Source organism: Paroedura picta, chromosome 18, assembly GCF_049243985.1.
Source record: "Paroedura picta isolate Pp20150507F chromosome 18, Ppicta_v3.0, whole genome shotgun sequence".
NCBI classification, from domain to species: domain Eukaryota; kingdom Metazoa; phylum Chordata; class Lepidosauria; order Squamata; family Gekkonidae; genus Paroedura; species Paroedura picta.
In genome coordinates this window covers 12,249,020-12,825,735 of record NC_135386.1, presented here as the reverse complement: position 1 = coordinate 12,825,735, position 576,716 = coordinate 12,249,020, and the positions used below count along the sequence as shown (strand labels likewise).

Below are 576,716 nucleotides of genomic sequence, written 5' to 3'. Positions count from 1 at the left end.
ACAGCGCATGTCGCCACCTCCTGCGCTCAACAATCGTAGACCAAAATATTTTCGTTTTGGGCAAACGTTGCCTCAACACCATTAAATCAGCTGTCATAACGTTGATCAGCTGCAACCCTTTCAACTTAGGGATATCATTCCCTCCTAGGTGGATCACCAGTGCTGCAGGAGCCCCAGCCTGGTACACCTGCGCAGCCACGATTTCCAAGAGGGCTCTCCATTTCATCCCCCGGCAGCCGGACCAGCGAAGACGGATGCGGTTGTCAAGTCCCAGATGAGTCCCCCAGCCAGAACACGCAGCATACAGCCCAGCCCGGTACACGTAACTGTGGCCCACGAAGAGTACTTCCACAGATGCCGCTGGGTACCCTGGAACAATGGACAGGTCAATCGCAATTCACAGAACGTATATACAACCTATATGCCTTGGATTTCCATCGCCCGAGGCCCATTATGTCCTCCGGGGATGCCCCATCCTGATGGGCCTGAGTCGCTGCCCCAATGCAGAAGGAGTGTGTCCCGTAGTGACCGGGATCCAAGCCAAGCCGCCGAATGCAAATCCTTAGAATTGCTGCAAACTGGTACCTGGACAGGCAGGTGCCATCCTGGTGGATAAAAAGCGCTCCCTGCCTTTTGGGCCTTGCTCCTAGGTATGCTGCCATGCTCTGCACAGGGCATGGATAGCCAGGGGCCGCCCTGTTGAGGGTCACCCAAACCCCCTTTCCCCTCTGATCGGTCTTGGACCGCCTAAGAAGGACCCGGACGGAGTCCCCTACGATGGTCACATCTGAGCGGGCCAGCATCCTGTCCCCAGGAGCAGCTCGAGATGGAGCCAGAAACTCTCCACCTCTAAAGGCCCCATAAAAGGCCAAAGTAAAAGCTGCCCTGGACAATAGGATTTCGAACGGTGAATGGCAAACTACACCCAATTCCTCCAGCAACCTCTGTAACAGGAGCCTCGAGATGGGTCGCCGTGAATCCCCTTGTGCCGGTTCCGCCCGCCGCCACCCTTGGATGAGCCTGGCCAAGAATGAGGATCCTGGGTCCCAACCCCCGAGGACCTTACTAAAAAATGAAAGTCCGGCTAAGTGCACTCTCAACGTCCCGGGGGAGGTGCCCTTTCCCCGCAGCCAGGCAAGATACTGCAGGACCGTCGCCTCCTCCATCGGCCATGGAGGCCTGTATCCCTCCTGCCCGGAGAACCTTGAAAAGGCTTCAACCGCCCCTTTGTACGCTCGCTGAGTAGACGGGGCGAGGGAGTTGAAAACCCCTTGGACTATCGCTCGATACCAAGGTCCCATAGCCCAGGTGGTAACACCTCCGGTTCTGGACGTGCCCTTGGATGGAGCTGCCGGAATCGGGTGATCTGCGAATGAGATAAAGCGTCCGCTGCTTCATTGTGGATTCCTGCCACATGCCTGGCTGAAAACCTTATATTTGCTTCAAGACAGGTGAGTACCAGCTTGCGTACCAGCCCCATGACACGCTCTGACCTAGATGACTGCCTGTTAACTATGTGCACAACCACCTGGTTATCGCACCAAAACGTGACCTTGCGGTTTGCGAAGCTGTCCTGCCACAGGACAGCCGCAACCAGGATGGGGAAGAGCTCCAGGAACGTCAGGTCCCTGCGCACCTCCGCTCCCCAGTTGTCTGGCCACTTACCTGCGCACCATCTGGCCCCATACGTGATGCCAAAACCCATGCTGCCTGCGGCATCGGAATGCACCTGCAGGGTGTCATGTAAGTCCAGAGAGGACTGCCAAATCACCACCCCATTGAAATTTTTTAGGAAATCCTGCCAGATTGCCATGTCAGCCTTCATGGCAGCTGTGACCCTGATGTGGTGATGCCGAGCCTGCACTCCTGCCATAGCCCTGGCCATCCGTGCGCAGAAGGCCCTGCCTGGGGTGACCACCTTGCAGGCGAAGTTCAGGTGCCCTAACAGCACCTGCATTTCCCTCAGCTGGCACTTTCTGCGCTGAACCATGTCCCCCAGTAGTCGGGACAGGGTGGCCAGCTTCTCTGGGGGAAGCTGGGAAGTTCCCTGCTCCGAATCCAGCAATATGCCCAGATAGGTCAGTCGCGTAGCTGGGCCCTCCGTCTTGTCAGCCGCCAGCGGAACGCCCAGTTCCCTGGCCAGTTCCTGAAAGGTCTGGAGCCGGAGCAGGCAATCCCCAGTGTCCCGTGGCCCTGCAAACAAAAAATCATCGAGATAGTGGGTCCCCTCGACAAATTTTCCCTGGACCTTGACCGCCCACTCCAGGAATGTGCTGAATGTCTCAAAGGCCGCGCATGCTATAGCGCAGCCCATGGGCATCGCCTTGTCCACATACCATGCTCCCCGGAACGTCATGCCCAGCAGGCAGAAATCGCTGGGGTATACCGGGAGGAGGCGAAATGCGGATTGCACATCGCATTTTGCCATCAGGGCCCCTTTGCCGCAGGCCCTGACTATTGCTACTGCATGGTCGAAAGAAGAATACTTCACTGCACACAGGGCTGGATCAATGTGGTCGTTGACCGACGCCCCCCTGGGATAAGACAGGTGGTGGATCAGGCGATACTGGCCCTCCACCTTTTTGGGTACCACCCCAATGGGAGAAACCCTGAGGTTGTGCAGAGGAGGCCTGGGGAACGGACCCACTATCCTTCCCGGCCAACACTCCTTGTCCAACTTCTCCTGGACGATATTCGGCAGTTGACCGGCCGACTTGAGGTTCCTGCTGACCGTAGCCACCCGTGGCCCTGTGAACGGGATGCGGAAACCTACCTCAAAGCCAGCCAGCAAGTAGGCGGCTGCCTCCTTATCCGGGTACCTCCGTAACCAGGGCCGTAGTGCCTCCAGCCGCACTGGCGTAGGCGCGATAACGAAATCGCCTTCCCCACCGGGCTCATGCTGTCTTAGTGGCTGTGGAAGTTCCCGGGGCTCCCGACCCTCCCTCCTTCCTTGGGAAGGATCGGGCCCCTCGAAAGGGCTGCTGACCACCCTCCTTAGTACAACCCAAAGCCGTGTGACCACCACCGCACCATTCACAGACGTGGGAGTAACGGCAGGGCTTCCGGCTGCAGACAGCGCGATTATAGTCCCAGCAGACCATTCCCCCATCTCATCTGGCTGGGACTTGCCTCCTATCCCTCTCCCTTTGAGGGCGCATGTGCGGGCCCACCCATACCAACCAGGTGTCCTGGTGTTTTAGATCCCACTGCGCCCTGGGGTTGTGAGAAGCCATTTCCCGGAAGCACCGGTCATATTCCATGGCCGCCTCATTCCCCCGAGCTCTCGGGCCTCCAGGACGTGTGCCAGGTACCTATCCAGATGCCAGCCCCGTTCAGGATAGGCTGCACTGATGAGGGCTGAATACTCAGCGAAACCCCTGAGCCAGTTGGAGAAGGTACGCTCCACTCAAGGGGCTTCCCTTCTCTTAGAGTCTCGGCGCTTGCCAGTGTCCCCTTTTTTTGCAGTCTGCCTGATGAAAGCAAAGATGTCTACAAAATACCCCTCCAGGGCCCGCCTCCAAAGCTTACTCGGGAGGTGAGTGCCCGGGGGGGCTTCTGCATCCGTGTATAGCCTAGGGGGTTCTGTTGCCATGCCCTCCGCCCCCCTGGCTTCCAGCAGCCTCCTGGTAGTGGCCCGCCTTTTATGCAGCCAAGAAGGGAGGCCTGGCATGAAGGCACCTTCTAGCCAGTACCGCCCTTCTCTACGTGCTGCTTGAACTTCTCCTTCGGTCGAAGACTCACTCAAGTATGTAGAGCTGTGCCTGGAACACTCACACCTGTGGCAGCACTTGGCTCGCTTCCTCCGACGCCGTGATCTGGCTCGCGAGGCCGAGGAGCGTGGGCTGTGTCCCGAGCCAGCCCCACCACTGTGCCCCCTGGAGGAGTTGCTGCCAGGCCGTGTCATGCCACCCCGGGTACTGGAGGCCTGCTGGGACATGGCCTGTGCATAACCCTGCCAATAAGCCTCTGGGTTCCTCCTCGGGGAGGCCGCACGCCTGCTGCTTGTGCCGGAGCTGGAAGCCAGGCTGCTAGAACTAACCTGCTCCAACCTACTGGGTCAGCCCCGCCCAGACCGGCCACCCTCACTGGGCTCTCCCCTCCCACGGGATCGTCCTCTGTGCCTTCGGCCTACACCAGAGGGCCCTGCCTCCCCTTGGGGCAGTGGGGTAGTGTGACTGGTATCAGCCACCCCTTCCCCGGCCCTCCGTGCCTCCCTCGCCGTGGTGCTGGAGGCCCTCACCCCCCGGCCCCTCCCTCGTCCCGGAGAAGGGGAACCGCCTCCTCCCCGGCTCGAAGCCCCCTCCCCCATGTCCCTGGGGCACCGGGGGGTCCTCCGTGATGTGCGGCCTCTCCCTGACGATGGGCTACGGCCCAGATCGCCTCCCTTCCGCCCACCTGGGAGGTACCGCCGATGCCCATGCCGCACGGGCCCGAAGGGCGCTCGCCCGAGGTGCGGGCCTGCCCCTCCCTTCCTCAGGGCTTGGCCGCCACCCGCACCCGGCCTCCCCGTCCTTGGCCTTCTCGCCAGGAGCCCCCGCCCTACTTCTTTTCTTCGGCGCCATGGCGCCACCGGGAATCCCTACTCCTTCGTCAGCCGCCACCCGTCCGCCTAGCAATCCCCCCCACCTGCCGCGGGTCGCCGCGGCAACCAACACGCGAGCTTCCCTTCCAGCATTCTTGTCCATGGTATGACACTCATCATGTCTCTGAGTTTATTAAAGTTTGCCCTATGAAAATCCAACATCCGCGTCTGGCTACAAGCTTCCTTGGCTCCCCATCTCAAAAGGAATTCTATGAGGACATGGTCACTTCCCCCTAGGGTCCCCACCTCCTTCACCTCATCCACCAACTCTTGCCTGTTGGTCAGTATTAAGTCCAGTATGGCTGAACCTCTTGTGGGTTCATCTACCATTTGATAAATGAAATTGTCAGCCAGGCAGGTCAGAAAGTTGCATGACTGAGGACGCTTCGCAGAGTTTGATTCCCAGCACACATCTGGGAAATTGAAGTCACCCATGATGACAAGGTCCTGCCGTTTGGATATTTTCTCAAGCTGCTCACAAAGTACAGCATCCACATCCTCTCGTTGGTCAGGCGGTCGGTAGCAAACACCAACCACCACACTGTTTGTTTTCCCCTCGCTTATTTTCACCCAGATGCTTTCCACTGTAGATATGCTCTCCTCCACTAGAATTTCCTGACAGGTAAGCCCTTTCCTCACATACAGTGCCACTCCTCCACCTCTTCGATCTATTCTGTTTTTTCTGAACAGTTCATATCCATCCACCATTACATTCCAGTCATGAGAATCATTCCACCAAGTTTCTGTGATGCCTACTAGATCATACCTTTCCATCAGCATGAGAAGTTCCAGCTCTTCCTTTTTATTGCCCATGCTTCGGGCATTAGTATAAAGACATCTGAATCCTTTTACTTTTGGTTCCCTATGAGCTGGCCTTGCCGGTTGGGCTGCCTCCGATCGTTTTCCTTCCATACACTCCCTATGTTGATCGTCTCCTTCCCCTAGTGGCTTTAGTTTAAAGCTCTCCTGATGAATCTCCCCAGGTTCCTGCCAAACACATTCTTCCCCAGTTTCGATAAGTGCAGTCCATCAGGTGCTAGTAGGCCTTCCTCAAGAAAGCCTATCCCATGGTCCCAGAAACCAAATCTCTCCTGCCGGCACCAACTACGCAGCCAGTGATTCACCTCCATTATCTTCCTCCCCCGATGCATTCCTCTTCACTTGACATGCAAGATTGAAGAGAATACCGCTTGTGCCCCATTTGCTTTAGCTTCCTCCCCAGCTCTTGATAGTCTTTTTAAATAGGAGCGATGGTATTCAGGGACACGTCATTCGTTCCCACATGGACCATCATACTGACCAACAGGCAAGAGTTGGTGGATGAGGTGAAGGAGGTGGGGACCCTAGGGGGAAGTGACCATGTCCTCATAGAATTCCTTTTGAGATGGGGAGCCAAGGAAGCTTGTAGCCAGACGCGGATGTTGGATTTTCGTAGGGCAAACTTTAATAAACTCAGAGACATGATGAGTGTCATACGGACGAGAATGCTGGAAGGGAAGGGAGCATGTGAAGGGTGGGCGCTACTCAAACAAGAGCTATTGCATGCTCAATCAATGACTATTCCAGAAATACGAAAACACTGCAGGAGCTCTAAGAAGCCTATTTGGATGAACAGAGAACTTCAAGAGGAACTAAGAAAGAAAAGGAAAATGTTCAGGAAATGGAGGGAAGGACAGAGCTCTAAAGAAGAGTACCTACAGGTTACTAGGCACTGTAGATCAATCATCAGAAAGGCCAAAGCTGAGAGTGAGCTAAGATTGGCCAGGGAAGCCCATTGTAACAAGAAAAGATTTTTCAGTTACGTGAGGAGCAAATGTAAAGTAAAGGAGGCAATAGGCCCACTGTTGGGTGCGGATGGACAAACTCTAACGAAAGATGCAGAGAAAGCAGAAAGGCTTAGTGCCTATTTTACATCTGTTTTTTCTCACAGGTCAAAGTGTTTAGGCACATCTAGAGATGGCTGTAGCCAAAGGATAGTGTCTGGGTGGCAGGTTAACATGGATAGAGAGGTTGTCGAGAGGCATTTAGCTGCACTGGATGAGTTCAAATCCCCTGGTCCAGATGAAATGCACCCAAGAGTACTCAAAGAACTTTCCAGAGAACTTGCACAGCCCTTGTCCATCATCTTCGGAACCTCTTTAAGGACTGGAGATGTCCCGGAGGACTGGAAAAGAGCAAACGTTATTCCGATCTTCAAAAAAGGGAGGAAGGATGACCCGGGAAACTACAGACCAGTGAGTCTGACCTCTGTTGTGGGGAAGATAATGGAGCAGATATTAAAGGGAGCGATCTGCAAACATCTGGAGGACAATTTGGTGATCCAAGGAAGTCAGCATGGATTTGTCTCCAACAGGTCCTGCCAGACCAACCTGGTTTCCTTTTTTGACCAAGTAGCAGGTTTGCTGGATCGGGGAAATTTGGTTGATGTCATTTACTTGGATTTTAGTAAAGCTTTTGACAAGGTTCCCCATGATGTTCTGATGGATAAGTTGAAGGACTGCAATCTGGATTTTCAGATCGTTAGGTGGATAGGGAATTGGTTAGAGAACCGCACTCAAAGAGTTGTTGTCAATGGTGTTTCATCAGACTGGAGAGAGGTGAGTAGTGGGGTAACTCAGGGTTCGGTGCTCGGCCCGGTACTTTTTAACATAGTTATTAATGATCTAGATGAGGGGGTGGAGGGACTACTCATCAAGTTTGCAGATGACACCAAATTGGGAGGACTGGCAAATACTCCGGAAGATAGAGACAGAGTTCAACGAGATCTGAACACAATGGAAAAATGGGCAAATGAGAACAAGATGCAATTTAATAAAGATAAGTGTAAAGTTCTCCATCTGGGTCAGAAAAATGAAAAGCATGCCTACTGGATGGGGGATACGCTTCTAGGTAGCACTGTGTGTGAACGAGACCTTGGGGTACTTGTGGATTGTAAACTAAACATGAGCAGGCAGTGTGATGCAGCGGTAAAAAAGGCAAATGCCATTTTGGGCTGTATCAACAGAGGCATCACATCAAAATCACAAGATGTCATAGTCCCACTGTATACGGCACTGGTCAGACCACACCTGGAGTACTGTGTGCAGTTCTGGAGGCCTCACTTCAAGAAGGACGTCGATAAAATTGAAAGGGTACAGAGGAGAGCAACGAAGATGATCTGGTGCCAAGGGACCAAGCCCTATGAAGATAGGTTGAGGGACTTGGGAATGTTCAACTTGGAGAAAAGGAGGTTGAGAGGGGACATGATAGCCCTCTTTAAGTATTTGAAAGGTTGTCACTTGGAGGAGGGCAGGATGCTGTTTCTGCTGGCTGCAGAGGAGAGGACACGCAGTAATGGGTTTAAACTTCAAGTACAACGATATAGGCTAGATATCAGGAAAAAGTTTTTCACAGTCAGAGTAGTTCAGCAGTGGAATAGGCTGCCTAAGGAGGTGGTGAGCTCCCCCTCACTGGAAGTCTTCAAGCAAAGGTTGGATACACACTTTTCTTGGATGCTTTAAGGATGCTTAGGGCTAATCCTGCGTTGAGCAGGGGGTTGGACTAGATGGCCTGTATGGCCCCTTCCAACTCTATGATTCTATGATTCTATGATTCTATGATTCTATGAATGGCTCAATTCCTACTTCTCAGTCTTCTCTTGGGAGGGAAATCATGTAGCAAAATCATTTCACACAATGAATGATGGGAGTTGCAACCTAGGATCACCCTAGGGGTAGTCCATAAATACCTTTAAATGAAGGGCTAATCCTGCGTTGAGCAGGGGGTTGGACTAGATGGCCTGTATGGCCCCTTCCAACTCTATGATTCTATGATTCTATGATCATAAATGGGTAGCGATCCGTAGATTTGAGGAGTTTGGGCAGCCGTTCTGAAACATCTTTAATTTTCGCCCCTGGCAAGCAACACACCTCTCGGGTTAGGGGGTCGGGCCCAGCCACATGGCGATCCATTCCTCTTAGCAGGGAGTCTCCAATTATCAGTACTCTCCTTTTTTTTTTTTTCTTCTCAACTCCATTTCCTTCTGTCCCCGTGGCCTCTTCCCTTTGTCTTGGACTTTGTTTTGGGACGTCTTCCCTCGTTGACCCTTGTACCTCCTCTGCAAGGGCCTGAAATCTATTCTGGAGCTCCAAAGGCCCTGAGAACTGTCTCGCTCTTCGCCGTTGAGTCTTTTTCCGAACTGTCTGCTGAGGCTCCCTATTGTGCTCAATCTCCTTATCCTCTTCAGGACTAGTTGTATTGTCTTTATTCCGAGTTGCAGGGCTCTGGTCTATGAACTCCTCCCCTTCCTTACCTTGGGTCAGAGTAATAATTCTGTTTTTTAATCCCCTAATCTTTTCCTCCAAAAGTCTTACCAGTTTACACTTGGGGCAGCTGTAGTCCATCTTGTCTTCTGGGAGGAAGGCAATCATGTCACACTCATTGCAGATGATGGGATGAGTGTCCTGGAGTTCCATTGTAATGTCTAGGCAGTGCAAGTACTAGGGAAATATAATCTACTGATTCTAATTGCTCAGCCAAGAACCCCAGGCTAAGAGCCACAGGCCAAGAGCCCTTTGTCTCTCGCCCTTCGGCTCGCGCCTCTGGCGAGGAGCAGCCCTTTTTAAGCCTCCCAACAATTACCCAGCAATCACCTCACCCAGGCAGCACAATAGCCTCACTTGGTCAGCAGCAACTCTCCCCAGTAGCTCTCTCCACGTGTTCTCAGTTGTCTGAGCCATGTGCTCTCTCCACGTGCTCTCAGTTATCTAGTCTAACCCTCTGCTCAATGTGGAATCAGCCTCAAGCATCCAGTTGGGGTCCGTTTCATACATTCTAAACCTCCTGAACCTGTGCCTGTCCAAGCATCAGCTGCGTTTTATGCACATCTGCTACAAATATTACTGTGCTGTATTTTATACAAATATTCCAGTGTTTTATTTTGCCCAGGAAAGTGGTTATTTTTTCCAGGAACCACTTTACTGGGAGCACCTACTGGGAGAAGGGGGTGGCAAACTGTATTTTTCTTGTTTGTGCCCACCCCCAAATGGGAGGCAACAGCAGTTTTGTCTCTTGCCTTAAAACCCCTACAGGACCATGATAAGTTGGCTGTGACTTGGTGGCACCTTCCTCCAGCACCTCAGGCAGATGTCTTCCACATCATCCCCCAACTGATTCCTTTAGCTGGAGATGCCGGGGCTTGAATCAGGGAACTTCTACTTGAAAAACTGCTGTTAGTTCAATCTCCAGGCCCTTACTAAACGTAGCCACCTTCTACTTAGTCAGGTCCTTGGTCCATCAAGGTGAGTTTTGTCTAATCTGACAAGCAGGAGTTTTTCAGTGCCTCAGGTGGAGGTCACCTGCTACTTGATCGCATTAACTAGAGGATTGAGTGGTTGGTGCATCTTTCCCGTGAAATAAAGTTCAGAAGAGGCAGACCTCAATACCAGGGGAAGTCTTGGCTTTTATGCTTTGCTTGTTTGCAGTTAGTTAGCGGCAAGACACTGGACTAGATAGATGTGATCCAGGAAACATCTCTCTCTCTCTCTCTCTCTCTCTCTCTCTCTCTCTCCTTTGAGGTAAGAGGACCAGAACTGTACATGGTTTTCCAAATGGTTATAACAAGAAAGCAGAAATTAAGGCATTTACATTATAAATCAATTAGTTCTTAGCTGGTACTTGAATACATTCTGCATTGAAACACTAAAAGGGCAGGATATACATTTTTTTAAACCAATCAATCTACCCATCCATACAAGCAGCCAAGGGTCTTCATCCTCAGCTCCATCTTCAGACAACAATCCCTTTCAGAATTATGTAGGCCCAGATGACTGTGGCTTCCTTCCTCGTTTTTTCTCCCTGCTGAATTCAAATGTTATGAGAGCACATACTTTGAAAATAATAATAATAAAAACCAAAGTTATTTCCCTCTTTTCTCTTGACTCTTCTTTACTGAAATAATTTCAAGCAAAACTGTTTCATATTTCTGAAGTGCTGTTGAAGAATAGAGGGCAAGAGGAGGGGGGGGAATCCACTAACAGTAATGCCTGCAATTCACACACATACAAAAAAACCTCTTATGGCAGTTTTGGAACCGAAAGACAGAAAAAGAGAGACTGTGGAATATTTGTGCAAATAACAATTTGAAAGGCAAATCTACTGGCTGTATACAGAGTCCATTTTTTTCTCTTGTTCCAAAATCAGTGGCCAGTGTTCAGAATTCAGTTATCTCAACATTTATAAGTAGCATTTGGGGGACCAGCTTCGACAATCATGAGAGCAAGCTTCCATTCAGAATTAGGCTGGTGTAGTGGTCAGGAGTGCAGACTTCTGGTGAGCCGGGTTTGATTCTCCACTCCTCCACATGCAGCCAGCTGGGTGACCTTGGGTTTGTCACAGCACTGATGAAGCTGTTCTGACTGAGCAGGAATATCAGGGCTCTCTTAGCCTCACCCCCCTCACAGGGTGTCTGTTGTGGGGAGAGAAAAGGGAAGGTGAATGTAAGCTGCTTTGACTCCTTCAGGTAGAGAAAAGTGGCAAATAAGAACCAACTCTTCTTCTTATATGTGAATGCCCACTGTGCTAAAGAAGCTTTTGAAGCCAAGAAATTTTGGCCTTAATTTCTAATTTCTATTTAATGAGGAAATGTTTGAATAACGTGACACATATGAAGAGACTGCCATGTGTTGTACAACTTGTAAATTGATAGATACTCCCAAATACGTGCACAGGTGGTTTGCCATTGATAGATCTACCACTGATACCTTTGAAAACCCTGCAACTTGATGGTGCTTTCCACCAGCAAGCTAAGATGGATATGGATGTATGAAACATGCTTCTGGCCAGGATCGCTGATGATCCTTGTGGATAAATGCATGTATCTTGTAATTTGAAATAAGCATTTTAACACCCCCCCCCCGTCTGGAAGTGGGGGGAGTCAGTAGAATTGCTCTCCAGATGTACCTGCATACAAATGCTAATAGGTCTGGCCTGAGGCAATGGGTGACTCTCCTTGTCCCCCAAGCTCTCCTTGTCCCCCAAGCAAGAAAGGAATTCCTGGAGAATCCCAGGAATTGGCTCTTTGACCCAGCTTGACCTGGGTGGTGGGTAGAAAAACTGAAATGATTTAAAAAAGCTTCTCCCAGATAAAAGCCCCTGGCAATTAGGGAGAGGTCTGTTTGGTGTGGAATCCAGCAGGGGGACAGAGTTCTCACCTGAGGTCTGCGGTAGGCAGCCATTGGCCGTGTGGGCACCTGGAGAGCTGGAAAATCATTGAGGTAATGAAACCTTGGTAGAGATCTGTAACTTTTGAAGCTGTGGGAGCCTGTCCAAAGCAGTTCTTTTCTGCCACAGTCCTCATCCACCATTATGCTTTTTAGTCTGTCTGAAAGTTGTGGTCACCACTGTTGAATATTCAATAAACTGTTAACTTCTGTTCATCATCCACTAATATTCAACCACATGGAAGGAAGAAGCAAATTTGTGAATGCTCACTCATACTTCTTTCCCAATCAGACTTCTTCCCATGTGGTCTTTTCCATTTGCTAGTAGTGTAAGTACATAAAAATTACATTAAAATGAACAGATGAGGTGTTTTCCTCTGTCCCTTGCAGTGGCCTAACTTGATGTTTGCTAATGGCAAACACAAGTAGAGAGTGCGGACCAGGAGCAATTCCTACATGCATTTTCTTGCATTGATGCATGGAAAGTGTAGTTATTTAAGAAAGAAGACCTATGGTTCCCTAGATCAGGGGAAGTCAACCTGTGGTCCTCCAGATGTTCATGGACTACAATTCCCATGAACCCTTGCTAGCGTTTGTTGGCAGGGGCTCATGGGAATTGTAGTCCATGAACATCTGGAGGACCACCGGTTGACTTCCCCTGCCCTAGATAACCACACAATTCTCTGCTTGTGTTATGACCAAGAGCTTCTCTGACTGACTATTACTGCCATGCTAAACAGAGTTACTCATTGACTTCAGTGGATTTAGAATGGTTTAATTCTATTTGGGATTGTACTTATGGCACTGAAGTTACAAATCTAGCTTATTTATCATGACCTATAGCATAGGGAGCATTTTAGGCAGGATAGCCTGGAGAACAGCTGTCAGGTTGAATGACACAAACTGTGCTTCTGACTACATGCATTTTCTTGCATTCTTGCAAAGCCAAATCCATATTGGCTTTTTGTGCTATAGAGACATCAGGATGTTCTGTGCTTTGCCCATTTATCAGTGAAGGAGGAGGTGGTGGTGGTTATATCTTATCACTACCTGAAGGACTTCCAAAGCACTTTACATTAAAGGGGTAACCTGTGGTCCTCCAGATGTCCATGGACTACAATTCCCATGAGCCCCTGCCAGAATTGTAGTCCATGAGCATCTGGAGGACCACAGGTTGACTACCCCTGCCTTACAAAACACCTTTCAGTGTTTCAACACCACAACAGATATCCTGTGAGGTAGGTGGAGCTGAGAAACTATTAGAGGACTGTGACCCAGCTGGCTGCATGTGGAGGAGTGCAGAATCAAACCTAATTTCCAGATTAGAGTAGAGTCTGTCTCTCTTACTCACTACACCATGTTGGGTCTCCATAAGAGACAAATATAAATTGGCTCTCTCTATAAGACAGATGCCAGCATGTCGGTTTATAATTTAGGAGACCCAGCTTCAAACCTACAGTCTGCCATGAAGCTCACTGGTGAGACATTTTGTCTCAAGTGTTCGAGGCATTAAAAATACAATAGTGCAATAATTTGTATAACGGCCTTGTGTTATTGTCAACCTATTACGTTCTCCGATATTATTAACAACCCCATCGATTATTCAGAATGATTTAATTTCCCATGTCAGACCTTTGTGTACTGGAGCATATGTCTGCAGGCATCAAATGTTGAAGACAGTAATCTGAAAACCTATTCAAGAATAGGTCAAACATCCCATGTCCTTGGCCAAAGGAGATATCGTTGGCACTCATGGTGATTTAGCTCTTGACAGACTGGTATCTCGAAGATTCATTGAGCTAATCAATTAGGTGATAGTTTCGTCCCTTCTCGCCCTTCACCCTGTCCTATTCTTTGCAGAGTTTTCTTTCAAGAATGGAAGCCTTGCTGAGCTGTGTAAGCTAAGCTATAAAGTGTGACATATTAATGGCTGGTAGTCAATGGGAGGGAAAACACACCCTGTCCTCCAACCATGTTTAATGTGCAAATCTGCCATGCAGGACTCCTTTACATTACATAAACATATCAAGCATCCTTCTACCAAGTCAGATCATCATTCCACCAAGGTCAGGAACTTCTCTGCAGGAAGGTCTTTGTCAGTATCTGCTACCCAAGATGCTTTAAGTGGAGATACATTGGACCTAGGACCTTTTCCATGCAAAGCATGGAGCATGGGATTTTTCATGCACCCATGGCTTCTTGAAGCGCTCTACTGGAAGTCACCTCAACCTGCTATCTACAAAAAAAATTAGCAACATGCTGTCTAGTTCTGTATGGTTCAAATGCTTTTAGGAAGTGTCCAAATTTTGAATTCACTTCATCATTTAGATTTTGTTATTGAACAAACAAATGCTTCCAAACATCTGTCAAATGTTTCTGGGGTAGAGTCCATTAGGAGATAGAGCTGGGTGTCATTCATGTATTGGTGACAACCCAGCCTATAGCTCCGCACCACCTGGGCCAGAGGGTGCAATAAGATGTTTAAAAGTGTGGGGGAAAGGACCACCCCCTGCAGAACCACAAGGGAGACAGAAGGAGCTAGATCAGGAGTGGTCAAACTGTGGCCCTCCAGATGTCCATGGACTACAATTCCCATGAGCCCCTGCCAGCAAATTGTAGTCCATAGACATCTGGAGGACCGCAGTTTGACTACCCCTGAGCTAGATGTTTCCTTCCCCTCTGTGCACGGTTCTGGAGAAAGGAGAGCAGCCACTGAAGGGCTGTCCCACATATCCCAACTCTAATGAGGTGGCAATCCAACAGCTCATCGTCAACCACATCATGAGGATGGCCAAGCTGCCCTGATCCAGATGGCACCAGAGATCATCTGTCAAGGTGACCAGCAATATCTCTACCCCATGGGCAGGATAGAATCAGACTAGCATGGGTCAAGTGCCAAAGTTTCCTCCAAGAATGCTAGGAGCTGATCCGCAGCAGGTGGGCATGTCCACAGCTCTGCTTCCCAACCATATTCTGCCCTATTGTGCCGCTTCTGTTTCAGGGGTTTCTCAATGGTAAAAAGGTTGAGAAAGGCTGATTTAGGGAAATAGTCCATGGGTTCTTCACATTTTTATTTTGCATATAACAAAACTATGTTTACAATCACTCTCTCACACTCTGTTGCTAATTTTATGTTGGGAGATCATCCACCGTGGTATACACTGACTTACTAGGCCCCACATGATTCCTTCATAGAACCCCTTTAAAGCTACTTTCCCACTCCCTAGACCAGTTTGGGTAACAGTTTAATTGTTTCACAAAGATGGAGGTGCAAAAAAAACCTCCAGAAACATCTTTCTCCATATATAGGCTACTTTTCCTAAATATGAAAGCTCTTCCTCAGCAAAAGTTATGATGACATACATATCTGAACCCTCATGAGGGAAATCCACATTTCAGTCCAGAAGGAACAAAGGCTAATGGGATAAAAGCTTTAGAGAGTCAAAGACCTAATGAAGGGAGATGTAACTCTCAAATCTTGTTCGCCTCTAAGGTGCGGCAGAACTTGAATCCAGCTCTTCTGAAAAGCTCTGCATTCAGAATTGCCCTTGTGTGAAAATGGTCCCAATGCAAACAGGTTGTTTAAATGGACATCCAATGACAGGATTTGGTTTATTACTGATCTACATGGTTTCCAACCATGTAACAGTCTCAAATACTGGTCAGTTGAAGTCAAAGAACAGCCACAAACACTGCTTAGGGCTGTTTGAGAACACACCAATGAGAAACCCAACTGCATTTTTCTGTACCGTTAAGAAGGAACATCCTTTGAGAAGCGGTGGTGAAGGAGAATTTTATAGATGCCATCAACCGCCCAAACAAAACAACCCAAAGAAGTGGGTTCTAGAGCAAATTAAGCCTGAATTTTCCAAAGAGTCTACCGGGCTAAAATGGAGACTATCACATTTTGCTCACATCATGAGGAAACAAGGCTCACCAGAAAATATGATGAAGTTGAAAGCAGAAGGGGAAATGGAAGACCCAGCTTGAGAAGAATTAACCCAATAAAGGAAGTACAACAAAAGACACAAGGGAGGGGAACTGAACCCCAAAAAGGATTGAATTAAGAAAGAACCCAATGGTTAAATAAGCCAGGAAGGGACACAACTGAATTATCGCTCAAGACGTGTACCTGACCAGGGCGGAAGGTTATTTAAATTGTGGCTTCTGAATTGTATCTCTGCCTTAGGTCACATATATTGATTATAAAACCATTTCAACTTGGTCTGAGTTTAAAAAATAACTACATTATTATTGTAATGTCTGGAGCCAGTGGGTAACAATATTGAAGGCCTTGGCCAACATGCATTTGGTTGGGGCAAAAATAGTCTGTGTTTGAAATAACTCCAATTTTATCCTGCTTTGAGGCTACTATTTGGCCCAACATTCATTTTATCAAATTTGTAATAACTACATTTTTGGTATATTTGGTCATATTGACGTTTGAAGTTTAGATATTGAATCATAAGAGTCAGAAGGGGCCAGACAGGCCATCTAGTCGAACCCCCTGCTCAATGCAGAATCATCCTATTGGGCCCTCACATTCTGACTTCTTCAACCTTTTGATTCTTAATTCAACAAAGGAAGCCGCAGCCTTCAGTCTGCAAGAGCTGACTGAGGTTGTTAATGATAGGAGTTTTTTTTTGGGAGGGAGGGTCTTTCATAGGAATGGGCATAAGCTGGCTCACAAACTGAAGCTCATTGTGAATTTTGGGTGGTTCGTGGTTGTGAGGTTTCTGCAGATTGCCCAAATGGACAATCCTTGGCTTGGTGCAAAAGATCGATTTATTGAAGCCCAAGCAAGTAAACCAAATCAATATCAGGCAAGAACTGACCCGGAACAATGAAACCGCAGTTTTTATCCCTGCACTGCACACCCCTTTCCGTTGGCATCCAGGATTCAGCAGGAGAACATCAAATCCAAAACAAATTAAGCAGTATGAAATCAACAGGTTTTAAGGACACTAGCCTGTCCTCCCCAAAAGAGAGAAAAGACAAGGGGGGGGGTTGATTTGAAAGCAGAGGGAAAACAGAACAGGCAATAAAAGCAAAATACATTGACATGAATTCCTACATCTTTGTTCCTCACTAACTATATATATGGCAGGAATAAAGCACTTCTGACGGTGGTTTGTGAAAAGATGTTTGCGAACTGAAGAGCCACCACGAACTTCCATGAAGCTTAAAGCAGTCCATGACGGCTCATGGAGCAAAAAAAAAAAGAGAGCAAAAAGCAGGGGTTTAAATGGCTCGTGGTTCTTCCTGTCTCCATTTTATTCTGACAGCAACCCACTCAGATGGCCCATAGTCAAATGGCTCAGGGCCATTTAAACCCCTACTCCCTGCTTTTCTCAAAATCTAAGGCTTAGAGGTGTTTCACGCAGTTAAATGGCTCCCCTGCTTTCTGCTCACTACAAAAAGCAGTGGGGAGCAGAAAGGGGGGCATGAACCAATCCAAACTGGTTTGGTTTGTGAACCAAAGTATTTGGTATGTTCATGGTTAAGAGAACTGCAAAAATGTGGTGCCCAGTCATTCATTCACAGGGTTACAATAAGTATTGTGATGACACAAAATGCATGGGAAGGAACATGAGGAAGCAATACGCCAGGCACAAACTAGTTTACAAATGTGATGAACTGTCCATCAAAGCAACTGCTCCTTGTTTGCAGCTGGTGAGCAGGATGAGAGCCAAACCAACATTGTTTGAACAGGAGTTAGATGTGATCTATTCTACGCCCACAATACAAGAACCAAGCTTTGCACCATCTTTCTTTATTAGAGAAGGTAGAAAAACGTAGCTGCTGTGAAGAGACCGATAATGAGGGCAAAGTGTACGGCTGGGGAAAAAAAACATCTTTTAATACCTCATTAGGAAAATTGACTAGTCATATCCCTCTCTTGTTCCTTCTGTTTGAATAACAATTTAAGTACTGGCTTTTTCCAGCAGTGTTGAATTGTCAGAATGAGGATGAAACTGCTTCTTTCCCCAAAGGATATATTTTTTTAGATCAGTAGAAGTGTAGCTTTTTGCTAAAATGTCACGGTGACAATCAAAGTCATAGGAAGCTCAGCAATGAACTTGCCAATCAGGAGAGCTTGGGGAGAATGGATGGTGGGAGCAGCCAAGTTAAATTGTAGATTCATAGAATTATGGAAGAAGAGTTGGTTCTTATATGCCGCTTTTCTCTACCCGAAGAAGGCTCAAAGTGGCTTACAGTCGCTTTCCCTTTCCTCTCCCCACAACAGGCACCCTGTGAGGTGGGTGAGGCTGAGAGAGCCCTGATATCACTGTTCGGTCAGAACAGTTTTTACCAGCGTCGTGGCAAGCCCAAGGTCAACCAAGTGGCTGCATGTGGGAGTGGGGAATCGAACCCAGCATGCCAGATTAGAAGTCTGCACTTCTAACCACTACACCAAACTGGAGTTGGAGGGGCCATACAGGCCATCTAGTCCAATTCCCTGCTCAATGCAGGAGCAGCCTAAAGCATCCAGGAGAAGTATCTGTGCTTAAAGATGGACAGAAAGGGGGAGCTCCCCACAATCTTAGGCAGTTGATTCTACGGCAGAACTACTCTGGCTGTGAATTTTTTTCCTGGTATCTTGCTGGTATATTTCTACATGTAGTTTAAAGCCATTACTCCTACGTTCTGCTGCCAACAGGAACCACTTCTTGCCCTCTAAAGCAGGGTGGTCGGACTGTGGCTCTCCAGATGTCCATGGACTACAATTCACATGAGACTCTGCCAGTTGGGGCTTATGGGAATTGTAGTCCATGGACATCTGGAGAGCCACAGTCTGGCCACCCCTGGCCTAAAGCATCGAGGATAAATATCTGTCCAGCTGCTGCTTGAAGACTGTCACTGAGGAGCTTACCACCTCCGTAGGCTGTCAACTCTATTGCTGAACTACTCTGTGAAAAATTTTCTCCTGATATCTAGCCGATATCATTCTCCATGTAGTTTAAAACAATTACTGCAGGTCCTCTGCTGCCAACAGGAACCTTTCCCTGCCCTCCTCCAAATGACAACCTTTCAAATAAAGACAACAATCATGTCCCCTCTCAACTTCCTCTTCTCCAGGCTGAATATTACCAAGTCCCAGATAGGGCTGGGTAAAAAGGTGAAGCAAGACAGGGCTGGGAATCAGGGCCTAATCTCAAAAGGAGGGAGGGAATTAGAAGAGTTTTTTTCTTTGGAGAAGGGGAAATCATAGCCCATGCTAATAAAGGTCAAGCCTTTAGGGAGGTGCTTTGCCCGAAAGCCAGATCTGAAGGCAATGGTTACTGATTTGTTATACGAAACATCTTGCCTTGCCTTATACACGTCTGAGCCCAGTACTGGTGAACGACTAAGCTTTTTAGCCTCTCAGATCGAAATAAAACTTCTTCAGGGCTAAGTCATGTCTCAACCTGTGTTTAACCCACTAAGCACCACGTTCAAGGGCCTCTCAGACATGCTGACTGTTGAAAAACTAAAGCAATCTGCCTCTTCTTTTATCACACCAGGCTTTCTATAGGCATAGCACTAATAAAATATCAGGGATCCTTGCATTTTGACCTTACTCAACTCCTATCCTCAGAGATGGGAGATGGAAACTTACTGGGGGTGGTATAGAAGCTTACGAAAAGTATGTGTTTATTGATTTCTACATTTTTACCCTGCCATTCTCCCCCTGAGTCAGGAGAACATCTCAGTGGGTGTTTACCACCTCTCTCTGAGGGTGGTAGGACAAATCAAACCTCCTGTCTCTTGGTGGAGAACAACCTCTTCATTTAGTCTTCTTCCTGCCTCAAGAGGGACAGCAGTCAGACTAGGCATCTCCCTTCTCATTTTCTTCTCATTTCTTCCAAATCTAAAATCTCACCTTTCTTCCTAAATTATTCCTTGCCCTCTGCATTTAGACTTCCTTTTCTTGTCTGCCCCCCAATGCTCTCAGTGATGTGGTTTGGAGCACAAGCACAAACTTCTAATCTGGCAAGCCAGGTTTGATTCCCTGCTCCTCCTCCACATGCAGCCAGCAGGGTGACCTTGGGCTCGCCATGGCACTGATAAAGCTGTTCTGACTGAGCAGGAATATCAGGGCTCTCTCTGGAATTGGTGATCCTCCTTTTTCTCCAACCTGTGAATTAATTATGTAGGCGATTATACAACCAGCTTTGTTTGCAGAGGTAACTCCCAGTGAGCTTATTCCAGTAAGTTTAGCTTGGGCACCAGTTTTTCATAGAATCATATAGTTGGAAGGGGCCATCCAGGCCATCTACAACCTTCTGCAGCCCATTCCACGTCTTAGCTAATTTACTATCAAAATGCCCATAATTTAAAACCATTATTGTGAGTCTTCTCCCTTGCTGCCAACACCATCCTGCCCTCCTCTGGCAGCCTTTCAGATACTTTCAGAGTACAATCATTCCTCCTCTCAGCCTCCTCTTCTCTAGACTGAACATTCCCAAATCCCTCAGCCTCTCTTGTAGGGCTCGGTCTCCAAGCCCCTGGTCAACTCTTCACTTTCTTCTGCAACCAATCCATTCGGTCCACGACATTTTTGAAATGAGGCCTCCAGAACTCCAGGTACGACCTGCCCAATGCAATACACAGCAGGTCTATGACATCTCATGATTTGGATGTGATGCCTCTGTGGATACACCCCAAGACCTCATTAGCCTTTTTTTTTTGCTGCTCCACCATCACACTGACTGCTCACATTTGCTTACAGTCTACCTGTCCCCTAGGAAGAAGAAGAAGAAGAAGAAGAAGAGTTGGTTCTTATATGCCACTTTTCCCTACCCGAAGGAGGCTCAAAGCGGCTTACAGTCGCCTTCACATTCCTCTCCCCACAACAGACACCCTGTGGGGTAGGTGAGGCTGAGAGAGCCCTGATATCACTGCTTGGTCAGAACAATTTTATCAGTGCCGTGGCGAGCCCAAGGTCACCCAGCTGGATGCACGTGGGGGAGCGCAGAATCGAACCCGGCTCGCCAGATTAGAAGTCCGCACTCCTAACCACTACACCAAACTGGCTCTCCAGAAGGGCAGGGGTAGTCAACCTCTGCTCTTCCAGATGTTCGTGAACTACAATTCCCATGAGCCCCTGCCAGTGTTTGCTGGTTGACTATCCCTGCCCTATCTGGTGACTATCTGGTTGACTACCCCTGCCCTAGGATCTTCTTCATACCCATAAGTTTTCCCCCCCATTGTAGTATGAGTGCTTCCCATTGGTGTTACCCAGATGTAGAACTCTGCACTTATCCATGTTGAACTGCATTTTGCTCACATCTCCCACTTTTCCAGGGGCTCATATCTAGGAAATTCATCAGTTTCTTGGCCTTAGCATGGAAGAATTAACGTTCTGCAAATTCACTGTCTGATAATTCATGAGCGTGACACCTTGAGGAGGGAAAGAATAGGAGAACTATTTGGGGCTGGAACATGAAGAAGGCCCCAAAACTAGATGCTCGGCAAAATCACTTTCTAAAATATTAGTCTGCTGAAATTGTAGTCTGTTGTAGCACTCCCTTCGTGTGGATTAGGCACATTTGAGGCCACTGGTATAATGGAGGTGCTAAGAAGAAAAGAACAACTACGGACCAGGATGTTTCCCTAGTTTGAATCTCACTTTTGACGTGAATTCAACAAGAATCAAGTAACTTTCTTTTGCAGCCTTGAATTCCATCTGAAGCATGGGAAGAATCACACATCTATCCTGCTTGCTTTGATGATAAAAAAAGATGACACGTGCGAAATGCTTAAAAATACCTTCAAAAGTGCTACAGCAGTGACCCTTCTGGTTCCAAAAGAGTGAGAAGAAAGCCATTAGAGGCACGTACAGCATAAAACAGGGCACTAGCTCTGAAATTCTGAATTCAGGATCAGAATTCTCCTAATGGTGTTTGCAACATGATTGAAAGCCCGTTCCCGAAAAGCTGAGAACTATTGAACAAAGATAATGGCTGCATTTAAGCGAGCTCTGGAGAGGCCTCAGTCTCGGAATACACGAAGCATTATAATGTAATCAAAAAAGTATTGAACTGCGGGTACCACAGAAGGATAATTTAGTCAATCCCCTACAATATCCACTAGATCCAGCACCGTCCAAGGTGATCAGGGTTAACAAGTCTCAGGGTTTGGTTGCAAATAAGGAGGGTTGCCAAGTTCTAATCCTACAGCACAATCACAGCATTCATCAGTTGCCTGCAGTTGGTAGCAAGATGGATCCATTTCATGGTTAAACTATTTTTTTTCCTTGCACAACAACTTTCTTCCAGATTGGTGTAGGGGGTGGGAGTACAGACTTCTAATCTGGCAAGCGGGTTTGATTTCCCACTCTCCCACAGGCAGGCAGCTAGCATGACATTGGGCTCACCACAGCACTGATCAAGCTATTCTGATCGAGCAGGAATCTCAGGGCTCTCTCAGCCTCACCCACCTCACAGGGTGTCTGTTATGGGGAGAGGAAGGGAAGGCGATTGGAAGCTGCTTTGAGACTCCTTCTGGTAGAGAGGAGCGGCATATAAGAACCAGCTCTTCTTCTTCAGTAATCTCAGGACTCTCAGCCTCACCTCCCTCACAGGGTGTCTGTTGTGGGAAGAGGAAAGGGGAAGGTGAATGTAAGCCACTTCGAGAATCTTTCAGGTTGAAACAAGTGGTATATATAAGAACCAACTCTTCTTCTTCTTCTTCTTCTTCTTCTTCTTCTTCTTCTTCTTCTTCTTCTTCTTCTTCTTCTTCTTCTTCTTCTTCTTCTTCTTCTTCTTCTTCTTCTTCTTCAGGCCACCTTTCTCAAGCTCATGGCCATTTCCTTGCTACCTCTGAGACATTCTCTAGGCCTATCCGGGCCTCTCTATGGTCAAGCATACCTGTGATAAGAAGCATACAGGCATTTCTGGGTTTCCGAAAGTACCAAGTCAGCACACAAGGTCAAGCTGACCCTGGGGAAAGAAGAATGCCTTATTGTACTGAATCCTTTATGAGATATCTACAAGACTGACAATGGCCTGAAGTTTATCCATTCCTTACAATAGCTGGGGCCATATGGAAACTGTCCAGTGGGGGTACAAGCTGTACTAAAAGAAATAAGATCCCAGAAGGGTCTGATCTGTTCTTTTCATCCTTCCAAAATACCAGCAATACATAGTGAACATACAAAGAGTATGGCAGAGTATGCTCATGATGTGATGTAGGCATGGGCTGGTTGGTTTGGATGCCTCATAAAAAACAGAGCTTCATAGCAGCACAACATTATAATCCTTTCATTGAACTCCTCACTGATGTGTGGGGCAGCTATTTCCAACATCTGGGAAACCTAGGCACCAAGGAGCACTCAGTAAAAACAGGTATAGTCCAAAGGTCGTGGTTGTGGTGGCTTGGCGATTTGTATTGACTTGCAAATCAATATCCAAGTTTTAGACACTAAATCCTCTCATTATTTCCAGGCCTTACTTTTGCAGGGGAGGAAAATAAGACCCATCCTACTTTTTAACATCTATATTCCACCTAAATTACCAGCTTCCCTAAATGGTGAAAACGGTTGGAATTTATTAATAGACACCTTGGAACGTTTAACTTCTCAGTTTTCCAATGCCAATTTAGTACTTTGTGGAGATTTTAATGCCAGAATTGGCCCTGGCCTATCCTTGTTAAAGCATAAAAACCAGATTGCAACTGCTGCTTGTATCTTAGACCGAGCTTCAAAGGACTTAGTTATTAATAGACCAGGGTTAAAACTGCTTGAATTGACTTCTGATTTTAACATGTATTCTACATGGAACTAAATATGATGGTTCTTTTACGTTTTTATTTTCTCGTGGCGCTAGTACTATAGACTATTGTACTATACTAATAGTACTATAGACTATTGTACTATAGTACTAGTACTATAGACTATAGACTCACTCGAGTCATGTTGGGTTATTTGATATTATCAATAGAGTTGAAAGTGACTACTGCCCATTGAGACTTCCAGCCCGGCATTTATTTGAATTCTACCTCTAATATAGCAGAAGGCTGTTTCCCTGGACCTAGAAGAATCAAGTGGTCAGAACAGCTTCATGCAACATTATCTCATGCTCTGATTGAGGGGGATATATAGGCGAGGCGTTGTGCTTTTTCAATCGGAAGCGACTCTTCTAAGTACTTCATGGACATAGTTTATTTTCTTAAGCCTTTTTTCCCCAATGACAAACCTTTAAATAATTTATCATATCTTAATAAAGGTTGGTTTGATGCTGAATGTAAGATGGCCAGGAAGGAACGTATCCTACACCAGAAAGTTTCACCACTCAAATACTAATATCTCAGTTTCTGCTCAATTCACTCAGATGTAAATACAAAAATCTTCTTAAGCAAAAGAAACTGGATTATTCAAAACAATTATGGCAAGAATTAAGACTGAGACACACTTTTGGCAACTCATTTCTTCTGTTTTTGGCAGGCCTCATTTACAATTAGATGCCCAAATTTCTGGTAAGGATTGGTATGTATATTTTAGAAACATCTTTAGTAGTTCTCATTCCAGTTCCTTGAATGATGGCCCTCAAGCACAAATCCCCCAAATTTTACCAGCTTGGCCCCAAGTAACTGAATCGTAAATAAAAAAAACTTATTCTATCATTAAGAGGAGGAAAATCTCCAGGGGAGGACATGATTCCCCCAGACTTGTATAAATCCTTTCCAGACTGGTGGGCTCCAGTATTAGCCAAGATATTTACTCAAATAAAGACGGGGGACAAAACAGACCCAAAGAACTATCGTCCTATAAGCTTGCTGAATATAACTGCTAAACTCTATAGTAAACATCTGTTGCATAAATTAGAGGATTGGGAATCATCTAACTGTGTTATTCACCCCAATCAGGCAGGGTTTAGAAAAGGACAAAGCACTATTGAACACTGTCAGAGTCTTTTTCAACTTGCCACTTTAAGCATTAATGGCCCCACCAAAGCCCTTTTTGTAGCTTTTGTGGACTTGGCCACAGCATTTGATACAATCAATAGAGCCCGCTTTTGGAAAAGCTAGCCAAAACAAATATTGATAAACGCCTGTTATTCCTCCTACAAGCACTACACACGGTCATACATGCAAAAGTCAGAGTTGGTATTTCTGGCTCAGTGACTGACCCAGTTCCAACTTAGAGGGGAGTTAAACGGGGTTGTGTCCTGGCCCCCATGCTGTTTAATCTTTATTTGAATGACATTGTTTTGAGGTTAACTGGACCAGAGTTTACTCCTCCCTGCTTTGGGCAGCAAAAAGTATCAATATTATTATATGCGGATGATATGGTTTAAATTTCACGCACCTCCATTGGATTAAAGAGGTTGTTTGTCAAACTAGGAGATTATTGTAATGAGGAGGCTCTTAATATAAATTACAACAAGACCAAAGTCATGGTCTTTAGGAGAAGGCCAAAGAGATTTAAATGGAACATCCATAATATTCCCATTGAACAAAGGAGCTCATTCAAATACCTGGGAGTGACCTTCACTGAGACACTGAGTTGGAACAACCATTTAGCCTTGATTAAGGCCTCCACTCTTAAAATAATTGGGGCCATACTAAGATTCTATGCATCTAAGGGAGGATTTCTTATTGATCCAGCAATAAAACTATTTGTAGCCAAGGCCTTACCCCATCTCCTTTATGGTATCGAAGTCTGGGGATGGAGGGATCATCTGATTTCTAGTTTGGAAGTGATCCAGAATCACTTCCTTTTGGCCTTACCTAAAGGAACTCCTGCCGCACATATGCATGCAGCTTTAGGGCTTCCATCGATCAGGGCTCGAGTCCACTTAGCTTTGTTAAAATTTTGGGCAAATAGCGGCCGTGATTAAGCGCGGCCGCCGTTGACGCGGCAGTGGCGCCCAGGAGCGGCGCGGGCCCTGGCCGCGTCAGCAGGGCGCGCCATGGCGCGCCTGGGGAGAAGGGCGGGGCCACCGGCCTTTTAAGGCCGTGCTCACATGGCTCGCCCTCTTTCCCCGCTCGCCACGCACCCGGACGGTTCTCCGTGTGGGTGCTCAGGGTGCAGAAGGCCGGGCGGCTCACGGCGCGTGGGCGCTTGCCTGCCGGCCTTCGAGGAGGAAGCCGCTCGGATTCCCCCCCCCCGCGCCGCAGCCGGGGATCCGCGGCGGAGAGGGCCGCCGGTGGACGTCGGGCCGTGGTTGGGGCTCCAGCCGGCAGGCCGCAGTTCGCGGCGGCGGAATGCCCCATCGACAGAAGTCGGCCGCGGCGGGCCGCGGGGAGGCGGCGGTGTCCGGCGGCACCGGGGGAGGGGGAGGCGTCGGCGAAGGTCCCCCCACCTCCGTCCCGGCGAGCGGCAGCGGGCCCGGCCCTTCGGCTCCGGAGGCCCGTGGGTCGGGGGGCGGGGCCCCCGTGTCTTCGGCGGCGGTGCGGCCGCGCAGGAGCTGCCGCAGCCCGGCGCGGCCCCCTCTTTCACCCCGGGGGGGCTCGGAGAAGGGCGGTGGCTCGGCCCGCGCGGCTCCGGCCTCGCCCGGCGCTGGGGGCTCCGGGGCTTCGGGGTCCGGGTCCGGCGGGCGCCGCGACCGCGAGGCCCGTGGGGGCGGGCGGCCCGGGGGGCGGCGCGGATCGCCCGCTCGGGCCCCCCGCGCCTCGCGGCGTGCCTCCTCCCCGTTGCCCGAGGCCTCTGGGGGCGGGGCTCGCAAGCGGGCCTGCGCCCTGCGGGCCAGCCGGGCCTGGGCGTCGGCCATTCCGACGGCTCGGGCCCGGGGGGAGGGGGCGGCCTCGAGAAAAAGGGCGTCCCCGCGGAGGGGCGGCTCCCCCGGGCGGTCCGTCCGGCGCGAGAGGCGCGGGTCGGGGCGTGCCCCCTCGGGGGGCGACCGACCCTGGACCAGCAGTTCCCCCTCTTCGTGGGGCAGGGATGCCAGGGGGGGCGGGGCTCCGGTTCGTCGGAGTCCGCATCCAGCGGCGCGGGCCGCCATCAGCTGGGGGGGCCCAGGGACCGGGCCAGGGACACTTACAGGTCCCCATCCCCACTGCGCCGTCCCGACCGCTCCCGGCGGCGGACGGCGGATGGTTCCAGTGGGTCCTCCCCACGCCATTATCGGCGATATTCCGGGGGGCGCGAAGGGGGTCGGGGGTGCCGGCGGCGTGAAACAAGCCGCCGTGGAGGGCAGCGCCGCCGGTCACCCCGCTCCAGCTCGTCTGCCCCTTCCCGCCCGGGTCGTTCTGCAGAGCATCGCTCGTCTGAATACCGGGCCGGGTTCGCCGAGGCCAAGGCGCTGTACGGTTCCAGCGGCACCCGTCGGCGCAGCTCGGGCCCGGCTGAGTCTTCAGTTTCGGGCAGCACGCCGGGTGGCACCGACTCTCGGACGCCGTCGCCGTGAGCCGGGGCAAGTGGGAAGCGGAAGCGCACGACGCTACGGAAGGCCCACAAGCGTAGGCGTGCATCACGACGGAGCTCGCCCACAGGTGAGTCATCGTCGTGGGAGGAAGGCGACGATACCATCCATGACGGGTGGTATTGGATAGAGGGGGCCTACGTCCCCGGGATGCCGCTCTGGTTGAAGAACAGGCGGCGTGACATGGTTCGGATGCTCGACGAGGCGGGCATCAGCCGGCGTAGGCGCGAACCGCCTGGCCGATTCAGGGATGGTGAGGCCCCTCCGGTGGTGCACCTTCCCGTGAAATTGCGGGAGCGGGCCCTCGATGGGTACTTCGTTGATTTTTTCGAGTTGGCCAAGTGGCGCCGAAAGTGGGCCGACACGGGAAAAAAGGGCGACAAGGACAAGGCGCAGTCCCAGCCGGTTGAGCGCTCTATGCTCAATTGGCTCAAGGGTTTCGCTGAATTTCAGGCCTTGATTTGCGGGGGGTACCCGGAGAGGGGTTGGCACCTCGCCCGTTACCTTTACACCGTGTTGGAGGCCTGGGAGGTGGGTGGCGAGGAGGCCGCCATGGATTACGACCGGGAGTTCCGGGAACTGGCCTCCCACAACGCTTCCACGCGTTGGGATCTTCGGCTGCATGATGCGTGGTTCATGCAGGTGGGTCCCAGCGCCCGCCAGAAGCGGGAACGTGGCAAGGGTGGATCCTCCGGTCCCGTCCGCAAGTTGTCTGGGCTGGTTTGCTGGGACTACAACAGGGGCGGCTGCAAGCGGCGCAGGTGCCGGTTCGAACACCGCTGCGAGACCTGCGGGGGCGGGCATGCCATGTCGGCATGTGCGCAGCCTTCCTCTTCTCAGCCCTTTCGAGGGACCCGATCCTCCGGTAAGAAGGACGGGGGATCGTGTCCCGCAGCTCCTTCCGCCGCCCCAAAATCCGGCTGAAGCCGCGGGGCAGCTCTTCGGCCTGGCTCCCACGCCGGTCCAGCTGCCCGTGCTGCTGTCCTGGCTGGGTAGCTACCCGGAAAGGCCTGCAGCGGCTTATTTGGCGGCTGGATTTTCGGAGGGGTTCCGAATCCCGTTCACCGGTGAGCGGGCGGCTTTTACGAGCGGCAACCTGCGATCTGCCCGCGATCTGCCGGACGTGGTGGCGGCTAAATTGGCCAAAGAACGGGCTGCTGGACGCATTGCTGGACCATTCAGCGGTCCGCCGCTGCCCAACCTGCGGGTCTCCCCGCTCGGAGTCGTGCCCAAGAAGGCGCCCGGGGAATTCCGGCTTATCCAGCACCTGTCGTACCCGAGGGGCGGGTCGGTCAATGATTTCATCCCGCAGGAGCTGTGTGCCATGAGGTACACCCCATTCGACGAGGCGGTGGCTATGGTTCGCCGCTGCGGCCAGGGGGCACTGCTCGCTAAGTGCGACGTGCAGTCGGCCTTCCGGCTCCTGCCCGTCCATCCGGAGGATTTCTGCCTTCTAGGTTTCCGGTTCCTCGACGGATGGTACGTAGACAAGGCCATGCCAATGGGTTGCTCCATTGCATGCGCAGCCTTCGAAGCGTTTAGCTCCTTCCTCGAGTGGGCCGCCAGGGTCCGGGGGGGGGGTCCCGGAGCTGGCCCACTACTTAGACGACTTCTTGATGGCGGGCCCGGCGGGCACTGATGCCTGTTCGGCCAGTTTGAGGTCGTTTCAACGGGTGATGTCCGAACTGGGGGTGCCATTGGCGGCTTATAAGAATGAGGGTCCTGCCACCAGGCTCACGTTCCTGGGGGTTGAGCTTGACACCGTGGCGGGCACGTCTCGGTTGCCGGCGGACAAGGTGGCCTCCCTCAGGGAACTCATCCGGGAGCTGTTGAAAAAGCGGAAGTGCGCACTCCGCGATGTCCAGGTGCTGCTCGGGCACCTGAACTTTGCTTGCAGGGTGGTCGCGCCGGGCAGGCCTTTCTGTTTTCGCTTGTCATTTGCCTGTCTCGTCCTTTTCACCATCTTCGGGTCTCCACGGAGATGAAGGCAGACCTACGGGTGTGGGAGCGGTTCCTGGGAGGTTTTAACGGCGTGGCCATCTGGCAGACGCCTTACGCTCCCAGGGATCGGCTTCAGGTTCACTCGGACGCCGCTGGGGGATGCGGGTTCGGGGTTTACTTTGAAGGGGAGTGGTGCGCCGCGCAGTGGCCAGACGCCTGGGCGGCGGAGGTTCACCGCGACCTGACCTTTCTGGAGTTTTTCCCCATAGTGGTGGCGGTCCGGATCTGGGGCCCGCGTTTTGCTGATCGCCGCGTGGAATTCATGTGCGACAATCAGGCTGTGGTGCAGATCGTGAACAGGCAGTCGTCCAGATCCGCCCGGGTTATGCGCCTGGTCCGGGTTTTTGTCTTGGACTGTTTGTCGTACAACGTCTCTTTTCGCGCCAGACATGTCCCGGGGGTAACCAACGAGTTGGCCGACGCTCTCTCTCGGTTTCAGGTCGAGAGGTTCCGGCGTCTCGCTCCCGGAGCGGCAAGGGAATCGGTCGGTTGTCCGGAGGACCTGTGGCAGCTTGGCGTCGGCTGATCATGGAGGGGGTCCTGTCGTCACTGGCCGACTCCACTCGGAGGGCATATCGGCGTGCAGCCTGTCAGTTTGTGGACTTCTCTCGTTCGGCTGGGCATTCTTCCCCTTGGCCGATGAAGGAGGGCCTGCTGCTCCGGTTCCTGGCATGTCTCCGGGAGCAGGGACTCTCTTGCAGGACGCTGCGTGTCACTCTGGCCGGACTTTCCTTCTGCTCTAAGGCCCTCAGCGCTTGGGACCCGGGGCGGTCGTTTCTGGCCAGGCAGGCTGTGAAGGGCTGGGGGCGGCAGTCCGTGCCTCGGCCTGATCCTCGGCGCCCTATCACCAGAGCTATCCTGCGACAGCTGCTGGGGCACTTGCCTGCCGTGGCTCGCTCGGACTTTGAGCTGGTTTTGTTCCGGGCGGCGTTCACTGCGGCTTTCCACGGAGCCTTGAGGGGAGGGGAGTTGGTGGCACGGTCCCGCTCAGCCCGTTTCTCAGCCGGTCTGATGTTTTCGGACGTGGAGTTGGTGGACTCGGGGGTCCAGTGCCTCATTCGTCGGTCCAAGTGTGACCAAGGGGGCAAAGGGACTCATGGGTACCTCCCGGCCTTACGTGGGGAGGCCGATTGCCCACGACGGGCTATGGCCGCGTACATGGAGATACGGCCCGCCCTTGCGGGACCCCTGTTCGTCCATCAGAACGGGAGCTGTCTGTCCCGGTACCAGTTCGTGGCAGTTCTCCGGGCCTGTTTGCAGGGAGCCGGCCTTCAACCTTCCTTGTATGGGTCGCATTCTTTCCGCATTGGCGCCACCACGGAGGCGTACCTGGCTGGCGAGCCGGCCAGGGCCATCCAGCAGAGCGGGCGGTGGCGTTCCCAGGCATATCAGCTGTATATTCGCCCTCAACATGCTGTTTGATTTGGTTTTTTCCCAGGTGTTCCATCAGGAGCGGCAGCGGTCACGGTGGTGGGGCACAGTATTCCATACTGGGCCGGCAGGCACGCAGTCACGACAGGATGGGGGGAGCATCTCGGCCTGGAGGACGTGTGCAAGATTACCTGGTCCGGACGGAGGGGATTGCGGTGGTCGTCCCTGCTGCGGGTCGTGGCTGACGAAGTTCATCGCTGGGGCGTTCCTGATGTGTTGGTGATGCATCTAGGAGAAAATGATCTGCCCTCCATGACCGGTCGTCAGCTGAGTGCGGCCATAACAGAGGACTTGGTAATCTTACGACAGCGGATGCCACATACCACGTTGGTATGGTCCGAGATACTCGATCGTTTGGTTTGGCGGTCCGCTCGGCGGTCTGACCGCGTGAACTTGGCCAAGCAGAAGGCTAATAAGGCTGCGTGCAAGACCGTGCGTTCGTTGGGGGGTGTGACTGTTCCTCACCCCAAGTTAACTTTTCGTTCCCCACTTTTGTTTCGGTCGGATGGGGTTCACCTCGCAGACCGCGGGTGTGACCTCTGGCTGGCCGACGTACGGGACGTTTTGAAGACAATCTTTTCTGAGGGTTGGCGGGAACAGGGACCGTTGGTTCCTGTCCAGTGGCGGGACATGCAAGGTAGGGAGCCCGTTGGCAGGGAGCCCGTCTGCGTACGGGACTCCCTGGAGTAGGGGGTCTCATTAAGGAGACCGGCCACAACCGGGCGCGGCCTACCCGGCTGGGAGGCCAGGGGCCCGGGGCCAAGTGAGAGGGGGGATCCCATGGAGGCGGACGCCCGTGGGGTCCTCGATGGTCGCTTCCCAGGGATCCCGCGGCGGAAGGCATCCCATCCTCCCGGCTGGGAGTGAGGTGAGGAGCCGGAACGCCGTGGGTAGGGGTGGTCAGCCGGCCGGCTGACAAGGTTGGGGCTCCACTACCATGCATGCGGGCCAACCCTCCGGTGGGAGGGCATTGGTTAATAAACGGCTGCGGCCAATTTGTTGCCAAGTTTGGGTCCGCGTCGTTACTGGGATAGTCGCCACCTGCTAGTCAAAACATAGGAAAAACACTACCAATTCAATATTCCAGCAATGTTTGAATACTGAACCTTTCCGACTTGCCAGTTATGATAAAATCCAATCACGGTAATCCATCCCAGATGATTTATTAAGAGCACAAGTTGATGGGTCTAATCTGAGAGACTGGATCTTTAATACTGATGCCATACTGGATAGACAAACAATAATAAAATCTAACTTTTCTCCTTTGTTTAAACTATTCAAAACAGTCCATCTCAGATCAGACTATTTAGTAACCATCTCTGTACAGAAACTTCGAATGGCGTTTGCTCATTTACGCTTTCATGCTGATGAGCCCTACTCTCAGGCCGTTTTTCTGGTACACCTTTTGCCCTTCGCCTATGTATTTGTGGAGAACCTGCTGTTGAAGACCTTTATCATTATGTTTTGGATTGCCCACTATACTTGGAGCCAAGAACCAAATATATTGAGAAATGTTTGAGTGGCCAGAACTTCCCTATGAATTTGGACAAAATAGCCTTTTTATTATCAGATACCAACCCCCTAATTAGTTATAATGTTTCCCTATTTGCATTAGCCGCAAGGAAAATTCGAGCCAAACTTATTCCACCAGAGAGCTAGAAACCTGAATTCTTATTGTCTTTTATTATCTATGGACTACTGCATGTATTGTTCTAATTCTTTTACTGTTTTTATATCAACTATGATATTGATTGCATTGCATTGTAATGGCCTATGGCTGGAAACAATAAAGTCTTATGTATGTAAAAAACAGGTATAATTTTATAATCCAATGCAGGGGGTTGGACTAGATGACCCAGGAGGTCCCAACTCTATGATGTGGGGTTGGGTGGGAGAAGGGAGGAAGACAGTTTCTCCTCTAGTGATCATTTTTAGTCTGAGCAAAAGCAGCTGCAAGCTACGGTGTCCCATTAGGTATTGTGCAGGTGCTTTGATTACATGTCCCGTGTAGAATCGAGGAACATTGAAACATATATGCCGGCTGGGTGAAGACATTCACCATAAAGATGCCAGCATGCCTATCCAGAAGTGCAGATTTCTGGGCTTACAGAATCATCAGACTCTTTCTTGATGCCGGAGTCACTTCTCCAAACAACAAAGTGTCCTTTTCTTGGCTCAGAGACTTGGCTCAGGGACCTTTGCCTCAATGACACTACCCATCCCTAACCCCCACTCCCTGCATTGGGTAGAGGTGGTAAAAAGGCAGAGGTGAGGAGAATGGGGTGGACTGTTGTGTCACTGTTGTTGAAATGCTGCAAGTGTTGATGGAAGATCTTTGGACTGGATCTCCAGGAGTACCTTGGGATCTAACCGTAAGAGGATGGAACTGCAGGAACCCACTAATCCCTGGCTGGAACATTCGTGATACGGCAACATTACACAGATCTCAGTGCAATTAATGTCTTTGGGGGAATGTGATCTAAACGGCCCTTGATTCCGATGGCAGAAACAAGGTGGGATGTAAATGTGAGAAAATGAAGTCGCTGTCATCATGCATATTACATGGCATCAAAATGACTTGTGCTGAGTAGAATGTTTATATTCACTTTGAAAGTGATGCATTAAAAACAAAACAAAAACTAACAAAAACACCCTCACCCACTTTGCCAAACATATGCGGTATTTTGCTGCTATTTGCTGTTCTTTCATTCCCTGGCTGGGTTTACAAGAGTTCCTAAACACAGGTGCCATCGCGGACAAAACAAGGGAAAACAAGAGTTGGAAGGGATCTCCTGGGTCATCTAGTCCTGTACTGTTCAGGACACTCACAACCCTATCACTCATCCACTGTAACCTGCCACTTCCTTGAACCTTCACAGAATCAGCTTCTGTCTCTGTTTAAACATTTCCCAAGATGGAGAAGCCACCCCCTCCCGAGGAAGTCTGTTCCACTGAGAAACCGCTCTAACTGTCAGGAACTTCTTCTGGAGGTTTAGACGGAATTTCTTTTGCATTAATTTCATCCCATTGGATCAGATGCTCAGAAGTGGTTTGCCATTGGCTGCGTCTCAACCCAGGAATTACGTGGTGGTCTCCCATCCAGGGACCACCCAGGGCTGATCCTGCTTAGTTATCAAGATCTAAAGAAATCCCACTACCATTGGCCATTCCTGTCAGGGCTCCTGCACATTTCAATTATACTTCCAATTACATAGCTACTGAATGGAAGCATTTTTATGCGCTCCTATAAGGCATCACCGTTCCTTTAAATTCTAGTAAGCAAATATACCAGGGATAACAGGGATCGATCATGTATGCCACCAGACTGTATTTCATGATACAAATACCGTTTTTAAAGACTGAAAGCCGTATATAAATTTAGTTATAAAAGAAGGAAAGAAAGAAATGGAAGGGAATGCAAAAGCTGCTCTTTACCTGGGGTAGCCCCTGATGTTGTACCACTTGAGATGGTCAAAAAGAGATGCTAGGGAAAGAACCAAGGACCTTTGGCCTTGATCCAAGTCCGTGACCTACTAATGAGCAGCTATTGCAGCTCATACATTTAAAGTGAACCATTTGTTTTTGCCTGTCACTGGATATACTACAATTTCTTTATTTCATTAAGGTTTTTTTCCCCCCTGGACCTGTAAAAGTAATCTGGTGATTAGGTTTGAATTGGAGATAATGTACTGACATGCATTAACATAATGTCAAAACAATTTATTTCAATAATTATTTAACCTCGGTCAAATCATTTCAAATTCTGCCTCCCCCCCCCCCACAACTCTGATCCCCTTTATATTCAAATATGCTCAAAGTCTTGGCACCAAACTGGAAAACAATTATAAATAAGACTTGCTTGGTGTTCCCACCCAGGGATGAAAATTAGCAGATTGAAAAGTCATTGGATTCTCTCATTGTGGTTGATTCCTGCCCGTAGGAAAGTAATAATGTGGATCCTTTGCAGTAATTAATTTCTCAAAGTAGAGAGATTGGTCTTTACCTAGAAGGTGCACCTTATAAGAACCCACCCCAAGCTAAAAATTGATATCCAGAACCAACGCTGAGTCCGCAGGGAATTGCAGGTTAAAAATCTAAATGCAGCTGTTTTTCAGACTTCTTCTTAGTGGGGGAGTGTGCCAATTGCTGGGGCTCCTTCTGCTTCTCGTATCGCACCCCATCCAATCTGCCCTGGGCATGGCCCTGAGCTCTACCGGCCCTTTGGGGACAATTGACATAGACTGTTCCTCATCTGGGGAAAAACTGTCTCCTAGAACTGTCTCCGCCATTAGAAAACTTGAGTGGGTGTTAAAAAATGGCTGCCAGGTCATAAAAGAATTCGCAAGAACACTCGTTTCCTTCCTGCCCTCAATCTGAGGTAGTAGACAAAGAAGAGTTGGTTCTTATATGCCTCTTTTCTCTACTGGAAGGAGTCTCAGAACAGTTTACATTGACCTTCCCTTTCCTCTCCCCACAGCAGACACCCTGTGAGGTAGGTTTGGCTGAGAGAGCCCTGAGATTACTGAAGAAGAAGAAGAAGAAGAGTTGGTTCTTATATGCTTGGTCAGAAGAGCTTTATCAGTCCTGTGGCCAGCCCAAGGTCACCCAGCTGACTGCATGTGGGGAGGAGTGGGGAATCCAACCCAGTTTGCCAGATTAGAAGTCTATACTACTAATAACTACATCAAGCTGGCGGGGACTCTGTTCAGACTATTTTAGATTGTTAGATGTGATTGTGTGCTGAGCTCTCAGTTTAGACAATTAGGTAAATTGAGTATATGGTTATGTGCTCAGTTATTTTTTGTTTACCTCCCGTTGAGATTGATGAAAATTGCGTTAGGCATAAGCAGACATAAATGAATAAGATCAGCAGAAAATCCCATCCATCAGTAAACAAAGAAGGAATCAAACATGTGAATAATTACGTACTCTAGGTTGGGAGTTCGGCAGAATCAGTCCCATTGTCGAGCATGGCCTCCCCTGTGCCAAAATTCACTGCATTTCAGGTGGTGTCAATCCATGGAGGAATCCTTCCTGTGTAAAATCCCTTCAATTTTATGGGTCTGTTAGAGATAACTAGGACTTCAAAGGTTAATGTAAGAACGTTAAGGTGAAACCTGTAGAGCTGCAAAATTCAAGCTGGACGGGCATGTTGAGGTAGACCTGAGCAAGACTGTTTGTTTTGGTTTTTTCTTTGTTGTTATTCATTCCAAAAGGGACTTTTTCTTTATTTTGTAAGGTTTGTAAGGTTTTAGAAATGCCAGCTTCCAGGAGGGACCTGGGGATTGCCCTGGAACTGTAGCTTATCTCCAGACAACAGAGATCAGCCCCCCTGGAGAAAAATGGCTGCTATGGAAGGTGGATGCTGATATCACATCCTCATTGTGGTCCGTCCCCTACCCAAATTCCATCCATCTCAAACTCCACCCCCAAAACCTGCAAGAATTTCTCAAAGTGGAGCTGGCAACCCTACCCTCCACTCAATCTACCACTGGTGGCCAGATGGGACCTGTCAAGCCTATATAGTTTTGTTATGGTTCCTACCATTATTATTATTTTGTTTTATTATTTATTTCATTATTATTTCCCACTTATTTCAGTGGAAATTCACCCCCTTTATTGTTTTACCATCCAATATTACCAAATTTCAGATAGAGAGAAAAAAAGGTGACCCCCATTTTTTTTCAAGTTAATGAGAAGGACCGATATTTAGGGCCATTCCGCACGAGTTTAATGTAGCAGGAGTGTGGCAAATTGTAAACGCTACTAATTTGCAGTTATGCACGACATCGCACACAATCTGCCACACTCCTGAAACAGACCCGCGAAAAGCGCTTTGTTGTAGCGCTTCCAGGGAAATCCCCAAAAGTGGATTCACCCTCAGGAAAGCGCTACACTCTTGCAAACAATATTGCAACACTAGCGAAAAAGTTCTGTGTGTTACCATTGTTGCGGTTTCAGCAAAGTCCCTCCCCCTGGCTCTCTCCTCTGAACTTCCAGTGAAGCAATCGCCATTTTTTTTCTCGGAGCAAGTGGAGAGCAACGAGGCTTCTCTGGCTGCAGTCCACAGAGCTGCTTTAAAGCTCCCCTCAAGTCACCAAGCACAACACAGCCCCGTTTGCAAGTTCCCTTTATTTTCGGCCAAAAATCGTGCCCGTGCATGGGGGGGGGTTCACTCGGGGGAGCGTGGCAACGATGAACCGGCAGCTCACATGCCAGCTGCCAGCTAGATGGGTCTCTACGTTAGGAGGAAGCAAGGAATCAAGGAATCAAGGCATATTCGTTGCAACGTGTGTTTTTCTTTTTTTTTTTTAACTGTTCTTAAAGGGAAAGGGGTTTTCCCGGAGCATGGTAACAACCGCCCATTGGCTGCTCGTTTGATTGATGGCCAGGGGCGGGACAAAGCACGGAAAAATCACTTCCTTTCTAGCAATTTTTGGCGAGACCGGAAACCTGTGGGAAACGATTGAAACGCAACTGGATTCCACTACAAAGGCAGGTATGCATTACGTCGAATTCCACTATTTAAAATTCCGTTTTTTCTTTCTGTAAGCAATCTGCCACATTGATCCTTGTGCGGAATGGGCCTTAATGTTAACATCTATAGAAGAATAGGAAATATTCCAAACACAGGCAACACAGCAGCTATTTAACTTGAAGAGGAGTAGCAGGAGGAAGAGGAAGGGCTTTTGGTGGTACAAGGTGGGGAATGCACTTGGGTGGATGGGCTGGCAGGCAGGAAGGAGAGGCACAAGAATGTAATCCTAAAGACTACAAATTGATGTCAATCAAGAAAATCCAGAACCTTCCCTTAAGAAACAATGTTGATTAGGGATAGGCATAAATCACAAAAATGTGGTTGGTTTGTGGGTCCAGCAACCCTTGTTTAAAGGGACTTTAAACTAGCCTTTCAGAAATCAGCAAAAACAGCTGAATGGCCTGTGTAGGATTTGGTAATAATTCAACAGGGAAATCTCCATCCTTCACCCATCTGACCATGGGCAGGCTGCTTCCTGGTTCCCAGCTTTTTTGTTCAGTCCCTTTAAACTTAAACTGTCCATGAAAATCTGAAACAGCCCAGTGGTGAGGAGAGCTCCCAGCCACTCAGCTATTTTTTCAGCTTTCTGTTGGAGCAGAAAGCAGGACTTTAAAGGGATTCAAAGTCTCTTTAAATCCCTGCTTTCTGCTCTGGTCAGGCACCAGGTATCCCACAAACTGCCTTAAATGTTACTGGAAGTTTGTGACTATGGATCCGTCCTGGGCTTTGGTTCCCAAATCATACACATGGAAAAATGCCTCATGTATTTTGATTTGTGGTTGAATTCATGCCCATCCCTAAAATGGACACCCTTATTAGGGAAATGCTGGCTGCCTTGTAAAAGTGAAACCAGTGAAGACAAAAGACTGCAACAATGAGAGAAATCAGAACAAAACAAAACCAGAGAATTTAGATTTACTTATAGGGTTGCCAGCCTCCAGTTAGAGCCTGGAGATCTCCCGCTATTAGAATGGATCTTCAGGCTACCAAATGTCTCCTGGAACCTGGAGAAAATGGCTGCTTCAGAGGTCAGACACTTTGGCACTCCTGTTTTTGTCACGGTTTGGAGAAGGGCCTTGGAAATGAGATAGTTGCTATCAAGCTGCCTTGAGGCATCTTTGCTGCATTGAATGGTGATCCATGTGCTTCCTTCGGATGAAGGTCATTAGAACAACAGCTTGGCCTTGCCGAAGTTATCCATTGGACCTGATAACATGCTCTTTGGGGCATCTGAAATCACAGCTGTGGATAAATTTCAGTGCCTCCCACCCTTCCTTTTCAAAATGATTTTTCATTATAAACTCAAGCTATACAGGCAGCAAGGGAAATCAGCTATAGCAGTCTGCAGACTTAAGACGAATTCTTCCAGATTCAATATATATCATGCATGGTAATAACAACAGCTGTGCACTAAAAGCAACAGAGTGATTATTTTCTCCACTGGAATCTCTCCTCCAGTTATACGATATTACCATTGTTTAAAATTTGCCTCTTGCTACTGAAGGAGCAGAAGGCAAGTTTTTGGCCAATCCAGAAAAAGACGGTGTTTGCTTGATACGGCTTTTCAAGCCTCAACACCAGAAGACATTGAACCACATGCTGGGCCTAAATTTATTGGTGGATCTCATTACCGAAAAGTGTCAACTGAGTTACTACATCATTTCATTTAATATGGGCAAGTGCCCTCTTGTGGTGAGACAAGGAGAACTTGCAGCTTAATTTTCTAAGGCTATGTCACCCTCTAGTGTGCAGGAGGTCCAGGCGTCCATCAGATCAGAAATTCAATCTGCATTAAGATTGTGATGTTTAGCTGATCATGTCTGCTAGTGCTTCATGCCAGATGGACCTATTTTGAGAACGGGCTTAGCTGTGAAGTGAGGTTCCCTCCCCCTCTTCCTTGGACTATTTTTGGCTTCGTTTTTGTTAGGGAAGCACATTTGCGCCTGACCGTATTGCTTTTATCTATTTGCTCGATTGCACGTGGTGAGCCGCAGTTTTTATCTGTGCTTTCTTTCAACGTGTTTGAGTTGGAGGTCTTGCGGCCTCAGCACTGGAATTGTTGCCAGCCAAGAACTGATCCTGCTCCAGCGACAACCAACTTCTGGTTATTGCTTTGAGGCACTGAGCAGGCAAGACGGCAAAGTGTGTCCCCAGGATGGTTGCCAGATATTTCGTTTAAAATTTAGAACTTGTAAAGTTGGGGGAGGGGGGCTGGGTTCCTGCTGCTGGTTTCAACTCATTGAGCTGGCAATGGCTCTCTCTTAATCCTGATCATTAATATTTCTATTTTTATGGCGGCGTTTTATGGTATTGTTTTGAAGAGAGTAAAAAAAACAGTGAACCATTTAAGTCCAGTGGTAATAACAATAGTATTAATAAACGTGATTCAGAATAAAATGGGTTTTATACCCTGTTTTTCTCTACCCGAAGGAGTCTCAAAGCAGCTTACAATCGCCTTCCCTTCCTCTCCCCACAACAAACACCCTGCGAGGGAGGTGGTGCTGAGAGAGCTCTGAGAGAACTGTGACTGGCCCAAGGTCACTCTGCAGGCTGCATGTGGAGGACTGAGAAAATTAAACCGAGTTCTCTGCCACACTTAACCATGACACCACACTGGCTCTAAGTGAATATAGTAACTGAATATGAAGAAGAAGAAGAAGAAGAGTGGGCTCTTATATGCTCTTGTCTCTACCAGAAGAAGTCTCAAAGCAGCTTACAATTTCCTTCCCTTCCTACCCCCACCCTGTGAGGGAGGTGTGGCTGAGAGAGCCCTGATATTCCTGCTCGGTCAGAACAGTTTTATCAGGGCTGTGGCAAGCCCAAGGTCACCCAGCTGGCTGCATATGGAGGAGGAGTAATGATTCAAACCCAGCTCACCGGATTAAAAGTCTGCCCTCCTAACCACTACACGAAGCTGGCTCGCTAAACCAGATGCCAAAAATTAGTTGCCTGAACTACGTTTCTCTTCCCTCCCACAACTTTTGATCCCTTACCAGGGAGCCCTCCGGGTCTCCACAGGCTGGCATTCTCTGCTCCTAGGCAACTCACAGGTGGCATCGCAATTAAAGAGTTTATTTGTGGCATGATGAGCTCGCAGGCCATTTTGCTGCTGTGAGAATACATTGGACCTATTTCTCAGCAGCTGTGGAGGAGGTTTGCGGGATTTTTAATGGACCTTTTCTAAATCACCTGGGCATCAAAGACTCTTCCCATCTCAGGTGCACAAACAAACGTTTGTTTCAACCTGCTTCCAAGGGTCACTTAGGAAGGAAGCTGCAGAAGCCGGAGAGGACAGCCAGATGGGGGTCAATAGCTGTCAGATGTTCCTGTTTAGCGGAGATGCATTTCCATATTTCTTAATTTCGTCTTTGCTCTGTGTGCCCCTCCCTTCAGGGAAACCCATTTTAACCAGACTGCTGCTGGAACTACAGGGGTGGTGCCAGCCCTTCTCATCCAATTTTACCCAATTAGCCTCCTCACTACAGCTCTGTTGCATCGGCTCCTGCAGGTCCCCTGATTCCTAGGAGAACAATTCAGAGCAGGGGTAGTCAACCTGTGGTGACCCCAATTCCATGCCCAGATGATGCCCCCCCCCAAAAGCCCAGAATTTGCCTCCCAGTCCGAAAGTAGCAACCATAATTTCCCTGGACTTCCTCCTCTTTCTGCTGCCTTCAACATTTCCTAACATGATTGTCTTCTTGCTGTGACCAGGAGATGATTGCCTCAGTTTAGCTTCTAGGCTTGATTTGATTTAGAACCCATTGATCTGTCTTTTGGGCAATCCACAGTGGCCATAAAAGTCTCCTCCAACACCATGTTTCAAATGCATCAATTTTCTTCCTGTCAGCTTTCTTTGTTGCCCAACCTTCACACCCATCCATAGTAATGGGGGATACTATGGCAGGTTCTTGGTTGTGAGTCCCACCTTCTTACGCCTACGGATCTTTTCTGGCTCCTTCATGGATGCCCTTCCAAGTCTCAATCTGCTTCTTATTTCTTGGTTGCAGTCTCTGGTTTGGTGGAGGACAGAGCCTTCTCAATTAAAAGTCTCTAAATTTTAATTTCTACATGATTAACTTTAAAGTTGTGTCATTTCCCAGGAGCCAACAACCACAATATCATTAAAACAACCCCTGAGTGAGAGTCCGATGCAAACCCTTTTGCTTATCACATCATAGGTAAGGGTGCACATTTATTTTCCTAGAAATTTTGTCTTAATGCCAGGGCCTTTACGCACGGGGATCTTTGTTGCAAATTGTTTGCGGAATGAAAAATCGCCATTTAAAATAGTGGAATTCGTCGTTATGCATACCTGCCTTTGTAGTGGAATCAGTTGCGTTTTTTAGCGTTTCCCACGGGCTTCCGGTCTCGGCAGAAATCGCTAGAAAGGAAGCGCTATTGCCAAGCTCGTCCCGCCCCTGGCCGTCAAGCAGCCAATGGGCAGCCGTTAGCATGCTCCCAAACAGCCCCTTTCCCTTTAAGAAAGGTTTTTTTTTAAAAAAAAAACAGACCCATAGCAACGAATCTAGGTAGATTCGTTGCAACGGAGAGACCCATCCAGCTGCCTAATGTGAGCTGTCGTTTGATCGTATGATCGTTGCTACGCTGCCTCGAGTGATTAAAAAAAAATCCCCCCCCTCTCACGGGCCCGATTTTCGGCTGAATTAATGTATAAAAAATAAAGGGACTTTATTTCAGCAAACGGGCTTTTATGTGGTTTGTGCTTAGTGACTAAAGGTAAAGGACTGAAGCCAGGGAAGCCTCTAAACAGAAAGAAGCTCGCTGGTGCGTTTATCCCCGCTCGCTCAGAGAAAAAAAAATGGCGATCGCTTCGCCGGAAGTTTGGAGGACAGGCTCAGGAGGAGGGACTTTGAAGAAACCGCAACAATGGTAACGCACAGGTCTTTATCGCTAGTGTTACAGATTGTTTGCAAGAGTGTAGCGCTTTCCGGAGGGTGAATCCACTTTTCTGGATTCCCCTGAAAGCGCTACAACGAAGCGCTTTTTGCTGATCGGTTTCAGGAGTGTTGCAGATTGTCTACGACGTCGTGCGTTAAGGCAAATCAATAGCGTTTCCAATTAGCAACCATTGTGCGATTTTGAAGCCGTGCAAAAAGCCCCCCAGTCTACTACAGGCATGAAGCTAATTACTGTTCCAAGGTATATACTAAGTATACAATAACGGTGAAAATTTCCTCCCACTAGATGCTTTAAAGCAAGGAAGGGCAGAGCATTATGGGGGTTGTAGTCTGTGATCACCTGGATGCCTCAACGTGTCCCAATTTCATCAGATCTAATGAAATAAGCAGAGTTAGCCCTGGTTACTACTTGGGTGCAAGACCTTCAAAGAAGCTCATGCTGCAGCAAGCAACGGCAAGGCACTTCTGAATGCCTCGTATTGGAATCACAACAGGATTTCCATAAAATGTCTGTGACTTGATGGGATTTTATAGATTTGCTTTTTGTACCCTGTTTTCCACTACCTGAAGGAGTCTCAGATTGGCTTACAAACACCTTTCCCTTCCTCTCCCCACAATAGACACCCTGTGAAGTAGGTGGCAGTGAGAGAGCTCTAGAAGAACTGAGATGAGCCGAGATGGATGCATGCGGAGGAACGGGGAATCAAACCAGTTCTCCAGATTAGAGGCCGCCACCCTTAACCACTACACTAAGCTGCCTCTCCACAATACAGCCTGTGATCAGGGGAGCAAACCCAGAAATATTTAACAGAACCGAAGCTTTCATGCTCACCTGAGGTATTTATCTGTGGCTGAGTTAGTTTAACAATCTATACGCTGCCATTTTGTGTTAAAAATGCCTAACAATAAGCCCGATACACTGAAGTCACGTCAGGCTTGTCAAGAGCACTATTTCATCAAAAAGAAGGCAGAAACAGTCAAATTAAGGGGGGGGGATCTTTCCAGTCCCATAGCATATTACAAAATTTGAAATAGGTGAAAAATGTAATGCCTCCCTGATTGATACAAGAAAGCAAACAGTTATAAGCAGTATCTGTCTGGTGATTTGGACCCATCAGATCACGGCAGTGAATAACCGTGTTCCCTTCGTAGTGTTAGTTCATTTCAAAGCATGATAATGATTACAAACGACACCCGGGACATATCTGCTGGAGGCTGCCATGATGAACAATGTGTCAGACAAAGAGGCTCGCCCCATCTCGAGTGCTGGTGGATTTATAAAATTATGAATGGTACAAAGTAAGTAGGGAGATGCCCATTCCAATAAAGATAAATTTAGGCAGTGAACTCCAATAAAAGTGAACTTATAAACTTAGGCTGATGGGGAATGGGTGGGCAGGAAGAGATGTCCCAGTGTTTATATCTTGTGGCCCTTCCTTGCATATCCAGGGAATTGCTGGTTGCCACTGTGGGATGGTAGGTGGATTTCCTCCAGGCCAGGCTGGATTCTGGAGATTTTGGGTGGGAGGATCACTTGGGCATGAAATTGGAGTCACCATGGGTGGGCAGGTAGTTGTGAGTTTCTGCATTCTGCAGGGGGTTGGACTAGATAACCCTGAAGGTCCCAACTAGATGATTCTACAAGTGGCAGTGAGTTCAAGACAGGATGCGAGTAGGGAAAAACTGAGGCCATTCATTGCCACAAGATAAATGAGAGGCATGACTGGGCTGCACGATCTGCAATGCCTGTGAAGCATGAAGCTAGATGTTCAGATGCAGTGTAGCCTCCATGTTCAGGGGCAGTGTAGCCTGTAACAAGGGGGGAGGGGGCCTTCCCAGTGGCAGTGTGGCTAAACTTCCCTCACTTTGTTCTCAAGGCCACTGCACTTCCTGGCTTAGCCTCTTGCTGCTTTCCAGATGGGACTCTGTGGATCATACATACCCCTGAGCCACGGAGAGAGCAGATTAATCAGAAGGGTAATGAAGAAAACCAAACCTGAAGGGGAGGCCTCATCTGGCCCAGTCCGGGAACTGAGGGGGCCATCAGTTCTGTAGCTAATTTCCATCTTCAATTTGGAAACGGCCCAGCTGGGAGGACAAGGGAGGGGTGGTGTTGAGAAGGAAGAGGGGGATCACAGGAAAAGTTGAAACAGCCATTTCCTCCTACTCAAGGCATTTGAGTCCTCCCTCCCACACACACCTCAGCCTCATAAAGACGTCATTTTTCATGCTACAAATTCTTTGTTGAGGACGGCATGTGTGGTGGATTAGCTTTGGCGAGTCAAGACAATATTGAGCACTTACACGTTTTTTTTTGCAGAAAATTTTAGACACGAAAATGAGGAGGGGAAGCATCTGCCTTGGGTATGCCTGAGCGAGCCCAGATTTGGGGGTCTGATCGATCCCATGTAAAAACACTTTGAAAAATGACTTGGGGTGTTTGTAGTTACAGCTGTTTGCAGGGTCCTAATGGTGGCCAACCTTTTTAGATGGGCAGCATTTTCCCTCCAAATCCAAATTAAAATATGGTTAAGGAATCATCTGAGTCATTTGGAGCCAGATCTGTGATCTGCTAACCTCATGAAAGGAAGGGGAGAAATTAGTCATGGGCTTGGTTGGAGAAGGAAGAGGGTGTGGGAAATCTGGCATAGAGGAGGAGGAGAGCTGTTTTTTGCGCTCCGCATTTTACTACCCAAAGTAATCTCAAAGTGGCTTACAATCACCTACCCTTCCTTTCTTCACAACAGACACTCTGTGATGTTAGAAAAGCTAAAGCTCAGTATGAAAATTCCAAACTAACTAACTAAAAAGGTTTCTTTAGTTATGTTCAAAATAAGAAAAAGAGTAAGGATGTGTTAGGACCGTTGTGGGGACAAGAAAGTGATGAAGAGAGGGCTGAATGGACTACAGCTGCCCCAAGTGTAAGCTGGTAAGACTTTTGGAGGAAAAGATTAGGGGACTAGAAAACAGAATTATTACTCTGACCCAAAGTAAGAAAGGGGAGGAGTTCATAGTCCAGAGCTCTGCAACATGGAATAAAGAGAATACAACCAGTCCTGGAGAGGACAAGGAGATTGACCACAATAGGGAGCCTCTGCAGGCCCTTGCAGAGGAGGTGCAAGGGTCAACAAGGGAAGAGGTCCCAAAACAAACTCTAAGACAAAGGGAAGAGGCCACGGGGACAGAAGGAAATGGAGTTGAGAAGGAAAAAAAAAGGAGAGTACTGGTAATTGGAGACTCCCTGCTAAGAGGAATGGATCGCCATGTGGCTGGGCCCGACCCCCTAACCCGAGAGGTGTGTTGCTTGCCAGGGGCGAAAATTAAAGATGTTTCAGAAAGGCTGCCCAAACTCCTCAAATCTACGGATCGCTACCCATTTGTGATTGTCCATGTGGGAACGAATGACATGTCCCTGAATGCCATCGCTCCTATTAAAAAAGACTATCAAGATCTGGGGAGGAAGCTCAAGCAAATGGGAGCACAAGTGGTATTCTCTTCAATCTTGCCTGTCAAGGGAAGAGGAATGCATCGGGAGAGGAAGATAATGGAGGTGAATCACTGGCTGCGTAGTTGGTGCCGGCAGGAGAGATTTGGTTTCTGGGACCATGGGATAGGCTTTCTTGAGGAAGGCCTACTAGCACCTGATGGACTGCACTTATCGAAACTGGGGAAGAATGTGTTTGGCAGGAACCTGGGGAGATTCATCAGGAGAGCTTTAAACTAAAGCCACTAGGGGAAGGAGACGATCAACATAGGGAGTGTATGGAAGGAAAACGATCGGAGGCAGCCCAACCGGCAAGGCCAGCTCATAGGGAACCAAAAGTAAAAGGATTCAGATGTCTTTATACTAACGCCCGAAGCATGGGCAATAAAAAGGAAGAGCTGGAACTTCTCATGCTGACGGAAAGGTATGATCTAGTGGGCATCACAGAAACTTGGTGGAATGATTCTCATGACTGGAATGTAATGGTGGATGGATATGAACTGTTCAGAAAAAACAGAATAGATCAAAGAGGTGGAGGAGTGTCACTGTATGTGAGGAAAGGGCTTACCTGTCAGGAAATTCTAATGAAGGAGAGCATATCTACAGTGGAAAGCATCTGGGTGAAAATAAGCAAGGGGAAAACAAACAGTGTGGTGGTTGGTGTCTGCTACCGACCGCCTGACCAACGAGAGGATGTGGATGCTGCACTTTGTGAGCAGCTTGAGAAAATATCCAAACGGCAGGACCTTGTCATCATGGGTGACTTCAATTTCCCCGATATGTGCTGGGAAACTAACTCTGCGAAGCGTCCTCAGTCATGCAAGTTTCTGATCTGCCTGGCTGACAATTTCATTTATCAAATGGTAGATGAACCCACAAGAGGTTCAGCCATACTGGACTTAATACTGACCAACAGGCAAGAGTTGGTGGATGAGGTGAAGGAGGTGGGGACCCTAGGGAGAAGTGACCATGTCCTCATAGAATTCCTTTTGAGATGGGGAGCCAAGGAAGCTTGTAGCCAGACGCGGATGTTGGATTTTCGTAGGGCAAACTTTAATAAACTCAGAGACATGATGAGTGTCATACCATGGACGAGAATGCTGGAAGGGAAGGGAGCATGTGAACGGTTGGCGCTACTCAAACAAGAGCTATTGCATGCTCAATCAATGACTATTCCAAAAATATGAAAACACTGCAGGAGCTCTAAGAAGCCTATTTGGATGAACAGAGAACTTCAAGAGGAACTAAGAAAGAAAAGGAAAATGTTCAGGAAATGGAGGGAAGGACAGAGCTCTAAAGAAGAGTACCTACAGGTTACTAGGCACTGTAGATCAATCATCAGAAAGGCCAAAACTGAGAGTGAGCTAAGATTGGCCAGGGAAGCCAATTGTAACAAGAAAAGATTTTTCAGTTATGTGAGGAGCAAACGTAAAGTCAAGGAGGCAATAGGCCCACTGTTGGGTGCAGATGGACAAACTCTAACGAAAGATGCAGAGAAAGCAGAAAGGCTTAGTGCCTATTTTATATCAGTTTTTTCCCACAGGTCAAAGTGTTTAGGCACATCTAGAGATGGCTGTAGCCAAAGGATAGTGTCTGGGTGGCAGGTTAACATGGATAGAGAGGCATTTAGCTGCACTGGATGAGTTCAAATCCCCTGGTCCAGATGAAATGCACCCGAGAGTACTCAAAGAACTTTCCAGAGAACTTGCACAGCCCTTGTCCATCATCTTCGGAACCTCTTAAAGGACTGGAGATGTCCCGGAGGACTGGAAAAGAGCAAACGTTATTCCGATCTTCAAAAAAGGGAGGAAGGATGACCCAGGAAACTACAGACCAGGGAGTCTGACCTCTGTTGTGGGGAAGATAATGGAGCAGATATTAAAGGGAGCGATCTGCAAACATCTGGAGGACAATTTGGTGATCCAAGGAAGTCAGCATGGATTTGTCTCCAACAGGTCCTGCCAGACCAACCTGGTTTCCTTTTTTGACCAAGTAACAGGTTTGCTGGATCGGGGAAATTCGGTTGATGTCATTTACTTGGATTTTAGTAAAGCTTTTGACAAGGTTCCCCATGATGTTCTGATGGATAAGTTGAAGGACTGCAATCTGGATTTTCAGATAGTTAGGTGGATAGGGAATTGGTTAGAGAACCGCACTCAAAGAGTTGTTGTCAATGGTGTTTCATCAGACTGGAGAGAGGTGAGTAGCGGGGTACCTCAGGGCTCAGTGCTCGGCCCGGTACTTTTTAACATATTTATTAATGATCTAGATGAGGGGGTGGAGGGACTACTCATCAAGTTTGCAGATGACACCAAATTGGGAGGACTGGCAAATACTCCGGAAGATAGAGACAGAGTTCAACGAGATCTGAACACAATGGAAAAATGGGCAAATGAGAACAAGATGCAATTTAATAAAGATAAGTGTAAAGTTCTGCATCTGGGTCAGAAAAATGAAAAGCATGCCTACTGGATGGGGGATACACTTCTAGGTAGCACTGTGTGTGAACGAGACCTTGGGGTACTTGTGGATTGTAAACTAAACATGAGCAGGCAGTGTGATGCAGCGGTAAAAAAGGCAAATGCCATTTTGGGCTGTATCAACAGAGGCATCACATCAAAATCACAAGATGTCATAGTCCCATTGTATACGGCACTGGTCAGACCACACCTGGAGTACTGTGTGCAGTTCTGGAGGCCTCACTTCAAGAAGGACGTCGATAAAATTGAAAGGGTACAGAGGAGAGCAACGAAGATGATCTGGGGCCAAGGGACCAAGCCCTATGAAGATAGGTTGAGGGACTTGGGAATGTTCAACTTGGAGAAAAGGAGGTTGAGAGGGGACATGATAGCCCTCTTTAAGTATTTGAAAGGTTGTCACTTGGAGGAGGGCAGGATGCTGTTTCTGCTGGCTGCAGAGGAGAGGACACGCAGTAATGGGTTTAAACTTCAAGTACAACGATATAGGCTAGATATCAGGAAAAAGTTTTTCACAGTCAGAGTAGTTCAGCAGTGGAATAGGCTGCCTAAGGAGGTGGTGAGCTCCCCCTCACTGGAAGTCTTCAAGCAAAGGTTGGATACACACTTTTCTTGGATGCTTTAAGGATGCTTAGGGCTAATCCTGCGTTGAGCAGGGGGTTGGACTAGATGGCCTGTATGGCCCCTTCCAACTCTATGATTCTATGATTCTATGATTCTATGAATGGCTCAATTCCTACTTCTCAGTCTTCTCTTGGGAGGGAAATCATGTAGCAAAATCATTTCACACAATGAATGATGGGAGTTGCAACCTAGGATCACCCTAGGGGTAGTCCATAAATACCTTTAAATGAAACTAAGTCCTCTAGGTCAGATTAATTGCATCCAAAACAACTTGCAGATATAATTTGTGAGCCTTTGTCCATTATGTTTGACAATTCTTGGAGAACAGGTGAAGTGCCAGAAGACTGGAAGTGGACAAATGTTGTCCCCAGCTTCAAGAAGGGGCTGCATGTGGAGAAGGATTGGGGATTAGAGTCCACTCCAACACCAAGAACCCTTCCTCTTATATAATGTCAACATACAGACAGTCACCTATTGGGTATTGATGCCTTCTATAGGGGAATATTTCGTGCAAAATACAACACAAAAATGGGGAATCACAGGTTCCGTTTGCCCAAAGAAGGAGCAAAAGTGAAATAAAGTTTTTTTTTTTCAAACTAGTGTTTTCTTTTAGGGCTCTCAGGTCACAGCCAGCTTATGGAAACCCCTTAGGATTTTTGAGGAAAGAGAGGAACAGTTGTGGTTTGCCATTGTGTCCCTCCACACCAAACCTGGACTCTCAGCTAACTGCTAACTGTGGCTGACCCAGTTGACCTTCCAAACTCTACTGGGCAATAGAGATGAGGATTCCAACATAGCCTCTACCAACCAGATTTGTCAAGCCAATAAGCAGACCCTGAAGGAAAGAGACCAGTTTTGCTCTCCCTCCCACCCCAGTTGATACGTAGAGGTAGAGTGGACCCGGACATCCAGGGACCTATCTCCAGACCTGTGGGAAAGCCACTGAAACCAGCAGCCGTCCTTCCAAAACGTATCCTAGAGAGGACGAGAAGAATCTGCCAGTCCCCTTCCAGCCTAAACTTTTGCAGGCTCCAGCCCCGCTGCTCAAGGCCTCCCCTTATCTCCGGTATTCCGTTATCTAATTATACTGAAATGCAGACAGCCAAGCTGGAGAGAGGTGCGCCATTTGGCCATAGAGTAATAATCCTAATAAATGCCGCACAAGAGTCTTCTCTTCCTCGGAGACTATCTCCCCCCACCCCTTTTCCAGATATTATTTCATCCTTACAATCCCCCAGCCCCTTCATTATCCCTGTCACTTTTCAGAGGGCAAACTACCCACTGAGGACCCCGTGCGCCTGGCTTGTCATTGAAGCAAAGAGAATTGTCTGTAGTGAAGCCCCTGCTGGGCTTGTAAAAGGGACGAGGAAAAGCAGAATGTGTGGATCTGATTTACGGGGCCTGTTTCCCTTTAAGCACATTCCCTGTGTCTTCTCAGCCTAGGCCAGGGGTAGTCAAACTGCGGCCCTCCAGATGTCCATGGACTACAATTAGCTGGCAGGGGCTCCTGGGAATTGTAGTCCATGGACATCTGGAGGGCCGCAGTTTGACTACCCCTGGCCTAGGCCCTAGCCGGTGCATTGGCAAGTGGCTGAGGGTCAGCGGTAGACATTCTGGAAGGTCCCCAGTTCAGTCCCAGCTGCTGCTTTTAGCAGACTGTCCAACCTGGGTTTTGTCAAATTCATGGGGTTGAGGAAACGAAAATGGAGAGTGTGACTTCTTTCCTCTTTCTTCCTCATGTGTCTCCCTTGTTTCCTGCTGCTCTCCTTCCAACAGCCAGGCCTTTCAGTCTTTGCCTCGAGGTCGACTCCCCATGCCGCAGAAACCCTAATGAAAAACCACACAACCAGAAAAGATTTAGCAAGCAGCCACAGCTGAGCGCACAGGCTCGCTGGGTGGCAAAGAAATTTTTTAAAAATGGGCTTGCTGGAAATCCTAAATGTTTGGATAGTTTTGTAGAACGGAAGTGTAATGCTCAGTGGTATTCCATCCCATGCTCCAAGGGTCACAGTTACCCACACGGCTCCTTTTCCATCCATGAGACTGAAATGCAGTGATGAGTCCGCTGAATTTTGTGCCAGAGAGCTAGTTTGGTGAAGTGGTTAGGAGTGAGGACTTCTAATCTGGCGAGCTGGGTTCGATTCTGCACTCCTCCCCCACATGCAGCCAGCTGGGTGACCTTGGCCTAGCCACAGCCCTAATCAAGCTGTTCTGACCGAGCAGGAATATCAGGGCTCTCTCAGCCTCACCCATCCCACAGGGTGTCTGTTGTGGGGAGAAGAAAGGGAAGGTGATTGGAAGCCACCTTGAGACTTTTTCAGGTATAGAAAAGTGGCATATAAGAACCAACTCTTCTTCTTCTTCTTCTTCTTCTTCTTCTTCTTCTTCTTCTTCTTCTTCTTCTTCTTCTTCTTCTTCTTCTTCTTCAGTAATCTCAGGGCTTTCTCAGCCTCACCTGCCTCACAGGGTGTCTGTTGTGGGGAGAGGAAAAGGAAGGTGAATATAAGCCGCTATAAGCCTCCTTTGGGGAGAGAAAAGCAGCATATAAGAACCAACTCTTCTTCTTCCTCTTCTTTTTCTTCTGCCTTTCTGAGCCCTCATCAAAATCAATAGCCGTCACCCACACAGACACTGTGGTAGTTCTGGCTGATGATGACATTAGAAATGGGTCATTCTCCCATCCTTGCCCTGTGATTGGCTCGATTATCCCAGAGACCAACTGGATTTCTTTTCATAGAACAGTTAACTTTAAACCTAGTCAGTGCCTGTTACGGCTTCAGATGTGATGTAAAAATATTAAAACACCACAAGAAGACAACGTTCTTAAGGAGTAGGGTTAAGTCATACCCCGGTTAAATCACAGGTGAATCTTGTCGGGTTTTTCAGACAAGAAACCAACAGAACTGATTTGCCAAATCCTGCCTCGGCAGAGCAGCCCACACAAGTACCGAGCAGGACCGACCTTGCTTCTGAGACCTGATCAGATCCGGCTACCTTGGGCGAAAATGCCAAGCCACATATGCAAACATATGAATCTAGAATACTTTATTCTCCCTAAAACCATAACTGCTTTTCACCATGTTGTGGCAAATGGGTTCTCTCATTGGAGAGGCTGACATTGCTCCACCCCCTTGTCATATTAACTGGGGCTGATTTCACACATTTGGATAATGCGCTAGGTTTTTCGTTTGTTTGTTTCATGCAGAAAAATCCTTCTGTGAAGGATTTGCAGACAGCACACTGAGACCAATTATGCATGGGGCGGAAAGTCTGGGCTGGTGGTGGCAGGGCAGCGGGACAAATACCTGATTGTGCATGAGGCTGACACCATCCCAACCCTGGCCTGACTCAGGTCCTCGGATGTCCTGTGGTAAGAGAACTCAGATTCTTCCACATTCCTTGTAGTTCCACAGTCGCCATCAGAGGCTAGGCCGGGTCAGCCCCATCCACACAGTGCTCCCCCAACCTACGGTGTCCCTGCAGGGACACCAAATACCCCAGTCAGTTCTGTGGAGGCATGGGACTGAACGGAGCATTTCCCCATGCCCCTGATGGTGGATTAGTGGCATGCCGCTCTCCTGCCATTGTGCGGTGGTGCCCTGTGCCCCCCTCCTCCCCTCTTGCTGCCACCACCGCACGGAGCATAGTACCCCGCTGCTAGAAACCAGGAGTGGCTCAGTACAGTCGCTGCCATGCATAATCTAGTACATTTTCTAACACATGTGAAATTAGCCTGGATTTGCAAACCTTTGTTTGCTGTGGCAGAATGAGTGAGAGCTTGAGCAAAAGCAAGTTCACTTTAAGCTCTGCTGGCATACATTGGCAAGGACACACAAGATGTGAAATCCCAGTATGAGATTTAAGCAGCAGCAATTTCCCCAGACTTATTTGGGGCCAGACTAGCAGCTGCAGGGCAAGGAATCAACCAAGGGTGACAGTTAGCTCCATTCTCCCCCCCCCCACCCTTCCAGTTTTTGCCCATCCTGGCACAGTGTTCACCCTTGGTCTTCATGCATGCAGGCTTTTGTCACAGCTTAAGGTAAAGTGGTTTTGGCCCTGAGTCAGATCCACAAGGGGGGTGGGCTGAGACTACATGCCCACCTCCCCTATTCTGAAGGAGGTCTTGGGGCGGGGGTCATTTGGTGATGTGCCCAACTTGAGGACTGATGGCTGGCTCTCACCCCCAAGTGGAAAAGGAACCCTACAGTGGCTTTGACCCATGTGCCCCTCCACATTGTTCCCTCTGTAGGTGAGCAGGGCAAGAGGGTGCCACTGGGGGACAGGAAGGTCGTCTAGGCTGGATCGTGTGCCATCCTGTGCCTGAGTGTTTGCAGATGGGCTCCATTTCTACTCCATTCTCCCCTCCGACTGCACCCTCTCCCTTGTTGCGGAGATGGCAATTACATATTGATATGTCCATTGGCTGCTTGGGATTTCACTGCTAGTGCTGGCCAGATCGCATCTGATCTTGGAAGCGAAACAGGGCCGGACCTATTAGTACTTGGACAGGAGACCAGCAAGGAGGTCCAGGTCTGGATGCTCCACAGAGGCAGGCAGTGGCCGTTTATGCACTGGGAACTTCACTGCCCCAGCTCCCATGAAGAAGCACAATTCAGGGCCTGATGAGGCACATCAGGCCAAATGCTCCCCAGTGTGGGTGCAGAAAGAGGTGGGGCAACCTGCCATGACTAAAACTCCAGCCTGCAGCCTGCCATGAAACCTCCAGTGCATAAACGGTCAATGGCAAACCACCTCAGATTGTCTCGGGCCTTGAAGACTCTACAGGGTGAGCGTAAGCTGGCTGCAACATGACGGCTCTTTGCCCCACGGAAAACATGGATCGTCCTCCTCTCGTCATTCAAGAGAGGGAGGGGCACCTTTGCAGAGTCGCCGTTTGAAGTTAATATTCATTATCAGAGCCACTAGTTCTGGGCAATTGATTCTCAGCTCCAGATGTTCCCATTTTCACAAAATGCTTTTGTGAAATGTTCCAAGTCTTGAGAACCTTTTAAAAATTTTTTGTTTTGGACAGGGCAGCAGACCGGAAGGTTATTTCACCTCATTTCCAGGATAACTTGATTTCCTGCGCTTATAAATTTGTCTTATAACTCCATTAGTTTTTGTTAGGGCTTTAATCCTCCATATAGAAAGCTTTAAAAACCCAATCCAAGAGTACAGGTGCACCGGGAAGATGGATGGGGAAGGGCAGAGCCCCTGTTTTGCACGCAGAAGGTCCTGGGTTCAACCTCAGCATCTCCAGTTTAAAAAGGACCAAGCAGTGGTAACGGAAAAGACCTATCAGAGTTCATAATATGGACCCTAAGGCTGATTCAGCATAACACAGCTTCATGTATAATATTTTTGGCACTGGTAGACATGATAGGAATCACTCTTCTTTTGGTTTACACATGAGGAGGCATACTCAGGATTGAACCTTGGCCTTGGACAATGTGGTGGTTCTTGACAATTTGGATTTTTTATCGTGAGCTCTGCATTTGGAATTATCAGTAAACTATATATTTTTGGAAATGACGGGCCACTCGCTACCTGATTGGTCCTTGGTCAGGAATGGCCCTCCCCTGTAGCTGCGCCTCTATTGGGAGGGAGTCCTCAGACAGGAGCCCCATTTGGCCACATTCTCTTTCACAAAACTCTTGATGGGCACCAAGAATGGTGTTGGGGTGTGTGTGCCCTGATGCCATAAGGACCATGCCGGGAACTCCTGAGGTAGACAGTGGTGCCAAAACCAGGAACTCTGGAGACTAGTTTGCCTGTCGGAGTAGATGACACTAGTCTTGATAAACAAAGGGAGTCATCATAGAATCATAGAGTTGGAAGGGACCTCCAAGGTCATCAACCCTCTGCAGAATGCAGAAAATTCCCAGCTACCTGCCTACCCACAGTGACCCCAAGTCCATGACCAGATGATGCCCCCCCACCCCCCAAAAAAAACAGAATTCCTAGCCAATCTGACCTGGAGGAAATTTGCCTCCTGACCTCAGCAGGTCTACTTCAGCCACTGTATCCCAGCCTCCTGGACAAGTGCTCAAGAATGCATGATGATGGACTGACTCGGCATTCAAGTGTTTCTTTCTTACTCAAAGCAAAGAATAAACCTGGGCTAGGTAAGGTATTTCTGAAGATCCCAGAAGACATCACATTTCAGTAGTTCAGCAGTGGAATAGGCTGCCTAAGAAGTGGTGAGCTCACCCTCACTGGCAGTCTTCAAGCAAAGGTTGGATACACACTTTTCTTGGATGCTTTAGGATGCTTAGGGCTGATCCTGCGTTGAGCAGGGGATTGGACTAGATGGCCTGTATGGACCCTTCCAACTCTATGATTCTATGATTCTAGTCTATGACCCTGTAGGAGCAGCCTTCCTTGATGCTTGGCATCAAAGGACGTGTTGCCTATCTCATAGCCCATTGGGGATTCCCTCAAAATCCCTAAAGAAGACCCAATTGTGCAAAGAGCCAGAAGAACCCCCATTTCCTCCTGAGAAGCTCTTATTCCGTGGGTAGATAAAGCTGGCACATTGTCTGGCATTGCCATGATTCCACAGCAGGTTCCAGATTGTAAAAATTGTTCTGCCAACATATGTTCCTTTGTAACAGCAGGTTCTTTGTTATAACAACAGATTTCACAGTTGGGCTGCAGTGCTGGGAGTGTGTGTGCCTGCTTCCACGGGGAAAGATGTTCCCAGTTTTGTTTAACCTAACAAAAGCTTATTTAATTTCTCATGTCAAACGCGGAAACATACACTTGATGTCTTCTTGTCTGCAGTGGGAATTTTGCCTGGAGCAAAAGATGGAGATGTCTATCCATTTTTCCTGCAATATGGCGAAGGAGAATCTTAAAATTGCACCTGAGATTCGGCAGCTGGCAGCTTGGGACAGAACCTGCTCAGTTGTGGCACCAAAACTCTTGCCAGGAAGATTTTGCTGTCCCTTTCTGTTGCCATCTTCTGCCAGTGGGTGAAGCCTTTTTAAAATTTAATCTGGCATTTCCTCAAGGATCCTAGAATCATAGAATCATAGAATAACAGAGTTGGAAGGGACCTCATGGGTCATCTAGCCTGACTCCCTGCACTATGCAGGACACTCACATCCCAGTCGCTCATCTACTGTCACCTGCCACCCCCTTGAGCCTTCACAGAATCCTCTATCCTCTATCCTACCCAACAGCTTAACTCTTGTTTTTATCTTCTTCACTTATTTTAAGCTATGGATTCAAACAGTTTTGAAGCATTTGTCCAAGGAAGGCAATGGCAGACTACACCTGTTCCTCTCCTGCCTGGAAAACTCAGTGGAGGTGGTTGAAAGATGTTTTTAATTACATGTTCTAGAGCAGAGCTCCAAACTTTCGCCTGTAAAAAGCTGTACAAAGGCAGAGTGAGCTCTGCCGTTATCAACCAAGGGTTTTGCCAAGTCTTTTTTATTTTTTTCAGTCGCGGTATTGAAAAGCACTTGCTAGGCCAGTTGGTGGAAAGGGGAGATAAGGTGCCGTACATGTGACAACTCACTTTGAAGGAAACTGAAGTTTTCCTTAGTGAAATGCTTGGTTGGCGAAATCCATGGTAGATTCCTTCCTGCCTCACAAAGGGGAAGTAAAAAAATGTTCTCCTGATACTGATCTTTCCGAAGGCCAGCTTCATTCTTTTCTTGGTAATGAGCTTGAAGATCAAAGCTAGACTGGAAGACCCAGCGTAATCTGTAATGCTGTTCCAGGTTTATTATATGGTCTCCTCACTCCACAATGAGTTTGGCTGTTACTTATGTTAAAGTATCCCAGACCAAGAAATGCTTCTTTGAATCAGAACACACAGAGAGGAAACTTTCCTTCCCACCTGTGGTGGCAGCCCTGTGTGCAGTCCAAGGCTGATTCTGCACTTACTTTGTTTATTCCATTGTGGATCCTGTTGATCGATTTGAACTTTACCCCCCCCCCCCAATTGAAACAGAAACGTGTTCTGCACTTGATTGAGGAAGCTCAAAATGGGGGGCAGCCAAGTGCAGAGAGAGGCTCTTTCTTTCTTTTCTTGAACGGGGGGGGGGAGTATTGGAGAGCAGAGGAGGGAAAATAATTCCAAGAGGCAAATCTCTGCCTAGAGAAGTTAGGGCTTCTGGAGCTTCTGCTGAGAGAAGTTAGGGCTTCCCCTTTAAGGGAATCCTTGCAACCTGGGATCAAGGAAGCCTTTGAATTGATGCCCTGGCCAATCAGGGCTTTTTTTTACAAACATTGGAGGCTAGTAGCAAGTTATTTCAGGGAAAGCAGAGAGCTGCACCTTTATTCGTGCCACTTTTTCAAATATTAAGGGTTATATCCATTCCAGGATATCACGGGGGAAAGGTAGGGTCACTCTGGATCAACCATGCTTGCTGCAGAGGGAAAAATTAAATCGGCCAAAATCAAAATGGAAATCAGATTCAGTGTAGAAGGCAGGGACTGAATCGACCTGGGATTGGAATAAAAGCTCCATGGAGATTCAGCCCAGGATTGACCAGGGGAGGAGTGTGGGCTTGGAAAGCAGAAGGTCAGGTTCAGTAAAGTATCAGGTAATTGCTGATGGGAAAGACCTCTGCCTGAGACTGCAGAGAGCTGCTGCCAGTCTGAGTAGACAATACTGAGACTGTGATGGTCAGATTACACGGCAGCTTCATGTGTTGGTGATTTAATTGAGGAGTGATACTCGGTTGCAGCCTAAGTCAGAAGAGAATATGAAGGCCACAGCAAGAGAGCCGATGAGATCAAGCTAGCCTTGTCCACCCAGCTCAGGATTTCAAGACCTTCTTCAGCAGCATTAGCCAAATATCGGGACATAAGCCCTCAATGGCACTGGCTCACTGTGCCTTCTGTCTCGCCTTTTAACTAAGGGACTGCAGGAGGTATTTTTCTGGTATCTACTGATGCTCCATGCCGTCCCACTGAGAGCCTATGTCCTGATATTCTGTTAATGCGGTTGAAGAAGGTCATGAAACATGCTTTGTGCTACCAGAATCCTGTTCAGCATGCGTGATCGAGAATTTCTCCTTTGGCTTCCAAGGATTGGACACTAAACAGAATTTTTTTTAATTTACATATTATTGCGTACATCTATGAACACACAAGAGCCTCTTGTGGCGCAGGGTGGTAAGGCATCCAACATGCTGTCTGAAGCTCTGCCCATGAGGCTGGGAGTTCAATCCCAGCAGCCGGTTCAAGGCTGACTCAGCCTTCCATCCTTCCAAGGTCGGTAAAATGAGTACCCAGCTTGCTGGGGGGTAAACGGTAATGACTGGGGAAGGCACTGGCAAACCACCCCGTATTGAGTCTGCCATGAAAACGCTAGAGGGCGTCACCCCAAGGTTCAGACATGACTCGGTGGTACTTTACCTTTTATGAGCACACAAACTATTTTTTTTACTGTTTTCTTTTTTGTGTGCTCCTGTTGCTGGAGGCTTTTCCATTCTGCCGTCATTACTGATAGACAGCCACCTTCCTCTATGAACCTGTGTAATTCCTTTCAAACCCAGTTTAAACACACCGCAAGCCAAGGAAGTGTCAATTTCATAAAGAACTCTGCCTGCTTAGAAGACACCTACCCCAGCTTCCGGAAGGAAGTTATTGGAAAAGACCGGGCTGTTGAACTGGGATGATTTAGCTGTTATATATTCGTGTTTCATCAACATACTTGATTGGTCCTCCGTTCCCCTTCCCTTTTCTTCACACAACATCCCCATGAGGTAGACTGGAGTGGCTGGCTCAAGTTGACCCAGCAAGTGTCCATGGCAGGAATTCGCCATGGGGCCTACAATCTGTGGTGCTGCAGGAGTCAGATTTTAAAACTATTGACAGGGCAGGGCAGCCATTTTGCCAAGGGCGCTAGTCTCACGGTTCAAGTCTTCCCGGGCCTTGCTCCTCCGCCAGGGCCTGGTGGCCTGCAAGATACTGTCCCCACATCTTTGAAGCCTTTCCACAATCATGTGTCCGAAGCCACTGAAGAACTACCCTTCCCAAAGTGCTTCCCTGGTACAGAACACAACGGGGACATTCCGTTGCCTGGTCTGGTAACATATTCCTCTCCTCAGTGGCATATCTCTTGGCTCTGTCACTCCCGCCAGTTTGTTGGATTGCTTCGTGTAATCTGGCTTCTTTTTCAAACAGTAACTTGTTCCTGATGTAATTACCATGATAAAGCTCTGTGGCATGACGGATGATCCTTAACTGTGCTGTTGCTGCTCGCTTCAGACAAGGGGATATTTCACGGGCTGCCTGCGCCGCAGCCCACAGTAAACAACGCCAGAGGAAGCAAGACGGCGCTGTCTCCTGGTGCACGTGTGTGCCCCCCATAGTGGGCCTGGCCTGTTTGGCACAAGGGGGCAGTGTAGCCACCTGCCCACCATTAGGAAGAGCTCACCTTTGCTTTTCAGGACTGCTGGGCATATGGCCGATGTGCTGAGCAGCTACGCGCTGTGCAAAGAAAACCACAAGTTCAAAACGGAGCTCTTCCACCAGGTCTACGGTTGAGGCCGGGGCAGTGGGGAAGATCGATGGGGCCCCCCTTGTGTCAAGCTGCAACTCGGGTTATCTCGTCTCTCCTTCCTCTTCCCTCTAGAAGTAGGGGCGGAGTGGGGACGGGAGGGTGTTTCTGCCATGTTGTTTGGTTTGTTTGGTTTATTGTATCTTATAATTCTGTTTAATGGGGGTTTAATGGGGCTTTTAACTGGACATCTGTAACCTGCCACGAGCCGGTTCAGGAGTGGCGGGTAACACATATAATAATAATAATAATAATAATAATAATAATAATAATAATAATAATAATAATAATAATAATAATAGAAGAAGAAGAAGAAGAAGAAGAAGAAGAAGAAGAGTTGTAACATTGATATTTGGATTTCTCTGCTCTGCTCTATTGCTGTGTTTTGAAAAATGAAAAATGAAGGCCCATGAAGCTGCCTAATATGGAATGAGGCCCTTGGTCCATCCAAGTTGTTGTTGCCTACTCAGGGCAGTGTCTCACCAGGGCCTCAGTCTTTTGCATCACTGTCTCCCTGGGCTTTTTAGGTGGAGAGCTCAGGGATTGAATTTGGGACCCTCTGCATGCCAAGTAGATGTTCTACCACTAAGCCACACAATCCCCTCAGTCACTTTGCAGAGGGTCACTTAACATTTACAACCATGTTATCCACAGCTTTCATTTAAGAATCAGGTGCCACGAATATGGCGGCAGAATGTGCCCTCCAGTGGTAACCAATTTATGGCAACCCCATAGAGTTTTTGAGGAAAGAGGCAGTGGTGGTTGGCCATTTGTTTGGCTCTGTGTAGCAATACTGACCATCCTTGGTGGTCTCCAACCAAGTATTATTAGTACGGAACATACGTATATGCTGCCGCTCCCAGGCCTGCAGTTGCATGGCGGTGAGATTAACCACTTACCACTTAACCATGCTTAGCTTCCAAGATCCAATGAAATCAGGCTATCCAGGCCATACAAAGAGTACAGCTGAAACATTTCAGACCCTTGTTGGCTGGTGCCTGAGAAAACCCAAGAACATGGAATGGGTTCTGCAGTCTAGAAGGACATTAAACAAAGTAGGAAGCTGGTCTATCTCATGGGCAGCCTCTTCCCAAAGTTCCTGTTGTTTCCCAACATGTGTGTGCTAAGATCGGTTAAATGCAGATTGAACCTAGAACTTTCAGCAGGCCGATTATGCGGGTGCGCCACAGCCCCTTCCCTCCCTGAGTCAAACAGGGCAGGGAGGTCAGCGAAAAGACGGTACAAAGAAAAGCCAGAAGAGAAAGGCATGCAGAGAAGCAACAGGAGAGTCATTGGAGGGTGTGTCATGTAAAGAAAGGTCTTGCTGGACTTGAGTGACCACTAGCATCAGACCCTGAAGATAATATGTGGGGTTGGCCCTGGTGAGGACTTCGATGGTAGACCATGAAGGAAATCCAGGGTTGCTCCACAGAGACATAGAAGTCTCTGTGGGGGTTCCCACAAGGCAGCTGTGACTGGCCAGCACTTTTCACCACCACCTGCTGTAAAAGATGGGAGATGATAAGAGAATGGAAGCCAGAGCCATGGCTTTTACAGAGACACAACAGGCAGCCTCCTCTGGACATGACATAGCACAGTTCTCTATTGAACCAATCCTATCAAGTATTGTCTACACCAGAATTTCTCAACCAGGGTTTCTTGACAGCCCTGGATAGGTTTCTCAAGTTAATTCTTTATTTTTTTTTAGTTGAAACATTTATTGGGTAATATGTTCATGTTGACCCACCCACCCCCTCCCAAAATGGCCAATGATGGGCCTGGAAGGGTGGGAAGGGGAGGGGCCCTGGGTGGGCGTGCCCACAGCTTCCCAAGCATATTTTGCACAATCATGCCACTTCTTGGAAGTTCTCGAAGCCTGAAGAACATTTCAGGGCTTTATCAATGGTGAAAAAGTTGAGAAAGGCTGGTCTATGCTGACAGATGCTGATATTACCTGCTTGCTGAGGCAGGTAGCAAGAGGCTATGACTAGGGCCTTCTGCTTGCAAAGCCAATGTGGTTTTCCTTTTCAGATACGAATGCTTTCTTCAGGGTGACATTATTTAATTAGCACTCCAGGGATGGAGCTGAGGAGGAGGGGAGATGAGTAATGGAAATGGGCAGAACAGCCTTGGGCCAATCACAGGGCTGTTGCAAGGAAAAACCAGAAGAAAGGAGAACCATGTAAACCACTTTGGGTAGGTTACAAATGAAGGCACAAGATGTCACAAGATGTCATAGTTCCCATTGTATACGGCACTGGTCAGACCACACTTGGAGTACTGTGTGCAGTTCTGGAAGCCTCACTTCAAAAAGGACGTAGATAAAAGGGTACAGAGGAGAGCGACGAAGATGATCTGGGGCCAAGGGACCAAGCCCTATGAAGATAGGTTGAGGGACTTGGGAATGGTCAGCCTGGAGAAAAGGAGGGGACATGATAGCCCTCTTTAAGTATTTGAAAGGTTGTCACTTGGAGGAGGGCAGGATGCTGTTTCTGTTGGCTGCAGAGGCTGCAAACCCACACAGTAATGGGTTTAAATTACAAGTACAACAATATAGGCTAGATATCAGGAAAAAATTTTTCACAGTCAGAGTAGTTCAGCAGTGGAATAGGCTGCCTAAGGAGGTGGGGAGCTCCCCCTCACTGGCAGTCTTCAAGCAAAGGTTGGATACACACTTTTCTTGGATGCTTTAGGATGCTTTGGGCTGATCCTGTGTTGAGCAGGAGGTTGAACTAGATGGCCTGTATGGCCCTTCCAACTCTATGATTCTATGATTCTATGATTCTATGAAGGCCATAAGGGTATGAATGGTATCCTCACACTGTACATGAAACCTGCTCCCACACTGAAACAACCCCAGAACAAATCACCCCACATTTGATGTCATGTGAGAAACAAAACTGACAGGCATTTCCAGGCCCAAAAGGCCTTGATGAGAAACCCAGAATCGAGTGCTAAATGCTGCTTGGAAGGACAGTACAAGCTGCCTCTGTCGCTAAAGGCGTGTTTACTTGGGCACGGCATCCAAAGAAATTCTATAAATCCCAAAGCCATGAATAGGAAATTTAAAAGAGCAGCTACACTTCATCGTATCTTTCCTGGGCAGTTCCTGCGTTCCTGATGTAATTACAGTGATAAAACAATGTGACAAAACCACTGGCTTCTATCACAGAATCTCTGTTGTTGACTTGGATGGCAGGGTAATCATTTTCCGAGAGACCTTTTACTTTTCTTTCCTCCTCCGAGCTAGCGTATATGTTTAAATGCTGGGGCAAATCGCCCTGATAAATTGCATTATCCACATTCTCAGAGTTCTTAAATTGTATCTCTTTTATGCATGAGTTGCTCTTTGGGTAGGAATTTACATTTTTGGCCCTGCAGGTGGCTTGTGGATGTGCTGGGGGAGCAGATTTCTCTCTAGCCCGTGTGGAAGAATTTGATCTTCTGTTTTCCAGATTTGATCAATACACATGGGTAGATGCAGCAGCCACCCCTAATGGACTCTTATGCGAGCTACTGAGCGATGGGGAGTTTACCGCCTGCTTCTACTTCACTGAATGAGTGAAGTGTAGAAAGTACAAATCTACTCCTGAAACCTGAGCTGCCATCAGTTGGTCCACATGGCAACTGCAAGATCAGCAACCTTAGAATCATAGAATAATAGAGTCTATTATTCTATTGTACCTCCTGGGTCATCTAGTCCAACCCCTGCACTATGCAGGACGCTCATCCACTGTAACCTGCCACCCCCTTGAGCCTTCACAGAATCAGCCTCTCCATCAGATGGCTATCCAGCCTCTGTTTAAAAATTTCCAAAGATGGAGAACCCACCACCTCCCGAGGAAGCCTGTTGCACAGAGAAACTGCTCTAAATGTCAGGAACTTCTTCCGGATGTTTAGACAGAATTTCTTTTGCATTAATTTCACCCAATTGGTTCTGGTCTGACCCTCTGGGGTAAGAGAGAACAACTCTGCTCCATCCTCTACATGTCAGCCTTTTAAATACTTTAAGATGATTATCAGATCCCCTCTCAGTCACCTCCTCTCCAGGCTACACAGACCAAGCTCCCCCAACCTTTCTTCATATCTTGGTCTCCAAACCCCTCACCATCTTTGTTGCCCTCCTCTGGACACGCTCCAGTTTGTCAACATCCCTCTTCAACTGGGGTGCCCAAAACTGAACACAATACTCCAAGTGAGGTCGCACCAGAGCAGAGTAAAGCGGTACCATCACCTCCCGTGATCTGGACGCGATACTCTGTTTGATACAGCCCAAAATCCCATTTGCCTTTTTAGCCACTGAGCCACACTGCTGAATCATGTTCAATGTATGGTCTTCTAAGACTCCTAGATCCTGTTTGCACATGCTACTGCCAAGACAAGCCTCCCCCATCCTATATTGGTGTAAATGGTTTTTCCTATCTAAATGTAGAATTTACATTTGCCCCTATTGAATTTCATTTTACCCAGTTTAGCCCACTTCTTGAGCCTATCAAGATCATCCTGTATTCTGATTCTGTTTTCTGTTGTGTTTGCTACCCCTCCCAGTTTGATATCATCTTCAAATTTACCCCCTCTAATCCCTCATCAAAATCATTTATAAAGATGTTGAACAAGTGAGGCAGTGAGCACCTTTGGCATTATGAAGCAGTTTGGAGGGTGCAGCCCCAAAAATAGCTGCAGCAGGAATTGGAGCCACATAAACAGAGGAAGCCCCAGTTCAAGGGAGAATGTAAAAATATGTTGGGTAAGGGGGATGATAGAGAATAAAAAGCACATTCTGTTGGCAGCTGTCACTGAAGCAATGTTAATTTGACCTGCATAGATGATGAAGAATCACATTCCTTTTGTGTTCCTTCCTTTCCTGCAACTCTACCTTACTTGGGTTCCACTCCCAAATCGACACGACTTTCTTGCCCTGCAGCTGGCAACCCTATTTTTTGCAGCGTGCCCCATAACTGATGTTTAAACTCCGCAGTAGATGCTGAAAAAAGCCAGTTATTTGTTGCCTTCCTGGACTGCAACCAGCTTTTGAACAGAGAAGGAAGTTGATTTGCAAGCCAACCTTTTATCGAAATGCATCTCCCTCTCTCCCTCCTCCTTTGATCCACCTCTCTTTTGAGAACTGCTTGAAACAGGGCAGATAACTGGAGTTCCAGGAGGTTGGCGGGGGGAGAAAAATCCTATTTGTCTGCTCAAACAACAGATTTCACCTCCGCCTCCGGTGAGCAGGTTGCTGCAAATTCAAAAAGATCTTTGTGTTTGTCAAGGCCAGAGTGTGGCGGTAAAGGAAGAACTAAGAGACAGGAAGGACACAAAGGCAGCACCAGCCGTCCAATTGTCAGGCTGATGGGAAACCCCCATGTTCACCATTTAGGTGGGGTGGGAGCGGCTGGGGCTCAAGGACAGATCCATGCTGAGTACATCCCTCAAGGACTACTAACCATGGTGACTGAGGGGAGCCTCCAAATTCGGAGGCAGTAAACCTCTAAATCCCAGAGTAAACTTCTAAATCCCAGAAGGCCTCCATGCCCTCTTGTTGGCTGTCTAGGCCACGGGTAGTCAACCTATGGTCCTCCAGATGTCCATGGACTACAATTCCCAGGAGCCCCGCTGGCAGGGGCTCCTGGGAATTGTAGTCCATGGACATCTGGAGGACCATAGGTTGACTACCCCTGGACTCTAGATGACAGGATGCTGGACTGGATGGACCACTAGTCTGACCCAGTGAGCTCTTCTTAGGTTCTTATCATAGAGCAATCTCAGATGCGTCCTGCCACCGATCCGGGCAGCTGTAGCCATTGGCCATGCGTGCAGGGGGAGTGTGGGGGGTGGGGTACAGCTAGATGATGGCTCAGTATTGCAATGCAGAGGATGAAAGCCTGGTTTCTCCTTTAGCTCGGGCTGTAATCCTATTAGAGGGATTAGTCTGTTGTCCTAGGGTATCTGATTGTGGTTAGAGCTCATTTAGGTCAACAGTGAGGAAATTTACACAGGGGGTGGGTCAGGTGCTGGAAACCATGCAAAAGTGTAATTTATTTGCATGTGCTTGCCAGGGGAGAGTGAGGGAGAGAATGTCTCCATTCAGACTGCCATTGAGTACATCCTTGCTCTTTAATGCTCTTCTTGTATTCATTGAAACGGTCATGCAAACGGTCTCCTTCCCCCTTGCCACCTTAGGGGAGTGCAAAAATATAAAAAACAGAAAGCAGAGAGAAAGAACGAACGAAAGAGTAAGAGAGAGGAAGGAGAGGTTCTTCGGGAGTGTATTGAACCCCCCAAAACATTGGTATTCCCAAATATGTCATAAGAATTTGGTAAAAATTTGGGAATACCAGTTTTTTTTTTGCTCCATTATAGTCAATGTTCTCTGTAGGATATAATAGAGAATTGATCCAGGATATCTGGGGTTCTGGGGGGGGGCTGTTTTTGAGGTAGAGGCACCAAATCTCAACCCCTCCCTCATATTTAAAAAAGATTGACTCAGAGGGAGCCAGTTCTTCTATGACCCCCCCCCCACACACAAAGATGCCCCCATCCTCCATGGTTTCCTACAGAGAGACAAAAGGCATTTAAACTTTAAAGGGAACATAGGCACTTTAAAAATTAGGTGCTTCTTGCTAGGTGCAGAAGTAGTGGGAGTTAAGCCCGAAGTCATTTAAAGAGCTTCCAGTCCCTTTAAAAGTCTTCTCTATCATGACATTTCACTCCAAAGGCATTTTGGAAAGCCAGAAAACAGCAAAAAGAAAATTTTCAGCTGAATTGATCCCCCCCCCCCAAAAAAACAACATGGTATTTTCCCAGGGTTTTTTTTTTGTTTGTTTATTTCTTGGCATGGGTTAACTGAGTTTAAGTTCCTAGTCCTTAGTCCAGCACAAGTTGCGCAACATGCTGGAGCTCAATCGATGCAGCCTGTCGAGATGCTGTGAAGATGCAGGACTTTTATAGCAGCCCCCAATCAGCTTAATCCCTCCGCTTGTTGAATATCAGCCGTGTTATAATTTAATTTGAGCTCTTTCTAGTTAGGAGAACTTTGCAAAGGAGAGGCGGCACAGAGAGCTGGCCATTAGCAGACTGCTGGTTCAAGGGCTCTTTGGTCAGGCCTTGTAGCAAGGAAGTTGATTAAACACAAGAGGGTTTTATTGTCTTCCCTTTCACATGGAAAGCACTTCCATGCTTAGGGGGCTGGAGAGCTACAGAGCTGCACAGCTAGTTCCACGAGTCCAAGGGACAGTCTTGGTGATGATTTTGTCCATAAAATTCAAAATTGTTCAGCCTCAGGGGTTTTGTTGCTGTTGTTTTGAAGGAAGGGAACATGTAGCTAGGAACTGACCCACAGCAAAGGTTTTAAACTAAATGCAGAACGGTACCATCTAGAAGAAGAGTTGGTTCTTCTATGATGCTTTTCTCTACCGGAAGGAGTCTCAAAGCGGCTTACAATCGCTTTCCCTTTCCTCTCCCCACAACAGACACCCTGTGGGGTGGGTGAGGCTGAGAGAGCCCTGAGATTACTGAAGAAGAAGAGTTGGTTCTTATATGCTGCTTTTCTCTACACGAAGGAGTCTCAAAGTGGCTTACATTCGTCTTCCCTTCCCTCTCCCCACAACAGACATAGTGTGAGGGATGAGGCTGAGAAAGCCCTGGTATTACTGCTCGGTCAGAACACATTTATCAGTGCTGTGGTGAGCTCAAAGTCACCCAGCTGGCTGCATGTGGGGGAGCGTGGAATCAAACCCAGTTTGTCAAATTAGAAGTCCACACTCCCAACCACCACACCAAGCTGGCTCCTTGAAAGGGGTCTTTTTAACATCTGCTCCCTCTTGTTGTTCAAACCTGGGCTTTCAGTATCTGAACACATTTTAAAGCTCCCCTTTTCTCCTTGTTTTTGGTGAGGAGAGAGGAGGGACCCTCCCTCACAAAGTTTCAAGTAGTCAAATGGAGCGGTTTGAAAGGCTGATTTCCCCACTTCATCCCAAAGTCGTTATGCGATTATTTGGAGAGCGTATCGGTGTGGGTCTTCATGGAGACCATGGAAGAGCCTTTCTGGAAAATGGCATGTGCATCACAGGTCATCGACTTTGCTGAGTGTTGGAAGTACTAACTACTCTTAGCAAAGCTGTTTCGTGTTTACAGTAAGATGGAAGAGGAGGGGGATCCTGTATGCTGCTCTGGGCACCTTGTAGGAAATGTAGGATTAAAACAGCTTGCAGGATCAGACCGAGGGTCAGCCAACCCACTATCCTGTTTTGTACACTGGCTAAACAGATACCTCAAAGGAGCCCTCAGACACAGGGCTGTCCCAACAAGGGACATTTAAGATACATTGCTTCTGGCCATGGAGGTTCTGTGGATTCAGGGACAGATCTGCTCATGAATTTGTTTAGGTGCATCTTCCAGAAGAAACTGAGAAGGTTCTTCCGAGGAATGGTGGATGCATGGCCAGATGTTGATGAGAAAGGGTGGGAATGGTTTTTGGAAACAGAACTGCTTGCTGCAACAGCCACCTGGAAGCCTCTTCTCATGCGAAGCCCCCACTGGAGTCCATGTCCTTCCTCTTTTGAGATCCCTTCATGATGGTAGACATCAGTTCTGGTGGGAGTGGTTATTGTCGGACTATGCAAGGTTTGCAGTGTGCATGATTGAACAGAACATGAAGAATATCCTGCATGGGACATTGGAGGAGATGTGTCTTCAGCAGAGAGTGCTACTTTGAGCACACTTCCTCCCTGCTTGCCTCCAGCACAAACAGACTGAATGAAGACAACAGAACAGTTAGGCAGTTAAGACTCTTATTTTCTCCCCTCTCTTCCTATAAAATGTTGTTTCCCCTCTAGTGCCATACACCTCCTTGCATATTTATACTCTGACAATAGTTATATATTTTTGGTAATTATTGTGCTGCAGTCTATTGGTTAAAGAGGCTTTTTTTGCTGCCACATATCAGCTCCTTCTATTATACCTTGTAGAGCTTTGGTGACCCCCAGTGACTAGTTTTGAGTGTGTGCATGTGCGTGCAGAGACGTGCTTTGCAGAGAATCTGGTCGATCGGGTGTTATCCCCACTGTTATCTCTTAACTCTCTGAACAAGATCCTGGACACGGACATGACATCAGTGAGGTTTGGGCAATTCACACACAAAAGAAAACCTTTGAGGTCAAGACTTTTGGGGAAGTGACTTTAAAAGGAGAAGAGAGACTTACAGGAGCCGTAACAATAGCTCCTTCCATCTCAGGTAATAAGGGGGACCTTCTGAAGGTGTTCCCAGCTCCCTTTTGATTGTCCATCAAATTGTCCTCAGGGAGAGAAAAGCGCTGCGTTTGAAATGCACTCAAGGGTCACAAAGCCAGGCAGGCTGGGAAATGTGTCTTATAGATCACTCTGGACGTAAGGTGATGAATTAGCAGCTGAATGGGCTGTTTTTCGTAAGAACCAAGGGAGACAGGTGCTGAAATGGGATGTTTGCAGGGTGTTTTCAAAATTTAAAATAAATGCAGTTTACAAAGTATGCACCCTAACTTGGAGGGGAAAAAATGCCAAGATTATGCAAGATCATTGCATTGGATTATGGGGTGGTCTATGTATCTCGTGAAGTAATGGTGGGGGAGAGAAAAAGAAGAGGAGACAATAGCAGGAGAGAGGAGGGAGAAAGAAAGAAGTGGGGATGGGATGGGTGGTGGGGAGAGGAAAGCAGTGGCAGGAGAAATGGGGCATGAGATCATATAATCATAGAGCCATAGAACCACAGAGAAGGAATGGGTCTCCAGGGTGATCTAGTCCAACCCCCTTCACAATGCACAATCTCCCCTCCCCTGTGGGTTTTCAAAGGTCCCACTTTCATGTGCATAAAATAGTAATTTTTTGATGCACAAATAAAAACTGCCTCGGTTTTATGGGGAAATCTCCAAGGAACCAGAAAGTGGCCAAGAAGCAAAGAGTTCTGAATCTGTTTGGCATGAGGGAGACACAAGAGTTCTTTTTTCAGACGAGAACACAAATTTAGAAGTTATCCCTGATCTGTGCAGGGTTCTTGTTGTCTGTTTCCGGAATGAAAAGCCCTCCGTGGTTCTGCCTTCTTTCACTATCCGTTGGCCTGCCTTTTCCAACTCAATGACATCCTTTCTGAGACAGGGTTCCAAGAACAGGCAGGGTTTAAATGGCTTTCTCCCCTCTACTTATTTTATTTCTTCTTCCGAACCCTGAGAACTCTAGCTCCCTTTTTTCTGCATCTACAGATTTCTATAAAGGCAGCTGCTGACAGAGGGGAAAAAAACATGTTGACTTTCTCAATGGTTCCCCCAGCTTACTCACTCCCTTCTCATGCATAATATTTATATTTCCAGTGTATTTTCTCCGTTTGCCGGAAATGTAAACCTCTGCATTTTATGTCAGTGAAATACTATCTTTGCCTCTGCAAAGCAGAGCAAGCAGAATCAAAGCCACCAAGATATAGCTGCTTTGCTTAGCAAAGACTTTAGAAGGAAGGCCCTTGATGGGTTTTAAAAACTCACGAAGAGAAAGAGGAGGGGGGGGGGGAATCCAGGGGCAGGGAAAAACCCTGAATGTTCTGTTACATAAGGTTTGCACTACAAATCTTGGCAGATCTAACTGTATCCCAGAAATACTGGTTATTTTGGAGCCTCAAGGCGACAATTTGAAAGAGAGTCCAATGGCCTTATTTATTTATTAATTATACTTATATACCGCCCTCCCCCCCCCTTCAAGGATCGCTGCCTTGTTGTGGCAAGGGGGCTTGCGTAGTTCAGTGAAGCTATGAGCTATACCGTGCAGGGCCACCCAAGACGGACAGGTCATAGCTGAGAGCTCTGACAAAAGGTGATCCACTGGAGAAGGAAATGGCAAACCACTCCAGTATCTTTGCCATGAAAACTCTATGGACAGTTCCAATAGGCATAACGATATGACGCTGGAAGATGAGCCCCTCAGGTCGGAAGGTGTCCAATATGCTACTGGGGATGAGCAGACGGCTAGTACGAGTAGCGCCAGAATGAATGAAGCGGCTGGGCCAAAGCCGAAAGGACGCTCAGTTGTGGAAGTAACTGGTGGCGAAAAGACAGTCCGATGCTGTAAAGATTTTTATTCCATAGGAACCTGGAACGTCAGATCCATGAATCAAGGCAAGCTGGACGTGGTTAAACAAGAAATGAGAAGACTGAACATCGACATTTTAGGAATCAGTGAACTAAAATGGACAGGAATGGGTGAATTTAATTCAGATGACCATCAGGTATACTACTGTGGACAAGAATCTCGCAGAAGAAATGGAGTAGCCTTCATAATCAATAAGAGAGTAGGAAAAGCAGTCTTGGGATACAATCCCCAAAATGACAGAATGATCTCAGTTCGAATCCAAGGCAAACCATTCAACATCACAGTGATCCAGGTCTACGCCCCAACCACTGCTGCTGAAGAGGATGAAGTTGATCAGTTCTATGAAGCCCTACAACACCTTCTAGAAGCAACGCCCAAAAATGATGTGCTTATCATCATGGGGGATTGGAATGCTAAAGTAGGAAGCCAAAAGATAACCGGGATAACAGGCAAGTTTGGCCTTGGAGTACAAAATGAAGCAGGGCACAGGCTGGTAGAATTTTGTCAAGAGAATACAATGGTCATAGCAAACACTCTTTTCCAGCAACCCAAGAGACGACTCTACACATGGACATCACCAGACGGTCAACACAGAAATCAGATTGACTATGTGCTCTGCAGCCAAAGATGGAAAAGTTCTATCCAGTCAATAAAAACAAGACCAGGAGCTGATTGTGGTTCAGATCATGAGCTTCTTGTTGCAAAATTTAGGCTTAAATTGAAGAAAGTAGGGAAAAGCACTAGGCCACTCAGGTATGAACTAAATCATATCCCCGACGAATACACAGTGGAGGTGACAAATAGATTTAAGGAATTAGATCTGATAGACAGAGTGCCTGAAGAACTATGGACGGAGGTTCGCAACATTGTACAAGAGGTAGCAACTAAAACCATCCCAAAGAAAAAGAAATGCAAGAAATCAAAATGGCTGTCTGAGGAAGCTTTACAAATAGCTAAGGAGAGAAGGGAAGTGAAAGGCAAGGGAGAAAGAGAAAGATACACCCAATTGAATGCAGAATTCCAGAGAAAAGCTAGAAGAGATAAGAATGCCTTCTTAAATGAACAGTGCAAACAAATAGAAGAAAACAATAGAATCGGGAGGACCAGAGATCTTTTCAAGAAAATTGGAGATATGAAGAGAACGTTTCATGCAAAGGTGGGTATGATAAGGGACCAAAATGGTAGGGACCTCACAGAAGCAGAAGAGATTAAACAAAGGTGGCAAAATTATACAGAAGAACTATACAAGAGCGAGCTTAACATCCCTGATGACCACAATGAGGTAGTTACTGACCTGGAGCCAGACATCCTGGAATGTGAAGTCAAATGGGCCTTAGGAAGTCTGAGCAACAATAAAGCTAGTGGTAGTGACAGCATTCCAGTTGAACTATTCAAAATCTTAAAGGACGATGCAGTAAAAGTGCTACACTCAATATGCCAGCAAATTTGGAAAACTCAACAATGGCCACAGGATTGGAAAAGGTCAGTTTACATTCCAATCCCAAAGAAGGGCAATGCCAAAGAATGTTCAAACTACCGCACCATTGCACTAATTTCTCATGCTAGCAAAGTTATGCTCAAAATCCTACAAGCTAGGCTCCAGCAATATGTGGACCGAGAACTTCCAGAAGTACAGGCAGGATTTCGAAGAGGCAGAGGAACTAGAGATCAAATTGCCAACATACGCTGGATCATGGAGAAAGCTAGGGAGTACCAGAAGAACGTCTACTTCTGCTTCATTGACTATGCTAAAGCCTTTGATTGTGTGGAGCACAACAAATTGTGGCAAGTTCTTAAAGAGATGGGAATACCAGAGCATCTTATTTGTCTCTTGAGAAATTTATATGCAGGTCAAGAAGCAACAGTGAGAACTGAACATGGAATCACTGACTGGTTCAAAATTGAGAAAGGAGTTCGGCAAGGCTGTATACTGTCGCCTTGCCTATTTAACTTGTATGCAGAGCACATCATGAGAAATGCGGGATTAGAGGAGTCACAAATTGGGATCAAGATTGCAGGGAGAAATATCAACAACCTCAGATATGCAGATGATACCACTCTAATGGCAGAAAGTGAAGAGGAACTAAAGAGCCTGTTGATGCGGGTGAAGGAGGAGAGTGCAAAAGTTGGCTTGAAACTCAATATCAAGAAAACAAAGATCATGGCATCCGGCCCTCTCAATTCCTGGCAAATAGAAGGGGAAGAAATGGAGATAGTGACAGATTTTATTTTCCTGGGCTCCAAGATCACTGCAGATGGGGACTGCAGCAAAGAAATTAAAAGACGCTTGCTCCTGGGGAGGAAAGCTATGGCAAATCTAGAGAGCATCCTAAAAAGCAGAGACATCACCCTGCCAACAAAAGTGCGTTTAGTCAAGGCTATGGTCTTCCCAGTTGCAATGCATGGCTGCGAAAGTTGGACCATAAGGAAGGCCGAGCGTCAAAGAATTGAGGCTTTTGAACTCTGGTGCTGGAGAAGACTCTTGCGAGTCCCTTGGACTGCAAGGCAAACAAACCGGTCAGTCCTAGAGGAGATCAGCCCTGACTGCTCTTTAGAAGGCCAGATCCTGAAGATGAAACTCAAATATTTTGGCCACCTCATGAGAAGGAAGGACTCCCTGGAGAAGAGCCTAATGCTGGGAGCGATCGAGGGCAAAAGAAGAAGGGGACGACAGAGAATGAGGTGGCTGGATGGAGTCACTGAAGCAGTAGGTGCAAACTTAAATGGACTCCGGGGAATGGTAGAGGACAGGAAGGCCTGGAGGATCATTGTCCATGGGGTCGCGATGGGTCGGACACGACTTCGCACATAACAACAACAACAACAACAACAACCGCCCTCCCCTGGGGCTCAAGGCAGTTTAGATCCCAGTTGTGGTGCCACCAGGACCACCACTGGACGTGGCAATGGTTGTCATCTATACAGTCATGTCCGACCGCTGTTGCCCCTCAGCCATGCAGTATTCTGGTCCATCTCAATTGTGTCCGACCACCACTCCAGAGCAACTGGTGGGCCACTGTGTGAGAAGGGACCCGGGGCTAGATGGACCACTTCTCTGATCCAGCAGGACTTTTCTTACCAGTGTGAAGTTCTGAATATTATTTCTGTTTAGTGCTAGAAACAATCCCTGCTTTCTCATATGGAACTGTGTATTTAGCTCCTCTGTATATATCGGTTTTCATGCCAGCAGCTTGATACCCCTTGCTTCCCCTTTGCCTTTCATTTCCCCCCTGCTGGCCTTGGCAGCTTGGTGAGCAATAGAGAGGAAGCAAGGAGGTCTCTTGCATATATATCTAGATGCCCGAGGAAGCATTCAGCTTGCTTTGCACCAGTACCAAAGCACATGTTAGGCCTGGGATGTGCCTTTTGGATGTGTATGACACCTAGCCATTTATCATCATCATGTTACAGGAATGTGTGACATCTAACCAAGTTTAGGCTTTACCAGCTTATATGATGATTCTTTGCTAAAAACTCTAAACCCGAAGGACTGATTAGCTTTTTTTGAGCCAAGAATTATCATACTGCATGATTTGGATGATATGACACAGTTTACTAATTTGCTACTAATTTACTTTTTCCTTATATCTGTACTCTTATGATCTGTGTTCCATTGTCTGAGGAAGAGTGCTTGCACTCGAAGGCTCACGCCTTGAATAAATCTTTGTTGGTCTTAAAAGTGCCCCTGGACTCTGGTTTTGTTGTGGTACAAAGGAGTCAGTCCCACCCCAATGATCTTCTGCCTCTGAATCCAGAGTTAGCATGGTCAAACAATTCCCCATAAATCTGTCCCTTCGAAAATCCATCTAAGCTCCTGGGCATCACCACGTCACAAGACCAGTGAGTTCCACAAGGCAAGTGCTGTGTAAAAGAATGTGACATGACTCTTTTTCAAAAGCGGGGAACACCAATGATTGGTTCACTTGTCCAGCGTTGTTCTGGGCTCCCATGGAATTCCAAGGCGAGCCCAGTCCTATGTTGAACTTCCTGACCCACCTTCTGCTTTCGCTGGAAATGGCAGGCACAGGGATGCCGTTGTGCCTTCCTCAGTTACAGCTGTGAACATATGCCATCATTTGCATCTGAGTAGGAAGCTCCACAGCCAACAGCTTTCCTGCCGCCGCAAAGGGCATGTCAAATGGGATGCAAGTTGGGTAGCGAATGCATATCGATAGTGCAGCGGGTGCGCCAGAGATGGTCTGCTCGGAATCTCCCCGTTATTGTGAATTAGCCCATCTGGCGTCTCCTTTTTTCAGATGGACGGGAAATCAGCAACATGGCAGCTCTGCCGAATCCAACCTGCAGTCCCTAATTAAAATAAGGCCAGCCGTTCACTCTTTGTTATCAGCATCTCATTGAGAAGCCGTGGTTGGTAAGCATTGTTTGCTGTAATGCAAATGTGTTTTACTTAAGACAAAACCTCACCGCCAATTCCTTGGCAACATGTCCCTCCTGACTCAGGGCGTTGCTAGGAAGTATCTGTTTTTCTCATTTCACTCTCAGCGATAAATTCGACAATCAGCTGCTCTCAACCACTGTAGGGCAGCCAAGTTATTAATTTATTTGACTTCATTTGTACCCTGCTTTTCCCCACAATTGGGATCCAAAGTGGCTTACATGTTCCTCTTTTCCATGTTATCCTCACAATCATGAGGATTGTGTGCCTGTAACTCTGTGTGCGCAGCTATGGCCCAAGGTCAGCTAGCACAGGGGTAGTCGAACTGTGGCCCTCCAGATGCCCATGGACTACAATTCCCATAGCCCCTGCCAGCATTTGTAGTCCATGAATATCTGGAGGACCACAGGTTGACTACCCCTGACCTAGCAAGCTTCCATGGCAGAGCAGGGTTTCGAATCTGGGTTATCCCTCTAACTACCACATTGGTTGTCAAAGAACAGAGCTGAAGGGTGAGGCCTGGGAGGATTCAGCTGAGAACCTGATGGATCACTGATGGAAATCCTTAGAAGTCAAGATGGCCTGACTGGGGTTGAATGAAGACCCAAACAGGTGACAGGCTTGCTGGGAAGGGAGTGGAAAGATGGGCAAAGGAAGGATAAACTGGTAATTGGAGATGATTTGATAGTTGTACTCTTCAGTCTCTTATGCAGAAGAGGGCAAAGACTTATTCTGGGCTACTCTAGAAAGTGAGACCAGGGGTGAATCTGTACTGGGCTTTTTATCCCCAGTGACCTGAATTTAAAAAAGTCATCTGCACATTATTTGATTTCCATTCTGATATTTAGCACTTTAACTTTTTCCTCTGCAATGTCTATGATTGGCACTACCTTTCCCCATGATATCCAGGAGCAGATATAACTCGTTCCATTTGGAGAAACCACCTCAGTATTAAGTGTAGGTGTTCTGCATTTTGCTGGATTAACATCCTCCCCAGTGTCTCCAACACTGTTGTCTGTTGCCGATTGGTCAGGGCATCAGTTCTGACAACCTGGTTCCCTCTTGCCATTCCCCCATTTTTGCCCTTATTTTGGGATCTGTTTTAAAGTGACTGTGCTCCAAAAGCCCACACTTCTCTGAGCAGAGACTTGCCTCTTGGATTTATTTTCCCCTCCTCATTCTCTATGAAGCTGCTGCCTTCCCTCTCCTCCCCCACCTCCAGCTCCTGCAGGAAAAGAAAGATAATCAAGCATCCTCGTGCTCCACTTGCTCCTCTCCCAGCTTGCTCTGGCTGTAGACTTGGACGTCAAAATGCAGGAAATAAAGCACTCTCCAACCTTGTGCTCCTTCAGTGTTGGCTGGAACTTCACCCACCCCCGCCCCCATCAAACAGGAAGGAGACAAAAAATTGGGACAATGCAAATGCAAAAGGGCGACCTGTTTAAAATCAGGAGAAAAGAAGGCTGTAGATATGGGTTCAAATCAACCAGAATTCAGCAAGATTTACAGTGGGGAAAAAATGTGAGTGCAGATTCTACCCAGATCTAATGGTGAGAATGTAAAAGTAAACAGAATTTGTTTGAATATCAAGAGAGGCTTCCTAATGGAAGTTCAGTCGTGGTCTCTAGTGAGATTGTGAGCTCTCCCTCAGTGGAAAAGGCCTGAGAGCCATCTGCATGGAATGTTCTAGCTGTCGATTTGTTGTATCAAGCAGGAGGCTGGAATGGACAGCCTGTGAAAAGACTCTGGGCTCTATACAGACGACTCTTGGAGCAGAGTCAGTAGCTGCCCAGGAAGCACCAAAACACAGGTAAGAGCAGGAGGGGCTTTTCTTCTGTTCTCTTTCTTGCACCTTAAGAGACACTAAGATGTCTTACAACCTCTTGGAATGCTAGCCTATCTGATCTCCAACTGACTAACCCAAATAAAGAGGCAGCAACCAGGAGAACCAAAGGGAATGAGGCAGTGGTAGAAATGGGGTGGGGTGGGTCCAGCAGGCGCTCCCACTTTATGTGGCCATGTTCTTCCCCTTACCATCACCCCTGTGCCATGTGAATTTTGTTCTTACAGCTCCCATGGTCATTTTGGGTGGTCCAAAGGGATGTCTCCTCCATGTTTTTCTCAACCAGAGCAACTGGTTGGCTCTCACCCAATCACACCAAACAGGACAGAAAAAACAGCAATTCTTCTTTCAGCTTGGTCTACTATTATTTTCAGCCCAAACATTCAAAATGTGAGTCACATACTCAGCTCAGCACAGGAGATAAATAAATAAATCTGCAGGCCAGTCAGGGATACCCAGGCCTGTCTACCCTGCACACGGCAGACAATTGCGTGCCCTGTGAAATAAGGAAGGCGAGAGAAGCATTTCCTGGAAAACGAATGCAGGTACATTCTCGTGGAAATTGCATGCAAATGTGGTGCTCAGCATTTTGCAATCAGGTGTGCTCAAAACGGTTCTTTGCATCCTTGAAGATGCTTTGCACTGCTGCATCCATAGCAGGACCATGTGAAAACTTTCCCCTTTAGGCAACAATAGGCAAAGGGCTGTCCGGCAAGTCCATCCCGAAGTGGACAAGTTGCTGAGCTCATTCAGGGCGACCACTTGCCCCCTTGATCCCTGCCCTTCCTGGCTCCTCAAGGGAGGTGGCCAGGAGATAGGAGGCCAGCTCAGAGACATCATCAACTCCTCCCTAAGTTTGGGGGAGTTTCCTGAGCGGCTAAAGGGGGCAGTGGTTCGCCCTCTCCTTAAAAAATCAATGCTGGACCCGCAGGACCCTGCCAACTACCGCCCAGTATAGCATCTGGCGTTCCTGGGCAAGGTGGTGGAGAGGGCTGAGGCTGACCAGCTCTCAGCATTCTTGGAGGAAACTTCAGCACTCGATCCATATCAGTGTTGGTCGCCCTTTTGGATGATCTCCATCACCAGCTGGACAGAGGTGGGTCGGCCGTGTTGGTCCTTTTGGACCTATCGGCGGCCTTTGACATCGTGGATCACGACCCTCTGATCCATCGCGGAGCACAGCCTTGCGCTGGATACGTTCCTTTCTCCAGAACCGGACCCAGAGGGTTGTGGTGTGGGAAGAGTTCTCAAGTCCCTACAGACTCCCTTGTGGGGTACCGCAGGGCGCAGTCCTCTCCCCCACATTATTCAACATCTTTATGCACCCTCTGGCCCAACTGGCATGGAGTTTTGGGCTGGGTTGCCACCAGTACGCTGATGACACCCAGCTCTATCTCCTCATGGACCCAGCTCTATCTCCTCATGGACGTCCTCTCCCCCACATTGTTCAACATCTTTATGCGCCCTCTGGCCCAACTGGTATGGAGTTTTGGCCCAGTCTCCCCCCCGGAACTATTCACAAGATGTTTGGAAGCAGTGACTGAATGGTTCAAGCAGAGTCGCCTGAAACTCAACCCCTCCAAGATGTGGCTGGGAGGCAGAGGGCAGGACCAGGCAGCGCGCTTACCCACACTGGCAGGAGTGCAACTTACTATCACGTCCCAGGCCAGGAATTTGGGGGTGACCATCGATACCTCCCTAACTATGGAGGCACAGGTCAAGAGAGTAGCGGGTCAGGCATTTTTCTATCTTCGCCAGGCCCGACTACTAACGCCCTACCTGTCCCCTGACCACTTGGCTACAGTGATCCATGCAACAGTCACCTCCGGAATAGATTTCTGTAACTCGCTCTACGCCGGCCTACCCTTGTCTCTGATCCGGAAACTCCTAGTGCAAAACGCAGCTGCTCGGGTCCTCACTGGTACACCTTGGAGGGCCCATATCCAGCCTGTGCTGAGGCAGCTGCATTGGTTGCTAATTGCTGCCCGGATCAGGTTCAAGGTTCTGGTTTTGACCTTTAAGGCTATACGCGGGTTGGGACCCACATACCTGAGGGACTGCCTACCGTCCTATATCCCCCACAGGGCTTTACGCTCAGCGGGGGAGAATCTCCTGATTGTTCCTGGCCCTAGAGAAGCGCGCCTGGCCTCGACCAGGGCCAGGGCCTTTTCAGTCCTGGCCCCTACCTGGTGGAATGAACTCCCGGGTGAGCTACGGGCCCTGCAGGATTTACCAGCTTTCCGCAGGGCCTGCAAGACGGAGCTCTTCTGCCAGGTTTTTGGTTGAGACCGGGGTCAGCGAATGAGTGCCAGCATTCCCTCCCCCCCCCAGACCTAGTAAGTTAGATCTCCTCCCCACCCTCCCTGCCGCTCTGATAGCAGGGGTGGGAATAATGAGAGCTTCCGCCATGTTGGGATTGTTTTTAAAGTCTTTTAATGGGTATTTTAATGGGGATAGGACTGTTGTGACCCGCCACGAGCCTACGGGGAGTGGTGGGAAATAAATCAAATAAATAATAATAATAATAAATTATTAATAATAATAATTATTAATCATCATCATCATCATCACCCTCTTTCCTTTGAAGCAGAATGACTGTGGTGTTCTGCAAAGCATGAGCCATAGAGTTGCCAACTCCAGGTTAAGAAATTCCTGGAGAATTGGAGGTGGACCCTTGGGTATTTACACTTGTCAACTCTAGTGCTCTCTAGGCAATTGGGCTTACTTCCTGCCGACATAAAAATGATTTCATTAGTAGGATCTGTTGTGTTCTCATTGTATATTGCTGACGTACCTCGCTTGATTCACACCACGAAAGGCCTGGGCACTCCTTGAGGCCAGCTAGCAAAAGGCACGCTAAAAGGTCTTGGGACCAGGGGAACATTGCTTTTTCACTTTTAAAAAGTGGTCCACAGAAGTGCAGTCAAAGTCTACCAGTCATGATCCAACCAATTACTCCTTCCCCAAAAACTTGCCTTGTAACAAGGCAGCAGCAATGAAATCCCACTCTCTCCTTTCCAAAATCTCATCAGTTCTCAGCAGCTTAAGCAAGGTTGGCCTTCGTCAGGACTTGAGTGGGATTTCCATTTTCTGTTTCTCTAATAATCATAGTAGCTACTCACTCATGGACACCTGCCATGGGGTTTCCAAGTGGGATACCACCAACAATTATTATTAGAGAGACAGAAAAAAAAAACCTTTGTCCAATTTATCCATGCGAAGAAGAAAAGTTAGCTCTTACATGCTGCTTTTCTCTACCCGAAGGAGGCTCAAAGTGGCTTACAGTCACCTTCCCTTTCATCTCCCACCACAGACACCCTGTGAGGTGGGTGAGGCTGAGAGAGCCCTGAGATTACTGAAGAAGAAGAAGAAGTTGGTTCTTATATGCCATTTTTCTCTACTTGAAGGAGTCTCAAAGTGGCTTCCAATCACCTTCCCTTTCTTCTTCTTCTTCTTCTTCTTCTTCTTCTTCTTCTTCTTCTTCTTCTTCTTCTTCTTCTTCTTCTTCTTCTTCTTCTTCTTCTTCTTCTTCTTCTTCTTCTTCTTTCCTCTCCCCACAACAGACACCCTGTGGGGTGGGTGAGGCTGAGAGAGCCCTGATATTCCTGCTCGGTCAGAACAGCTTTATCAGTTGCCATGGCGAGCCCAAGGTCACCCAGCTGGCTGCATGTGGGAAATCAAACCCGGCACGCCAGATTATAAATCCACCCTCCTAATTACAACACCAAGCTGGCATCATCCACAATTTCAAAAGCCTCTTCCAGGGTTTCCCTATTATTTTCTATGTGAAAAGTACTTGTTTAGAATTCAATGCTTTGCAATACGGATTTGAATTCTCTCGCCTTCATTAATATTTTTGACCACAGGAACGTATTCGAAACTATCCACAGTGCAGTCCTCAGCAAATTTAGAATTGATCCCCCCCCACACTGAAAAGGGGGCAGGTTTGTTTAGGATTGCACTTTTGGAGTCTTAGACAAGCCAATTCAATGGGATTTACTCTGAGCAAAATTTTCCTAGCATTGCTCTATTAGCTATGCATTTCCTAGCATTGCGCTATGCTGTTCTTGGCTGGTTATATAATTTTGTTTCCTTTGGGCACACATGTTGTGGGAATTTGACACATAATTTGTATTGGAAGGCACACAATTTGTATGAATAAAGTATAATGCGGATTAATAAGAAACACATTATGCTGGGAAATGGTTACATATTATGATAAACGTTTGATGATAAAACGGAAAAAGTGTCAGAACTGGTATTTCATTTGTTTGCTCAATTCATTGAGAGGGTTCAGAGGAAAGCGAGGAGAAGGATCCACGGCCTGGGGGCCAAGCCCTCTGAGGAATGGCTGAAAGGTTGGGAGGGACTGTTTAAAGGGATGGGCTGTGGTACAGGCATACGGGCCCCGATCCATTCAAATGGCCCTCTCTGCCTTGCCAGGCTGAGAGGAACTGTTTAGAAGACCCCCCCCAACACATTACAGTTGATTCTCAGAATTGGCTGCAGTGTGTGGGCCCCAGTCTGTTCAAACCATCTCTCCCTGCCTTGCTGAGCTGGGAGGGGAGGGTTTAAAGGGACCCTATGCAGCCCTCTCTCCCTTTCAATACTCTCCCAACTTCCCCCTGGCTGGGGGGAGTAATAAAAGCGAGCCCAGACTTCCTAGATCCTGTAGTATTTCTTTTTTCCCCCAATGGGCTTTCCTGCTCGTCATCTCATAAAATACAGTAAGAAACGTTACTTGATCTGGGGCATAAACAAGTGGCTTAATTTATTCTTAACCACAAGGGATAGCATTTGATAGGATGAATAATGTGCTTCTTAAAAGTTCTCAGCTTTTCTGAATTGGGTGCCCCCCCTTTATCCTTTTATTTTACCCCCCTTTTTTGGTTCATTTTAAGCTGTAATGAAGCAGAGCAAACACAGTTGAACGGAAGCAAATGAAATGAATCAAAAGTAACGCTATGAAAGGGATAATGAAATGAGCTGAGGTGAGTCTGAACAGTGGCAATCGAACGGGAAGTTCTCCAAGGAGCTGAAATGTTTATGAACGCTAGAAAAAGAAATGTTTTCAGCATTGCTAATTTTCTTCTCCAGCTGAAAGGGCCTTGCTTGTTTCAGGCCAAAGCCTCAAAAAAGGTGTTATGCAGAATTCTAGTTTTTCCCCTTTCTTAAAAACCAAAAACAAAATGTGATATCTGTTGAAAGGGGAGGAAAGGCAGGCCCAAGGAATGCCTGTTCTAACTTTTTTTCCTGGGCTTGTTTGGCAGTTAGTTTTTCATCCAAGAAAGCAAGCAGATCTGTTGTCCTTACATGTTCGCCACCTCTTTCCACACGTGAATGGAAAAGCACTGGAGGAGGAGGATCAACGTTGAGCCAAAAACAGCCAAAGAGGAAAAGGTTCAGCACCGACTTCCCGCCTTTGGTTCCAATTTGGAGTCTGTTCAGGATCATCATGATTAAAATAAATGTGCAGAGGAAGAACAGAGCTCTGCATGACATGCAGTCTGAGTCTTTAATAGCAGAGAGGGGAAATTCCAAAACCACTCAGGAAGAAGAAGAAGAAGAAGAAGAAGAAGAAGAAGAAGAAGAAGAAGAAGAAGAAGAAGAGTTGGTTCTTATATGCCGTTTTTCTCTACCCAAAGGAGTCTCAAAGCGCCTTCCTTTTCCTCTCCCCATAGCAGACACCCTGTGAGGTGGGTGAGGCTGAGGGAGCCCTAACTGCTTGGTCAGAACAGCTTGATCAGTGCTCTGGTGAGCCCAAGGCCACCCAGATGGCTGCCTATGGGGGAGCAGGGAATCAAAACTGGCTCACCAAATTAGAAGTCTGCACTCCTAACCACTACACCAAGTCTGGCCTGTCCAAACCCATTCATGTCATAAGCCTCTGAATACCAGCACGACAAGGACTTAAAAATCACACACGCCTGACAGGTGCTCGTCCTCAAAACTTCCAACAAAAGAGAGTCCACCAACTTCCATGGCAGCAGGTTCCATCTACAAGAGCCCTCATCAGCAGAAAATGCTTACTAATATTTGTGGAATCCCCTTGTGCATCATTTGAATCCATTGCTCCTAGTTCTGGACTCCATCAACTACAGTAACATGAGCTGACCCCCTCTCAAATATGCCCACCTTTCAAGTGGTTAAAGACAGCTATTTTCTCTCCCCTTTGCCCTCCTCTTCTCTAAGCAAGACACCCCCAAATTATCAGGTTCTCCTGACTGGGAATAGATGAAGACCCTGAAACAAGGGAAGATGATATTTGTATTCACTAATTTACTGAAACATTTATAGCCTGCCTTTCCTCATGGTTCAAAGTGGCTTTCAATAATTGTTAAAACCATTTGCTATTAAAATCAAACATAGAATAACCAACCCTGCATTTCTGCTCTTTTCCCACCCTTAGGAGATGCCTGTCATCCAGACCTCCTTCAGTGCCTGGCCAACAGGCAGGCCTGGCAGGGTCTCCAGAAGGGTCTCCAAGGAGGAGGTCCCTCCCACCTCCTCGGGGAGCCCAGCCCACAAAGATGAAGCCATGGCAGAAAAGGCCAGGCCAGATGGCAGCTGACCTTAACAGTTAAGGACAGCTGACCTTAACTGGTGCATGGAAGCATAGCCTGGAGCTACCAACCCAAGAGCATCATCTGCAGAATCTCCCAGAGCCCCCTTGGAAATCCCTACCAAGTCTTCAAGAGCCCCTCGCAGTCTTTGCTTCCCAAGGAAGCAGCCTTGTCTATCTCCACCGATTTTTAACAGGCCCACCCCAGAATCAGCTCCAGCCTTGTCCTCAATAGCTTCATCAGGTAAACAAGCAAGGTACCCCCAGTGGACCATTGCCAACCTCCAGGTGGGTCCTGGGGATCACCAGAGATTACAATTGATCTCCAGACAGCAGAAATCAGTCCCCCTGGAGAAAACAGCTGCTTTGGAAGGTGGATTTCTGCTGAGTCCCCACCTTCTTCAAATGCCAGACTCCCCTCCCTAAATCTCCAGAAGTTTCCCAACCTGGAGATGGCGAGACCAGCCTCTAGCCATAATCGGGTGCAATGCCTCCGAACGCAAGCCATCACTTCCAGAGAAGTGAAGCCTGTTGGAATAAAGATCTTCAGCCTTTACGGGAACATCTATACCAGGGGTAGTCAAACTGTGGCCCTCCAGATGTCCATGGACTACAATTCCCATGAGCCCCTGCCAGCGTTTGACTACCCCTGATCTATACTTTGTGCTTTATTGAATCCAGATTCACATTCAATACGACATAAAACAACATTATACTTGAACTCCCCAGGATTCTGTAGAGGTTAGACCTTGCTGACAAAGAATTCTTCCTACTCCCAACCCAACAAGCCTTCCTCCAGGCCAGGCTGGATTCTGGAGATTTTTGGTGTGTGTGTGTGTGTGTGTGTGTGTGTCATTTGGGCATGAAATTGGGGTCACTGTGGGTGGGCAGGTAGTTGTGAGTTCCTGCATTGTTCAGAGCGTTGGACTAGATGACCCTGGAGGACAATTCCAACACCATGATTTTCCTCCAGTGTATTAGCTACCATAATCACCATCAGTGTTCAGGAGGAGGAGTCCTGTGTTCTGTTCCCAACATCATCTCCAGTGTCAAGGTTCATCTCCAGTGTCAAAGTGTGAAAGAACTTGGTGTGCGACCTGGGAGAGCTGCTTCCTGTCAGAGTAGAGAATACTCACTTTGATTGACCAAGAGCACACCTAAGTAGAAAGCAGCTTTATAAAATGATAAATGTTGGAAGGAGTCATAGTCCAACCCACTGGTCAGTGCAGGATAAGCCTACAGCATCCAGGAGAAGGATCTGTCCAGCCACTGCTTGAAGACAGCCAGTGAGGGGGAGCTCCCCACCTCCTTAGGCAGCCCCTTCCATGGCTGAACTGTTCTGACTGTGAAAAACATTCTAATATCCAGTTTGTGTCTCTCAGCCCATAAATTTACACCCATTCTTGAGTTCTATCCTCTGTGGCCAACAAGAATAACTCTCTGCTATGTGATATTTCAAATGCTGCAATCCTGCCCCCCTCTGCCTCCTCTTCCCCAGATGAACAGCCCCAAGTCCCTCAGCCTTTCCTTGCAGAGCTTGGTCCCCCAGGCCCCTGACCATCTTTGTCACTCTCTTCAGCTCCTGCTGCATTCTGTTCACACCTTTTCTGAAGGGAGGCCTCCAGGGCTGCATACAATCCTCCAGGTGCAGCCTGACCAATGCAGTGTACAGCAGGCCTTGTGGTTGGGATATTACGCTGCTGCCGATACGCCTCATGTGCTTATGTGTTGAGTGGTAGGTTAATTGGGCTGGGAGTCTACAGATGGCCTCCTGGAGAACCTCACTGGACACCTGGTTCCACCAGCAGGTGCACAGTAAGCTTTCTAAGCCATGCTGAACTTGGGGCTCCCTCCCTTTCTCTCTCTCTCTCTCTCCCCCCCCCTCCTTTAGTCTTATTCAACAATGAACTCAGGGAAAGGGAAATCCTCTCTGTATCCAGACACATGTTATACCCTGTCCTCTGAGCAAGGTTCTGCTACACAACTGTGCTGCCCACACAGTCCCTTTCTCCATTCATATTGTATTTAAAAACCTTGAGGTCTTTCATTGGGGAGAGAGGATAGGGGGATGGGGGACACAATTCTATTACGGTGCGAACATTTCATTCAGAGCCAGCGTATTACATTTATTCCAATCTGAAGTGGCCGCCGTTGGTGTAAATCGTTTTCAAGTTCACGTTTGGTCTCGTGGTTGCTGTGGCAACGTGTTGGCAAATCGAATTCCTAAAGCGTCTCTCTTGGTTTTAGAGCCACGATAAAGGGCACACGTGTTCGTCAAGGGCAGGAGCCAGGATCGAAAGGGGGCACGTGAAATGCTGAGGAAGGTGGCCCATCCATGGAGGAGCTCCTGTTTGAAGTCCAGAGCTTTCCCCCCCAAATGTCTCCCTCCTCCAGTCCCTTGGATTCATTTTTCCCCGTGTTTACTCTGTTGTGTGTCCCCCCCTCTTCCCCCATCCCCAGTGGCTTCGTTCTTCTCTGTAAAATTAAAAATGCTCCTCCTGTTTTATGCATTGAATCCTACCCGCTTTTTCACTGGTGAAAAACAGAGGTGACAGCCACCAAAAGGGTTGTGCTGGGGATCATGGGAGCTGTGCAGGAATAAACCCGGCAGGATGGGAAATGGACGGATTACAGGAATTTGTTGACGTAGTGTGAAAAAACTAGGCTGGCTCTAATTCCTTGATGGCAGCTTCTCTCTTTTGCGTGACTCCAGTGTCACCTTTAAGGCCAACAATGATTAATTCTGGGGATTGTTACCAAAGGCAAGAGCCTACATCATTGGACTGGCACTAACTGCCCCACACTGGCCCAGGCAAGGGAAGCCACCACCACCACACGGCACTCTGGGAAAGCGAGTAACCATGCTTTGGGGCCCACTGACTCAGCTCCAGAATATGCCTTTAGACATGGAAAACTGGGTGTCATATGCACACATCTTCGTACAGTCAAAAAACATCCACCCTTCCTGACATTCTCCCCCCCACACACACTGGGCCATTGTATTGCTAAATAGTGGCCAGCAGAGTCCTTTCTCAAGCTCATCCTGAAGCTAAAATCCCTTTTTTCCCCCAGCCCCCTTTCCTGTCCCAACATTAAGCCAGACTTAAGCCAGTTTAATCACTCCCATCAGCTAGACATCAGATAGCAGCCTGACTCTTGTTGAACCTTCCTGTTCCCCCCCTCAACGATCCCTTTTTGTTAATCCCATTGTTTTGATCACCACCTCACAGAGTGATCCAACCTTATGTCTACTCCCTGGAAAGCTCATCCAACCAACGTGCTTTCCCACTATGAGTATATGGCTGAAAAAGAGTATAAAGACCCTTCTCACAGGTCCGAAAGCACCTCACTGGTGACCAGCTTTCTTGGTATGGATCCCAACAGGTGCCCAACTTGAGTGGAGGTTCACTTACGTTGATCTGCTTCCTACCCAGCGCACCCCACATCCAGACTGGTAATTATAAATCTTGCTGAACTTCATTTCCCCAAATCTAGTCATTTCTTTCTATTTGTTTTCCCTTGTGTGTGTTAGTGTAATTGCATATTTGTTAGTCCAGTGCATTATTTGTTTTGTGTGTTAGTCCCAATAAAACTGAATTCTTTTATTTTAATACATATATATGTTGCCTGTCTCGGATTCCTAACAGGTACAATTACTTTGTAAACCATTGGCAAAAAAGTCTTGCTAGTTACCCCCCTCTCGCTCAGCTAATTCCCCCAAATCAAGAGCACATTGGGTAACAGGATAAGCTTTTATGTGCATGAAGTGTGCATGTACACAAAAGCTTTTACCCAGAATTAAGCTTTGCTGGGCTTAAAAGTTCCACTGGACTCTAACTTTGTTCTATCACTTCAGACAAGCACAGCTACCCACCTGAATCTTTCTTTTGCTGTTGGATACATTGCTTCTGAAGTCCGATCGGGCTCTGTTTCCTTGTTCAAACACTCATTGGGCTTTCAGTTTCTCATAACTATTTATGCCTACATCTATATCTTCCTTCAACCCCCGATTCAGCAAGGGAATCCTGGGCGCAGAAGAAGTCTTCTGTATGTATTGATGAAATTACGTATTCTGAGCACTCTAGCTGCATGATAATCTAGGGCCAGTTCTAAATATCTAATCTTATCTGCCTGTCTGCTTGTCAATCTACCTGTCTGTCTCATTTATCCATCCAAGGATCTCAGAGCAGAGTACATGATTCTTCCCTCTTCAACGCCAACTTCACAACCACCCGGAGAAGAAGGTCAGGTTGTAAAAGAGTGACCCAAAGGCCCTCTTGAAGAGTTTCACAGCTGAGCAAGAATTTGAGCTACGGTGTCCCATGTGACACTCCCAACTCCTAAACGACAGTGAATGATGAAATTGGTTGGATGTGCCATCGGATGTCCGCAAAGCGAAGGTGAACGAAAAAGGGTGTTTTCATACTTGTTTGGTTTGGTCTGTTCTTTGCTGGTCTTCCTGATCCATTTATTTACCTTATTTAAACACCATGGCTCATTGTTACGGAACAACAACCACACACCCTGGGACATTTTGATCGGACAAGGCCTCAGTTGTGATCTAGAAGAACACCGTAGATTTCTCATGAACAAGAAGTCAACGATCAAAACCAAAATGGCACAAATGTAATAAAGTCTATTTTCTTTTTAAATGAATATATTTCTAATTTTCAACTTATCGATATCCAATAATTTTCAGCAACCATTAAACAGGTTCCAAGTATTCTGAGCCCACTTTCTTTACCTTCTTCAGTGATTGCCAGACATTTGGGCAGAGTCATAATTAGAATCAGAATTACATAATTTATACCAGGGGTAGTCAAACTGCAGCCCTCCAGATGTCCATGGACTACAATTCCCAGGAGCCCCTGCCAGCGAATGCTGGCAGGGGCTCCTGGGAATTGTAGTCCATGGACATCTGGAAGGCCGCAGTTTGACTACCCCTGATTTATACTATAAGCAAGAACAGGCCCATTCCACAACTTACCTGAACAAAATATCATAGTTATTACATTTCACTTAGGAGTATGAGCCAATAACGCATATCACATGTTTGCTGGAAATTACTAGATATTGATAAGTTGAAAATTAGAAATATATTCATTTAAAAAGAAAATAGACTTTATTATATTTGTGCCATTTTGATTCCGATTTTTGACTTCTCAGTTGCCATCTGCCTGTTTACAAATGGACAATAGCATAGAGAATGTTTCAGCTAAGGCCTAAGATGGCATGAATGTAAGAAAATGCTCTATAATATAACATTTCATTGTGTTTGTCAGTTAAGCTAGCTTTTCTGATTTGGTTGACTTTTAGAGAGCTGTGTTGCCTGGCAATAAAATAATATTAACTCATTCTGATAAACTCTGCATATGTTTTTGCAAAAGCCTTTTTCTTGTGGACCCCCTGGGAACCCACCCACAGGATCCAGTTTGGGACTCCTTAACATGGGGGGGGGGAGGGTAAACCAGGAACAGAAATTGCCTTGGCCTTTGAAGATGTAATAATTGGTGGTGGGAAGCATCACTGAGTTGCCACTGAATTGTGGTGATCCAGTAGAGTTTTCAGGGCAAGAGACATTCAGAGGTGGTTTCTGATTGCCTGGACTTCCTTGGGGGTCTCCCAACCAAGTATTCAGCAGTCTGTTTTTCTTCCTGAGACACTGGGAAGGATGGCTAGCAACTCACTCAGACTCCACAGATCCCCAAGAAACAGTCTACAACTTACAGAACTGGAAAATGGTGCAAAGGAATACATGTCCCAGGCAACAAAAATGTCTAACGTTGACATACCATAATGGTGAAAAGGGACTGCAAAAGCAGAGGACACCACGATAAAATGAGACTGGCTTTTGAAGAGACCTGCTCAGGAGTGCTCCCAGCATCTCGGCTACTATCACAACAAACAAACAAATGCTAACACTTCTCCTGTCTGCTCTTTTGACCCTCAGGTCTTCATTTCATTCTCACTTATCTCTTTTGTGAATTGTGTTTGCGATTCTCAGGGAGAGGTCACTGAAGGTTACGATTCAAAGCAAAGAATCTCCCAAAGGGGTGAGCAAAACATTCCCAGGCCATTTAAACTGCTCTTAAGTATTTCATGCCTCTGGCCTTCCCCTTGTCCCTTCAGAATGAGGTTCTTCCTTAGACCTGTGCTTCAAAATAAGTATTTGAATCTGTTTCTGTTGACTCTTCTATATGGCCTTCCATTTTTTTGACTGAGTGAACACGGCAATCTTAATCAGGATCTGTGAGTGTGTTTGTGTATGCGCACAAACATCTTCTTTGAGGTGTGTGAGGGAACCAGAGAAACCCAAAATGGGCCTTTGAGAGCAACCATCATTTCCCCTGCTGTAGGATTCTTCTGTCTTCTGAGCATTCTTGCATTCCATCAGAAGAAAGCTACATGCATAACTAAATACATAACAATGCACACATTAGATAGTGCTTTGGTGGGCTAAATGAGCAGGGGGTGAGGAGGGCATGGCAGTGCATCTCAATGTGCTATCCCATGTAGTCCTAAACAGGGATATGCTCTTGTTGCCATGAACAACATGGCTGATCTGCTTGACCAGAAGAGACTCCCTTGTACAAATCTGCTCCAAACGCATGTGGTGCTGAGAAGCCAGGCTTTATTAAAAGGTTCCATAAGGTTGAAATAGGACAAGTGTGGCAAGTACAGGGTGCATTAACAGAAACAAGGATGGGAAAAGGAAAAGGTTATTGATCTAAAAAGGGCGTAAAGCTGGAGACATCTGCCCTGCCTGTTATTCCCAGCAGTAAATTTCCAGCATCACCCAAACAGACCAAGGACACTGGTAGATCAGAATAAGTTCTCACAGTGGGGGCCTCTCCAGGCTATAAAGCCTGGACATGGAGGTGGGGGGAAGGTTCAGAGCAATGCCAGAAATTCCATCAGGGGAGGGGGGTGGTACTCAATAAACTTCTAGCTCAACTCTCCCCTCCCAAACAGGAGGGCAGATATGACACTTGTAAGCTCAGTAAGGGCATCAGGCTGCTCTGAAAATGGCTTCCCACTTGACAAGTCCTACTCCTAAAATTGACAAGTCCTTACTCCTAAAATGGAGTAAATAAATAAGTGAAGGGGAAGGACTTTTCTCCTGACCAGTTGGCCTCCTTTCATACAGCCTACTAGGATGAAGGCTAAGCTTTAGAAAGACAGACCCTAGAACAGCTGCAGAACTGCACTTGGACATAGTCACAGTGTGCATAAAGACAAGGAAGAGCCATATGAAGAAAGGTAAAAATCCCATCACTTGAATTTGCAAGAGAATTCTTTCCGCAGGGCCTGGCAGAATGCCTTGGCAGCCCAAAGTTTATCACAAAACCAAAGCAGAATATCATTTCTTGACACAGACGGCGCTAAAGGTGTTAGCCAGGGCAGACTGCCATGTTTACGGCCATCTCGTTTACCCCACGGTGGATAACAGTTACGCTTTTGATAAATGGGCTGGATTTTGCAAACAGAAAGCACAGAAAAGGCATCCGTCCTTCCCAGAAGGAGCACGTGGCAGTGATGGGGAGGAGGGGGGATATGAAGCTTTCACAGGGTGATAAGGGTGTGCTGGAACATCCAGCTTTTACATGTTTTATGTGGCACTGAATGTTCTCTTTTGAGACTTATTCAGCACTCCTGGCAACGTTTGCTTATTTGTTTAAATCTTCCTCCGTTGCCCTCCTTCCAAGGTGCCCTAAAGACATGATGTTTTGTGTCATGATTTTATCACGCCCAATTGTCCATAATATAGAATCATAGAATCATAGAGTTGGAAGGGGCCATACAGGCCATCTAGTCCAACCCCCCGCTCAACGCAGGATTAGCCCTAAGCATCCTAAAGCATCCAAGAAAAGTGTGTATCCAACCTTTGCTTGAAGACTGCCAGTGAGGGGGAGCTCACCACCTCCTTAGACAGCCTATTCCACTGCTGAACTACTCTGACTGTGAAAAACTTTTTCCTGATATCTAGCCTCTATCGTTGTACTTGAAGTTTAAACCCATTACTGCGTGTCCTCTCCTCTGCAGCCAGCAGAAACAGCATCCTGCCCTCCTCCAAGTGACAACCTTTCAAATACTTAAAGAGGGCTATCATGTCCCCTCTCAACCTCCTTTTCTCCAAGCTGAACATTCCCAAGTCCCTCAACCTATCTTCATAGGGCTTGGTCCCTTGGCCCCAGATCATCTTCGTAGCTCTCCTCTGTACCCTTTCAATTTTATCGATGTCCTTCTTGAAGTGAGGCCTCCAGAACTGCACACAGTACTCCAAGTGTGGTCTGACCAGTGCCGTATACAATGGGACTATGACATCTTGTGATTTTGATGTGATGCCTCTGTTGATACAGCCCAAAATGGCATTTGCCTTTTTTACCGCTGCATCACACTGCCTGCTCATGTTTAGTTTACAATCCACAAGTACCCCAAGGTCTCGTTCACACACAGTGTTACCTAGAAGTTACCATCCAGTAGGCATGTTTTTCATTTTTCTGACCCAGATGCAGAACTTTACACTTATCTTTATTAAATTGCATCTTGTTCTCATTTGCCCATTTTTCCATTGTGTTCATATCTCGTTGAACTCTGTCTCTATCTTCCGGAGTATTTGCCAGTCCTCCCAATTTGGTGTCATCTGCAAACTTGATGAGTAGTCCCTCCACCCCCTCATCTAGATCATTAATAAATATGTTAAAAAGTACCGGGCCAAGCACCGAGCCCTGAGGTACCCCGCTACTCACCTCTCTCCAGTCTGATGAAACACCATTGACAACAACTCTTTGAGTGTGGTTCTCTAACCAATTCCCTATCCACCTAACTATCTGAAAATCCAGATTGCAGTCCTTCAACTTATCCATCAGAACATCATGGGGAACCTTGTCAAAAGCTTTACTAAAATCCAAGTAAATGACATCAACCGAATTTCCCCGATCCAGCAAACCTGTTACTTGGTCAAAAAAGGAAACCAGGTTGGTCTGGCAGGACCTGTTGGAGACAAATCCATGCTGACTTCCTTGGATCACCAAATTGTCCTCCAGATGTTTGCAGATCGCTCCCTTTAATATCTGCTCCATTATCTTCCCCACAACAGAGGTCAGACTCACTGGTCTGTAGTTTCCCGGGTCATCCTTCCTCCCTTTTTTGAAGATCGGAATAACATTTGCTCTCTTCCAGTCCTCCGGGACATCTCCAGTCCTTAAAGAGGTTCCGAAGATGATGGACAAGGGCTGTGCAAGTTCTCTGGAAAGTTCTTTGAGTACTCTCGGGTGCATTTCATCCGGACCAGGGGATTTGAACTCATCCAGTGCAGCTAAATGCCTCTCGACAACCTCTCTATCCATGTTAACCTGCCACCCAGACACTGTCCTTTGGCTATGGCCATCTCTAGATGTGCCTAAACACTTTGACCTGTGGGAAAAAACAGATGTAAAATAGGCACTAAGCCTTTCTGCTTTCTCTGCATCTTCCGTTAGAGTTTGTCCATCCGCACCCAACAGTGGGCCTATTGCCTCCTTTACTTTACGTTTGCTCCTCACATAACTGAAAAATCTTTTCTTGTTACAATGGGCTTCCCTGGCCAATCTTAGCTCACTCTCAGCTTTGGCCTTTCTGATGATTGATCTACAGTGCCTAGTAACCTGTAGGTACTCTTCTTTAGAGCTCTGTCCTTCCCTCCATTTCCTGAACATTTTCCTTTTCTTTCTTAGTTCCTCTTGAAGTTCTCTGTTCATCCAAATAGGCTTCTTAGAGCTCCTGCAGTGTTTTCGTCTTTCTGGGATAGTCATTGATTGAGCATGCAATAGCTCCTGTTTGAGTAGCGCTCACCCTTCACATGCTCCCTTCCCTTCCAGCATTCTCGTCCATGGTATGACACTCATCATGTCTCTGAGTTTATTAATGTTTGCCCTACGAAAATTCAACATCCGCGTCTGGCTACAAGTTTTCTTGGCTCCCCATCTCAAAAGGAATTCTATGAGGACATGGTCACTTCCCCCTAGGGTCCCCACCTCCTTCACCTCATCCACCAACTCTTGCCTGTTGGTCAGTATTAAGTCCAGTATGGCTGAACCACTTGTGGGTTCATCTACCATTTGATAAATGAAATTGTCAGCCAGGCAGGTCAGAAAGTTGCACGACTGAGGACGCTTCGCAGAGTTTGAAGTCACCCATGATGACAAGGTCCTGCCGCTTGGATATTTTCTCAAGCTGCTCACAAAGTGCAGCATCCACATCCTCTCGTTGGTCAGGCGGTCGGTAGCAGACACCAACCACCACACTGTTTCTTTTCCCCTCGCTTATTTTCACCCAGATGCTTTCCACTGTAGATATGCTCTCCTCCACTAGAATTTCCTGACAGGTAAGCCCTTTCCTCACATACAGTGCCACTCCTCCACCTCTTCGATCTATTTTGTTTTTTCTGAACAGTTCATATCCATCCACCATTACATTCCAGTCATGAGAATCATTCCACCAAGTTTCTGTGATGCCTACTAGATCATACCTTTCCATCAGCATGAGAAGTTCCAGCTCTTCCTTTTTATTGCCCATGCTTCGGGCGTTAGTATAAAGACATCTGAATCCTTTTACTTTTGGTTCCCTATGAGCTGGCCTTGCCGGTTGGGCTGCCTCCGATCGTTTTCCTTCCATACACTCCCTATGTTGATCCTTCCATACACTCCCTTCCCCTAGTGGCTTTAGTTTATATGATGCCACCCTCTTTGCCACGTAATCCCTGGTTGGCGACAGCTACCCGTGTACCTCATTCAGGGAGGAGAAAGGGCCACAGCAGGGAGGGGAGGACCCACAATCAGATCCCTGCTTCACCAAAGTGTACTTTGAGAGCCAGTATAGTTCACGGGTTACAAGTGGTGAACAAGGCTCTAGAAGACCAGCTGTGGAATGTCCAGTCATGCCATGGAAACAGCCAGGTGATCTTTAGCCAATCACATGCTTTCATCTTGACTCACCTTACAAGGTTGTTGTTAGGATAAAAAGGAGAAGAAGAGAACGCTGTAAGCTGTTTTGGATCCCCACAGGCATGAAAGGTGGGTAATAAATAAATAAAATAAATAAATATTTCAGTGGGTATTTCTATTCTCACCAAAATCACAGGTTTTGACCCAAAACTGAATTGAAAAATATTCAAGGCCGACACGGTTCAAAAAACCCACCACCCCGGGTTCTCCCTTGTGCCTCAAAATGGCATTTTCTGAAATCCTAACAGCGTTTTCCTGGGAATAAGCCCTGCTGAATGACCGGGTGGTGGGGAGGGCTACTTGCTCCAGGCTGAAAATCAGCATGTGAATCTCAGGGTTTCCCAGTTTGAGAGACGGAGTCAGGCATTCTGCAAATATTTTCAGTTTATGGCCCGTTGTCGAAATGGTTCTCTAGGTCTCTTCCGGGCCTGCGGGATGCATTCCTTGGTACCTTTCCTTGGCCTTTGGGAGGTTCTGCCAATTATTTTATGATCAATAAATATCCAAGCAGACACTGTGAAATTCTAATCCCAAGAATTTATACCAATAAGTCTGGTAGTATATAGGGAGAGATAAATAACGGGAAATTGTCAGTCAAATTTCTGGCAGTTGGAGGAGGGCATCAGGAGTGATATTTTTAACGTTACTCGACAAATCACTTTTACGGCTTTGCCTAGAAAGCATAATGGATTATGGCCGCTGTAGATTCTAATGGCAAGTAATATGGCAGGGGCCCCGGAGTGTAGATGGCAGCCGTCGGGGGAAGAAATTGCCGATGGAGTTTGATGGGAGACAGCAAGGGGGACAGGAATCGGTCTCCATTACGATCCTGGAGTCTATTCTGCTAAATGGCCTGGGAAACGACAGAGCGAATGGGGCAATCCTAAGCAAGTCGGTGTAGAAAACGAGGGCTTACTCTGAGGAAAAGGCCCTTGGGTTTGCAGCCACTGCTACCCAGTGTATTGAGCTTATAAATGTGGAAGCTACAAGAACTCTCTTCACAACTATTTCCTCTTTGCCTTCCATGAAACCCTCCTGTGTCCTCTCCCGTAGCCTTCCTTCCTCTTCTCCTTCCCATTCACCTGCCAGCTTTCATTTCTCTGCCCCTCCTTTCCGACCCCATCCTGGGAAAAGTCTGGCCAAGTTGTGCAATTCCCCCTGGGATCCTTACACACAGAGAGACACACACAGAGATGCACACACACACCCTCTTCCTCCTCCTGGCAACGTCCATCTCCTCACCTTCCCCTTTGTCCATCTCTCCTCACCACCCACCCAGATCTCAGAGATGTGTCACCTCAGATTCACCCAATTATACTTGAAATTCGGGACTCCCAAAATGATGCAAAGCCCTTGAGGAATTCTGGGGGTGATTTTGGCAGCCTTTCGGAGTTTTGGTGAGGTGAGAGATGCAATGGTCTCCACCCATAACCCTTCCAATTTTCAAAGGCCCTGACTGTGACACCCTCGCGTTGTCTCCGCTTGCGGTTTCTCCCCAACTGTTGGCACCAAAGCCACCCTTCCCAGCTGGACCATGGCAGCTGCAAGGCTCTGTGAGGCATTGGCCATAATCTCCCCCTCCCCAAAACACAAGGGGATTGCTATTTTTAAAACCCTCAGCTGGATAGCCTTATAGTGATATCAACAGTATAGCAAGTTGCATACTGGATCTTCTACATTCCCAGCTTTTTTTTAAAGGTGTTATCTGTTGTACAGATCTTTCTTTCTTTATATAGCCACAATGGAAAGTACTTAAGCAAGCAAGCTGGGTCTTCAGCGGACCTGAAACACCTAGTGCTGGACCATGTTGCCATCAAGGTCAGCCTATGCCATTGCCAGTCACAAGAAGAAGCCCCCGGTGGCCAGGAAGTGGGTGCTGCAACTGCCCAGCCCAGGCAGCAAATACTGGCAGGGGCTCATGGGGATTGTAGTCCATGGACATCTGGAGGGCCGCAGTTTGACTTTCCCCGCTCCATGTCATCTGGCCATGTTGAATATTGTACTGTGTTGTGTGAGAGTTGCTGGAAGCTGCTTTGGGCTGGCCAAGTAGATACGCAGGCCTAATAAATCAATGTGGCGCGGCTGACCTACCATGACTCCTTGTCTCCCCTGCATGGGTCGCTGCAGACTATGAAGCCTTCATAGTTATCATATTCCAGCAGTGCACTATTCAGACAAGCACAGCTTGGAACAGCACAAAGCTGAGCGGCAGCTGCTTTGTCCTTGAGTTGTAGTCCTGGGGATGTTCTGCACCAAGAATGCCTGACCAAACACAGGGGCTTTCCCAGTCCTGAACCCCACAGCCTCCCCACTCCCACGTGAGATTGTTTTTTCATCTTGGTTTTCAGGAGGACTCACTGCCTTTAGCAGCAGTAATTCAGTCTGTGGAAGAACAAGCTTCAGAAGTTGGCTCTGGATGATAGGAAAGCACCATTCAGGGTGCCAAGAAGCCCAAGCTAATTCTTCTCTGAGGGTACCATTCAAGAGTTCCTCAAGTGGCGGAAGAAGGGGCAGCAATTCCACTTTATGCATACAGTGTTAATATGCAATGCAGTGGAGGACTGGGAAAGCCCTTGCTTTCTACGCAGAAGGTTCTAGGTTCAGTCCATGGCATTGGCAGTGGAAAGGATCAGGTAGGAGGTAATGTGGAAGAGCTCTGCTTGAGACCATGGAGAGCTGCTGCCAGTCTGATTAGAGTCAGTTTGGTGTAGAGGTTAGGTGTGCAGACTTCTAATCTGGCGAGCTGGGTTCGATTCTGCACTCCCCCACATGCAGCCAGCTAGGTGACCTTGGGTTCACCACAGCACTGATAAAGCTATTCTGAGCAAGCAGTGATAACAGTGCTCTCTCAGCCTCACCTCCTTCTCAGGGTGTCTGTTGTGGGGAGAGGAGATTGTAAGCCGCTTTGAGACTCATTTGGGAAAAGAAAAGCAGCATCTAAGAACCAACTCTTCTTCTTCTTCAGTAATATCAGGAATGTCTCAGCCTCACCTCCCTCACAGGGTGTCTGTTGTGGGGAGAGGAAAGGGAAGGTGATCGGAAGCCACTTTGAGACTCCTTCGGGTAGAGAAAAGCAGCATATAACCATCTCCTCTTCTTCTTCTACTGACCTTGATGGACCAAGGGTCTTCTGATTCAGTATTGTTGAGTGATCCCCTTATCCACCCTAGAACATATAGGAATGAGACCATTAAGGGCCTTAGTTTAGTAGTTCAGATGCTTCTGAAGGCCCATTTCTGGCAGCCCCATCATAATTTTTTTTTTAAGTGGGGATCGGGAAGACCTTTCCTTTCCTAAGAGGCAACCAGACAGCACCAACAACGCTTGAACCTTCATGCAATCTCAGCTGATGTCCCTGAATCAAGACTGAGGCAGACAAAGATACAGTTCCAAAAGCCAATGGCGGTTTTGTACTTTATTTGAGAAGAGGGGTCTACACAAACTATGTCAGAAGGATACAGAATCTACACACAGGGTTGTTGGGGTTTTTTTAATCAATCAATAAATGGCATTGTTAAACATAACACTGAGGATATGATAGTATGAGAAGACAGAAGACACATGACCAAGAATTATTTACAGCTCTAACATACAATATATTTATACTTGAGAGAGATATATGTGCATCTGTGGACATACATGTAAATGCAAGAGTCTAGTGATGTATTTCTGTTGTTGTTGTTGTTGTTGTTGTTGTTGTTTTGCCCACATACAAAAAACACACATATATATGTAGAAAAGGGCTTCTTTTGAAACAAAAGTCAAGGGAGGAGTTTGCCTTCCAATAGCAACAAGTCTTGTGTTTCATGGAGGCATTATCATTTGGTGGTGGCAGCAATGGCCTGAGATGTTCGTCCTCCAAGAGCAGATCACACGACGGTTGTCTCCTGTGTTCTTTGACCCATCTGCCTTCCACAAACCAGCCAATTCCTAAATTCCATGTCCCCATCTGCATTCTACATCTTGGTTGGCAAACACCCGTTCAGATTCTACATTCTGGTCATCTCCTGCATTCTCTATGGCCTTTCATTCATGGTGGGCTCTATGCACAATGGAGAAAAGAGAGGGAGGGGGACCCAAAGAAGGCAGGAGGAGGGCTGTGGGATGGTGATGAAATGTGACCTTTGGTGACACTGTCCCAAACATAAATGAACTCTGAAGAACCTGTACCAGACATAAATTATCCATACGTTTAAAAAATAATTTTCTTTTGTTCAACAGATTGTAGAATAAGGATAGGGAGGGCCAGAAGAAAGGGCTGTATGTACATGTATAGGAAAACATCAGTTTTGTAAATATATCTTTTAAAGCAACTGGAATATATATATATATATATTTTAACACTTCTGGGTAAGGCTGATCGTATATTTAACTTTCCCCCACGTACATTAGCAAAAGGCCTCAGAGTCAAGGGAGGGAGCCAGCCACCCTCTTGGCTAGAATGAAATCAAGGATTGGGTCCAGACAGAAGACCCTTGGAATACGCATTTTTAAGAACGAAGCAGGGAAGACAACGCTTCAGAACCAAGGTCTGCTGGATTTGATTTGCAATGAGGGCTCTACATAAATCTGGCAGTGCTCTACAATCAATCAATCATGTCCCTAAAGCTACATTCACAAGTGCCCCCAAGTCAAAACTGGCTTATGGTGATCCTAGCAGCAGGCATTGGAGGCATGAAAGAAGCAGAAATCATTTGTCATTGGCTTCCACTGCCGAGTCTTCCTGAGTGATCTCTTTTTCCAAGGACCAATCCTGTGTAGATTCTGAGATCTGAGGACTGTACTAGGCTGCCTTCCCTCCTTCTTTAAAACTTAACAGCTATTATATAGCTTTGATCTACGTATAATCATTGGGAATGTTGGTCAGGTAGGACTGCAACCTAAGTGAAAGTCTAATGGAATAAAATGAGACTTTCTGCTCAGGTTTGTGTCTATGTATTGCCCTGACCAAGAGAAATTCCATGGGAGCAGAGATTCTCCTCAGGTCTTAGCTTACCAAACATTCACCTTCATGCTCATGGTCATTTGGGAAACAGATCTCTGCATTCATCCATCCTCAGTCATGCTTGGGGACATAAAGGGAATGGGAATTAAGCCATGACTTGGTGAGACGGAAGAAAATGTCTTGCGTTCAAGACTGTCATGGAAGAAGGCCGAAAAAAGCTCAATGGCAAAGTCAAAATTGACCACGAAGATGGCTTTTTGACAGCTCAAATGTATGCTTCTCCAGTTCTTCCCAGCTCTGCCATCTCCCTTCCAAAGCAGATTCAGTGGTTGCTCATGGAACAATGCCATGAAATCAGATTAAACAATGTCTGTGCTTTTCAAGTTAAATATACAGGACACAATGTGGCTACAACCGTGTGTGTTACATGCCACCAAGTCGTTTCTGAATTTTGGTGACCCTCTGAACCAGGGGTAGTCAAACTGCGCCCCTCTAGATGTCCATGGACTACAATTCCCATGAGCCTCTGCCAGCATTCACTGGCAGTGGCTCATGGGAATTGTAGTCCATGGACATCTGGAGGGCTGCAGTTTGACTACCCCTGCTCGGGTGAGAAGGAGGCCTGGTGTACCCTGGTCTCATTAGACCTTGGATGCTAAACAGGGTTCGTACCTTGGGTTCGTACTTCGAAGGCCTCCAAGGAAGACTGCAGAGGAAGGCAAGGACTAAGCTCTTCTCCTTCATATTTCCTCTGTAAACCCCTTGCAGGGAAATGGTCAGTCAGTTGTGACTCGGCAGCACTTCACACCCACACATTGAATGAATGACCTCCAAAACGTGCTGCCATGGAAGTCTTGTAAGCTGAAGGCTCTGGCTTCCTTGTCTGAGGCACTCCTGCATCCTGTATACTGGTCTGCACTCTTTTGAAGCCACAATTTAAAAGGCATTGGGATCACACAGAGAGCTGGAAGAGACCAGAGAGAGCCCTCCAGAGCCACACACTCTGGGCAGGTGCCCATCCAATCTCCTCCTCAAAACTTCCAATGAAGGAGATCCCACCACCCTCCAAGACAGCATATTCCATCTACGAATAGCCCTCATCAGCAGAAAAAGCTTTCTAATATTTAAGTAGAACCGCCTTTTCTGTCATTTGAACCCAGAGCTTCTAGTCCTTGTCTCTAAAGTTGCCATAGACTCTTCAAGTGCTTAGGTTCCACTTATTCCCCCTTTCCTTTTTGAAACAAATTTATGCTATTTATTCCCACTTTCCTTTGAATGGATTTTAATAGGTTTACCTGTGGCCAGGCAGCCAAAAGAAAATGTTACTGTGCTTAAGTTCTAATTCATTAGCCCCCTGAGCAGAGTTGCACCCTTCTAAGCCATGGGCTTGGGTGGACCCAGGAGGGTTCATTGCACTGGAAATATGCTAAAGTCATCCTGATTTTACAATAATTAAATCAAGGTAATAGTGCCCATTCACTCCTGCAGGACGCTGGTTCTGAGGTCCCAAGTTACAGGGAGCCCTCCCACCACAACACGGCAGACTCTATCCCTACCATTACAGAACCCACAAAACCATGTGTAACACATGGCCAGAAACAAATTGCATTTCTAGCAGTCACTGAAACCAGTCTGCCTTTTGGATGCATATTCCTTGTCATTCTGATGGACATTTTATTAGTATAGTGGCTAGAATTCTAATCTCCATTTCGTCTGTCTTCCTGACAGAGCTTTTTTGGGGCCAAACTACTGATGTATGCACAGTCTTCCCATTCAACAAAGTGTGGATGTTTTTGTCTCTAGAATTCCCTGGTTGATATATATATATATATTTAATGCTGGGTAAACAGTAAACTGACCCAAAGGGGTGCCATCCAAACTGATCCCATCCGGCAAGTTTGGTTCCCGCTTTCTCCCAGCTTCAACACACCAGGGCCAGGAGAAAGTGGGGGAATTGCCCAGGAAAGCACTTCCTTTCCCCCTTTCCCCTGGCCACACTTCACTGCAGCTGATAGAAAGTGGATGAGGATCACCTAACAGCTGAGCAGTGTACCCGCTCAGCTGTTAGGTTCAAATAGCTGGCCCCAAACAGCTGAACCAAACCAGCCAAAAGTCTGGCAAATGTTCGAGGAAGGTGCCTTCCCTGAACATCAGCTCTCAGGCTCCAAACTGACCCAAATTCAGTCCAATTTTGGCCTCGTGTTCATCCCTAGTGATGCCTACCATTTTGAGGATGTTTCAAGGCGCATACATGTATGCACACCATTGCAATGTGATCATAGCATGTAATTAGTATAGAAATCTGGAATGGAGATGTGGTGTCACATCTTACCCTCAATCCTCCAAGTACCCTGTAATCAACCAAGGAGATTGTTAGTCCTCCAACTGTTACCACCTTCTGAGGATCAGTGCTCAGCAGGAACTAAATCAATGTGCATAATTTACACTGTTCAAAATCCCTCAGAAATAAGATATGTAAAATAGCACTTATACAAGGTCTGCTCATGCAAGAAATTACCTTCACTTTAACAGCAATTTTGAAAGAACGCTTCTCTCAAGGGGGGAAAAAGAGGGGAGGGGGGATCACACTTTCATGATGCTAGGAAATAAAATCACAGAACGAAATTGCTTGTAACTGTCCTGGTGCTGGCCGGATACAGAAAATACAATAAGAGATTGTAGGAACTGCTAAAGAGTCTTGGAGCTCATCTGTGTAGGAAGCTCTTGAGATGTTTCCAGCATAAACCTGTCTGTGGACTCCCTCATCTTTCAAATAACTGCTTCACATATTATATGATAGACACAATAGGTTTCTAGCTAAGTGTATACTTGAGAGATACAGTGAAACCTGGATGTGTGGACAATGTTCTTAAATGAAATGTGTATACCCAAAAATGTGTAGATCCAGTTGTAAAACCAAGGCTTTCATATATTATTACCATTATTTGGATTCATTTGGAACAGGCCCAGGGTGGCTAACAGCAAGAAAAGCATACACAAATAAATCTAAAACAATTTAAGATCAATACATAACAAAATTTAAACTATATAGGGGTCTCGTCCCTCAACTAAGCAATATCTTAATTGTAACCAAACCCTTATTGGTATCAGCCCACTCCAGTTCTCCAACAAACACACCCTCCTACAGTGGAACACATGAAACCTTCTACTGTATCAGACCTTTCATCTATGACTCTGATGTCTACTGTGATTTGCAGTGTGTCTTCAAGGTCACAGTTAGAGATGTTTTGTGTCACCTGATACCCCATTTACTACCCAACAGCCTGGATAGACCAATTTGGCTTGAGCTCATCAAAGCTTAGGAGCTAAACTGGGTCATCCAGGGTCAATACTTGCATAGAAGACCACCCAAGAAGGCTGGGGTTCCTACATGGAGGGAGACAATGGAAAACCACTTCTGCTCACCTTTTGCCTTGAACACCCAGTGGTTAGGGTCACTATGTTCCCACTCAACAGCACATTCTTTACAAGCCAATCTCTTTAACTGGAGATGCCAGAGATTGGACACAGGACCTACTGTATGGACTGAGTCATGACTTCTCCCTAGCAGAAGTAGGAATCTGACTTCTTAATTCTTCACAGATCTATGGGTTTGCTGTCATTTCTCCCAATGATTTTTCTTCTTTGGCCCCCCAGACCATTCCTACCAATAATTTATATACCGTTGGAAGGGCAGTATATAAATTGAATAAATAAAATTAAATATTCCATCCCATCTGAAAAATTTAGACTTCTCCCCAATAAACTGACCTACCTTTAAAAAACAAAACAAAACACATTGTGCTTTCTCAATAGCAGGCATCTCTACATTCAAGAAACAGCATTCTAGAGATCCAAAGGAGAGGATACCGTTGCTGCTCACTTATGAAACCAGTCCAATACATCATCAGTCACTTACATTCTGTCCTAGATAAGGGTATCTTTCTTTCACAAGCCTTGGATGGTAGGTTGGTCCTCCAACCTAAAATACTTTCTACCGACAAGGAACCACCTTTCAAAGACACCACCCCCTGAAACCAACCCTAGTTGCCTTAATGGCAAAAGAATAAATGGGTACTGATCTGACATAAAAAATCTCAATATTCGGAAACCAATGGGGGAAACATTTCAATCTTGTATGGATATTTGATTCAGGTAGGTAGGTATGTTGGTCTGAATCAACAGAACAAAGTTTGACTCCAGTGGTACCTTTAAGATCAACAAAGTTTAATTCTGGGTGTGCACACCAAAGCTCATACCCAGAATTCGACTTTGCCTGGTCTTAAAGGTGCCACAGCTAATCTAAAAGTTCTTCAAAGGGAGAATCAGGTGTGAAAGTGTTGGATTAGGATTAATCAAGAGATTCAACTCTACCCCCTGCATGATTAAACATTAAACCAAGTTTCCTCACTTTCGATGGGTATTAGCAACTCAACGTTAATCTTTTCCATCATGTTTCACGCTACACCTTCCTTGATTTGATTTTATGTTCATCTCACTTTGCCTATCTTCTACTGCTAAGAGTGGTCCTCCCCCCACCTGTATGGATTGTTTCACCCTGGCCTTTCTTTGTAACATCTCCCCACACCTTCCCATCTGTGGCTTGTGACTTTAAGAGTTTTGGGAGGTATCTGCCACATACCTGAAGAAGTGAGCTCTCAATCACAAAAGCTTATGCTGGAACAAATTTTGTCAAAAGCACCATGGGAAGTGCATTTGATTTGGCTGCAATAGAATCGTAGAATCATAGAGTTGGAAGGGTCCATACAGGCCATCTAGTCCAACCCCCTGCTCAACGCAGGATCAGCCCAAAGACTAACATGGCTACCCCTCTGGAATCATTTCCAGGACACTTTGATATTAAATTAAAGGAAGATGAAAGGGCCATGTGACCTGATTTGAATCCCTGGCTTTGCTCTTTCATGAGCATTGTTCAACTGCTGATGTCTTTCGGTCCTTTGATTTTGAACATTTGTTCTGCAGAGTGGATGATGATGTTACTTGTTACAAGTTCACATTTTTAAAACACACACACAACAACACTCTGCCCCATAACAACAGCAAACTTTTAAAAAATGTATTTAGATAGCGAAAGTGCACCTGTATGACTACTCATGGGCAGAGGAGAACCTTAGGCATCACTGCCTCATTAGAATGCAGCTTCTTTGGAATTTCCCTTGAGGATTTCCAAGAACTTCACTCCTCCCAAGAGGGTGACTAAATCCTGCTCCAGGCCATGTTGAAATAATTTAACCATTGAAATAGTCACTTAAAAATGCTACCAAGTTTCATCATTCTAACTAGCCCGCTGTGCTTCATTTAACAGCAAACGTTCTTCCTAAGGATGTGAACACAAGAGAATGTTGAAAGCGGTCAATTTATGAAGTAGGATTATGGAAGTTACAGACCAAAGTTGCATGTTACTATGGAAACTGGCATCTGGCAGAGTGCTTTTGGAGGGGTGCCCATGCTCCAAGGTGGGGTAGTGATGAGCTCTGATCGAGTTAATTCCCCTGCCTGGTTATTATGTAGCCAGGTAGGGAAAGGTGGCCCCAAGTACATAGAAGCCATCCTGGCTCTGCTCCAGATGTTTTCAGTGGGAATCAGGTAGATCCACCTCTTGGGATTATTGTGAGTATTGAAGAAAGAGCTGGTGGGGAAACACTTGGTTCAAATTCCTCCTCCTCTGCCATGAAGTTCATGGCTGGCTCAAGAATCCTATCTCACAAGGTGTTCCTGAGAATAAAGAGAAGGGCATGCTTCTGTGATAAAATAAGCTCATTGATGGAAGGGTAGGATTTTGAAAACTGATGTTGTTATTTAACGTGTCATGTTAGAGCAGCGGTTCTCAACACTCAAAGGCAACAGGAAGTCACAGGATTTGGGGTAGCACCAGATTTTTCTTTAGCACAACCAAAAACTTCATAGTAACTCCAGCTACTGTTTTCAGGTGGACTTGTGGAATCCGGTTTCTCCAAGTCCCTAACCCCCCTCCCAACTCTGCAAACATGCTCCATCCATGCATTTTGCAGCTTGCTTTATACACACCTCCTGGCCATGCAGTCGATAGCTTTTAGTTGTTTGGTCAGGATATCTAATCATACCCATCTACAATGGCAGTGAAAACGACTTTACTGCTTGAAACCTTGCCGTCCAAATTTATCCTATGACATGATAACAATAAATAAATCTCTCCGTCACATACTGAGCATCCCGCTTACTTGGACGGCATGTTATCAAGGTCATCGGGATACTTCCTGCAGAAAAGCTCTAACTTATATGCTAATTTGTCATTTGTTTCCAAGAGCAGAGTCTCTGAACTGCCAGAACTAATTACATATCCCCGGGCAACCCAACACCATCACCAGATCCCCAGCAGGCTATCAGGAACATGGAAATAAATGCTGTCCCTTCTCAAGGTCTAACCAACTAACTAGGGGAACACTGTCCGCGGTGCTGAAAATGCCGATACACTATTGCAGGGGTAGTCAATTTGCGGCCCTCCAGATGTCCATGGGCTACAATCCCCATGAGCCCCTGCCAGCCTTCTCCGGCAGGGGATCATGGGAATTGTAGTCCATGGACATCTGGAGGGCCTCAGTTTGACTACCCCTACACTATTGCATGGTTTCCGGAATAGACCATTTTTGCAATCCCCTACCCAAATAAACTTACCTGACAAAGCAACGGCTCAACCATTAGACACAGATGGTGCCTGAGAATGTTTGCCTCAATGACCTTTTTGTAAAAAATAAAATAAAAAAAAATAAAAATAATAAAAATAAAAATAGAACCATCTGGAATTGATTTTGGCTGAGTTGAAGATTTCCCGGTTCTGAGTAAAAAGAAGAAAATTTCCCCCTACAACTGCAAACAAATAAATAAATAAAAATCTAGGTGCAGATGGGTCATCCAAACAATGTGGTGGCTGGCTTTCCCACAAAGCCTCCGTTCGTCTTAGGCAAGCATTGTTTGATATGTCAGGAAACGACTATACCAAATTTCCTGTAATGACATTCACAGGCAGGGAGTAGCACAATAAAATTAGAGACCAGGAGCACCTTTACGACCAACAAAGATTTATTCAAGGCATGAGTTTTCCAGTGCTGTCTCTCCCCCCCATCTCTACTGTCAAAGACAGAGCTGGCAACTGCATAGTGAGTGCTGATCATAGGACTTTGGAGATCTGACAACAGAGCAATTCTCTGCTTAAAAGTAACCATCTACCATGTCTCCTGCCTCCATCTATCAGAGGAACGTTCACACTCAGTTGTCTCCTACCTGAGTTGCCGTCCTCCAATCAGAAAGCCTTCCTCCACTGGAAGAAGACTCAAAATGGAGAACTTCGCCTAAGGCCTGGGTAAACTTTGCTTACAAGAGAATCCTGGTCACAGTCAATGATGCCCTATTAATATCACTACAATTTGTACCAATCATAATTTAGACACCTAATAAGCAACAATGGGGCTAAAAAGATAACTTCCTTGCCTGTCTTTATTGATACAAAGCTGCTGTCTGTGGGACATGGCAATAATTATTATGCAAAGTACTGTGATGAGACGTCAGCTGATGAAAAATTGCAATTAGACATGATGGGAAAGAGGACTCCATTTGTCTCAATAAGTGCCAGGCAGTTAAAAAAAAGGCAGCCATTTTGAAAGCTTGCTAATCACTAAGGCTTGCGGAGCAAATTTGGACTATTTCAGCAAATTAACTTTTGCTTAGCTCATGATTAACTTCCCGTAGGCTAGTGCAATGGGCTTCATTACAATGGACTGACTCGAGAGAGAAAAGGAGAATATAAGAATCCCACAGGTGACTGCAATTTATTCAGAGCTTGAAATGGCCTTCCAAAAAATATACCCGAGGAAACTGAGCAACCAGGAAGCGAGTGATAAACATGGCAGGGTGGAAGAGAAAAGGACCCATGAGGACAAAAAGGATACGGCCAAAACTGCATGTCTCATCTCAGCAATCAAAGAGGCAAATTGATCCTGTACATAAATACAGCCATATAATTAATAAATTTATTTATTTATTTATATTTATATACCGTCCTCCCCCGAAGGCTCAGGGGATGTCAAGGGAGGAACAGCACTCCTGGAAGTAAATAATTTCTGTTTTTGTGAAAACATGCAGGTGAAAGAAAATCAGTTTATCCTCAACTGGAAAATGGTGGTCGTAACAGCCAAGGAAACTGGAAGGGGAGACCCTGCAAACACAGCTACAGCATAATATAAAGGCATGGAAGAAACAATCCTCTTCAGAGATACTGGAGATTAAGCCCATTGAAATGAATGGATTTAGACTAGAGGAACTTGGAAACGGATTGCTTTAACACTCTCCAGAAACTCACAACACCTGGCTGCTGTTGCCCAAGAAGAGTAGACCGTGGGTGGGATGGGGGATCAAAGAAGGAGTCCTATACAAATATCCATATTGTATCAATAGTCCATTTGACCTGCATCACCTAGAAACAGACTTTCTACAGTGGGAAAGTCCTTCCTAGCTGTGCTGCCAAAGCTCATTTCCTTGATGGTGTCAGAGATTATAACCAAGATAGAATACACAAGATCTTGTTTATCTACCACCAAGGAAGGTAGAATCTTGAGATAGCTGAAGACACTGTGCCACTTCTGTAGGATCACTTTTTCAAAGGCTTGTGTGTGTGTGTGTGTGTGTGTGTGTGTGTGTGAGGGGACTTCCCTGCAAAACAGACAGACACAATCTGAGCACATCATCCACAGAAGACGACCAAAATATCCAGGATACCATTTGTGAAGATCACCGGAAGAATCTCTCTCCCGTGCGTGTTTTGGCCAATGAAGCCCATCTGAAGGCAAATGAAATTCACCTTAGGTACATGCAAAGAGATGCACAATGGCACCAAAACAATCCTAAATTTTAATATATGCCAATAAAGTCTGAAATGGACAAGACTGACAGGGGGGAAGGTCTTGGGTTATAGTATTTGTTGGCCCTTGAGAGCAACTAGTTGGTTTCTATATGAGACAGAATAATGAACTAGATCGAGAACTGGCCTTATCCAGAAAGGCTCTTATTATGTACACTGGGCTAGAATCATTCTCCCTTTACATAAAATGGAAACCTCAGTATATGTATACTTAGGGTATATGAGAACACAAGATCCCCTGTCTACACAATCTTTGCCTGAGGATCTCACCTCTTCACCTCTGCCCATTTTGTAATCCTAGCTATGAACTGCACAGTATTTGTTGATCTTAACAATTCACCCATTTGGGGATCGTTGTGGATAACAAATTCCCTAGAACAGCAGAGCTAAATTGGAGTTAGGGCCTTTCTCCTTCCTGTTGGGAGGTTCTGAGATTTCAGAGAGGTTAAATTCCGTTAAAACCACATGGAGTCCAAATCAGATCAGTAGCCAAGGCATTTGCACAAGGAGCAGACTAAGACGAGCGTGGGCCTAAAACACAAAACAAAGCCTCCTGAAGTGAAATGTCTCTGAAGCCAAAAGGGTGGCTTCTGGGGAGGAAGGGCTGCATGGCATGACATTTTGCAGCATGAATAATTCAAAGAAAGGAGGCAGCAGACTTGCTCAACATTTGTGCACAGATGTTGAAGGGAAATGCAATCCCAATTACCGCATAAATGAGGCGTCTAGCTTGCGATTTTCTTTGGTGGCTGCCAAACCAAGAGCTTTAAGCCTAGCAACTGCCCTTGCTCCCCCTGGAAGCTGCACAGTCTGGGATGCACCTTTACTCCTCTGTGATTTAAAGTGGTAGCCAGATAACGCCAGGTACAAAAGCTTTAGAGGAACTCACACACACACCTTGCTTGAGGGTTTGCTCCAACTGGATCCACTTATTTCTCCCTTTTGCCCTTATTTTGGGGTTATCATTGCGAAAAGGGGGGTATGGATGCTTGCCTGACCATCAAATATGTCCAGAATAAGTTTTCCCATCACATTCTGAATAGCCTAAGGTCACCCATGCGACAAGTCTGGGACACTCTGCCCTCAATCTGAATCGGCCTTCTTTGCCTAAAGTGATGGCAGCATGGAGCTGATGGCATAGAATTGGGGCACTATTTACTGTCATGTGATCCCTGACTGGCTGGGATCATTCAATGAAGGCACAATGGAACAGAAGAAGATGATCAAGGGGGAAAAGGCATCCAACAGATGCGAGAGAGAGAGAGAGAGAGAGAGAGAGAGAGAGAGAGAGAGAGAGAGAGAGAGAGGTGAGAAAGGTCATATAAAAGCATGAATTACCCCCTGAAATAGAAAAATCCTGACTCTTCAATGCAATCATAATAATAATATGCCTCTGTAGTGTGGTGATGATTCAGAGGTCCATTTCTTAAGGAGATTTTTGGTCAAAGCAGAAACATGATGCATAATGATGTCCTAAAGTAGAGAACCACATGGAACCTGGCTCTGCTGCAACAGCACCCCCCCCCCCAGTCCTTTGCATGTACCCCTTATAAAACAAGCAACCCTGGCCACTCAGAAACGTGGAAATAAAGGAACAGGTTTTGTTCCTCTCCGAGTCCAATTCATCATCTCGCCTGTGATGATAAAGCCATTTGCCACTGCTCAGAGAGAGAACAGAATTGCCACTCAGCTAGTTGACACACACCTTTAAACGTCACCCAGCCCAGCTCTCAGTCTAGGTACTGTGAGAACCACTTATTACAAACTCTGAATGTTTGATTGTCTTGGCTTAAACCACCTTTGGGTTTTAAGTCAACAAAGTGGGAGGGAGGGAGGGAGGGGAAAGGAGCAGACCACAGCAGGGCTTGTCAATTTGGCAAGGCAAAAACGACACACAGAAAGATCTCACTTGGGTAGGGTCAGCGTCCCTCACACACAAGTGAAGAAACTTCCGGTGCCCTCTTTTTCCATGAGGGGTGAAGGGATGGACTGCCCGTTGCTTGGTCTGGGATTTGCAAGCGATTGCTCCGCCCCTCCTCCGAGCATCCGAAGGAGCTTTGCTGGAAAATCCATGGCGCCGAGGTTAATCTAGACGTCAACATTGTCTGACAGCAGTGAAATTACTCCAGGGTAGTGCTCCTTCTGAAGCCTTAATATAACAGTCAATTCCATCCCAGCTGCAGGAAATGAATGTTTTCTGTTTTGTGTGTGGATTCATTCGGTACCAATTTTCTCACAGTTTGAAATCCAAACTGTTTGTGGTCTTGGGATTCACCTCCCATTAAGAACTTCAGCTCTGTTTGAAAAGCCAGATTGTCTGACATGAAGACACCCTTGGGAGGAAGGCCAAAGAAAAGAGGAGACCAGGAGGAAGACAGGCACCATGGAGTCCGGACACATCGCCTCCTGGCCTGCCCTCAATCCAACCCTACACATCACGGGGGGTGGGAGGGCACACACACTCACACACACACACATGCATCTTGCTTGGCTCCATTGAGCCTGGGGATTTTGCCTCTTCATAGTTCTCACTATTTTGTGTTTCTGGAAGTCTGTTTCCATGAGGAGGGGAAGGGAGAATGGCTGGGCTCTTTTGTCTCGAATGCTAAACACAAATCCAAGGCAAGTGTTCCCGATGGGTGAGTAAGGAAAGATGCACAGAGAAAAACGCAGTACACTCCAGGGTGGTTTTTCTCTTGGCAATCCATGCCAGTGAGCTCAGACTGCTGTAAAGGGCACAGAAGGTCACTTCAGATGTGTCACTTTAAAATATTACATGGCAGACCCTTATCATCTTGGGATTTCAGGCCAAATATACTCTGAGGCTAAGAAGAAAAATTAAGTTTAAGATTGGTAGCCATGTTGGCTTGCAGGAGAAAAGCAAGATTGAGAGGCAAAGCTGTTGCCTGATAAAATTAAGGGAGAGCCCCATAACCACCTTAAAGAAAGGTGTATTGTTTGTGAGAGTCTTTCCTGGGTTCAAGATATATATTGTTCTTGGCTGGAATAGGCACACGCACACAACCCTACCCCAAGGTAACAAGGAATATGGTAAATCCACTAAAAAGTGTGACTCTCCTTCAAGCCAACTGCCTGGACCCCACCACACGGCCAGAATAAAGTCACACACAGCCTGACCTGGTTCACACAGGCTACTCAGACCTTTGCAGATCATGGTGGATAAGCAAGGTCAGCCCTGGTTAGTACTTGGAAAGGCCATGGAAGTCCAGGGTTGCTGCACAGAGGAAGGCAACCACTGCTGTTCTTCACTTGCCTCGAAAACCCTATGGGGATGCCTGAGGGTCCAGTTTGCACCACCAGTTTCCCACAACCCTTCAGCAGTCCCTCTGGCACTACACTTGCTGGTTGTGTCCTTTCAGACTCCAGTTGGGAGGCATCTGGCTTGAACGCTTTCCAACATAAATAAGAGTCCAAGAGCACTTTGAAGACCAACCAAGATTTATTCAAGGTGTGAGCTTTTGAGTATAAGGCTTGAATACACCTTGAATTAATCTTTGTTGGTCTTAAAGGTGCTCTTGAACTGCATTTTTGTTGTGATACTTCAGACCAACACAGAGACCCACTTGAAGCTTCCCAACATATGACGATGTTATCCGTTCAGTTGTGTCCGACCCTCGGCGATTCTATAGGAAAGTCTTCACCGTGCGTCCCTGTCTCTGACTGCTTCTTTCAGTTGGTTCATGGTCATCCCTGCATTGGCTTTGAGTGTGTCGAGCCAGCGGATCCTTTGGCGACCACCTTTCCTTTTGCTGCTGACTGTGCTGAGCATTAATGATTTTTCTAATGAGTTTGATCGCATGGTGGGCCCAAAGTAAGTGAGTTTTAGCCACAATATCTCCCCTTCTAATGACATAGTTGGTTTGCTCCTCTCTAAAACTATCTTGTTGGTCACATGGGATTCGCAGCATTCGTCTCCAACACCATAATTTGAAAGCATCTATGGGTATGTAAATAGAAGCTCTCTGTGCATATGTGCCAGAAAGAATGCTTGGTCTGCACCTTTCCCAGTGCCCTTGTTCTGTTTGTAAAGGGATTTTTAAACATCAGAAATATTCTAATGTGCTTCTACCTCCTCCAGTCGCCCAAACTAGCAAAAGGCAGACCACGTCCGTATACAGATTGGGGGCTTTAATAATAATTGAGCTCTGTTGAGCTGCAACTAACCACTCTCAAGGTTTTTGAGACAAGAGGTAGAGTGGGGGGGGGGTTCCCATTGCCTCTCTCCATACAGCCACCCTAGTCTTCCGGCATTGACTCCCCTCCAGGACCCAACCCTGCTTGCCTTCCAAGTTCCCATGAACTCAGGCCAGCCTGCCTGCTCCGGTCCCCATCTCAATATTGTGCAGCCACTTCCCACTGAGCCAACCATCAACCACTGATTTCAATCATTTAGACCTACAGATCAGAATTCTCAGTGAAGCTGGAAATTTCAGCTTCGGGGAAGAAATACATTTCAGTGGAGAGTCACTACTGTTCAGGCCACAGGTTCTATTGGCTGTGACAGGCTGGATTCCACAGGAATGTCCTCTGGCTAGGTGTGCAATATTTGGTCAGAGGTAGCCGTTCCTATATTAGTCTGTGTTATCTGAGCAGAATGTTGAAAACAGTTTTTTGAGACGGTGGGGGGAGCAGGCAAAGCGGGTCAAGCAATGATGGCTCTGGAATCGAGGGCCGATGGGGAGTCCGGCTGGCTGAAATGAGAATGACCCATCAGACTGGCTCTTGCTGGGAAAATAAAGTTGTTTTGCACAGGACATTTTACAACACTATGCGGGCTGATAGAAGCCACATGGAATAAGACTTCTGCTGTTTCCATTGGGAAATTGATGCCGAGCTGGAAAACAGGACTAGAAAAAGAAGGGGGGGGGGGAAAGGACTGCTGACTCAAGAATATCTCGAATCACTTTTAAAATCCTGATCGGGACGATACAAACTCCCAATTCCCTTCAATATTGGGAGCGCTGGTTGGAAGGAAGAACAATGGGGTTGGGATGAACAAACCCCTGTCCTTCCGGTCTTAGGCAGCCAGTGAAATACTCATGCCTGCAGTCTAACTGTTTTTTTTTGGGGGGGGGATTAATTGGAGAGGTTTCATTCACAGAACGTAGCCATTATGTGAGGGATTAGCAACATACCTGTGTTTGGCTTGCCAGGTCAGGATGCTCTGGTCAAAAGCGGAAGCCCAGAGGCGTGGCAGCACAGGGCAGGAAGCCAATCCTGTGGACTTCCCCAATGACTAATATTTTGCCAGGGTGGTTCTGAGTATTGTTAGTGGGCATGAACCTTATTCCTCCATTGATCAACGCTGGAAGTCTTCCTCCAACCCACATAGTCCTCCTCCAACTTAAATGGCTCTTCTGCTAGAAGAATGGCCTATATCCCTCCATTCTGCTCAGGAACGTTTCCAGCCATTCTCCCACGTTCCTCCAAAGCAAGAGCAACTGACGTTGGTGGAAATCTCTGACATGCCATTAACTCTCAGACAAGGCCTGGAGCCATCTACACTTGAAAACCAACAGCCGGCACACCTGTTGCTTAAGAAGCATCTTCAACAGAAACCATACGTTGGTGAACAGAAGCCAACGAGAAAGCAGAAAGGACAGTAGAGTCCTCTACAGAGAAACATAGGCACTACCGCCCCAGAAACAACCAGTTACACACAGTCTTATTTTGGAACTCCTCTACTTGCTGTTTGAGGTCTTAGATCCAGGGTGCAAGAGCTAGCAGCTGAAATAGTCTGGACTCCAAGCTCAACACAACTACATTCAAAATGTTTCAAGCAGCCAATACGTCCCATGGATTTACCCCTTGTGTGTTTCGGGACTTGGGAGCTCTGCAATGGTCAGAATAGGACGCTTAACCGAAACAGACCGGAGCGGCGGATCCCTTGGGCACAGGTACAAAGGTTGGCCACCAACTGCAGACAAGTTCCCTCCCCACCGGCTATACGTTAGTGCCCAGACAAATGAGTGAAATGTGTCCTTATAAAAATAATGTAGCCTTCATAAAGCTGCCCCGTAAATCCTTAACAGGCTACACGAAGTATAAAGAAATGACAAGGGCCTCACATTTGATTGACACCAGCTCTTAAAAATTAATACCACTTTCACTTTCCTGTCAAGTTGGGCGTCTAGGGCTGTAAATTTCACCACCAGCATGATCCTGGAGGCCCCAATCCAGGGAGCCTGTGTTTGGTCCACGGTGGGCAAATGAAGTCTTTCTCTACACAGCCAGCCACTTGCACTCATTTTCCCTTTGGCACTTGAACTGTTGGCCTTGCTCCAAGCCTTACTGCTGCAGTTTGTATTTTAGAATCATAGAATCACGGAGTTTAAAGAACCTCCAGGGTCATCTAGTCCCCCCTGCACAGTGCAGGAATTTTGTGCCTTGCCCACCCGTCAGGTAAAATTTCTTCCACTTTGTCTGCTATCTTTTAGTTCCTTGTGTTATGTGGGCTGTCACCCCTCCATCAAAGGCTGGCACACCCGTGTCAACCCTTCCTGATACTCCTGAGCAGACCCTGGCACCAGAGAGAGAAAAGCCAGGTCGAGCCTTGCAAAGCATAATGGGAGAGCAACTAAAACCCACTTCTTGCTCTGAAGCAGGACTTGGAGTTAGGCTTCCCCCAACCTACTTGCTTGCAAACAAAAGAGGAGTTTGTCAGCACACCTGGCAAGTACAGAGAGACAAAGGCACCCCACTCAAGACTCCCCTCCAGCCAGCCAAGCACATTGTCTTGTAAGGGGAACTGGCCACTCTCTTTCAACACCAAATCTAATCCAAGATTTGGTCTTTGTCTTTTCCCTTACCACTATCCCCAGGCACAAGCAATCATCCAGGATTTGCCAGAAATGGGCCATCAGCCCTTCTAGATAGGAAATATTTCTCCATATTCCCAGCAGCTAGTTTCTTTGTCTCAACAACCCATTTCTTTGTTGGGACCTGGCTACAGTCGTCACTGGCCATCAAACTCTTTGTCCAAGCCCTGGAAAAGGTAAGATAACCCCCCTGTAACCTCAGGCCACAAATTTACTTTAAATATTGGGCTCCCACAGCCACAAAGTGCAGTCAGTTTCCAGGCTACAGAAACTCTATCTGACGTTCGTCTTGGTCCCTCGTACGTCGCCCCAAATTGCTTCCCTGGACCTCCGGAACTCTGCTCCACCCAGAAGACAGGTAGATATCACTTCCAATCAACCCTTAGTATAGGTTCCTCCCCTATAAGCCTTTTCCTTGTGTGCTAGTGGCTAGGAATGTACATTTCTTTGCTAGAGTATGCATGTGTTGTCTTTTGTCTAATTAGTGTGTGTTAATAAAGTTCTTCCATGTTTAGATCATTGTCTGCCTTGGTTCTATCTCAGTGACATAATTACCCAGTAAACTGTGCAATACAAGGTCCCACATTACACCACGCTGCCTCTTGCTGTCTCTACTAGCTGATTCCCCACAACTAAATTTAGACACGTGTCCTTATGGACACGCATTTGGCGTAACACTTGTTTCTCTTGTCCTTAGCATTTGCCCAGGAGGGAGAAAAAGGCAGCTTGGAAGGAGACGGTGGGGCATAATCCCTGGATTCCTTTAATGTACTTTCAACCAACAGTGACAGGGAGTCAATTTGGAGCCAACACACTTCTCCAGGTTGAGCACGTAGGAACAGAGCAATGGCCAGAAACCAGGACAGCCTGTTTCAAATCCCAGCCATCTATCATTGGGTGACCCTGAGCTGGTCATTCCATGTTTCATCCTAACCCACCTCACAGGGTGGCTGTACTTCCTTCAGGGATAAAAGGAATGAGGGCAGAACCAGGCACGCTAACCCACATGCTAAGGGACGCTCAAAGTGCCCTCTTCACCCTCCCTTCCAGACAGCGGATCAGCTGTCACGGCATGCTTGAGAGGGGTTTTGACACTTCTTACTCCAGAGTCTGAAAATGACCTTCCCCACTCTGGGTCACCTTGGGTCTATCTCCCACTCCCAGGCTAACTTCCCTTTGGGGAGGACAATAGGAAGGAGCAGAGAGTGATGCAAAACCATTTTGCCACAATAACATTTGGTCTGGATCTCTAACTGATTGGGGGAGCGGACACCATCCCCACTGAGGACTCAGCTATGTGGACAGAAGCCCCCTCTCCACTTGAGCTAGGCAGCTGGGTGGGGAAGTGGAATCCATCTCAGGGTCCCTCTGTATCCCTGCATCAGTAAGGCTTGTGGAGTCAGGGGTGTTGATTCCTTCCTCTCCCATGAAAATTAGCCAACCGTGGAAGTTCCTTTTGAGTCAACTGTAAAGCAATTGCACAGAACATAAAAATGGCAAAGGAAAAAAACAAAACCAAACCACAATAACAATAGGAAGGAGGCCATTCAACAGCGGAGACTAGAATGACACATGACTCAAGCCGGATGAAAAATGGCAACACAGTTGGCTCACCCATGTGGATCAAGTGACAACAGAAGCTGAACTCAGGTTTTTGTCCCCAGGGGATCACAGAAGGCCAGCTAGCCCTTCCACAGACCAGTAACAGACACAACTCGCATTTTGCTACCACCAGAAGGTCTGAAATGCTTACAGTGCTTATAGTTTTCAGTCAAAGCAAAGCCACTCTAGAGGAATACCAATCAAAATCTTGATTGCTTCACAGCCCTCCAAATCACAACATGCTTCTATACTCCGCCATACCAACCTAATACGCCTCAACTTCCTTAACTATGACAAGATCTCAGATTTAGAGGATCTCACTGGGCCTTGTTTGCCACCAAACACATGCCAACAAGTTCCATCAATTCACGGCCTAATTTTGTTTTCGTGCAAATTCTTGAAGGCAGGAACACAGACATACATATATTGTCTTAAACAGAGTCAGCTCCTTGGTCTATTAAGGTCAGTGTGGTCTCCTCTGACTGCTGGTAGCTCTCTGGGTTTCAGGCTTTCTCATGACCTGATAATTTTAGCTGGAGATGCCAGGGCCTTCTGTATAACAAACATATATTCTACCACTGAGCCATGACTCCTTTCCTTAAGAAGTTCCATTACTCCCAGCCTGTTAAGACTGTTTATTTCCAACCATGTTACAATTCAGCTCCCCCCACCCCACTTGGGGCAGTGGCCCTGAGTTTAGTTCTGCACAGATAAGAGGAGGCTTCATATCTCACAATGGACAATTCTTATTTGCAAGAAAGCTGGGGGGGGGGGGATGTAGCAAGGAACAGACAATACGAACAGTGGCATTGGGCTGGAGAAACCAGACTGGGTGAACATGAGTCCTCCTCCACCCCAGTTCATGTTCTCTGTTCCATTGGTGGAAATACTGGATTCCAGGAAATAAGACATTTGTATGCTTCCAACTTTATATAATTATCTGCCTCTACCTTCATCATACTACTCTTGGACTTTATGGGAAAGGTCCAAGTGATTCTTGACCGAAGAGCACCCAGACGGCTTGTGACAAGGATCCCCCAAGTCTGTGCAAATCACACTTGCTTATATCCACGCTTTGCCACCTTCCCATTCTGCTCCTCTTATTTCTGAAAAGTTTCGAAATTTAGATAATAAGGCCCTCAGGACAGGGACCTATTTTCTATTACTCTCTAAAGTGCCCTTTTTATTGGTACTACTGTAAGAAAAAAAGGGGTGATTTTCCCCAAAAAACAATTGACTACCTTAACTCCAGCTGACTCTGGCATCCTTCATATCGCCCAGGCCAACTCACTAGTTCCAGAACCCACTCATGCTTCCTGGCCTGATGGTGCAACCTTGAGCTGAAGCCAATGGACTTAGAAGGGTGGATCGTTGCTTTGAATTGCACATTGAGTATCCAGGCAACACAACCTAAATAAGCCATGCATGAACAAAGGCCACAGTGGTTCTTTTCATTGATCCCCAGGTCTCCAACCACTTTTGTACTGATCTATTGACACTAAAGCCCACTGGTGGCTGGAGAGGGTGCGGGTCATCCAAATCTTCTCTGCTTGATCCAGCAATCAAGGGACAAGGAGGAAAATACATCTGCAAAGGGACTGCAGAATACTGGTGACTTGAGAGAAAGCCAAAGGAGCCATCAGACATATTATTATAAACTGATAATTATTGTTCTATCTTTTTTTTTAAAAAAACACTAATTTTTCTTTCCTCCAAGAACCCTGGGTAACGTAGTCTGGAGTTGGTGGTAGTCTTCTCTGCCAAGAGACCCTCTGGCTCCAGTCTCCAGGGCTCTACAGGGTAAGGGGCTGATTGTTGAGCCACTGGAACCTGTGCTGCAGATGCACGCTCTCCCCCCACCCCAGGTCCTGCCCCTCTTCAGCCAATGCCACCCCCCTCCCTAGCATCCTTCCCTCTGTGCAGACCCATCCCTTCCCATCTCAATGTGGACACAAGCAATAGTATCAGGGCTAAAGGCCATCATGGGCTAATTGGGTGGAAAAAGCAGTCACAGTCTCTGGGACCCGATGTCTGCCTCCACCAGAGCCATAGCATGGGGTGGGGTGGGTGGGTAAGGAGGAAACAGAGATGGCTGATTCCCAGAAGCTGGACCTTGGCCAGAACTCAGCCCTGTTTCCTCAAGATCCTGATCCCCTCCATCAAAGAGCAAAAAAAGCTGGACTCTCTGTCTCCCCGTGAAGGCTCTGATCTCATTGAGATGCAAGGCTTGCCTCGGGAGCCATGTGCACCTTCTTTCCCTCCCTCCTTCCCTCCCTTCCCATGGAGTTTTCTTTCAGAATCCAAACACTCCAAAGCAGATGCATCAGTTCATTCAGGCCCCCTGCTGCCGCCGTGTGAGGAATGGCAACCAGGGAGGAAAGAAGAAAGGGGCAGGTGCTCACATGTTCTGAGATGCCCTCCCTGACCCCATGCCTCTCTGCCAACCCCATTAGGCCCAAATGTATGGCATCATAAATGAAGGCAGGAAGGGGGAGAAAAGCAGGAGAGATGAAGAGACACACTGTAAGGGCCCCACCCTTCAAGCAGGCCAGTTGGTGCATCAGGCAGATCTGCAACTGAAGTGAATGGGAGAGCCTTCTCCTTGCTGGAACAATAGGGGAAGAGAGGCAGAGCGATCCAGGGCACAGCGGATGCAAGACACGGCTCTCGGTCCAACTTTGTGCTTCGGCGTTGACTCATGGTGCATCCCCTGGCCAAGGCAGCCTCACCCTTTCACCCTCTGGCCGCAGGATCTCCAGGGTGTGCAGAACAGGAACAGGTGGCACCCACCACCTGAGGTTGTCAGAAGGTTAGACAAGCTTAGATTTGCAAAGGACTTTTTACATGAAAAAGTGTTGTATAAATTACCAAGGACAGCAATAAGAAAAGGGTTGAATTTGGCCTGTGCATGTGGAGCAAAAGACTGGGGCGCCATTCCCTCTCCCCAGACCGCCTCTATTGAGAACGTGGTCCCAAGCGCCCCTAAGCAAGACAGAGCAGTGAGGTCGCAGTTGTGAATGCTGGATCTTTGCGTATAGGGAGGGTTAACTCCATCCGGGGGTTTCATAGTATCTCCTCTCATGCCTTTTTCCTGTATGGCTCTTGCAGGCAGATGCTCCGATGTTCCGCCATGTTCCCAGGGCTCTGGTTTTGTAAGAAAAACTAACCAAGGTAGGGAGATACAAAAACAAAATACCATAGCACCACTGTGGTTTCTCTTGATATTCTTTTACCCGTAAGTGATGCGATCCTTTTGTATTCCAAAACTGTTTGTAGGTGTTGGCCAACTTGGGGGTGCATGGCAACAATCCCCAAATGCTGAAAACTGGAGGGAAAGAAAGACCAGGAAGCTGGGTGGGAGCAGTCAAAGAACGTTCCACCAGGGGCTTTGTCCTGGATCGGGGCTCAATTTTTATGGTTTCTGCACCGGGTGGTTGGTTCACAAAACACAGCGGTTGATCAGGTACGGTCTGTCCAATGGCTGCTCCTTTGGCGGGATGGTTCCTCCGCATCCCCTCTGACCAACAATCGAGGCCAATGTTGTCTAATCACAATTGACTTATGGTGACCACAGCAATTTTAAAGGCTAATGAAAGGCAGGGGTGGCTGACCACTGCCTTTCTGTGCAGAGCCTTCCTTGGTGGTTTCCTGTCCATGCACCGACCCTGCAGTCTGGTGAGACCGGGCTGTTCCATGCCACTTCCTCTCCCATCTCCAACCAACAGCTGGACCCAAAAGAGCACTATAGGGTTTGAGGTTCCATATCTTGAGCTCAAGACTCATTCCCCATTTGTTTCTGTTTAAATTACCATAAAGGGTTCTCTCTCTTTCACTTGCTTCCAATCTGCTTGGACTATCTTTTCCCCCATAACACCAGCTTCTTCCTGCACTGTATATCTCTTTCTATATATTATCTCTAAATATATATAAGCCAAACCACCTTACAGGTTGATTGTTGGGGGGAACTCTCTAAGTCTTGTCTTTTTTGTGTTTTCCAGTGTTGTATGTGTAGCAGGCACTTGAGTTTGTATGACTATGTTGGCTTGAGGTCAAGGGGAGAGGTAGGGAGGGGAGAAGGACAGAGCAACGGTTTTTGAGAAATGGTCGCTGCTAGCCAAGGATGTCCAGGTAGATTGGTGTGGCTTTGCCCAGTGCATGGAGGATCTTGTAGATCTCCTTGATGTTCAGTCGCTGCTGAGGTTCCCTCTGCCAGCAGCCCAGCATGATTTCATACACTTCCTTGGGGCAGACGCGAGGCCTCTCCAAGACGCGGCCTTGAGTTATGCACTCAATCACCTGAAAGGCACAACGGAAGAAGTAAATCTCGTGTACCGCCCCCAACAGCCTGTGTTATATTTACTCATCAGGATGATTAATCTGCCATGTTAGTTCTGTACTGTCCTTGGCTCTAGTTCAAATGGGAATCACATGCAAATGCCATTGTGCTGGAACCTTCCACTAAAGCTGAAGATCTTCCATTAGAGCAGAGGTAGTCAAACTGCGGCCCTCCAGATGTCCATGGGCTACAATTCCCATGAGCCCCTGCCAGAGTTCACTGGCAGGGGCTCATAGGAATTGTAGTCCATGGACATCTGGAGGGCCGCAGTTTGACTACCCTTGCATTAGAGGTATATGTCTTCCGATGGCACCCAGGGGGAGGAGTCTTCTTCCCAACAGAACCCCCAGATCCAATTCCCCAAAGAATACTCACTCCTTTATCCACATCTAATGGAGGTTTTGGTGAGAGTCAAGGATTCTGTTCCCCGATTCATGTGCTCTAACAACGCTGTTCTCAGCAGAGCTACCCCCTTCTAAGCCCACTGTCTTTAATAGACTTGGAAAGTTGCAAATCTGCTTACTGTTGCACTGTAATTATTTCCCTCTTCCTGCTGTCCTATACGTCTGTGAGTCCATACATCGCTGGGACCAAAGCAACAGGTGGGGACTAGGCTTGCCGTTCCAAGTGTGGCCGTCTGTTCTTATGGAGAAGCTAAAGGCTGCTTCACTGGGAATGGGCCCTCTCACACTGGAGCCTAGATTTTGCCCCCCCCCCAAGTGTTCTGCCTAAGCACAGTCATGGTAACAATAACAACACTTTATTTACAGTCATTTAGTCCAGAACAACAAATACAAAGTAAAATGCTGAATGCATAAAATTATAAACAGTAATTTATATAAAATGTACAAACTTATGACTATGAGTGACAGCTATTTGCGTATCTGCAAAAAGCCGGAGAGGGATGGTGGAAGGAGTTGGGACTCATCACCTACCTGATTGGGCACCTGAGGAGTCATTCACCCTAGAACACCAATCAGGCAGGGGATGGCCCGCTTCTAACTGCCTCCACCTCACTGATTGGCCTTCGGGGAGTGCATATGCCCCCCAAAGGACCAATCAGAAAGGGGACACACCATCCCTGACTGCCTGGAATTTGATGGTACAATCGCTCTTTTTGACCATATCATCATCATCATCATCATCAACAACAACCATATTTCTAAACTGCCCTTCTGAGGCCGGCTGAGGGTGGTGTCCACATATCTCCTCATCTGCTGTCTCGGTTTATCTGGCTGGACTGTTTCCCCTCTAGTTTCAGCACCTAATTCATGGACAGTTCCCAGAAGTCCTGGTGGAGGAGGCATCTGAACTTTACAGCCACAGAACTGCTGGGAATGGGACAGCAGAGGACTAAGCGTCCCCTTCGCCACAAATGCTTCCAGTGACGGTCTTGTCCCCTCTCAATTGTATCCCAGATTGCAATGCTGACTTTGTTCCATAGAATTTAATGGGGACCACTGATCACCAAGCCAGCTTCCATCTTCATAACCATGTCCCAAGTTCTGTTCCTTAGCAGACTGTTTGATGGGGAGCTGGAATTGATTTTTGCTGTCTCCATCGTAGTATATTTTTGACAGCTGCCATCGAGGGCTTTGCTTGGTGTCTAGGACTGAGCAGCACAACATGAGAACAAGTTTCCTTGATGTTTTTTTTTTAAGAGGAGTGAGGGGGGGGTAACCTCATCAGGCAACAGTGATGCCAGGGCATTGGCTTCTCCGTTGCAAGGTTAATTGTCCTCATTTGTGCCAAACGGGAAGGAGCAAAAAGAGCAACACTTTCCCTTGAATCAAACTCAATTTGTGAAGGAAATATTCTCCCCCCCCCCTATTCTATAGCTGTCAACACCTCACTTGATGCCAGACTGTTAAAACTAACAAGAAACACAGAATGGCAAGAAGTTGGGCCAAGCCAGGAGAAAATCACCCTCTTTCTCCCCCCAGGGGTATAATGGTTTGAATGGGTAAGGATGGGAAGGAGGAAGAGTGTGTGTAAGTGTGTGTGTATGTAGGCTGTTTGTCAGATGGTTGCTATTAATGCTCGGTGCCAGCAGTCAGCACTGCAGCAGAGTCCTGATGACCTGACACGAACTGCCTATAAACACAGATCTCAAACAGCCTGCGGAAGGAAGCAACACTCAGCAAGCAGAGTCTATCCCTCTTGAATAGTAATGGATGCTACTGCACAGTCATAGAGATCATTATTACGCTGACATTTGTATGCAGATAGTAGGGGGTGGAAGGCTTAAGAAGGGCTACTGGAGGGGATAAAGTCAGGGCAGGCAAACAGAACACCACAAAGGTTGATGGGAACAGTGTCTGGGACGTGTGATGGTTTGGCCAGTTCTGGGTCTGCCACTGGAAGGTACTTTGTGGGCAGTTCCTTGCGAGGAAGCAGTGTCATCTTCTTGGGTTTGGAGGTCAGTTGACCACTGAAATTTCGTTTGCAGTGATGTTCAACGTGGCTATGGAGAAGCCTCCAAATTTGAAAGGCTGAAGGTTCCCAACTGAAGAATTCTGAGCGATGTCCAAAGAGTTTTCAGAAGAAGTATAGCATTTCTCAGGAGGGCTCTGTAACAATCTCTGCTTATCAAATTGTAGCTGAAACGTCATTTCTGGAGAATATGGAGGTGCCGCACAGGTGATATACCCCAGGCATTTCAAAGCACATGAAAGGAATTTCAGGGAGGCCAGTAAAACTTATTTCTTAAAAATAACTTTTTTGAGCAGGTGGGCAGCCCTATTGGCCTGAGTAGAGCAGCAGGATGCAAGTTTGGAAACCCTCTTTTAATATAGGGGTCAGGAAAATTGATATTAAATGGGTAGGCTGAAATCTTTGCGTTAAAATTCAAAACGATTTGGTTTTCACTCAAAAAATTAGTGGTTACAATGCTGAATAAGGATCTGGGAGACCCAGAATAGTTTTGAGTTACTTTCCAGTCAGAGTAAGTTGTAAAACTCACATAAAATGATTCTCTGGATTACTGAGAGAAAGACGAATAACTGTTTTTTGTACCCTTCATTTTGGTACCCAAAGAAGTCGCAGAGCAGCTTATATTAGCCTCCCCTTCCTCTCCCCGCAACATACCCTGTGAGGTAGGTGAGGCGGAGAGAACTCTTACCCTGTGAGGTAGGTGAGGCGGAGAGAGCTCTTGAGAGAACTGTGACTGGCCCAAAGTCACCCTGCTGGCTTCAGGTGGAAGGAGGAGTGGGGAATCAAACCCAGTTCTCCAGATTAGAGGCCACTGCTCTTAACCAGTACACTAAGCTGACTCCCTGCATGTTCCCAATGACTTACAGTGAAGGCCTTTCATGGGATCTCCTTGGCTTCCCCCCAGCTGTGCGGTTCTGAAGAATTCAGGGCACTTGAGATTTCAAAAGAGGGGATGGCAACTTCTGCCCATCTGCCATTTCTTTGGGTGGGGGGAGTTAGTGGATTCTCATGGACAGAATCAGGGAGAAAGTAACCCGCATAGGGAGGGGAGAAATTGACAAAAATTGCCATCTCCCCCTTAAGAAAATCTTTGAGATGTGTGGTCAGGTGCGTGGAATAGGTGGACAGCTAGGGTTTGGTCCATTTCTATAACAGAATATCCTGAGACCTTTCTTTTAAACATTCAGGCACTGTTGGCCGATTCTGCTCTTTCCTTGTCTTGATGTGGTTCTGACTCCATTTTTTTTAAAATCCCAAATTGCTGTTGAGCAACTTGCTTTCAGAGATGCGCGATGTAAACATTTTACTCCCCAAACAAGATAAGTCTGCTGCATGAAACGGCCTTGCTAAGCACACAGATGGGATATGGAAATTTCTCTCTGCCTGCGAGTCGCTCAATGAAGGGCTCTGTATCTGGAAAGCTGAAAACACACATGTCTCATTAAAAAGAGGCAGGATTCCGAAGTGCTATTAAGCACCCGGGAGGACAAATGCAAGCAGATATCTCCATGCGCAGTCGGATCAATGCATCTCTCTGCAGCCCGGCTGCCTTGCAAGATGCTTAGAGCAGGGGTAGTCAACCTGTGGTCCTCCAGATGTCCATGGACTACAATTCCCATGAGCCCCTGCCAGCATTTGCTGGCATTTGCTGGCAGGGGCTCATGGGAATTGTAGTCCATGGACATCTGGAGGACCACAGGTTGACTACCCCTGGCTTGGAGCACAGCAAGATGCTGCTGGCAGATCGGCCCTGAAGAGCCACACTCACGGCAGCTTCTCTGCCCAGCAGCGTTTCTCCCCCCTCTTTGAAGAGGTCAACCTCCCTCCCTTCCCTCCAGCTCTCAGCCACCGTAATCGGAGCAGATTTAGCTTGGCTCTTCCATTTTTGCTAGCAATTCCAAAAGGGACGGGTTAGTTACTGGGTTGTCTCATATGATTTCACTTTGCCACTGCTTCTCTCGTGATTGTTGCTTGGTTTTCATAATCCCATTAATTTCCCCGCCACTGACTTCCATGGAAGCCTGCCCGGCTGTAAGCCTGGAATGGCTGCAAGCCATTTCAGCAGTACATTTTGCTTGTCCCCTTCCAAACTCCAAGGGAATTGAAATGGACAGGGGACCCAGGACGCAGGGAAGTTTGGAGAAGCCCAGAAGGAAGGGATGGACCTCAGAGGAGCATTGGGAACGACCACAGAGCTGCCAGCCATGGAGGAAGAGAAAAACGGAGGGAAGCACAGCTGAAATGCAGACTGAGAGAGGGATGTGGGATGGGGTGGGGAGTGGCTGGTAGAAGGCACAGCCAGAAGTAGGGAGGGTAGAGGGCATGACAGGGACTGGTGGAGGACTGCCAGAGGTGAAGGAGGGGCCAATGGGGACATGTTATGCGAAAGAGCAGCAGTGCCTACACAGAAGGTGCTGTGAGAAACTGAGGCAATCAAGAAAAAAACAGAGGGGAGGGGAGTATAGGTCTGATAGAGGGCCCTGAGAGAGTCCAGAAACCAGAGAGCAAAGTGGCAGGGAAGGAAAAAGAGGCAATGAAAGGTGGAAAAGGCATGCACGTGAGGGGGCTGGATCAGGCAGGAGGACAGGCAGAAGGCCGTGTCAGGCCAGAATGGCTGCAAATCATTTCAGGGGTTCCTTTCACTTCCCTTTCTTTGAAAGGGGGGAGGGAAGCCAAGAGAAGGGCTGAAATGGCTGCTGACTATTTAAACCTCACAGCAGATGGGCAGGACTGTCCAGCTACTCAATTTCAATGGCCAGCAGCCATTTCAGCAGTCAATTTTCCTTCCCCGATCTTGGAAAGGAAACAGACAGCTGTTCAGTATAGCTGAATAGGCCCAATTAAAAGTCAAGGGGGGGGAGATTTTTATTTGGGTCAAGCTACATCAAAAGGCTAAAGAGGTCAGATAATCAGCTTAGAAAATATGGGAAAATATCAATTTTTTTTTGTTTTTATTTTGTTTTTCTGGTTGGGTGAACCAAATGTGCACACCTAATCTGCCTTTTTCACTGAGACTCAAGGCAGATGACATAATATAAATCAGGTTTCATAATATAAATCAGGTTTCAGATCGGTCGCCGGGTTGGTCTGAAGCAGCAGAGGCGCCGGACTCAAACTTCGTAACAAAATAAATCGGTGCAATCACTAGGATGAGGAGAAGCCGAATATACAATGCAATACGACTCGGATTGCGGAAGCCTCAAGCCAGGCCTAAATATTAAACGTGACATGTTAGACGAGGCAAGAAAGTAGGAATCCAGGACACAGCACGATAAAGCATACTGCAAAAGATAATACATTTTACCAGCAGAGTAGAGACAGTTCTGTCCTCTCTGCTGATACCTTTTGTTGTGTCATCATGTTGTAATGCAGCCCCATTTCTTTTTGAAATCCCCCTCCAGAACAATTCTGTTTTACAGAGCTAGCAAAAAGCAAGAATTGTGGGAGCTTCCCTGGCCCCTTCAGGTGCAGGGATGCACAGGGAATGCACAGGGGTGGGTGATGGTCCTGCCTTTTTGCAGGGTGGTATTAGAACTTGGGACTCTCTGTGTGTAAAGCCTTCCAGATTCTCCCAGCCCCAGTCCCAAACTAATGAGCAGACGGAGCTATGGTCTATCAGGGTCAGTCTTGTCTAGTCTGTTCTTCGGCATCTCTGCAACGTGCATTTGTGCCTGGGTGGGGCAGCCCTCCCTCTTGGCTTCAGTGCCTTCCCTTTCTCCTGCTGGCACATTTCCCCCGCTCCCATAGTTAACCCTGGTGTATCCATTACCTCTGTGTTTGAGAGCTGGAACCAGGGCTGTTTCCCATACGTGAAGATCTCCCAGAGGATCACCCCGAAACTCCAGACATCACTCTCGGTTGTGAATTTCCGGTACATAATGCTCTCAGGAGGCATCCAGCGAATGGGGAGCATGGTGTGTCCTCCGACCTGCAGGAAAAGCAGAAGACACCATTTCAGTTTGGTCTGGAACAAGACTGGTCATGGCTCAAAGGACTAGAAAAGAGACAAGTTGGGTTTAGATCAGTGAGTGCCAAACCGGCGTAGTGGTGAAGGCATTGGACTAGAACTAGGAAATCCCAGGTCCAACTTCCCCGGTGTCACAGACCTCCCTGGGTGGGTGGCCTTGCTGCTCCTTCTCTCTCTCTGTGACCTTGCAGATTTCTTGTAAGGACAAAATGGAGGAAAGGGGAACTTGAGCTCCTTGGAGGCAGATCACGATGAAACAACATACCTGATATCTAATAGTAATATAAGGCCATGCAAACCATGGTCTATCTGAGCAGTAAATCAGGTAAATCCAGCACAGAAGTTCAAGATGAGAAAATGCAAAGAGCCACACAATGAATGCTTTTTCATACAAAACAGCTCTGCAGCTCAACCCACCCTTCTTCCTTATCTGCTAGTTTTCCAGAGACAGTGAGCATTCGAGGAGGTATAGGAATGTTTGGTCAAATGATCTCCCTGCCTCATAACAGCCACCCTGTGGGACTGGTTAAGCAGAGAGAAAATGAACGGTCCATGGTCTGGTCACCGAGTAAGCACTCACGGCAGAGGGGGGAATCTCACCTGAGTCTCCCGGATGCTCCTCTCCTAGTGTGGCTATGCAGGCATCATATATATGTTGATGCAACAGGACTGCATTGAGATTTCATGAGCTAAATGCTACACTTTTAATTAAAAAATCATACACATATTTTGACTTGTTGTTCTGCTTTGTTTTTAAACTATCAGGTGGCTTCCCTCCACTTAAAGCTGGAGCTGACACGGAAGAACAACTCCCAGCTGCAGTCCTTGGAAGAGGAAGCAGAAGCATCACCGGGTAGATTAAAGATGGGTTGTGAGACAGAACATCCGAAGCAACGGCATTTCTGCAGCTCTTGAAGCAGCTGCACGGAGGGTGTATTCCTTGGAGGGATGGCAAGATGGGGAGGACAATTATGCCACCAGTTTTCTCCCGTTTGGAGGTAAGTTCTTCGAGCCAGGTGGGAGCATAAGAACAACAGAGAGACTGGGTATAAGACAGTATGAGCTAGGCAAAGATCTTTTCTGAATTCACGGCAGCAAACTCCAGCCTGAGAAATTTCTGGAGCTTTGAGAATGGTCTATGGGGAAGGTGGAGCATAGAGGGGGAGGCGGTGCTCAGTGGGGACATGAATCTGCCCACCAACACTGCCGCTTCCTCCATGAGAGCAGATCTCTGCAGTCTGGAGAGAAGCTATAATGTTGGGGAAGCTCCCTGCCCCATCTGAAGGCTGGTGATCCTAGCAAAGGCCCACATCACACAAAAGACTCTCCTGGGAGTTATATGCATGATCATCTTGAATTTGCTTTTCTGGAGCGTTTTATGAAGGCACATGTAAATTTGGTCATCTAGTACAGGGGTAGTCAACCTGTGGTCCTCCAGATGTTCATGGACTACAATTCCCATGAGCCCCTGCCAGCGTTTTGGAATGGGAATTGTAGTCCATGAACATCTGGAGGACCACAGGTTGACTACCCCTGAACTAGTATCCCTGAACTAGTATCCCTGAACTAGTACCCCTGAACTGGAGCGCCACGGACTGAATAAAGCAGTAAGGGCACTGTGGGAGGAGTTAGGGCGGGCCCTGTCCGGGATAAAAACTCGGAGGGGCCAATCAGGAGCCGCGAAACGGCTCCTGATTGGCCCCTCTGAGTGTCCATCCCGCCCCAAGCAGCCAATGGGGAGCCGCGCAAAGCGCAGCTCTCCGTTGCCTGCTTCACCTGGACAGACAGCCACGGGTGAGTGGTGGGCCGCGCCGCCTTCTCCCGGTCGGCGGAGTGGCCTCGCTGCATCTCTGCCGGCCGGGAGAAGGCTCGAGAGAGCCTCGAGAGAGCCTCGGGGGGGGGGCGGGCGGGCCTGGCTGCCTTCTCCCGGCCGGCGGAGCGGCCTTGGGCATGTCAGGCCTCCGCCCGAGGGAGCCCCCGGCAGACACTTCTGCCGGGGCTGGCTCAGGTGCTTCTTCGCTGCTGCCCTGGCCCGGCCCTGGCAGAAGCCCCTCCCGCCCACCTCCGACGTTCTCCCGGCTTCTGCCGGGCTGGCCGACTTCAGCGAGGACTGCAGCCGCTTGCCAGCAGCTCGCCGCCGCCGAAAGACCAGGACTCCAGCAAGGACTTCAGGTACTCCCCCCCCCATACCCACTCTCACTCCTGGGGGCTACTAGCACCCATTGCATTTCGGACTGCAATGGGCTATATTTCTCGTACACACATAAACACACAAAAAGATGCAAATGGATGGAAAGTTGAGGCCGACTTCACATAATCTAGTGAGAGGAAGAATTTGAAAAACGTCTCTTCGAACTAGAATGTAAAAAAGAAACATGTTTCCCAAAAAGGGAAAGGAAAGGAAGGAACTAATCTGCCAAAATTACCAAATCCTAATGAATGTAGATAAAGTAAAACAGAGAACGTGTAACTCTTGATAGCTTCTGGCTGCACTTTTCTGCATATTCTTTTAGAAATAGCATAGGCTGAGCTTAATTGCTGATTAATTTATAGCTTCATGGATTGTTTGCTAAACTGCCTTGAATTTCAGAAAGGCAGCATAGCCATATTTAGAAAAATCCGCGAGGTATGCTAACAATACTCTCACTATATTTGTACCAGAAATTGGGATCCCACAAAAAGCTAAGCCAGCAACAAACACATCTCTTTTTGCCACTTCACCTTCGTTATAATCCTCATCAGCCAGAAACATGGACACCATAGTTTATGCAGAATAGTCTATAGGCATGTGGATTTGCTTGCTAAGAACAGTGAAAAGCTATGGGGAAATTATAAGTTGTCACAAGAATTTATCTTCAAAATGTTCAGAAAGGAAAACTATGGATTTCTTTTTGTAAGAAGGTATAATTCATTCAACCACCCTATCAAAGTTGTATTTTTTAAAGAAATGATAAATTGATCAAAGAAAAAGTTTGCAAAATGTTCTAAATCCCCTCTTGGTTTCAGTCCAAGGGAGAATTCCTTTGAAACTGCTATTTAGCTGGAAATATGTGATGGGGGGGGGGGGGGCGTGTCTTTCTCAAGCAATATGAAGGATTTTGTCAACATGTGATAAGCACTTAGTATATGTGGAGCAGAGCCTTTGCATACACGCATAAAGGCTCAAAGATTTGGGCAGAAGATGCCTAAATTAACGCTCAAAATGGGACCAGTGATGACTGCCAAAAATAACTGATATGCTGTACCTTTTGAATTACATGCAACACAAAACATCTGAGGAACAGAATACTAATACTAATAATATCATCTCCTGAAATTACCTTTGGAGACGGTGATAAATTTTAGAATACTCTCTGCAATCCCAGACCTGGCGCCTGCCGACCCATTGCTTTCCTTCCAACTTAGCCCTTCTCAGCCTTTTGCTGCTTCCCTGGACCAAGAGGCAGCTCATTTGTATCTACAAGGGACACCCATGCAGAAGAACTCTCCATCTCCATTGTGGGAACAAGCCTCTTAACCAGTGGTTCTCAATCTTCCTAATGCTGCAACCCTTTAATGCAGTTCCTCATGTTGTGCTGAACCCCAACCATAACATCAGGCAAGTGTTCTTTCACAGAAATTAAACCAAAACTGACCCATAGCATGAGGCTCCATTGTTCATGATTGTATATACTTTTTTTCCCCTTGGGTTTCTCAGTTCAGTTCTGCCTCTTGTCCCACCATGGCCGATCTTGCTCTTTTCTGCTGCTCCAGACAGACGAACGCTCTATCTCGATCTTCCCCACAAGGCTGTTGTATGGATGGTGCTCCCCTGGCAAAGCTGCTTGCCCTGCTGCGAAAGGGTCATTTGACCCCGACGGGGTCCCGACCCCCAGGTTGAAAACCACTGCTCTAAACATTGTTTGAATTGTCCTCAGCACCAAGTGGCAGTCAATTTTTGATTCGCCCTGAGACTCAAACCTTCCAAAGTAGCCACAGCTACTGAATGCTGAAATCTCTGAATGCTGGAATGGACAAGCTTGATCTGAGTACGTTTAATCTACTGCAACTCAGACCAGAGGTTGGATCCAAAGGCCTTTCTAGATGCCTCCAATCTTGGGTCTTATGTTTGGCACAAGGAATGATGGAAATGAGATGTTCTTACATTTGCATGAGACAATCTACAAGCCTAAGATAAGTTCTAGGACAGGTTTCCCCAACACGGTGACCTTGGGAGTCATGGCCCCTGCCAATACATACTTGTCACCTGCTAAGTGCCCTCAGAAGGTGGGCAGCGCCAGGCAGGGCTCAGCTGAGATTCTGACTAGCTGTTTGATTTGTTTGGGCAACACCTACAGCCACAGCATGAAGATCAGCATGATTACTCAGTAGGTAAGATGCCCCTAACTTTGCCTTCTCTCCCTCCCTTTTCCATCAGGGCAGAAGGAAAGCAATCCTCAAAAAGGACTTTTCTTTCCCTTCCCCACAGGACCGTTTCTGCACTGGGAACTTAGCTGCCATGGGATCCCATGTGGGAATACAAATTTGTGGTGGATGAGGTGCACTGGGCCAAATGCTCCCCCATGTGGGAGCAGGAAGAGGCGGGGCAACCTGCCCCAAATTCAAACTCCAGCCTGTATCCCAGCGCAAAGCCTCCAGTGTGGAAATCGTAAGGGGTCTCTTTCTTTTCTTGAATTTTTTTTTGGGGGGAAATAGAGATAGCAGAGGAGGAGAATAAATCCAAGAGGCAAATCTCTGCTGAGAGAAGTTAAGGCTTCTGGAGCGCAGTCACTTTAAGACAAGCCTTGCAACTGGGAACCAGGAAGTCTTTGAACTGATGCCCTAGCCAATCAGGGAAGACTGCTTTGCTACAGCATTGGAGGCACGAGGCAGCAAGTTAACCTGCAAAAAGCAAAGATCTGCACATTTACTCATGGCAGTTTTTGAAATATCGAGGCTTATATCCACTCCAGGATATTGCGGGGGAAAGGTAGGATCACCACGTATCAATCATGCATGTTGCAGAGGGAAAATTTAAAGCGCCCACAATCAAAATGCAAATCGAATTCAGTGTAGATGGCAGGTATTCAGTGTAGACAGCAGGTATTTAGTCAATCTGGGAGTGGGTAAAAAGCCCCATGCAGACTACACTCAGGAGAGGCAAACCTAGGGTGATGTGAGGGTGGTGAGAACGAGAACGGATTTCTTAAGGCGACCTTCATTACAAAGTCAAGATGCAAACAGGGGATGTCCTCCAACTTGTGGCTCTGCTAAACCAGCTTTAGTAGAAATAGGGAAAAGGAAAGGAAAACTAGGCAGGCGAGCAGAGCCAGCCGGGTGGTAAACATGTTGTGGCGAAAGGTCTGAGGAGCATCGGATGCCTCTCGCCTGACTGCAATGCATGTTAAGTGCCAAGGATTCTTTAAAATGAGTACAAATTTCCAATGAGTACAAATTTCCATCCCTGTAGGAGGCACCTGGAGCCACCCAGAGAAGCCCGGGTGGCCCGCAGTGCAGGAAGAAAATAGCAGTGTTGAGCAAGCCGAGATATGGAAACAATCTTTGTTTTCTCTTCTTCCGCGAGGCAATTTACATTCCACGTCCTTAGCTCTGGGGAGCATCGTTATGTGCTTCTGCACATGGAAGCTGAGTGTTTGCGCCAGTCAATCAACCAACCCGGAGTTGGCGGAGGAGCTGAAAGTTCTTTGCGGCAACAGGGGAGCGAAGAAGAAGTTGACAGCAGAGACCAGAATGCACAATGACTTGGAAATTACCATTGCTGTTCAGTGAGTCGGGCAGAACCGGAAAATTCAGCAATGGTGCACAATGATCGGGGCAGGGAAGGGGGGCAAGTGAGTGTGGAAGGGTCATTCCGGCAAAGCTCTGATGGTGCCCGACAAATTGCTCTGACAGAAGAACCAGCAATGTCATGCAAGCTTTTCCCTTGTTCCCTGCTGAATTTCTGCCTATAGTCCTGCCTTCTGCTCTGTGCCACTAGCAGCGGTGATGCTGCAGAGCAATGGCAACAAAATAAGTCCTCTGCTTCCATGGTTGGAACCTCCCCTCCAAGAATCCTGGATGCCAATGCCAGGAGTTAAGACCAGGGGAAGGTCTGGGCCTCTACGTGCTCTCATTGGCCTGCCGGATTTGGCCACGGGGTGAGTCAGGATGCTGGACTAGGTGGGTCACTGCTCGGATCCAGCAGGGTTCTCACAAAGTATTACAAGTAATGAGGAACAGCCTTTGTACAATTTATAATCAGTCTTATTCTGGGCTAACTTCTTAGTATGGGGTCAACTTGCCAATCACGCACCCATGATGGGCCACCTTCCACCCCCTGCCTGTTTCATGGGGGGATGGATGGGGTGAGATCACTTCTTTGCACTGGTCGCTGACTGTAATAAAGGTATCCGTCCGATATCTCTTCCAGGCAAGCACTTGGAAGGGATGTCACGGCATCTGCAGCACTCTAGGGATATTTCCAAATCTCTATGGTTTCCCCCAGTGATGTCATGGCATCCATGCCATGACTCACTCCATAGGCTCTACTCCAAGATGTTCCTGGGGGTTGGTAGTGGAGAGCTGGCGAACCTAGTTCAGTGCCCTGGTTTAAATGATGGCAGGCATGGACTTAATTTCCTGAACAAATTCAGTCGGCGGGGGACTAGGGACTGGCTCAACTGCCCTGAATCCTGGCAAAGGCAGCACCTATTTCTGGAAGGAAGCAAATGAAGGGGAAGGCAAATGTGGTGATGCTAGAAAGATAACCTTTACTTGAGGAAGACAGAAGGAGAGAAAGTAGAAGTCTCCACTGGTCCTCCACACATACACTCTTTTTCTTGGATTTAAAATTAATAACCCCCCCCCCCCACACACACACACACATACACACACACACAAACCTTCTGTCCACAATCTGCTCACACCATCTTGAACTTTACTTCCATTTAAATCAGAGTCCAGGAGCACCTTTAAGACCAACCAAGATTTATTCAGGGCATGAGCTTTCGAGTACAAACACTCTTCCTCAGACTATGAACTTGTGCTTGCACTCGAAAGCTCACTCCCCGAATAAATCTTGGTTGGTCTTAAAGGTGCTCCTGGACTCTGATTCTATTGTGCTACTTCAGACAACACGGCTGGTCTGGCAGAATTAATTTGAAAGAGGGGAACTCCCAACCCCCCCCCTTGCCTCCTCTCCATCTCTGCTCTGCTTGGTCTGCTTTTATCCCAAGGTGTTCAGCATTCCTAATGAGCCATTAAGAAGCTGCCAATTACATATGCAAATGAAGAGCTGCAGACAGGCAGGAGGGCAGGAGGGTTGTCTGTTACCTAGAAAGAGCGTCAGAGAAATCACCTCAGCTTAGCAAGGTGCCTCACAAGACGTCTATAACTGAGAGCTCCCCTTGCCCCCAAACACACTGTTGTGAAATGCCAGGAATAACGCGAAGGCTGATTAATACAGTCTTAATGATATTTACCCAAATGTAGAAATTCCCAGACCACAGATCCAAAGCTTTTCCTACCTTCCCTGGACTCTGGTATCAGAACTGGTGGAGGTAAACAGACAAAAAACTACTTAGTGTCATGTTTGCTTCAGTATCGCGTGGATGTTGGAGCAGCAGCTGCCTCTATAATGTCACCCAGGGTAGTATTTGAAGTAATACTTGGAGGTTAGAATCGTAGAACAATAGAGTTGGAAGGGACCTCCTGGGTCATCTAGACCAACCTCCTGCACTATGCAGGAGACTCACATCCCTATCGCTCATCCACTGGAACCTGTCACCCTCTTGAACCTTCACAGAATCAGCCTTTCTGTCAGATGGCTATCCAACCTCTGCTTCAAAATCTCCAAAGATGGAGAACCCACCACCTCCCGAGGAAGCCTGTTCCACTGAGAAACCGCTCTGACTGTCAGGAACTTCTTCCGGTTGTTTAGACGGAATTTCTTTTGAATTCATTTCATTCCATTGGTTCTAGTCTGTCCCTCCTCAGGAGAAACCCCACCAAACAGCTGCAGCTTGAAAGCCCCCTATTTTAATTCCTCCACACGGCCTCGATTTTTGTGCGCCGGTGCCTGCGCACGTACGCACACCCGTGCGTCCAAGCACATGCATAGGCTGCCGCTGCCAGGGTTGCAGCGGTAAGATGGTTGAGAACCTCCAATCTAGTCCAACCCCCTGCACAATACAAGAGCTCCAACTACCTGCCTGCCCATGGTGATCCCAATTTCATGCCCAAGTTATCCCCCTCCACCAAAAATCTCCAGAATCCAGCCTGGCCTAGAAGAAATTCACCTACCATCCCACAGTGGCGATCAGCAATTCCCTGGGTATAAAAGGAAGGGCCACAAGAGACAAACACCGGCATATCCCTTCCTGCCCACCCACTCACTGATTTTGTCTTGATCCCCCCACCTCCTCCTTGTCAGTGTGAGTTGTTACTGCAATGATGCATCAGGGTTTAGTTTCTTCCCTAAGGTTTTCAGAATGTATATTTTGTATAGTTCAATGCAGCTTGTCTCTGGCCAACGTACACCTTGCGTGATGCATGTGCATGAACAAGAAGGTGCTGTGCAACTCAAGCACAGCCAGCTGCCACACTGACTACAACTGCTGAAATAAATATACTTACTTCACCTTGAAGCTGCTCTAGAATGCCAGACTTTTGGTCTCTTGAGGTCACTGTTTACTTTGACTTGCAGCTCTTCGGAGTTTCAGGTGGAGGCCCTTCACTACCTGATCCTTTAATTGGAGACATGGGGACTGACCTTGCGACCTCTACTGTATTGGCTTCTGAAATCATCAGTGCTGAATAAGTGAGTAGTGCATAACAGCAGGCAGTGTAAAGCCCCTTTGTACTGCTGCTGAGGGTAACCTGGGTGAGGATACTGCACACCGTCAGGTCACAACCAATTTGTGGCAATCCCAGGATCAAGGCACGGGAGGCGCAGAGAGAGGTGCCATGGCCTACCTATGTGTCACAACCCAGGACTTCTGTAGGGCCTCCCATCCCAGAGTCATATTTGCCCTCCTGTTTTGAACAGGAGAGTTGAGCTAAAGGTTTACTGAGAACCATCCCCTTCCCCTGACATTTTTCTGAACCTTCCCTTGCTTCCTTTGCCAGATTTTATGGCCCAGAGAGGCCCTCTGTCCCCCGATGTGAGAACTTGCTCTTATCTACCCGTGTCCTTGGTCTGCCTGGTAGGTGCTGGAAATTTACTGCCGGGAACAAGAGGTAGGGCAGACCAGATTGCTCCAGTTATTTGGGCCTTTTTAGATCAATCGTCTTTCCTATGTGAACCCCCCTTCTCGCCTAAACTGCCACCTATATATACCACTACGGGGGGCTACCTATGCTTGTCTCTGTCAATATCTCCTGTGCTTGCCATGCTCTGTCCTGTTTCACCTCATGGATCTCTTCAATAAAGACTGACCTCTTAGCATCACATGTGTCTGGAGGAGCTGTGTACAAGGGGGTCTTGGCTGGTCAGTCTTTGGCTGGTCAGCCCACGGTTTGTGACACACAGGATTACTCGGGGCCAACCCTGCTCAGCTTCCAGGCTTTGATGAGATTTGGGTAGGCTGGGCTGTTCAGGGCTATTACAGACTTTTCCCTATTGTGAAAAGTTGGTGTCTATTTGCCCTAGCTTCTTCAGGCCTTGCCAGTTCAACCCGAAATACTTCACTGGAGAAACAATGAGGGTGGAGAAGATAAATGCCGACAGATGTCTGAGCCACTGAGACCATTAGTACTAGCAAGAAGCCATCTGGGTTTGCCCTCTTACCTCCTCTTTCCTTCCCCTTCCTGTACACAACCGGCACTACAAACCCCCCCCCCCCAAGGAAGCATTTTGATCAAGCAGCCCACCGGGCAGGGAGCATTTGAAAGCTTTCGCTGTAAGATTTCCTTGGCCTTGGCCAGTTAACTTTCTCCCCGATGTCTTTTGTGGGCACTGTCTCTCCATTAGAGGTTAGCCACAAACGGAGGCTGGAAGGAGACAGGGAGAAAATGGAGACACTAATTTTCCGCTCCACCCAGTGGAATGAAGAGCACCAAGGCAGTTATGAGAAGCCTTTCAAGCTGGACAACATCCTTGTACAGTCTGAGATGGACTCTGGGTCATGACCCCTCCTGGAGCCTCATCAGCTTCCATCTACTGATTGCAGTGAATTGACTTTAGTTTGTAAAAGCCAACCATCATTCCCTCGATTTCCGTGCCCCAGGAACAATTACCTTGAACATTTGAGCAAAGACTTTGGAAGGTTTCATCCTTTTAACCATCATGGTCTTATTTATTTAGCTTCTGCGTTCCAGTGAAATTGGGCTCCTCCATCCCCCTCCCCCCTTCCCTTCTTATTCTATTGCATTTTCATCATTACAACCCAGTCTGACTCCATGTTGCAGACATTACACTTTATTGGATTATTTTCTGCTTTCCTTCTCAGAGAAAGACGGGCTAGAAAGGAGCAAATAAATGATATCTGTTTCTCATCGGCCTCTGAAACTTAAGGCGGATTATTTGGTGTAACACAATGTAATTACTGTAGCCTCTTTTCCCCTTATGTTTGTATGAGATTGAGAGTCTGAGAGAGGCTGTATAGAAATCACTCAACCCACCCACCCACTCACCCACCCACTCAACCCACTCAACCCACTCAACCAACCAACCAACCAACCAACCAACCAACCAACCAACCAACCAACCAACCAACCAACCAACCAAATGATTACCAATTAGCAATGTGATTGCTAACCAACCAACCAACCAAATGATTACCAATTAGCAATGTGATGGAGTATGGTTATAGAAATTGGCAAAAAAACATAATTGATTCAACGTGGCATGTTTAACAATCTCAAAATGGGAGCAGAATCCTGCATGCAGCAGCAACACAATGCACAGAGATCCACAATCTCCTTCTTGTAAAAATCCCCTTGCTGAACAGTTCTCTTATAGCACAGCCCAACTGGTGGGAGGGAGGGGGGGAGTTGAGCTGCCATTCTTGCCATGCCGGCAATATTGGCAATGTTATTATTGTTTTATGGGGTTTTAATGGGGAATTGCGATATTGTTACCCGCCACGAGCCGCAAGGGAGTGGCAGGCTATAAATCTAATAATAATAATAATAATAATAATAATAAAGTGCCATCAAACTGCAGTTGACATGAAGGCATTTTTGTAGGGCTTTCAAGGCAAGGACCTCTCAGTCCATCTATGATCCAAAGATGTGGCCAACCTTCTACTAGCCTGGACCATCCAGGCCAGGGACCTCTTGCCTTTCTAAAAAAACCCTCCAGAGCAATTCTGCTTCACATTGCTTATGTGAAGTCAGAAGAATAGGAGTCTTCACGACCTCCTCACTCAAGGCCACAAGAGATTTGGCATAGGAAGGATCAAAGGGACACTTCCCTCCACGATACCACATTCCTACACACTGGTACAACATAAGGGGTGCACCTATAACTTCCAACTATCACCTCCCTTAGATCGAGACTTTGGCTCTTTAAGGGACCTCTTGCCTTTCTTAGGAGCGTTGCTGTGTTCAAGACCCATAACCGAAAAGGGAGATTCTCATCCAGCCCTGCTTAATTCATGCAAAGGTAACCATCTTGAAAAATACACCAGCAGGAATCTGGAGGGGCAGAGCTGAGTGGGATGATGGGTGACGTCTGGACTGCTGCTGGGGAGCACCCAGCACTGGTTTCATTTCCTAATCAGAAATGTTTTCCCTAAAGTCCTCCTTTAAGAATCTGTTATGCCTTTTCTTCTGCTATCTTCTCCCCAGCCCCAAATACGCAAATGACTTCAGAACTGCTGAAGTCTCAGCATCAGAAATGAATACATTTCTTTTAAAGATTAGCTTTGACCTGTTAAGAATAAATATTTATTTTACTTAAATATGTATACATCCTAGCGTTTCCTTGTGACACCAGGAGGCTTGCAAATCGCCGAAGATCCACAGAAGAAAATAAAACCTCAAATAACTCTTAAAAAATATCTGCAATTTAAGCCACATTAGAAAGCCCCTGCAGAGAGCCCCCTGATGATTTCTGGAGATGGTGGCCCCCCTCAACCTCTTTGCACTGGGTTCTATTCTAGGTCTTCTGGATTGGAGTTTGACACCCTAACCTCTGCACCACACTGGCTTTTGCTAGCAGAGAGAGCAAGCCTGGTATAGTGTTTAGGACATCAGATCAGGACAAACCTTGATGCAATAATTCCATTCCCTCTCACCCCCTTCTCTCCTCTGAGTCACACAGCATAGTAAATACGATTTTTCTCTATTTCATCCCCACAATGATCGTGCAAGGGGTGTTCCACGGCACAGTTAGATTTGAACTTGGATCCCTTCTGTCCCGTGCTCTGTCCAGTACACCACATGGGCCCAGCAATTTCCTCAGCTGTGGGTGAGGTCCCTGCCGTTCCCTCCCATTTAGATGATGACTATATTTTCATGCACATTAAGTTCACTCCTGTCGCTCCCTCCGGAGTACTTATAGCTTATAAAGCAATCGCTGCAATGATTTTCAGATTATAGTCCAATAAAACCCCATAATTTGTTACAAAGCATTCAGGCGGGAATTATACTGCTCTTCTGACATTTCGGAAATAACGGATCAGAGTCCATTTCTCAAGCCAGGAGGCTGTCATAGGACAGCCTCAGTCACTGGTCCAGAATGCAAACTTCTCTGGTCTGCAAGAAGGATGGGAAAGCTAACAGCGAAAATGCCAGGGCACCTCCCACAGGTAACTGAGCTGAGGGTGGCTATTGTTTTCTGTTTCCTCTCTCCAGCTTGGTGTAGTGGTTAGGCATGCCGACTTCTAATCTGGTGAGCTGGGTTTGATTCCCTGCTCCTCCCCCACATGCAGCCAGCTGGGTGACCTTGGGCTCGCCACAGCACTGATAAAGCTGCTCTGACCGAGCAAGAATACGAAGCCTCTCTCAGCTTTACCTCCCTCACAGGGTGCCTGTTGTGGGGAGAGGAAAGGGAAGGCGATTGGAAGCCGCTTTGAGCCTCCTTCGGGTAGGGAAAAGCGGCATATAAGAACCAATTCGTCTTCTTCTTCAGTGATATCAGGGCTCTCTCAGCCTCACCCACCTCACAGGGTGTCTGTTGTGGGGAGAGGAAAGGGGAGGTGATTGGAAACCACTTTGAGACTCCTTCAGTTAGAGAAAAGTAAGAACCAACTCTTCTTCTTCCAAGCTAAACCACGTCCGTGCTTCCTGCTGGTGGTGGCGGCGGAGAGGTCAGCATGAGCACTAACACACTACTGCCCCATTATTTACAGGACAAGAAAGTCAAGGGCACTCTTGAAACAGATTGTTGATGAGGACAGGACACTCAGATGACCTCACAAAGCCTGGCCAAACTCTGGCTTCTACACCCATAAAGTGTCCAATAAGAAGCAGATGCACTGCTGTTTATGCTTCTGTTTATGCTTTTGTCTTTTAAAGGTGTGAACATGCAAAGAATGTATACCGCATGTTCAGATTGCACCTGGAGTCATCATCATCATAGTCTTTATTACGGTGCTAGACCTGGAGTCCTGTGTGCAGTTAGAATCACTGAATCCTAGAGTCGGAAGAGGCCATCCAGGCCATCTAGTCCCACCCCCTGCTCAATGCTCAATGGAGGATCAGCCTCAAGGATCCAGGAGAAGGATCTGTCCAGCTGCTGCTTGAAGACAGCCAGTGAGGGGGAACTCCCCACCTCCTCATGCAGCCGATTCCACTGCTGAACCACTCTGATTGAGAATTTCCCCCCCTGATATCTAGCCTATACCGTTGTAGTTTAAACCCATTACTGTGGTTCCGCTCCTCTGCTGCCAACAGGAATCTTTCCCTGCCCTCCTCTAAGTGACAACCTTTCAGATACTTAAAGGCAGCCCTCCTGTCCCCTCTCAATCTCCCCTTCTCCTGGCTAAATATTCCCATGTCCCTCCGCCTTTCCTCATAGGGCTTGGTCTCCAGGCCCTGGATCATCCAGTTTGGTGCAGTGGTTATGAGTGCGGACTTCTAATCTGGCATGCCAGGTTCGATTCTGCGCTCCCCCATATGCAGCCAGCTGGGTGACCTTCGGCTCGCCACGGCACTGATAAAACTGCTCTGACCAAGCAGTGATATCAGGGCTCTCTCAGCTCCACCCACCTCACAGGGTGTCTGTTGTGGGGAGAGGAATGGGAAGGCGATTGTAAGCCGCTTTGAGCCTCCTTCAGGTGGGGAAAAGCGGCATATAAGAACCAACTCTTCTTCTTCATCATCATCCTCATCTCTCTCCTCTGTACCCTCCCCATTTTTTCCACATCCTTTTTGAAGTGAGGCCTCCAGAACTGCACCCAGGACTCCAGGTGAGGTCTGACCAATGCGGTATACAGCAGGACTATGACATTGTGTGAGTTTGATGTGAGGCATCTGTTGATACAGCCCAAGACTGCATCTGCCTTCTTTACCACTGCACTGGAGGCCTCCCTTCAAAAAGGATGGGGACAAAATGGAGAGGGTTCATTGGAGAGCGATGAGGATGATCCGGGGCCTGGGGACCAAACCCAAGGAGGAAAGGCTGAGGGACTTGGGACTGTTCAGCCTGGAGAAGAGGAGTTTGATAGGGGACAGTATTGCTCTCTATAAGGATTTTAAAAGTTTTCACTTGGAGGACAGGGATCAGTTCCTGTTGCTAGCAGAGGATGGGACCCACAGTAATGGCTTTAAACTACATGCAGAATGGTAATGGCTAGATATCTAGGGGGGGGGGAGATTCACAGTCAAGGCAGTTCAGCTGTGGAATGGGCTGCCTAAGGAGGTGGGAGCTCCCCTTCCTTGGAGGTCTTCAAGCAGCAGCTGGACAGATCCTTCTCCTGAATGCTTGAGGCTGATCCTTCATTGTGCAGGGGGTGGGACTACATGGCCTGGATGGCCCCATACCACTCTAGGATTCTATAATTCTAACTGTTCACTCAGGGAAGGAGCCCTTGGTCTTTGAGTGAACAGATGCAGTACCTAATGGGACTGGTAACTTAAGGGAAGAGCCTTATGCCTGGAGTGAATGGGGAAAGTATTTAAGGGGAGAGCACCTGTTCATTCTGATAAAGAGCTCCTGGCTTTGGAGTGAACATCTATGGAGAAAACAGATGTTTGCAGTGGGAAATAGCCCTTGGCTTTGGAGCAAATAGATGAAGCACCTAAGGGGAGAATGTCTTTCATGTGAACAGACAGGACCTAAGTGAAGAGCATTTGCTCCTTCTGGGGAAAATTCCTTGGCCTGGAGTGAACAAATTGAGTACTAAGGGGAGAACTTCCATTCATAAAATCATAGAGTTGGAAGGGTCCTCCTGGGTCATCTAGCTCAACCCCCTGCACAATGCAGGAACTCACAACTTATCACAGGAACCCCAATTTCATGCCCAGGTGAGTCCTCCAAGGGACCTGGGAATGTTCAGCCTGTAGAAGAGAAGGTTGAGAGGAGAGATGATTGTTCTCTGAAACATTTTCACTTGGAGGAGGGCAGGGAGTGGTTCTTGTTGGCAGCAGAGGACAGGATCTGCAGTAAGGAATTCACACTAAGTGTAGAACAGTATTGGATAGGTATCGTGGAGGGGGAAATTCACAGTCAGAATAATTCAGCAGTGGGATCGACTGCTGAAGGAGGGAGGGTGCTCCCCCTCACTGGTGGTCTTTAAGCAGCAGCTGGATGCTTTAGGGTGATCCTGCACTGAGCAGGGCATCGGACTGGGTGGGCTGGGTGGTCCCTTCCAGCTCTACGATTCTACATCTTCTATATCTATATCCCTATTGGGCCAAGTAGCCTTGGGAAGTCACTACATCAGCCTAACCTGAACTGAAGGGCGGTTGCAAGGATAAAACGTGGGACAGAGATGTAGAGTGCCCTGAATTTCAAGGCCAGATGGGATAAAGATCAAATAGGTCCTCAGCCAAGACCATGTAAGAGAAGAAAGTTAGAAGGTGTCACAAATAGAATTGTGTCCCTGGAGTTGGTAATTGTCGATGAGGGCCAGGTGGGAAGGCCATGGTAGGTTGGGATGGGAAGGCCATGGTAGGTGGGATGGGAAGGCCATGGAAAGTCAGATTACGCTTTTTGGTTGCCAGCTATAAATCCCTACTATATGCTTCAGATAGACATGGAGAACAAATATAAACAAAGAATCCCTTGGTTTCCAGTTTGTGGGATTCAGGCAGGAAATGAAGAAGAAGAAGAGTTGGTTCTTATATGCCGCTTTTCCCTACCCGAAGGAGGCTCAAAGCGGCTTACAGTCGCCTTCCCATTCCTCTCCCCACAACAGACACCCTGTGGGGTGGGTGAGGCTGAGAGAGCCCTGATATCACTGCCCAGTCAGAACAGTTTTATCAGCACCGTGGCGAGCCCAAGGTCACCCAGCTGGTTGCATGTGGGGGAGTGCAGAATCGAACCCGGCATGCCAGATTAGAAGTCCGCACTCCTAACCACTACACCAAACTTGCTCTGAGAGTGTGTGAATCACACCTACATTGTGTAACATGGATCCACCCAGAAGATTAAGCTGCAGCACACTAAATTCTCTTGCTTCTTCCCGCACAGCAACTTCACTTCTTTAATTGCTCTCATCCCTGTATGTTAACATTATTTAATCACTATATTATTAAATGCTACAAGATGTACTAGGGGGATTTTTTTTAATCAGCATATTTTATAGACTGGGGAAAATAAAAACTGTAAAAATAAAGAAAGAAATGAACCTTTGCCGTTTGAAAGGCAGCTATTTGCAAAACAAGACAGCTGAAATACTATAGCAACAACGAAGAGTGGGGAATGTAATTTTTAAAATTAAAAAAACTCCCGAACAAGAAGTCATTAAGGAGCAATGCTGAGGGCCCAACCTGCCAATATACTGAAACGAGTAGCCAAAGGACATGCTGGTGGGAGCTGGTGAAGCCTAAGGCCCTGATTGGCTAGGCTGCTCTGATGTCATAGAGGTCTCCAGGGTGCACAGAAAGCCTGGGTCTGCCATTTGCTAAGCTGGCAAACAATGGGCCCATGGAAGGCAAGGAACTGAGAAGGCAGCAAGGCAGGATTTTAGAAAAGGAGTGAGTAAGAAGTGGTTCAAAGCAGTGGAGATGCAGAAGAGAAACCCTGTGAAAGGGGAAGTAAGAGTGTGCAGACAGGAGAGCTATAATAGTAAGGAAATCTTTGGCTACAAGCCTCTAGTTGAGGGGTCGATGACATTGTCAGGCCCGTGGGCACTTTTAGAATTTTGAGATGGCATGAATTATGTGGCATTGATTCTGTGACTGGTTCCTTCTCCATGTAGCCATTGTTGTTGAGTTGGCTATCACAAAACTTTGGCCATCTCCAAGGAGGCCTCGAGCCAAGAGTTCTCCTTGGAAGGAGGCAGCTGTTCCCACAGAGCTTCAGAGATGATGCCCCTTTAGCTTTCCCGAATCCCCACCTACTCCTGGGAAGTGGAGGAGAGCCAGGATCGGCTCTTTGCTTTGGAAGACAAGGAAATGCATGTCACAAAGCACATGGGAGAGCACCATGCTGCCTGCAGGAATCATGCCAGGCCCCCCTGCTCTAGTCTTAGCAAGAAGGCAACGGGGGGATGCAAGCAGCACAGACAAATCAGAAGAACAGAGTCCCCTTTAGGTTAACTATGGCGCTGGATGAAATCCCGTTTGCCCTGCAGTTGAGTCTTCTTCAGCGTGCTGAGCAGGACTGTCCATCCAGCCCTCTGCACTCCATGCTCTCAGTCATCCAACAACCTCCCCCAGTATTTCCAGCGACCCCCCCCCCCGGAGTCAAAATCCACTCACTGTGGTAGCGGTCATTGCTGCTAGTCTCTGCTGTTGCCACGCCGCGCTGAAATAGCCCTTCGGATGCGGCACTTCCTGACAGTGAATGGGGGTGAAGACAAGGGAGGAAGGAGGAGAGGAAAACAACAGAGAAGGGAAGCGGGGAGGGAGGACCGGGCATATGTGAAGGAATGAAGCAGGGGACAAGAAGGGAAAGGGTGTGTCTTTAACAGCATCATATGGTTTTTTGCAGGCTGCAACACCCTAACAGCTTAACTCAGGGGTAGTCAAACTGCAGCCCTCCAGATGTCCATGGACTACAATTCCCATGAGCCCCTGCCAGCAAATGCTGGCAGGGGCTCATGGGAATTGTAGTCCATGGACATCTGGAGGGCCGCAGTTTGACTACCCATATTTCAGGCTCATAAACTGACCCTGGCCAGCTCACCTATGATGTGATGAAAGCGATTTCAGACGATTTTACAAATTGGAAGACTCATATTCCCCTCCCCTTCTTTTGGTCTTTCTAGGCCACTGGTGTGTCCAGATGACTTAGATTCTCAGGAACAACATCCAAGTGATTCCCCCCAACCCCCAGTCACAATGGGACAGGTGTAAACTGGAACAACTGGAAATTACTTTTATCTTGTGCCTCAAATTTGGCAGGGGAAAAAATGCCTAATGTGCAAAACAATGAAGTTCTCTATTTTGTATGCATGATTTGCAATGGATAAGAGAAGGTTTCCCCGATCCTATATTTACTGAGCCAAAATTTCTTTTGGCATTATACCCAATTCTACCTCAATTCCCAATTTAACAGGGAGATTTTCTAAAATTAATTCCAGAATTGGAATGAAGGAAGCTTGCTGCAGATTTCATTCCTTCAGTTTATCCCCTCCTTTCTGTGACATGCTTGCTGACATTGTTAAAACACCCCAAAGAAGTAGTCTTGCTGTGATCATATGCAAGCTTATCAAGAGTCTTCATGTGTATTTTTAATTGCCATGCACACGTGCTCCTAAGCACTGGAAAATACCACATGAAAGAATCTCGACACAAATTCATGTAATCCCATCGTATTGATTATTCCCTGCCGTGTTTTTATGAACGCTCACATGGGCATCAATATTTCAGAGGGCGGGGCGAAAAGACATAAAGGAACGGAGCACCGTGAATGGTAACAAATTCAAATTAATTAAAAGCAAACAAACCAAAGAATACAGAATTTCCACTACATTCCCTTCCATCCCGAAACAAGAACCACTTATTTGGGAATTCAAAATCCAGAGGGAAATTTGGCCAAGCATTTCAGAAGCACCCCAAGGCAAAATTAACATTTTGGTTGTCACCGTTCAGAGCCAGTCGCTTTGGGAAGGAATATGGGGGCATATTCGCGTGACTGGATGATCAAGTTTAGAAAACGTATCTTATCGCTCTTTTCAAAGCTTCTCCTGTGTTCAAAGTTATTCCGCGTCTGAAAATGAAAATCCCACAACCACTATCTGTGGACGACGCATAAACAAACAATCCCCTAGCAAGAAAAGCAATCAAAAATCAGAATGGGTGGGAGCAAATATAATAAAGAATAATGCTAATCTTATCTAATGTGCGGGGATGAAAGACTCATCTTCTCTCCTGCCCGGCCCCATACAAATAACTTCCAGAGGTGACAATCCAGTGTGGATTCACAACCCACTTTGAATAAATATGAAGATAGTGACTTGACTATCTAAATGCAATAATATAATATATTTTTTTGTACAGACAAGGAAAGAGTGGGGGGGGGGGAAGAGAAATGCATTTTCCCAGCTGCTAGCTTAAGGTATTGCCTGTCCCTGCTAATGACTGCAAAGAATTAAAGAGGGGATTCAAACCAATAGGTTTTCGGTGAATAATTGATGATTCTCAGCATCGCAAATCAGACAAGAGGCTGGCTTTCCTGCAGCCCGGTGTCAGCCCCACCAAGCCTCCAAGGCTGGACTGTCTCCATCACTAACCTATTTTTGCAAATGTTCCCTTCTTGGAATGGCAGGAAATTCTGTCTCAGCACAAAGGGGAAGAGAGAATCCACAGGAGTCTTCCAAGATTTGAGGACTCTTCTGTGAATTTCTAACACCGCATGTTTCAGCCTGCGCTGTGAGGGCATAGGGGCATGCAGAGAGCACAGTGAGTTTGGCAGCCTCAGATCGCATGAAGACGGGGATTCTTTCTCTTTCCTTCCCACATTCACACACACAATTACTGTCCCCTCCCACCAGGAGCTCAGGGTACCCACCATGGTTGGACAAGTGTGGATCAGTGGTAGAACATCTGCTTTGCATGCAGACAGACCCAGGTTCAATCCCCAGCAGCTTCCTTTAAAAAAGGACTAGGCAGCAGATGATGTGAAAGGCCTGAGACCTTGGAAAGCCACTGACAATCTGAGTGGACAACAAACAACCCCATTCAGTACAAGACAGGTTCAGGAGTTCATGTGAGGTCATGGTTCTCCTCGCTCACATTTTGTTTCTTGTGAGGTCTGTCAAGCTGGCACACAATGACTGGTCTGCCTTGAGTTCAAGGAGATCAGGTGGGACAGATATATTGTAAATAAATAAATAAGGTTGCCCCATAAGTTTCTTGATGAGCGGGGTTTGAATTCATCCAAGCCCAGCGATCAGAACTCTATTCCACAGTGTCAGAACCATTTATTTATACACTTTTGCCATGACCATGTTGGTAGTGTTGCTAGTAGTGCTTGCATAGCTGTGTAGGTGTGGAGGTGACTTCCCAGAGGGTTCAGGAAGTGGGCTGTGTGAGGCTAGTATCTTCTACCTCTGGCATTCCACCAGGAGGTCAAGACTGGAAATCTGCCAGGTGTTTGGACACAGGTTATCATGCAGGGGTGGTGTCTGGGGATTAGTTTCATTTTGCTGTGAGAAGAGAAGAGAGGGGTTGTTGTTTGGAGTTTTTGCACCCAAAGCTGGAATCAGGGAGATAAGGGGAATGTGCTGATGAAGGGGGTGCTTGTGTAGAGATGTTTCAGTCTTAGCAAAGGATTGGAGAAGTCCTATTCTGCTTGTTCTTAAACAAAGAGATTGTCTTCACCAAAGTCTTCTTATTGGGAATATCAACTGGAACCTCGCACACAGATTCGGACACATGCTAGCATCAGGGAGGCAGCCAGACATGGTCACCGGTGGTGAAAAGTGCCATCGAGTTGTAGACCAACCAGGATAGTCACCCTCTGTGCAAATTTAGCAACATCAGAGGTGTGTTTAGTATTTTCATCTGACACAATAATTTTAAATATCTCAGAATTGAGCCTAATATGTGGGAAGGATAAGTTCTCTTCTAATTTGATCATACAGTAGGCATTCAAGTAATACATGGTCGGATGTTTCGATACTCACATCCTGACAGATGCATAATCGATTGTAGATAGTTTTTCTTTTTTTAATAAGCCTTCCCTAAAAGCAGATATCACAGTGAAGTAGCATAAATATTCACTTATGTTCCAGAATAAAAGCAGATATTACAGTGAAGTAACATAAATATTCTCCTATGTTCAGGGATGATTAAATTAGATAAATAAGGAAATGGCCTCAAAATATGAGGTGGAGGCATTGGAAAAAGTGGACTGTTTATTTCATGAAGAAGAAGAATAAGGAGAAGGAGGAATTGGTTCTTATATGCCGCCATTCTCTCCCTGAAGGAGTCTCAAAGGGGCTGATATTACTGAAAAAGAAGAGTTGGTTCTTATATGCTGCTTTTCTTTACCAGGATTCTCAAAGTGGCTTACAGTCGCCTTCCCTTTCCTCTCCCCACAACAGACAGCCTGTGAGGGAGGTAAGGCTGAGAGAGCCCTGAGATTACTGAAGAAGAAGAAGAGTTGGTTCTTAGATGCCGCTTTTCTCTCCCTGAAGGAATCTCAAAGTGGCTTACAGTCACCTTCCCTTCCTCTCCCCACAACAGACACCCTGTGAGGGAGGTGAGACTAAGAGATCCCTGATATTACTGCTCGGTACCACTCCTAACCACTATAACAAACTGGCTCTCAAGGTCGTGTTGACGATGAATATCCAAAATTCTTTGTTTTATTATCTCCTTTGCATTTGCATGAATAAAGCCAAGAGACAATATTAGCTGTTTCGATAAGCCATGTGAAAAAAGGGGTGGCTATCCACAGTGCAACCAACAAGTCTGAAATCATTAGATGAGTCAAATCCTTTGAGGGGAAAAGCAGCTTTAACCAGTACACAGACAAACATATCCATATTCTGGTCTGGATTGTATGCAGTTCTGTTTCCACCCAGATTGCAGTGTTGGAAATGTTGGTTGATACCTGGAGTAAGGATCTTAAAAATGTAGACTGGCTTCACACATCCTATAGGATAAATAAATGAATAATTCAATCATGTTGCAGCTGACTTATGGTGACACATAGGGTTTTCAAGGCAAGAGGTGGTTAGCTGTTGTTCACCTCAGCATAGCAGCTCTGGACTTCCTTGGTAGACTCTCATCCAAGGACTAACCAGGACCAACCGCACTTAGTTTCTGAGATCTGAAAAGCTTGGGCTGTTCTGGCCCATCCAGGTCAGGACCACCTGATAATTAGTCCTTACAACCCAGGGGCATTATATTGCCTGTCCATCCCAAGATCCAATGGTGCACAGACCTGTTCCCTTTTGCTCCTCAAGTAACGGGCCCTGAAGATGGTGTCCAGACCCACCATGAAAACTTTCTAGGCTAGTTCCCTCTCTCAGGTCCTGGGGTTAATGGTTCAGTCTCCAATAGACACACAGAAAGAACACTCCAGCACATAAGAATAAGTGGAACCTCATTGATTCCTATTAATCAATATATGTCAGTCAGTTCCACCACTCAGTATGATAACTGCAGCAAGAAATACAGATGGGGCAATACAGATTTAGCTGGCTCTGGTATCATAAATTCCCAGTATGTTTTCTGCCATGAAAACGGGCCCATGCTTTGGGCTGATCCTGCGTTGAGCATGGGGTTTGACTAGATGGCCTGTATGGCCCCTTCCAACTCTATGATTCTGTGATTCTGTGAAGAAGAAGAAGAAGAAGGAGAAGAAGAAGAAGAAGCAGCAGCAGCAGCAGCAGGGAATCAAACCTGACTTGCTATATTAGAAGTCCACACCCCTAACCACTACACCAAGCTGGCTCTTGACCTATCTTGAGATCCTGTTGCTGCCTGTCTGAGTGGCCAACACTGACTTGGATAGATCATTAAAGAGACCATGATCATAGAATCATAGAGTTTGAAGGGGCCATACAGGCCATCTAGTCCAACCCCCTGCTCTATGTAGGATCAGCCCTAAGCATCCTAAAGCATCCAAGAAAAGTGTGTATCCAACCAATGTAATGATACATTAGAGAGGCCCAGGTCTTCTTCTTACCCCAGATACCAAGAGTAGGGAGCTCAATCACAACATACCCAGCATCATGTTTCTAACAATGGATAGTCAAAACTTCCCACCCCCATGCAGCATTGTCCACCTCCCACTGAAAGAGACCTGAGAAGCCCTCATGAAAATACGGATCAAGGACAATTTGTTTTCCAATAAGAGTATTTTCAGAGATCAGTGCAAACATTCTGACCACGTTCTAATCAGGAGAGATGAGAAGGAAAGAGGGGGGAAAAAACCCTCTGCAACCCTTTCAATGCAAATATCTTAATTACAAAAGCTGAGGAGGACATTTGTATGTAAATCTCTATCATTTGGTCTTCTGCCTGTCTTCCAGAATGGCCCTTCACACGAAGGAAAGCTTTCAAGTTTGTCACAATTAAAAAGCTTCCGACGCAATCAATATACAAAAAAGCACTCACACACAAGCACACACACACACACACACCCATCTTTTATGCAAAGCCCATTAAAGCTGTCTATTTCACATACTTTGGGATTTCTCTTCCTGATCCACAAGATGTTTGCAACAAAAATAAGCCAACTTTGCCATAATTGCCACAATGAACTTGGGTGACCCTTTATAAAATTATTTCATTTTGTCACTCCACTTTGTCCCAACCCACTCCCTACACCTTGGGGAGTTATTATAACAACAACAATAACAACAACTCAGGGCACATTGACTAATAAGCAGACTTTCAAACTTTTGACCACAGAAAAACCCCTGAAATATTTCTCAGGCTTCAAGGTTCCCTGGAAGTGGTAAAGTGTCCCTTCAGAGAAGTAGGTGTGGAAGTAAGATGCAGGGGCCAGCCAATCAATCAGTCAATCATTGTCCATTTCCATTGTGGAGTGTAGAGCAGTGGTCCCCAACCTTTTTATCACTGGGGACCGGTCAACACTTGACAATTTTACTGAGGCCCGGGGGGGGTACTTTTGCCGAGGGACGTCACCGCCACTGCCTGAGACCCTGTTCCACTTGCTTTCCTGCGGGCGACCCTGCCAGCAGCAGCTGTGCAGTGCCACGCCGAGGGGGAGCCCCAGCCATGGTGGCCGCTGGAGAGCACCAAAGGTGAGCAGAGTGGCAGGGCAGCCGCTGAGGCAGCAGTTGGAGAGGAGGACAAGGAGGAGCCGTGGCCCGGTACCAACTGATCCACGGACCGGCACTGGTCCCCGGACCGGAGGTTGGGGACCACTGGTGTAGAGCAACAGAGGAAGTAGGCTCCAGTGATGTCTAGTGATGTCAGCAGCTATCAAAACGCCTGGGAAAGGCTGTGGAACCCCTTGGGAGCTCTTGTGTCACCCCAGGGCTCCCCCAAACCCTGGTTGGGGATCCCTGGATTAGATTATCATCTGGGATGGAGATACCAGTGATGAGAGAAGGGCCCTTTCTTAACTCACATTTTTTTTCCATTGTAAATCTTGCCGAATTCTGATCGATTTGAACCCATATCTACAGCCTTCCTTTCCCCCATTTTAAACACTTTGCAGGTGCATTGTCCCAATTTTCGGTCTCCTTCCTGCTTGACTGGGGGGTGGGGTAGGTTGGGTGACACTCCAGCTGGCATTTAAGGAGCACGGCTGGAGAGGGCTTTATTTCCTGCCTTTTGACTCCCAGGTCTACATACAGAGCAAGCCAAGGGAGGGGCAAGTAGAGCAGGAAGCTGCTTGTTTATCTTTCTTTTCCTGCAGAAGTGGGGTGAGGGAGGGGAGACAGCAGCCTTACAGTGAATGGGAAGGGGAAAGTAAATCCAAGAGGCAAGTCTCTACAAGTGTGGGCTTTTGGAGTGCAGTCACATTAAAACAGATCCCAAAATGAGAGCAAAAATATGTCTTATGAGGGAATGGCAACTGGGAACCAAGAAGTCTTTGAACTGACACCCTGACCAATCAGCAACAGACTGCTTTGCTACATCAGCATTGGAGGTGAAACTTTAAAGTGCTAAATATCAGAATGGGAATTGAATATCATGTAGATGACTTCCTTTAATTCAGGGTCACTAGGGATAAAAAGACCAGTGCAGATTTACCCAAGCTGTGCTTGGTATTGCTTACTCTGATTGACAGAGTGTCAGGGGGAAATCTTTCACCTACAACCCAGTCTTTTTGACTGGAAATCCCAGGATTGAGCGAGTTTGGTGTAGTGGTTAGGAGTGAGGACTTCTAATCTGGCGAGCCGGGTTTGATTCCCGGCTCCCCCACATGCAGCCAGCTGGGTGACCTTGGGTTTGGCACAGCACTCATCAAGCTATTCTGACAGAGCAGTAATATCAAGGCTCTCTCACCCTCACCCACCTCACAGCGGCATATAAGAACCAACTCTTCTTCTACATATCACAGCTTGTATTAGCAAATGGGCAAAGAAGGTATTGGTTGGCTTTCTGAATTAACTAGTGAATGTAAGATGATCACTGTGGGATCAGGTCAGAATTCCACCTAAATCCAGACTCCTGCTACCCACAGGGGCCTTCCACCAAGCAAAGCATGGACAAATGGGCTGTTGTGAGAATAAATTAAAGGTAAATGTGCAAGCACTGAGTCATGTCTGACCCATGGGGTGATTCCCTCCAGCGTTTTCTTGGCAGACTCAATATGGGGTGGTTTGCCAGTGCCTTCCCCAGTCATTACCGTTTACCCCCCAGCAAGCTGGGTACTCATTTTACCGACCTCGGAAGGATGGACGGCTGAGTCAACCTTGAGCCGGCTGCTGGGATCGAACTCCCAGCTTCGTGGGCAGAGCTTTCAGACTGCATGTCTGCTGCCTTACCACTCTGCGCCACAAGAGACAAGCAAGAGAATAAATTAGGGAAGAGGAAAACTTCAAAAGTCATTTTGGGTCTCCATTGGCAAGGAAAGTGGAATACAAACCATCTTGGGATAGGGGTTAAGAGTGGTGGCCTCTAATCTGGAGAGCTGGGTTTGATTCCCAAGCCCTCCACATGCACTCAGCCAGGTGACCTTGGGCTAGTTATAGTTCTCTTAGAGCTGTTCTGGAATATCAGTTCTTTTAGAACTCTCTCAGCCCCAACTACTCTGCTGTGGGGAGAGGAAGGGTGTTTGTAAACTGCTTTGGGACTCCTTTGGGTAGTGAAAAGCAGTTCTGCCGATCTCCTAAATCAGGGGTAGTCAAACTGCGGCCCTCCAGATGTCCATGGACTACAATTCCCATAAGCCCCTGCCAGCGTTCGCTAGCAATCAGTATTCCACATTATACTGCTACAGCACATGGAAGTTCTGTTTATTCAAGGAGGCTAAGAGCCCCTTCTCAACGATTCCTCTTTTAAAGCATTCTAAGCTGGAAGTTAATGGTGCATCTTGTGGCAGCAAATTCCACAGCAGTACGTGTGATTTAATAATATGCAAAAGCCATAAAAATTGCCTACGGACTTCCCCACTCCATTTATAATTTTATAAACTTCTATCAGGACTCTCAGTTAATCGGCTTTTCCTTTAAACTAACCTTAAAAAAAAACTTTTTGGAGTAACAGAGGGGCTTAAGCCCTTGGTTATTTTCTTAGCTCCTCTTTTTTTGCTCCGAAAATATCACCCTATATTTATATTTCAGAGAATAAGTAAGATAGCAGAACTAGGAATAAGGAAATTTAACAGTAGCCTAAAGTAAAGGTAAAGGTATCCTCTGTGCAAGCACCAGGTCATGTCTGCCTCTTGGGGTGACGCCCTCTAGCATTTTCATGGCAGACTCAATACGGGGTGGTTTGCCAGTGCCTTCCCCAGTCATGACCGTTTACCCCCCAGCAAACTGGGTACTCATTTTACCGACCTTGGAAGGATGGAAGGCTGAGTCAACCTTGAGCCGGCTTGCTGGGATCGAACTCCCAGCCTCGTGGGCAGAGCTTTCAGACTGCTGCCTTACCACTCTGCGCCACTCTAGTGACGTCTTAAAGACTGACAAAATTTATTCTGGCATCAATATAGATTCAGATGGGTTGCCATGCTGGCCTGAAGAGAAGAACAAAATTTGAGTCCAAAGGCATCTTCCAGACCAACAAAGTTTTATTTGAAGTGTGAGCTTTCGTGTGCCTTTGGACTCAAATTTTATTCTATTCCAACATAAGTTTTCCTGAATCAGAACTTACCTGTCGACTTAGAGGGCATTGTTGGAATTTGGGGGATGGCTAAGAGGCACCACCCCAAAATAGTTTGGGAGAATGATATCATTTGCCAGCATGATGTAGTGGCTAAAGAGTGGCAAACTCTAATTTGTAGAACTGGGTTTGGTTTCCCACTCCTCCACATGCAGGCAGCTGGGTGACCTTGGACAGTCCCAGTTCTCTTAGAGCTGTTCTGGTACAGTGGTTCTCTAAGGGGTCTCTCAACCCCGCCTACCTCACAGGGTGTCTATCATGGGGAGAAGAAGGGAAAGGTGTTTGCGAGCTGCTTTGGGACTCCTTCAGGTACTGAAAAGCAGGGTATAAAAACTGGCTCTCATTTGCCTTCAACTGATGGAGGCAGCAGTTTCTCCCGGGGCATTCTCAGTGATACCCACTGGGGCCTTCTGAAGCACCTGAAGGGAAGCCGGGATTGGCCTTTTGCTTTGGGAAGGACAAAAGGGGACACCTCTGCCCTCCCTGATGCTTTTAGGTCTAGTGCTGGAGTCCACACTGTTAAGAAATCCTGAAAATGGACTTATTCAAATTCAGATTTCTTTAACAAATTCCGGAGAGTCTGCTTTTTAAAAAAGGAGACTCTGCAAAGCTTTTAAATGGGCAAAGAAAGCCCATTCAGATGCTAAGCAGCTCTTTGGATCGCAACTCTTGATTCTCCAATCTGTGCTCTCCTTCCCCACCTCTGCACTCCAATGAAGCCCCCCCCCCCATCAGTCTGATAAGAGCTCTTCTCTTGTCAGCATCAGGCTCATTACCAAACATTAAACGTTAAACATTAAAGGAACAACAAGCACATCAGCATACACCCGTCGAACAGGTGGAGAGCTGGCAGGAAGATACTGTGGTGGGGAAGGGAGTCTGTGGATCAGGTGTTGGGTGAGGAGGAGGCAGAGAAATTAGGATAATTGACTTCCCTGAGATAATACCATGCAATACAACACAGCCTAATTAGCCCGATTAATTCCTCTGCACTCACACAATGCAAGAGCTCTTCACATTTTGAAAGGAGGAGGGTGATAGCTAACAATCTGCTGACCCTGGGATTCAGTGGAGGAGAGGCAGCAAAGGGCAGGAGGGGGGGTGGAATGGGAACTTGAAAAAACAGGGTGAGTGTTGAAGAAGGGAGGAAACACACCTTGTTTTTAGAGCTGTGACCATCACTGGCCCTCAAGATGCATGATGTTTACCCAAACTCATCTCTCACCCTCCAAAAAAGGTCACCTCTTCCAGCAGTGAACCTGCAGCGGCCCATTCAAACACGCCGGCTCTGATCTGTGTTGACTGAGTTTAAATATGCAAAGAGGATCTCAGCACAAGACTGCTTAAAAAGAATAACATAATTGCATTAAGAAGAGAAATAACTGGGTAAAGAAAAAGGAGAGAGTCCAAACTAGCTGTCTAAATGTTAGAATCATAGAGTTGGAAGGGACCTCCAGGGTCATCTAGCCCAACCCCCTGCACAAGGCAGGAACTCACAACTACCTGCCCACCCACAGTGACCCCAATTTCTTGACCAAGTGATCCCCCCCAGGCAAAAAATTCCAGAATCCAGCCTGGCCTGGATGGAATTCACCTACCATCCCACAATGGTGATCCGCAATTCCCTGGGTCTGCAAGGAAGGACCTTAAGAGACAAACACTGGCACATCCCTTCCTGCCCAGCCACTCACCATAAAATTAGCATTTCTGTCAGATGACTATCTAGTGCCTGCTTTAAAACGTCCAGATAAAGAAAACCCACCACCCCCTGAGGAAGCCTGTTCCACTGAGAAACCGCTCTGACTGTCAGGAACTTTTGGATGTTTAGCCAGAATTTCTTTTGAATTCATTTCATCCCATTGGTTCTGGTTCAACACTCTGAGGCAACAAAAACAGCTCTGATCCATCTTCTCTATGACAGCCCTTCAAGTATTTGCAGCAAGCAGATAACATATACTGCTGTAACAGACAGCAGATAGCTTCCTGAGATTTGTGCCCCGGTTTCTGACAGGTGTCCTAGTAATATGGGGTTGGGAACACCGACAAGTCTTCTTCGTCCAGCTCTATTAGCTGGAAATGGCCAGCATTTCACGGACCATTATTGCTTCAGTTTTAATCAAGGGGAAAAGAGCTCGAAGCTCATTTAATTAGCATCAATCAGGTGGGAGGAATGATAGAACTCCTGAAGGGCAGGTGAAGAATCGATTTCTCCAGTAAGTTGCCACTGGGTTTCCAAGATGCGCAGCCAATTCACTGTGCACTCAATATAGTGTGACAGTACATTTCACGGTGCCTTTTGTACACACGGCAGAGCGGCGTGGTCTGCTGGAGCTTGAGTTACAACAGAAGAATTCGTATGGGACAAGGATCGTGACAATAGGGGAAACAGAGGGAAATACTGAGATGTAGGCAATAATGGTTTAACTAACTATAAGGCAGCTTCATATGGTTGTACTTGGAATGTTTTTCTTCTGACGCACAGGAGATACACTCTCAAGACAGAATTATATAATAGCAAAGAGTGGTGACCCTAGGCATATGTCATACGAGGTGGTCTCCAAAAAGTCTAAAATTTACATATACTGGTTGGAGCCATAATTTACAGATCCCATTCAACCACTCAGCTACACTTTTGTTGTTGTTAGGTGCAAAGTCGTGTCCGACCCTTCGCGACCCCATGAACAATGATCCTCCAGGCCTTCCTGTCCTCTGCCATTCCCCAGAGTCCATTTAAGTTTGCACCGACTGCTTCAGTGACTCCATCCAGCCACCTCCTTCTCTGTCGTCCCCTTCTTCTTTTGCCCTCAATCACTTCCAGTATTAGGCTCTTCTCCAGGGAGTCCTTCCTTCTCATGAGGTGGCCAAAGTATTTGAGCTTCATCTTCAGGATCTGGCCTTCTAAGGAGCAGTCCGGGCTGATCTTCTCTAGGTTTGTTCGCCTTGCAGTCCAAGGGACTCGCAAGAGTCTTCTCCAGCACCAGAGTTCAAAAGCCTCAATTCTTTGACGCTCGGCCTTCCTTATGGTCCAACTTTCACAGCGATACATTGCAACTACATAAAGCTACACTTTATAATGAGTTTAATATAAATATTTTATATAGAGTGTATTATCACAGTTCTGACCACTGAGGAACAGCCAGTAGGGTCAAAATGTGCTGTTAATTCTGTAGAGTTTTTATGAAGTTTTTATTCTATTTTTAATTGTGCACCATAATAAATAATTAACATTTTTACATTATTTTATTGTACAGCTCAGCTTCTGAGTTCCTACATGTAAAGGTTGGGTTGTGTTCCTTTTTTGGTTTTGGTTTTGCACCCAGCAATGTGCCACAAAACAAAAAAGAAAAATGCATCGGGACTTCGTAAAATACATCTACTTCTTATCACCTGGCTTCCCCCTCCCTTTTTTGTTTTGTGACACTAAACATCAGCAACATAATAAGAAAACTATCCATAAAACCGAAGCAGAACTATTTAAAAACCTGCAAGATAGCCTCCCTGATTCAAAGTCTTTTAAAAGGTGTGTTTTAACCTGGTGCCTAAAAAAAAAAAGTCAAATAGTGCTGGGGGACCTCAAAAGGGACATCATTCCAGAGACGAGGTGCCACCGCAGAAAAGGCCCTGTCTCTAGTTGATGTTTGATTCAACATCTTATTAATGAGTATTGTATAAATATTATCCTGTATACAGATTTTGGTAGCCTGGGACAGGTTTGCTCTTTTGGAGGTTCAAGCAGTGGTGGGGAGGGGTGGTGGTGGAGCTGAGCATTCGATACAAATTTCACCCCTGGCACAATGTGCTCTCCTCAGGTGCAACAAACTATCACAAGCTGTTCTTTCAGGTTTATGCCATTCAGCCACTGGTTTAAGGTTAATTGCTCCCTTTGAAAGCTCTTCATTGCTCCTCCCCCCTCCCGCCATGTATTCAAGAGGTGCTTATGTGTGTGCCAACTGAGCTGCCATTTCAGTGGGAGGCACAGATGTGCATGTGAAGAAGAATGTTCACCTGGATGTGCTTCAGCCAGCAAAATGAATACGACGCGGGAGACTGTCATGTCTGCACTGGGACACCTGTTTTGTCCTGCCATGGGCTTAGCAGCAGCCGTGTGGTTTTGGGACCCCAAAGTTCACAAGGGATCACACAGGCATCTGTATTCAATGGGCTTCTGGCGCAAATCACCAAAAAGCTTTTCTCTTGCAGAGAAGGATCTTGGAGAGGGAAGAGGCTTGAGGATGAACAAAAGAACAAGGAGCAAGTGGATGAACGGTTAGGTCTACCAAGGTTAACCGTGCACATTGGAGGGCAACACATCAATGCCCTGCAAAACTGGCAGATCAACTTTTGCAGATAAATGTAGAACGTGGAGTGTGAAAATACGTGCAGAAATACAGACCCCAGGAAAGACCCTAAAATATGACCCCAGATGGGTCTGCAGTCCTAGGGCCACTTTCCAGGGAGTGGGATCCTTTGGCTGGCATAGATTTGTTTGTAGGTCATAGAATCATAGAGTTGGAAGGGACCTCCAGGGTCATCTAGTCCAGCCCCCTGCACTATGCAGGACACTCACATCCCAGTTGCTCATCCATTGTCACCTGCCACCCCCTTGTGCCTTCACAGAATCAGCCTCTCCGTCAGATGGCTATCTAGCCTCTGCTTAAAATTCTCCTTTAGAACCCGGAACAGCTTCAGTGATCTGAGTGTCCTTAGAAGAGCACGACTGTTTAGAGCTGGATTGTTGGCAGTTTAAATGGAGCAAGAGAGACGGCTTCCTTTTGACTTCCCCCCATCCCCATCCTGAAAATTTATCTCTGATCTTTTTGCGCTCTTCTTTTCCCCCCAAGTCGTGTAAAACTGTAAAACAAAACTCTCTTGTCTTGTCAAAACAGGATAAGCAGCTGAAGGCGCTCCTCAGTGATGTGCATGGGAAAGGACGCATCTGTCTTCAGGCGGAACACGGAGAGACTTATGGGGAGAAGAAGGCCGGCGCAGACGCTGCTTTTGTTACATAAATGCCTTTTTGTTGTGTGCCAACGTGTAGTGGGAAATTAAGCGGTTCACCTTTGCAGAGCACTTTGCATCCCACTTCTGTGGGAGCCAGATGGTGCATTCTCCCTTTTGTTTTAAAAGATTAGAAAACAGGGAGGGAGAGGAGTTAAATCCGGAGCCCATAATGTATTCATGGCCTCCTGTTGTTTGTGCTTCAGTGAAATTACACAAACACACATACACATGAGCACGCATGCACACACACAGGGGCACACTAAGGAGTCTGGTGGGATTTTAAGCAAATTGACAGGCTGCAAAGAGCTTTAGGCCTGTCAAGTCGAAGTCAGCCATCAGATGGAATCCGCCGCAGCCTTCCTTCCAGAAAATGATAAATTGCTGCATTCCCCCGGGAAAACTCAGCCTGGATGAGCACAACAAGACTTCAGTGAAATCACCCCAACCTCAAGTTTGCTCCGGGTTCTTGCACTCAGAAGAGGAAATCTGAATTCTTTACAGGACAAGACTCTTCTCAGATGACGGGTCACCTGCAGGAGGACCTGGATGGAAATATGGTCTAAGAAGTTAGTCTTTCCTGAAACTTCCATTGGAAAAGAAATGTGTGCGTGTGTTCATCTTCTCTCTCTCTGTCTACATGGCAGATGCGCTTCTTTCTCTCAAAGAACCTGAAGATTTTCAGATGGTTGGGTACCCAAGAGCTCCCCAGGGGCTATATGGCCTATACCAGATGTTTAGACGGATGCCGACATCACTAGACTTCACTGGAGCCCACTTCCCTTGTTGCTCTACAGGCCTAGTTTCTTTCTCCACAATGGAAGCGATCAATGGTCAATGGATTGATTAGGCAGCTCCCACATCTTACTTCTGTGCCCACTTTTCTGAAGGGGCATGACACCAATTCAGGGGTTCCTCAAAGCCTGAAAATTATTTCATGGGTTTCTCCACAGTCAAAAGGTTGAAAAAAAAAAACGACGCCAAAAGATCAAGTGATCTAAAACAGGGGTAGTCAACATGTGGTCATAGAATCATAGAATCCTAGATTTGGAAGGGGCCATACAGGCCATCTAGTCCAACCCCCTGCTCAACGTAGGATTAGCCCTAAGCATCCTAAAGCATCCAAGAAAAGTGTGTATCCAACCTTTGCTTGAAGACTGCCAGTGAGGAGGAGCTCACCACCTCCTTAGGCAGCCTATTCCACTGCTGAACTACTCTGACTGTGAAAATTTTTTTCCTGATATCTAGCCTATATTGTTGTACTTGGAGTTTAAACCCATTACAGCATGTCCTCTCCTCTGCAGCCAACAGAAACAGCATCCTGCCCTCCTCCAAGTGACAACCTTTCAAATACTTAAAGAGGGCTATCATGTCCCCTCTCAACCTCCTTTTCTCCAGGCTGAACATTCCCAAGTCCCTCAACCTATCTTCATAGGGCTTGGCCCCTTGGCCCCAGATCATGTTCGTCGCTCTCCTCTGTACCCTTTCAATTTTATCGACGTCCTTCTTGAAGTGAGGCCTCCAGAACTGCACACAGTACTCCAGGTGTGGTCTGACCAGTACTGTATACAATGGGACTATGACATCTTGTGATTTTGATGTGATGCCTCTGTTGATACAGCCCAAAATGGCATTTGCCTTTTTTACTGCTGCATCACACTGCCTGCTCATGTTTAGTTTACAATCCACAAGTACCCCAAGGTCTCGTTCACACACAGTGTTACCTAGAAGCATATCCTCCATCCAGTAGGCATGCTTTTCATTTTTCTGACCCAGATGCAGAACTTTACACTTATCTTTATTAAATTGCATCTTGTTCTCATTTGCCCATTTTTCCATTGTGTTCAGATCTTGTTTCTATCTTCCGGAGTATTTGCCAGTCCTCCCAATTTGGTGTCATCTGCAAACTTGATGAGTAGTCCCTCCACCCCCTCATCTAGATCATTAATAAATATGTTAAAAAGTACCGGGCCGAGCACCGAGCCCTGAGGTACTCACCTCTCTCCAGTCTGATGAAACACCATTGACAACAACTCTTTGAGTGCGGTTCTCTAACCAATTCCCTATCCACCTAACTATCTGAAAATCCAGATTACAGTCCTTCAACTTATCCATCAGAACATCATGGGGAACCTTGTCAAAAGCTTTACTAAAATCCAAGTAAATGACATCAACTGAATTTCCCCGATCCAGCAAACCTGTTACTTGGTCAAAAAAGGAAACCAGGTTGGTCTGGCAGGACCTGTTGGAGACAAATCCATGCTGACTTCCTTGGATCGCCAAATTGTCCTCCAGATGCTTGCAGATCGATCCCTTTAATATCTGCTCCATTATCTTCCCCACAACAGAGATCCTGTTGGTCCTCTGTTGGTCCTCTGCCAGCAAATGCTGGCAGGGGCTCATGGGAATTGTAGTCTATGAACATCTGGAGGACCACAGGTTGAGGATTCCTGGTCTAAAAGATAGCTGTAGGTGTGTCACAGTATGAATCAAATAGCAGATGATATTATTGACTGATTACTGCACGTCCCTTCTACCATAGAATGCATGGAACCACACATAGGGATCTCAAACACCCAGTTCTGCTGTGCTTCAGGACCCCTTGCCTTGTTGTATGCCTTCAGACTGTACCCCCAGGCCATCTCTCAGCCTTCCTTTCCCAGAGACAACGTTTCGCTGTAGCGGACACTCCCTTTTTGTGGCAATTTGTTCTTCTAATAGGTTCTTTTGCGGTCGGAATCTTTCATTTTAGACATCTGTTCAAATGGAGATCTTATCAAGGGGGGCTCAGAAACTGTAGCATGCGCTCATCAAGTAACACGTTTTCCGCGGCAGACCCACCTCTGCCCCGGTTACCAACCCACACACGCTTATCGAACATGTTCCTGGGGACGGCACCCAACAATCCACCTCTGGCAAATTATCCCCTTGTCTAAACGGAGACGGAACTGGGTGAAGTCTACGGAGGTCAAGCCCAAATTGCCTATTATTTCCTCTCCCATATTTTATGCGCAGTTATCAGTCACTTTCCCAGTTGCCTTTTCCGTAAGCACCGCGTATTAAGTTTCCTTAATCTCTCTCTACAGGTCATGGCCTCCAATCCTTTAATCATCTTTGTTGCCCTCCGTTGGATTCTCTTTAATTTATCAATGTCTTCTCTTTAATGAAAGGAATGGAAGAGCCTTGTGCTGAAGGAAGACCTTCTTCTGTGAGATGGATTAAGGAAAGGGAGGGAGAAAGGGAATCTTGATTGTATAGGGGGGGGGGTGAATAAAAAGTGCAACCAGGAGTGATAGGTGACTGTAAAATGTGGAAATTTAAACTTTATGTATAATGTTTATACATGCAATGTATGCTTTGGATGCAGAGCTTGACTGACTCACAAAGCACATGGAACATGAGAATGTATATGAGGAAACATTTGGTGCCCAGAGGCTGAAGGGCAGTATCAAAAAAAGGGAAGGGGGGTTATGGGTTCAGTTGGCACAAGGGGAGGCACCAACAAAGCAAGCTTTCTCAGTGGCATCCCCTCCCTTTTCAGCATCATCCGGGCCCCAGGCCACATTTCTGCTCACCGAATTTTATCCCATTGTTTGAGTAGACAGTTTTGATTTTATAGGCAGCACAGATGCTCTAGGTTGAGCCATTGTGGTGTAATTTTCAACGTAGGATCTGGGAGATTCCAGGTTCAAATCTCAACTCTGCCCTGGAAGCTCACCTACTGGCCACCTAACTGACCTCTTTGAGTTGTTGTGAAGGAAAAATGGTGGACAGAAGAGGAAGAGAAAGAGGAAGAAGAGGAAGAATAGTTGGTTCTTATATGCCGCTTTTGTCTACCCAAAGGAGTCTCAAAGTGGCTTCCAGTCCCTTCCCTTTCCTCTCCCCACAACAGACACCCTGTGAGGGAGGTGAGGCTGAGCGAGCCCTGAGATTCCTGCTTAGTCAGACCAGCGATCAGTGCTGTAGCGAGCCCAAGGTCACCCAGCTGGTTGCATGTAGAGGAGCGGGGAATCAAACCTGGCTCGCCAGATTAGAAGTCCGCACTCTTAACCACTACACTAAGTTGGTGTAATTCATGTTTCCATATTCAGCTGTCTGGCTGTGTTTAGCATAGGGGTCTCAGTGTGCTATATGTGTTGTGGGAGGACTTCAATACAAAGGTTTGCAGATCTGACCAATTCAGATAGAAACATAGAGTTGGTAGGTACCCCAAGGATCATCTAGTGCAGTCCCTGCACAAAGCAGGACATTCACAGCTCCCCCCTACCTCAGTGATCCCTGATCTAGGCACAGAAAGACAAATAATCTCCAGGATGCCTGGGCCAATCTTTACCTGGCATGCCGCTTTTCTCTACCCAAAGGAGTCTCAAAGACGCTTGCAGTCACCTTCCCTTTCCTCTCCCCAAAACCTGGCATGGACCATTTATGTAGATTTCATGAACGACACAGGAGTTAAGATTTCACGACTTGAAAAAAAGTCCATGAGACATGCTGTGTGGGTGTTTATACAAGTGACTATCAAGAGAGAAGGTGAAAGCAGAACATTATTGCTGCCCTCCCAGCTGAATATTCAACAGTCCACTGGCTGCAACCCTGGAAATTCCAATAGGCAACCTCGCCTGATAATGAGAGACAGACCCATCTCTCCATGCATCCTGGACAAGTATAACCAATCTGGGCTGAGCACTGATAGGAAGGCCTCCCTCCATGCTCACTGGAGCCCCCTTACCCTGTAGTAATCGGTACTGTAGACGTCTCTGGACATCCCAAAGTCTCCGATCTTCACCAGCAGGTTAGCTCCGACCAAGCAGTTCCTCGTGGCCAGGTCTCTGTGTACAAAATGTTGGGAGGCGAGGTACACCATTCCCGAGGCAATCTGACTCGCAATGTGAAGCATTTGGGAAAGGCCCAGCTCTCCTTTGGCCTGCCGGGGCTGCCCGTCCACCAAGATCATCGCATCGGGTCCATGCGCCCTGCGGAAGGAAGACAGCGGGGAGAAATGATGCTGCAAGCAAGGCCTTTGGACTTATGAGGGTGTGGCGGTTGGGCTGCACTTCGAAGTCTGCCTCAACTTATGGTCCCTGCTGGGACAAATCAACACCTCCATTTCCAGAGTCAAATGCAGATGAGCATCTTCAGTAATTCTGATGGCTAGATGCAATCTGAGCAAGTCACCCCTAGCCCCTCTGGAAATAGATAGAAATGAATATTTGATAAGCTTTGATAAAAGGGGAGTTGGTTCCGTTGTTTATCATGAGTCCCTCGGTAAGATGTTCAGAAAGGATGGGCAAGCTTGCTCCCAACCCCAGCCCCTAGTAGTCATTTCCCTCTGTTGCAGATGAGCAGAACAGAAAACTCCTGGGGTTTAGAGCAGGGGTCCTTTCAGAAGAGCCTTTTTCTGCCGTGTTTTATGTACGGTTTCGTCCCTGCTTATTTACATGTCTTGATAGCTACTCATTGTTGCTTACTGTCCTCGCCCCCTTCCTGCCGCCCCTGTTGTAATAATTGTGTTTTTGTATCCTGGCCTTCCCGGCTCAGGATGGCATAACAACAACTTTATTTTTATATAAGTCAAGGTAACTTGTGTGTCTAGAAGAAAACGTTTTAAAACATACAAATGGGGGAATAAATATTTGGGTAGAAATCCATCTGACCTTTCTATTCGATTGCGTAAGGTTTTCAAAGTGACCATAATAATAAAAAATTATTTGGAATTATATACTTGAGAGATCGCTCAATGTCTAGTCTTTTCTTTTCTTTTATGTTCAATTTTGGCTATCTATACAGCACAGCATTTTGGGGGAAATTAGTTAATTTGGATAGTCTTGAGCAGCGGTGCTCCATCTGTGTTCTGCAGAGAGCCACACGTGTACACGTGACGACTGCATGCCCTGTGCAACATCTAGGGATGTCCCCAGGTCCCATGGCCCATTAGCAGTTGGAGGGGTGTTGGTGAAGGTGATACAATTTTAAAAAATGCCACTGGAAGAACTGACTGAAAGTGACAGAGGGTATTTCTAGGAATCACCAAAAACCGGCTTTATCAAATCATTACTGTGATTCCAAGAGCTATCCTTAGTCACTTTGGTTAGCGAATGCTGGCAGGGGCTCATGGGATTTGTAGTCCATGGACATCTGGAGGGCCGCAGTTTGACTACCCCTGCTATAGGATGTCACCACCACATACAGAAAACTGACCACAGCCATGCTGAGTCCTTGTCCGGCTTTCAGCTCAAAAAAACTGCCCTGTTTCTTGGAGGAGCAGAGTTGATGCTTCTTCCTGACAGACTCTTTCAAATGAGAGTTGCCATTCCCATGCTGGCTTTTTATCATCCAGGACACTGCAATTTACGGAGGGCCTTTTTGTATTCCCCGACGGTGCCACCCTCAAGCCTGACACCTCTGCGCCACCAGAGAGATTCACGCCACCCGCATGAGAATGGCTGCGGCTGAACAATGGGATCCTGCGAAGGAAGGTCGACTTCTAGCGCACCGAATGGAGGGGGCAAATCGAAACATCTCCTCTGGCCACACCGGACACTTTTATTATTCAAGTGTTTTCTCTGAGAGGCCTGCAGAAATGCAGTTTGAAAACAACCAATTGGAGAAAAAAATATTTATGTGTGTGTGTTTTTTAATGGTACTTTTCAGAGGAAAGGTAAATCCTTTCAATTTTACTTTTCCCCATAGCAGTAGAAAATCTGCAACAATGCCAATCAAGGCTGTTTGTGCATGTGTGTTGTGACCATGAAGACATTTGGCTATATTCTGGAATTATGCTCTATTCTAAAATATTTCTAAACTGGAAAATATGATGTTTATGATTCCTATCTCAAGCAGAATATGGTAGGCAACAGGCCCCCTTGATTACCAAATGTTCTATGTGTATGTATGTATGTATGTATGTATGTATGTATGTATGTATGTATGTATGTATGTATGTATGTATGTATGTATGTATGTATGTATGTATGTATGTATGTATGTATGGGACAGCCATAATATGTCTCCTAATGAATCCTGTTGCATCTATAGAACCAAAGAAAAGGAAGAAAGAGAAGGAGGAGAAGGAGGAAGAGGAGGAGGAGAAGAAGAAGACGGTTCTTATATGCTGCTTTTCTCTACCCAAAGGAGTCTCAAGGCGGCTTACAATCACCTTCCCTTTCCTCTCCCCACAAGAGACACCCTGAGAGGTGGGTGAGGCTGAGAGAGCCCTGATATTCCTGCTTGGTCAGAACAGCTTTCTCTGTGCTGTGGCAAGCCCAAGGTCACCCAGCTGGCTGCATGTGGGGGATCATAGAGTTGGAAGGGACCTACAGGGTCATCTAGGCAGAGTTTTGATCATCATATAGGTCAACTATTACTACAAAGCAAATGTGTTTAAGGTTCTTAATTACCTGATACAAACATTCCTGGGACACAGACACTGGGCTGTAACTGAGAATGGACAAGTTTGTGGGTGGGTGGGTGGGTGGGAGTCAGGTAGAACTCCCATCCACCCTCTGTGGGATTATCTGTGGGATTCTCATCTTCCACTCTGAGTGAGTGGAAGATGAGAATCCTGCAAAAAGAGTAGGAAAAGATCTGAAAATGGGGCTCCTCAGATGCAGCTGTTGAAACCAATGCCTGCTTCAGGCATACCACCTTTGTCCTGTGGCTTGACTGAATATATCTTAGGCAACTATGATATTCTTCCATCAGGTGACAAAGTTAGCCTTCAGGCAAGCAGCCACCAGTTCCAATACATATTATTTAAGTCTACATAAATAAAATACATCTCCAACAGTTAAGATGCAAGGCAAAAACAAGAGCTCCAAAGAAAAGAGCATCCCTCTTTCTTTCAGTAGAGGCATTCCTAGTTCTCTCCCACTGAAGAAAGAATGCTTCTTCTGAATGGGAATTCACAGTCTTCAATTCTTCTTCTTGCTATTACTTTTTAATACGACTACAGGCTAGTTCATTAAATCCTTCCGAACAAGGGATATTCTCTCTACAGTTTTTTTCTATTTGCTTGCATTTGTGTCTCAATAGACATTATCTTAGAGCAAAGGAACTGCAACTCTTCCACTGAAGAGGAGATTTGCTGTCTACAGTTCTTATAATTAAAGATCTTGTAATGAAATGTATTGAAGCACTTTTTAAAAAAATGACTGCCTAATCAGGGAAGAGGAACCTTGTGAGTTGATCACAAAATCCCTCCACCAAGGAAGCCAATTAATCAGTTGACCAGATGTTCCAGGCCCCTCACAGATCCGTCTAGAACAGTGGTTCTCCACCTGGGGGTCAGGACCCCTTTGGGGGGTCGAACGTTCCTTTCACAAGGGTCACGGCAGGGCAAGCAGCTTGGCCGGAGGGGTGCCATCCACATAACAGCCTTGCGGGGTAGATCGAGATAGAGCATTCGTCTGCCTGGAGCAGTGGAAAAGAGCAAGATTGGCATGGTGGGACAAGAGGCAGAACTGAACCAAGAAATCCCAGGAAAAAAAAAATTATATACAATCATGAACACTGGATCTTCATGCCATTGGTCAGTTTTGGTTTAATTTCTGTGTAAGAACACTTGCATAATTTTAAGGTTTGGAGTCACCACAACATGAGGAACTGTATTAAAGGGTCACGGCATTAGGAGGGTTGAGAACCACTGCTCTAGACAGAAGCTGCTGAGGGACTTTCACCAGTGGCTGAATGTCATCAGCAGGTTGGAGAACAGGGCAGGCTGAACGGGTGGGTGTGTTACTTTCAACAGGTGGAAGAAGCAGCAGGGAGGGAAGGCGAAAAGCCCCAAGCAGCAGAGAAAGGCCACTGCCTCTTTGACCTTGGGTTGAGGGAAGGGGGGTATGCCTTTGTTATTCTATTGTTAAATCTACTGGAACAAAGCTTTTGGCCAGCTTGTCAGAATTACTTCAGAAATGCATTTAATCTCTCAAAGTCGCCCCGACCCAAATCGAGTTTATAGAGTTTGGGAACCGAAACAAAGAAGCAACAAGAAAGGTTTTAACGCTTCACATTGTGCTTAGCCAAAAAGGTAGCAATTGTTTTGATGGGTCCCAAAGAGCCTGTTTTTGCCAATAGGAAGGGAAGTCTTTTGGACCTTGCCCAAATTCCCTGGCCCTCTGGATGCCTGCTAAAGTAAACAAAACCCATGGAAACACTTTTATTTACCCTGGTAGAACTTCAGTTCCTACAGCAGTGGAGGTGGTCACCTTGGAACAGGGGTAGTCAAACTGCGGCCCTCCAGATGTCCATGGACTACAATTTGCTGGCAGGGGCGCATGGGAATTGTAGTCCATGGACATCTGGAGGGCCAGTGTGCCCACCCCTGTTCTAATTTGTAGGCACATTGGATCTCTCTCTCTCTCTCTGTTTGGAATGACATATTCTGATCATACCTTAAAGGTAAAGGTATCCCCTGTGCAAGCACCGAGTCATATATGACCCTTGGGGTGACGCCCTCCAGAATTTTCATGGCAGACTCAATATGGGGTGGTTTGCCAGTCCCTTCCCCAGTCATTACCGTTTACCCCCCAGCAAGCTGGGTACTCATTTTACCAACCTCGGATGGATGGAAGGCTGAGTCAACCTTGAGCCGGCTGCTGGGATCGAACTCCCAGCCTCATGGGCAGACAGCTTCAGACAGCATTTCTTCTGCCTTACCACTCTATGCCACAAGAGGCTCTGATCATACCTTATCAATCCCCATAATGGGCTTCGAGCCTACATTGGTATAGTCTCCAAATATGTAGCTATAGTAGACACATGGAGGAATTGTTGGTCAGGCTCATTTTGCTCCCTCTGATGGTCACTCTTTGGTTCCTGCATTCTAGCTACAGAGTCAGATTTACCTCAAGAACTTGTTTAGGTCCCCATGCTTCATGTATTCAAAGACCATGATGAGGGGGTCTCCATCACCACAGACTCCATAGAACTTGACAATGTGGTCATGCTGCAGGTTGGTGAGAAGTTCAGCCTCTCTTTGGAAATCTTTCCGGGCAGCCAGAGTTGGGTCCTTCAAAGCCTGAAGGGGAGAAAACAAGAAGAACACATTCAAAAATGAGACAGGGTGAGCCATTTCTCCCCCTCCAGATGCATTTCTCCTCTGAGGACCCATTGCCTTCATTTTATCCCCAACCTGTGTCTTCATTACCACCAAGCAGGGGTTGGACTAGATGGCCTGTATAGCCCTTTCCAACTCTATGATTCTGTGAATTGTCCCCGGCCCCTGACCGGCGGACACCCGGTCCACCATTTGAACCTGTAAAAGGCTGTCAAGTTGCACCCAACTTATGACATCCCTTCATGGTGTCTTTTAAGGCAACGATATCTATCCTGGCATGCAGAGGTGGGTTGATGATCTTCAATGCCTTGCCAGGCAGCCAAAATAACATCCCTGTTTTGCTGGGAGAGATGACGGCATGGCCTAGTCTGATCTTATCAGAAGCTAAGAAGAACTGTTTTTTACACACCGCTTTTCTCTTCCAGAATGAGTAACAAAGCGGCTTACAATTGCTCATGGGAATTGTAGTCCATGGACATCTGGAGGGCCGCAGTTTGACTACCCCTGCTCTGGTGAACGGAATCACGGTTCCTTCTCTCAACCGTTGTGCTGTAGCAGCTCCTTAATTCAAGTAGCATGATGATTCCAAGCAGCGGGATCCGAACGTTGAGGCCCGAGTGTTTTGATAAATAAGGAAGGCTAGAGAGAAGTGTGCTCAGTTCCTTTCAGGGTATGAAGACAGATGATGCCAAATGACTGCCAATCATGAAAACGCTTTCGTCGACCTCCTCCTCGTGCCGTATCTCAGGAAGATTTCCCCAAACTCATTTTTGATGGAGCAGCAAACAATCCACAAAGGGTAATAGCTTCCGCTTATTTCTAGCCCAGCCAGGACCCAAACCCCATGAACTCAAGGGCAAAAGTCTCCATTTCTCATTATTATGACTCTCCAGAACCAGCCCGGCCTTCTGTTTGGGAAGAGCTGACTAGGCTGGCTTTATTTAACAGATGTATTTATGGGCTGCTGCTGAAATATTTTCTTGTGGGGGCCGTTGTGGCTCCTTTCACAGTGGGCTCTACAAAAGGGGCGGAGCCAGCGAAGTGCCTGCACCTCATAATTTTTTTTTTAATCCTCTTTTCATTCCCTGTGGTTTGGAACACTTTCCGGAGAAGCTGGGAGTGAAATTGGTACCTTTATTGAAAATGCCTTCTCAGACACTCTGTGGGTTTGCTATGATTGGGTAATTTTCTCAATTGCATGCACAGGATTACTTGATAGGATTTTTAAAAAAATGAAGTGGAAAACATATACCCTGTTTCCTTGCAAAAAGCTGCACATTTTGTGCCTGGATGCCGATGTCAAATATTCAGTCAATAGTCTCTGAGTTTACCAATGAGATTTTCAAGTAGTGCTCATGCAGTTCATGGGGGAACCTTGGGCTTGAACTTAGAGCTCATCATTCCTAGTCTAAGGCAGCATCCACACCCCACTGAATACTGTACCACTGTTTCAGGATAGCAATAATTTGAGACTGGCTAGCAGATTGGGAGGAGGTCTTTATCGAAGGGAGGAAACAGGCCTAGGAGGCAATGGAAGACGTACATTCCTAACCCAGCATGGTTCAGATGCAAGAGCATGGGGCATTGACCCCACCTGTACAAAGGTGATTACAACCCAAGGGGCCTTGTTGCTGATGACTCAAATTCTGTGGAGTTTCCTGCCTATGGGAACTCTTTGAGTGGTTTCCTGTTGGCCCTCAGGCGACTGCTGGAGATGTGTGCAAAGACATTCATAGGGCTGGCTAAGTATGGTGATGGTTAACGATGTTTGTGTCTCTTTGCTTACTGGTCCATTTCTGGTTACTTTAGTTTCAATAGATCCCAGTAGTTCCCGTTGAATTTGGTTCCGCTACGAGAATGCTCTCAAGGATCTCTCGGGACAGAATTGTTGTTGTTTTGGGTTTCTTTTTTTTAAAAGTAAATCCTTGACTGTCCTCCAAAGTGTCACATGTGAATAAAACTGGAATGGAAAGCAGAAAAACCTTTTAGAAAGACCGCCTTCAAATCCAATCCATATTATTTGACGTGCCTTCAGAAGTTTGTTTTGATTGAGTTAGACTTTGGCTTTGAAGGAAAATCAAGTGATTTCAACTGTCAGTTCTTTGCTGTGCGACGAAGTGCAATTTGGGGGAACTACATGTGATGGCAGATATATATATATATATCTTCTTAAATCAGGCAGATTTTATTCTAAAAATATCAGAATATTGGCCTTATCTTGCAATCACACACCCAGGCAAGGCAGTGCATAATTTCCTTTTAATCCCCCCCTCCCCTCGGGGGATTGTCTGACCGGAGCTATTTAGATGGATGGCGGTACACCATGCCAATGGGAAAGCATTCATTCTCATCTTTGGGCACTTAATTACTTTTAGGTATTTAATATCTTCATGATGTTGATGTTATGTCTCACGAGGACTATGGTTCTCCTCCCTCTTCCTTCTGATCTTTCCTACCCTCCACTATTCACTGCTGCGGCAGAACCGGGAAAACTTGCCTTGTTTCATATTTGCAAGCATCGAAGAGCCTGTCCTTGTTGCTGCTGATTCCCACTTGCTGAGGTCCAGGCTGTTCTTTTGAGCACTGAGACCACTTCTGCATGTTATTGAATACCACGGCCAAGAGACAGTGTGGTGTAGTGGTTAAAGTGCTGGACTAGGATTGGTAAAACTAGGGTTCAAATATCCATTTATGGAGTGAGCCTGGACCAGCCGTCCCTGCTAAAACTACCCTATTTTGCAGGGATAATGTGAGGAAAATAATTAAGGGGAATTAGCCTTATATACAATCTCGAGGTTCTTGGAGGAAGGGTGGGATAAAGGAAAAATACCAGCAGATACATTAAAATCCCCATTTTGTTTCTCAAAGCTGTAAAGGAGGTGTGTTTGGTGCCATTTTTATCTCTGGCCTCTTGGCATCCAGTTCTTTCCCCCATTCAGGGTATGCATTTGAACATTAATGGTGCACATAATAAAACATGGAATCGCACAATGGTACTTGCTCCATGGCTCACAGAGAGCCATTTGAAATCAAAAGAGGCCTGGGGCTAAGGTCTGCCCTGCCCTGATCCCACCAAATACCCTCTCCCACAAAATTAAATGCATCCATTCATATTGCATACACATAGTTGGACTAGGTCAGGGGTAGTCAACCTGTGGTCCTCCAGATGTCCATGGACTACAATTCCCATGAGCCCCTGCCATTCTGGCAGGGGCTCATGGGAATTGTAGTCCATGGATATCTGGAGAGCCACCATTTGGCCACCCCTGCAATAGGGCTTCCTCCCAGGTATAAGTGCTCATCCTCGCCTCCTTCCCGGAGGGACCAGCCTCAGCCGCGTGGCCCACGCCCCTGTGGTATTTACCTTGACCGCCACCAGCATCTTGTCCTTGGTGGGCGTGAGGTTGTAGCACTCTGCCAGGAACACCTTTCCAAAGGCGCCTTCGCCCAGCTCCCTCTTCAGAACGATGTCTCTCCTCTTAATGTACTGCACATCTGCAGGCGGCAGGGGGTAGGAGGGGAGGGGAAGCAAGGGTGAGTGCCACGGAGGACACATTATTACATTTTTACCCAGAAGGTCCCTTCCAGCTCTATGATTCTATGATGTGGAGCACAGGAAATCGTTGAGGGGGGGGAATACCAAAATTCTTATGGAGGTCCAGCATAGACTAAACACAGACTCAAGTTCTAAACACAGACTCAATCAAAATCATCTCAGTTTTTGCTCGGGAAAAAAAGAGAGGCCAAAGCACATCTTAGCTGATGAGAATGTCAAAGGACTGGGAACGGAAACCAGCCTAATGGCTCTCAAACAATTACGGCCGCTAATTAGAAGATGGTCGGCTGGCACAAAATCTCGGAAGTCTAGACCTCTTTTGCTTGGGAAGAGAGATGTAACAAGCGGCACTCGGGAGGGATGATGCCTCTCCAGATAATTCTCATCGGCCTTTTCTTTAATTGTTTAATGGACGTGCCTTGCTGATATTGCCACGGCACAAAGGCAGCAGTGAAGCTCCACGGACAGGATGGTATTTCCGTGGGCAGAAGAAGCACCAATCCCCCCCCCCTTTCACCATTTAGGATTTATGGTGTTGCTGACACTCCAGAGCTAAACATGTTTGTGTGCACACTTACTGGGGAGGGGAGGGTCTCTGTGGATTGCAACAGGAGAAGGAAATGGGGCTGTCTCACTCCCCAAAGACCGCAAGAACCTAGACCCCAGCAGCGCCCTGGAACCCATCCGGATCCCCACTGGGAACACAGGCCTCCTTGCTGCTGGGATCCCATCCATGGGAAGCCCACTCAATTCCCCCGCCAGGAACGCAGGTCCCCTTCCCACTGGATTCCCACCATAGGGAAATGTTCTCCTGGGACGGCAAGAGGAAGCGCCCACTTCCCTTGGCACCGCCCCAGACAACCTGGCACTCTAAGCCCCAGGGTGCCAAGGAGAGGCACCCACCTCCTTTTTGGTTCCACCCCAGGCTACCTGGCAACACGAGTCCCAAGCCTCCCCAGCTGGGTCGGCCCTGTTCACAGACCTGCCACCCCGTAGGGAGGTCCCCAACCTGGCAGACTGAACTCCCCCCAAACAGGCTCCATCCCATGCCAAAACCGCCAGCTGTCACAAAATGTAATATAAAGACATCATCCAGTGGCCATACAGACTTAAGCTTAACAGCCAACGATACAGGGTGGGTGAGAGGGAAGCTGCTTGGGCTGTGAGGCTGGTGCAAGAGGCAGGGCTCCTCCACGTAGCACCTTTTAAGCCCAAGCCCACGCCCAGGTGACAACAGGGTGAGCATAACGTTATCATGCAATGCCTGCCCTTTCTGCTGCCATTGAACCTCCCCCCCCATGCGTATCTTCCTGCCGCCTGCTCCTCCACTACATCAAAGGCAGCCCCCTTTGGTCCCAGCAGAGGACTGAACGATTCCTGCTTTTTGGAATCCTCCGGCCAAGTGTGGAATTTGGCCAGGCACCTGCAATAGAATGTCTGAGCCCTTTGACAGATTCCTGATCTGGGAATCCAGAAATCAGGTGCCAAGTATAAAGGGGGGGATCACGCCTACCGAGAGCACCACATCCCCACAGGCCCCTGTTAAACTTCCTCCTTATTCAGAATCGGCTCGATTGGAACAGGCCCACTGCTGTGGACCTCAGTGGCCGCTTCTTTCATTCTCATGATGCCCAGCATGATACGGCCTCCTGGGATTTTGTACTTCCCCTCAACAGACTGGATCATGTCAGCGTTGTGAACATGCTGTCCCCATGTGCATCACAAGCAGGGTTTGTTGTGACACCCAAAGGTGGCCACTAGCACATTTTCCCATTCTGCTTTTGCTTTCTCCATGTGTGCTATTTGTGCAGGAGTGGCCTTATGCTTTCTTGTTTGGGTGACACTTCTGGGGTTGATTTGGAGTGCCGCATTTTAAAATCCTGTTGGTTTGGGCTTTTAAAATTTAGTTCGTTCCCCCCTTCTCATGGGTCCATCTCTGTTTATACTTTTCATTTTTAAACTGAAAGGGTGCTTTTTTTTTTTTTGCTATTATTTTTAAGTAAAAGATTTGCATTTCCCAAATGCTGCGAGCCTTTTTATTTCCACAGCTGCCAATTTGAACTGCAATGCATTCTGGATGATTATCAGTTTGTTCAGTTTCTTCCTTTACCAAAATGAATGGCTTTAAAATTAAATCCATCATTTGCTGTTTCCCATGGCCCCACTTGATATCCTGCTCCTAGTCACACTGCATGATGAGCTCTCCAAGTTAAAATCGCCATGATTAGCCATGACAAGAGCACAAATCATAGAATCATAGAATCATAGAGTTGGAAGGGGCCACACAGGCCATCTAGTCCAACCCCCTGCTCAACACAGGATCAGCCCTAAACATCCTAGAGCATCCAAGAAAAGTGTGTATCCAACCTTTGCTTGAAGACTGCCAGTGAGGGGGAGCTCACCACCTCCTTAGGCAGCCTATTCCACTGCTGAACTACTCTGACTGTGAAATTTTCCCCCCTGATATCTAGCCTATATTGTTGTACTTGAAGTTTAAACCCATTACTGCGTGTCCTCTCCTCTGCAGCCAACGGAAACAGCATCCTGCCCTCCTCCAAGTGACAACCTTTCAAATACTTAAAGAGGGCTATCATGTCCCCTCTCAACCTCCTTTTCTCCAGGCTGAACATTCCCAAGTCCCTCAACCTATCTTCATAGGACTTGGTCCCTTGGCCCCAGATCATCCTCGTCGCTCTCCTCTGTACCCTTTCAATTTTATCTACGTCCTTCTTGAAGTGAAGAATCTGCCTCTCAAAAGGAAGGGGATCGATCCTCTGGTCCTGAAACTGCAGTTGGATCTGCAACTCTCTCTTCTGTGAAATCAAGATGATGGTGGTGGTGATTTTACAGCTTGTGTAAACCAAGAGCAGATTGCATGGTAAGATACTTGCTGGACTCTATCACTTCAGACCACATGCCAGAAATTATATAAGGGAATATTTCCCCAAGCAAAAAGAACAATGTTTCCTGCTCACAGAAGCTGAGATGTCTGCAGAAGAGAAGCCCCATAAGTGTACTTGCAAATATTCAGAACCCTGATATGTCCGAAGCATTAGATTTAGAAGCAAAGCAAAGATGAGTGGAAGATACACAAAGACTCTCTGAGGGAACAAGAATACCGGGGAATTACTGGATTGCATCTTATTGGTTCCTGACTATTCAGGAGCAGTCCCTACCTCCTGAACATTTTCTATGGGGGTGCTGAGGTTTAGCAGATGACAGGTGGGTCACTCCCCCTTGTGGTAGCCTTCAATAAACAGCACAATACATTTTGTTGTTGTTATCTGGGAGGAGAGAAGTTATCTTGCCCGTTGCCACTGGAGCTCCTAGCACAGTGCTTAGAAACTCCAAGAAACACCTGCACATTCCAGTCACTGAGCAAATGACACCAGCTCAGAAATCTGTGAAGATATATCTGCAGTTCCTAAGAACTCAGGTAGATCTTGAACTGCAGAATATCATCGACCAGTCAAACATCTCAGTGTGGAGAATTAACGACAACAATTAAAATGCACCATCAAATCACAACAAGTTCCTGGCAATCCAGGACCAGGGATTTCCTAGCCAGAAATGTGCAAAAGTGGCTTCCCATTGCCTTCCTCTGAACAGCAACCTCCCTCTTGCTGGAAGCCTCATATCCAACTGGGAGCCCTGCTTGGCTTCCAAGCTCTGATCTCACTGGTCTGGCCAGAGCTACTTAGGCGGCTGCACAGCCCCAATAAATAAGGCCCAGTGACCTGCTCACTCTACCATAAATATTAAGCATCACTGGGAATCTGGGTACTCCTTGGCCCAAGCAAAAAGCGGGACACTAAATTCAAATGCTGCTTAGTCTAGAATTCACCAGCATCCAGAGGATGCATGAACTGCCTTGAGAAGACGGCCAAGATTTGAAACTCTCCCCCAACCCAGTTCTACTTAGACTTTTGCGTCAAACAATCGGCATTCACCACCTTTATGCAGATGACCCCATGGCTGCAACAGTCCAAGGACGCTGGGATGAGGATGCATCTGGTTCTACTCACAACAAAAAGTACAAAGAGGGAGGGAGAGAGAAACCTCTCTCCTCTTTGTCGCATATCCATTTTTAACACAGGCTGCTCCCTCCCCAACCCTGGGGTGAGCTCTGTGGCAAGGGCACCTGGGAGGCTGATCTATATACAGCCATGTACAGCCTCCTGGTACAGAGGGAGCTGCCACTTACTCTTCCAAGAAGATGTCTGGTGTTCCTTAGCCAGGTTCAAAAGGATTTTCGGAGAAACATCTGGAAGAAGTTCCTGACAGAGTGTTTCCTCAGTGGAACAGGCTTCCTCGGGACGTGGTGCCTCCTGAGCCTCTCACCCTCCCTGGGTTCCCTGACATCACAAAAATGGCCAAAAATGGTTCAAGGTAATATGGTTCCAGGCAATACACAGCAATAATGAGAGGCACAGAAATACCAGGTTGACTGCAACATTGACTTGTGGCAGCTGTGGAGTGGGAACGAGAATACGGCAGATGTCTGAGGGCATCCGCAAAGGCTCTGAGCAGTGATATCAGGGCTCGCTCAGCCTCAGCCACCTCACAGGGTGTCTGTTGTGGGGAGAGGAAAGGGGAGGTGACTGGAAGCCATTTTGAGCCTCCCTTGAGTAGAGAAAAGCGGTATATAAGAACCAACTCTTCTTCTTCTTCAGTAATATCAGGGCTCTCTCAGCCTCACCTCCCTCACAGGGTGTCTGTTGTGGGGAGAGGAACGGAAGGCGACTGGAAGCTGCTTTGAGATTCCTTCGGGTAGAGAAAAGTGGCATATAAGAACCAACTCTTCTTCTTCTTCAGTAATCTCAGGGCTCTCTCAGCCTCACCCACCTCACAGGGTGTCTGTTGTGGGGAAGGCGACTATAAGCCTCTTTGAGTTTCTCAGGTAGAGAAAAGCGGCATATAAGAATCAACTCTTCTTCTTCTTCTGGGGCAAAGAGTGCAGGAAGGGACAGTGGAGGAGGAATGGCTTAGCGGCTCTTAAACATCTTTGCCTTCCCATTCCTTTATGGGAACCCTATAAAAGCCAGGCATGACCAGGGGCAGGAGCACTGGATGTAAGCCAAGTCGCCACAGCCCAAGAGCTCCTGACCTGTGACTCATAGCCAATGTCTACAAATGTGCCAGCTAATGAATGCACCAGCAACATCTTGGGCAGGTGCCATAGGCTAGCTTGTTTAATTAGACAGTGTTTGTTCTATTGCAAGCTGCTTTGGACCCGTCCAGGGAGAAAAGTGGGGTACAAGTCCTTAAATAACTAAAATGTCCCACCCCAGCAGCACTCTGAGATGGCACGGTCCGTCCACAGGCGCACCAGAAGGGGCTCCGGATCCTCTGGCCAGGCTCTATCATCCGCTCTTCTTTTGTGCCTCTCTTCCAACCATTTTTTGCAGGTTCTTTGAAGGGTTTCCTTTTAGAATCCTCTCAGCGTCTCTCATTCTTCCTCACTTGCTTTAAAGTCACCCTGTTTCATGCGCTTCCCTGTTGCACACTGATCTCCCGAGTCGATCTGAAAGTCATCCTGGCAGGAGTCTCCCCTTTTATGTGCTTCTAAAGCTCGGCTTACACCCACCATGCTCTATGAATAATGACAATGGGTAAGCGCATCATGCAAATCAGAGAATAATTAACGCGCAGTGGTGTTTCTCTCCCCCTCCCTCCATCTTGCCGTTTCTTCTCTCTTCCCCCTTCCCTCTTTCTGTTCACAAGTTGTCCATGGAAAAGATACCGGGCCTCTCTTATTTCTTCATTATTCAAAATTATTCACTAATCTCTCCTTTGAATAATTGTAACAATAAATCACACGCCGACTGAGCAATCCCGCAACTATTAACATCCAATGTAAAATTCACAAATCGGGACGGCAATGGGTGTAATTAAGATACATAACTAACTGGCGCCGAATGAATGAATGTCAAACCTCCGCAGATGGCTGTGAGGCACCGGCCCTTACGACACCCACTGCCTGGACAGTCAAGGCCGATGATGAGTGACGTGAGAACAACCTTGGGTGAGAAAGGCAGGAGGGTCAGAAGGGTCCAAGGAGAGAGCCCCACAGAACGGCCTTCAGTGGGAGGGAGGCTTCCATTCCATGGTGGGGACCCAGAAAGGGTGGAATCCCCAGACCAGTTGCCTCCACACAAGCCCATGGTAGGATCTGGGGGCTGAATTAAGGCCTGATTATTTTAAAAGCACTTGTCACTTTTCAAAAAAGGTTTTGGGTATCTTGGTGGGAGTATATGTTCCACACTCAGAATCACACAGGGAATTCATCACAAGCAGAATAATTTACTATATTCTGTCTGGAATTACAACCCTGACTCAGATTCCCAGCTTGGATCCTTTTGGTTGCTACCATGGGGAAAGAGAAGATTGTTGGCCATATGGATTCTCCGGAATTCTCAGTGATTAGACCAGCCTTTCTCAACTTTTTTGCCACTGAGAAACCCCTGAAACATTCTTCAGGCTTCGAGAAATCCCAGAAGTTATGCGATTGTGCAGAATATGGTTGGAAAGCACAGCTGTGGACACACCTACCTGGGGCCCCTCCCCTTCCCCTCCAGGCCCTTCATTGGCCATTTGGGGAGGGGAGGGCAGGGCAGAATGACCATATATGGTCATATCACCTGAAAAATGTTCAACAATTTTATATATATACATAACAAATCTAAATATCTATATTTAAATTTATCTATCTATATTTAAATTTATTGAAAGTTTATCAGGTGATATAACTACATCTATCATATATATATACTAGTAAAAAAGCCCATTGTATGAAGAAGACAATGGGCGCTAGCAGGTGGGGACCAGAGTGAGCGGCAGGCGAGGGACAGAGCGAGGGACAGGCTACCTGAAAGAGGAGGCAGGCGGCGGCTCCTCGGCGTCTCGTAGTTTTTGCCGGGGAGTCCCAGGTGTGGTGCGCTGGGCTGTGGCGGCTCCTCTGCATTTTTTTGTTCTTCTGCGGCTTTCCCGGCGGCTCCATTGTGTTCTGGGGCCATGAGGGCAGGGAGCACCCAGCAGCTGCGCTGTGGGCGGCTGCCGGGGCTCCCAGGGCACCGGCTTGAAGCGGCGAAAGGCTCCTCCAGGGGTTTTTTTTTTCTGCTGCCTCTCGGCTTGGAGCTGCGAAAGGCTCCTACAGGGTTAATGCTTTTCTGCTGGCTCTCGTGGGCGTGGCGGCTTGGAGCTGCGAAAGGCTCCTACAGGGTTTTTCTTTCTGCTGGCTCTCGGCTTGGAGCTGCGAAAGGCTCCTACAGGGTTTTTTTTTCTGCTGCCTCTCGGCTTGGAGCTGCGAAAGGCTCCTACAGGGTTTTTTTTCTGCTGGCTCTCGGCTTGGAGCAGCGAAAGGCTCCTACAGGGTTTTTTTTTCTGCTGGCTCTCGGCTTGGAGCTGCGAAAGGCTCCTACAGGGTTTTTTTTCTGCTGGCTCTCGGCTTGGAGCTGCGAAAGGCTCCTACAGGGTTTTTTTTCTGCTGGCTCTCGGCTTGGAGCTGGGAAAGGCTCCTACAGGGTTTTTTTTCTGCTGGCTCTCGGCTTGGAGCTGCGAAAGGGTCCTACAGGGTTTTTTTTCTGCTGGCTCTCGGCTTGGAGCTGCGAAAGGCTCCTACAGGGTTTTTTTTCTGCTGGCTCTCGGCTTGGAGCTGGGAAAGGCTCCTACAGGGTTTTTTTTCTGCTGGCTCTCGGCTTGGAGCTGCGAAAGACTCCTACAGGGTTTTTTTTTCTGCTGCCTCTCGGCTTGGAGCAGCGAAAGACTCCTACAGGGTTTTTTTTTCTGCTGGCTCTCGGCTTGGAGCAGCGAAAGACTCCTACAGGGTTTTTTTTTCTGCTGGCTCTCGGCTTGGAGCTGCGAAAGGCTCCTACAGGGTTAATGCTTTTCTGCTGGCTCTCGTGGGCGTGCCGGCTTGGAGCTGCGAAAGGCTCCTACAGGGTTTTTTTTCTGCTGGCTCTCGGCTTGGAGCTGGGAAAGGCTCCTACAGGGTTTTTTTTTCTGCTGGCTCTCGGCTTGGAGCTGGGAAAGGCTCCTACAGGGTTTTTTTCTGCTGGCTCTCGGCTTGGAGCTGGGAAAGGCTCCTACAGGGTTTTTTTTCTGCTGGCTCTCGGCTTGGAGCTGCGAAAGGCTCCTACAGGGTTTTTTTTTCTGCTGGCTCTCGGCTTGGAGCTGCGAAAGGCTCCTACAGGGTTTTTTTTCTGCTGGCTCTCGGCTTGGAGCTGCGAAAGGCTCCTACAGGGGTTTTTTTTCTGCTGGCTCTCGGCTTGGAGCTGGGAAAGGCTCCTACAGGGTTTTTTTTCTGCTGGCTCTCGGCTTGGAGCTGGGAAAGGCTCTTACAGGGTTTTTTTTCTGCTGGCTCTCGGCTTGGAGCTGCGAAAGGCTCCTACAGGGTTTTTTTTCTGCTGGCTCTCGGCTTGGAGCTGCGAAAGGCTCCTACAGGGTTTTTTTTTCTGCTGGCTCTCGGCTTGGAGCTGCGAAAGGCTCCTACAGGGTTTTTTTTTCTGCTGGCTCTCGGCTTGGAGCAGCGAAAGGCTCCTACAGGGTTTTTTTTTCTGCTGGCTCTCGGCTTGGAGCTGCGAAAGGCTCCTACAGGGTTTTTTTTCTGCTGGCTCTCGGCTTGGAGCTGCGAAAGGCTCCTACAGGGTTTTTTTTCTGCTGGCTCTCGGCTTGGAGCTGGGAAAGGCTCCTACAGGGTTTTTTTTCTGCTGGCTCTCGGCTTGGAGCTGCGAAAGGCTCCTACAGGGTTTTTTTTCTGCTGGCTCTCGGCTTGGAGCTGCGAAAGGCTCCTACAGGGTTTTTTTTCTGCTGGCTCTCGGCTTGGAGCTGGGAAAGGCTCCTACAGGGTTTTTTTTCTGCTGGCTCTCGGCTTGGAGCTGCGAAAGACTCCTACAGGGTTTTTTTTTCTGCTGCCTCTCGGCTTGGAGCTGCGAAAGGCTCCTACAGGGTTTTTTTTTCTGCTGGCTCTCGGCTTGGAGCAGCGAAAGACTCCTACAGGGTTTTTTTTTCTGCTGGCTCTCGGCTTGGAGCAGCGAAAGACTCCTACAGGGTTTTTTTTTCTGCTGGCTCTCGGCTTGGAGCTGCGAAAGGCTCCTACAGGGTTAATGCTTTTCTGCTGGCTCTCGTGGGCGTGCCGGCTTGGAGCTGCGAAAGGCTCCTACAGGGTTTTTTTTCTGCTGGCTCTCGGCTTGGAGCTGGGAAAGGCTCCTACAGGGTTTTTCTTTCTGCTGGCTCTCGGCTTGGAGCTGCGAAAGACTCCTACAGGGTTTTTTTTTCTGCTGGCTCTCGGCTTGGAGCTGCGAAAGGCTCCTACAGGGTTTTTTTTCTGCTGGCTCTCGGCTTGGAGCTGCGAAAGGCTCCTACAGGGTTTTTTTTCTGCTGGCTCTCGGCTTGGAGCTGGGAAAGGCTCCTACAGGGTTTTTTTTCTGCTGGCTCTCGGCTTGGAGCTGGGAAAGGCTCCTACAGGGTTTTTCTTTCTGCTGGCTCTCGGCTTGGAGCTGCGAAAGGCTCCTACAGGGTTTTTTTTTCTGCTGGCTCTCGGCTTGGAGCTGCGAAAGGCTCCTACAGGGTTTTTTTTTCTGCTGGCTCTCGGCTTGGAGCTGCGAAAGGCTCCTACAGGGTTTTTTTTCTGCTGGCTCTCGGCTTGGAGCTGGGAAAGGCTCCTACAGGGTTTTTTTTCTGCTGGCTCTCGGCTTGGAGCTGGGAAAGGCTCCTACAGGGTTTTTCTTTCTGCTGGCTCTCGGCTTGGAGCTGGGAAAGGCTCCTACAGGGTTTTTCTTTCTGCTGGCTCTCGGCTTGGAGCTGGGAAAGGCTCCTACAGGGTTTTTCTTTCTGCTGGCTCTCGGCTTGGAGCTGCGAAAGATTCCTACAGGGTTTTTTTTTCTGCTGGCTCTCGGCTTGGAGCTGCGAAAGGCTCCTACAGGGTTTTTTTTTCTGCTGGCTCTCGGCTTGGAGCTGCGAAAGGCTCCTACAGGGTTTTTTTTTCTGCTGGCTCTCGGCTTGGAGCTGCGAAAGACTCCTACAGGGTTTTTTTTTCTGCTGCCTCTCGGCTTGGAGCTGCGAAAGGCTCCTACAGGGTTAATGTTTTTCTGCTGGCTCTCGTGGGCGTGCCGGCTTGGAGCTGCGGCTGCGGCGGCCATTTTTGGGGGCGGCCAGCTGGCGGCGGCGGAGGCGGCTGCTGGCTGTCGGGGGCGGCGGCCATTTTGAGAGGTCCGTCGGAAGAACGGACGGGAGTCCCCGGCAGCCGCGTCAGTCCGCCAGGCAGGGAGCACCCGCCAGCCGCGCTATGCGCGGCTGGCGGGTGCTCCCTTGCCAGTGAAGCAGGGAATGGGGAGCCGCGCTTCGCGTGGCTCCCCATTGCCTGCTTGGGCCGGGATGGACACTTGGAGGGGCCAATCAGGAGCAGCTTCGCGGCTCCTGATTGGACCCCTCCGAGTTTTTATCCCGGACCGGTCCCACCCTAACTCCTCCCCACCACCCCTTACTCCTTTATACAGTCTGTGGCGCCCGTGGCGCCACGGGCTGTGTACAGATGAATTAACCCCCACCCATTTGGGATGACCCTTCATGAAACCCTGGTTGAAAGCCTGGCTTAGACAGATGGGCTAAGATCAGGGAGACCCAAGTTCTAGTCCTCACTCTTGCCATGGAGGCTTGCTAGTGGGTCAGTCACAGACGGTCTACCTAATGGAGGAAGGGGCTACTGGAGAAAAAAAAGCAGAATGTCCTTTTTGAATGTCAGTGGGAAGGGAAGGGAGGGAGGCAGGCAGGCAGGCAGGCAGGCAGGCAGGCAGGAAGGAAGGAAGGAAGGAAGGAAGGAAGGACAAACACAGTAGAACCATCAACCATCTATGGGCCTCCCCCAAAGGAAGAGTACCCCACCACATGTCATATATTAATATATTAATATCTTAATATCAATATCAATATCAATATCAATATCAATATCAATTAATATTATTAACAACCACAACCAGACAACCATAAAGAGGATGCTATAGTAAATATTTTAAAGACTGAAATCCCCATTGAAGCTAGGAATATGTTACTAGGTACACTGCCTAAGTATCTGCCAAAAATGGTAGAAGAAATAATTAGATATATGGTACCAATGACTAGAACTATTTGCACAACAAAATGGAAAGCAAACATTTGCCCACCATTAGAAGAGTGGGTAAAATAAACTTGCAGAGTATGCCGTAATGGCAATGCTGTCAGCTTACTTGTGAAACAGATCAGTTAGGACATTTGAGGAGAGATGGGGGGGGGTGTTATATGTATAAAAGCAGGAGATAAATCTACAATGAGGAACAGTGTAAAATACGATAAAGGAATGGCTTACAATGAAGATGCAGTGCTAAACAATAAATGCTGAATATAAATGCATCTCAACTGATTTTCATTGCACCTTACAGACAATGTTTCACATTTTTAAAAAATGTAATGAAGGGGATGTTCGGGAAAATATTTGAATCTTTGTTTATGACATATAATTATCTTGTTTGTTCCGTATTCTGTTTACTTTCTAAAATACACACATACAGAGAAGATATCATAGCTAAAGTATCTGGGCAATGAACAACTCAAGAGGATTCTTTCAATATTTAAACTTTGCTTCCCCCCTCCCCCTCCCCAGGGACCCACGCCAGCTCCCCCCATGGCCATCCAGTGAGCTTCTGTAGCAAAGTACGGGGTAAGCCTGACGCTCCAGTTCCAAATCCAGCTTCTCACCGCTGGAGGGGGGGCACAATGGAGACCCCCAATCAAAGCAGAACCGACCCCAAATAGGGTTCAAGAAGACCTTGAACATCCAGTTTTTCCTCCTAAATGCTTAACTTTTTAAAATCAGCAAGACGGTCCCATTAATCTTGTTTGCTGGATCCGAGAAACTACCGTCAGAAGCTCTGCTTGATGTAAAGTAGAATCCATTTCTCCGTGTTATTGTCATAAACCAAAACTATTGGGGGTGGGGGAAGACACCGTGGAAAAGAACCAAGTTCTTGGCAAGGAGGGGCCCAAAAGGGCGTAAGAGGAGAAGAGAAGGGAAACTTGCTGGCAAGTAGGTTCTATTTCCCACCAGCCACCTCTTCTCCCGTCTCCCCGCCTTCTGAGGCCCAGACTTGCAAAGCACTTCAGCTGGAACATTAATTCAATACCACACAGTTAATTACACATTATTTGGAAGCAAATTTATTGGAGTGGAGGAAAGGAGTCTTCAGAGAGTGGCTGTCTCGTGTGCCTGGCAGGAACCGAGGTGGTGGTGGTTATATTTGGGGGGGGGGGGATGCAAAGAAGACGGGTTTGTTTTACATCAGCTGCAATTGCCATTCAATTCACTCATTCCAGCAAAGGAGGTATTTTTAAAAAAGAGAGATACAGTTGCATTTCACAGGGAAATGAGCAAGCTGGAGGTTTCCAGCCAGTTTCAATTCCCCCTCCTTCCATTGATTGGAAAGTGCTGTGGCAGACAAATTCCGCTTGTAATCCCCCTCCCCATTTTTTGGATTGAAAAGGGGACTTAAGTGGAAGAGGCTGAGAGTCCCGGGAGTCCTCTGATTTCAGACTTTAGTGCCTTAACAATGTCGTAATAAGAAACTTAATGGCATCCTGGCGCTCAGATGGATAATCCTGATCACGGCAAGAGCTGGGAAAGTTGAGAGCTTTCAGAAAGCAGCCTCCAAGTTATTCGGCCCTTTCTGCTCAAGGAAGGGAATTCCGTGGTGCTCAGAAGCAAGAATCGCAGAATTCAGCTGGGGATGCTGCAGAATTCGGGTTCCTTGGATGGGCTCCAAAAGGGTTTATGGGTTCCATGTGAAAAAAAATCCATGTAGCAGAGGTGTTACAGGGATGGGAGAAGCATACAACTGTGATACTGTGTTCAGTTTTGGGCACCCCAGTTGAAGAGGGATGTAGACAAACTGGAGAGTGTCCAGAGGAGGGCAACAAAGATGGTGAGGGGTTTGGAAACGAAGATGAATGAGGAAAGGTTGGGGGAGCTTGGTCTGTTTAACCTGGAGAGGAGATGACTGAGAGGGGATCTGATGACCATCTTCAAGCCCTGGAGGGATGGACCAGAACCAATGGGATGAAATTAAAGCAAAAGAAATTCCCTTTAAACATCAGGAAGAAGTTCCTGACAGAGTGGTTTCTCAGTGGAACAGGCTTCCTCGGGAGGTCGTGGGTTCTCCATCTTTGGAGATTTTTAAACAGAGGCTGGATAGCCATTTGATGGAGAGGCTGATTCTGTGAAGGTACAAGGGGGTGGCAGGTTACACTGTCAGTGAGAGGGTTGTGGGTGTCCTGCATGGAGCAGGGGGTTGGACTGGATAACCCAGGAAGTCCCATCCAACTCTATTATTCTATGACTAGTGATCAAGCCCGCTATAAAATAAACACAGCGGGTGCTAGGCAAGGGAGCCCCCGGGAGTCGCGCGGAGCACGGCTGGCGGGGGCTCCCTCGTGCGGCGGCCTGACGCGGCGAGAGGCGTGGGCGGCCTGACGCGTTGGAGGCGCGAAGGCCGGCGGCAAAGGAGCAACTGCGAGCCGCGCTGTGCGCGGCTCGCAGTTGCTGGGGCTGGGAATCGGAGGGACCAATCGGCAGGCGCTGCACGGCTGCCGATTGGTCCCTCCGATTGTCTGTCCGGAGGAAGGGTCCGGATTGGACCCCCCTCACTCATCCCGGACACATCCCGCCCCATAACCCCTTACCATTTTATTTATTCCGTGGCACCCGTGGCGCCACGGGCGGTGTTAAGATTCTAACTGTAAGCAGGTGATCAACAGATGGGAGACCCTGAAAACAATCCAGGAAGGGTGTTGAAAATCCAGACTTACTACCATGGATGGTTCTTAAAAAATGGGGAAACAAGCAATATCCAGGGGCTGGATAACATCTTGTAACATTTAGCATTGTTTTGGACAGACTCTGGACACTGGTTTGGATTCAAAGAGTCTAGGAAGACTTTGAGTTGGATCCACTCACCCCATTCCAGGGGGAATCATCCCCCCCTCCCTGCTTGATTGAACAGTGTCCACTAATTCTGCCTATTCAGTGCAGACCTCCCAGGCCATGCTCCTCTGATCTGTAGCCCCCTTCCCTTTCAGGGTGACAAGAAGCGGCATGGTGGAGTGGTTAAAGTGCTGTGGAGATTCAGGTTCTAGTGATTGTAGATGTCAGGGTAAAATGGAGGACAGGAGAAAGATGTCCTAAGCTGCTGGGGATCCCAACTGAGGACAAAAGCAGAGCATAAATGTGTAAATCAATCAAAATATTCTGTGAACAAAACTTGGCTCGTGGCTCTGGAATCCAACCCGCTAAGTATATCCGAACATGATGAATATTCAGGAATTGCGAATCAGCTCACTGCCTATTTCATGCTTCAGTGTTATCTTTTCCTTATATTACTTTGCAAAACCCCTAAAACAGGGAGGAGAGAGAGGAGAAAAAGAAGGGGGAAAAGGAAAGGCATGGGAGATAACACAGTTAAGCCAAATGGCTTGGCAATCAGCGTTATGTACCCAGGGGCCACGTGGCCCATACCAAAGGCCTTGGCCTGGCAAAATCCATAACACCCACGGACCCTCAGCTTGATGGGGGGAAAACTTGGAAGCCATAGAGGAAGCAGAGACCAAGAGAGCCAGGATTACCTGCCTCTCCCCCTGGGGATCGGGTGGTTTCCTTGCCCTTCTGGTGGAACAAAGGAAAAGGGTAAGGAAAAGCATGAAGCTATGCAATGAAGGCAGGAGAGCAAGCAAAGGAGGGATGAAATGGGGGATGTGTGAGCAGGGAGGGGCTGCGATGGGGTCATCACAGACATCTTACACTGGGGGTCTTGCAAATAACTGTGGGAGAATGGTCCCTGGAACTGAAATGAAACTGAAGCCTTCTTGAAAATAAAAATTTATATATATAGGTATGGCTTAATTTTTTTTTTTTAAATGTTTCTTTTATTTTCACTGCTCCCTCCACACATTCTGGTTTCTGTCGCACATAGAAATGCCAAAAATACCCTGAGAAAAAGTTGCTCTCCTGCAGTCTTTGGCCTCTCTTGAGAGCAGGCAGTGGCACGCAGTGGCGCACGGGAGTCTGTTCTGGTCCAAATCTGTCCCTGGGAGGATTGGCAGAAGGCCGAACTATGAGGTCAAACCTCAGAGCCTCTGGTGCTTTTTCCTGCTGCCATTGGAAGCTGGCTCAGCCTGTGTACCCCTCCCCATTCCTGCACCACCCCACCCTGTGTCATTTCCCACCCAGCTGAAAGGCGCAGCATAAACGCTGAAGGCGCTGAAAGATGCTCCCCAGCCGGCATCCCCATTCCTACCTGGCTTTCCACCTAATGCCGATCTTCCGGCTCTCCTGGAAAGCTTACGTTGCTTCCTGGCCTTGCCCAGAGCTAGAGATGACCTCTGTCCCCTGTCTTGAGAAACTGGTCACTTGGGTCTTGGGATGTTTCTCATGTCCCAACCGGTCCTGCCCTCACCTCTAGCTCCCTTTCAGGTTCTCTCCTCACCCACCCTCTGCTTTTTCATCTTCCCAGCATTCAGGGCTCAGAGAAGGCCTCAAAGGCTAAGCAATGTGAGAAAGCTCTTCCAGGAGACATAGCTTGTTTCAGCCTCACTTTGGATTTCTTTTGGGAGCTGCAAGTCGACTCTAGCCTTTCCACATGTGGGCTTTGCTCCCCTTATTTCCCAGGCTGAAATTCACAACATGCTTTCCGCACTGAGTCTGACGGAGGTAGCCTCCCATCATGCATTGCTCCCTTCCCCTTTCCAAAAATATGGTGTTTTTTTCATCGCGCCCCTTAATCCCACTGTTCTGCACCCTTGATCACCTCCCCCTTCCCTGCAAAGTGTCCTGAGTGTAATTTTTTGTTTTAAAAAACTGGGTTACAATGTTGTAACATTATAACGCTGCTATGCAAGACCGCTTTTTTGAAACTTAGAAACAGCATTGTAACGCAATTGCTCCCCTATATTAAAAAAAGGCAATTTTTTTCCAGAACAGTGGGAAGCAGGGGGAGGGAGGATGGCAATGAGGATAGGGGCATGCCCAAATGACTCAAAATGGTGGGCGTAGGGAAAAACATTCAGGAGTAGTTACCCTTGACTTACTTGGTGGTCTCCCATCCAAGTACTAAGCAGGCCCAACCTGTGCTTGCACATCCCTTGTTGGTCTTACAAGTACCACTGAAGAAGAAGAAGAAGAAGAAGAAGAAGAAGAAGAAGAAGAAGAAGAAGAAGAGTTGGTTCTTATATGCTGCTTTTCTCTACCCGAAGGAGTCTCCAAGCAGCTTCCAATCACCATCCTTTTCCTCTCCTCACAACAGACAGCCTGTGAGGAGGGTGAGGCTGATCGAGCCCTGATATTCCTGCTTGGTCAGAACAGCTTTATCAGTGCTGTGGTGAGCCCAAGGTCACCCAGCTGGCTGCATGTGCAGGAATGCAGAATCAAACCTGTCTCGTCAGATTAGACATCCACACTTTTAACCACTATACCAAACTGGACTCAAAACTTCATAGTTTCCAAGATCTGCCACAATTGGGTAGCCTGGGGCCCCTAAGCTCGTGGCATGGGGCCACGATAGAGGGGGAAACATCACATGCCTTTTCAACACAGATGTTTAAAGACTGCCAGGCGCTGAGAACGGTGTCACCTTTTGTCTTCTGAAGTTCCATTCCCGGCCAAATGGGAATCCACTGGAAGACTTCCCTGGCACAGAACGATTCTACAGCATGCCCAAAGAATCCCACAATGCAAAGCTGCCTCATTAAAAGATACAAAAGCCAGCACTACTGCAGCCTGGAGAACCATTGCAGCTCGGCTCCCCATTCACCTACGGCTTCATCTTACACAACAGAGAAAATTACTCCATCACAAGAGGCCTTTTTTGGTCATTTTCATTCCAAAACTCCCCCAAAGGTTGCCAATTACCTTACCTAATCTGTTGCCCGCCCATCCCTTAATCTCAAAGGATTTGTGGGTTTCAGCATCTCAAACTCTTTATAACTACAGTAATATGAGGAGGTTTTTTTCCCTCCCAAAGCTTCCATTTAAGAGAAAAGCTTAAGCCACTTACCCATTCACCAGTGCTTTGAAAAGCACATCCGTTGTAAATGAAACTATGGCTTAGTTTCTCTGCTGCGCAAACTGATGCGCATTGCACAGTCTCACATCTGATGCTTGCTTAAATATTCAACCTCCAGACTATGGCAGAAGTGGCAGCTGCCGAGGGTCGACTTGGTGGCATCACAGCCCTTCCTTCCCCAGCTTCTTCCCCCATCCACAACCCACCAAAAAAAAAAAAAACTCTCAAGGAATTTGCCAGCATGAATTTGGCCGTCCTTCTGCACATGCTCATATGTTGGCCTATTGTAATTCTCTATTGTGTCTCTGGATTATTGAACCTCCTCCTAGGCAAGACAACGGTATTACATATGCAAAAGGATTCTGGGGTGCTTATTCATAACCACAGCTCCTCGAAGCTTTGACAGAAGAGACCACCCCGTCAATAATATTCACAGAATTATAGAGCTGGAAGGGATCCCCAGGGTCATCCAGACCAACCCCCTGGAGAATGCAGGAAATTCACAAGTACCTGCCCACCCACAGTGACCCCAATTCCATGACCAGATGATGCCCCCCCCTAAAAAGAAAAACAGAATCACTAGCCAGTCTGGTCTGGAGGAAATTCGCCTCCTGACCCCAAAGTGGCAATGGGCATTTCCCTGAGCATGAAAAAAGGGCCACAAAAGCCAAATATGGATACCATCCATCCACAATTTACCACTCTAATTAATCCTTTCAGCAACCTTGACGTGTAGGCCACTCCATGGCTAGCTTGTTGAAAATGGTGGGTCATACCAAGCAAATGCATTATACAAAACACCCCAGGGAACTGGGGAGGGCAGCAGGGGGAGAGGTCATTCCCCTAGCCCACACTCTTCTCATCATGTTGCTCATGGGGTCTCCATTCTTGAGATGGGGGGAATTTGGAGAACTTGGTCTGTTCACTCTGTAGTACTCAGTTGCTGCTATGGTGATGCACTGGTTCTCACATGGCATCAAAAGGCCCAAGCACTGCCACATGCTCTATGTGCAGGACCAAAGTTCCCCACCGTTTCCTTGCATTTATCCTGTTCTCACAATGCCATCATGTTGCCGGTGTCAGAAAACTTTTGCAACATGCTATGTATACATATCCCGGAAGCACATGGTTGAGGTGGATACAAAATTCCAGTGGGAGATCATCGAACTCTCACAACGCTTAGCCCATTTTCACCCAAACAATAAAGATTATGGAATCACCTGGGCTTCTTGTGGAATTTAGACAACAAAACGGAAAATGCTGACAGCAAGTGTGCTCTGTGCAAAAAAGGAAGGAAAAGGTAGCCGACTCACAGGCCAAACATCTCCTGTAACAATGGCTATAATTTGGCCATTCCTCAGTGCCCCTCCCCCGGGACGAGGGACTCTCTTTGCCAAAACACAAGCTGAGGGGGACACTTTATGAATACTTGGGGACATTATAGGCCACTTGATGGACACAGTATAACACTTGATGGACACAGTATAACATATTGCTGCTACATGACACTGAGACTATTTTTATGCTTTTTCCAATAATGAGAAATTACAATTCTAGCTGCTGTCAGCATGCTAAACCCAGGACCATCGGCTTCCCCTCAGATTTTATAGCCTTTCCAATTTCCACCGGCTGATTTTTGATTATGTGGATACTTCCCCCGATCATTTAAATTTTGTTACTTGGTCCCCATGTCAATGGACATCCATATTTTTTACCACTCTAATTATCCAGTAACTGCTTATCTATCTCATTTCATCTATGCAAATACAGTCCAGTTGTGGCAGATCTGACGATGATTTGCATTTTGCAAAGAAGCTCCAAAGACCTAAAGCCAGGAGGTTGGTTGTTTAAACCCACAATTCTTTCCTCCTATGACCCCCATTCCCTGCCTCTCTTGGCCTAGTCCCTTCAAGAGGCCGTGATTTCGAAGGAGATCTCTACTCTCAAAACTGCCCTTTCCCCCAAGGAGGTTAAACCTGACCCTTGGTACCCAGGTCTGCTTTTGCTTTCTAGAGGGCAGCCTCTTGGGGAGCTGATCTATAGGCTCTCCTACTGCATACCTCAACCCCAAAAACATGAGGTATGGTGGGGAGAAAGACTGGGTACAAATAAACTGCCTTGTTGTTGTTGTTAGTTGTGAAGTCATGTTCGACCCATCACGACCCCATGGACAATGATCCTCCAGGCCTTCCTGTCCTCTACCATTCCCCGGAGTCCATTTAGTGACTCCATCCAGCTTCAGTGACTCCATCCAGCCACCTCATTCTCTGTCGTCCCCTTCTTCTTTTGTCCTCAATCACTCCCAGCATTAGGCTCTTCTCCAGGGAGTCCTTCCTTCTCATGAGGTGGCCAAAATATTTGAGTTTCATCTTCAGGATCTGGCCTTCTAAAGAGCAGTCAGGGCTGATCTCCTCTAGGACTGACCGGTTTGTTCGCCTTGCAGTCCAAGGGACTCGCAAGAGTCTTCTCCAGCACCAGAGTTCAAAAGCCTCAATTCTTTGACACTCGTCCTTCCTTATGGTCCAACTTTCGCAGCCATATATTGCAACTGGGAAGACTTGACTAAACACACTTTTGTTGGCATAAACTGTCTATGGATAACAAAACTTCAGATTGCAGGAGTGACATACATCCTATGAAAATGAATTTGCTGCATACGGAAAAGTATCAAATCAGGCCAAGAGGGAATCCCCTCTCCCTGATAATCTAGTCAAGGATGTTTATAAATTGGACCTCAGAGCTTTTAGGGCTTGGAAGGTTAGCACCAGGACCTTGAACCTGTTCAGTCTCTGCTCTGGAGCCAGTGCAGCTGTGAAAACATTAGTAGTAATTTGAGAAGACCTCCATTGCTTAGTTGGCGGTTGGCAGCCATAGCCCTGGTGGATTGTGGCCAACTACTGGGGGGCATACCTCAGGGCCAGGGTGGGAGAATACAGGAATAAACCTTGTAGGCCTGAAAATGTCTGGGGTGATTTTGACTGAGTGCCGTGTGCATGGTGGGAAGGGGAACAGGGCTTTTGCTGGGTTTTCAGGGTTCCATCAGGACAATAGTAAGTGAACCTGCATAGTGTGAGTGTCCTGCATAGTGCAGGGGACTAGATGACCCATGAGGTTCCTTCCAATTCTATTATTCTAGGATTCTATGATTCTATGAACTGATTTAGGTACTATTTGACTCAAGGAATGGCCCAGCCCTTGCAGGAACGGCAAGCCTGAAATGCCCCAATCATTCAGACCTCGTGCTGAGAGAGTTGCCAGGTGATTTTATTTATTAGAGTATTATACCACCCTCCCATATGACTCAGTGCGGTCCTCCCCCCTCCTCCCAAGCAAGTGGTGTAGGGCAGTGGTCCCCAAGCTTTTTATCACCGGGGACCGGTCAACACAACAATTTTACTGAGGCCCGGGGGGTAGTCTTTTGCCAAGGGATGTTGTCGCCTGAGCCCCTGCTCCGCTTGCTTTCCTGCTGGCACCCCTGACTTCCCACTGCCCACTGGGGGGCACTGCCAGCAGCAGCTGCGCAGTGTCACTCCAAGGGAGAGCCCAGCCATGGCAGTCGCTGGAGAGCACCAAAGATGAGCTGGTGGCAGAGTGGCAGGGGAGGACGAGGAGGAGCTGTGGCCCGGTACTGACTAATCCACGGACCAGTACCGGACCCCGGACCGGGGGTTGGGGACCACTGGTGTAGGGGGACTTTGCAGAGGAAACCCTTGCTAGCAACATGCTGGCATCCCCAGTAACACAGACATCATTTCCTGTGTGCAACAGAAGTGGTGTCAGCACAGTGGGACACTGCTGACATCCCCCCCGCCATTGCCACCATTTCCCCCTCTGCCAGGCAGTTGAATGGCAGAGTGGAGTGCCTGCTGGGTACAGGGGCCTGGCAAGTCTGCATGGTGAACTATTCCACTGGCGAGCTCCCATCTCTCTACCTGTCCCTTGTCCTTCCTGATGTCAGGATTGTAGAATCTCTGTCATAAATTAGCTTGAGTTCCTCCATGTCAGTTATATTGTTTTATATTGCTTGGCGCCTGCTTGCTCCAGGCCCTGTATCCTTGCTAGCCATAAAAGTGAATAGTTTGTTTTGTTAACCTTATCACATGTTGTGGGCTCTAGCCTGAGCTGGGGATTGTTGTCACCTCCTCAAGGTTATGAGAATGTATTTCTGTTTTTCTTACACATATGTCTTTTCTCTGACTCCCCTCCCTTGGGAACTGTCAAGTTTTGAGCGGGAGAATTGTATTGATAAGCAAAGGCAAATCTGTACTCTAGTCAGATTTGACTTCTCAGTCCCTAGCGTATAGTACTTTCCAATAAAGCTTTCTTCCATTAAGAAGCTTGTTGTGAGTTTTCTGTACGTTTGACATTAAGTCAAATCTCACAACCCCTTTCGCCTGCCAATATGCAGGACGAAGGAAATACCTATACGGAGCAGGGAGAGGGCCTGGATTGGGACCTCTCCCAGAGCGATGGAGCCGGTGTGGGTCCGTACAGTTCGGGCATGATCAGAGCCTTGGAAGGAGCGACTCCTGGTCATGCCGAGTTCTTGGAAAAGCACATCACCGAGCGCAGGCGTTTGTCAAAATATGATCGCCTGACGGGGGATGAGCAGTGGCTGGATCAGCTGGGGATGCCCAGCTATGGATCGGAGCCCGCCGGTGAAACGCGTGATCTGCAGCACAAATTGGACAAGGTGACCAATTGGCTACAGGATCTCTCGGGTCGGCTGGATCCAGAGGAGCAGCGGGAGACGCGACGCCTGCTGCGGGAGGTGCGCGGAGGCTTCCGTGAACCCAGTGGTCGGAGATCGGGAGATCTGCCCACCCTGCGAGAACGCGAGGAGGCGGCAATGCAGGCGGCAGCTGAGGCCGAGGCCGCAGCCTTGGCGAGAACGCGACGAGAGGAAGAAGGCGACCTCGAGGGCACAGGTGGTGCTGGTGCGGCTGAAGGCGCCGGGGTGGCTGAAGGTGCCAGAGCGGCGGCGGGAGCGGCTGCGGTGGGGGCAGCAGCGGACGTGGCCGGAGCAGAGGTGGCGGCGGCGGCGCAAGAGGCGGCGGCGGCGCGAGCCGCGGCGGCGGCGCGAGCAGCGGTAGGAGTCGGTCGAGGCATGGGCCGTGGAGCGAGGGCCCCGGTGGATTGGGGCCAGGGACGACTGCCTCCCCATCTCCGGGGAGTGGAAATGCGGAGCACCTACAAATTCAAAGCTAAATTCTCGGGGGACCCGTCGACCTTCCCTTCGTTCCTGGTGCACCTCCAGGCCTACATGATGGGCATGGGGTTTACCTTCCATGATGATGCCGAGTGCGTGCGTTTTGTAGGAGAATCCCTGGAGGGGAAGGCAGCAAAATGGTTCATGGACTTGTACCGTTACAACCCAAGAGCCATCCGCAATTACAACCACTTCCTGAGAACCATGCGCCAGATGTATGTGGAGCCGTTAGAAAAGGAGACGGCGGAGAAAAAACTCAAGGCTCTGAAGCAAGGGAAACTGACCGTGGCCGAATATGCCAGAGAATTCAAGGAACTGTCCTCAGCGGTGCCGGACTGGACCGAGACCCAACGTGTGCACGCGTTCGTGGGGGGCCTCTCTGGGGACTTGTCCAGCAAGTGCCTCCTCTTGGAAGACCCCCTCACAGTGGCCGGGTGGGTCCAGCTGGCCGGCGAGATGGAGAGTCGTCTGGAACGGGCTGCCGAGTATCAAGGAATTGCAGGGAAGGCAGGGGCAAAAACCTCTACGCCCGTGAAAACCAAGCCAAAGGCGAAACTGGAACCGAACGAGCGCACTCGGCGCATGGAGAAGGGTTTGTGCTTGGGCTGTGGTCAGGCTGGCCACTTCCTCGCGCAATGCCCATCGAAGACGGTGCCTAGCGCCAAATCGACGGGAGGTACCCCCCCCAAAGCTTCTCCTGCCAAGAAATCAGCCCCAAAGAAAAGTGCCAAGTCTCTGCTGGTCCCAGCAGGTGCCGCAGCGATTGTGGAGGAATCGGAGGAGGGCAGTGGCCAGGACGGAGAAGATCAAGCGGAGGAGCAGTCGGGAAACGAAGACGGTCTGCTGTAAAGGCGCCCCGCCAGCAGGCCTCCGGCAGGGGCAAACGAGTGGTGAGTGATTCCCCCCTGATACTCTTGCCCGCAACCCTCACCGAACCCAAGTCCGGGCGGAAAGTGGGGGTTCGCTGCATTGTGGACTCAGGGTGTACCCAGACCTTAGTAAGCCCAGCACTAGCCGAGACTTTGGGGGTGGGCCAGGTGCCATTGGGTGAACCCCTACCTATTACCCAGCTGGATGGAAAATGCGCTCCTGGGGGGCAGGCTACCGTAAAGACGCGCCCGATGGATTTGGACATGGAGAAACATTGGGAGCAGATTCAACCCCTGATAGCACCCCACTCAGCATTCCCGTGTGTCCTGGGGCTGGATTGGTTGAGGGAGCATGATCCCACGGTGAAGTGGAAAAAGGGAACAGTGAAGTTTTCCTCGCCCAATTGTAAGCAGCATGTACGGCTCCAGCTCCCCCAAAACGACCGAGTCGTGGCCGCGGTGGGGTCCGCCGGGGGAACGGCCCTCCCACAGGAGTATCGAGACTTTGCAGATGTGTTCGCTGAACCTGGTGCAATCAGCTTCCCCCCCCACTGTAAAACGGACTGTGCTATTGAGTTAAAGAAAGGGGAGCCCCTTCCCAAAGCCAAACTTTATTCGATGAGCCCAAGGGAAATGAATGAACTCAGGGAGTTCCTGGACAAAAACCTAGCCCGGGGGTTCATCAGACCCGCCACTTCGCCCTTGGCGGCCCCGGTCCTTTTCGTGAAAAAGAAAGACGGGTCTTTGCGCCTCTGCATGGACTACAGAGAGCTGAATGCTGTTTCCACTTGTAATGCCTACCCGTTACCTTTGATTAAGGACTTGCTGGGTCATTTGGGGAAGGCGCGGATTTTTACAAAATTGGACATGAGGGAAGCCTATTACCGGGTCCGAATAAAAAAGGGGCATGAATATTTGACTGCTTTTAACACCCCCCTGGGCCAATTTGAGTACACCGTCATCCGTTCGGCCTCGCCGGCGCTCCGGGTGTGTTCATGAATATGATCAATGAAATTATGCATGATTTATTGTATCAGGGGGTGTTGGTGTACATTGATGATATTTTGGTGTATTCTGAGGATGTGGGCAAGCACGCCAAATTGGTCCGCGAGGTGCTCCGCCGCCTGCAGAAGCATCAGTTGTTTGCTAAACTTTCTAAGTGTGAATTTCACCGGGATGCGGTGAAATTTCTGGGCTTCCGGGTCTCCCAAGCTGGGATTGAAATGGACCCAGGCAAGGTGCGGGATTTGCTGTCTTGGGAACCACCCCGCACGCGGCGGCAGCTGCAAAGTTTCTTAGGATTCGCAAACTTTTACAGAACCTTCATCCCCAGTTTTGCCAAGGTGGCATTGCCTCTCACTGACTTGTTAAAAACAAAAGACGGGGGGAAAGCGGCGAGCCGCCCAGGTGCCCCACTCCAGTGGATTCCCCAGTGTCAGGAAGCTTTTGAGAATCTGAAGCTCCTGTTTACCTCTGAGCCCGTGTTGGCCCATGCCGACCCCGCTAAGCAATTCACCGTACAAGTAGATTCCTCGGATGTAGCAATGGGGGCCATGATCCTACAAGAGGGGGAGGATGGGAAATTACACCCGTTAGCCTATTTGTCAAAGAAATTCTCCGGGGCAGAAAGAAACTGGGCGATTTGGGAAAAAGAGGCGGCCGCAGTAAAACTGGCCTTAGCCACCTGGAGACATTGGTTAGAAGGGTCCGCCGTCCCCTTTGTAGTTTGGACAGACCATAAAAATCTTCAGGCGCTCAAGCAGCCCCGCTCGCTCTCGGCGAAACAAATGCGGTGGGCGGAGTTTTTCTCTCGTTTCAACTTCACTCTCAAGCATTTGCCGGGCAAAATGAACTTTTTGGCGGACGCTCTCTCCCGCTTGCCCCAGTATAATAGCAAGCGCGACCCATTGGTGGACACAGTTTTTACTCCCGCCCAACTGGGAATGGCCGCAGTCAAACCAAAACGGGAAATTCAATCCCAGGAGGGTGGGTTCAGAAGGAGGTGTCACAGGACTCTGAGTTTGGTTCCCTCCGCCCCGACTTAACTGAGAAGGGGGGCCTGTTTTTTAAGGGGGAGCGTCTCTATGTCCCGGCGGTGGCGCGCGGGGACGTTTTGAAACTTTGTCACGATGCAAAAACAGCAGGACATTTTGGTTTTGTGAAAACTCTGCACCTGGTCAGGAGACACTATTGGTGGCCGACTTTACGGTCCGATGTGGAGAAGTACGTGCAGGGTTGCCCCACATGCATCGTCTCCAAACCTGCTGGGGGGAAGAAACGGGGGTTGCTGCAGCCTCTGCCCACTCCCTCCCGCCCGTGGTCCGATGTCACCATGGATTTCATCACGGACTTACCGCCCAGCCAGGGAAAAACAGTTATCTGGGTAGTAGTGGATGCGTTTTCCAAGCAAGCCCACTTTATCCCTTGTGCTGGCCTACCTTCAGCGGCCAAATTGGCCTCGATGTTTGTGACCCACATAATACGACTACATGGGATCCCGAGGCGCCTGCTCACGGATCGGGGTCCCCAGTTCGTTGCCAAGTTCTGGCGGGAGCTCTTGAGACTGTTGGGGGTGGAGCAAGCCTTAACATCTGGCTACCATCCTGAATCTAATGGCCAGACTGAAAGGGTGAACCAAATTCTTGAACAATACTTGCGCTGTTTTATCAACCATCAACAGAATGACTGGGTCACCCTTTTGCCGCTAGCTGAATTTGCCTATAACAATGGGGCGCATGCCTCCACGGGTGTGTCACCTTTCAAGGTGGTATACGGGACAGATTTGGTGGCTGCACCCACATGGGAGCTAAGTTCGACCGAAGCCCCTGAGGTCACCAAATGGGCAGCCACTATTAGTGCTGGTTGGCCTGAAATAGTTTCAAGCCTCAAGGAGGCTAAACAGGCTTATAAAACCCAGGCTGACAAGAAACGGGCACCAGCGCCCGCATGGAAAGTGGGGGACCTTGCTTATTTGTCCACAAAGAATCTACGCTGTCTGCAAAAGTCCAAGAAACTAGGTCCTAAATATGTGGGGCCCTTCCCTATTGTGAAACTTATCAATGCTGTAACTGTAGAACTGTCCTTGCCTAAAACTTATAGGAATGTACATCCGGTTTTTCATTCCAGCCTGCTGCGGAGAGCCCCTGTTCCGGATGTGTGGCACCCCCCGTTATCTACACCTGTGCCGGTCTACATCGATAAAGACACTCACTACGAAGTCAACCAAATCTTAGACTCTCATGTGCACAAGGGTCGCCTCCAATACTTGGTGGATTGGAAGGATTTCCCCTCAGGGGACAAGGAGTGGGTAGAGGCAGAAAACGTGAAAGCGCCTCGCCTCCTCCGAGCTTTCCACCGTGCATTCCCTGATTGCCCCCGCCCTGTAGATGCAGGCTAGGGTGGGGGAGGTCCTTTTAGTGTGGAGGGACTTTCTGCCCCGGAGACTCCTGACACCTGCCTTCCTTTTGCTTCCAAGGCTGGGTTTCCCTTTGCTTGTAGCTAGGAATGCCACTCCCCTTGCCACCATAGCAAGAGGGGCCCCTGACATGTGCGCTTGTTGTCTGCCACTCCTCAGGCACCAGCAGGATGAAATGAGGAGGGAGCAAATGGGCACCTTTGTTGATCCTATGGTAGCTGTCCTCCAGGTGCTATTGCAACCCATCTCCAGGTGACAGAGATCAATTCTGCAAGGGGCTGGACTAGATGACCCAGGAGGTCCCTTCCAACTCTATGATTCTATGATTTTATGGAGAAAGGGTCATGTTGGAAGGTGGGCTCTACTCCCTCCTTAGCCTCTATCCCACAAATCCCCAGACAAACTCAGGCAAACTAGCTGCTTATATCAATTCCAGTAAAAAAAAAAGGGTGGGGGTGGGGGAGTTGCACAGGGGATTACTTACATTTCACAATAACATTATGATTTTAATATGGAATTTGTTGTGAAGTGTTAAGAGTGTGCCTTGTTTTTACTGGAATTTGCATGAGCACATCAGCCCCCCCCATCCCTCCCCCAAGAGTTGGCACTGAGGTCTAGCAACCCGATCTATGTCCCCGCACATACACTCATCTGACTTCCTGCTGCAGCACTACAGGTGTTTGCCTCCTTATCGCTGCTGTGGCACCTGAAACACGCATGGAGGATTGCAGGGGAACAATGACATCTGGGGGGATCACCTTGAAAGCCACCTGAGATCTGCAAACCTCTGCCCTGCAGGAAGGCAGCAGACCGAATCCAGAAGCACTAAAGCGCATGGAGGAGAAAATGATCTATATTTGTTGGAGAGAGATGCCACAGTTCAGGAAGGCTTGTCTCAGGCATGATTTGAGAGTGACATGGCGTCATAGAAGGCACTCGCCTGTGAAGGGAACATGGCCAGGGACAGTGCACTGGAATAACTAGAGTGACCCATTTCTTAGTGAGACCTGGAGTGGCAACTAGGGATAGGCATAAACCAGAAAAATGTGGTTCGTGGCTGGACCATAAACCAAACTAGACTGGGAGGTTTGTTCGTGAACCAAACCAGTTTGTGGTTCCACAAACCCTTTTGAAGGAACCACAGCCCCTTTAAATAGGGTTTGCAGGAGAGCTGAGCGATGGGGAACACCCTACAACAGGGGTAGTCAACCTGTGGTCCTCCAGATGTTCATGGACTGCAATTGCAATAAGCCCCTGTCAGCAAATGCAGACCATTGACCACCAGGGTCAGTACAGTCTTCTCTAGCTGTCAAAGGCTCTTCAGAATCTCCGGGAGGCATTTCATATTGGGAGTAAATGTGGCATGGTCTAACCCCTCCCAAGTTCTGGCCTTGCTTAGCCTTCAAGATCTGGTGTTACTGGGCTGTACTGAGCTGCCTTCCCTCCTTCTCTCATCATGTCTCAGAAACTAAGCAGAATTGACATTTGGATGGGAGAAGACCATAGAAGCATAGAATCCTACAGTTGGAAGGGGCCATCCAGGCCATCTACTCCAGCCTCCTGTTCAATGAAGAATCAGCCTAAAGCAGGGGTCCTCAACCTGTGGTCCTCCAAATGCTGGCAGGGGCTCATGGGAATTGTAGTCCATGGACATCTGGAGGACCACAGGCTGACTACCCCTGGCCTAAAGCATCCAAGATAAGGACCTGTCCAGCCATTGCCAGTGAGGGGGAGCTCCCCACCTCCTGAGGCAGCCCATTCCACTGCTGAACTACACTCATAAAATCCTAGAGTGGTAAGGGGATACACAGGCCATCTAGAAGAAGGAGAAGAAGAGTTGGTTATTCTTCTAGAATCCTAGAGTGGGAAAGGGGCCATCAGGCCATCTAGTCCAGCCCCCTGCTCAATGCAGAATCAACCTAAAGAATCCAGGATAAGTAACTGTCCAGTCATTTCTTGAAGACCGACAGTGAGAGGGAACTCACCACTTCCTTAGGCAACCCACTCCACTGCTGAACTGTGAATTTTTTTCCTGATACCTAGCGAATACTGTTCTCCACAGAGTTTAAACTCATGACTGTGGGTCCTCTATTCTGCTGCCAACAAGAATCAATTCCTGCCCTCCTCTAAGTGACAACTTTGCAGATCCTTAAAGACCATAATTCTGTCCCCTCTCAACCTCCTCTTCTCCAGGCTGAACATTTCCAAGTCCCTCAGCCTTTCCTCATTGGGCTTGGTCCCTAGGCTCTGGATCATCCTCCCTGCTCTCCTCTGTATCCTCTCCATTTTGTCCACATCCTTTTTGAGTCCAAAGAAGATTCTGAAGCGAAAGGCCATGGCAAACCTCCTCTGCTTCTCTCTTGCCTTGAAAGACCCTTGCTGGGGACACCCTAAGTTGGCTGCAGCTTGATAGCAGTGTCCTGTTGGATCTGTTTTAACAGAAGATGCTGGGGACTGAATCTCAGACCTTTTGCATTGAGGGGAGATGCTCTTCTACCCCAGCTTTTGCTCACAACGTCCTGGATTTAACCCCACTTAGGAGAGTTCGTCCAACTCCCCTTTTGGAAGCAACTAGATGCCATTGGAATGCTGCCCATGAAAGAGAACCACCTCTGAGCTATCAGAAATAGCACAAAGACATTGGTGAGAAAACCAGCCTCACCTCTCCCTTCACATTCCTGTCTGTACGGTACGCTGTGAGTGCCCGCGCATATGTGCACATGCTTAATTGGAGTGCTAATATGTTTAAAAGCATTGACACAAACAAACAAGGACAGTCCCCCAAAGCTGGGAGACCCTTGAGCACACTGCAATTAGGCAAGCTTGTTAGGCATCTTAATAAGCAAGAGATGGCACATGATGCTGTTAGTCAAATGCCATCTTGTTCTCAGGGTTTGTTTATTCTCCCCTTTTTAGCACCTGGAAACCTGTGGCTGAAAAACAAGACAAGACTGTAACAACCCACCAATGTTAATGGTCATTATGCTTTCATGCTGCCCTTTAAGATGAAGCACAATTATATTGGTGTGCCCAGTCTAGAGTCTCTGATGTCCAGAAAGGAGCTGGGAGAAAAGGACAGACCTTCCCCTTCTCTCTGCATTCTCTCAGAAATTTCTCTGAGGATGTTTCTGAATTTCTCATCCCTGCTGTTCCAACCTCTGATTTTGATTTCATGTGCAAATCAAGCCCCTGATTATTTGCCTGCTATTTTCCATTTCATCACTTCTTATTTCCGTGGAAAATGTACAATTTTTCAACACGAGTATTTCAATAAATCAGCATGAGAGGCGAGGCGCATGGGGGCAGGGGCTGCCGTGGCAAACTAGGGCATAGGAGACCCAGGTTGGTTTGAATATGCACTCTGCCATGGGAGCTTGCTGGGTGACCCTGGACCAATTGAACATGTGCAGCCTCATCTCTCTCAAGGAGGAAAAACTAGGTAAACTTTGGGTTCCCTCTGGGGAGAAAGGCCGGCCAGCCAGCCAGCCAGCCAGCCAGCCAACCAATCAGCCAGCTAGCCAGCCAGCCAGCCAGCCAGGCTGGCTGGCTGGCTGGCTAGCTGGCTAGATGATGGATGGATGGATGTGTGTGGGCGGGTGGGCGGGCGGGCGGATGATAGGTAGGTAGGTAGATAGAAGAGCCTAGTGCTGGGAGCGATTGGAGAAGAGCCAAATGCTGGAAGCGATCGAGGGCAAAAGAAGAAGGGGACGACAGAGAATGAGGTGGCTGGATGGAGTCACTGAAGCAGTCAGTGCAAACTTAAATGGACTCTGGGGAATGTTAGAGGACAGGAAGGCCTGGAGATCATTGTCCATGGGTCGGACACGCAATGGGTCGGACACGACTTCGCAACTAACAACAGGGTATAGAAATACAGCTCTTTTTCTTCAGTCAGGCTCTCTCTTTCTTTCATTAGTAGAAAAGGATAACAGTTTGTGCAAATGACACAAATGTTGGCTAAAAGCTGTATAATTCATGTCTGCAATCCAAAATAATCCACAGAACCAGGAGCCAAACAATGGAGAACCTATAACATTTATATATAAAAAATATCATTGAGAATTTTTGAAAGAAATGTTATAGCGAACAGTCATTCATCCCTAACTTTTCTTCAAAAGTAAAACCCAAAGTGAGTGTGGAGAAAGGTCCCCTGAAGTACACGTTTAAAGGAATTTGAGAAGCCCCTTTTTCTTAGGATTAGTGAAATTTTACAAGGCGGATCTGTCTGTACCTCAGTTGTCACAGAATTTTGCCTCAAGCAATGATCAAAGTGAATCTAGATGCTCTTCCTTAGGCAAAACCTCTGACGGATTTTGAAAGGACCAAAAGCGTTAGGACGACTTCCAGAATTTCTCACTTCATACATCCCAAGTCAATGGGAAAAGGGTATAGTATTCTTACCGAAGGCCTGAGACAAACTCACCGTTTTCTAGACTGCTGGGGGACTGAGGGATAAGCCCTGGGGTTCCATGCATGTTTCTCCATCCCACCCAATTTCTTCTCTGGAGAACCCTGGACAGGGTCAGAGGCCTGATTTCAGGGTTTCAAGACTGCTGTTCCTCTGCTTCTGAGATATCTTCAGCCATGGTCACTCCTGAGTAGGGATGCCAGTCCCTGGGTTTTACAGTCCATCTCCAAGTGGCAGAGATCAGGGTGGACTCCATAGCATTATCCTCCATTAAGGTCCCTCCCTGCCCCAAGTCCCAGCTCCACCCCCTCCCAAATCTCCAGGTATTTCTGAACCCAGAGTGGACACCCCTCCTCCAGGATGTTTTCTAGGCTCATCATAAGTTTCCCCGGAACTGAACAATCATTGACCATCCAACATGCAGGTTCTACCATGAACTGCTGGACATCCAGCAGAAGGCTAGCAGCCCAAAACATGGAACTCCTACCCCAGTTCTCTTTCAACCTTTTCAAAATTCACCCCAGCCAAGCACAACCTCTCACCAGCTGCCCCCCAAACCTGACTTGCGAAAACCTGGATGCCAGGATGCAGCTTTAAGGGGCAGAGATGAGTGAGGGTGCCAGTGTGTTGACCTCAGCTGTGAAAGCCAGAAGAGACAACACAGAATGCTCTAGGATCTGCAAAACTTTATGGCAAAACTATGGAATGTGTGCAAGTTCTAAAGCATCCACTGATGTCACCTTGGATGTTCATAGAATCATAGAGTTGGAAGGGGCCATACAGGCCATCTAGTCCAACCCCCTGCTCAACGCAGGATCAACCCAAAGCATCCTCAAGCATCCAAGAAAAGTGTGTATCCAACCTTTGCTTGAAGACTGCCAGTGAGGGGGAGCTCACCACCTCCTTAGGGAGCCTATTCCACTGCTGAACTCTGACTGTGAAAATGTTTTTCCTGATATCTAGCCTGTATCGTTGTACTTGTAAGTTTAAACCGATTACTGCGTGTCCTCTCCTCTGCAGCCAACAGAAACATCCTGCCCTCCTCCAAGTGACAACCTTTCAAATACTTAAAGAGGGCTATCATGTTCCCCAGAAGAGGGCTATCATGTTCCCCAGAAACGGCATCAAAATTCATGTGGAATGACGCTGTGAGCTCACATCCCCCCATTTCCTCCCATGGGCACCAGCAGCCAATGGACCAGGCTGTTGAGAGCTCTAGTGGGAGATCTACAAGAGAATCATCCAGTGGCCCATCTCTGACCCACTGCTGGGCCAATGCTCCAGGCAAAGAGACCGATTGGATTAGCACCTGCTTTTCTCTCACTTCTGTCCCCTGAAATACAGTTGCCTGCAGAAAATGGACAGAACCCCTGAAAATGTGGCCATAGAGAAAGTGTGTGTGAGAGACAGAGAGCGAGCTTTCACCAGTAAAAGGTTAAGAGTGAGAGGAGAAAGTTCCTCCAGTCCAAAATCTGGCTCCATCAATAATGGAACGCTCCCTGCCTCAGACCCTCAGCTTTCTCTCAGCTCTGACATCTGGTTTCATCTTTTTACCTATAAATCATTCATGCTCTCCTTTTTGTTTTGTTTTTTTATCTCCCTGCCTCTCTTTTTAAAAATATCACGAGCCCAGTCAGACATTTCTTATTGAGCGGATGTGAGGAGGTCTCCCGCCGAGTGGCTCTCACTGCTTTCCTTCTCCTGCAGCCCCAGCCGGCCTGGCCTTTGGGGGATGACCCCCCCCCCCAGTGCTAACATTTATTTCCTGACATTTCAGGCTATTTGTTAGGCAGAGCAGCCTGCCTGCGATCAGAGCGGGGGACTCTCGCTGCATCGCTCCTTGCTGCCTTCCTCCAGCAGCGCTGCTGGCAATTTGGGGGGGGGGGGAGATGACCTGTCAGGTGGGGGTGGCTGAAAGGCTTGGCCAGCGATGCTCTGACTTCACCTCTAATGAGGAATGAAGTGATGTCATCCCATCCCCATCAGCGTGCTAAGGACAAAACTCTGCGGTCCAACCACAGAGTCTTGCCGGAGTACTCAAGCATCACTTCCAGGTCGTCCTGGAGAGAAGGTTCCAAACGTGGCTGGCCAAGTCTTCAGGTCACCCCCACCTGACAGCGAGTCTCCCACCAATGGTCAAGGCACTGGGCCACTGGCATTCATTAATCCGCCGATTTTTCTCTGGTGGCCCAGCTCTGCACAAGTGGGAATGGCCTTCTGGGGACTGGTGACTCCCTGCTCCCTGCAAGAATTTGGCCATGCCTGCAGCAAAGGAAACCAGATGTCCACTCCGCCTTCCCTTTCTCTCAGGACTCCCAGGAAGGCCTCTGTGGTTAGGGTGGCCAGCTCTGGATTGGGAACTACCTGGAACCATTGGGGGTGGTGCCATGAGGGGAGGGGATTTGGGGCAGGGCAGGACCTCAGCGGAGGGTTATGCTACAGAGTCCATTTTCTCCAGGGGAACTGATCTGTGTCCCCTGGAGACAAGCTGTAAAACCAGGGGATCCCAGGTCCCATTTCAGGCCTGCATCCCTGACTCGGGCCCACCTCAATCTCTGAATGGGTCAGTTGGTTTTCTTCAATGCCAGGATGGGATCAGACGCAACCTTGGAAAACCATCAAGCAATCTGCACAGGTCAACCCATAACAGAGGTTCTGTTTGACACGGGCCATTCACTTTGTATCGGCCTGCTGTGGGGCCCTGAAGACTCACATCTTTTTCCAGCATGAGCTTTGGTGAGGCAGATGTACTGAGATGTACATTCTTACGAGATATACGCACACTGAAAGTTTTAAACAAACGAAAGGCTGGGGTGGGGGAGACGCTGGCAAGAGAGGCAGGTTTGTGACAAGGGGTAGTCAAACTGCGGCCCTCCAAATGTCCATGGACTACAATTCCCGTGAGCCCCTGCCAGCATTCGCTGGCAGGGCTCATGGGAATTGTAGTCCATGGACATCTGGAGGGCCGCAGTTTGATTACGCCATTGTGAGAGTTGTTTGTGGAATGCTTTATTAGTCTGATTCACTGCAGAGTCACGCTTGATATTACCACAGGAGCACCTCTATGCTCCAAACAGATCCCTGGCATTCCCCACACAAGAAAAGGTCCAGAGATATCCAAACCTAACTATGAATAAATACTGACATTCCTATAGAAGTTGCAGTAGATCCGAACCTCTTCAAGCACGGACAAGTTTTGCTTTAGGCAGAATTGCATGGTGGCCACTCTCCCAAGCATTCTTGGGCCGTTGGTCCCATCTCCAACTTTAGAAATAAGGCGAGGCTGAAAAAAGCAGGATGTAGCCATGGGACACATATGAGGCCACACTGAGGGATGGAAAGGAATATTTCATGATCTGATCTGATAGGCAGTTGCTTTTTAAGTAGGGGGGGGTTTCAAATGCACTTATGCCTGGTCTGTAGAAATAAACCGTGTACTCATTTCTGCAGCAACCCCCCTCCCACACCCCAATCTTATTCTTATATGCCACCCCCATTCCTGCAACCCAAGCAATGTGTCCATTTTAATCTCCCAATCCCACACAGCCCTTCTTCAATCTCTAAAAATACCAGTTTGTCAGCAACCAGTAAGGCTTCTTGTGGAACTGCGTGGAGACACTCCCCAAGAGGTGCCCAACTTACCTGCACCACGAAGAACTCATTTCTCATTTGCAGGACCACAGGGGAATTTGGGCTGTGCATATAATAAGGGCTCGAGCATTGGCCACACATGCACGGGCTCATGGATATATCGGTAGAAAAGGGACTTTGTTCTTGAATGTACAAAAGGGCTCCGGAGTTCCATGTTTTGGGGAATATTTTTTGCTCTGCCTCCCTTCTCGGGAGCAATGTGCAATATCTCCCATAGAAAACTGTGCTGGAGACAATTCCAGGAGATGTTTTCAGTCTATGCAACTTGAGAGACTGCACTGTTTCAGCTTCACAATTGTGGCACATCGATGAGCTGCATGTGGGAGGGGAATGCTGTAGCCTAGAGCTTCCTATTGCAAGGGAAATGTTATGGAAGGCACAAGGAAAGAGGGGCAACATGTATTTTAGGGAAGCAACCCTTGTGCTCCCCACGGAGGAATGTGCCGGAGGTTTCCAAGGAAACCCATCCTTCTAGGAACAATATATTCAAATAACTGACAGGAGCAAACACGGGGCTGTTACAAATTCCCGGGCTGCTACTAGAGACCAAAGGATGGGTTGGCAGGCAAGGAAACTGATTTGCTCTTGAGTTTTGAACTTTACGTTCCTTTCCTGCTGATCCACCAACATCTCAAAATGTTACATTGTGACCCAAATTAACTTTGCAGGGAACGGGGATGGGGTGGGGTGTCAAGAAAGAAACCCTGACTTTTTGCCGCGGTCCTTCTTCAAAATGTCTCTCTTGTGAATTAGCACCTCACGTGGTTCCCAGAGAAAAGCATGCATTATTTATCAGCAGCAGCAATAATATAATTGTGACTGGAAGCATTCTGTATAGAACTATCATGGCCACTTTGGGGAACGCATCCTAAAATAATGATATGGTGTGTGTGTGTGTGTGGAGAGGACTTCTGTTGCAACAGGAACTTCTGCTGCACTGGAAGACCATGAGCTTTGTAAACAAAAGGTCACAGGTTCCTCTCCTGACCAAGGGGAAAAAATCCACTCCATCAACTCTGGCTGTGAATTTCCCTGTTGAATCCAACCTTATACATAATTGTGACAATGATACTTCTGAATGCTTCCACTTCACATTATCTTCCTCCTACAAATAATTTCAAAGGGTGTTTGCCTTTCACAGGTAGGTGCCATGAAATGGCAACCAACCTACAGAGACCTGAGCAAGGTTCTTTCAAGGTAAGAGGTGGTTGGCTGTTCCCTTCTATCACAGTCTTCCTTGGTGGCCAAGGATCAACCTTGAATAGCTTCCAAATTCTGTCGTGAGTGGGCTGAACCACGCCAGCCTGCCTCTCATGAACCTTCTGGTTCCTGTAACTTTTCTCCTCCGTGTTGACCAAGGGGAAGGGCTTTTCAATAGGAAAGAGGTCATGAGAAGCTCATTTTCCCAGTCCTTCGCCATACTGGTCCTGCACTTGAACTGGCAGCCTCAGACATAGCACTGTGCAAAAGGTATATTCTGTAACTGACTCTACTGGTCAAATTCCAGAAGCATGGTTAAACTCCATCACTTTGCCGTTTTACAAAAAAGGAGAAGTTACTCGGCCTATGAATTACCGCCCTATAAGCTTACTCTCTTTAATCGGTAAACTCTACAGTAAGCACCTGTCCTTGAAACTATCTAACTGGGTACTCAGCAAGAACATTATAGGGCCCGAGCAAATTGGCTTTAAAAAAGGCTGTTCAACATTAGACCATTGCGCTGTTCTATCCTTCCTATGTGACAAGTATATAAAGCCTCCAAGAGGCAAACTATTTGTAGCATTCATAAATTTGAAGATGGCTTTTGACTCTATCCTTAGATCGTCTCTGTGGAGCAAACTTGCCAGTCTCAATATTGACCTTCGCCTCTTATCCTTGCTAAAAAGTTTGCACTCCAATAATTTTTGTCAAAATTTTTTTCCCAGCAGGGTAATCTAACAAACAAAATACCTGTAAGGATGGGTGTTAAGCAGGGCTGTATTTTGGCACCTCAGTTATTTAACCTATTCCTACATGACCTCCCTGTGTATCTGGAGGAGGTGAATGGTCATCCGCCTATGTTAGGGTCAAGACCTACCCCTCTACTATTGTATGCTGATGACACAGTGTTATTATCCAGAGCAAGAATTGGTCTTAAGCGTTATCTTAATAAATTTACTTACTGTCGGGAAAACAATTTAAAAATTAACTTTGAAAAGACCAAAATAATGTTTTTTTCAAAAAGGCACTATAAATATTCATGGATAATTGGCGGAAATAACATCGAACAGGTTTATCATTTTAAATACCTTGGAATCACTTTAAATTTCAATAACAAATGGCTCATGCACAAGAAGAAAGTTAGGAGTTCCATGAAAGGCCAGTTGGCTTTATTAACAAAATTTTACTCTCAAAAGGGCAATCACGACCTCTATGCAGTGCTGAAAATATATAAGGCGAAAATGGTTCCACAGCTGCTTTATGGGACACCAATCTGGATCGAAGCATTTAATCACGATCTAGAAACACTCCATGCCTCCTTCCTCAGGTCATTATTCCAAGTCCCTAGAAATGTGGCTAATGACATCTTAATTGCTGAACTGGGCCAACAGAGACTTGAAACCAGAGCCTGGTCTCTTACCTTTAGGTACTGGATCAGTCTTCATTTTAGGGCTCATTCAAATAACCTTTTAGATGCCCTGCTAAGCGATCCCCATAACTCCAATTGGTCTCATAGACTCTCTAACAAACTCCTCTCATTGGGCTTAGACATACATTCCTTGATGGATCTCGAGGAGAAAGGTATATATAAGTGTATAGTAAGGAGACTAGAAGACATTGAATATCAATCCTTACTGGCATTTACATCTCCATCTTGCTCTCCCCGTGTATGGAATATTGTCCCGCTATATAAAGTTATCCCCCCCTACCTGACTAGTATTGAAGCTTTCTCTGACAGGAAAGCACTCTTATTTGCTCGGCTGAACTCTTTCCCCTCCAATGTTCTTTTAGGAAGGTTTTAACCGCATTCCTTTAGCGGAGAGACTATGTTTTCACGGCTGTACGGTCCCTGATCTCCTTCCGCATATTATTATGTTCTGCCCTAAGTTTTCCTTATACTGCCAGGGGATATCTGACATTCTATCTTCCCTTCAATTCCATAGTAACGAAACGGCAGCGATCAATAAACTACTTGATAGTAAGGATCTCGAGCGGATCGCCCGCATTGCAAAATTTTTAGCAAAGGTTTTTAGTATTAACTCCTTGTTTTTAACAAAATTGAGTAACTCTGATTCTTATAATTGTACCATTTTGTATCTCCTTACCTGTATTGTTCTTTATGCCAATAAAGGCTTTTGTATCTCTCTCTCTAGCACTGTGCAACAAAAAGGCACATGGAACTACAAACCAGGGCAGATTGAACTTACAGGGAAATTTCCCAGTGGTCCATGGAAAGGAGCAAGCCCAGCCCAGCCTCAGCAGCTCTTGGTCCGGACCCCTCATCAACCATGGATGTTTCCGTCAGATCACTGTCTCCTCCTGCCCGGCTTCCAATCTGCAGGGCATAATGCCTGTTGTTGGCCCTACTTCCCTCAGTGGCCTAGCAGTGTTAGAATCAAAGAATCATGGAGTTGGAAGGGACCTTCAGGGTCATCTAGTCTGATCCTCTGCAGAATGCAGGAACTCACAACTACCTGCCTGCCCATGGTAACCCCAATTCCATGCCCAGATGATGTCCCCCCCAAAAAACAAACAAACAAAAAAACAGAATCCCTGGCTCGTCTGGCCTGGAAGAAATTCATCTTCTGATCACAAAGTGGCGATCGGCATTTCCCTGGACATGCAAGTAATGCCTACAAGAGCCAAGCACCGACGCCATCTCTTCCTGTCCACCCACTCACCATCTGCCTAAGTTCATGGCATCAGCATTTCCATCAGACTATCTAGCATCTGCTTAAAAACTTCCAAAGGAGGAGAACCCACCACCTCCCAAGGAAGTCCATTCCACTGAGGAACCGCTCTGTCAGGAACTTGTTCCAGATGTTTAGCTGAAAGTTCTTTTGAATGAACTTCAACCCATTGGTTCTTGTCCGACCCTCTGGGCTTGTAACACTGCAAGGGCAGCTCCGCTTGACTTTCTCCAGTCTCCTTCCCAGCCTGTCACTGACTCCAGTTCCACCTTTAACCTCTCTTTCTCCTTCTCAGTCCTGATGAGCCATTCCTGTTTTGTGCACTCAATGTTTTCACACAAGCGGCCTTCTCCCCATCACTTCCTGCAGGAAAGCACCTGTCCATGTGGGATTCTAATACACACAAAAAGAGGCTGGCAGGAACACCAGCTGTTGACGTGCTCCCGATGACTTGTGTGGGCTGCAATGCTCTTCCTTTTCTTCCTGTTTCCTCGCCTGAAGAATCAAGAGCAGCCCCAGGAGTCTGATCTGTATTAATTTTTGTCCCCCTGTTAAATGCATTACTCACTTGATTGTAATCCGAAACATGCCCTGGAAGATTGTGGCTTAAGCCTAGTGTCTATATCACATGCCAAATAGTTATAATAACTACAACAATACGGAAAACGACTTATTTCAAAGCTGCCCGGGCGCCCCGTCAACTTCAGGGTTTTGAAATGGAGCTTCACAGCTCTCCTCTGTAGAGTTCATTGTTTGCCAGTCAATTGTGAATTCATAATTTGCTCTGTGCCGTGGATCATTGCAATATTTAAGTCATGTAGAATTGACAGCCATGAGATACTTTCCTAGTCAGTTAAATGATAAGATAAAGCAATGCATTGGGAAGCCATGCATTATTGCAGAGTCACAAAACACAAGGCACGGATCGTGGATTTACATGACTAGGGCTGCTCTGGGGGTCTCTAAGCCAATCGGCAACAGTCCCGTAGTCTTCCAAATTCATTTAGGACAGACTCAGTGTTCTGAAAAATGACCGGATGAAAAATCACCAGTTCTGCTTATCATCACCGCACCAGAGGACCCAACGTACCCAGACACAAACTTACAACAACAGTTTGTTGAATAAGTAGGTGAATCCCAAACTTATAACTTTGAGAGCCACACTTTTCCTGCATGCTAAATAATTCACTCCAGCTCTTTCTCACATGTGATAAAGAGGACAAAGTGTTAGAGACTGTCACTGACTAGGGAAGTGATCTCCAGGACCGTTTATGTACTGGAGGTTTCATGCCGGGCTGCAGGCTGTAGTTTTAGTCGTGGCAGGTTGCCCCACCTCTTCCTACGCCCACATGGGGAAGCATCTGGCCCGGTGCACCTCATCCGCCCCCGATTTGTGTTCCTGCATGGAAGCTGGGGCAGTGAAGTTCCCAGTGCATAAACGGTCCAGGTGACACCCATGGGCACCATAGTGCTCATACTTGTGTTTCCTCTGCCAACTTGCTTCTTCCCTCTGCAACTCTTCCCTACAGGAATGGGCCAACCATAGAATCATAGAATAATGGAAGGTACCTCATGGGTCATCTAGTCCAACCTCCAGCACTGTGCAGGACACTCACATCCCTATCACTCATCCACTGTAACCTGCCACCCCCTTGAATCTTCACAGAATCAGCCTCTCCGTCAGAGGGCTATCCAGCCTCTGCTTAAAAATCTCCAAAGATGGAGAACCCACTACCTCCCGAGGAAGCCTGTTCCACTGAGAAACCACTCTAACTCTAACTGTCAGGAACTTCTTCTGGATGTTTAGATTGAATTTCTTTTGAATTCATTTCATCCCAATTCATTCTGGTCTGTCCCTCTGGGGCAAGAGAGAACAACTCTGCTCCATCCTCTATACGGCAGCCTTTTAAATACTTGAAGATGGTTATCATATCCCCACCCAGGCTTTCCTGTGTCTCACAGCAGTAAGTGGCACCTTCGATGTTCCATTTGCCCCTGGGTAAACTCCCAGCGGTGCCTTCTGTCTCCCACCCCCAGTGTAAAAGGGGCAGGACATTGTTTGTTAAGAATATGGGGAAAAGACTTCACTTAGCATGACAATATCACTTCAGGGACAATATCATTTTGTCAAGCAATGCTCTAAGAACTTCCTCAATCACTATGGTCTTTGTCATAGAGAAATCTCTACGGTCATGCTCGGTGCTGTGATGTCACTTCCGGGTCTCAACATGGAAGAGATGCTGCCACACGGAGCAATGAAGTTTTCTCATGTGCCTGGAAATAAGGCCTCCAGGAGGCATTTCCTTGGGGCTACAAGGAGCACTCATTGTAAATAGCCACCTCTCATCATAAAATGAATCTTTCAGCTGTTTACTCCCTGTAGCAGATGTTTTGTGGCCACTCCCATCTCCCGTGACAGCCATTCTGGGATGGTAGCATGTCCTGCCTTTTTCTCAAAATTCCAAAACTCCTTTCTGACTCAACCAGGCTAGAGACCCTGGGTCTAGGGATCTTCATTCCAAAGCAGGAGAAGAACAGACAACAAGACTCTTGCTAGACCAACTATCTCACGCTCCATCAGCTGCCAAGTACTTTGCAGAGTGGGAAAAAGCAGAGAGAGAACATGACCCCTTCAACTGAACACAGCCAAAACAACATAGTTAGTTTATAACCATGTTACGTCGATCCTCTGCCTATATTCTTCCATCCCGAGGCCTCACCTCCTAATTGCCCAATTTCCAAAGCTGGGATTTCAAAAAATGCATAGTTTCCATCCCTCCTACCCACAAAGAAATCTTCCCCCTGGCAGTGTCCACAGCCCCACAATGTGCGTGTGTGCCATCATGTTGCGCCCAACCAATGGCGAACTCAGAAATGGGCTGTCAAGGCAAGTAGGAAGCAGAGGTGGTTTCCCATTGCCTTTCTCTGTAGAGCCTTCCAGGATGGACTCCCATCCAAGGAATGCATCAGCTTCATTTCCAAGACCTGACCAGATCTGTCTATTCCAAGCCATTCCCCATCCCAGCCCCCCTAAAAGATGGAATTTCCCTTCTTGGGGCTTTTTCATCGAAGAATCAGCACAGGGGCCTGTGTCCCATGGTAAATCTGTTCATGGAAGGTGCTTCCATCCGTGTCACCCCTCTCCCAATGAAGCTTGAAATACTCTCACCAGAATGCTGCTCCTGGGGACAGGGAATCCCTGGGAACTGCAGGATTCAAGCCATGGGATAGTAAATGTCAAGGGGAAGAAGGACTGATAACATAAGCCACAACTGGAAACCTTCAAGACATTAAACAAGAGAAGTAAGCCACCTTTCTTCTACTGATTTCTCTTTCATACTCCCTCTCCAGTTCCTTCAAGCTAGTGCTTAAAGCTTTACTGCTGTATCTAGTACTCTTTAACCCTTCATTTGACCTGGGACATATACTGAAGTGGAAATTGGATACCTTCCAGAAGCTCCAACTGTCCTTGCGAAGCTCCAGGGAGGTGGGGACTCTCTCCTTTCCAGCCTCAGGCTTTCTAACAGGTCAAGATACTGAAGAAAATTGGGGCTAGGGAAAGTGGGGAGGTGTACCTTTGCAGTTACAGCCTCCCAAGCAACAAACAAGGAAGCCATAGCTTGTTTGACTGGCCAAGGAGACATGAGTTAAGGAGAGCAGAAGTAGGAGGAGGGCTGGGTTTATCCTCCATGGTACATCCCCAGCTGATTAGTTAGGTGGCACCAACTGAGCAGTGGGGCATGTTCAATCAATGGAAAGAGTTGCTGAAGGAAATAAGTGATCAAAGATCTCCTATTTCTGAGCCATGGCAGTCTGTCCAAGCAACAAGAACAGGGAATAGTGTTGTGGAAACCCTTGTCCCTCTTGCTCCAGTAAGCCAAACTAGAAACTTTTCTCCAACTTAAGGAGCTCTTCTGTTACAAGAAAGTTGGAGGAAACCTCCTTAGGTTGGAGGAAGGGTCCTTGGAGGATACCTGGATCCACCCCATTAGCAGAAGGACTCCTGTACGTTCACATCCCATTCGTAACCCATCCCGCTGCCAATTTCCTTGGAGGACATAGAATCAAGGGCCTGCCTGATTTGACCAAAAGGACTAGCTACCACTGTCCACCACACCACTGGTCACAGAGGCAAATCTAATTGAGTACAGACAGATGGGTGCAAAAAGAATTCTGTTCCAGGTTTCAGAGGAATGTGTCGCTTTTGAAAGAACATCAAAAGGACATGCTGTTTCCTGAGAGTGCAGCCTTTATTTTTGCTCATTAGGGTTTAGTAGAAGACCCTCAAAGCTTCTTTTTGATCCCCACTCCCCACAAAGCAGGACAGCGGTGCTGAAACCCCATTTAGCGACATCTCTTGCTATCACTTCAAACAATCCTCCATCCCACGTTTTCTCCAAAGTTCTTAAGCAGCCTCACCGGCAGCGGGTGTTTGGCTCATTAACGAGGAGAAGGCGACTGGGTATAAAATGGCTGCAGTTCAGAGCATCAGGTCGCAAACAGACATGGTCCTCCTGAAGTAGGATGCCTGGCAGACCATTGTGAGTGTGCCTGGTAGGGGCAAATGCCATCCGGAAAGAACCTTAAGGCCCTTCTCAACTTCATGGAAACCAAGACTCAAAATCCAGGCAACCTACATTTAAATATAATCTGTCACCTTCTCTTCCTCCACAGCTGGTGAGCTTGAAGGAACTTGGCTTCATTGTGGCATAACCTTCTCAGGAATTGTGTACCTTTCAAATGTCTAACAAGGCCTCAAGGGGAAGAAAAATACCCCATGGGACATTTCCAAGGCCTTTTAAGTTTTTGTTTTAAGACCATGTCTGAAGACAGTTTTCATTGTGGTTATGCTAAAAGGAAAAAAAGGAGGGAGGAGGATCCTCTGAGTCCTGTCACAGCTTATAAAGGTATTCCTAACCAGCATGGTGTTGCAGTTATCAGAGCCAGCTTGGTGTCATGGTTGTGTGGCAGCTTCTAATCTGGAGAGCCCGGTTTAATTCCCCACTCCTCCTCCACATGCAGACAGTGGGATGACCTTGGGCCAGTCACAGGCCTGTTAGAGCTGTTCCTTCAAACAGTTCTGTCAGAGCTCTCAGCCCCATCTGCCTCACAGAGTGCCTGTTGTGGTAAAAGGAAGGGAAGGCGATTGTTGGACACTTTGAGACTCCTTCGGGTAGAGAAAAGCAGGCTATAAAAGCCAACTTTTCTTCTCCCGTACCCTCAAAATTGCTTCTTGATAGCTATCTTAGTTTCCATGGATTGCTCAAACATAACCAAACTTCCATTATCCATTATCCTCCTGAAGTTTCTCAGAGAGTGAGGGTCTACATACGCCAGTGGTGTTCCCTGCTGAATTAGATGAAAGGGATGATGTTGCCCCTGTCCCTATTAAAAGTGAAGCCTGAATCCCCTGTTGAAGGCTATCCTGGTGCTTCCCATGTCACTGCACTTTACCACCTCTGTTCTCCAACTGTTCTCCAAAGTCATAGGAATTTTGCTTTTGGATAGGCAGCTTATGTAGAAAATGGGGGTATGAGAAACATGGGGCTCCAGGGAATAGTATATTAAGGAAATGTGATCTCGACTTTTTGCCTCAAAACAGTACATTTCGGTACTGGAGTGCAGATATATGATTTGTGATCTAAACACATTATTAAAAAGCAGATACATTTGCAAATGCTGTTTTTAATAACATAGCCTATGCATAGAAGAGAACTTGGCATGGTTGGGTGGAGAGAGGTAGCTGGTACTACATGTGGATATATAAAGATTTGAAATTTTAGACATGAAAAGAAAGAAAAATATAGTTTGACTCAGCTAAATCAAGAGATTGTATATTGAAAACTTGCCCTTTGTCCTTGAGGGCGTCTATCTCTGAACTTTTGGCAAAACTATCAATATATTAAAGACACTTTATTGACATCCACGAGAACTAAAAAATATGGCCATTATTTGTTTTTCTTCCAAGTGAGAGCTGGAACTTCCAGTAATAAATGTGCCAGTAATGCATGTGTCAGCTAACTTAACACAAACGATACACAATCCTAAGGGAAGCTAATCCCATCCAAGCCCGTTTATTTCAGTGGTTTTAGATTGGAGTAACCCTCTTTAGGACTGGACTGTAAGGCGCCTGTAGTTCATATACAATAAGTCAACATAACCACAGATTACAAACCTCGGTCTCTATGCCTCTAAATATTTAATTCCCCCTCAAAAGGATAACTGGCTTTCCTAAGCCAATCTGGCAAGCAAAACATAACAATGAATAAAAGTCAGTTCACGTTAGTATGTGCAATACCTGACTGACTTGTACCTAAAGGGAACAAAATCCACCACCGATCAAACCCTACAACCCGATGTGCCATCTCCTTTCATGCAAGGCTGTTCCACGGAATCAGTTTGCACATTCAGCCTAGGGGTCCCGCTCGACACCGAAGAGCAGCAGGCATAAGACACAACCCCAACCTGTTGTGTGCGCTGATATGTCATTTCCAGTAAAAAGAAAGAAAGAAAGAAATGGCAGAGGATAGCTCTAGGAATCACTGGAAGCTCTATGGGCTTAGAGTTTAGGTGATCCCTAGAGCTACCTATGTCACCTAGAATTGACATGGTGCTGTAGTTCGCATTGTACCCCAAATATATCCCAGCCCACAATCCCTCGGAAAGGACCTCATGGGAGTCATCAGATACATCAGTGGCTGTGTGCATAGACAAACACTTGAGGTTTTCCACCCCGTGACACCGAATTCCATCCCTGCCTGCTGAGTTTGGATCGAACGGCCAACGTAAGTAAAGGAGACATCGTGAGAAATTTTATTATTCCTTCCATAAAAAAGAGACCCAGTGCAGAGGTTTAATTAGAAAATAAAGTGTTTATTAAGAAACTAGACACCAAAACACCCCTCGAGTCTCTGTGAAAGGGGATGTTCCTGTTTTCATAGCACAAGATGATAGACATGGCAAGGGGGGGGGGGAAATGGTCAGGGATGGAGGCGTCGCCTTGGTGGAAAATGAGGTAATGATTTACAATAATTAAATCTGGAAAGAAAAAAACTCTTAGATTCACTACTTAAAGCCACCAACTGCAAATGCCCACAGCCTGTCTATCTTCACTTTTGACATTAAGGAACCTCCAGGCACTTTTCAGTGGCTGAAATCAATAATCCCCAAACTGTGTGATGTGTGAGAACTCCAAGTGTGCCCCAAGCCATAAATCCCATAATTCAAGACTTCTGGGCGTCCGGAGAGCTCACCTGCTGTGCCTCTTCATGGTTAATTCCTCTCCTTCCGATCAGCTTCCTCTGGGGATGGATGCAGACCCCAAGCATTGCCACCTGCCCTTAGAGGAGGCTGAATGTTGGGTCTCTGTATGAGTCAATGATCCAGACACCCCTTGAACAATGAGTCACACAGAATCACTGGAGTGGACTCTTCTCTGGGTGGGTAGTTATGGCCACACACTACCAAAACTGCTACCCCTTTGTAAGGTAGAAGATATAGTGGCTTTCAGATTAAACACAGAGAAAAAAATGTGCCAGGTGCTTTGAGAAACACTATCTGAAGTCAATCACAGTGGGAGAACTGCATGGCACCGCTGTGTAGGTTTTAACGGTGCTGATTCTAATAGTGGGCCCTAGATCTCAGTGCCCTAGATCTGCGATGAACAACAAGGAGGACAAAGGACTTGAACATGTAATTCAGACTGGAGATCAGGCCCTGTTATACTCATTTTCCAGCAGTCCTTCGATATTACACTTTGGTTGAGATTCTGGCTCTTGTTTCTTATTCAGATTCCAGTTGAATCAGTCCCTCAGGTCTCGATAATGAGCCAAGTCATGTCATGCATACATTAAGCATTTAATTCAAATTTCTGGTCTTGTTGCATTTATGTTACGGTTCACCTGGTTTCCTGAATGAACTGGCAAATGAGGAAATCAAAGAGAGAAAGTGCTAGGAATCCAGCCACGGAACATTCTGGAAAGTTCCAGAAATATTTTATAAAAGGGACCTTTTTCTATCTCCCCCAAAGTCCAAAAGCCAGTGGGATGTCAGACTCTTAAAATTCTGCTTCTCCCTCTCAAAGACCCAGTTTGGGGCAAGCAACTCTTCCCACAAGGATGTTTCGTTCAGAAACTAAGAGAGTGAGATAAACCCTCACTTCATATTAGTCAGTTGGGCAGCCATGTTGGTCTGAAATAGCACAACAAAAATTGAGTCCAATTTAAGCCCAACAAAGATTTATTTACCCAAATATTTGTTGGGCTTAAAGGTGCTGTTGGACTCAATTTTTGTTGTTCATCTTAGTCATGAAAGACAAAAAGGTTTTCAACAGGAACTTTTTGATTCCAGAGGTTGGTAAGTTTTCAACTCCCAGGCCAGCATCTGGGACAAAGTGAAGCCAAGGGGAAGAAGAATATATATATATATATATCCCCAGCCCAGAATCAATAATTGTATTTATGCCTGAGAATAGTCATCAGATTTCTTATTGAGATTTGCCACTGCTTAGTTTATAAGCCTTTAGCTAACTATTGTGGGTGCAGGAAAATGGGGGGGATGATGGGAAAAGGAGCCAGGGTGGCAAAAGAGACTGAAGCTCTGCAGACCTGATGGAAAAAATATCGGATGCCTTCCACATTTCTCTTTCTGCCCTACACCTGTGGAGGGTCAGACCTATGCTATGAGCCACAATCCATCCAAGGGAGAATTCCAGGAGCGTACTATCTCTTCCCCCCTGACCTCCCCACCTTGTCCCTCCTGTCTTCAGATAAAGCCATTATACAAGCAGCGGAGAAGGGATGGAAAGTACAAAAATGAAACATTGAGATAGCAGAAGAGCGGCTCTAACACGAAACACACGCAACACAAACAGAAGAATCCTTCAAGGACATTTGTAGATATATTTTTTTTAACCCAAAGCCAGTGATAACTTTTCCTCCGAGTAGAGCAGCAGGATTTCCCCACCGTTGCTTTGAAACTTCATGTCTGTGCAAAAGCTTGGGGCATGGGCTTGAGGAAGGGCACCGAAGCGGCAGATGGGGGATGGGGACTGCCTTTATTCTTACCAAGGATCTTCACTCTGTGAAGACATCTTCCATGCTCTCCTCCCTCTTTTGGAGCATCTCCCCCAGCTTGGAGACCGAAGGCAGGAGGCCTTAATGGAATGTTGTGGTGTCACCGGGAGGACTCCAAGCGGAGAGACCCACAGCTTAAAGAGTTGGGCTGGTTGTTCTGGTTCTGTTTTGTTTTTTTTAATGCAAAAGTGCAACTTCGAAGTCCTTTTTATCTTTTTGTTTTCTTTTTAAAAAAATCTGTTGCTCAAGCATTGCTCTGTATGTACTTTTTGCAAGAACACAGTGACCAACAGAGGAAAAGAACAGTGACCCATTAAGAGGGAATCTGGTGACAGGAAAAAAGAAATGAGACACCCATAGTCTTTGCAGCGTGATGCAGACTGCCGTCCAGTCCCACAAGACGGTGGCCTTGATCCGTACATAGGCTGCGTCCCAGAACTCTCAGGGGGCACGGACAACACACTCAAGATCAGAGCGAGGAACCTTTAAAGGAGGTTTTGGAGGTTTTTTTTTGTCTTTTCCCAGGTTGCGGGTGTGTGTTTGTTTTTTGCACTGTTTTTGTTTTTTAAAAGCCATGACGTCCTTTGCTGAAATAAACATTGACATCGTCAAGATAGATGCTATGCTGGTTAAGAGGATTGGAATGTCCAGGAAGGGTTATTGGATTCAACATAATTTCTCTGAAACCTAAAAGGGGGTGGAGGAAAAAAAACAAAACAGAAGAGAGAAAAAAGGTGGGGGGAAAGGGGAAAAAATAAAATAACTCCACCAAAGAGGTCAAAACTAGAAAAGAACAGAGAAGATAGTTGACATACAGATAAATATTGTAAAGAAAAACTGAAGGGATAAACCAGCTGGCCAGCCGTAGCTGCCTGACCCCCAACTAGCACCTTATCCTTCCTTCAAACTAACCCCCTCCCCTTCAAACAAACAAAAAAAAGCTAGGGCCATCACCAATTTGTTTTACAAATCTCCTGTTTTATAATTACGTGGATTTGAATCAGAGCCCCGTAGGAACAAAGCAATAGTTTGAGGGTTAGGAAACCTCATTCTTAGTTATTGTATATGAAACGGTCTCCATTATAGAAGGGGTAGGGAATGCCTCTTTCAAGAGGTATTTGTCCTCCACCATTTGTATAAGCATTAATGTAGTATTTTGCCTGATCAGTTTAATGCAGCTTTTCAGCTGGTGGTTGACCACCAATTGACTGTTGCTGCCCCAAACAAAACTGAATCAAGGAATACACCATGGGCTATTGAAGGCAAAACTGGAATTGTGATTTTCTTCAAGTGGACCTGTTACCCAATTATCATAGTTATCTCAGATGCACATTCAATGCTCCCCAAATTTTGAATGTGCCTAATCTATCGCCTCTTCCTTTTGTCACTGCGATGTTCTACAAGCCCAATCAATAAGAGCATCCATTGGTGCATCATGTTTGGACAGTAGAAGAAGGCTGGATGGTTCTCTTAGGAGGTAGCCTAAGGATGCTTAGGGCTGATCCTTGCTTTAGGATGCTTAGGGCTGATCCTGCGTTGAGCAGGGGGTTGGACTAGATGGCCTGTATGGCCCCTTCCAACTCTATGATTCTATGATTCTAGCCCATGAAGCATGGGGAACTGGGGCAAGCTTATATAATGAAGAGCTGGTTTTTGTACTCTGCTTTTCACTACCTAAAGGAGTCTCAAAGTGGCTTACAATTGCCTGTCCTTCCCATCACAAACACTTTGTGAGGTAGGTGGAGCTGAGAGAGCGCTGACATAACTGACAGGCCCAAGGTCATCCAGCTGACTGAATGTGGAGAAGTGGGGAATCAAATGTGGGCTTCCAGATTAGAGGTCACCTACCGCTCTTAACCACTACATAAGAGGTGGCTAAACTGTAGCTCTCCAGATGACCATCCGGGCAGGAGCTCATGGGAATTGGTCCATGGACATCTGGAGAGTGACATTTTTGCCACCCCTGCACTGTATTATGTTGTTAACTGTCTACTGGAACTTCACTTCTGCTAGAGACAATTCGGCCTACCCTTTGTCTCAGCCACACACCTGTGAGTGGCAGCCAGGGACAGGACTTTCCCAGTGGTGGCCCTCGCACGTTAACTGCATTATAGTCAAACTGAATTCACAATAAATGCAAATTAATTTGACCGCTGCCATGATCTGTGACTCTTAGGAAGACAAACTGGGCTAGAGAGGGAAGGCTACATGATTGTGTTTTGACGGACCTATCTGAAGTTCAATCATTCTCGGCAGGCCAGTACACAATCTATGTTGGCAAACTGTACAACCTTCCTGGCTATATTTAAGGGCATTTTCACACATGAGGCTTCAACTGTGTTCAGATTCCCTCTACTTACTGCATCCACAGTACAAATGCTCAATGAGCCCTGTCAGCAGAGAGTTATCTAACGCAAGAGTTTGGATGTTGATCACTAAATTCCCAACCATTGGTCCATGGACCTCTGGTTGTCCATGGGAGTTCTGAAGGGGGTCTATGGGAGCTCTCGAGTGGCATGGTATGAAAGGCTCTGGGCTGTCTTCTCAGCTCCTATTCTTCTTTCTGTTCTGTAAGAGACATAGTAGTCATTTCTGGCGGTGTGGTAGTGGGTGTGGCCACCTGACATCACTTCCAGGGATCCTCAAAGTGTGAAAAATTATTTCAGAGTCTCCTCCACGGTCAAAAGTTTGAGAATGGCTGGATTAGACTCTTGGAGGCCATGATTGTTACTAATGACAGGTAAATGAATCCATATCCTAAGACATTTAGTAAAAAGCCTCTGGAAACCAAGACCAGGAAAGAACTATTGGCCTGAAGCCTTCCTCGGGGGCTTCACAATGGCAGCTGATTGGCTGCTACTGGATCCACTGTATGGACAGATGTCCCTTTGGTCTAATCCAGCATGGCTTTTATATGTTCAAAGAATGGGCAATCATGTTAAATCAGTCATTCTTTTGCATTCTGCTTTGGATTAATCCCCCTTGCAAAGGCATAAACCAAAGAGCACTGTGAACCTCATGTGTGAAAATGTTATTGCCCCCACCCCCAAATTCCCCATGCATCATGCCCTGTACACGCTTTAACTTCATATGGATCAGAAACCAAGTTTATGTCCTTGTTATCACTGCTGGGGTGGAATGTCATTTTTAACAAGAGTCTGGTGTATGTGAATCTCAAAAGGTCTCCTGGGTGCCTGCAGATCTGACACTTGGGCATTTAAGCTTCAAGGGTCATAATATAAAGGGGTCCAGACAAAACTGGTAATACCCAACAACCTCCCCTTCCCCTTTCTGCCATTCTATAGGGTTCCCTCTATGCCAGGAGCAGCATTTCACAGCAATCAGCAGGCTGCCATGGGAGGAGATTGGACACTTCCATTCTGCTATTGGGAAATGTCATTTGGATCCAGGCCATGATTCAGAACCCCATAGTTCAGAGAGAAAGACCCTTGGAGGAACCTCAAGCTGCCCTCCTGCTGCAAACATCAATCTAATTGTTTCAGGATGGGCAGCAACCAGAGGTTGCCATAACATCCAAACATTTGAGCTAAATATCTACCTGTTCAGGAAACCAGGGATTTGCTGCTGCCAGTCTGAATAGGCATTGGACCAATGGTCTGATTTAGTATAAAGCAGCTACATAAGTGTGACCAAGGATCCCAACATGGAACAAACCAGCATCTGGAATCTTGGTTTGCAGGGCAAGCCCTAACAGTCGTTTGGCAATTGGGACGTGGGAGCAAAAGAAAATCTTCAAGGAACAGTTGATTGGATTGCCGCAGGCAAGAGGAAGAAGCAAATAAATATGGAGCAAGTCCATGTTTGCTTCAAAACTCATCCACACACCACTAAACTGTAGTGGGATGTCCTGTCTGAACCCCGTTAAGGATCTGGCAAGGATTTCTTGAAAGCAAAACTTCCCCCCCCCACGTTTTTAATCTGAGCAGCATTTGTTTCGAAGGGAGGAAGGGAGCCTCTAGACGGCGTCTGAAGGATAAGGCCCAAAGCTATCCAAACCATAATGAAAATTTGACTTCCAAAATGGGCAACTTAAGCAAGGAGAGCATTTTGTGCTTGCCTTTTCTGCCCATCATTGGTGGCAACTTTTTCAAGAATCATGAGAGAGAGAAAGAGAGAGAGAGAAAGAGAGAAGAAACATGAATATGGTTTGATTTGACAGTTGTTGATGGATACGAAGGGCTCTGGTTGGTTCGTATTTCATGGTACAAATCCTGGACAATGGTAATGCGCCAGGGGGGAGAGGCTGCATGGACAGGTGAAATGACGCTGCTTGTCACAGAATGGGATATCGTAATTATTCCTTTCTTCCTCCTTTCCATTTCCCCACCTTTCCCCCTGTCTCCTTTCTTTCTCTAACACATGCTGTCCTCACCTACCAGCTGCCATTTCTCCCCCAACAAAAGGAACACTTCTAAGGGCACCGTGTCCATGGTTTCCATGACTACTACGATGCACTCTAGTTCTTCTATGAGCATCACTTTCGGAGACATGCAAAATGTACCAATGGAAGAACCACATGGTCAAAAGACAGTCAAGTGTTCCTGCATGGGTGGCCGAACTGTGGCTCTCCAGATGTCAGTGGACTACAATTCCCATGAGCCCCTGCCTGCAGGGGCTCATGGGAATTGTAGTCTATGGACATCAGGAGAGCCACAGTTTGGCCACCCCTACGTCATGAGAACAGCCATGCAAGCGGTGACTTATTCTGTGTCCACCCTTTCATGAGACCTAATGTATAATATCAAATACGGGAACGACTAGAAAACAGGACTGAATTAAGACCTCACAACAAGTTACGTGGGGTTAGATACCTGAGCACACCTTGAATGTCTCCTCCTCTTGCATGGAGAGCTACAATGAAATTTTAAAGACATTCCTGGTACGATCAAACTCCGGTTGGCCACAATGCCCAAATGTAGATGACTCCGATGAAATTGAATTTGTTTCCTTTGCACCCGCTGGGATTTTAAACATAGGCTGAACAAATATAAACACGTGAAGTTGCCTTACACTGAATCAGGCCTCCCGTCCTGCTAGCTCATGATATCTCCCCGGACAGAGCAGAGGGGCCCTTGCCAACCATTCCTATTCAATCTTTTGTACAGAGATGCCAGGGATTGAGGGTGGGTCCCCTGCATTCAAACAGGAACGCTGCCCCAGAGCCAAAGATGTAGGAATTAAATTGCATGTATGCTTCTATTGAGTTAACCGCCGCGAGCCAGTTATGGGAGCGGTGGTATTATAATAATAATAATAATAATAATAATAATAATAATAATAATAATAATAATAATAATAATAATAATCCCAGTTTAGAATTCTGATTCATGGGAAGAAAACTGGTTCACACAGTAGCTAACTAGTTGCAATGGGGGGGCCAACAAAGAGGGAATAGACACCAAGGCCCTCCCCTGATGCCCAGCCCTGAGTTTTTGAGGTTGACGGGATCCATAGCCAGTTTGGTGTAGTGGTTAGGAGTGCGGACTTGTAATCTGGCATGCCAGGTTCGATTCTGTGCTCCCCCACATGCAACCAGCTGGATGACCTTGGACTCGCCACAGCACTGATAAAGGTGTTCTGACTGAGCAGTAAAGTCAGAGCTCTCTCAGCCTCACCCACCTCACTGTTGTGGGGAGAGGAAAGGGAAAGCGACTGGAAGTCAATTTGAGACTCATTCGGGTAGAGAAAAGCAGCATATAAGAACCAACTCTTCTATAAGAGAGCTCATTTGACTGCATGCTGAACAGGGGGTGAAAGTTTAGAACTCTGATTGTATCGCCATCATTTAATGTTAATGTTTATATACGAGGGGGTTTAAGGGTTATTTATTTTATTGTTTTATTGTAAACCGCCGCGAGACTCTGATAAGCAGCGGTATATAAATTCAAAAATAAATAAATAAAATAGATCTACCAATGTGTTTATCACAAGAAGGCGAAAAATGCCCTGGCCTGGCTTTCCTTCTGGAGGGAGTGGGTGACAGATGATAGGTATATCGTGTTAGCTACAGGGCAGATACATCATTGCTGAGAGCTTTCCAGGACTTAAAATCTGATCAAGAAAGATGGGGAGTGATAGGACAGCATCAGGCAGGTGGATAAAATGTACAAAACAGGATGTCACTCATGAACACCAAGGGCGTGTCACTCATGAACACCAAGTACAGTGGGAAGTCTCCAAGCCCTTGCTGGGAGGGAAGGCAGCATGGGGCAGCCTAATCCTATCAGATCCTGGAAGTTAAGCAGGGTCAGAACTCTGATGTGAGGCCACCATGGAAGTCTCTGCAGAGGAAGGATGTGCTGAAATGACATTTTGCACACAAAGAAGCCTACGTTAGACTTTATAGGCTGAAGGGATGCTGTCTACGAGTTCAGATCAAGAAATTAGAATGGACAATTAGGAGGAGCTAGGGATCATTCTCATGCAATCCACACAACACCCCTGGGAGGTAGGTCTGATATAGGGAGAATGAGTATCCTCAGTCATCAAGGTCATCATGGCGGTAAGTAGATCTGAACCCAGATCCTAGCCCTGACACACTAACCACGATACCACATTGGCCCCCTTACACTACATTTCTTCTCTTGAACATGCATTGGTTTTTATATTTCACAGATTTCTTATACTTTGTTTATTCATACAGTCAAAAGAATGGAATTATCCCCAGGTGAACCGAGCACCTTCATAGCCTGTTTCCCCCTTTGCTTCCCACTATAACCTCCTATAAAAACGGTATGATAGTTTTACCATGGTTGGTAGCTCTCAAATGACTTATTCACATGTGCAATTTACCCCTGATATGAAGTGATGGAATGCCTATGTGCAAGACGGCTCCGAGAATCTTCTTGGCTAATCCTGATTTATCAGGTCTAAATGCACAGGAAGGGGATAAACTAAAGTGCAGAGAGGGGAGACACACGCGGAGGTCAATGCAATTTCTCTGAGAGCAGCCTTGCCTTCCCCTATTTCCTTCTTCAGGATGTGGGATCTCGGAGACTTCCAAGTCGGAATCATTAAACTTTTGATCCGAGACCTTTCGTCCACCTACTAGAACCCCGCTGCTTCTCTGCTAAACATGAGAAGTTTCACTATGAGCTAGGGTCATAATTTTGTTTTTCCTGGAACACTTCTCGATCGATGGAGCCAGTCCAAAATACTAAACACTGCAGCCTGATAGACCAACAGGGGCACAGATCCAAGAATTTACGAACGGTTCCTCCCCTACTGCCCTATGTGAAGACCCTAAGGAAACCGGAGAAGGAAAGCATTTAGTGGAATGAGGGGGAGACAAATTTCAGAATGAATAAAGACCCACTTGAAGCCGAACAGCACTGGTGGCAAGTTGGTGGCTCCCTGCCCAAGTGTTATGACCCCGACGTGCTCTTCTGAGGGGTTGTGAGAGATTTTCCTTCCCAGAATGCACTGAGGTTTCCCCTCAAGGCTGTCAAATCAGATGGCATCTCCAGCTTCGTTTTTCATTAAACAAAGGAGTACTTGGAAGGAGGAAGGCTCCAATTCCAGAAATTATTTAGTCAACCGCCTATTTGCCTGGCCAGAATACAAGAAGGTCTCTTCGCTAGACAATATGACAAGAAAGCTAGTGAGGGGTTGAATTTAGGAATCCCAGTTTCTAAGTTCCAACAGCTTCTGTTCATGCAGGTTACAGTGGATGAGTGAGAGGGTTGGGAGTGTCCTGCATGGTGTAGGGGGTTGGACTAGATGACCCAGGAGGTCCCTTCCATGATTCTATGCTCTACAACCAGAGATGGACCGTAACAGACTTGCTCTGAAAAGGACTGAGACTGGGAATTATTTTGCCTATCTCCTGACCTAGATGGTCCAGGCTCCCCCAGTCTCATCAGGTCTTGGAAGCTAAGCCAATTGACCTGCTGATTGTATCTGTTATTGTATCTGAGGAAGTGTGCCTGCACATGAAAGCTCATACCTTGAATTTAAAAATGTTGGTCTTAAAGGCGCCACTGGACTCAAAAGTTGTTCTGTCACTTCAGACCAACATGGCAAGCAACTTGCATCAGGTCTACTCTGCTTAATACTTGAATGGGAAACCACCTGCCATGGATCTGCTTGTTTGACAGACTCCTACAATGGTCTTTTAGTATTATTGTTTGCTATTTGTAAGGTGTCATGAATAGCCTGCCAGTGCCAGCTGTCCGTGCATGACTGGTTGTAAAAGGCTAATAGCTAAACTCCTTTCAGGAAACTGGAATTGTAAGAGCTTGGATGTTATTGGTTGAGCCCGGCCTTGGTCAGCTTGGTATGAGTGATGTATTGTGCACCTGGGCACAAGATGGCTTCATGGCTTTTTGGAAAAAGTGGAGGAGCCTGTGTTTTCCTTGGGGAAAAGAAATGCCTTGCCTTCTTCAGTAGGGACATAGCTAGGGCTGTCAGGGATAGTGACGATCAATGTATTGCTTATCAAATCAGTTTCATCAAGGATAATTACGAGCTTCGTTTCGCTACTTCAATAAACTACTTCTGCTAATACACCAAGCATGTTCACTGGAAAGTCGACGGGGGTCTGACACAACAAGCAAATCGGGGGCTGCTACACAGAGGAAGGCAATGAACATCTCTTGCCTTGAAAACCTCATGAGGGGTTGCCATAAGTAAGCTGCGACTTGACGGTGCTTTCCACCACCAGCACTATCCTCAAACCTAACAGCATGTGGCGAGAGAGAAATGGAAAACTCTAATAGGGTATGCAAATGGGTATAAATGGACTGCTTAAACTGGTGGCCTGCCAAAAATTCATTGTGAGTCAAAAAGCGGCGACAACAAAATCAGATGTGTAGTTCCTTACGAGGAGTTCTCACTTGCTAGCTTAGCTGCCACTAGTGGAAGTCATCTTTGGAACATGGGAATGAGTGTGGAGGCAGAGGAATCAGAGTAATGTGTGCCCTTTGGGTCTCTAACTGATACTACCCACTACTCCCAATTTTTAAAAAATACAGTGGTGCAATGTGGTGGGACTACCCACATGATTCAGTGGTACCTGTTCTAAGACAGTGGTTCCCAGCCTTGGGGTCCCGACCCCAAGTGGGGTCACCTGGCCCCTTCCGTGGGGTCACCAGGAGAGGTTGGTGGTGGCAGTGAAGGTGGCAGGCAGTCATGGGTGGTGGCGGGTGGCAGTGGCCGGCATAACCATGGCACTGGCCAGCTCCATGCTGCCTCCAGATCATTGTGCACTTGCGTGCGCACCTGCACACGTGAGCGCGCACCTGCCCAAACTGCCGCTGTTGGGGCTCCAGCATTACGGCAGTTGAGAACCGCTGCTCTAAGATGTGCTACTGATGCCTACACATGGATGCATGTAAACATACAGGTTCTCATGATGGTGGTGTCTCAGTGGTGGAACATCTGTTTGGTATGAAGAAGATCCCAGGTTGAATCTCTGGTGTCTCCAGTTAGAAGGGTCAGGAAGGAGGAAAGGTCAGGGACTTCTGCCTAGGAGCCCAGAGAGTTGATGCTCTGTTAGAACTGACAATACAGACTTAATGAGCCAATAGTCTGATTCACAGCGGGGCAGCTTCACACATTCATGTTCACTCACAGATGCAGGGTCTACATTTGCGCATCTCCCATATCCCTTCACACTGGACAGATCCTTGTTTGCGTCTCCTACTCACACATGCCTGTCATAATGAATGGCTCTCAGAGTGGTATTCAGCACTTATGGCAAAGACTACCTTGCTAAATGCACTTCCCACCAATGATCCACAACTCCATCTGTCCCTTCTCTTTGTGCATGACCAGTCTTTTACATTTCATTTTAAAATCCTTCTTAGCAGTTGGAATGTTCTATATCATTGGGCATTCATAGTATCATAGAATAGAATCCTAGAATCATAGAGTTGGAAGGGACTTCCTAGGTCATCTAGTCCAACCTCCTGCACTATGCAAGACACACAACCCTATCACTCATCCACTGTAACCTGCCACCCCCTTGAGCCTTCACAGAATCAGCCTCTCCGTCAGATGGCTCTCCAGCCTCTGTTTAAAAATCTCCAAAGATGGAGAACCCAGCATCTCCTGAGGAAGCCTGTTCCACTGAGAAACCACTCTAACTGTCAGGAACTTCTTCCGTATGTTTAGGTGGAATTTCTCCTGAATTAATTTCATCCCATTGGCTCTGGTCCGTCCCTCCGGGGCAAGAGAGAACAGGATTCAAGCATGATTTTGATTGACCGAGCTATAGGTTAGGGACTAGAAGAACAGGACGCTTACAACGATGTGAGAGAGTTGTATTGTCGTTGCACTGGTGTGCATTGTGATGCCAGAGTGGGGTGACGCAGCTGCTGCACCATGTGAAGATGGTGGGCCCGGCATCGGGCCGCAGCCCGCGGGTTGGGGACCACTGGTTTATAGTATATGGTTTCTGAACTTTCTGTCTTCAGGATGCCATTCACAGATGACTGGGTCTGGCTGAGGCACTCTCATGTATAGAATGCAGAGCTCCTTCACAGTGCAGAACGTTATTGTCAGGGCTTTATGTGGACTCAGCATGCACTCCTGCAACACACAGTATACTCTGTTGGGGCTGCACATAGAATCTAAAAATCATAGAGTTGGAAGCGACCTCCAGGGTTATCCAGTCCAACCCCCTGTACCATGCAGGAAGTCACAACCACCTGCCCACCCACAATGACTCCAATTTCATGCCCAACTTATCCCCCAAACAAAAATCTCCAGAAACCAACCTGGCCTGGAGGGAATTCACCTACCATCCCACAGTGGCAATCTGCAATTCCCTGGGTATGCAAGGAAGGGCCACAAGAGACAAACATTGGCACATCCCCTTCTGCCCACCCAACTCGCAATCTGACTACGTTAATAAAATCAGCATTTCTGTCAAGTGACTATCTAGCCTCTGCTTAAAAACTTCCAAAGAACCCACCACCTCCCGGGGAAGCCTGGTCCACTGATGAATCACTCTAACTGCCAGGAACTTCTTCCGGATGTTTAGCCAAAAATTCTTTTGAATTAATTTCTGGTCCAAATTGGTTGGTTCTGGTCCAACCCTTTGAGACAACAGAAAACAAGTCTGCTCCATCTTCTCTATGACAGCCCTTCAAGTATTTGAAGATGGTTATCATATCACCTCTTAGCCATCTTCTCTCCAGGCTAAACAGACCAAGCTCCCTCAACCTTTCCTCATACGACTTGGTCTCCAAACCTCTCACCATCTTTGTTGCCCTCCTCTGGATATGTTCTAGTTTCTCTATATCTTTCTTCAGTTGTGGTGCCCAAAACTGAACACAGGACTCCAAGTGAAAGTATCTTTAGAAAGTACCTTGGAATTCAGTTTGTAAAGTATTGTATTTGGTCAAATGAGTTAAAGTTGTTAGTGGCTTGACCTGCTCACTGCCAACCACTGCTGATCCCAGTCTCAATGAAAAACCTCACATCAGAACATGAAGAGTCCTTCAAACTAAACCAGACCATTGGTGTATCTATTCTGACGGGCAGTGATTCTCCGGGGTCTCAGATGACATGATCTGCCACTTTTAACTGGAGATGCCGGAGACTGAACTGCTCCTTTTGTACATGCTACCAATAAGAAAGAAACCAAGTAGGCGGCAGGATGCATTCATGGACCACAGGGTCTCCTTGTCAGGCTCATTTACTTCTTTTTACAAAACCCTCAGCTAACTGAAGTTAATATGTCAATTATCCTGTGATGATTCAGATGGACAAGACACATCTCCCATAAAGATTCCAGGAGGCATCATCTTGGATTTGCAGGGAGTACCTGTTGGGAAGCAGCTGTCCCCATCACAGGCAGATGTATACTTTGGATCCTCCCAACGTTTTGTGTCTGCCCACTCACAGTGGCTGTTTTGTATATGGCCACACTTCTCATTGCAGCCATTTTGCTGTGGGGCCCACCACCATTCCTCAACATTCAAAAAGTCCCCACAGGTTCCTGATTTCTAAGCCATATGAAGACATACATCAGGGGTTCCGGGGCTTGAATCAAGAATGTCATAGACACGTGCTGGAGCTGTGTGCATTCAGACCTTGCAGGGACTAAAAGCACAGCTCCTATGGTTGGCAGGCTGCATTAAGGCTGTGAACTGGTGAGGCCTGGTCTAAATCCTAGGACCTGACCTTCTCCCTTTGCCCTCACAGGACCTTCTGCTCGCTGCACATCCAGCTTCCAGTCTCAGTCACTAACCTGAACAAAAATCCTGGGCATATGCTCTTCTCAAACAGCTAAGAGATGGATGGATGGATGGAGCATGCAGGGCACTCTGTGAGTGATTAATGCAGAAGAGCTAGGGCAGCAGGATGCTAACAAACCAGATGCTAACGCATCACAATTGTCATGGAGGAGCAGCTTTCTGTTAAAGGAAGGCAATAAATAAACACCAAACCCAACAGCGGTGTGTTTGTTAATCAGCTGTTCCATTATCACTGGGCAGACAGCTCTCTGATGGACACCCACTGGGTTGCAGCCTGAGCAACAGGCATGCCACTCCTTTGATTGATTCAGCCTTAAGATCGTCACGCAAATAGGATGCAATTTTTTTCCAAGAAGCCTTTGGCGGTGGCTACATTGATTGTTGCATTTAGCTGGTTGCTATATGAAAAACCTTGTTTAGGAATTAAGTTCATGATGATGGAATCTGCCTTGTTGATTGAGGAGGCATCTCCAGGTGGAGAAGAAAGGAACAGAAATTGAGCTGCTCTAGCACTGCAGGTGTAAAGAGATGCCACTCAGTCAATAGACCATCAAGGTCTATGGTATCATAGCTTGATGGTAGATTGCATGGTCCCAGGTCCAATGTCTGGCATCTCTGGTTAGAAAACTAACTGAAAATGAGAGGTATTATCCAAGCAGCCAGAACAGGAAGCATTTGGGGTTGGGGCCATGGCTCAGTGGTAAAGTATCATCTTGGCATGTAAAAGGTCCTAGGTTTAATCCCCAGCATCTCCAGTCAAAAGGATAAGGCAGTAGGTGATGTGAAAGACCCTGGAGTACCTCTGCCAGTCTAAGTAGACTAGGGTTTCATGAAACCCTGGGGTTTCTTGATGGCCCTGGAAGGGTTTTCTGAATGGGTGGGAACCAATTAATTTGGTGTATATATTTTAAATTTGTTAAACATTTATCAGGTTATATGACCGTATATGGTCATGTTGACCCATCCACCCCTCCTCAAATGGCCAATGATGGGCCTGGAATGGGTGGGAAGGGAAGGGGCCCTGAGCGGCACAGGTATGCTTCCTAATCACATTTTGCACAATCATTTTGCACGATCGAGTTTCTTGAAGCCTGAAGAATGTTTCAGGGGGTTCTCAGTGGTAAAATGGGTGAGAAAAGCTGGAGTAGACAATACTGAACTTCATGGACCAATGGTCTGATGCAGGACAAGGCAGCTTCCAGTGTTCATGTACTTTCCCTTGAAACACTTTATGTGCACAGCACTGAACCAGAGAGATGCAATGCAAACCATGTTCATGAGTTCCAACACTAGCCCTTCTTGTGTAAGTTACATGTTCCATTGCTTGACCTAGCTCCTTCCATCTTGACCTCCAGCTTGTCTATGACTCTGCACCTTCCTCCAATCTTCTTGGGAACTCCAGTTGCTGCTCTGGGATTAATCTCTGCCCTGGCTGTATCTTGGCACCTTTGTCTGGTCCTACTATTTCAGCTTCCTGCCTAGAGAAGCTGGTTTAGTTAGAGTCAATCCTTGGCTGGCCCAAATAGCTTCTGACAATAACTAGAATGCATGTGTTAACATGTGTGCATAATGCTATGGCTGGCATAGAACCAGAGGTCAGGGGTGAAGTATAGACTTTGCCTGTAGGATATCTTCACTTCCTAGCATCACTAGTGAAAAAGGACTCAGTGACTCCCCAGTTTGTTCTTCATTGGTTTATTAGCATGGAAGGAAATCTCTGGCTGAGGCCTTGCCCATTAGAGCAGTCAGCTTTCCACACCATCACCACTGAAATATGCAGACTAGTTAATGACCACCACTTTGGTTAGTTGTTGATGAAGGTATTTGTTTGCTTCATCCATAGGCTACTCTTCCTCGGAGAAGATCAGAGCTCTGTTTGACCCAGGAACAAACCTGCATGTTACAGTAATGGTCAAACTATCTCTGCCCCACCCCCAACCCATATACGTGTCAATAATTCTGAGGCTATCAATGATAATCATTCTCTGCAAGCAACGAAAAACGTCCCTCTCCCTTGAGAATTTGGAATGGGCTCATCGGGGGCCGGCCATGTGCTTTCTTGGATGGCTGCTTGGGTACCGAAATGGAGAGGCAGAAGGGCAGACCATACTGGATTGCCTAGAACAGCCTTTCTCAACTTGTTTAACCATTGAGAAACCCCGGAAACTTCCTTCAGGCTTTGAAAAAGCCCAGATTGTGCATAATTTGGGGCGAAACTGCTATTTTGCCAGTCACAAAAGGTGGTTCTTTTTTTTTTTTTTAATCCTTTTGTGCATGGTCAGAGGAGATGAAAGCAAGGAGCTGGCTGATCCTTGCTGCTTTGCTTTGCTTTGCTGTTTAAGTCTGGTGGGGCGGACATGTGTAGCTGAAGCTTCAGTTTGCTGCTGTTCTTCTGAGACTGCCTGATTCTGCTGCCTGGCTTCAGGGAGATCCTGTGGACCCCCTCTAGATCATCTGGACTACTTCTGATCATCACTGGAGAAGGCTTACCTAGCTTGATTTGAGGAGAGTCTTCTAAGAAGTTCTCCTTCTTTCTTTTACAGTTAGGGCTTTGTGGGTGCTGCTGGGCGCTGGGTAAGTGGTTGGGGAGGGGGCAGTTTTGGCCAAGGGACTCAGGTCTTCTTTGATTTATCCCTTGTTCTGCTTTGTTCCAGTTCTGATTATTTTTATTTTTTGCTACCTGCGCCTGCTGCTTGATTGATTCGGACCAAATTGATTAGGTCTAAATCCAGATCAAGGACACTCCTAGTCTTGGCTTCCAATCTGACTAAAGTTGACCATGCAGACGAGCAAATCTGCTTAAAGGGACATTTATTAATAGAAAACTGAAGAGAGTTTAACAAGAAAATAAATCTCATGAGCCAGAGATTTGGAGATTTCATCTTCCATGAGGAAGAATACATGGTGCTGAGTACTTGATAGTCAAGCAGGGACCCAAGATTCCCTGCACCCAAGATTTCCTACATTCCAGTTCTGCACAGGGGACAGAAATTCCCCTAGAAGCTGTATCTCTGGCAATCCTGTGGTTAATGCTTGCAGGAAAGAGTGTGGCTTGAGAATGGTCTGTAGAACTTGGTCAACATTTAAAAAAGCTAAATCTAGCAGGCCTTCTGTGCTGGGTTTCAACCTGCTTCACTTCCTTTCGTCCCTCTCCCCCCTTTCTTTTGGAAAATTAAGTTTGTATTGATTGACAAGAAAATCAGACAGTAGTACACAAAACGTGACCCCCTATAATTGAATCAGGCCATGACAGCCTCACAGTGGACTCTGAGCAGGAGAACTGTTTAAAAGCAGCAATTACAGAAAGAGGGGAAGAGAGGGAGGGAAATGGAGAGAAAACAGAGCAGGGAATCAAAAAGGAGACATTGCTTCTGACCCAGGACTTAAGCGTAGTTCAGAAGGGAAGGAAGCTATTTGCTAGAATAGCCTTGCCATCCTAAAATGACTCCTTTGCAGATTCTAGAACAAGTAGCAGCCCAAATCCTATCAAAGACAGATGAATTAGAGATTGCCTCTTGTTGAGAGTTGGAACCTCAAAGATCTTGAGGAGGCTGCTGAGTCTTTTTTCAACTTATCAGGTGCCAGCTGGTGTGCTGGCCAGGCCCTGGTGGAGTCCAGGCTTGGGTGATTTCCAGGTACCTGGACCTTGGAGTAGCCGTGACTGCTGGTTGGCAATCAGTTGAGGAACTGCCTGTGGGAGGCAAGTGGCTCCTGACCAAAAATCTGGGGCGGAGACTGCTACTGACTGGGAGAAGCAAAGAGTGACCGCCAGCGACACCTGCTGGCAGCTGGTGGAATTTACCCAGAGGAACATCGCTGCCACCTGAATGTCTTCATCCCTACAACAGATCTAGTGGACTGTGGTTCACTTTTTTAGGATGGTTAGGGAGATTAGTGTGGGGAGGATTAGCCTTAGGTAGGTCTGGGCGGATGTTTCCAGGAGAGCACCTGAGGACAGGCGGGATCCTGGTTCTTAGCCCAGTGATTGTTAGCCCGCTATTAGGTAGAGTTGGGTGGGGGGTGTTTTTTGGGAGGAGGGCATGAGGGGTGGGGTGGGTGGACTTTAGTTAGTACAGTTGAGAAGTTATTGTTGAGGCTAGGATAGGAGGGGAAGACTGACCCCTGATTGTAAAATTTGCCACCTTGCAGACCATATTTAGAACTTGGACCCTATTGGAATGTGGTATTCAATGGGGAAGTCACCAGGAGGAACACAAAGGGAGATTGGGGGAGGAAGCAATCCTGAGAACAGGATACCAGCAATTCTGGGCCAAGGAAGATATTGCGGGGGAAGGAGATTCAATAATAGGGTGGCAGTGAAGTAAGTAAATCCAAAAAGGCAAAAAGAAAATCCTTGTGTCTGCTTTGCTTCCCCTTTGTGCAAACTGAACTGTGACTGTTTGGCTTGGGGTCAGTTTTGTTCCCACATATAACTGGGGTTTTCCTTTGACACGTTTGGTATTCTGTGTGTGTATCCACTGTGACATGCAATGTAGGTAGAGTTGCACAACATGCATACAGGATACAAACAAATCTACAAAACCAAGGGTGAGACAACAAACAAAGAAAAAGATAAAAACGACTGAATGACAGAAAGTTATTCCTCCTTACCCCGCACAAGGCAGAGACTGGCAGACCAGGGAGCAAGGCTACCTATCGAAGCCTGGCCAATGGACAGGGAACGGTTAGCGCTATCCCCGCAACTACGATGCCATTGTAAAACAAGCGAATGCCAGAGAAGCTGCAGTAATTCTGACCCCTGCAGGGTTGTCATTGTTCTAAGAGTCTAAGGAGCCCGGTGAGGTGGCCACAAGGAGCAAAAGAGCACAGAGGTCTTCCCATTCCAGTTCTGGCGTTTCCTGAAACCACCTCCCCCTCCTTACATGGAGATGACTTCTTGGAGACAGAGTGGCACATAAAGTTTCCAGAAACAAGAACAACTCAGTCTGGCTATATCCCCCTGGCCAGCAGCACATAGGATAGCACTTGCATTTTCCTGTACCACCGCCAGTAGCACCGGTGGAGGCCACTGGCATACAGCAGTGGTATATAAATCTAAAATAAATAAAATAAATACTGGGATGCATTGGAAAGGTCTTTGCTGAGCTGCCCCTTCAGCATTAGCTCACAGTACCTTCCGGGGCCACTCAGCGTGGCATGATCTGGGTCCATTATAACTTTGTGGACTACCTGTGTGTTTTCTGCATATGAAGTAACATTGGGACGCGTTTCCAGCTGCAGCTTCTGACCTATGAATGTACTGACTCTAAGCAGCTCTGTAAAGCCCTATTCAGGGCTCTAAGACCATATCTCAAGATTGCCATAATGCGAGGAAAGTGGGGTAATTTTTTAAATACAAACACATAGACCCTCCATGGGCCAAGGCTATCACGATGGCCTCTAAATTAGTCAGGCTCACATCATTTCAGGGCAGACAGAAGGATCCTAATCAGAGCACCTACAGTCCGAAAAGCCCAGGGCGCCCGTGGTAATGAAAATAGCTTAAAGGGCTCTCCAAAACAAGAGAAACATTGTCAGCAACAGAAGGAACACAACTGCATCACCCAGCCAGCTAAAGAAAACATTTGCCATCCATCTTCTGCTTTCCCATCAATACAACCATCTGAAATTCCTGTTGCTTCGATCTGCTCCTCAACCACCCATTCCAGTGCAAGGCCTCCTTTTAACAAATGCATGCCTGTTGTCACTCCCCCCCTTCCCCTTACCCAACTGGGAAGGGCGGGCTATAAAGGTATGAATATTATTTAAGCATTCAGACTGAAGATCAGGGCATTAAAGGTAACGGTAAAGGTATCCCCTGTGCAAGCACCGAGTCATGTCTGACCCTCTAGCGTTTTCATGGCAGACTCAATAAGGGGTGATTTGCCAGTGCCTTCCCCAGTCATTACCGGTTACCCCCCAGCAAGCTGGGTGCTCATTTTACCGACCTCGGAAGGATGGAAGGCTGAGTCAACCTTGAGCCGGCTGCTGGGATTGAACTCCCAGCCTCATGGGCAGAGCTTCAGACTGCATGTCTGCTGCCTTACCACTCTGCGCCACAAGAGGCTCTTATCAGGGCATTACATATAAATAAAAAGGAACAGAGATTTCCAAACACAGAAAAGGAGAGTGCTAGGCTAATGTGCAGGTTATCACTTATTAAGGGTTAGATTTTAAGGTACATGCGGGACTGTGAGTTGAGTGAGTTGACCCAACGTGTCACAGTCATCTAGCATGTGGTCCCTGTGGGATCTACAATCGTCCTACATTTCCACCCTGACGTTTCTGAGGACCTGAGAATAAACCCCGAAATCTCAGGGCCAAGACCACATGCAGGGCCAAGACTGCATCTGAGTCTCAGGGCCAAGTCCCTGGCGCCTCCAGCTCAACTAAGCTAAGTCCGCATAAGACTTCCTACATGAAACCGCAGAGAGCTGTTAAAAGTCCTGGGCTCTGTGTGAGGTATTTCTTCGCCTTTGGAACTGGCCCAAGCAACTGAGTGAGACTGCGTTTCTCCTGGGGGACGTGGAGAAGAACATATGCAACTATCTAAACAGTGGCTTTATCTCCTGAAGAACAGACTCTGAACTCTGGTCCCTCTGAGAAAAGAAGTTCTTTTCCACAGGTGGCTGAGAATAAACTCAGAGACATGAAGAGTGTCATACCATGGACGAGAATGCTGGAAGGGAAGGGAGCATGTGAAGGGTGGGCGCTACTCAAACAGGAGCTATTGCATGCTCAATCAATGACTATCCCAGAAAGACGAAAACATTGCAGGAGCTCTAAAAAGCCCATTTGGATGAACAGAGAACTTCAAGAGGAACTAAGAAAGAAAAGGGAAATGTTCAGGAAATGGAGGGAAGGACAGAGCTCTAAAGAAGAGTACCTACAGGTTACTAGGCACTGTAGATCAATCATCAGAAAGGCCAAAGCTGAGAGTGAGCTAAGATTGGCCAGGGAAGCCCATTGTAACAAGAAAAGATTTTTCAGTTATGTGAGGAGCAAACGTAAAATAAAGGAGGCAATAGGCCCACTGTTGGGTGCGGATGGACAAACTCTAATGGAGGATGCAGAGAAAGCAGAAAGGCTTAGTGCCTATTTTACATCTGTTTTTTCCCACAGGTCAAAGTGTTTAGGCACATCTAGAGATGGTCGTAGCCAAAGGATAGTGTCTGGGTGGCAGCTTAACATGGATAGAGAGGTTGTCGAGAGGCATTTAGCTGCACTGGATGAGTTCAAATCCCCTGGTCCGGATGAAATGCACCCCAGAGTACTCAAAGAACTTTCCAGAGAACTTGCACAGCCCTTGTCCATCATCTTCGGAACCTCTTTAAGGACTGGAGATGTCCCGGAGGACAGGAAGAGAGCAAACGTTATTCCAATCTTTAAAAAAGGGAGGAAGGATGACCCGGGAAACTACAGACCAGTGAGTCTGACCTCTGTTGTGGGGAAGATAATGGAGCAGATATTAAAGGGAGAGATCTGCAAACATCTGGAGGACAATTTGGTGATCCAAGGAAGTCAGCATGGATTTGTCTCCAACCGGTCCTGCCAGACCAACCTGGTTTCCTTTTTTGACCAAGTAACGGGTTTGCTGGACAGGGGGAATTCGGTTGATGTCATTTACTTGGATTTTAGTAAAGCTTTTGACAAGGTTCCCCATGATGTTCTGATGGATAAGTTGAAGGACTGCAATTTGGATTTTCAGATAGTTAGGTGGATAGGGAATTGGTTAGAGAACTGCACTCAAAGAGTTGTTGTCAGTGGTGTTTCATCAGACTGGAGAGAGGTGAGTAGCGGGGTACCTCAGGGCTCGGTGCTTGGCCCGGTACTTTTTAACATATTTATTAACTAGAAATAAAGCCCATTTATAAAAATGGGCAGAGGTCGGGCTTGAGGCGAGGCCCCCATACCTGGGAGGCTGTTGGGCAGCGTGGAGTTCTGGCGGCGGAGACGACGGGGAAGGGAAGGACGGCTCTTGTGTAGTCCGTGCATGCGTGTTGTAGGCGAGGGCGGGAGGCGGGGCATCTAGCAGAGCAACCAGGCATGCGCGTGAGTCCGCGCATGCCTGGTTCATTTGGGTGCGTTGCTGGCCGGCGAGCAGGCCACGCTGGCTGGCAGCGTGGCTGGCAGGCCAAAAGGAAGAGAGGGACATGGATCAGGAGAATCGGCAGAAGGTGAGTGCGGATCGGGGAGCAGGGAGTGGCCGGGGGAAGGGTCAGTTGTTGTGGGGGTTGGAAGCGCGGGGACAGGGGCTGGGGTAGAGGCGGCGGATGGTAGTTGGGGCGTTGGGGCGGGTCCAGAAGGGGTCTGGGGAGGGTGAGTGGGTGAGTGGGTGGCGGAGTGTGTGGCTGGGTGGGTTGCTTGGCGGCGGGAAGCAGCGGGAGTTTGGGAAGGGGTCTGGGGAGGGTTTGGGGGGTTAGCGGACAGCGGGTGGGTGTTGGAGTGTGGCTGGACGGGTTTGTTTGTATGGGGGAGCCGCGGCGGGTCAGGAAGGGGTGTGGGGAGGGTTGGGGGGGTTGGCGGGCGGCGGGTGGGTGGCGGAGTGTGTGTGTGTGTGTGTGTGTGTCGGGAAGCGGCGTTGGGTTGGTAAGGGGTCTGGGGAGGGTTTGGGGGGTTAGCGGGCAGCGGGTGGGTGTTGGAGTGTGGCTGGGCGGGTTTGTTTGTATCGGGGAGCGGCGGCGGGTCAGGAAGGGGTGTGGGGAGGGTTGGGGGGGTTGGCGGGCGGCGTGTGGGTGGTGGAGTGTGTGTGTGTGTGTGTGTCGGGAAGCGGTGTTGTGTTGGTAAGGGGTCTGGGGAGGGTTTGGGGGGTTCGCGGGTGGCGGCTGGGCGTGGGAGTGTGTGCGTGGGGGGGTCTTGTTGTCGTTGGGGCGGGAAGGCAGGTGGGGATGGAGGGGGGGGGTCGTAGGACTCAGCGATTAGCGTGGTGTTGGGGGGGTGGCGGGAAAGGAGCAGGGACTGCTCCTTTCCCAAGGGCATTGGGAAGGAGTCCCTGGCGGGCGAGGTGGTGGCAAGCGGCTGATGGGGAGGCGCGCTTCGTGCGCCTCCCCATCAGCCGCTTGGGCCAAGAGTGGCACTCACAGCGGCAAATCAGGAGCCGCTTCGCGGCTCCTGATTCGCCGCTGCGAGAGTTTTTATCACGGACAGAGCCCGCCCTAACTCCTCCCCAGTAGCCCTTAGGGCTTTATTTTATCCGCTCCGCAGGAGCGGTTAAAGATGATCTAGATGAGGGGGTGGAGGGACTACTCATCAAGTTTGCAGATGACACCAAATTGCGAGTTCAACGAGATCTGAACACAATGGAAAAATGGGCAAATGAGAACAAGATGCAATTTAATAAAGATAAGTGTAAAGTTCTGCATCTGGGTCAGAAAAATGAAAAGCATGCCTACTGGATGGGAGATACGCTTCTAGCTAACACTGTGTGTGAACAAGACCTTGGGGTACTTGTGGATTGTAAACTAAACATGAGCAGGCAGTGTGATGCAGCGGTAAAAAAGGCAAATGCCATTTTGGGCTGTATCAACAGGGGCGTCACATCAAAATCACAAGATGTCATAGTCCCATTGTATATGGCACTGGTCAGACCACACCTGGAGTACTGTGTGCAGTTCTGGAGGCCTCACTTCAAGAAGGACGTAGATAAAATTGAAAGGGTACAGAGGAGAGCGACGAAGATGATCTGGGGCCAAGGGACCAAGTCCTAAGAAGATAGGTTGAGGGACTTGGGAATGTTCAGCCTGGAGAAAAGGAGGTTGAGAGGGGACATGATAGCCCTCTTTAAGTATTTGAAAGGTTGTCACTTGGAGGAGGGCAGGATGCTGTTTCTGTTGTCTGCAGAGAAGAGGACACGCAGTAATGGGTTTAAACTTCAAGTACAATGATATAGGATAGATATCAGGAAAAAAAATTTCACAGTCAGAGTAGTTCAGCAGTGGAATAGGCTGCCTAAGGAGGTGGTGAGCTCCCCCTCACTGGCAGTCTCCAAGCAAAGGTTGGATGCACACTTTTCTTGGATGCTTTAGGATGCTTTGGGCTGATCCTGCATTGAGCAGGGGGTTGGACTAGATGGCCTGTATGGCCCCTTCCAACTCTATGATTCTATGATTCTATGATTCTATGATTCTATGATTCTATGATTCTATGATTCTAAGCCAGTCATTTTGTTTTAATAGTAAACTTGGCTGAACATATTGCTATGTCTAGCAAGATCCATTACCCCCTAACCAATCCGGGGTATATGTGGGAGGTTATGGATTTGGGGGGGGGGGTGAGGACTCCGAATGTCAGAGAATTATCTATATCATGCATTTGTCTCCAAACCATAGTGTTGGGAAGAACATGACCATCAAAGCGACAAGGTAAAAACTGAGAAAAGTATGCTGACACATTCACTGCTGGCGAAACATCAAGTAATGAAAGCAAATAATGAACATTGCCAGAATTCTTAAAGTTTCTACAATGGAATATCCTCAAGGAATTGTGGGAAATGGAGTTCTGTTAACAGGGAAGAAGGACTTCTTCACAGGATTTCTTAGACCCTCACCAAAGTAGAAGTTGCAGGGTTTCCATGGGATGCTAGAAACTCTTTTGGGAGGGGAGGCAGTGTGATACAGCCCAGTCTCATCAGGTCTTGGCAGCTAAACAAAGCCAGAATTTGGAAGGGAAACCACCAAGGAAGTCTCTGAAGAAGAAAGGTTCAGGCAAACCACTTCTGCTTCTTGCCTTGAAAGTGAAAGATCTCTGTTAAGGGATCCCGGAGGGATCTCTGGACAAGGCATTTTTCACATAAACATGTATACCCTGGCCTGGTGGCCCAGGCTAGCTTGATCTGGGCAAATATTGGAAGTTAATTAGCATCAACACAGGTTAGTACTTGGGAAGTCAGGTAACTACATAGCACCTCTAAACGTCTCTGCTTCGAAAACTCTACGGGTTCACAATAAGAAACTTGATGGGATACAAATGGTGACTTTGGGAGACATTTATGGGTTACACCTCATTAAATGTCTCTAAACCTTTGCTCCTCGATGATCTACTCCCCTACCACCATAGTGAGTGTACAGTAGATGTGAATCCACTTGTCAGTTTGCCAAATGGATAGCATTTAATCACATGCAGTATAGATGTGCAAATCTTAACACAGCCTGCAAAGCGCCTGCCAATTGGTCCCTCCAATTCCCTGCTGGAGCAACTCCTTTGCTCCTTTGGTCCCTCCAACTCCCCGCCATAGCAACTCCGTTGCTCCTTTGCCGCCGGCCTGATGCGGTGGGAGGCGCGAAGCAGCCGCATGCAGCACGCCTGGCGGGGGCTCCGCTGGCCTCTGGCGCCGGCGAGAGGCTGGATGCTGGATGCGGCGGCGAGGAAATGGCTGGCCCCACCAGAAGCCCATGTGGCCGCCGCCTCTGCAGGCCGCCCTGGGCTTCTGGCATCCCCAGGGCCATGGCTGCGCCGTTAAGGGACAGGAGCGTCGCGAAGCCGGTGAGTGGGCCTGGTGTTCTGTCTCGGCTTTGCAGGGAGGAGCGCGGGGTCGCATTTGGGGGGGGGCTCTGGGAGAGGGGGTGGGGGGATGGGAGCGTGTCCCTTACCCTTCCCCCTTCTCCCCTTTCAAAGCCCATTTTTATAAATGGGCTTTGAAACTAGTAAGACATAATTTGCAAAGAAAAGCTGGGAGGGACGAGTTTTTGCTGCAGCGGCTTCCCTTGGCATTCCATAGAGAAGTTTGCTCCAAATTCACGTTTTACATTTATAGGGCAACCTGGACTTCCCCCATCCCAATCTGGTCTATAAGAAGATCTGAAAAATACAGACTCAGTCCTGAATCTCTCCTTGACACTCCCAAAGTCCTCTGGGGTGAAAAGATCAGCGACTCCACCTGCTGGGTGTTGGTCTGCATGAGCAACACATCTAAGAAGATTGGCTACCTGTTGAAATTGATCCATGGAGTTTAGTAGCTTTTGCCTACATAATGCCTGTGAGTCAGTGGCCAAGCCCAAAGCTCTGGTTTGCTGGCAGGGGCTCATGGAATTGTAGTCCATGAACATCTGGAGGACCACAGGTTGACTACCCCTGCTCTACAGTGTTCCTCTGAGCATGCATAGTTTGGGGAAAACCCAATGCAAAGCTGAGTTTAGTGCCAACTTGAACATAGCCCAACATATGCAAAGTGAAATCAGCAGGCTACAGTGGATGAGCGATAGGGATGTGAGTGTCCTGCATAGTGAAGGCTGTTGGACTAGATGACCCATGAGGTCCCTTCCAACTCCATGATTCTACCTCCTTCTGCACAGACTTCATGAAAACACAATCTCCACCCCCACCCCCACCCCTGGGCACTCTAGAAAGCTGCTTCCTGCATGCTCAGAAGATGGGGAAAAGCTAACCTCTAACTCAGGGGGAATCAAACTGCGGCCCTCCAGATGTCCATGGACTACAATTTCCATGAGCCCCTGCCAGCGAATGCTGGCAGGGGCTCATGGGAATTGTAGTCATGGACATCTGGAGGGCTGCAGTTTGACTACCCCTGCTCTAACTAGTCTGGAGCCATTTGGGTTCCATTTAATCTTTTGCCCTTCTAATTAAGATGCTGGAGATCAATAATGTGTTAATGAGCATGTTGCAATAATGTACTAAACCCGAAACAGCCTCCTCTGCCTTTTGTGGGGAGACAGGCTTATCAAGCTGCTGCTGCTGCTGCTGCTGCTTAACTGGTTGTTTTCTTGGCACCAGTGACTCCATCAGAATTTAGAGCCTATCGTTTTCTGAGTGGGCGGAAATGCCTGTCTCTCCGGGCGCCTGTCCCAGGGGATGCTGGGGAGGAAGAAATAAAAAGTACACAGGACAGAAAACACTGGGGAGAGCGAGAGTATCTTGGGAGATTTACAAGCTGAGTCCAGGTTTGAGGTGCAACGTCTGGGGGAAAAACTGCAGAAGTTTTATTAAAAACAGCTCACAAAATCGAAGTATCAGCCAAGTTCCGAGACAGCGTCATTAATTAAAGAGGCCTTGCTAAACCAAACGGGAACAGTGGGAAATCTTGGAACTGCCAATTCCGACGCCACCGCCCACAACCCTAGTGGGAACACATTAAACAGAGAAGGGTATTGCAACAGCTGTAACCACTAGGCAAGGAAGCTGTCCAATGAATGGATTCTGGGTTTCTAAGACAAGGTGCCACACTTGCTGCACAGAAACTCCCAAAACCAAGACTGTATTTTGTGCTCCCCAGGGAAATGCAAAAGTGTTTCCCAACACGGTGCGCTACATCTTAATTGGCTCGTGTACATTTCAGTGCCTTGTATTCCAAAGGGGATCCTCGGCACCCAGCTTACAGTCACAAAAGAATTCAAGGAAAGAAACTAGTTGTGAATTTCCTGCATTCTGCAGGGGGGTTGACTAGATGAACCTGGAAGTCCCTTCCAACTCTAAGATTCGACGAGGCCAATGTAGCCTGCCGCAAAACGTGTGCAGCAGAGAACACCCTAAACTGGCTGCCCAGGCTAATTTGACAGATCTCAGAGGTAGATTCAAGTGGGTAGCCATGCTGGTCTGAAGCAGCACAACCAAACAAAATCAGAGTCCAGTGCAAGCACTCGAAAGCTCACACCATGAATAAATCTTTGTTGGTCTTAAAGGTGCCACTGGACTCTGATTTTGTTTTATTGAGATTTCAGAGGATCAGCCCAGGTCAGTACTTGGATGGGAGATGACCAAGGAAGTCCAGGTCTGCCACAAAGAGGCCTGCTCAAGTTTCCCTCGTGCCTTGAAAACCCTCTGGGTATCGCCGCAGGCCGGCTACAAATTAACAGCGTTTTATGCCACTTTCAAGAAAGCGCATCTCTTTTCGTACCTGCTCCCCGCTGCTGTTCCTCTGATCTGTTACTGCTTCATCAATATTTTCCATCAATATTTTCCCCATGCTTAGCATGTCTCTTTCACAGAGCAGTGACAAGCAAACAAGGGCCGTAACATGAATGGGATGATGCTATCTAAGCAATCTCCTGAAATAAGAAAGGCCATTCCAAAAAGGACACAGATCTAACCCCTCCCGCCCCCAAAGCAGCATCTCTAGCCAAGATGCAGTTTGACACTAAAATTTTGGCACTGCACTTTCTCAAGACAAAGAGCAGAAGTTACACGCATCTTCCCCCTCCTTCTGTCTCGGACAAATCTCCTTCCCTGTGCATCATTGTCATTCTTAAACTGCACTCCTAACATAATCCAGCCCTGAAATCCTATACTTAGTTGTCAAAAAACCCAAAAAGGTTAGAGGTACAAAGCAAACACAGGATAAACAATGTGAGCTAAATGACAATCAATTGTGTTGTTTGCTGTTGAAAGATTTTTGACATAGTTTAATAGTAGCCACTGTGAGTGTGCCAACCTTTATTTGGTAGTATCTCTCCCCCCCTCCCCAACCCCACCATCCTGCTGACGAAGGCTGTAAAATCTGTCGAGCATGGAAGAGCCTCATTGGATCAATTGGACCACAGATGTCATTGTTGCAAGCCAAAATGCTTGTAGCCAAAGTGCCCACCGATCAGGGGGGAAGGGGACCTTTTTCTGGTCTTCACCACCAGAACATGGGCAGAGCCAAGGATTGACGCTGCAGAAGGTTCCAACTTGATTCCCTAACACCTCCAGTGAAAGGACATCAGGTAGGCTGGGGGAAATCCTTCCTCAGCCTGAGATTCCTGGGGAGCCTCTACCAGTTACAGTGGACAGAAAGAAGCTAGACAGACTGCCAGTCGGATTCAGGATCAGGCCATTTCATGCATTCATCCTGCAATGGATAGACTTACCCATCTGTTTAACCTCTTCTGAAAGATATCTAAGCCACACCTGTATCTTTTGACCACACCTGTAAGTTGCACAGATCAGAAGCTGGGTCTTGACAAAGATTTGGATAACATCTTAGAAACGACAAACACGAAGGTAATAAGGAATTCTCTTCCCCATAGACTTGACTTGAGACAAACACATTTCCCTTTTTTATCGTTAGTTTTATAGGCACAACCCAAGACGATGGACCCCTTTTGCAACCAGGTGGAACTGCTTGCAAGACCCCTCCTCACAGATTTATTCATCATTCTAATGGATATCATCCCATAATTAAATCTGATTGGTTATACAGCATTGTAGCAGGATCTCTGGTTAGGCTGCCATCATCCATGATTGGCCAGAATGTCAGTTCAAAGACTTCCTGGTTCCCAGTTGCAAGACTTCCCTTAAAGTGACTGCACTCCAGGAGCCCCAACTTATCTCAGCAGAGATCTGCCTCTTGCTATTTCCCTCTCCTCTGCTGTCTTCAATCCTTTGTGCCCCCCCCCCGGTTCAAGAAAAGAAAGAGACCCCTGCTGCACTTGGCACCCCTCCCCATTGGTTCAGAATGATGCTGCGGAAAAGGACGTGGACTATGCACAGTACATATTGTTTGCAGCAGTATGCATGATCCAACAATGTGACTTCTACATTAGTCAATGGGCTGCTTTATTGCATGTCCTTGGTTTCAGCTCCATTTCCACACTTCTGCTATCCTCACCCGGCGACCTTGCCTACTGTACGGCTCGCTCCGCGTACTCCGCCTGGAGTCTCAGTGAGAAGGGAGGCTATAAGCGATGCCGATAAAACAATAGATGCATTTAGAAGGCACGGACTGGGGAGGGGGACATTGAGCAAATACAAACGATACCTCCTTCCACGCAAATTTCCCAGAGCGAACAGAGTGATTGAATAGCGCATTAGTGTTATTTCTCTCTCCCCCCCCCCATGTATCCATAGCCCCAAATGTATCACAGCTTTCCATCCCCGGAGTCTGTAATAGCCCACAGCAGAGGAAGAGCTCGGGAAGATCATTAATAGTCCTTGACACTGAAGATCCAATGTATTGAGAAGGCATTGCATTTATTCAGTCAGTGGCCTCTGTATTATTCATAAAGGCCCATATCTATTAAGAGGATATTATTTATGCTACTACAGGGAAATGTAATAAATAAGGCAATAAAAGCTCTCTTCCCCAAGCAGGCAAGGTGGGGGGGAGTGTCGCTCAAATTTTCTCTTTTGGGCCGGTGAGAAGTCCCACCGATTCGCCACAGTTCCGCCATTCAATGGAAATCCCCAAGGGAAGGAGGGAAACTGCGGAATAGCAGCAGAGATCTTCAGGGTCGTTCTGCTCAATCTATCACTGGTCCCCGTTATCGTGATAGCAATAAAGATCATTCTGTCCCCTAGCCTTTGCACAATAAGGCAGCATTAGCACGTCAAAAGTGCCAGCCACAAACATACACAGCAGCCTTCTACTGAGTCAACCAACTTCCTTAGTCTTCAGTTCGTGGTCTTCAGCATCATCGACTCACTGATCCCTTTAAATGAAGTTTAAAGAGGACTGATCCTCTGATCCTGTTCCCAAGCAAAACAGATGCTTGACCTCTGAGCCTTCCCCTTGCTGCTCCATTTTATGCCCCACAATTTCCCTCCACAATGATGTGATGACAGCTATTCACCAACGGCATTGAAAAAAACTGGACTGAACAAATGTATCAAGGTGGTTTTTGTTCCTTTTCTTAAAGATATTAGCTGTAATCCTTAACTAGATCCTTTATGTACAAAGGCGGCAGACCCCTGAGTGCCGGATGCTGGAGCAGAGGTCAAACAGCCACTGCTTTCGTGTGGCACTAGTGGGCATCAGGTCAGATACTGGTGGGAACAGAATGACAGACGGGAAAGGCAGGTCTTGTGCCTTAATCGGGTGAAACAGCTTAAGTCTGGACCCGAGGCATTTATGCTCTTGGATCTCACTGCTGCCTTGGACACCTTTGCTGACTAGAGAGTTGCAGTACCATCTTTCCCCATTCACAGTAGTGTTGCTGGAGAGCAACAAGTACCACCCTCCCTCCACAAGCTTCCCTCGTGGCACAGTGTTCCATGCTGCTCTCCCCACCCACTTCGGATCTCATGCCTCCTCGTTCTCCAGGCCGCCCTCCCAGGGGGGTGCTAATGTCTGCTCCCTTCCCCTTCGTCCTACTCAGGTGGTGCTTGGTCTGTCCCCAGAGATGCCCCAGTCAGCTGTAGATAGCCCACATAAATTACAGAGCAGTGATGCAAAATGACTGATACTTTTAATACAAGGGGCCTGTCATTTATTTATTAACCGGCAATGGACTCTGGAGGCTGAGGACCGATGCATTATAAATCAAGCCACATTCCTGGCTATTAAAAATTCATCCAATTCATAATGTAGGATGCTAGTAATTTCTTTATTAGTCTTGAGTGTGTGAGCTTCCTCTCCTACCCCCCTGCCCCTTTACATGCTTGGCTGCAAATTACTCTTTCCCTGTATTTACCTGCTAGGCAAAGATCCGCTAAATTCCCCCAGGATATGAAAAAGCAAAAAGACCAACTCCCCAAGAGAGGTGTATATAGAATAGAAACACAGTTCAAAAGAGCACCGACTCTCTTGACCCAACATTGTATCTGATAGTAGTTATAGACTACATCCTACATTGGGAGTCCCCCAGCATGATTCCCCTGGGCCCTGTGGCACCTGCTAATCATTTTTAGAAAGTGGACATCCACATTTCAGAATGGCTATATGAGATCTGATCTGCATAAGATCTCTACTCTGTGATGGAAGGTAAGCTGCAGCAGCCATTTTGTGACTAGCTACGTGTCATGTGGAAGCCATTTTATGCCAGAATTCTACAGATGCCTGCAGGCTGAAAAAGGCTGGGGATCCCTGCCCTACATCTACCCATTCCAGGAGATCAGTAGTGATGGTGAAGAGGTCCTTCAAGGCAGCTTGGTTGTCAATATCTAGTTCTTCACTGAGGGTCTTTCTGTTCTATTTATTATGTGGAGATCCCAAGTTCCTTCCTTGATGGAAGTTAAGATAGCACACATAGCATTCCCAGGAGACTTCCCATCCAGGCGTTGACTAGGCCCAACTCAAACCCATTTGCACAACTTCTGCTTGCATGCCCTTGGGGCTTTCAAGGCAAGAAATGAGCAGATGTGGGTTGTCACTGCTTTCCTCTGCGTAGCAACCAGGTCTTCCTTGGTGGTTTCCCACCCAAATACCAACCATGGCCAGCCCTGCTTAACTTCCAAGCTCTGATGAGTTCACCCTTGTCTAGGCTAACTAGCCTGGTGGCTGTTTACATTATTAGCAAGAATAATGATAAACTTCTAAAGTAGCACCACCCATGTTGAACTAGGAGCTTTGTGGATATTGGCTTCCTGCAAAGTGCCTGATTCATGCAGGAAATCACTTGACTGCTGGTGGAGTATTCTCTTGGATGGGAAGTCAGGTGATACCATGGGGCCAATCAACCAACAATGGGTCAAACAAAGACACATCTGCCTTCTCTTGTCTTGCCACTCAGGAAAGCCATGGGTCCTTCCTCAGCATCACCCAATGAATGGCCTTCAGCATCCATTCTGTTCTTCAATACACATGCCTGTCCTCTTCCAGCTGCACCTTTGTCTCCTCTGGAACCCCTTACAGGGAGCTTGACTCTAGCTCTTAGTGCCAGGTAGGAATTTTGCACCCTGGTCAATGCTGGCACTATAACAAGAAAGGGATGCACTACATGTATAATCTGCTGTTGTATCTTTACCAAGCAAGACGCTGAGGTTTCCTCCCCCTCCCCCATAAAGTCCTTTTTTTTTTTGGTGCGGATTACCACGTATTTACAGTTTTGTGTAATTAAATATAATTACTCGATTAGTGTGAATATGTGTAATTACCAACTTGGAATATGCAATTATGCTGGGGCAGAATGTAATAAATGAGGTCATAAAAAACACTCTTTGGAAGGATGTCTACTTCCCCCTGCAGTGAACTCTGCTCTTTGGCTGAGGCTGAGGCTATGCGGGAGCCAGCAGAAGCCACCAGAGCTAGCCCTAAGGCGTGTCCAGGGAATACTTGACACAGAAACAGATGCAAGCCATTTGCCAAGCAATTCAGCCCTTCTGCTTTGGAAAGGAGAGAGCTGCTGATGCTGAACAGGAAGGCGTTCCTCCTAAAGTCAGGCAGCATCCTACCTCACAGAGATAAATAAGAGAAAGCAGACTGGATGTTTGCTGGTTCCCCCCTCCAGGGAATATTTTCCCCAGTGACTAACTCAGAAAAGAATCATTTCCCACTGGACATTCCAAGATCTCGAAAGTGAAGGGAGCTCCTGCGGGTACCACGACCTGGACGAGGCAACACACCCTAATGTGGGCTCTGGGACACCTGCCAGAAAAGAGCTGGGATCCATGTACACACCCACCCACTGAGCTCACTAAAGAGCTACACTTCCCTGAAACAGCTGCCTCAGTCTTTCGGGTCCACTACTAAGATCTAATGGACGTATGTTACAGGAGATCATAGCTAAACATTAGGAGGGAAAAACAGTGGTCAAACTAATTGGTTCGGGTCCTTGGCAAATTTTTCCTCCTGCACCCAATCTACCTCTTGTCCAAAACTTCTTCCAAAGGAGGATGTTGGTTGTGCCAAGCTTGGTCTCCCTTTCATGGGGGCTCTGGTGGACTTGAGTAAGTTGAGAGGTCTTCCAACCCCTCCGCTCTAAAGGCAATGTTATACATCACTGTAGAGAGATGCTATTTATACTCAATTTTATTGGTGTTATTCTCTATGAACCAGCCCCCTGGGTGATTCTCCAACCACTTCCAATGACTGGATTTTCAACCTTGGTGTTGTGTTTGATGGGTGAATCATAACCAAAATCTCCCAATGGGTTTGTCTGAATAAAAGGGACCACTACAGAGCTTTGCACCTTTCCAACATCAGCTTTCATAAACTTCAAACAGCCAAACATGCTCACAGCCCATGTTATTCTGGCAGCTTAGAATTGGAGGCTCTTCCCCATTCTATTCGATTTCCTAATAGCCGCCTGTGGCCCCTGTCTATGGGAGGAGCTTAAGACCCCAAAAACAATTAGAGGAGTATATGTAACTTAAAAAAAATACCGATTCTCTCAGGAGCTGTTGCTAGGCAATCACTATATTCCAGGTTTCAGTTTCTGTGAATAAATGCAAGGGGAGGAAGCAGGGCCATTTCCAGGCCTTAAAGGGAAGAATTATTGGGACCAGGCCAGCTCCAGATAGGGAAATTCTTAGAGATTTTGTGATGAAATTTGAGGAGTGCAGGGATTTGAGGAAAAGGCCTCAGTTTGGGAATAATGCCACATACTTTTCTGCTGATTTCTCTTCACTTGGACCCCAGATCTAAATCTTCATGGCTACTTTAGTGAGGCTCAATTTGTGTTCAGTGAGGGTGAAAGCCCAAATCCATACATTACTTGCTTTGTATCACTGTATTACTGGGAGAAGTGGTCCCATAAGTACACAGAGCCTAGACTGCATAAGGATGCCTGGATGCCATGATAATCTAGACCAGAATTATGTTCAAGGCCAAACTCATTGTAGAATATATATAATGTGTCTGTGTCTTCAGGTTAGCATTTCTTTAACTGTATTTTAATTCCATTTTAATTGTAACTTCTGTTAAATCTTGTGTTCTATGTTCTGCTGATGATGATGCATATATATAAATGCAATCTCTCTCTCTGAATTCTAGAAGGGAAATGAGATCTAGAGTTCATAAAAAACAAACCAGCCTCAAGATTAAAGCCCAAATCGAATTGGCAAACATCAGCTACATCCAGATCCTAATTTCGCCCCACCTCCTCGCAGAGCTTTCATTACAGAGGAAAACGGTCCTCTCCCTTGGTGACAGAGCTCCCACTTTGTGTGTCGCAGGTCCCATATTCAGTCCTTGGAGCCTCCAGGGAAATGACCTCTGACAAGGATTATTGGGAGATGTGCTTCTCTGTCTGAGTCCTGCTGCTAAATCAAAGCAGACAATGCTGAGCTAGAGAGACCCATAGCAAAAGGCAGATTTATATGTTTATAAGGATACTGGAGAAACAACTACGGGCCTATTGCACACAAGATGCTCTCCTGTTTCGGAAGCAAAAAGCCATTTTCCATATTTCGTCTGCAGTTCCATTATGCTGAACTAAGCAACTTGGAATAAAGATCAGTCATTTCTGCTGTCCCTTTCCCCACAGAGTGAGAAGCAATGTTTGTTGGTATAGAAGGTGGCAGAAATCTATATCACGCTGATCTACTATTAATCGCACATTAAGCATACACAGGCCGCTCTCCTCATTCCAGCTCAGTAGCCTAGATCAGTGTGTCCTCCTGCTTGGAAAAGGAATGGCAACAGAGGCTAACTAACCAGCTGGGAATGCTACAGACAGGGAGGAGTAAGCATGCTTGGCCAGGTTATGCCTCCCCGTGACAGTTGTGCAAAATAGAATTTTGGTCAACTCCCTTTTCTTATTGTTACCAAACTGGACTAAAGAAAAGAAAGTTAGCTTTCTAAAGGGTTCCAGGAAAGGGTTCCAGAAACCCTTGGCCTATGTATACTCAGTAGCGATACCCCAACATAAATGTACAAAGAACACGAGAGAGAGTGATGATAAACACAAACAAATAATTGTATTGTATACACAATACAATAAAACCAATAAAAATGTGCAGAACCTAAACTGGGCCCCTGAGAACAAACTTCCTAAGTAAACGCACAGGCATGCATACTGCCCAACATAAAGACATACTTTTAAAAGGTAGGAGGGAGGAAACTGTGACATTTTAAGAAAGGGATATATGATCTGAAATGCTTAGCTTGAGTCTGGAAAGGTCCAGGAGCAGAAACTGAAATTCAAGAAGCAGAGCAAGGAGCCATCTAAGCAAGGAGAAAAACACCCCTGCAAGGTACGGCAGGAGTTCTCGGAAAGGAGCATTCTAACCACTAGAGAACTAGGAACCAACAAGCAAACAAACAAAAAGGGCACAATACAATCAGAGTCCAGTAGTACCTTTAGGACCAACAAAGCTCATGCCTTGAATAAATCTTTGTTGGTCTTAAAGGTGCTGCTGGACTCTGATTGTATTGTGCTATTTCAGACTAACACAGCTGCTCATCTGAACCAAACAAAAAGGGGCGGGGGAACCCAACCTGGAATAGGGTTGAGAACCTAAAAAGGTTGAGAAAGCGACAACTTTATATGACTGGCACACAGTAACACACAGCAGGCTTTGTTCAAAACCAGGGAAGGTTACTGAAGGCAGCCCTTTGAAAGAGCCAGGATTTGTATAAGAACTTTTAACATCCCGTGGATATGCAAGGAACCTTCCCTTGAATATAGATGTTGGTTTACCTCCCTGGTGATTGAAAGATGATATAAAAACATATTCCATATCATATTTCTGTGAGTTTTAAAGCAATTGTGTGTGCTTCATATTGACCTCTGAAAAAGACCTGCACGAGTCAAAATGCATTAGGTCTTTGGATGTTAAGATATAACTAACTTGTATATGTGTGCCTATAGAAAAAGGGTCACTCTGTGCTGTTTTTATTGTTTGTCAATATTTTTATATATTTGAGCTCCACAAATAAAATTCAAATGAACTATGTTTATATATCCTGTAACGTCGTAGCTTTCTCAACCTTTTTAAGTTCTTAGTAAAGAACTGGGACAGGGATCTGAGGAATGACTTGTTGGTGCCCGGGGTCCTTTTTTTATGGGCAGAAGATTCCCAGGGTAGATGGGATTTGAAGGTTGCCAGATCTTCAAGGAAACAAAAGTTTGGGTGAGTCAGAATAGCTCCTGAAACAGGATGGAGCATGAGTTCATGACTTGATTGAATTTAAAAAGAACAAAGGAGAAATCAGCACTGGTTAATTGTTCATGTAACAGCAACTTCCTTGGCTGGGGTAGGCTGGGATATCCCAGTGTTGAAAAGTCTTATTGAGAGGTGGGGGAGATTGCACTTAATCAGTCTGTAATACCCCTCTTCTCCTGTCCCTGGGAGTTTCCAGTGTGATGGCTTTATGAGACTCCCCAAGTTTCAAATCCCCTTGGCACTGAGGCCATAAAAAGCAACTAAGTCCAAAATAAGAGGGTGTCAGTTGGAGGAGGGGGCGGTGTCCTCACATTATGGTCTTGGTTGAGGGCTAAGAATACGATGGAGAACTTTGAAAAGAGCAATTTAAAAGACAAAAATGACCCCAAATGTAGATCAAACTTCCATGTACATGCCCAACTCAGCTCTCTTTTCCAGGGTAGGCCTTGCAAATATCAGTTCTATATAATACATTTATGAAAGCAATTAATAGTAGCGAAATCACAAATATCAGTAGCCAAGCTGTTTGCCATTCATGGATTTATCACTCCAGAATGATTGTCTAAGACCCAAATTATGAGTGAGAAGAAAAAACCAAAATCTATCCACGGCACAAGCACATATTGTAGATACACCCCTGGACAGCCCATTTGTATAATTGGTATCTGCTGCTCGTTTCCTTAAGACTTGATACAAGCAATATGGAACTGAATGCAGAATTCCCAGCTCCCAGGATCCCATCTTATGTTATTTAAAAACTCTAGTCCTTAAACTTTTCTAGATAAAATGATACCCTGGAATGTATCCTGTTTCCCCTACGATTAGGGGTGTGCAAAACAAAAGTTCTCAAATTAATTTTGGATCTAGATGTGAGCAGGGCATTCCTTTTATTATTCTGAAATGTTGACACTCCCCTTACGTTTCAAGATTCTTTGTTTCAGTTAGATTTTTCAGGTCCTGAAAATTCAGGAACATTTTAGTAACTGCCCCTCCATCTCCCCACTACCCTCAGATGCAGCAGAAGCAGAAAGGCAGAGACAGAAACTTGTTTACAGCCTTTCCCTCCCTTTAAATTTTAAAGGGCCACTATTTTCTAACCCCCCCACAGAAAATAATAGCCCTTTAAAATTTAAAGGCAGTGAAATACTGCCAAATAGCTCTTTGGTGGAGCAACTCCGTCTCTCTACTTCTTCACTCCTGGTGCTGGAAACCCAAACATTCCTGAAATTCCAAGAGATATTTTTTTCCCTTATTCAAGAAACTTCAGGGTGTTTGGGGTCATTTGGAATATCCCAGAGCTGATGTGAAACTGCTACATTCTGATTTATTTTCCACTCAAGTGTACACCCCTATGCACAACAAGCAATTCTGCTCCAAGTTGTCCGTGCTGGCCATTGGGATTGCTTCTTTTTCATTGGTGTGTCTCAGATTACATATATGGTAAACATTGGTTAGGGATTTAGATACAGATTATTGTGCTGAAGTACTATGGAAATACAGGTTGAAATAAGTTTGGGATACATGATTCATGTATGAAAATGTGCATTGTGAGCACATCCACACAAATGGCCATCGCACAAGTTCACAGTGGGCCGTTGGAACCAAACCATGAATGCTGCAAGGCTGCCAGCCGAGTGCAGAACAGAACGAGTGACAACTGGCAACCCAGCCCAGAACTATGCAAACTTCGCCCTGAAAGTTATGATTCCCTCAGCCCTCACTTACACAGTCTTCCCTTCTGAACTGTCCCAACATTCCCCTTGGCTGTATCAGGTCTCTGATAATCCCAAGAGAAGGAAGGACTCCCTGGAGAAGAGCCTAATGCTGGGAGCGATCGAGGGCAAAAGAAGAAGGGGATGACAGAGAATGAGGTGGCTGGATGGAGTCACTGAAGCAGCCGGTGCAAACTTAAATGGACTCCAGGTAGAGGCCAGGAAGGCCTGGAGGATCATTGTCCATGGGGTCGCAATGGATCGGACATGACTTCGCACCTAACAACAACAACAACAACAACAACAGGGCCATTTCCAAGGCAGAAGAAACCATAACCTGCTGCTTAAATTCATGTCTGTCACCTGAGAGTGGTATCTTGGAAGAATGCTCCAGCTGACAGCTAGAACAATTCCAAGGCAGCATGGCTCAGAAAGAACACTAATCTTTGTGCGTTCAAGGAACACAAGAGAGAAATGGGAAAAATCGATGTTTTTTTAAAAAGCTGCGTTTGCCCCTGTTGCTCCTTGGCTTTCTCTGCCTAGTCAGACCAACCTACGGCTTCTGCACAAAACCCAACAACATAAACACGTTGTAATCAACGGCAGAGCCGGGCGCAATTAAGTGGATGCAGCCCATTGCCCCGGTGATTGAAGCGGCATCACCGTTTGATGGGCTCGCTCCAAATTACAAACCTTAAGTCTTCGACTTTGTCTGCTAGCAAGAGTGCCTATTTCAAACAACGGGGTGATCCCGAGGGGAACATTCCATTATGGAAGGAAGGGGGGGGGATGTGCACAGAAAACATTACTCCAGTTTAACAAGCCCTTAATGGAGACGTTAATTCTTGTGCTGTTCACACCAAGAAGAGAGTTCAGCTGCAGAGAATGTGGAGATCTAAGCCCCCCCCCTTTGTGGAAGGGTCTCCTGCCTGCTATGCTCAAGCTTTTTGACACTGTGCTTTTTAAAATGTACACCAGACCTTGCCCACAATGAGGACTCGAAGCTGCTTATTACAACGTTCTCTGATCCTCTATCCTAGCCCCAAAACAACAACCCTGTGGGGTAGGTTAGGGTCAGCGATTGAGATGAGATCATAGTCTCCCAGCAAGATTCAGATCTGCTTCTCTGAGGTCTCAGTTCAAAACTCTACCCCAGCCTTTCTCAACATTTTAACCCTTGAGAAATCCCTGAAACGTTCTTCAGGCTTTGAGGAAGCCCAGAAGTGGGATGATTGTGGAGAATACGGTTGGGAAGCAGAGCTGTGGACATGCCCACCCAAGGCCCCTCCCCCTCCCACCCCCTCCAGGCCCATCATTGGCCATTTTGGGAGGGGGTGTATGGGTTGATAGGACCATATATTGTCATCTCACCCGATAAATATTTTTTTAAAATTAAATATATATTTTAAAATTAATTAGCTCCCACCCATTCAGGAAATCCTTCCAGGGCCATCAAGAAACCCCAGGGTTTCACAAAACTCTGGTTGAGAAAGCCTGTTGTAGCCACAGTGATACATTTTAATCCCTCTCGTCCTCCAAGGAGCCCCGGGTGGTGAACAGAACCCCCTCCCCATCCACTTTGCTCCACCCACAACCTTCTTAGATACGTAAAACTGGCGGACAGTGGCTGGTCTGAGGCTGCCCAGCATACTGCATGTCAGAGCGAGATCTGAACACCTGGATCCCAGCCCAAAATTATGGCACATGGGCTCCCTGGGGCAAATGCCACCAGAATAGGGACCACGTCTTCCGGTCACAGGGTGTCCTTCTTTACTCCAAAGCAGAGAACAATGGCATGTCCTCACTGGGGACCCAGCCAAGGGAATGCCCCGCGTTGCCAGTTTTTGTTACTGCTTTCTGCACTTTTCAGGTGCTGCTTGAGGAAGCGTGTCTCCTTCTGCCGATTCACCTCTCTCCCTCCCCCTCCCTCCACATCACTTAGTATGTGCCTCCTTCCTGGAGAAAAACAAGAAAATGCATTGTTGTGTGTGACATGGGTGTGAGCATCACGGTACAGCCCAGTGGAGCAGAACTGCAATGAAAGCCCCAATTTGGTGCTTTAGTCTCAGCTAAGGAGTGTCCTCCTTTGTAGGAAGCCAGCCCAGCAGGGAGAAGGTTGGGTTTAGCTTTCTGCTCAACTCTCTGTATTCAGGGAGTTTTTGTGGGGAACATTCATATGCAATAATGACGGTCTGGAGGAGGCCAGGAAATCCTTGCCCACTAGGTTCTGCTGGGCCATAAGTATCAGAAAAGGGAAGAGAAGGCAGATGGTTCACACACTGCAGTTACGTGGTAAGCATCACATCGGACAAGCAATGGTACATGAACCAAAGAGGTACGGCTGCTAAAATATTAGTTTTTAGTCGACTACCAATGCAGGTGGTTTAAATAAATGTGCATAGCGCTTGTCAATACAAGGGGTCATTTAATATCTTGAAGAGCATGCAGAGAATTAAGAATTTACCAAATATACACTACCATTCATTCTCAGAAAGGAAGGCCAACAACAGTAATGCCCCCCCCCTTAAATCCACATTACGATAGCAAACCAGAGCCCCAAACACATCCCAACCACCCCCTTTTAAAATGTGTGCTGAACATTCAACTCAACTGAAAATGGGTCCCGAAAAAGTTCAGGGTGGGAAAAGAGCTACCATCTGTGAATTTCAAGAGAAATCATCGCCCTATCGAAAACAAGTCAGAATTTTAATCTGTGAATATTTGGCACAGCCAAATCAACTGAAGTTAGTTGATAGATTGGATTAAATTTCTTGAAGCTTTCAGTGGCACTGAAAGAGTACAGAACCTCTGGCCACATGTAAGTATGGATTTCTTAAAGAATGTTCAACTTAGACTCCTTGATCCATAACGAACCTGCAAACATTCATTGATGGGGGCCTTAGGAAACTAGATATTCCCCAGTGCTAAGAACACAGAAATAATCCCGTTTTATTTCCCCACAGTCCTGAATAGATGGAAGAAACACAGACAATGCCAAGCACATGAATGGAAAGCACATGAGACAGTGTGGGGAAAGGGAGGGGAGAGATGCCATAGCCTTTTATATGGTTTGGTTTGGAGCCATTCTGGACAATCTGGAATGCTGAGGAGATGAAGGGACCAACAGTCCAGGGTGGCTGAGTTTTTTAATTCTTGTAGTCAGTAGGAAATGAATTATTTACCCCTTCAGCAAAGAGGTTTTGATTTCACCGGGCAGAGTTCTGTGTTTAGGTTTAAGGACATGTATCTGCCTTTTGCACCGATGTTAAAAAAAAAGGACAAGAACCAAGAAATAAACCATTCGGGATAAGAATGTAGTGAAAATCTGTCCATATTGGTCCGTTGGTTTCATAGCAGCAGGTTTATTGTTTGCAAACTGGATAATGCAGGTTGGTCCCATGCTAGGCACCAAACACATGCCCCCAAAGCCCCTTACTTTGGGAGAAGAGCAATTGAAGGGTTATTAATGGGGAAAAAACAAATGTGAGCCTTATAGTATAAAAGGCACACAAATCCCTGGCACTTTTGGGTGTTCTTCTACAGTTGTCTCCTTGGATAATCTTCAGAATCTGTGAAATTTAGGGAACGGTTTGGGCTCGCTGCCTTCCAATCAACGTTAACCTCATATGGATTCTCCGGTCTGCATGCATAATGTATTTTTGTTATTCATTATCACGAATGGTGCAGTTTCTTGTTTCTTGTTGTCTCTGTGCACAACCGTTATGGAGGAGATTGACTTGCTACTTTGGTCCTAAGACCTCTAGAGGGTCCTGGCCTGTGGAGCCTATGGGGCGGTTGCTCTTTACGATGGTAGCCCATGTATGTCGCATGAGTGGAATTCCAAGTCAGCAAAGTCAGGGTCCTTTTACTGTACCCTCGATAAAAAGGCCTTTGCGCCCCTTTTATGCTCTCTGTCGCTGGGATCTCCTGTTCAAGATTCCAGAAAGTCAACGCAAAACTAGAGGAAGTGGTTTTGGGCTGACGCTGCTAACAATTGACCTTCTGAAATGCCTAGGTGTATGTTGTGCTTTTTAAATAGGACACGAGATTCACTTCTGGTTTCTGGACCATACAAGACCGACTTTCTTCCCACACAACCCCCATTTCCTTAAACCCCCTCAGTTCATTTCTCTTTCTGACCAATCTCTTTTCCCCTTCTTACCTGTTCTATTCTTATCCTGGGAGAAACAAGGAAGGAAAACATGAAGCACACTTACATGTATCTGGCTTATGACAGTTATGGCCTTGCCGGAAGTACTGCGGGTTCTCAATGACGGGGATGCGGGTCATGCCAATCACGACCGAATCTGGGCCAGCATCCAGAGATGAAGGACCCGTGATGCCATGGTTGATGTGATGGAGAGGGCTGGCAGAATCCTCTTCCCCACTGATCACAGCCACAGGACCTAGAGACAAACATACAACAACCATGAAGAGACTGGAGAGGTTTATTAGGCCATTTGCCCAGAATACTTAATCGTATTGAAGTCAGTAAAGAAATCCACCCTGGCCTGGAGGGTCCAGGCTAACCCATTCTCATCAGATCTCAGAAGCCAAGATGGTCGATTCCGCACAGGTGAAAAAGGCCAGTAGGACCTTTTATATGGAAGCATGGCTAACCCTCTTAAGAGTCTCTTGTGGCGCAGAGTGGTAAGGCAGCCGTCTGAAAGCTTTGCCCATGAGGCTGGGAGTTCAATCCCAGCAGCCGGCTCAAGGTTGACTCAGCCTTCCATCCTTCCGAGGTCGGTAAAATGAGTACCCAACTTGCTGGGGGGTAAACAGTAATGACTAGGGAAGGCACTGGCAAACCACCCCATATTGAGTCTGCCATGAAAACGCTAGAGGGAGTCATCCCAAGAGTCAGACATGACTCGGTGCTTGCACAGAGGATACCTTTACCTTTACTTTTATGGCTAACCCTCACTTCCACATGACATTACCACCGGGGCAGGACTCTCCCGGGCCTGGTGCACTTTAGGCCGCCAAGGAATGCAGATGTCTTCTGTGTCCCCTTAAGTCTCTGAGGGCCAATTTGGCAAAGTTGCCAAATAGTCTTCCATCTACAAAGATCCCGATCTTGGAAAATATGCAAAGCAATGGACATTGTTTTGGAATTATATGAAAAAAAACTATCCAGACTTTGCGAAGATATGTAATAGCAACAGCAGGTTCTAAGCATAGTTATGTCACAGATTTAGGTTTACTATTTCATTTGTTAGGACTAGGAGAGAAGTCTTGAATGTATATTTGTATTTATTTGTGATTGAATGTTAGATTGATGAATTTATGGATTAGTGATAGGTATGAATATTTTGTTTGATATCACAATAAAATATTTCAATTGGAAAAAAAAAAGTATCTGAGGGCCAACAGGACCTAGCCCAGCTCCTCCCCATCCTCCTTCCAGGCCCGGCTCCTTCCTGTCCTACATTGGCCTGGAGGGGTCAAAAATGCCCCATTCAACTCCATGGCATGTTGTGGCACTGAAGGGCTGAATGGGCCATTTTTGTGTGTGCAGGAAAGGGGTTGCATTCTCACACAATCCCACCTTCCTGCAACCCTTCCCCACCCCCCACCCCCTGCTGTCGCCATGCATGGTGGAATCTATCTACTGCGGCTGCATCCCCCGCGGGGACAGAAGTGGCGGACTAGCTCCGTCACCAATATATGTCCCCTGTGGGGACACAAGAAGCAGCAGAGCATGCCCCGGAGTGGCGCCACTGGGGTGGAATTGCTCTGAGAGACCAGCAAGGAAGGCCTGGGTTGCTACTCAGAGGCAAGCAATGGAAAATCCCCTCTGTTCACCTCTTGCCCTGATATCCCTACAGGGTTGAGCAACCCATTGCAAAGATTGGCATGAGCTGGTTTTTGCTTAAAATAGCCCCCTAACAAATCAAGGGCAGGCAGTCAGAGAAAAATTTGTTCTGAATGAAGTCCAAGCTCCAGCCCAAACATGTTATTCTCGGTCTGGGGATCATGACAGCGCCCAATAATTCACAAACCATTGGAAGTCCATCGCAGCGTCAAGGCAGCCTTGACTTTATACTATTACTTTATACTTTATACTATTTACCACTACTGGATGTTCTTGAAGGGACCAAACGACCTCCACAAAGTGGATGCAGAAATGTGCAGGCATGCAGTGCCTATGAAAACTGGTCTCCGTGGGTACACGTTGCAAACAATACCCCCAAACTGACAAGTGAAACATTTGACACAAATATAAATTCACATGGAATGAAAGAGAAGAGAAACTGCCTGAGGAAACAGCAGTGTCACAGGTACGTCAGGTGTCCTTCTGGTTTAAAAAAGAGCACACACACACATGATGAACGTAGCAGGCATGCGAAGAAGACATACGCCTGCCCTATCACATCTCAGCTGGCCCTGAGTCTTCATTCCTGTGGGCAAACCCAGAGCTCTACAGAGTGCCTGGAACAGGGCACCACCCAGGCATGGACTGAAGCCACAGGATCATGCGCACCATCTCCACCCTTGATCGTACAGATGTTCTGAGCCACATCAACAAGCAAGTACACAATTAGGCATAGACCAAGTCAAAGCCAGCTTGATGGAGTGATTGAAAGACAGGACCAGGAAATGGGAGGTTCTGTTCCCCGCACAAACTTTGTTTAGCACACACCACCTTGACAGCACACTTGGAGAGCAAATAGGATGAAAATGCACTAAATCATATTTTGGGTGTGACCTCTACCTTGCATGACCCCTAATGACCTGGGTCTGGGGTTATCAGGTACTGATCCACCCTTTTACAGCTGCTTCTGTCAGCCAGCCAGATTGCATGATGAAGTGGATGGAGTGCTATCCTAGGACCTGCGAGCCCCAGGTTCAAATTCCCACGCTGCCATGAATGCTAGCTGAGTGACCTTGGGAGAAGGAAAGGTCCAATGAAGAAAACAGGAGGGGAAAGAGTTGGTGCTTGCAGGGAAAGAATCTTTTATCTTTGTGAAACCCCAATGACCTTGGCCAAGCCGTCCTCTCTCTGGGAGACCAAATCAACCTCACAGGAGTGCTTTTTGTGACGGTGAAAAGGAGGCACTCATCTTAAAAGCTAAACAGAGGGTTGCTGAGTAGAGGAAGGCAAGAGCCAACCATCTCTAAGCTTCCTTGCCTGGAAAGCCCTGAGGAGTCACTGGGGCTTGTTGGCAAAACGGAAGCAGGGCTGATGATTTGGGAAGCCACTTGAGGTTCCCCTCGGGGAGATAAGTAGGGTAGCATTATCTAAATAAACAAATGCAGTTTGCAGGCATCTGCATCCGGCTTGCATCTGGAAGGAGGGGCAAGTGGCTGGGCCCTGCAGGAAACGCATAATCCGCTGCCAAGTTCGGGGTGGGGGGGAGGGGGGAGACACACTTCTTGGCGCCTTAATCAAGGAGCCGCAATTTATTCATACAACACAGAGAAGAAAAATCTATGCCAGGAGAAGTTTCTCTTCTGTTTTGTCGAAGCTGCCAGGGGCTAACAGAAGGTCAATGCTGGATGAGGAAGAGCGGGCCGCATTCACACTTCAAACACATTCAAAAGGCCTGTCTTTTACCTGCGCCAAGGAGAGAGGGAGGGGGGTGGGTAAGAAAAGGATCTCTCTGCTGTCGCTAATCTATTTCTAATTGCACAATTACTTTATTATGGAACAGGAGTAACAAAGAAGAGAGGCTTCAAGTCATTTGAGTTCTCTCAGCGCTTCCGAGAGCATCCGGAGAATGCTGGCTCCGGCTGCATTAATCTATTGTCAAAAAGGAGAAGAGGAGAGGGGAGAAAAAATACAGGCACTTGCTCATTTTTCAGTGACTTCGAGTATTGTTTGTTCTTCCAAGTGGGGCATAATAAAGTTGCTGCGTAATTAGCAGGACTCCTGGCAGGTGTGACAGGTGTTTTACTCACAGGGAAGGAGCCTCCTTCTCTCCCTTCTCCCCCGTTGCTGTTGCAAATTCACATGCACAGCTTCTCGTCCAGCTGCTTACAGTAGATGGCGGTCGGTGGTGTTAAAGGAGCTGATCCCGGTCACAATATGGTGAGGGGACGTGGCTCAGTGGTGGAGCATCTGCTTGACAGGCAGAAGGTTCCTGGTTCGGTCACAGGCCTCACAGGTTAAAAGGACCAGGCCATGGGTGATGGGAAAGCCCTCCACCTGAGACAATGGAGACCCACCTTCAGTCTGAATAGGCTCCACTGATCTTGATGGAGCATCTGTCATTTGGGAAAATGGCTAGATAGCCATCTGATGGAGAGGCTGATTCTGTGAAGGTTCAAGGGGGTGGCAGGTTACAGTAGATGATTGGGATGTGAGTGTCCTGCATAGTGCAGGGGGTTGGACTAGATGACCCAGGAGGTCCTTTCCAATTCTATGATTCCATGATTCTATGAGAATCAGTGGCAGAACATCTGCTTTGTGCGTAAAGGTCCCAGGTTCAAAAAGCATGAAGTAGTAGGGATACCGTGGAAGAAATCCTACCTGAGACCCCAAAGAGTTGCTGCCTCTCAAAGCTGACGGTACTGACCTTGATAGCTCTGATTTAGTACAGGCAGCTTCACGTGCTCCTATCTGGCAATAATCTCTCTAACGTGCGTTTCTCCACAAGCCAAGGGGAGATGAACGGATGAAACAAGCGTTTGTTTTAGGCTAGCAAAAGGCCCGTTGTACATTCGTACGTCTGTGATCATTCTTTCCCTTTTCTGCTGTGAAGCTCTGTTCATACTCGGTTTAGCTTAACTAGGGTTGGTTGACTGCCTGAACATGGGCCTTCCACTGGGTTACCAATTACAAACAAGGGCAGGAAAGGAAACAGGAAACAGAGGTCTCCTTAGCCAAAGGTCTTCTTAGTGTGTGCCAAAGGCTCTAGGTTCAATTTCTACCTTCTCCAGATGTTTTTTTTTTAAGTCTCGGGCAAAAATACAACACAAGATCTGCCAATAAGGTTAGACTGCAAAGACCCAGTGATCTGGTTGCTCTCGAGGAAGTTGTACATGTTCAAAAAGATGCAGGTACCTTAAGCAAGAGAAGAAAAGGGGACCCACTGGACACCCATCTAATGCCAGGCATTCTGGAGGTTTTGCATATATTTAAATTCATCGCTAAAGAAGCAAAAGCTCTCCTGCCCAATTATAAAGCCAATATCACTGCAGTCCTCCGGCCAGCTCAACCTTGAGACAAGGACACAAGCAATTCTTAATTCTTCATTCATTTTGCTACCTCGGCATATGCAACTAAGTAATGATGTTATTGAGAAGATCAATATGGCATTGATCCTTTAAACCTCAGTTCTAAGGGCAGAGGGAGTGCACAAGGGAAGCCACCAGACAAGCTGTTTCGGGATCCTAACCAGCAAATTCTTTAAAAAAAATCATTAAAAAACCCCCAAAGTTGAAACACCTTTGTTTAGATTTACAATCCTGTGAGGGAAGTGAGGCTGAGAGAGCCCTGCTATTACTGAAGAAGAAGAAGAGTTGGTTCTTATGTGCTGCTTTTATCTACCAGGAGTCTCAAAGTAGCTTACATTCACGTTCCCTCTCCTCTCCACACAACAGATGCCCTCTGAGGTGGGTGAGGCTGAGAGAGCCCTGATATTCCTGCTTGGTCAGAACAGCTCTATCAGTGCTGTGGCGAGCCGAAGGTCACCCAGCTGGCTGCATGTGGAAGAGGAGTGGGGAATCAAACCAGACTTGCCAGATTAGAAGTCCTAATTACTATACTGATATTAGAAAACAGCGCACAGTTCCACCTACATTAGGGATACACAGCAGTCTTTTCTGAGAGTCAGCATGTTACAGTGGTTAGATCAGGGAGACCCAGGTTCAAATGTCCATTCTGTTATGTCTGCTTGTGGTGTCTCTGGGCCTGCCACTCTCTTTTAACCAGGAGTGTTGTTGTCACGAGAAAAAAAATAGAGGGGGAATAACAATGTCATAAACCACTTTGGTATTTCAATAGGGAGAAAGCAGGGGATAAACATCTAATTCTGGTGCCTGGCTATAGTTTTAAGAACCTCCACACCCCACAGCAGAAGCTGCAAGCTTGAAGTCCAGCAAAAACCTCCAACATTAGTTTTCCCTCACTTGTAGATTCTTCACACCCGTATATATGTCAACATAAAGATTAGATAAGATAAGCCGGTACGTTTAGATAAGCAGATGACTGTCGGCAAGCCCAAGCGGAAAGGGCCAGCTTGGTGGGTCTATTTCTCATGGCCAGAGTGTTCCCATTCAGTAGACCTGTCTGTCCAGCATCCTGGCAGGCAGAGTTATGCTCTGCCCCTCTTTTTGACGTCTACCAACTGTGAATATAGGTGATCCGCACAGCAGGACCCCCCCCCCCCCCGGGACAGCCACAATGCAACCAAGTGGTACGTATGCATAACCCTCAAGCTGTCTGTCAGTCTTATTTCCCTTCTCCCTTCCTGCCTGCCATCTCCATGCATTCCCACAGTTTACACACACCTCTCCAGCAGCTACCCAGTCTCCAAAATTTCTTCTTCTTGGAGGGATGCTATTTCAAAAAATAAAACACCACTTTCCCATCCTCTCTTTCCATTTCACTTACAGTGCCATTCATCAAGCCTAGAGCACATCTGACACGGGTATGACAGGCAGGGATAGCTAAGAAGCAAATCATGAATACGATCCAAAGTCATGGAGCGAATGGCGGCCCATTTAGCATTTCTTGAACTGAATGACACGTGATAAGGAACATTCTCTCTCCTGTCTCTGCTTTTGAGATCTGGTTTGTCATACTGAGGACCAGGAATGTGCTGCTGATTTGGCTCTCTGGGGGTAATCAGGAAGCTCTGAATGACGAAGAAGGAGAAGGAGAAGGAGAAGGAAGGAGAAGGAGAAGGAGAAGGAGAAGGAGAAGGAGAAGGAGAAGGAGAAGAAGAGTTGGTTCTTAGATGCCACTTTTCTCTACCCGAAGGAGTCTCAAAGTGGCTTACATTTGCCTTCCTTTTCCTCTCCCCACAACAGACACCCTGTGAGGGAGGTGAGGCTGAGAGAGAACAATGCTGGTCAGAACAGTTTTATCAGGGCTGTTTAATCATGTGTGAGCACACCTTAGTCCTGCAAATGGAGCCAGCCTCATGTGGTTGCTTAGACAGGGTGCTCAGCACACCAGATTGGCTCCTAAAGCTAACCTGCTTGGTTTGTCTTGATCCTGGAAGAACAGTGAAAGAACCCAGGACCAGGTAGGCTGCTCAGGGGAGTGGGGTGCAATGCAACCCAAGTGGCTAGTCAGTTAAGCATTCTGGAACCCCACTGACTGTCCTCCTTCACCCCCCATTTGGGCTCATCTGAGATCTGCTACTTGCGTCTTCCTTGTGGACAGCTCTGAGCCGGAGAGGTCAGAAGCCGCAACTCATAAAACAGAGTCAGTGAAAGCCCCACAAACACAATTAAAAATCTAGCCGCGCTCGCAGATGGATTGCATTTACTATCTCATAAAAAGAGCCTTCATCCTGTCAGGCAAACAAAAGGAAATCAATTTCTTAATTTTTATTGGCAGACGTGGGCTGGGAGCCAACCTTGCACTCACTCCCCATGGCCAGGCTGGAGGTGGAGTGAAGAGGGGCCTTTCTAATTCATGGGACGCTTTCTCTAAGCCCCTTGCTTTGGCCCTAACTTCTTGTTGTGACTTCTTCCCATGGCAGGCCATTTAAAGTCCAGCTGTCGTTGCCATTTTCCAGATCTTTACTTTGCTCCCCCCCCCCACATCATTGTGGGGTCTGTGGCGTGCCCATTTCACAGATGAAAGAAAAAAGACTGAGAAACTGCCTTAGCCCAAGCTGCTCCCACTAAAGAAAAAGAGATTTCCCAGGCCACTTTGTGGAGAAAAACATACCTGATCTCCAGCACAGCCTCCTGATTTCTAGAGGACAAACCTGACCTATGAATTGTCCACTGTTATCTGAAACCTGCTTCTCAGTAGATCTGTTCTTTGCAATAGCAGGAGTGCGTTTGTGTGTAGGGGGGATGGCTCCTGTGTCCAACGGCTGTCTTCAAAGCAGGCTGCAGACCTGAATTTAATGGGGCACCAGCAGCACCAGTAGTGGAGTGCCCCACTCTGCCATTTTGGCCCCCAAGCGGCTGCCTGAGATGGCAAACAGGCCCTGATGGCTAGCCATTGCCACAGGCTGGCACTAACAGCACAGGAAATTGCGGCTTCGTATCTCCCATCCAAGTTTCATCTCAGAGACAAACTGTATGCTTGCCACGCATCCTGCTCTGCCCAGCATCACCTTGCCGGACTCGTTCTTTTGGTCCGAGGCCACAAGCCCCAAATCTTGGGCTTGCTGCCATTTCCTGCTCCCCTCCTGGTTCTGGTTCCAGGCCCAAAAATATTGTCTGGAGGGCACCTTGAACTCAAGAACTGGCACACTATGCAATGCCAGAGATGGGCAGTTGTTGGGCAGGGGCCTATTAATCTCTCTGCTCGCTCATCTTTATCAGAGACATGCCATAAAAATGATATAAACCTTTCATTCAAATGGTGCTGCAGAGGGGGAGGGGGGAGGGCATGGGTGGGTGGGTGATTGATTTCCCGTGTGTCTGATCTTTACCTTCAGGTGTAAATACAATAGCAAAATCAATCGGGATAACATCATATCAGCTTTCTAATCTCTCCTGGTCACAAGGTGTGGTTTATATTCTGCGGCTCTCCCTCCCATTCGGCAGGCCCCTTCAGACTTGTCTATGGACAAGCAGGCGTCTTGGGCCCAAGGGCCGTCACTCTTCCCCTCTCTCTATGGAATTGGATGTTTTCATAGAACCCACCTGTCTCTTCCCTGGCTCAACTCAGGAATGGCTTAACGGATAGAATCATGGAGCTGGAAGGATCTACGGGGTCATCTAGTCCAGCCTCGTGCACTATGCAGGAAATTCACAACTACCTGCCTACCCACAGTGATGCCTGTTCCAGGCCCAGATGATGCCCTCCCCTACCCCCAAGAAAACCAGAATCTCTGCCCAATGTGGCCTGGAGGAAATTTGCCTCCCAACTTCAAAGTGCCAATCGGCATTTCCCTGAGCATGCAAGGCAGGGCCACGAGAACCAACCACCTTAATGGTTGGGAAACAATTGGGAATCAAGGGACAGCTACACTGACCACTGGAATCATATAATAGAATCATAGAATCATAGAGTTGGAAGGGTCCATACAGGCCATCTAGTCCAACCCCCTGCTCAATGCAGGATCAGCCCAAAGCATCCAAGAAAAGTGTGTATCCAACCTTTGCTTGCCAGTGAAATAACTGTGCACGAATAAGAAACGATAAAAGGGCGAACCACAGCTCATTTACCAGGAAGAAGCGAATCCCGTAAACCTGACTGTGAAAAGACAGCCACCTGCTCCCCTGCCCAGATGGAGAACGTGGGGGAGAGCCCTGTTAGTGGTTACTGGCTGCATACAGGAGCAGCAAACCAGCGTAAGAAGGTGGCAGCATCAGGGCAAGTCCTCCGCCTCTGTGCTCTGTTTGTTTGGTCCTTCAGGGCAATTGGTTGGCTGCTGTCTGAGTGTACTAGGTAAGTCAGTGGTCTGATCCAGCAGGATCCACTTGCGCTCTGAAATTAATCTTTTGAAGAAGCAAACATATACACACACAAACATGAAAAATTGTATATTTAGAATTCCCATGGCACTGGGTTTGATTTTGCGCTCCCCCACATGCAGCCAGCTGGGTGACCTTGGGCTAGTCCCAGCACTGATAAAGCTGTTCTGACTAATATCAGGGCTCTCTCAGCCTCACCCACCTCACAGGGTGTCTGTTGTGGGGAGAGGAAAGGGAAGGTATAAGCTGCTTTGAGACTCCTTCAGGTGGAGAAAAGTGGCATATAAAACCAACTCTTCTTCTTCTTCTTCTTCAGTAGTCTCAGGGCTCTCTCAGCCTCACCCACCTCACAGGGTGACTGTTGTGGGGAGAGGAAAGGGAAGGTGAATGTAAGCTGTTTTGAGACTTCTGAGAGCCAGTTTGGTGTAGTGGTTAGGAGTGCGGACTTCTAATCTGGCATGCCGGGTTCGATTCTGCGCTCCCCGACATGCAGCCAGCTGGGTGACCTTGGGCTCGCCACGGCACTGATAAAACTGTTCTGACCGAGCAGTGATATCAGTGCTCTCTCAGCCTCACCCACCCCACAGGGTGTCTATTGTGGGGAGAGGAATGGGAAGGTGACTGTAAGCCGCTTTGAGCCTCCTTCGGGTAGGGAAAAGCGGCATATAAGAACCAACTCTTCTTCTTCTTCTTCTTCTTCTTCTTCTTCTTCTTCTTCTTCTTCTTCTTCGGGTAGAGAAAAGTGGCTTATAAGAACCAACTCAGTAATATCAGGGCTCTCTCAGCCTTACCCACCTCACAGGGTGTCTGTGGTGGGGAGAGGAAAGGTAAGCCGCTTTGAGGCTCCTTCGGGTAGAGAAAAAACGCATATAAGAACCAACTCTTCTTCTTGTCATAAATGGTGATATCTCCGCACCTTGAAGGGGACGTGAAAAAGTGCAAAGTAAAAACAATCAGAAAATGTCAAGGGAAACAAGGTGCAAGCTGGCTGCTGGTGAAGGTCTATGGGATGTCAGATCCCTGCTCACCTCAGGGCAGACAGACAAAAGGCACCATCTCCACCTCCACAGATTCTCTCCTCCAACACAAACACAGGAAGCACTGCCCCAGAAATCCCTGGATGTTTGGAAAAGTGGGGGACATGCAGAAATATATACAGAAAGAACAGTGGTCATGCATTAGAATGTCAGAAGGCTGCGATTATCCCGAAATACTTTGAGAGCAAAGAAAAAAATTTCCGGAACAAAGAAAACAAAACAAGCGTCTTGCTCAAGGCCATTGAGGAAATCTACGGTAAAGCTAACAAGGAAAGTGAAATGCTTTGATTATACTAATCCTGCCATGCTAATCCAGCCTAGGCTGCCCCTTGGCTCAACAGCACTCTTCCCTAATGCCCGTGTCTATCTTTGTTGGCTCGCTCACACTCATGCATATTCCAATGGGTTTCCGTCAAAAGCTGATGGAGGGAACACTTCCCATGACAGTCAGTCGGTGTCTTTCACCCATGGCTCCAGTTTGGAAACCGAAACAGCCATGCCATTTCTCAGCTCTGGTTGGCTCAAGGTGGCTGGTTGTTACACCCAAAGGTTTCTGCCTGCTGGCTTACAGGGCCTGATGCTCTTTTCTGTGCCCTGGTGCTGGAATAAGCAAGCAGGCCTGACTCCCATGATCATTGGCAACTGCCAGAACAATTCAGGGTGCACGTTCTTAAGGAGCACTCCCACGCAGACCTCAAACTGGATTTGGGTGTTTCCTGAATGTACAGAATAAGCCTGCTGTGGGATTTTTTATGGCCAGTCTGTGAATCTAGCTCTCCCCTCCCAATTCTCAAACTGTGTTTTGTGTTTGTATATACATAGAACTGGCAGTCTGACATATCTGCAGGAAGTGTAGTCTAGTGGTTAGAGTGTTTGGCTAAGATCTGGGAGACCCAGGTTCAAATCCCACCTCTGTCATGGATCCTTGCTGGGTGACCATGGACCAATCTCCCGCTCTCAGCCTAATCTTTCTCTCAAGGTTGTTGTGAAGGTGAAATGGAGGGGAGGATAGCCACTTTGGGTCCCTGCTGTGGAGAAAGGTTGGGTATAAAGTAATAAAATGTAAATATCCAAAGCGAAACAAGAATGGACCTTTCTAGCAGAACCTGCAAGATTCCAAGCAAGATTCCAAGACCATGTCCGCGCACACAAGGAGCCCAGTCCTTGAGCATTGGTTTCCAGAAACCAATCAAGAATCAGGAACCCAACCCATGCAGAAGCTTGTAGGGAAAGGGCATCTGAAATGTTCTACAGACTTCCCAGGGATTTCAGAAGGCGCTGAAGGCAACACAGAAAACATCACAGGAACCAAGGCAGATTTTGCAAATCCTTCCCCAGGCGGGGCTGAACTCATAGCTTCCTTTCTTTAAAGTCCTGGGGGCCGAGGATTTATACCCTCCTTCTTCTGGCTCCAAGCCATGCTTGAGCAATGCTATGACAAACTGATAAATGTTTCATGCAACCCCCCCCTCCCCTTCTGATCACACACTGAGCTGAGCTGGAACAGAGGTTACTTTGTGCACACATATTAGCTCCCGAAGTGCTGAGTCAGGAGTTTTGACTAATTCCGGGCACCAAATGTCCTTGCACCCAAGTCAGGAATAACACTCCAACGCAGTTGCAAATTGGATTTGGGAGACAAGTTAAATCCAAACTGGCATGAATCATTATGCAAAATATGCGGCTGAGCAGAGCTCAAAGACAAACTGTTAAGGCCCTGTGGGGGTATCATTGCAACAGTGGTGTAATTCAGCCTGAGAGCCAGCTGTGTGGTGGACTGGGAGTGGGGAGGCCTGGGTGCAAATCCTCGTGTAGTATGAAACTTAACTGGTCACTTGCATCCCTAAATTCCTCACACTGTTGTGAGGATAAATGGGAGGGGGGTGCATGCCAATCTCCGCTCTCAGGAGTGGGTGGAATCAAACGCACTGCTTTGATAACATAAGCAATGTCCTTGCTCTGATTCTGCTGAAAAACAGTGGCAGTTTTGCAGTGCAGCACATTATCCCAGATACTGGTTGCCAACTTCTAGGTGACACCTGGGGATTATAACTGATCTCCAGATGTCAGAGATCAGGGCTGGAGAAAATAGGTACTTTGGAGGGTGGCCAAACTGAGGCTCTCCAAGTATCCATGGACTACAGTTACCATGAGACCCTGCCACCATGTAGCCCCTCCCTGCCCCCCCCCCGAGGGTGCTTTAACTTTTCCTTTCACGGGGGGTACTGTGGCTTCAAAATTGCAAACACATTGATGGACAATAGGGGATTTTAACTTTAAAAAAAAGAAATAAACAGACCACGCTTTCAGACCACCCTGCCTTAAAGAATCAACAGATCAGTTCATGGCTGAAAGACACTATTCGCATTGTGCAAAATGACCAGGAGGTTAAGTTTACACACTGACATTCTGCCAGCAAACTTCTCAAGTCTTCTACATCTCTGTGCTCACACACATATTGACATACTGAGGTGAAGATGATCTCAAAGCTTTGTGGGTGAGCCAAGGAGAGAGGAGGGAGCCGGACACTAGGGCTATAGATTGGCCATTGATTGAACAAGGTCACATGCAGGACAACCAACTGCAGAAAAGCAGGGTAGCAGAAAAGTGTGAAATTCAATTCCACTTTGCACTCCACTTTTATTTCAGGTATTTGTCCCTGACCTAGATAGCCCAGTCTTGTTGGATCTCAGAAGTTAAGCGTGGTTGGCCCTGGCTCATATTTGGATGGAAGACCTCCAAGGAAGTCCGGGGTTGTGATGCAGATGAACGCAATGGAAGTCCACTTCTGAACGTCTCTTGCCTTGAAAACTCAACGGGGCCACCACAAGTCAGCTGTGACTTGACAGCAAGTGGGTATTTATAGATTTTCCTCATTCACTTTCTTTCGTTCCACGTGTGTTAGGAAGCCCTTTTTGGAAACAAAGTCCTCCATTCCCACTTCCAAATCAGGAACGTCAGCACTCAGAGAAACGGGAGCGAGGGTGGGTACGGAAGAGGGAAAGGAACACTAAGCTAGCATTGCCCCAGGTTCAACCCAAAGTTGTGTTGTCACAACAGTACAAGTCTGACACACCAGACCCTACCTTCCAATTGCTCCTGACCATGGATGGTTGCAGCCAGGTTGCCATCACATTATATTAAAAACCAAAAATATTAAAATATATTAAAAACCAGCTTAACTCTCATGGAAGGCCAACTTAGATGCTCTTCTGGCAATAAAAGGTCTTTCAAATGGATCTGTATGCCTTGGAACACAGGTGGGCAAACAGTGGCCCTCCAGATGTCTATGGACTACAATTCCCATGAACCCCTGTCCACCCCTGCCTTGGTATTTGTGCCGGCTTTCGTGAACACATCTATCTTTGTGTAGGTTCGCCACATTGACCTGATTGTCCACATTCTGTTAGACCTCTCAGCCTTCTTGCCCACATACAACACAGCTACTCCTGGCCCCTTTCAAAGGGCTTGGACACGGTAACTGCCACGGAAGTCAATCACTCCTCCTTTGATTCCGACATCTTATAGAAATTAGCGCCAATGGAAGTGTCAGTATCAATTTCATGATGTTATTGGATGAAAGAAAAACCGGGCCTGGTCCCAAGCTCCTGACAGGCCATCAGAGTGACGGGGATTGTGGGTAAGGAGACAGGCCGTCCTGACAGGAACAGCGATGACTCAAGATCAATTACCCTGCCAAGGCTATCTTTAAGCCCTAATGCTGAATGCTGACACTAGCGTTCTCTCCTCCTAAGGAGAGAGGCATGCAGAAGCTCAACCGTTGCACTCCTACCCAATGTAACCAAAACTCTCGGCAGTCCTGGGAGGCCCCCTCCGTCACCCCCAGCAACTTCTGATTCATAAGCCTTTGAAGACAGCTGGGGATTGGGCTGTCATTAGGGGGGCATTCATTTTCAAGCTCCTCCTTCGGTTTAATTTTCCATCAAGATTACAAATGAAAGACTCAATGGGAATATTCCATTATTCCCCTGCCCCCCCCCCGCCTCCATCTTCTTAAAATGCTCAGGACTCACAGGAGGAGATTAATAGGAAAACAAATTTTAAAATCAGGTTTATGTGCCCCAAAACATTTAAAATGCAGCAAATTAAGGTTTAATTTGCTTTTCTGCTTCTACATTCCAAAAGGTCAAATTCCACTACATTTCCAGTTGAATGCTACCTTTTAATATAATTTGTGAGGATTATTTTGCTTTGCCTCCCTAAACCCCATTCACTTCCGTACAAGAGTAACCAGATTCAGATTTGCAGGCTAATGTAATCTTTTGACCAACTCTAGCTTGCCTCCTCTGGTGCACCCTGGATAATGCTAAAGAGTTCGAACTTCAGGCTGCTAGGCCATTGTAGGTAGGACACACATGGAAACAATCCATCATAGAATCATAGATTTGGAAGGGGCTATACAGGCCATCTCAATGAAGAATCAGCCTCAGGCATCCTGGAGCGACTCTGCACTTTGCTTTTTATCCTCTCCCAGTCCAAATAAACCCCTCCCCTCTGCACTGTATTCGATTTCCATTCTGATTTGGGGCCCTTTACATTTTCCCTCGGCAACATCCATGATTGATCCACTGTGGCCCTTCCTTTCCCCCACGATATCCAAGAGCGGATATAAGTTGTTATATTCAAAGAACCAGCCTTTAAAGCTCCCAGAATAAGTGTAGATGTTCAGCATTTTCTGGATTAACTTCCTACCCATGTGTGCAATGCTGGCGTATCAAAGTAGTCTTCCCTGATTGGCCAGGGTGTCAGTTCAAAGGCCTCCTGGTTTCCAGTTGCAAGACTTCCCTCCCAAGACTTATTTTAGCATTTATTTTGGGATCTCCAGAAGCCCACACTTCTTTCAGCAGAGATTTGCCTCTTGGAATTATTTCCCCTCTTCTGCTGTCTCCAATCCACTCCCCTCCCTTGTTCAGGAAAAGGAAGAAAGAGCCTCCTGCTGCATTTGGCTCCCCTCCCCACTCTGACTTCCCCAATCAAGTGCAGAACACTTTCTGTTTCAATTGGGAGGGAGGGGGCAGGAAGGAGGAAAACCCAGGTTCAGATCAATCTGAATTCAGCAGGATCAACAACAGAAAAAAACAAAGTAAGTGCAGAATCAGCCCTGGATAAGTATCTGTCCAGCTGTTGCTTGAAGACTGCCAGTGAGTGGGAGCTCCCCACCTCCCTAGGCAGTCAATTTTACTGTTGAGATACTCTGACTGTGAAATTATTTTTCCTGATAACAAGCTGATATTGGTTCTACATGTAGTTTAAACCCATTACTCTGGGTCCTATCCTGTGCTGCCAACAGGAACCTTTTTCGACCCTGCTCTAATTGACAACCTTTCAAATAGACAGCAATCAGCTTATTAAATCTGCAGATGATACTAAATTGGGGGGGGGGGGATAGCAAGCACACCAGAAGACAGAATCAGGATGCAGGATGATCATGACAGGCTAGAAAACTGGTCTAACATGAATTTCAATAGTGAAAAATGTCAAGTTCTGCATGTAGGTAAGAAAATTCAAATGCATCATTATAGGATGGGGAGACTTGTCTTGTCTTGTGTGAAAGTGATCTGGGGGTCTTAGTAGAGCATACACTGAACATGAGTCAGCAGTGTGACTCTGTGGCTAAAAAGGTTAATGGGATTTTGGGCCGTAGCAAAAGAAGTAGTGTCCAGATTGTGCAAGGTAATGGTACCACTTTACTCCCTGACCAGGAAACAGAGGGTCTGAACTGGCTGGATCAGGGATGTTCCAGCTCCTTTTGGCTCAGCGGACATCCTGAACTCCAGAGCAGAATGAGTACCTTGTGCCCATTCTTATTGGACGAGATCTAAATGCACTATAGCTCCCCTAGAGGTAACACTGACAAAACACACCATTATGTTCCCGAAAGTACTTACATGGTTGATGACCGAGGACTGATCTAAGAGGATTATTTCAGTGTTGAACCTTTGCTCTAAGGCATCTCACTTAGTCTCTATGGTCTTTCCCATAGAGAACAGTGGAATTCTTTAGAACATCATTATGTGGAGCCCTTTTTTCTCCTGCCAAATTTTTCCAGAGTGGAATACTGGGGAGGGCATGGGCGAAATCCCATGCATGCAAGGCAAGGGGAGTCTTAGATAAGCAGCAACTCTTGGCCCAGTTTGCTGTGTAGGCCAGGCGAAGCCAAGATCAGCTGTACTATCACTGTAAGCCCAGAGCCAGCATGAGGCCATTCGAATGCTGGCAAACCCATCTGGTAGCCTCTGAAGGTTCCCACACTAAAGAGGTTCCTATACCTAAGCTCAGCTGTTAAAATGATTAATCCTTCTTTCAATCCAATTTGGGGGCCTTGTCTTCCTTTCAGGGGTGGGGCAAAGAAAAATAAAAAGGTCCTCCCGACTTATATACTCAGCGAATAAATGCTACCGTAGAGCTAATGGTTATCTGCCTACAAACTTGAACCATCTGGCATCTTGAGGGGAATAATTCCCCTCATCTTCCCCCACTCTGCTTTGAGAGAAGAAATAAAATATGCAAAGGAGCAAAGGGGAAGGTTCTTGGAGAGGCAAAGTGGAAATCAGCCGCTTCTCCAAGAATTGGATGCAGTGCTGATACCTTCCGCCTAGATCACCCCTTTAATAAATTAGAGAGCTATTCATTTAAATGGATTCCGCCATGCCACCTCTGCCAGTTAATCTGTAATTCAGATACATCAGTCGGGAGGCAGGAATCCAGAATATAAAATGATTGATTCTCCGAGGAATTTAGGATTTCACATTCTAAAACCATTTGGCGTGTGCTTGCTCCTTGCAGGCACAATGGCAAGCCGCTCCCGGTTGAGGTCAGCAGGGATCGCTGCCGCCAGTGCTTGTGCCAGGTGCCAGAACCAGAGATGGCTCTGTTTGATCCTTTGCTCTGTGCTGCTGGCCAGACTGGGAGTGGAGGTCACAGGGCCATAGCTCCTCTGAACCAATGGTGCCATGGCCTGTAAGGTCCCAGCTAGCACAATTTCATAAGATCTTGGAAGATAAACAGGGCTGGTCCTAGTTAGAATTTGGATGGAAGACCACTAAGGAAGACCAGGGTGGCTACACAAGAGCAGGAAATGGCAAAATCACTCTGTTCATCTATTCTTGCAAACCATATGCAGTTGCCATGAATCAGCTGCAACGACAGGATGTTCTACCACCAAACCAGTGATCTTCGATGTTCCAGAATCTCCACTTGTATGCCTCTAGAGAGCTACCTTTATTTGCTGCTTTTACAGGGACACTCTGCTAGACTGCAGGTGGCCTCTATCACTTTCAGTCTCAAGGACTGCCATCCATGCAACTTCCTTGACTGTTCTAAGGTGGTGTCGAGATCCTGTCCACAAGCTTCCATGTTCGTGCCATGAGCTGCTTTTCTGGTTTGTGCTGCTAAGCTGTTTAAATGACCGTTCATGTTTTAATATTTTTATATTTTGCACCGAACTGTTTTAGGGCCCGTTGTTTTGGTTCTGTCATGTAATGCAGGGGTAGTCAACTTGTGGTCCTCCAGATGTCCATGGACTACAATTACCATGAGCCCCTGCCAGCATTTGCTGGCAAGGGCTCATGGGATTTGTAACCCATGGACATCTGGAGGACCACAGGTTGATTACCCCTGAATTGTAATGTCTTTAAGTTCATTTCTGCTGCCCCCAATTAATAGGGTAGTGATTTTCCACAGAACTGTCTCTCATGTTGTTTTCTGCCCTGGCCTTGGGTAGGTGTGATGAATGTCTTGGAATGCTGGGTACACTAGCATGACCTCTGAAAGCTTTTTGTGTGGGATAGTGTGGGATGTTTTTTTGCACCTGGTCCTTGCAGGCCAAGATTCAAAATGGGGGGAGGGATTGTGGGTGCCTATAGAGGTATACTGACCTAACTGTAATTCAGTTTCAGCAACAAAACTCCTTATGCCAGTTCAAATGTTTCTTCAACAAAGAGATTTCTTTTGCATCAAAGAGTCTGCTTGTGAGAAATTTGACGGGGCATTGACTGGCAGGCCTTATACATTTTTTTCAGCTTAAAGAGACCCCCCCCCCCCAAAAAAAAATCTGGCAATCAGACTTATTTTACAACCTCAGGGGCTTTATATTTTAATTAAAAATAATATATATTTTTAAATTTTAATTTTATTGCTAAGCATTGCCGAAACAAAACCGAATACAGAATGTTTCTCATTTTTAAAAATGCAGCAACAAAAGCTTTGTGGGGTTTAAATAAATATGGGGTAATCGCGGCTGTCATCAGAACAAAAAGCTGCCTAAAGAAGCCTCACACTTCCAGCAAGAATCACCAAGAGAGATTTACAATAAATGAGTGATGACAATGCCAGGTGCCAGAATGCAATCTCTAGGGGGCAAGGCACTCAGGCGCCTGGGATCCGTTGAGTTTGTTTTAAGGGATATTTGCTGTGAACCACATCAGCCATTCTTAATGGTAAGTGTGCAACATAAATATTTCAAATGAACAAAATAAATGTCTAAAGATGGGATTCTCCAGATGCAACTACATCGAAAGCTTCAACGTTCCTAAATGTTTAAAGCACCAATGCACATGGGAATGAGAAGGAAAGGATGAAAGGCTTCTACGGGGAATATTTCTGGATGGGCAGGAAAACAGCCTATCAGAAGAAGGATTTGGTGACATTTGAGGCTATTTCTGATGAGCCTCTTGTGGCGCAGAGTGGTAAGGCAGCCATCTGAAAGCTTTGCCCATGAGGCTGGGAGTTCGATCCCAGCAGCTGGCTCAAGGTTGACTCAGCCTTCCATCCTTCCGAGGTCGGTAAAATGAGTACCCAGCTTGCTGGGGGGTAAGTGGTAATGACTGGGGGAGGCACTGGCAAACCACCCCGTATTGAGTCTGCCATGAAAACGCTGGAGGGCGTCACCCCAAGGGTCAGACATGACTCGGTGCTTGCACAGGGGATACCTTTACCTTTTACAGGCTATTTATGCAGTTCTGATTTGCTGACTCGTTCGCATCGGATTCTAAATGGAGACACCGAATGTGTGCCTTGCATTCCACATCTGTGGTTTTCTCTCATCACTCGTCAGGACTTCAATTGCAGCATGTGTTTTGCTTTTTCTTGGTCTGAGCATGTGCAATAATGTACCATAGCACAATCAAAAGATTTTTTTTAAATGGTCACACACCCCATTCCTTAATTGTCATGACACTCAAACCACCCAAGCATCATCTTTGATGATGTGAACTCAATCTTCATGCATGAAAACAAAACACATCAGTTGCCATTACCCCACTGTTTTTCTATACAAAATTTATGAAATGGCCTGTTGAACCTTATATCATAAAGTGTATTTAGATGCTGGAGAGGAAGGTGGGGGAGGCAGGGGTGTGATGTCGAATCCACGTTTTTTACTTTTAACTTCCTGGAGCATCCCAAGAAAGTGAGCACTATCAATCAATCATTTCTTACTATTGTTACTACAAATTTGCGTTGTAACATGATCATGTTCAAAAAATTTAAAGAAGAGGGAAGATGGGAGGAGAGGCAGATTATTGGTCAAAGTAGACACATTTGTCATTTGAGGGGGGAAAGGTTCTTCACTGGAAAAACACAAATTCCCCCTCACTGGAGAGGAAGAAATCACATTTTCTGAGGATTCATAAACCACGGTAATCAGGGAAAACATTTGGATCTGTTCCTTAAAAGCCCAATTTTCATAGAATCATAGAGTTGGAAGGGGCCATACAGGCCATCTAGTCCAACCCCCTGCTCAACACAGGATCAGCCCAAAGCATCCAAGAAAAGTGTGTATCCAACCTTTGCTTGAAGACTGCCAGTGAGGGGGAGCTCACCACCTCCTTAGGCAGCCTATTCCACTGCTGAACTACTCTGACTGTGACATTTTTTCCCTGATACCTAGCCTATATTTTTGTGTGAAAGGTCTGTTATTCTGCAGAACATGAGGAAGGCCATTGTGGCATTTTTCATAGTTGTGGAACCAGTCGCAATGAATCCAAGTCCCCAGAAGGACTGGCTATATCTGCAGCTCAAAGGAAACACAACAGCCTCAAGTATCTCATTGGCAACACAAACAAGCCCGCCAAGATATTGTTTGCCGTAGGTCTTTGGAGAGTGGACCCATAGTCAGAGAGAAGCTAGAGATGATTCGCGGGTCAGATGGGCAAGCTTAACACAAAGATCAGCTGGCAGTCAGAAAAATGAAATGTAGAAAAGCCACAGCACCAGCTCCTCCAACTGATGCTGCTCAGCAGCTTCTCATAATGGAGGACATCCCACCACTGGCCTTTTTGAGATGTAAAAGGGCTAGCAAGACAGAACCAGGCACAGCTGTGAATTGTCAAGGGAATTTTCAAGGGGAGTTGGGGGGGGGGAGAGAAATGATCTTAACAAGGAGGAACAGTGGTAAGAAACCAAGCTAAGCTGTCCATGGTGTGGAGAGGTCTTGCCATTCACTGATCTCTCCTGTCTGTCTAGAACATTTTAATCTTATATCTTCTCCAAATTCATGTATACTCTTCTCCCCAATTTATCCTCATAACAACCCTCTGGAACAACTTTGGCCAAAAGGGGAGGGGATAACTCTTGAGCTTCACAGCAGGGTAACAGCCCATCATTCTAGCTCTTAAACCACACTGACTCATTCCAAAAGACTCCCCCAAAAAGAATGCCCAAATAAGGACTCCCAGACCCCCGCTTTCACCCTCATTTCCACTGCTACACTCCAAATCCTTTCTGGTAATGTTCTCCATCAGAAAATAGATTTAAGTTCTCTATTAACTCACCAGCTCATTCCTGCCTGGTAGCCAACAGGGAGGTTGTGGGGTGGGAATGTGGGGGTTTGGTTATCAACCTCCAGGTAGTGGCTGGAGATCTCCTAGAATTTCAACTGGTCTCCCAGTGACAGAGATCAGTTCTGCTGGAGGAAATGGCTGCTTTGGCGGGTAGTCTGCTTGACATTATACCCTACTGTTCCAAAACCCCAACTGTGCCTTGCTTTACCTCCACACATTTCCCAACCTAAAGCTGGCAACTTTAGAGGGGAAGCATGTGATGCGCACTACACCACAGATGTCTCTATGCCACTTCTAGGCTGACAGCGGGTATCTCCAGGAATCATTGGTTCCTGACCTGAACCTACTGCCCATCAGTTTCAAGGGATGCTTTTGAATCCTAGTATTTTGTGAGAGGGAGAAACTCTCTTTCTCTTTGTCAACTCTCTCCACCCAATGCATCATTTTATACACCTCTGTAATGCCTCCTTCAGCAGCCTCTTGTGGTGCAGAGTGCTGTCTGAAGCTCTGCCCATGAGGCTGGGAGTTTGATCCCAGCAGCCGGCTCAAGGTTGACTCAGCCTTCCATCCTTCCGAGGTCGGTAAAATGAGTACTCAGCTTGCTTGCTGGGGGGTAAAACGGTAATGACTGGGGAAGGGAATGGCAAACCACCCCGCATTGAGTCTGCCATGAAAACGCTGGAGGGCGTCACCCCAAGGGTCAGACATGACTCGGTGCTTGCACAGGGGATACCTTTACCTTTAATGCCCCCTTCTCTTTTCTAAACTGAAAAGTCTCAGACTCCTCAGCCTTTCATCCTGGGGAAGGTGTTCCAATCCCCTAATCATTTTGGTTGCCCTCCTCTGTATTTATTTCCAGCTCTGAGATATGTTGACCAGAACTGTGCAGAATATCCCAAATGAGGTTGCAGCATAGATCTACGCAAGGACATTACGTTCTTGGCTGTCTTATTTTCAGTGCTTCTCCTAATAATCCCTAACACAGAGCTTGCTTTTTTTCGCTGTGGCAATACGCTGAGAGTGGTGGGGAGAGAATGATTAATGATGTCCAGCACAGAGACTGGGGACAGGTTTTTTGTTTGTTTGTTTGTTTAAATTCTCCCACCATCACTTCCGGTGGAAGCAGGCAAGAGACACAATCAGCAGGTGGGAGGTCCGGTTGGGTGACTCCCCCCCCTGCTTTATCAATGAAAGGAAGAGGCGAGCACATGTCCATCGGGGTAACCCATCAAAAGCAGGGGAAAGCACATGCCTAGACTTCCCGCTGGAAAACGAAAACTCCAAACCAACCAGCCCGCATGACATTGGAAGGAAGCTAGGTGACCCCGTGTCCAGTACAGTTCCTAATTTTGTGCCTTTCAAGACTGCCTTCCAGATTCTGTTCTGAGTCTTTTTTCTGACATGCTCTGCAGCTACAGCATGTGCTCTCAGTAAACAATTAGCGTCTGTGTGAGAGGCAGGAAGTTGAGGAGTGAAGGGAGAAGAGGAAATCACATTCAATTAAGCTTGCTTAGGGGAGGGGGAGTGGAAATCACACAAATGGGTACCCTTACAGATAAGGTCCCCGAAACAGCCAAAGGCCGCATAAAAACCCACAAGGGAGACATTGGCTGGTTCCCCACCTCGAAGGCTCCACCCTGCACTCGTATGTCACCTAGGGAAGCCCATGAAGACCCCCCCCCCCAGGACACTCAGAATCCTCCCTCTGCTGCTTGGCTACATGAGCTGGTAGCAGAGCTCTGAAAAGGGTGAGTGGGCTGTGCATTTTAGCTTGTAGGCGGAGAGATTTGCTGCTGTTGTTTTTTTCAGTGTTCCCCTTGAAAAACTCTTTTTTAAAAATAAATAAATCTATATAAAATCCTTGCAGATGAATTATTACCATATCAGGGAGAGATGAGCCCTTTTCAGATTCCATTTAAGCAAGGATGAGACAAGTCAGGGTAGCAAGAGCATTAAAATGTTGGGGGGGGGGGCAGCCTCCCCTCTGCCACTGTCCCTAAGATGATGGCATAGATTTATTCTGGAATCAATTAATTCTGGACCTCAGCAGGGTCTTAATGAGACATCTCCAGGCCCCAGCTAGCGGACTGAAGTGGGTAAAGACTGTTGATCCAGCAAAGATGCAAGCTGAAAGGAGAATCATAGAGTTGGAAGGCACCTCCAGGGTCATCTAGCCCAACCCCCTGCACAATGCAGGACACTCACAACTCTAAATTTGATTGGGCCCGTTATAGAGAGAGAGGTGGGCCTCTGCACTACTTTGAGAGCCCAGGTGATACTCTAAGGTAGCGATCCCCAACCTGTGGGCCCTTTACTTCATCCCCCCCCCCAGCCCTTCACAACACACTTCATTGTTGTGGCGTGTCTGTATCTTATTTTGAAGGGATGTTTAAACATTACCATAGTGATCAGAGAGTGCTAGGGCAGTGGTTGAGAGTAGAGGAGTAAACTACCCCCCCACCAGGCCTCAGTAAAAGGTGTTGAGTGGTCCCTGGTGAGTGGTCCCCGGCATTGAGTGGTCCCCGGTGATAAAAAGGTTGGGGACCACTGCTCTAAGGAACAAGAATTTTTTTTCTTGCCTATAAAATTGAATACTTTATCAACAAAATGAAAAAGGAGTAGCCATCGAGGAACATTTCCTCTGGAAATGTGGTAGAAGCCTAGGAACCCATTTTGGTGGTCTCCATGATCTAACTTGGAAGGTGTATATTGTACCACAGGGGTAGTCAACCTGTGGTCCTCCAGATGTCCATGGACTACAATTCCCATGAGCCCCTGCCACTGGGTGCCATAGCCAGGACTGCCACTGAACAGGGCAGGCTCCCCACACTGTCCTTGCAGTAGCCCTTGGAAGCCCAGTCAACCTCTGGAAACACTGGCAGGGGCTAATGGGAATTGTAGTCCATGAACATCTGGAGGACCACAGGTTGACTACCCCTGTTGTTCCAGACAAAGAACACTTGAGGGGCTGCATTTATTTTTGAATAAATTCACTTTACCAGGCAGCCTTTGTCGAATCTCCTTTTCGCTTGCACCCGCCTGGAGAATGGCAGCCCTACACACCACACCAAGGACACAAGAACTCTGTATTTGCTGGCCTGCCTGTGCTTTTCACGATTTACAGCCAGCCATTCTTGAATCCAATTGTGCTGGCCTTCTCCCACCCTCCGTGCTCAAATTCCGGGGACAAAGAGAGCTGCAGTCAAACAGATGGCATGACGTCATGTGCTCATGTCTCTCGAAGAAGAAATACGTTGGTTTTACGATTTCTCTGCCTGACCAGCAAGGTACAACATGAGGTTGCCATTCATGGCCTAGCAACAGGTGGGAGTCTGGGGGAGTCTCCCAGGGGCACAGCTGGCCAATGCCATGGCATCCATTCTCAAGAAAACCCAGAAGTGATGTCAGTCCCCCCTAGGAACAGCCAGGGCAGACTGCTGCCATGTCTGGGTTTCCTCTGGAAGTGATGTCATAGCATCAACCAACAGCAATTTTGTATCCCCCTCCCCCCCCCCCCCCCGGTGGCTGCTGGAGAAGCAGCAAAAAACAAGAGCCGGGGCAGGGGATCTCCTGGGGACCCTCGTACAAACAGGGCTGGTAAATATGAAAACAGGAATGAAGTTTGCTCTGTCCATGACAAAGGGCAACACTCCTAAGGTGCATATAGACGAAACCATTAATAGTCACAAATGAGAACCTGGAAAAATACTGTGGTTCATTTGCTTGCATAGAAGCTGTGGGGAGTGCCAGGGATTCAGCCCGAGACCTTCTGCATGTAAAGGGGATGCTCTGTCATTGGGCCCCTGCTCAATTCCAAGAAAGGACATAGAAGAGGAAGAGGAAGAGGAAGAAGAAGAAGACGATGACAACAACAACAACAAAAACAACAACAACAACAGCAACAACAACAACAACAACTTGGCTTTTCACTGCCGAAAGGAGTGTCAAAGCAGCTTAAAATTGCCTTCCCCTCATCTCCCCACAACAGACACCCTGTGAGGTGATTGGGGCTGAGAGAGTTCTGACAGGACTGCTTAGTAAGAACAGTACTATCAGTGCTGTGACTAGCCCAAGGTCACCCAGCTGGCTGCATGTGGAGGAGTGGGGAATCAAATCTGTCTTGCCAGATTAGAAGCTGCCGCTCTTAACTGCGACACTACACTGAGGTGCTCGAGGAGTGTTTGTCAAAAAGACAGGCACGAATACTTCATGATCCATTGATGGGGCAAACCTGGGCGGTGGGGGGGGGGGAGGGTCGCCACAATGTTCCTGCTGATCCGAACTCCTCTTAAGACTCTGAATGCTGTTTTGGGTCCTTTCCTCCTCCCTCCTGAAATCTGTGCGATGGAAAGGCAGATGCCGAACAAACTATTTGCACAGAGCAGTGACTGGGGAAAGCTTCCGAAGGATGCGGAGGAGTCCCACTTCACCATTAACATATTTCGATGGCAACAGGATGACTGCAGCATTTGGAATCTCAAAGGCCATTAGCCAGATGGTGCTGAGGAGCAAGTACCCCATCCTCCCCTTTCAAGGGTCAAGCAGAGGACTGTTTTGCTGAGTGTGTTCTTTGCTGGAGGATGTCCTGCCTGCGTGTGTGAAGTTATCTCCCCCTTATGGGCAGGTGAACAGCTTATTCTCCATGGCTCAGTAAGTTCCTGGGATTAACAAGCAGAGCTTTGAGCCACTCGGCTGGCACAGAGAACCCTCCTGATAGGAAGCCACAACCTCATTCCACACTGAATAGCAAGAAATTCTGCACTGAGAGACACCAATAGATGGCCAAATGAATACGCATCACTCCGAATAAACCTTGTTTTCGTTTGACCAGCTCGTTCCTTAGCCCCTGCTCACACATTAATTCAAAGTTCTGGCCCCCCAAAAAGGGAAGGGGCCACAATTCTGAGCTTGTTTTAGAACCCTTGGGAGGGATAAGGATTCCTTTCCTGAGCATCCTGCCCTGCTGAATCAGAACTGGGCTGAAGCAAATCCATCTCAACTTCTAACAAAGCAGGGCCCCTTAAATGCCTCTGATGGCCAAACAAGGAACCTGTTTTAAGGTTGAAAAAAATGCAAATGTATGATACAATCATAGAATAATAGAGTTAGAAGGGACCTCCTGGGTCATCTAGTCCAACCTCCTGTACTTTGCAGGACACTCACATCACTATGACTCTTCCACTGTAACCTGCTACCTACCTGAACCTTCACAGAATCAGCCTTTCCATCATATGCCTACCCAGCCTCTGCTTAAAAATCTCCAAAGGTGGAGAACCCACCACCTCCCGAGGAAGCCTGTTCCACTGAGAAACAACTACTTCCGGATGTTTAGATGGAATTTCTTTTGCATTGATTTCATCCCAATGGTTCTGGTCCATCCCTCCGGGGCAAGAGAGAACAACTCTGCTCCATCCTACATGGCAGCCTTTTAAATACTTGAGGATGGTGATCAGATCCCCTCTCAGTCATCTCCTCTCCAGGCTAAACAGACTAAGCTCCCCCAACCTTTCCTCATACGTCTTGGTCTCCAAACCTCTCACCATCTTTGCTGTCCTCCTCTGGACACGCTCCAGTTTGTCAACATCCCTCTTCAACTGGGGTGCCCACAACTGAACACAGGACTCCAAGTGAGGCCAAACCATTGATTCAAAACACTGTAGAGTAATCAAACGATAACCTCTTTAATTGATTGATGACACCACTGAACAACCCCTCCCTCCAGAGTGTCTGGGATCCAGCCCATTTGGAGTACCAACCAAATGCTACACGCTCCCGATCTGCTCTCATCTCTGCTGAACAGCGACTCTTCCAGAGAACCCATGTTAATGAAGATGAGCTTTTGCAAGGTAGGTAGCTGAGGCATATCACGAACACTGTTGCTTCCCGGCTACTGCCTGCTGTCATTATCCCCTTCCCATTTACGGGTCTAAGCAGCCATTTATCTACATAATTATCTACAGTATCTGTCTAAGTGTTTATGTGCAGCACCCATTTATCTAAGCGGAGTGACTTTCTGTCTATTTATCTTTCTCTCACCAGAACTAGGAACGTTTGTCTCTATTGTAACACAATGCAGGCTGATTTTGACATTTCTTCTCTTAAAGAAGACATTTTCCAGAGGAGAACACAGAGCCCAAAAGGGAGGCAGTGGATTAGGCAGATTTAGGACATCGGCTTAGTAGGCAGAAGGTCCCGGGTTCAATCCCCCGCATCTCCAGTCAAAAGGTGGTGATGTGGAATCATAGAAGCATCGAGTTGGAAGGGACCTCCAGGGTCATTTAGTCCAACCCCCTGCACAATGCAGGAACTCACAGCTACCTGCCCACCCACAATGACCTCAATTCCATGTCCAAGTGATCTCTCCACCAAGCATCTCCAGAATCCAGCCTGGCCTGGAGGGAATTCACCTACCATCCCACACTGGTGATCAGCAATTCCCTGGCTAGGCAAGGAAGGGCCACAAGAGACAAACACTGGCACATCCCTTGCTGGAAAGCCATGCTGATCTATCCTACAAATGTTGCAGTGAACATGTTTATAGTGGAATTTACCATACTCAACTGTGACAATCAGACATTAGCCAAACAACAGAACTGATTAGTTAGGAAGATTTCAACTTATATCTAGTGGTAGGGTTTTTGTTTCAAGCCAGGAGGCATATGATTTGTCTGTTTCAGGGATCCCCAACTTTTTTGACCCTGCAGGGACCCTTGGAATGTTGAGACAATGTGATGGGCGCAGCCACAAAATGGCTGCCACAGAAGATGGAGGTGGTCACAAAATGGCTGCCACAGTAGATGGAGGTGGTCACAAAATGGCCACCACAGCTTACCTGTACGAACACAAAGAAGATGCTTGTGCTGTGGTGGCACCTGCTGCTGAGGAAACATTTTTAAATATCTCCACAGCCAATCCTGTTGTCTTTGTAGACCTGCCGAGGACCAAGCCTGAGGTCCGAAGCAGGATCGTGAGTCTGCAATGTAACTGGCCAGTGCATAGCAGGATCCCGCCTGCAGGATCGAGTCCGTTTAAAGTGAAACTGGCCAACAGTACACAATGGCAGGAAGCTCTGTCGTGGGGCTTGTGGATATAAGGTGGGCTTGGTTGTGGGTTTCTTTGGTACCATTTTGTGTCTTGGAGCACCATGTTAGAGTCCCATGTTGGAGTCCCAGTAAAGAGCTGACTGACCTCCCAGTGGTTCTGGCTTCCTTTGAACCCACAGACTTAACAAATCCAATCTCCAGTGAATAGTCAGACTCTTGCTGGATAAAACCCCCACCTGGCTCTCCCAGCTTTGTTAAGAACACTTGGCAGGGACCAGGAACGGTGCTGGTGGGAGCCATGGTGCCCACAGGCACCATGTTGGGGACCTCTGCCAACTCTGTAATAAACAGAGCCACAAAGTGGCAGGGATGGAGAGGGAGGAAGCAGAACTCCATTTGCCCGGGTGAGAATATGCATGTGTGAGAGACTGGTTACACTGTAATGTGATGTCAGGAAGAACACGGTGAAGCAATATTCCAAAAACCCACGCAGGGGACAAACAAACAACTCCTGAACAACCGGATCCCTGTCCTGTATGTGTATAATGTCAAGTGGCAACTCTGAAGGTAAGTGAGGAGAGGCAGTTTGCCCTTGACTTCCTCGCAGACCCCCTCTTGGTGAGGTCCCATTCAAGGGTCCACCCTGCTTGGCTCCTGAGATCGGATGAGACTGGGATACACCAGGCAGCCTCCCCTCCCGTTCCTTGTTCGCCACTGGCAAAAAAAGGGGGAGGGAAACTGATGGGTCCTCACATATACCTAGTTACAATACGAGTATCCGAGCAATCGGCAGTTTAATGGACATCCTGTATATCCGATACATGGTACAGAAATCAGCAATTAAGAATCACAAGCTGAGAGCCCAGCAAGTACTGAAAATGACAGAAACCCTTCCAGGGTGTCTGAAGAACTGGGCATACATCAAAAAAGGCTTCCACTTTGTTGCAATGCCTGAAAATGGCTCCCTTTGACTGCCTTCTTGGCACTCAGCAATGAAATCCAGCATTCAAGTGAGTAAGCCCATGGGGATTCATATGGGGGCAGTGGAGAGAAAAGAATAATAGAATCACAGAGTTGGAAGGAACCTCCTGGGTCATCTAGTCCAACCCCTTGCACAATGCAGGACACTCACATCCCTATTGCTCACCCACTGTCACCTGCCACCCCCATGAGCCTTCACAGAATCAGCCTCTCCATCAGATGGCTATCCAGCCTCTGTTTAAAAATTTCCAAAGATGGAGAACCCACCACCTCCCAAGGAAGCCTGTTCCACTGAGAAACTGCTCCAACTATCAGGAACTTCTTCCAGATGTTTAAACGGAATTTCTTTTGCATTAATTTCATCCCAATTGTTCTGGTCCGTCCCTCCGGGGCAAGAGAGAACAATTCTGCTCCATCCCCTACATGGCATACATTGGGTTCCCTCCACACCTTGCTACTCTTCCCAGGTGCATTCTTTGCTGCCCGCCTGTGCACCCTCCCCCTGCCCGATCACTTGAAAACATTGTGTCATGTGTGCTCCCAGCAATGTATGCAGACATGCTACACAGCACCAGTGGGGAAGGGTGTGAGCCTGAGCACAGCAGCAGCGCTCTTAGCTGCACACTGTGCTGGAGCATCACAAAATCATGGTGTGGTTGGTGGAAGGGCTTACGAGCAGATGGGGGGAGGATCTGCAGCAAGTTGGGGCACACAAGATGTGAGAAGAGAAGGGAGCTTGGGGGTGGCCAGAGCCACTGAGAAGAGGGGGCACCTAGGCACTCTTAAGACTTGTGCAATAATTATGAAATGAGTTGCTTTGTAATTAACATGGGGGGGGAATGAATCCCCCATCTGAACAGCCTATAATTTATGCCCCCCCAATAAAAAAAACACTCCCATAGTGGATCCATGGATCCAGCCTGGAAAAGACCTATCGGCAGTGACTAACTTCTGGGTGGAAATGGCAGAAACCAATGCTTCTAATTGATGCTGCTAATTTATTAATAGGTTTAAACTTTAATTAGGTTATTGTTTAATGTAAATGTTTTATTGCTGTGTTAACTGTTTGTGCCTGATAAATTATGTAGGTCCACCACTCTGAGCCAGTCTTGGAAGGGTGGTCTAGAAATATAACAACAACAACAACAACAACAACAACAACAACATGGGGGAGACCCAAAATGAGCTTATTTTGTTCTCTTTCTTTTGTTATTACTTGTATTGCCTCTTTCTGTTTCCACTTTTACAAGGCAGCCAGCCTTTTGCTAAGAGGAGGAGGAGGAGAAGGAGAAGAAGAAGAGTTGGTTCTTATGCCACTTTTCTCTACCGAAAGGTGTCTCAAAGTGGCTTACATTCACCTCCCCTTTCCTCTCCCCACAACAGACACCCTATGAGGGAGGTGAGGCTGAGAGAGCCCTGATATTACTGCTCAGTCAGAACAGCTTTTTCAGTGCTGTGGCAAACCCGAGGTCACTTTGGATTTGTACTTGAGGTCGAGCTGGCTGGTTAAAAGCTAGCTGCCTGTAGGGGCAAACTCAGCTTGCCAGGTTAGAAGCTGCCGCTCTAAACCTTTACACCATGCTGACTCTTGGGACATAAACTGTATTCCTTGGTGGGGATGGGGGGACACAGGGACTCTGGGCTCCTGCAGCCTAGAGGATTACATGCAAGGGTGAGGCATTCTATCCTAAAGAAACCTGACGTTTCTCTCTCCTCCTGATGTTTGTTCGCCGGGCCATATTTTCCTTCCCCTGCTGATCTCCAAAGCACACCCCTTTTGCCAACTGCCTGCCGAGCCACCTTCCCACCTTGTGCCACCAAATACCCTTGCCTTGTCAGTCAGCCCTTTTCTTCTTTTAATACCCTGCAAGTTAAGCGACAGATCTCCTCACTGCTCAGTCCATGTCACTGCATGCTTGGGACCTTTTCCTAGCAATTCTCCCAGAGATTTTCATAGAATCATAGAGTTGGAAGGGGCCATACAGGCCATCTAGTCCAACCCCCTGCTCTACGCAGGATCAGCCCTAAGCATCCTAAAGTATCCAAGAAAAGTGTGCTTCCAACCTTTGCTTGAAGACTGCCAGTGAGGGGGAGCTCACCACCTCCTTAGGCAGCCTATTCCACTGCTGAACTACTCTTGACTGTGAAAATTTTTTTCCTGATATTTAGCCTATATCGTTGTACTTGAAGTTTAAACCCATTACTGCGTGTCCTCTCCTCTGCAGCCAACAGAAACAGCATCCTGCCCTCCTCCAAGTGACAACCTTTCAAATACTTAAAGAGGGCTATCATGTCCCCTCTCAACCTCCTTTTCTCCAGGCTGAACATTCCCAAGTCCCTCAACCTATCTTCATAGGGCTTGGTCCCTTGGCCCCAGATCATCTTCATCGCTCTCCTCTGTACCCTTTCAATTTTATCTACGTCCTTCTTGAAGTGAGGCCTCCAGAACTGCACACAGTACTGCAGGTGTGGTCTTTCCTGTTAAACAGGTGTGCGTTTCATTGCCTCGAATATGGGGACCCCTTTATCTCATCTGTCTGAAATTTGGACCTGTGTACGTCTTCGAGGAGTGCTGCCCCTCTCCTGTAGTTTGCTCAATGTGGATGGACACAAGAAGTTTCTTCCATCAGAATCAACAGGAAATGATAACAAGATAGAATCATGAAATGAAACAACAATAATGAGAGACAGAATAACAAAGCCAGACAAAATAACCCAATAATGAAGCAGCCCCTTGTGTAATAATAACAAACATGGAAGAAGCTAAATAATCTCCCATCGGCAAGTCTACTAACTGTGAGTTATCTGGTTTTGCTATTCTCACAAACAAACCCTCCACTTGACTATTAGTTATAATAAATTATTAGGAATTAACGAAGCGGCAAATAGCATGATACTGTGCTATAAAACTACAGCATGGTCACATTTGGAAAACTGCACATACTCTCAAAAGGGACATTTCTGATTATGTTGGAGCATCTCCCCACAAATGAAGAAGCTAAGGCATGGGGGGGGGGGGAGCTTTCAATCTGAATGAAGGGAGAGCCCAGCTAAAAGCATGATTCCAAAAGGGTAGGTGGTGGACGGGGGGGGGGGGGGGGATTTCTACTTGTATTGCTAGAAGTCAGGGTCATTTCTCAGAATTAACTGAAAGTGGATTCAGGACTGACAAAAGAAAATACAGTGACGTGCTGTGAGAGAGGTGTTGTGCTCAGAGCTATTCAAGGACACCTCTCTGTCTGTGTCTGTCTGTCTGTCTGTCTGTCTGTCTCTTTCCCTCCCCCTTCTCATTATGAAAGAGGTTCATGTTTTCATCTAAATCCCTATGGAAAGAGAAGAATAAGATGGATCTGATGGGTAGTGGCAGAGACTTCATATTTGTACTTGAGGTCAAGCTAATGAAGCTAATGGGCCAGACCAGAAAATGCTTCTTCAAACAAGGCATCATTAGGATTCACTGCCATGCAAGATGGCTCTGAGTGTTCGTCCATGATGTCCTGGAATCAAGGCCCAATCATGGAGTAAAGAACTACCGATTGTGATTAGCCACAAGGCCTACCTGGAACCCCCTTGGGAGGGAGGCAACCTCCAAGCACAACATGCAGAAGGCTACAAAGAGGGAATGATGGTTTTTGGAGATTTTCAGCTCGACATGTAAGCAATTTGACATTCTCTGAATTCCCAGTGGTTGAAACAAACTGATTGTCTCCCCATTTCCCTTTAACTAATACTTAGCCTCTCTCAACGTTCCTTCTCTTCTGGAGTCCATGGGAATCTGACAGGACTAACCTTGTGTGTATGTGTGTGTGTGTGGGGGGAGATTTCTTCCCTTTAAAATTTTAATTTACAAAGCCATTGTCTTCTGTTTACCTGGGGAACTCCATCAATAGGGGAAAAATCTACTTGCCTGGGAGTGGATCTGTTGAGCACCCAGCTGCTCATGTTACTTTTAGGTATGAAGGTGCTATGGGTCTCTGGGTCTAGCACTAGAAGGGACCACAGCTTAAGCCTCTGTTTTACAGGCACAACATAGTCTCGAGCCAGTTCCTGCCACCTTTTGGAGAAGGTGGTGGGAAAGACTGTCCTCTGCCCAAGAAGTAGAGGAACTTCTCCCCGTCAAAATAGAACAAAACTAAGTTAGTTGTATAAGACACAGGAGAGCAGCCTTCTGTACAAAGCAAGGATCCCATGAATTTAGCATCAGATGAATATGTGTCCAGTGCGAGAACATGTCTTGTTTGACTATGATGATCAGATGTGACGTGATTCACTGGATCGGTTGGGTTTAGCACCAAATTAAACAACCCCAAAGGGAAATGTAAACCCAACCTGACAAGTTAGAGACATGAAGGCTGGGCTGAAAATGCTTAACACATGAGAATGCACTTCGAACGAGCATCAGGCAGTACTGGGAGTGGCAGCTTTTGAACAATATTTCACAAGGTGGGCTCTATATTGGATATTCTTATATACAATACATATCAGTTGGAGCTTAGAATTGTCGGATCATAGAGTTGGAAGGGACCTCCAGGGTCATTCATCAATCCCCTGCACAATGCAGGAACTCACAAATACCTGCCCACCCACAGTGATCCCAATTTCATGCCCAAGTGATCCCCCTCCCTCCAAAACTCTCCAGAATCCAGCCTGGCCTGGAGGAAATTCGCCTACCCACAGTGGCAATTAGCAATTCCCTGGGTATGCAAGGAAGGGCCATAAGAGACAAATACTGGCACATCCCTTCCTTCACACCCACTCACAATCTGCCTAAATTCACAGACTCAGCATTTCTGTCAGATGACTATCTAGCTTCTGCTTTAAAAAAAATCCAAATAAGGAGAACCCAACACCTCCCGAGGAAGCCTGTTCCACTGAAGAACTGCTCTAACTTCACTTTCTAGATTTTTTTTACCTCCCAGCAAGCTCTAATATTATATATTTTGTACTGTACCAGTGCATTTAAACTTCTTTGACCTTTGAGGAAGACCCTTTAGGAGTCAAAATGTGTCTGGCCATGGTCTTTATATGTTCCATGTGTTAATGTTGATTGTATACTTGCTGTACTACACAGTATATACAGTGATTTTATCAGTGTGTTTAACTTTTATTTGGTGCACATAATTATAATCAATATTTGGATTTAAAACTTTAAACACTTTTTGCAGCTCAATCTTTAGGTTCCTTACTTAGCACCAAATGACATACTCAAATTCAGCGGAGCAGGTTTGCATTAGGGTTCCCCTCCCCAACCCCCCCCCCCCAAAAAAAAAAACCCTGTAGTACAAACACATGGAGGATCCAAACAGATTTCTTTTTGGGTTTATTTATGCATTTATAAATACAGCATTTATTTATGACTGATTTCTATTGGAGTGAAATAGGAGTGAAAGTACTTAAACAATTACTTTCTAAGCAAACCAGAGGCACAGCAAAGATGTGGGGCAGCATCAGAACCCAGTTTAACTGTCTGGGGGTGTCTGGATGGCACCATTAGGAAGGCAGAGTGTGAAGCGACCCACCAAACAGGTTACAAATGGTTCAATGCACAGAGCAACCATCTCTTGAAGAATCAGCTCCTGCTTCACCACTGGCAAACAGGTGAGGAGCCAAAGCAGCCATTCTTCAAGCATCCCTAATACAAAGCAGAACATGCCATGGGGAGCAATGGAGAACTTCAGTCTGTCCCAAAGCCCCACTCATCTGCTTTTCTCCATCACCACTGGCTCTTCTGTCATTAGGGTGTTTTCCCCCATGTGGGTGTGGACAAACCTGAACCCTTGCTCCTCCACACATGCACCTGTTCTGTGTTCCTCAAAAACCTACATAGCTTCCAAATCCTTATGCTGGATCAGGTTCAAGACTTTGATTTTAACCTTTAAGGCCATCTGTGGCCTGGGCCCCACATATCTAAAGGACCACCTGACTGACTATGCCCCCCTGTAGAGCCCTGTGCTCTGCCAATTCAAACCAGCTGGTGATCCCTGGCCCCCAGGACATACGTTTGGTCTCAACCAGGGCCCTGGCCCCAACCTGGTGGAATGAGCTCCCAAAAGAGCTGCAAGCCCTTCAGGAGCTTCCGCAGTTCTGAAGCACTTGCAAAACGAAGCTCTTCCGCCAGGCATCTGGTTGGGCGCCGTGAATATCAGAATAACAGAGTTGGCTCCCTCCTACAAGAGCCCGTCAGAGCCCTCTCCCTGGAATAGGAGCAGCATCTGCAAGTAAGCCCATTCCAGTGTTTTAACAGAATCAAATGCACTTTATGGTTACATCTGTTTTTACCATTTATTTTTTAGATGTGATGTTTGCAATGTTGTTGTAAACCACCCTGAGCTGACATCTGGGAGGGGTTGTCATAGACAGACAGACAGACGTACATGAAAATGCATGCCTACTTTCAAGCCACAGCCAAATTATACACGTGCAGAGTGGGAAGAAGACATTTCAGTGTTGTTCGCTATCGTCTCTCCCCGACACAGATTCCCTCCCGCTGAGGCAGGGGAAATAAATAAATTAATGCCTGTTGCAGGAGTCATGCATAGAAACCAAAGCTTTCGTTGGGAATTATTCTCCTGGCCTCAGTGCAATAATGATCTGATTTGGGTCCAGTCCTCATGCATCCATCCCATGCTAAGGCATCTTAGAGAGCATGTGCAGGAGCCTGATACTCAACCATATTGAAAGGATATTGGGTTCACCCTCTGGCCACCTGCTAAAATGAGATTTTTTCCCCCCCTTGAGCATTAGAAAGAAACTGTTCCAGAATGATTTCAGTGGTGTCTCCTTGAAAAAAGAAATGCCCTTCCCCCCAAATCCTCTCATTTCAGCTTTCAAAGTTAATGTTGGTGGTATCGAAACACTGATTGGAAGATCGGACACATGTGCAGATGAGTACATGTGGGGGATCCATAGCTTGACAGCAAAGCATAAGTTCTGCAAACAGGATCCTATTGTGAATAACCAGCATCTCTGTTCGGTAGCATCTGGGTGCAAATGCACATGAATAAATCACAGAGAGATTTATGAGACTGGGTGGACACATTGCTTGTCCTTCTTCCTGCATTGTGGTTTAATGAGTGAAATCTGAACATACTGGGAAAGGTAGCAGGAAAGGACCCATTATGCACAGGCCAGAACACCTGTGCTGGTGGCAGCAGGGCAACAGGGAAAATCCCCGATTATACATGCCCCTGCTGCCAGCATGGGCATGGCCCGGCCCAGGGCTACGGAAGGCCTGAGTTAGCGGAACACGGGAACTTCCGCAGTCTATGGGATACTGCAGGCATGGCAGGGGCTGGGGCAGGCCGGTGCTGTGCATAATTGCCAGCACCAGTCCTTTCGGCCCGCCCGGCCCCCGCCCCTGCGAATATTTAAAGCGTATTTAAGTATTTAAAGTGTGCTTTTCTAAATTGGGGTGGAATGTTGTTTTGTGACAATTGCCCTATACCAACTGTGTCCTAGCACAGAGTAAGCGCCTTCCATTTAAATCCTCATGATTTGGATTTTGTGCATGGATTTTAGCATTAGTTGGTTGAATGAAAGGGAACAACAGAAAGCAGACCAAAAAAAAGGGGGGGAAACCAAATGCTGAAATTGACAAGACCTGTTTTGAAAGTGACAAGCAGCTGGGAAGCCCCATGTCCCATGATGCAGAGCTCTCCAGTCTGCCTTAAGAGGCAATGCCAGCAAGAAACTAAACCTTGCGCAGCTCCTTTAAAACTTTCCCCCATAATTTATATGTTTAAAAATGATTGAGCGATTGTCACGAACCCAGGTGTAGGCTGCGCCCGACTCAGCCCCATTGGGCCCAACTGACATTTTCTCAGAGCCAGCTTGGTGTAGTGGTCAGGAGTGCAGACTTCTAATCTGGAGAGCTGGGTTTGATTCCCCGCTCCTCCACATGCAGCCAGCTGGGTGACCTTGGGCTCGCCACAGCACTGATAAAGCTGTTCTGGCCGAGCAGTGATATCAGGTCTCCCTCAGCCTCACCCACCTCACAGGGTGTCTATTGTGGGGAGACAAAAGGGAAGGTGACTGTAAGCCGCTTTGAGACTCCTTTGGGTAGAGAAAAGCAGCATATAAGAACCAACTCTTCTTCTTCTTCAGTAATCTCAGGGCTCCCTCCCAGGGTGTCTATTGTGGGGAGAGGAAAGGGAAGGGAATTGTAAGTCACTTTTAGTCTTCTTTGAGTAGAGAAAAGTGGCAGATAAGAACCAATTATTCCTCTTCTTCTTCCTGCCCAGAACTTCACTCTTGATCTTTAATATGCCTCACAGGACCAATGTATTGTTTATAATGAAATTCGTCATAATTTGCAGAACAATACAATGAAGACGCATTTAAGGTCATCTGAAGTGTAAAACAGCTCATTTCTAAGGTCCTGCAAGCAGACCTTGCCGGGAAACTTAGCATCTCTACAGCTCCTAGGAAAATATTAATTTTCAGCCGTGACCATTTTTATGCCTCTCCCCTTTCTCCCTTGATAATAACTGTGGATTCTGAAACTCAATAAAGTGTCCTGGACTGCAGAGACAGTAAGGGAAGAAAACTGACAAGAGCTGTCTTAAGTCTACCTCAATTTTATTCCGCTGGTGACATCAGATTGACAGCCCTCGGTGACCTTTCTTGACTTCCAAAACAGATATGGCATAAGATATCAGCCAGGCAGACTGCGCCTCTCCACACCAGCCCCTCTCTCTTTTCTTGCAGCAGCCACAACTTAGAACTGGGGGGGGGGGGTCAAATTCCGAGGGATGCTCACCTTCATGTCAATACATGTAAAGTCCATTGTATACGGACAAATCATTGATTAAAACCAGAGCTCAATTTCTTGTTGTCTTCTAAAGACTCAACAATGGAAAACCAGCAATGCCTTTCTGGTAAGGCTACTGACATCCACAGACTTAGAAGGGTGCAACTCTGCTTAGGAAGGCCCTGTTAGCATTCCAGCCCTCCCCCATTTGTTTTATTAATGTCTCAAATGGGGACTCAAAGCGGCTTATGGCCTCCTTCATTTTATTCCTACACCAGAGCTGGGGGGGGGGGGTGTCTGCTAGATTAGGCTGTGAGGCTGACCTCGGGCCATCCAGAGAGCCTCTTTGGCAGAAAGAGTGAGACTTCAAACCCAGGTCTCCCAGATCCTAGACCAGCACTCTCAGCACTGCACCAAGTTGTGGACTGGAACAGAAAAACCCATTGTGCAGCACAGTGTCTCATTCCAACGGAGACAACTTTTATCTAATGATAAGTACCCATGGCTGCCATTACAACCCAAGATCTCATTGTGAACACAGGGGGTTGTACAACAAAATCAGAGTCCAGTAGCACCTTTAAGACCAACAAAGATTTATTCAAGGTGGGAGCTTTCGAGTGCAAGCACTCTGTGAGCACTCTGTGCATGCACTCAAAAGCTCCCACCTTGAATAAATCTTTGTTGGTCTTAAAGGTGCTACTGGACTCTGATTTTGTTGTGCTACTTCAGACCAACATGGCGACCCACTTGAATCTATCCTTATAGAGTGTTGTATTCCATGACAAAGTGCCAGTTGACTGTGGCTTCCCCATACTCCACTCTTGTACAACCCCAAATTCTGTTCCAAGAAGCAGGGGATCCCCCCCCCGCCCGGAACAGCATGGATGGATATGGAATTCTCCCTCAGAAGGGGGAGATACAAAAAATAATTCCCCTTCCATTAATTGGTATTCCCACTGGATCCAAACAATATTCTCCATTATCTGCCTTAGACACTGAGGTCAAACAAACCCCAATCAAAGTAAGATGCATAATATTTACAATTGGCTCTTCCCATGTATTCTTTAATGAGCCTCTTGTAGCACAGAGTGGTAAGGCAGCCAACATGCTGTCTGAAACTCTGACCATGAGGCTGGGAGTTCGATCCCAGCAGCCGGCTCAAGGTTGACTCAGCCTTCCATCCTTCTGAGGTTGGTAAAATGAGTACCCAGCTTGCTGGGGGGGAAAACGGTAACGACTGGGGAAGGCACTGGCAAACCACCCCGTACTGAGTCTGCCATGAAAACGCTAGAGGGCGTCACCCCAAGGGTCAGACATGACTCGGTGCTTGCACAGGGGATAACTTTACCTTTATCTTTATGTATTCTTCAATGTTAAGAAAAAGGGGGACTAGATTGGATCTTGGATAGTTTTGCCATTTCCCCAAGAGTATCTCCCTTCACTGGTGCTATTAGGTCCAATGGGAATCACAAAGTTTTACACACTCCTGCATGGATAAATAAGTGTTAGGAATTTAAATGACCTCACTGTGGAGAAACCTCTCCTTTAGCAAAACCTCCTTCATGCTGATGCAGTGGCTACGAGAAAGGTACATTTACTGGCTGTTTTGTAAATTAGCTTACCTACCTCCGGGAGGTTTTTAAGGTGAAGGGAAAGTGCACAGGTATAAGGTTTTTCTGCAACCGCATTCCAAGAAACATTGCAGACCTGAGATGCCATCTGTGAATTTTGGCACATATCCCCTTTCTCTTAGTGACACCTGAATACACAAGGCAGCGGTCAGGCTGGATAAAACGCTCATATCTACAGTTTGCTGGACTGACGTCAAGCACCTACAACCCAGGGCTATTCCTCAGTAGATAAAATGTATTTGAGAGAGAGAGAGAGAGAGAGAGAGAGAGAGAGAGAGAGAGAGAGAGAGAGAGAGAGAGAGAGAGAGTTGGGTGTGCGAATAAGCCAAGTCTGGCATGCTAGCAACAATATGCCTCTTTTCTTTAGCACAGGTCATAAGCCCCCCCCCCCCCCAGGGTTTAATAACAGCCGCTGTGTCAGCCACCTGCAAAAGTCACAGTGAAACTGTGGGCGTGGGCGTTTGCAACCTTCGGCTTGTTTACTTTTTAGCCAAGCGTCAGCACTGTTTGTAAAAGTGGGCGAGGAAGAACGAACATGACAGGGCTTTATAAAATAATGAGAACGAACTCGGAGAGAGTCCATCAGAGGTGCTATTTTAGCCTTGTCGGATGCTAAGGACATTTGGCATTCGGATGGCGGATTTGGAAAGACAAAAAGGGAAGCATCGCCAAAATCATACTGTGTCTTGTCAGAGCAGGGTTGTTGTCTCCCAAGGCTGCAAGCTTTCCTGGGAGGAAGCCCTTCTGGGGAAAGGGGATTCTCTGGTGTAACCAGGCATGGGGGGGGGGGATAAGTGATCTGCTTCCTGACATCCCTCTACTGCCCCATCAGGAGGTGGTAGGTTTTCCATCTATGGAGATTTTAAAACAGAGGCCAGATAGCCATCTGACGGAGAGGCTGATTCTGTGGAGGTTCAAGGGGGTGGCAGGTTACAGTGGATGAGCGACAGGGATGTGAGTGTCCTGCACAGTGCAGGGGGTTGGATTAGATGACCCAGGAGGTCCCTTCCAACTCTATTATTCCATGATTCTATCAATGACAACTTTGCATGTTTTGTTTTACACCCTGTTAAAACTGTGCATCTTGCTGTGCATCTTGACACAAACCGTGCCGACACAGTGGATGGGGAAACTGCAGCAGAAATAAAATAGTCCTCATGCATTAGTTTGGGGAAATGGCCTCTTCTCCTTCCAGCCCATGGTCTTGTTTCTTGTTGCTCCAGGAGCATGTGGGGACTGTGGTAGACCCACACTTCCCATCTGAGCGAAATCCAGTATGAAAAATAAGAGAGTAAAAAGGGGGAAGAGCAGGAACTGTGGCTGCAGCAGTCTTGTTAAAATGTGGACATTGCGCTTCCAGACCTTCACCAACTCTGAGCATTCTACATTGGCTGCCCCATCCGTTTCTCCACATTTCATTATCTCTTCAACGAGTCCACGCAGGCCCAAATATATGAGTGCATTATTAATCTGCACGCAGGCATCAAGAGCCTAGGTGGGGCGCGATGCAAAGGAAGGGAAGATGCTGACGCACATAGCAAGTGGCACACGACCCACTTCCAGAACTTATTTTAGAAATTTTCTTAGCTAAGCTAGAATGAAGCAGGAACGGAAAACAGCGCAGAGCAAATTTGCAGAACAATGATGGAACAAGGAGGTTTTGCTCATCCCGAGGGCACAGTTAATTCAGAGGAGGGACAGGCCACACTCCCATTGTTTGCGCCAGTGAAGAGAGTCTGCCCTGAGGCCTACTGGGGAAGATCGGCAGTGATGACAAAGCCCTCTTTCTTTATCCTAATAGGAAACATGGATCTCTCTGCTAAATGCTGACAAGACCAGGTCCTGAAATCTTAACCTGAAAAATCTCTGAGTGGGTTTACACCCCCCCCCCATTTCATGGGAGTTGTTGTTGTTGTTGTTATTGTTGTTACAGCCTGATGAAGAGTCCTGGCCAGCTACAAAGTTTGCATGACACGTTGATGTGTTTGGGTTGGCCCTAAAACAATGGCATTATATCAGTGGTTCTCAACCTTCCTAATGCAATGACCCTTTAATACAGTTCCTCATGTTTTGGGGATCCCCAACTATAAAATGATGGAAGTGCTCTTTCACAGAAATTAAACCAAAACTGACCAATGGTGTGGAGATCCTTTGGTCATGATTGTATATAAATTGTTTTTTTCCCCAGGGTTTCTCAGTTCAGTTCTGCCTCTTACCCCACCATGCCCATCTCGCTCTTTTCCGCTGCTCCAGACAGATGAACGCTCTATCTCGATCTACCCCGCAACGCTGTTGTGCGGATGGCACCCCCCCCAGCCAAGCTGCTTGCCCTGCCGCAACCCCTGTGAAAGGGTCATTCAACCCCCCCCCCCAAAGGGATCCCGACCCCCAGGTTGAGAAGATCTGCATTACATGGAAACTGGGGATTCACTGTGGATTTTGAGTGGGCCAACATGTCCGTGTACGGCTTCTTCTCCCTGCGTCAGTCTTTATCTGTGCATGCGGCACCCGGTGTAATCTTTCAGTGCTGCATTCATTACTGTGCCTAGAAGAACACCCTCCCGGCATACGGTTCGGTCTGTTTTATCAGCCGGAGCAATTTGTTCCTGCAGGGACGGAGCGACGCGGCTCATCTAGAGGGCAATTTAAATATCATAATGGGAGTCGCTTCAGGAGTTGCTCCTCAGTCAGTGCAGAAAGCCACCCTTCCCCATCAGGGCCAGTGGCCTCCCAGTGAGGACTCTCAGAGTTTCAAAGATGTGCTTTTGCAGCTTTTTAAAAAGCCATTAATCGACCTTTTGCTTTCCATCTGCACATTTCAACTCTCTTATGGGTTTCCTCTGTTTTGAAGTTCATGACCCAGGATCAATGAATCCAACCCAGGAAGGTGATCAAAATACGCGCAAGTTTCATAAAGGTCCCAAAACAAAAAGTTCTAAAGGGACTTTGCAGATAATCTCATTGAAGTGAGCATTTATCAGCTTGTCGGACAAGAAGGGTCACGTATACCAGAAGGCCATTTCATTCATACAATCAGTCAGTTGCTAACTCTCCCTCCCTCAGCTGGGGGAACAAGAAAACACCCTCTGCCCTGTTTACAAGGTAGAGTGAAAACATGCACAGTTCCTGGACAGCGGGTGATTGATTTATGTGCTTGTGTGTGTTGCATCATTCTCATGTTGTATGCATGGACTGCTGGATGCGAGTACCGGTCCCTGGTTTCATTTGTAAAGTGAAAGTGTGCTGGATCTTGCCAACAGCTGCATGAATGCATAAGCTGGATGGATGTGTGTGGACTGCAACAGGCAGACAGGGCCTTGGTTGCATGGTCAAGGCTGAGCTCAAACAAGGGAGCATTTTGAAAAAGGAACACAGAAGCAGTGGGCTGTAATGATGTTTTGCCCGGGGCAGCCGAGCAGGGCCTGGTGATGTGGGAATGGGGGCCCGAACCCTGTAGCCCCTCCCCCCAAAGATAGGCTTGCCTGTGCCCCAGGCCCACCCCATCTCCCAATGCTTCCCCATGGGTAGCTTTGGAGGGGCCATCCACCTCAGACCACAAGCCACCCAGATAATCTGGAGGGAAGGCTGTAGGGACTCGTGCTGGTCTGGGCAGCTATCGGGTGGTGTACTGCACCATGCCCTGCCTCGAGTCTGCGGCCTTCCCCCATGCCCTGGGCCCATTCCAGCACCCAACATCCTGCTGCCTTCCCCATGGGTGGCATGTTGGGCCGCAAGTCCCCCCATGGAGGTAAGGCTGTTGGGGTTCATTGCAGGGGAGCATTGCACCCCACCTTGGGTCCATGGTATTCGGATAGGCCGCTGCGCTCCGTCATCATCCATCTGCAGAGAAGGACATCAGGGGTTCTGGTGGGCTTCCCACATGCCCAGCAGGCCCCTGGTGGCAGGTAGGGCGTGGGCCACAGCCTCCCTTGCTCCCTCCCATACCCCCAATCAAGTGGCACCAAGGGACATGCCATTGCTGCCCTGGGCATAAAAGTATGCCTCTGGCTAACCTACTGAAAGCATGTGGTCCATAGAAACTCCCATGCAAAAGAATCACAGAAAGAGAAGACTGGGATTTGGGAGAAGAGTAAGTTGCAGAGACTGGGGTGAGCTGCCAGGCCCCATCTGAATTGGTGTCCCACAGGGAAGCATGCTTCTGTCCAGGTGGAATGGTCAACTGGAGGGAGGCAAGGATGCTAAGCAGACCCAGGGCAGAATGGCCATTGTGGCCTATGGACCACTGGCCTGGAAGGCACCTCTCCTGAGCCCCTTCACTACCAGGCCATCCCCCAGCTGCAGTTAAGTATCTGGGCAAGTGTGTTTGCAGCAATGATCCTGGGCACATGAACACAGAAATTAATAATACAGAATCAGGCCCTTGGTCCATCAAGGTCACTCTTGTCTACCAAGATGGCAGTTGCTCTCCAAAATCTCAGGCAGAGATCTTTCACATCACCTACTACCTGATCCATTGCTAACTGCCAGGGATTGAACCTGGGACCTTCCACATGTCAAGCAGATGTTCTACCACTGAGCCAGGGACACCTCCCCACATTGTCTTTAGCCCCTGTAGACCCTGCCACCAGCCAACCTTCCTTGGGTGGGGAGAAAAGCTGTTTTCCCATCCCACTGCTGAGTAGGCCTTGCCCATTGATGGGAACGAAGCTCCCAGTTCCTGGGTAGGACTGTCAACCTTCAGGTGATACTGGAGATCTCATGCTATACATTTGGTCTACAGATGACCAAGATTAGTTCCTGTGGAGAAAAGGGCTGCTTTGGAGGGTGGACTCCCCAAACCCTACCCTTCCCAGACACCACCCTGAAAATGTCCGGGTGTTTCCTAAGATGGGGAAAAAAAGAGAACAAAAACCCAACCTGAGGAAACAAGTCAGAAACCAGAAGGTTGAGCAACAAATGTATATTAAAATTAAAACGCATAGACCAGATGCATTTCAACTCAGAGGTAGTCAAATAAGGTAGATGCTTTTTTTTTTTTTTTTTTGGCTTACACGAGAGGATGCACACTCAGGATCGAACCTTGGCCCTGGACAAAATGGTGGTTCTTGACTACCTTGGTTTTTGATTGTGAACTCCACGTCGGAAATGATTCTTATATATTGTTGGGAGCTTCACGTTTTTATGATTCTTATGCCACAAATAGGTTTTGTTGTAATACTATATATTATTATATGTGTGCATACTATTTTGATTTTTGCTGTTTTTTTCCTCTGCCACACAGACCAAGCACAAGACACTTCCAACTCTGGAAATGTAACAACGCCACGGTTTTGTTCCACCCAAGTATAACTCATGCATAAAATCTAGACACGGAGAGCAGTATTCCTACAATGAAGGAAGCAGCTCTGAAACCACTTCACGTGACTTCAGGGCAGACTCCACTGGTCTCCACAAAGCATTCTTCCGAAGACTGCACACAATCGTTTGGGTTGTTCTCTGCAGTCTACAGGGAGACGGGGAGGTGTTGCGCCTGGCTACGGAGCATTAAGCCTGTGGGCCGATGTTCAGGGCCACGGAGAAGATTTTTGTTCTCTTCTCACTTTGGGACTCATTTAGACACATTTTCTTTCCCCCGGCATTCTGTGAAATCTCCTTTATTTATGTATGCTTCATTAAAACAGGAAAAAATGCACCGGCTTTGGGGAAATGCATGTTCGGGCATTAAAATCACACCCGTTACTGTAAACCTGACAATAGCTGCCTTCGGAAATGATCGCTCACTGATTAGGCAAGAACAATATTTTTAAAGCACCTCCAGTTGGCAAGGATTTGCTCACTGAATACCACCTGCCCTGGGGGTTCAGGGGCTGCTAAGTCTGAACCAGATGGACACCCCAAAGCCCCTGAGCTTCTTCAAATGAACAGGGCAAATGGACAGGCACTTAGACCCTTCAGTCGTATATTTCTGCTCAGGCTGCAAGTTATAATGAGCTTCACTGATTACTGCAGTGGGTCTCAAATGGAGGACTGGGAACCCAAATGTTGGGTTCCAACATTCCCACAGGCAGCAGGGACAAGGTGATCCGGGAGGTGAGGCTCTTGCTTTAGTGAAAGGGGTAAAAAGGTATCCCCTGTGCAAGCACTGAGTCATGTCTGACCCTTGGGGTGACGCCCTCTAGCGTTTTCATGGCAGACTCAATACGGGGTGGTTTGCCAGTGCCTTCCCCAGTCATTACCGTTTACCCCCCAGCAAGCTGGGTACTCATTTTACCGACCTCGGAAGGATGGAAGGCTGAGTCGACCTTGAGCCGGCTGCTGGGATCGAACACCCAGCCTCATGGTCAGAGCTTCAGACAGCATGTCGGCTGCCTTACCACCCTGCGCCACAAGAGGCTCTTATATATGGTCATAAAGGTAAAGGTATCCCCTGTGCAAGCACCAAATCATGTCTGACCCTTGGGGTGATGTCCTCTAGTGTTTTCATGGAAGACTCAATACAGGGTGGTTTTGCCATTCCCTTCCCCACTCATTACCATTTACCCCCCAGCAGCAAGCTGGGTACTCATTTTACCGACCTCGGAAGGATGGAAGGCTGAGCTGACCTTGAGCCGGCTGCTGGGATTGAACTCCCAGCCTCATGGGCAGAGCTTCAGACTGCATGTCTGCTGCCTTACCACCCTGCGCCACAAGAGGGGTAAGGGGGATGTTAACCTCCAAGTAGAGCCTGGAGAGCTTCCAGAATTCCAGCTGAACCCAGGCTACAGAGGTCAGATCCTCTGGAGAAAATGGTTCTTTGGAGCAGTGGTCTACAACCTTTTTATCACCGGGGACCGGTCAGCTCTTGACAATTTTACTGAGGCCGGGGGGGTAGTCTTTTGCTGAGGGACGTCGCCGTCGCCTGAGCCCCTGCTCCGCTTGCTTTCCCACTGGAGCCCCTGACTTCCTACCACCCACTAGGGGGACGCTGCCAGCAGCAGCTGCGCAGTGCCATGCCGAGGGGGAGCCCCAGCCACGGTGGCCGCTGGAGAGCACCAAAGGTGAGCCGATGGCAGAGTGGCAGGGCAGCCCCCGAGGCAGCAGCCAGGGAGGAGGATGAGGAGGAGCCACGGCCCGGTACCAACTGATCTATGGACCAGTACCGGTCCCCGGACCGGGGGTTGGGGACCACTGCTTTGGAGGATGAACTATGTGCCGTTATACCCCAATGAATCATCTCCAAACCCTCCACCCCAAGGCTCTACCCCAGATCTCCAGGAATTTCCCAGCTCGGGGATAGCAACCCTGAAATGACCAGGAATTGGATATTTTAAAAAGCACAAACCTATTAACTGACACGAGACTTTTGCACTTTATGTTGAGGAGCAGGAAAGCAGAGTAGGAATACTTTATCCTTGGGTCCCCCCAAAGTACAGTAAATTTTGAAACGGATCTAAGTAGTCAATGAAATTCTATGATTCTTCTATGATTCTGTTTCTTGGGAGTGGCATTGCACTTAACATGGCTCTGTTATAGCAACACAGAAAAAGATGAAGAAGAAGAAGTGGTTTTTATTCCTTGCCTTTCATTACCTGAAGGAGTCTCAAAGCAGCTTCCTTCTCTTCCTCTCCCTACAACAGACACCCTGAAAGGTAGGTGGGGTTGAGAGAGTTCTAAGGGAACTCCTCTCCAAGAGCAGCCCTAAGAGTATTATGACTAGCCCAAAGTCACTCATCTGGTTACATGTGGAGAAGTGGGGAATCAAACCCACTGGTCCAGATTAGAGTCCGCCTCCCTTAACCACTATACCATGCTGTCTCTCTCATGTGATTTCCCCCATATCTCTCTCTAACAGAAAGTTCTATTTGTTTCCAGCAGCATGAATTTTAAAAACGAAGCCATCTCATGGAGCATTTTGGCTGGGGAGTTTGGGAGAAGAGGACCATGTTGCCAAGGACGGCTGGAGCTTGGTGGCAAAATTGTTCTGGGAAGTCGACCAAACACCTGCACCCAGCAGTGGGGACAACCACCCCTCTTTAAATGGGTTGAAAGCTAACTCGTAAGTTTAGCAAAGCTCACTGAACAGAACAGGATCGGCTTTCCTAATGTTTCCAAACAAAACTCACAACAAAACTCCCCCCTCCCCTCCCCCTGCATCCATATCGTCCCTAATTATCAGGCTCAACAAGTGAAGTGGAGCAATTTGTTACAGACACGCTAGCCAAAAAGGATGCCTGGCACTGGGAAGGGAAGACCTCTCCTGAAAACCCCTCCCAGGAAAACACACCTGCCTGGAGGAAAGAGGCAAAACTCCCAAACTATTGTGTTTTGCTCTCCCAGCAGATTGGCCTTTCTTTCACTTCCGGACCTCTCCCCACCCATCATCAAGCATCCACTTGAAGGAGAGCATTTGGGAGGGTTTACAAAGTGCTTAAGCAGCGAGGCGTTCTTGCCATACTTTGAGGGAATTAATCAAGGAGCAATTGGGAAGGAAATTAATCTGAAGAGTTAATTAATAAGCCACGACCAGGGAGAGAGCAACCAAAGTCCTCCGTATCACAACGGCCAGTTCCACCTTCTTGGACCCTACGGGCCAAGCATGGTGGCAAGTCAGGGGAGGGAGGCAGGAGTTCAGGCAAGAGACAGAAGCCCCGCTGCTTGTTCTTTGCTGTCCTGCTCTTTCAAGATAACCACATTACAGCCAAGCCACGCTAAGTCATGTGTCGGTCGGTTTGTTTCTTCCAATTTTCCACAGTCAGAGGAAGGACTAAATATAGATCATCTTCCTGTCTCTCTGGAATAATGTCCTAGGGAAGAGCCAGCAGAAATCTGAGAGGAAGGGAAAGCTGAACTCAGCGAGGGGTCTATAATCTTTGACCTTGGAGTGAGCCCTCCTGATGACCTATATTATTAAGAACAAAGAGTCTTTCAAGGTGTGCTGTGATATCAGCAGCCAAGAGACATCTCTGCCATTGTTTCCAGCCACAGTGCTGAAAGTACGTTTCTCCCAAGACTGGCCTGCAGAACAATTACATTGACCATTTTTTAAAAATAGGCAATAAAATCCCAGACAATGGGGTGGATCCTCCTCCTCTCACTCCACTGAGAAAAGTTTGAAACCTTCCTGCCACTAAAGGGGTTCTCTGGTTGGAGGAAGACCCACCTTTGTCAGCAGAAGGCTTCTTGGGCTGAAGGAAGATGGCTGGATCTACCCCAATAGCAACAAAAGATCCTGGGGAAAAAACCCTAACAATCACCTAAGTTAAAAGCTATTATCCCTCCACTCCTGTAAATATGCTAAAGGATAGGATGTTTAACAGGCTTCTCTGGGAAACTATGAACACATTCATTCATTCATTCATTCATTCATTCATTCATTCATTCATTCATTCATTCATTCATTCATTCATTCATTCATTCATTCATTCATTCAATGCATTTATTCAATGCATTTATTTATTTATTTTTAATTTAATTTATAGCCGCCACTCCCAGAACTCTGGTGATGAGGAATATCATAAAAAACCCAAAATAAAATCCCATTAAAACACAATCAACAGTTATCCCTATATGGGGGCAAAAGAACTCCATACCCACCCCACTCGATGGACCACCACTAACCAAGATCCATGTGCCTTAGGGGAACAGCTGGGAAAGGGGTGAGTTGTTCTAGCCTCTTTAGGAGAGGCCCCAGATCTCATCTGTCCTGGCCTCAACCAAAGACCTGGCAGAAGAGCTCCGTCTTGTAGGCCCTGTGGAACTCCCACTATGGAGAACGTTGTATTTCATGGCAAGTTGCAATTATCCTCACAGAACAAAGCAGCATGGACCAATACCTCCACAGAGAAAATGGGCAGCCGCAACTTACTGGGCCTGCCCTTTGGCATGGTGGGGGGTGCCTGGAAGATGCAGTGAGAGGCAGCCCGGGAGAGTGTGCACGCTGCGTGGAGCACCGTGCATGTGGTGGCAGGAGGGAGAGGTGGGCTGGCACACCTATAAAGGGCACCACGTGTGCCAAGCCCGCCTCTCTGAGCCACCTGGAGCAGCTTCCCTCCGTCCCACAGTCTGTTATTAGGTTTATGAAGTTCTGTTAAGTTCAGAGTTGGCTTCTTCTATATGCCAGCCCCCCAAACAGGTTTCTCTCCCTGAGGCTCAGTGGTCCCCTGCTTGGCTTTCAACTGCTTGACACTCCTGTGCCCTCCAAGTCATGCCACCTCCTCCTCCTCCTCCTCCTCCTCCTCCTCCTCCTCCTCCTCTTCCCGTTCAAGCAGGTGTTTCAATGAGATGGCATGGGAGAGCATTCCTCGGTTGCCACTCTGTGAAACAGGATGCTGGACTAGATGGACTATTAATCTGATCCAGCAGGGATCATCTGATGTGCTTAGAGAGCCATCATGGTGTGGTGGTTAAGAGCAGCAGCTTCTGGTGAGCTGGGTTTGATTCCCCTCTCTTCCTCCACATGCAGCCAAGCTGGGTGACCTTGGGCTTGGCACAGCCCTGATAGTGCAGTTCTCACAGAGTCATCCTGTCAGAGCCCTCTCAGCCTCACCTCCTTCACAGCGTGCCTGATGTAGAGAAGGTGACTGTAAGCTGCTTTGAGACTCCTTTGGGCAGTGAAAAGCAGGGTATAAAACACAACCCTTCTGCTTATCCCAGCCACACTGAGCATATTCCTGAAATTTTCTCCAGAGACTTAGTCCCAACACACTTTTGTTCATTCTCTTCTTGCTGCGGTTCTGCCCAAAATTCTTCCCCAGAACGGAGGCAGTTAAGTGGCTTGTAATAAAAAATGAATTTTGTCTTGCTGTTCTACATTTTTGACTCCAATCTATTTCCCCTGAGACAAGGCATTCCGCCACCTAAGGTGCTGGCTTCCAACTTCATTAAAATTGTCATACATTTCAGAAATAATAATAATAGTAATAAAAATCTGTGTGACACTAAAAAAAAAACAAAAAAACCCACCACCACCGACTTAATTTAGGCTTTATTGACCTCAAACTCACAAACCCCCAGAATGCGTTTGGAAGACTTTTGGATTCTCATTAACTTCTCTATTACTATTATTGTTGGAATTTTCCCTTCCCATCTCATTCGCTGGGTGCCTTAATTGCGCTGATGCCTAGAGAGCAGCTTCTATTATGCTGCTTTTATAGGCCATGAATTAAGATTGTGTCCTGACAGGCTTCTCCTCTGGTGGGGCTGCCGTTGAGGATAGAACCAAGCAGAAACCCTGAAGGGCAATTCTGCAAAGAACTAAAGAAACATTCTTGAGATCCGTGTGGAGGAAGAATCAGAGGCCCAGCGGGTTAGGGTTTCCGGGCAGCTAGAAGTTACAGAGGACGGATGCCAGAATTGCCTGGGCCTGATGATGCAATTTCCAGTGTGACCCAGAAGTGACGTTATTGCACTTGGGGGGGGGGCACTCTCACACTCACCCCAGACTCCACGGAAGCCACAGAAGTTGAGGGCAAGTGCTACAGCCTCACCCCTGGTGGGGTCCTTCCAAGTCATGCTGTGTGTCCAGGGTTGCTAGCCCCCTGGTGGGGTGGGGGATCACCCACCTTTAGGCCCCATCCCTCTTAGCCATTCAGCTGGCTGGCTGAGGGACTTATCGACAGGGGAGGAGAACCTGGCAATGTAGCCATAGAACTTCTGGCTTGAGAACATCATGTCGCCAGCAACGCTCTGATATTTGGGCAAAAGCTCTCTTGTAGAACTGGTGGTGGTTCTCTTGTCTCTCTCCAGCTTGCCCAGTCTGGATCTGGTTCTCTCTCCAGGTTTCCATCGCTGACACAATGTACCATCACTGGAAGGAGCAGGGGGGCGGGGGCTTCATGTATGCTTTTGACTCTGATGCCCTTCAAGGTGTTGTTTACTAGGAAGAGTCCCCAAGAGAGCCACTTTGGTGTAGTGGTTAGGAGCGCCGACTTCTAATCTGGCACGCCGGGTTTGATTCCACGCTCCCCTACATGCAGCCAGCTGGGTGACCTTGGGCTCACCACAGCTCTGATAAAATCTGTTCTGACCGAGCAGTGATATCAGGGCTCTCTCAGCCTCACCCACCTCACAGGGTGTCTGTTGTGGGGAGAGGAAAGGGAAGGTGACTGTAAGTCGCTTTTAGACTCCTTCGGGTAGAGAAAAGCAGCATATAAGAACCATATTTAAAATTTTGACAAAGTGTACTGGGACCACCACAACAGGCTTGCTATTGGCCTGCCCATGGGAGGTAACTTCCCCCTTTGTCCCCAGTCCCCACCTCTGAGAAACTGAGGCAAAAGAAGAGCTGGCTTTTATCCCCCGCTTTTCACTACTGGAATGTGTCACAAAGCGGCTTCCAATCGCCTTCCCTTTTTCCCCTGACCACAGACACTCTGAGAAAGAACTGTGACTGACCCAACTATGAAAGAACTGTGACTAACCCAAGGTCACCCAGCTGGCTGCATGTGGATGAGTGGGGAATCAAGTTCAGTTCTCCAAATTAGAGTTCACCGCTCTTAATCACTACACCACACTGGCCCTCAGAAAAGAATGGGTGGAAAATGTCCTCCATAGAGATGGTCTAGTACTTTTTCCATGTCTCTATGGCCTGTCTCACAGAGATTAGGGGAAATTCTTGCAGGGTACCCAGCCATGACATCACATCACCCCAGACACCACCTTCAAAATCTCCCAGCATTTGCTGATGCAGGGCTTGCAACCCTAGACCACAAAGTGGTTGTCATGGAGATGGGGCCACTCACAAGATGGCTGCCACAAAGGACAGGGCCAGAAGGCATTGCTCAGCATTAGTTGGTGGTGCTCAGCTTTTGCAGGATCAGGGCTGCTGCATTTGGTTAATTCACAACATTTCGTAGACCGCATTAGCACCCACAGCGGAAAACAGCAATTGCCAGCCCTTTTGTGCTACTTTGTGTTTCCATTTTGTGTCATGTCTGCATAATTTTACCATAAACATATGCAAATATGTTGTCCAGCCAAGGACCTCTCTGCTCAAGCATCAGTAAACATGCTGTTTTAATGCATGCACTCTTTTTGGAAAGGGGGGAGATGCCCTTTTCCCCCCTCAGACATGAAATTCAAATGTCTGTCAGCACGACGGAAGATGCTGCATGTGATTTCTGCGGCGGCACCAACCATATGGGAGCAATAAAAAGATAAGTTTATATTCTTACCCAAGGTAAGATAAATAGACACACCATGCAGTTTAAACAGACTTCGCATTGGGAAGAAAACTCAACACCCCAGCCACAAAAGCTGTGTCTCTCCATTTATGTTAAAGAGCATTAACTGCATCCCAAGACAACCATCTATCTCAGGGGTAGTCAAACTGCGGCCCTCCAGATGTCCATGTACTACAATTCCCATGAGCCCCTGCCAGTGTTTCCAGAGACCCTGGGTTGATTGGGCTTCCAAGGGCTACTGCAAGGATGGTGTGGGGAGCCTGTCCTGTTCAGTGGCAGTCATGGGCTATGGTACCCAGACCCAGGGGGGGCACCTGTTCCATGGCAAGGGCCATCATTGAGTAGGGCAGGCTTCCCATGTTGGCCTGGTAGTAGCCCACAGAGGTCCAGCCAACCAGGGCCTCACCTGACCTTGTATTTTTTGAAAGGAAGCCTTAAATTTCTAGCAGTAATGAAGGTTGGAGAAGCACCGCCTTTTTCTCCCTGGGGAGCTTCATGATTTGCAAGAGCAAATTGGATTTTTAAAAAAGGTGCAGAGAAAACTTGCACAGGATTCAAATTAAAAGAATACCAACTCAGATTCAATAATAATCCAAAGTAAGTTGTGAGTGCAGAACAGACCGTAGTTTAGCCTTGCTGGCAACCAAGAGGCAATCAAGACGGTTGCCAGTTCCAGCTTGGGAAATTTAGGGAGATTTTGATCCAATGCCAAGCAAGAGTGGAGGGTAGTGGGGACATGGTATCAGTCTAGGATTTCCATTTCTCCTAGACTCTATGGTATACCACAGAGTCCTCTCTATGAACAGGAATGCCAGATCCCTGCTGAGGCTGGAGGAACCCGCGCTTTGGCACCACCCTCCCACTTAAGGTGTTTAATAAAACAGGGGAATTGCCCCACCCAAAATATGCAGAGTGGTATTTGTGGCTTTCAGATGTTACCATTGTGCATACCTGCTCCCCTCCCCCCCAAAATCCACCTTGTTTGCAGTTCCATACACCAGGGGTAGTCAACCTGTGGTCCTCCAGATGTTCATGGACTACAATTAGGGGCTCCCCTCCCCAGGCTCCACCCACACATCACCAAGGGTTTCCCTACCTTTATTTGGCACCCCCATCATACCTGCTAACACCCTACCCATGCCATCTTGATATGGACCTAATCAACTTGCTGTGCATGAGAGAAACAAAAGAAAAATATCTTAAAGCAGTGGTGTTGGACTGCAACCACTAGCCCAGCCTCTGAAGATGTATATCAGTACTGGGGGATTTCTTCAGTCCCATTCTTTCCCACTCCTTCCTACCCTATAAGCTTGACTCCAGTCGCTCAGAAAATAAGTCTGACCAGCTAGCTTTCATAAAGGTCACGGAGAATTGCCTGTCCTGTTGCCAGCCTAAAAGAACCAAGGATGCTTTTTCCTTGGCTGTGCCTCCCATTCCTACTTTTAGCCAATTGGCAGCTCTCAAGACTCTGGTTCAAAATCAATGAGGGTTAGTCCTGACGGGAAGTTCAGGCAAGCAAGTGGAAGAGTTCTGAAGGCCAAAAGAATACAGACATTTTAGCAACATTCTCCAGAGCTGTCCTGCATATCCTTTACAATATTCACACCCTGATATCACATTCCTTCCGCCCGCTGGCTCTTGTAGTATAGTCTCCTGTGATACAGGCCACTGTGTTTAAGGGGAAAAGCAAGGAAAACAGGTTTCTGCTGGGAGATTTTATATAGGTCCCTCTGGTGAGATCTTTTTCCTACAGGGCACAACAGAAACGTCGCACAAAAGTTCAGCTCGGCCATTGGTTTTTACAACCCCCAGATTGTACTTTACTTAATGGTTGGCAAGACACTTGCAAACAAGGACAAGACCGGTTTTATGAAATCAAAAAATATATATTTTCTTAATTTGGCAAGAGATAAAGCACTTAAGGCTTGGAATCCCTGCTGAAACCACTCCTCAGGTTCAGATGCAGGTGAAAATAAGCAACCCTGAGCAAATGGAGAGGCTTTTAAAACCCAATAAAGAAATCCAAATGCGGAAAAGGCCACAACCCTGACAAGTTCAAAGTGCCCTGATGCTCTGCTGGGTTTAGAAGACAGATTTCAGCACTCAGCATATTGCAAGGCAGGTTCAGGGAACAAGCCAGCAACAAAAGAGGGTTCTAACTTCACTTTGACAGTAAGGATGTGTACGTGGTGCCAAAGTTCCAAAACACCTTTGAAAACCCATTGAGGGAAGGAGGGGGGCTCGGTGGATATAGAACTACAACATTCAGATATGGAGGGGCTAACTATTTCTCTTTGCACTATTTTTCCAGCTGGAAATCCCTCTGCTGGCTACTTTAAACTCACTGGTGGTCTTTAAGCAGCAGTTGGACAGATACTTCTCAAGGATGCTTGAGGCTGATCCTGCACTGAGCAGGGGGTGGGACTAGATGGCCTGGATGGTTCTACGGTTCTATATTTCTATGGCTGGTATTGTGAATATCCCCCCCAGGTCTCCCATTTACACACGCAGGGCAAGGGATTATTAATCCAAAACCCCAATTTCCAGTCCTCCAGTCTCCACGTAGAGATGCTCAGCACTGCCAAAACCCCGAAGAAGCAGGGGGAGAAAAATTAAAGAACAAAAGCAGCCTCGTGCACTTGCTGGAAGCTCTTCCCAGAAGTGACAAAATCATTTCTGGAAATGTGTGTTCATACATGTTGTTGAATGCTATATTGTAATCCTTCTGTCCATTCATTCTTCAGGGTGTATTCACTGATGAAAGTTAACCTGGGGAAAGACCTTTACAGAAATGGGAAGAAGGGCACAGAAATCTGGCATTTCCAGCTCATGGCTCAGCAGAGGTCAAGAGAAAGCTGCATTTGCGAGCCAGATCATATCGCTCAGAAACACACTTTCTCTTCAGTTTGCACAAGACTATAGAAAGAGACAAGCAAGAAGCCACAAGACAAGCAAGAAGCCAATCCAATACATTTAAGTGAGAGATCATTTGATGTTTGCCTAAGCAGGCATTCGGAGCTCAAAATTATCATGGCAACAAAGGCCATTTCCACACAAAGCCAAGCACTGGATAAAATCACAGTGACAGATCAATTTTTGTTGTTCACAGCATTTCAAGGAGTTTGACCCCTTAAAATAAGGCAACCAACTTACCAGTACAGCCTGGAATTGTTGATGTGGAACACATCTACTAGCATGCCCCCTCAAATGGAAATGATAGCAGTCCATTGTTCCGTCATAGGGAGCACGCCAGTAGATGGCGGCTGCCGCCAGCAGAACTCTGAGGCTCAGGGCTGGGCCTTAGAGTTCTGTTGGCAGCGGCGCTGCACTTCCCAGGCTGGTTCCACCCTCAGCAAAGGCAGGCCTGGGAAGTGGGGAGATGTGTGACCGGCGGTGCTCTAGAGCTCCGAGACCCAGGGCTCCTGCTGTGACAGGTAAGGAGGAGGAAGGGGAAGGAGGAGAGAGAGTGTGTCTGAGAGGGAGGGGGAGGGACCATGAAGGAAAGGTAGGTGGAAGAGGCAAGGGGGGAGGGGGGAGGGCTGTGTGCCTGTTTTAGTGTGTGTTAGAGAGGGTGGGGGCCAAGACCACGGAGTCCCACAGCAGGTATTTATTTATTTATTTGTTTGTTTGTTTGTTTGTTTGTTTGTTTGTTTATTTATCATACTTATATACCGCCCTCCCCGGAGGCTCGGGGTGATTTACATCATAACAAGGATCAATACATAAAACAGTCTATAAAAACATGTAATAACCTTATACTAATAACTAATAATTGTAACCAGATAACAGTACAACAGCACAATATAACAATATGGCAGTACAAACAGGTCCAGGGTTTGTTGATGGAATTCTGAGGGGGGGCGGGGGTGGAGCAGGGGCCCTTTGGTTGCTGTTGATTACGTCTGGTCTCAGCCAAATGCCTGGTGGAAGAGCTCCTTTTTGCAGGCCCTGTGGAACTGTTTAAGCTCCGTCAGGGCCCTGATCTCCTCTGGGAGCTTATTTCACCAGGTAGGGCCCAGAACAGAGAATGCTCTGGCCCTGGTCGAGACCAGACGGACTTCTTTAGGGCCAGGGATCCTTAGCTGGTTGGTGGCGGTAGAGTGCAGAGCTCTTTTGGGGGCATAGGCAGGGAGGCGATCCCTCAGGTACACTGGGCCCTGGTCACATATGACCTTGAAGGTAATTACCAGAACCTTTAGTCTGATCTGGAATTCAACTGTTAACCATTGCAGCTGGTGGAGAATAGGCCGGATATGAGACCTCCATGGTGTTGCTGTGAGGATCCTGGCTGCTGCATTTTGAACCAGCTATAGTTTCCGGAGAAACTATAGAGCCTCTTGTGGCGCAGAGTGGTAAGGCAGCCATCTGAAAGCTTTGCCCATAAGGCTGGGAGTTCAATCCCAGCAGCCGGCTCAAGGTTGACTCAGCCTTCCATCCTTCCGAGGTCGGTAAAATGAGTACCCAGCTTGCCGGGGGGTAAACGGTCATGACTGGGGAAGGCACTGGCAAACCACCCCGTATTGAGTCTGCCAAGAAAACGCTAGAGGGCGTCACCCCAAGGGTCAGACATGACTCGGTGCTTGCACAGGGGATACCTTTACCTTTATAGTTTCTGGGTCAGGGCTAAGGGCAGGGCTGCGTAGAGCAAGTTACAAAAGTCCAGTCTAGAGGTGACCGTCACATGGATCGCTGTGGCTAGGTGTTCCGGGGCCAGGTAGGGTGCTAGTAATTTGGCTTGGCGGAGATGGTAAAATTCCAGCCACGCTACCTTTGTGATCTGGGCTTCCATTGTGAGGGAAGCTTCCAGAATCACGCCTAGGTTCCTGGCGGAGTGAGCCGTAGAGAGCTGCACGCCATCCAGGGTAGGCAGATGCGCTTCCTCGCATGGGCCCTTCCTATCCAGCCACAGGACCTCCGTCTTTGAAGGATTGAGCTTCAGACGACTCTGCTTGAGCCATCTCGTCACTGCTTCCAGGCAGTTAGCTAATGCATCTGGGGGAGAGTCAGGGCGGCCATCCATCAGGAGGAGGAGCTGGGTGTCATCTGCATATTGATGGCAACCCAGCCCAAACTTCCGTACCAGTTGTGCGAGAGGGTGCATGATGATGTTGAATAGGATAGGAGAGAGGACCGCTCCTTGTGGGACTCCACAAGTAAGTTGCCGGCGGTCTGATGTTTTCTCTCCTATTGCAACCCTCTGTCCACGATCCTGGAGGAAGGAGATCAGCCATTGAAGGGCTGTCCCTTGTATTCCAGCATCGATGAGGTGGCGAGCTAGAAGCTCGTGATTGACTGTGTCGAACACAGCTGAGAGGTCTAATAATATCAGCAGTGCCGACCCGCCTCGGTCCAACTGGCGACGGAGGTCGTCCGTCAGGGCGACTAGCGCTGTCTCTACCCCATGGCCAGGCCGGAAACCTGACTGGGATGGGTCTAGGACCGATGCTTCTTCCAGGTATTCCGTCAGTTGGTTTGCAACTGCCCTTTCTATCAACTTCCCCAGAAACGCTAAATGCGAGACGGGTCTGTAGTTGTTAGGCTCTCGCGTATCTAGAGATGTTTTTTTCAGCAGTGGGCGTACCACAGCCTCTTTCAAACCCTCCGGGAATTCTCCTGTTGTGAGATGCATTCTACATACCCCGAGACAGTCAGACTCTCACTAGATTTTACTGTTGTTACCACTGATCTTCAGACTACAGAGAACAGTTCCCTTCTGGAAGAAGTAGAAGCTTTGGAGGGCAGTGTCTATGGCAACACATCTACACTAATCAGGGAGGGGGGGGACATCTATGGCTTTCAGCTCTGGGTTGGGAAATACCTGGTTCTGTGACTCCAGCATCAAACCTCCACGCCACGGTTTTTGCCTGATGAGAAGCAGAGCAGCCGACTAGGGTTGTGCCGCTCCAGGCCGCTGCAGCCAGCACTGCCCCAAGGGGGAGAAGTGTGCGTGGCCACGCCCACTCCCTCCTCCCCCGTGGGGCGGTGCTGGCTGCGGTGGCCTGGAGCAGCCAATTCAGGCACGGCCACACACAACCCTACAGCTGACCCCGGACAGCATAAATCAGTGAGGGCCTAGACTTGTCCTGCTGGTGATTGCAGCCTCCAAGTCCAGATTTGGGCCTGATCATTCATGTCCCTCACCTGGCCCTGCGACACAGCCTCTCCACTGGCACCCAAGATGACTTTGCAAGAGCCCTTGAAATCAAAACATCCGCACTGTTTGGCTATCAGCTCCAAGGACGGTTGCCCGGTGTTTACAAGGAAAATGCGTGAAGGAGCCCCCCCCCCATCAAATAGGCAGTTACTTGGCTTCAAGTGTCTATTAACTGATTTTAAATGACAACGGAGTGCCTCCACAAGTACTTTTGACACACACATTCATATCGCTGCTCTGATCGGGGCTATTAGAAATGAATACTAAATGAGCCAACAATCATGCAATCCCTAAAACATCACCGACTCGGTTGCAAGCAATCAGTGATTTATTCTTCCCCCATCCTTGTGCTGGACTGTTTTTGTCTTCCACTCAGATCAACCGGTGAGATTTTTTTTCCCCAGACCTGTAGTAAGTATATGTCCACGCCAGGTCCGTTCGGTTCGTGAACTTTTGATAGGCTTTTAAAATCAAGCCATAATTAATGTCTGAGATACAGTCCTGATTTTGGAACACCAAAAGATAAGATATAAAATTTAACACGTACCCTCCTGTATCTACACTACAAGCCTAAGTGTATTTACTTAGAAGTAAGTCCCATATCATTATTTCTCAGGACGAGTGTCAAATTCCCGGCTTGGGACATTGAGGATGGCCTGACATGGCATGCTGCTGAACCAGATGCTGCAGAGTCAACATCCATAGGAACGGCTGCTGGGCTGTTGTCTTAATTGTGCATCAGTGGCTTATACGGACATTGACAGTAACTTCACATGTGACACAATGCTTAATGAAATCATTTCTGCAGGCCACAACAATGGGGTAATTTGTGGGCAACGTATTCATCTCAAAACTGGGAGTCTGCTTGTGTGAATTAGTGTCTCAGTCATGGGGTGACAATTTTTGCAAGGGAACACATCCACTCACATAAAGATCAAGGCTTTGACTGCTCCTTATATAGAGCTATTGACTAGATAAATCAGAGATACAGGATGCGGTCATCCTAGGTTGCAGGGCGTTTGTGTACTGCGGAGTCTGCTTAACGGCCCTGCCAATAAAAAACTCTAAAAGAAGAAAAAGAATTAACTCAGCAGGGGGACATTTATGTCTATGATTTATAGGGAAAGTAATGGGAAGCTTCAGTACACTCCGGCACAAGAGCTTATCAAAGGTAGAGCAGGGTTGAGTCTGCATGGGGCTTTTTTATCCTCTCCCACCCCAAATAAATCCCTCCTGTCTGCATTGAATTCAATTTGCATTTTGATTTGGGGTGCTTTAAATTTTCCCTTTGCAATATGCATGATTGATCATGATTGACCCTGAGGTATCCAGGAGTAGATATTTGAAAAACCACCACCAGTATAAGTGTAGATTTCTGCTTTTTGCTAATTAGCTTACTGCTCTATGCCTGCGATGCTGACATAGTAAAACAGTCTTCCCTGATTGGCCAGGGCATCAGTTCAAAGACTTCCTGGTTCCTGGTTGCAAGGCTTCCCTCCCTGTTTTAAAGTGACTGTGCTCCAGAAGCCCACACTTCTCTCAGCAGAGATGTGCCTCGTTCTCTGAGAGGCTGCTGCTGGCTCATTAGTCTAAAGAGAAGGAATAAAGTACTAACGCCAGCTGGACTTCACCTGACCCCACCCCTTGTCAGTTCAGGAAAGTAAGTTCGGCTTCATGACCACTGCTCCCCTCCTGCATTGGGTTGGACTAGATGGCCCCTTCTGACTCTATAATTAATAGTAATCGTTCCATGTGAAGGTGTCTCATGTATGCATAAGAAAGAGAAGCATGTGTGTTGTTCTTTTTATCACACTGGGTGTGGAAATTTTTAAGCAGAGGCTGGATAGCCATCTGATGGAGAGGCTGATTCGGTGAAGATTCAAGGGGGTGGCAGGTAACAGTGGGTGAGCAATTGGAATGTGAGTGTCCTGCATAGTGCAGGGGGTTGGACCAAGAGGTCCCAACTCTAAGGTTTTATCATTCTATGTATTATAATTTTACTAGCATTTCTCTAGTTCAGGAATCCCCAAACGTCTTGAGGTGGCGAATAACTTTTGGAATTTTGAATAAGTGTAAGAGCCACACTGCAAAATGGCTGCCATGCAGCCACACACACACTGACTGAAAATTTTTATGTTTTGCTTTTACAACATCTAAGACCACATGACAAATCACAAGAAAATGTGAGGAAAGTGAGGGAAATAAGGCAGACTCTGGGGATTGTAGTATTTATGACTAAAAAAGCAGTACTGGATGTTACAAAGTTATAAGAATTGCTCATCTAACCTATGATGAATAGAGACTGCCTCCAGGTGACTAAATTAAAAAAAACTATAATAATTAAGTCATAATTATCCCAGTTCAGAATACAGGGGAGACCAACAAGTGTTAATGATCCTGATCACCTTATTCACATATGACACTGGGCATACATATATCCCGCATGTACATGTGTGCACCTGTTTGCAAGTGAAAGCCAACATACATTCATTTTACAAATAAAACCAGAAACCAGTTCCTAGATAAAATGTGGAGTTTAAATCCCAAGCTCTCATTTGCATCCCCTTTTTTGCCCTGGGTGTCAGCAGGGCCAGTGTCAGGCCTGGGCTGTGCTGCTGCGGAAGAGTCAGGCCGTCCAGGCTGAGTACGGCATCCCGGAAGAGACAAAAAAGTGACCCACACAGCTCCTGTGGGGCTTTTTTATTATTATATTTAAGAACGTGATAATGTTTTTAAAGGGCCATGCTCCCCTTCAGCTCAGTGGAACCTTGTAACCCTGGCTGCCATGGTGGGGCACAGATCCAGGATGGAAAAGGTGCAGCAGGCAGGTGCATTACACATGCATTCTCTGTAACCGCTGTACAGGTCTCCTGTCAGCCCACTGGTCTATCTAGATCAGTACTGCCTAATATAACTTGTTAGGGAAGGTCTTTCTTGTCCCCATTACCTAATTCTTTCCACAAGTCAAGCAGATGTCCGGCCACTGAGCCAGAACCGTTTTGCCACCAATGCTCTGCAATGCACTCACAGGACCCCTCACTACTGAACATCCTATCCAGCCACAGTTTTTGCAGAAGTAGGCTACTGAAGCCAAAGAGGTGTGAACATGTTAGAATGGAAAATTTCCACCCAAAGGTCCTGCAGAGTCAATGCCAGGCCCTCGATAATTCTACAGGATGCTGACAACGTATATCAGTTCATGGTGGAGTGGGTGACAACAGCCCACCCACTCCAAGCATCGGTAGAATCCTGTGGTGTGTCTCACGGTCACTAGGATCCCAGTTGATTTCTGTCAGAGTTCTTTGGTTTCTGCCATGACTGATTTTCTTGCGAACTGGCTTTTGACCTATGTGTAACCATTTTGAGGCAGTAACTTTTCGCAGTTATTTTCTTAGTTAGATTACATGCTTGCTCAATGTTATTTAGCACAGCCAGCCTTATCAGTCTGGCATGACTCTTGGCTTTTGCACCTGGGGTCCTTGGTGATATGTCTCTGGTTGAGTCTGTGGGCCTCACAGATTCTGGAGGGTGGGGGCCTGGGGTCTAACTGTGTTTCCTGACCTGGTAACGTCAGAACCATCTTTGCTTTGCTAAGTGAAACAGCTTGAATAAACCTTCATCTTGAAACACAGCAAAGTTGTTATTTACAAGTCTGGGATCTTAACAGTTTCTAGGATTTGGAGAGGAGAGGGCCAGCAAAAAGATCTCAGGTACATCCTGGGGGCGCTTAAGAACTTTAAAAGTTGATTTGTGTGCATGCCTAGCCCTGTTAGAGGAAACAGCAGATCAGAGTTACTGTACATTACATACTGGGTCAGGATCCCAAGGATCATAGCTCCTGTTCCCTTTATACTCCCCTCCCCCACAACGCTCCGTGCCTCCAAGGAGATGATCTCCAGTCACCCGAGCAAACGGAACAGAAGCTGCTAATTTAATTTTCAAAATCAACCCTCATTTTCTTTTCCATGAGAGACGGAAACACAACAAACACCCAACGTCCATCCAGAACCCACCCAGGGTTTCCCAGGAAAAGGCTTGTTTGATGCAGCATAAACCATCAGTCACCCCCCAGCCCACCCTCCCTTTGCCTCCAGTGATGCCTAGGACATAGCCCATTGGGCACCAGCCATGCACAATCCCTGCCAACAGTTGCCAGAAGGTACGCCGAAACCCAAAGATCACACATCCCACAGCAGAATGGCCAAGAGGCGCGGACAGTGGCAGGCTCTGGCAATTATGCCATGCTCCAAAACAACCCAAGGCTATAAACCAACACCAGGAAAGCCAAGATAAAACAGGTGGTGTTTCATGTATCAGTTTCTCTTGGCATCAACCCCCATGATTGTAGTCAGGTGACAGGCAATCCAAAAACTCATTTATGGATACACTTTGCTCCAGAGGACATTCCCCACAACTTTTGCCATCAATCCTTCCAGAAATATAGCATTACATTGAGAGCACAGAGTCACCCACAATTCCATTTACTCAGAGCTAGAAAAGCCATCCATTACTTAGCTGTGGAGCTGAGGAACCTGCCAAACAGCTAGTTACAAATCAACAATTAGCACCACTGAACTGAAGTTACCGCTACACGCAAGCCAGTCCATCTTTTCCACTTGAGATCACAGCCCACGGCTTGAGAAATCCTCACTTCAAAATACATTTCCAGTCATGGGAAGGTCCTTGCCAACCCCGAAGCCATGCCCACTGACGTCCCCACAGAGGGTGAGAAAACAACACCCCTCTCCCTCCCAAGAATCTCCTGGGAGTCAGAGAAAGGTATCGGCACGTACCTTTCATCCCGAACTTTGACCGCCGGCCATACTTGTTGATCATGATGAAAAGGACCACCAGGAGGATGCAAGCAAAGGCCGCGAGTCCAACAGCTATGGACACCTGCAAGGGAGACCTGGGCATTAGAGACTCAGAAGGCATCGCTGTCGTTCGAAAGAGAGTGGCTGCGTTTCTGCCGTCAACATATCAATACAACTGCATGTGACATAACCGACGCTGGCTCAGATCACGAAAGAAGATGCAGCGCGGAGGCCAAGAGGAACAACAAACATTTGGTTTTACTGCTGCTTCTGTTATGACCTCAACTGGATGACTGCAGGCTTCGCGCCTCCCAATTGGCCCCTCCGCATGTCAGTCCGAGGGCAAGGGCCGAATCGGTGAGTTTTGATCACGGACTCAGCCCACCCCAACCGCTCTTACTGCTTTATTAAGAGGGAAAGATGGTCCAAATTAGGCTTGCGCGCTTCGGCTATGTTCGGCCACTTGGTTCAATCGCTGCGTCACAGAGAGGAGGGGCAGTGGCGCTGCACCAGTCAGCCACATAGAGGCGGGGCACATGCATGCTGCTGCTGGCTGGCACACCACCGCCACCACTGCTCCTCGTCTCTGTACCGCAGCGCTGGCCTCCTATGCGCCGCTTCAGGCTTTTTGATTGCCAAGGCGGCTGAACCGACCGAAGTGCACAACCCTAAGGACACTCAAGAGCAGGGATGCAATTTTCGAGATGGCAAGCATGGAGGGAGGGAAGGCAGGAGAAAAGGCGAGGCAGGGAAGAGGGAAGGAGCAGGCAGCTCTGTTTCCAAACAGAAAGCTTTGCTAGAGGCACCAGCGGCTTCTTCTGCACATATTGACAGAATATTTATTCCTGGCTTTTTGGTGTAGAGACAGCTTTCTCTCAGGGGTTTCTTCCTTCTGCATTCGGGGGAATATTCGTTCAACTTCATGCAACTTGCTTAGCTTGTAAAAACTCTCCCCTCGTTTAAAAGTGAAATACATTCCACGTAAAAAAAAAACAAAGGGACATTTTGTTCCTCCCAGACTCCCACCTCATCCCGCCTTGGATTAGCTTCATGTGTTTATTTATACCCTTGTCTTGTTATTGAATATGCCTAGATGGTTTCTGAATTCCTTTTTCCTTCCAGTGAGGGGGGGAGATGCTGAAGGTTGGAAGGCTCCCCTGTGGAAAAGGGACTGTGCAGACAGAAGCAGCGCACGGCAGAGAGATGGTTCCTTCTGGCCATGCTGCCGTTACATCTGCAAGCATTTCTCCCCCGTGGGCCGCATTCAGACACACATCCCCTCTCCCCATTGGCCAGTACAGTCCAGAAAAATAGATTTTGCTGAATGTATACAATGTCCATCAGACTTTATTGTAAGGATGGGACTGAAGACTAGAAGCATCAAGCAGCCGTTTCACAGGGAAAGGTGGCATTTGAGGGAAGTGAATTCAAGAAGAGGCATGCTGGGAGAGAATTCCCGGCACAAGGGGACATTGTTTTATATATTCCTTAATTTCCTATTCTTGTCATGATCCAGCAGGCTTACACTAAACAAAAAAAAATACTGGCCCACTATTAAAATATAATATTGTACTCATTAGGCTAATATTAGGTCAACACCTGCCTCTTTTCTTAGCACCCCCCTGGATAATTTGAGGAGGGAGAGGAAAAAATGGAGATAAAGGAAGTGGTAATAAGGATGACTCTCTAGGAAGTGCCTGCAACTTCTGTGGTAAAGACCACAGAGACTGGGGGAAATCTTGGATCACCACCCAGAAGTGATGAAACACCAGATTCCCCAGACTCCAGACCAAAAATCTCCCAGCATCTGCTAGCATGGGGCTGACAACCCTATTGTATATCCTCCTACTTTCCCCCTTCACCAACTTCCCCCTTTCCCCTTTCCCCTTTCCCCTTCTGCCTTGGAAAAAACCCCTCTCCAACTACCATCTTGTCATGGAGTCTTCTTTTCCTGAAGTCTGAATGCCTGCTTTTCTCGTGACCTCCCTAGGTCTTTGCAATAAGATGTGCATTGTAAGTTCTGAGCTAGAAACTTAATTCTCAAGCCAAGGCATGCTGACGTCGATAGAGTCTGCAGCGTGCAGGGAGAGGACATGGATACCTTCACGCGGATTTCAAATGTCAGCCCTATCATGCCCAAACATGAGGCTTGCAAATTCAAAATTAAGCATGCCATCTCATTTGTCATTTGAAGTCTACAGCAATAGAAAGAGACATGCGATGAAACTTTGTTATTTTGGGCTCCCAGCAACGAACCCCACAATTAACATGCATGCACTTTCCACCACCCAGCCCACAATTCTTACCCCAAAGGTGTCTTCTTCTGGTTTATGCGTCACTGTGATAAGTGGAGTGGGGCTTGGACTATACTCAACTGAAACCAAAAAAGCAAAGGTTTAAGAGAGGTTACAGAGATAACAAATCAAGCAGCCTAAACCAAACAGTTCTTCACAGTGGCTACAGGCTGCTGACTGAATTTGTCTAACCGTTTATTTTTGCATTGTGTTTGTGTGTATGTGTGGTGGGGGGGATTCTTAGGGCTGTTCCGCATTCGTCCAAAATAGCACAATGGTTACTAATTGAAATCGCTACAGTTTTGCCATTATGCACAACGTCGTTGACAATCTGCAACACTCCTGAAACCGATCCGCAAAAAGCGCTTCGTTGTAGCGCTTTCAGGGAAATCCCAAAAAGTGGATTCACCCTCCGGAAAGCGCTACACTCCTGCAACCAATCTGCAACACTAGCGGGAAAGTTCTGTGCATTACCATTGTTGCGGTTTCTGCAAAGTCCCTCCCCCTGGCTCTCCCCTCTGATCTTCCAGCGAAGCGATCGCCATTTTTTTCTCTCCGAGCGAGCGGAGATCAACGCACCGGCAAGCCTTCGTTTACCCAGTGAGGCTTCCCCGGCTGCAGTCCCTCTGTTTAAAGTCACTAAGCACAAGCAACACAGAAGCCCGTTTGCTGGTTTATTTTCCCTTTATTTTTCACACTGTTTTCGGCTGGAAATTGCGCCCGTGAGGGGGGGGGGATTTTTTTTTTCACTCGGGGGGAGCGTGGCAACGATGAAACGGCAGCTCAAACACCACCTGCTAGCTGGATGGGTCTCTCCGTTGCAACTAATCAACGCATATTCGTTGCAATGTGTGTGTGTGTGTGTTTTTAAAAACCTTCCTTAAAGGGAAAGGGGCTGTTTGGGAGCATGATAACGGCCGCCCATTGGTTGCTTGACGGCCAGGGGCGGGACGAGCTCGGCAATAGCGCTTCCTGGCTAGCGATTTTTGCCGAGACCGGAACCCTGTGGGAAACGATAGAAACGCAACTGGATTCCACTACAAAGGCAGGTATGCATAACGACGAATTCCTCTATTTAAAATGGCGATTTTTCATCCTGCAAACAATTTGCAACATGGATCCCGGTGCGGAATTGCCCTTAAACTAGTGACCACATGAGGATGCTATGAGTTTTACAAGCTAAGGTTGTGCTATACAATTTTAAACTATATGTTTATACACACTCATATGTGGTTGTTTTTTTTCAGAGAAAAGTCCTCAGCATGCTTATGCAGAATCCTACTCAGATCTATTTGATATAAAAGGGTTGAGCAGCCCAGATAATCAGGAAAAAAGACAAAGAGGCAAGAAGCTACTTACATGTGATGATGCCTTCGGAAACGCCTACAAGAATTACAAAGAAACAAAATGAATAAGGTTACTAGTGTGATTAAAAGAGAGAAGCATCCACATTCAACCCACCCTGCCAGCCTTTTTCAAGGTTCTTCCTAACCTACAAAGTGATTCTTGAGATGGATGTGGACACAAACAAGCATCAAGCAATGCAATATTGTGAAGTGGGGACAGTGTTGGCTTTTGGAAGCTGGGTGCTCTGGAGTCAGTATATTACAGCAGGGGTAGTCAACCTGTGATCCTCCAGATGTTGGCAGGTGCTCTTGGGAATTGTAGTCCATGAACATCTGGAGGACCACAGGTTGACTACCCCTGTATTACAGCAGTCATTTGCATCTGGACAAGCCAGTTGCACAGCTGGCTGCTATAGTGAAACCACAGTGCACTATCCAAAGGTGCAGTCTTAGTGTGAGCAGTTCCAGATTCATGTATCTACTCAGTCCTGGGATTCACTAGGTGATCTTGTGTAATATATATATTGCACAAGATCACCGCATGCTGCCTGATTTTTGGTCAGGGAATAGTCACCCCGTGTCTTCCCATGACCACACAGGGTAGCACCTGGTCCACTTCTACCTGTCCACTGTGGATTTTCACTACAACACAAGGTAACCGATGGCCAGGAAGTGGAAACTTCCTGCCATTTTTTTAGGTCATCAATCATTGTGACATGACAAGACTCTTCAATCACCTTCCAGCGCCATTTGAGCACCCCACCTCTAAGTCCAAAATATATATTTTAAAAATATTACCAGTATTGCATTGTAACACGAAACAATTGCAACACACAAAAGGGGTTTTTAAAAATGGGCTGTGTTATTGCACCATTCCCCCCCCCACACACACACACATACACACACATGGTGGCGATGGGGTTTTGCTATTTCGTTACTTTAGAATCACATAGTAACATGATCAGAATCTTTTAAACAGTTTGCATGGGTAGATGACAGAAGTAATGTTTGGGTGGGGGAGGGAAGGAGCAATGCCTCAACTGGAAATGGTCAGAAATTCCACAGGCACATAGCCCAGGACTGACCTATGGCCCATTGAAGCCCATGGCAAAAGAAGGAACATGGATTTATTTGCGTTCCCTTGCTGCAGGCCAACTGAGGGCCTGAGTCGTGCCAGGCCTGGGACTGCCGTGGACTGGCCTCAGCATCACCAGGAAGTGAGAATTTGGCCAATGGCCTGACAAGTGCTGAGCCGAGTCGAATTCCTTGTGTGGAAGCAAGCTCAGTGTCTCCTACTAGCTAACCATAATTAGTTAATGGTCTTTGCATTTCTCATAATTAGATCTGAATTCTACTTAATTTCATATCACCCTGTATTTTTTGTATTCCAAGTCCTCTTAAACCTGTCGTGTTCTTAAAAATATTTTCTATATTAAATATCTGCATAGTGAGGACCCACTGCACTGCTTATGAGGAAGTGGATCTTCATCCACACAAATTCATTCTTATCTATGGTTCCTCTATATATTTGTGAAATAGCCTGTGGAGTGAGATGTGTCTGGTTGTCCAAGTTGGAATAGGGCCAATCAGGGTGCAGCCAGCAAAGCAAAGCTGGCTGCACCCTGATTTGCCCTGCCCCTGCAGCTCCCACCCTCCATCCCTGGACTCTAGCCTCTTTGCTCTCAGACGCGCCTCAGTGCCTGGAGCCAGCAGCAGGTAAGGAGAGAGGGATCTGGGCAAAGGGTCGTGGTGGAGGGCCTGTTAACAAGGGCCTCTTGGCCTGCTAGGCTGGGCCTGCTAATGAGGGCCTTCCGGCCTGCTGACTGCCTGCTAATGAGCTGGCCAGTCCCCACCCATCCCACTTGATGCTGCGGATCAAAGCCACCTTAAGCTGCCTGGCTGGGGTCCAAGGCAGGGGACCCATTCAAGGCCCATTCTTAGGAATGGCCTTTGAAGCTAGTTCTAGAATAAAATCCTTCAGGCAACAAGACTCTCATTTGTTTTTGCCATGACAGAGACACATCAACCCATGTGGAACTTCTGCCATAAGAGGACAGGATCAGGATTAAGGGGAAGGAATAAAATATACTAGGTAGATTATAAATACGGCAATAGACAACAGCACACCGTAGACGGTTTCAAATTTCTATATAAGTAGAGATTTCCAATGATCAGATATATGTCATGAGGTCTTTGAGACGTATTTTAAATGTTGAGGCTGGCGCTCTTCTCAACTTGTCCCTCACCAACATGGTGCAGTGGTTGGAATGGCAGAGACCAAATTAAATCCCCATACATTTATCAAGCTCTCTGGGTGAGCTTGGGCAGCTCTGCCTTTCAATCTGAGCTACCTTAACCAGATTGCTGTGAAGATATCAAGGAGGAAGGGAAAACCACACGGCCTACAGGGAGCACCTCAGAGGAAGGGGAAGGTAGAACTAGGCTGGATTCTGGGCAGCAGCGGTAGCAAAAGTACCTCAGCAACTCCTCCCATCCTAAAAGAGATGACCAGGTGAGACCGCAGCAGGTGAGACAGCACAGGGGCACTCACTTAGGCCATTCATTCGCTGGTCTCTCTAGAGATGGTGGGGGTTGTCAAACCTTTTGAAAGAGATCTGCACCTCTTGCTGCTGTTCACCAGTCAGAGGAGAAGATGAGAAGTTGGAGAGGACAGCAGGGGTCCCCAACCCTGAGCCAGCCAAGATTCATTGACAGACATTACAGAGTGGACCTAGAAAACGGATCTGTGCCTATACAACCCAGCTAGACTCATCCATTACCCATAAGCTCCTGCCCTGCGGGCCTGTCAGACAGAGCTCTTCCACCAGGCTGTGCAGAAGGAAGATCTGGTGGCCCCCATGAAGGTATGTCACCTGTCAGAACATCATGGGCGATGATTGGTTGACATAGCTCTCCGCTGCCTTGGTGGCAGGAGTACTGTATGGGTAAGGGTTGGTTTTTCTCCACCACGTTTTTTTGTAATGTTGGTACTGTTTTAATGGGGTTTAAATGGGATTTTATTTTTGTGGGGTTTTTTTTATTGTAATCTGCCACAAGCTGGCTTGCCGGGAGTGGCGGTTAAGAAATTTTATTATTATTATTATTATTATTATTATTATTATTATTATTATTATTATTATTATTATTATTACTACTACTACTACTACTACTACTACTACTACTACTACTACTACTACTGAGCCTCTTGTGGCGCAGAGTGGTAAGGCAGCGACATGCTGTCTGAAGCTGTCTGCCCATGAGGTTGGGAGTTCAATCCCAGCAGCCGGCTCAAGGTTGACTCAGCCTTCCATCCTTCCGAGGTCGGTAAAATGAGGACCCAGCTTGCTGCTGGGGGGTAAACGGTAATGACTGGGGAAGGCACTGGCAACCCACCCCGTATTGAGTCTGCCATGAAAACGCTGGAGGGCGTCACCCCGAGGGTCAGACATGACTCGGTGCTTGCACAGGGGATACCTTTACCTTACTACTGCTACTACTATTACTACTACTATTACTACTACTACTATTATTGATATATAGTTTTGGTGACTTCCAATAAGCATTTGCTGGCCGGAATCCTGGCACCCTACATTTTAATGCCTGGCAGTGACACTTGGCTTTAGGGTTGCCAGTTCTGAGTTGAGAAATACCTGGAGACTTTGGGGGTGGAGTCAGGAGATGGTGGGATTTGGGCAGGAAAGGACCTCAGTAGACTCAAACGCTGTGGAGTCGACCATGGATCTCTGTCACCTGAGGATGAGCTGTAAAACCAGGGCATCCCCAGGTCTCACCTGGGGATTGGCATCCCTACTCAGCTTACAAGAAGCCGAGAAAAGAAAGTCAGCTTTCTGTTTTACCCCTCAGCTTAGCCAGCTGAATCTGAGACGGAGACTTGACGCAGCTTTTGAGGCAGAAAAGGCTGGGATTGATTTAGCAATGTGATTCGTTAAAGGGAAGGGGGTTAAGGATAGTACAGTACAGGCCCCAGGGAGGGCTGCAAGCGGAGCTTGAAAGGCACCGAAGACTCCGTCAACAAAGAAGGATTTGGTTCTGCTTAGCCACCACCTGCTAGATCAGCACTTTCTGACCCCAATTTAGGTCACATCAAAGCTGACCTTGGAGGAACAGATTTTTCCTTTCTTTTTTTTCTTTTTGCAGAAAGTAAGTTTGCCTTACCTCAATCAGCGACTCACTTTGAGAACCAACTGAAGAAGATGGCCCATTTGAAAGTTCTGTCCCCACCGGTGCCACTGTTTGGGGGCGGGGTTTGGAGAACCTTTCTAGGGTTGTGTGCGGCAGCGTCCGAATCGGCCGCCGCGCAAAACCCTATTTGGAACTCTCTCTTGCAAAATTTAGGATCTTTCTCTTGCACGGCATCAGTTGCCTTCATGCTACACTATCGTATTATTTCTCTTTTGTACTCATTCAAGGTTTGAGTTCTGCCAAGAAAGAGGGATCTCTGTCACGCCCCATTAAAACCTGCGTAGTCCTTTTCAGGCAGCAAAGCGGCTTCCAATTTGCAGCACCGCTATTCCTTTTCGGATACCTTTCGATACGCAATTTTCTTCTTGAGTACTGTTCTGCTTAAGACTCAGCATCGGTAATTGCATTGTGGTGCATTTATAAAAGAGGTGCGGGCCAAGTAAACAGAGATGTGCAGCAGCAGGATGCCTCGAATTGTGTCAAATATATATGAATCACCCGCACAGGAGAAGGATTTTCAAGACACCCTCAAGCTTATCCTTATAACACAAAAGGATGACATCTTAAGCTGTGAGCTGCAAAAGGCTTACCTGTGCACTAAATACTACCTAATCCCAGTGAAATGCAGGAGGCCACTCGCTAGCTAACTTAAATGCCTCTTTTCGTCAACAGAGGACCAGGAGGGAAAAGAATTACATGCGTGGCTCCCCAATCCTTGAAACAAGGGAAGGGGAAATGTGCAATCTACTTAGAGGTGGTTTGGAAAAAAAAGAAAAAGTTGTAGCCGTGATCACGACAGAAACACGATTGCTGTACTTTTCCTGGTTTCGGAAGGGCCCTTTTCAGTTGTTCAGTTTAACATCCCAACCATATTTAACAGGAGTATGTGCTACCCATAATCTCTATTCCTATATGTTCTGAAGAACACACATGCCTATTTACCAGATTTGGTACATGCAAAGAGAAGACTGTTTTAGAGGGTACGCAGTCAGATATCCTGAAGCTGTACATGTAAAGAAAAAATATACTTCTGGGACTATTCATACAAAATGGTGGCCACACGTAATGGGAAAATCATGCTGAGTACACCTGCTTCTGTTATGGTGTGCCAAAAATGGAATATTTAAAAGGGCCCAGGACTCATAGAGATAGTGGTGTGGTTAGAGTGCTGGACTAGGATCTGGGGGTGCCAGGATTGAATTCCACTCTGTCATATAAGCTTGCTGGGTGAACTTGGGCAAGACACACACTCTCAGCCTATCCTACCTCCGAGGGTTGTTGTGAGGATAAAATGGAGATGGGAAGAATGTTGTAAGGTACTTTGGGTTTCCATTGGGGAGAGAGTTGGGCATAAATTAAGTAAATAAATAAATTGCACAAAGAAATGAAAGGGTGATAATACATGAAGCAATCTAACTAAAGAGTGCCCAGGTCTGTGACCACAGCCAAGTCACAAAATCTGGTCTAAGAGTTGTGTAGGTGCATGCATGGAGGGAGATACTGTTTGTCATTCAGACAACACGATAAAAGAGGGGTTGCCATGAAGTGGTTTTAATCAGACTGTCACATGCAAGAGGAGGTGGGTAGTGGAGCATGCAAGACCGAGGTCCCACAGGGCCCTTCACAAAACTGAAAGCCATCTGAAAGGGAAGCCGGTTGCCATGTCAGACTAGGATCCAGGAGGACCTCAGCTGAGGTGTTAGTCTGCCGTGGAAGCTGGCTGGGTGCCCCTGAGCCAGTCATGCATCCTCCGCCTAACCTACCTCACAGGGTTGTTGTGAGGACAAAAACTGAGGAGAAAGGAATGACAGAAGCTGCTTTGGGTGCCCACTGGAGATGAAAGGTGGGATATATATGGATTCACAGCAATGAAAGCCATCCTGTATGTTTAGAAATTCTCCTTACACAGTTAAGGCAGCATATTGGGGGAAACAGCTCTAGCACAACTTTTATGCTGATGAGCTATGATGTGAAGGGATCTTCATAGGCCCACTTTCACATCAATGAAAGCCACTCCGTATTTCTCAAAGTTCTCTACAGAGCTAGGAAAAATAATCCTGGTGTCGCTTTTATCCTTTATCAGGAAAAAAATTTTCGAGTAGTTCAGCAGTGGAATAGGCTGCCTAAGGAGGTGGTGAGCTCCCCCTCACTGGCAGTCTTCAAGCAAAGGTTGGATGCACATTTTTCTTGGATGCTTTGGGCTGATCCTGCGTTGAGCAGGGGGTTGGACTAGATGGCCTGTATGGCCCCTTCCAACTCTATGATTCTATGATTCTATCCTAATGAGCTGGTTTTGTTCCTCACAGGCTTCCCAGTGTACCATTTCCCTCCACCAGTTTGAAATGGAATGTTTGTTAGTGGCTTCGATGGACAAAGCCAGACAGATGCAAAGGCCACCCCCCCCCTCATACACATACACACACCCCTTTTTCACCCGTATAGAAGAAGAAGAGTTGGTTCTTCTGTGCTGCTTTTATCTACCCAAAGGAGTCTCAAAGTGGCTTACAATCTCCTTCCCTTCCCTCTCCCCACAACAGACACCCTGTGAGGTGGGTGAGGCTGAGAGAGCCCTGATATCACTGCTTGGTCAGAACAGAAGAAAAAGAGTTGGTTCTTATATGCCACTTTTCTCCACCAGAAAGAGTCAAAGTGGCTTACATTCGCCTTCCCTTTCCTCTCCCCACAACCGACACGCTGTGAGGTGGGTGAGGCTGAGAGAGCCCTGATATTCCTGCTCAGTCAGAACAGATTTATCAGGGCTGTGGCAAGCCTAAGGTTACCCAGCTGGTTGCATGTGGGGGAGTGGGGAATGAAACCTGGCTCCCCAGATTAGAATCCTGTGCTCCTAACCACTACACCAAGCTGGGTATTGGTTCTGCCTGGTCTTGATAGCCCTCTTTCCAAGGGGAGGAATCAGGTTTTTTTATTAGGCAGAATGGGTTGCAGGCTACAGCAAAGGATAAATAAATAATAAGAATGCCATAGTTATCACGTTCGTTATACACAGGAAGGTGACCTGTTTTGCTCAGCTTTCCACAGCTGTGAGAAACAGCACAGGACAAGGCTCTGTCTTCCAAAAGGCAAGAAGCATAGGCCTGGGAAGAAATTAAAATCACAGAGGCCTGCTTCTGCCAAAATGGGAAGGCCCTGTTTGGGTTTAAACTATCAGACTGCAGAAGTGTAGCATGACTTCTCGTGTCCTTTAGAGTGAGACAGACAAGAAAGATATGAGTTACCACTTATGAACGGTCCACGGTCACACAATGATTGGGGGAGTCGTGCTTGGGTCTCTGAGACTCAACCAACTCAGACTGCAACCCAAGCCAACTCAGATCCACGCCAACTCAGACAGCAAAGAAAGCAATTGGCAATGCTTCTCCCATCCCCAGCTTTGGGGCATAAGTTTCAGCTGACTTTTGGCAACCCCATATGTTTTCCATGCTAGAGATGAACAGAGGCGGTTTGCCATCCCCTCCCTCTCTGTCTTAGTCTCTTATCTAGATAAAAGCCAAGGCCAACACTGCTTAACTTCCAAGCTGTGGCAAGATCAGGCTAGCATAGGCCATCCAGGGCAGGGTGGTGCACAAATTATTCTGGGAGATAATGAACGGCCCAAAATGACCCAGGGAGCTTCACGGATGACCAGAGAAAGGGGATTTGAACCTGGGTCTCCCAAGTCCTAGACTGACATTCTAACCACTACACCAGGGGTAGTCAACCTGTGGTCCTCCAGATGTCCATGGACTACTATTCATCTTTGTGGCTTCTGTGCAGTCCCACATGGGGACTGCGATGTCGCAGGCCTACCACAGAGAGGAGCTAGCGACAGCAACTGCAGCAACTACTCCAAGGGTTAGGCAGGGGTAGTCAACCTGTGGTCCTCCAGATGTCCATGGACTACAATTCCCATGAGCCCCTGCCAGCAAATGCTGGCAGGGGCTCATGGGGACTGTAGTCTATGGACATCTGGAGGACCACAGGTTGACTACCCCTGCACTACACCACCTCACAGAAGTTGAGAAAGAAGAGCTATGGCAGCTGTCCAGCTCTCACTTGGAAAAGGTTTCTCCAGGAAATGTCCTTTGATGGTCTGGTTGGCTGTTCCCAAGAAGTTGGTGGCCACGATGGTGTAGTTGCCGTTGTTGTAGTGTGTTGGGTGGTTGAATAGCAGGCAGCCATCCGAGACTTCCCCTTCCTGGTAGAGTTCTGTGCGGATGAATTCCGTCTCCCTGAGAAGCTGACCGTTGAAGAGCCAGTGGACTTGGGGGGGAGGGTTTCCATGCACTAAGAACTCAATGCAGTGCTCCATGTGGCGGATTGGCTCCAGCAAGCTGATGATGCGCGGCGGATCTGAGCAGAGGGTGAGAGACGCAAGAGAAGGTCAAGAACATCCTCCAACAATCAGGAAGGTACAGAGATGGTGCTGTACATTTTTCGGTTATGAGTGATTTCACTGTGCCTGTTTCCTTTACTCGTTTTCTGGTTTTGTCTGTCTCCGTTTAATGGCAATTTTCAGCCACTGTAAGGCTATTCGCAAACAGGCTGTCCATTTCATCACAGAGTTCTATTATTTCGGTTGAGATAAAGTCGAGCGTCGCCGGAATTGTACTGCTTCCGCTCACAGCCTGGTCTGAAAATGGTTTGTCATAGTCAGTATACTGTTGGCCTGTGTGCGAACAACTCAAGCGCACAATGCACAATGCACACAACTGTATATATGCAATCACATATTGCTTCACTGCGGCTACCCCACTATTTCATCACCCCATGCCCATTAACGGTGGTCAGAGCTTTGGTATTATGCTGCTCATGCAATCTATGTGTTTTATTAATATTTTAAGGGGTCCTAAACTCCATATGGAAGGAAAGTGGCTAAAAATATTTTAAATGAATAAAATGTCAAAGGATACCGTCCTCCCTCTACAACAATCAAGATGATTTCATGATACTGACTGCCAAGGCCCACCAGTGACCGATGTCGCCAGCGACCAAGGCCTGGCCTTGTCCCACACGTGGGCCTCTGCAGAGGGCCACAACTGCTCCACATGGCCCTTGAGTCAAATTTTGTGCATAGCATCAAAAACACATGACAAAGAGGCTCAGCTTGCACAATCTGAATGAAGAGCAATTAAAATGTTGGTCTCAAGTAGCACAACAAAAATAGAGTCCAGTAGCACCTTTAAGACCAACAAAGATTTATTCAAGGTGGGAGCTTTCGAGTGCATGCACAGAATGCATGCACTCGAAAGCTTCCGCCTTGAATAAATCTTTGTTGGTCTTAAAAGTGCTATTTGACTCTATTTTTTTAAATGAGGATGTTTGAATGGGGCATGGATGAGCTCAGCATCCCAAGAGATAATTTTGTCCCAAGCGTGAGAATCCACAGCAGAAACAGCAAATGTGGAATCAAGCCAGGCACAAGCTGCTGAGTCCAAGGACCTTTCCATGAACAAAGGAGGGAGCCCCCACTTCTCCGCTTTTGACTTCCAGCGCCCTTGACTGGTGATCAGATAGCCCTCTCATAAAAGCTCATGTCACAATAAATGAAGACAGCAGGACTCCGGTTGTAGAACTCCCTACCTGGATCAATTCACCAGGTGCCAAAGCTATTAAGAGGGAGGCGTCAGTTTAAAACTTGGCTTTTCTCCGAAGCATTTAGAAAGGCTAGATTGATTAATTTGGCTGAATTTTGTTCAGTGGGCACTGTGGATTTGGAATCTGAGAGGAGGTTGCATTAAGAGATATTATACTAAGTTGCAGGGCTATTTTTGGTGTTTTGCTAGGCAACCACCTTGAAGTCCCTATGGTCAAAAGCTGAACAAAAGAAATGTTAGGAATGCATACACATCTTTTAAATGAAGCCCTAACAAGAAGAGATGCAGGGAGATTCACAAGAAACCCTCCCCAGCACATTTAGAAGAGGAATTAAAAATGACTCCTATATGATTTGGATCAAGGCCATTCTTCAGGTTGAGGAGAGAGAGAAATGGCCAGAAAAAGTTATCTATAGGTATTCTGTAGGACAGTGGTCCCCAACCCCCGGTCCAAGGACTGGTACCGGTTCGTGGATCAGTTCGTACCGGGCCGCGGCTCCTCCTCCCTGGCTACTACCTTGGGGGCTGCCCTGCCACTCTGCCGTCGGCTCACCTTTGGTGCTTTCCAGCGGCTTCCATGGCTGGGGCTTCCCCTTGGCCTGGCACTGCGCAGCTGCTGCTGGCAGCACCCCCCAGTGGGCGGCGAGAAGTCAGGGGTGCCAGTGGGAAAGCAAGTGGAGCAGGGGCTCAGGCATCAATGTCCCTCGGCAAAAGACTACCCCTCCCCAGACCTCAGTAAAATTGTCAAGGGTTGACTGATCCCTGGTGATAAGAAGGTTGGGGGCCACTGCTCTAGGAATTCTCCACGTCTCTATGGCCCTCACAACAGACACCAAGGGGAAATTCCTGGAACATCATCCAAAAGTGAAGTCACTTCCTTAACCTCCTACAGGCACTGCACTCAAAATCTCCCAGCATTTGCTAACAACTCTGTTTCATTCCAACATAGTTTCTCTGATTATCTGTACAGAGGCCTTATGCTCCTCAAGCTCTCTACTCCTCTCTTTAGAATTACTTCTCCCTTTTTTTTGACATTGCACCCAGAAATCTATATTTGCATATGTATTTTACTTTGCTATTCAATATCATATTCCATATATGTTTGGGTGAATTAATGCAACAGCCACCTTCTGTTTCCAAAAATACATATTTTATTTCCTCATTCTATAGACGATGAAATTAGAGGTGCGAGAGAAGAATACATTTGGTTCCATTTCAGTAGATTGTGCTGATGAACAGACGGATCACATTTTGCAGAGGAATTGCACGTATACTTGTGCAAATAACAATCAATGACTTACAGCCAAAGTTGACCCAACCACTAGGCAAACCTAGGCAATCACAAAGGGTGCCAGATTTTCAGGAGTGTCAAAAAGGCAAGGGGAGTCTTGTCTAATGGCCTTCTCAAATCCCCTCAAACTGTGATCTTAGCTGCGAACATGGGCGGCTTATCTATTTTTCATTTTTTTACACTGTTCGTTTTAAATATCCAGTAAGTAAAGTGTTCCTTCCGGACATCTCACTTTCCTCTTCATTGATGGGGAAGGGGCAAAGCCAGGGCTCACCTAAGGCATTAAAAAACTGAGCTGGACCTGCTGGAAGAGCAGCCAGGTGTCCCCTCGGAGCCACTCCCCTGTGATCCATCAGGTACAAGAATGTGCATAGATCTCTTAAATTGGTTTAGAGGTACATCAAGGCCCTATGAAGATGCAAGAAGTTTAAGAACGGAAATCTAGGCTAGGAAAGATTCAACAAAGTTCACCCCTTCTCTACAATATTGCTGTGCATGAGTTTGCACAACATCCCCTCACTGAGCCCACCAGAACCCTCACTGATAATATCGTCAAACTGCGACAATATCCAGAATCTTGAGAAAAACAGCCCTGAAATGTTTGCTCTAGAATCCACACATCAGCATCTTTAGGAGTAGCATCTGAGTCAGCCCAAACTCAGAGGCTCTGCTGGAATTTCCCATACATGATCTGCTCTAGTTTCCCAAGGTGAAGCAATGCACTAGGAATCCTGCACAGTTCTGTTTGTTTTCAAATTGGGCCTGCTGCGTGGCTCATGAGCAACTGGCTGCAATGCCAAAATGCAACCTTCATAGGATTGCACAGAGTTGCACTTAGACCTTTGGAATTTTATTTTATTACATTTATATACCATTCTCCCTTGCTACTCAGGGTGGCTTACAGTGAAAATACATGGTGCAATGCAAGGAAACATCACCATGGAGAACATATAATATTTCTAACAGTGGAACTCATAACAATAGAATATTTAACATTTAATATTATAGCATTCTAACTTTACAACTCAGCAATTATATATGGATTCCTGCACTGTGATTTGACACTTTCATCTGCAGGTGGTGACAGGGGCCTTTGGCCTCTGTCTGCCGGAGTTGCTTCATTGGCCTTGACCAAAAGCCTTGAGGACAAGCTCCATTTTGCAGGCCCTGCGGAATTGTTTTACCTCTGGCAGGTCCCTGATCTTTTCTGGGAGCTCATTCCACCAGGTGGGGTCCAGGACAGTGCTTTCTTCATCCCCAGGACAGATGAGCCTCCCTGGGGCCAGACATTTATTTATTTTATTTATTTAGATTTTTATACCGCCCATTTCTTTGCAGCTTATTACTGCCTGAAGAGCGTAGTGCTCTTTGGAGGGCATAGGTGGCGAGGTGGTCCCTCAGGAACCCAAGGCCCAGACCAGAACCATACGCCTGATCCAGTATTCAACTGGTAACCAGTCCAGCTGTTGGAGTACGGGCTGGATATGGGCCCTCCAAAGTGTTCCCGTGAGAACCCTGGCTGCTGCATTCTGGACCAGTTGTAGTTTCTGGATCAGGGTAGGCCCGTGTAGAGCTAGTTGCAGAACTTAAGCCTAGAGGTAACCATCGCCTGGATCAAGCAGATGTTCTACCACTGAGGCACAGGCCACAAGTTGTTCTTCAGCATCAGTCAGCAAACAAATCGTCCCTGTGCCTTGACCCCAGAATGCCCCTCATCCTCATCAACTTACAAAATACCGTGAGAAGCACGCTGGCATTCGACATCCCCACCACATTCTCGGCAATGCACGTCAGCAGAAATCCATTATCCTCACTCGTGACATTCACTAGGGTCAGGTTGATGGAATGGACATTGGTCCAGTTGGCATTTGTCTGGGGGGGAAAACACAGAGAAAAATATTATGGGACAAACAATTAACTGGTGTTTATTTTTCCCCATTAGGGCCAGAAATCATCCATGTTGCTAACCTGACCTATAAGGAAGTCCAGAGGAAGTTCAATACTTGAAAGGAAGCATGCTATTGTATCCTCCTCGTATATGAAGGAGGATCAAGAAAAGGCAGCTGTGCTCAGTGACCTACCTGATGAGTGTTGATTGAACGCAGATTTACCACCATCCAGTCGACATCAGGCAGTGGAGAGCCGGACCCGTTGCAAGTGATTACGGCATTTTCACCCTCACAGACAGTCAGGTTGACATGGCTGACGCTGATCTCTGGCAGATCTAGAGGAATCCAATCCATACCAAAACAGCCATGTCAGGCGAATCAAGAGAATCACTGAGTTCAAACCTCCTAAACTGCTTTAGAGCATCTTTGGGCTTCCTGTTCACTTCCTGCTTCCTGTTTTGCTACAGTGCTGCCACGCAGAAATAAAATATAGCTTTAGAATGTTCTGTCTCGAGCTTATGTAAGTCTCTAAGCTGTCTGGTTACTACAGGATATCACCTAAGTGTTTAGGATCAGCTGGGGAAGCTGTGCAGTCTCTTGCCCTGGAAGAGTCTTACTGGAGCAGACCAATGGCCTCTCCAGTCCATCATCAAGTTTTCCACCATGGTCAACTGGATGTTCCTGGGAAATGGGCAAACAGGCAAAGAATCCAAAGCCTCCCTCTGCAGTTGTCCAACACCAGCAACTACTCCAAGGGTTAGGGCAGGGGTAGTCAAACTGTGGCCCTCCAGATGTCCATGGACTACAATTCCCATGAGCCCTTGCCAGCGTTTGCCTCTGACTTTTCAGGCTCAATTTAGGCATCAGAACTAAGAGCTGCAAATGGGCCTAACTTGAAGGGTTTCTCCCTTTTTGAAGCCACCTAAATTGCTGTTGTTGCTTTATTATACACCCTATCTCATGAGGCTTGGGGTGGTTTACAATTTCTATAAATATATAACTTTAAATACATGCATCAAATTATAGCATTAAAGCAAATATAAACAACTGCTCACTCTCCTACCATGGGAGAGAAAGAGGGGCTTACAAAGGTGGTCTATTGCTGCTTGGCTGTGGGTTCTGATAGGGAGGCCAATAAGTCAGGTGGTTTGAGTCGTCAACCATAGATCTGGCAGAATAGTTCAATCTTACAAGTTCTGCAGAAGCCCAGGGAAGCCTGATCTCATCAGATCTGAGAAGCTAAGCAGGGTTGGCCCTGGTTACTACTGGGATGGGTGACCACCAAGGATCACTCCACAGTGACAGGCAATGGAAAACCATCTCTACTCATAATATACCTTGAAAACCCTAAGGGGTCACCATAAGTCAGCTGCAACTTGATACCACTTTCCATGACAAATTGTTGGCCAGCTGAGAAGGAGCTGAGATTCTGGTAACAGAACATCAGCTGTGCATGAAAATGGTTTCTGCCATTCTGTAGGTGATGTGAAGGACCTGAGAGCCTGGAGAGCTCATGTCAGTCTGTGCCGGCAGTGCTGGCCTTGATGGACCAGTGGCCTGATTCAATGAAACGCAATGCCATGTGTCCATGTGGACAACCTGTGAAGCAAGTTGATGGTGTGCTACATGAGGAAAGTCTCCTCTTTGTCTGCCTTGAACTCCTACTCTTGAGTTTCATTGGATGCCTCTAAGTATTATGGGAGATGGAGAAATAAAATCTCTCAATCAACTTTCTCCACCCTATGCACGCTTTCATAAACTTCTACCTTGATGCCTTCTCCTATAGCATTTTTTTTACAAGTAAGCAGCCCCAAGCACCCTAGCCTATCCTTGGAGAGAAGACCCTCCCCATGTCATTGATCTGGGTCCCCCCTCCCCAGCTCTTCAAACCATGAATACAGGAAGCTGCCTTCTATCAAACTTGGTCCATCAAGTTCACTATTGTCCACTCAGAGGCACAGCATACTTAGGCAGAGGCCTTTCACATCAACTACTGGCCAGTTCTTTTCACTGGAGAGGTAGGGATTGAACCTGGGACCTTCTGCACACAAGGTAGATGCCCTGAGCCATGCATGCCCCTTCCTAACCTCAGATCACAAGGTTCAGTGAGGAAATTCTGAGAATTGCTGTCCCATTTCAGTTTCTAGCCCATAAGCAGCAACAGTTAGTTTGGGGAGGAAAGGCTCTCAGTGGGGAGATTTCCTTCTCATTGTGAAGGGGAGGCTTCTAGAGATGGGGAGGTCAAGGAAGTTGCTCACTCCCTAAGTCCAGGAAATTAATGTCGCTCCCCACCTAATAGCAGGGGAGAAGTTCCCCTGCCCACATCTTCTTACACAAAGGGGTGTTTAAACCTTGAAGATTACTCTTCCAATTTGGCGAGGCATTTCCAACTGCCTTCCAAATCCTTTAGTTCAACTGCACGCAGCTTCCCCGGCCCACTTCCAGCACTTAATAAAAAGCAAAAGTCACCGCTGAATGGTGAAGGGGGAGGAGTTGTTATTAACTCCTATCTTTCCTACAAGTTCATATGAGGGGCAAAGGAGAACCCACTCACGCAAATAAATTCCTTCTTGAAATGATGCAGGCAAGTTCAGGATTTGGGGATTCCCTAGACAAGAGGTCACCAATAAACCCCACAACCTGTTGGATATGGAAGGGTGAGTCCTCCCCTCAGGTGACCCTTGCCATTAAGATCCATGCCAAATGGGTTCCAGAGCTTGATGTTCTAGCTCTGTGACCCACGTCTGGATCAAGGCAAAGGGAAAGCAAAAAGGAAGCAGTGTCTTTGAAGGTTTTATGGAATTGTCTCAGAACTTCTCAGGTGAGGACCTAAAGTCCTTAAGGTCCAGCAGCAGAGATGTGGTGGTGTATACAAACAATTTGGGGAGTTGAATGAAACGGCAATAACTAAACCATGGAAAAGCCACAAATGACCTCTTCAACTCCCAAAAAAACTAGGTCAGAAACTGCAGAAGGAAAAACATGTGTTTCTGTGTGTGTATTATTGACTAATGACAATTTGTAGACCAATCTTTCTCCACAAATAGGGTTCTTTTCCAAAATGACAAATAAGTGGGTTCCAGATTAGATCAAGCTTGAATTCTCCCTAGAAGGTAAAATTACTAAATCATATTGTGAACATTAGAGATAGGCACGAACCGAGGCATGAACCAAATTTTCCTGCAAAAATTCCCCAGTTCATGCCCCTCCCCAGAGGTTCAGCTGACAGGAGATGGTCCCTCCCCACTCTGCTTTCAGGCTAAAATGGCTGCAAACCATTTCAGGGAGCGATTTCACTCCCTCCCGGCTAACGGCAAGGGGGAGTGAAACAGACTACTAAAATAACTACCAGCCATTTTATGCTGATAGAAGATAGGCACAGCCCTTTAAACCCTCCATTTTGTCCCTTCCCCTTCCATCCATTTCACCCATCCCTTTTGTTTCCCCTCCCTTGGGAGGGGGGAGTGAAACAGACTGGCCCGAACTGAACCAGCTTTGGGCTAGGTTTGGTTCAGGGGTTCAGGTCATGAAAACCCCAAATCAAACTGGAATTTCTTAGTTGGTGCCCATCCCTGGTGATCGTGTCAAGAGAAGACTAGACTCCCCGGAAAATACAATAATGCTAGGAAAAACTGAAGGCAGCAAGAAGGGAAGAGGACGAGATGCATGTGTATGGATTTTAAGGGCTACCAAGTCGCTTTGGACTCATGGCGACCCGATAAACGTATGTCTTTTGAAACATCCTGTCTCAGGATGCCAGTTTATTGTCTAGATTGAACCTGGGGAATCCTTGGGATTACAGTTAATCTCCACATTTCAGAGATCAATTCCCCTGGGGAAAACGGATGTTTGGAGTGTGGCATTGAACCCTGCCGAGGTTTGTGTCCTCCCCAAGAGTTTCCCAAACCAGAAGTGGCAACCTTACCCCCCATCCCCCACTGGTGGCCAGGTGGACCCTGGCCACGCTAACCCTGTCATTAACAGCCTTGCCCAGGTCTTGCAAACTGCTCAGCTCTTGCAAAGTTGATGGATTCATGGAATGAAATAGAATATGTCAGGTCAGCAGGTAGTTTTTTGTTCCTACATTGTGCAGGGGGTTGGACTCGATTACCCTGGAGGTCCCTTCCAACTCTATGATTCTGTGATTCTATGAATATGTCAGGTCTTGCTCTTTTCCTGTTCCCTTCAACATTTACTAGCATCGTTGTCTTTTCCAGTGGCTCTGGTCTTCTCTTAATGTGACCAAAGTACAAAAGCCTCAGTCGAGCCACTGTAGCTTCTATGGAGCGTTCAGCCTTGAGATGGAATGAGTCAGTAAAGGAAGGCAGGGCCTTCAGGCTGCAAAACCAGGGCAAGGCTGTTATCATTTTGGAGGTCACTGTAAGTCAGAAGCAACTTGGAGGGACACAGCACACATGCATCATTCTTCCTGCCCATTCTTCCTCTTTAAAAAATGTCTCCCAAATGACCCAGCAAGCTGTATGGGGATTTGAACTTGGGTCTCTGTGGTTCTAGTTAGTACAACCATTCGGCCACACTAGCTATCCAGTGGATGTGAGGGGTGGGGGAGTAGATTTCAGCAACATAAGACAGTGAGAGAACTAAGCATATTACAGAGTCATTGTCGTCCCCATGTCCCCCCCCTACTCCCGCCACTGCCCCTTACCACACTGGCTGATGTTCATCTGCTGTATGGATATTCGGTGGCCTTCCCCATTCATGCACCGCAAATCCTGGCTCTGCAAATTCGCTTCACCTTTCTCCTGCCAAAGCTGGATCCAGCGAATGTCACAGCTGCAGTTAAAGAGGTTCCGTTCTAATCTCCTACACAGGAAGAGAGAAGGAAAAGCCATGAAAAACAGAAAGGTGAATGGCAGGCAGTATGTTGCCGAAATGGAATGACTCCAGCCACGGGGGGGTCTGGAGGAGGGGCTGAGGAGAGACCAAGAACGTGAATGAAGCCAAATCCATGGGAAACAAGAACAACAGGGGATTCCTGAACCATCAGTTGTATTCCAGGTAATCGGGAATTCTAAAATCTCAGGAGAAATTCAGGCATGGATTTTGGAAGTGGGGGGGGGGAGATTTAATGCCAATATTTCAATTGCCCAGGTTGACTTCAATCCAGTAAAGGGCAAATCTGCACACAAGATATTTCACGTCAATTTGACTCTCTAATCTCAAATTCTTCCCCCCCCCAAAAGGAACCCCATTTGAGGAACCTGTTCTAGTGCATCAGCCACTGATTCATTCCATCTCTCGATCAGAAGAAGAAGAAGAGTTGGTTCTTATATGCCGCTTTTCCCTACCCGAAGCAGCTTACAGTCACCTTCCCTTTCCTCTCCCCACAACAGACACCCTGTGAGGTGGGTGAGGCTGAGAGAGCCCTGATATCACTGCTCGATCAGAACAATTTTATCAGTGTCGTGGTGAGCCCAAGGTCACCCAGCTGGTTGCATGTGGGGGAGCGCAGAATCGAACCCGGCATGCCAGATCAGAAGTCTGCATTCCTAACCACTACACCAAACTGGCCCTTGTACAAGCTCGTTTCCACGATTCCTCCAGGCCAAGCCACAAACCATCTCTATAAATCTCTAGAGGGGCAGCATATATGTTTTTGGCATCAATAATCCTTGTACTGCACATTGCAAGGGATTTGAACCGCGAGTCGCTCTGAGAGCATAAAATCATCAATAAATGATTGCAAAAGCAGCACACCAGACCCCGAGCGATTCGTGGAAGCTAAGCAGGCTCCAGGCTGGTTAGTATATGGATGGGAGACCACCAAAGAAGTCCACAATTGCTTCACAGAGGGAGAACATGGCAAACCACCTCTCTCCGACTCTTGCCTAGAAAACCCCATGGGCTCAGCCGTAAGTCAGCGGTGATGACAGCACTTTCCATCACAAGATGAATAGTTAAGATCACAGTCCATTGATTCATCAGCTGAGCAAACCAATTACAACACAAGCTGTGGGACCATAGTAAGGGATCATAGAATCATAGAGTCAGAAGGGAGCTCCAGGGACATCTTGTCCAACCCCCAGCACAAGGCAGGAACCCACGACTACCTGCCCATCCATAATGACCCCATTTTCATGCCTAGGTGACTCCCCTATCAGTGCCAAAAGTCTCTGAATACAGCCTGGCCTGGAGGGGATTCATCTGCCATCCCACAGTGGTGATCCCACAGCAATTCCCTGGTATGCATAGAAGGGCCACAAGAGACAAACATAGCACACCCCTTCCTGCCCACCCACTCACAATCTGCCTAACTTCATACAATCAGCATTTTCATAATTGGAAATGAAAACAGAAGAGGGTTCATGGTTGCCAATTAAATTCAGACAAACACTTTCCTTCAAAATTTCATTCTCTACCTCTTTGATGCTTGTGTGGGCAAGCACGGATACAGAGCATCCCATCTCTCCCTGCCTAGTCCTGCTTGATGCAGTCAGGGCCCCCTTTGTAAGACTTGGGTCTTCACATATCCACTCCCAGCCCCTGCTGTTCAGGGAGAGGAGGCAACCTGTAGCCTCATCCTGCATTTTAATGGAGTAAAAATCGTTCTGGATACATGGGACCCCATTGACCCAGCTGGGCAGGGTCAATGGGGTTTCTGCTTTTTAATGTACTCTGTTTTAAAGACATATGTATTTTATATAGAGTGATAATTTTTATTATTATTGATTTTGCAAAAAAAACGATTAGCTGTGCTGTTTTTCCTCCTTTCAACAAGACTGAAAGTTCCCCGACGAATCATGCGGGCGAGAGGTCCCTCGAGGGAACATTAACCTGAAGCCGACAGCTTGTATGCAGGGAGAGGACAAAGTAAGAAAGAAGGAATTTATAAACCCCATAAACTGGAGAGGGCTTAAAGCAGGAAACCCTGGCACCCCAGCAGAGAGGGGGGGGGGGAGGGAGAGGGAGGGAGGGAGGGAGGGAGGGAGGGAAGGAGACAGAGACAGACAGAGGGAGAGAGAGGCAGAGAAGGAGAGAGTTATATAGATGGGGCAAGGGAATATGCTCATCCAAAAACAGAGGACGGAAATCTGTAGCGCTTGAGTGCTTGAGTGTATATTACATTGAATTCTGAACCTGCCCCCATATGTGGATTAAGGTTCCCCACTCAAGATTGTGAATTTCCTAGTGATTTTGGGGGGTGGAACCCAGGGACAGTGGGGTTTGGTAGGGAGGGACCTAATGCCACAGACTTTCCCCTGCCAAGTAGCCATTTTCTCCAGAGGTGTCTGAAGAACAGTTGTGTTTCCTGGATATCTCCAGGCCCCACCTGGAGGTGGGCAATCCTAATGTGTAAGGTATGAGAAAATGTTTTGGCAAAACTGAGGCGTCACCCATCCTTAACATGCCCGTGGTGCCGCGGACTAAATAAAGCGCTAAGCGCTTTGTGGGACGAGTTAGGGCGGGCTTAGTCCGCCCTAGTCCGACAGACCATCGGCTGGGCCAATCCCCGCCCTTCCGACAAGGAAGCAACTGCGAGCCGCACGGAACTTCAAAATCAAAATTCAATTAATCTTGAAGGTACTATATCTTTCCAGTTTGGAAAGCCAGTTGGGTGTAGTGGTTAGGAGTGCGGACTTCTAATCTGGCATGTCGGGTTCGATTCTACACTCCCCCACATGCAGCCAGCTGGGTGACCTTGGGCTCGCCATGGCACTGATAAAACTGTTCTGACCGAGCAGTGATATCAGGGCTCTCTCAGCCTCACCCACCCCACAGGGTGTCTGTTGTGGGGAGAGGAATGGGAAGGCGACTGTAAACCGCTTTGAGCCTCCTTTGGGTAGAGAAAAGTGGAATATAAGAACCAACTCTTCTTCTTCTTCTTCTTCTTCTTCTTCTTCTTCTTCTTCTTCTTCTTCTTCTTCTTCTTCTTCTTCTTCTTCTTCTTCTTCTTCTTCTTCTTCTTCTTCTTCTTCTTCTTCTTCTTCTTCTTCTTCTTCTTCTTCTTCTTTTTGACAACCCCCCCACCCACCCCCCATACATACACACTGCAATTTCTGTCAAGTGAAATACAGAACTGACCATGTCACGGCTGTGGGTAATAGCTGGAGCCCAGAATGCACCAGATAGAGGGTACTGCTCCCTTGTCTACGAAAAGTTTAATTCCTACTTGCTTCTATTAGGCTTAGTCAACAACATGTTGCAGCTTGGTGTTCCCATCAATATCCAGCACACAGTCTTCAGTAGAGTTCTCACTAGGCTACATCCCTCCTCGAGTGTCTCAGTTCAACACTCCGATTCATTAACCTGGAGGTACCTTGTTTTTGTATTGCATTTGACAAGAAGCCAAACCAGGAGACACCCACGCAAAAGCACTGGCAATGGTTCCTGGGAACTCTTCTTCACTTAACACCCTGACAGGAGTGACGAGAATTGATCGCTTATGCCTGACTGTCAGTCTAAAGGCACACGTACATCACTAATCACAGCGGTAGGAAGGAAAATGAAGAGGGACAGGCAATCTGAAAGTAGCTTGTGCTGACTCTGTGCACCAAATGAGAAACAAAACCTAGAGACAAAAGTTTCCTGAGATGAGAGAGAATGCCTTTGGCCCCTTCGGAAGTTTGCTCAGCTGGTCTATGCAACGCTACCCTCCTAGCCATCAGCACTGGTGGCGCCAGAGAGCATGTGAATGCCACCCCCACCACCCCCAGGGTGAAACAGTGCTTAGAATTGTGTGGGTCCTTTCAAACTCACAGAGCTCAGCCAGAAATACAGCCCTCATGCTTAGATAAGGGAACTCCCTCATTTGCCTCTCTGGAGAGCAGGAGATGAGTCAGGTGCAGGACTCTGGGCCCAGGCGTTTCAGGCGAGGCAGCTGAATCTGTGCTCAAAGATTTCCTTGAAGTCAGGGGGAGGCAATCTGCCATCACAGCACTTCAGGGGTGGGAGTAATAAAGTGCAGCCTCCCCCAGTCATTCCTAATGCATGAACCTCTGCCATGAATAATGCAAGAGCCGCGTGCCTCAGGGTGGACGTTACCAGCGGCCTGCTCCGGCAGCGTCAATGATGTAACGTGTCCTAATTGCAGTTCCCAGAGGGGCTTTTGTGCAAATTAACTCCCAGCATTTACTGGACATGCCATGCGGCACCAGCTTGCTGGCATGGTGCCGCTTTAATGGACTTGGCTAGGGTTGACTTTCTTTTTGGCTCCCTCAGGTTTATGACTGGGTCGGCAGCGTTCCTGGTCTGCCGCAGATTTCTGGGCCTCTCCGCCATGACGACCTTCAGCCTGGAGGAAGATTTCATGGAAACAGACTAGAAACACCAAGGGCAACTCTGCTCTCATCCTCGCCTGGCTTGCCTGAGCTCATCAGATGTTGAAAGTTAAGCAGGGTCAGCCCTGTTCAGTAGGAGACCACCACCAAAGTCCAGGGTCACTGTTCAGAGGAAGGCAATGGCAAAAAACATCCCTGTAGATGCTTCCATGGAAAACCCTATGAGGTCACCATAAATTGGATGCGCCTTGATGGCCCTTTTCATTGGACTGCACATGTGCACGCATACACACACGCACACACACACACACACACACACACCTCTCATCTCACCTCATCTATGATCCTCTCCAGAAGCCTAGAAAAGCATAGGAATCATGAATTATGTGTACACTGGCAAGGGGCCATTGTTTACTGCTTATCTGTTAGTAGGGGGGTACCTCAGGGCTTGGTGCTCGGCCCGGTACTTTTTAACGTATTTATTAATGATCTAGATGAGGGGGAGGAGGGACTACTCATCAAGTTTGCAGATGACACCAAATTGGGAGGACTGGCAAATACTCCGGAAGATAGAGACAGAGTTCAACGAGATCTGAACACAATGGGAAAATGGGCAAATGAGAACAAGATGCAATTTAATAAAGATAAGTGTAAAGTTCTGCATCTGGGTCTGAATAATGAAAAACATGCCTACTGGATGGGGGATACGCTTCTAGGTAACACTGTGTGTGATCTTGGGGTACTTGTGGATTGTAAACTAAACATGAGCAGGCAGTGTGATGCAGTGGTAAAAAAGGCAAATGCCATTTTGGGCTGTATCAACAGGGGCATCACATCAAAATCACAAGATGTCATAGTCCCATTGTATACGGCACTGGTCAGACCACACCTGGAGTACTGTGGGCACTTCAAGAAGGACGTAGATAAAATTGAAAGGGTACAGAGGAGAGCGATGAGGATGATCTGGGGCCAAGGGACCAAGCCCTATGAAGATAGGTTGAGGGACTTGGGAATGTTCAGCCTGGAGAAAAGGAGGTTGAGAGGGGACATGATAGCCGTCTTTAAGTATTTGAAAGGTTGTCACTTGGAGGAGGGCAGGATGCTGTTTCAGTTGGCTGCAGAGGAGAGGACACGCAGTAATGGGTTTAAACTTCAAGTACAACGATATAGGCTAGATATCAGGAAAAAAATTTTCACAGTCAGAGTAGTTCAGCAGTGGAATAGGCTGCCTAAGGAGGTGGTGAACTCCCCCTCACTGGCAGTCTTCAAGCAAAGGCTGGATACACACTTTTCTTGGATGCTTTAGGATGGTTAGGATGATCCTTTAGGATGATCCTGCGTTGAGGAGGGGGTTGGACTAGATGGCCTGTATGGCCCCTTCCAACTCTATGATTCTTCCGGATCAGGTTTAAGGTTTTGGTTCTTGCTTTAAGGCCATCCGGGGCCTGGCCCCAGCATATCTGTGGGCTCTTCACTCTGCAGATTTGTATCTGTTAGTGGTCCCTGGCCCCCGGGAGGTACACCTGGCCTCGACCAAGGCCTGGCCCCAACCTAGTGGAATGAGCTCCCAGAAGAGCTAAGGGCCTTGACGGAACTATCTCAGTTCCACAGGACCTGTAAGAAGGAGCTCTTCTGCCAGTCATTTGGTTGAGGCCATGCTAAGAAGATCGGGTCCCTCCCTATATAGGCCCTATTAACTGGTCAACCAGGGAAGAGTTACCTCTTTAGACAGTGGTTTGGAACTGTGGGTGGCTGTGGTCAGGTATGCAAAGAAGGGAGGAGTGGATTAGATTAGTTCTATCACCAGGGTACAGGATTATATTTTTTCCTTCAATTTTATGTGATTTATATCATTTTATTGTTAAATTCCAATGGCGGGCAACCAATAAATAAATAAAGTCTGTGAATTGGCCAGGCATAAGGATCAGTTGATTTGAAACACCTCTGCTTGTGAGAGCTGCTGGACATCAGAGTACACAAGACAAACTTTGGTAAGCCAAGTAGAAGGTAGTTTGATTTTGACAAAGATCATGGCTCAGTGGTGGAGTATCTGCTTCAGGTGCTGGAAATCAGGTGCTGGAAAGAGGCCAGGTGGCAGGGAAGATCTCAATCTGAGACCCTAGAGTAGGGTAGAGTAGATAGAGTAGGAAATGCTGGCCTTGAGTGATGACTTAGTAGAATTTGTGTATAAATAAGAGCAGCCTTCTTCACCCTTTGCTTGCTCAGATTAGACACCCATCTTCTCCAGCTCTAGCCAGCAAGGTCAAGGGGTCCTGGCATTGGCCCAAGCATGTGATCACCCTGGTCCCATGCATCCAGTCATAAATACTGTGTGGAATACAGGCACTTGCAGGGAATTTTAAGGTACAAAAAAAATGACTGGCCTCCATCAGCATTCCACAGGGAATGCAGAGCACAAAGTTGGCAGGCAAAGAGAGAGAATTACGCTCAGAGTACATACTCTTTCTCTCCGTCATAAAAGGTAAAAGTAAAGGTATCCCCTGTGCAAGCACTGAGTCATGTCTGACCCTTGGGGTGACGCCCTCCAGCGTTTTCTTGGCAGACTCAATACGGGGTGGTTTGCCAATGCCTTCCCCAGTCATTTCCGTTTATCCCCCAGCAAGCTGGGTACTCATTTTACCAACCTCGGAAGGATGGAAGGCTGAGTCAACCTTGAGCCAGCTGCTGGGATCAAACTCCCAGCCTCATGGGCAGAGCTTTCAGACTGCATGTCTGCTGCCTTACTACTCTGTGCCACAAGAGGCTATTTTCTCTCCGTCATAATCATGGGCAATTCTATTGTGTGTCTAAATGCAACTGGGAAATCCTTTACCATGGTTTGTCATAGGATGAAGCAACTTCTTCAGCCTGCCATTTAGTAGCAGAAGCTAGTCTTTCAACACAATTGACCCAACACCCAACAAATAACGTTAAGCATTTGAAATAAATGGCAAGATTGAAATGTTCCATGAAAAATAGAGGAAGATGAAAAAGCTACAGCACAGCCTGCCATGTCAGACTGATCAGAGTGTAGTCTGCACAGGGCTTTTTACTCACTCCCAGCTCAAATAAATCCATCCTATCTACACTGAATTTAATTTCAATTTTGATTTTGGGTTCTCTAAATTTTTTCCTTGGCAACATGCATGATTATTTTGCAGTGATCCTACCTTTCCCCTGCAATATCCAGAAGTGGATATAAGCCTCGACATTTGAAAAACCACCATCAGTAAGTGTGCAGATTTCTCCTTTTTGAGAATTAACTTCCTTCTCTATGCCTTGCAGCAAAGCAGTCTTCCCTGATTGGCCAGGGCATCAGTTCAAAGACATCCTGGTTCCCGGTTACAAGGCTTGTCTTAAAGTGACTGCGCTCCAGAAGCCCTAACTTCTCTCAGCAGAGATTTGCCTCTTGGATTTATTCCTCCCTCCTCTGCTGTCTCCAATCCTCTCAAGAAAAGAAAGAGGCTCCTGCTGCACTTGGGGGGGCCCTCCCCATTCTGAGCTTCCCCAATTGAGTGCAGAACACTTTCTGTTTTGATTGTGGGGAGGGATAGAGGAAGACCCGAGTTCAAATCAATCTGAATTCAGCAGGATCCACAATAGAAAAAAAATAAGTCAGTGCAGAATCAGCCCAGGTCTACGTCAAGATATCTTCAAAAGCAGTGCTAGAAAGAGTCTCCGCGTAGGAGGAGGCAATTCTCTTCTAATCCCAGTACCCTCTGGAAGTTAATTTCTTTCAGATGCTGCCATCTGCTTAAGAGCCGTCGCAGAACCAGAGCCAGAGACTGAGCAGGAAGGTTCCTTCTTGGGAGACTGATTTAGCAGAGCTTATTCCTGGAAAGGGCAAGTACATTCAGATGGCATTTTAATTTGTACATTCAGATTAGAAGCACGGCGAAGCCTACTGTCTTTTCCCTGTAAGATTCCCCAGAGATGGGAGGGAAAACAGAGAATAAAAGCTAGAGAGAGAAGGATGAGGGAGAGGGAAAGAAAGAGACCAACATGGAACTTGTGAGGCTCAAAAGACTCTCATCCGACAAATTTCAGCTGGTAGTTGGAGATTCTGTCTCATTGGAACAAGAGCAGATTCTGCTTTCTTGTGCTTGTAGTCTGAGGCCGCCTCCATCTCATCCTCATCTTTCCAGAAGGCCAAAGGCACAGCTGAGCCAGTGGGGGGGGGGGTGACCAGAGGGTCAGGCTGGGATCTGGGAGATGCAGGGTTGACCCCCCACCCTTACTCATATTCCGCCTAACCCACCAGAATGGAGGGGAGGAGAATTATGGTAGCTCCATTGGGACCCCACAGAAGGAAGGAAGGAAGGAAGGAAGGAAGGAAGGAAGGAAGGAAGGAAGGAAGGAAGGAAGGAAGGAAGGGAGGGAGGGAGGGAGCGAGGGAGCGAGGGAGCGAGGGAGCGAGGGAGGGAGGGAGGGAGGGAGGGACCTGATACTAGTTCCACTCAGAGCCTATAAAGTCAGAAGATACAGAAGAAAAGACTTGAAGACATGGTTGCTAGTTCAACTTCAGGAAATTCCTGGAGATTGAGGGCAGTATTGGGGAGGGGAGACTTCTGTTTCTCTGTAGTATACCAGTGTGTATCATCCCTGGGTATCATCTTAATGATCAGTTATAATTCTAGAACTCCAGGCTCCATCTGGAGGCTGGTAACCATACCTGAATGTAATGGCCAGAAACATATTCTCCCTGCCCTTTAAAAACAAATGCCAGTTTTATGATGAGCTCTTTGTACCCCTTTGGTAGGTCATAATAAGAGGAATTGCACAGCTTCTGAGTTTGGATGTTTCCATTGGAACAATTCAGCTACCTGGAATCAAAATCAAACTGGTAATACGGAATGCCTGCATTCTTCCTGCATTGTAGCTCCAAAACACACACGCACAAAAGTAGACAACTCCACCAGAACACTTGATTTCAATTTTGTGTTTGCTTTTATCTGGCAGGAGGAAACAACGGAACTCTTTCACAACATAAAAATCAAAACAGAGCCCTTTAAAAGAATCCCTCCTGTCTGCCAACATGAGGGCAAGAGTTGCATGCTTTCCTGAAAAATCAAAACAAGACAAACTATTTCAAAATGACCCCTTTATGTACAGGTGTTAAATGTGTGACTGCAGCACACACTCTCTGGACAGGCCAGTGGAATATGCAAACGTAAAAGCAAAGTCGTGAAATGCTTCCATTTTCAGAACAGTAATTATTTAATCATTTATAAATCTCCAAAGAATACTCCCTTTTCCCCCTCTTGCAATACACCCCCAAAGCCTCTTGCCAGAAAGCCAACTGGAGCAGAACAGAACTATAAATGGAACCACAAAGAGAATCTACCCATCCCTAAAAGAAATGCATCTTCTCAACATGGGGATTATTTTGGAAGCTGCTTCAGAAGTTTGAACTGAGCCAATGGTATACCAAGGGCAGGGATGGGAGCATAGTTCACCCCCAGGGGCATGCAAATACTCACAAGCTTGACCTTCATATCAGTTTATCGAGGTGACAATCTGGTTCTAGAACCAGCACAATGAATGGAAGTGATGGCTGCCAACCTGCCACACCCAGCCCAGCAGATAATCTGCAGGGCCCATTGGACCATCCATCAATCCACCTACCTACCTACCTATTTCTATTTATAGCCCACCACTCCCATGAAGTGGCTCATAGCAGGTAGACCCACATAAGATATCCTAAAACAATATAAGAACTCCAGTATAAAACCACTCATGACAGCAGGTTCCCACCCTCCACTCCACAGATCTTGATAAAAACTCAATGCACAAGCAGGGAAGGGGGGGGGAATGGACTGGCTAGCCAGCAGGGGGCCCAGATCTTAATAGCCCTTGCCTCGACTCGAAACCTGGTGGAAGAGCTCCATTATACAGGCCCTGTGAAACTGGAAAAGCTCCTGCAGGACCCTCAGCTCTCCTGGGAGCTTATTCTACCAGGTAGGGGCCAGGACCAAAAAGACCCTGGCCCTGGTCGAGGCCAGGCGAACCTCCCTCAGTCGGGGACCTCCAACAAGTTCATACCCACAAAGTGCAATGCCCTGTGAGGAGCATAAGGAAATAGGTGGTCCTGCAGATATGAGGGGCCCAACCCACAGATGGCCTTAAAGGTTAACACCAAAACCTTAAGCCTGATCCATGCCACAACTGGCAACCAACCATGAAAACTTGCTGGTGGATGGCCAGCTTATCTCTTTCCACTGGTGGCTCAGATTCTTCAAGGGTGTCTGATTCCTGCAGGTTCCCTTCCTTGCAGCCTTGGTGCCCATTCTACACTCACAAATGACCAGGCTAGTTTGATCCCAGACCCCTCTCATCACCTCGCCCTTTCTTGTCATCTGAAAATCTCTGGGTGTTTGCTCCTCCTTTCAATGTGGTGCCATCTACAAATTTAATGAGGAGTCCCTCCACACTCCCTCATCCAGTTCATTAATAATTATGTTGAAAAGTACCGGACCCACTACTGAACCCTGTATCTCCCCATGGCTCACCTCCCTTGACTCCAATGAAACACCATTGACAACCACTCTTTGGGTGTGGCTATCTAGCCAGTTCCCTGTCCACCTAACCATCTGGAAATCCAGCTTGCAGCCCTCCAGGTTAGAAGAAAGAGGAGGAGGAGTTGATTCTTCTATGTCGCTTTTCTCTACCTAAAGGAGTCTCAAAGCGGCTTATAGTCTTCCCTTTCCTCTCCCCACAACAGACACCCTGTGAGGTAGGTGAGGCTGAAAGAGCCCTGATATTCCTGCTCAGTCAGAACAGCTTTATCAGTGTCGTGGCGAGCCCAAGGTCACCCAGCTGGATGCATGTGGGGGAGTGCGGAATCGAACCCGGCATGCCAGATTAGAAGTCCGCACTCCTAATCACTGCACAAAACACCTCTTCAGCTAACAGATCAAGGCAGGACGTGAATAAATTCGGACCTCCATTAGCAGAAACAATCAATTCCAACTCATTTTAGTCCAGCTTCTCCCCTCAAGGATGGGTGTTGCTTTATTTCGCTCATTTTGCTATCAGTATTTTCTTTTTTTCATTTAACGATTCCACCAGGAAAAAAAACAATACAATCTCACAAGTGATAACACATCGACTCCCACTTGAGGGACCGGTCTTTATTCTTCCATAAGTCACTTCTCACTTCCTGCTCTATTGATCACAGGCGAGGATGAATGGGATATGCTCACGATCCTCCGGGATGAATCCTACATAACATATATGCTTTTATTTCCAACACACAACTATTTCTAAAACTCAACAAAACAGGTCACCAGGGCAGCACTCCATTGATTTCATGTCCACTTCTTCTTCTCTTGCAGTGCTGAATGCTTTATCTATAATTCAGGAGGCTGCAGACCTGCTACGCCCCCAAGGGAAACACTAGCCTATCTCACATGCCGTGGAAGGGAAAGTGCTTCAATTGTTCCCGGGAAGCGGGGTCAACAAGTTTGTACTTCTGCAGGCCTGCATAAGTAGCACCATGATGATGTGCAAACACAAGCTACAAGGTCTGAGATTCCAACCATCAACCCCTGACAATAGGACTATGTGTGTAAAGTGCCATTGAGTTCTAGCCATCAGGCGTTCTAGGCAAGAGGCAAACAGAGGTGGCTGTCAGAGAGACTTTGATTATGAATAAGCAAATTCTTAGGAATAAAGTTTCTCTATTCGAAATGCAAGCATCTACGTTGAAGGCATAGTCAAAACTGACTCACAAAGTAGTTCGGCCCTTTTCTTCTTTGTTGCACTTTGTTGGACCATTAGGATTTCACAGAGGACTGAAGTCAGCAGGTCCTCATCGCTGGGCACCTAAGGGTGCATTCCAGTTTTACCCACCAAGAGATATACTAACATGGTGTCCTCATGAAGAATTGTCAGCCCCAATTCCAAGAGCCCCCAAGAAAAACATAAAACTCATGGAATAGCTCAGTCAAGCAAACACAGAGGTGTTCTGCCCTGATCAAGACAATTTAATGAATGGACAATTTTGTTTTAAATCTGATTTTAATTGACTATTGTTATTATTTCTATTTATTTCCCGCCACTCCTGTGTCAGGCTTGTGGTGGGTTATAAAACATCCACTAAAAATCCCAATAAAATCCCAATAAAACCCCATTAAAACCCAACAAGGACGACAAAAACATACAACAGAAAACTGGAACAAACATGGTGGTAATTACTCAATTTCCCACCCCCCAACTAGCCTCTAATAAGGGGGTAGAAAGAGGTGCCATAGATAGCAAATGGCCTAACCACTGCCTAACACCTGGGGGGGGGGACCGATCTTCCTTACTACCCCGGCCTCAACCATAGACCTGGCGGAAGAGCTCCATTTTGCAGGCCCTGTGGATTGCCGGAAGCTCCCGCTGGGCCTGCAGCTCTCCCTGGAGCTCCTTCCACCAGACTAAATCCAGCATTCCAAAAATCTCTAATTTTAAATGCCTTCCTTCTAGCTAATTAAGATAATAGGTTTAAATAGGTTTAAAGTGTATTTCAACATTATTTATTTCATTTGTTTTTATTTATTAATTAGACTTGAATTCCACCACTCTCGGACCAGCTGGCTCGTGGCGGTTTAGAATAAAAACATAAAACAATAAAAAGAAACAGTATCCCCATACGACCAGCAAGACTATACCATCTTGCCGACAAAACTGTACAATTGATGGCGGCAACAGTTTTATCCCCTACTCAACCCCTGAGTAGGTGTCACCAGGTGAGGCTGGCTGGAGGGGGGGGGGATACCTATTACACAAGGGACCCAATCTTATTACTTATTACATATCAGGACCATCCCAATTAACCATCTGATATTAACTGTTTTTAATGATGCCGTTACAAAGAATTATGAATGTGCTAAAAGAAGGAAAGATATTACCTCCTACGTGGCAACAAGCATATATAATATATAACATTAATATATAAGAAGGCAGTGACGCAATGCTACCACAGTCATATAGTCTTATCTCTTTACTGAATGTAGGTTATAAAATCTTTGCTACATTAATGGCAGAAAGATTAAGAAAACGCATGCCAAATTTAATACATGCTGATGAAACTGGCTTTGTGCCAAAGAGGTAAATGAAATATAATATACTAGTAGTAAAACTCATTGCATTCTGCAATACAACTGGTGCTAGCACATGGTTTAATGTGGGTTTAATGCCTCGCTTGGAAGCTGGCAACCCTAAGAGAAGGTCTCTCTGTGCATAGCAATCCTGACCCAAGTCAGGTTTATGCAAACCTAGGAAATGCGGAATTCCAGAACATGAACCTACATCAACCTGGCAACCTTACCTCCTCCCTGAAATGCTTTCTTGACCTGAAATAGAACAGGGGGCGCAATGTGGCTGGTTAGGTGGCTGCATACCCTTTTGGAGCCCTACTTCCAAACCTCAAGGAACATTTCCAGTCCAGGGACAGGCAACATCCAGGTGAAATCTGTAGATCTGGAATTACTGCTTATCTCCAGACTATTAAGATCAGCTCCAGCAAAACTGGTTGCTTTGAAGGGGTGACTCTGTAGCATTGTACCCCGCTAAGGTTTAGGGATGCCAGCCTCCAAGTGAGATCTGAGAATCCCCTGGATCTCCATCTCCAGACAGCTAGGCTGTAGGGAAAGTTCTCCCCCCTCAAATGCATCCCCTCAAAAGGAATGCATGTGGCCACAGACACTTCTTGGCTAGCAGTCTGTTGCTTGGCTGGAGATGTTTGCCCTTCTGAAGCCTGAGGTCTACTGCTGACAACTGCAGTCCCTGTTGTCTGCAAAGCCAAGTCATTGCCTAATAAAATGGATCACCTAGTTCCCACCAAAGTCTCACTATCTACTTTCCTGTAAAGCTAACTACACTTGAAATTCTGGGCCATTTATGCCTTTGAGTTCATAGGACCTTCCTGACAAATACTGATTTTTCTTTACCAGGCCAGGCTTGAGCAAAGTCTGTCATTCCAGCCATTTACTTGTTCACCATTTATAGTTACAGTCTCTAAATATTGCTTATTTAGATCTCTCTGCAGTTTCCTGACTTGCAGGACCCATGCCGGTCTGTCTATCTGCACCCAAAATATAAATAGTTGCTGGTAAGGGCTGGTGAGAGCCCATAGCCTAGATGGGACGCACCAGCAGCACTCCACCCCAATCTCATCCTGCAAAACCCTTCCATCATCAATGCTATTGCTGCTCATCTCTAGAATATAATGATCAGCTCTGCAGTCAAAATGGATACTTTGGAGGGTGAACTCTGGAGCACTCTACTGTTTTAAGGCCCTCCTCAAAACCTCAAGGAATATTTCCCATCCAGGGGTAGCCAACCTCCAGGAAGGGCCTGGAGAGCTCCGGGAATTACAGCTCATCTCCAGAGTTTAAAGATAAGCTCCCGATGGCTGCTTTAGAGAGTGGACAGGGCTGTTGTGCAAAAGAAACATTTGAGGCTTCCCACAGGTTGTTGTGGAGATGAAACACTTGAGACCCACTGCACAGGGTGCTGATGAAACAGGAGGCAAAAGAACCCCCCACAACAGTTTCATCTCCACAGCAACCTTGCGCGGTAGGCCTCAAATGTTCAGAGAGTGGTGGAGAAGAGACATGCATAGCTCGGCCGTGCTTTCTATCCAGCAGTGAGGCTGGCCACAGCAGTATTTTAAGTGGGATGGGGCTTTTCTGTAGCCTCCCTGTCAGCCAAGTTAGGCAGAAGGGATGCTTTCCCCCTCAAAAGGGATGCCTGCCCATGCCCACAGACTCCCCTGTGTTGCTCTTGCCTCAGTCACTGGCTGCCAGAGTGTGTGTATGTGTGTGTGTGTGTGTGGGGGGGTTCCACCAATAGGAGGCTTCAGAACCTTCAGCATGTTGTCAGAAGTACACAATACATTTTATTATATTGGATGATTTATAATAGATATAATTGAATTTGTGAACAAGAAAATAAAGAAAGCTGCATTTTTATTTTTAGATGCAGAGAAAGAATTTGATAATCTAACATGCCTTTTCTACTGAATGCACTTCAGCATATAGACCGTGGCCTGGAATTTTGGATGTGGATGCAAAGGATATACTCAAACCAACAAGCAAAGATTTTAATGAATGGAAAACTAACAGAAGGATCATTTCAGTCAATAAAGGAATATGCCAGGGCTGTCCACTGTCACCTTTATTATTTATCCCCGTGAAAGAGACTTTAGCTTCAAGGATTAGACAAGGCACAAGGATTAAAGGAATAAAAGTGGATGACAGAATTCAAAATGAAAAGTTATGCAGATAACATGGATTTAGCAGTTTCAGATCCACAAAAATCATTACAGTATGTAATGGAACACATTGAAGAATTTGGATCTCTTTCAGGATATAAAAGGAAGAAGAAGAAGACAAAAATGATAATTGAATTCTTAATGCAAAAAGAAGATATTATAAACAGTATGTGTATGAAATGCACATTAGCCACTGATTAAACCAAATATCTGGGGATAAATATGCCTGAATTATATTGCAATCTTTTCAAAAATAATTATAAGAAGAACTGGTGACTTGCACTCCCCTCCCAGTAAGAGTAACAGGGGAAATCCTGATAATGGATTCTTCAGATCACTCTTCTCTCCTTTCAGTTTGTTTGCTGCTTTGTTAAGAAATGTACCTCTCAGCCACAGAATCCCTACACCGATCTCTGCCAGCACATAATGTGTAATCTCTTGCCCCAGAGATTACAAGGCAGGTAATGCCAGAGGTGCGAAAGCCTGAGGAAAAAGCTAGAGAAAAAATTGGGGAGGAGACTCAGCTCTTTTCATTCATTTACCAACTCCCCCTCCCCCCATTTTTGAGGAAGGGAGAATTTTGGAGACAATTTGAGGAATGAGCAGGGCAGAGAAAATTTTGTTCTGTTGTTTTATAGGTCCACACAAACACAATATGTCATATTTGTAGGTAGGGAAATACACAATGCCAGAACTTGGACAATTTTTACTTCCCATCATGGAGGGCAGATCTCAACATAGAACTCTGTGTGTTTATCTTTTAGGGCAGTGGTCTCCAACCCCCGGTCCGAAGACCAGGACTGGTCCATGGATCAGTCAGTACCGGGTCGCAGCTCCTCCTCATCCTCCTCCCTGGCTGCTGCCTTGGGGGCTGCCCTGCCACTCTGCCACCGGCTCACCTTTGGTGCTCTCCGGCGGCCTCCATGGCAGGGGCTCCCCCTTGGCATGGCATTGTGCAGCTGCTGCTGGCAGCGCCCCCAGCGGGCGGCAGGAGGTCAGGGGCACCGGCAGGAAAGCAAGTGGAGCAGGGGCTCAGATGGTGGCGATGTCCCCCGGGCCTCAATAAAATTGTCAAGCATTGACCAATCCCCGGTGATAAAAAGGTTGGGGACCACTGTTTTAGGGAATTGGTTCTCCCCTTCACTGGCTGTTCCTTCGACCATTGCATGCCACCTGCTTCCAGACTCATACTTACAGTTCCACAAGTCTCAAGGTCTTGAAGAGGAGCCACGACAGCGTAGTCAGCCTGTTCCCAGAGAGGTTTCTGGAAATGAAGAACAGAAGGCATTTGCTGTCAATCATTTTGCTAGCATTACAGGTTTCTCATTTTGTTGTTGTTGTTAGGTGCGAAGTCGTGTCCGACCCATCGCGACCCCGTGGACAATGATCCTCCAGGCCAGGACAATGATCCTCATTTTAGCCCAGTCCTTTATTTCCCTCAACCAGACAGTACCGTTCTCTTTGGGTCTAGCTGAACTGGGAACGTTTCTAAAAGTTCAGTAAGAATAGTTTCTTGAAACCCTGTAAATCAAAAGCAGCTTTCCTTCTCATTTCAGCTGTCCATTGATGAAATACAGAAAAGCTGTTGTGCTGATATAATAACATGTAGAACCGTTGCTTTCGTATTTGTGCACAAGATGGTTTGGGTGCAGTGTTCTACAGAGGTGCATATGCACATGGGTAAAACGCTGCACATTTAGAAACCATCTTGATACCATTCTGTATTAAAATTAACTGGGTTTTTCTCATAATTATTACATGATGATTGTTTATTGGCAAGAAAGAAAACTGAAAGAGCAGGCAAACAGTCAATGCCCCATGTAGGCTGGGTACAATTTTGAAGCAAGACTGCAGAATTCCTGCTGCAACATTTATACCCCAAAAAGAAGGCAATTCGGAACTCCAGAAACTCAGACTACGAGAATGTCAAAAGCTTTCTAATTAAGTAGGAAATATCCTATTCACAAGAAAACCATTTATACACCAGTCCTAAGTCACAGCAGACTATGACGAAATAAGAAGGTTTATTGATTTACTTCATTGATACCCTGCCTTCCTCACCCAGCAGGGACCCAAAGGGCCTTCTGGTCCAACTCCCTCAATGCTCACTGCAGGATCACCCAAAAGCATCCACCAGCCTCCAGGTAACAGAATCAGTGAGCAGAAATTGGATGAAAGAAAGGGCAACCACCACAGCATTCACACTTTTGTGAGAGTCATGCCTGGCAGAGACAACAAGGAGGCTGGCGGTCATATGCAGTGCCCACTATTCATCTGCCCAACTCCAGCACAACCCACAAATGAAGGAAACCATATTGGGCCAGCCAGTGGTACTCACTCCCAACTCTCCAATTATCATCCACCAAAACAGCCATGTTGACTTCCATTCCTGCCATGAGACCTACACAGCTTACCTGTATCTCTGGCAGTGGCTGCTTCAAGGTGGAAACCACAAGCCTCACCCGTCAAGGCCATTGCCCACTTTCCTGAAACATGGGGCAAGTTTCATATTGGAGCACAGTGCTCAGAAGAGCCATGGGTACCATGCTGCACAGCCACATACAGCTCGAAGGCCACTGGGAGATTAGAATCATAGAGTTGGAAGGGGCCATACAGGCCATCTAGTCCAACCCCTGCTCAACGCAGGATCAGCCCTAAGCATCCTAAAGCATCCAAGAAAAGTGTGTATCCAATCTTTGCTTGAAGACTGCCAGTGAGGGGGAGCTTCCCACCTCCTTAGGCAGCCTATTCCACTACTGAACTACTCTGACTGTGAATTTTTCCCCCCTGATATCTAGCCTATATCATTGTACTTGTAGTTTAAACCCATTACTGCGTGTCCTCTCCTCTGCAGCCAACGGGAACAGCATCCTGCCCTCCTCCAAGTGACAACCTTTCAAATACTTAAAGAGGGCTATTATGTCCCCTCTCAACCTCCTTTTCTCCAGGCTGAACATTCCCAAGTCCCTCAACCTATCTTCATTATCACTGGTGCAAGCCAGCAGAACTCCAAATTTCACCGTGGCCACCTCTTCCCAGCAACTGGCAAGATACCTTCCTTCAAGGGGGACGGGGGCTCGTGAGTGACATGCTGATGTCCCCAGCAATGCACTGGCATCACTCCCTGTGCACCCACAAGTCATGTAAGAGCAGCACCCTGTTGTTAAACCATAGAGGTTTGCCCAAATGCCAGGGCATCCCAGCATCTCCCCATGATGCGCTGGCATTGCTTCCAGGGGCACAAGGGGTAGGATCCAGAAGTCAGGGGGCCGCTGATGCTCCCCTGGTTGCCTGCCATTTTCCCCCGCTGCCCAGTTGAGCGGCTCAGTAAACCGAATGCCAGTTAACTGGGGATACGACTGTTGAATTGCAATCAGCCATGATGACCCGTTGTAGAAAGCATGGCCAGCAGCTGTATTTTAGCTGCTCTGCCAGATGTTTGATAAATGTCCAGTTTCGTGTACAGAAACAAGCCAGGAGGTTATTCACAAAATTGAATGTTGCATTATTATGATTATCAGCATCAATGGTGAGGAGGAGGAAGCTGGTAATTTTTAAAGAAACAGAACACAGGCCACCATGGGGCCATGGTACCGGAGCTGCAGGTTGCAGACCTATGGGGTCCTGTCCTACAAGAATAAACAAAGGCAGAGAGGAATTCTGATGGGATCTCAATTTGCCCTCTGCATCTATTATGAAACCTCCATGTGCGGAGGCAGCACACCCTTGAACCTCCACGCAAAGAGGCAGCACGCCTAGAAATGAAAACAATGAGCAAAGCATCTCGGCATCCATCGAGAGCCAGCTTGGTGTCGTGGTTAAGAGTGGCGGCTGCTAATCTGGCAAGCTGGGTTTGATTCCCTGCTCCTCCTCCACATGCAGCCAGCTGGGTGACCTTGATCAGGCCACAGCCCTGATAAAGCTGTTCTGACCAAGCAGGAATCTCAGGGCTCTCTCAGCCTCACCCTCCTCACAGGGTGTCTGTTGTGGGGAGAGGAAGGGAAGGTGACTGTAAGCCACTCTGAGACTCCTTCGGGTAGAGAAAAGTGGCATATAAGAACCAACTCTTCTTCTTCTTCTTCACTAATCTCAGGGGTCTCTCGGCCTCACCTACCTCACAGGGTGTCTGTTGTTGAGAGAGGAAAGGGTGAATGTAAGCCGCTCTGAGACTCCTTCGGGTAGAGAAAAGCAGGGGATAAAAAAAACAACAACTCTTCTTCATAGTAAGTCCACTTGACAATGGGAGGAGGGTTAGTGCATGCTAGAGAGGTGAACAAATGGAAAGAAATGTCATGGGGCTGTCCTCTATCTCTTTCTCTCTCACACACACAAGTGCCCCTTCTTGCCCTCATCCAGCATTCATTACTTACTCCCATTTCTCCCACACCCCCTCTGCCACCCACACTGGCCCAGCTCACACAACCACCACTCCCTTCATCTCCAGAGGCAGCAGAGGCAGCCTTTCCTCTCTCTCTGGCCAGGGTTGCCACTCAATCCATCCATAACATACAAACGGCAGCCTTGCCCAGCCTCTTTCCCCTCCTGACACACACATCACTTTTCCTGAGAAAGAGAGACCGGCCCATGGTGACCCAGAAAGATTCCCAAGTCACATGGGGATCTGAAATAGGGTCTCCCGTGGCCTAGTCCACCCTTGCCCTACCCCGGCCCCACTGCGAGGAGTATCAGAGGGCTGCTGGAGACAGAGATAAAGGCTTGGCTCTTGTGACTCTCTGAACCGTGCTTTGGATCCCCCCCCCCCCCGGCACACTGTCAATCGCTCTCCACGCCTTCCTGTAGGTTGCCTCTGCCCTTAAATTGATGGACAATACTTCCGTGGCAATCCCGGGGCAATTCTGGGGCGCACAGCAAGCACCAGCCCACAGAGCCTGTGGCCCAAAATGGAATGGCAAACTGAGAAAAGGCCAACCCTTCCTCTGCAAGGAGCCAGGGCGACACTTTCCCAGCTGACGGCTGAAGCCAACTGGCTGGTTGGGGTCCCCCACCAGGAGATGGAGCAATGGGCAAAGGGGGTCAGACAAAGGCTGGCAAAGAGGGTCAAGACAGTGCCACAGAGGAGAGGTCTTTCAATGGGCTATTAGTCAGAGGCAGCTGGGAGTCCATCACAGGGGAAAGCTTTGGCTTTCTTGCCCTGCTTCTCAGTCTTCCACGGACATCGAGTTGACCGCCTGGAGCAAGCAAAACACACCTCTAGATGAACTATTGATCAATACGGTAGAGACAGTTTTATACTTTTGTTCCTACTTTCATACTGGGCAGCAGAGTAGAGATCTAAGGCCTGTTCTCCCCCAACAGAGTCCAGCATGCCGTGCAAATAGCTTTCAAGTAAAACACAGGCGTCCTCTGAAAACATGGGCTCCATGTAGCTGGGGCAGAAACACCCACGGAAACGCTTTCTGACTTCAGGGAGGAAAAACTCGATGGCAAGTCCTCCTAAGCGGAACAAGAGAAGGGGTCAGAAGGGAGAGAAGCCAGTGAAAGAAAGAAAGATGGAAGGGGCAACTCCGAGTCAGGGTAAAGAGGGGAGGACTCATCTCACTGGAAGTATCCTTCCACAAAGGTCATGTTTTGCTACGTTAAGCAGAAATGTCAAGAGAAAGGAAAAAATTGATTCCAAAAGAGGAAAGGAAAACACACTTGCACGCACACTGAGCTTTCAGAGCAAACACGGAATCCAAAATAGCACATGGACGTCATTACTACTTCAGCCAAAGGAGAATACAAGAAAGGAAATGGAAGAGGAACGGGGAAAGGGTTTTCCGCTGTTGGCCTTCAACTAATGAAGTTGCCTTTTACTCAGTCGGAGCTTTGGTTCATCAAGGTCTCTGATCGCCTCCTGTCCCCGGAAGCGGCTCTCTCCAAGATCTCAGGCAGACTTCTTTGCCATTAGTGCCCTGCAAGTGGACGTGCCAGGAATGGGACCGGGAATATCTGCATGTAAAGCTTTTTTTTCTACTTTCCCCATGTTGTATCCCTTTCCAGGGACTGGACAACAGGGCAGACTAGGAGATTAGGAAAGGGGTCTGCCTATCAGACCCCTGAGATTCCTCCCTCCAATGGAGAAGGGAGAGAAGGAAGAAAAGCCCACCCCTGTCCCTCAACAGAGGGGAGAAGGAAAGGAACAGGCTTACTTCAACTCCGGGGTCTGCTGTCTCCAGGGAGGAGGTGGTTACTTCCAACAGCATAACATGAGTTCTAGCTGGCCTGCTGTGTTGGTGGCTCCTGCCCACCTTGCATTGGACTGCCCTGGGGTCATTGTGGCCCCATTAGTATGCAGCCCCCCAAGCTATTGGCTCACTGGTGGCCTTTCCCTGGTGTCCTTCATGGCCAATCCGCTCCTGCTCGCGAAACTCAACAGACAACCCAGAGCCACATGCTTTTGACTGCAGGCTATCAGACAGCATTTCTTTTTTTATGTATTTTAAAGATTTTTTTGGATTGTCTCCTCACTAAACTCCTTGAGGCAGTCCACAAAAATGAAATAGCATGCAACCAAGGCATTAAAATGATGGATGGCAACATTTATGCATTCCAATGACTATTCTGCAAACAGCGATACTGCAAGAGGAGAAAATCCACCCGCACTGAATGTGGTCTCTGATTCCGGGGGGTCAGAGGGAGAAGCTGCAGTACCTGGCATGGTCTCCCCACAACTCCCCACCCAAAGAAGCAGGGTGAATTCTGCCAAATACTCAACAGGAAGAGCAGATAATGCACTTTCAAGGTGCTTTTGTGGCTGGATTTTCCTGTGTGAAACAGGAAAATCTGCTTCTAAAGTGCATTGAAAGTACATTATCCAAGGCAGGGGTAGTCAAACTGCGGCCCTCCAGATGTCCATGGACTACAATTCCAATGAGCCCCTGCCAGCATTCGCTGGCAGGGGCTCATGGGAATTGTAGTCCATGGACATCTGGAGGGCCGCAGTTTGACTACCCCTAATCCAAGGTGTGCAGGACGAGGCAATCTATGCAGAAAATACTTGCTGGGCCAGTGGTCTGATCCAGTATGAGGCAGCTTCCTCTGTGTTTGCCCACTGTTACAAAATGCTCACCTGACAAGCTAAATGGGCATAGGAATTCTGCAATCTGCATAACTGATCTGGGCTGGGCCATTAATCAAGATTGCTCTTCGTTTTGATAATCTGGATCAGACCATTGGCCCATCAAATACTTTCCATTTAGACTGGCAGATCTTGGCTGGGGATTGAACCACATACCCTTTTCACCATTGCCCTAACAATGTACTGACCCAGAATTGGCTATTGTTCTTGGCCACCGAATTCCCAGCTTCAAGAATCCCTGCAATCTGGTTAAGCAGTTTATTTCTTTGCTTTGTCAAGTAGGTAAATAAATTTGTGTCGGCCAGAACACCTAACAAAATTACCAGCTTTGCTAAAACAGTCACCAGGAAAGGGGGGTGGGGGGAAACCCTGTTTAAATTGCCCATAGTCCGTTACATACTTCTTTCTATTAAGAATATAACACACAAAGTCATAAACATCAGAACAAGATTAAATGCATTATAAGTGTTCACATTCAGATTATACCTTTTGGACATAAAATCAATACAAGGTTTCCAGAATACTAAGAAGCCTGTGTTGATTTTGGTCTACATTGAATAGCCGGATATGGTTTGACCCTTCTGCCGCATTCCAAGATCTTAATCAGCCATTCTTTAAGAGATGGTATCCTTAATTGGAACCATTTAGTGACTAACTATAGGAGTCCAGACTGCAGGAAGCATATTTTATACAAGCTCAATAGTAGTTATCATTAACATTTTCTTCCCAAATAGCCAAGTAACACTACTAGTGAGTCAAAAAGTATTAAATAACAAATTGTCGACTGATATTTCTTTTAAATACAGGCCGGTACTCCAACAACTTGGCTGGCTCCCAGCTGAATTCTGGATCAAGCTTAAGGTAATCACCTTCAAGGCCATACGTGTATTTGAGAGACCGCCTCCCTGCCTATACCCCCCCAAAAGCCTTACGCTCCGCCACTTCCAACTGGCTGCAGATCCCTGGCACCAGAGGAATGTGTAAACCTCAACAAGGGCCAGAGCCTTCTTGGTCCTACACCCACCTGGTGGAACGAGCTCCCTGAAGAGATCAGCGCCCTGCCCTAACTTCTACCATTCTGCAGGGCCTGCAAAAGGGAGCTCCTCCACCAGGCATTTGCTTGAGGCTGACTGACTCAAAATATCTGCTGATGCCCCCCCCAGACGCCCCCCCCCCATGACTGAACAATCAAACCTACCCAGGGATTTGGCAATGTTATTGTGTTAAAATACTGTTCTGGTAGTCATGATATGTTATGATTGTTATCTGTTATATTGTTATAACTAGAAATAAAGCCCATTTTATTATTTAATAAAATGGGCGCTAGGAGATGGTCTTCTCTCGGCTCCGGGAGCAGCCTCACCGCAGCAAGGCAGCTCCCGGGGCCGAGAGAAGGCCGGCTCCTGCCCCCCCACCCTCCCGAAAGACACAAACGGCCTTCTCTCGGCCCTGGGAGCGGCCTCGCCAGGCGAGGCCGCTCCCAGGGCCAAGACAAGGCCGGCTCCCGGGCCCCCCACCCTCCCCGAAGACAGAAGAAGGCAGCGCGGCTCCCTCCCCACCGGCATCTGTCGTGAGCCTTCTCCCGGCCGCTGGAGCAGCCTCGCCACGTCTGCGACGCGGCGAGGCAGCTCCAGCGGCCGGGAGAAGGCGGCACAGCCCCCCGGAGAACTCACCGCCCATTGGCTGCTTAGGCCGGGATGGACACTCAGAGGGGCCAATCAGGAACCGCTTTGCGGTTCCTGATTGGCCCCTCCGAGTTTTTATCCCGGACAGGGCCTGCCCTAACTCCTCCCACACAGCCCTTACTCTTTTATTCAGTCTGTGGCACGCCGCACCGCGGGGCTGTTTAAAGATATTCTGTGTAACTATTCTACTTTTTATGTACACCGCCGAGAGCCGTATGGAAGGGTGGTATAAAAATCTAAATAAATAAATAGGTCCAATTTTGGAAAAATATCGCCACAGGTGTATTTTTAAAAACCAAAAAAAAAAAAAAAAATGTGCTGTCACATAAATACCTGATCCTGTTTTCAGACCCACTCCCTGCCAAATTCTGTGGGGTACAAGGCCAGAGCTGGCATGGCCACTGTTAGGGCTGAGAAATACTTGGAGACATCCGGGGTAGAGCTGGGAGTGGGCAGGATTTGGGGCAGGGAGGGATTTCAGTGGAGTCTAGTGCTATGGAGTCCACCCTCCAAAGCAACCACTTTCTCCAGAACTGATCTTTGTCACCTGGAGATGAGCCATAACTCCAGGGCATCCCCAGGTCCCACCTAGCCACTGTCCTCCAAACTGGTTGTCGGAAGTGGTGGCCAATCTACCCCTTCTTCTCCCATCCAATGTGAACCAATGATTACTTGTCCTTAGTGATGCCATGACAATGCTAAATCTGATTAGCCACATGATCTGACTCAGCATAAGGCAGCTTCATGTGTTGGGGGGTCTCATCTACTCATTGGCAGAGGCTCTTGTAGAGCAGCCTTTCTCAACATTTTGACCTTTGAGAAACCCCTAAAACCTTCTTCAGACTTCAAGAACTCCCAGAAGTGGTTGGGAAGCAGAGGTGTGTACATGCTCAACCAGGGCCCCTCCCCTTCCCACCCCTCCAGGCCCATCATTGGCCGTTTTGAGGGGGGGAGGGGAGTTGACATGGCTCTATATGGTCATATCACCCAGTAAATTTATATAAATCTAAATCTAAATCTAAATCTAAATATAATGTTTAACAAACAAAATATATCTGTTCCACTTAATATTTCTGGTAAGGGCTTGGAGGAGGAGCGTATCTCATGGCTTAAGTGCCACTCAGCGCTTAGTACCCACTCAGGACGGCTGTCCCACCCCTGAGTGCCTCCTCCTCCAACCAGCTTGCCTGTCTGACCAGTGGCCAGCCAATCATCTTCCGTCCCCTCACCACCTCCTCATCCTTCCACTTCCCTCCGAGGCTCGGAAGCTGCAGATCCCTGCTGCATGAGAGCTGCCCCTGCTGGTGAGTTCCATAACAGCTGCCTGCAGCCTTTCCAGGTCCTGGGGGGAGGGGGAGGCTGTCTGCAGAGTTCTTGTACCCCCACCCCACCCCCTAGTCTAGTGCCTGTTGTATTCCTGACTGCAATGGGTTTGACCCCTAGTAGAGCCTCTTGTGGCGCAGAGTGGTAAGCGGCAGAAATGCTGTCTGAAGCCAATGAGGATGGGAATTCGATCCCAGCAGCTGGCTCAAGGTTGACTCAGCCTTCCATCCTTCTGAGGTCGGTAAAATGAGTACCCAGCTTGCTGGGGGGTAAACGGTAATGACTGGGGAAGGCACTGGTAAACCACCCCGTATTGAGTGGTAAAGGTAAAGGTATCCCCTGTGCAAGCACCGAGTCATGTCTGACCCTTGGGGTGATGCCCTCTAGCGTTTTCTTGGCAGACTCAATACGGGGTGGTTTGCCAGTGCCTTCCCCAGTCATTACCGTTTTACCCCCCAGCAAGCTGGGTACTCATTTTACCGACCTCGGAAGGATGGAAGGCTGAGTCGACCTTGAGACGGCTGCTGGGATTGAACTCCCAACCTCGCGGTCAGAGCTTCAGACTGCATGTCTGCTGCCTTATCACTCTGCGCCACAAGAGCAAATCTTTAAAGGTAAATCTTTACCTTTACCTTTATATAAATATTTGTTAACTCCCATCGATTTGGCAAACCCTTCCAGGGCCATCACAAGACCCCGGGTTGAGAAAGCCTGCGCTAGAGTTTCAGGTGGACATCTCCCACATCACCTACTCCTTCATCCTTTTGACTGGACATGTCATAGATTAAGCCTGGGACCTGCAAGCAAAGCGGACATCCCATCACACAGCCATGCTTTCCCCCTTTATGGCTCGGAGAATGCACTGAGATACTACATGAACATTTCCTGTTTACATCACGTATTAATGTTGCAGAACTCACCTTTTCTTTGTGCAGAACCTGGCTTTCTTAACATAGTTTTCTTTTATTCCCCAACCTTTTTATCACCGGGGGCCACTCAACGCCGGGGACCACTCACCGCCTTTTACTGAGGCCTGGTGGGGGGGGGGTAGTTTACTCCTCTCAATCACTGCCCTAATGCTCTCTGATCGCTATGGTAATGTTTAAACATCCCTTCAAAATAAGATACAGACACGCCACAACAATGAACATAAGGAACATTTTATTTTCATGGAAATTTTAACTCATGACAATGACAAATCCATGGGAACCCTGAGCTTATTTCTCTGCAACGAGATAGTCCCATCTGGGAGTGATGGGAGACAATGACACCCGAAGTGTGTTATAAAGGGCCGGGGGGGGGGGGGGAGAAGGCATCCTTCGGGGTCCACCTCCAATAAGTCAAAGGATCACATGTGGTCCATGGCCCACAGGTTGGGGATTGCTATTTTAGAGGAAGGAAACAATGAGCACAGGAGGCACACAGCGCCTCAGATGTGGGATCACCCACCATTTACCCCTGCCTCAAGCCAACAGGCCAAGGTGCCTTGGCCAGAACCATCTCTTGGTGCCAGCGTGCTTGTTTGTTTGTTTGCATTTCATTTCGAGCTGCCGAGGTTTACGGAGGAGTGCTCTCCTTGGTGAGATTCTGAACTGTTGGAATTTAGCGTGAAGGGAAATCACATGTTTGCTTTGCCTTCAATTAAGCGCCAGCAAAAAGGGCTCTACTGTTAGAGGCCCTTTTATCCGGCTAAATTAAGCCAGATGCCTCATTAATGACACTTACAAACAAGAGCCTCTGTAATTAAACCGCAAACTATATTATTGTGATAAGGTCAACAATGTGGCTGCTGCAAAGAGAGCTTTCAGCACTCCTTCCCTCCCACTCAGGTCGCCTGCTTCCATCAGGAGGACACACAAACCCCTCCCCCCCCAACTGTTGCCGTTCCCTTCATAGAATCATAGAATCATAGAGTTGGAAGGGTCCTCCTGGGTCATCTAGTCCAACCCCCTGCACTATGCGGGACACTCACATCCCAATTGCTCATCCACTGTCTCTTGAGCCTTCACAGAATCAGCCTCTCCATCAGATGGCTATGCAGCCTCTGCTTAAAATTTTTCCAAGAGAGACTGCATAGGAAATGTTCTTGACACATTTTAATAACATGTTCCCAGTGACAAAAGCCCTGATCTGAAGGATTCTTCACACACCACCGCCAGGGAAAGGAAGCACCCCTGGTACATGTGAAACACACACCCTCGACTACATTCCCCAGGGGCCGTGGTATGGATGGCACAATTCCAGGGTGGCTTCAGATTCGGCCAGCTCAGTGCTCCTGCTCAGCTTCCAAAATCAGGCACACCCTGAAAGCAATCACACTGCCTTTCCTTTGGGGAAAAAAATATCCCGCACCCCCAGGATTTGCCAAACAATCCCACTTGTGTTCCCTTCCCCCTTTCCTTGGGAGCATTGGCCTTATGGAGGCAAGGGGATCCCTGGGGTAGAATCCTAAGGGTTAACTACAGAGAAGATTCTGCTCCAACCGAAGAAGATTCCAATCCAACCCAAGATAGCCACCTGACAGAGAGGCTGATTCTGTGAAGGTTCAAGGGGGTGGCAGGTTACAGCAGATGAGCAATTGGGATGTGAGTGTCCTGCATAGTGCAGGGGGTTGGACTAGATCAGTGGTGCCCAACCCGCGGGCTGCGGCCCGGTGCCGGGCCGCAAAGGCCATGGCGTCGGGCCGCGGCTCCCTCTCCCCGCCCCCCCGCAGTAAAAAACTTCCCAGGCCGCAAGTGGAAGGGGGGGAGAGGGAATCAGGGCTGCGCCCGCGCACAGCGCATGGCATGCGCTGGCGAGCAGTCGCCCTGCCAGTCCCCAGCCTCAAAAAGGTTGGGGACCACTGGACTAGATGACCCAGGAGGTCCCTTCCAACTCTGTGATTCTATGAAATTCTCTAGGTGATCTTTAGCAAAACGCTGCTTTTGTCACTCCAATTGAAAATCTGTGGATCATAATTCTCGGCTTCCTCACAAATCCTGTCGGGTGTTTCATGTGATGCTCTTTTAGCACCTGGAATGTTCTTGATAAGGGGCTTGCTGTCACTGTTTTGCATCGTTCCACAGGAGCACATCGACAGTCAGACTCCTTGGTCTATCGAGGTCAGTGTCTACTCTGAGAGGAAGCAGTTCTCTGGGATCAAAGGTCTTTCACCAACACCTGCTACCTGAGCCTTTGCACAGAGATGGTGGGGGCTGAACCTGGGACCCTTGGCATGCAAAGCAGATGTTTTCCCTGTGAGTTATTCCCATTTTGGGCTTGCACACATTCTGTCACAAAAGTCCATGGGTTAGATTGCAGTCTACATAGAAAAGGTTATTTTTGCCAGTCTGACCCCTTCCCACAGCAAGTCTCCCTCCATATTCCCTTGCATGTTGTCCCTGAAGATCCCAGGAATGGCATTGGGGGGGGGGGGAGAGGGAGATTTGGGCTACAGCAGCAGAAGGGAAGAGAAGAAGTCCCACTCTGCCGACAGAAGTTGCTTCCATCAGTAGAAATCACCATTAGATCTGAGCCTATTCAAGGACAAATGCTAATGCTCTCCTTCCATCCAATAACAGCATCCGTCTCCATTGAGCTGCACAAAATCGACCTCTAAAGAGATATAAAATACCCCGTTTGGTCCTCCCAATCTCCTTGCTTCACACAAATGCCACCATTTAGTCTACATTTTCCGCCATTAAAACAAAACTGATTGCCCCGTCCTTTAACAAACACGCCAAAACGGTCCCGGGAAACTCCCGCAGCAGCAACCCGGCCTGTGCAGGCTCCCGTCATGGATCAGGCTTGCAAATGCAAGCCTGCATGGAAATCCCAGGCAGCTCAGCCCACCCCGGCCAAGACGAAGCCCGCCGAAGTGCCAGGTGAAGCCAAGACTATTAGGAGCCTCGTGCTCCCCCTGCAACTTCCAGGCAGAAGAAAGTGGATGAGTTAGCAGAATGAGCTTTGCCATTAAATTGATGACATGAGCGGTTCGTAGCCTCTGGCCATTCTCTCTGTGTCTGGCAGAAGCTTTGCCAGAGATCCTTCAGGTGACGGGAGAAACAAAGACAGATTACTATGTTATGTAAACAGGGGAAGAAAAGGAGGCACAGAAATGCTCAGCACCAGTTTTCTGCTTGGGATGGTTCTCCGCAGCCCAGTCACCAAACCCAGGCCTTGTGGGGATATGGAGTGGAAACTTGCTTCCCATTCTCTCATTCTCTCATTTATTTATTTACAGTCATTTAAACCAAAATTTCAGATGCACTAATAAGCAATGGCAGTAAAGAATGAAGGTGGCACATAAGAAACAGGTTCGAAATGCTTCAGCAGTACAACTTTAGAATTTCTAAAACCATAAAGGTCAATATTTAAGAGAAGCATTAAATACCATTGACTATTTTAGAAAAGCAAAATGAGACATAATAGCAATAAAACTATTAAAATATCAAGCTAAAAGCAAGATTAAGGGACGTACCATAAAAACTACTAACCAAAAACATAAGTAATTCTATGGACCAATCAGCCAAATCCTTCCTAGATTCAAATGAGTAGCCCTGTTGGTCTGAAGAAGCACAATAAAATCAGAGTCCAGTGGCACCTTTAAGACCAACAAAGATTGATTCAAGGCGTGAGCTTTTGAGTCCTTGCACTTGAAAGCTCACGCCTTGAATAAATCTTTGTTGGTCTTAAAGGTGCTACTGGACTCTGATTTTATTGTGCCAAATTTTGCTACATTGAACTTGCTTCCCATTTCAGGAGAGACATTTCGGATTTCAAGGGGGGTGGGGGGGCACAACAGACAACCTGTGAGGGAGGTACGGCTGAGGGAGCGCTGATATTCCTGCTTGGTCAAAACAGCTTTCTCAGTGCTGTGGTGAGTCCAAGGTCACCCAGCTGCCTGCATTTGGGAGAGGAGCAGGGAATTAAGCCCAGCTCACCGGATTAGACGTCCGCACTCCTAACCACGACACCAAGCTGACTCTATCAGCGCTCTTCTTGCATTCTTATTCTTTATGTTCTGAGGCTTGACTCATGTGGAAATCACTGTACACGGGGCCGCCTTTGAAGACAGTCCAGAAACTACAAAGGGCGAGAAATGTGGCAACCTGTCAAGGAGAGAGAACACCAGGGTCTAGCCTACTTGGTGATCTCTGCATGGGTTGCTTGTTGTTTTCCAGCCCCAGTCGAAAGTGCCAGCAATGAGCCCTTCACAACCTGGGCCCCACATACTTGGAGGGACCCCCCAATCTCTCTCACTATAACACCATTTGGCTGCTTGGCTCAGCTCAGCTCAGCAGCAACGGGGGATCATCCCAGACCTTGTACATGCACATCGCATGCCTAACTGCGGCTGGACAATGTCCTACCCGAAACCCCCATCTGTCTCCCTATTTTGCAAAGGCTGTCAGGTGAAATTTTTTAAAAGAGATTTCAGAGGCTCGTAATGGCTTCTTTAGTCAGTCAGGGAATGGAACATCTTGTGGATGCTATTTCTCAGTTATTTTACGGCTACTTTAACAGTCTGAAGTAAATTTGCTGTTATTGGTATGGTTTTTAATATCAGCCCGAGTCACAGCTGCCTGGGAGAAGTGCAGGGTACTACAGCTGGGTCACAAAAATGGGATTCACAACCCCCTGCTCAACGCAGGATCAGCCCTAAGCATCCTAAAGCATCCAAGAAAAGTGTGTATCCAACCTTTGCTTGAGGACTGCCAGTGAGGGGGAGCTCACCACCTCCTTAGGCAGCCTATTCCACTGCTGAACTACTCTGACTGTGAAAAATCTTTTCCTGATTCTGGATGGAGGGACACTTCTGGGGAGGAGGGTGTACAGATGAGATCTTGGGGGAACCAGTAGACTGAAAGCAAAATATGAGCAGTCAGTGTGATGCAGCATCAAAAAAGGCTAATGCAGTCTTGGGCTGCATCAATGGAGGCATGACATCCACATAGCAAGTTGTCCTAGTTTCCCGTGTTGCATCTGGAGTCCTGTGTGCCATCCTGGAGGCTTCACTTCAAAAAGGGTGGGGACAGAACAGAGAGAATGACAAAAGAGAGTGACAAAGGTGATCATAGGCCTGTAGACTGATCCCTGCAAGAAGAGGCTGAAGGACTTGGGCATGTTCAGCCTGAGAAGAGGAGGTTGAGGGGGGACAGGATGGCTCTCTTTTGAAGTATGTGAAAGGCTGTCAGAGGACAGCAGGGGAAGCCGGCATGGGCAGAGGCCACATGGTGGCTCAGACAGGGCCTGGCGCAAAGGATGGGACCAGCCTCACGGGAGCTGGCTGTGGTATGAGCAGGGCAGGCTAGGCTGGCTGGGCCAGCTTTAAAAAGCCACTGACTTGTTTGGTCATCCTGCTTTGTCACTCTGCCCCGGCTACGTTAGCTGCTTCCCCACCCTCCCATCCCTGAACTCTGGACTAGCACTACTTCCTTGTGAAGCTGTGTCATTATTTTCATTCTGGTACGTTGATTTGTTCTTGGCATAGCCAGTGGTTATGCTGGGGGGGGGGCAGATCCTTTTCGGCGAGTGTGCTGGCATCCCCCAGGGTCGCATGCCAGGCAGCGGTGTCTCCCCTGTTGGAGGGGCAGGGTGGCCGCCTCGCATGTGGGAGCTCCAAAAGAGGCTTATGCCTGTGAAGCTCTGGCCATGAGCCACCCTCCCAGGGCCCAGCAGGCTGGTGGGTTGGGGGAGGTCGACCTGGCATTGCTTGAATCCTGGGGGGGGGGGGGGGCTGCTGGTTTGGTTGCCTCCCAGCAGTCAGCTGGTCAGAGGAGGTGGGATCTGCCCATGTTTCGCCGACACTCATTTTTTACATAGCAGTAAAACTGTGGCCACATTCAGGCCCAAAATGACTTATTTTGAATCTGTGTCCTCCTGGAAAACTTTTCCCTGCAGTGCTGTTGCTCAGCAGGGGGGTCAGTTGCCTGGGGAGGTGGAGAGCTCCCCCAACTCTGCTCTGATCCTGCATTGAGCAGGGGGCGGCCTAGATGGACTCGTCCAACTCTGTCATTCTATGCTGCAAATCTATATTTACCACGAACCGCAGGTCTTTTTTCAGTATTGGTAGGGTGTTAATATAAACTGCATGTCTAAAGATCACCAAAAAATAATGATAAGGCATACAATATACCCAAACACACCAAACTGACAGTAAAAAGCAGAGAACTGGAGTTTTAGACCAAAAGCAGGGCGGAAGAGAAGTGAAAGAGGGAACATGGGCTCATCCTAAAATGGTCTCCGATTTTCTTCTGCTTCCCTGTTCTCAAGCCCTCCCCTCCCCCGCCTCCCCATCGTCCCCTTCACCTTTCCTGCCAACATCACAGAACTCTTCCTGCTGCTAAGGCCAAGATGTGGTTTTCCTCACTCCTTGGCTCCTCTATTGCAGTCTTGGGATCTGACTGCATCAGCCATTCTCCCTGGAAATACCCTTCAGCAAGTTTGCTTCCCGCTCCCCACTTTTTTCCCTATCAATCATACTGCCTCCAGCCTCCCACCCTCCCTCCCTCCCTCCCCCAGTTTCATGGAGATGGTATGAAGGAACAGCCCCCCCCCCCCCCGGAAAGGGTAGGCAAAGCTTCCACCCACCTTCTCCTAACCGGGCTCCGTCTTCCTTGGCAACACTTTATGACAGTTCCCCAATGATGTTCTTGAAACAAAAAGCTGAGTGGGCCGAGAAGCCAGTCTTGAGATAATTTGGAATAATAGCGCTGAAGAAAACCCATAATTGTCTTGCGAGTGAGCTTGGATGGTTGGCAGGAGTAATATTTAGCTTGTAAATGAGAGCTATCTACTAAGCCCCGCCTACTATCTGCAGATTCCCAAGGGCTGAGTTGAGGCAATGAAACTGTCATGCGTGCAGAGTCTGGATCCCACTCTCTCTGCGTATAATTTTAGTGGGCCGACTTGTCATAGATGATGAAGTCACCCCACCCTGTCATGACCGTCATGTGCACAAACCAGCCCCGTCATTAACCACACCTCTGGAAGCCTCTTCCCACACTGCCTGGACACAGAATACTGCCCTCAGAGCCTTGCAAAGCTTTGAAGCCAATCCAAAATCTCTCACAGATCCCATTGATGGACCTTCCATGCTTGAGAGCTTTGATAGAACATTCCATGAACTCATGAAAGAACATCCAATGGAGTGAGTGATTGGATTGAGTTATTGCAGGCCAGATATTCATGCTCATCTCTGTGAACAGGTCACGTCAAAGCCAATGATCTGGGTGGCCCAAATTTCATCAGATCTCAGAAGCTAAAGAGGGTCTGCCATGGTTAGTAATTCGATGGGAGACCACCAAGGAAATACAGGGTCACTACACAGAGGCAGGTGATGGCAAACCCCTCCTGTTTGCCTCTTGCCTGGAAAACCCTCTGAGGTCACAACAAGGCCCCCATGACTTGATGACATTTTCCACCACCCAAGCCCATGATTTTCAATAGAGGCGATTCCAGCATTCAATTGGCAGGCTTACAGTGGCAAAAAAGCAAGAGACTGGCTTGCATGCATGACCCAGCCAGTGAATGGTAAAGTAACAGGAGGCTCAAACCCCACAGTCAGCCAAAGTCTCAGCAGTTCTCTGAATGGCTGCTGGGACTGCAACTCCCCATCCAGGGGTCCCTCGGTGCCTTCTCCATCTACACCATGATAAACGTAGTTCTACAAGCTCTGGAATACAACTGCAGGCCAGGTGTGTCTGTACCCCAATGCATGGCAATTGTATGGGAGATTTTTGCTGAACAAGGTTCAGAGGTTCAAGGCACCACCAGTGTAATGCACTTCTTTTGCACCCCACAACCCATTTTACCGGGGGTGAAAGCAAGTAGAAATTTGCACAATAATAAAAATAACAGAAAAAGTAAACATCCCCATCTTTGCCCATGACATACAAAAAGTTTTCAAGCAGGCCCAAGCACTGCCCTACACTCCCTCCTTAACTCACATCTTACTACAAGAAGTTCTCAAATGAATTCTGGAGTTGTTCATGCCAAGTTTAATGGCATTTAGTCCCTTTTCTTGATTTCTATACTTAACCTTCTCAACATAACTTGATAAGAATATGTACATTAAGAAAACACTGCAATACACCATCACATAAAAGCCAACTGGCTGGGGGATACAACCAGATTCTTTTGGTACGGTCCTTTCCAATGCGCCCATGCACTCATGTGTATTTATAAAAGACCATAGAAAAAGGATCTGGAGACAACCAGTGGTCGCAGAAAGTGCTGTCAAGTTGTGGCAATTCCTCATGGTGTTTCCATGGCAAGGGAAGAAGAAGAAGAAGATTTGGATCTTATAGTCACCTTCCCTTTCCTCTCCCCACAACAGACACCCTGTGAGGGAGGGGTGGCTGAGAGAGCCCTGATATTACTGAAGAAGAAGAGTTGGTTCTTACATGCTGCTTTTCCCTACCCAAAGGAGTCTCAAAGCAGTTTACAGTTGCCTTCCCTTTCCTCTCCCCACCACAGACAACCTGTGAGGTAGGTGAGGCTGAGAGAGCCCTGATATTCCTGCTCGGTCAGAGCAGCTTTATCAGTGCCGTGGCAAGCCCAAGGTCATCCAGCTGGCTGCATGTGGGGGAGTGCAGAATCGAACCCAGCTCACCAAATTAGAAGTCCACACTCCTAACCACTACACCAAAGAGACTGGATTGCCATTATCAACTTCTGCACAGCCACCCTGGCCTTCCCGCCCATGTTCCGGCCAGGACCAACCCTGTTTAGCCTCCAAGATCTGATTAGATCAGGTTAGTGTGGGCTGTCCAGGTCAGGTCACACTGCAATTAAAGAAGGAATGAAGCCATGGAGGGTTCATAATGCTTTGGTTAGTTTGAGAAACAAGACCAGGTCACTCAGGGGAAGGGGGACTCCGGAAAGGACAATTTTCAGAGTGTCCCCATTCAAGGCAAAGGTAAAGCCCAGAAAATGAGGAGAATGAGGCGCTCTCATTGTGGCATGTGGTAAGATGGAGGTACATAGGGTATAGCTGCCTGAGTAGCCTGGACTTCCTCTGAAGCTAAGCAAGGTCAGTCCCGGTTAGGATTTGGATGAGAGGCCCCCAAGGAAGTCCAGATTTCCTGTGTAGAGGGAAGCTTGCTTTAAAAACCTTCCAATTTGACAGCATATTGTCGTGACTATTATTGCTATTATTGCTATTATTATTATTAGATATGTATTATTTGCGCATTGAAAAATCAAAATATCTTATAACAGCTGTTGCTAGTTGTTTCAGTCCAAATGTTAGACACGACTCAAAAGGGCTGTGCTGGATTTTTGAGGGGGTTGGTAACTTTCCACTGCTAAAAGATGGCATTTCAGAGGGAGGGGGCCTTTTCCTGAAAGAGCAGCAGTGCCGTTTCGGGGGGGGGGTGTCTCTTCTGCTGCAGAACCACCACCTCTCCCCTTCAGATGGTGAAGGGGCTTGCCAAGAGAGGAGGAGTGATCACGCAGTGCAGCTGCCATTTCAAGGGAAGCAAGCACATTCGTCCTTAAACAAAAATTCCTGCGGGGGTGAACGACGTCACCAAAAAGCCACCCTCCCTGCAGTTTTGGCTCACCTCCCCCCCCCCAATGAAGAAATCAGGACAAAAAGAGGAGTTTGTGGCATGCCTGTGTGGGTGATGGACAGGCCCAGAGCCAGGTCATGGGGTATAGCTCCCATCTGTTGTTCCCTGGCAGTCTTTCTCTGGTGTGGTGGTTAAGTGTGGCAGCCTCTAATCTGGACAAGTGAGTTGGATTCCCCGCGCCTTCAGCACATGTGGCCAGTCCCCGTTCTCTCAGAGCTCTCTCAGCCTCATCATCCTCCCAGGGGGAGAAAGGGAAAGGTGTTTGTAAGCTGTTTTGAATTCCTTAGGGCAGTAAAATTTGGGCCACAAAGGACCTGCTCTTCTCTTCTTGTTCAGGGGACAAGCAAATGCAATTCATATCAAGATGCCAAAGAACTAGGGACCATCTGATAGATACTACATAAGTCTCACTCTCATAAGCTAGCTGCCACTTGTACATTTTTGTAGGAAATGTCCATTTCTCTTTGATTGACATCCAGGGCCTCACCCCTTGCATTTATCCCCACTACCCTCCTGAAAGGGAGTGGATGGATTCAGGTGTCTTCCATCCTGGCCTGCCATTCTGAGTTTGCTGCACTGACTCACAGAACAACTCCCCCCCAAAATGTTGGCAGCCTCTGCATCAGAAGGAAACTTCAGTTCTGCCTCTTTGCCCTCCTCTTTCCCTTTTCCTTTCAGAGCCCCTTTGGTCTTCTCAGCATAGAGGAACACAATAAATAAAGTGTTCCGAGGAGTGGCCTTCCCTTCTCCCCAAAGCCACGTTTCATGGAGAGAACAGGGGCGATGGGCAAGAGTCCCAGTTACACCACCAGGTTTTACCACGTAGTATTGGGGGAAAGAGACCTGTTCCAAGGAGCTTTCCTCTGCATTCTAACCGGAAGGTGCAGCAAAGGAATGACCAGGGTGACAAGCAAGGAGAAGCGGAAGCAGAAGCAGAAGAAGAAGAGTTGGTTCTTATATGCCGCTTTTCTCTACCCGGAGGAGTCTCAAAGCAGCTTACATTCTCCTTCCCTTCCTCTCCCCACAACAGGCACCCTGTGAGGTGGGTAAGGCTGAGAGAGCCCTGATATTACTGCTCTGTGAACACAGAACTATCAGGGCTGTAACAAGCCCAAGGCCACCCAGCCAGCTACATGGGGAGGAGCGGGGAATCAAACCTGGCTCGCCAAATTAGAAACTGCTGCTCTTGAGCACTATGAGTTATCACCCGTCATTATGTGCAATTTCCAAATGCTCAGCTGCTGCCCACAAGGACAGCCGCAAGTTTAGCTCCCACTTCCCCTTACTGGAAAGAAATGATCTGCACCCTCCAGCACCACAACATCCAAGGTTCACTCAACATCCCCAGCCACCGTAGGTAAGGGCACCAGAACAGGTGGATTCTACAGTTCACTAGGTTCAAAACTGCCAAAAAAAGAGAGAGAGAGAGGAAAGTCCCAAATAAATATCCTAGGCCAGATGAAGCTTCTATCTTTTCTTCACTGTACGCAGCTGGACAGAGACTTATCCTAGAGGCTTGAGGCTGATCCCACATTGAGCAGGGGGTTGGACTAGATGGCCTGGATGGCCCCTTCCAACTCTAAGGTTCCCTGATTCTATGCTACTCCAGCCTTAGACCTTGGGGTGGGACCATCTCTGCAACATCCCTAGATGGAAAGGACATGGCATGAAAGATACCCATGGCTAGGCAGAGATCACCTGGCAGGCACCACTAAATGATTTCCAATTAATTAAGTGATTACACCAGAGAACAGAAGGGGACGCATGTGAGGGCTGCTGACCTTTAAGGATAATTAATATCATCAGGATCACTAAACTCATCCAAGCAAAATAATTGGGAACATTTCAGCATCACAGCTGATCCAATGCCATTGAGGTGGCGCAATATGTGTGCGTGCGCATAGGAGAAAGTGGCAGCTAAATTTGGAAGTCTGGAACCTGGTCTCTGACCACTAATGCTTTAAGGTGCCTAATCTGCAGGTCCTAGTTCACCTTGCTTTCTGCTTCTTTAAAAAAATACAAGAGATTTCCTCCCTCTCTGGTTGAAACAGTAAGAGGTCATAATCGAGTTGTAGTTCTTTAAATTTGCCCTCCACTGTTTGGATCCAGCTAGAGGTTTCAGATTCCTTCAGCATATAAGAGTCAGACTTCCATCTGTAACCAAAATCTGAAGACCATAATCCAAGCTGTAGTTGTTAGGCGGGTTTGACCCATTTCATAGAACAGCATATGGCAGACCCAAAATCTTATATAAAAAGTTGGACTGAATCTTCTATGTATAACTTATCCAGATGGGACAGCCATAAAGTAATTGGGATGTCACTTTGGCATTAAATACTTGAACAGCAAGCAGCTGGAATATACTGGTTGCCCAGACTCACACAAATCTCTTTCCCCCTTATGGTCTCTTTTGGAGGATTCATTTTATTCATAATTAACCATTCATGTCCGCTTCAAGTTTCTAGCCTTTAGGCTCAAAAAGCCAGTGCTGATACTCAATTATATTTTCGGCTCAATCACATCACCTTATGCTCCTCGGGGACCTTGTTTCCTATCCACTACCTTTATTCTCCCTTAGTGTGATAGCCCAGGCTGGACAACGTCAGTCTTACCACAGACAGTCCAATGGAAATGCATTGGTTGCATGTCAAGAACTACACGTGTTGCAGCAGGATGATCTGCTGGAACAAGGAAAGGAGAATTGCCTCGAGGGAGAAAAGGGAAGCAGGTGTGTGGGAAGTGGCTGTGTAAAGGTAGGCTGGCAATGGTACCCCACTCTCTGTGTAGGGGTTAGGATGCTCTGCACAGGCACATATTCCTGCAATAATTCAAGGAAAGAAATTGAGACAACCCACCCCTCTTTGCATTTCTTCATGTTAACGCACCACTTCCTGTTTTCTTACAGATAATGTCGGTGCCTTTCGGAAGCACAAATGCCATTTCTAATTAATGTCTCCAGATGTCTTCCCTCCCAATAGTGGGCCACGTCACCGCAATCGTGACAGGAGATTCTCTCTCCTTGACAAAAAAACGATCCTAAAGTTTAATGATAACTGATTTCGTTGTGGTGTGCATCACCCTGACATTACACAAACCCAGCAATTTTGCAAGCTCAAAGAAATGCCTCCAGTTCCCCTTCTCCCTTTTCACGTATCACAATCCTCTTTTTTTTTCTTTGAAGAAGAACATGAGTAGATATGCATGGTATGGATTATTTTTAAAAGCCCCAAATCTGGTCTTTAAAATAATACATATCATGCATACCTACTCATGAAAGCAAAACACCTCTTTGGAGATGATGATGATGATGATTTATAGCCTGCCACTCCCCTAAAGGCTCGTGGCGGGTAACAGCATATAAAGCTCCATAAAACCCCTAATACATAATACCCCTAATTACCATGGTGACAACAAACACATAAGAAATCAACATGGGTATGTCCTCCTAGAAGCCATCTTCATGATGCACCTTCAAACACACTCACTTGGTGACCTGGCCATGGTGCTGAAGGATTCATGCTTCCCTTGCATGTTAACTTTCCCCCACTTAAAAACAACAACAACAACAACAACAACAAACCCTATTTCACATCTTCAACCTGCTCCCTCTTAGATGGCACCTTCATGTTGCCATGTCTTGCCCAACATAGACTGCTAACTAATCCAGTTTGCAGGCTCAACCACCAGCAGATCGAGAATTATAACATGCCTGCCGTTTTATACCTCCAGTGGCAGAGTTTCTAAATTGGAGGTGGTACTGATGGGATCTTAAGCAGTCCCAACTGACTCCTTTTGCACAGCATAACTCCAAATTGAGAATGCATTTAGCTTTGTGTGTGTGATCATACCGGGGGTGGGGGTGGAGGAGAGGCAGGGGGTGGAATCCTACAATTTCATAATAAAATTTTATACTTCTAATAAAACACAATAGTGTGGAAGTTACAGCATATTAAATTCCTGCTAGCTCTGCACAAGAAGGGGGATTAATGTCCCATCAGACAACAACCTGCCATGTCTTATTGCTTAAGCAATGTTGCCATTTGAAAGTGTGGTGCTTACTTCCTAAACTCTACCCCACCCCAGTCCCAAGACACAAGACTGTTAACATGACTACTCTTGATTTGTATCCTTGTAACCAGAACTCAACAAACAAGAGATTTGCTGGATAGGACCACTGACTCATGTAGTCCAGCAACCCATCTCCCACAGGGGCCAACTAGTTATTCCAGAGGGCCAAAAAAAACCCACACCTGGTCAGAGTCCTGATGTTGCCTCCTGGCCCTGGTATCGAGAGGTTTACTGCCTCTGAATTGAGAGGATCTTTTGGGTAACCATGGCTAGTAGATGCTCACAGAACTATCCTCCATGAATCTCTCTCTAATCTATTTTAAAGCCAGCTACAGAAATATACATTTCTATAGCAGCAATATCCACATTTCATCACTCATTTTGTAAACAAGTATTTCCTTCTGTCTGTCCTGAATCTACTGCTTATCACCTTCACTGGACACCATTGCTTTCTAGTATTTGTTTTCTTCCTGATGCTCCTACTGGAACTTGAGAAGCATAGAAGCCTGCTACATTTCTGCCAGGCTTTAATGCCACGGTCCAGAAAGCCCGTATCTGTAGTTATGAGGGCCCCCTCCACTTCCCTCCCTCAGAGGCAAGGTTTCCCCTTGCTTTTCTTGCCCTTCTGTGACTGAGCCACCCTAGTTATCTGTCCTCTGCTTCCCTGAAGCATCCTGGCTGTCCCACTCTGTCACAGGTTAATATTTTGGCTGTTTGCTCAGTCCAGGAGCCTGAAGGAAGGAACAAGAGCCCCCTTTAAACTTTTACAACTTAAATGATATTAAAGAAGTTTTTATATTGCAAACTGAAAACAGATTTTATTCAACAGGGGGAAAGGTCTGGTGAAATCAAGGTAAAATTTCTGAGGTAACTCAATGTAGCTAACTCTGAGGTAAAAATCAGCACTTCTAATTTAAAATTCTTCAAATAGGCTTATTATACAAGAAATGCTGCCTTTTTCTTTAGAAGTCCTTGGAAACAATACTGTCATTATTTGCCAGGTGCAAGATAGAGTCTGTTCTTCAACTTACAGTTTGCTCCACAAACAGCATATGATTCTGCTTGTGACCTTAGCACGCTCTGAAATATTTACTTGGATGGAAGCACCAATTATCCAGTCACTAGCAGAGTATTTTGAGGCATGTACAGATCCACAAATTCCTCAGCATCATTCTGCATGGTAAGTTTTTAGATCTTGCTATTAGTGAGGTATAGCAAGCACAGTAAAGAGACAAACTTTAATTCTTATATTTCAGGTTAAGAGTTTCTTAAGCTATTCACAATGACTTAGATCTTTATATGGAGAGGCTTTTGTTCCAGTGTTTTCCCCAGAAACACTTCAGTATACTTCCTTTGTGTAATCTCTGACTCTTTTGGTTACTAGAATGCTGGTGTACTCTTTCCAACACCCTTCTCTTGAAACACCAGTACTCATCTTTAGTTTTTAACTGATGTAAGGTCTCTAACCATATAAGACCAGAGATCTATGTATTCAGAGCTATCACCCTATTTAAACTGTGAAGGGATTTTCTTCTTACTCTAGAAGATCTATTCCCTTTCCTTTGGCCCAAATGGGAGTCTCTGCCTAACTACCCCCTCATCCTACACAGCTTTCCCCAGTTCTCCTTTTGGTGTTAAACTGCTTTCAATCAGGGCTGAATTATGAATGAATTATCCTCAGCATTCATGCTCTAAAGCCTCTCTCTGCTCAGCTGATGCTAACCGATCAGATTGCTCGGAGCCTCCTGTCACTCAAGGCTCTCTGTTTCAATGAAGAATAAACACTTCACAGTCCTTCAGCTGCATGTACAGCACTTCTAAGCTTTTAAAAATTGCAGTCCATCACAGCAGTCATGGAATAGACCCACATGATTTTTCCTTAGCTGGAGGACGTATTTTACCATTGTATGCAAGGAAGAGTGAATGTTGACAAGTAACTCACAGACAATCTCTGTACATCTTATCTGAACTTTGAGAAAGGGAAAGCAAACATAAGCAGAGTGGCCCAGGCCCTGTCTCTATGGGATTGCTGCAAGCTTGTGAGCACAGCACCTACATGTGGGGAAAGGTTCTGTGTAAACATTCCCACCCTGTGATCAATAACATCTGGAAAGCAGCATCCCTGGTCATGCAGAGGGAACATACATACAGATATTTCCTTCATACATTTGCAGCATGTAGTTAAGCTAGCAATCACACGGAGGGGGGGGGGGGAGGATGTGCTTGCATGCAGTGACAGACCATTTGTATGGCATGAAAAAGGTCCCAGATTCAATCCCCAGCATCTTCAGTTAAAAGATTAGGTACTATGTGATGTCAACAAACCTGAGATCCAGGAGAGCCACTGCTGGTCTGAGTAGACAACACTGACCTTGACAGATCAATGACTTGATTCGGAATAAGAAAGCTTCTTGTGCATTTTCCAATCAACATTATTTATAGAAGACTGGCAAGAAGCATTGCTGCATTGGGACATCCTCTCTTGTAAGAGAGCCTTAACCAAAGGACCTGCTGGAGCACTTATATAGCACTTAAAAGGGAGCCAGGAGCCCAGAGGCTCATGGGATCCTTAAATTACACTGGTCTGTTTCCCAAGGCATACTAATCACTCTCTGAAGTCACTCTAGTATACAGCCTCCCACCCATGGATAATCAGTCTACAGTTGGTTATGTAGAGCAGGGATAGTCAACCTGTGGTCCTCCAGATGTTCATGGACCACAATTCCCATGAGCCCCTGATGTAGAGGATTGATAGTATTCAATTTTTGCACTTCTGTATTTACAAAAATACCTGAACCTTCCTTGCTAGGACTCCACAAATACTACTAGGCAATCCTCAAATGTGAACTTTCAGAATGCATTCCATTTTGCATCAAATTCCAAAAGAAAACATGGAAGGGAAAATAAATGCCCCAAGTGGAGCCATCATAGAATCATAGAGTTGGAAGGGGTCATACAGGCCATCTAGTCCAACCCCCTGCTCAACGCAGGATCAGCCCTAAGCATCCTAAAGCATCCAAGAAAAGTGTGTATCCAACCTTTGCTTGAAGACTGCCAGTGAGGGGGAGCTCACCACCTCCTTAGGCAGCCTATTCCACTGCTGAACTACTCTGACTGTGAAAAATTTTTTCCTGATATCTAGCCTATATCATTGTACTTGAAGTTTAAACCCATTACTGCGTGTCCTTTCCTCTGCAGCCAACGGAAACAGCATCCTGCCCTCCTCCACCTTTCAAATACTTAAAGAGGGCTATCATGTCCCCTCCCAACTTCCTTTTCTCCAGGCTGAACATTCCCAAGTCCCTCAACCTATCTTCATAGGGCTTGGTCCCTTGGCCCCAGATCATCTTCGTCGCTCTCCTCTGTACCCTTTCAATTTTATCTATGTCCTTCTTGAAGTGAGGCCTCCAGAACTGCACACAGTACTCCAGGTGTGGTCTGACCAGTGCCGTATACAATGGGACTATGACATCTTGTGATTTTGATGTGATGCCCCTGTTGATACAGCCCAAAATGGCATTCGCCTTTTTTACCGCTGCATCACACTGCCTGCTCATGTTTAGTTTACAATCCACAACGTAACTGTCCAGTCAGCTGGTTCGGTATATTTGATAAAATCAAACTTTGAAACAGGTTGTCCTCCAAGGGAGGGATTGTGAATCAGTGGTGGAACCTTTGATTTGCATGCCGAAGGTCCCAGGTACAGCCTCTGGCATCTCCAGTTAAAAAGATCAGGTATGAGGTGATGGAAAAGACCCCGGAGAGTCATTCCCAATATGAGTTGGTAATACCAATCTTGATGGCCTTAAAGGTCAGATTCAGCATCAGGCAGCTTCATGCATGTATTTGAATCAGCTCTTGCTTGAGCCATTCATCAGCAACTTCAACAGGCCACTGAATAATTGGCTTCCTGCTCATGATGGGAGAAGCAGGACATGAGCCAAACCAGTGGGTGACTGAGGATCTCTAGTTACAGCCAGTTTCTGCAGAAAGATGCAGGAGAACAACAATTCCCCCACTCTGCTGCCCCCCAAGATCTACCCATGAGTGTACAGATAGGTCAATAAAAATGAAAAATGCAAGAGAACTGGGGTAGTCACTGTGAGGATCTTCAATCACCCAGAAAAGCAAACTCTTTACTTTAAAGCAAGGATTTTGTTTATTGAGCAGGAAAGTACACCCATTCAAACATTGGCAAAACTGGGGCCCAAGATACAGGTCTTCACATATTCCCCTCTGCCCCCCTCCCAACCCCATGGGAGTCCAAAAAAGCAGGAAACCATCACATAGTCAAAGCACTCAGATAAGGGACTCAGCTCCAAGACATGGGGGCAGGGGAACGGGGGAGCTGTAGAATGCAGGGAGGAAACAGCAGGGGCTATAAACAAGGCAAAAGAGACAGGCTGCCCTAATTTCCACAAGGCTAAATTCTACATGCCTAACAACACAAACCTCACAAAATAATGGCAGAAACAACTGGATTCTGACAGTCACTGGTGAAAATGTATGGCAACTGCCCATGAGATTCTCAAGGTCAGAAAAGAACAAAGATGTTTTGCCACTGCAAAGCAACTCTGGGCTTCTTGGGTGCTTTCCCAAGATCTGATGAGATCCTGCTAACAGAGCAGCCACTAGGAGGGGGGGAAACCCTATGGAGGAGAAATCCTCTGCTGCGGACTCAACAGGTAAGAACGGGGAAGGTCCACTCATGCACCCTCACCCCTGTTGTCTTTGCTATGGGGGTGAATCTTCCCACCCAACTTTCTATAGCCAGGATAAGGGCAACTGACATAATATAGGGGAAGTGCTTTGAACACTCTCAAGTGCTATATAAATGCTATTATTAAGTATTAAATTATTCTCTCCCCCCCCCCCCCGCTTTATGAAGAACAGCTGCTAAAATATGGTGTTTTCCGCCTGCACTGCTGTTCCAGCGGAATAAGGCAAAGCTCTAAAATTGAGCATCACTCATGTGCAGTAACGATTGGAAATAAATATGCCAGCCGAATGGGGCCACTGCTTAGCATATCAGAGGCAAGGCCCAAATGCTGGCCTGCATTCTAAATGGTACAACTTTAAATCATGAGGGTTTTTTTTTAGGGCTGCCCTTGTTCATTATGTTCAAGCACCTGGTGATGAGCAGTTTTCTCAAGTCCCATTCCATTTACATTTGGGGATTTGCTTTAGCTATAGGCAAACGAGCCTCTTGTGGCACAGAGTGGTAAGGCAGCAGACATGCAGTCTGAAAACTATGCCCATGAGGCTGGGAGTTCGATCCCAGCAGCCGGCTCAAGGTTGACTCAGCCTTCCATCCTTCCGAGGTCGGTAAAATGAGTACCCAGCTTGCTGGGGGGTAAACGGTAAAGACTGGGGAAAGCACTGACAAACCACCCCGTATTGAGTCTGCCATGAAAACGCTGGAGGGCGTCACCCAAGGGTCAGACATGACCCGGTGCTTGCACCGGGGATACCTTTACCTATAGGCAACTCCTCCTCCATGCAAGTTTAAGGATGAGCATTTCTTGAAATCCCTGGACCGGACCCTGTGCAGCTCCTGCATATGTTTGTTGCGTCCCTGGCTTTTATTAATACAGACATGCACAGTGGTCGCCCGCCCCAAAAGAAGAAAAATGGACAGGATTGTGTCTACAGCTGAATAAAGATGCTTTTGTATGTCTGTTTGTGTGGAGAGCTGCCAGCTGCATATAAAATCACACCAAGATTGCTTTTCTGGTAGCGTTTTAGCAATGTGCGTGCATACGTCAAAAACACTGGGGGGGAAGAGAGGTTGTAAATTAACAGAATGTTAGAGCAAATGCTGCACACATCACATGCTGTACAAAACTCTGGAAAGGAACAAATGGTTCCCCTACTTGTTTACTTCCTAAAGAGGAAGTTTCTATTTTTTTAAAAAAACATGATTCCTTTAGATGGGGAAAGGGAAAACCCCTTAAGGCCAACCAGGGCCAACAGAAGTTCCGATTAAATACATGCCAGGGGTCAGGAAAAGTACAAACAAGATGGAACTAGCTCCCTTGAGGAGCTGTCCATGGTCTGCAAAATCCTTATCTGACCTAGGGATGCTGCCAAATTTCATGCCAGCCCTGATCTGATTTGAAAGTTCATATTTCTTTTATGATTTCTCCACAGTTGGGACCAAATGGGCCATCCTTTCCCCCATGCTCAAAAAAAGGCGAGAAACAAGAGGTTGGGCATGGATTATCTGGGGCTGAACACTGGGTCCACCCCTAAAATATAACCCCTCCCTTTAATGAAGGATCTACTGGGGCGCCTATTGACCAAACTGGACTTGCATGAGGCATATTACCAGGTGCAAACCGGGGGGGGGGCATGCTTTAGGATGCTTAGGGATGAACCTGAGTTGAGCAGGGGGTTGGACTAGGTCACCTGTGTGGCCCCTTCCAACTCTGTTTCTATGATTCTATGATTAACATCTCACAGATTTGAATATTGGACATGAGTCAGCAGTGTGACTCAGAGGCTAAAAAGGCAAATGGGATTCTGGGCTGTATTAAAAGAAGTATGGTGCCCAGAGCAGGCAAGGTGATGTTACTGCTTTACTCCACTCTGGTAAGACCTCACTTGGACTACTGTGTTCAGTTTTGGGCACCACAACTGAAGAAAGATATAGACCAGGGGTAGTCAAACTGCGGCCCTCCAGATGTCCATGGACTACAATTCCCAGAAGCCCCTGCCAGCATTCGCTGGCAGGGGCTCCTGGGAATTGTAGTCCATGGACATCTGGAGGGCCGCAGTTTGACTACCCCTGATATAGACAAACTGGAGTCTGTCCAGAGAAGAGCTATAAAGTTGGTGAGGGGTTTGGAGACCAAGTCGTGTGAAGAAAGGTTGAGGGATCTTCGTCTGTTTAGACTGGTAAGCTGACTAAATGCTGATATGTTAACCATCTTCAAATACTTGAAGGTCTGTCATATAGAACATGGAACAGAATTTTTTCCTGTTGACCCAGAGGGTTGGACCAGACCCAATAGGTTGAAATTTATTCAAAAGAATTTTCGGCTAAACAGTCAGAAGACATTCCTGACAGAGCGGTTTCTCAGTGGAACAGGCTTCCTCGGGAGTTGGTGGGTTCTCCTTCTCTGGAAGTTTTTAAATAGAGGCTAGATATTCATCTGACAGAAATGCTGATTTTATAAACTTAGGCAGATGGTGAGTGGGTGGGCAGGAAGGGACGTGCCAGTGTTTGTCTCTTGAGGCCTTCCTTGCATACCCAGGGAAACTGCTGATTGCCACTGTGGAATAGTAGGGGGATTTTCCCCAGGCCAGGATGGATTCTGAAGATTTTTTGTGGTGGTTGGGATCACTGGAACATGAAATTGGGGTCACTGCGGGTGGGCAAGTAATTGTGAGTTGTGTGGGAGATTGGACTAGATGATCCTTGTGGTCCCTTCCAACTCACAAGTTGTGAAGTCGTGTTTGACCCATCGCAACCCCATGGACAATGATCCTTCAGGCCTTCCTGTCCTCTACCATTCCCCGGAGTCCATTTAAGTTTGCACCGACTGCTTCAGTGACTCCATCCAGCCACCTCATTCTCTGTCGTCCCCTTCTTCTTTTGCCCTCAACCGCTCCCAGCATTAGGCTCTTCTCCAGGGAGTCCTTCCTTCTCATGAGGTGGCCAAAGTATTTGAGTTTCATCTTCAGGATCTGGCCTTCTAAGGAGCAGTCAGGGCTGATCTCCTCTAGGACTGACCGGTTTGTTTGCTTTGCAGTCCAAGGGACTTGCAAGAGTCTTCTCCAGCACCAGAGTTCAAAAGCCTCAATTCTTTGATATTCGACCTTCCTTATGATTCTAAATACTACTGTTGAAATTCAGCTCCCTCCCTCCTTTCCAATCAATTATGTCAAAAAGAAACACATGGAATTGAACAGCATAGAATTGAAAACAGGATGAAACTTGACTGCCTTGCACAGAACTATTAAAAGGAATGTGAGGGAAGCCAGATTTGCATACCCCAATTTAAAAAAACACTGCAGAACTCAACTAACCAGAGCTTGCATCGTCAGCGAGACCGCAAACACCCAGTCGGCTGCATTGGTTGCCAGTGCAGCACCAGATCTGGTTCAAGGTTTGGGTGCTGAGCTTCAAAACCCTTAACAGTCTGGGACTGTTGTATTTGCAAGACTTCCTCTCTCAGAATGCCTCCAGGAGAGAGTTGCATGCCCAAGATGGAACCTGTTAGAAGTTCCTATACTTGTCCAGAATCAGGGCTTTTTCCTGCCTGACCCATGTCTGGTGGGGCCATGCTTCCACTTGAGATCTCAGCCCTGTGGGACTTGTTTCCCTTTGAATCTCAAACAAGCAAACAAACCTCAATATCAGCCTTAGAGATGGTGGGCTATGCCCTGCAAGGATCGAATGTTTCAAGGGAGCTTTCAGTCATCAAGCAGCCTTGTAACTTAGTGGCTAACGTGTTGTGTTAATTCAGGTGACAGGAATGCCCCCTCACAGGTGGGTCAGCCAGCCCAGGTGAGAGCTATGAAAGGATGCCCTGCTATGGCCACAATGGTCATAGATGACCAGTAAGCAGAATTCCTTTCCTTCTTCCAATCACCCATGCTAGACAGTACCTGCTACTCATCCTAGAAATCAAATTAAGAGGGCAGAGACAGAATGCATTTCTGGGCCATGGCATCTGGCCAGGAGCATTAAGGCCCAAATGGATGCACATAATGTAGACCAACATTTACATACCCTGGAGGGAAAGAGGCTGGAGGCAATGGGCAGCCAAAGTTCACTGTATCATAGAAGCTGCAGATGGAGAAACGATGTGAAGGGATGTATAATGCATTGACAGTCCTGTGTGAGACTGCTGTGCATGAACAGCTGCACACCAGCATGGCCCTTTTTCTCAGTGCTCCACTTAGAGACCAAAGTATCAGGGCTCAAGACCAAGGAATCTGGTCCCCAGAACTACTGATCAGCAACCCACAGCCAAGTTACTGCCAGGGAGAATGGGGTTCTGCACAGGACTACAGGAATAGCCTAGACTGTCTTCGAAGGGTGGCTTTGAAGGGTAGCAAAGCCTACCAAGCCACAAACAGCTTCTGACCTGTATACGGAAGTATGTGTGCCCCTGTTTGTCTCTCGTGGCCCTTCCTCACAAACCTAGGGAAATTGCATATCACCACTGTGGGATGGTGGGTGAATTTCCTCCAGGGCAGGCTGGATTCTGGAGATTTCTGGTAGGGGGATCACTTGGGTATGAAATTGGGGTCACTGTGGGTGGGCAGGTAGTTGTGAGTTCCTGCCTGATGCAGGGGATTGGACTAGGTGACCCTGGAGGTATCTTCCAATTCTACGATTCTATGATTCTGTGACAAACAGCCGTATGAAATGAACTTGCTTTCATTTAGAACACATTTTCTCGGCCGTAACTAGGCATCCGAGGCTAGTCCACCCTCATCAGATCTTAGACACTAAACAAGGTAATCTCTGCCAACCAGATGGAAGCTGGTGCAGAATTTGTCATGCATTTCTGTCTTCAACCTGATGAAACCTACAAGTGCCCCCTTGCTACCATTCCGAATACTGTCCCTGAACTGCAGTGAAGGTGGAATTGAATGCCATGGGTGTCCTGGTTTGTTCTGTAGTGCCACCTGTAAAGAGCTAATTACCAGAGCCCTCTCCACCATCTAAATATTTCCCAAAAGAGGACAATGGCACATCGGACATGAGTTAAGAACTAATGAGGTTTCAGCTGTCCAACTTGGATGGACACACATTCACCAGGAGGTGAAGCAAGTCTCTGTGGAAGAGCCCTGTACATTGCCTCTTATTCATTTGCATCGTCCCCTCCCCACCCCCAAGGAAATCAAACATAATTCTCCTCTCACTTATTTGATTTTCACAGCAACCCTGTGTGGTAGGCGGCGGTGGCGAATAAGCCGCACAAGATTAACCACCACCAGGGATGACGGCACACCTAGCAACTGGCTGGCCAACTATGTATTATTTCAAGAAGGCATCACCACACCCTAACTGGAACCATGGTTGGTGCATCAAAAACAGACATCTGAGGCGCAGAGCTCTTGCTCTTAAAAGGAGGTGGGTGACTCTTGAAAATGTGGAGGAGGTGAGGGAGCAAGAAACAAAATGATAAGATCCAGCTGGAGAGAAGAAAGAGATCCTGAAGTTCAACAAGTCATTTTGTATCAGAATCTGGAAGCAATGACCAGGAAAGCCTGGAGAGTATGGCTGGAGAAAGGAGACAGACTGCTTATTCCGAAGTAGTCCCATTAGAATATAGTGACATTTGCTCCCAAGAAACATGAGCCTATCTTGAAATCACATCTATCCTAATCAGAAATAATCCCCTTTGTGTTCAGCAGCATTTACTTCCAAGTAAGGATGCAGAATAGTGCAGGTTTCTGCCCCCCCCCAAAAAAAAGTCTAACCTTACAAGGAAGCTCTTCTATGGCATTTCTGGAATTGTGAGAACAGGTGGCAGGCCCCACAACTAAATGGCTACTTGGGGCAGGGGAATCCCAAAATGTTTGCCATTAAAAATGAGGGGTTCCAAAGAATATTGGAATAAGGACAGGAAGGCCTGTAGGATCATTGTCCATGGGGTCGCAATGGGTCGGACACGACTTCACACCTAACTACACCAACAAAGAATATTAGGTCTTTCCAAACTCAATATATGCTGTTTACCAATGGGTGTTTTGTGTGGGAGGTCAGAGGTAATGTCTCCTGATGTCTTTTGAAGCACTGCCTGTACCAAAAAAGCAGAGGAACTGAACCATAGGAGGACAACATTCTGAGGGCAACAAAGTAAAGCATTGCTCACTTGGAGAAGATTCTCAGCTCACGCATTTGCTGGCAGGGGCTCATGGGAAATGTAGTCCATGGACATCTGGAGGACCACAGGTTGACTACCCCTGCCATAGATGACCAATGCTGACTGTAAACTCAGATTCCAAAATTCCACCTCCTTATTCTGCTACGGATTGCCAAGTGTTCATTTGGGCTCTGAGATGGGATGTCTGACACCTTTAAACCCTGCCATATTCTCAATGGCTTTTCCCTCCTGTCAGCTTTTGTAAAGGATAAAAATGAGAGGGGAGAGAAATCCTTTCACAATCAGAATCCTGAAATTAGAAAACAGGAGTCAATGAGCAGCTTGTGATGACACAGCTGGGGGCCACAGACTTGGATGTTTCCATAAGCGAGGGATAAAAATAGAGGCTGATGAAAGGGGGCAGAACATTCATGATAAAACTAAGAGACAGAAACAGAACTGCCAGATGAAAACAGTGCCCACTTAGGGCTTCCCCGGAATTCCTGCAAGAGCTGGTTCTTTTCGATACATGCTGCATGCAGAAAGGTCACTTGATCTAGACCGGGAGTAGTCAAACTGCAGCCCTCCATGGACTACAATTCCCAAGAGCCCCTGCCAGAACAAAGTCCCCTGGTCCGGATGAAATGCACCTGAGAGTATTCAAAGAACTTTCGAGAGAACCTGCACAGCCCTTGTCCATCATCTTCGGAACCTCTTTAAGGACTGGAGATGTCCCGGAGGACTGGAAAAGAGCAAACGTTATTCCGATCTTCAAAAAAGGGAGGAAGGATGACCCGGGAAACTACAGACCAGTGAGTCTGACCTCTGTTGTGGGGAAGATAATGGAGCAGATATTAAAGGGAGCAATCTGCAAACATCTGGAGGACAATTTGGTGATCCAAGGAAGTCAGCATGGATTTCTCTCCAACAGGTCTTGCCAGACCAACCTAGTTTCCTTTTTTGACCAAGTAACAGGTTTGCTGGATCGGGGAAATTCGGGTGATGTCATTTACTTGGATTTTAGTAAAGCTTTTGACAAGGTTCCCCATGATGTTCTGATGGATACGTTGAAGGACTGCAATCTGGATTTTCAGATAGTTAGGTGGATAGGGAATTGGTTAGAGAACCGCACTCAAAGAGTTGTTGTCAATGGTGTTTCATCAGACTGGAGAGAGGTGAGTAGCGGGGTACCTCAGGGCTCGGTGCTCGGCCCGGTACTTTTTAACATATTTATTAATGATCTAGATGAGGGGGTGGAGGGACTACTCATCAAGTTTGCAGATGACACCAAATTGGGAGGACTGGCAAATACTCCAGAAGATACAGAGTTCAACGAGATCTGAACACAATGGGAAAATGGGCAAATGAGAACAAGATGCAATTTAATAAAGATAAGTGTAAAGTTCTGCATCTGGGTCAGAAAAATGAAAAGCATGCCTACTGGATGGGGGATACACTTCTAGGTAGCACTGTGTGTGAACGAGACCTTGGGGTACTTGTGAATTGTAAACTAAACATGAGCAGGCAGTGTGATGCAGCGGTAAAAAAGGCTAATGCCATTTTGGGCTGTATCAACAGGGGCATCACATCAAAATCACAAGATATCATAGTCCCATTGTATACGGCACTGGTCAGACCACACCTGGAGTACTGTGTGCAGTTCTGGAGGCCTCACTTCAAGAAGGACGTCGATAAAATTGAAAGGGTACAGAGGAGAGCGACGAAGATGATCTGGGGCCAAGGGACCAAGCCCTATGAAGATAGGTTGAGGGACTTGGGAATGTTCAGCCTGGAGAAAAGGAGGTTGAGAGGGGACATGATAGCCCTCTTTAAGTATTTGAAAGGTTGTCACTTGGAGGAGGGCAGGATGCTGTTTCTGCTGGCTGCAGAGGAGAAGACACGCAGTAATGGGTTTAAACTTCAAGTACAACGATATAGGCTAGATATCAGGAAAAAGTTTTTCACAGTCAGAGTAGTTCAGCAGTGGAATAGGCTGCCTAAGGAGGTGGTGAGCTCCCCCTCACTGGAAGTCTTCAAGCAAAGGTTGGATACACACTTTTCTTGGATGCTTTAGGATGCTTAGGGCTAATCCTGCGTTGAGCAGGGGGTTGGACTAGATGGCCTGTATGGCCCCTTCCAACTCTATGATTCTAAGATTCTATTCTATGATTCTATGAAAGTAATGTGGTACCATCACCTCCCGTGATCTGAACACGATACTCCGTTTGATACAGCCCAAAATCCCATTTGCCTTTTTAGCCACTGAGCTGACTCATGCTGACTCATGTTCGATGTGTGGTCTTACTAAGACTCCGAGATCCTTTTCGCACATGCTACTGCCAAGACAAGTCTCCCCCATCTTATATTGGTGCATTAGGTTTTTCCTACCTAAATGCAGAACTTTACTTTGAACTTAATTTTATTCAATTTAGCCTACTTTTCGAGCCCCAACACATTTAACTCAATCTGGGGTTCCCGTCACAGCGCCCAGGGGACCCATGGCACCTTTCCTGGCTCCTGCCAAGCCCTTTGAGAAAGTGGGTGGGGTCAAGTGGAGCTTTGGCACAACAGGGCTTCTGATTGGCTGTGTAGATAAGTTTTTTAAAATGTTGATTCAGTAGCAGTTACCCCAGTACAAGAACTTTCACAGCGTGATGAGTAAACTATATGTCTGTGTTTAAATATGTTTCTTTTAAAAGGAATCCTGTTGAACAGAGCTCCTGAGGAGTTAGTATTAATACTGAGGAGTTACTCCCTCATATTTTGTAGTCAGAGCCCCGCCTCCTGCAGCAGCCATTTTGTGGCGGCGTGTGCCCACCTTGCGTCACAATTCCAGAGGTGCCTGAGGGCTTAAATAGGGTGGGGACCCCCAAATTAAAGGGTTGTAAGGAAGAGGCGTTAGCAAGGACCTCTGTAGCACTGCTGCCTTCCAGAACAGAAAAACTAAAATAGAAGGACCAGAAGTCCGATACGATCCAAGGCATTTCCATATGGAGGCTGCTCTACAAAGGCATTGTTCACCACTTCCAAGGACAGTCGTCCACTTAGATTTACCCTTTGAACGACAACCTCCTACTGGAGGTCATGGAAAGTCCCTGTCTTCTTAGTGAGGTGATGTTCTCACCAGCACCCCTCGAAATTCAGTGGTGCTCCCCCCAAAAAAACAATCCTATCTGAAATGAAGCAAAGGCTTTCCAACGTTTCTGCCGGAATCCATTTTGCAAGTCTTTGAGCCGCCACTGGAACCCATACAGTTTGGCTGCCACAGCCTTACACGGTGACACATTTGGAATCCTCAGATTAGGACAGCTTCCTTTGATCTCACCAGCTACTGTGCCCAGCTTTTGCTCTCTGGAACTCCAAAGAGAGTGATATTTCCACTAAAGCCTTTTATCCTCGCTTCCTATGTGTGGCACCTACAGAAAATGTCAAGCCCTTGGCAAGCGGCACTCTGCGCAAGGCGACAGCTGGCTCTAAAGGGGAAAGGGGACCTCCCAGGGCCAGCCGTCTCAGACTTGGTTTCCTAACCAGCATCCTAGGGGTGTTTCCAGATGTCCATAACAGTGGTCCCCAACCTGCGGGCCGCAGCCCGGCGCCGTGCCGCAAAGGCCATGGCGCCGGGCCGCGGCTCCCTCTCCCCACCCCCCCCCCGCAGTAAAAAACTTCCCAGGCCGCAAGCTTGCGGCCCGGGAAGCTTCTTACTGTGGGAGGGTGGGGAGAGGGAATCAGGGCCGGGCCGCGCCCGCGGGCGCGGCCCGATCCGCGGGCGCGGCTCGCGGCCGCGGCCCGATCCACGGCCGCGGCCCGCCACGTGGGCGTGGCCCGTGCAGCCGCGGTCCCCGCGGGCGTGGCCCAACGCCCTGCTGGTCCCCAGCCTCATAAAGGTTGGGGACCACTGGTCCATAAGACTGGCCCTCTGGTTAAGAGATGAACTTTCCAGTCTGTAAGGAGCCTAGCACTGAGGAGGGGAAGAGAGAACGAGAGGAAACAAGCTCACCAAACAAGATCTTAAGACGATTGAGGCTGTCCAGCTTGGTCACTACAAGAAGTTGGCTTCTACTGTCATAGACCATTGATTGGTCAGCAGTTCTGCAGGGTTTGGGGAGGAGGTCGTCAATGCCATCTGCTACCTGACTTGAGATGCCAGGATCATATCCTTAGGACTTTGTGTGTGCCGGGTTGGCACTTACCATTGAGTCACATCCCCTCGTCTCTTGGCTTGGCTCCTGGGAGTGAATGAGGGGCAATGGCGATCTAAGCCAGTGAGGATGAGGATGCATCAGATATATGCCTAAGGGTTAAACTAGATGCTCCAGCATCCTCATGGCCACCACAGAGATGCTACCACCATCTTAAAGCCTAAAAGGGGGATTTAAGCGTTGTGTGTCCAATGCAACACATGTGAATGGGTTCTTCTTGCTTCCTGCCCTGGCCTTTTCAAGTGCCAAAAAAGCCATTCCCCCTCACCCCCTAAAGGCATTTTGGTACTTGGGGAGGACAAGAACACCTCATTCCCCCCATGTTGTAAGCTTAATCAGTACCCAACCCTCATGGCATTTTAACATAATGAATTCTAGGCATTGAAACAGGCAGACATGAAGACAACATCATGCCTAGCTTGGTCCTGAGATCTCATCATTCAAGAGAGGCCTCTGCTCCGGAAACCACAAATCTATTGCTCTCTATGACACTATTACACTAAAATGGGGCATTATTGTCTACTTGGACCATTATGATGAGAAGACAGTGTTTTCAGACACCATCATTGTCCCATCAGTGGTACCAGCAACGCTACAACAAGTGCAGAAGAGATGGATTTGGGCACCTCTCCGGATTCGAAATGAGAGACTGCCCCCTATGGTGTAACCAGATAATCTCCCATTCACGGTGTAAGTGGAGAAGCCAAGGAGCTGCAGTTAGCAGTAGGGGTTCTGCTAGGCTGTGAATCCCAGGAGATGCTCTGCCATGCCAACTATGCCCCTGCTTATGCCACAAACACACACACAAAACTGCATTAGCCTCCGGGGTGTCACAAGACCCTTGGCCGTTTTTTGTTTGTTTGTTTTAGAGAGACGTTTTCTCTGATGACCTTTCATTCTGAACAGACCAACACAACCTCCTCACTGTAGAGAATCATAGGGTGAAAAATGTTCTCAATCTTGGCAAAGTGCTGCCCGTCACAAGGCATGCGCTTCATCAAAATGCACAGCCACCAATCCCAAACAAATACCGCTATTCCCCTGGTACTCTTAAAACACACGGAAAAGCTCTTCCTCAAAGGGAAAAACACAATAATTATTTCGGCCTACAGTGAAGGCAAATCTATTCAACCATCCAACACAAACTCACTTGACTGACAACTACATCATGAATCCAGGGGTCTGAAACGGAAATTCATTTTTCAAAGCTGAGACTGTCTATGAAGTTACTGTCTACTGGAGCCATCAACAGGTTTGATATCTGGTTTGTTAAGTGGCCACAAGCCAAGTAACACATGGAAAAGCAGAAGACCGATAATGCATCTTTACAAGGGGATTAGGCATATGCATGGAGGACAGTACCGTTCAATAGCGATTGCCGAGATAAAGACTCCAAATTCAGTTGCACTATGCTGTCTGAATAGCAGAACTTGGGAACAAAGGAACTGTGACCTTTCAGGGGGAAAAAATCAGAGTCAGATCAGTTCAGTTGTGGAATGGGCTGCCTAAGGAGGTGGGGAGCTCCCCCTCAGTGGCCGTCTTCAAGCAGCAGGTAGAGAGATACTTATCAAGGATGCTTGAGGTTGATCCTGCATTGAAAAGGGGGTTGGACAAGATGGCCTCTATGGTCCCTTCCAACTCTTTGAATCTATGATTCTATTATTCTTACTACCCTAAGAATCTCGCTGCCCATCCCTATGGCCAGAGTGCTGGGCTTTACCTGTGGTTCAACCTAGCAGGTGTTATCTTATACTCATCTATTCACCATTCCACACATTACGGTACCAGTTTTTTTGGTGATCTCATAGAAGGCTTGATAGCTGAGGTTCCATACAGGTAAAGAGCGTTGAACACTCTGAAAGCCAGTGGATGTGGTGGTTAGACAAGGATTTTGGAGCCCTCGGTTCAAATTCCCACTTTTGCCCGCTTCACAGAGTTCAACCTCTCAGCCTAACCTACTTCACGGGATTGGCATGAAGATAAAACAGGGAAATGGGGAATCTGTTATGCCAGCGTAAGACCCCTGGAGGGAAGGTGGGATAGATGACCAGCTGGTCCCTGATTGCCTAAAATCAGATGCTGCATGGACATAGATTATTTAAACCAGGGGTAGTCAACCCGTGGTCCTCCAGATGTCCATGGACTACAATCCCCATGAGCCCCTGCGAGCATTTACTGGCAGGGGCTCATGGGAAGTAGTCCATGAACATCTGGAGGACCACAGGTTGACTACCCCTGATTTAAACCACTGATGTAGGAACAGACCACTCAGCCAAGGAGCTGAGATTCCTGAGAAGAGGCACACGGTTTCTCTCCTCCTCCCAGAGAGCATGGCTCGTGACAAGGCGCATAATGGCAATCAGCAGCCAGTTTGAGGAAAGCACTTAAAGGATAAAACAGCCACAATCGGATTTTTAAAAAGAGAAACGTTTGGCAGGGCCAACGGTAAGGTTACTGCAATGTGACAAGCAACCTACTTCCCCACAGTTGATGAGAACTGCACATATTTATTAGGGAGGGGGGCAGTTCTGTGCCCTTAACAATTCCTGCCAATGTGGTTTTTTTCAAACAATCCAGCTTTTACAAGAGATGGGCTTTTTTATGTAAGCACGCTAGCTCGCTGTCACTGAAAACTCATGTCTGACTTCGCTAACAGAAGTCTGTGGCTCTGGAGTTAACAAGAGACAGTAATTCATCCTCCTTCCTGCATGCTTTGCCTTGATAATCAGGCCTCGCCTGCCATGCAAGTACCTCGCCCCCTGCAATTCATCTCCGCAGCGGATTCTTTTAACACCCGAGAACAGGCAGGGCCCTCTGGCAACTGGCTACTTCAACTGGCAACTCAAGGCAACTTCACCCGGCCCAACCAAATTCTCATCAAGGAGTGGTGTCTCAAAAGTGCTTTCAATTTCCTCTGTCAGAAAACGAAGAACGGAATGGATGCCCATGTATAACTCTACAACGAACAGCTAAGGGAAGCTTCGGGCTGGGCTAAAAAGAAAACCTATATAAAGGGGCCAGCCAAGAGAACCAGCCAGAAGGTGGGTAAGACAGCAGCCAGAATGACGGAATGTGAGCAGGGAAAGGAAGGAGACGGAACAGGCAGAACGGAACAGACATTACCGCTTATTTCAGCCTTGGCATTTACAGTTTGCTTTCTTCATTAATTAGGAAAACATTGCTGTACAAATCAGTGGAGGAGGAAAGGAAAAACCTTCTCCAGTGCTGGAGGGATTTAATTCTGGATTGGAATAGTGTTCCTCTTGTGAGATCAGGTTAAGGACAAGGTGCTGAATCAGCTGAGGGTCATTATAATTACTTATTGACTTCATTTCTGTCCGGCCTTTATTGCCCCAGGGGGACCCAAAGGGGCTTACACTGTTCTCCTCTCTTCCATTTTGATCTCACAAGAAACAACCTGTTAAGGCTGAGCACATGAGACTGGCCCAAGGTTGGCCATGGCGGGATGGGGGGGGGGGAAGGATTCAAACCTGGGTCTTCCACACCCTCGTCAAGTGCTAACCAGTGTGGCACATTACTGCTAGTTCATTGCACTCTAAAAATTAAACAGATGCGCTCATCCCTGCATATTGGGAAGAACTGGGTGCCATGTAATCTTCCCCTAAGAAGAGTCTCCAGTCTGATTTTCCCTTCACATATCTGAGGACATGGCTCTGGAAAGCTCATCTGTCACCACTATGCCACAATTCCCAAAGGTCAGTCCTCTCCCACAATCAATTAACATTCCAAACCATAGGTTCTTGACACCCATCTCTCCACTCCCATGCCCTCATTTGTTGTCACACCACCACAACCCCCCACACAACACACATATTCAACCTCATGCCCCTACAGACTGGACAACCCCTCCCCTTACATTTCCCAATGCCAAGCTCTCTCTATCTTAATCACGCTCTTCCTTTCTACCTTCCTCTCTCTTTGCTATTTCCCCCCTCCTCCCCTGCTAGCGCCCGTTGTATCAGCTACAATGGGCTTTAATTCTAGTAAATTCTAGAGAGCCAGTTTGTTGTAGTGGTTAGGAGTGCAGACTTCTAATCTGGCACTCCCCCACATGCAGCCAGCTGGGTGACCTAGGGCTCACCATGGCACTGATAAAGCTGTTCTGACCGAGCAGTGATATCAGGGCTCTCTCAGCCTCACCCACCTCAAAGGTGAGCTTAGAAATTAGTGAGCAGTAGGCTTAGAACAGATAAAATGAAGTACTTCTTTTCACCCAAAGAGTCATTAAGACATGGAATTCACTGCAGCAAGAAGTGGTAGCAGCAACAAGGAAAGACAGCTTCAAGAATGGACACATGGTGCAGAGGCCCATGATCGGACCCTCTGTCTGAGGCAGTGATGCTCTGTATTCTTAGGGCTTGGGGGGCAGCAGTGGGAGGGTTTATGGAGTTCTGGCTTTATTGGTGGATCTCCAAATGGCACCTGGGTTTTGGACACCATGTGTGCCACGGAGTGTTGGACTGGATGGGCCATCGGACTGATCCAACATGGCTTCTCTTATTTCTTCAAGGGAATCCGGACAAGGTATATTTGCCTGGCAAGCATGTTTGACAAAAACTTCCCATCCAATCAGAAGTGGCATGTTGCTAGGACTTGTTTTGTGCCTTTTCACAGCAGCCAAGGAGCGTGGTACACCAATCCTGTAGCACACACCCGCCTAGCCACAAGAGCAGTGCATAAAGTTCTGTGCAAAACAATCAGTCAATATTTTCTTCTCTCTTTTTCCCCCTCTTCTATGACCTCTAGTCAGAAATAACTGACCCTGGATACTCAGTCAATAAAGCTCTTCAAAGAGTGTTCCAAGCCACCCACCCCAAATCAAACACACCTTTCTCACTGTCTGAGGGCAAATTTATACTCAAGTTTAGATCTTTCTTGTGGCAAAAACTGCATATTGTGTTGCACTTGTGGCAGTGAATCCTCCCTTGAATAGCAGCTTTATTCCTGCCAAAGTGGCGACAGAAGGGAGCACGAGAAAGGGAGCATGATACAATAGTCAGGGAGAGAAGGATCAGTGGGGGTGGGGCAGGCCAGCGGATTTCTGGCATTGGCAGGGCAAGCGGTGAAATCAGCAATTGATTCCAAGGGGGAGAGAGAAAGGAAGACAATGATTAATTCCTGCAGGGGGAGAGAAGAAACAATGCATTTGTGAGAGAAGGGGTAATTAATCTGAAGTATTTTTGATGTGCTTAAGAGAAAAGCTGGCCCATAGCCACAGTGGTGCACAAAGGGGTGTAGCCCCACCAGTCCTTTGTCAGGCCCCTTCAATCAGCACTAGGGGTTGTGACATCTGCCACAAGTCTTCGGACCATGTGAGAAGGCGTTTCCTCTCCTTCTTCCTCGCAGGCTTTGCCAATGAGGGTGAGAGTTGCCCTTTAATAGGAACGGAAAGAGGGCAGAGAAGAACATTCAGAACTTGGGAGATAGATCAACGGTGTGCACACACACCCACACACACACGCACACCATGCATCCCATGCTCAGAGGCCCAAGACAACCAGAAGAGCCCAAAAGCAAGGAACTGTGAACATGCAGACCTGCACATTAGCTTGCATTTTATCTGGGAGGGGGCTCACTTCTGGGCAGGATGCCACCCCAAGAGCAGAAAGTTCAATCAGATGGCTCAGTGCTGTTATGCCACCATCCCATCCAGGGCATAGCCCGCCTGCCCCCACCCCGGCAGCCTCAGTCACGTGTCTAATCCAAAGGAAACAGAAATTCCCAGCAGCAGCTGGGGAAACACCCTCTGAAAAGCCCCTCTATCTTTTTACAGAAAATTGCTACCCTACCAAAACTGGAGAACATCTGGAACAGTGATAATGCAACCTGGGCTGAATCTGCACAGAGCTTTTATTCCAATCCCAGGTCAATTCAGTCCCTGCCATCTCCACTGAATACAATTTACATTTTGATTTTGTCCGATTTAAATTTTCCCTCTGCAACAAGCATGATTGATCCTACCTTTATCCTGCAATATCCTAGAGTGGACATAACCCTCAATATTTGAAGAATCGGAATGAGAAAGCATGCAGAGCTCTGCCTGTTTTGAATTTGTTCCGGAACTCCATGGTAGAGAAGCCCTGATTGGCTAGGGCATCAGTTCCTGGTTTCCTTAAAGGGGAAGCCCTAACTTTTCCCAGCAGACACTCCAGAAGCCCTAACCTCTCTCAGTAGAGATTTGCCTCTTGTTTTTTTTTTCTCCCTCCTCTGCTGTCTCCAATCCTCGTCCCCCCACCATTCAAGAAAATAAAGAAAGAGGCACCTGCTGCGCTCCCCCCCCCAGGGTTCCCTAATCACATGCAGAACACTTTTCTGTTTCAATGGGGAGGGGGGAGGAAGAGGAAGACCAGAGTTCAAATCGATCTGGATTCAGTAGCAGGATCCACAGCGGAATAAACAAAGTAAGTGCAGATTCAGCCCTTGTTCAATAATCTTCACGAACACTCTCCACCAAGGCCGTGCAGGATGACGGAGCGGCACCGACTCCCTTTCTCCACCGCAAAGCACAACCATTGTCACGGTGGCTGCTGCATTCTCAAAGTGCCTTTCAACGTGCCCTCCGGGAAGAAGCCCTTCTCCTGCAGCCAGGCCCATCTTGCCAGCCTGTCTAACCAGTCGGTAATTAAGAGCAGCAGCTGTCAGCCGTGTGCCGGAGGAAGGGGAGGCCAAGCAGCCAGCCTTGCATCTTGCCTGTTCGTTAAGTGTTAATGAGTGGAAGGGTTGCAGGCAGCGTGGCGGGGCTGTGCCGCGGCTCTTGCCACCCCCCAGCAGTGTCCCTGTGAACCCTCGTGCTGAAAGGGAAGCTTCCACCGGCCACCTAAGGGCTGCTAATGAGGAATCGCTCATTAGCACCGCAATCAAAGTTGCCTCGGTTATTAAGACACCTAAATCTGCCAGCTGCCCAGCGGGAAAGAGCGGCTGAACTCTGCCACTGCCCATCCCTCCTGGAGCCCGTCAATTCTCTCCTTTCCTTCACAATGTTACCTCCTCGCTAACCCTTCGCTCATCCCCCTCGCCCTTCCGCCGTTCCACCTTCCCACCTGCCCCCCAAGCAACAAGAATAACTTTTCCAGAAAAGCGACCGTGGGACTCAGAAGAGCTGAGCTACTCACATGTAGTGCAGGTCCGGGTTCTTATCAAACGCTCTTGGCTGGATACTCCGCAGGCCTGTGTTCTTGATTGTCCTGGGAAGAGATTGAAATGGACAGGGATGGGGGAGAAGGAGACAGGGGTCAGCGAGAGCTAAGCCCTCCCTCCAAAAACCTCCTTGCAGGGAACTCTAGGACAGGGGCTCATGGGAATTGTAGTCCATGAACATCTGGAGGACCACAGGTTGAGGATCCCTGCTCTAGGAGATGGTTGTGAGAATATGGGGCAAGTCAGAAATCCAAAAGATCAAGACAGGTGAGAAAGCAGGGAGGGAGACAGGTGGATAGTGGGATAGCGGGAGAGCAGGATTCAAGTTTCAGGGACACCTGAAAGATGCACAAGATTTCCAGGGGAGAAGCTTTCAAGAGTCAAAACTCCCTTCATCAGATATAAATAGCCACAGAGATCCTGGAGTCCTTCTGCCTGCGACTCCAGGGAGCTTTTGACTCTGGAAATCTTGGAAATCTTGCTAGTTTTTAAGGAACTGCTGGACTCAACTTATTCCAAAGCACTCTCCCCTCAAGAGACCAATTTAAATGTGATCCCGGTGCAGCAGGAGGACAGAGCTCTCTGGCTCTTGAGGAGCCGGGGCTATCTCAAAACTGGCCCTCAGCTGCCAGGTTTGCAATGGTAACACGATAAATATTTGGAACCTGGCCATCCGTTGTGATTGCGTTGTACAGCTAGCTGCTTACACACATCACAGTTCAGTTTGAAGCAAGAGACTGGGGCATATTTCAGCCTGAGGCTTGAGCTTTTCATATAACAGATAAGTCCAGGTTGCTGGATCATTCTGGCTACCTCTTATGCTGCTCCAAGAACACAGAAACCAAACAAAGAGAACCATGGGAATATCAACAGGAATGCAACTGCGTCATTTTGGACTCTGTCATTGATGCTATTGTGCTCTCCACCCCTTTAAATGGCAAAGTATACATAAAATACAAAGGTACAGTTTTGGGAGGGCGTGAAATATGTCAGAAGGGGGACCCTGGCAACAGGGGTAGCCCTCTTTTCTCATGCCAGGAGGAAAACAAGCAACATCTCTGTGTCACTGCCATAGGAAGTTGAGAAGTGACACAGGGAAGCTCTAGGAATCACAAATAAAATCTATGGTAGAAATGATAGAGTTACCCTGGAAATCTTCCTAGAACTACGGACAACCCAGAAGTGATGTAGCAATGTAAGTGATATCACAAAAACTGCTTGCCCCCCACATCCCTTCCCCCAGCCCCACCACCCTACGGACAATATCTCTCTCCTGTGACTTCAACAGGACTGCAGCAACATAAGATGGGCCCGTGATAGAAGAAAGAAGTCTTAACAGAAGTGGAGCCTCGCTGGAAAGAATTCACAAAGGCAAGTGGGGTTGCCACTTGCCTACCTCACAAAGGCAAGTGGGGTTGCCACTTGCATTCCCTTGTCCGGGGAGAAAAAAGGGAGAGCAATAATGTTACAGATGACACATCACTGCCAGATGACGGTCTACGGTGCTCTAGGAATTTCTGCTTATCTCTATGGTCTTTACCATAGAGATTGGGAATATTCCTAAAGTGGCATTGGGAATATTCCTAAAGTGGACTGTTGGTAACATTCCCCCTCCCCAGACCACCCCTAGGCTCCTGGGGCACATGGTTAGGAGCCTCACAGAACAGGGAGAAATAATCTAACTGGGTGAGACATGAGTACCTAGCAGCTGTGCCTGATACTTCAGGTCATGTGGTCAAGATTGCTGGTTTTTTCAACCAGGCTCTGTTGAATCTGCAGTACTTTGCAAGTGCTCATGCTTAGCCCAGTGCCAAAAAAAGATATCTGAATGGCTGTTTTCTGCAGATCCAGCTGCTATTAAACAGCGGTAGAGGAGGCCTGGCCTTTGTTCTGGTCCGCCAGCAGCCTCAGCTGACTGGAAAGCCCTGCAAGGATTGATTGGCACACCCACGCATCGTACTCACAGTCTCCGGAGTCCCGTGTAGAGCTCCATATCGACGGCGTGCAGTGTCTGCAGGTTCCTCCAGCTCTCTATGTGTCTGCAATGAGGAGAGAAAGAACAAATCAGACTAAAGGCAGACCGCTCTCCATTCGGTGGGGGCAGAGGGCAAACGGTGCAGGGTACCTACTTCCCTCCCACATTGTGTGTCTTCGACATGACCCAAACAGGACACCGTTATCTGCCAAGCAGAGCAACTATGCCAAGATGGTAAGCGATGGCACACTCAGGGGAAGCACACCAGAGAACTTTCAAGCAGGCTCTTGACAGGAAGGGTCAGCAGCATCCCCCCTCCCTCCTGTTTGGCAATCGGCACAGCCAAAAAGGGAGGGGGGGATGTAGTTTTATACCATCAGCCTAGCCAGATCTCAGCAGCAAAGCAGGGCTGACCCTTGAAGACTACCAAGGAAGCCCAGGCTTGCAGTTTGAAGGAAGGCCATGGCAAACCACCCCTGATGGGGTTTCCATGAGTTGGCTGTGGCTTGACGGTGCTTTGCAAATGCCATAACACTTGGCCCTTTGCAGAGAAGCTTTCAGAGTTCCACATACATTATTTCTATAGTCCGAGCGCCAACCCTATAAGGCAGGACAGTTTCATCATCTGCAAAGTAAAGCGAGAGAAAGGGAGAAAGAGAGAAAAATGACTTGCCCAAAACCGCCTACAGAATTTGTGGCAAAGGAGAGGTTTGAGGCAGGGTTCTCTCTCACTATGTTGCATTACCCCCTCATTCCAAATTGCATTACTTTGTGCAAAATGGAGAGTTGAAGCTTATATGAAGCACAAAATCCTCTCCTGGTAATGTCAGAGTAGCCTAAAAGCAAACTGGGGGTGAGCATTCTGGGGGGGAGGGGCTGCAGGAACTGAGAGGGATACAAGAGAACTTTAATATTTGTCACTATTTTACTCCCTTCTCCTTTTCTTCAACTCACCCTTTGCCCAAGCAATCTTGTTTCCCATTCCCTGAATTGAGGGAATTGAAGCCAGCCCCCCCCCCCCTGTTCCTATCTCGTAACTGTGGTGTTGCATGATTTCCTGCCCTATGCTTGCAGCTCAGTGGGCCCCAGGCAGCTGCAGGGGAATCAGAACTGGAAAACTTGAAGGCCGTCCTAAACAAGATGGAGCTGTGGCCTCACTCAGTAGAAAATAGATCCACAGGCTCATGTTTGCACATGTAGGTCCCCACCTGATGCTGGACATGAAGAGGGATGAACATGCATAGAAAGAAGAAGAGGAGTTGGTTCTTATATGCTCTACCCAAAGGAGCCTCAAAGTGGCTTACATTCACTTTCCCTTTCCTCTCCCCACAACAGACACCCTGTGAGGTGGGTGAGGCTGAGAGAGCCCTGATATCACTGCTCGGTCAGAAAAACTTTATCAGTGCTGTGGCAAACCCAAGGTCACCCAACTGGCTGCATGTGGGGGAGGAGCGGGGAATCAAACCCTGCTTGCCAGATCAGGACTCCTCACTCCTATCCACTATACCAAGCTGGCTCTCTCACATAGGGGAACAGATCTTTGAATTATCATGGCCACCTTATATTTCCAGTTCCCATTGTCCTGGCTATAACTTCTAAGCCAGTGAGACCCAACCCACCATCTAGATGTGGCACATTCCCTTCCTTTCCTGAGTTTTACAAAAGCTGGCTGTGAAAATTCCTACTCACTATCCAACTGTAACATTACATCATTTAATTCAGGGCTCCCCCCCTCCCCTCCTCTGCTGGAGAAGATGAGCCCATTGTTTTAAACCAGACCTGCTTAAAAAAAAATACACACACACTTTATTGAGCTCAAAGCATTCTCACAAGGCAGAAAACAGAAGAGGCGGGTCACTTCTGTGCATCTCCCTATTATGCAGACACCAAAGCTGGACCAACATTTCTGCAGACTGCAGATTCATGTTTACTCCTATGAAGACAAGCCTGGCAGCCAAGTTAAGACTCCGCCCCTTGGTCATGACGCCATTTTTAACAAGCCTGAAAACATGACCTGGCCAGACCATCATGTTTCAAGGATGGGAACTGGCACACATGCCGGATTCTCTACGGGAGCCGAAGCCAAGATAAACAAACCTTTAAGATACCAGAGTTTCAAGTTTCCCCAAGCTTTGGACCCTCTTTATCTAGCTCATTCTTGATTCAACTTCTTTCCCATATCGGCACTGCCAAGACATGCCTTTTCGTTAAATCTCGGGTTGTTTATTCTTTGCTGATATTTATTTATACTCCAACTGTTCCACCCCCGAATCCAGATTCAGTTTCTCGGCCAAAAAACAGAACACGTCAAAGCAAGCCAGCCCCTCAAGTGGATTGAAGCACTCTAAAAGCTTCCCATGATTAAAGTTAAACGCCCAAAGTTCCCTTCTGGAGAAGATTCTGAGCTGATAAAAGGAGGACAGGGACTAATCTGGTGGCCCCACCGAGGACAGCAGGAACCTGGCTCGCTCTGGTTTCAAGCTTCTTTTCCTTCCTCGCTGCCTCCCACGATCCAGGCTTCCTGCAATGATTTAAACAGCCCTGGAAAAAACACATCTTCTGCCAAGACTCTGACCTTGAATCTCTTTATGGCCTTGTCCTCCCTGCCCACCCCCACCAACTGCAAATCTCATTTGTTCTTTCTGATATTTCTGTAGCACTGAAGAGACCCTGGGAGGCAGGTTACAATCCAGTTGTTCTCAGTGCTGCTAACTCCTACTGTGCTTAGAATGAAAGATTTTGGATTGATATCTCAGGGGGCTTTTGGTTTTCCCATCTGCAAAATGGGAATGGTTTAGAAACTGCAGGTCCACTTTCCATGCAGTAGATGTTAACACTGTGAGACACGGGATAGCAGAATCCTACCATCTGGAGATAAGCAAGGAAAGGTTCGTTCATCAATTGGGAACTCCAAGCACATCCCATAGCACCCTGCAACAGAGACCGAATGCTTCCATTTACTTTCAATTACTTTCAAGACAGATCAGGCCAGTGGTCCATCTGGGGCAGTTACATATATAACTATCCTCTATTGTGGATGATCTGCTGGTGGTGGTGGGAGGGGTTGTTTTGGAGAGAGCTCTGAGAGAACTGTGACTGGCCCAAGGTCACCAAGCTGGCTGCATATGGAGAAGGAGCAGGGAATCAAGCCCGGTTTGATAGGGCTGTCCCCCCAAGCCCTCTGGAATCATTCCACTTGTGGAATCCCAAACCTGCAGCAACCAGCATGGTCTAGTGATTCCATTGGACTGGAAAGGGGGTTGAATGCCTGATGAATATGTTTCCTCATACATCTCACACGATAATCCCTCACAAATTTTATTTTTTCTGCGTGGGTAGGTGGGCTGGAGGAAGTTGGGGGGGGGGTGACATGCCACTTCCAGGAGTGTGGCAGAGAGGCATGGCCAGCTGATCTCACTTCATGATTATTCCGAAGCCTGCAGAATTTTTCAGGGGTTACTCCAGAGCCAAAAGGTCAGAAAAGGCAGATCAAGATGCCTGGGGAGCTCAGAGGCAGGACCCTCCAGCAGCAGCCCTCACCTCCATGGTATCTTAGGATTGGCCGCTTCCTGCTCTGAACTCAGAGGTCCCCATTTGACTCATGGCCAGCAGCCAGCAATGGAACCAACCTCTAGAAATGTCTTGGCCAAAACTGAGATCCCCTTTGGATGAACACCAAAGCACATGCCATCAGATGGACACCCAAGCTTCCTCTTCTAGATGCAGGGGTTCCCTTGGGTTCTCTTTCCCTTCCTGGCATCCAACCCTCCCTCTTCCTGACCCTTCTGCTGCCAAGACACGACCGAGGTAAAAACGCAGGCTCTGTCAGCCTGGTGTCACCATCAGAGCTGAATTAGGTGGGCATCACGTTACAGGAGGGGGGATGACAACACAACTATGTCTACCAGTAACGTGGTCATCAAAGACCCAGGTACAGGCGGCCTGTCACCACTTTGGCCTTTGATGTCAGGCCGAACAGCATAACAGCACAATGGAATTTCACTGTTCCTGTATCTGAGACATCCACTGACATGCAAATATGGCCTTCTGGCAAGTGCACCGTTCGTGCCCCACATGCCAATGGCTCCCTCTTCTGAGCAAAGGCAGAAGGAGTTGGATATTTGGGTTCTGGACAGCCCACCTCCTCTCAAGTCCCCTTGATCCCTCCCACCCCCATGGATATTCAAGCCCTTCCAAGTCCCGCTGTTGCTAAAGGCCCCTCCAGGCAGTTGGGTGACACAAAACACACCCCAAATCCCAGCCCTGAAGCAGCACCGGAGCAAACAAACAAGCTGCAACGGAAACGCCATCCATGTACCTGACACGGCACTCTCACTGGGTAACAAGGAAATTGATTTGTCATCCGGGTGTATTACGCCTAGTGATCCATGCACAGCAGCATCCCTTCCAATTACCTGATATGCTTAGCAGGATCAACCCAAACAAGGACGGGCCAGGCTAAGGCAGCCCATGCAGAAACAAACAAATTGAGAAGGAGGAAAGGAAGGGGAGCCTGCATCCCAAAACACCCACCCAGGAGAGGCATTGTTTGTCTCCTTTGCCCCAGCAGCTGCTGGAAGAAAACAGAAACGTCAGACCTCGGCTGACGGATATCGATCGGTTCAAGAGTTCGCTTCGAAGCTCACTAGCGGCTGCAGGACTCCAGTTGAGTTCTGCTCAGTGAGACGTCTGCAGCAGATAAGACAAGGTTTGACTCCAAGGGTCCCCACCCACATCCTGCCACGTTCCAGAGGCAGCCTATTACACATACTCAAAGCATTTATCACGCACCCACAATCCCAATACTGCACTCAAGATCCAACTCTACCTTCTGCAGGCAGGAATCTGCCTTCTACTGATCTAAAGGCTAGAAATGTGTTTTGGAGCCAGACGCACAAGAAAAAATAGACCTCTGCTACAGTCAACACTTTAAAACTGGCCACAGTAGTGACAGCACACGGATCAGGCACCTTAGTATTCATGTGCAGCCCCAGTAGTGGGAGGCAAGATACAATTTTGCTCCCCCCCCCCCTCCACTGTGAGACTGAATTTGGAGAGACTCCGGGGGTTGAGCTGATCTTTCAAGAATGGCAATTCCAGGAAAACAAAAGTGCCACGCACATAAAAAAGGGAACTGAAGAGTAATGCAGGCAGGTTCCAGAAGAGAGAGACCATTCCTAGTCAAGAGGGACAGTAGAAGCATGAGTCATGAGCAGAGAGTTGGACTAGGGGGCCCTTCCAACTCTATGATTCTATACACTGGAGCTGCTAATGAAGGAGGGACTGGGGCTCAGTGATACAGCATCTGCTTTGCATGTGGTTCAAACCCTGGCATCTCCAGCTAAAAGGACCAGGTAGTTGGTGAAGGGACAGATCTTGATCTGGGATCCTGACTCAGTGGCTTGGCATGCAGAAGGTCCCAGGTTCAATCCCCGGCACCTCCAGTGAAACAGACCAGATGGTATGAATGATTTCTACATTCTCAGTCTGAGTAATGCATGGCATCGTGAGATTCCTACTCTCAAATGGCAGCCAATCAAAAAAGACAAGCAAACTCACAAGAACAAGAAGGGGATCCAGCTTTGAGGCAGAGTATGCTGCCCTAGCTGGCCACTCCCAGGGCCAGCTGTGCAGGAGGTGCCTGGGCTGCAGAGCCTAGCTGGAGCGAAGTCAGTGTTCAGTCCTAGTCATCAGGAATCAAAGCAAGCAGAATGAAGGGCGAGGCAAAGAGTAGTGGAGGGAAAGCCAAGGTCAGAGTCCAGATAAGCATATAATCAACATAGCCCGTCCAATTACCAGATGCGTAGTCAGAAGCCGTTTGCTGGGAGTCAATGGAAGTCAGAAGTTTGCAGATCAAGGAATCCAAACCAGGGTTGCTGCATAAATTGCACCCACACCGACATGCAGCTAATGAGCTGAGTGATTCCAGGTAGCCCATCACTCACTCTCCTCCAAAGCTGCATCAGTTGTGTTGGGTGTGTCTGTGCTGGCATTGAGCCAGCAGCCTTGCACTCCTACGCCGTTCCATGGCAAGTGATCTTCCCTTCTTCCTTGGATAGTGATCTTCCCTTCTTCCTTAAACGCCCCACCAACGCCTCCTTCGGACTGTCGTCTGACTCTGGCTGTGCTGGGGCTGGGCACACAGCCAGCTTCTTCTTCTCACTCCCTACTTGCTCTGCAGGGTGTGTGAAGGAATCTGCATCTGATGCTGGCTGCCCAGATGATGGATGTGGAACAGGCAACTCCTCAGAGACGGTAGGTGGCAGCGGGGGCATGACACAGAGAATCTGTTTTGCATGCAGGTTCAGTCCTCAGTATCTCCTGTTGAAAGGTAATTTGTAAGACCTAGGACAGCCACGGCCAGTCTGATCACTGACCATGATTGACCAAGGGGTTGATTCAGCGTATGGCAACTTCACGCGCATACATCAGGCAGCCCACCAAAAATGTAACCATTGCCTTGCAAAGCAAATCTCCATCCAGCCAATAACTTGGGTGCAGATCCAGCATGTAATCTGGCAGTGTGGACATTTACATGCTGCTCCTATTTGTTTTCGATTCAAGATCACTGCAGATGGGGACTGCAGCAAAGAAATTAAAAGACTCCTGGGGAGGAAAGCTATGGCAAATCTAGACAGCATCCTAAAAAGCAGAGACATCACCCTGCCAACAAAAGTGCATTTAGTCAAGGCTATGGTATTCCCAGTTGCAATGTATGGCTGCGAAAGTTGGACCATAAGGAAGGCCGAGCGTCAAAGAATTGAGGCTTTTGAACTCTGGTGCTAGAGAAGACTCTTGTGAGTCCCTTGGACTGCAAGGTGAACAAACTGGTCAGTCCTAGAGGAGATCAGCCCTGACTGCTCCTTAGAAGGCCAGATCCTGAAGATGAAACTCAAATACTTTGGCCACCTCATGAGAAGGAAGGACTCCCTGGAGAAGAGCCTAATGCTGGGAGCGATTGAGGGCAAAAGAAGAAGGGACGACAGAGAATGAGGTGGCTGGATGGAGTCACTGAAGCAGGCAGTGCGAGCTTAAATGGACTCCAGGGAATGGTAAAGGACAGGAAGGCCGGGAGGATCATTGCCCATGGGGTCGCGATGGGTCGGACACGACTTTGCAACTAACAACAACGACAATTGACTTTTTGGTCTCATCAAATGTTGGAAGCAGGATCAACCTTAGTTAAATGAGAGACTATCAAGGATGTCCAGGGTGGCTATCTAGGGGCAGGCAATGGCAAACCCTCTGTATATCTCTTGCTTCAAAACCCTGATTATGGTATCATCAAACGTCAGTTGTGGCTTGGCACCACTTTCCATCTCCATGGAGTATGACCACTCCCTCAGTGGGTGGGTGGGTAGGTGTCATTCAGGACTCTGCATCCAGCCCCAGCCCCATTCCAAACAAACTGGACAAACGGAAAGTACTCGCCGACCCACGACTGGTTCTCCTTCTGCCTCCCAAACCCTGCTGATTTACAAAAACAGTTATTTCCTCCACTGGATTATGGGATTTGTAGTCCCCTCTGCCTCCACACTCAGCTTGGGAGGCAAAGAACTCTGAATCCCTGTCGCTCTGGCAGGCAACAGCAGCTGGGAAAGATGTGAGTTGTAATTACAAAGAAGACAGGCCAATGTCCTGTATTTAATTAGCACTCCTGCCTGCTCTTTGACTCCCCCCTCCCATTTTGCAGAGCTTTTAAGGTTTTGCTGCTTTGGGAAAAAGAAAACCTGGCAAACTCAGCAGCAGTGACATGTGGATCAGAGCCATGTTGCAGGCTAGATCTAAACTGACGGGGTTTGGGTCCAAGCTGTTCAGACAGGCCATAGGCCTCAGAATGGTTGGCGCTGCTTGCAGGAATTGAGGGCTGATTCCCTGGCAAGCTCTTTACAAGTTGTTTCTTTGGCAGTCCCAGGCAGACAGCCCACAGGGGTCAGCGATATTTCGTAATGAAAAGAGAACAAATATGTCACAATTTAGAGCAAGAGATCAACAAAGAGCCTGCGCAAGAAAACCCTTGAAATGCATAACTAATACTATGCAACAACATTAATACTAATTGATCCGTGGATGAATGAAATCATTATGTTCTTTCAGGCTAAATACTGGACATTGTGAATCTTTTATTAGGAAATGGCACCCACACGTTCTCACAATCTCACAATGTCATAAATAAAGACAGGAGAATCCGCCAATCTTATTTTACATCATCTGTACATGGCTTGTACTGAGATGACGAAGTTTCTCCATCATTCCCATTTCTGAAATAGACCGCAGAGTCTCAAAAGAATTTCTGCCTGCCCATTCCCATCACAACAGGCATCCCAGTCCCCCAGGTGGGACCTGGGGATCCCCTGGAATTATAGCTCATCTCCGCACTAAATTGATCCGTTTCCCTAGAGAAAATAGCTGCTTTGGAGGGTGGATGCCAAAGCTTTATATTCCACCGCGGTCCTTCCCTGCCCCAAATCCTTCCCACTCCCCCCAAAGTCTCCAAGTATTTCCAAAACCGCAGCTGGCAGCCCTCCATCACAAACCGTTCATTCTAGCATCGCATCTACCCTCTGAAATACTGTAAAGATTTCATTTTTACAAAGAGCCTCATTTGATGGCATACATCTGGCTCTGCAAACAGGTTGCTGACATTTGGTGCATATCACGTTTCTGGTGGCTTCCGGTAAAGGACATGGGCACAGGAATGTGCTTGACTTAGCAGGCCTTTTGTGGCAAGGTCCTGGATTGTTCCTCTTAGAAAAAGTCAACTGATCCTCTGATAAAAATAGAGTCTAATAGCACCTTTAAGATCAATGAAGATTTATTCAAGGTGGGAGCTTTCGAGTGCATGCACAGAGTGCATGCACTCCTACGCTCCCGCCATGAAGAAATCTTTGTTATTCTTAAAGGTGCTGTTGGACTCTATTTTTGTTGTGCTACTTCAGATCAACATGGCTACCCACTTGAATCTAATCCTCAGATAGTGATTCTACTAAGCAAAATTTCTCTCCGCTGCCCTTGCCTCCCAGTGTAGTTTGGAGGAGAAAATGGAAGAGATGAGAGGGATGGTGGCCCAGGGCCAACTTATCTATCAGGCAGAATGCCTAGGGCCCACAATACGATATAAATTAATGAATGCTATTAGGGGCCCAGAAAAAGGTTTAAATTTCTTTTAAAACCAGAGAGGGAGAAAATGGAATATTTAGGAGCCATGAAGATGCATTAAATTCCGCTTAAAACAGAACAAAAATAAAATGTGGAAGCATTTAAAGTTCTATCAAAACAAATTTTTAAGATGGATGTTAACCTGGCGGAATAAGTTGCCAGTTGAGATCTGGGCTCTGACCGAATTGTCAAAAGTTCAGCAGGACCTGTCAAACAACATTCTTCTACCAAACCTGTGGCTGAGATCATGATGGCCTGAAATCATATGGGCTTCCCTCCTCTCCTTGGCTCCCCCTGTACCTTAAGCTATCCAGTCTGGTTGGCTGGTGGATGATGATGAAGAAGAAAAAGAGTTGGTTCTTATAAAACTTCCCTTTCCTCTCCCCACAACAGATGCCCTGTGAGATGGGTGAGGCTGAAAGAGCCCTGATATTCCTGCTCATTCAGAACAGCTTTATCAGGGCTGTGGTGAGCCCAAGGTCACCCAGCTGGCTGCATGTGGGGGAGGTGCCTGAGGCCCACCAAAGTCATAATGTCCCCCCTCCCCAGTAAGCCACCTTGAGTTCTCATTGGGAAGAAACACAGGGCATAAACGAAGCAAATAAAGTGAATAAAACCTTCACACCAGGCAATAGCCTTGTCGTACATTCTGCTGCACCACAAATAAGTAGTGATTCTTCCCCCGTGGGCTGGTATTCAAAGGAGGGGCTGGGCATATTTTAATAATTACTCTAGCTAGAAAAAGAATTAAAAGCTTCTGAGAGAGGGGGGGAAACCCTCAAAGCAAGAGAAGAGAAAATGAAATGGCAGCAATGCATTCTTGGGAAGGCACCTATTTGAACATCCTCCCGTCAGATCGGTAATTCAAAATGAAACATTTCCATAGGTGTCGAAATGAAACAAGAGTAATAAATTACAGGAGGAGACCCTTTGCACAAGACTGCCTTCAATTATCATTTATATGGCACTCTAAATGTGATTTTAAAATCCTCGTGTCGTTCTTTTTTTTGTACTTACCATATGCAGAGAGCAACCGGGACTCCCGGTTTACTAATGGGAAACAGAAGCCGGCCAAGGGACTTGGCCAAGGGAGCCCAGCAGGGAGATGACAATAAATCCCAAACCTCCCCAGAATACAAGCAGATCTTGACCCACTGCACCAAACAAGCTTGGAGGCAGAGTGCACGCTTGCATGGACAGGGCCCCAGTCTCCGTTTCTGGAATCTACAGTTCCAGATCTCAGGGTATGAGAAAGACTTCTAAGATCTGAGATCCATGATAGAGGTGTTCCAGTGAGACATGGTGTTGATCTGGGAAATCCTGATTCCAATTCCACCCCACCATGAAGCTTGCAGCATCATGTTAGGTCACCTGAGTCATGTTGGCTCCCCCCCCCACCCCAACCCATTCTATTTCACACAGCTGTTACAAGGATAGCATAGGAATGGGGAAACTATGAGTACTGCACAGTCACTGGAATGGCCAAGTACTAGATGAAAGACAGGGCTAGTGGACCAATGGTGAGAGAATCATAGAATCATAGGAGGGGCAATCCAGGCCATCTAGTCCAGCCCCCTGCTCAATGCAGGATCAGCCTAAAGCCTCCAGGATAAGCCCAGCTACTTCTTGAAGACCACCAGTGAGGGGGAGCTCCCCATCTCCTGAGGCAGCCCATTACACTGCTGAACTAGACATAGAATCCTAGAGAGAATCATATAATCAAGGAGGGGCCACACAGGCCATCTAGTCCTCTGCTCAATGCAGGATCAGCCTAAAGTATCCATGATGAGTATCTATCCAATCGTTGCTTAAAGACCACCAGTGAGGGGAGCTCACCAACACCACCGTAAGCAGCCCATCCCACCGTAGGCAGCCCATCCCACTGACTGTGAAAATTCCAGGAGGACATGGTCACTCCTTGCCAGGGTCCACACCTCCTTCCCCCCATCCACCAGCTCTTGCCTGTTGGTCAGTATTAAGTCAATGGAAGATTGGAAGACAATCATGGAAGGTGTGAGTGAACAAACCACCTCAGTTTATCTCCCACCTGGAACGCTCTGTGGTTGGGGTACCTCACCATGGGTCAGCTGCAACTCCACAGTACATTCTTCTTCTAATTTAGTCAACAACAACTACACAACTGCTGTTGGTCTCATCTGGTCCAAAACCCTGTTTCCTACAGTGGCCAAGCAGATGCTTCCAAGAAACCATTAGCAGGGCATAAAGCAAATAGCGTTTCACTGTGGTTCTCCTCCTCACAACTGGTCCTAGCAGTACATTTTCCTAAATGTAGAGCTTCTAGCCAGCCACAGATGGCCCTATCCTCCACAAATCACCCTTTAGCCATTTCTGATCTCATCTCTATCACCACCAACAGACAATTCAGGATGGAAGTGGGATGCCTCGGACATTTCAAAACTATACATTATGACCACATTTTCCATTTTTGTTTTCAGTGCAAACCACATATCATGACATTTAATCAACCCCCCAAAAAATCTAAATGAACTTCCCCGCCCTGCTTCCTTACAAAAAAAAAAAAATGAAGGGAAACTTTTCATTTCAATATACCTGAGCTCCAGTAGATAACAATCTTAGCTACCAGGAGAAACAAAATAAGCTTCTTTTTAAAAACCTCAACCAAGATAATTATATTAATGGTGACACAGTAATTACATTGTGTTGAAAGGGCCCAGAAAGCTGAGTCATACAAAGGTTATTCTTCTATTAATAATGCTCTTGGATTGGGTTTTCTGTTTTTGATGAACGGTGTCTCCAGTGAATAAATTCACATGGGTCGCCGTGTTGGTCTGAAGCAGCACAATAAAATCAGAGCCCAGTAGCACTAAGACCAACAACTTGTATGAAAGCTCACACCTTGAATAAATCTTTGTTGGTCTTAAAGGTGCTACTAGGCTCTGATTTTGCAGTGAATCAGTAGGTCCGAAACCTGCAGGGAACTAAGACTTAACTGTTGGGGGTGGTTGTAGAGAAAACTAGCAGGCAGATAGAAGCTCATCTCCCCAAGGTCAGTGGTCCTGAATGAGGGCGAGGCACAGCGTATAGTCCCGGGTCATCACAAACAAGGATGACAGCTTTAACTCTGGCCTCAGCCTAAATAAGTAGCAGATCTTGAGTTCAAATCCAGACCTATAATGAGAGTGTGACACCCTGGTATCCTCTTGAACCTTGTAAGAACGGGGGGGGGGGCTGCATCCAAGCCAGCAAGGCCTGGGGAAAGCTATTTTGCCCTGTTGAACAGTCAACACAGGCAGGTCAGATTTCTGGTACTAGAAGCAGACCAAGTCAACCCTGAGGCTTCATGCTCACAGCAGCAGATGCTGCACATCACTAGTCCCGTGACCAAAGAAGAGGGTCCAAAGCCATGGTCAATGCCCAGAAGGAAAGAAGTCAATGGGTTATGGTAGTTAGAGTACCAGCTTGGGATATAGGATATCCAGGTTCAGATCAGCACTTTACTATGGAAGCTAGCTGGGGGAAGTGGGGTATAAATGAGGTAAAATATAAATAAATAAGTAAAGGTAAGTTACAACGATACGTACCTGCCAACTATACTGCTAATGTCCAACTCATGTTTTTATACTTAAAAAAAAATTCACTCATCAGCAACTATGGAGAAGAAGAAGAAGAAGAAGAAGAAGAAGAAGAAGAAGAAGAAGAAGAAGAAGAAGAAGAAGAAGAAGAAGAAGGAGTTGGTTCTTATATGCTGCTTTTCTCTACCCGAAGGAGTCTCAGAGAGGCTTACAGTCACCTTCCCTTTCTTCTGCCCACAACAGACACCCTGTGAAGTGGGTGAGGCTGAGAGAGCCCTGATATCACTGCTCAGTTTTATCAGTGCCATGGCGAGCCCAAGGTCACCCAGCTGGCTGCATGTGGGGGAGTGGAGAATTCACAGCAGAAGAGGAGAAGACAGAGTTCTTTCCTGCTCACTCCCAAGCTGCAATGCCCGACGCAGAAGAAACGAGCAATTCTGAGCAAGTTCCACCATTTCCAGTTGCCAACAGGCCTGGCTCCGCTTCCTACAGCTCCAGGCTGGCTGTGCCTTTTAAATCATGGCCAAGCGCCACGGAAGCCCCCTCGCATTCCAATGAGGAAATAAAAACTGTACAACACATTGGGACAAATTCCAAAGAGACAGCAGTATTAAGTCTGTGGCCATAAAACGGAACAGGAGCCTTGCAGCATCTTAAAGACATAACAAAATTTTATTTCCAATCTGACAAAAGCTTATGCCAGAATAAAATTTTGTTACATCTCTAAGGGGGGGGGGCATGGTGCTTGTTTATTTTTCCGTTGGGACGATAAATCTTGAAATTTGTTTGCCCTCTGATGGGTCTGGGGACACCCAGGAAAGAGACATCGAGGCTATGGGGAAATTCCGTGTGCTGCAACACTGGAAATGATCCCTGGGTCAAAGCTGCATATTACGGTGGACGCAGCTGCCCTGCATCTCCTGCTCTTGCATGTCAAGTAATGCAGAACACGCAGCATAATATTAGACATGAATCTGCCTCAGAGTGAATCAGGCTCTTTATCTATCAAAGTCAATATTGTCCAGTCAGCCAGCACGGCGCAGAGATTAAAGAGCTGCGGGCTCTAATCTGAAGAACTGGGCCTCTTCCTCCACGTGCAGCCAGCTGGGTGACCTTGGACTGGGCAAAGTTCTCTCAGAGCTCTCTCAGCCTCACTGACCTCACAGGGTGACTGTTGGGGGAAGAGGAAGGGCCAGGTGTTTGTAAGCTACTCTGGGACTCCCTTGGGTAGTGAAAAGTGGGGTATAAAAAACAGCTCTTCTTCAGACTGACAACATCTCTCCAAGGTCTCTGGTAGAAGTCTTATATCTCACCATTCCATGGGAAATGCAGAGGACTGAACCTGGGACCTTTTGCATGCAGAGCAGATGCTCTGCCTCTGTCACATCCACAGAGGTTATGGAGCTCACAGAGCTACGTGCTACTAAGAAGGCGTAACAGCCTTAAGCAAAAGCAGAATTTTTGGTCTGACTGACAGCTAGCTGCTCCCCAGATCTTTCATGGAACCTCTGCTCAGCAGGCAATGGCTTAACCAGTCAACGCTAAACAGTAATCTAAACCAGTCATAAATAAATACAGTTTAAAAAAAATCCTACCATTGAACGTCCGTCAAAGTCAGAGTTCCCCATCATGGCACCCTTGCGCACCATAGCACCTGCCAGCTCACTTCCTGGCACCCCCAAGTATTTTAGAAGGTGGGTGGGGCAAGATGGCGCACTTATGTAGCAGCAGAGCTTCTGATTGGCCACTGGAGATACTTTGGCCATGCAGATTAAAGCAGCACTGTTTGGTGGCCTCTGTCCACACAATGTTGGTTTTATCCTCACTCACTCCTTCATGGTGTAGTGGTTAAGAGCAGCAGACTCTAATCTGGAGAGCTGGGTTTCAAATCAAGTCAAACGTTTATTGCAGTCAAAGACCATTTGATTTCAGTTACAGATAAAACTATAACAAATACATCTGCGTAGTGTAAAAGCACAGGGAGTCTCAAAGCAGTTTACAATCCCCTTCCCCCACACCTTTCTTCTCCCCACACTCTGTGAAGGAGGTGAGGCTAAGAGAGCCCTAAAAGTGTTGGATACACACTTTTCTTGGATGCATAGGGCTGATCCTGTGTTGAGCAGGGGGTTCGACTAGATGGCCTGTATGGCCCCTTCCAACTCTATGATTCTATGATTCTAATATTACTGTAGAATAAGATTTGGTTGTTATATGTCGCTTTTCTCTACCTGAAGGAGTCTCAAAGTGGCTTCTAATCTCCTTCCCTTTCCTCTCCCCACAACAGACACCCTGTGAGGGAGGGGAGGCTGAGAGAGCCCTGATATTACTGCTCAGTCAGAACAGTGCTGTGGGGAGCCCAAGGTCACCCTGCTGGCTCCATTTGGAGGAGGAGGAGGGAATCAAACCCAGCTTGCCAGTTTAGAAGTCCGAGTTCCTAACCACTACACCAAGCTGGCTCTCCACCCCTGAACCACAGCCTCTCCTTCCCAGGAGCCCCTGCTTCCAGTGGCAGTCCCAGGGCAGCCGTAATGTGTAGCTGCAACCCTAGAAACTGTGCTGGAGATATGGCAGAAGATTGGTGGAAAATGAACTGGAAAAGAGTTTAGGAACCTGTTGATCATAGAACGATGCCGATAATTATCCTTGGATGTAGCCAAGGGAAGATCCAATGTTTGCAAAACAGGTGTTTAAAATCAGGCCAATCCTGTTCCCAGGTTGTCAGGGCATTCCGCACATCTGTGCTGTGGCATCCTGCAAGGTGGGCAGCCAGATAGCCCTCGTTGATGCATGTCCGTAATTGAGTGGCTTGCTAGGGTTATGGATGCTCCAGGGTAATTATGGGCTGGTCATGTGCATAATTTATCAACTAAATTAGGGAGCATTGCTGCTTTTACACCAGCAGGTTATGCAATGATTTGCCTTACCTGGCTGCAAATCCTTTTGGATAATGGCAGCATTCCAAACAGGATACTGGAGAGAAAAGCCACTAGTCTTAAGAAGAGCCCTGCTGCATCAGTCTTGGAAGGCTAAAAAGGATGTACAGGCCAAGGCCTAACACTGCCTCCTCTCCCACCTTGACACGAGGTCTCCTTGGCATCCACTGTGTTAGGGATAACAGGCTACGAGATGGGGACAGCTTGCAGCATCTGATAGGACCAGATCCACTGTCAACCCCAATTTAGCAATCGGCTAACACTGCCGAATGCTTGGGCAACATAGACCAAAAATTATAAATCTTATTTTCTTATCTTGGGCCAAGGGACCAAGCCCTATGAAGATAGGTTGAGGGACTTGGGAAAGTTCAGCCTGGAGAAAAGGAGGTTGAGAGGGGACATGATAGCCCTCTTTAAGTATTTGAAAGGTTGTCACTTGGAGGACGGCAGGATGCTGTTCCCATTGGCTGCAGAGGAGAGGACACGCAGTAATGGGTTTAAACTTCAAATACAATGATATAAGCTAGATATCAGGAAAAAAATCTTCACAGTCAGAGTAGTTCAGCAGTGGAATAGGCTGCCTAAGGAGGTGGTGAGCTCCCCCTCACTGGCAGTCTTCAAGCAAAGGTTGGATACACACTTTAGGATGCTTTGGGCTGATCCTGCGTTGAGCAGGGGTTGGACTAGATGGCCTGTATGGCCCCTTCCAACTCTATCATTCTATGATTCTATGATTCTATGAAATTATGGCCACTGTGTACTGGGTGGGTCAGTCCAGCTACACACCCTGAGGCCATCAAGTAATTGTAGCTGGCCTTTTTGGCATTTCAAAGCAGCTATCTACTATGTTTTAGTAACTACAAGCCTTCAGGGCCTGAAGTGAGGTGAGGAGTAGCTTACAAGAACTATGCATCCTCTGCATGTGCATTGGTGGGGTCCCCTCTCACATACTTTTTTTGCACACAAGAAAGAAAAGTCGCATTGCACTGGAAAAAAAGTATATTCATTTAGAGGATAATTTAAGGTCACTAATTAAAAGAGAGAGACAGAACCGATGAATCTACCCTAGTAATTACCAGCATAACCGTAGGGTGTAATTGGGATTTGTCAAGGTAATGATCATAAAACATAACATTTGTGACACAGCTCACTCCACACTTGCAAATCTGCCTCTCCATTCCCACATTTGGAGCACTTCTTTGGACAAGACTGAATAAGAACAGCAAGAGATGGAACGGAATTCCACCAAATATGCAGGAAGCTGGCCCTGATCCCAGCAATTTCCATCAAGCCAAAGTAAACTGTGTGAGCCATCAAAAGACTCGGGGCCTCCACATGGTCACAGTTCAAGAAGCTACACAAGCAAGGAAGGGTTGTCCACCTGTCATATTGTTATCCTGCTATTCCTCTAAGGACCCCAGAGCAGAATGAATGATTCTCCCCTCTTCCATTTTCAATTTGCCTTTTAAGACAGCTTGTTAGGCTGAGATATAGCACCAGGCACAAGGTAACCCAGAGAGAATTTTTGACACAGGGGAGATTTCAACTCAGGCCTCTGCTTTAATGGCTGTCCCGCTATGGCTTTCAACGTGTCTTCCACAACCTGGGACTCACATATACAAAGTTTGAACTTTAGAATATTGGCCAATGATTTCAGACTGACTCTGTCGGTAGCCCCTAAGCACCCAGGATCAAATTCCACTTTTACGGATCATTGCCGAATCCATAGAATCCCTGTTTTTATGCAGGTCGGTATAACTACAGACTTATCAGGTTGTTACCCAAAGTGGACCTGGAAAAGGGGAAATGAGCTTTAAAATGGATTCCCAAAAGGAATATATACAGGTCACAGGATTTTGTAGTCTGAATATGCCGCAGCGGATCATGGTGGGGATCCCCCAAAATAGAATCACAAAGAAAGAGAGAGAGAGAGAGAGAGAGAGAGAGAGAGAGAGAGAGAGAGAGAGCAATTGTAAACACAGATAGCTTTCATGTACACAAAATACAATTTTGCACTGGAGTCCTAATTGCCCAAGCTATCTCACACGGACACACCAACAAGATGGTACACAGGAGGGAGGAAATTAGGAATTTGTAGGGAAGAGCTATACAACCTTAAGTCTCTGCAACATCACTGGTCTCTGTGTGTTTTCAGAGCCTGAGCAGGAACGTGCGGGTGGGTGGCAAAGGAGTAGCCATGAACACCTGAAGCTGCCTCCTATTGAATCAGACCACTGGTCCCTCAGGATCAGTATGGTCTACTCAGATTCGCAGTGGCTCTCCAAGGTGTCTAGAGTCTTCCACATCACCCACCAATTAAAAAAAAAAACAAAACGAGATGGTGAGGACTGAACCTGGACCTTCTGCATTGCAAAGATTTTCTGAGCAAACCTAATGAAGAGCCTAGTCCTTGAAGACCAACATTTATTTTAATATGAGCTTCCTTGAGTCATGGCTCAGGTCATAGAATCATAGAGTTGGAAGGGACTTCCTGGCTCATCTAGTCCAACCCCCTGCACTATGCAGGACACTCACAACCCTATCGTTCATCCACTGTAACCTGCCACCCCCTTGAATCTTCACAGAATCAGCCTCTCCATCAGATGGCCATCCCGCCACTGTTTAAAAATTTCCAAAGATGGAGAACCCACCACCTCCCAAGGTGAGGAGGTCCTTCTAGTAGCCATCTGATCAACATCTCAGTAGACTTTGCAAGTGTTTCTGACCCAGTGACCACAGGAACTCCTCTCTGCTGCTTGCACAATATACAAATAATGTTATTGACATCAAACTGTAGACATATTTTAGCTGGGCAGAGATACATTTCATGCTTCTGAACTAGAAGCAAGGGAGAACCCTCTCTGCTGGTAGACATTCCTCATGAGGAAGCACCCACTGCTCATGGCTAGACTCATTAGAAAAGTGGGTACTGGCCTCCCATGGGAAAAAGAGTCCATCCCAGCCCTAAAATAATAATAGCAAATCTGCTGGCTGGAGGAGCCTCTATTTAAGAGGCTTGCTAGTGCTCTCCCATCCAAGACCTATGGGATCCATGGGTAAGGAAAAATGCAGCCCACCCTGCTGCTACAAATAACAGCCAGCTCATAAGTCCTGCTGCTCTTGATAGGTGTGAATTACAGCAGCAATATGTTCAAGCAGTAGAAGAACCTATGTGTCTGTCCTCTTCCTTCTCCTCCAGGAAACCTTTGTGGTCCACATGCTTAGGCAGAACTGGTCCATTCCTTCATTGCTTCAAAGATAGATCTACCTGCATTCAATGTTTCTTGAATTCTTGTTTAGCAAACTACCAACATTCTGGAGCTTGCCCAGCTTGCCTTTCTTTTGAGCTGATCATATGCTGGCAGAGCTGCAGAAATATCGCCATTTGGGAGTTTCACATCGTGGCATTATATTGTCTTGTTCTGAAATAGTAAGCCCTCCACACACACACACACTGCAACTGAAGCAATAAAGCAAGAAGTGCACTGCATTAATTAATCCAGGAATGAGGGCCTCAGAAGCAGGGGACTTTAAAATCTCCCTTCCTCCAAAAGTAAGGTTGGGAGGAGATTGACCTCAAAAGGCGTTTGCCCCACAGAGATATGAAGGAGGCAGGGCTATCACTTCAGGACCTCGGAGAGCTCTCAGGGCAGGTAAGTATCGGCTTCAGTGGTAATGCATGGACCAAACTAGGCATTAATGCATATCACACAGTCGTATCAGAATGGCAGCTGACCCAAGATATCCCACAACATTCCATGCTCCACACAGAGATTACTACACCACACAGGCGTTAAGAACACCCCCAGCCTCTGAAGTTGGGTCATGCCATTTTCTTGCGGATAGTGTTCAGTTTCTTTGAACTGAACACATTAACTGAATACATGAAGCTGCCTCAGACTGATTCTGACCCATGGGGTCTCAAGGTACCGAGATTAGCAGCATCTCTCCAACTTCTTAGGTAGAGGCCTTCTATGTCACCTACCAATTGATCCTTTTATCGGGAGATGCTGTTGATAGATCCTGGGACCTTCTGCATACCTAGCAGCCACAGCTGTTATCATGGTGGTTATCGGATTCCCAAGGCAGACCTGTTGATCCAGATTTAGAGGTCCCCTCTGTCACTAATCACAGTTCCAAGGAGATGAGGACAGGGACATGACACTCTTCAATCCTCTGCCAGTGAGCCATGGGGCCTCTCTGAATTTACATGCTTTACTTCATTGATAGCCTGTCTTTCTTGCTGGGATTCAAAAGTCAATTACAAAGTTTAAGAGGAGGGGGAATTGATCAAACAACCAGGGCTTCTAACAGATAGCAAAAGCTAAAGCACAAACAAAAAAACATCTAAGAAGAAGAGTTGGTTCTTCTATGCCCCTTTTCTCTACCCAAAGGAGGCTCAAAGTGGCTTACAGTCGCCTTCCCTTTCCTCTCCTCACAACAGACCTCCTGTGAGGGAGGTGAGGCTGAGAGAGCCCTGATATCACTGCTTGGTCAGAATAGTTTTATCAGTGCCGTGGTGAGCCCAAAGTCACCCAGCTGGCTGCATGTGGGGGAGTGCAGAATCGAACCCGGCATGCCAGATTAGAAGTCCGCACTCCTAATCACTATACCAAACATTGTCATAATGCAGAAAGTGAGCTGCAAAAGGGAGGAAATAATGCAGTAAAGAACAATGACGCACACAGTAAAGTTTACAATACACTATAAGCCTATTCCTTTATCAAGGTCATACTGCTGGCCCACCAAGGTCATTACTGTCTGTTCTGACTGGCAGCCCCTCTTCAGGGTTCCAAGATCCCGAGGTCTTTCACGTCATTAACCACCTGCTCTTTTTAATTGGCGATGGGGGGGATTGAACCTGGAACCTTCTGCACGCCAAGCAGATGATCTACCACTGAGCCACAGCCTCCTCACTTTGGGCCGGAGCAGGGCTTCAACTGTTACTTGCGGAGCCAGGGCTGAACAGCTATTGCAGGGCTGGCTCATGATGCCTTCTCAGCTCAGCTGCTGCCCGGGCACTTCCGCTACCCCAAAGACATTTATTTTTACACGGTGCTAAAAATAGGGCTGACTTGGAAACTCCGACCCTCCCCAGCGCGAGATCCTAATTGAGCATGTTACCGCAAACGATGTTTATTTTTAAGCATGTTCCAAATTGGCTAGGACTATAAAAGCAGAATTTCTTATGTTGCAGTTAAAACGTGTATTTTGGCAATTAACGTTCCATTATGGACCTGCCAGCCAGCAGACCTGCGGGGTGGGGGGTGGGGGGGCAAGCCTTGTGAACCACCTTTCCTCCAAGCCATCTGTCTGCTTAATCTGAAACAAGCATACCTGTGATCATCTGTTGCATGTCAGAGACAGATATACATATCCAGGGACTGTCAACGACGCCCTGCAATGCCAGCAGCAATCTACGCTCTCTGCGCTTGCTAGTCTTTCCTTGGAAGCCTCAATGACAAAAATTAGACCTTGGTCTCACTTAAGCAGGCTTTGGCTTGGCTCAGAGTGCAGCTTTTTCCCGACTCACCTGCAGCAAATGAACAATTTTCTCCAGGCAACCGGGCAAGGAAGACTGACTAAAAAATGCTTTGACAAAAATCTATTGCTTCTGAGCCAGAAGTGACCGACTGTCATGTTCAGGTTGGCAGATTTCTTGCCCAGACTGCCCTTATTATTTTTAATTATCGGACAGGCCTTGGTGCCTATGAGGTGTTTTGCAAGCATTATCCCTTATGCCAGGAAAAAAGAAAAACCCCAAGGAACCCCCGGCTTCCTCTCCTATATTTTTCTTGGTGACAAGGATTCCTGCAGTGTCCCTGGCATCCGTTCTTGAGCTGCTCAGTGTCCACTAAGGCATCATCTCTCCCCTTCCCTACAGTATTTTTATTTTCCTCCTGAAAGGTCCAGTTAGAACATTCCCTAAAAATAACATAGACTCATTGCCTCGTGTTTTGTCTCAAAGCAGAAGAGGCAGTTCATGGTTACAAGCAAACCCAGGTGCTTAATTTCTTGGATTTCGATTGCTTTCTTGGATTTCGATTGCTAGAAAGACAGCCAAGGGCACTATCTATCTCAAATCTCAAAAAAGAATGTGATGCAGTAAATGGAACTAGAGCTACAGAGACCTGTGTTCAAATCCTGGTACTATCAGAAAACTCTTCAGGGGCTATGGCAACTGTGTGCCTTTCAGACTCACAGAGGTGTTATGAGGATGGAAAGGGATAGTCCCCTGAGGAAAGGCCAAACTTTCTTTCCTTTGGATTGTTAAAGAACACGCCCTCGTATGTGAGAGAATCTATACGATCCACAAGGAACCTGCTGCCGTAGACATGGAGCTGCTTATATCAGCCAAAAAATGAGAAGCTATGAATGGGACAAGCGTCTGTATAGAAAAATGGAGAAAGACACAGCCACATGGCCAGACAGAAGCAAGCATCCAACAAATCCCAAAGTCAGCTGAAACTGTCATCAATCTGACTGAACGCCAACTGTCCCCTTAAGAAACCTCCATCTTAGCTAAGGGGGGCAATGTTGCAGTCACACCCACTGGAATTCTCATGGAAGATATTGCTGGATCAGCTATTCTTCATCTCCCTGAAGACAAAGGAGAGGAATTAAGAGGGGAACAGCAAGGATCCAATGGAAGGCAAAGCTTCCCACCAGCAGCATGGCCATGGGAGGAGAGAAGTGTTGTCAAGACACTCAGTTCAGATCCTGACATCATCAGCCTTCCAAGTGACCAGGGTCATGACACTGGAATTATGAGAACAGAAGAGTACAAGGGAAAAAATAGAGACCTTCTGGACCGCACCACATACAACATAACTAAGACTGGACCTAGCCAGCAAACTAAGATACTGATTAAAAATTCCTCACTCCACCCCATCATGAATCAACAAACCTGAAAGACCCGGACTGTATGGACTTCCCAAAATCCACAAGGACTCCATCCCACTTAGACCCGTTGTGAATAATTTTGGCTCCCCACATACAAATCGACAAAACTGCCTACTCATCTACAGACCCACATAAAATATGAAATACATGAAATATTCAGTACATTTCATCAGCAGAATCAGCACCCTGAAATGCAACGCCAATAACAAACTTATCAGCTTTGATATGGTCTCCTTAGTCACCACGGTTCCAGTAAAGGATATCCTGGCACTGATTAATCAGATCGTTCTGGAAGACATCACAGCTCTATTTCAACATTCCCTAACTACCAGCTACTTTCAATGTGACAAAACGCTGACTTGAGGCTTCCAAGTAAACTGTGATGTGTAACTCTTTATTCAAAATAATGGCTGAAAACCACAATCTTGTCCCATTCATAGCTTCTCATTGTCTGGCTGGTGTCAATACATCCCAACAGCAGCAGGTTCCTTGTGGGTCATATCACTCCTCTCATGCAAGAGAGTGTGTTCTTTAACAATCCAAAGGAAAGAAAGTTTGATTTGAAAAACGACAACTGGTTTTTCAATGGACCTCTTCAGCAGCCAGTATCTGTATTAAATTTGTAACATGCCAAATATATACAAAATGAAAAAATACCAAAAAAATCAAACACATTTCTTTCTGGCACATGCTTGACACACAGAAGAACTGTCCACAGGCAGGATGGAAGTTGACTCTCTTCAAAATGAAAAAGAAATAGAAATAGAACCTGGACTGGCCATTCTTGAGGAAGAAGCTGAATGAGCCTAACAAGGCCCCAAGCACTGACCCATGGAACTGCTGAGAGGTGTACCAATCAAAACCATTACAGCTTTGTGCTAGAAAATCTGGGAAACGAATAACTGGCCAGAGGAGTGGAAACAATCTGTGTTCATCCCACTACCAAAAAAGGATGACTCACAAAATGGTGCCAATTACCATACAATAGCCCTCATTTCTCATGCTAGTAAGAGCCTACAGTGCATAAGAAGAAGAAGAAGAAGAGTTGGTTCTTATATGCTGTTTTTCCCTACCCGAAGGAGGCTCAAAGCGGCTTACAGTCGCCTTCCCATTCCTCTCCCCACAACAGACACCCAGTGGGGTGGGTGAGGCTGAGAGAGCTCTGATATTACTGAAGAAGAGGAGTTGGTTTTTATATGCCACTTTTCCCTACCTGAAGGAGGCTCAAATTTGGTCTATATGGAGCAACAAAAAGTGTCATAGAACGCATAGAATGCAAACATAGTATTGTATTATATATTTTTAAATTTCAACATAAGTACGATTTGCCAGGTGCCCCCAGATGTCCCTCCAAAAGTGGGACAATCTGGTTACCTTAACTATGCCAGACTATACAGGAAAACCATTGAAATTCAGAAACACCAATAGTTTCCACAGAAACTATTGTTTCTGAAAATCAACAAATCCTGGCTACCAGCCCTAAAAAAAAAAAGAATAAAAAAGGAACTGTAAAAACACCTCACAATGCTTCATCAGATAAGATAGGAAATGGACTTTCTAATTGACTAAATGACCCTCTAATTAACTCCATCCTTCCTAATGGACTTGCTAATGAACTCCACACAGACACAGGAAAAGCACTTCTTGTTCCAGGCCATCCACTGGGAGAATCCCAGATAACACAGGAATGTGATGTTACCTCTCACCCCATTAGAAGTAAATAAAATGCCCACCAACTGTTCACATGCTCCACATTTTGGCACAGAGATATTCCCATCTTGCCATGCCCTACCTCTGAACATACCAGCCACAGCTACTGGTGAAACATCAGGGACTAGAACTACCAGACCACAGCCTCACAGCTCAGAATACCCACGACAACCAGTTATTTTCCTTTGTCTATTCTGGAAACATAACTATAACTGCGGACTCCAAGAATAATACAGGCTCTAAACTAAGAACTTTTTAAAAGCTATTTCTTTGGAGTAAGTTATTTATTTAATGGTTTTCCTTACCTCAAAAGGGCATTTCCCCATTAGAGCTTGAACTAAGCATTCCTTTGCCCCAAGTATGCCTGGGAACTGCACGAAAGGAATGTAGCACTTGCCAAACTACAATTCCCAGGCATCCAGAGGGGAAGCATAGCAAGTTAAAGGAGTAGAAATCCAACCCAACTTTACAGCACAGATATGTCCACATAAGGATATGGCTCTTATCAATGCTGTGGAAGTGGAGCTACATGTATCACTTTGACTTCAGCCACTTGACCTCAAGCCCAGACAATGTCCCCAAGGCCAGAATATCCTCAAGGTCAGATAATGTCCCCATGATGTCTGGGTAAGGATACATTTCAAATACAGCATTTTACTAAATCCCTCTAATTTGGTAGCGAGATGTGCCTTATTTATTTATTTTCAAACTGCAAACAGCCCTTGCTTCCCTGCTAGAAGGAGCCCTGATTACCTCCTATAGGTCCTGCTGCCTGGGTCCTAGTGCCCATTGCATTCCTGATTGCAATGGGCTTTCTAGCTAGTAAAACAATAACTAAACCATTATAAATGTCCATTATAAACTTCCTTAGAATAGCATCTAGCGGCCCTGTAGGGTTGCCAAGGCAAGTGACATAAACAGGTGGTTTGGCATCACCTTTCTCTGTGTAGCAACTTTGGACCTTCCCTCTCTAAATTAGACATCATAAATAGTTCTGTGGCCACTTGTCCTCTTGGATTCTCAGACAACCAACTTCCCAAAGTATTCACACAGGAACAGCCAATACCGACAGGCACCAGAAGTCTCTCCCACAAAAGCAAGTGCGAAATCGAAAGAAACGTTCCAACCCACGATGAGAGAAGGGCAGTCAAAAGTGTTTTTTATCTCATCAAGGTGGATGCGGTTTCAGTGATTCAGCTGAAAGGTGAAACGAAAAGACATTTTTTCAGGGATTCAGCCTCCCTTTCGGCATGACACAGTTTTGTCCCGATGCCAGACAGGCCGTTGGCTAAGTGGGTGTTAGATACCCTTCCAAAACTGTACTCAGAACTTACGCTCTATTTCCACCCACTGTCAAATGCCACCTACCCTTGGAGCGTGATACTGTCATGATTCAGCAGGAGCACAGCCCGTCCCGTCACGATCTATAGTGTTGTCTTCATAGTGGGCATGGCCTGGCGTGACAATGGAGGGCCATCAAACATTGGCCAGGATGCATAGTCAACCAGGCCAGGTAGTCAACCAGAAGCAGAGTCTCCGCCACTCACTCCACTTAGGAGGAGGCTCATGGAAATTGTCCATGGACATCTGGAGGGCCGCAGTTTGACTACCCCTGACTTAGGAGGAGGCTCGTGGGAATTGTAGTCCATGGACATCTGGAGGGCCGCAGTTTGACTACCCCTGACTTAGGAGGAAGAAATGATGAAAAACGCCCCTCCCCCGCTCCTCCGTGCTGAATATAAACAAGAGGACAACCCCTCCCAAAGCCTTCTAGAACATGGAGAAAGTTATTTGCCTCAAGCCATACTTTGGACAGGTGAAAGGTGAAAAAGCATTCCCATTTCCTCCGCACCTCCTCTTGCCCAGTGTGGAGAAGCTGAGCAGTTCCCCAGCTCGACTTCTTTGCATTGCTCTCAACTGGCACAAAGACTGACCCTGACAAGCTAGACGAGAGATCGGACACTCCATGCGGCACCCTCATTTAGGAAGGAGGGAAGGCAGGGTAGTGAAGCATCCAAAGGCCACAGAGCCAAGCCCCGGCAGCTCCAGTTAAATGGACCAGGTAGGAGAGGCTGGGAAAGAACTTTGTCTTCTTGTGTCCCTGGAGAGCCACTGACAGTCAACACAGACAATCCTGACGTTAATAAACCAATGGTCTAAGAGTGGGAGGTAGCTTCAGGGGTTCATGATCTTCCACAATCAGCAAGAACATGAAGGAAAGGGATGTGTATTTCATGTATTCTGCAGGGTAGTCCATGGGCATCTGGAGAGCCACACTTGGGCCACCCCTGCATACAATATAACATCTGACACTGACATTTCCTTTGGGGGAACTGATTCCTGCAGCCTGGAGATTGGCTCTATTTCCAGGAGAACTCCAGGCCCCAGCTTGAGGTTGGAAGGCCTATTTTGTATAGATTTATCAATCAGGCCCAACCTGAACCCAATCCTGAATTTTCTTAACCATCTGTGAGCAACAAGGTTCTTTCCTCCTCTGGGGTCTCCAGCACTGCTGGTGGTGGAGGAGGAAAATCCTGCCAAATTACAGCGGGAGGTTTTTCAACGCCAGAGACCCTCCAAAGTGACCCTGGGCTACTTTGGCCGTGTCCCACTCAAATGCCAAAGCATGGTGAATCCTGCTTAGCTTTTGCGAGCGGGCTGGCCTGGAGAAAGGGAGGCTTTGGGGGGCTGGGACAACCTCAGAGCTCCCCAGGACCAGGTGGGAGGGGAGGAACAGGAGGGAAGCCATGGCCGCCAGAGACGGAAAGCAAACGGCCTCCCTCCCAGAGCACAGTCTCTCAGTTGTTGGGATGCCGGTGATGTCACTGATCCCCAAGCCGCATCCCGAGTTGTCGTGGCAACAGCAGGCACCGGGAGAAAAGAGGGGAGCCAAATAGAAGTGCCCATTCTAAAGCTTCTCCCCAGCCCTGCCCTCCTTCCCATCGACTGCCAAACTTGCAAAGTCAGTTATTTTAAGGGGGGGGGGGGAGAGACTGAGGCTCGCCTGAGGAATCCAGAAAGTCAGAAGGGAAAGGGAAGCACAGGCCCAGCAATGAATGTGGACATTGTTTTATGCCTCTTACGAAGCCGGCGCACGCTCTCCTGCCGGGGGTTGCTGCGTTCCGCAAGCCCACAAAATCCAAGGGCTGATCCCCCTTCCTAAATGCCACTGCCTCCCTTAACGACCCTGGCTAACGAGGGGAGGCATCTCAGGCAACTAGGCTTGCCGGCAGTTTGTGGAGGCTCAACAATTATTTTAATCACACACACACACCCCTTCTTCCCCAACCGCCATGCAAAACCGCCATGCCCACAGAGTCAATCGCCCCCTCCATCAAACGTCAGCCAACTCACTGTCTTGTTGGGCTCAGCCAACACTTTCCGGGCTTTTGACCCTGGGATCTGCTCCAAACGTCCCTTTAGGGAGCCATGTGCCTTCAGGAATGCAGGATCGGTTTCAAGAGGGCATTTATCAGGAGGAGAATCTGGCATCTTCAGCCCGGTCCAAAGCCATATGGCAGGGATCACTCTTGCGGAGGCAGTTGACATCAGCATCTGATTATAAAGGGGGGGGGGAGCATGGGACTCACAGGGGGGAAACCTAGCTCCTCCCCATCTCTGAGCTTGGCACAACTCCAGGCCCCACACTGGAGCCCAGACATAGCCATGGAGATACCTTTGTGCAACGTTTTAGTTGACTGCGTACTCCCCAGGCCAAGTTCATGGCTGGGTCTACCGTGCACCCCCATAGAGTGCAGAGGGGGGCAATCACTGGAAGCCAGGCAGCAGCCAGGAAAAGAAAGGCAGAGAAGAGGGGGGGGGGAAGAGCACAGCCTCCTGGAGGGAGAGCCTCCTGGAGGGAGAGCCTCCTGGAGGGAGAGCTCAGGCCAACTCCGCCAGCTCCCCCAAGCACCTTGCTGATGCTGAGCTGAGGGGCACAGAAGGTATGCTTGCTTGTGCCTCCCCCCCTCCACAGAAGCAAAGGGGAGCCTGAGCTAGTGGGAGGGCATCCCCCATCCAGCAGGGAAGGCAGCTTGCTTTCAGAAGAGACTTCGCAGTTTGGAGTGGAGGGCGCATTTAAAGGGATTTGGTCCCTTTAAATGTCTCAGGCTCACGGAGCTGAACAAAAATGGCATCCCTGAATATTTATCGAATCTAAGCACCTCCAAAGCTAGCTCCTAACATGGCTGCCAAGGGAAATTTAGCCAGGATGGAATCAGGATAGAAAGCCCACATTTAGGTAGGAAGGGTAGTACCCCCCCCCCCCAAAAAAATACACACATCCATAGTGAAGATAAAATGGAGATGGGATGCATTCCTTTCCCTAAGGCAGGGCCACCAGGACACATGAATAACCCCATTATTAGTAAGTTTCTCATCTGTGAAGGGAAACCATCTTTCTTACAGCAGATAGTTTCAGAGGGTGTCCTGGATGGACTGCAGGAGAACAGCACCTGAGAGGCAGATAAGATGGGGGTGGGGGGGGGGTAAGATTTTGGAAGTCAATGCTCCCTTTGGCAGATGCCAATGAAGGGCTCTCTCTCTCTCTCTCTGTTGTTTTTCACAGACAATATTATCCACTGTGGGTCCCCTCCCCTTCTTATCATTTCAACAAAATCAAACAAAACCATCCCTGCATCTCCTGAGAACTTGTTAAATTGCTAAGAAGAGAAGGATGGGTTGAATGGAGAACCTGACAGCCTAAGCAGCTTCATGATGCTACCTGGCAGCCAGGGGGGCACTGTCCCCTCTGGGGAATCCTGTGATCTTGAGACTCACTGCCCCCCCTCCTGTAGTTTGTACCCCTGGTTCCATTTAACTGTGTGAGCAGGAGAGGGAGGGGACTAATGTTTGTGCAAAATACATTGAAAGAGGGGTTAGCCTGCTTTGCACCCACATTCTCAGACAAGCCAAGGAGAACTTCCTTGGTGCATGTTTGCCCATCCAAGTGACCTGTAAGCCTCCTCTAGCATCATCCCCCTCTGTCATCTCCCACAGCAAGCACGTGCACAAGGAAGCGTGCTGCTCTTAGCAACAACCCCAAAAGTAACCCTCTCCCACAAAAATTAACATCAAAAGAAATGCTGGCCTTGCTGCCAAGAACCACTCACCCATAAAATACTAGTCTGCCAGACATAATTTAACCACCCGCAGGAAAGTTTTAAAGTGGCAGGTTTTAAAATAATTTATATACTGTTTTTAATTATGTGATTCTGTTATTTGTACATTTTACCTTGTTGTGATCTGCCCTGAGCCGCCCGGGAAGGGCTGCTATAAAAATAAATCTTATTATTACTGTTATTTAAAAGAAAGCATTTTAGCATTAGTGCAGTCCATAAACAGAGCTAATACAAATAAACCATTGGTAAGATGGTCGGGGGAGAAATTTAAGAGCCTAGGCTAGTAAAACCACCTTAGCCTAGCACCCAAGAGTCAGCAGAATAGGCATGGGCAAACTTTGAGGGAAAGATGTTATAGAGCAGGGGTAGTCAAACCGCGGCCCTCCAGATGTCCATGGACTATAATTCCCAGGAGCCCCTGCCAGCAAAAGCTGGCAGGGGCTCCTGGGAATTGTAGTCCATGGACATCTGGAGGGCCGCAGTTTGACTACCCCTGTTATAGAGAGAGGGTGCCACCACTGAGAGGGTGCCATGTACCTCATCCCTGTAGGTATCTGACACACAGAGGTAGGCTTATACGGGAATCTCAATGGGCAGGACGGATGATGAAAAGGATGATACCGTGGACTGAAGCAGTTTAGGACTTTGATGTCAAGAGACACTTTCAACTGTTCCCAGAAACAAAGAGGCATTTTTCAGCACAAGATAATAATTCTTTGTATTTCTTCCCTAAAAGGAGGCTGAGCACACTTTTTCATACAAACTGAAACTCCCAAACAGTCTTCAAAGGCAGCCCCACGCAGCAGACATTACAGCAGTCTAAGCAGAATGTTTGGCCAGACTAAAGAATTCCACCTCTAAGTCTCACTTCCTGGCCAGTGTCCACACCCAAAGTTTTACCCCCTTCCCCATTGATAAAAAGGAACTAAATGGAAAATCGGAACTTCTAACCACAAGCCTAGGTAGAACCTACAAGACATAAACCTGCCCTAGAAAAACCCCACACAGAGAAAACCTGAAACAGCCAACCCCCCCCCCCCCCAAATTTATGTGGCTTCCAAGCTGAGGAGACTATTTACTCCGCCCCCCCCTCAAGAAGCAGAAAGCCATTACCCCCAGAGTGTTTGTTTTGAGTAGATCTTGAGGAGACACTCTCTTGCCCATCCCCTCCTTTCCCCTCTCCGTCCCTTTGGAATGGCTCCTCATAGCCGGTAAGAAGATTTCTTTCCTCAGCAAGTAAAATTATTTCCATTTGAGACTTTCCCACATTTTTTAAAAATAAAAGAAAGGGGAACGTAAATTAAGCAGACATGTTTGGAGGAAGAAAAGCCTTGAAAGGGGAAAGTGGTTCCAACTGAAGGACTTCTGTGACTGTCACCCTTCCATGCCCTCTGTGTATGCTCAAAGGAAGGGAGTTTGGCAGCCATCTCTGCATCGAAGGAAGGATGTCAGTTGTCCATGTAGGTGCCAGGAGAACTAAATAACATTGCAGAGGAGTTTCCCCCAGAACCCAGATTGTCACGTTGTAAAACATTTGCCAAATGAAGCAGAGGAGATAAGAAGAAGAAGTTCCTAAATATTGCCAAGATTCATTGCCCTTACCAGGGAAAGACAGCAGCATCCCCAAAAATAAAAACCAAAGGCAAACTTTCTAGCCATTACAGCAAGACATGGAAACAAGAGATTCCAGGTAGCTGTGGGAGGACTCAAGGGATTGGCTTCCTGCTCCATCTTCTTGGTGCTTCAGCAGAGCCAGTCCTGAAGAAGGAGGAGGAGGATCATATATGCTGCTTTTCTATACCTGAAGGAATCTCATAGCAGCTTCTCAGAGAGCCCTGATATTACTGAAGAAGAAAAAGAGTTGGTTCTTCTATGCCACTTTTCTCTACCCGGAGGAGTCTAAATGGGGCTTACAATCCCCTTCCCTTTCCTCTCCCCACAACAGACACCCTGGGAGGTAGCTGGGGCTGAGAGAGCCCTGATATTACTGCTCTGTGAGAACAGCTTCTACCAGGACTGTGACTGGCCCGAGGTCACCCAGCTGGCTGCATGTAGAAGAGAAGTGGGGAATAAATCCCGGCTCTCCAGATTAGAAGCCAATGCTCTTAAAACACTACACCAAGTTCCACCGATTTAGTTCTATTTTTAGAAATTTTAATAACTTAAATATTTTAAGTCTCTTATTCTGTATATTTATTGTACGTTTTAATCGTGACAATCTCAGAGTCTGCAGGGAAGGGCAGAATATAAATATAATAAATAAACAGACGCTGAAGACAAACTGCCCCGCAGTCAGTTGCTCAGCAGACAGCACCCCGTTGGAAGTTCCTGCGCTCTCGTTGGTAAACATACGGCTAATTTCTCTATTCATGGGGTGGAACACGTCCAAGTTTTCCTTGGAGGGAAGATCTTATCCAATGCAAAAGCTGTGCAGGCTGCATATTGATGAGGAAACAGGATCCTCGGGAGAAAAGGCTAGGCCACGCTTGGTACCCCTCATAAAGCTTTTGCTGCTCTTCTCAGACAGGCCCACTAATGTCTGGCATCACACTCCGCCTTCCTCCAATAAAATCTAGCTGCCGTCAAGGTCCCTGAGCTAGCACAGACTGCGGGGAAAGCAATAGGTCTGGCTCGCCTACAAAACTCTATGGTTCCTCACATCTGGGACACACAGCAGAGCTTTCTAGGAAGCCTCTGTAAGAGGTGAATCTGAACCCCAGGTTCAATGGGGTAGCCATGTTGGTTTGAAGCAGCACAACAAAACAGCATCAGAGTCCAGTGGCCCCTTTAAGACCAACAAAGATTTATTCAGGGCGTGAGCTTTCGAGTGCAAGCACTTAAAGGGGCCACTGGACTCTGATGTTGTTTTGTTCTGAAACTCAGAGACATCCTGGGCTTGGTGAATACCAGAGCTCCTCTGGCAAAGAGGCCACTTCCTTATGTCGCAACACCTCTTAGGTGGAACACTTAGCAAGCCCACATCAGCACTGCTTCCAGTTCTGCTTAGCACCCAGGATGCAGAAATATACTGCTTTGGAACATGGAGGTTCTCTTAAAGTGTAGTGCCTGACCGTGATTGTGCAGCATCCTGGGCAGAACGTCTGAGTCCTGGTTCAACTCCTCGCTTGAGCCTGAACTTCCCTGCTGGGCAACTGAGTACCCTGCTGAGCACTCTCCATGCTCTCCTGGTTCTGGTCCAGGGTTCTCTTTCCCCCTTAACATTTGCATTATGATCCTGGGAGAATTTGAACCCAGGGTTCCCAGGTCCCAGTCCAGCATTCTAGCCACAGTTCTCTCTCTTGCATGGAGAATTATTATTATAAATTAATAAATTACCATCAGTGGTATCTTCGGTAGTCAAAGCCCTTAGCATCCACTTTCGCAGTAATATTTGCAAGCACCCTGCAAGGCAGGCCACTGTTACCGTCACATCTCAGGTGGAAAACTGGGGGACAGTGGCTTACCTCACATTGTCCTTGGCAAAGAGGAGCTTCAAACCAGTGATTATCCCACCACACCCCAGATGGCAGCTTCTTAGAGAATCCTAGAATCATAGAGTTGGAAGGGACCTCCTGGGTCATCTAGTCCAACCCCCTGCACTATGCAGGACACTCACATCCCTCTCACTCATCCACTGTCACCTGCTACCCCCTTGATCCTTGACAGAATCAGCCTGTCAAATGGCTATCTAGCCTCTGCTTAAAAATCTCCAAAGATAGAGACCCCCCCCCCCCCCGAGGAAGCCTGTTCCACTGAGAAACCACTCTGTCAGAAACTTCTTCCAGGTGTTTAGACGGAATTTTTTTTGAATTAATTTCATCCCATTGGATCTGGTCGATCCCTCTGGGGCAAGAGAGAACAACTCTGCTCCATCCTCCACATGGCAGCCTTTTAAATCCTTGAAGATGGCGATCAGATCCCCTCTCAGTCGCCTCCTCTCCAGGCGTCTTCTCTTAGTCGCTCTGCTCCCCAGCTCTGAGCCTGCCTAAAACATGGGAGAGCAGCAGCTGAAAACAGGCTGTTCCCTCCAGAGAAGGAGCCACCTTGATCCCAGGGTTAGAGCAGCACAGCTTAGCCTTAACCCTTCCCCCGGACGCCTTCATCCATATTCAAGGCAAGCAAAGTCAGTCACCTCTGCAGAGACCCTCAGAACCTCAACAACGTGCCGTGGCAACATTCTAGCGGCCGTGGGAAGCATGCCAATCAGGGCCTTGCAAGCAGCCCAGGGGGATCGGATCAGGCACGAGTAGCAGGCACACAGACATCACCTTGACTCTCAGGTTGCTAAAGAGAAGCTGAAGCCCGAAAACATTGCCTGGGCCCTCCTGCCTTGGCACAGGCAGGCAAGCCTTTGCGTGGTCCAGCAACAGTTCAGGCGCTCCCCCAAACGGCAAAGGCCTTCTTTCCATGAGGAGTTGTTCAGGCGCACCGACAGATCTTCACAACGGCAATACCAGAAGCAGCGGAAGACGCAGTTCTGGCACCACTAAATCGGCACAACCTCCCGCCCCCGGCAAGCATCAAGGCAGCTCCTCAGTTTAGAGTCGATCCTCAGCACTTGTGAGAAGATGCGACAGCAACAGCCTGGGCATCGAGCCCGTTTTTAAAGGGGAAAAAACCAGACTGTGCAACAATAAATTCTGTGGGCTTGGGAGGGGATCATGTTGCCCAGACGCTCCTCCCTCCAGTAATATCAACTCTGCAAAGTCAAAACCAGCAGACCACGTTGGCCACCCAGCCCTTGAAACCCGTAACTATCAACCGTGGAAGCCTTTGACTTTTCATTTGCAAAGGAACCAAGAGGCCTAATCAGGCCGTATCAGGAGGACCGAGAATCCTCCCTGAGGACGAGAAACAGGTCCCACTGGATTTGTCTAAGGGGGAAGCACCATAGAAGGAGGGATCTCCAGGTCCAAGGGGCACAACAATTGAGAGACAAAGTCATCCCACTGCCAGAGGATGCGATGGTCGACAACCGGCTCCCGCAGCCCTTGCAAACAACCCCGCAACAGCGCAACGACACCAGTCTATGAATGCCAAACAGCCAATATAGCAAATGAGATTATAACAAATACAAACTAATGATACCACTGTCAGGACAGATTAGACGGCTGTGTGGAGGGGAAAAATGGCAGGGCTGTTTAGTCACAACAATATGAGATTAATCTATCAATACAGCTTATGTGGCCTCGGAGAGCGAGTAAATTGAATCAGCCCATCCCCCAACACCTGGCAAGGGACTCGGATCTAAGAGATACGGAGGCCTGAAACACGGAAGCAAGTGGAAAACAAGAACGCTCCCTTCAGCATAGATGGCGTCACGCTCAGAGAACAGAAAACCTTAGATACTTGGACAGGCTGGGCCGGCATGCGCGCTGCCGCCGTACACCCCGTGTCAAAGTAGCGCAATAAATCTTTCTGCAGGGGGACTGCACAGAGACAGTAATGAACTTGGTAATAAATACAGCCATCCTCCCGAGAGATGCCCACTCATATACAAGCCCCAACACAAATGGGGAAGCTTCCTAGGAACTGGCTGCAGGTCTCCCTCAGCTAAAGAGGACTTTCAGAGTGGTAGGTGGTGCTTCTATCACGTGTTTAGTGGCCACAAGATGGCCGGGGGGGGGGGGTTCATCCTCAGCCTGGGTTATAACCATTGACATCTCTGATTTGTCAGACAAGTGGAGATCCTTCCAAAATTCTCTGTCCCACCCCTGAGTGCCTCCTCCTCCAACCGGCTTGCCTGTCTGTCCAGTGGCCAGCCAATCGCCTTCTGTCCCCCACCCCTGACTGCCCCCTCCTCCCAGGGGCATCCAGCCTGCAGCCTTTCCAGGCCCCGGGGGGGAGGGAGAGGCCATCCACAGAGTTCCTCCACCCACCCCCCAATCTACCGCCCGTGTATTCCTGAATGCAGTGGGCTTCACCCCTAGTAGAAGTATAAAAATAAATAAATATCTTTTCATGCTCCTATGCCAGTATTAAATTTCAGACAGTTTTGAGCTGTCTGGAGGGGTAAAATGCAGCACGGACCTGAATTCCCAATTGATAAAGGAAAGAGACGGGATAATATACGAATTCCTATGTGCACTTGTACAGATGAATCCAAGTTATACATGTGTGAACCAGGAACAGGGCTTCACTGCTACCTATAAAGCTGCCTGATACCGAATCAGAGTCTTGGTTGATCAGAATCAGTATTGTTTACACAGATTAGTAAAAGATTTCCAGAATCTATGGCAGGGGTCTTTCACATCACTTACTGCCAGATCATTCAACTGGACATGCCAGGGATTGAACCTGGGACCTTCTGTATGCCAAGAAGCTGCTCTAGCTCTGAGCCACGGCCCTCCCCCACCCAGGAAAATTCACGTTGAAGGTGGGCCTATGTGCCCTTTCCTCCATTCAGCTCACTCGCCTTCTCTGTGAAAGGAGACACAGGTATTCAAATGAAGATACCTTGGCCAAGTTAGCAAAAAGCTGCTGGCCTATGGCGAGTAGAAATTCTCTCCAGGCAACGAGGCAATGCAAATTCTTTCAACTGACTAACAGAGGTTATGGATGGGGAGGCTGGAACCTGCTAGAGTTACACCTACTCACGCAAATATTTATGCAAGGATCCCTGTTTCTATTGTGGAAAATGTACATATTTACACCTACAGATAGGCAGATTTCCAAACATCCTTCACAACACATCACTAATTTCTGTTCCTCTATAGACAAGTGACATCTGCAGACAAACAGAAACCAAGTGATGCTGATTTCACAAAACAGGAGATAAAGACTGACAGCTCTCTCTCTGGAGCAACAGCCAGGCATCCAGGAAATAGTAATCTTTCAACACAGCATACATACGAAGGAAGGGCAGAAGGTCCTGGGTTCAAACCCCAGCATCTTCAACGAAAGGTTAAAAAGGTAAAGATGTGCAAGCACCGAGTCATGTCTGACCCTTGGGGTGACGCCATCTAGCATTTTCATGGCAGACTCAATACGGGGTAGTTTGCCATTCCCTTCCCCAGTCATTACCGTTTACCCCCCAGCAAGCTGGGTACTCATTTTACCAACCTCGGAAGGATGGAAGGCTGAGTCAACGTTGAGCCGGCTGCTGGGATCGAACTCCCGACCTCATGGTCAGAGCTTCAGACAGCATGTTGGCTGCCTTACCACCCTGCGCCACAAGAGGCTAGTATAAGTCAAATCTGAATTTACAGAATATGCTTCCCTCCCAACATTCTCCACGCTGTGCTTATGTCTAAGAATGACTTCTGCCTGATGCTTGTTCACCATATTTCTCACCCAAATCCCCTTCTTTATTGTGCTGTCAAGAATAGCAGTGGGACCCGATGCACACAAGGGATACTGGAGAACCAGCTCAATTGGCCAGCTTTTCACTAACCCAGGCTCAAGGCAAAAAAAGAGCTGCACATGACAATGCGCCAAGGTTCTGCCCTGTGAAGGTGAGAGCGAGTTCAGCACATGTTTCCTAGGAGGAAGCCGGCACCCGTTCCTATAAATATTGAAGGGTGACAATCATTATCCTCATCACCAGCCAAGATATTTCCGACACACAATCTCCGGCAAGGAAGAATAGCTCAGCTCAGCTGCAATTACAGCACCTAAAAATACACCTGCTTGTACGACTCCAGTGCTTTGACTCCATCAATATCCTGACCCCTTTCTTCCAGCCCTGACCTTCATACCTTTGGGGGCAAATGAACTCTGGAAATCAAGACATGGGGGGGGGGCACAGGGTCTGACTGCTGTCCCAGCCAGTTCCATGCACTGAACACCCCATGAATTTGCCCCACCTCTGCCTTGCCCTTCATTTCCCCAAATCGACCACATTCTACACTCCAGAATTTAATCCTAAACAGAGTTACCCCTTTCCTAAATTCATTGATTTGAACGGATGCTTAAAGTTGCACCATAAAACTCTTTGCCCACTCATTGCCCACCCATTCATAGAGCTTTCTGCCCTTGAAGATGAAGACAAGGGCATCTCTCCCTCTTGTATTGCCTTTTCAGGAATGGCTCTGGTTTAATCCCAGGCTCTTTTGTAAGGAGGGGCATTTCCCACAGCAGGGATGGGACCTTGTCAAAACCTGCAAATACTGTCATGTTTTCTTCTCTACAGCTAACAGATCTTTTCCTTCCCAAGGAGTAATACTGACCAATGAAAATCCAATCAGACCCATGTGGTATACAGCGAGGCTATGACACCTCAGGATTTCAATCTGATGCCTCTTTTTATACAGTCCAAGACAGAATTCACCTTCTTTCCCATCACATCACGCTGTCAGCTCATATAGTTCACAAGTACTCCAAGATCTTATTCCTAAATGATGTCAAATTTAAGAGGTCTCCCATGGGTAATTTAACATTTTTTAATGTTATCTCAGGTCTTAAACTGCAGCTTACTTAGCTACTTACTCGGCACAGGTCCCAAGCATGTTACGTTTTGAGACTGGAGCCCTGTGCATTTCTCAAACCAGGTGTTCCAGAAAGCAAATGTTTGTGCTTACAATATGTCACTAGTTGGCTGAATGACGTGGCTATCACTCCCGTATTTAGCGTTGCCAGTTTAGTATGGTGGGATCTCTCACCACTGCCTCCCGGCTCTTTCTGCTGCGTGAATGAGTGAGAGGAGGAAAATTTGTTGGAGAAGGTAAGGTCAACCCAAACTGATGTCATGGCATTGATCAAGACTTCCTCTCCCCACACCTTGGCCCGTAAAACCCTTGGGGCTTGAGGACAGAGGGTTGGTAACTTTGGGATGCCCCTTCCATGATCTGTCCAAACATGCAACTGCACAACTACTTGAGCCACTTTGCAGCGAGAGTCTTGGGACAATGAAATTGGGGAGAAGTTAAAATGTCAGATCAGATTCTGAGAGGTCCAGGTTCAGATCCCCACCCTGCCATGGAATTTGAGCCTGTCCCTTGCTCCTCGCCTAACCTACTTCTCAAGATGGTGGTTGGCAGCATGCTATTGGAAACCACTGGTATAAAGAGTGTTGCCCTCAAGGAGTTTGGGGGGCAGAGCACAGGGTGAGGAAGTGCTGGTCAACATAAACTGGCAACCTGAGGTGAAAGAACATCTTGCATTGTCCTGAATTGTGTGTATGGGGGGTGGACTAGATGACCCAGGCATTCCTTTCAACTCTATAATTCTAAAAGGCTTGGTTTGCTTTTCGAGATAACAGTTATGTGATCTCTCTTCTCACCGCCTGCCCCCCTTCTGAATCAGCAAGCCGGGAAAACAGAGGCTACAAATAGGTGCAAAAACACTCCGAAGACAAGGAGGAGGGGGTGCCAACATCCCCTCACCCTTGAAACAGCAACTTCTGCAAGAAAAATCAGCACAGCCCTCTTGTGGGGATTGATTCATGCAGTGTTTTCCAGAGTGTGTTCTGCACAACCCCAGAATTTGTGCTTCACCCCATGATCTGGAAACCTTTTATTGAAGGCACATTTATCATGCCACACATGAGAAGAAATCCTATGTGAAAATCAATCGGAGAAAGAATTGCAACGCAATTTCTAAGGGATGCTGCCTATGGGTATACATTCAGTCCTGCTAAACTCACGTGCAGCCACCAGATGTTTATAAAAAGACAAGCGAGCCGGAGGTAGCCGAAGATCCGCAGCTGCATCAGTCACACAGAGCTCCGAGCATCGATTCACGCCGGTCATTACTATCAGAGAAGCCCGGCTTGCGGCTTCATGCCGGGAACCCAGCGGGAATGCAGAGGAGTTGTACGCAAGGCCTGAATTAACGAGGTGGCTGATTACGCTGTAGCACAGAGACCCTTTTTGTTCACAGTCCCCTTTAGCGTACAACTGAACAAAACCAACGGAGCCAAGAGCGACCGCAGCCTCAGATGGATCGTGTAATCACCTCCCCGTGTCCTGAGATTGCAGCTGGCCTATCTCGCCAAAGCAGCTCAGCAACAATTATTCGGCTAAGTGAAATCTCCATCTTTAGGGGGGAGAGCTTCAGGGAGGGAAGGAGAAGCCGTTCACGGCCAGATCAGCGGCTCTGCAGCAGAACCTCCACAGTGACCAGGCTAGATGGACTTGCGACCTGATTCAGCAGTGCTCTTCTTACGGTGGAAACCCAAGGGGGCTAGCTGGTGAATTGCAGTCCTGTAAGCCAATGTTGTTTGGGTTCGTGGTAGATGAGTTGCATTGACAAACAAGATTGGTAGTGCTGTGGCATCCCAGAATCACAGAATCATAGAGTTGGAAGGGGCCATACAGGCCATCTAGTCCAACCCCCTGCTCAACGTAGGATCAGCCCAAAGCATCCTAAAGCATCCAAGAAAAGTGTGTATCCAACCTTTGCTTGAAGACTGCCAGTGAGGGGGAGCTCACCACCTCCTTAGGCAGCCTATTCCACTGCTGAACTACTCTGACTGTGAAATTTTTTCCTGATATCTAGCCTATATCGTTGTACGTTGTTTAAACCCATTACTGTGCGTCCTTTCCTCTGCAGCCAACGGGAACAGCATCCTGCCCTCCTCCAAGTGACAACCTTTCAAATACTTAAAGAGGGCTACCATGTCCCCTCTCAATCTCCTTTTCTCCAGGCTATCTATGTCCAGAGCCTCTTGTGGCGCAGAATGGTAAGGCAGCCGTCTGACAGCTTTGCCCATGAGGCTGGGAGTTCAATCCCAGCAGCCGGCTCAAGGTTGACTCAGCCTTCCATCCTTCCGAGGTCGGTAAAATGAGTACCCAGCTTGCTGGGGGGTAAACGGTAATGACTGGGGAAGGCACGGGCAAACCACCCCGTATTGAGTCTGCCAAGAAAACGCTAGAGGGCGTCACCCCAAGGGTCAGACATGACTCGGTGCTTGCACAGGGGATACCTTTACCTTTACCTTTTTATCTATGTCCTTCTTGAAGTGAAGCCTCCAGAACTGCACACAGTACTCCAGGTGTGGTCTGACCAGTGCCGTATACAATGGGACTATGACATCTTGTGATTTTGATGTGATGCCCCTGTTGATACAGCCCAAAATGGCATTTGCCTTTTTTACCGCTGCATCACACTGCCTGCTCATGTTTAGCTTACAATCCACAAGTACCCCACAAGTATCTCCCATCCTGCAAAACAGCCCCACCAAACAGCCCCACGTAACTCTTTCAATCCTAGTCTCAAGAGACTATTCAAATTGGGTTGAAATCAAACCTTCTCGATTTCCTTGGCCCCATGGGGAAGCCCCTACACAGGCCCATGCCCCCTATCTCCTGCCCTCAAGGAATTACAACAACAAGAATAACAGGTTTTTATACCCCACTTTTTAATGCCTGAAGGAGTCTCAAAGCAGCTTCCAATTGCCTTCCCTTTCCTCTCCCCACAACAGACACCCTATGTGGTAAGTAGGGCTGAGGGAGCTCTGGCAGGACTGCTTGGTCAGAACAGCACTATCAGGGCTGTGATGAGCCCAAGATCACCCAGCTGGCTGCATGTGGGAGTGGGAATCAAACCCGGCTCGCCAGATTAGAAGTTGCTGTTCTTAACCACTACACCACACTACACCCCCATAGTGACATGGTAGGATTTTCCTCTGGTCTTTATGGTCTTTCTTCACCACAGACTTGAGGGGAAATCTTACAGTGCCCCCAAAAGTGACATCAGGTATTCCCCAAATTCCTCTTTCCTCAGGTAGCAACTCCAGAACTGCCAGGCATTTACATGGAGAGTGTTGCTATACAAGAGATGGATCCCCTTGTCCTGCTACTGACTCTGGACCATGGAGAGCCACCCACCCCAATTTGCCACCGGATCTGCTGCCCTAAGGAAACCCAGCCCAGAGCCACACCAAGCACTGGCCTTGTGCCTGGAGCCAAAGGCAAGCCCCATGTCTCTTCCATGCCCCCGCCAATGGGCTGCAGCTCCAAGTTTCTGTTTGCTCATGGGGTCCACCCATCTTCAAAAAATGGGGGTTGGAGAAATAGTATCCCTCTTTTCTTCTTGCAATTAATTCAAAAAGAATTCCGTCTAAACATCTGGAAGAAGTTCCTGACAGTTAGAACTGTTTCACAGTGGAACAGGCTTCCTTGAGAGGTGGTGGGTTCTCCATTTTTGGAAATTTTTAAACAGAGGCTGGATAGGCATGTGACGGAGAAGCTGATTCTGTGAAGGCTCAAGGGGGTGGCAGGTGACAGTGGGTGAGCAATAGTGATGTGAGTGTCCTGCAAAGTGCAGGGGGTTGGACTAGATGACCCAGGAAGCCCCTTCCAATTCTGTGATTCTATGATTCTATGACCTTGGATCCGAAAGCCCAGATAGAGTGGCCAAACTCTGCAGCAGCCAGAGTCTACCGAGGGACAATGTTGGTTCAGTGGCAGGAACCTGCTTTTTATATACATTTGAAGGAGCAATAATATATATGTCCACTCTGTTAATATATGTTTTATTCTATTGTTCTATGACCATCATCAATTATTTTTTAGTGGGTCATGTGTCCAGCATCACAGCCCCTGTCCGGCTCTGGCTACAACCCTCCTGAGAGCTGCAGCCACACATCGAGACTACAGGGCCAGTCTCCCCCTTCAAAGTCTTGCCTTCCTTGGGGAACAACCCAAAGTCTTCCTCCCGGATGTTCCATGGGTGCTTCTGCCTCCCAGTTGCAAACCAGCCTTCCTGGCTCTGTTGTGCTTCCTTTTGCCTCCCAGCCCAATGAGATGCCACACCAGGGCTGCAATAGATGCCACCTCCAGGAAACCTCGCCAGCATTTTCACACTAGCTCAGAAGCCCACTGCAGTGCCCTGAAACACAGCCTCTACCTCCCCTGCTCCCTTCCTTCAGTGCCCTATAAATCCCAGGCCTTCCGGCTACTCTCTGGCCTATAAATCCCTCCCCGCTGACCCCATAAATTACCCTCTTCCTTCGGCAAAGACCCTGCTCCGTGTTCATCCCCCTAAATCCCTGGCTGCTCCGCCAAACTGACTGAGTATTTCACCAGCTCCTGAGCCGGGCTGCAGCTTCCGAGCCTCCAGCCACATCAATTCTCCTTTGGCACCCCCATAATTCCAGCCACCTCTGCCGCAATCTCGCCGAGACACTTTGCTGGATGGGGTTCAACACAGCTATCAGAATAGGGCAGGAGGTGGCCAACCTCCCGGCAGGGCCGGACGCTCTCCTGGAATGACAAATAACTTGCTGACTTCAAACTTCCCTGGAGGAAACGGCTGCTTCAGAGGTGTAAATCTGCAACACCACAGTCCCCAAATGCTGCCTTTCCCAGCCAGATCCCCAAGTCTCCAGGAATTCCCCAAGCTGTAGTTGGCAACCCTAAGAACAACAGAAATGAGACAAGGCCTATAAAAATAAAACTGAAGAAACTGCTATTACCAGATGACGATGATGAAGAGTTTATGTATTGATTTATTGATTTATTGATTGGATTTATAACCCGCTGAATCATTGAACTAACATAATATGCATCGTACAATGCTAGACCTAATGCATTTTTGACCTGAAAATGGGTCTTCTTCAGAGGTCTAATCCTGAACACACAGGTGATAGAGTAGCAAATGCAGCCAGTGGCCAGTGAGATTTTAAAAATTGATTTATTCTCTATAAATAACAAGATCATTTAAGGTAATCTGAGCAGCAAGGGAGATGGAGACTCTTGATAAATGGACCTCTTTCATCAATCAAGAGCCAGTTTGGTGTAGTGGTTAGGAGTGTGGACTTCTAATCTGGCATGCCAGGTTCGATTCTGCGCTCCCCCACATGCAGCCAGCTGGGTGACCTTGGGCCCGCCATGGCACTGAAAACTGTTCTGACCGGGCAGTGATATCAGGGCTCTCTCAGCCTCACCCACCCCACAGGGTGTCTGTTGTGGGGAGAGGAATGGGAAGGCGACTGTAAAAAAAAAAAAAAGGGAAAAAAAGGGAGGAAGGATGACCCGGGAAACTACAGACCAGTGAGTCTGACCTCTGTTGTGGGGAAGATAATGGAGCAGATATTAAAGGGAGCGATCTGCAAACATCTGGAGGACAATTTGGTGATCCAAGGAAGTCAGCATGGATTTGTCTCCAACAGGTCCTGCCAGACCAACCTAGTTTCCTTTTTTGACCAAGTAACAGGTTTGCTGGATCGGGGAAATTTGGTTGATGTCATTTACTTGGATTTTAGTAAAGCTTTTGACAAGGTTCCCCATGATGTTCTGATGGATAAGTTGAAGGACTGCAATCTGGATTTTCAGATCGTTAGGTGGATAGGGAATTGGTTAGAGAACCGCACTCAAAAAGTTGTTGTCAATGGTGTTTCATCAGACTGGAGAGAGGTGAGTAGCGGGGTACCTCAGGGTTCGGTGCTCGGCCCGGTACTTTTTAACATATTTATTAATGATCTAGATGAGGGGGTGGAGGGACTACTCATCAAGTTTGCAGATGACACCAAATTGGGAGGACTGGCAAATACTCCGGAAGATAGAGACAGAGTTCAACGAGATCTGAACACAATGGAAAAATGGGCAAATGAGAACAAGATGCAATTTAATAAAGATAAGTGTAAAGTTCTGCATCTGGGTCAGAAAAATGAAAAGCATGCCTACTGGATGGGGGATACGCTTCTAGGTAGCACTGTGTGTGAACGAGACCTTGGGGTACTTGTGGATTGTAAACTAAACATGAGCAGGCAGTGTGATGCAGCAGTAAAAAAGGCAAATGCCATTTTGGGCTGTATCAACAGAGGCATCACATCAAAATCACAAGATGTCATAGTCCCATTGTATACGGCACTGGTCAGACCACACCTGGAGTACTGTGTGCAGTTCTGGAGGCCTCACTTCAAGAAGGACATCGATAAAATTGAAAGGGTACAGAGGAGAGCGACAAAGATGATCTGGGGCCAAGGGACCAAGCCCTATGAAGATAGGTTGAGGGACTTGGGAATGTTCAGCCTGGAGAAAAGGAGGTTGAGAGGGGACATGATAGCCCTCTTTAAGTATTTGAAAGGTTGTCACTTGGAGGAGGGCAGGATGCTGTTTCTGCTGGCTGCAGAGGAAAGGACACGCAGTAATGGGTTTAAACTTCAAGTACAACGATATAGGCTAGATATCAGGAAAAAGTTTTTCTCAGTCAGAGTCGTTCAGCAGTGGAATAGGCTGCCTAAGGAGGTGGTGAGTGCCCCCTCACTGGAAGTCTTCAAGCAAAGGTTGGATACACACTTTTCTTGGATGCTTTAGGATGCTTAGGGCTAATCCTGCGTTGAGCAGGGGGTTGGACTAGATGGCCTGTATGGCCCCTTCCAACTCTATGATTCTATGATTCTATGATTCTATGTAAGCCGCTTTGAGCCTCCTTCGGGTAGGGAAAAGCGGCATATAAGAACCAACTCTCCTCCTCCTCCTCCTCTTCTACTTCTTCTTCTTCTTCTTCTTCTTCTATCAGTCAGTCAGTCAGTCAGTCTGTCCGTCTGTCCATCTATCTGTCCATCCATCCGTCCATCCACCCATCCACCCTTCTCCAAAGCCACTAAAAAGTGCTGGGGTGTGTCAGCATCTTGTGTGAAAGCAAATGAAATGCTATCTACATTTACTACTATATTATGTCTGTTAAGAATCAGACCATTGAGGAAGACCCATTTGGGGGACAAAACACGTTAGGTCTGGCATTGTTGGTTAAGTTTGTTGCTTTCTGTTTTTGTAGCAGAATCCCTTGGTTGGTTTTCTTCCCTGAGGCAATACAATAAAGTTAATACTATCAAAAAACAAGAATAGTCTCTCCATATATGTTCTTTCTTTTCTAATTCCTATATTTGTTTGGACTTCTACCAGAACAGCATCCTGGCCATGCCCATTTTCAATGGAAATCAGTGGGAAGTCCACCAATTAGTCAATTTGCAAATACAGCGGATCTCTATCCAATATACAAACAGCCACTGGCTCTAAGAAGTGTGTGGAGAAATGTGTAAATTATTGCGTTAGGTCTGGCATTGTTGGTTAAGCTTGTTGCTTTCTGTTTTTGTAGCACAATCCTTCAGTTGGTTTTCTTCCCTAGCAGGTGACAAGCACAGATGCATTCATGATAGTGGGTGCTCCTAAGAATGCACCCATGCTTTCCCTCACTTGCGCCTTAGTTGAACACTGGCATCCAGAAGAGATTTCAGTATTGGGGGGAGGGGGGGCTGCTACCAATCAAGCCATGGCTACAGTCAGTGCCACAAACAAAATAGCAGCTCTCAAAATCTGGCCCACCACAGGTCTCTTAGGGGACTTCCAGCATCCAGAGGGAGACATTTGCACACTGCGGCAAACACAGGAGAACGCATGAGGCTCATGCGTTGCCAGAGCTGGGAGTAAACTGACGCCAATCAGGACAAATTCAAGCAGCAATTTGACTCTTATTTCAAATCACTATGCGGGAAGCTTTGATCTAGATCGCTGAGTTTAATCAAGTTTAACATTTCCACTGCTATTCCTACAGGGGGAAAAAGGGGGCATTTCCCCCATCTTAATATAACCACTTAAACATGATAATTCCCAACTAAACATACCTCACTGCATTTAGCATCAAGTTTACCCTTCCAACAAAAAGCACGCTAACTGTATAGCGTTTACTTAAGCAATTATGTAGCTTTCCTGAGTAATTTTCTAAATTTTTAATACATTTCATATTTCAGGCAGACAATATGTTGTTTATTTGCTGTGCGATTACCTGCCAGGTTAGAACACGGACCTCAGAGGGCCATTAAACGAAGAGGAATTGTGTGTGCAATTTAATAAAAGAAAGCTCTGTAATGGTCATCTTAAAGTGTACAAGATGCATAAGTGGATGCTTCACGTATACAATTAACTTAGGGAAAAGGAGTCGGAATGCTAAGTTGGCATTTCAGGTGAAATAAAGGAAGAAGAGATCAAATTGCACCCACCAGGGAGGCCATCTTCCACCTGGTCATCTGGGGGGGGGGGGATGCCAGGGAAATTGGAAGGAGCAAACAGGAGCAAACCAAGACCAAGACACCACGTCTGGCATGACCCGGAAGTGAAATTATCATGTTGAGTAATGCTCAAGCATTCACCCCAACCACAGAATTTTGGGCAAATGCTACTGTGTGTCCTGTGTGCAATGCTAGAAGTGATGGCATTGGAAAATTTTAAGTCTTGCCTCCTGTGATTTCCTGCTCATTGTTGGTCACTAGCTGGCAATCTGAGCCCCAGCTATTGAAATATGAACAGTAAAATCAGAGTCCAGTAGCACCTTTAAAACCAACAAAGATTTACTCAAGGTGTGAGCTTTCGAGTGCAAGCACTCTTCCTCAGATGAAGAACTCCCTTCATGACAATGGGAATATAAAGCAAAAGTTAATTCTGTTAAATCAGTAAACTGTGTCACACATCCAAATACAGCCATATGATAATTCTTTGCCAAAACAGCCAATCAGTCCCCTTTGCTTAAAAGTGCTTAAAGGTGCTACTGGACTCTGATTTTATTGTGCTACTTCAGACCAACAAGACTACCCATTTGAATCTAACAGTGAATTTTTTTTGTGTAGACACAGACAACAGAAAAAGCAAGCTTGCCTGGAATTCATAGCTTATTTATTCATTCAGGACCTCTTGGTGCCACCTCTTCAGATTCCTGCAGCTCAGAGTTAGAACAATATATCAATATGCAAACAGGCTGTAGAAAACGATGGCCCTGGACATCAGCAGCACGAAAACTACCCATTAAACAGAAGTCGGCCGTTTCAAAAGCCGATAAGACAAAATCTCTGCACTAAAGGCTCCGTTTCAGCCTGGCAGCCCAAGGAAAATAAAGGAAGTGCCATGTGAGCATAATGGAAGGTATTCCACAGGCAAGGTGCCACCACAGAAAATGCCCTGTCTCTTGCCGTCACCTGTCCCACCTCTGAAGGCAGAGGCATAAGGCAGGCCTTGAGTGGCACATCCTGATGGGAGGGCTGGATAACAGAGGATGAGACCGTCCCCCTGCACCCAGGCCATTCAGGGCCTCAGAAGGAAGAGCCACCACTTTGAATTGTGCTTGGGACCAGATGGGTAAACTTGTGCAAATCCAGCACCTGCCCTTGCCAATCATCCACCAACCACGCCTAGCAACCCTATCAATACTTTTTTATTAATGTGCAACTAGCATTGAAGAACACCAACATTTGGGAGGGAAATTTGATGTGAGGAAACAGGCCTCTTTCCAAGTCTGCAAAAGGACTCTGCCTGTGTGCGTCGTCTGGGCTGTGGGAATGCCAATTGCCTCCCCAACTCCCCAACTCGGCCTGGCATGCAGGGAGAGCGAGGCATGCCTCTGTTTCCTTGGCTGGGACTCCAGCGGCTGCAGCCCTGCAAAAGAGAGGCAGCAAAACGAAGGACTTTGAGCAGTTGCAAGGACTAAGTCTGGCAAATATTTCTAGTTCCTCAGCATTACGGCGCAGGAATTGCCAGAGGCTCAGGGAAGCCTGAGCAATAAGAGCAGGGATTTAAAGGGAATGAATCTTGCCTGGAGATCCGATTGCTTCTCGGTTCCTTTCGGCAGAGCACACAATGAGTGGCTCTACTGAATCAGGAAGCACTAATAGATCTCTCCGTTCAGCATCACGGGCATCGCAAGTCCCGCGCTTGGCCTCTCTTCACTTCTCTTCGGTCTGACGGGGAGACTAAAATGCCACAGGATTGCAAATGGGAAGGGAAAGAGTCGTCCAGCTTCCCGAGCGCCCTGGAGCACCGAACAGAATGGGCAACGGGCAACACAGACTTCCAGAGCTGCAGCTGGGCCAAATGGCCTCCTTTAGCATTGCCCAGATCTCAGGATCCATCAGTAACAGGGCCCCGCTCCCCTTGACCATGTCCCCCAAGCTCTCCTCCGCCAGCCACCACCTCACAGGCCTCACCACCATTTGAAGGCACCTCCGCACCGGCCAGCCTCAGCCAAGCTGGCTCTTGCGCCCAGTTTGCCCCTCCAGAAACCAGCCTCTGCCAGCAAAATAGGGGTCAGGCCAGAGCCTTCCCACTGGAGGGCACGCCTGGACACTCTACTGGGATTGGGTCCTCACCGCCTCCTGGGAGACAGGTTTTGTCTGGCTGAAAGTCCCTCTAGCCCCAACCTGCAGTCCTTCCCAACAGGCCCTGGTGCCGCAGCAGGGTTTATAACCCCCAGTTATGCAAAAAGAGGAGCACACAGACACATGGGCGTGCTTGCACATAACAGATGCCCAGCCAGCCAGTACCAGGGACTTGGGGCTCTGGATGCTGAATTCCCACCAATTTGACTCCTGTTCTGCTCACTTAATTCAAGATGGGTCAAGCCAAAATGGTACCCAGACAGGTTACCTGTTTTCAAACACCGATCTTTCCTCAGAGGCCCGTCCCTCTATGTATCACCTTCCACTGAAAGCATCTATCTCTGTATCTATCTCTGTAACAACAGTTCCTAATATAATCTAGCCATAGGTGCATACATCGTCACAGGGATACCGTCTCTTCATCTTACTACCAGGAAGTTGATTTGGGGCAAGCCTCCCAGAACTCTTAGTTTAAGAGCTGATGCTGGGCTAGTAGTAAATATGAAAAGAAATGGCAAGTCTCGAGATGCCACCTGCTTCCTTTGAGCCTGCACATGTAAGAATGTAAGACAAGCCCTGCCTGACCAATTTCCTGCATTCTGCTGGGGGCTGGACTAGATGACCCTGGAGGTCCCTTCCAACTCTGTGATTCTATGATCAGACCAAGGGCCCATCAAGACCTGCTTTCTGTTCACACACACACACACACAGCCTCCAGGATGACCCTATGCACGAAGGCTGCAACCGCCCCCTTCCCCATGAAACAAAGAGGGCATTCGGCCATATATGAAAGTACTGTGAGGAAATGACGTCTATCCTGGCTTGCAGCCACTGGTAGTCCTGCCCTCCATAAATTTGTCCAGCAACAACCACACCCAGTGGCAGGGAGTTCCGCAGTTCAACTGTGCTGTGTGAAGAATTCCTCCCTCCTGCCTAGTCTGAAAAAGATTGCCATAGATTTTAGTATTACGACAGTGGGAGGAAAGCCCCCACCAGCTCCACCCCTTCCACACCAAGCATCCTGTTACAGTTCTCTATTCTATCCTCCTTCACATGCTTCCCCCCCCCCCCCCAGTAGAGTGCTCTGAGCATTTCAACCGATCCTCACAGGGCATGTGCTCTAGCACCCCCCACCCACCCACCCCCGGTCTTTATTGGCTGTTCTGCACCTTTTCAAGCTCCGTCCTCTTCCAGGTTCTTATCTCTCTCCAGCTAAAGGAAAGAAGGAACGAGAAGGACAGCTTTGGCAACATCATGCCCTCCTCTCTCCTGAAGCCAAGCAAAGCTATACAGAATGTAAAAAGCAGGGAAGAGGGAAGGCTTCCAGGGGCATTGTGGGAATGTTGGGGCCATGCAGACGTTCAGAGGCAGCCTCTGGGCAGCATCTCCATGGGTTGAATTTCTGCCTGCTTTGCACGTGGACTCTATGGACTCTTGCCCTGAGCATAGAGGGGCCACCATGGATCCCACTGACTGCATTCAGGGAAACGTAGTCGTCTCTCAGCATGCAAATGAGGGACACTTCCGAACTGGCCTGCATCCCGCTGCACACACCCTCGATTACAGGATTAATCTCAAAAGCCCCCCCCCCCCCCCCCGTTAAACTGAAATGGAGAAAAAGTATACTGACGGATCTATAAAATGGCAGAATGGGGAGGGGAAAGATCCACCCATCCCTCATAGCTGTGCAGGATACTGTGCGTCTCTGCCTGCCAGCCAGCCACATCTGCTTGGAAAGAGGGACACACAAGTGATCTTTTCAGGAAATCTGATTCCAACGCACAACCATTATGTTAGCTATTCAGAACTTTTGGGAAGGCACAGGAATAGGGAGAAGTCAAACGAATAAATTGTAGCATTCCAGGCCGTCTGTGTAAAGGCAGAAACCAGCAAATGTTAGTTAAGTTTCCCCCCCCCCCACACACACACACACACACAAACACGAAATGTGCACGATGCTCCAGAATCCCTCTGCTTTGATAACCTCTGCTTCTTAATGAGTGTTTTAAAGGGGGTGTAGGGTGGGGAGAAGCCTATTAAATTCACTGAATAAGTTAATGGGGCAGAGAGAATCCATTTCGGAGGCACCCCAGGCTGTATCCTGCCAAAGCTAAAGCTTGAGTAACCCAAATGGAGTGTGGGGGGGGGAGAGGGGGAGGGGGGAAATCGTGCAGCATTTTGTTAATAAATAACCGCCAGCATAATTTGTCACAAACTAGGCCTCCATTCCTTGCAATATTCCTGTGCAGAGGCTAGAGAATTTCCCCCTGCGCTCTAGATGGGGATGCTCACCGGCATGCAGGAGAGGATGCAGGAAGGGGGGAGGGGAGCCCTGGAAAAGGCTGCCTCACATGAGGCAGGTGGTCTGCTCTTCCCTTCTCCTCCCCCCCAGGGGGAGGAGAAGGGAAGAGCAGGCCACCTGCCTCATGTGAGACAGAGTCACTGGCTTGCAGCAGGTCTGAACTTAGGACAGGACAGGGCCTTTCCCAGGGGTCTGAATGGCCAATCCGCCTCTGCATCCATTCCATCTCCCTGTTGCCCAGAATCCTGATGTTCAGTCTAACTGGGGAGAATTTCTAAACTTCGTTCCAGAAGGAGTTTTCAGAAGCGGCTCGCAGCAAGTTTCAGCACCTTGAGTCCATTTGCCCTCCTCAGTCTACCAACGTGCACATGCGTAAGAACGAGACCCTAGAAATGTTGGTTTCATGCCAAGCCCCCATTCTGTCCCTTTATGCACCATGTGGCCCCCAGCCTCAATAAAATCAGAGTCCGATAGCACCTTTAAGACCAAGAAAGATTTATTCAAGGTGTGAGCTTTCGAGTGCAAGCACTCTTCGTCAGCCTGTTTTCTTCAGTCCTCAGTATCATAAAAATCCATGCAGACATTATTCACACATTATGAATTTGGGAATTGAAAAGGCAGTGCCTTGGGGAACTCTAACTTTGGTTGCCAGACTCCGGTCGGGAGCTGAATTTCTCCCAGGCTTATGGCTGAGCTCCAGCCACAGAGTTGAGTGCCCATAGAAGGGCAGCTTCAGAAGTCAGACGATGGTCTACCATAGATTCTAAGCAGAACCTTTTCCCTATATTCCCGCTTCCATAAACCTTGTCCCCAAATCTCCAGGAATTTCTGAGGATGGAGCTGGCGGTCCTAACTCTAAAAAAGGAACCCAACATACCTCCGTTCTGTGTTCTTTTGAGATTTGCGGAGGTAATCAACTTTGGAGCTAAAAGGTATATGGGCCTTCCATGGTGGGGAGAGGGGCAGGCACTAAATCACACAGGCCTTGTTCTCATTGGTTTTTCAAGCCATATATATAAACTTACAAAAGAAGATTTCACTGGTTGCATGAGAAGAATGCTGGGTCTTCTGACAGCCCCGGCCTCAGCTCGACTCTTCACTGTACAGAGCAGGAAAACTTCCCACAGTTTGTGGCCAAACGCCCCTCAAGAAACACCACGATTGCCCTCTAAGAATTCATTACAATACATTTTTATTCTCCTTTTCCCCCAAGGAGATGAAGCACCATGCGCCGTTGTCTGCTTTCTCATTTTATCCTTACATCAACCCTGTGAGATAGGTGAGACCAAGGGGATTAGATAGATTCACCGATGGTAGATCCACCAATGGTTACTAGCCTGGATGACAGTATTCAGAGGCAGTAAACCCGAATAACAGTATTGGGAGACACTGGGGAGGCCTTGGCCTTCACCCTCCCTGCCAGCCCTCCAGAGCAATTGGTTACCTAGTGTGTGAAATGAGATGCTAGACTACATGGACTGCTGGACCGATCCAGGAGACCTCTTCTTTTGAGCAATTAACTTCCCACACCCTGGTGCAACACACTAATGGTTACACAGCACCAGCTCTTGTGTGCATTCCTTTGTTGTGGGGCAACACCTAGAGCCCCAAAATCAGTCCATTTATCCAACTAGTATCTAATCATTTTGAAAGACTGGGGCACACACCCCATGGGACATCCCCCCCCCCACCCTGTTTGTAAACACCGATCCTGCTAGAGGTGGCTTGTTGACTAATATTTCAAGATGCTAATTAAGACTTCACTTAAGCAAATCTGTTCCAGCAAGTGCACTTTCTCCAAACAAGAGAGGGTGATGCCAGCAGCACAGGCAAAGGAAAGACAATTAGTCAGAACTTCAACTGAGCTTTGAGGTGGGGACCGGCTCAAGGCACCTAGGTGGCAAGGAAATAGCAGCCACTTTGACTGGCAGGAAGTATGACTCCTCTTGAAGGGACAGGCCTGGTACAGGCCCAGCTCCCAGTTCCAGCAACTAGCAAAACTGTTTCTGTTCACCTCACCCATACAGAAGCATTGTAACCCAGTCTGACCCTTCAGTCGCTCCATACCAGTGGGGCTCATTTGACAAGCTTGTCTGACCACACAGCTCTAAAACCAGTTGACACTGCTGGCAGGGGTTCATGGGAATTGTAGTCCATGAACATCTGGAAGACCACAGGTTGACTACCCCTGTTCTACAGGGTTAAGATTGGGAATTGTGGCACATGTGGACAGATAAAAGGCTTTCCATCAAAATTGCTGTAACTTACAGGAGACCTGTCTGCCATCCTTGGGAACAAAGATTTACAACCCACATGAAAGATCATGCTTTCACAATAAAGCCTCACTTGAAACTGGTTACGGGAAAGAGGCAGATGGGTTTTTCATCCCATCGAATTTCACCAGGAGGGCAAAGGAGCAACGAAACGGAGAGAAGAGAAGCAAGACTCACACAAGATGGACGCCTGGAGGCCAACCTGCAGCTTGAGTTGGCCTCTGGAAAAAAGAAGCAGAGGGCTGACACCCTTCCTGCAGCCTCTGCTTTCTTGAGGCATCCACCCACAAAGTGCCTCTCGTCTTAACGGGAATGTGGCGTCCTCAGTCATGATTGAGCAAAGAGTTCAACTGGTGTCAAATTTAGTACTGGGCAGAGTTCAGTCAGATCAGCCACGTCCTCCTGAGGAATCTCACTGCTTCCGAAAACTGGGGGGGGGGGGGGCTCTGCTAATTGTCCAGACCTTTTGCCCTCCGCTTTGGATAAAGCTTTGAGGTCATCCCATCACTGCTGTGGATTTTGTGCCTAGTTATTGTGAATGGTCTTGGCCCGAAGTGAAGACGACTGGCCCGAGCCAATGCCTGTCCACAGGAGTTAATGGTTAGGCTATTATTTAGTCCAATCTCAGAGACACGGAGGTCCAGGTGTCTGTTGGTGTACCTGTGCTTACAGTGTTTTAGCAGGCGGTTACACTGCACAAAAGACTTGGCCACCGTCAGGACCATGCTGTTCTGTCATCGCAGCCATAAGTCAGACTCCTCTCCCCTGGATGCCAAAAAAGCAACCCTGCAGCATCAGAAACACTGATGCTCATGTAACCCTACAAAGCACCTCACTGCACATTATGGAGTCCTTGAGTGGGTAGGACAGTGTGCCACACATGTCGCAGGAGTTTAGCGCCTCCCGCATGCATGCCTGCCCTTTCCTGCTTGTGAAAATGCCCCACAGGGAGAAGTTACTTTGCTCTTGCCAACACAAAGATACTATTTTCTCTAGCCTCAAACCACAGTTAGCTTCATTTTAAAAACTGTACAGCATGATTTCACAATTGAGCTATCAGTGCTTCCGTGGGGCAATCAGATAGTACAGAGGGGATGAAGTGGCAGCCAAGCCCCAGTTGAACCAAGGGATCCCCTCCTCAAGCTCCCCTTGTTCACTGCTGCTCCAAGCATCAGTCAGAGAAAAACTGAAAAGCCACCCACATCACAAGGGTGATGATGTCACTTCCAGGGAAAAACCACTGAGTTTCCAGCCATTCCTAGAGATGCCACTGTTGCATCTAGCTTTCCCCCAGCAGTGACATCTTGCTTGTGACCCTGTACCCCAACCCTCCCACCCGTTGCAGTGCTCAGAATGGCAGCCCTGACACACCCTGATCACAGACAAAAGAGGGGCAACATGCTGACTGGAGGCACAGAAATGTGATTGCACATCTGCTGCAAAGTCCTCGTGGCATCCATGGACAAGCATCACCTGCCTGTGAGGGCCCATTAGAAAGAAACTCGGGACAACAAAGCACAGGACACAGCTTCTGTGACTACAAGGTTTCTATAGCAAAGAATTTGGAGGGAGGAACAGGGAATAGTTCCGTATATTCTATTCTGGAAGGCGCAGGGGGTGGTGGGTAGGACAGAGAGAGCTGGAAGGAGTTGAGCTGTCAAGCAAGTCATTACAGCTCCAGGAGGCAGTTCAGCAACCACCTGCACAACAATCAATACAAGACCCTGGTCTGCATTCTCAGACACACATTCCTGTCTACACATATTACAATTAACCAGCAGGGTGGCTTCTCTCCCTCCTGGGGTGGAGGTGGTAAGGAACAGAGTTAGCTGATCACAAAGTGGAAAGATCTACCTTCCTTTTCCATCTAATTCCAAGGGTGCTATTGATGTTCTGAATAGGTATGTGAAGAAATTCATTCCCCCCCCCCCACCCTTTGGAGGCTGAAATGAGCAAACCCTTCACTTTGAGTTTTAAAAGTTTTTTTTCCCCTCTCCTTTTCTGGGCAGAGAACAGGCTAGGAGGGAGGAAGTCAGTTCAACTGCTTTCCAGACTTCTCTCAGCCCACCTTCATACAAATGCTAATCGGCCCAGACAATGGGATGGCCAAGCCCCCCCCCCCCCCGCCCCTTTCAAGCAGGAAAGAGAGATCTGGAAGTGTTAAATACCAGAGAGACCTCAGGAAGGAATCCCTGACAATCTCCAGGAAAAACCTCTTTGAGCTGGTCAGTGGGTGGGGGAAAGAGAGGTGAAGAAACTCAAGGGACCAAGGATGAGGACTTTTTAGATGTGGAGTGTATCAGAGTGGGCAGGACTATTAACTAAGGTCGAGAGGAGGCAGCCATGGACAATGTACTCAGCTGGACAAGTAAAGGAAGCTACAAGTGAATAGAAATTCTGTAGAGATCTGCAACTTCCTAAACGAAGGAGCTCGCCATGCACTTAAATATCTGATAGGGCAGGGGTCCCCAACCCCCGGTCCACGGCCCGGTGCCGGGCCGCAAAGGCCTTCATACCGGGCCGCCAGCGGCAGCACCTGCCTCCTCCCCTGCAGCGAGAGGGGGGGGAAAGAGGCCGGCGCGGCAGCCGGCGACGCAAACGCGCACGAGCAGAGCTGCCGCGCATACGCGTTTGCGCCCCCTGCTGGCGAAAACGCACATTCGCGGAAACTCTGCGCATGCATGTTAGCGCCACCTGGTGGCCAAAACACACATGCACGTTTACGCGTAACTGTGGCAGCCGGGCCGCTGGCTCTCCCCCACCCCCGGAGGCTGTCCCCGACCACAACAAGGTTGGGGACCGCTGTGATAGGGTATGTTTCGTGAGAAGGACAGAAAATTTGTATTTTACCCATTTCTGTTGAATCCTTTGCTCCGTCTGGTGCTGTGCCAAAGTGTGCTTGTGAACATTTTCTTTTAATATGTAACTCTTGACCTGGTAGTGATTTTCTGTCCCACATAGACCTCCACCTTCTTAGACACGCTATTGTAAAAGGCTTGGAGTGCATTTGCTCAACTCCAACTGCCCTGACTGTGTCCATTTCTAGGTGAGTCAGATTTAGCCACAGTGATCCAGGCCTTAGTTTCAATCAATCTGAACTATTTCAATGCACTCCACTCAGTATACCCCTGAAGAGTGTTTGGAAGCTGCAGCTAGTGCAGAATGCTGCCACTAGACTGTATGAAAGGGCCAACTGTCAGGAGTAGATGCCCCTGATAATTCCACCGGCTACCTATCCACCCCTTAGCCCAACACAAGGTGTTGGTTTTGTCTTTCATGGCTTGGGACCGGGGTTCCTGAAATACTACCTTCTCTCATATGTTCATGCCCAGGAATGAAAACTGCAGAGAAATGCCTCCCTGACTGTCCCACCAATTAAAAATTCTCAAGTGGGGGGCACCTTTCTCATGACAGCCCCACAGTTATGGAACAACTTCCCCGTGGAGGATCCCTCCTTGTCCATCCCTCATTGTCCATTGCTTAGCTTTTTGAGCAGTCCTAGTTGTTTTTAAACTGCGATTTTATGGTTTTTGTTTTCTTCCATTTTAATTGTGTCTTCTTTATATTGCAGGCCACCTTGTGTAAGCTGCAAGGGAGAATGTTTTAAATAAAGGGGAGAGAAAAAGCTTGTGCACAAAAGAAAATGGTCCAATGTAGAAGCCCAAAATCTCCCCTGCATAAGTCTTCAGGCAGGGTTGCCAGCCTCCAGTGCTTCAAACCACAAGGGCTCATGGGAATTGTAGTCCATGAACATCTGGAGGACCACAGGTTGACTACCCCTGCTGTATTGCACACAAGAGCACAAATGGAAGTTATTTTGGGACCGATTAGTATGGACCAAGTTGGCCCCCATCTGTCAAACGGCAGAAGCCAGAGGAGACTATTCCACAGAGGCCTGCACAAACTTTTTACACCCAGCCCTATCGTGACCACTGCAGCAGCACAGGTATTATATTTCTCAGAGAACCGTTTCAGCTTTTCCAGGCAGCCGCCCGAGAGCACCGCAACACATTGGAAAGCATCCCCCCCGCCAAGTCCCCAAAGCGATGCCTGAACAAATGGGCAGCAGAAATTTAATAAATGAAGGTTTTTTCCAGGCACTCTTCCACCACTTATACCTGGCCTGCAGAAGTTATTTTCTGCATGCTAAGCTCACGTCTGGAGCAAGGGGAGGCGGCTTTGCAGGTAGGACGGCCAACTCCAACTGGAGCGGTGCCTGGAGGCTGCAGTGGGGGTTGGGGAGGATGGCATTTGGGTGGGGGTGGAAGCTCCGTGGGAAGGTGAGGTCATTTCTCTAGACTTTATGATATACCAAAAAAAGGTCCACCCTCTGACATTTGTGTCTTGGGGACTATAGCCTACCTGCTTGCTTTTTTTTTTTTAAAGCACTAAAGCTAGCCCCTTCCCATCACTTCAAGGAGCCTGATCCACATGCACAAAAAAGGAACACATTCTAATATGTATCAAGAAGGGTAAGCAGCTAGAAGGTGGCTTGGCCGAAAAGCAAGGAAGTCTGCAAGATGCCTTATGGGAGAGCCCTGTCTTACAGATCTCCTTAGAAGTCACCAATGAAGGTATGCTGCACATTTCTTCTACCAGGCCAGGCAGGCCAGCTGTGGCTTAAGGAAAGTATGGAAGAGAGCACCGTTTGACAAGGATGGACAATTAACCAGACAGCTGGTGCATGAAAACCCAGGAGGCTGCCATACTGAGTCCAGCCACTGGTCTCTCAAGGTCAGTCGTCTTCTCCAGGGGTAGTCAACCTGTGGTCCTCCAGATGTTCATGGACTACAATTCCCATGAGCCCCTGCCAGTGAACGCTGGCAGGGGCTCATGGGAATTGTAGTCCATGAACATCTGGAGGACCACAGGTTGACTACCCCTGGTCTACTCCAACCGGCAGCAGCTCTCCAGGGTCTCAGGGGGAGCTCTTTCACATGACCTACCCCCTGGTCCTTTGAACTGGAGATGCCCCAGATTGGACCGGAGACCTCCTGCAGTGCAAAACAGATGCCCCACCACAGCTCCATGCCCATCACTGCTGTGTGTTCTCAGGGCCTTGCTTCATCTCCCAAACCAGGAAGCGGCTTTCATCTCACCGCAAAATCTGCGACTCCTGGCTGCGGTGCAAGAAGGGGTGACTCACCCTTCCCACCTACGGACAGAGGCTCTGAGTAACAGCTGTGCATTAATTACACAAGGTTGTCATCATTTGGGAAACTGGCAGAAAATTGACAGCTGCTTGGTTGCTGCCGCTCTCACCGTTTTTTAACTGAAAATGGCCATGGAGGAGAAAGGTGATGCACCTGCCAAATTTTCCCCGTCCCTTGGCTGCAAAAGTCCTTCAACAGGAGTAATAAGGTAGGAGGAAATGCATTAACAATCCTGGAGCCAAATCACGCACCATTTTTATAGGCATACACTGAAGCTTCATAAGAGATCCCCCTAAATACATAACATGCCAATGGGGCACACTTCCTTGTACACACACAACCTTGTACAGACAATGCTCATTCCTAAACCGGGATTGGCTGCAGCTCCCTTTCAAGTTTACTGTTATTTAGAATCTATCCCACCTCTCTGTAAAATCTTGTCCAAACAACAAAAAAGTTAAAACACACAAATGGCAACTTAGGTACTAAGAAGTCATCTGTTCAGCCACTGTGCAAAACCAGACACTGAACAAGACAGGCCTCTGAGGCAGCAGGGCTCCTGGTGGCTGTTCAAAACCACTGGGTAACATGGCAGCATCTCATAAGGGGCCATCCCATCAGCACAACTGCAGTTCTCCTGGTGCAGGGGTGGGCAAATTGTGGCCCTCCAGAGGTCCATGGACTACGATTCCCATGAGCCCCTGCCAGCTGGGCCTCCATGGACCTCTGGAGGGCCACAATTTGCCCACCCCTGTCCTGGTGGAACACTGTTTGCATTTGTGCAGGAGGGGAGGGCCATTCTGGCCAATTCACCACCACCCTCTTCTGCTACAGAGATGCCCATCACCCCCATACCCCCCCTGGAGGCCACTGATCTGAAGAAACAAAACTTTAAGAGGTACAGAGGGGAGTGAGAGACCCCACCCCTTCTACTGCACTTGCACTACTTAGTAGCCAAGCCAAACATACATATATCAATGATAAAAGAACCACCACTACAAACGAACAGTATAAAATGGCAGTGGAAATGCCATCAAGGTACAGGGAACTTCTGGGGATCCCGTCGGGTTTTTAGGCAAGAGGCTGAGACAGTTTGCTTTTGCCTGCCTCTCATCCATGTACTAACCAGGGCTGACCTAGCTTAGCTTCCAAGATGTGATGAGATCGGCTTGCCCAGGCCACTCAGAAAGGGTGTAAAAGACAACAGCCAGGTCATGTACGCTTCATGATAGCAAATCTATCATCAGTCGAATCATAGAACCATAGAGCTGGAAGGCAGCTCCAGGGTCATCTAGTCCAACCTCCTGCACAATGCCTGAAAAAGGTCACAGTGATCCCAATTTAATGTTCAAATTATCCCTGCCGCCACCAAAACTTTCCAGAAGCCTGGCTTGGAGGAAATTCACCTACCATCCCACAGCGGCAATTCGCAATTCCCTGGGTACCAGATTTATGAGATCTAGCCAAGTCCCTGAACTCTATCAGCTCCTCTATTGAATTGCCCTCTTCCCGGGTTTCCCTCATCGCCTACCTTGTCTGGTAAAAAGGGTTATATGCGCTGGTCCCTTCCCAGCCAGCACCCATTAGACGATGCTGTAGCCTTGGGAAACAATTTTGGATCTACAGACACTGGACAGATGCCGCTAAACGTTTACAGGAAAGATGCAGCTCCCTGGCACTGGCGCCATCTATCAATTAATTCCCAGAGTCTCCTCAGGCGCAAAGCAGACGCTGGAGAATTAGCATGTCTGGGGAAGGCTGTGAGAATTTCAGCAGAGGTATTTTGGGAAGGGAAGGAAGGCGCGAGAGCTGGAGCAGGAAGGCGGCTTCCCTCGTGGTATGCAAATGTGGCTGTCAAAGCAAGTGCCTGGCATCGAGGCTTTGTTCTGGAGGTTACTGATGCCCTGCTCACAGAAGGTCTGAGAAGGCGGCAAGGAAGAAAAAAAAGCAGAGCTGTTTAGGGGGCTTCACCATCCCTGCTGAGAACATCCATGTGGACAACTACCCGCTCTGGCCCTCAGGGCTGGCAACAAGCACCAAAGGGTCCTCTCCAGATTCAAGTCTGGTGCGTCTAAAAGAAACGAGAGACCTTTTTTGAGCCAAGTGGGAAGATTTACAGAGTGCGTTCCCCCTTTTCTCTGACACATGTATCTAACAGAGGTGTACACAAGTTGCACAAACTAGTAATATTTTGTCGACTAGTAACTTTGGACAGTCTCTTTGCAAGCATTATATCAAAACCACGTACTCCAGCTTTTGTCATTTGTTGATTTCATTCTGCTTTTCACTCAGTATAATTGATTACCCTGGTTCAGGGTAGTGTAGTTTATACCAGAAACTCCGGCAATAGAGCATTGATGTGTGGGGACGTGTCATCTGTCCCCGACCTTGGGGCAGGAGGCACCAGTTGCATCTTTCTGGGCTGGCTAGGAGAGTGGCATCTGGCAAGTTTTATGGCCAAATGGGCAGGCAGGGAGAGCTGGGGGGTTCAAGGTTAAATGAAAGTAGCAGTTCCTGGGTGTTTAGTCTTAGCAAAGGATTTAGAGATATTAGCATTGTTGTATCTTCAATAAAGAGATTTCCGTCAATGAAGTCTGCTTATTGGGGGCATTTGGCTGGACTCTCACACATTACTCCCTGTACCTTGGCTAGAAGTCATACCTACAGCTGTACGACATACGCTTTCTGATGGAGAAATTGGTTGACTGGAGGTTCCGCGGAATTAGCAAGCTTGTTGTCTCTGCACTCTAGCTGAGCCCAGCTGCTCTGCAGTTTTGCAAGTGACCTGGAAAACCAGTTTTGTACATACTGTATTACCCTCTACTGCTGAGCATCAGAGCAATTTACAACTCCAGCCCTAGAAAGCAAGGGGAAAGCCCTACTTTTCAAAATTCTCTGAAGTGGCATCCTCATGAAACTGTATGGCTGTGCATATCTAACACTGGAGCAAAGAGAGTCTTCTTCGGATTTCTCCTTGCCCCATGACTTACTTGCATGCCTTAACTTGGCATACAGGAGTGTACCCAGAACTGTAGTGTAACCTCAAGTTTGGATATGCTGAACCCCCTAGCGTAAATATACAAGCATCATTTCATAGAAACATGCAAGGGGCCATCTAGGTAGTCCTACCCCCTGCTCGATGCAGGATCAGCCAGGGGTAGTCAACCTTTGGTCCTCCAAATGTCCATGGACTACAATTCCCATGAGCCCCTGCCAGGATTTGCTTGCAGAGGCTCATGGGAATTGTAGTCCATGAACATCTGGAGGACCACAGGTTGACTACCCCTTGCCTAAAGCATCCTTGAGAAGTATCTGTTCAGCAGCTGCTTAAAGACTGCCAGTGAGGGGGATCTCAACACACACACCCTTAGAAAATACCTAGCTGTGAAAATATCCAGCCAGGGCCATTCTACATGTGGTTCAAAGTCATGACTGCAGGTCCTCGTAACAGTAACCGCTCCCTGCCCTCCTCTAAGTGACAACCTTAGAGATACTACAAGAGAGCCATCATGTCCCCTCTCAACCTCCTCTTCTCCAGGCTGACTGTGTTCCCAAGTCCTTTAGCCGTTCCTCGTGGTGTTTGCTCCCCAGACCCCGGATCATCCTTGTCGCTCTCCTCTGAACCTTCTCCGTTTTGTCCATGTCCTTTTTGAAGGGAGGCCTCCAGAACTGCACAAAGGACTCCAGGTGGTGCATGACCACTGTGGTATCACAGCTGGATGGTTTTGGATGGTTTAGCCTGATCCTACATTCAGCAGAGGGTGGGGCTAGATGGCCTGTGTGACCTACTGACCTATACATCGGGACTATGACATCTTGTGATTTGGATGTGATGTCTCTGTTGATACAGCCCAAGACTGTATTACTGGTAGTGTTAGTATTTACATACCCACCTCCCATTGTGGTTCAGGGCAGTTTACAGAGAATATCGATCGGGGAACAGTAACTATATCATCAACAATAAGGCATCATCAACATTAACTGTAACATAAGCCACAGAAGAACTTTACAACCGTAACTCCATGGAATGGGCATATCTAAGTGTAAGGGGGTTCTGGGAGCCCAATAAATGTCATCATTGACCTCCATGTCATGGCACCAGATGTTTGGTTAGACATTTCTATGCAACAGGGACTCAAAATGGCTTTCATCATTCTCCCCACCTCCATTTTATGCTCAACAACCTTGTGAGGTTAGACTGACAGAGTTGCTGGCCCAAGATCACCCGGTGAGCCTTCACAAAAGTGTGTGGATTCCCGTGTGGGTCTCCCAGCCCCATGCTTGGCTCATCATGGATTAGCCAACTGAAAAGGAACTGGCCAGGATCCATTCCTCAAGGGGGTCTGAGTGATGAGTAACCTCCACCTGCCCAAAGAAGAAATAGCTTGGAAAGTTGGTGAATTCTTGCCTATTCTCTCCAAGCCAAGCCCATAAGCTGCAGGAGTCCAGCAAATTCAGGCTCAAGGACTCAAGTGAGCACCTGGAGCCTCAACGACATTGATCAGAAGGCCCCTGCTCTCTCCAGTAGGCAACAACAGATTGCTGGATCCTTCATATTCAGAGAAGTCACGTTGCCGGTCAATGGGAGGGACCAATGCTGCATACACTCCACCATGGATGGCCTATTCTCAGCAGAGCTCAGAAGCAAAGCCAAGCCACCCTTGAGTGAGAGACCACCAAGGAGACCACCACGGTTGCAATGCACAGTCAAATCCCCTCTGTTGCCCTCTTGCCTTTCAAATCCTGTGGGGTCATTCTAAGTCTGCTGCAATGTGAGGGCACCGTGCACTAAGGCTTCACGTTTCACACATCCCTGTAATGGGCTCAGATGTCTCAGGAGACAAAAACCCAGTTTCCCCAGCAGTGAGTTACAGCCTCAAGGCTGCAGGTTCTTGACTCAGCCCGGAAATCTGCATCACTTCGGCTTCAAAATACAGCAGTGCCTGGATCTGCCTTGTAGATTAACCAGGGGTAGTCAACCTGTGGTCCTCTAGATGTTCATGGACTACAATTCCCATGAGCCCCTGCCAGCATTTGCTGGCAGGGGCTCATGGGAATTGTAGACCATGGACATCTAGAGGGCCACAGGTTGACTACCCCTGGACTAAACTGTAGAAAGCCTACAAAGACTCATGCTCTTTGTAGCATAAGGTCATGACAAGAATTAAAGCATGTGTGTGGCCTCCAGCACACACAGACACACCCCAAGACACCCCAGGCCAAACTCCTTCCTAGTCCCATCACTACACTAGGATCTATCAGGGACACAATACCTCAGTGGAACCTCCATGTTCGAAGACAGCAGACCATCAAATACAACTTACGAGGGAACAAATAACGGCAGCCCCAGTTGCCTTCCCTTCTTTAGAGACTTCCCCTGAAGCTTTTAGGTGATTGTGGTTCGAATGGCAACATGGAAGTAGACGAACCTTACTTTCATCCAATAGGGATCCTACAGCCAAGTCCCGCCCCCCCAATCTTACCCATTTCTGCTCTTCTTTCCATCGAGTGGTAAGGGAGAGATTGCTTTCCCCCCACCCCTTTTAAGGAGAACACAAATTGCGGTTTCTCGACCCTCTGTGGTCCAGGGACAAGGAGTGGGCGGTTCCTATCCTCTGCAGATCAGTTACAAACCAAATCCCAACCCTGCCCTTGCAGGGTGGCACCCAACCGAGAAAAATTGACTGTGCTCAGGATGACCTTTCATGCCAACTGCAGTGCTCCCCTCGCCCCTCCCCCACACATCCTTTCCTGCTTCCACGAAGGTGTTCATCATCCCTGGCACATTCCAAGTGCACACCATCATTTTCCCTTGGTACGCAAGATGACCATCTTTCTTTAGCTTCCCAACCAGGCTAGCTTCCTATATAAATTAGGCAGAAAGAGGCTAAGGCACCAATCATTCTGAGGTGAGTTTTTTTCCAGTCTGCCAGGCAATCTTCAAGCTTTTTGTGCCAAAAAGAATCCGAATATCATGCTTTTCTTCTGTGGGAGTAAGCACAGGCCACCACATGTATCAAGTCTGCATGTATATGTTGCCATGCACACATGCAGTGAGCCTTGGCTGGAAATCTCCAGCAGCTCAGCTTTCTGCATGAAACAGGGCACGGAGACCTCCAGGATCTGACAAGCTTGCCGGGTCATTTCCACCCTTTCAGTCTAAGAGAGCTCATCATAATCTAAGCCGGCTCGCTCTGCACCAAGAGGCAATTCCCGGTTTTGCTTTGCTTTGACATCACAATTTCTCTCCCACCACGTCCCCTCCTGCCTCTCTCTCCAGATGCTACCGGGTGTCAGAGTCCAAGGTGATTTAGTGTGTGCTTTTTGTGTGCGCTGTGCTGTCCTCTAGTGGCTAGACTGCTCTTGGCACAGAAGAAACTCCTGGCTTCGTTGGGGGAAGAGAAAGGAGGTCGTCTCCAGTGAGTGAGAAGTTGGAATGTTGTTCCCAACACAAAATCAGATAGCCCTGGGTAGACTTCCAATGAAAAACATCCTTGCTCCTTAGCTATATACTGTCATCAATAGACCCAGCACCTTGGTATGCCCAGACAGGCTGCCTGGAGAACCTTTCCATAGAATCATAGAGTTGGAAGGGATCTCCTGGGTCATCTAGTCCAACCCCCTGCACTATGCAGGACCCTCACAACCCTCTCGCTCATCCATTGTCACCTGCCACCGCCTTAAGCCTTCACAGAATCAGCCTCTCTGTCAGATGGCTATCTAGCTTTTGTTTAAACATTTCCAAAGATGAAAACCTGTTCCATTGAGAAACTGCTCGAACTGTCAGGAACTTCTTCCTGATGTTTAGATGGAATTTCTTTTGAATTAATTTCATCCCATTGGTTCTGGTCTGTCCCTCCGGGACAAGAGAGAACAACTGACATGTTGAACATATGAAGCTGCCATCCATCCATCCATCCATCCATCCATCCATCCATCCATCCATCCATCCATTGTGGTCAGTCTTGCCTACTCAGACTTGCCGTGGGTCTTCTGGTTCCCAAAACAAGGTCTTTCCTGTTGCTTTTTACGTGAAGATGCCAAGGACTGAACCCGGGACCTTCTGCTTGTCTAGAAGATGGAGCCATGGCCCTGCCTTATGGACAGAAAAGACCACAAAGAAGGTCAGGGGAAAGGAGACATGATCACCGAGAACCAGAGAGACCGGTGAGTTCTCCATTCTCAGTTCCTTTACTTGTTCTGCATGGAGGAGAGCGGAACACCCTGGAAGTCAGAAGCGGAAGCCAAGCAAGATGCTGTGGGGGAGGGGGTGGTATATCAGAAGAACACAAGAGCTGCTTGTTCTAGTCCACACCAAAGCCCACCTGGTCAATGCACCTGGGCAGCTCACAAGCAGAGGACACAGGCTTCCTTCCACAAAGGTGCTTTTGCCCCCATACAAAACATACCTGTCTCTTTCCTGTCAGTTGAAACGCCTTGGCTGCTGCCAAAGATTCTCAGGAGCGGTGCCAGGAGCTGCAGCAAATCTGTCCAATATTGCCAGCCTCACTCTCCCCACTAACACACGTTTCCCTAAATTCTCAAATTAGGGAGGGGCTGTAGGTCTGGGATCCACTGGGGATGCAAAGCAGCTGATAACTGTCTTCTCCTTGCCTCCATGTGATCCTAACAACATCCTTGTGAGGTAGGGTATGCTAAGAGACTAAGGTAAACTGTTGAACCCCTTGTCCATCAAGGTCAGTGCTGTTTTTTCTGCAATGGGTGGAGTTTCCTCCTGGGACTCCCCACGTTCACCTGACGCTCATCAGTGTTCCTCCACATGGACCCCTGCTGCCTGGCATACGAACAATCTCAGCATGGGCTTCACGCGCTCCAGAAAGAACCTCCCAGCTGGCGCTCTGACAGCCCTGTGGGACAGCCGGCGTAGCTACCACACCTTTGCAAATGGGTGAGCAGCCTGGTTCCCTGTAAGGAACCAGCAGTAATTAAAAATCTGCAGTACGGATATGCCAAGCAGATGCCACCTCCTGGAAAGAGGGACACCAAGCTCAGGGATATAAGGCTCACCTGCCGTTTCTCCAACAACAAAGAAGGGCCAGTGTTGAAATTCTACATCCATCTCTCTCTCTCTCTCTCTCTCTCTCTCTCTCTCTCTCTCTCTCTCTCTCTCTCTCAAAATGGTTGCTACAATTTCTCAACCCTCTCTGCTTGCTCAGAGCAGGATGACCTGCAGCCTCGTGGGCGCCAGTTCCTGATATTAAATGAAGATTTTCTCATGGCTGGGAAAGAGATCGAACACAAGAGCGGGGGCCATTAAGGGGACATGTGGCCAGGTCTCAATGCAGCCTCCGTGCAGCTGTCAAACCACTGGCCCATCACAGTGCAGCTTGGGTCTCCCTCCTCACCTGCCAGCCTTTCAAGTGACGATGCCGGAGGCTGCCCACGATCCAAGCAGGAGCCAAAACCCTTCTTCAGCCCATTCATTTTGCTTCACACCCACAATACCTTTATGGGCATAAAGCAGATTAGCAACCCTTCATTTTGCTGCCGGACTCCCCCTGGACGAGTTGAAGGTTCTGAATCCATGCCACAATGAATTGGATCCCAAGATGTCTTCCAGGTGCAGTGAGGCCCACCTCTGCCCCAGCTCCGATGCCTGCAGTCCCCTTCGCCCACAGCCAAGCCCCTCCAACCCAGACTGCCCATGTCCTGTGAATGCAGCTTCTTCCTGCACCCAGAGAAAAACGGCATAGTGGGAAAGAGTTTACACCTGGGGTGATTTACAAGAGAGACTTGCGTCCCTCTGACCTGCTTGCTCCTCAGTTCCTGGCACACAAAGCATTCTTGGAAGTAAACCCATATACACAAATCTTTCCCTGTGCGGGGTATATTTTTAGACATAGGAAAAAAGACTCCGTGGAACACCCTTGATATTGAAAAATGGAAAACAATCCACAGCTGTGGCCCTTTCTGACTTCTGTTCCTCTCCTGCCTACGTCAGGCAGTCCTCCGATCCTGCTCCCTCTGAACCAGCCTTTTCCCCCTCCTCTGTTTTATCGATACAACGGCCCTGCGGGGTAGCTTAAGCTTGAGGAAATGACTAGTCCAAGGTCACCCAGGGAATATTACAGGAGACTGAGGATTTAGACCTGGACTTTCCTGGTCCTAATCTAACCACTAAACCAAGCTGTCAGCTGTACCATTTATACTACTACTTATACTACTACTTATACTATACTAATTATAGTACTACTGCTGAGCCTGTCTAGCTGTTTTCAGCAATTTGTACACAGTAGAGCAAGTAGCTGATTGTTTGTTTACATTATTTCTTGCCTTTCTCCCTCCCAAAGGACTTGAAGTAGGTTGCGTTCTGACTTTTTCTTTAATTAAAAAAAATCACAATAAATGTATAGCTAACCAGGGGTAGTCAAACTGCGTCCCTCCAGATGTCCATGGACTACAATTCCCACGAGCCCCTGCCAGCATTTGCTGGCAGGTTTCTATCGTGGAGGTTTCTCGTTATCTTTCTCCAAGGAGAAATGAGCACATGTGTGCTGGGAAGCCACTAACAAAAGATTTCAGCTCTCACCCCTAGCTGAGCCAGTACTGCTGGAAATCAAGCCACGAGGAAGCACATTCCCATCTGCATTTCTGAGGCCGCAGTCCTTCCGAAATAAGAAGCAGTGTGTGACAAAACAAGTCCCTGCCCACTAAGAATGTACAGTCCAAGGGAAGAGGACCACAGTCCCTCAACAGCGGCATGCACCCAAAGCCACTTGCTCTGCAAAAGTAGGAGACAGGGACTGTTGCCTCAAAGAACCAGTGGAACGGGGGCACTTTACCCCTCTTGCACCAGCAAACAGTCTTCTGCAATTCTCTGCCTCTGTGGGGCTCTTTTCCTCTAACTGAGCTTAATCTAGAGCAAAGAGGCTGGGGGGGGGGGGGGTCTGGGGATGGAAAGTTTGTAGAGGAGACCCAGCAAGAAGAGAGGACAAAAGATTTGCAAGCTGCCCAGGATGTCTGCCTTGCAAAGCATTTCACAGGAAGGTGACCCAGGAGATCCCTTCCAACACTATGATCCTATGATTCTGATTCTAAAACAGCCCAAAAGGCCAATGCATGGATGAAGCATAAGCAAGGATGGCAAGAAACAGCATTTACTGACTTACCCTGATATCACACTTGTTCCTTCCACCATGGAACTAAGGCAGCGTGGCCTCCGTGGCTCTATCAGGCTCCCCAAAACCACACTGGGATGCAATCACTAGCATATGTTGTTCGATGGAGTCCAGATAGATAGATGTTCCTGGAGGCTCTCATTCCACCACCAAACATACCCCCATCAGGTGCAACCAGACCAGTCATGGGCAAGGTGCAAAGACCTCCAGGCATATCTTAGTTCTCGGTCCGGAATGAATTTCAATGGCCAAGCCCACCGTCAGTGTCCCTTGACCAAGAGGCTCACTGGGTCTTCCCTGCACATCATCCAGACATCACAATGATGTGTTGAGATATCGATACAGGACCATAGAACTCTAGAGTTGGAAGGGGCCATGCAGGCCATCCAGTCCAACCCCCTGTTCAGTGTAGGGTCTGCCTAAAGCATCCAGAATAAGGATCTGCTCATAGAATCATAGAACCCTAGAGTTGGGACCATACAGGCCATCCAGTCCGACCCCCTGGTCAACACAGGGTCAGCCCAGAGCATCCAGGGTATCCTGCTTTCCTCTTCAGTGGGGACCCAAAACTGCTCACAACAACCTTCTCCCTCCCTCCATTTTATACCCACAGCAGCCAAGCTGAGCTGAGAACACCAGACTGACCCAAAATCATCCAGGCCCATGGCAGAGTGGAAGTCTGAAGATGGGTCTCCCCCATCCTGTCCCCCCCCTCCAATCACTATGCTGCCCTTTCCTGTGCTCCCTCGAAGCCCTGTTTATTTACTTTGCTTCTCCCCCTCTTTCTTTCCAGTGTCATTCTCCTCTCCTCCTTGTTATCCTTCCAACCAGCCCATGAGACAGGTGAGGCTGAGGGCGGGTGACGAGCCCCGGATCACCCAGCAAGCTCCCAGGGCAGATCCACCCTATGCTGACCTCAACACAATAGTGTACTGAATCTGCTATCCAATGCAAATCACAGTTGCCATTCACCTTTCCCTGGGATGACTCAGGCCTCCCTTCACTCTTCTCCATAGAATCCAGCCTCCCAGACAGGATTCAACTGAGACAGCATGGCGGCCAGGGTGGGGTGTGAAATGGCTGCTGTTTATCATCCTTGGACTGTAGCTCTTTCATTTTGCTGTTGTCTGGTTTTGTGAACTGTCGTAGGAGGCTTTAAGATTGCCTTTTATGACGCCGTGAGCCACCTTGGGGGAATCTGCAGATCCAGAGTGAGGACATAAATTCTCCCAAATTCTTATTTATTAATAATGGGAGCCTAGTGAAAAGGGAAATGTCTAGACTTTAATAATCTGGAACGGCTCAGGGAGCGCACAGTTTTCTGAAGGCCGCCCAATAAATCCCTCACCGGCAGGATCTGAACCAAAGTCTGCTCAGTCCGGGCTTCCAGAAACGGTCCAACACTGCCAGCTCACTATTTGGTGCCCCTTGCAAAAAAAAGAGCCATTCCTCCCTTAACACTCCACAGCAAAGGTATATTTCCTGCCCCAGAAGTACAGAACACAAAGAAAAGGGGTCAGACATTATCACCTGTGTCCTCCCGGTACAGTCTTCTACATTTGGTGGGAAAGGGGGTATCTGTTTGTACTTGCCCAAGTTTCTTCACAGAGCAGATGGATATCCGCTCTGCATGGCTCCGTGCAGTGCCTTCCATGGGACAGAGCAAGACACTAGCAGGGTTAGTCAGTCTGGAGCAGTAAAGAAGGCCTGGGCCCAGGAGCACCTGAAAAACTAACAACATTTGTGGCCGGGTAAGTGCTTTTGTGAGTCACAGCTCACTTCTTCAGGAGATTGCTCACGCTTACCCGGCCACAAATGTTAGTCTGGGCCCACGGCCTCCTGTACTGCGCCAGACCAACCAACACAGCTCCTCCTCTTGATCTACCGAAAGGAACGGGGAACGGGGAAACGCTGGCAGACAGCTAGTTCTACCCAGCCTTCTGCTGACCTCCCAGGTGGCCTTCTGTGGTGCCCCAAGGACACCCTTGCACAAATAGACACACCCACATGTATCCGAACTTCAACAGGTACTTTCTACCAAGCTGAAGAGGCTTCTGAACCAGCAGTTTTTATACCACGCTTTCACCTACTTTAAGGAGTCTTAAAGTGGCTTACAGTCACCTTCCCTTCCTCTGAGAGAGGTCTGAGAGAACTGGTCACCCCACAGGCTGCATGCAAAGGAGGAGAATGGAATCCAGCCCTGTTCTCCTGACCGGATTCTGCCATTCTTAGACATTATACCATGCTAGTGTGAACAGCAACAGAGATTCTGGAAGTTTTCTCCCTTTGCAGACTTCCCGGTTGTTCTGTCCTGTGCACACACCAAAGGACAACCAAATGTGAGGAGAACACCTCTGGAGGACACAATTCTGCTAGCTACCTGATGGCTCTTCAAACCGGAAAGAGAAAGGAAGGACCACTCAAGAGACACCCAGTGCTCCTCCCAGTCATTCCCGTAAACTGCACCATCTTTGGGCACTGTGAGACTGCCCCCCCCCGCCGCCCATTAACTGGCTTTTCTTCTGCAGTAGCCTCAGTCTTGCAAAGGAGGCGAGAAGACAACCAGCAGGGTGGGACAGGTGCAGTGCTGGACAAGGTTCTGGGAGACCCAGGTTCAAATCCCTCCCCTGCTGCGGAAACTCACCGGATTATTATTAATGACCTGGGACCAGTCACTCTGTCCCCAGGTTAACCAACCTCATAGGGTTGTTGTTGTATGCTAGTTTGAATCCTCACTGGGATGCCTGGAGTGACTTCTTCAGTCTGCCTTGCTGCCCTCAGAAGGTGGGAGGGGGACAGAGGCAGAAAGATGTGCAGAGAGACCATCGTCCCTGGCTCAGGCAAACAAAAAGATCCTGCCTTACTCCAGTTTAGCTCAATTAACAGTAAGTCTCCTGTCAAAATTAAATTTAAACCAAGGATCTCATTCTAGTCTGAGTGTGATGAATGCAGCATCCTTAAGTAGATCCTTCTCCAACCTCTTCTTGCACGTCCCCAAGGAAGAGGATCCTATAAGCTCACCACTGATCGCCTCCTTCAATCTTTTGTAAAGCTGACACTATCATTGGATTAAAGCTTCTGCTTTTGTTTCATTCAAATCCTTTTCCTTCTGAAGCCTTTTCCTTCTGAAGAGCGCCAGGTTCAATCCAGGCATGGAAATGCGTCAGCCAAGGGCACGCAGGAAGGAAGAGGGACAGCCACTGCTTCCGGCAAGGCCAGGCCTTCCCATGCAAGCAGAGGCTCAGAGCACCCAGCGACAATCCACCTATGTGAGTCACTCCAAGGATGAGTCACCCCAGGTAGACCGTTCCTGCCAAGCACCAGCTCAGACTGAGTTCACAGCAGCCAACGGGGACTGCTACAGGTCAAGCAACAAGAGACACTCAGAGGCCAGCCCTACAGCTGGCAACGTCCACCAATTGTTTGCAGCTTTGTGGTTTGTTTGTCAAACTGGGATCCAGGAGGCCCAGTCCAGATCCCTGCCTGGGAAGCTTGGCACAGTCAGTCTCTCTCAACAAAACCTACAGAGCCACTGCAAGGTCAAAGCAGGGGAGCGCAGCATGCTATAACCCACCGTGGGGTATAAAGCAGAGTACAAGTAGTCCTATAAACCAGCCCTCTCGTTATGGAGGCAATGCCCTCTATACTTTGTCACATAGAAGGGGGAAGCGTGTATACTTGAATTCTCACTCCCCAAAAACACGTAAACAAGAAGTCACAAAGGAAAAAGGTTCAGCCTTGCCTTCTATTACTTGTATGGCGCTTTTGGCAGGACAGGGAGCATTCAAATATTAAGGGGGGGGGGAGTCCTCTCTCTCAGATACCCTTCCCCCCTTGAAGTGGTACATCCCAGCTTTACCTTTCTGTTCTGCTGGATGCATAAGCCCCTTTCTTGAAAGCATCCACAGGATACCCAGAATTATATCAGGGGCAAGCTGAGCTACATAGAGACTGCATCATAGTGAGTGAGCAAATGAAATCAGGCCTGACCATTGGGTTCTCTGCCAGTAGAGCCAAGCCACTCTGACCCACCACCAAGCAGAGCCACCCTTTCGAGGCAGACCTGCTGTGCTTCCCTCCACTATTCCATCCCCTTTCTCAAAAGGTGATTGGATGCTAGAGTGACATTCCCAGAGGCCTATGTGAATGGCTGGTTCCAAGGGCGGGGCAGCCTTCGGTCCATCGCAGGGTGGTCTAACGCAAATTGGTGGCAGGAAGCTTCCAGATTCTTCCATCGAGAGCCAGGCCCACAAACTTCACCAAACTCAGCCATTTCCCCAAGAGTTAATGGTGCTCCACTTCGAAGTTAGGGCACAGATCAGACTGTGGCTCTCCAGATGTCCATAGACTACAATTCCCATGAACTCTTGCCAGCATGGTATTGACAGGGGCTCCTGGTAATTGTAGTCCATGGACATCTGGAGAGTCACAGCTTGGCCACCCCTGGCATAGAGGTTCAGTGACATGCACACAACCCACCAACTCCCACTGAGTGCATGGTTCCCAATGCAGCCACCATCTTTTAACTTCTGGGCACTGAGGGGCAGTGTGAGGTTGGCCAAGCGGCCTCGTCCCTTTTCCTTCCTAAGTAGATGGCTGTCCTGTAGCCATCCCATCCTCCCAAGCCCTGGCATCATTCTTTGAATGCAGGAAGAGAAGCCTGGGAATTATATACTCCAGGGCTGATGCACAGATCATAAACTGACAGACGTTTGCTGGGTGCAGCTTCTCCCAAAGAATCGTAGGAACTGGAGTCTAGCAATGGGGCAGAAGATGGAAAGTCAGCTTTCCCCATCTCGGCCTAACACCGAGCCAGGTGATTTACCTGTCAAGCTCAGCCTTGTCCAAGCAGGCAGCAAACAAGATAAGCCAAAACATGCCCCTTCCAGCCACTTTTGGCGAGCACAAGAACAGCACAGCCGTGCCCCCAGAGCATATGGCATGCCTGCCCTGCCCTGCCTCCTCCTCATCCTCCTCCAGCTGCATCAAGGGTCAAACAACACTGAGCATAAGGAAACAGGGATGGGGGAGCACGGTGGCTCAGCGCCTTTTACAAGGCTCTTCTGAAACTGAACATACAGGGAGGGCCCTGAGAGCATTCTGCCGGCTGGTGCTTAGAGATGCCCCCAGCCTCAGGAACAGCTGTTCAGGCAAGCAGTGGGCCTGACTCTACATGACAATGCCTAATGGCTCTGCCCGTGTGGCTCCCAGGGGGCCAGGGAAGCTTAATGGCTCCTGGTCAGGACCTCATCCCCAGAGTCACAAAGACAGCTGCATTTGCAGTGCCTTCTGGGGAAGGGACAAGAAGCTGACGGTGGAATAAAAGGAGACGAGAGAAGCTACAGGGAGGTGCAAGATGGCCTCAGCCACTCCTCTGCCCTGGCCTGACTTCAGCAGGAAGGGCAAAATATTCTTAGGAGATGCAGGTGGCTCCCTCTCAGACTTCTGGCCCTTCCGATAAGGCACCCCTCTGTGAAATCACAGGGTAAAAGAAGTGTGCAAACACACAGCAGAAGTGGTCCCCTATCCTTCCCAAGCCACTAGGACAAAGCACAGCCAAATCACGCAGGGACACAGCAGCACCTCCACCGAAGAGGGGCACTTTGGGCACCCAGGAGCAGCAGATTAAGGCAACCCACACTTGGAGAAATTGCAGCTTTCGAGTCGCTTTGGTTGGGGGGAAAAAGAGAGGTCCCGCAAGGACTCCTGAGGCCACGTCCAGCATCACCACGTTCTCCACAACCTATCCTCTTTGAGAAGCCTTCTCCCGGCACACAGCCCCTCGGCTGCTCCTCCACACGCCGGTCCTCTGACCTTGGCTCAGCTCTCCAGAGCACAACGGCGGCAAGCAGCAGGGGCTTCATCCCCCTCCCCCTCGAAACGTGACTGTTCTGTGAGCGAGGGAAGAGAGCGCAGGAGGAGGAGGTGGGGGCGAGGAGAGAAGAAAGGAAGAAAACTCTCCAGAACGTTAATTAATTGAGGCTTTTGTTCCATTCCTTAACGAGCATTTAAACAGCAGATTGAGTTACACAGAGAATGATAGCGTCGTACTGATGCAGTGGAAAGCGGTGCCAGAATCCGGAGGAGCAGCGCGGGCTAGGCTCACCTGCTTCAAAGGAAGGTGTGCCAGGGGTTGGGGGCAGCTGTTCACGTGGCACCACAGCCTGCCACGCTTCTGTTCACAGCCGAAGCAGCACAAGCACGGGCGGTGCCACCATATCACTTCCTCCTGGGCCGCTGCTCTTCTGCAAGGAAGATCCCTGGCCATCAAAATCCCTCCCTTCGGCCCAGCAGGTCAGGTCTGGGGGGAGGTCAAGCCAGCAACAGGGAACCAGATCGTGGCTTTCTTTCTGGCAGTCCCAAAGCCACAGCCGTTTCAAGAAGAGCAACAGAACACACAAACCAAGGACTCAGGAGTCCAGAACCTTTAATGCCAGGAGGAAAGAGATGAACCGGGTTGCAGAACCTCTGGTAGTCTGCCGGCTGGTCAGCTCAGCTCAGCTCAGCAGCATGTGGGAGAGAGACCAATCGGTGATTCTTAGCTGATTTTACTGGCATCCACTGGGACCATGATAAAGATTGAGCAAACAGCAAGGCAGAAACCGGGCACTGGCTGGATCAATTAGGAGGCTTCCAGCTCACTCCGCCCACTGGCAACCCTTCTGCTCTGACAAGGTGTTACTGGATCGCCTTGACAATCCTGGGTACCTCCAAGTGGAAACTGAGGAAGCCTGACCACAAGTTGCTTCCACTTTCTCCTTTGGTGCAGGCTGTGCCAGCCAAGGGAAGTAGCCGCTCCTTCAGGTCTGCCTGCGGTTTGGAAAGACGACTACCAGCTGCTTGCAGCCAAATCAGCTGGACTAAGGGCCACCGTGCCCTGCAGAAGGGGGAAAGCAGCTACGAACTGCAGCCAGATCACAGCATCCAGCTCCGGAGCCCCCGGTTCTTATTACATCCCTGGTGGCTTTAAGGAAGCCACTGGCTCCGTGGTTGTGAGGATCCTTGACATTCTGCGCAGCTTGCCTTCAAAATAATTTTCGATATGACAAGTTTTACACCTTGACGCAGATTCACGACACTGGCCTAAGAGCCGCCCAATGCATCTTGTAAGCGGTAGAGCCCCTGGCCTGGTCACTGACCCTTGCAGCTTTACGGATTGCAATACTGGGGTGAAACCTCCTCCCAGGACTCTGCCCATTTTGATAGGGAGGATTGAGTCTGATGGCCTCCATGGCCCCTCCCCTTTCCCTGCTTCCTTTTCTCCTTCCCACTCACTAGTCAGCCTACCTTTCTTTGACACACAAACACCCCTCCCCGTCTGCAGGTTCCTTCCCCCTGTGGCTTCTCCTTGGGAAATCTAGTTCTAGTTGCCAAGCCGGGTCCAGCTGCACAATGGGAAACCCACAAGGGCTTGTAAAGAGCAACCCAGGTTCCTTTCTGCCCTCTTGGCATAGCGTCACCACTTTCCCTTCCCCTGGCAGCCCCCACATCCTCACCATTTCCTTCATTTGTACCTTGCCTTTCTGCACAATCAGGTCATTACTTACTTTGTTCTCCTCTCCATTTTATCCTAACAGCCCTGTGAGGTGGGTTAGGCCAAAGACCCAAGGTCACCCAGTGAGCTTCTGTAGCAGAGTGGGACTTCTTCAAATTTAGGGTTCCCAGATCCTAGACAAACTATGCATCACACTGGCTTCCATGGGGTGGTTATGGTATCACACATGTGAGCCATGCCTATGTCAGCCATGCAAGTTGCTGGTGGCCTGGCCTCAATGACTCCTCCCTCCAATGGCAAAACAGCTCTGGGAAAGGCCCCCACTTTCTTTTACTGACAAACAACAAGGCTTGAAGGCTGACGATACTGTTGTTGTTGCCTAGCAATCCCCCACAACAGCACTGAGAAGGTGTTTATTTCTTAAAGCTCTATACAGGCACTGCTTCTGTTGTTGGGAGGGGTTATCCTCCAGTTATATTTATTTATTAAAATCTGGAGGGTTTTCCCCCACCCCACCCCAATCTGTACAAAGGTCTGTCTTGTCCATGAACCCAATCTCCATATTCAAGTATGCACAGTTGGGGCCATGTGAGAATTAGGTACATTCATGTTTTTGTCTGGCATCAGCCATGATCAGCTTCCTGGATGCAAGGCCACAAACCCCACGAAAATGCCAACGAAAGGACAATTGATCCTCAGCGGAAATGGATCCAAACGTGACAGCAGGATACCTGGCTGCTTCCTGCCATCTCTCCGATAGCTACACAGCTTGGCAGCTGGAGAGGGTTGGTTCTCAGCTGCAAAGAGATCCGGGCACAATGAAGGATGCCCGGCAGCTTCCTGAACTCCCATGAATAGGGTGGCTTTTTCTACTAAGCAGAGTTTGGCTAGAAACCAGCCCAGCATTTCCCACATCAAATGAGCCTTTTCTTCCGGCCCTTGCAAGAGGAAGAAGAAACCAAAATCACACAGAAGGCACAAGAAATGGGATCTTGCAAATTTCTGGTAGAACTCAAGGGGACTGCCCTCCTGACCTGCTCAAGCCACCATGGCTTGTGTATCTGGTTCCACTGTCTCCAACCATGGGGCAGAAAATGTAGCCCTCACCTAGCCATGACTCCTCCGTCTCCACGCCTGATGGGTAAATGGACACACAGCATCCAGATTATGGTTGCCAGCTTGCAAATGGGGCCTGGAGGTCCCTCAGAACTACAGATGAAAATGGCCACCTTGAGGGGCAGACTGTATGGCACACCGTATATTCTCAGTGAAAACAACTCTGATTCTCCACCCCACAGACTACTCCCAAATCTCTAGGGATTTCGTGTGCTGGAACTGACACCCCTACCTGGCACAGCACACTTAACCCTTCTCTTACCGAAATCCTGCCCCCTGGGATGCTGGGCCCATTTCTCTGGTCACCTCCACCCAGCTCCTGTCATACAAGGAAGTTCCTATGAAGCTACCTGGTTTGTGCCACTGAACTTAGGGGGTGCCATTTTCCTGCCTCTATCTCTGGGGCTAAGCTTTAGTCAAGATCAGCAGGAGATGTTTGGGGGAGGGAGGGCATTGCTTTGATTCCTCACTTCTTGCCAAAACCTTCCAGGACCTCCACCATCTCCCAGCAGCCCAATTTCACTCTTTGGCTAAGCAGCCTGTTGCAAGTCACACCTTTCATGAACCCAGAAGGCCTCAGTTGGATTCTGCCCAAAGCGCTCTTGTATTAGATGAATGTTTGGCCAACTGGGGTTCTGCATTCTACCCTTCACCCCCCCCCCCAACACACACATGATCCATTTGGTCCTTGCCCACTCATTAGAAAATGTCACTGGACCAATAAGGCAAGGGAATTTTCCGATATAAAACCAAGGAACGGATTCTGTGATCCTTGCTCCTTTTCTGTGGATCCAGCCTGCAGTCTTCTAAGAGTTTACTGCTCAGTCCCAATGGAATATTACAGGGATCAAAGATGGCAGAAACTTACAAAGGCCTGATGGATCAGAACAAAAGAGCCATGTAGTCAAACATTTTGCTTCCTTTAAGTGTCCAATCAGACACCGCTGGGAACTTACAAACAAGATAGAAAAACACACCACCACCCCCACTACTCTTCAAATCTGCTTCTGGCCTTCGGATATGCAGGCTCTATCATGCTGTCACGATTGACAGCAACCAAAAAGCACTGCTGCTGCCTTTATATTTGACCTAGGTCTACTTAAAGAGCTGCTCTTTCTCCCCCCCCCCCATCCTGCCCCACATGAAAAGTGGATTGTGCTTGGCCAATTTTGTTTTCAGCTCAAACTCCCCAGCCACAATTGTACAACCAGATAGCTGTGCAAGAAGCATCTGCCTTGAATTTCTCATTGCTCTTTGGCAAAGGCCTGAGACCTGGACACAGAAGGAGAAGACACATGTATTCTAACTCGATCATGAACATCTTTCAGGAGCCCTGACAATGTCATACCCTTACCCAACTTTTAACACACATGTACACAGAGAGAGGACTTCACTCTCTCTCTTCTTTATTATGGGGTTGGGGAGGGTCTTCCTCTTACTTCACCAACTGCTGGATCAGCATTTTCAAGGCAGTAAAGTCCTGTTCGCGGATACAAAATGATTCGCATAATCATATCTCCCCCAGCAGTTCAGTCTATGATATAGACACACAGGCTTAAATACACATGTCCTAAATGCCTGGAAGGCTGAACTACATTCTCCCCAGCCATCAAAGCTGCTCTCCAGGGCTTCAAAGGCCAGCACCACCGGGCTGCAAAAGGAACGCTTTTTCTTACTTTTCCTACAGCTGCCCAGAGACAGTACTTAGTGCTAGAAGAAAAGGGATGAATCTGGAAGCGTGATATTGTGTCAGCTGTTTTGGCACCTGGGGGGGGGTCGGGATCAGCAAAGAGGACAACTGGGTGACAGGCTGGCTGGAAAGCAAACAGCAATATATAGAGATATGAGGGGGGGAGAGGGGGAGAGAGACAGAGGCAGGCTTCAGAATGGCCTCTTGCCTGGGGCAAAGAAAAACGGGCTCCAAGCAATAAACTAGAACAGAGTTGGCTTTGGGCTTTTGTCTTTCAAGTCATCCCTGTCTGAGGGCAATACCATTTCTGTCCTCTAGTAACTTCAGTGTCCTCATTTGCAAGGCAGGGGAGGGGGTGTCCTAGCTTAGCTGCCCTGGGCAGAAAGGCAGAAGCACTCTGGAGGGCCAGCATCAATCCCACCATGCTGTATGAGGTGGACACAGCTGCCCCAGAAGAGTGAAGGTTTAGCATTGTGTCCAATTTTGCCTGCTGGGGGGGGGGGGGGGAGAGATGCTGTTTTCCCTTTCTAGTCTCTATGCTCCCAGCTTCTGTGTCTCCAGCAAAGTCTCTTGTTCTTCTGCAATATTTGTAGTTAATAAATAACCCCTTTCTCTATTACTCATTTCTGGCCTCACAGTCTGTGGCTGCCAAAAACGTATAATTCCCCCGCCCCCACCCCCAATGCCTGATTTGGACTCCCCCCCCTACATCCTCAAGGGGCAGAACTCCCATTTCAATTAGCATAGGGCTAATGAAATATCTCAGAGTTTTAACCCTGTCCACACTCCTCTCCCCCTGCGATCTAGAACCAGCACCACAAATACAGAGCTGTGTGGCTTTTTGTGAAAAGGACGCATGTGATTCAAATCTAAATGGATGAAGGTGGAAAGTATTTGTGTGTGTGTGTCGGGGGGGAGAGAACAGAAGAGCACCCTCTTTGGCGGCTCCATCTATAGGGCTGATGGGATTTTGCATGGGGTTTAACCAGGAGCATCTCCTAACAAGGATAAAGCTACCCAGAGTTGATTTTCCGGATAAACAAGCACACCAGCATATGGGGGGGGGGGGGGGGAGGAGATGGCTCCACTAAAAATATCTCTGTTCCCGCAGCCCTGTCCAGCCGCTGGGAGATCAAAACAGGCACGGCAAAGAGATCTCAACATCAGACGAGGCTGCCCGCGGGAGGGGGGATGTCAGAACCGGAGCCGGAGTAAGAGCTCTCTCTCCCCCCCCCCCATCCCTCCCTCTCTGTCCTATTTCCAAAATGCAGGCGCTTAAAGGAGAAGCCGCCGGGTCTTTTCCAAAGCGGCGAGGAGGGCGAGAGCGCGGCGAAGCGGGGGTCCTCCGGCCAAGAGAGACGGCAGCGCAGCCTGAACGCCCACGGGGGGCTCGCCACGGATCCCCGCGGACTGCCAGCCGAGCTCGGGCCGGTCGCCAGTCCCAACTGTTGCGTTTTCCGAGGGAGGGAGGGAGGGAGGGAGGGAGGGAGGGAGGGAGGGGGAGGCCATCTCCCTCCCCCCCCCTCTCCCACGCTTCTCTCTGCACAACCTCCGAGCGGAGGCACGGAGAGATCCGCAGTGTACGGCGCTCCAGCCCCCGCACTCCCCCCCCCCGCAGCCCCGGGGTAGGCAGGCAGGCAGGCGTCTCGACGCCCCCCTCCCCACACGGTGTGCCCGGGCCACCAGCACGTCCGAAGCCCCAACGGGCGATCCCCCCCCCTTCCGCCCCCGCCGGGCGACTTACATGGCCGCGATGTGTTGGGAGACGTCGGTGATGTTGATACCGGCGGTGCCGTTGCCGGGGCCCGACTCCTGGCCCTCGAGGAGGGGGAAGATGGTGCCATCGTCCGGGTTGGTGCACTCGATCTCGGTCCGGTTGCACACGCAGTTGGCCGGGCAGCACCACACCGACGCCAGGTAGTCCCCGCAGAGGCTCCAGAGGAAAAAAACGTTCCAAAAGCCACCTTTGGTCGGGCCAAGTAAGCCATCCATCTCCGCCTCAAGGGGGCTTGATTCCGGGGGGGGGGGAGGGGGAGGGGAAAGAAGGGGAGGGGAGGGGAGGGAAGGGGGGAGGGAGAGTGGGTGGGGGCGGCAGCGAAGGCGGGCGGGGGGGGTGAAGGACCGGGGGGGAGCGCAGAAACCAGCCTCCCCCCCCGGCTCACGCTAGCCGGCGCCCCCGGCCTCCGTCCGTCGAGGCGGGCATGGTGCGGAGGGTCCCCTTCTCACAGGCGCCGCGTCCCAGGCATCGCGGGAGAGAGAGTGAGAGAGAGAGAGACACCAGCCTGCCTCCCTGCCTGCTTGCCTGCCTGCTGATGATGGAGCCGCCGCTCGCCCGGAGACTTGCGAGAAGATCGCCGCGGAAGATGGGAGGAGGAGGAGGAGGAGGACCACGACGACGACGACGAAGAGGAGGAGGAGGAGGCGAAAGCGGGCGGCCGCGGGGAGGAGGGGGTTACGACGGCTGAGAAGAGAAGCGAGGCTCTCCCTCGTTCCCTCCCTCCCTCCTTCCTTCCTTCCTTGCCTGCCTGCCTGCCTGCCTGCCTTCCCTCCGTGGCTCTGCTCGCTCTGCTCGCGCGGAGTCTCTCCCTGGCGCTGCGCTGCGCCGCTTCGCCCCCCCCCCCTCGCCCGCCCGCCCAAGTCCCACCTCCTGGGCAGCCTCGCAAGTGAAGCACCTGCCAGGAGGCGAGGGGGGCGGCCAGCCAGCCAGCCAGCCCCTCCCGCCCCCGCCGCGAGAGAGAGGGGGGCACGCGGGGAGGAGGGGGCGGGGGCGCCCTCCCGGCTGCCCTCCCGGCTGCCCTCCCCGTCGGCGGCTCCCCCACGCCCCGCGGTGCTGCAGGAGATGCGTGGCGGGGTCGCGGAGCGCTGCCTGGCTTCAGCACCGCCGGGTGGGGGGGGGGAGTCTCAGCCCCGCGGGGCTTCCCTTCCCTCCCTCCGTGTCCTGAGTGATGGGCCGGGGGAGAGGAGGAGGACAGCGCCGCGGAGGACAAGGGATCGGGGGTGGGGGTGGGACAGGGAATCCTAAGTTCAGGCTGCCGTGGGGGGGGGGGACGAGGCGGGGGACGTGATAACCCGGGAGTAAGCGCCGCGGGCGGGTCGGCGGGATCGGGCCGCCCGCCCTGCAGCCCCTCGGCCGTCCAAAGGAACCGACTTCCAAGGAAGAGTGCCTCTGGGATCGGGCAGAGGGCACGTGAGAAAAGTTGCCACCGTTGGGGTTAGCGGGAGGAAAGCGGGGTGGGGAAAGGAAGACGGCACGAGAGGGGCTCTAGCCGGGGGGGGGGGGAGTTGGAAAGATTCCCTCCGCCTGCATTTTTCTTTTCATTTTAACGCCTCCCCCTCCCGCTTAAACACCACCGCTCTCCCAGGGGAGAAGGGGAGAGGACGACGAAAACGACTTCCGGGGGGGGAGAACCAGGGTAGAGGTGTCGGGGGGGAGGGCAATCGGGTCTCCCTTGCAAGCAGCTTTTTGCAAGCGCGCGTGTCCGAAGGCGAGAGAGCGGCGCGGGAGCGTTTAAAGGGCTCCTCCCGTGTGCGAGCGCGCTGAACAGAAGAGCGCATTAAGATGCAGGGCGCATTTTGGGGCCGGCTGAAGCCCAGGCAGATCAGAGCCCTCCTTAATTTGCTTCTCTATGGTGCTTTGCCTTGCATGGCTCTTCCTCTCTCCCCCCCTCCCCCCTTTTCTCTTTTAATAGTCTCTTGTTTCTGCTCCTTTGCACACAGACACGTCTGATACAAGAGGGGCGGCTCAGGATGGAGCCGGACCGGGAGCCTTCTAGGGGTCGTCCTCCAACTCGGAACGCTTTGGACAGCTTGGGGAAAGAATTATTGCAGTGGAGAAGGGGGGGGCGGTCCTTGGAGGCTTTGTTCTGTGCCACCATTCTTTCCAAAAACGTTTAATAGCCAAGGATGTCCTGAAAGGTCTGATTTTGGGGGAAAGGAGGCTGGTTGCCGCCTTTTCGTCTCCCGTTTCTGACTGTGAGGAGAGCATCTCGGCACAGTGAGTCCCACAGAGATGCGACACATACCCTCTTCAGGCGCTGCTTCTGTCTGACTCGCCCCTCACTGTATTTCTGACTGATATTTCTGAGCATGATTCCTTACTGGAAGGAAGCGTACCCAGCCTGGTGACTCACACAGAGTTGCATTGGGCATTCTCTCTGGAGGGTGAGGAAATCTCGGGCATCAGGGAAAAAAAACTAATTCCACTGGAGGGAAAGAGAAGAATTGCAGGTATCACAACAGAGGTCAGGCCAGAGCAGTAAATCAGGCAGAGCTGCGACAGACAGCTTCTATTACGGATAGGTGATTTGGGTTTACCACTCTAGGGCCAGAGCTGCCAAGACTGAAATTCTGTGTGTGTGTGTGCTATCACGTCCCAACGACGGATTTACAGGGACCCCAGCTAGTGACAAGTGGTTGCTTTCATCTGCAGAGTCTTTCTCAGTGGGCTCCAATCCATAGACCGCCCCTGCTGAGTCCAATTAGCCGGGGGGGGGGGGGGTACCCTGTTTTTTACTACCCAAAGGAGTCTCAAAGCTGCTTACAGTCACCTTCCCTTCCTCTCCCTTCATCAGCCACGCTGAGAGGTCAGAAGGGCTGGGAGAGCTCAGAGAGAACTGTGTAAGACCCCAGGTCACCCCACTGGCTCCGTGTGGAGGAGTGGAGAATCCTACCCAGTTCTCCAAATTAGAGGCCACTGCTCTTCACCATGATGCCAAGCTGGTTCTCCACACCAATCTGGCTCTTCAGCTATACCAAAGCATTCCTTTGGGCTATACCATATTATTCTGTATCCTCTAATCTTATGTACTTGAAGGCTTATGGAGGTTTTACAAAGCTATTGCAGCTAATGGGAAGCAGAAAGACCTGCTGCCTTTGACTTCTTTTTCAGATCTATTTAAGCCAGGCTCTCTCAACCCTGGGGTTTCTTGGTGGCCCTGGAAGGGTTTCCCAAATGAGTGGGAATTAATTACTGTTTAATATATATATTTAAAATTTGTTAAGCATATATTGGGCAATATGGCCATAAATGGTCAAGCCAACCCCCCCTCAAAGTGGCCAATGATGGGCTTGGAGGGGGTGGGAAGGGGAGGGGCCCCAGATGGGCATTCCCAACCATATTCTGCACAATTGTGCCATCTCTGAGGTTTCTCGAAGCCTGAAGAATGTTTCAGAGGTTTCTCAATGGTAAAAAAAACTGCAAAAGGCTGACCGTAGGCATGTTTACTTGTACACTTTCAGTGTGGCCTATTCAGGCATTTTTAGTCTCTTTGGAAAAGGCAGGTACCAAGAATATGTAGCAGTAACCAAATCTGCAAGTCCAGCTGTTAAACAGATCCCTACAACCAGAGACCAATCTATTTACTACAGGCAATATTGTTCACCAGACAGGACACCCATGTTCAAGGGCTGGAAGAGAAGGCTAGTGCCTTCCACAGAGGTTCAACGTGTGGCTATGGGCAGTTGAAGCTTTTCATGCCTACCGCACAGAGAGCTCACTCAGGTGTTATGCCACACTGCCCCCTGTTTTGTTTTGTTTTTTTTTGCCATGGGCCAGCTCTCCCAAACTTTCCTGATGACTTGGGGGCTCTCCCCTGTTTGCTCCCAAGATTTGTGTACACACAGGATAACTAAGGGTCAGGAAGTCAAAACTTCCTGCTTTTTGATTTACTTGTCAATCATTGTCATGTGATAAAAACTCTCCAATCACCTTCCATTTGAACACTCCCCTCCACGTCCAAAATATTTTTTTTAATTACCACAATTGCATTGTAACGCAAAAGTGTTACAACAAAAACAAGAGGATAAAAAATGTGGGTTGTTTTTATCATGTCATTACCCACATACACATGCAGACTGTCCCTGATCTCACTTCAACCAAGGAAAAATTGAAGGAAAGGTGTCAACCAAACGTGGCAGCAGGTGTGTGTGTGTGGGGGGGGGGGTTGCTATTTCATTTATTTGAAATTGCATTGTAACGCAATCGGACATGATTTTTTAAAACAAAATAAGGTTGCAAGGGTAAATGACAGAAGTGACACTTGTGAGTGGGGGAGCAATGTCCCATGCGGCCGTTCAATACAGAGCACAGGCGTCTGGTTGCATTCTCTATCACAAGGTACTTTGAAAGACACAAACCTACATTTCTCTCCAATTCCGAAAGCACGTTTTCGCATTCCAGGGTTCCACATTAGCACATGTTGTGTTGTCGCACAGCATCTTGCTGACAAAATATTAAAGTTTGGGAAGCGCAAAGTACGGCGCACACTCGGCAAAGCTGTCAGATTGTGTTTGCAAGGCAGGGAGGCGTTTCTGTGCCACCCAAAATAGAGAAAGAAAAGAGAACAGGAAGCTGGAGAGGGACTATTTCTTTCATGTTGAGTCAGAATGAACAAAGGAGTTCTTTCAACTAACCTGGAGGCCTGGGGGGTTCTAGCCACTACAGTGAGGCTGCAGCGACATCCTTCTGAGATGTCCAGAGGCAAGAGGCAGGGCTGCAAAATCCAAAAATGATGTCCACCAATCAAGGGGACTTTGGTTGGAAACACAGGTCCTCTCAGGGAAAGGAGGAAAATGTGGGACGTCAACCTCACGTGGTAGAGGGGATTCAAATCTGAGCTTCCCTATGAGGTTTCCAGCGATTACCACAATCACAGACGTTGACTTGATACAAAGATTGATTTATTGGATAAATGTGGGTAAACTTGATCAATATGTTGCCAAGACTAAAGAACAATAGCAAAGGGGAGCTTATATTATTTCCCCCACGCCTGCCTGCCCCTTAGCGTCCTACTAGATGAAAGGCATGACAACTCTATCCAAGTCAAAACAACTGCCGAAGGGAAGCAGAATCAAGGACACAGAGCCTGGGATGTGGCACCTTTCCTTGTCCGCTAAGTAACACTTGGACCTATTATGCACAGCCACTGAAACGGTGGCATGGAGAACAAGGAGGAGGAAGAAGCGAAGCAAACCGATTATGCACGGGACAGAACATAACGGCGGCAAAACCCAGAGTATCCGATTATGCACGCAGATACTCCGGAGCCGCTTCTGGTTGCACCCTGGTCCCAGGAAGCTCCACTTTCTTCCGCATCTCGCTAATGTGGCTTTTTCGGCGGCATAAGTTGACTCTGCACCCAGTTGCCGCCTGCAGCGTGCATAATTGGTGATTTTAGCCACCACCATTCCACCCCGAATGCAGACTTTCCACTCCATGCATAATGGGCCTTGGAAAGACAAATGGTGTCGGGCCAGATCAGAGCATGGGGGATGACCAAAGGTTTGGGGCAATAAACAGGAACGAGGAGAGCCAGTTTGGTGTAGTGGCTAGGAGTGGTTAGGACTTCTATCTGGCGTGCTGGGTTCGATTCTGCACTCCCCCACATGCAGCCAGCTGGCTGACCTCGGGCTCACCACAGCACTGATAAAACTGTTCTGACCGAGCAGGAATATCAGGGCTCTCTCAGCCTCACCCACCTCACAGGGTGTCTGTTGTGGGGAGAGGAAAGGGAAGGCAACTGTCAGCCACTTTGAGACTCCTTCAGGTAGAGAAAAGCGGCATATAAGAACCATCTCTTTTTCTTCTTCGAATCATAGAGTAGAATCATAGAATAATGGAAGGGACCTCATGGATCATCTAGTCCAACCCCCTGTACTATGCAGGACACTCAAATCCCAATTGCTCATCTACTTTAACCTGCCACCCCTTTGCCTTCACAGAACCAGCCTTTCCGTCAGATGGCTATCTAGCCTCTATTTAAAATTTTCCAAAGATGGAGAACCCACCACCTCCCGAGGAAGCCTGTTCCACTGAGAAACCGCTCTAACTGTCAGGAACGTCTTCCGGATGTTTAGATGGAATTTCTTTTGAATTAATTTCATCCCATTCGTTCTGGTCTGTCCCTCTGGGGCAAGAGAGAACTATTCTGCTCCATCCTCCATATGGCACCCTTTTAAATACCTGGAGAAGAAGTCTTCTTCTTCTTCTTCTTCTTCTTCTTCTTCTTCTTCTTCTTCTTCTTCTTCTTCTGTGAGAGATTGCTTGTTGGATAAAAACCTAAAATGGATACATGACAGAACACAGAGATACATAGGTGCATGGCACAATTAACCATTTCTGATACTCCTTCTCCTACCCCACCAGTGTAACCACCACACCAGACTGACTCTCCATGAGATTTTCTCCCAAATAAGCAAACTGGGAGGGAGGGGGGACAATTGTTGACGACACTGCTTCATTGTCTTAACTGGAGTCTAATATGCAGAAATCAGCTGGTGAAACGTCACCACATGGGGATAAAGGGAGTCACGTGCAGATGTGGGCAGAACTCTACTGAAATCAGATGGTTGGTCTATCAGGGTCAATATTGTCTGCTCTGAATGGCAGCTATTGTCCAGGTCTCAGTCTGAACGCTTTCGTGTCACTTATCTAGAGATGCCAGGGATTGTGTTTGCAGCATGGCTCTGTCATAGGACATAAGAGATTTTGGGTTCACTCAGTGGACTATCCAATTTAAAAGGATCAGATAGTGGACTTGAGACCTTGGAGAGCCACTGCCAATCTGGAGGGCCAGCTGTCTTCTCTTAATTTCTATGCATGTATTTGTTTCCTTTATACCCTGCATTTCTCCCCAATGGGGATCCAAAGAGGCTTACACCATTCTCCTGTGTTTCATCCTCACAACAACCTTGTGAGGCTGGCTAGCTAAGAGTGTGTGGCTGGCCACTCAGCAAGCTTCCAGCCCAGTCTGTTGTTCTAAGCACACCATCACACGGGGCTTCATGACAGACTAGGCTCCCATAGAAAGGAGATTTCCTGGGTTCACCAGCCCCATCAGCCATTCCTGAGCAAGGTCTTCTGCCCACAGAAGAAAATGCAATGCCCAGTGCCAAAGCAGAATACTAATCTATCTATGCGGCTATCTGGCTGGCAGAATAAAGATCAGCCACTTTTGTGCTTTCTGTCTGGACGTGACCAGGATCATACCCAACTCTCCCCTGGTTCAGTGTTCCCCAAATGTCCTCCCCAAAAACTGGAGCCAATGGAAACCCAGCTGCGTATAATAAATATACCTGCTGCATGTTCTGTGTCTGCATAAATAAGCATACGCGTATCTCAAGCACCCCTCCTTCCCTTGTTCTGTGCCTGATGAGGCCTTTGGATTTAAAGCAAATCCAAACCCTTCTATCGTCCCTTGTGAGGCACGTGCCGGGGAGCAAGGGGGGAAGTGACCCAACAAGCCTTCTTTCATCGTGACAGCCGAACGGAACGGAGGAGCGGATCTATTATTGATAGGTTGAGACCGAGACACACCAGGGACAGGAGAGGAAGGCCGCTGCAGCTTGGACAACCAAACAAAGGGCGAAAGGGGGATGCTAACCCAGGCTGCTGCCCTGGGACTGCAAATTCAATTTGCATGCCGAAGCAGATTGGGGAGGACGGGCTGGCTGTAACAGCTGTGGGAAAGCCAGCTTTAGGGGGGGAGAGAAGGGGAGGAAAACATGCACCCCACAACGTAATCATGTGTACAGACTCTCATGTATTCCCACACATGTGCTCTCTAAGCAGAGGTCTGCACATCAGGCTTGCTAAGCATACCCTGTGTGTATTGGGTGTGTGGCCTGAGTGTTTTTTAAAACTGTACTTATTGATATTTGAAAATGAGACCTCTATTCAGGCTTTTTCTGATTCCCCTTCCTTTGTTAAAGCTTCTTCAGAGATGGGCTTGACTGTAGTGTGTGCATACAGTAAACGAAAACCAAGAAATAATCTCTCCGTCCCCGACACCCTACTTCAAACTATTGTTTTATGTGTTGAGTAGTTCATGCAGATTTAACCAGTGGCTTAACAAATGGAACTCTGTATGATCATTCTTTAATTGGACGGCAAGCCTAATTTCATTGTCGCATGGACAAGGGAATTTTGGCAAGGACACGCCTGCTTGTCAAATGTCACCTATAGAAATCCTCGCTAGGTTATCCTAAAAAGAAGGAAAAGGCAGTATACTCCCCACTTCTACAAGCAGCGAGACATTGGTCGTGGGTGCACTACCAGTGGCCATTCTTTGACAAGTATAATCTAGTTGTGCGAGGATCACCTCCAAGATGGACTACTAAAGTATGCTGTTCATGGACCTGCCCTTGAAGTCTTTTTGAAAGTTTCTGTTGGCACAAAAATTCTGCTGTGAGACTGCTGACTCACTTCAGCTCCTCCCATACCTTCTGACAGTTTTAAAAACACTGTACTGATTGCCTATTTGCAATTACTGGTATGTACAATTCAAAGGTGATGACCTTTAAAAGCCCTAAACAGTCTGGATTATGGATATTTGAATAATCATTTACTCCTGTAAGAACCTGCTCATCAGTGAAGAATGTCACGTGTCCTTATCTTCAGAGATAAGATGTGTGGTTGCTGGAGGCTGGACCTTCTTTGTGGTGGCACCCCATCCCTGGAACTCCTTCTCCACAGCTGCTCTTCTGGTACTTCTGGAACCTTCCTTTCCATAGTCGTTCTCTTGGCACATAACCTGCTCATTTTAGCTTATAATCTCTCCATTCTGTCCTTGTGTTGATTTCCATTTCATGTGTTTCCTCATGGAAATTTTTAGACAGAGGCTGGAGAGCCATCTGACAGAGAGGCTGATTCTGTGAAGGTTCAAGGGGGTGGCAGGTGACAGTGGATGAGCGAGAGGGTTGTGAGTGTCCTGCATAGTGCAGGAGGTTGGACTAGATGGCCCAGGAGGTCCCTTCCAACTTTATGATTCTAGGATTCTATGTTGTACCATTCAAATAAGGTCATGTGATTGTACTACCTTTGCTAGCTGGGGCTTTTGTTCTTCTTGCAGTCTGAACAATATTCTGTTGACTGGAAGCTGCCTCTGATGCCAGAGGACTGGGAATTTGGAGGGTTTTACAGTTGTTCAAATTAAGAAAAGAATCCAGAGGCTGTGCAATTGGGCTGAGTTTCCAAGAGCAATGGAGAGTTAATATTGGCCAAGTCCACGTGTAAGAAGTCCACCACTGCAAAAGCAGATACACAGAGCAAGAGAGAGCTCTCACCCCCCACCCCTGAAATAGCTAGATTGAAGCCCAGGAGCACCTTAGAGATGAAATTTATAGCCCCCCCCCAAAAAAAAATCTGGTTGATGCACCTGATGCAAATCTAGTTGTTCTACCGCAAACCGACATGGCTGCTCTGAACCCCTGTCCAAGGCACTTTCTTTCTGCCCAGCTTGCATCTCCTTCTGTCCTCTCCCCTGAAAAACTGCCATCTCTTTGCCTCCAGGCACCTTTCTGCACCCTGCCCTGAGCTGAGAAGCAGCACCTCCTCCAAGGTCTTTCTCAAACTATCCAAGGAGCATTTCCTGACAACAGGGGGGGGGGAGCTCAGCAGGAAGGGGGTGCTGGCTCTGAGAAGGCTGGGAAAGGATGGCTAGGCAGGGAGGTGTGAGGAGGAGGAGGAGGGCAGAACAGAAAGCCTTGGGGAGGAGGGCACTCTGTGCCCACAGCACACTGGGATCTGGGACCGGCCCTGCCTGGCAAGTAGCAGGCCCTGAAGCCATGCCCATGGCTGCTAAAAGACCCTGCCACTCTCTTCTCGATGGCCTTGCTTCTTGAAATACATGAATGCGTCATTTTTTTTCATGAGGCTGTACATAAACGCTGTGTTTTTCACCTGCCTTTCTAGTTTCTTTCTAGTTTGTTAATTTCTTTTATGCCAATTTTATAGCCTTTTATGCCCCTTAAAGGTCAAAAGCAGAGCTCTGTATTAAGCACAGACACAGGCTGGAAGCTGTTACAATGGCTCAGTGGGATCGCTCTGTAATGGCTCTGGGCATTTTGGACCGCTGGCCCCTTGAATGTTCTTCAAGGGTGTTCGGAGCATGTGCTTTTCCAGGAGGCTCTTGCAGGTGCACTGGAAAGACCTGGGATGGGGTCTTTTGTAAGACCTGCAGAATACAACTTCCTAAGAATCCCCCTGTTAGCTTCTGAGAAAGGGGTGCGAATCTCACCCCTCGTAATGATGATATGCTGCTGAAATCTCAGAAGCTAGAGAAGTTGCAGGGTGAATCTCAAGAGGTCAGGAAAGGGGGGCTTTTCTTGTCTCCCTCTCTCTGTGATTCAAGAAGTGGAATCCCTTTAGGAAGACTGTTCAGACCAGGGGTAGTCAAACTGCGGCCCTCCAGATGTCCATGGACTACAATTCCCAGGAGCCCCTGCCAGCATTTGCTGGCAGGGGCTCCTGGGAATTGTAGTCCATGGACATCTGGAGGGCCGCAGTTTGACTACCCCTGGTTCAGACCTACAGAACGAGTTTTGCCAAGGGAGAAAATTTGTGCCAGTCTGCTCATATGGAAGGAGGCAGGCCAAAGTGGGTCTACGTAGAAATATGTCCCATTTTATTCAATGGGGCTTACTCTCAGAAAAGTGTTCTTGGGGTTATTCAGGTTGTAGGATGAGACTGCTTTTGTCACAGAACTGGGTGACCATAATGGTAGCTTGGCTTGGTTTTGGCAGGTGTGTGCAACATTGAAGAAGGGGCTATTCTGCCTTGGCACACCCCAGACTTCAGTACCTTCATGCATCTGTTTGCACGACAGAGACAGTGTGTGTTCATTTCACAAATAAAATCAGGATAAATGTGGGAATTAGATCACACATTCAGCTGTCTGTGGTTGAAGAAAACACACAGAAAGAAAACAACCAGAATGTGTGACAAGAGGATCACTGTAAGGAGTGATCAAGACTTAAGTTTTAAAGTGACCACCAGCACATGCCCCTTCCGGACATCACATGACAGCTATGGCCTGCCTGCAGGACTTCTGAATTCTGCCTGAACAATTGGGCAGTTAAGCCAGCCCTTTACACTCCCCCCTGGGGGTTTTGAGCAACCTGATGGGCTGCCTCCAGCCTTTCCCATATACAAAAAGGATAACAAGGGGATCGGCAGGTGAAAGAGGAAAGAAGGCTAGCCTTGTCCACCTCAGTTACCCTGGTGCATATCCTCCCCCCCTCCCCCCAGCCTCGTTCTTTTTCTTTTTTAGCATGCATAGTCTGGAATGGAGATGGGCCAACATTTCAGAACTTGAATCCCCCCTCCGACCACCACCGTTTCCCTCAAGGTCATTCTGCTACCTTCCTTCTTGTTGCTAGTATAATAGTTGAAGCCGCAGTCTGGGTATTCTGTGTCTTGTAAACACACACACACAGAAAGAGAGAGGGAGAGGGAGGGAGGCTTATGTCTGAGTTAGCATGATAATGGAGTGTAAATCTATATACAGAGGTTTTCAATTCCTCTATAATGAAATGATAAAGTTGCTGCCGCTCCCACTTTCCCTTGGAGCTCATTGTAAACACCTCCAAGACAGCAGCCTAAATCCCCAGATCCCCAGTAATGGGTTCCTGCAAAGGGGGGAGTTCTCAGTTTCCCCCAGAGGCTTCAAGGGTGTGCCCTTTCAGCATAAGAGACAAGGCTGTTGGGGGGGGGGGGGGCTTGGCCTAGTTGCAGTAGGTGCAATGCAGCTACTGGCTGAGGATGCTTCCTTCTTGGCCTTGCCAACTTCCAGGTGGGTGCTGGACATCTCCCAGAATTGCAACTGGTCTGCAGACAACAGAGCTCATTCCCTTGGAGAAATTGCTTGCTTTGGCTTTATGGCATTCCAGCCTACTGAGGTCCCTCTCCAAACAGTGTCCTCTCTAGGCTCCACCTCTAATTCTCCAGGAATTTCCCAGCTCAGAGTTGGTAACCCTACCCTCTCTCTCTTCTTTCTGTGTGCACTTCTGCCTGTGCCTATTTCAAAACAGGGGGGAGCAACGGGGGGGGGGATGAATTCTGAAGGGGGAAAGGTCTAGTCTACACCTGTTGTGCAATGGGGATGCGGAGATTTGGCCTGGGACATAATGGGGTGGGCCACCCTCAATGATAAGTGGGACTCCTAATTTTGAGCCCTTTCCCATGGAAAGCCCACTCAGCAAGCAGCAAGGCTGCTCTAGTGCTTTCTACTCAGCCAGTTTTCTCTTGCAGGGAGCAAGGATCCAGTTGGCATCTCCCACCAGGCCCTGAAGGGAGGCTACTGCAGGAGCTCTGCATGGCCTTCTGCCATCCCGGCAGGCCATTTTAACAAAGACCCGTTAGCTGATACCTTGCCCTTGTAACTCTGGAGAGGTAGAGTCCATTGAACATGTGCTTCTTGGGTGTCCTTCTTATATATCTGCAAGGACCAGGTTCAGATGCCGCTGAGGCAGAGGAAGAGTCAGATAATCCTCCTGTGGAGTAGGAAAGCCCCCAGAGTCAAGCAGGTTGCTAAATATTGTGTGCACACACACACACACACACGCACATGCGTGCACGCGCACACACACACAGACACGCACGCACACACACACACACACACATATATGTGTGTGTGTGTGTGTGTGTGTGCGTGCGTGTCTGTGTGTGTGTGCGCGTGCACGCATGTGCGTGTGTGTGTGTGTGCACACAATATTTAGCAACCTGCTAAATATATATATATATATATATATATATATAGGGGAAGACAGCTGAAGCTACATCAGTGGTGATCCAGGTGTGCTTTATTACCAGATTTTAAATCTGTGACCTTAAAATTTAAATTTGTATTTCATAATTTTAAATGTGGAGGTTCTTTTGCTGCCTTCACTGTAGTTTAGCAAATGTTTAAATCTCTGTTTGAGAAAATATTTCCATCTGGCCACAGTGCTGTATCCCATAAACGTCCTTGCTTCGTGCCCATGCCAGCAGGGGGTGGGGGTGGGGGTGGGGGTGGGGGGGTTCCGGAGACCGTGAAGGTGTCTTCTGGGACATTCCTCTGTGAGGCTCGGCCATACATGCGGAACAGAATGAGCAAGTGCAGCCAAATGCGTCACGTCTCTTTGCAGGGCGAGACCCTGTTCTCCAACACATGGAGTCAAGAAAAGCTCAGATCATGTGGGAGACGTTTCTGGCCATCAGGAGACACCGGAGAGAAACTGGCGCATCAAGTTGGAGATTTTTAAGCAGAGGCTGGAGAGCCACCTGACAGAAAGGCTGCTTCTGTGAAGGTTCAAGGGGGTGGCGGGTTACAGGGGAGGAGCGAGAGGGATGTGAGTGTCCTGCATTGTGGGAGGGGTTAGACTAGATCAGGGGTAGTCAACCTTTGGTCCTCCAGATGTTCATGGACTACAAATCCCATGAGCCCCTGCCAGAAAACACTGGCCCATGAACATCTGGAGGAGCACAGGTTGACTACCGCTGGACTAGATGACCCAGGAGATCCCTTCCAACTCTATGGAAGGTTCTAAGTGCTATTTCGGGTGCAGCCTGCAATCTGAGGGAGGAATGAGGCCACTTCCAGAGATTTTAGGCATCCAGAAACTGGCATGAAGAGATTAATCTGCCTTAGACTTTTGACCTATCAAGCTCAGGCCTGGCTGTACCGACTGGCAACAGAAACAGGCTTCCTGCTTTTGATTGCTTCCTGGTTTCTACAAAATTGGAAAGAGCAGAGATGGACCCTTGGACCCTGGCGTTTTTCCACAAAGCTACAGTCTACAAATGGCTGGAGAGGTAGCCAGAAGGAGTGGAGGTGGACCAGGTTAGATTTTGTGGCCGAGACAAGAAGCTGAAGCCAAAACCATCATTCCAGTAGTAGCGGATATGCGCAGCCGGATACTGCTGGAGGGGACTAGCCAGGAAATGGTCCAAGGGAGAAGTGCGGGAGCCAAAACACAACAGGGAAACAGGCAGACAGACAAACAGGCAGTTCAGCCAAACAGCCGGGAAAGGACTTTTCTCAGAATCAAGCCCAGATGGGGTGTGCAACAAACCTTGGAGCTGGCAAAGGGTGTGAAATAGCAAACCCAGGTCTCTACCTGGGTTCTTATCTTCGGTCCTGAAGATGATCCTGGAAGCCATTCTCTCTCCCTCAGCCTTGCCAGCCTCTGAATGTTGTTGCCTGGATCTTATATACCGCTTTTCTCTACCCAAAGGGGTCTCAAAGTGGCTTACATTCGCCTTCCCTTTCCTCTCCCCTCCACAGACACTCTGTGAGGGAGCTGAGGCTGAGAAAAGAAGAAGAAGAGTTGGTTCTCATATGCTGCTTTTCTCTACCGGAAGGAGTCTCCAAATGGCTTCCAATCACCTTCCCTTCCCTCTCCCCACAACAGACACCCTGCAAGGTAGATGGGTCTGAGAGAGCTCTGACAGGAGAGAGATTGGTCAGAACAACACTACCAGGCCTGTGGCTGGCCCAAGGTCACCCAGCTGGCTGCACATGGAGGAGTGGGGAATCAAACCTGGCTTGCCAGGTCAGAAGCCATTACACCAGAGTGGGGCATGCACGCTGCCTCATGCTCTTTAGTAGGATGGGTGCTAACACTGGCACATCCCTTCCTGCCCACCCACTCACCATCTGCCTAAGGTCACACAATCTGCCTGGGGGCTCTTGGGAATTGTAGTCCATGGACATCTGCAGAGCCGCAGTTTGACTACCCCTGATCTAGACTCTGCTTTAAATCTTCCAATGGACAGGCTTCATTGGGAGGAGCTGGGTTCTCCTTCCTCGGAAGTTTTAAAGCAGAAGCTAGTCATCTGACTGAAATGCTGATTTTATGAACTTAGTCAACCCCTTTTCCATAAGCCAGCCCCCTTTAAGTGTTATCTATGCTCACACCACAGGCAGTGAATTGTGGCATTACTCATTGAGTAAAAAGGGATTCCCTTCTCCCTGTGCTGAACTTCACTGGGTGCCCCCAAGTTCTAATATGATGGGAGAAGGAGAAAGGACTCACTTTCTTAACCTCTTGCATCATTTTATGCTTAAATCGTTTCTCTCCCAGGACTCACTTTCTTAACCTCTTACATCATTTTATGCTTAAATCGTTTCTCTCCTCCGCCATCCTTTTGAAATCCCAGATTCTCCTCATAGGAACGGTGTTCCAACCCCCAACCCTCTTGGTGGCCCTCCTTTGTGCTCTTCCCGGCTCTGAAATGACTTTTTCAAGACGTGGTGACCAAATCTGATGCATGAAGTCCAGATTTTCCAAAGCCCCAAGAAGGCCTCAGGAGACGATCCGCATTAATCAGAGATGGCCTTGGTATTCCCAGAGGGCTGCAGGGAAGTCAACTGTAAAGGTAAAGGTAAAGGTATCCCCTGTGCAAGCACCGAGTCATGTCTGATCCTTGGGGTGACGCCCTCTAGTGTTTTCATGGCAGACTCAATACAGGGTGGTTTGCCAGTGCCTTCCCCAGTCATTTCCATTTACCCCCCAGCAAGCTGGGTACTCATTTTACTGACCTTGGAAGGATGGAAGGCTGAGTCAGCCTTGAGCCGACTGCTGGGATCGAACTCCCAGCCTCATGGGCAGAGCTTTCAGACAACATTTATGCTGCCTTACCACTCTGTGCCACAAGAGGCTCTTGTCAACTGTACCCACCCAGAAATCTAGCAGTCACCAAGCAACCTTTGCAGCCCTCAACTTTCAGCTTCCCCACAGAGAGAAAATCTAGCGGTGGCCCCTTGGTCAAGGGGGTCAATACTGACCCCCCAATCAACAGCTCTTCCCACAGGTATTCTTACATTGCAGTGCCTCCCAGTGTTGTGCGCGAGCATTGTAATGAGCTTCACTTCCAGTGTGAGAGGCAGCACCCCATGCAGTGGCACTAAAGACCGGAGAGGCAGAATCAAAGCACTTGCAGTCCCCACAGGAGTCTGGTTGCTCACGCAGCTCCGAAGAGCATCAAAAGGAAAGGGGGCTGAAAGCAGATCTTCCCGTCCCATCCCTCCTCCCCCCCCTTGCAAAGCCCAGGGAATAGCTTGCAGGCAGCTTTTGAAGTGGTGTCTGCTTTCCCTTTTCAAGTGCATTGGGAGAAGATCCCCGCATGCGAGAGGAAGTGCACCTATGGCGAAGCGAACAGTTTGTTTTCCAGGAGACCTGGAGGAGGGTGTATCGGTGAGAGAGGAAGCACAAACGTCAACGGAGGATCCTCAGCCCTGTTGCTAGAAGGACACTCTTCTGAGGGCCTGCAAAGAGCCTTTGCTGGAAGAAGGACAGATGCCTTTCAGGCTTCCGTGGTAGTAAGGGACGGTCACTTTCCACCTCCAGGTTCCCTGTCGATAGTCCAAAACCTCAGGCCACTTGCCTTTGAAGACCTCAGCTGTGAAAAGAAAAGAGTGCTGGGGGCTCAGGGTTTATCCTGCCCTCCAGTGGCTTCTCCCTGAGGAAGGTGGGTCTACCCATAGCCTTACAGGTTTCACTGGAGAGTCGGCCTTCCTCCAAGATCTAATTGTATGGTAGGTCCCACCTTTGGTTGTCTTAGGAGGTGGATCGGGCCAGTGGTCCATCTAGCCCAGCGTTCTGTAGTTGCCCTGGAGGGCTGACAAACAGAGCACAGAAGTTGAAACCTTCCTCTGCTGTTACCTCCTGGTATTATTGCTATTCAGAGGTTGACTGTGTCTAAATGGGAACGTTCCCTTTAGTTATGACGGGTCGTACCCATTGATCAATTCATCCTCCATGAAACCATCTAATTCCCTTTTAAAACTGTTGGTGTCCGAGGCCATCACTGCCAAAAACCGAGGGCAACTCCAGCAAGAGGCTTTTGAGGCAAATGACAAGGAGAGGTGGTTTGCCGTCGGCTTCCTCCGCAGAGCCCTCCTTGGTGCTCGTCCTTCTAAGTACTAAACCTGCTTAGATTCTGAGATCTGACAAGCTTGGGCTATACCGCGTCACCTTCCCTCCAAAGTCCAATTAATGAAATATATGTTCGGAGACAAGGTGGTGGAAAACAGTGAGAAATGGATCTCTTTGCAAGCGGTATCTGTAAGCAGGTCTACTTAAGAGTAGGAACCTCCAGGTAGCAGGACAGGGCAGCCAATTCCAGCTTTGCAAGTCTGGGTCACTTTGTTGGAAATAGATTCAAATGGGTCGCTGTGTTGGCCTGAAGCAGCACAATAAAATCAGAGTCCAGAAGCACCTTTAAGACCAACAAAGATTTATTCAGTGCGGGAGCTTTCGAGTGCAAGCACTCGAAAGCTCAGGCCTTGAATAAATCTTAGTTGGCCTTCAAGGTGCTCCTGGACTCTGATTTTTTGGGTTGGAAATAGCGTGTGTTCAACACTTAATACTGTGAAGGGCAGGGGCTGTACACATGTACAGTTGTGCCCCTGGAGTTTTATTGCACAATGGTTTCTTTGCCAGAGCAGTCTACCTGAGCAATGCAAATTTCAAATTTATGCATCACCTTTCCAGATCCACAGTCATTCTTAAAGCTTTTCAACATACCCAGGAGCTTGCAGTGAGTGTAAAATCGACAGGAAGCCTTGGACTGCAGGCATTTGAAGCCCGTGGAATTCTCTGGTTGGACATCTTATCCTGAGATTGGTGCTTCAGGGCCAGGAGCTGCACTTTCCGCTTAGGAGTGTCGCTGTCCATGGTGTGTCCCGTCTTCTTTCCTTCCTTCCTTCCTTCCCATCCATCCCTTCCCATGTTATGCAATGAGAGTCCTTGGTCCCTCCAGAGGATTTCCCTGAAGGAGTTCAGAAAACAGACCAAAAGCCAAGGCATGGCTTCAATAGGAGCGCCACCCCTCCAAAAGACTCTTCTGCTCTTTGTTAATTCTCCTGAAAATTTAAGGAAATCCTTCCCTTTACCATCCAGTTTCATGTAGTGTTTAAAAGCGATGGCTTCTAATCTGACGAGCTGGGTTTGACTCCCCGCTCCTCTTCCACATGTAGCCAGCTGGGTGACCTTGGGCTCGCCATGGCACTGATGAAGCTGTTCTGACCAAGCAGGAATATCAGGGCTCTCTCAGCCTCACCCACCCCACAGGGTGTCTGTTGTGGGGAGAGGAAAGGTAAGGCGAATGTAAGCCGCTTTGAGACTCCTTCTGGTAGAGAAAAGCAGCATATAAAAACCCATTCTTCTTCTTCTTCTTCAGTAATGTCAGGGCTCTCTCAGCCTCACCTCCCTCACAGGGTGTCTGTTGTGGAGAGAGGAAAGGGAAGGCGACTGTAAGCTGCTTTGAGACTCCTTCAGGTAGAGAAAAGTGGCATATAAGAACCAACTCTTCTTCTTCATCCTCGGAAATTCCCTGTCATGTGTAGAAATGAGTGGAGAAAGTGCAATAAGTAGGAGCAAGTTTTGTTAAGCATTGTCATGCCCTTTTCTTGATTTCAGTAAGAGCTGCTGAAGGGCCACAAAGCCACCTAAAAGTCTGAGAGATTTTAGTAAAGCTTTTGACAAGGTTCCCCATGATGTTCTGATGGATAAGTTGAAGGACTGCAATCTGGATTTTCAGATAGTTAAGTGGATAGGGAATTGGTTAGAGAACCGCATTCAAAGAGTTGTTGTCAATGGTGTTTCATCAGACTGGAGAGAGGTGAGTAGCGGGGTACCTCAGGGCTTGGTGCTCGGCCCGGTACTTTTTAACATATTTATTAATGATCTAGATGAGGGGGTAGAGGGACTACTCATCAAGTTTGCAGATGACACCAAATTGGGAGGACTGGCAAATACTCCGGAAGATAGAGACAGAGTTCAGCGAGATCTGAACACAATGGAAAAATGGGCAAATGAGAACAAGATGCAATTTAATAAAGATAAGTTTAAAGTTATGCATCTGGGTCAGAAGAATGAAAAACATGCCTACTGGATGGGGGATACGCTTCTAGGTAACACTGTGTGTGAACGAGACCTTGGGGTACTTGTGGATTGTAAACTAAACATGAGCAGGCAGTGTGATGCAGCGGTAAAAAAGGCAAATGCCATTTTGGGCTGTATCAACAGGGGCATCACATCAAAATCACAAGATGTCATAGTCCCATTGTATACGGCACTGGAGTACTGTCTGCAGTTTTGGAGGCCTCACTTCAAGAAGGACGTAGATAAAATTGAAAGGGTACAGAGGAGAGCGACGAGGATGATCTGGGCCCAAGGGACCAAGCCCTATGAAGATAGGTTGTGGGACTTGGGAATGTTCAGCCTGGAGAAAAGGAGGTTGAGAGGGGACATGATAGCCCTCTTTAAATATTTGAAAGGTTGTCACTTGGAGGAGGGCAGGATGTTGTTTCTGTTGGCTGCAGAGGAGAGGACATGCAGCAATGGGTTTAAACTTCAAGTACAACGATATAAGCTAGATATCAGGAAAAAAATTTTCACAGTCTGAGTAGTTCAGCAGTGGAATAGGCTGCCTAAGGAGGTGGTGAGCTCCCCCTCACTGGCAGTCTTCAAGCAAAGGTTGGATATACACTTTTCTTGGATGCTTTAGGATGCTTAGGGCTGATCCTGCGTTGAGCAGGGGGTTGGACTAGATGGCCTGTATGGTCCCTTTCCAACTCTATGATTCTATGATTCTATGAACAATGCCCTGACTCAACAGGAGGCCACCTCATGTCTCTGAGCGGCTGGCCACCTGAATATATGAGATGTTTTGCTATCACTTACCCAGCAGAAGCACATGAGAGGCAGAGGCCTTGCCAATAGAGGTATGAATTGGCTCAAAGGCAGAGGGGGTATAAAAATACAAAGCAAAGAGATGCCGGTGATGGACTGGCTCTTCATTTCCCCCTGTTGACACCTCCTTCTGTATTTTGCAAAGCCAAAATTCCGAAAGAGAAGCGGACAGGTTGATTACCACCCCTGGAAGCAGCAGGGCAGGTAGCTCCTCCCCCCAGTGCCAGCAGGCCTGTGTTCTCGTCCCTCCCCCACCTCAGTAACAGCTTTGCAAAGTCGTTAACCATCACACTAATGTGTAGGATCTAATCTCTCCCTGCGCAGAGATGACAGCAGCTTCGCTGCTCGATGGCATAATTGTGTTTTGATCCGGTGTGCCAAGTTCCCAACGCTTCTGCTTGACACGCTAAGAAGTGATACTGTGTTAAAGAGAAATGCAGGGGGCGGGAAGCCCCTCGCCGCTCTGGGGCCATCTTCACCCGGAGAAGATGAATTCACCAAGCAGAATGGGGAGGAAGGAGATTCTCCTAGGCCTTTGGACCTGTGAGGCCCCAGCTGCGGCCTGGGAGGCAGGGAGGCAGAAGTCTGGGAGCTGCAGAAGGGAGGCAGGACCCCCTGTTGTTCTCACACACACACACACAGACACACACACAGAAACACACCGGCTTCTGTGCCAGGGCTGGATTCCCCTTCTGCAGCCCCCTGCTGTTGTTGGAGGCGAGGCCCTGGCATGGGAGAGGCAGCCCATGTCCTGCCAACACGTCTGTAATAAACAAATCAATAATTAAGAGAGGAGGCACATTAGCCTTTGAATTCGGTCCAGTCGGAGGTTTGTTTTAGGCCTGGCAAAGCAAGTGGGGATCTGGGAGGATTTTTGAGCCGTGCAGGTTACCAGAGTCAAGTCAGATGGAGCCTCCGGCAGGAGCGAGGCAGAAGGCAGGTTCCGTTTGGAGGGGCTCCCTGCTGCGCCTAGAAGCGATGGGGCCACTGTCCACTCCCCAAAACTCCAGAATGCCTGTTCTCTTTGGGTCCATTTAAAAATTTTGCAGGGGTGGGGGAGTCGTGTTCATGTGTTGCAGTGAATGCACATGCGTCCTGCAGGCACAAGGGCATACATACAAGGGCATACACAACGTTGGCTAAGGAAACCAAGAACTGTATAGATGTGAGCTTTCCATCACAAGTTCTGGTGTACCTGTGTTAACTCTAACATGAGAACTCCTTAATGCAGGTATAAAGGAAAATCAAGTCATTGTCAAGTGATCGGGGACGATCATTTGATGGCCTTGATATGGTCCTGGTTTTGATGGTTTGTGGTGAAAGAAGAAGAGTTGGTTCTTATATGCCACTTTTCTCTCCCCAAAGGACCCTCAAAGTGGCTTACATTCTCCTCCCCTTCCCTCTCCCCACAACAGACACCCTGTGGGGTGGGTGAGGCTGAGAGAGCCCTGAGATTCCTGCTCGGTCAGAACAGCTTTATCAATGCCGTGGTGAGGCCACGGTTACCCAGCTGGCTGCATGTGGGGGAGTGCAGAATCGAACCTGGATTGCCAGATTAGAAGTCCACACTCCTAACCACGACACCAAGCTGGCACATCATCAAGTGGCAGGATGTGACTAATTCATAAGGGCCTTTGTTGTGGTGGCTCATGGACTTTGAAATCCTTTGTCCGTAGAAGTCGACTCAGTGTCATTCTTCCTGGTCTTACAAGAGAGGGTCAAAACAGTTCTCCTTCTGCAGGCTTTGAGCCATACCACATTTGGGTCTTGTCTGATGTTATTTTGATTTTTTTTCTTCATAATTCTGATTTTTTAAAAAATCTGCTGTATTGATTTTTATAATGTTTATTTTGAGTATTGATTTCTGTCTTATTCTGTTTTAGATAAAGTTTTGAAATGTTTTCCATGGCTTCCATTTCTTTTGGCCAAAAGAAAAAAAAAGGGAGGGGGAGCAGTTGAAATTATAAAATTGTTTCCACATCAAACTCAGGTCCCCAGCTGCTTCTCGTATTCCAAACATCATGATTTTTGTTTTAAATATTTTATGATTATTGAACAGGGTGTTTTAAAATTATTTTCTACAGTGGCTACCATGTGTAAATTAATCGGGTGGGATTTTTCAGCTTTGTAAGTGTGATTTAGAGGGAATATTTGCAACAAGAGTGAGTTATCTTAGTTGCTATTTATTTATTTATTTATTGTAAAGCTCAGAGCGGTTTACTTAAAACGTAGAAAACAGCAAATAGAACTCAGCTTTTTCAATAACAATAACACTAACATTAAACTATAACAGAGGTAACAGAGTATAACAATGCAAACAGGTCCCAAGTAGAGGGAGGGAGCAGGGGACCTGTAGATGTTGCTGGTTACCTGGTCTCAACCAATTGCCTTCTGGAGGAGCTCCCTTTTGCAGGCCCTGCGGAACTGTTTAAGCTCCGTCAGGGCCCCGATCTCCTCTTGGAGCTTGTTCCACTAGGTGGGGGCCAGGACGAAGAAAGCTCTGGTCCTGGTCGAGGCCAGGCGAACATCTTTAGGGCCAGAGATCATTAGCAGGTTGGTGGTGGCGGAGCACAAAGTCCTTCAGGTACCCAGTCTTAGTGGTTATGGGCCTGTGCTATGAGCTGGATGGCCTAGGAGCGCTAGATTTATATGCATTTCTTTTAAATTTCTAAACAAATTCTCCTCTATCTGCAAACTATGCACTAAAACTACACTTATAATTGGTGGCCTTCAGCTCTTGTAGAGGGTTGCTATAAGAACATTCCCCTTACACTGAGGCAGTGTTTTTGTGGGAGTGGCGAAATTGATACAAGAGAGCATATATTGTTCCACGGCCCTGCTTATGTAGATATTGGTAGCAACTTGATTGAACCACTCCTTAAGAAGTTGCCAGAACATCATGATGTAGATCGAGCAAAGAGGCTGCTAAGTGATGAGTCCCCCCAGGTGACACCTCAGCTGGCTAAGTTTTGTGCTGCCGCCATAAAAATCCGATGCTCTAAAGTAGCATAATTTTAAGTTCTATTTTATGATCTGTTTTAAATTGTATTGTATTAAATGACCATATTCTTTTGGTCTTTTATGTATTCACTTCTTACAACTTGGTCTGAACGACTGTAATAAAGTTTGAATTTGACACTTATAATTGGGACCAGCTAAAAATAAATAAAGGGGGTCAGCTGAATGGCTATACCCTCCTGCATCTCTCTAGAAAGTTGGGCTTTCCTGAGCCACACACTGTAATCCCATCTCGTTGTAAAGGTATTTTTAGGAACATTTTGGGTTTTATCTGGCATTTGACGCGAGTGTGGTGTAGTGGTTAAGAGTAGCGGCTTCTAATCTGGCTCCAAGTCCCTAGTATTATGGCAGAGGGAGAAAGTTATCTTGATGAAGAAGAAGGGAAAGAGCCATGTTTTGGGACCCTGCTTGTTACTACCCAAACGAGCCTCAAAGCGGCTTACAATTGTCTACTCTTCCGCTCCCCACAACCGACACCCTGTGAGGTGGGTGGGGCTGAGAGCTCTGAGAGAACTGTGACTGGCCAAGGTCACCCAGCTGTGGAAGAGGAGCACACGCAGACACACCCAAGCGGGCACTGTGACCTGCTATGTGTCTGGGAAGAGAGGCAGGAAACTTTAGTGCCTTCCGTGTTCATCCAGTTTGTGTCCAAATGATACATTACAGAGGAAATCCATGACTGGATTACACATATTCCTTCCTGCCTTCCTGCCCGCCTGCTTGCCTGCTTGCTGTCTGCCTGCCTGCCCACCACTGAAGTTGTATACAGACTCTATTTTTAATTGTGAGAGGCAAATAACAGCCTGGGCCTCCAAGGTGTGTGTGTGAGGGGGGACAGGTTGAATAAAGTGGGATCAGGGAAAGACCAAAGCACACCCCCCCCCCGCCTGAGTGCTGCTGCCATGATCAGACTGGCAGACTCTCCCACCCCATGGCTGCCCGCTTGGGAGATCTGATTGTGAATCTGCTCTGTCAGACGTAGGGTTAACTTGACCAGAATCCGCATCTCCTGCCTCCCTCTGCTTTGTTCCTCATTCTACCTGGGGTGGTTGGGCTGCTGAGATGAATACATTTATCCCCCCCCCCCCCATCTTATCATATCCCTTGTCAGGGACAACAGGAGAGATGCCGTCAGCATTGCGCTGCTTTCCTTTCTTGCTGAGGAGCGCAAACCGGGCATCCTCCTTGAGTTTATGCAAATGGTGCTCGTTGCTATCATAAACAGCATCATTTCCGAGGGGAGAACAAAGTGACGACGTTGCCAAAGCGCTGCATATATTTCCCTCTCTTTGGGGACCGAGTGCCAGCTGCCCAGGCATCAGTTTATTGAATTATTATGGTGATTTTTTGTATCCACTTCAAGGAGCTCAGGGGAACAGTGGCAGGATTCGCACACAATATCCCACCCAAGTGTGGGCCAAGCCGACTTTGTTTCGGAGACAGAACTGCCTCAAGGGGTTTCTCACTGCTCTTCACACGATTTCTCAGCCACAGGAGCGCATGAAGCCAACCGGTACTGAGTCAGGCCTTGCAAGGTCAGTCTTGTCTACTCTGACAGGCAGCATCTCTCCAGGGCCCCAGACAGAGGTCTTTCCAGTCACCTACCACAACATCCTTCTCAGATGGAGATGCCGGGGATTGAACCTGGGGCATCCTCATGCAAAGCAGGTCTCCTAACAGTAGTTGACAGGCCCTCCTTAAATAAAACCGCCTTCAACTGAGTCAGGCAGTTGGTCTACCTTGACTGGCAACAGCTCCCCAAGGTCTCAGGTAGAGGTCTTCACATCACCCATACCTCAACCCATTTACCTAGAGATGCCAGGGGTTGGACCTGGAACCTTCTGCACACCGAGAATATGTTCTGCCACTCAACCACGCCTCCTTCTGCAAGCTATAAGGCTCATTTTTTAAAATGTATTTATTCTTATTAATCCCAAAGTAGCTTATAATTACCCTTGCAGTGTGCAATCTTAGGGCACCCCTCTCCCACAGCAAAATTCCACTGCAGTAACCCAAGAACTTAAAAACCCAAGTCATATTTTTTCAAAGTTTGAGAGCCTACAACCAGCAGACCAGCGAACACGAAATAACCCAGCCAACTGATTAGTTTAAATTAAAATCCCTCATAAACGGGACTGCCTTGCGTCGCTTATAAGAGACAAGGAAAGAGATCACAGTTTGAACATCCTCCAAGAGATCTTTCCAGCGTTCGAGTGCTATCCCTGAGAATATTCTATAAAACTAAAAGTCTATAAAACTAATATGAGTGAACTGGTGCCATTGTATTGCAAACCTCTTCAAGACACAAATATGGAGGTAGGTGGAAGTTAGTAGACTGCAGCAGAACCTGAAATCCAGAGCTTTCTGACCAGCCTCACCTGAACATTATGCTGGTAGTGGAAAGAGCCATACAAATTTGGTCGACTTATGACAACTCTGTAGGGTTTTCAAAGCAAAACACATTGAGAGGCCATTGCCTGCCTCTGGGCCATAACCATGGTATTCCTTGGAGGTCACCCATCCAAATACTGGGCAGAGCCAACTTTCTTAGCTTCCAAGGTGGAAGCCTTTCTGAGGCCATTGATGAGATCGTCCCCCATCCCAAGTCAGCCCCATTGTATACGTTGGAGCAAGCAGAAATAGGCACTGAAACAGCTAGAGTGAGTTTGGTAGAAAATGTGTCATGAGACTTCAAGAACATCTTATAAGACATTTATGAATGCTTATGAAACGGCAGTAGAGGACACAAAAACGGGATATTTTGCAGCCTCTATTGCCTCCACTAGCTCACACCAAACTCATCCTTAACCAAAGGATCATCCAAAATTGCCCAACTGAACATTAGCTGTGAGCTTTTTGGAGAGGAAATCCTGTTGCTCCTGCTGAGTTAGGGGAGGCCCTTGGGCATCTCAAGGTCCTATTTTGGACCACTTCAGTCCATTTTCCTTGGACAATGTGGACAGATCTCTGTCAGCTGTCCAACTAACCCCATGCCCCCTTGACCTGTGCCCTTTATGGCTGGTGGGGGCCAGTGGTAAGGAATGATGGGTCCTTCTCTGGGAGATTATGAATCTATCCCTACTTTCACGGACCTTCCTGGAGAGTATAAAGGAGGCCGTGTTCGAGATATTTTTTTTATAAAAACTGAGGCTGGACCCATATGACCCAGCCAACCACCACCCAATCTCACATCTACTGTTTCTGAGCATGCAGTTGTGGGACAGCTACAACGTTTCCAGGGTGAAACATCAGCTCTTGATCCATTCCAGTCTGGCTTCTGACCAGGCTCTGGAGTAGAGATGGCTCTGGTGGTCCTCACTGATGATCTCCAGAGCCCTCTGGACCTGGACAGGTCCAGCTTCTGTTCCTGTTAGATCTGATAGCATCATTTGACACAGTTGGCCAGGATTCAAGGCACAGCAAAGGCTTAATGACATAGAGTGACAATTAGGTGGCACCCAAAGAGTAAACATATTCAAAAGCCAGCAGTGTATCTGTCCTTTATGGAAATTAAGAACCATAGGAGGACATTTACCCTTGTGAAGTGCTCTGTCCTACCATATGCAATGTTAGAGGGTCATCACAAAAAGTTCCCAAAAGCTGAGAGATCATGTGTGTAGGGGATTAGAGATCCTAGAAGATGTTTTCTTTAGATTATGGCTTTGTGCAATACACCATAATAAGGTCATTCCTCCCCCTTTGCTACAGACTCCTGGAGCATCAGAGGAAGGGAAAATCAAAATGCTCCTCTCAGGGGAAAACACTGATGTCTCTAAACAGGTAGCTAAATAATGCACTGTAGTTTACAAGTCACGTCAGACATACGTTGTCACTGGAAACTTGTCATGAATTTTGGTAATGTAATGCTTCTTTTTAAACGATTCCTGCTTAATATTATTTTAAATTCCCTATGTTACAACTATTTACTAGTTTGTGATATTTTGTAATAAATACAGTGTTGTTCTGGGTTTATAAGTGGTTTTGCACCTGGCTTGGAGCCGTATATTGATAAATATGATTCTGAAATGGCTGCAGTCTTTCCTCCAAGATCAGGGGGAGAGGGTGGCATTAGGGGTGAGAATTTCCCAGTAGTGGGCCCTAGGATGCGGGGTCCCACAGGGAACTATTCTCTCTCTGGTGTTATTTCTTTACATGAGCTCCCAGCTAGGGATGTGCGCTTTGGCTCGGTTCGGCCATCTCAGCAATTGGGCTTCGGTGACACAGGAAAAGCTCCACTTTAAAAAAAAATTAGCACATGTAAGCATTGTGTTGTGTTGTGGTTGCAGCTAGTGCCAAAGCAATATTTGAAAATATTACATGGCCCATCAGAAGCCGTGCTCGGCCAAAGTCCCACCTGGCCCCACCCACTTTCTAAAAACACTTGGTGGCTACCAGGAAAGGGGTGGGCGGGCACAACACTGGGGCCCATCCCCCACACGTAGCCAGTCATCCCAGCAGTCTGTTCTCCCAGCAGCCTCATCCTTCTGTCCTGCAGCCCCAATGGGAATGCGTCTTGTGTTCTTCTGAAGGTGAAGGAAAGCCAGGACTGGCTGATTCCTTGGGGAAGAAACACTTTGGAGGCACCAGAAACCCACCAGATTGCTTCTTTAAGACATAATAAAATTTCCAAGAATCAGACTGTCACAGGTTATGTGGAAACACACAATCTGCAACAAACTGATTCTGGACGGAGTGTGGGGCTGGGCACGGAAGATCCTCCTCCGCCCGTCTTCCGTGCCCAGCCCCGCACTCCTGCCAGCCTTGGAAGATGGGTGGTGGGGCAGCTCAGGGTTGGCCTGGCCAGCCACCACTGCCCATATTTCTTTCCATCTGGGACAAATGTAGTCATTTCTGTTTCAGGGAGCACGCCAGTAGATGTGCTTCCACGTCCAAAGGTGCAGCTGTTGCCCTAACTGGTGTGGTTCAAGCTTTCTGTTACCGTTCCAGTGTTTCAGCATCGATTCCTCAAAAGCCAAAAGGGAAAATTTCTTACTAAGGAAGAAAAGAGAGAGAGAAAGGAAAGGCTCTGAGTTTGTGATCTCCATTGTTTAACAGAGGGAAGGTAGCTGTGGTAAGGGAAGGAAAAGAAGCAAGAGAGAGTGAGATGCAGCAAATGCAGCACCAGTTTCTTTGTCTTTCAAATCTGGTAAAGAGGATTAGGGAATTCAACTTGTTTCACAATAAGAATTCACTTATTCTTCCATTTCATATCATTAAGCAGACCGGTAATTTAGATACTTTGGAGTTTTTATTCCAAGACGAGAAATCTGGAAATTTGAAGGAGAAGCAGCCCTTCCCTGATTGTTTCAAATGTTGATGGAACACAAATGGCGGTCACGTGGCCCGTAAGTTCCGGACTATAAATCGATTGCGCTTTCTGCGTTCGGAGCAACGTACCAATTCTGCAAAAAGAAGGAGGCATGATGGACGTCCAGGATATTTGATCCACACGACTGAATGTTCTTGACGAAGACAGATCCTTGAGAGATGCTGCGGATGATGTTTTTAAGGGGTCACGATGAGTAACATCACCAGCATCATTTATTAATGTAGTTTACTTATGGATTATTTTTTTTTTAAGAAGTCTTTATAATGTCACTTCAGTCATGATTCATGATTGCGAAATGGATGGATCGGAAACTTTATCCCAGAGCCATCCCTACAATAAATAGATGTAGCAGGCAGCAGATTCTGGATATTATCAAAGGCCAGTCCTTTACTGCCATGTGGACGCTCTCAGTGGATGCCAAGTGGGGGTTTTCTGCTTCAGGGGTTAAAAACTCAGCCTTGCGCGGTTATTCAAATATTTTATAGACTGTTCCATGTATTGTTCTTATGTTATTATGTAAACCGCCCGGAGCCCCCAGAAGGGTGGTATATAAATATAATAAATAAATAAATAAAAGTGACACCAAATGGTGACTGCTGGGATTGCAGTCATGAGGAGTAGAATTTTCCAAGCACATGGATGATGGATCTCTTTATTTAAGGTGGGGCAACCACCCACTTCCTCTTTCTTCAGGAAAATAAGTTTCTTCTGCTAATGGGGAGGAAGCATCTTCCATTAAGTTCTCAACTCTCGCCATCTGCTGGCATGAGGTCATGTAGTCCTGCCTTTGGCCTAGCCATAGAGGATTGGAATGTGTTTTCTTTGTAACTACTTTTAAACTTTTGTGCAGTCCTTCAGTAAGAAGACTGAAGCAGATGAATATGAGTAAACCTCACCATTGTGCGTTTGGATCGTTAACGAGTGTTTGTCGTTAAACACCTCTAACGACAAACACTCTGCAGCTCTATTATTCTGGAGGGACTCAGGGCCAAGTCTAGTCCAACATTTTCATACTCTGTGCTCCTAGTCCCAGATGGTCCAGGCCAGATCTTGGAAGCTAAGCATGGTGAAACTCCCAGGAACTTCAGCATTGCTATGCAGTGGTAAAAGGTAAAGGTAACGGCATCCCTTGTGCAAGCACTGGGTCATGTCTGACCCTTGGGGTGACACCCTCAAGCATTTTCATGGCAGACTCAATACGGGGTGGTTTGCCAGTGCCTTCCCCAGTCATTACTGTTTACCCCCCCCCCCAGCAAGCTGGGTACTCATTTTACTGACCTCAGAAGGATGAAAGGCTGAGTCAACCTTGAGCCGGCTGCTGGGATGGAACTCGCAGGCTCATGGGCAGACAGCTTCAGACAGCATTTCTGCTGCCTTACCACTCTGTGCCACAAGAGGATCTTTATGCAGTGGTAGACAATGGCAAACCATATAATCATAGAGTTGGAAGGGACCTCCAGTGCCATTCATCTAGTCCAACCGCCTGCAATGCAGGTACTCACAACTACTTGCCCACCCACGTTGACCCCTATTTCATGCCCAAGTGATCCCCCCCCCAAAAAAAAGATCTCCAGAATTCAACCTGGCCTGGAGGAAATTCACCTACCCACAGCAGTAATTAGCAATTCTCTGGGTATGCAAGGAAAGGCCACAAGAGACAAGCACTGGCACATCCCTTCCTGCCCACCCACTCACCATCTGCCTAAGTTCATGAAACCATCTCTGACTCTGGCTTTGAAATCCTGCCTGGTTGTCATAAGTCAGTTGGGACTTAGCAATGCTTTCCACCGCCAGCTCTAGACTGACGGATTGTTTTTGTTTAGTGAAAATCTTTGCTCTTTGATTGAGACAGTTTTCATGCTTCGTAATCTGTCTTGAGACTCAGCGAGAAAGGCAGCCTGACAACAACATTTTCCCGTACTACACAGTAATACGAAGCAAGGCAGTCTTTGGCATATGTCCAAGGCAGTCTCGTAGCACTAGTTTGATGCAACCAATCCATAGATAAAGGGTTCTTTGGTTCCAGAATGAGATGTTCAGGAGCTCTGAGTACCTTCCCTTTCAGGAGGTAAGCTCTTCCAGGAGCTGTGGCAACAAAACGATTGACGATATGTAATTGACCTCTAATGGTTGCAATCTTCTGCATGTTTGGTCAGCACCAAATCTTTTTATGCTCAATGGATGGATTGAATATTCAACATATTCACTTCTCAAGTAAGTGTGTATAGGACTGTGACTTGAACGGGGTTTCTTTGGGGAAAGGGGTGGGGGGAGTTCCTGCCATTTTCTTTAAGATGTTCAACAATGGAATTCCTGAAGAACTCGACAACAACGTTCTCAGCAAGAGCTCAACCAACAGCCATGATCAGAATAACCTTTTGGATAATAGAAACAATACAGTTACACGTTACTGATTATTGATGTCATCATCAATAACCCAACACTGCTGTCAATCCTTTAATGGAAATCGGCCCACATGGTGTAGGGAACACCCTACACCAGGGGTAGTCAACCTGTGGTCCTCCAGATGTCCATGGACTACAATTCCCATGAGCCCCTGCCAGCAAATGCTGGCAGGGGCTCATGGGAATTGTAGTCCATGGACATCTGGAGGACCACAGGTTGACTACCCCTGTCCTACACCAAGGGTGGGCAAACTGTGGCCCTCCAGATGTCCATGGACTACAATTCCCATGAGCCCCTGGCTTGTAGTCCATGGACATCTGGAGTGCCACAGTTTGCCCAGCCCTGCCCGACACAATTGGTCTCACGGGTTAATGCCAACTGTCCAGTCCACCTGCCCCTTTGAAGTACCTAAATTTAAAGCTTTCCTTTTCTGTTCAAAGAACCACATTCCGCTCAATACGGAGCCCCATTTGGTTCTCGAGCCAGAGGCTGCAGACCCCTGATCTGAAATCATCCTTAGGATCATTTCTAGATCTTTATCCCAGTCCAAAGGGGGGGATTCAGAACAAGCCGCTCAGGTTTTCCTTCAGACTCTAAGAACTAGATAATAAAATCCACCACCTAGAGATGGGTCAAAAGATCTTTCTGCTTTAAAAAAAATCGTTGGTTTTCGATTTTAAAAAGTACAAATAAAACTAATACATTCAAAGCCTTAAAGTACAAACCCCAAAGCTACTGTCCAACTTCAGTAACACAAGCTCAACCTCTTCTTTCTCATCCTAGATAAGAAAGCATTTACATTTTTCCCCCCAATGTATCCGTCATTTGGCTGTGTTGCCGATAGGTTAGTTTACAGAAATGAATCCATTCTGCTCATTTCACATGCTAGCCCTTGTTCTTTGGGGCTATGCTCTTCTTAAGCTTCTGAGCAAAAATAGATTCGAATGGGTAGCCATGTTGGTCTGAAGTAGCACAATAAAATCAGAGTCCAGTGGCACATTTAAGACCAACAAAGATTTATGCACTTGAAATCTCACGCCTTGAATAAATCTTTGTTGGTCTTAAAGGTGCTCCTGGACTCTGATTTTATTTTTCTGAGCAAAAATTAGTCTTGCAGATATCATGGCATGAAGGCCAAATGCACCAACAGCTTTAGAAAGCTTAAACAAAAAATCTTTTGGAGGACAATCCTTCTTTAGAGATACCTGTAGTGATTCCAGAACTCTGCAGTTCTCCAACACTCCCGGCTCCTTTCTGGAAGTCCTTACCACATGAGCGGGTTCCTTTGGATGTTTGTGATTGTGTGGTTTGTACGTGGATCCCAATGCCAGTCTAAGCTTCAGAAGGGCGGTACGCTGTTATTGCTTTGCTTTCTTTCGCTCTAAACATGGCAAACCTCCTTGGTGGTCTGATGCAGATCCCCCTCTCTGAATGCACCTGCATATGTGATAGGGGAGTGATTGAGGACCTCATGACCTGTGCAATGGACGGCCCCCTCTATGATGAACCCAGAGGCAAGTTTATTAAAAGAATACTCCCCACCACCTCAGGCCTCTCAAAAACTGAATATATGATTTTTCTGCTGTCTGATATTGATGCCTACGTCACCAGTAGAGTTGAACGGTTTGCTCTCGCCGCTAGGAAAATTAGGTCCATCAGGATTAAAACCCAGTCATTAGGGTTCCTTTTTATCTGTGCAACCTCTTACTTTTTATGTAGGAACTCAATTGACAACCTTTCAACTCCTCACGTTCTTATCAGTCTTGCGTCTTAATTTGAGCTGAGTTGGTATATTGTTAATTTGTTTGAAATGGCGGATGGCTGACAAATCACCTGAATGTGATGAATGTGGTCTGATGCAGAGAGGAAGGGTGGGAATCTCTTCCATAAAAGGAAATAAATAAATAAATAAATAAATTTAATGTAATCCCATCCCAAGTGAGTGTCAGTCAACAACAAAGGTCAAAAGGTCTGGCGGGGTAATCAAACTGCGGCCCTCCAGATGTCCATGGACTTCAATTCCCATGAGCCCCTGCCAGCATTCGCTGGCAGGGGCTCCTGGGAATTGTAGTCCATGGCCATCTGGAGGGCCGCAGTTTGACCACCCCTGCTAAAACCTTTTGTGACAATGTTCATTTTGCAAATGATCTTGCGCAGGCAATTCAGCATGGAAGACAGGTGGCTCGGCAGGCACCTCAACAGAGAGCTGAGACGGCCTCCTCCATGTAATCTTCCCAAAGAGAAACTTCGCCCAGCAGCTTGCAAAATCCACCTTCTAGGGAGTGCAGGAGGCGGGGGACCTGAGCTCACAATGAAACCACCGCCACCTGCTGCCACAAATGGCTCAGGACACGTTTCCACCGAAGGCGCTGAGCATCCCGGCCTCTCTTCCTGGACACGCAGCAGGTCACGGTGCCCACTTGGGATTCGTTTTGTCAAGTATGATTCATGCCAGACTTCTTTCCACTTTGGAAATGGCTCTCTTTGTAATGCAGGAGAAGGAGGAGTGACAGAGCCTCCGCTTCCAGCAGATCAAGACCGGAGGAGGTGTTTGGACACAAGGTACCTTTCTGCTTGCCATGAGCAATGTACTTCCTGGCTGTCTGGAGACACAGTCTGGGGCTGGGGAAGAAAAGGAGAGCGGGGATTTACAGCTCAGCTAGGACAACATCCCAGAAAAAGCCATGCGAAGTGGGAGATACAGATAGGATTGTGTAGTCTGCTCCCCGATTGTCACTGTTCACATTTTTCTGCTAATTTCCAGCCACAGGTTGGTTCTCAAGGGGCTGCATCTTAGCCTTCTTCTGATGGGAGATGGGGCCCCTGCTTGCCATGCAGAAGCTCCCAGGTTCAATGTTCGGCACCTTCGGTTAAAAGGATCATGTCATGGAATTGGGGTCCCTGTGGGTGGTCAGGTAGTTGTGAGTTCCTGCATTTTGCAGGGGGTCGGACTAGATGACCTTGGAGATCCCTTCCAACTCTGTTATTCTGTGATTCTTTCCCTGACAATACTGATTTTGATAGATCTTAGTATAAAGTAGGTTGATGTGGGAGGTGGAAGGGTAGGAAAGAAGAGGTCATAATCATAGAATCGTAGAGTTGGAAGGCACATATGGGCCATCTAGTCCAACCCACTGCTCCATGCAGGATCAGCCTAAAGCATCCAGGAGAAGGATCTGTCCACATGTAAGGGAACAGAAAATAGTATGGAAATTTTTAAGAATCACAGGTTTATTTAGCAACAAGAAAAAATAAAATAAAAATGGAGATTGGGTATAGGGGAGGAAGGGAAAAGGAATTTGAAATCATTCCCATACCGGGGCGGAGGGGGGGGGATAATCACTCTTGCCTTGTACATTGTAATGGATCTGCCATGAAACTCTCATAGAATCATAGAAATATAGAATCACAGAGTTAGAAGGTACCTCCAAGGTCATCCAGTCCAACCCCCTGCACAATACAGGAACTCATGCCTACCTGCCTACCCATGGTGACCCAAATTTCATGCCCAAATGATCCCTCCACCTAAAATCTTCAAAATCCAGCCTGGCCTCAAGGAAATTCACCTACCATTCCACAGCAGCAATTAACAATTCCCTAGGTATGCAAGGAAGGGCCACAAGAAACAAACACTGGCACATCCTTTCCTGCCCACCCACTCACAATCTGCCTAAGTTCATAAAATCAGCATCTCTGTCAGTTGACTATCTAGCCCCTGCTTAAAAACTTCCAAAGATGGAGAACCCACCACCTCCTGAGGAAGCCTGTTCCCCTGAGGAACCACTCTAATTGTCTGGAACTTTTTCTGGATGTTTAGCCAGAATTTCTTTTGAATTCATTTCATCCCATTGGTTCTGGTCCAACCCTCTGGGGCCACAGAAAAGAACTCTGCTCTATCTTCTGTATGACAGCTCTTCAAGTATTTGAAGATGGTTATCCTATCACCTCTTAGTCATCTTCTATCCAGGCTAAACAGACCAACCACCCTCAACCTTGGTCCCCAAACCCCTCTCCATCTTCATAGCCCTCCTCTGGACATGCTCCAAATCTCTACATTTTTTGTGGTGCCCAAAACTGAACACAGTATTCCAAGTGAGATCTTACTGGAGCTGAGTGAAGCAGTAACATCACCTCATGTGATCTGGACACTATACTTCTTTTAATACAGCCCAAAATCCCGTTTGCCATTTTAGCCATTGAGTCATACTGGTGACTCACATTCAGTGTCTGGTCTACTAAGATCCCCACATCCTTTTCACATGCAATTCTGCCAAGACAAGTCTCATCCATCCTACTTTGATGCATATAATTTTCCCTACCTAAATGAAGAACTTTACATTTATCACTATTGAATTTCATTTTATTCATTTTAGCCCAGTTTTCCAGCCTGACAAGATCATCCTGAATCCTGATTCTGTCATCTGCTGTTTGTTACCCCACCCAGTTTAGTATCATCTGCAGATTTAATAAGCACCCCCTCTATTCCTTCATCCAAATCATTTATAGACATGTAGAATGACACAGGGCCCAGGACAGATCCCTGAGGCACTCCATTCATCACTCCTCTCCAAGAAGATGATGATCCATTTACCCTTTGGGTGTGATCTGTCAACCAGTTCTCGATCCACCTAACAGTAATAGGATGCTTTAGGATGCTTAGGGCTGATCCTGCGTTGAGCAGGGGGTTGGACTAGATGGCCTGTATGGCCCCTTCCAACTCTATGATTCTATGATTCTATGATCCATACAACATTTTACCAACGTCAATATCATGCAGAACCTTATTGAAAGCCTTGCTGAAATCAAGGTAAACTCTTTCTCTCTTTGCTAGAGTCCTCTTTAAGCAGTCAAGAGGAACTAGTGGGACTCAATCCAAGAACCAACAGAAGAGTAGCAGAGCTTTAAATAAGTCCATAGGATTTAACAATGCGAGTGTCTTGAGAGGCGCAATGGATGTGTATATATTATTAAATAGCACTAAATGAGTTTCCCGTAATCGTTTGATTAATGGAGTAGGAGCCCAGTAAGGAGAGCTGGCTGCACCCAGCTCGGATCCTACATCACAGTCTGGCCTTTTGCATGCATCCTCTGCTTTGGGAGAGGGGAAATATATGGCATCAATTAGGATCCCTACTGAAGGATGTAACTAGAAAGCCCTGTTGGATCCGGGCCACTTAGAGCGTTTCCCACACCGGGCAGACAAATGCCCCAGGGGGTTCACAGGCAGGGTGTGAAGGTGAAAGTGATTCTCTGTGCTCATCTATAAATATTCAAAGATAGACTGCCTCTGAAAATGGAGTCCCTATTTAGTTGGAAACGATCTACCATGAATGCATTGAATTCCAGTAAATTGTGGCAACCAATCCCATAAATCAATCTTTGAAGTCAGTTGGGCAAAAAAGCTTTCATTAGTCCTTTCTTAGCTGTCAATGCACTCTGTTGGGGGCCCCTGAGTTTAACATTAGAACATTAGAACATCAGGAGAAGAGCCCTGCTGGACCAGACTGGTCTAGCTCAGCAACCTGCTTCATCTAATGGCCAACCAGTGACCTGAAGAGCCATCAAACAGGGTGCAGAGACCTCCCAGCACAGGAAATCTTCACAGCCAAGGAAACAGTAAACAAAGCTTTCATCTGCCTTTACTCGCCTTAGCTAGGAGCCTTTGGTAGTTCTCCTTGCATGTCTTACCTCTTTCAAAGCCATCTGTGCTTGAGGCCATCACTACATCCATTGGCAGCCAGTTCCACATTTTTACTTCACTTTGAGTTAAATGTCTGTTCCAAACTTATCTCCCAGCATTTTCACTGCATATTCCTACTAAGGAGGGGAAGAGACCTGTCTCCAGTTCCTCAACATACATAATTTTATAAACTTCTGTCATATCCCCCTTGGCCTTCTTTTTTTCTAAAGAGAGACTGAAGAAAAGGGCTTTCTATGCCGAAGAAAGGTTTCAGACCATCTCTCCCCCCCTCTCCACCCTGCCCAGAGGTTCCTATGAATGCAGACGTGTGAAGGAGTTCAGTATGAACACATAGCTGTACAACGTTGATCATGCAAAACAAGAATGGATGAACAGAAAATTCTGGTGCAACGTAGGAAGGCACCAAGGCACCTTTTAGGCCTGAGCTAGACAGTGCAGCGAAGCCGCGAAGATGCTGTCAGCCATTGAGTCATGTCTGAGTTTTGGTGATCCCATGGCTCAACCGTTGCCACATTTTCCAGTCCTGCACAGCGTCTTTTAGTTGAATCATGCTCCGGCCAGTGTCTATTTTGATTGTGTCTAACCACTATAACTTTTGTCGGCAGGGACAATAGAGAGGTTCAAATTCGAGTAAAGCTAGCATATCTTAATTTAACAACTGCTAAAAAAAAATGATGCATCCAGGGAAGGGACTATGTTTTTTTCACCTGTTCTTTGTTCCTTTGCTCAGCCTAAAATGCTTGAACAGAACATGTGGAGTTGTTGTTGTTAGTTGTGAAGTCGTATCTGACCCATCACGACCCCATGAACAATGATCCTCCAGGCCTTCCTGTCCTCTACCATTCCCCGGAGTCCATTTAAGTTTGCACCTACTGCTTCAGTGACTCCATCCAGCCACCCCATTCTCTGTCGTCCCCTTCTTCTTTTGCCCTCAATTGCTCCCAGCATTAGGCTCCAGGGAGTCCTTCCTTCGCATGAGGTGGCCAAAGTATTTGAGTTTCATCTTCAGGATCTGGCCTTCTAAGGAGCAGTCAGGGCTGATCTCCTCTAGGACTGACCAGTTTGTTCGCCTTTCAGTCCAAGGGACTCGCAAGAGTCTTCTCCAGCACCAGAGTTCAAAAGCCTCAATTCTTTGACGCTCAGCCTTCCTTATGGTCCAACTTTGACAGCCATACATTGCAACTGGGAAGACCAGTGCCTTGACTAGATGCACTTTTGTTGGCGGGGTGATGTCTCTGCTTTTTAGGATGCTGTCTAGATTTGCCATAGCTTTCCTCCCCAGGAGAAAGCGTCTTTTAATTTCTTTGCTACGGTCCCCATCTTCAGTGATCTTGGAGCCCAGGAAAATAAAATCTGTCACTACCTCCATTTCTTCCCCATCTATTTGCCAGGAATTGAGAGGGCTGGATGCCATGATCATTTTCTTGATGTTGAGTTTCAAGCCAACTTTTGCACTCTCCTCCTTCACCCGCTTCACCCGCATCTTTAGTTCCTTTTTGCTTTCTGCCAGTAGAGTGGTATCATCTGCATATCTGAGGTTGTTGATTTTTCTCCCTGCAATCTTGATCCTAATTTGTGACTAACCCCGCCTTTCTCATGATGTGCTACGCATACAAGTTAAATTGGCAAGGTGACAGTATACAGCCTTGCCGAACTCCTTTCTCAATTTTGAACCAATCAGTGATTCCATGCCCGATTCTCACTGTTGCTTCTTGATCTGCATATAGGTTTCTGAAGAGACAAATAAGATGCTCTGGTATTCCCATCTCTTTGAGAACTTGCCACAACTTGTTGTGCTCCACACAATCAAAGGCCACGTGGAGTATTTGTATTTTATTATTAAAATTTCTTGCATTGTGAATGCCTTAAGTCTGATATGTGGAAATGTACTACATCAGGGGTAGTCAAACTGCGGCCCTCCAGATGTCCATGGACTACAATTCCCAGAAGCGCCTGCCAGCATTCGCTGGCAGGGGCTTCTGGGAATTGTGGTCCATGGACATCTGGAGGGCCGCAGTTTGACTACCCCTGTACTACATCCTTTAAATCTTGCTATTAGACATGTGGTAGAGATGTTTGCTATCCCTGTAAAAAAAAGAGTTGGTTTTGTATCCCATCTTTCTCTACCAGGAGGAGTCTCTCTCAACATGGTTTACAATTGCCTTCACTTCCTCTCCCTTCCTCTCTCCACAACAGACACCTGAGAGGCAGGTAGGGCTGAGAGAAACTGCTCTGTGAGAACAGTACTATCAGGGCTGTGACTAGCCTACGGTCACCCAGCTGGCTGTCAGAAACCCTCAGGTTCTGCCATGAAATATATATCAAATGTAGTAAGGTGCTCAGTATTTGGCCTTGTGTTAATTAGATCAGCCTGCCTCTGGTGTATGGATCTCATTCCCTTCCTGCATTCTTGCACTTCCCTCCCCTCCTGTGTTTCCCTGCCCCCACGTCCTGAAGCCCGGACTCTTATCAGAAAGTTTTGACTATGCAAAGGTCTCCAGTTGTACAGGATTCCCACAGGAGAGGGGGCAGGGGGAAGACGAGGGGAAACATATATGCAAAAACCTGTGCCCCAAACCCCAGTTTCATCAATTCCTTGAATAAGTGTACTTGCTGGCTTAATAAATGTAACTTTTGCTTAAGTAAAGAGTTTGCATTTTTGGCCTAAAGAAGATCCTTACACTGGCTGTATGTGGAGGAGCAGGGAATCAAGCCTGGCTCTCCAGATTAGAAGCCACCACCCTTAGCCACGACACCATGCTGGCAGCAAGTGGTACTCGGATAACAGTGGCAGGAAACCCAGTTTCTTCCTGGCACCCCTGGGGAGTAAGAAAGAGGCCTGGGATGGCTGGAGGGTTTTTCTGACCTCACAGGAGCCAAGGAGCTGAAAAGCGCAGGTCAATCTGTTTGTTCGTATGCTGGACCAAGGATCACTTGCCTTTTGCAATCCTCTTGATTGAGGGTGACATTGTGAGCTAACCCGGTATTTCTCCCAGGATCTTTTAAAAAATCAGCTACTCTCCCAGGATTATTAGCAATACAAGATAAGTCACTTTTTGAAATGAGCCTGTGTTTTAGATCACCTTCACAAGAGATGCATTTTTGTACCAGTGCTCTTTTCCTGCAAAATTAGCTGGATGCTGAGCTCATCCTTCATGGCAATTCACATATTCTTACACTTCAGCACTACATAAATATTAAGATCTGAATCTCCTCTTGCAAGAGGAACTAAGGGCGGGTCATTTCCCTACCATCCCTTTCAAAGTTTCGGAAAAGCGATGCAGTTCCTTGCATGATAAAAGAAATGACGTTTAGGACCCAAGAAGAAGCAAGAACAAAAGGATTGCAATGTTCCAAGAAAGGAGTGAAGAATGTGCGGTTAGAAAAACATGGACATCAATGAACCACAAAGCCTTTTAGCATCCATTTATTTGCAACTGCTGCTTAGCCAACAGAGACTAGCATGTCGGCCCTGTCCCCCAAGTAAAATCCATTGGTTTCAGCCAATTAGCTCTCCCTCTGCCTTTTGCTCCTTCCAACTCAGGCCAGAGGGGGAAAGAGCTCCGAGAACTCTGGCTCAGCCTTGCTGTGTGGGGGAGGCCATAGAAACCACAGAAAACTGTTCTAGTTAAAGTGCTGGCTCTCCATTTCCAGGTCTGTGAAATGCTTGTGTTGTGCTTTTTAGTGTCTGACCAACATGCAGCTGGATCCTCTATACATGACACTATGCAGATAGATTCAATTGGGTAGCCACTTGAGTCCAATAGCACCTTTAAGACCAACAAAGATTTATTCAAGGCGGGGTCTTTCGAGTGCATGCAGTCTGTGCATGCACTCGAAAGCTCCCACCTTGAATAAATCTTTGTTGGTCTTAAAGGTGCTAATGGACTCTAATTTTGTTGTACTGTACAGATAGAAAGCCATGCACATAGAGAGGGAAACAGGTATTAGCATGTGGCCTATCCTGCCAACATGCAATCACAAGGCTATGAACAAGGAGTTTATATGTATAAGAACCAATGCTCTCTTCCAGTGATTAGCTGGTCTAACATGCACTTTTGGTGCCATCCTAAGCAGACTAATACATTTCCAAGGCTATTGGAGTCAACGAAATTAAGAGGATGTAACCCTGGCAACAACTCTGTATTTTTGTAAGGATGGATTCAGAACCTGCACTGAAATGTTATGACAATTCAGCAATTTTTCATGTTTTGAGACCAGTTTTGATTGGCAGTGTTTAGTATTCAGTTTTTAGACACCAAATGGGATATCGGCAGCTAATTTGATAGGTTAAAAGGGGACTAGTTGCAAACTGTTAGATTCTATTTCAAGTAATCCTAGACAGTTTCAGATATGGGCTGTCACAGAAAGTAAAATGGCATGCATTGTCAGATTTTGATTGTGACTGAAAAGAAGAAGAGGAGCTGGATTTTTTATACCCTGCTTTTCACAACACAAAGGAGACTCAAAGCAATTTACACTTTTCTTTTCCTCTCCCCACAACAGGTACCCTATGAGGTAGGTAGGGCTGAGAAAGCTCTAAGAGATCTTTGCATTAAGAGCTCTAAGAGAACTTTGACTAGCCCAAGGTCACTCAGCTGGCTGCATGTGGATGAGTAGGGAACTGAACCTGGTTCACCAGATTAGGAGGCCACCACTCTTAAACATATGTCATAAATGAGGAAGATTAATACCCATACAATACCAAGATGGCGGTAAAATCACAACTACAGGATAACCCACTTTCCCCCACCCACCCCGACCTCCATACAAAACAGCCACCAATCCTCCAGGGGGCAAGCTCAAAAAAGTGTGTTCCGACAGGCTTTTACAGGCCTGCACAGGGAGGGAGCAGCTCTTCTTAGCCAGGACTCAGCCAAACACCTGGCAGAAGAATTCTGTCTTACAGGCCCTGCAGAATGTTGAGAGCTCTGCCAGGGCCCTGGCAACCCTCTCTGTCCAGTTCTGGAGAAAGAAGACCAGCCATCACAAGGCCGTCCCGCGAATCCCCGTTCCAGCGAGGTGGTAGGCTAACAACTCGGGATCTACAACGTCAAATGCTGCCGACAGTTCTAGAAGCATGAGGATAGCCGAACCGCCTTGACCAAGCTGGTCATGTCAACCCACCCCTCACAAAATGGCCAGTGATGGACCTGGAGGGGGTGGGAAGAGGAAAGGACCCTCACAAAATGGCCAGTGATGGACCTGGAAGGGGTGGGAAGAGGCCAGTGATGGACCTGGAGGGGGTGGGAGTATGCACAGCTATGTTTCCCAACCATGTTCTGCATGATCTTGCCACTTCTGGGGTTTCTCGAAGCCTTCAGCGGTTTCTCAATGGTAAAAAAGCTGAGTAAAGGCTGCCTTGTCCATTTATTTTAGCAGTAATCCAGCTTCTTTGAAAATAGAGAGGAGACATGGTTCTTTGTGCTTTGCATAAAGAAGGTCTGTGAATAAATCCCCCAATATCTCCACTTTATAAGGATCAGGTAGTAGGTGAAATGAAAAGCCTCTAGCCAGAGCCCTGGAGAGCAGCTACCAATCAGAGGAGACAATACTGACCTCCGTAGACCAATTATCCGACTCAATATATGGGAGTTGATTGTGCTACAACCTCCCCTTAGGAGACACCTTCATCTGGTTCAGTTTTGAAGAGATGCTGTAAAGCTGTCTTAAGTCATTCAGAAAACCTAGACATCTAATAAATTACACTGTTGTTGTTTTTAAGATCCTGCCATTTGGTATTTTGTGCCTCTGACCTGGAGGGCCCAGTCTCATCCACTCTTGACAGCTAAGCAGGGTCAGCCCTGGGAGAACACGAAGGAAATCCAGAGACAGCCCATTGCAAACTTGCCTCTACTCATCTCTGGCCTCGGGAACCCGACGGTATTGCTCTCGGTTGGCTATGAAGTGACTGCACCTTCCACCACCAGTCTGTACTGTTGCCAGTGGGTGCTGATCCTTTAGACGGGGAGCCCTTTCATACAGGCAAATACGCTTGGCAAGCACTCGGGGCGTCTGCTGCTGAACCAAATAGACCCATGGTCTGCTGACATCTGAGAACCACAGCCAGCGTGGCGAGCTCGACTGTCCAGTGCATTTGCCCCTAAATCTGCAGAAATCTCTTCTACTGAAAGGTGATGTCAAGCTCAACACATGAGGAAAACCCACGTGGGGACTTCTCCAGAAGTTCAACAAGCCAAGCCAACTGACTCCTCTGCTGCCCGCTTCCCGGAGGCATCTGGCTGGCCCTTGTTAGAGAGAGAAGACTGGACTAAGGGAGCCTTTGGTCTGAATGGGCCTCCCTCCCCGTGGCAGTGGTCATGCCCACATGCATGCCTGATGGAGTCTCTCTACGCGGGAGAGGGTTCTCGGAGGCTGGTGGATGGCGGAGGCCTCCCAGCCCGGCTCTCCCTTTGGCGATGCTGCTTTGTTTGGGCTTGTTTATTTCCAGCTTTAACAATGTGCTCCTTAAAAAAAACATATTTTATGAGTTGTGCTGCATTTCTTGGTAAAGCACTTTAATCCATTTTAATGCCCACCATCCTTCTCCTCGGCGGCAACGGCGTGGTTAGTCTAATGCATCCCACTCACCTCAGGGTTACTAATGAGGTCACGCCGAACGCCATCTCCAAACTGAATAATTCACTAATCAGATGTTGCAGACTCCAGTGGTGAAATTTATTTCTGACACCTCAACAGCAAATGGCTTTGTGGAAATGCACACAAACACTCGCGGGCACTTTCCCTCTCGCAGAAATGATTTGTATGGTATTGATAAAACAAAGAGGCACTTTTATCTCCCCATAAATGACTTCTTGGGGGAAAAGACTTAAGATGGAACCCCTTCATTTCGTACATCTAGGCCTCTCCATGATGTAGAGCAGGGGTAGTCAACCTGTGGTCCTCCAGATGTTCATGGACTACAATTCCCATGAGCCCCTGCCGGCAAATGCTGGCAGGGGCTCGTGAGAATTGTAGTACATGAACATCTGGAGGATCGCAGGTTGACTACCCCTGATGTAGAGTCTCATACCCAAAAATCCATCTACCCAGATCTCAACCCACATGCACCAATGTTGCCTATCTTCTGAGTTTTTGCTTGTGCCTTCCTCAGAAATGTTCAATCTGCCTCCTCAAGAACGTGGCCGGAATCCTCTCCACACAATGAGGTTTACTTTTGCATGGACCTGCTTCAGATTGCTTTCTATGAATCTTCCCAGTCATCGTGACTCCATTCCTGGGGAGGGGCCTGCCCAAAGTTGTTAGATGGACTCTATCCAGGATGGTCATAAGGAAAGATGCAAAGGAAGATGACAAGAAGAAGAAAGAAGAAAGAAGAAAGAAGAAAGAAGAAAGAAGAAAGAAGAAAGAAGAAAGAAGAAAGAAGAAAGAAGAAAGAAGAAAGAAGAAAGAAGAAAGAAGAAAGAAGAAGTTGGTTTTTTATATGCTGCTTTTCTCTACCTGAAGGAATCTCAAAGCGGCTCAAAGCGGGCCTTCCCTTTCCTCTCCCCACAACAGACACCCTGTGAGGTGGGTGAGGCTGAGAGAGCCCTGATATCACTTCTTGGTCAGAACAGCTCTATTAGGGCTGTGGCAAGCCCAAAGTCACCCTGCTGGCTGCATGAGGGGGAACGAGGAGTCAAACTCTAAGCTACTGCTTGGAGACCCCCAGCGAAGGGGAGCTCACTGCCTTCTTAGGCACCCGATTCAACAGCTGAACGACTCTGGCTTTAAAATAAAAAATTCCTGATATCCAGCCGGTACTTTTCTGCCCGTTATATATAGATGAGGGCTAATTAGGCAAGCCTTGCTGATTTCTATGTGGAGTATTATTAATTACGCTTTAAAACTGTGGATTGCTTAAAGTGTGTGAGTGCTTCCTATTTCCATACTAGGTGAACACTCGGCCTTGGGAGGGAAGAGCCAGCCATAAAATCTTCCCAATACATCAAGAACTGCTGCGTTCAGCTCCTTGCTGCCTCATGCCACGCACTGTTATTTACTTAGAAAATTTATCTGCTCCCTCTCCAGAGATCTGCTCGGTGCCACTCACAAAATAGAACACGTATTCAAAGCATTTTTAAAAAACTGAAAATTAGCACATCCCGTCAAAGCATAAAACATTTACGGCACAAACCTGACTGGGGAGACCCTTCTAAACGCATTGACTTCAGTGAGCTTAAAAGAGGGTGACTTGGGATCGCAATGCCAGCCGCTTAAAGTGGACTTAATAAAACAGTACAGCACTACTCTCTGGTTAGGCCTTTCAAGAAATAGTAGTAGTTGTAGTAGCCGTAGCGGCCTGAAGCCCAGCCCTCTTCGTCTGTTAACATGGATAGAGAGGTTGTCGAGAGGCATTTAGCTGCACTGGATGAGTTCAAATCCCCTGGTCCGGATGAAATGCACCCGAGAGTGCTCAAAGAACTTTCCAGAGAACTTGCACAGCCCTTGTCCATCATCTTCGGAACCTCTTTAAGGACTGGAGATGTCCCGGAGGACTGGAAGAGAGCAAATGTTATTCCGATCTTCAAAAAAGGGAGGAAGGATGACCCGGGAAACTACAGACCAGTGAGTCTGACCTCTGTTGTGGGGAAGATAATGGAGCAGATATTAAAGGGAGCGATCTGCAAACATCTGGAGGACAATTTGGTGATCCAAGGAAGTCAGCATGGATTTGTCTCCAACAGGTCCTGTCAGACCAACCTGGTTTCTTGGATGCTTAGGGCTGATCCTGCATTGAGCAGTGGGTTGGACTAGATGGCCTGTATGGCCCCTTCCAACTCTATGATTCTATGATTCTATAAATAAATTCTGCTCCATTTGAAGCATTTTAAAGGCAAACTGGTATATCCTCAAGAAGAAGAGTTGGTTTTTATACCCAGCTTTTAACTACCCGAAGAAGTCTCAAAGCAGCTTACAAACACTTTTCCCTTCCACTCCCCACAACAGGCACCCTGTGAAATAGATGGGGTTAAGAGAGCTCTAAGAAAATTGCTCTGTGAAAAGAGTCTTAAGAGAACTGTGATGAATCTAAGGTCACCCAGCTGGCTGCATGTGGAGGAGTGGGGAATCACATCTGGCTCTCTAGATTACAGACCACCACTCTAAACCTATACACCATGCTGGCTCTTTAAAACACACATTAAAATACTAAGAGATTTTGGCTTGTAACAGAGGCGTTGGGTGAATATTGAAGGATTAAACACCCTTTCCCTTCCCTGAACTGACCAAGGTCCTAGTTTTTTCTGCCAGCACTAGAGATTTCCCAGCACAGGATCTGATCTCTGTATGGTATTCTTGTAAAAACATCATCATTATGCACTGCAAACATAAGAAGGCTGCAAGGAAGAGGTTCGCTCAAGTCCTTTGTGTTCAGAAACTATGGCCTTTTCTGCAACGGTGTTTTCCTTTGCTTTCACACTGCTTTCTCCTTGTGTGTGTGTGTTTTTCCTTTTGCATTTCACCCCATTTTCCACGATGTGTGTCAGGACCCAGATGTGTGTTCTCTCCTCACAACAGACACCCTGTGAGATAGGTGAATCTCAGAGAGCTTCTGACAGGACTGCTCAATCAGAACAGCTCTGTCACGGCTGTGATGAGCCCAAGGACGTCCAGCTGGCTGCATGTGGAGGACCGCTAGATTAGAAGCCAGATTAGAAGCCCCCGCTTTCAACCACTTCACCAAGCTGGCTTAAGAGAATCCTGGAGGGAGGATTTTATAGAGGGACACAACCTTTCACTGTGTTCATTCAACAATGGTATCCCCACCTGCAGTCCGAAGTATGATTAGGCCACTTTAGGATCTGACCACCTCACTCTGCTGTGTATGTGGATCAACTTCAGAATATATCACACAAAGATTTTGCTGAGACAACAAAGTAATAAAAGACTCAGGCTTTTCAATGGAGGGAGGAGAATTTGGGGGGAGGGAACAGGGTTTTCTCCTCAAATGGCCACCATTGAGCATAATGAAAACAGCTGATGAATCAAAGATCCCTTCTCCCCCCCACTTGAGTTTTGCTAATATTTCTGACCATAACGGCTCCCTTTGTCTGAACCCCTCTCATCTCACCTTCCCATTCAACATTGCCCGTTCATGTTGGCTTCATTAGCATCCATTCTTGCCTTGTTCTTGCTTCCTCCCATTCTCGGGCATTGTCAGAATCCTTTAATGAGCACCCTGGAGAAAGCGAACTGTACACAGATCTAATTAATTAGCATCGTTACCATCCCCAAGAAACCTTCCACTGACATCCCCAATAATAACAACAGCTGTAACAACTCATATTTGAGGTTGAGGCTGGGGTGTGTGACGGGGTGGAGGAACATGGCCAACGTGGGTTTGGGGAAACCATACACCCCTAACACATGTTGCTAATGCGTTGACAGGTGTCAACAGTAGAATCAGTATCTGCTACCAGGGGTGACCAAACTGTGGCTCTCCAGATGTCCATGGACTACAATTCCCATGAGCCCCTGCCAGCGTGCTGGCAGGGGCTCATGGGAATTGTAGTCCGTGGACATCTGGAGAGCCACAGTTTGGTCACCCCTGTGCTAAGCCTTCCCTGAGCAATGGCAATGGCAGATTGCTCTTGTCGCTCGATTGAACCTTTCTTGGGTTGAAGTACTCCAACAGCCTGCCGGAAGAGTGCATGATTGGTTGATTCTACGCTAGCTGGAGAGTTTGGCACGCTTACAATTTTTGTTCACCCAGTTTTTACTGGTGATTTAGATGACAGCCAGCCCTGCTGCATTTAGGTCTTTCCTGTGTTGTTTTCTCATCTTTATCTTCAGACATGACTTGCAGCAGATAGGTTTTTTTAAAAAATGAATAAAAACCTCTTCACATACTATTGTAGCTCCAGGCAGCCCTGTGTGGAACGATCAAAACACTATCAGGGCTACTGCCTCCTTAAAAATTTGTCTCTTGCTTCTCCTACCAGCTTAATTAATTTCTTCCCATTGTATTTTACAACTGCTGGCTGATTCTCATGGGTCATTCATGAATCAATTGTAATTGATCTGTTCTTCGGGGTGGGGGGGCTATGCTGGAGCTTAAGTACTGTTTACACTTTGTAATCAGCCGAAGCAACGGATCCTTTAAAATAAAAATCACTGTTGCACTATTAGGGACAAAACTAATTAAGAAATCATCAACTTGTTTAGCTTGCTACAAAGTTTTAAAGCTCCCTCAGCAAAAGACAGAAGAGACAGAGGTGTGCGGAGAATCTGGAACCCCCGGGAGGAAAGGTGGGATAAATTGCCCTAGATGGAGATCTCCAGGTGAGAATGAACCATGTATCTGAAAGAGCCCATCAACCGGAAGAGGACAGAAGGTAGTTAATAGAGCTGCAAACCAAGTTCGGGCGGAGGGGATGCAGAGAGAAGCAGGACAGGACTTGCAGTATTGGCTTTAAATTATGTGTAGAATGGTACCTGCTAGATCCCATGTGTGTGTGGGGGGGGAATTCACAGTCAGAGTAGTTAATCAGTAGAATTGGCTGCCTAGAGATATGGTGAGCTCCCCCTCACTGGCCATCTTCAAGCAGCGGCTGGACAGATCCTTATCCTGGATGCTTGAGGCTGATCCTGCATTGAGCAGGGGGTGGGACTAGATGGCCTGGATGGCCCCTCCCAGCTCTAGGATTTTAGGATTCTGTGAACTTTGCTGAAGCTGACTTCCTTCCAAGTACACATAGTTTAGGATCTGTGGAACAGATTCTTGTGTGGAAACATACCACCATTTAAAGCCCTTGTAGAATCCTATTTTCAAGGGATTATTCAGCAGAACAAAAATCAACATATTGTGGAATACCCCCACTGGTCTCACCCATTTTAATACAATAGGAGAAAAGCTATCAAGGATATGGTTTGGCCCTTCTCCTTTCCAAGCAGCTTTCTATTAAGTTACACAGGAAAATACCACCGGTACCCTGACGACTGCAAGTCTAGGCACAGACCATCCTGTGAAGATGCTGATCATGGGTTGGATCCAGCCAGATTTAGACAGGCCATGATGAGGATCACAGAACCTGCATGGACAAAAGCTGCATGTGAGCGGGCAAAACGGAGAGAAAAAGCTGTCTGGATTCAGCCCCATATGCCTGCACACACCAGTTAGAGAGAAGATCCATCAAACCATCCAGAAGAAGTTCCTGACAGTCAGAGCGGTTTCTCAGTGGAACAGGCTTCCTCGGGAGGTGGTGGGTTCCCCATCTTTGGAGATTTTTAAACAGAGGCTAGATAGCCATCTGACGGAGAGGCTGACTCTGTGGATGTTCAAGGGGGTGACAGGTTACAGTAGATGAGCGACTAGGATGAGAGTGGCCTGCATAGTGCAGGGGGTTGGACTAGATGACCCAGGAGGTACCTTCCAACTCTATGACCATGTGTGATTCTGAATGCTACACTTTAGTATGGGGAGAAAGTCTCTTAGCAAAATTCTTAAGCTTCCAGACCAGGGGTGGCCGAACTCTGGCTCTCCAGATGTCCATGCGCTACAATTCCCATGAGCCTCTACCATCTTGGCATTGACAGAGGCTCATAGGAATTGTAGCCCATGGACATCTGGAGAAACACAGTTTGGCCACCCCTGTAATCTAGCCCCCCCCCCTTACCACCATTGCCACATCTATTGAATACCACTCCTCTGATCTTTCTTTAGGCTCAGTTGTGCAGATGATTTAGAAACAGAATGTAGCATATTCCAGAGAGGAATATGATGCCCACCAGAGACAAAACCATGCGACAATGTCAGCAAATAATGTTCAGAAATGGAAATCACCTGAACACAATGAACAGTATTCCAAGAGTATTTGCACCTCAAAACATCAAACAAGATTCTATACATGCACAGTTCCTACTTGCTTTACAAGAGCTTGTTCAAAGTTTCTTTGCCATTAGATTGGTACCCTGGGGGAAACTCCCCTGGAAAACAACCTGACAAGAACAAGCATCCATCTACTCAATTTGGTTAATTCTCTCAATTATTTTTACTGTGCCCTATCCAGATTTAAAGCCTCTTTTCCCTGAGTCTTGGAATCAGGGGGATGGATGGAAACTACATTTCCCAGGGGGCAGTTCTCTGGAGACACCCACAGTTGTGCTCAGCCCCTAATAACACCAGCATGAGCTCTGGTGTTATAAGCAAGAGGGAAAGCCAAGCTTTCACTGAGGCTTCCCAAGGAAATTCCGAGCTGGTTCCCACTTGGAGGCTCACGGACTGCTACCCCTTCCTGGGTTCAGGGCGAAGCGAGTCTTCCTGCAGCATCAGAAGAGGTGGCTGAAAAATTGTAGGTCCTTAAAACTGCAAAAAGAGAGCATGTCTCAGCAGATGAGATCATCTCAAATGGAAGCTGCTGCTTGGAAGATTTTATAATTCCTTGGAGCCCTGGTTTGTGCACTGCCCCAAATGTGGGGAGACGAGGAGAGATGGGATGAAATCTAACCAGGTTGCAATACGAGAAGGGGAAGAATTCCCTTCTGACTTCTTTGGTACATTCCACAGCTGAGTCCGTTGTCTTGTAGCTCTCCATAGCACATAAGGCCAACCACTGGTGGAAGGAGGCTGTAAATCCAGCTCTAAATGGGTTTTAAAGGGATCCAATGACAAATCCAAGGTGAATTCACCATCCCAGGGCTTTCTCTGTGTGCACATAAAGGAGGAAAGAAGAGCTGGTTTTTTATACCCTGCTTTTCACTACCTGAAAGAGTCAAAAAATGGCTTACAAACACCTTTTCATTCCTCTCCCCACAACAGACACTCTGTGAGGTAGGTGGGACTGAGAGAGCTCTAAGAGAACTGATCTGTGAGAACAGCTCTCAAAGGATTGTGATCAGCTCAAGGTCACCCAGCTAGCTGCATGTAGAGGAGTGGGGAATTAAACCAGACTCTCTAGATTAGAGTCTGCCACTGCACCAACCTGACATGTACACATGTATGTATGCGAAATGGAATAATAAACAGGATGAGGAGAAAGAGGAGGAGGAAGTAGTAGTAGTAGTAGTAACTAACTACTAGGTTCAAGGTTTTAGTTTTGACCTTCAAAGCCATCCGTGGTTTAATCCCAGCATATATGAGGGACCACCTTTCGCCCTATATCCCCCGCAGGGTTTTACGCTCTGTGGGGGCTAACCTATTGGTCGTTTCCGGCCCCAAGGAAGCTCGCCTGGCCTCGACCAGGGCCAGGACCTTCTTGGTCCTGGCCCCAACTTGGTGAAATGAGATCCCGGAAGAGCTGAGGGCCCTGCGGGAATTACCAGCATTCCGCAGGGCCTGTAAGACGGAGCTCTTCCGCCAGGCTTATAACTGAGGCCGGGCGGAAAGAAGATCAGCCCCCCCTCACAAACTGGTGGTAGAGAGTGTCAACCCCCCTCCCGTAGTTGAGGATGCGGAGACTAAATGAGTAAGACTAAGCCATCATTGTTGCCACTGTGACCAATTGGTTACCAACTATTGTAAATTTATTGGAACTTATTGTTATGGTTTTTAGGGGATGGGGTTATGTAATCCACCTCAAGCCTTCGGGGGGAGGCGGGATATAAATACAACAACAACAACAACAACAACAACAACAACAACAATAATAATAATAATAATAATAGTAACCTTCTCTTTTTTTGAGAAAGTTACTACCTTGCTAGATCAGGGAATGCTGGGGATGTAGTTTACCTTTATTTCAATGAGGCTTTTGATAATATTCCACATGATATTATTATTGACAAGTTGGTAAAATATGATATGGAACCTATTAGGTGGATCGAGAACTGGTTGACAGAGTGAACCCAAAGGGTGCTTGTAAATGGATTGTCATCTTCTTGGAGAGGAGTGATGGAGTGCCTCAGGGATCAGTCCTGGGATCAGACAAGTGTTGTTCAACAGATCATGAGAGGTCATGTCCAGATCATGAGAGGTCATGTTTACTCCATGTAACTTTACTCCACTCCAGTAAGATCTCACTTGGAGTACTGAAGAAATATGTAGAGAAACTGGAGCATATCCAGAGGAGGGCTAAGAAGATGGTGAGGCATTTGGAGACCAAGTTATATGAGGAAATTGAGGGAGCTTGGTCTGTTTAGCCTGGAGAGAAGACGACTAAGAGGTGACATGATAACCATCTTCAAATTTTTGAAGTGTTGTCATAGAGAAGATGGAGCAGAGTTGTTTTCTGTTGCCTCAGAAGGTTATACCAGAACCAGTGGGTGAAAATTAATTCAAAAGAATTTTTGGCTAAATATCCAGAAGAAGATCCTGACAGAGCAGTTCCTCAGTGGAACAGGATTCCTCAGGAGGTGGTGAGTTCTCTTTCTTTGGAAATTTTTAAGCAGAGGCTAGATAGTCATCAGAAATGCTGATTTTATGAACTTAGGCAGATGGTGAGTGAGCGGGCAGGAAGGGATGTGCCAGGGTTTGCCTGCTCAGGGAATTGCTGATTGCCACTGAGGGATGGTAGGTGAATTTCCTCCAGGCCAGGCTGGATTCTGGAAATTTTTGGTGGAGGGATCATTTCGGCATGAAATTGGGGTCACTGTGGGTAGGCAAGTAGTTATGAGTTCCTGCATTGTTCAGAGGGTTGGTCTTGATGACCCTGGAAGTCCCTTCCAACTAATCTTGTTGGTTGTTCTATCTCCTATCACTGTAGTGAGGATGACATATGGGGGGAGGGAGAACCATGTACACCACCCGAAACTCTTTGGGAGAAGGAATGTGACAGTGAGGGAAATCATTTGGTTCAAGACACTAGACGTCTTTTGTGCAGATATGTTGATCTTCCTTGTCATTAGCCAATAGCGGTAGAAAGTGCAGACACAGCAGTCTAGTGGAGATCCCTTTGTGGAGTTTTCAAGGTGAGTCATTCAGAGTTGTTCAGTTGCCTGCTTCTGCATAACAACCTTGCCCGTCCTTTGTGGTCTCCCACACGAATACTAACCAAGACTAACCCTGCTTAGCTTCCAAGATCCAATGAAGCTGGGCTAGTTTGAGCCATCCAGGTTAGGATAGCTAAACTAATATATACCCAGGAGCTTTTCAGCCAGAATATTAAATCCTTAAGGATCCTACAGGAAGGCTCCCACATTAGTAAAGTCGACCAATGCCTCTGTTTTAATACTCCAGTACTTGCCAACCTCCTCAACTGCCGGCCAAGATTATGCGATAAATGAGAGCATCAGAGCTGACAGCTCCTCATTTTCTTCCAATCTGGCCTGTCTGCCCTCTTAGCAGGGAACTCCTGATAGCATTTCTTCCCTCACCAACTTCATTTTTCCTGCTTAGTTGTCAAGCTGTCAGCGTGAAGCGAAAGACGAGCCGTAGAGGAAGTAGCGATTGTTTCAAAGTGGAGTACGCTGGGTGTGCCGCCTGCCCACACACATTGGGAATCGGCATTTTCTGGAGCAGCCTCCCTGCTTCCGTGGGTTCTCAGCGGCTGAGGGCAGAGGGAAATCATGGCTCCTGTTCAGGGTATGATTGGGTGGTTTTTCTTCTGGAGGATGCCATCGTCTTTGCCTGTCTCCACTGATCCCACTAGAGATGCTCAAATGCTCTCAGTTTTAGCTCCCCAGTTCCAAACAAGGAGCCAAGTTTACAGCAGACACTTTGTTAAGCAGTCTGTGGCATTTTGGCAGGTGGATTCCATCACAGTTCAGTGCACTAGGAAGCATTCCCAACCTCAGGTGGCAGCGGGAGATCTCCTGCAATTACAACTGATCTCTAGACAACAAAGATCCATTCACTGTGGGGGGGGGGGAGTTGTTTGAAAGGCGGACTCTATGCCATGGCATCCCATTGAAGTCCTTCCCCTCTCCAAACCCCAACCTTCTCTTGCTCTACCCTGAAAACCTCCAGTTATTTCCCAGCCTGGAATGGCAACCCTAGGGGGAGATTTGTTGCCCATGTGAGTCCTCATATAGCCCATCAGCATTTTATTCCGCCCTCTGTCCTCCCTGTGCAGCTGCAATCATTTAAATAGTCAGTCCAATCAGTCCCAAGTCATACCTGTCAGTCTTAAATAAATGCTATTTTTGGAATCATAGAGTTAGAAGGGGCCATGCAGGCCACCTAGTCCAACCCCTCTGCTCAGCCTAACAATATCCTACTTCAGCATTGGGCTGAGAAGGCCTGAGGCCCAGTCTGAGGAATCTCAGAAGCCCAGAACTGAGACAAACAAACCCACCAGAACAGGCACCCCAGTAGAAAACATGAGATCATCAAGAGATCCCAAAAAGGAGCTCAGTGAACTGGAATAATGTATTGCCTGTGATGACGTAAAGTGTGGGTTGGGATATAAGAGCCTAGAGTGCTAGTGTCCTCTGAGGCCACAAAAAAGAGGCCATCATATTGTGAGATCAGACAGGATATAGAATCCTAGAATAATAGAGTTGGAAGGGACCTCCTGGGTCATCTAGTCCAACCACCTGCACTGTGCAGGACACCCACATCCCTATTGCTCATCCACTGTCACCTGACACCCCTTGAGCCTTCACAGAATCAGCCTCTCCATCAGATGGTTATCCAGCCTCTGCTTAAAAATTTCCAAAAATGGAGAACCTACTACCTACCATACGGCAAGGAAATTCTAGTTGCTATTTTTACTTCATCTGTTTGAGGGCCAAACTAGGGTCCAAACAGCTGGGGAAAGAAATTTGAAATCTTCCCTACCTCACTGCCAGTTCAACAGTGGTAAACCTTGAGAAGGTTGCTGCTCAGACATCTGCCCAACCCCTGCAACCTCCCCCTCTCTGACAAGTATTCTATTTTTCCTTTGGGTTTTTTTTTTCTTCAAGAGCTGAGCGAGGAAAGTTCTCCTTGCTAAACCAGTGGCTGTTTGCTGGCCCAGCAGCTGGCAAGGGGAGGGACAGCCCCATCAGCAAGCAGTCTTGGGTATCAATTCCTCGGTGTGGTTATGAGGGTTAACAGCCATTTGTAATCACATTAGAGAGACGGTTTAATTCTAAAGAGAGCCATCCCCTGGACTCGCTTCCCTTGACTGCATTACAATGAGACGATCAAACAGAATCAGCTTCAATGGGGAGATTATAACAGAGGAAAAGGAGAAATCGTTGGCTGGGAGAAGCAAGAGCAAGACGAGCCGATGTCCTCCTCCGACAACGGAAATCTTTGCAAACATAATTAACGGATGTCTGAATTAGAAAGCAAGTCAGATAGCACAGCTCAGGCAGAGAGACCGGCGGGGAACAAAGCAAGGGGCTGTAGGATAGACGCAAGTGTTGTCCAGATTAATATCACATGGTTGGTTCATGTCCCCATGGGCATCACGTTGTGAATGACAGACCAAAGCCCAAGAAGCACAAGCAGATGCCCCTGGAAACAATATGGTGTTTCCATTATTCATTTAGTCAGTCTGAATGTTCCACCTGTGGTGATTAATCTGAGGTGGCCGATTCACGCATGAAGAGAAGCATGGGTTGATCCCATGAAGCTGTCTTGGCCTGAGCCAGACCAATAGACTACAATTCCCAGGAGCTCCTGCCAGCATTTGCTGGCAGGGGCTCCCGGGAATTGTAGTCCATGAACATCTGGAGGACTACAGATTGACTACCCATGCAAGAGACTACCAAGGTCCATTCCCTCTGCTCTGACTCTCTCTCCGACCATCATGGCTACACTCTGAACTTTACATGCCGCTCCATCCTTTTGAGGGGAGATGAACTTGAGACCTTCAGCATGGAAAGCAGATGCTCGAGCTTTGAGCCACAGCCCCTGTGGGGCTTGATTTGCACAAAAGAAGTGACATCAAAAGAGGGATTTTTCTAGTAAAAAGAGAAGGGCTGAGATATTACCTGATCAACAAGTGTTTCTACAGCTGTGCTCTCTTGTATGACCTGTGACAGGACTTGGGCCTGTTGCCCAAGAAAACTTGAGATGGGCACAGCTCCAAAGTCCTGTCAGGGCTCGTTTCTGGCCTTGATGCCCCAGTTGTGGAGTGAACCTCAAAGGATGACTCTAGTGCTTAGGTTCAAGGGAAGCCTTTGTAAAGGGCTTAGATCTGCCTGTCTGTCTGTCTGTCTGTCTGTCCCTCCCTCTCTCTCTCTCTCTCTCTTTCTCTGGTTTGTAAAAAAGAGAGATAACTTTTTTCAGTGCTTTGTTTAAGTTCCTCTCTCTGGACTCATGCTCACAGCCTTTACATTGGGAATGTGTGATCTGCATTTTGAAGGCATCACTGGGATAAAGAATGCAGTGGACCATGTAAGTATCAATTTTCCATAGTGGGCAGATCGTGTGTAATTATAGACCGTTCCAGGGTTTACAGCCATGAAGAATCTTTGTGACCGGCACTAAAATGCTTATGGAGTTGTTTTGAAATGTTTCCAGCAAGGTGCTTTGGGACGAAAGGGACGGCTTCCACTCCATGCCCTGTTTTCCTCCCTCAGCCTCTGAGAGCACGAATTATCCTTGTAAATACTACATTTAAGGCACTTACGGGAGCAATCCTAAACTCATCTGCTCTAAAGAAAGTCCATTTAATTCAACTGAGTTTGCTTCCAATAAAGTGCCCTTAGGATTGAAGCATATATATGGGACTTTTTTTAAAGAAAGGATAAACTGTTGGCTGCGAATTCTAACAATCCAAGATTCTATTTGCCACTGTGGGATGGTAGGTGAATTTCCTCCAGGCCAGGCTGGATTCTGGAGATTTTTGGTGGAGGGATCAGTTGGGCATTTAATTGGGGTCACCATGGGGGAGGGGCAGATAGTTCTGAGTGTCCTGCATACTGCAGGACTAGATGACCTTGGAGGTCCCTTCCAAGGTACAGAAATAGAACAGGAATTCCAGGCCCTGGAGAGCTAAAAAATGGATACCATGGAAGCAAAAGACTGCTCTATGTGTTGTGCGTTCTTGGTACCAACCACACACACCCAACAGTTCCTAATACCCTGTTGCCCTGCTCTTCCCTGCCTTTCCAGCTACCTCCTGGACATTGTATGTGTTTTGCAGAATGAACCTTTCTTTTCTTTCCTCATTTTCCTAGTTAATAAAAAGACAAAAAATTCGAACAAGTTATGGGTTGATTTGGAGAGTTTTCATAGGGACAACCCTCGTAAAAGTTGGTGGTTTGATTCTGGTTGCTCCCTCTCACCCAGGCTCCTGCGCCAATTCCCTCTACCAACTAATTGGAGACTGCCCCATTGGCTAACAGGAGGGCATCAAAAAGGACATAGAGACCAATATTCTGGAGTCTGAAGGTTCCCTTAATTCACCATGCCCTGTAACCATTGATGGACTTCTGCTCCATACCTCTGTTTCATCTCCTTTTGAAGCCATCCATACTAGGGGCCATCTCTATACTCCCTGCCACTGAATTCTGTCATTCATCACTTGCTGAGTGAGGAAACGCTTCCTGTTACCCATCCTGAATCTTCTCCCATCAAGTTCATCCCACACGCTCAAATTCTGTTGCTTGTGGGAGTGAAATGAAAAGGTCTCACTATCCGCTTTCTCCATGCCGTGTATAATTTTATATACTTCTCCCATGGTCCCATTTTGTCTTCTTTTTTCTCTAAACTGAAGAGCTCCGGACTTTATAGCTTTTCCACATAGATGTTGCAACCCATTAATCATCTTGCATGACCCCTTCTTCACTTTTTTCCATCACTGCAAAAAAAAATATTAAGAGACGGCGACCAGAATAGTATTCCAAATTAAGTTGCACAATAGTGGTACACAACAGCATTACAATTGGAGCCGTTTTATTATTCAATATCTTTCCTAATAACTCAGCAGCATAGCTGCCCCTGATTTTCAGCAACCTTCCAGCTTCAAGATCACTTCCCCTCTTATTTTCCATCAATTCAAATGCCATCAGCATTTAACAGGATTTTTCTGTGTGTGCAGAAGTGCCCTTATTGCTATTGTGTAACCAAAATGGTCACTCAGAAAGTTCCCAAGGGTCAATGGTATTTGTGACATGTTTCAGACTTTATACATAGGTGACAAAGATCTGGCCCTTGATATTTAAAGTCATGTTCATGTTTTCTTTGTCTTTGCTGGAAAAAAAGTGGCAGCATACTTCAAGTGTAACCTCTCTCCTTTCAAGTTCTTTGGTTGATGTGGTGCATAAGGCGAATTTCTCAATGAATTCAATAGAAATCAAGCTACTCTGTTTGGCCTCTGGTGAAACATTCCATGTTACTGGGCTCTCCTGTGACTCAGTAATAAAGTAAGTGAATGTTTTTTGGGGGGGGGGGGGGACTGCAAAAGTGAAATGGTCACCAAAAAAGATATCCTTAAAGCAAACACTTGATAATACAATGTTAAAACTAGGAGATAAAATGTTCCATAATAGGCCTTTGGTGAATCTGGGATTTCCCCACAAAACTAGCCTTCTGATTCAGTCAGTGCCCCTTAGAGACATCCAGTAATTCTCACAGTCAGAGTAGTTCAGCCGTAGAATGGGCTACCTAAGGAGGTGGGAAGCTCTCCTTCACTGGCTGTCTTCAAGCAGCGGCTGGACAGATACTTTTGCTTGAGGCTGATCCTGCACCAAGCAGGTGGTTGGACTCGATGGCCCCTCTGGCCCCTTCCCACTCTAGGATTCTAGGAGTCTGGTTCAGCAGTGGGATGGGCTGCCCCAGAAAGTGGGGAGCTCCCCCTCACTGGCAGTCTTCAAGCAGCAGCTGGACAGATCATCCTGGAGGTTTGAGTTGAGGCTGATCTTGCATTGAGCAGGGGGTGGGACCAGGTGGCCTGGATGGCCCCTTTCCCATCTAGGATTCTATAAAAACATGGTCTTGGGAGGGGAACTAAAATAGCCTGAAAGATCCTTAAGACATTATTTGTGTCCCCCCCCCATCTTCCCATGAAGCCCATTAGAACCCACCTGCCATGAATAGGTGTCACAAGGTTTCATCTCCGGTACATGGAGTCCAATGGTTAGAGTGTCCCTCGGTATTTGGGAAGATCCAGGTTCAAATCCTATTTGACTCCAAACCTCCCTAGTGACCTTGGGCCAGTCACTCTAGCGAACGTAGGTCACCAAGTTCTTTTGCAAATAAAACTGAGGAGGGGAGAACCAGATACTCCACCCTGTTGTTCTTGGAGGCATGGTAACATGAACAGTGATTGGCATTTCATTTATCAGAAGCATTTCTGTCATATGAGATCAATGTACATATATTTGTATGCCCTGGCCTGAATAGTCCAAGACAGCCAAATATCATCAGGTCTTGTAATCTAAGCAGAAACCACCAAGTAAGTCCAGGTTGCTGCACAGGGGCAGGCCAAAGCAAGCTACCACTGAAGCTATTTTGCCTTGAAAACCCTATGGGGTCACCATAAGTCAGCTGTAACTTGATGGGCAGGAGAGATATTTGGAGATACAACCCTGTGATGCAAGAGAGACTGTGAAGCTGGCCCTGTGTCTCCCACGTCATCATGATGATTACACCTTGGGTCTCTCAGGTCCCAATCCAGCACTCTCTACCCCCTGCACCAGGCCTGCTCTACCATGCGGTGAAAGATAACCTGATAGCCCTGCCTGCTACAAATGGATCTTCCTCACCCAACTACACATCATTGCAGCAAGAGAGGGGATGGTAAATTCCTTATGTAATCCCATAGTAAGGATATGTTTAAATTACACACCATCCCAAGCACCCTCTTCAAGCAAAGATTTCAGGGTACAAATCTGAAAATTAACTAAACTTGCATTGAGGAAAATCTGCCCATGTCAATAACCCCAAGTGTCCATAAAATGCTGTGCAGATATGTCTGATGTATTTATTTGGTCATTTAAAACATTTAATTAAATGCTTTTATTTTGAAGTAAGAAACCAGCTTTTAGCATACGTAGAATCAGCTTTGGTCCTTGTTCTTTTCCAGTCGGGATTCTCACTTGGCGATGGGGTTGAGGCCGCTGTTGTAGCCCTGATGGATGACTGACGCCAGCTGGACCGAGGTGGGTCAGCATTGCTCATGTTGCTAGATCTCATGGTGGTGTTCGACGTGGTAGAAGGGGCAAGGGTCTTGCAAGCGGATGGCAGGTCTCAAGCTTCCTAGAATCCTGTCTACATTGTCAGGGTGCACAAGTGGAAAGGGATTTCACACAACTGGACAAAACTGGACAAATGTAATTCCAAGTCAGGTGAGAGATTTAATTTGCAAAGTGTTTTGCAAAATGATTGCAGGAGGCTACACAGCAGTCCCCCAGCGGTTCTCCCAGCGGCCAAAGGTGGATAAGGCGGCCTCCCAGCGGCCAAAGGTGGATGACCACAAGCAAGAGTCCTGCATGTACACTGTGCAGATGTGGTGGGGGTAGTCAAATAGTGCTTCTTTGCTACCATAACTCCCACAGCATCAGCCACTGCTTTGTCAGAGTCACCCTGAGTCTTCCTCCACCATTACTCTAACTGCCTCCTCTGCTTTTCACAAATTTGCACCCCCTCCATAAACCAGAGGCTGCCCCAGCTCTTTACCCTGAGAGAAGGTGCGGTGGCCAAACTGTGGCTCTCCAAATGTCAATGGACTACAATTCCCAAGAGCCCCTGCCAGCATGTTGTAGGCATGAGCTCATGGGAATTGTAGTTCATGGACATCTGGGAAGCCACAGTTTGGCCACCCATTGCCCAAGTCATTTCCCCATTCCAGGAGTCAATCAGGGCATTGACAGGAACGTCAGCCATATCAGCAGGAAAATCCCCAATGACTACTGGATCCATCAAGCTGTGGGAGTAGATTATCACTACTGGGGGGGCTTTGTACCCCTGTAAATCTAACCCCCAGCAGGTAATGATCGCTCCATGACCAAGGGACTGTTTTCAATCCCCCGACCTTTGAATCACCTTCTTCCTGCCCAGAAAAAACACCAGGTCAAGACCTTCACAGCGGGTGGGGCCTGCTATTACCTGAGACAGCCCCATGGTTGCCATGGAGACCATGAAATCCTGCGTCACTGCCAACAAGATAGCCTCAGCATGAATTAAAATCCCTGGAGCCAACCAGCCTGTCAAGACCCTGTTCACATACCTGTTTATTTGATCTTTTAGTTCCCAGGGTTGTGCCATGAATTATGCCATGTTCATGTTACCTGTTTATTTTTTCTCATGGTCTACATGTTAGTATGCTTGCTTTGCCCAGTATTTTTCCACATACAAGAGCCCAAGGAGGGAGGCAAGACCTTTCTTCCCAGAATGTTTTTAATGCTCTAGCTTTGTCTCTGAATGTTTTAAGAATGCTTTGTGGTGTCTAGGTTCTAGCATGTGCTTTGCACGGGAAACCTTGCGTGGGAAGTTTTTCTGCCTTGCATTTTGTTTGGAGTGCTTCGTTTCAAATTGGGGTGAGGGGTCTCAGGGTAAACATAAAAGTTATGCGTGTATGCTTGCCCTTTCGTTCTAGCAAGAAAACACCTTGCTCTCTGTTCACCACTTTCTTCAATAAAGAGATTTAGTCAATAAAGAGAGCCATTCTGCACAAAGGGCAATGTGGCTAAATCTGTGCACTATTGAATAGCGCTGCAGGCAAAAGCGGCAGATCGTGGTAACGCACACAGCCGTTTCTAGTAAAAAAAGGCTCTCCCACTAGCGCTGTTCTTGTAACGCACCAGTTTCTGGTCTCACCGAAATCACAATAGGGGAGGCGATATTTTTCCACTCTTCCTCCCGCCTCTTAACAGCCAAGTAACTGTTGTGTTTGTGTTTCCCTTTAAGAACTCTTTTTTAAAAACCCGAAAACACCTGTAGCAACGCATATTTGTTCCTTCAATGTATCAGAAAGACCTTTTCCGCAGGTGTAGGAGCTGGCGCTTAATCGTTTACAGGCTCCTCAAGTTAAAAAAAATCCCCCCCCCCCCACTTGTGGCCGAAATTATAGGCAATGTCGAACAAGGGGCTGTATTGTGCTTGGGAACTTTAAAGACACTTGCAGTAGGGAGCTTTGTTTAACTTTTAATCACTTCTGTGGAGGGATTTTAGCCCGAGAAGCTTCTGAGAAGCCTTGCTCGTTCGTTGCTTTCCCCGTCTAAGGGGGAAAAAATGGCGATCGCTTCGCCGGAAGTTCGGCAGCGAGAGCAGGGGAGGAACTTTCTTTCTACCGCTACATTGAGAACGCACATGCCTTTTGCTGATGTGTTGCAGCTTGTGCGCAGAAGTGTAGCGGTTTTCTCAGGGAGAATCTACTTTTCCCAATTTCCTGAAAAGTGCTACAACAAAGTTTGCGGGAGTGTTGCAGGAGTGTTGCAGATTGTGTGCGACATCATGCGGAACCTTGAATTAGTAGTGTTTACCAAAGGTAAGACTTCTGCTACATTTAAGTCATGCGGAATGGCCCAGAGATTTCTTTCAATGAGCCTGATTACTGAGAGTTCAACAGAGGCTGGACACAAACCCAACACTGTCCAACACCATCTTGGCTGCTGTGCTGTGTGGTGGGCAGTACACCAAGATAGGATTCCCAATCCTATCTTGATTTACCATCACTTGATGCATACTATCAAACCCATCAGAGTTCCAGACAGGGCATCAAGACAGGGGGGTGGAACCCTGACTTCAAAAAGGATGCGGACAACTTGAGAGAGTTCAGAGCAGAGCAATGAGAATGATCCAGGGCCTGGGGACCAAGCCCAAGGAGGAAAGGCTGAAGGAAATGGGAATGTTCAGCCTGGAAAAGAGGAGGCTGAGAAGGGACATGAGCTGTTTCTTTTAAGTATTTGAAAGGTGGTCACTTGGAGGAGGGCAGGGAAAGGTTCCTGTTGACAGCAGAGAATAGTCATTGGTTTAAACTATGTGAAGAACGCTATATCTATATCAGATAGATATCGGGGAGGGGGGGATCAGTTTGAGTAGTTCAGCAGTGGAATTGACTCCCTAATGAGGTGTTGAGCTCCCCTTCACCGGCAGTTTTCAAGCAACAGCTGGACAGATAATTATCCTGGATGTTTTAGGCTGATCCTGCATTGAGCACGGGATGGGACTAGATGGCATGGATGTTCCCTTACAACTCTATGATTTTATGATAGGCCTCCCCCTCCCCTAGTCAGGTATATGTGATACATTCCAAGAGCTCTCTTTCCCAGAATTAAATTGTAGATGACAGCCACATCACCTTAAATGACCTGGCATTTAAAAGCAAGACATTAAAGTTCAGCGGGATGTTGATATCGTGCATTTCCCACTGTGGTTTTATAGATTCACTTGCACTGTGCATGTATGTTGTATGGTTTTTCTGTACAATTTCTATAGTCAGAGGTACAAAGTAGGAGTTGTTTTTATTTGTTTATTTTGATTACGAGATTCATACTCCGTCCTGTCTTCGAAAACTCACTTTACTTCAAAAGAGCGGACAACGATTCCACAAGGAGCAAACCAGCTACACGTGAGACAGTGTTTCACTGATCCCCCCCCCAATTATTTCCCATCAAAGCATAGAGCTGTGCAACTCACATGAAAAGAGGTGAGATTCCAGAAGCAGGACCTGAGCATGAACCTGTGATTCACAACTGTTAAAAGTGCCAGGTGCAGGATGGAAAGGAAATGGGAATGGCTCCCCCCAGGAGCAACATGAACTGTGTCTGAGGCTCCATAACAAGCCAAGAATGATGCTCTGCATTTCTGAACACATGCACCTTCGCTGCCCTTCCATTTGTGCAGGGTGATCTCCTCAGCATCTGCGTCTCAATTTATGCCGGACATCTTATCTTATTTAAAAATAAATCCCTGTGAAGAACGGGGAAGGGGGAGAAACAGAAATCCCACACAATACAATATGCTCACCCAAGTCAAATTGCCTTTCTGGCCCTGGTTTTATACGAAAGGAATATGTTGTCCTTGCAGGACCATTTTTTAGCCTTCACAGAAATTATTAAAAGCAAACAAAAATTTAAAAAAACTCAAAGAAGCCATCAGATGGCCTCATGTTGTTGTTGTTGTTTAAATGTAAGTCTCATTTTAACACATCACAGTGTGACGATAGTGGTAGCCATCTGGGTGTGACAAATCATTGTCAACTAAGACAGTGTATCCCCAGTAGGCATCCCCAGTAGGCATACCATAGAGTTTTCAGTTAGCCCTCAAGAAGCATGACATCACTTCCAGGTTTTCCCAGAAGTGACACCACACCATTGTTGGTGGTGAACAAAAGAAAAAAAATGTCTCCCACTAGCCACGGGATTGCCACTGGCGTGCCAACGGGCAAGGCCCAGCAGGCACATGGCAACCCTAGATACAAGGCAATCAGGAAAGAGTCTGGAAAATAGTTATACCATTTTTAAGTGACACCGAAAAACTCCAGCCATTGATAAGAAGAACAAATAGGTCAAGAGAGTCCAAGAATGGTGAAGACAGACAATGCGGGAGTCGAGACAGGGAAGGAGTTGAAGACAGGAATCAGTGGGGTGTAAAGTTTCAGGTGACCTGAATATGGTACTCTGGCACCCGTCGCAGTTTGCCAGACGAGAGAGTTGTGGGGCCTGTTCTTTCCTGTCATACACCTGTTACAGGTGATCAGAGGGTCGTAGTGCAGCGACTGAGTGACATGAGTGAATCTGACGTCTGTCTGATTCATTCCATTCACAAGACGCTGCTTCTAAGGGACTCTGACCAACCCAGTCCTATAAAAACAATAACTACATAACAATCCAATACATGGCTCTGTATTTTTTTTTTCAGTTCACCACCAACAATAGTGTGGTGTCACTTCTGGGAAAACCTGGAAGTGAGGTCATGCTTCTTGAGGGCTAGCTGAAAACTCGATGGTTTTCTGTTGCCAGTGGCCGCCCTCATCTCCTGGTGCCCCACTGGTTGTGAAAACAGTTGCACAACAACAAGCACCATGTCCATCAACGAAATACAATTCAAAAAGCTGGAAGAGACCCCAGAGGGTCATCCATTCCAGCCCCCCACCTTCTCAGGGACTTAAAAATCACCCACTGCCTACAGGTGCTCCTCCAGCCTCCTCCTAAAAACCTCCAACAAAGGAGACCCCACCACCCTCCAAGGCAGCCTATTCCATCTACAAACAGCCCTCCCCACCCAAAAACACTTCCTAATACTTAAGCGGAACTGCCTTTCTCATAATTTGAACCCACAGCTCCTTGTCCTTCTCTCTAAAGCAGGGGTAGTCAAACTGCGGCCCTCCAGATGTCCATGGACTACAATTCCCAGGAGCCCCCTGCCAGCGAATGCTGGCAGGGGGCTCCTGGGAATTGTAGTCCATGGACATCTGGAGGGCCGCAGTTTGACTACCCCTGCTCTAAAGCTGCTCTACCCTGCTCTACCTCGCACACAGGTATACTCAGTCAGAAAACTTGTGTGGCCATGAACAAAACTCTTGGTTTGCCCAGTTCCCCAGGGGCCTGCCTTCCAATCCCGCAGCCTTGACAGAAAGGGAAAGGGCCCGATGGGTGTTTCTCACAGGGACGGTGGAGATGCTCTCCCTTGAGATAGCCTAATTTGGTTGAAAGTGGCTGTCAAAGGACCTGGAATAAAGGAACTGGGTGGTTTGGATGGCTGTGATAAGTGGCTGACATTGGAGGGAACCCCATGGGCCAGGTTGCTGTCTAAAGGGAACCAAGAAGGAAATCTGATGGATTTTCAGAGGCAACAGTAAACAAGAAGAAATAGAACTCGGTTTATACCCTGCTTTACCGACCCAAGAAGTCTCAAAGCGTCTTACAATCACCTTCTTTTCCTCTTCCCACAACAGGTGGTGGGGAGAGGCTGTGAGATTGGTGAGGCTGAGAGCATTTGAAGAGAACTGCTCTGTGAGCACAGCTTTAACAGGACTGTGACTAGTCCATATCCAGGACTGTGACTCCAGCTGGCTGCATGTGGAGGAATGAGGAATCAAACCGGGCTGTCCAAATAAGAAGCCACCTCTCTTAACCACGGCACCAAGCTGCCTATACCAACTGCAATCCTTCAGTCTTTCCTCCATAGCAAGGGAGCTTATGGGATCCATCTTCTGGTAGGAGGAAGGGCTGGATTCTTCCATGCACCTTTTCACTTTGTTTGCAATCTTCATCTTCCATGGGCAGCAGACACAGTAGAGCAGTGAATCTCCCCCTTCCCCTGGCGAAAGAAAGAAAGAAAGAAAGAAAGAAAGAAAGAAAGAAAGAAAGAAAGAAAGAAAGAAAGAAAGAAAGAAAGAAAGAAAGAAACCATTTATCCTTGGATTTTAGTCAAGCTCCCAAAGTCCCGTTCACTCCACTTGGCAGCTGAGGAGCTCCCTTGAAATGAAGCTCTGGACAAACTGAATAACTCCATCTGCCATTCAGAATTCCTGAGCTGTGAGGAATGACTGGTTCTGGGCATTTGTATCAAACCGATCTGTCCTCCTTTGCGTAATCCCAGATCTTTGCCAATGCGTTCGCTGTGATCCCTCCGTTCTCTGTGAAGGGTGTGAGGGAGCAGCCTGTAATTAGATGCAAGCAAGACACTGATTACTGGTTAATTAGCTAGGCTAATAATCTCTCATTTGGGGGGGAAGAATATTGTATTTCTCCCCAAAGAAAGTTGTTTCAAAACATGGGGACATTAGGCTTTGTGCATTGCTAACTCAGCACAAGGAGAACAATTACACACACGTGCTAAAACATACACACACGCACACAAACTTACAGGGCTGTACTGTGTGCTGTTACTCTGCCCTAAACTCCTTAATCGGAATGGGCTGAAGGATCTTTGCATAGCACTGAGCTTTTAGAGAGCATGCTAAAAGAGGTAGGAGGAACGCACCAGAACCAATGGGATGAAATTAATTCAAAAGAAATTCTGTCTAAACTTCCAGAAGAAATTCCTGACAATTTGCGCAGTTTCTCTGAGAACAGGCTTCCTCGGGAGGTGGTGGGTTCTCCGTCGTTGGAGATTTTTAAACAGAGGCTGGAGAGCCATCTGGCAGAGAGGCTGATTCTGTGAAGGTTCAAGGGGGTGGCAGGTAACAGGGGATGAGCGATTGGGATGTGAGTGTCCTGCATAGTGCAGGGGGTTGGACTAGATGACCCATGAGGTACCTTCCAACTCTAGGATTCTATGATTCTATGTTTCTAAAAACTGTAGAGGGTGAAAAGTTCTCTCTCACTTTTTTATGCCTGAATAAAGATTTAGGATTTTACACTTGGTAGATTTTAACTATTTTAGCAAAGGTAAAGACTCCCCACCCACTAGAAGTCAGTATAACTAGTAGATGGCTTCTGAATATTCCTTAGTTGGATCTGAGTTTTACATAATTCTATTTCACACAGCACTTCCTGTGAGTCTCTGCTGTAAAAATAAACCCACCCCTTCTGTCACACTTCTGCTTCACATATTAACAACAACACCTAATAATTTTTCCCACCTGATTGAGCAGGAATCTGCCACTTGCCAAACATTGGGCAAATGTCCTCCCCCACGGACTTCGCCCCCCCCCCGAGTACAAGTTCAACAAACATATACACTAGAAAAAACAAAACAAAAACTCACCAAATCCCTTGTAAACTGAATACCATGGTGCCAAAAGGTGATGGATTGAGGCGCTGGGAGAACTGAAAATCTCTGCAGGCCAACAACGACAATACGACACAGACACAAGGCAGAGTGTCCTGCACAACACACTGATGTGTTTTCATGAAAGGCCTTTATCTAGGATTGAAAAGAGATTATCCCCTTTAAGGCTCACCGTTCATTAAGGACTTCTCCTGGGCTAACTTAATTGAGGCTATGTGATGTGACAGATTGTTTCTGTTCAGGTGTCAGTAATGAGGCAGAACCTGGACCTGATTAAGCAGAGGTCCAAAGGTGCAAACAGATGCAGCATTCTAGGACAGGGATAGTCAACCTGTGATCCTCCAGATGTTCATGGACTACAATTCCCACGAGCCCCTGCCAGCAAATGCTGGCAGGGGCTCATGGGAATTGTAGTCCATGGACATCTGGAGGACCACAGGTTTACCCCTGTTCTAGGAGAGAGGGCGATGTGGGGGTTGACTAATGCGGCTGCCTTCCACATGGTAGGGTTTGCTGGGGGGCAGAGTCTTCTCAGGCAGCCTGGGGGGGGGGGGGGGAGGAAATCTCTGTGGTTTTCAGTGTGATTCACATTGTGAATGACCATATTGGCCAGCATGAGTGGGCACCTCTCAAATTCATAGAATATAATCCTCAGAGAAGTTCTGTAGCTGTTTGGTTTTTTTAATTAAATTATTTATTTTGGTGAGGGAGGTGAGGGATCCATGCACACAAACACATGTATATATGTGACTTTTCAACAACAACAACAAAAACCTCTGCTTAGCTGAAAGACAGAGAAGCCACTCACTTAACAACCTTACCTTGCTGATGTATTTATCTTTACCGGGTAGAGGATCCTACCAGGGTCCTACATTGCCTAAAGCAGGGGTTCCCAAAGTTGACGGCACGCCCCACCTGGAAGCAGTGGAAGGATCCAGGGGGCGGTGAGGCATTTGGGGACAGTAGAGGGGCAGTAGCCAGACTCTTCCTGCTGCAGTTGTGTTTCTCTAGGAAGAGACGTTCCAAAGTGGCTTGCTTCTGGATAGTAGCTACCCTGGACTTCTGTGGTGATCTCCTATCCCCGTGCTGTCTATGGACAACTCTGCTTAGCTTCCTGAAGTAAACATCAGCTTCAGAAAGTGGCCTGGATAGGATCATATTCCTGCTGAGCTCCTTCCCCTCCTCAGACTTTGTACTTCCCAGGCTCCACCCCAGATCTCCAAGAATTTCTTAACCCAGGTTTGGCAACCTTTCCCCAAGAGGCTGGAAAAGCCTTCCCTTGCTTGCTCCATGGGATTCTCTCTCTCTCTCTCTCTCTCTCTCTCTCTCTCTCTGTCTCTCTCTCTCTCTCTCTCTCTCTCTCTCTCCCTCCATCTGTCTTTCTCCCCAATGAGGACCAAAAGTAGCTTTCATGAATGACTTTTACAAAGATACATTTTTTCCAGACTCAAATATGGCCATTTCTCAACAACCACAAAGGAAGTGTGGGCAAAATCGTGTGTTTTTAATTTGTAGTATGCCTAACACCAGGGAAGATGTGTTTATTCATATTGGGGGGGGGCACAGGGTTGTCACCTGGGAGACAAGTGGGCGGCAGCCCAAAAATGTTTGGAAACCATGGGTCTAAAGCCTGCTCCACATGCGTAGCAGCAGTATGAGGTGGTGGAATTCCAAGATGGCCTCATTTAGTTGACAGGATTTGTGGACTAACAGCACAATCGCATGCAATAACCATCCTGAGCCTTAGGGGAGGGCGGTATATAAATGAAATAAATAACTCTAACAAAGGTCCATTCAATTAAAGGCTCATGGTAAATGAGTGGGAAAAATATTGAGATTTTTTTAGTTTAGATTTACTACTTCAGCCCTTATTCCAGGAGAATGCATCGGCCACTCTGTGAAACCTGATGCTAGACTGCATGGATCATTGTCCCAATACAGCAGGGAGTCCAGAAATAAGTAATGTTAGAGAACCATAAAATGCCACAATCTCTAATGACCAAAAGGAAAACCTGGTTGCCTACCACACTAGCTGTTATGCTTCCACAGAAAACATTTAATTCTGTCTCCTGAAAATAATAACAAATGGTAGGGAACTATTGTAGGATCAAGAAATATAAGATTTTCCCCTGCTTTGCAATCTTTGTAATAATGCACTTACCTGCAATGTTCTTTTTCCCCGTTCCCAAAGCTATTGCAGGGCACAACTCATGCAGTTAAGGAACTGCTGGCTTCTAAAGCTCTTATTGTTCTTTGAGGGGAGGGAAATCTCTATATAATGTCCTTTCTTTTATTTTCCACTAAATATGTTTGGGTTTTTGTAAAATAATACTCAGCCCAATAAAGAAGATTAGCCGCCACTGGAGCCAATGCATCACCGACAAAGTGTCCTTTGAATGCCCCCGGACCCCTGTTAGGTTAATAAAGCAGGGAGAATGGGAAAAAACCCAATGCAATTCTGCAACGGCTGTTAATTTTTCTCTTACAACTGAAAAACATGGCAGGATGCATTCTGACAGGTTATGGATACCTAGGACTTAACCTTTGGAAATTTTTGTCCAATTTCTTCCGTTTGACCGGCACACAGGACTTAGAGCAGGGGTAGTCAAACTGCGGCCCTCCAGATGTCCATGGACTACAATTCCCAGGAGCCCCCTGCCAGCATTCGCTGGCAGGGGGCTCCTGGGAATTGTAGTCCATGGACATCTGGAGGGCCGCAGTTTGACTACCCCTGACTTAGAGTATTATTATAACTCATAGAATCAGAAAATAATTAAGTTGAGGTCAGACGCAGATTTATTGGAGAGGGAATCCTACAACTCTCCCAGATATATTACTCTGTTGGAATTCTTCCTATCACTGGAGGAACGCTGGCTCTAAGTCCCAGCTGGAAAACAAAGTTCCCCCTGCCCCCTGTCCCTGCTAGTTGGCCCTCTTGGACTAGATGACCCATGAGGTCCCTTCCAACTCTATGATTCTATGATTCTATGACGTATAATGGATGTCTGGAACTTGCTGCCATAATAACATACAATGATGGCTGTTGGTTTAGCTGAGGAATAGATGGTTTTGTGCTGCTCGGTTATAAAGAACTGCTACGCAGCACTTCCTTGGGTAATTTGGATTCTGTGAAAAACATGGGTGCGAGGAAGTAATAAAAAAATGGCACAGTAATAAGGAATCACCAGTTGGATTTGAAATAAGCAGGGGAGAGGTTGAGACTGAAATATGTAGGCCAAAACAGGGAGAAGGAATTTGAACTTACTCTGGAAGACCAGAAGTCCAGCATTTTGCACAGCCCTTTCAAACTATGATACCAGATACTGAACAGTAACCGAAGGGCTGAAGTTCTACCCATAAATAGGCATGGGTGTATTACTCATTAGGAACCCACTGGAATCCATTTGTCTGAATCATTGCTTCTGATGCTTCCTGAACCTGAATCTTCTTCACCTGCCAGATGATCCACCATATCCTGTCAAGAGACGGTCAGCCTTCAGATGATGATAACCTGAAATACCCATTTCCTTCTTTCTTTTCTTCTCATAGCATCTGGCTTGCGAAGTATTTTCTAGCACTTGGATGATTTGGGGTTGGTCCTAATAAATGTATTGTACAGATGGTGGCTTGGGCTTTTGGCTTCAGCACTTGTTGGCCAACTTATAGCTTGTTTAGCTTGTGAGTTTCTCTTAGGGTGGCCAGTTCCCTGGTGGGGGCTGGAGATCTCCCAGAATTAGAATCGATTTTAGACTACAGTGGCCAGTTGCCCTGGAGAAAACGCCTCCTTTGGAGGGTGGGTTCTATGACAATATACTGAAGTACTTCCCCTCCTCAAACACCACCATCCTCAGATTCTTCCCCCAAATCTCCAGGCATCTCCCAGCCCAAAGCTGGCAACCCTTCCTTCTCAGTCAGCCTTGGCTATAGCGATCAGCTCATCAAACTAGAGGCAAGAAGAGGTGGAATTATATGAATGGGACCCTCTTTTCCCCCTCCTTCCAAAAATCTGAGCCTTGTGAGGGATGAGAAAGAACACAAAGCATGGTATATCTGAGCACATATGTGGCCAATAAAATCTGCCCCCCTGGAGAATAGCTCCCTGCCTGAGACCTTCATTAAAAGGGTCACAATTAAGCAACCTAAAGGGGCAGCCCCTTCTTGAAACATAAGCTCTTGCCTGTGGCCCTACAAGGCTCTCTCTGCCCGGCTGAGATTTCCAGCTGTAAAGCTGCAAAGTAATCATCTCTCACCGGGGATCTATAAAGCGACACGGGATAGAAATTGTAGCTGGGAAATGAGGCATAAATCACACCTTCTCACTCATCCTGTCTCCAAGGGGAAGGGGGGGAGGTGGACCCCGAGAGCTTTCGCTAGCTGGACTTCATGCATTTGCACCAGTTTGGGCCTGAGTCAATTAGAACTTCATTAGAAATCAATTTGCAAGCCTCAGCTGAGCCATACCCATAGATCAGGGCATGCCAGGCCGTTTGTCCACTAATGGAATATTCCATTGATGAACTGAATAAATCCTGAAATAGAACCCGGACGGAGTTATCACTGGTGAGTTGCAAAGCGGATTGAGACTGAAGCTGCTTCTCGGCCAGGCTTCCCTGCGTTGCTCGATCATGGCAGGACTTGAAGGCCTCATGGAGAGGGTGGACTCACAGCTCGATGGTTTGCTCTTGAGTTCAGGGGAGCAGCCTGTAATCTGGGACACAGGAAGGAGGAAACTCTGTCCTCTCCTCCAGAGGTTGGGGGTCATCCGTAGGTGCACCAGCCACCAGGCAGATCTGGTGAGCTCCCCAAATCACAGCTGGCCTCCAAATGAGATATCAGTCCCCCTGAAGAAAATGGCTGCTCAGGAGGGTAGAATTCATAACATCATACCCTGGCAAGGCACTTCCCATTCCCCTTCCCAGACCCTGTCCACGGAGCCACATCAGTATAGTTGCCAACTCCAGGTTGGGAGATTTAGGGAAGTGAGAGACCTCGCTAGTGTACAATGCCAGAGTTTACCCTCCAGTTTGTGTACGGATCATGGGAGGTGATGGTACCGCTTTACTTTGCTCTGGTTCAGCCTTGCTTGGAGTCCTGTGTTCAGTTTGGGAACCCCAGTTGAAGAGGGATGGAGACAAACTGGAACGTGTCCAGAGGAGGGCTACGAAGATGGTGAGGGGTTTGGAGACCAAGATGTATGAGGAAAGGTTGGGGGAGGTTGGTCTGTTTAGCCTGGAGAGGAGACGACTGAGTGGGGATCTGATAACCACCTTCAAGTATTTTAAAAGCTGCCATATAGAGGATGGAGCAAAATTGTTCTCCCTTGCCCCGGAGGGATGGACCAGAACCAATGGGATGAAATTAGTTCAAAAGAAATTCTATCTAAACATCCGGAAGAAGTTCATGACAGTTAGAGCAGTTTCTCAGTGGAACAGGCTTCCTCGGGAGGTGGTGGGTTCTCCATCTTTGGAGATTTTTCAGCAGATGTTGGAGAGCCATCTAGCAGAGAGGTTGATTCTGTGAAGGTTCAAAGGGGTGGCAGGTTACAGTGGATGAGCGAGAGGGTTGTGAGTGTCCTGCATAGTGCAGGAGGTTGGACAAGATGACCAAGGAGGTGCCCTCCAACTCTAATACTCTATGATTCTAGAAGACTGGCAGGCTGCACCTGGAGGTTAGAAACTCATCAGGGAAGGACACCACTGAGGCTGGAATTCTGGCTCCATGTTTTCCTGGCACACTTGACACATTCCTTGGCTGTGGTTTGAATGGGTCTAGTTTGATCCATCCTCTCAAGGATCAACCAAACACCATGGTGTTTGTCAATTTGGACAGAGTTTGCATTATGGGAACGAATCCCTTTTAAACATTTGATGTATTTCCCCAGTGTAAAATGCTGTGCTCAAAATTAGCCCTGTGGAAGTCCTTAGTGAAGGAACACCATGGCTCTTTTGTGGGCCGAAGGAAATGAAACCATTAGCAAGAAGAAGAGAGGAGGAGAGCCCTGCTTTGATGCAGTCATTATAACTTCCCTCTCCATTTCTAAAGCTTTCCAAGTGCTCAACAGGTAGCTGCAGCTCTTGGCAGCCCACTCTCACTTAATGTGATTGATTCTTATTTCTTGCTAATGGAAAGAGCTGCAACTTCATTCCACAAAGGCTCTTCTGCGAGCTCCTACTCAGAGTATGAACTGTAGGTGACGGGGCAACGAGAGAAGACAACTCGGGGGCCCGGCCATTGACCGGCAGCACGCTCGATGGCGGCTTGACAGCCATTTTGCACCTCTTGAGATTTAGCAACATCCATGTGCTCTTTGGCCACATCTAGTTACGGTTTATCAGCTCAAGAATCCAGGAGTGTAGAGGAGGCTGGAATAAGAGAAGTGCTGTGTGGTTCAGATGCACCTAACTTGGAGTTTTGGCCTGGATCTTCCAGGTGGTCCTTGCAAACAGATGGTTTCTTAGAGCTTCAGACTGGGCTTGCTCGTTCAGCTCAACATGCACAACCAAAGTGTATTAAAACCCCAATTTAAAACCTCCCTCTTCATCCATCCTCTTGTGTTCTACACTACAGTGATAAAATGTATGTCCCTCCCCATACCCCCAACTGAAGCGGCCAACTTTGTATATAGCCGCAGGACTCTTGGAGATTATAAGCAGCCCTCCGTGTGGTAGAAATCAGTCACCATTGTATCTGCCCAGCAGTTTGGGCCCTGTGTGTCTGAGGTCTGCCCCCCCCCTGAATACATTCCCCAAAAGAGCTCTTTGGTCAAGCACTGCAAACCAGCTAAGGATTCCTGGCCCTGAGGAAATCCGCCTGGCCTCAACCAGAGCCAGCATCTTCTTGGAATGAGCTCCCAAGGGAGACCAGGGCCCTGTTGGGACTCTCTGAATTCTGCAGGGCCTGCAAGGTGGAGTTCTTCCACAAAGCCTGTGGTTGAGGCTGGCTGGACAATAAACAGCATTACATCCAAATCTCGGGCCTCAATCCCTTCAGTCCGTCTTTTCCCTCCACTTCCTCCAATTCTAATATCTAACCGGCTACGTGTCATTACTGCTACTGACGTGACAATGAGAATTGCATTTTTTAAAAATATTTTTACATTGTTTTAGTATTTTAATTGATTGTTTATTGTATTTTTCACTGAATATGTATGTGTAAACTACCCCGAGACAGTTCTACTGAGAGAGGCAGTATATGGATGGATGGATGGATGGATGGATGGATGGATAGATGGGTTGGGTGGATGGATAGATGGATAGACGGATAGACGGACAGACAGACAGACAGACAGACAGACAGACAGACAGACAGACAGATAGATAGATAGATAACATTTGCATTGATTGGGTTTATTTATTCAATCCTGCTTTTCTCCCCAGAGGGACTCAATGCAGGTTAGAACACCATTCGCCTTTCCTTCATTTTCTCACAACAGCCCTCTCAAGTAGGCCAGGCAGAGAGTTTGTGGCAAGCCTGAGGTAACCCAACATAGCTTCCATGGTAGAAGGGCGGATCTGCCCCTGGGTCTTCCAGGATCCTAGCCCGTTATGTCCTTCTTGCAACAGCTTTTGTTTTCTCACACTTTCTGAGAGTGGAAGTCAATCCTAGCAGCATTTTGTTTCCGATCCAGCTCTGCCTAGCAGGTCTGCATAAACATGCAACACAAGGCAGGCACAAACAAGGTACCCTGCGGCCTTCTGTTTGAAAGAGCAATTCTCTGCGAGAAAGGTAGTTTGGCTGAAGCAATTCCAGGGTAAGGGGGTGGACACAGGGATGACAGGAAGAAAGAAGAAGGAAATGGAGAGCAAGAAAAGAGATTTCCCCTCCTGGCTTTGGCACTCCCTCCCTCCTCTTGCCCTTTTGCTCAAGAAGGTCACAGCCAGTAAATGGAGGGGGAGGAGAAGGGCAGCTGTCCCCAAAGGGAAGGTCATGGCAAAGACATTTTGACCTGCTTCGGCTCCCCTTGGAAGTCACCTCATACCAATTGAACTCTTTTTGTCTATTCCGATTATGACTGCTTTTGAAGTTCTCATCCCTATTGCTTCAACCTTTTTTTTTTTTTAATACCATTTTGATTTCACTTTTTCTTTGGGCAGCTTGAAGCCCCATTTCTTTATTTTTGCAACACTTCCTGTTTCCTCACACCAGATTTTTCCAACAAGGCATGCACATTTCACTACACTATGCTTGCAAGAGTTGGATATGTCCATTTGCACAATTCAGCTGGTTTCTTGAATACTTGGCTGATTTTTCACAGGGGCAATCCTCCCATTGGCCCCAACACTCCAATAGTTTAAAGTCACATGTTTACATGACATAAAGAGATCAAGTAGAGACTTACTATTTAGATGTTTCTATGCACCTTTGGTGTCTGCCCATGAACCTTGCTGAACTTGCAATCAGTTTTTATTATAACTTTATGAATATACTAGAGGCAAAGCCCATTGTATGTGGGAATACAATGGGCGCTAGCCTTTTCCTGGAGGGGAATGCTTTACTAAGAGAATTGCTTACCCTGGGATGCTTGAGTAAGCGAATTGATCGGCTAGGCAGATGAAACCTCCAGCGACTCATCAGCTAAGGCAGTGGTCCCCAACCTTTATTAGGCTGGGGACCGGCAGGGCATCGGGCCACGCCCACGCTTCTGGCCGCGCTTGCGGGCCGCGCCCGCGCATCGAGCCACGCCCGGAAGCCACGCCCGCGGATCGGGCCACGCCCGGAAGCCACGCCCGCGGATCAGGCCGCGCCCGGAAGCCGCACCCGCGGATCGGGCCGCGCCCGGAAGCCACCCCCGCGGATCGGGCCACGCGGACGCGGCGAGAGGCGCTTCGTGGCGTCAGGCTGCTGGACAGGGAGCCCCCGGCAGCCGCGCTCCGCGCGACTGCCGGGGGCTCCCTCAGGCGGTGGCCTGACACGGCGAGAGGTGCTTTGCGCTTCTCGCCGCGTCAGGCTGGGAGCAACTGCGAGCCGCGCTGTGCGCGGCTCGCAGTTCCTGGGGCTTGGAATCGGAGGGACCAATTGGCAGGCGCTTCGCGCCTGCCAATTGGTCCCTCCGATTGTCTGTCATGAGGAAGGGTCCAATCTGGACCCTTCCACATCCTGGACTCATCCCGCCCCAGGACCCCTTAATGTTTTATTTAGTCCGTGGCGCCCGCGGCGCCACGGGCGGTTTACAGATTCATTCATTCATTCATTTATTTATATGCCACCGTTTTCCCTAAGAACCCGTGGCAGTTCACATAATAAAATGTTAAAAGCCAGTAAAACCCCATAAAACCCCGACTTGACAATAACCAACACGCGGCGACAACCTCTAAACAATTGGTCCCCTCCCAACTTGTTCAGCTGGAGGCCGTCTTCTTCCACTGGGAATTGGGTGCAGATCTACCAAACCATGGAAAGGGGTCCTAGTTGGAATTCTGGGGTTCTGCCCTGGCCTCAACCATATGCCTGGCGGAAGAGCTCTGTCTTGCAAGCTCTGCAAAAAGCTGACAGATCCAGCAGGGCCCTTAGCTCTCCCAGGAGCTCATTCCACCAGGTTGTGGCCAGGACCGAGAAGGCCCTGGCCCAGGTGAACATCCCAGGGGCCCAGGATAACCAGTAAATTCATACCCGCAGAGCGAAGGGCCCTATGGGAGGCATAAGCAATACTGCTGGCTGTGCAGACATACAAAGAAGTCTGAGCTGTCAGGTTCCCTTAATGGTCCAGCCATCATCTCTGGCAGTCCATGCCTCATCTCCAATGACCAAGAAGAGTTAACTCATGGATTACGAATTGTGGGAGCTAAAAAATGACTGCAAAGTGAAACTTGGTTTGTTTTTAAGGCATCACCTGGCCATGCAAGACAAGGAAGTACAAAGTTGCTCAGCACAAAACTCAGGTCAAATTTCAGCAGTAGTGATAAAAGCAACCTGATCAGGATCGTGCTTCATGCGCGAGCGAAGAACATTACTCAGGATAAAGTTGCCCGGAGGCTGCGCTCTGTCAAAGTTGTCAGCATACCAAATACATTTTTTCCAATATTCTCTTCTGTCAATAAATTAGCATTATACATATATTTTGCATATAAATGACATGCTTTATTCACATGAATACCTTACACAGTGCATATAAACAAGACACATGAGTACGAAATACAAACAAACGTACAAAACTGACAGTGAAAAGCAGAGCAGAGAAACCGCTAAATGAATATAAAACAAAATTAAACAGGGAAGATGAAATGTTCACCCTGCATTCTGATTTCTTTTGCCCTAAATACGAATGGTACAGTTTAGTCATCTGGGACGAATCCCTCTTCCTGGTTTGGGTAGATCTGGGTAAAGTGCAATGAAGATTGTCCATTGCTGGGTTTCCTGGCTTTAGAATATTCCTTCGAGCTGCAACTGACTCAACCTAACCACTACATCAAACTGGTGTAGGTGGGGCCCAAGCTCAATGACAGAGCAACTGCTTGGCCTGTGGCTTCTCCACTTAAAACCACCAGGTGACAAGTGATGTGAAGGAACTCAGGACCCTGGAGAGCAGTTTCCCGTCAGACCGTACTGACTTTGGTGGACCATGGGTAGTAAGTAACCATTTTGAAAGGAGCCCTGGCTCCATGGCACAGTATCTGCTTTGCGTGCAGAAGGTCTCAGGTTCAGTCCCCGTCATCTCCAGTTAAAAGGGCCAGGGAGAATGTTGTGTGAGAGGCCACTTCCTGAATTGCAGGAGAGCTGCTCCCAGTCAGAGAAAAATCATACTGGTCTTAAGAGACTGATGGTCTGGGTCTGGATAGAATCATAGAATCATAGAGCTGGAAGGGACCTCATGGGTCATCTAGTCCAACCCCCTCATAAACCACATTCATGTGCTCTTGTGTCCTGAGCTTGCCTCTGTGTTGCCAGTTCCTTCAGGATCCCACCAGGATCCACTGACAGTGGCCGTGTCTCCCAGCCAGAGGACCCAGCTGCTCCCAGTGAGTTGTTGCGGGATTGCTGAATGGCCAGCAATCGAACACCCCACAAACACCCCACAAAAGATGCTTCTGAAAATATCCACAAAGCAGCATACTATTTCAGCTCACCTAAGAATGCCCAAAGTTCTGGTTGGTGGCCAGCACTGTTCCCCTTTCTTCCTTCTTCCCCTCCTCCCTCCTTCTCTCCTCCTTTTTTCCAGGCTGATAAAAATAAACTACACTGATGAAACAGCTCAGAAGACTAGAAAGGAGAGACACAGCTTCTCCCCTCATGCTGAGACATCTGACCTTTCAGTAGCAGCTTCAGAAACCACAGGCAACAGAAACCTTCCCTGGCATCGCCTCCCTCCTGAAGAACCACTCAGAGTTTCCTTCCTTTGCCTTTTTCTCTCTCTGGCTCTGTCAGCAGAATCCCTTTTCCTCTTAACCCTTCCACTTCCCACCTCATCCACACACCCTCAAACCCACCTCCAGTGGGACATGGACATCTCCCAGAAGCACAGTGGATCTCCAGGCTACAGACTAGGGCTGCCAGGCTGTTTTTCATGGAAGAGGCAACATGGTGCATGGACTACTGATTGGGCATTAAACATTCTTACCTGACACCAAGTACCAGCAGGGAATGAGGTTTAAATGGCAACTTTACCACAGAGATCAGTTCCTGTGGAGAAGATGGAAGCTTGGGAGGGTAGACCCTAAAGCAGGGGTAGTCAACCTGTGGTCCTCCAGATGTCCACGGAGTACAATTCCCATGAGCCCCTGCCAGCAAACGTCTTCAAGCAGCATCTGGACAGATACTGATCCTGGATGCTTTAGGCTGATCCTGCAGTGAGCAGGGGGTGGGACTAGATGGCTCCCTCCCTTCCCCAGGCTCTGCCCCCAAATCTCCAGGAGTTGCCCCAAAACATTTGTCCACCCCATATGCTGGGCAGTTTCCAGGAACCCTCTGAATTGCTCAGTGCGGAAGTAAATCTAGTTCAGCCCTTTCATGGCGTCAGGCGTCTTCACTTTGGGTCACGGATACAAGCTAGCGGCCACCCATTTGCCATCCAAATGGGAGACAGTGGAGTAATGAGATGAAACATCCCCTCTCCAAGACGCATCTCTTTGGGTTGATCCTGCGTTGAGCAGGGGGTTGGGCTAAATGGCCTATATGGTCCCTCCCAACTCTATGATTCTATGATCCCCTCTCCTCCTTTAACAGGCAGGAGAGGAGAGGCCTCTCTCTCACCTGCCCAGCTGCTCTCGAACTTAGTCACCACAGCGAAACCCCTGCAAGATGGCTTTCCTCTCCTCCCAGCAAATGCCAATAAACATCGCTTCTCTCTCATTTTGTTTTACAAAAAGCACAACAGCATTGATTTTGAAATAAAAATCTCTATCTAGCCCTTTCCAAGGAGCATTCCTTCAGACAGGTTAAAACTGATGATGTGGCATTATTTCCCCATTATCCTCTTTGTAACCTTGCATAGAAATTCAGCAGCGGCCATCTCTCACACACACACACGGATGCACACACCAGCATGCACACAAGCTTGATGTTTGGAACGCTGTACATTGCTTTTGGCAGAAGATTTTTCAGACTCGGCCTGGTGAGAGTGGGCATTCATTTGTGCGCTGAATTTGTCTCATATGAGCATATAAAACTGCCTTATGCCAGGGTCACAAGTTGTGTAGAAAAACACATTCACCGGGGAAATATACCATATTTTCTGGCCAAACTTTGTTTGTTTGTTTGTTTGTTTGTTTGTTTGTTTGTTTGTTTGTTTGTTTGTTTGACTGACTGACTGACTGACTGACTGACTGATTGATTGATTGATATACCACCCTTCCCAAAGGCTCAGGGTGGTTCACATGAAACAGAAACGATACAGATAACTCAGTTTAACAATAATACAGTGATAAAGGCAAGCAACCTAGTAGAACAATAGAATAATATGGAGTACATTAAATTAACGCACACTGATAGCCCAGCGGGTTGGGCAGCATTGTAGTGGGTGCCATAGAAGGGAGGCTCAGGGGGAGGGCCCTTGGGAAGTGGTGGTTCCGGTCGACCTCAACCAAATGCTTGACAGAGGAGCTCCCTTTTGCAGGTCCTGCAGAACTGTCAGGGCCCTGATCTCCTCTGGGAGCTCATTCCACCAGGTAGGGGCCAGGATGGAGAAAGCTCTGGCCAAGGTTAAAGCCAAGTGGGCGTCCTTGAGGTCAAGGACCGCCAGGAGGCTGGAGGTGCTGGCGCGTAAGGCTCTTTGGGGGTGTCAGCAGAGAGGCAATCCCTCAGGTCCCTTTGATCCCTCGTGTTTGCCACCAGGCCTCTGAACAGCCACTACAGCCATAAAACACCTTTGTAGCTGTACTGTGGTGATGCGGTTTCATTTCCTTGCAGGTAATATAAAGCAGTAAATCCAAATGATTCTCCACCTGAATTTTGGTGTGACAGGAGAGCTGGATAGGGTGGGTCAAGGGGGCATTGGCCAGGGGGCCCTCAACCACTATTTCCCCCAGAGGGGGGGGGAGCTTCAGCCACTCTACCCAAGGTATTGCAGTAATTAGATAAGTTTTTGGAGAGGCCAGTATTAGACTGGACTGGTTCCCCAGATTGTTCCACCCATGCCCAACTATCCATCCGCTCCCTTCTGCTCATCTAGTGGGCCTGTGGGGGAACAGTTGTTAATCGCCATCCTTATGACCAAGTCATTGCTTATGGGGTTTTAATGGGGAATTTTAATGGTTTTAATGTATTGATTTGTGAACCGCCGCAAGCCGGTTTCCGAGAACAGCGGTCACACGAATCGAATAAATAATCATAATCATAATCACAATCACAATCACAATCACAATCACAATCACAATCACAATCACAATCACAATCACAATCACAATCATGATCATAATATTTCTTCTTCCCCTTTCCTGAAGGTCCCTATAACTTCTCCTGTTTTCTCCATTCCTTCAATAATAATAATAATAATAATAATAATAATAATAATAATAATAATAATAATAATAATAATAATAATCGCATCATCCACACATTCTGCCTTCCTCAGGCAATCCCCCCCCCAACCAAAATCTCCCAGCATTTTCCCAAAGCAGTTTAGGAACCCTTGGTGTCCGGCAGCATCACCAATCCATCCCCTCTTTGCCCTCATTTACACTCTGCCTATATCAGTCTGTAATCCCGGCGTGCCAGATTAGAAGTCCACACTCCTAACCACAACACCACTACACCAAACTGAACAAAAGCCACTAACTACCTATTCCCCTCATCCAGCCGGGGACAACCATCCTACTATTCTACTGGTGGGAGTGAGGCATCAGATCAATCGGATGGACACAGAGTCTTAGATCGAATGTCGGGACCCCACCCTGGCCTCAACCATATGCCTGGCGGAAGAGCTCCATCTTGCAGGCCTGTGGAAAGTTAACAACTCCGTCAGGGCGCTCAGCTCTTCCGGGAACTCATTCCACCAGTTTGGCCATTGCTGGTCTAAGGCATCTTTATGAGTGTGTTTCTTCCACCCTACAGAGAGTCCATACTCTCAAAATTAAAGAGAGAGCCAACATTCTCCAAACCCTGGAGTTTTGTTTTGTTTTTTGCCAGGTTCCCAGGGCTAGCGGGCTCAGGGAGGCGGAATCATACAGAACGGCAGACCAAATTTTTGCATGAATTAAATCAATGTGCTCCATCAGCATAATGTGCGCCAATCCCAAAATCCGGCATGTCCCGACTCAGAAGCTTCTCTTCAAAGCACATAATGCATTCAGCCCTTGAGGCCAGTCTTAGCTATGTCCTCACACTTCCATTTTCACAGAGCTCCGAATTGCTGCCCCGCTTCCAGCTTTTGACAGTGTTGAAAAACAGAAGTTAATATTAATTCATGTGAAAACCAGCTGATGCCCCAAGGTGAGAGAGGCACTCCGTGGCCTAGTTCTCGCTGACACGGCAAAACTGGGCCTTAGCATTTCAGGAGGCAGGCTCCAATCACCAAATATTCCACCACGCAGAAAAACTATCTCCGAATAGCAAACTTGATTTCAAGGAGAACTTAGCCTTCTCCCTAACATGCTGGTTTCTATGTGCGAGGCTATTGATTTAAGGGAGTATTGCATTATATACAAAAGTATGCTGGGAAGGGAGGCGGCTCAGTGGTAGAGGTCTGCATGCTCAAAGTCGCAGGTTCAATCCTTGGAGTCTTTGTTTGAAAGGACAAGACAGCAGGTGATGTGCAGATCCTGGACCTGAAACCTTGCAGATTAGTAGCTGCCAGTCGGAGCAGGTAACAGGTAACGGAGCAGGTAACAGCTTTACTCAAAATAAAGCTGTTTTCTATGAACCTCCAGGCACAGGGTCACCATTTATGGGAGAACAAGGTCAGTGTCTTTCTAGCTTTGCAGAACAGAACTGTGTGTTTCCCTCACTGCGCAAAGCCAGCTTGGTGTAGTGGTCAGGAGTCCGGACTTCTAATTTGGTGAGCCAGGTTTGATTCTCTGCTCCTCCCCCACATGCAGCCAGCTGGGTGACCTTGGGCTCACCATGGCACTGATAAAACTTTTCTGACTCTTAGCCTCACCTACCTCACAGGGTGTCTGTTGTGGGGAGAGGAATGGGAAGGCGACTGTAAGCCACTTTGAGACTCCTTCGGGTACAGAAAAGCGGCATATAAGAACCAACTCTTCTTCTTCTTCTTCTTCTTCTTCTTCTTCTTCTTCTTCTTCTATATCAAGTAGGTCAGACCACCGAGGGTGGAGATTTGAGCCTGACACCGTGGGGTGACCAGAAGCCAGCTAGATTTGAGCCCAGTCACAACTTAGAGACCAGCCACTGGGGCATAAATTGTGGTATAAATTTGCATGTCACACCTCCCTTCATCAGATAACAGCTGCAACTTGATGGTACTCTCCACCACCAGGGGGATGGCCTAACCATCTAAGATAGCACAGAGAGCAGCAAAGTCTACAAATCTCAGCTTGGCTCTAGCAAAAGGCACCCTCACCCACTCTTTCATAGAATCATAGAATCATAGAATCATAGAGTTGGAAGGGGCCATACAGGCCATCTAGTCCAACCCCCTGCTCTACGCAGGATCAGCCCTAAGCATCCTAAATCATCCAAGAAAACTGTGTATCCAACCTTTGCTTGAAGACTGCCAGTGAGGGGGAGCTCACCACCTCCTTAGGCAGCCTATTCCACTGCTGAACTACTCTGACTATGAAAAGAGGGCTATCATGTCCCCTCTCAACCTCCTTTTCTCCAGGCTGAATATTCCCAAGTCCCTTAACCTATCTTCATAGGGCTTGGTCCCTTGGCCCCAGATCATCTTCGTCGCTCTCCTCTGTACCCTTTCAATTTTATCTATGTCCTTCTTGAAGTGAGGCCTCCAGAACTGCACACAGTACTCCAGGTGTGGTCTGACAAGTGCCGTATACAATGGGACTATGACATCTTGTGATTTTGATGTGATGCCCCTGTTGATACAGCCCAAAATGGCATTTGCCTTTTTTACCGCTGCATCACACTGCCTGCTCATGTTTAGTTTACAATCCACAAGTACCCCAAGATCTCGTTCACACACAGTGTTACCTAGAAGCGTATCCCCCATCCAGTAGGCATGCTTTTCATTTTTCTGACCCAGATGCAGAACTTTACACTTATCTTTATTAAATTGCATCTTGTTCTCATTTGCCCATTTTTCCATTGTGTTCAGATCTCGTTGAACTCTGTCTCTATCTTCCGGAGTATTTGCCAGTCTTCCCAGTTTGATGTCATCTGCAAACTTAATGAGTAGTCCCTCCACCCGCTCATCTAGATCATTAATAAATATGTTAAAAAGTACCGGGCCGAGCACTGAGCCCTGAGGTACCCCACTACACACCTCTCTCCAGTCTGATGAAACACCATTGACAACAACTCTTTGAGTGCGGTTCTCTAACCAATTCCCTATCCACTATCTGAAAATCCAAATTGCAGTCTTTCAATTTATCCATCAGAACATCATGGGGAACCTTGTCAAAAGCTTTACTAAAATCCAAGTAAATGACATCAACCGAATTTCCCCGATCCAGCAAACCTTTTACTTGGTCAAAAAAGGAAACCAGGTTGGTCTGGCAGGACCTGTTGGAGACAAATCCATGCTGACTTCCTTGGATCACCAAATTGTCCTCTAGATGTTTGCAGATCGCTCCCTTTAATATCTGCTCCATTATCTTCCCCACAACAGAGGTCAGACTCACTGGTCTGTAGTTTCCCGGGTCATCCTTCCTCCCTTTTTTGAAGATCAGAATAACGTTTGCTCTCTTCCAGTCCTCCGGGACATCTCCAGTCCTTAAAGAGGTTCCAAAGATGATGGACAAGGGCTGTGCAAGTTCTCAGGAAAGTTCTTTGAGTACTCTCAGGTGCATTTCATCCGGACCAGGGGATTTGAACTCTTCCAGTGCAGCTAAATGCCTCTCGACAACCTCTCTATCCATGTTAACCTGCCACCCAGACACTATCCTTTGGCTACGGCCATCTCTAGATGTGCCTAAACACTTTGACCTGTGGGAAAAAACAGATGTAAAATAGGCACTAAGCCTTTCTGCTTTCTCTGCATCATTCGTTAGAGTTTGTCCATCCGCACCCAACAGCGGGCCTATTGCCTCCTTTACTTTACGTTTGCTTCTCACATAACTGAAAAATCTTTTCTTGTTACAATGGGCTTCCCTGGCCAACCTTAGCTCACTCTCAGCTTTGGCCTTTCTGATGATTGAATGATCAATCATCAGATGATCATTCAATGATCATCCAATTATCTTTCCAATGATGGTGCCATCGGGAGGAGGCCAGGAAGCATTCAAACCCCCTTCTATGGTGCCAGGATCCAGCTGCAGCTGAGGGACTCTCTGCCTTCAGTTTCCAACTCCTCCATGAGTCTTTTTAGGAGCCAAATTTTAGTGAATTGTGCCAGAAAAATATAACCAATCCATTAAAATTAGTAAGGGTTGTACTGCTGAATCAGGGGTCAAGAACTTAAGAGGAGCCCTGCTGGATCAGACCAATGGTCCACCTAATCCAGCATCATATCTCACAAAGCGTCAACCACTTCTTCTGGACAGCCACCAACAGGGCATAGGGACTTGATGTTGCCTCTTAGCTCTGGGATTCAGAGGCTTAGTGCTTCTACATGTGGAGGTTCTCCTTGGTCACCATAGCTAGTAGCCATGGACCGTCTTGTCCTCCGTGAATCTCTCCATCCCCTTTTAAAGCTGTTTATCCTTGTGGCCATCACTACATCCTCTGACAGTGAATTCCACATTTTAATCACGCTCTGGTCAGGAAGCTCAGGGTCACTCGGAAGACTAGGCAAAAATGAGGGTTCATATAAGGCAAGGAAGGACTATGGAAGGCAAGACAAAAATAGCCCTGCCCGGAGCTGCTGACTAAATTCCCTTTCGGAAGGTTGCTTGGAAGCCAGAGTTGCCCCTCTCGGACACATGGATTCCCATAAACGGGCAGGGCTGGGAAATGAACCTGGAACCTCATATTGTTCTGAGAAGCTTCATCGGAGAGGCCAATGAAACCTCAGCTCCCTGGAGGGTGCTGCCATTTTCAGTGGAGCCCTGGCCCCACCGGGCACTCCTCGAGCACACTTCATTCAAGAATTAACTCCCCGACAGCCCATCTCTGGATGATCAATATGTTTGTTTATTAGTAGCAGCTGCTGTGTTTTATCCAAGCTGGTAAGCTCGGGTAAAAAGCACCAGGCCTTAACCGCAGAACAGTAGTTGGGGCCAGGAGAACAGAGGCTCCTGC

At 47.6% G+C, this 576,716-nt stretch overlaps 1 protein-coding gene across 5 annotated transcripts; it reads right to left on the bottom strand.

The window, feature by feature from the left end:
* Positions 1–118,222: 118,222 nt before the first annotated feature.
* Positions 118,223–491,864, bottom strand: NTRK3 (neurotrophic receptor tyrosine kinase 3). 5 transcript variants are annotated; one of them, XM_077317432.1, is made up of 18 exons: positions 491,374–491,864; positions 411,042–411,116; positions 409,053–409,124; positions 363,377–363,445; positions 346,349–346,506; positions 341,875–342,017; positions 341,524–341,665; positions 336,962–337,258; positions 328,719–328,742; positions 327,372–327,439; positions 325,045–325,147; positions 261,397–261,585; positions 172,760–172,890; positions 169,184–169,356; positions 164,071–164,314; positions 144,843–144,917; positions 126,855–127,013; positions 118,223–120,612 (listed from the first exon to the last, which is right to left on the bottom strand). In XM_077317432.1, exons 1-18 carry the CDS (start codon positions 491,619–491,621, stop codon positions 120,427–120,429), a joined length of 2,556 nt encoding a protein of 851 aa, XP_077173547.1. In that variant the 5' UTR covers positions 491,622–491,864; the 3' UTR covers positions 118,223–120,426. The 5 variants fall into 5 exon arrangements, with proteins under 5 accessions (XP_077173547.1, XP_077173550.1, XP_077173551.1 ...); XM_077317435.1 differs by lacking the exon at positions 491,374–491,864 and adding an exon at positions 438,666–438,692; XM_077317436.1 differs by lacking the exon at positions 491,374–491,864 and adding an exon at positions 416,612–416,618.
* Between the last annotated feature and the right edge of the window lie 84,852 nt (positions 491,865–576,716).

Excerpts from the sequence above, each read along its gene's own strand:
- NTRK3 (XM_077317432.1), bottom strand. The coding sequence starts at position 491,621 with ATGGATGGCTTACTTGGCCCGACCAAAGGTGGCTTTTGGAACGTTTTT. Across the intron at positions 172,891-261,396 it reads CTGTCATAAGCCAGATACAT|ATGTGCAGTACATTAAGAGG; the intron begins GTAAGTGTGCTT and ends TGCCGCCTGCAG. Across the intron at positions 169,357-172,759 it reads AGATGCTGGTGGCGGTCAAG|GCTTTGAAGGACCCAACTCT; the intron begins GTAAATACCACA and ends TCTCCCCTTCAG.